The following is a 576,716-nucleotide window of genomic DNA, read 5'->3' on the forward strand; positions in this document are numbered from 1 at the left end:
GACAAGTTATGTTCACAGGAAAATAATTCCATGCTGCCTTCAGAGTAGGAGGGCAGACAAGAGCTTGACATTTACCTCTGCTGTTTGCCAACAGCCAGCTGGTCTGACAGCATATGTGGCCTTGCAGGACAACTGGCACAAGCACTGCTTTAAGCAACACATGCCATTCCTTGAAATGAGGGGGTAAAAACATATGGGGGATACTTTAAGACTTTGAGAAATATGTTGAAAATATGGAGCAGGAATCTATAGGAAGAGAGTTCTACATCAGTGTCTGTGGAACAGCTTATTGCACTTTACGCATACAAAGCTGTATACTGGGGTCCTCTTAGCATGGATTTGCTTCAATACATTGTCAATCTTAGAGTATCTCATAAGTAAATAATTTTTTTAAAAATTAATTTACGGAGTCCATGACCGAAAACATTTTTCTCTGTTTAAATTTGCAGTATAAAAAATTATGTTCCTTGTTGAAATTAGTAATATTTCTTTGGTCTGGGTGAGAGTGCTAGACCCTGTAGCATTGTAGACTAAATAATTTCATGAAAGAAGAACTAATGTCTGATGTGTTTGTTTTAGTTTCAATTATATGACTCCAATCTCAAAGTGAGATATTGGTTGGAGCACATTGTGGGTTGGCCTCTTCTCCCAGGCAACAGCAATAAGAAGAGAGGTGATGGCCTCATGATGTGCCAACGGACATTCAGATTGGATATTAAAAGAAAAATATTCTCAGGAAGAGTGATCAGGCACTGGTGTAGGCTGTCCAGTGAGGTGGCAGAGTCCCTATCTTTGGAGGTGTTCAAGAAAATAGTCGCTGTGGCACTGAGGGATGTGGTTTAGGGGGCATAACAAGGATGGGTTGATGGTTGGACTAGATGATCTTTGAGGTCTCTTCCACCCTTTATGATTCTATGACTTCTTGCTAAGCCCAGATAAGGAGCAGAGCCAACCTGTTAAGAGGCTGGGAGGAAGGTCTGGATTGGATGCTGATCTGTCTGATATCTTTTAGACCCACAGCTCTCACCTGAAGCAGTGGGCACAAAGCTGGAATTGCTGACATGACTGTTGAAACGACTGTCCTTCTTCACCTGAACATGTGCATATACATACAAAAAAATATAATTCTGGGGATTTGTGGAGCCAAGAAATTTAGATAGATGGAAAGGAGAAACCTAAATTTTAGCACTTGTTAAGAGTCTTTAGGCTTGCTAAATAAAGTGTAGAAGATGTAGGGAAGGAGAGCAGATCCCATTCCTACTGTTTGGCAAGATGAATAAAGAAATTAGAATCTATGTGTTAGCTGAATCTGTGCTCTACTGGTGGGTAGTCCACAATGGAAAGAACATATTTCTAATTTCCATTTTATTGAATCTAAGATGGTTGTAGGTTGAAATGTAAAGACACAGGAATGTTCGGAAGGTGCACAGAAGTCAACATGGGGGAGGGTTCCATTATGTCCAAAAACAGCATCTTTCACCCCACGCCGCAGTCCTGGGTAGAAGCACTCTATTACTATTGCATCACCTCAGAAGAAAGGTGTTCAATTTCACTTTAACTTATGTTTTGTTCCAGATAGCTGGCATCTTATTTTTAATTTCCTCTATCCTATCGTGAGATAATTTTCCAAGTGTACATCGTTAGGATCATTTACTTCAATGATTTGTGATTCAGTGATTAAATTGCTTCCTTTCCATCTTTACAGATGAGCCATGTTTAATGGCTGTTTTACATAATACACCCCAACCAGAACCTCTCTGAACTTTCTTGAAGGGCAGATTAGTTCTGTTCTATCACATTTACCTAAGCATCTAAGTCTCATTTTTAAGATGCCAAATGTTCTTCCAATTACTATTCTGGTCACTTTTTGAGTTTCATTATAATTTATAATGATACAGTTCTGAGAGAACCTGGAGATAAAACGGAGAGGGATTAGGCAATTTTTCAAGTGATATGTTCTGTCACCTTATGAAAAAAAAGGAAAGATTTCTGTATAAGGAAAAAAAAAATATTCAGTACATTAGAATGCATTGGAATATCTAAATGTTGGCATACTAAGAAATTGTTCTTTCAGAAATGTACTGTTTGGATACAGCATTACAGAAAACCCTAGCTGAGAGAACTGAGATGCATAATGTTGTAGCATTAAAGTGTATATCATACAATCATAGGATCATACAATCACAGAATGGCCTGGGTTGAAAAGGACCACAATGATCATCTAGTTTCAAACCTCCAGCTACGTGCAGGGTTGCTAACCAGCAGCCCAGGCTGCCCAGAGCTATAACTTAACCAGCCTTATAATTCATGTCTTTATAATGCCCTGCAAATAACAAAGGATACAACAATTAAAGTTTTTTTTTTTTTACTGATCAAATGGAGGATCTTTTGATAACAGCTCTTGCTCACATGTGCAAATCAGCATTAAGTGTTTCATTATGGTCAGACCAGATTACACTGTTCCTTTGTTCTTGCACAGTCCTGTGTCACAGGCAGCAACCTGGCAGCCTCCCCATTTCACCAGGGCCTCACTGCTGTTCTTATAATGGCAAATAGGCAATTTCACATGGAGGCAGGCTGAGGAGGCAAGATACATCATCAGCACACTTGAACTCTACCTTCAGTGTTCCAGAAGATCATAGAATCAGAGAATATTGAAAGGGATCCATAAGGGTCGTTGAGCCCAACTACAGAAAAATATTTTGTCATTATTATGTACTAGAACATATCCTGTGTCTATTGCTTCAAATTTGGGCAACTGAATATCAGAAGTGCTCAGGGAAATCTATGGGATTTAGACTCCTTGTGTTAACATGCTCAGTAGGCTTGAAATTTTTCACAGATCCATTCTGAAAAAATGCAGGCTACATAAGCCTTACCCTTTCATAAAGGGATACGTTACTTAAAGGGCACTTAAGACTCAATAAATAATGACAATTTTTATTCAGTACATAATTACAGCATATTTGTTAGTATTCTAAATGAGTAACGGTACCACACCTATATTTTTTTTAATAATGTACATCTTTTATGATTGTTTGCATGCCTTCTTTTTAAATCATTAGTATGGCTTCTAAAACATGAATACAGAGTTGAGTAAGTCACAGATTTGAAATACTCTCACAGCTTTTAAATGTAGGTGGACAAAGTATCAGTACATCAGCAGTGCACATCTTAAGCAACCTCCTGCCCTGTACTAGCAGTATACTCTCAGAAAATCAGATGCTTTATGGCAAGCTTTCTTTTTCCTTCCTTTTTTCTGTTCCTACAGTTTTGCTATTTGCTCTTATGATGAATGCATTCTGTCATTGTGCTCCCTCAAATGTGTCCGTTGCTACTGTAGCAATTACAGAAATGCGCAGTGCTTGTGTTCTTTGTACCACTACATAGATTTACACCTGTTGAGTGCTTAAATGAATTGTGTTACATGCATTTATGTGGTTTCTCCATATCTAGAACACGTATTGTGGCTCAGATTGATAACAAAAGTCTTCATTGGATGTTTGAGTTCACAGAATCAATTTCAAAGAATAATTCATTAAAGTTGGAAAAAGAAACCACTGAAGTCACCAAATCCAACCTCAACGCATTCTCACCATGCCTACTAACCATGTCCTTCCAGTGCCACATCTTCACAGTTCTTGAATATCTGCAGGGTTGGTGATTCCACTACCCTCCTGGGCAGCCTGTGCCAATGCATCTCCACTTAACAGAGAATAATTTTTTCCTAACACCCAACCTGAACTGCCCATGGCACAACATAAGGCCTGTACGTACCCATACATACGCTGTCATGTTTGAGTCAGTAAAGATAGATGCATAATAATACAGCATCTGATCCACGCTGTTTTTCTCAGCACAACACACACTGTAATAACAGACACCTAAATGCCTGTGACAACACGACATCCTTGAGCTGACTGTTCTTTATGAGAATCAGAACCCACACATTTTTTTCTTGGTGGCTTTATACACACAAGCTCTTGACCAGAAGCACTTTCACTTTTCTTTTTATTATTCAGCAGTATTTATAACATGCTAATAAGACAAAAACATTGAGGCATTAAAATAAAAGCATCAAATAAGTGTATATTGTTCTTCCTAAGTCAACTGCAAAAGAATTATTGGTGTTAGCATATGTGTGGACAGTGGAGGTAGCTAGAGTTTGAAAATTAAAAACAATCAAGAGCTGCTCTTTTAATAACAATCATTTTTCATGAAAATATTAACTGCTCATATACTGTCATATGGGGCATCCTTCTCTTTCATTTCCAACTACTGAAAATCTGAGCAAACTCCATGGTTTAGAAAGAACGAGAAGACTAACTCTACAAGCAGAATGCCTTAAATCAGCTCTCATCTGGATCCTTTTTCAGACTTATATGCTGTCTCTCCTTTCATATGCACCCTTGTCATTTTGTTCCTATATTTGGGACTTTTCCCTTTCCTTGTTCATTAGCACCTTCAAAGAAGCAATAATACACTGTCATTAATCAAATGATTTCTAATGTCTTGACACAACTCAAGAAAACCTTGCTGCCCTTGTTGTACTTGAATTGCATTTTGAGAGACTGTGCCAGAAACCAATTGCAGACACCAAATTATCTTAGGAGAAACAATCAACAGACAATACAAAAAGCAAGCAAACAAAAAAACTTTGCTTTAAAATCTAGGATCAATGTACATAGGACAGAGCTGATATCTGCATTCTGGGGCAAACCTTCAAATTTTAATTGAAGAAATATCTATAACAGTAATTTACCAACCTTATGGCCCCACACAAGTGATGCCTATCTTTCACAGCTCCTTCTCCAACATATACTTCCTATATCTTGATGTCAAAAAGCTATCCTTCTTTCTCTGCCTGTGAATGGGAAGACTCAGCTCTCAGTTTGGTAAATTCTTTTCCCCATAAAAATTCTGGGTTAACTTCACCTCGTTGTAAATGGATGCAGAAACATACATTTGTTTTACTTTTGATTTAAACTTACTCAGTTAACGCTTACAGTGGTCTACTGGAACAAATATTGAACAAGCTCCTTATGAAAGATTTCATCAATAAAATCTGTAAGATAAATCTGCTATTTTTTGGTGTATATCTCTGAGCCCATCTGTTTCTTATTTAGAAAGGTGTTGATGCAATTTCCTGCACCCATTTTACATGGTATTTCACATGGTATTGTTCTAATTGAATAAAACCCAGAACCATTAATATTTTCTGGCAATGACCTCTATCTTTGCCACTGACTTCTATTTGAGAAACCATTAAGAACGGTTTTGTTAATGTTAAATATCATTTATTTTTTAGTCACTTGTTATACAGAGCAGTAGCCAAACACAAAGCTAATACCATATGTAATACTTAAGACTCATCTGTAAGACTAAAGCTGTATTTATGTGGATTTATGATTATGATTTATGATTATGCAGATGTAAATGACTTACCTTGACATATTTATAATACAAAACAAAGATAAAATAGAAATATTTTAGGAACTGTCACAGCAACATGTTTCAATTTGCCAGAATTCCATTATGGAACTCTGCTCAATTTTTAGAAAATACTTTATAAATTTGTGGGAAGAAATTTTTAAGTGGAGTGGAATTTAGTAACCTGTCATAGTAATCTCCAAAATAGGACAGCAATAGTATTTTTTCCTCCACAACTTACTGTTGCAACTTCAACGATCGTTATAGTTTGCTAGATGTTCCTCCCATACTTAACAGTTTGATTAATTTAAAAAAAAATCATTTGTTTTCTTCTTTCTTTTAAGTGATGGTTCACTCAACTGTCATTCAAATACAAAGAATGCCTTGAAAACATAAATATTCCTGTGGTGTCATTCCCACTTGAGGTATACTTTATGCAAAGCATGCAAAGTCTTATGAAACTCTTGACCTGGTCGACCAGGAGGCACAACCATCTTGAGAAGTAACAAGATGTGTAGTTCAACTTGAATGCACATTGCATTTTTGACACTGAAATAAAGGTTTTTATGGAAAAGTAGCATGCTCATTTTACATGGGGCATTCTACACGTTTCTGCCACAATTAACAGGTCCATGTGGATATTTAGAATGTCATTTTCTGTTTGAAACTACATCCACCTACAGGCTGGAAATGAATGAGCCTGCTGCTAGATAATTACCTGTTTTCCTAAGCTTAAGTGATTTATTTGCATTGACCATGTCAAACAGACAAACAAAAAGGAATTTTTTTATATCATTCTTTAACTATCACTGAAAAGTGAGGGCACGGCAAAGGGGTGTGAGATACTTCAGGTTTATTGCTTGTGATTTACTAACCTATATTTAATCAAAAATCTGAAATGCTGTTGCTGTCGTGTTACTCTAGATGCTAATAGATTTCTCAGCCAAAGTATATGAGCTTCGTATACTTCATGTACTTCATGAAAAAAAGTCTTAACTTTTAAAAGAAATTAAATAGACTCTATAAATAAGGTTAAAAGGTACAAGAAAACTTAAGCATGTAACAGATTAGTCATAACTAATTGTAGTTCTTCTCATTGGCTTCCTCCAGCTTTTTTTGCTTGATGTTTCTCTTTTTCTTCTTACAGCTGCTGCTCCTTCTGCAAAATCAACTTTCTGTCCTTCGTAGGTTTCATCAAAGTCTGAAGAAAAGACCAGAACCGTCCATAGACTTGTTATTTGTGACAGAGACTACTAACAACCTCATCAACTTTCTTCAGGCTATGTCTCAGTTATAAGTCTCTTGTGCATTTTTGCAGGTGTAAGTGGAAAGATGTATCATCTTGGCTTCTGTCAGTAGAAAAAGAAAGAAGTTACAAACTTTACATATGTTAAGATGTGGGAGATATTTTCTGCAAACATCGCTATCTCTCCTCATGGCTTTGTGCCCACATGATAGAAAATATATTTAAGTTATAGCATTTCTTCTGAGAAAAACTATTTAGTAAGTAATATGTTGCAAGTATCTGTTCTAAACCTTAATTAAATATTGAGAATATTTAATGTATTAAAAACCAGACATCATTAAGAAAGAGAAAGGTTAATAAAAACAATTATCTTTTTCTTGTAGAACAACAGTTCTAAAACTATTTATATCTAGATTACCAAGATGCTATGAGAGATATGAATATTCCTTGTTATGTTTTCTCTACTGCAAGTCTCATAAACACACCAGGAGTTTGTATAATAAGACCTTAGTAAGAATCAAAACTTAGCCCAATACTTTTAAATGACACTGCAGAGAAAGACTATGATTCAGAAGAGGAATTCAGCAATTTTCACAAGGGTGAGCAAGTACCAGACATGCTTCCACCCCACCTTGTACATACAGAAAGCACAGCAGGATGCAATAATTGAAAGAGCAGAAGGTTGAGGACAGTCATTTGCCTGAAGTGAAGCAAGTCTGCTGGCTGTTCTTTTAAATGGAGGAATACTTTTTAAACTCCATTTGGAGCCATGGCAGCACAGAACAACTCTCCTGCTCCTCAGACTGAAAGGAAAAGATTCTTCCTGTGTGACAGTTGTTAGGATTCAGATATTAAGCTTTCTCACTAAGTTTTTCCTTGATAAAGAAAGGAATTGCAAGGACAGAGAAGTGCCAGAGGAAGTTCAACAAGTTCTGCAAAGGAACAAGACAAAAATACTGCAAGTTTTGATCTCTGCACTTTCTACTAGGTCCTCTAACACCTCCTGTTCCCTTTCTCTACACAGCCCGTCTCTTTCCTTTGCTCTCCCACACAGATAAGGCTACCTAAATGTATGCTGTGTACATGCCCTGTAGTTTGCAACACAACTGTTTACTTCCATTAAGGTTCACTAATTGAGATCTCTAACAATAAAAAAAATATATCTTGGCGCTGCACAGGATTCACAGTTGTGGATAGTTTTCCTGCTGCTTTGATGCAGTATGCAGATACAAGAAAATTGAGCTTGTTTTGCAAAGAGCTAACAACATCAGCAGCACAAGTGGTGAAGTCTTTACAAACAACAGATGGGAAACAGCTAGAAGGTGGTGGCCAACACAGAAAGCACTGGTCTCTGCATGAGAGCTGCTTGCTTGCTCAAGGTTTCAGTAAAAGTCAGGAACCTTAAGGGATGATAGAAAAAAGTATATGTGTAATTATGTATAATTAAGATAATTTAGATACTGCTTTAAATAAGCCAATCACTCAAGGAAGGTTGGGAAAGACCTGATAAGTCACATTTTCCTGGGTCCTATTTTTTTTTCCAGTTGCTACATAGTCCAGATAGGTTACATGAATCATTTTATAAAAGAGGTTTCATGGCATTTGCATTGAATATTCAAATGTTTACAACTCATTCTCTAATTAGATGCAAGGTTTCAAAACTTTTCTCTCCCCATCCCATTTTGATATATGGAAGGGCAATGTATCTATCACACATTGTCTGGTTTTGCACTTAAAGGATGAGAGAGGACCTCCACTCACACTCCTGCTCTGACAATAAGAGGTATCAAATGAAGCTCAAAACAGATTTTAAATATATTCCTGTGGTTTTGAGAAGTAACCATTTAAAGAAAAGGCTTTGTCATAGCGTGAAACGGCAGACATTAACCTGGCCTACATTATTCCCAAAGCAGCAAAGAACAGATTTATTTTTACATTTAATTTGAGCTTTTAAAGTCAACTTTCTGAAAGAAGTGAAAGTAGTTGCACCATTCTCTCCAGCATAGCAAAGAAATGCATAGACATACATACATATTTTTTTTTTTCCTCCAAAATAAACTGCATCTGCTACTTGCCTTCTAGCTACTTCAGAGGTACAATTCAGGGTAAGTCCTTGGATACTATGACTGACAGATTCTTTTGAGCCAGATAAAACAGTCAAAAGGGAAAGCAGAGGGCATGGCAGCAAGAGACTGAAGGTCAGAACTCATCTTGCAGATTACTCTTCGTACAACATCCAATTTAAATGATCTGATATGCACTGCTCAAGACAATATGTAACACACAAGTATATAGCTGCATGGAAGAAAGAAATATTTGCCACCCAGTGTTAAGCGAATGTGCCAAAAATGACATACCTAAACTAGAATACAGATATTCACAATACCTATCCAAAAAGTATCCATGTGTGTTCAGAGGTAGTGAATGACTTCAGTCATTCCCTATATATATGCACTCGGGCAGCCAAATCTAGAAGGCAATGACTTATTAATACAAATTACTGCAATATCTTTCAGAGCTGCTGATGACTTCCCTTCGTTACAGGCAGGCAACAATGTACTCTATAGAAGAAAGATATTATTCTGTCTTTAAAGATAATAGAACCTAAAAGAAGGTTAAAATATTGTAAGTTAAATTCCACCTGTAGCTTGCAAGTCTGCATGAGCTGTTGTGCATCCAGGTACATTTCACAAGAGCAAAACAGTCTGTCTATCTCTCTTGCTGATCACACTGCCCAGTATACCTCATGGTTTGATCACGATTCTATCACGATTCTTTTCTATATACAGCTCAGTGTTGGCAGGAGGAGATTCCAAGGCAGTTGCAAGTTTTTGCTAGGAGTTGGTAGCTGGCTCCCCTTGGTTAATGACAGCTACATTCATTTACAGAGCAGTACCTTATTTCAGTTTTTAGTAAACACTGGTAACAAACTCAGGTTACTTACTTTTCTTCCAGTTAGCAGTGATAAAAGATGAAAGTAATTTAAAAAAAAAAAAAAAAAAAAAAACAAAAAACAAAAAAAACAACAGTTAAAATAGTTAATAACCTAAAGGAAAGAAATGTCTAAGCAGTGGACAAAGCCCTCTTTCAGCACCACAGAAAACAAGTTTACAAAACTTCCAGATTTTTAGATTTCCTTATCGCATTCTGGCAGACATCTGCACAACATGCCTTCTGTCTTAGATAAAAATAATCTGGAGTAGGTAAGTAATCTGATTTGCTTCTTAAACTGACATACTTTAAAGAGAAATATGTACAAATCGTTGATCGAGTCCTTTGGTTTCAATTTACAGGAGATGTATTTGCAGTGCAGCTACTGGTGAAGGGAAGAGGTTCAATCATTTTTCTTAATCATGCTTATTTACTATTTGTCTTCTTTGTCTACATTCTTACATGTACGCTATAGCTCATGCTCATTTTAATCAAATGCCTCAAGACACTTTTAGCTGACATTCAATTAGTGATGACATGCAGTGTGATAAAGGAGTAGATGATGATTTCCTATATTCTATTGCTTCCCTTAACATTTACAGTAGGCACTTATTAGCGGTCTAATAGACACAGAGTACAGAAGTGAAGGCAAGAAACAGGAGGTCTGTAGGTAAATTTTTCTTACCATCACATGGCTCAATTCAATATCACGAGAAAGCACCTAGAAAATTAATCTGACCCAAACTGAAAGCCTAATGAAGACACAAACTAAATACCTAGCTTGCAGCAACAATTTATACATCATCGTACAGGGCAGGTCAGTCTAGCATGATTTGTTTATACATGCAGAATTGGTTGTGTGTCAGTCTTAAGTGATGCTGTGAGAAGGTTAATGTAATTAAAAGTATTTCTGTGTAACACCATCTTTGAGTACTTATATCTGTTAAATGACTCTATCAAGTACATAAGCTATAAAAAAGCAGATCACATTTAAAATCATATTTCAATGACTTTTTGCTAAAAAATTGTTTTTCAGGTGCAGACTCTCCCTTGGATTCTACTGTTACTTGGTAATGGGAAACAAGGCTCCAGTCCAGCTCCTTTCCCCATTTATTTGTTGGAAAAATGAATGTAGACCTTGATAAGACCTTTCTCAGAGTGGGGAGATTCTACTTGAGGGTAGACAGACACCTCTACAGAATCCCTTATAGACTGAGAAATTATTTTGGCAAAACCTCTTCAAGCCTAAAACAGACAAAAAAAAAAAAGTCTGTAAGGACTCATCCCACTTCCTTCCTTGTTGCCTGTCAGTGTATGTGGAAGATGGGAGAGCAGATGAACATCCCCAAAAAAGTGCAGGGGGTGCATGGAGCAAGGGCACATCAGCGGGATTTGCACTGCCTTGAAATGGCAAAGTTCCTCAATGACACCACTTACACTATGGGGATCCCTGACACTGGAACTTGCAGGATGCCAGGCTCAGTGATTCCAGAGCAGAATCGTACAATCATTAAGGTTGGAAAAGATCAATAATATTAAATCCAACTGTCATCCCACCTTCACCACTCCTGCTAAACCACATCCCTCAGCACCACAGCCATTGTTCTCTTGAAAACCTCCAGGGACACTGACTCTACAATCGCCCTGGACAGCCTGTTCCAATGCATTATTGCTCTTTTAGAGAAGAAATATTTCTTAATATCCAACCTGACCCTCCCCTGTTGCAACTTGAGGTGATCTTGAGGTGATCACTTCTCATCCTATAGCTGTTACCTGGGAACAGATGCTGACCCCCACCTCACTCCAACCTTCTTTCAGGGATTTGTTGAGCAACGAGGTCTCTCCTGAACCTCCCTCCTCTTCTCCACACTGAACCTTCCCATTCCCTGAGATGCTTCCTATAAGACTTGTGCTCCAAATCCTTCACAGCTCCATTGCCCAAAAAAGAAGGAAGGTACTGAAAGGTAACAAAACCACCTTAAGCTTGGGAAGCTTAGCAGTAGCACTGAAGAAGGAAAAATTTAAAACAGAAAGACAAAAAACCTGGACTTTGGTGCAAATAATTTAGGGCTGTGCGCAGCAAGAAAGCTGCAAGAGAAGCTTTTTACAGTGGAAGCTCCGGCAGTCAGTCCTAGTTGTCCAACAAGAAAGCAATTAATAGAGCAATTAATAAAGCAAAATTACTTCCCCCTGCCCTATGGAAGGCACGTGAAGCATCGCGCTGGTAAATCCACCTCACTTCGCTCCCAGCCCTCCGTTAGGTGCATCTTCCCTCACATCCCATCCCTCAGCATCCCTACAGACCTTCCCTTCACCGGATGGACGCTGCTGTCCCACGGCACTCCGAGGACGAACCACCCCCCCGAGCCCGGGCAGCCCTCACCACCCACCCGCCCACCTGCCGCCCGTACGGCCACCACCCTTCGGCACCTCCCTCTCTCCCCGCTTGGTAACGCCGTCTCCGTACTCACAGCATCTGCGCACTGCGAGGCGGTCGGCAGCCCGCCGCTACCGCCGGCCCTGCGAACCCTCGGCTCAGCCCGCCCCGACACAACGCCTCCCCTCCGCCTCGCCGCCCCCGAGCGCGGCGGTAACAGCGGCCGGATCGGCGGCGCAGGCGCGCTGCCTCCTCCCCTAGTGGCTGCTGCGGGGAGGCCGGCGGCCGCTCGCGGGTCCCCCCGAGAGCCGAGCGAGCGCGGCTCGGGCCGGCAGCGGGAGGAGAAGAAGAAGAAGGAGGAGGAGGGTTGGAGGCGGGGGCCGGGCGTTGTGTTAGGAGGGAGTCGTGCTGCACACCCAGCCCGTCAGTAACCGCCGCTGCTGGGGAGGAGGAGGAGAAGGAGGCGGCGGCGGCGGCGGCGGCGGCGGCGACGAGAGGTTCTCCCACCCCCACCCACCGAGCTGAGGTGAGGCCAGGGCAAAGCATCCTCCTTTCTTCCCCTTATCCCTTCCTCCCTTTCATCCTTCCCGACCCTGCTGGAGCTCTTTCCTTTCGTCCCTCTCTCCTCATCCTCCTTCCTCTCATCTCATCCTTCCCGGTCCTCCTTTCCTTTCTTCTCTCCTCGCCACCTTTCTCCACTCTTCCCCATCCCCCAGGCTCCTTTTCCACACGTTTCACACCCACCCCAAATCACCCATCGCTCCTTCCCTTTTCCCCTTTCTCTCTTTATTTCAAAACGCCTGTTTTTGTTTTTTTGTTTGTTTGGTTTTTTTTTTGTTTTTTGTTTTTTTTTTTTTTTTTTTTTTTGTAATTGCTTGCCCTGTGAAAGAGAAGAGGCTGAGAGAGCTGCTCACAGACAGAGATAATCCGCTGTCTTTAAAGAACGGATTTGAATTAATGGTCATTGGGTGGCGCGTGTATTGTGGGGAGAGGGGGATTTTGTTTAGGGAAGAAAGAGAGGGTCGGAGGTGCGTTGTTTTGCTTATCCATCTGTTTACCATCTATTTACGTGGCCCCGTGCGAACGCTCCTTTTGTGTTTCTCGTTATTCTCCTTTCTTCAGGCAGCACGGGAATCTCTCCATGCCTTTGCCCACCCCTCCCTGTCGCGCACTGCAGGGCCGTGGGGTGGGCAGGGGGCTGCAGCCCTCCATCCATCCGTCCTCTTTAGGCCTCTTTCAGTCCCTCTCTGCGGTGACCCGCAGCCCAGCCCCAGCTCTCCCGGCAGCTGTTAGAAGTTTGCAGAGCGTTGAACATGGTTTGGTCCGTGCGTGGAGCTGATGGAAAGCAGCGTGGAATTGGGCTGTGAAGCGGTGAAGTGTCTGGAGTGGAAGAAGTTTGGCTTTTGGGTGACGAAGGGAAGCAGTGTGTCACTGTCCTTCTGCTCCCAAACATCAGGGTGGCCAGGGAAGTAAGTTTGACATGTTTATGGCACCTGCTTCTCCCTGGAGTGATGGGGATGTGGTGCCTGAAGGCTTGGGAAGGTGCTGCTTCCTCCACTGCATGGTGTTTTGCTGCTCTGCTGTGCGATAGCCCGACCTTTAGTTATCAGTTTGTTTAGCTGTTAGCATGCTTGCAACGATTTCAGCCCTTGGAAGCTTCTATTTGTCAAGCCTGAGCCTAAAGTTATGCTTCCTATACAATGTTTCAAAGCCCGTTACTGTAACTATCTACTGTACCTCCTAGGGCAGCATGTACAATAGCAAAACTCTCTCAGCCCTAACATGTAAAATCCTGCATCTTCTGCCCTACCTAAGAAATGTTCATTATGTGAACTTGTCAAGATTGCAGCAGTGTGTTTAGGAGTCCGAGATAAGTAGCATGAATAGGAGAACTCAGATGATGCTGAGGCACATAACAGATCTGGTTGGCTTTGTGGCTATCGCAGGGCTTCTGCTTTTCCTTTTAACCTATTGTTTCTGTGATTAATATCATGTATTGTTATCGGGCTTTTGGCATTGCATTCAAACAGTTCCTTCTAGAATAGAAAAAGTACTGACCTGAAGGGTGAACTTTCACACTCAATTGTGTAAGTCATTGTTTATAGGCTGCTGCAGAAACACCCTCATCTGTGGGGAAGGTAGTTGTAATGCCATCAGTGGGTGATGCTGATGACAAAAGCCTCCATAGGAAAGCTCCAGGGTCATTGGAGACCAGCATGGAAATGCAGCCCTAATTTATGCAGATTTTTGAAAGCTCTTTTTTAATATTAATGGTGAACACGCATGGTACTGCTGACGTGCCTTTGAACAACTGAAAACCGAGAGTATTCATAGACTGAGACTTCAAAGCCAAAGGAAGCAATTAGATCTTCCACTCTGACCTCTTGACTGTTATAGTCAGTTGGATTCTATCCAGTTACTTCTGAGTGCAATAACTTGTATTTGGCTGAAGCACATTTCCCAGAAAAAAAAAAGGAATTTTGATCGGAAGACTGTAAGAGGTGGAGAATCCACTGCTTATTAAGTTATTTGGCTCCAGCTCCTAGTCACTGGTTACTGCTGTGCTTTTCTCCAGCATGCTAAAGAACTCAAAGTATTTTCTTACCGTGGAGGGAGGCATTTATCTGCTGGAACCTAGTAAATCCCTCTCTTTGCTGTTTGGAAAAAAACAAATGGTCTAAAATTACTTTAAATCGTCACTGCATGCATTTTCCTCACTACTCAATTTCTGTGGCCTTCTTTGTTTTTTTCTTCTTCTCCAAATCTGCTTTTTCAACATTTTTGTGACAGTGTGAGCTGGGTGCAGAACGCCAGTACCTCTTTGAGGAGTGTTGCATGAGTTTAAGTGTTACCTCTTTAGCATTACGCTTCTGTTGATATATCAGGTTTACATTTTAACCCCATTGGCTGCAGCACTGTATTTTAATCACACTTTCGTCGGTAATGTTTGCCCTATCAAAACCTTGGCAGGACTGTGACTTTCAAGAAGACTTCATAGTTTTGTGGACTAGAGTGTGTTTCCTGGTCGTAGCTCAGCAGCTTTATATGTGGCTTTGTTTAAGAGGTTGTTTTGTTTTGTTTTGTTTTTTTTCTAACATATATTTGAGTATATCAAACAGTCCCAACTGGTCTACCCCAGTTATGCAGCATTCTGTCAGTCTATAACTTGTGCAAACTTTGTCATGATGGGTCATATCTACTTACAATAAATCGAAAAATTGTTTCTTGATAGCGGCTCAAACTGTGTGGAATTCATAGAATCATGGAATGGCTTGGGTTGGAAGGGACCTAAAGAATCATCAAGCTCCCTCCAAGCTCCCTGCCTCAGGCTGCCAATCTCCATTTCTAACACTAGACCAGGCTGCCCAGGGCCCCATCCAACATGGCCCTGAATACTGCCAGAGCTGGAGCATCCACAGCCTCTGGGCTGTTCCAGCACCTCACCACTCTCATAGTGAAGAACTTCCACTTGAGATCCAACCTAAATCTTCCCCCCTTCAACTTAAAACCATTTCCCTTTGTCCTGCTATTATCTTCCTTTTCAAAGAGTTGACTCCCCTCCTGCTTATAGGCTCCGTTTAGGTACTGGAAGGCTGCAATTCCTCATAAATCCCAGTTATGTTGTGATGCATTCTTGAAGGCTGATTAGTTTGTCCGTGTCCCTTAACCCATTCTTAACATATTTAATTGCTGCTAGTTTGTAATCAGACCATCACAGAATACTATACCAAGTGCCATAAAAGTTTAAGTGTGCATAGTGATGCTCACTTTTTTTTTTTTTTTTTTTTTTTTTTTTTACTATTTTGCTCAAAATTTGCATCATGCTAACCTACAGCTATAAACACAATCTCGCTCGCTTGTTAGAGCATGGTTGTAATGTTAGAATTCTGGAATTTCCCTGCAATTTTCAGAATGATTAAAAATTCATGTTGGTGGAGTAGCCATCTCAGATATTTCTGTGGGACCCCTTTTTTGTGATGACCGTTTTCTGTCCTGCTGAACAAAAGGCATTGCAAAGAAAGGTTGTTTTAACATTGCTCTGTGCCACAGGCTGAAGAGGTAATTCATCATTCTCATGAGACATAAGAAAGTCATCTCATTTCTTTCCAAATGCAGAATTGCTTCCTGAATGCATCAGCCCCTTCTGCGCTATTAGTGTGATTAGATTCCCTGTTCAGTAGCACACCTTTGTGAGGATGGAGATGTCTTTTGTTCTTACAAATTCCCTCTCCCCCCTCCTGCTTTCCCCTTCTGCCAAGAAGTGTTTCCAGCTTCACCCATCAATTTTTACACAAGAAATATTTAATCTGTTCTCTTAAAACTTTTCTTCTTCTTTTGTGTGGCTTCTTATTCCTGATAGCAACATTGATTGAAATATGTTGCCAAATTACAGTGCTTATGACAATACCTTCTATGTATTACATGCTGTTTGAACATGACTGTGGGATTTTTTGTTTTCTATGTACAATGACACAAGTATACAATCCAATGTATTGTGGGGCAAAGTAGGCATTTGCTAGTTTAATACAACACGTTTCAAGGCTTAGACAAAAGAAGCTAAGCTGTTTATTTATTACCTCCTTTTTTTTTCATAGCCAGCACAAAGGATAGGGCATCGGTTTCAGATATAGCAAAATACAATGTGTATGTGGAAACGTGAGGGGGAAGTATAGAGGAATAAAGAATAACAGCATGAATCTGATAGTAACCATAGTAGCATAGTTAGGTTATAAACCTGTTATTTGGGAGTCGGGTCCATAGATATTGTCCCTCAGAGCTAATGTGAGGTAAGATACTAGAAGGGGATAAAATAAGAATAGAATTAGGAAGGATAATAAAAGTTACAAGAAGAATGTTGTATTTTGGAGGCTAAGAGCTGCTGCTTGATTAAAAGAAACTTAACACATGTTAACATAAGCTTTTTGGGGGAATTAGATAAATTATGTTTACCACTTGGCCAGCGAGGACTTTCCCAAAGCAGAGCTTCCAACACATCTGGCTTCTGTAGGAAACAGAAGTGGTCAGGACTCCCATTCCTCAGTGGGACTCCATTACTGATGGGGAGGGTCTGCCAGCTGTATCAACAACACCAAAAGCATGAGTGGGATCAAGCTGCTGCCCCATCTCACAGACCTTCAACATTGTTGGAAACTAGTTGTATTAATTCATTTTAACGTAAAAGACGAAACAGATTAAGCTGCAGTAAGAAGTGAGTTGAAGGTGCAACAGAGAACAGAAACCATGTTTGGGCATATTAGAGTAAGTGGGTAATAAGGAATTTATTCTTGTACTCCAGCATGTTATTATCTTTTAGAAATTCATAATTCCCTACATTCAGACTTAACCTGAGTGTTTCCATTTGGTCGTGACTGCTTTTGATTTCCTGGAGTTGAAAGCAACAAAGTTGGATTCCTTTTTGTGTTATTATATGGGTGTACTTTACTGATCTATATCGATTGCTGTTACCAGAAAGCTTATCCATAGAGTACTTTCTAAACACATCTCAGAGCGATAACACTGTTGTGTTGAATTGAATCAGGTTCAGCAATCCATACTTTACTTCCTGGATAAAAGTGATACATCTCAGTTTTCTGTGTATTTTGATATTTCCTCAATATCACGCCACTAAGAGTCATAGGATCACAGAATGGCCTGGGTTGAAAAGGACCTCAGAGATCATCTAATTTCAACCCCCTACTATGTGCACAGTCACCAACCAGCAGACCAGGCTGCCCAGAGCCACATCCAGCCTGGTCTTGAATGCCTCCAGGGATGGGGCATCCACAGCCTCCTTGTGCAACTTGTTCCAGTGCGTCACCACTGTAACATATCTTGTTCCAAACAGCGTTTGTATACCAGCAGACATTCATGAAAGTTTTTGCATTGTAAAATAGATTGTGTTCATACCTAAATAACACGTTTTCTGCTGTGTGAAGGAAGATTTTTGTGATCATCATTTACCAGTACAGTTGGTTGAAAGAAAGAATTCTCATGTCAGAAAACAATCATGTTTTGCAGTAACGTTTTGCTTTGGGTTGACAGGAAAATGAAGTTTAAAACTTCCAAGCAAAATAATTTTTTTTTCACCTAAACGAGGAGAAATCCTACCTTTCTTTGAATTAGTGTAACTCTACTGAATCAGCATTTTTTTTCTGGCAGCAACTGTTTTTTTTCCCTTTGGAATGTTTTTTGGCCAGCTGTATTTCTCAGTTGCATCACCCCCTGCATTAGTATTCTGGTACTGAGAACAGTAGAGAACTGTTTTCAACACTGCTGCAGAGGCTGCCCAAGTTTTCCAGCTTCTTAAATAATGAGAATTATTTGGTTAAGTGAAGCTGAATCCTGAAACACGGTAAGAGCATCTCACAGAGTTTTCATTTGAGATGTTAAAATAATAATATATATATATGTATGTGTATTCAATTACACAAAAGAATCTCTGTATTCAGTGTATTTTATGGCTATTTTTATAAATTGTCCAATCTGCTCTTATCACTGGTGTAATAATTATTACTTGCCATTTCTCTCGCCTGTGTCCTTGCCCTTTTCTTTGAAGCTCTGCATTTTAAAAACAAGTATATGTTGCATAATGCCTAAAGGAGACAAAGATATTAGAAAGTAAGACAATCTGACTGGAAGCGGAGCTTAGATCCTGTGCACACTGTTCTGAACAAAAGAAGTTGTCTGGGTCAGGCTAGGCTCCCAGTTGCCCAGGTGACTTCCGAAAATGAGACTTAAGCTTTTAAGTTACTTAAGGCTTCTTGTAAATGGATTAATCGGTTTGTCCTTTTTAACAACTAATTAACTTTTGTTTTTAATACCCTTTTATTTAATAACAAAAGCCTCTCTGCTATATTAGTGTTTAAAGAAGTATGTAAAATATTTCTGTTAAAACCTTTGTAGCTTCACAGGGGTGGCTGAGTCTCTCAGTTTGCTAAGTTTTACTTACAAGAAATTGGTCAGTGGGAAATATTTTATTCCTTATACTCTAAATGGAGAAACTGCATCCATTCTCTCCAAAGCTGATGAAACTGCTTTAATCGGTTCTTTAACTAATTAGCCTTCAAGAAGAATGCATCACAACATAACTGGGATTTATGAGGAATTGCAGCCTTCCGGTACCTAAAGGGAACCTATAAAAAGGAGGGGAATCAACTCTTTGAAAGGGTAGATAATAGCAGGACAAGGGGAAATGGTTTTAAGTTGAGGGAGGAATGATTTAGGTTGGATCTCAGGGGGAAATTCTTTACTATGAGAGTGATGAGGTGCTGGAACAGCTGCCCAGAGAGGTGGTGGAAGCCCTGTCCCTAGAGGTGTTCAAGGCCAGGTTGGATGGGGTCTTGGGCAGTCTGGTCTAGTATTAGATAAGGAAGTTGGTGGCTCCCCTGTGTGGCAGGGGGGTTAAAGATTCATGATCTTCGTCGTCCTTTCCAATCCAAGCAATTCTATGATATGATGCTATGAAAAGAAGCTCCAAAATCTCTTCCCAAGGATTTAATTTTCAGGTTAGATTATGGAATAGAAATGCTATTGTATGTGTTCTGAAATTTTAGTTGATGCTGCTTTTTCTTTCTCTTGTACGATTATTGCAATACAGCAGTAGCTGTGCTTGTTCCAAAGGAACTATGTTAACAAACGTGAATAAAATCTCTTAAAAGAGACATAAAAATTCTTTGCCATTTTAACTTGCCTTGAATAATCTGGGGGCAGGCATAGTTATGCGATAAAATTTTTTTGGTCTTGTTGAAATTTTGAGTCAATTTAAGAGTTGTTGTAGATAATAGTATTTGCATTCATGTGTTTACTTAATAAGCAGAATAGATTTGATGTTCTCTATCATTAGGTATTGCCTTCCCTAAGAGTTAATGAAATGAATGGTCTCTTTTTCTAATATAAAACAAGCTGTGATGGTGGTTAATTCTTTGATGTGAGTTCATATCTGTAGCATTATATATTTCCCAATGGATGCAGGATTGCATCTCTAGGCAAGATGGGACTAATGTATGTAGGTGACATTTGTTTATGGCCTATGTTGTGTAATAGAACATCTTTTGTTTCATCTAACAATAACAATAATGGAATCATAGTAGATATTTCCTATTGAGAGGACTAAACCTCGTGCTTGAATTCCTGCAGTTGATTTAACATATGCCACCATTTTTTATTGTTACCAAAATTTAAGAGGGGTGATTAATAAAGTTCTCTCCCCACCCCTCACTGTTTTAAAACATTGAAGTAAAAGAAATTGTCACCTATGCGTGATTTTTTTGATCAAGAAGTTATCAAAACTGTTTGAGAATGTTTATCTCATGGTTATAAAAATTGACTGTTAGACAACAAAAGATTGTTAAGACTTTCAAGGAAAAGTATAATAAAGATAACAACTGGAATTTCCAGTGAGAAATAGCAAGAGAAGGAAGGTTGTATATTTTAAGCATCTCTCTTCTGTTGGTGTACTGGTGAGATCAAATAATACATCCATCATATAGGGCCAGGATTGAACAAAGCCAAAATTGGCTTCTAACATGTGTTTAATCTTTCCTGTTTTTGAATAAGTTTACACTGTCATTCATCAGCATTAGATTTCTTGTTTGACATAACTAACAGATTTAATCTGGAAGTATGAAAACAGTTTTTCTTTTTGAAAAATACAGGAAAACCAATGAAGTTTAGTGTTACAATTAAAATCCATAGGTTCATTTAAAAAATTTTTTTTTTTATTTTTATTTTTAATGAAATTACAGAGTTGCAAAGAAACAAGTGCAATTTATTATCAGATTACTAGCTAGAAAGAAACAAATGACACTTTTCCCCATAGTTTTAGGGTCAACTTTAGAGGGATTAACGTATTTTCGTTACAACATACAAACTCTTTTCTGATTCTTATACAAATAGTCTTGAGTGCTAACTATAATCAAGTCAGGAATGCAAATAGGGAATTACAGCTGCTTAGTCTAATTTTAAACGTGTCTTTTATTTCTGTAATCTACATTTCCAGTGCTTGGATGCTATGCAGAAATACTTCTAAGAAAAATAAATGCTCAGGAAATCCTTGAATGAAGAAGGATGAGGCTGTGCAGGAGTAGAATGGGAATAAATAGATTCAAACAAATGTTCTCCAGGAGCACTTTACCCCAGAAAGAAGTGTGCAGAGCTGTCACTTGTGCTCAGGTGGGCTGCTCATGCTTACAGGGAAATTCAAGCCTATCTGAGAAAACGTTTTGGACTTTCACACTTAGTAAATATTGTTTCTGGGTCACATCTGGTATCTAGAAAGAATAGGAACATTTTCAAGGGAAAAAAAATTAAGAGGAAGAGCTATTGCTATCTTATGCTTTCATTTATTACTTCTATGACTTAGGAAGAATTCGGTGTATGATTAAGACAGACAGCGTACTGAATGCAAAGATATTTTAATCTGTTCTTGCACTCTAAAAGTTTCTAGGTACCCTTGAACAAAGTGTTTCTTTTATACTCAAATTCAAGCCCTTGCATTCAGTCCTGTGTGCTGGGAATTCTGGGCCAGTGCATGTGTAAAAACCAGGATGCTTCCTGGGTGCGAAAAGCAGTAAGGACACAAGTCCTGAGTGGGAGTGCCTTCTACATGTGCTCTGTTCACATGAAAACAGAACCAAAGTGTATATAAACACTAACATCCCCTGCCTGTTTTCCTCACCTTCTAAAATGCATCTTTACCAAGAGAGTGGTGAGGTGCTGGAATAGCTGCCCAGAGAGGTTGTGGATGCCCCATCCCTGGAGGTTTTCAAGGCCAGGTTGGATGGGGCCCTGAGCAACCTGGTCTGGTATTAAATGGAGAGGTTGGTAGCTCTGCATGTGGTGGGGGTTTGGAGATTCATGATCATTGTGTTCCCTTCCAATCCAAGCCATGCTATGATTCTATGAAACAATTTTCTACAGCTAAGAACAGTAAAATGTAAGGAGTATCTACGTTCAATATTCACCTTCATTGAGAAGCGTAAGAAATAGTATTTTTAAATTTGTTTTTATTATAATATGTAAATTTCCTTATTGTAACTAGAGAAACAATTGGCTTACTTCTCGCAAAGTCTTCCTGCAGCACCAGCTGGAGGTGTTGTATGTTCTTCAGTGATCCCAAATGTTGTGCGATAGCCTAATGGACTATGACAGAGTAAAATGGAAGAGTAAGATTGCAAACATAGCCAAAAAGTCTTCAGAATTAATGCCTTGAAGTAGTTGAGAAAGGTGAGCAATTGTGGGAGCTACGTAGACTTCTTTTTTTGCTTTTAAGTAGAAACATCACTGAGTACTCATTCTCAGTACCTTCATGTGAGCCTTAAGCTGGGTACAAGTTCTGCAAACTACAAATGTGGTGGCAGCAAAAGAAAATCATAGATGTGTGGACAGATTTAACACACAAAAACTGTTGTGGTTTGGATGCAAAAATAGCAGGCTTGCAAGCAGAATGAGGTTAGGAGCTGTAGTGGTGGCACAAATGCAGTTGCTTTTTTGAGGCTCTGCATTCCATGTTCTCCTTCCTGCTAGTTTCAGGACTGTTCTGGCTTGTCAGGTGCCAAAAATTTTCCCTTGATTTCAGATTCTGTGACTGATTGACTTCATGTTGACAAACCCTTCCTAAGTTGGTTGCATCTTAAGGGTAGAGTCAGCTTAACGTGAATTGTTTTAGAGCTTTTGTGCTCGTGAGAGTGATGCAGAGATGAACTGACAACATGAGTGCGCTCAGGTCTCCTGTTGGCTTAATGAGTTTATTTTTGTGGAGTGGTTGACAGGCAGCCAAAAGAAACAAACAAACAGAATTACATAGCCCAAGAACAGCTTCTTCACTGTTTTTTTTATTTTTATAAGAAGATCAGTTAGGAGGCAGAGGAGTCACTGTATTCAGTTCATATAAGGAGTAGCTTCTAGGGAGGGACCAAAGGCTGCACTCTGCAAAGAAAGAATCCATTGTTAGCTTGAAGACTTCTTCAGGTGTGCTTGAGTTCTGTGATCTGAACTGGGCAACGTGAACCTGGGTTTCCAAGATTTTGTGCTGTTACTTATTCAGCTCTTGACAATACTGTTTGGATTTTTCTCTTTTATTACTATTCTTCATTAAAAATGGGATGAAATTATGATTAATTAAGTGGGGAGAGAATTTTGAAATCACTCTTGATGAAACATAATTTTAATAATTTTTACCAACGTTTATTTAGGAAGGACCAGAAGCTGCTCAGATGTGAAGTTACCTCCTAGCCAGTGAAGCTAGGGTATAGGAAATACAGACAAAGCATGGCTGCCGTAGGAAAGGTGTGTTGTAGGAAGACTTTCAACAGCTTCATGTACCTAGAGCTTCTTTAAATGGGAGTATGTAAATAGAAAGGAAAAATAGATTTGAGAAGATGAACTTCTTTTATTTTTTTATTCATTTAAAAAAAAAATGCACCCATATAAAACCTTAGTCCCAAATCTGAATTATATTTCTGCAATTTGATGAAATGTGCAAAACCCAAGAAAAACTTTGTGTTGATGTAATGGACGGCTTTTTTTCAGCATTATAGGCAGCTTTCTGTGCATCTTAGCTAATGGACAGATTAAGTCTTCACCTTGCAAAAGCTGAATACCCTCAGTCCTCTAAAAGTAATGGCAGAATTAATCTTGCAAACATCTTACTCAACACTCTCAGTCCTGTCTCTACTTTTGGCCGTGAATTGTGTAAATATTTTCTAAGTTCAGTGTGGCCAAATCCAGTCCTATGTGGTATTACAGTGATATCTACGTAGTTCCAAAAGTAATGCTTCCTATTTATTTTCATGGTAACTATAATAGACAGAAAGAGTACAATAACAGTTTGATAAATTCTCATCTACAAAACACTATTTTTCAACATAATCACCACCATTATTTCTTTTGCCAGAGGTGAACAAGTAGCTGCGTGCTGTGCTCAAAAATTTACATGGAGCTCCAGAATGTGGCTTATCATAGAATCATAGAGTGGCCTGGGTTGTAAAGGACCACAATGATCATTTAGTTTCAACCCCCCTGCTATGTGCACAGTCACCAACCAGCAGACCAGGCTGCCTAGAGCCACATCCAGCCTGGCCTTGAATGCCTCCAGGGATGGGGCATCCACAGCCTCCTTGGGCAACCTGTTCCAGTGCCTCACCACCCTCTGTGTGAAAAACTTCTTCCTAATATCTAACCTAAACCTCCCCTTCTCAGTTTAAAACCATTTCCCTGTGTCCTGTCATGATCCACCCTCTTAAACAGTTGTTCCCCCTCCTGTTTATATGCTCCCTGCAAGTACTTGAAGGCCACATTAAGGTCTCCCTGGCTTGTCTTTCATGTCACTGTCGCCACTGCTGAAAAGCACCACCCACCATCTCGCTGTGCAGTCACTATTTGGTCTGTAAACATTTAGCAAGAAGTGATGAAGTTGAATGGGTGCCATTTTTTTCTGTATGGAGAAATAATACTATGAGACACCTTTGCTTCAGATGCACTTCCATGCCAGACACTATATTGTCAGACTCACCCTCTGCTGCCTTCTGTCACACAGTAACAAAATGGAATATTGGTGGGAAGGTTCAACCTCTACTGCCATACTACCAACATCCACCTCTGATATTGTAGGCCAGTATAATAAAACAGGAGGCATTATTTTCGGTGCAGCCTTTGTACATAAGTTGCTTAAAGCAACTGGAAAATTAGAAAGCTTCCCTGTATTACTTCACAAAGCTATTGTGAGCATTGTGTACCTCTTCTGTGTTCTAGCAAGTGGCTCATCTGAGGGGGCTCTTATCATTTCAATATTTGGATAAGAAAAAAGAGCACTCAGTGTTTAGTACATCAGTGCTTCTTGCATCCATTTCTCATCTGCCATGAATAGGTAGTGCATTCTTCTCATATTTTCATCTTAATGAGCTATTTTCTGTGTGTTCCTGTTTTGATCTAAAGATAGATTTTCCGATGAAGTGAGAAATCAGTTCTGTCATGTTGGGCCAGTTGAGCAGAACATTACAGATGGACTTGGTTGACTAACATGAACTTGCAGCATGCTGCTGTGGATGCCTTGCGTTGTTCTACTTGCTCTTGTTAGGTGCTGTGCAAGACCTCATCCATATCTGTCATGGATGTCTTATACAACATCTCTGAGTGAGAACTGTGGTATCAGAGCATGGAATTATTTGATAAGTTTATTAGATTTCTCTCCAATTGCTCTGATGTGAGTGGTTCCTTCCATGGAAAGAGGCAAAATTCTCGGTTAGTCATAAGGTGGCAAAGTAATAATGAAATTTGGTGAAAATAAGGGAAATTAGTGCTGTTGTCTTCAAATGCAGTTTACTGTAAGTATGCATATCTATATGCAGATTTCCTGAATGAAGAATCTAAATTTGTGGGCTGATATCTCTTTAGTGCAGCAAGCACTACTGAAAATATTCTAAGGTGAAATGCAAGCTACGCAAAAGGTGGTGGTAGTTGTCATTGTGTTGGAAAGGTTTCATTATTTGTTTCTCCAGGGATATTTTGACGTCTTAAGACCAAATACCAAATGGTTTTTAGTTTTGGATTCCAGTAAATGAATGATAAGAATTTGGCAAAGGTTTATGATGGAAATTAATAGTGTTGCAATAGTGCCACTGCCACTTTTAGTCCTGCACTCTTTAATCACCACTAAGTGTTGAAATTTGGGATGTACACCTTTTATTTCTGTTAAGGAAAGTTTGTTTGTTGTTTTTTTAACTGATGCTAAACCTTAGTCCTGATTTCATTCCAAAACTGCATGTCTACATAATTCTAAATAATTTAGTGAACAATGTGGTGGTAGTAGCAGGGGTTTTTAATGTTTAAAAACATCGGAATGTGTTTAAATTGAGTTTTGCTGAATACAATGAAAAGATGAAAAATAGACAACCTTATTGCTTATTATAATAAATTATGAATGCTTCAGGTGATTTCCAGATTTAATAGCTGCTATAGTGCTAAACAGTTCTGTTGCTGAACTATTTTATTCTAAATTATGTTCTTAAGCCTGGGGAAAAATTGGTTTTTAAGAGCTATGCTAACAAATTCTTATCATTGTATTGAAGCCTTAGTAAAGTGTGATCTATTATTCCTTACATTTTATTTCAAGACAACTGAATGTAAGGAGATGCTTTTTCTTTTCTTTTCTTTTCTTTTCTTTTCTTTTCTTTTCTTTTCTTTTCTTTTCTTTTCTTTTCTTTTCTTTTCTTTTCTTTTCTTTTCTTTTCTTTTCTTTTCTTTTCTTTTCTTTTGGCTACAGACTGGCTCAGCATTGCTCCAGTCCAGTGTTTGTTGTCATTTTTGCTATTTTTGTAACTATTTTTCATGGTGAAGGCTTGTGATTTCATTAGCAGTTATTTTAAAACCTGAAAAACCTGACAGAGCTAAATGGAAAAAGAATTCTGTTTTCCATGTAGATAAGCACGAGAGGACATGAATAAAAATCAGGTTGGCCTTTCCTCCACGCTTCACAGCTCTCCTCCACAGCTTTATGAACCATTGGGAAATGGGCCACGTTATCTTTAATTTTATAAATAATTAGCATTCTTTGTGTGGTTATTTTTGTTGAAAGTATGTTTCTAGATTAATTTGCAGATAACAAAGCCAGCTTGACGTACTGAAGCAGCGTTGCCCTCCAGCTTTGGCTGATAAGTTGTTAGGAGGTTTTTGGCATTTTTGTTGCTGTATTTGCCTATCTTTTCAGCACATTGGGAGCTTGTTCCAAGAGCCAGAACTTGTGATAACCCTTGAAACTAAAGCACACATCTTATATGTTACCTCCAGCGTTAGTACCCGTAAGTTGTTACTCCTCAGAACTCAGAGTTGTGTTCATCCTTTGAAATGAGCAACGGTGATTAAATTACATGTGCTTCCTGATCCTTTTTTTTCTGCCTGCTAAATGATGCAGTGACCTTATATTGATGCTACTGAGAACGTGCCCTTAAGTTTAAACCAGATGGGGGTTGGTGCTAAAATACCACTTGGTTTTGGGGGATTATGGCTATCACACCTGCACCGTTCCTACCTTCAGTTTGGTGCAGCAGTGCTTACTGTCCTTGTTTTCATTTCATGTGTTTTGCTTAATAGAAGGGAACAAATCCACATTGCATTTATTTTTAAGTGAAGAGAAAAAATGACTTTCTCAAGAATGATGACAATGAGCTGTTTATTACCACAAGCGGTGCATTTTATTTTCTTTCAGTTAGAAAGCAGTGATTTGTCTGAATTTTTGGAGTGGTTTTTAAGTGAATAATGATATAAGAGGCTTCTTACTCGAGGCTTCTTATAAATGCAGTTATTTATATGAGAAAAACTGCTCATGCTTGGATTATTTATGCAGGGGAAAAAAAATAACCAACCAACTGGCTCTGGATGGATACAATTTTTCTTTCCCATCTTCTCTGAACTAATTTGTTTTCTCTGTGCAGTGAGTTCTACTTTGTTGTAGATAGTTAGGAGCTCCTTATGCCATTTCCCTGGGTAAAATGATCAGATTCAGACCTTACCTTCTCTTCTTCAAGGCAAACTTTGTTCCTTGTGGCTTCAGGAGAGAACATTGTGGCCTTTCCCCTTTCATTTTTAGCAGACCAGGCTTCATTAAAAGCAGCGCTGAGATTGTTCCTGGTCTGCTGTCACTGGTATGTTCTTTCCTTCCTTTCTATGTTTTTTTTTTTTTTTTTCCCCAAAGCAATTAAGAGAGAGGTGTAAAGATGAACTGCACCTTCTTCCCCCTTTTTGGGTTGCACTTTTGATGCCAGCCCCCTCTTACGAGTTTCATTTAAGCCTGGAACCAGCATTCCGACCCTGCAGTGCATGGGGATGTGAATCCACTGCTGACCCTTCAGGTCATTTAAATCTGCAGTCCTGTGGTGGGGAATGTGTGCTAGTTGGTAAAAGGACCATCTAAACAGCCTTCTTAAAGCACTGTTAACTACTGACAGTAATCATAAAGCAAAGACACAGAGGATTTTATATCAACAAAGATTACTCCTACCTAGAGCCAAGAGTGACCTAATTTTTGTAGATACACCAGCAGGATCTGAGAGTCTGTCTGTAAACAGTTTCTTAGCAACAGCTGCCTGTCCCCTAGAAAGAATGTCACTTTTTACCCACTTTGTGAGGTTTTCTTCTATTGTCACCCGAATTTTACAGCCCTTCTGCCCCAGTCAGTGTTTTCAATTGCGGGGAGGCTGAAGCAGTTTTTTCAGCGATGATGGCTTTCCTTTTTCTGGTAGCATCCACCTACAGCACAGTGAGGTGGGGTTGATATTAAATCACTGTTTACTTTATTGCTGGCTTCACAACAGCTTTTCTGTTGCAGCCCAGTGCACTGATTTATCGTAGTGCAGTTCCATATATATTCTGAAATGATGAAGGATCTTACATTTCCACATTTCTGCTTCCACTTAAATCCAGGAGGTGACAGACCAGGAACAGTAAAGTGAAATTCCTTTTATTTATTTATTAAGGTTTCAACTTATTTTGTTACCAAAAAAAAAAAAAAAAAAAAAAGTACAAGAAGTCTCTTTCTTCATTTAGACTTGCACAGCCTCCTTCTCAAAAACTGAATTCAGAGGCAAACAAACCGGAGCCCTTTTGGATATGGTCTTTATTACCTGGAAGCCTGCAGCTCACGTGTCTGTCATTTTGAGCTTTATCTGCCTTAAGGACTGTTGGGTAATTTGCATGGAGAGGTCAAGCAGTGACACCTCCAGATAGAGCAGATCTACTATTTTCTACAGTAATACAGTGATAAATAGAGCAAGAAGGGAGAGGGGAAAAAAAGAGTAATTTCCCTGGACAATTACAAGCTCTTGTGATCAATTTAAACAGAAATGTTATTTGAAAATAGCAATCTTATTCCTTTCACCAAAGATCTGTATGGCATGAAGTACAGAAAAACAGTTTTTTTTTTCTTTTCTAATGTTTATTGAATACTGTCATATTTTAAGGCTCGTAACCTGGAGGCTGAGGCCAAGTGATTGATTCAGGTAATAAGAAGTTTGAATGATCATAAATATTAAGTCTTGCTGCTGATATACCATATCCTACTTTAGCTGAGACCCCTTTGAGATGGAGAAGTGCAGGTCCTGTAGAAGTCAGGTATTGAACTGAAGGTGTTGGAATGGGATATGGTCATAAACACATTTAATTAAGGAAGAGCAAACTGGAATCTGACTCCATTATATTCAGAGTATCTTACAAAAGAAATCTTCAAGAAAATACAGTGAAGCACACATACAGAAAATGCTTCAAGGGGTAAATATATTAATGTATGCTCCAATTTATCAGTTCTATTTCCTAACTCTGTGTGACAGCAGATCAAAAGGACACGTACACTAAGATGTAAAAAAGTCTTTCTCTGGAGGTTGTGGAAGCAGAGGTGAGTTTTCAGTTCGTTGAAGATTCACGTGAAGTTGGAGTAGCATCAGTTAGCACACGTTGGTAGGACCTATGTAGGTGTTTTGTTTCTTTTACTTATTTGTCACAGAATCGTAGAATGGCCTGGGTTGAAAAGGACCACAGTGATGATGTAGTTTCAACCCCCTGCTATATGCAGGGTCACCAACCAGCAGACCAGGCTGCCCAGAGCCACATCCAGCATGGCCTTGAATGCCTCCAGGGGTGGTGCACAGCCTCCTTGGGCAACCTGTTCCAGAGCTTCACCACCAACTGAGTGAAAAACTTCCTCCTAATATCCAACCTAAACCACTCCTGTCTCAGTATAAGACCATTCGCCCTTGTCCTATCACTATTCACTCTTGTAATCAGTCATTTACTGTTGATTTATTGTCAATTCTTTATTTCATCTGTTCCCGTGAGGGTTAAATATGACTTCAGCTTGAAAAAATGGTCTTCCTACTTTTCCTTCTCCCTTAACAGAAGGCATTTGGATGTTGGAATCAGATTTGAGGAATGTTTATGGCTGATACAGACTGAAGCCTATTGCATAATTTAAGGGAATTGTAGATTTTATTTTTGCTCCAGAAGAGGTAAATTCATATGTCTTTATGTCTGAGGGCTTTTGAACATAATATAGAAATTTCTGTTAATGTGAGAAGCTGTCTTGTTTCTTAAAACTGTTTTTATTTCCTCCTCTTTGTTTGATTTGATATTCAGAAGTTTCTGCTGCGTGCAGAAAGGCGAGGTAAAAAGTAATTGAGGTATTTTTCTGGCTTGCATTTAAGAAATAAGAATGAATAGAAGGAATTTCTCTTATGAAAGAGGTTAGATGCAACTGGGAAACACAAAAAGAAAGACAGTTTAAAATACTTCGATGCCTAAAAAGCTGACATTGAAGTACAATAAAGAAGTTGAGTAGGAAGACAGATGAAACATGAGCTTTTGAAGAACTTTCTATGAAAAGGGCAATAAAGCTAAGATTTGTTACGTTTATACTTTTTAGGAGCTGCTAGGGTGGCTCACTGTCAAATAACATAAAAATAGACTGTGATAAAAGACTGAGTACATTTTTTTTTCGTACTAGTTTCAGTATTTTCCATCACGTTTTGGCCAAAAGTAGCACATTGTTTTAAAATGTTTTATTATTATTATTATTATACGTTTTTTTGTTATTTTTTAAATGAAAGTAATCTGAATTGCTATCAGTAATTAGTTGGCATTTCCCTTCACATTTGGACCAAACTTAATCGATGCTTTCATAATAGTAGAAGTTTCTCATTACTGTTATTTCTCTGCTATTGTGTGAGGTATGGATAGACCCCAATGAAAATATACCTTTCTGACTAAATAGTCTTTTCTATCAAGAAAAGAATGTCTGTTTTTTTTTTTCCCAAGCTCCTCAAAACCAAAAAAAACCCTTCCTTTTTATAAGCAAGTTATTGTAGCTCTGTGTTTTCTGCATATATTAACCAAATGTTTGAAGACTGAAGACAACGAATATTCAGTGACTCATCTGTGTAGAATAAAACCTGATACATTTGTGAATGAAATCCAGCTTTGTAAAGCAGAGCATAGAATCGTAGAATCAGAGCATGCATTTTTTATTGTATATTTTTGCTTTTAACAGATGTACAAGTTAGGAAAGTTTTATTTAGACTTGTAAAGCACTCGCTCATATTTGTTAATCTGCTGATTTTGGGCTGAATTGGTTATTTCATAGAACTATACTATGACTACAATTATCATCCATAGTGGTTTTTAAACATTTTTAGAGGTGCTTGCATTGATAATATTGAAAGAACTTTGATTCTTAACCCTAAACATGAACACGAGAAGTCTAAAAGAGAACTGAATCCCAAACTGTTGATGAAACTCCTAGACAATTAAGTAGCTTGTCAAAGAGTTGGAACAAGTATAGGCTTTTTAGTTGAAATGTGAGCTCATCTGACAAAATGTGTGAAAAATCAATGCCTGCCTAAGTCCAAATTATGTATATGTTGATATCTTCAACTCTTTTTGACAATTTTTTCTTGTAATCACCATGCTTAATAGCAAAATGTGGTATTATTTCTGTAGCAGTGGTTGAAAGCAAAGAGGATGTGTACGGGCTGATTCTTTCCTGGTTATTCTGTCCCAGCCTGTAATAGCTTAGGTAATAGGTTTTGCGAATCTCAGGGTTGCATCTGGGTGATAACTTTTAAATGAAGACAGCTCCATTTATGTTTCATAACTTCCTTCATTAGCATTGCCTTCTTCATCTCTGAAACATTCTACTGCAACTGGCTCCCCAAATTTGACGGAAGAAGTAATTCCTTTCTAATGTTTTAAAACTGTTCACTGAAGAATTTCTGAGGTGCTTTTAAGCCTTTTGAAGCATATAATGTAGAGTGACCTCAGTTCTATTCGCCTCCATTCTTTGTCTTTAAATTTTTGATTTTGTCAGTTTCCTTTTTCATGTTGAAGACTCATACAGAAAGTATTCAGTGCTTCTCACTGAGACTTTACAAATACATCTTGTAGTTCTAGTAGACCTTTTTGCAGAAGGAAGCGCACAACATTACAGATTAGATTTGTAACAAATTCAAGCAGTGACATTCTAGTATTCAACTTCCCATTCCTTTTCCTTTCCAAATGAAGCTATGCAGAGCTGCTTTTTCAATGACTTCCAGCTGTGACTTCAGTATCAATTGCTAACTTAAATCATATTACATGTGAAACAGGTTTGCTTCTCCCAGTGTACCATATTTTGCAGTGGTACAAAATGTAATTTCATGTGGCGTCTTTGACCCCAGTCACCAAGTATAAAAATCTTCAGTTCTGCTTAGTGAGATTTATGCTGGAGTACCCTAAATATGCATTTTTTCTCTCCTGTCATTAGCAAATAGTCACTTTACTCTTCACCTCCTTTTTTCCAAGATGTGTATGAATATAGAAGTGAATGTGGATTCACAGCATGGGCTCTTGGGAAACCAGGTTCATTTTCTCATTCTTCTCTGTGAGGACTTCATGATGATTTTTCTGCAGGTGACAAATAAAGGTGAAAATTCTCCTGGTGTCCAGACAGCCTCTTAGGACTGATGAGCAGCAGAAGGGATATCAAGGTCCTCCTGCAGATAAGATTTCATGTGGAAGAAAAAGTACTAAGGGGGAAATGAATGCTGTGAAGTAGCAAACTGAATATTAGGATCTTTACAGTACTGTTGGTTGAAATGTTAATATCTCACAGGATATAAAAGTAGTTGACGAATCTTAAGTGGAAAGCAATGAAAAAGAGCCTGAACAGTACAGAGGCCAAAAAAAGTTGTGGATGCCCCATTCTTGGAGGCATTCAGGGACAGATTGGATGGGGCCATGGGCAGATGAGCTAGTGGGAGGCATCCAGCTCACAGCTGGGGGTTGGAACTGGATGGTCTTTAAGGTTCATTTCAACCTGATCCATTTTATGGTTATTGTCCCAAAATAGAAAATAATGGAACTTGAATGTTGGATTTCAAATAAGTATATTGATACCAGTATTGCACTTGAAGAATGATAGCAGTTCAGTTTATGGACTAGGGAAGTTACACAGGGAAGGTGTAGTGTTGCACTTCACCTTCAAGAAAGCTTAGAATTCAATTAGATTAGATATTTATAGACCTGGATCAGGTCCCCTCTCAGTCTTCTTTTCTCAAGGCTGAACAGACCCAGTTCACTCAGCCTTTCCTCATAGGAGAGATGCTCCAGTCCCTTCACCATCTTTGTGGCCCTCCGCTGGACTCTTTCCAAGAGTCCACAACCATAGTAGTGTTCAATTTCCAGAAGGAAATACACATGTAGGAAGACATGCTTACAAAGAAATTATAAGGAACAGTAAAAAGCTTTCTTTTTTTTTTTTCTTTTTTTCCCCCAGTTTCTGTTCTTAAGAAACTTCAAGACAGTAAGGAAAAAAAAAAATAATTTATTCATTAAAATAAACAATGAAGAGTAATCAGAATGAGGATTTAGGATAATAGAAAAAGCTGTTTTTTATAAATGTTTTTGAAAAGGTATCTTCCAAACAGTGTTGAAACATTAGATGTCCAAATTATTATAAAGGAGGCCAAAAAATAATTCTGCAAAGAAGTTCAGAGCAAGCAAACTAATCATGAATCTATTTCTAATCCTTTGGAAGCAAGAGCCATTCCATGGGACTGGCAGTTGGTGCTGGACTGAGGTGGGAAAGGGAATATTGTATTTCCTGCCAAGCGGGAAAGCTGAGGAAATTCTCTGCATTCTAACTAGGAGGAAGGAAAGGTGTCTGAGACTGAAGTGTTAATTAAAGGGGTTTTAGAAGTAATGGATACAATGAATAGAATTGGGTCACTATTATTGAGGGTTTACTTTATTATTTTAACTTTAGATCATGCTATGTTCATTTCTGTTTTTAATAATTTGTCTCACACTTGGTGTTTTCTGTGTCCCAGATGGTTGGCATAAGTGCTGTGTTTCATACAATGGTGAGAATTAATTGTTTTCATTTTAATATTTGTAATTCTTGGATCAAGATCTGGATTTTGCTAATTTTTGTCAGTGCTAATATTTTTTTTGAAAAGTTATGAATGGTGACAGTTTCACCTTCCTGAACCCATCACTCTTTCCATTCTAATCCTATATAAACACTAATTGTATTCCACTGACTGGCCTATAGTAAGTAGCTTGTTTACCTGATGACTTGAAAAGTCTATTTGCTGTTTTCAAGTTTCAAGAAAAATGAATCTGGCATTACTTAATTCTTTTTTTTTTTTTTAATTATTTAGAACGAGCATCTTTGTTATCTGCATTACCTGTAGCCTGCAAAAGGCTGGTCATTTGTTAAGTAATCTCAAGAAAATTGACAGGTGTTTTTTATGAATTTATGCAAGAAGTTACTTCTTATTTTAATGACAGTAATGAAAAATGGATTTTCTTTCTTTCTCCTCAGCTTTAGGGGATTTTCTGAGGTAGCAAAATTCTTCCTATCATAAAATCATTAAGGTTGGAAAAGACCTCTAAGATCCCCAAGTCCATTCCCAATCCAACCCCACCATAGATCATGTCCTCAAGGGCCATGTCTCCATGTCTCTATAGTTCTTGAATGTTTCTGGGGACAGTGACTCTCCATCAGTTCCCTGGGCAGCCTGTTCCAATTATCACTGTTTCTGAGAAGAAATATATTCAACCTGAACCTCTCCTGGTGCAACTTGAGGCAATGCAGAAAGATGCTCTGAACACTGAAAAAGAAACAAGTTGGTTGTGTTGCCTTCTTGATGTCACGGCAAAAAAAAAACACACAACTGTCATCACTTGGGTGGCTTGCAAACAATTTGAAATACAATACTGTAGTTATTGTATATTTTTTCTTAGTTTTGATGAGATTGAATTTACATTCTGAGAATAGCACCATAACATCAATGAAGAAATGCTTTTAATGCTTTACACTGTCCTTGTGCAGGACAGAGGGAAGCTCAAGTAACAGTCTGATTTTTTTCTTTTTTAACTGTTGAGTTTCCATTTCTTTTACAATTTTTAAAGTTTCATACCAATTTTGAAATGGCTCTTTACGAAACTTGGTGCTGTAGAATGGAAAGCAGCTCGGATTTGAGTAATTTTACTGTGTGGATATGGTGTTTCTTTTTCAGATGAATTCTTTAGGATTCTGTTAGATATCCAGCAATGTATATCTCCCACTGGAACCAGGCCGTCTATATCCATGTTTGATTATATGTCTACTGGTTCAAAAAGTAAAAATGCAGAGTGTGGTTATTCTAAGGATCAAGTCCTGGTCTTTGGATTTGTTTATGTAAGAGATGTAGAAAGATCCCATACGCAAATTCTACTTGTTTTCTGGCATATGAATTTTTCAGCATTTTCAAAAGGGTCGGCCAGTCTTTTCCTTCTATGGGACTGCGATAAAAACAAATAACTTGAGTTATTTCTGAATGTTTGTCTGATACCCTTTTGCTTTATACTTCTCAGAAATGGAGATTTACGTCTGCAAGGCTTAAGGACTGTGCTCTTACCCGTTACATAGAATGCTTTCACAAAGCAAAGGCAGTCCTACTTCTGGGTACAAATGGCTGCAATCAAGGCAGTTTCTAACTCACGATTGCAGATTTCCTTGAAGTCAGCAGGTGTTCTGAGCATCCTTTTAGAAGCTGACACATTGGAAGGAGGTGACGCACTGGAACAGGTTGCCCAAGGAGGCTGTGGATGCCCTATCCCTGGAGGCGTTCAAGGCCAGGCTGGATGTGGCTCTGGGCAGCCTGGTCTGCTGGTTGGTGACTCTGTACATAGCAGGAGGTTTGAATCTGGATGGTCATTGTGGTCCTTTTCAACCCAGCCCGTTCTATGATTCTATGTTTGATAGAGGCAATGTTTGAACTGCTTTACAAGGGTAGCAGGCAAGCCATCAGCTCATATGAAGTTGCTATACTTTTCTTGTGTTTAAAATTCATATGCTCTTGGCTTCTTAAGACTGATTTTAAGTCTCCCTCAGTGTTCATGATTCTTTCACCATCAATCAATAATAGGAAATTCTGGGTGAATTAAAATACCTCTAGTATCTGGTGTCGGTTGGCAGTTGTTAAGATAGAGTATTCCTTTAGGTCAGTCATTTTCAAAGAAGAAAACTGCTAGTTGTAAACATATGTTTAGTAAAATAATGCTGTTTGTTGTGGTTTTGCTGGTTTGCCTGAGGCTGTGAGTAAAAATCAGGATTGACTTAAACATGGCATCAGTTTCATCAGCAAACATATTAAGCTTTCATTACAGTCTTGCTGTTTTAAATGGTAATAATTTACTCATTATAAGAGTGTTATGTGGAGGGTCTATTTTGAGCCAGTCAAATCTGCATTGCAGAAAAATACCTGTTCAGGAAGGTATACAGTAAATAAAAATGGTGCTTAAAAAATCCAAACCCATCTGTTCAACTTGAAGGAAATGTCAGGTTAGAGATATGACGAAAAAAGTTGATTTATGGACAGGAACTTTTTTTAGTAATTATTTTGTCTTTAATACTATGTGCATGCTTTAAGAGGTCAACAATTGCAGGTTCAATATATAACTGTACATGCTTCTCATGACTTAAAATTCAATATCAGGTAAGTGGTATCTGTTTAATAATCTCTGAAATCTCTGAATGGATTTTATCTTTTTATTTTGTGTGGCTATTTAATTATTTCAATAGCTATTGCTGCATAAATACAGCAGTTGATCTGCAACGAGTGCCTTCTAGGCTTAACTCCTGTGTTTAAAATTATGGCTGTAGGTGTAGGGGAGGTAAGAGAATTTCCCGTTGTAGCTGCTATTACATGTTGGTAATAAAGTTTTCTATGATTTTTGAGGGGGAATGGGAGGCTGATTTTTGTATACTTTATTACCATTTATTTTGAGTCTTGGAGAAAGGTCCTGTTTTGTTTGAGCTAAGTGCTGTATAAACACTCGACAAAAATAGATTCCGTCTGCATTTCAAGTGAAGGGCAACAGCTGGATTTATACAGATGGAATGCTAACACAGAAAAAGTTAGCAGTGGTAGCAAGGTAAAGCTTGGTGACAATAACTTATCCAATCTATCCACAATTTATCTTTTCTGTCCATGGCTGCACCGTGTGTTAGGAGGAAAGTGAAAGAAAGCAATGAGGAGATGGAGTTTTGGAATAGTTTCCCTGTAGATGTTAAGAACAGCTTTATGAGAAGGTGCAAAGCTACGTGTTTAACAGTTTAGCTGCTTTATGGATATTTGTAGCTGAAATCAACTTCCTGTTGCTGAAGGTTATTTTCTGAATAGTTAGCTCCAGGGTTGACTTAAGCAGCTGCCGTTGATTTTCATTCTGCGGTGCCTCCTGAGCTGTGTTATAACTATTTGTGCACATCTGATCTGTGCTAAGTTAAGTTTCCTTTTTAAAAATGTTTATTTTAAGCCTGGATTTTGTTGTTGTTGTTGTCGTCGTTTCATTACTCACCTGAAAAAATACTTGTATGAACAGAACTCAGAGCACAGTTCAGGTATGGGAAGAAGTGATGAGGTATAAGTAGATGCTGCTGAAACCATCACTACTGCAGAGGGAAAGACTCATTAAGCCCAGTAAGTGTCTGGTAAAGTTTCAAAAAGTTTTCAAAGTGAAGTGATGTTGTGTAGAAAAGTGAATTAGTGGAAGAATTTTGAAAAAGCAGTAACTTTACCAAAAAACTAAACTATCTTTGTAATAGTTTCCTGAGAACGTATGATGCAATAAAATTGCATTTAACAGAAAGTACAGAAAGTGAGATGTGGGGTGATAATATCAAAAAGATGAGGGGAGAAAGCTGAGCTTCAGGTATATGGATGGAATCAGAATGTAGTAAGAGTATAATACTGGAAGATTTAGATATGGCTTAGACTGGACAATGTGGAAGGAAGTCCAGAAATAATGTATGTAAAATATGTAACAGACCAAGAGATATCCAAAGACCGAATAAGAATTACTGTGATTATCCAAACATAGGAAATAGAAGCCGTGTAACTCTGTTCTATACCTCACTAGGGTCTGATGACTGTCCAAAATCTGGATGTCAGGATTAAATGTAGTACAGCAGTTCTGTTGCTTACCATACAACCGTTAAACTAGTGTTTGTGTTTTTTCTTTTCTTTTGCCTTATGCTTTCACCTTTTGTAATATTGAAACAATTTTCTTGAATCAACCCAAGTTACCGAAGAACTCAGATTTTAAGGCTGACTTACATTTATTTTTGTATTTATCTTGTGATTTTTTCAGTTTTAATCACTTTACCTACTTTTTTTTTTCCCTGTAGAAAATATGAGGTGCTTGGAAAAATATTTTAATTCAAGTAAAGGATTGTCAGCCTGAAGAGGCCGATAAATTATCTTCTACATAAGAAACGATCATAGAATCATAGAATGGCCTGGGTTGAAAAGGACCACAATGATCATCCATTTTCAACCCCCTGCTATGTGCAGGGTCACCAACCAGAACAGGCTGCTCAGAGCCACATCCAGCCTGGCCTTGAATGCCTCCAGGGATGGGGCATCCACAACCTCCTTGAATAGTGGATACCAGTTTCTAAATGGATTCTCTTGAGGTTGTACATAAATTGAGTATGGCAGCCTGACATTGGCACTGGAGAAGACTTGTAATAGGTAGTAAAAGCCTTTGATTTGATCAAAGCTCATTAGTTATTATAAAAAGAAAGGTGAAGCATTCTTTTGAGTGATTATTTATACTGGTAACCGGAATGTTGCCAGTTACTCCACATGGAAACTTGCCATGAAAATATTCTTAAATGTTATGTCTGGTATAGGATATATTTCATGCAATGTGTGTCAATTATTGAATTAATGTAGAGGATGCACTGAATAAGTGAAAAATTAATTACTTGATAGCTTTGTTACCTGCAAGACTAAGCAAACTTTCTGCTTAGGTTAATGTACATCTCCAGTCCAGTCTGTATGGAGATGTACGTTATAGAAACTATTAGTTACTTTTTATACTGATGAGCTGTGGTGTATTGCTGCCTTCACAGTGTTAGTAGAAACCTGAGGAAAAGTATGAGTCATCAGATACCTAATATTTTTATCACCATCATCTTATCATCACAGAGTGACTTGAGTCAGAAGGGACCTCAGGGATCACCAAGTTCCAACCTCCCTGCTGCAGTTAGGGCCACCAACCTCCACATTTCATAGCAGCCCAGGCTGCCCAGGGTCCCGTCAATCTGGCTTTGAACACCTCCAGGGATGGACGGGGCATCCACAGCCTCTCTGGGAAGCTGTTCCAGCACCTCACCACTCTTACACAGTAAAGAACTTCCTCCTGATATCCAACCTAAATCTTTTTTCCTTCAACTTAAAACTGTTTCCCCTTGTTTTGCCATTATCTACCCTTGGAAAGTGTTGACTCCCCTACTGTTTGTAGGCTCCCTTTAGGTACTTAAGGTTCAATGAGGTCATCAAACAGCCTTCTGTTCTGTCATGTGAATACTTTAACGAACTTTGAATTTTAGATCAGCACAGAATATTATTAAGTAGAGCATATTCAACTAGTATTTGACATTAACCCCATTACATTGACAGTCTGGGATGTTCTATGTATTGTTTGTGAAATAGTTCAAATACAAATCTGAGATATTTTCAGAGACTAGAAAACCTTAAAAATAATTTTTAAAAAGCCTTTAAAATTATTTAAATTAATTGTTAGCTTAAAGAGGCCTGAGAATGCCTCTGTTGTCAAAATCTGTCTAAAAAAAAAAAAAAAAAAAAGAAAAAAGAATTTTAGACCTAACATAAATATTTCTTCTGTTGAAGAGAACTGATTTGCCTAAATGCTGGATTTCCTATCTGTGCAGTCAAATTCTTTATGTGACATGAAGTATTAAGTGCTTAAGAAATCCCAGCTGGGACCTGCAGAGGTAACGCTGGATTCAGCACAACAGGCAGGAAGAGATTTCTTGGCTCCCTGTCTGGATAATCAGATCTGCTGGTGAAGGAAAATCCAGGGCCTGTTATTAGGTACAGGAAATAATTGTATCGAGTTTATTCAAAAGTATGTTTCTTCTTTCTGGTTATAATAAATCTTTCTCAGCATTTAAGTGGTAGTGGTGCTGCTTTCGTGACTGTTGTAGCAATCTTGCTAATGATGGGAAGTTGCAGGCTTCACATTTGAAGAAACTTGTTGGAAAAACCACACTAGGCTTTCATGTATGTATTTTAAACAGCAGTTTGTGTTGTCCAGCAGGTATTCTGAGTAATATCTACCAGAGAAGTGATCTATCCAACAACCATTTGTAAGCATAAGTTCAAACTAGTAAATCCATTAGATCAGCTGTAGCTCAGTTCTATCTGCAGTGTCCTCCCATCTCTTCTTCCACCAATTCAGTTTGATTCAGACTGGGGAATGTTAAAATAAAGAATGGGAATCACTGCTGTGGGTGTTGCAGTGTTCAGTTTCACCTGCAGAGAGCTGAGTCCCCACATTTTGCTGCTGCAGTCTTTGGATTCCCTTTTTGGGATACTCAGGCTAATGTTTAGAAGAGAACCCGTTGGAGATGTATAGAAGCTTAATGAGAAGCAACTCACTGGGGACAGTTCTACTTGAGTCAGGACACCCATTCTCAAAAAAAAAGTTAAGAAAATTAAGTAGTAATATTATTTCCTCCCTAAAATATAAAAAACTTAGAAAGTGTATATCTTCCAAAACCAGCTTTTCTAAGTAATGATAATATTTTGTTCCCTTTAATCCAGTTTTCTTTCTATACTTTTGATACTTTTGACAGCTTCATTGCACATGTAATTATCAGTATTGACACAAAATGTCTTAATTTCCTCTAAGATGTTTTAACCTGTTTTTTCTGCTGACCGTTTTCCTTCTTCACATGATTTGTTCATTGAAGAAATCAGTAGTTTAATAGAATATGTATTTTGTAGATCTTTAATGATTTTCATTGAAGAGAAATTAATTAGTCATCACTCCTTTAGTTCTGATTATTTCTGTATGCAACCCAGAGTTTTGGAAATAGAAATCTTGGAATTCGTATCAGTACAGCAACTTCTCAGTGTCTGAATTTGCTGTGGAACTATTTTAAAATAGCTTAAAAAAATAATCCAGTGTCTTGGATATTATAAAATAGAAAAGAAAAAGAAAATTGTGCAAATGAATTGGTTTTTGTTGTTATGCAGGTGAGCAGTGCCAGCAGTGTTAACAACCTTTGTACAGAGTTAGACCTTTTCAGGTCAGAAAAAAAGTGGAAATAGCAGCTTTTTAAGTTATTATCCTCTGCTATGCTGTCCTCCCTAGACTTAGCAAGAAGAATTTCCGTGGCTTATGTCACTGGTAAGTGGTTGTTGCATGCTAGAGTTACATGTGGTGGGTTGAAGCCTGGCACCAACGAGAAACGTGCTCTAGAAATGCATTCTTTTTTGAAACATGTCTTTTTATGGGTTTATAACTTCTGCTTTGTTAGGAAAGTAACTTTGAAACTAGTTGTACTAAGTAGTGAGGAATAGGAAATAAGGGAGAGAATTCGGAGAATCAATTGTACTCTTAGGTTAGTTTTAAACACCAAGCTTAATGTCCTTATTCCATTAAGTGGAAGAGCTTAAATCAATTCCCATGGTCTCCCACTAGCTCAGTCTTTCTTTTGAAGGAAAGTTAAAGGTTGCATTTGCAGCACATGTGGAGCTCATTTTTAAGATCTGAGATTTACTGCAAGAGGAAGGTTCTGAGAATTTGTTCTTGAACAGAACTTATTTAGTTTTACCCCCTCAAACTCACGCTAACTAAACCTACTGGTTTGTCAAAAATCTGTCCAAAGGAAATCTTTCCCATTCTCAGCATCTCATGAAATGTGGATTTTTCTGCATCAACTTTTGGAGTTATGGAATCTGTTATTTTTGAAACCTGGATTCCTAGACCTCTTTTTACCTTCTCTGGGGCTCTTACGAATTCACTGAATTATTCTTGTTAAAACCTGTTTCCTTACTCTCTAAAGCAACAATTTAAACCAACCCAATCCACTTGAGACAAAGAGTTAATGGCATTTCAATGGCCAAATTCTCAGGTTTATAAGGATCAGAAATCAAGGGCCTGCAGTGAGGTATTTTACTTTCACCTTCCAAAATATGATAAATATAGTACCTATATAGAAGGAACTGTATATTAGAAAGATGCTTTCAACAATTTGTTGAATTTATTGCTCACTTCTGTCTTAAATATTTTTTGTAAGCAGTTCTGTTGCATTTAAGCTTATTTAAATCTCAATACCATATTTGACTTCACATAACTGCTTTAAAATTACATTTATAGTGGTGTGAAACATCTCAGTTTCTGTGAAGGTGATGGTGGAGAACAGCCTAAGCACCAGTCTGGATAGCAGAATAACATTTGGAAATAGAATAAATCATGAATACAATTCTTGTTCTTTAAAATCTCAAAGTTTCATTTAGGAGGAATATTCTTTGGTATTTAATTACTCTTACTCTCTGAAAATTGATGTAGTATCACTATTATTTAGCTATATATATTCCTATCTATACGTATTTATTTCTGTATCTATGGTAGATGAAACATTTTTACTTTACTGTGTTTAAATTAATAATACTCTTACGATTGAAGAAAAATTGTTGTCTTTGTTGTTCAAAATTTGTATTCTAATTATTAGACATTTTAAAATGGTATAGGACTGCTACAAGTGAATTTCTAAAATGTAAGTATGCTCTGCTAGCAGACACAATTTCGACTTGAAAGGAGATAATTTCTTTTCTGGTATCTTATTGCTGCTTTTTGAGTCAGTACTAACAATTAGAGTGGGAAACGATCTGTCAAGTTACATGGATCATTTTCTTGACAATACATTATTTTTTTTCCTTTAAACAACATCATCAAGTATGTGTGGCTGTTCTAATCACAAGTGCTCTTTCTAAAAGACTATTTCACTTTCTAGCAGAAGTCTCAGTTGGAAAGGCACCAAATATTCCCTGTTGTGCAGCTTCCTCAGCATCTTTCTGATTTATGTGAAAGAATTGTCGTTAAAGAAAAAATAAATTGATGTTTATTCAATTTTTTTTCTCCCCTCTCCAGTCACTTTTCTAGGAGGCAGACGATTCGTCTTGATCAGTGACCTTTAAAACTGATTGATTTACATTTAAATACAGTCTGTCACTTAAATTCCTAATAAAAATAAACAAAACAGGAATCTACCTCATATTCATATTTAAAAATTTAATTAAAATGCAGAAAATTGGCATTTAAAATGTTTTTATTTTAATAAAATGTACGTGCAGGGTATATATAGCATTCTTCTTTTCAAATCAGTATAAGAAATGTTGTCTGTAGTTAGAAATGTATTTTTGTGTGTCTTTTCTATTTTAGAAATGGTGTTATTAATTTTTTAATTGTCCAAATGGATGGAAGGAACAGAGCTTTCCTGCAATTTCAAGTACATGTTAGTTTCTGAACTTTGAATGAAAAAGGCTCCGGGGAGAACTCATTGTGGCCTTCCAGTACTTGAAGGGAGCGTATAAACAGGAGAGGGAACGGCTGTTTATGAGGGAGGTTGGTGATAGGACACGGGGAAATGGTCTTAAACTGAGACATAGGAGGTTTAGGTTGGATATTAGGAGGAGGTTTTTCACACCGAGGGTGGTGAAGCACTGGAACAGGTTGCCCAAGGAAGCTGTGGATGCCCCATCCCTGCAGGCATTCAAGGCCAGGCTGGATGTGGCTCTGGGCAGCCTGGGCTGCTGGTTGGTGACCTGCACATAGCAGGGAGTTTGAAACTAAATGATCATTGTGGTCCTTTTCAACTCAGGTCATTCTGTGATTTGGACAAACAACAGAACTTTGGTTTTGGCTAGATTGACAGCAAGGTAACAGTCTGAAGTTTCACTATAAGCCCTCTAATTAAGGCTAATGTGTATTAGTAAGATATTATCACTTTCAAAATATGTCTCAATTATTATGGTTTCTTTTTTCCCAGTTTTATGTTTCTTCTCCAGACACAGAAAAAAAACCTGCTTTTTTTTTTTTTTTTTTTTCCTGCTTCTGGAACAGAAACATAAAACCAACTGTAATGTAGACAATTTGCATAGCACTAAGTAGCCATCAGAAAATATTCTGACCTCATAACTCCTGCGAAGAATATAGAGCAGCCAGTCTACCTGTCAGGCTCTTTTGTTTGGATGCCAGCAAGTATAATGATGTTTGGCTTAAATTTAATGTTTTATTTATGGCAAAATAAAACAAAATCACAGAATCGTAGGGATTGGAAGGGACCTCCAGAGATCATCAAGTCCAACCCCCCTGCCAAAGCAGGTTCCCTACACCAGGTCGCACAAGTATGAGTCCAGGTGGGTCTTGAACATCTCCAGAGAAGGAGACTCCACAACCTCCCTGGGCAGCCTGTTCCAGTGCTCCGTCATCCTCACCATAAAGAAGTTCTTGTGCACATTTGTGTGGAACTTCCTATGCTGCAGTTTCTGGCTGTTTCCCCTTGTCCTGTCTCCACACACTGCTGAAAAGAGTCATATTAAAAATATGATTTTTAAAAGTATTCCTGAAAAAAAAAACATTAGGAAACCTAGGACAAGATTTTTTCAATAAATTATTCTTCTGTATCTACTTCTTTTTCTTCCATCTTTTCATATCACTGATCTGACAGGTTTCTTTCACTTAGCTGCTGTTGATTGAATTTTTAGAACTAATTATTCTCTTGCTTCCTCTAGGTAACTCTTAAAAAGATAGTGTAAAGTTATCTGAAAGTAAAAGAATGTACCATTGGGGGAAAAAAAGAAAAAAAGAAGTCTTTCATGCTTATTTTCATTATAACCAGATGAACTCGCAATTTTAAATTAGTTTTGCTCATTAGTTTTCATCTTTGTGAGCGAGCTAGAAGTCCATTGTATTGATCAGAAGTTCTGAATGCTATGTGATTAAAAACTGTCAGCGCACACTGATAACAACAACATCTCTGATGTGGCTTCAGTTTCAAAATACAACAGAATCTTGTTAATTTGCTCAAATGGATGAGATCTATGCTGATTTTAATAATTCATGGTATGTGATACGTGTGAAGGTCACCAAGTGACAGAGCATCTTTCTTCTTTTACTTTGGAGGCTCAATGGAATAGGGATAGCATGCTAATAAATACTTTTTTATATACTATTTTATAACAGTATTTTAGGAATATTAAGTCTTTCACTGTGGAACACTGAGAAATGTATGGGGGGGCAAACAAAGTTGCAGTGTGGAACTTCCCTATAGGAAGATATTCTTGCTGTATATGTCTGTCTTTGCATAAAAGGAGTAGAACCACAGCAGTCATATTTCAGTTGTCTTTGAGAAGTTTTTATGTATTTTTCCTTCTGTAGCTGCCCTTAGGACTATAAGCACTTCTTCCAATGCAGAATATGGAAAAAAAACCCTGTTTTCTCCCAAAATACATTGAATGTAAAATCCATGTGTCAAGAAAATGAATACATATAGTGACATTGTAGTTTGGCGTGGTAAGAGGAGAATGTGTTGTGTATCAGTGGAAAAATGTTTTTCTGCTCTTATCTGCAAATTCTGAGCCATAAGCTGCCTTCTGAGCTGGACCCAGCTGCTCACTTCCTTCTATTCCTTTTTGCTAAAGTGCTTCTCACTGAAACAATGAGATTTCAAAATCAAAGATGTAGAATCACATCTGAAAATGTATAATTCAGATAATCCTCAATGTATTTGCATGGGTTGTGAAGCAGCTGAGCCACATAAATGCCCACAGGAGGGAAAAGTATCCATTGATTAGAATCTTACTCAGAGAAACTCAGAACAGCACATTTTAAAAGCATTTTTTGGATGAGACTAAAAAAGATTTCTTTGGTTCTTCTTCCTCCTCTCCTGCCCTCCTCGATGAATTGATACCAATAAACATAAGGATTAAATACATAAATATAAAGAAAAATCAATAAACATCTGAGTTGTAGGAAAGATTTTTGCCCACATATGCATGACATTCACACTTTGCAGAAGTTTAGGAGGTGATGTAGGAAATGTCATTACTTCCTCTTTCATTGAGTAGCTTATTTACTTTTTGTTTTATTTTTAAGACCTCTCACTCTCTGGATTAGTCAACTGATCCTTTGTTTAAATATTTAAAATAAATAAGTTTTTTGGCCTTTGTCACTTCAATTGTTGATTTTTGTGAAGGCCTGAGTGTTTCTGCTGGTGATCCAACTATACCCAGTTTATGGAAGGTTTCGCTGTGAAATTATATTCCTATAACTGATGCTTTTTGAGGTTGATGTGATTTTAAGTGAACATAAGTTGTGTTTTCAATACTTATCCTTTTCACATTCTCTTTTACCTTTTGCTTTTTTTCTTTATGCCAAAGTTATTTGTAGGCACTTTATAGTGGCAGTGCTAAGTCACAGCTTGAACCAGTGATTGAGCACCTGTTGGGACGGCAGGGCCAACCCAGGGGCGCTCAGGTGCAAGCAAAGCACCTGAGTGACTGTAAGGGGTGGGGCCAGGATCCACCAGGATCCACCCCTTCCCAGACCTCATTTAACTGTTGGCAGTGGAAGCAGGGATATCTTGCTGGAGATGCCTGTGTACCTGAGGCTTTTCAAGGCTAAGTAGATTTTTTCCTTTGTTTCTGTGTCTATAGCTACCACATCTGGGCATGTCCTCACTTACTGCAACCTAAGACCTTATTACTATGCTGCCATTGCTGTGCTTTCCATTACACACTTGAGCAGGGATAATTAACAGATCAAAGTCTTTGAGCTTTATTACCTTGGGTTAAATTTGGATGTCTTGGTTCTGTTTGTTTATCTTTGAAATCAGTGGTGAAAGCAGGAGATGAACACCTTGGAGCATCTTCTTGAGTTCCCTGGTTGTAAAGCTTTCATAGTTCCTTCCCTTGATGATTTCCTTTTTTTTTTTTTTTTTTTTTTTTTTTTAAATAATGACTTCAAATAGATGCAACTTCTCAAATAAATATGTTACTTCTGTTACGCGTTTAATGCATTTCATTTTAATGATTTCCTAACAAATATCACAGCCTCTGCCTAAATGTAGTCATTTCTCTATGCTGACCTGCACTTTTTTAAAGTTAAATATGATTAAGAAAAATTTATGAAACTGTAAACAAACTTGTGTGCTTTTGATCAAACAGCTAATTGTGTCTGTGGTCATTCAGTTATCAGAACACCTCCGTTTTCGTTTTGATTAAAGATTTCACTTTCAACAGTAACTGTTTCTTCAGTCATTGCTGTCACATTAGATGCTCTATTTCTATTTCGATATGATCATTTATTAATGATGGTAGTGTAAATAAATAATGGTACTGTTCTTTAGTGTCTTGAAACCAGAAATTTCTCAAGACTGCTTGTATGAACATTGAGTCACTCAGTCACTTAATTTTTACATACTTTAGCTGTCTTCTAAAAAAATTCTCATCAGAATTTTGTATTTTTATTTTTACTTTTTCATGGAATTTAGTTGTAAAGGGAGAACTTGAGGATGCTAGTACTGCAAGGACAAACTGGAAGGGAAGTAAGCTGTGTTCTGCTGCTTGTGATGCTTTTTTAAGGACATTGGGTATGGAAGGTGTCAAAGGCAGCTTTCTCTCAGTCTGCTTCAAGTCATGTTAGCTTGAGTATGGTGATGATATCAGGCACTGACTTCTGTTTATGTCTCTAAATAAAGAGAGTGACCAACTGTCCTGTTTGAATGGCTTGCAATAGGAGAGAACTGCCAGTCTGAATCCTGGTGTGCAGTGCTTTAGTCAGGAATCAAGTCTAAAAGCCTTGAGGAAAAAGTGGGTTTCAGACAAACTTACCTTTATTCTTTCCATTCAGCTATTTAAAATGGCGTTCTGCTCAGTGTGGCTCATTGGTGGGAGGCTGTTTGAGGTTATTGCCAAGGCAATTTAAAACCTTGCCTCCCATCATGGAGTCCCTCCAAAAAGTTATCTATTGCAACAGAGAATGACTTGAGACTTAATTAATAATAGTGTTTGACAACATGCATGTTGTGTAAAACAAACGGAAAATTAGACGGCAAGTGGCAACAGCTTTCTGTTTTAGATCTCCAATACAGTTTAGCAGCTGAACGAGAATTTTTGTGTGGAGTAAAATTATTGGAATGTTTCTAAGTTGGGGAACAAAAAGGTAGAAAAGTGCAGTGTTTTGTACTTTTGTTGGATAGGTATTTTTTCCTAACAAGGGCCATCATGTTTATGTCAAGAAAGCTGATATAAATATATTTTGTAATAGAGAAGAATGCATTGAGTTATGTCTGAAGTAGATATTCTCACTTTAAAAAGCTTCTTATAAGAGTAGCATCCATTTTGTTAACTCTATCATTATAAGCCTAAAAATTCTCTGTTTTGAGACTCGGACGATGCTGTCATAGAGCAGTCAGAACCTGCACAGTGATGGTTGAGGTTCACACTTAAATAGTTCTTTATATTTAATTAGCTAAAAGAATGATTCTATAGGATGTACATCGCTAGTTACAATGGGTAGCCAGGAGAGACTTGAATGGTGATATATCAATCACAAAAAGATGTACGAAGAATAATCTACTGCAAACCTTTAAAGAAAACCCTCTTAATGAGGAAAATTTAAAAAACAAACAAAAAAGCCCAAAGCAACTTTACACGCAGCCAGGCAACGTATGGATTTCAGCTTTATAATCAGAGGATTTGCTTCTCTAATTTTTTCGTGCTGAGGAAAATCCTTGTGTAATTAAGTTTAAAAAAAATGTATGTAGTGAGATTAAAATATATATATATATTTCAAATATTAAAGCAGTTCATTGAAGATCAGCTGAAATGTCTCTACAGTAACTTCAGAATTTCAGAATCCGATTTGTGTTTTTGAAATTTAATCTCACTTTCTTGGTGGGTCATGTGAAATTCTTTTGGAAAAATTTTAATGTTTTAGTAATGTGTTAGTGTGAAATTCTTCACAGCCAATGTACCGCTTCCACTTAAACACTGATAAAGAAATCTATCCCCAGAAATAAAGACTTTGGTTCAAAGTACGTAAGTTGTTTTTGTTCTGAGTTGCTGAGCTGTATTCTTTGAAATAGTTGCTATGGAAATTCTGTTTTGTGGGTTTTTGTTGTTGTTGTTGTTATACACTCGATTATGCTTTTAAAGAACAGAAAAAAAAAGTGCTGAGAAAGTTTGAAAAATAAAAATAAACCTTTTAGTTGGGAGTGTTCAGAAATCTAGACCACATAGAATGGTCCTGTTCTCTTTTTGTGTTATGTATTCTGTTCACAAATTGACTGCCCACAATAGAATAAACAGCCATGTTAGTTTTTAGCTTTATATCTGATGTTTTTATATCTGCCTGCTCAAAGACAGGAAGAATAAAAATGCTGTTGACCCTACTCAAGAGTAGGTTTCAAGGTCCAGGTCTCCCCTCAAGCTCAGTAAATGCTTGGCTTTTAAAATGAATGGATCTAGGTCGAGTGTTCTCAGTATCGCATTATTTCTTTGTAAACAGTTCATCTGCTTTCCCTGAATTGAATCTTAAAACTTTATAAGCTTCCTAGAGTAGTTAGTAAACAAAGAACTAACACTGCATTCTAATGATGATTATTGCTCTTATCGGCTTGATGCTGTAACTAAGTAAGAATTTCTTCTTATTTACTGTGGGGTATTAAATGAGATCCATAATTCAGTTATGCTGTGTGTGTCGCATACCATTAAACTTCTATTGTAAAAGCAGGCAGATGCAAATCAAAATCTGTTGTCCTATTTCTCTGCTTAATATATCAAGAACATAACCTGAAGGTCAGCGTATACTTCAAATAAGATACAACGATAACAAAAAACTATTATCAGAAGGTAACGTATCTTCAAAACTGAACTTTTGCGAGAGGGTATTTTTAGAAATGTTTTTAGGAGAAGAAAAATTGGTACAATTCGTTTAAAAATATTCTCCAAAGGTTGTTAATAAAGGAACAAGATGTGCATGCAATATAAAGGAAATGGGGAACTTGCTTCCCAAAAGATCATGTTCAAAAGGACTAAGAAGGGAATCTCAATTCTGTATTTTCTGTGCTTTAGGTGCCACATAGTCATCATCAATCTTACAAAATAGGAACTTTAATCTTTTCTCTATTGCAGCCAATAGAGAAAATAGCTGATGGATTCAATAAAACAGGATTGGAGCCTCTATTGTAGCCTGTAAGGGGAAAAAAAATTACATCTCTAAGATTCATTTGTATCTGACACATACTTTTGAACTGCCAAATTGGCAATGAATGCTATCTTAATGTGTACAAGTCAGGATTGTAATTATACCTTAAATGTGGTGGATTGAGTGCAGCACCAGCAAGTATATTCTCAAAAAATAAACCCAAAGTTCTTTCAGTAGCGATCAAGTATAATTTGAGACCTGAGTCTTAAGTTTGTCATTAGATTCATGATGAAATTAATCTGGTTAGTCTTTGAAACTCCTATACTATGCAAGTAGTCTTTTTTTTTTTTAATTTGATTTTTTTCTAAGATATTTCATGGTTCTACTGAGGTGCTGGTAAATGGCATGACTTGAAAGCTTAATAAATTGTAGGTATTGTTTGTATTATTGTGAGTAAATTGGTCATTTATTAAAAAGACAAGTATAGTAAATGGAGTAGAATAAGAGCATCTCAGAATAAATAGAGCTTCCAAATTTCTGTTAGTTTTATACTGACTTTCCTGACTTATCAAGAAAATATTTGCCACAAAATATTTGCCACGTGATTTGATTTTTAAGTAAACAACAGTAAATATTAGAGAAGTGAAGTGATACAAAGTTCTAGATGTTAAGAAAATCAGAAATATCATTCGAGGTGGCTGTAACTCCTTTAGCTTCTAGGTGAATGCGATGCTGGTAGCTTCAAGCAAGTAGCACGTCCACTTTCTTCAAGTACGCTTCCATTTCTTCCTGAATGTCATACGTAATGTTTTCTTGTATAATACACTACAGATATACCTCGTGTTGTTCTGCTGTCATAACATTTGACAGCTCTTTCTCATACAATTATTTTTTTCAGCACTTTGAACAGGAGCAAATCCCACATTTGTTTATTGCTAGGCAAGAGAATAATGCAGATTAAGGGACATCGTGACACTATAGAAAAGACATAAGCTGAGGATGAATTTGAAACTAAATTTTGTAGCTTCTAATCCAGTTCTGTATTGCTTACACACTCTAAATATTGAGCATATACAAACATGCATATCTGTGTGCAAGAGATTGCTTTTAGAAGGCCTCCAAGGCTGGAGCACCTCTCCTATGAAGAAAGGTTGGTAGAGCTGTGGTTCTTCAGCTTGGAGAAGAAAAGAGAAACCTTATTGCAGCCTTTCTGTACTTACAGGGAGTTCATAAACATGAGGGAGACTTATTTTTAATGAGGTCCAATAGAGATAGGACAAAGGAGAATGGTTTTAATCTAAATGACGAAGTTTAGATTTGATGTTAGGAACTTTTCACTCAGGGGATGGTGAGGAACAAACACAGGCTGCCTAGAAAAGTTTTAAATGCCTCATCCCTGAAGGTGTTCAGGGCCAAGCTGGATAGTCCTGGGCAGCCTGATCTGGTGGGTGACAACCCTGCCCACGGTACTGAGTTGGAAGGTTCCTGGAAGCTTTGTTCCTGGAAGGTTCCCTCCAAACTAAGCCATTCTGTGAGAATGAGGGATGAGAATGAGAGATGCACCTGGTGGAGCACATATCAAGAATGCAGGAATTATCTGACTTCTATCTGCAGGTAGTTTGTCTTCATTGTGCCTTAGTTGCAGCCACCTTCTGTCAGTGGAGTAGGCTTCTGTTCTTGGCTGAAGAGTTTGGGCTCTGGGATTTAAGCCACAGGAAATTGTAGTTACTTTTTAGCGAGTAATCTCTGCTATTAACACAAGATACTTTGTTCATTAAAATGTCTCAGTAAACTTCATCACTACGGTCTTGTCTTTAAACAGCCAAGATCATTGGTTTAATCTGTAATGTGAATACTTCACTAGTGGCAATCCGTGGAGGGTTTATAAATAACTACTAGACAACTAGGAGGGGTATCTGGCAGTGGTATTATTGGTAAAATTCAATCTTGTGCATTAGTGTGGAGGTTCTGCAGTGAAATAAGTGTTCCTGAAAGGTCAAACAGAATGTATGCAGTCAGATCTGGCCTTGTTCCAAGATTATATAAATGAAAACATGATTTTACAAGCCCAATATTATATCTTTTCTCTTCTAGTGCAAAATAGACCTGTTAGCATACTTGCTTTAGAATTTGTAGTGGCTTGTGCAGCCTGGTGTGGAAGATGATACTTTGCTGCTCTTTGTTGCTGGATACCGGATTTTCTTCTGTGTGGTCCTTATTCGTGTGATTGCTTCTTTTGTGTTACATACTGGATGCCCTTTATAACATTTTGGCTAAGCACCTGTGCATCCGTGAGAAATACTGAATTTCTTTCCATCTGAAATCTTGCTATCTCCTTGATACCTGAGGCTTTAAATGTCTGTAGTTAACAAAAGAGACAGGTGGAGACAAAAATGGCAGAGAACGTTGGAAAAAAATTGATGCTATTTGCTTCAGTACCAGAAAAATTCAGTAATTACTCCAGGAGTTATACAGCAGAAGGTAAACCTGAAGTTGTTGCAGTAGAGTCCTATATACAAATATAGACACGTGAATATGTATGAATATATATGATAATTTTGAATATATGAATATTTCATATCCATCTATATAAAATCGTGGTTTGTTCTTATTATTATTTTATGAAGCTTAGCTCTCTTCCATCCCAGGATCTTTCATGAAAATGTCAGAAATCAGTGTGGCTTTCCATTTAGCCTTTTTGGAGTTGGTTGCATATTTTAACTGCTTTTCATTTCTCATTAGAGAATTTGAGTATATTTTACTTGCATTCTTTTTCCTTTTTTGGGCTTTTTGTTACATATAAGCTATCTGAATACCTACAAAATCAATACCCAAGGAATACAAAAGGTGGGGAACATCAAGCTATGGCACCAGCCTGAAGGCAGGTATATTTTTTCTATGCCCATTGGATTCCATCATGGCTGATGGAATCATCAGTCAATTGTAAGTGCTTTTTTAAATTTTATTTTCAGTCAAGATGAAACTATTAAGGTAATATGTCTATCTGAAATATAGCATTTTCAGTTACTCTCTGTAGATTCATGCTGTTTCATGCAGAGCTGTGACAGAACTGTAAGACAGAGCGCATTTCCAGATGATAGTCAAGAGGCAAGATGTGATCAACCAACTGACAGATAGCACTGCTCATCTTCCAGATGGGATGGGTTAATGCACTTTAGGACTGAAATGGCAGAAAATGCCGTAGGTTGGGTGAATATATTCATCAGACATGTTGATTGTAGTAGTATTAGCATATGGCATGACTGAGCACGTTGCAGCCATATGTTAATGTAACTAAACAGCATAGGGACTAGGCACAGTTCCCATTCTGCTGGACTACAATGTAGATCATGCCATAATGGTTCGATAATACTTTCTTACATTTACATAAAGGAATAAAAGTTTGTTTTTTTCCTTTATCCTTCAACCAGGTTCTTTTCAGAAATGTGATTTCTATTTTTCTGTTTTACACACTCAGGGAGGAGTAAGAAGCTAAATGATTTCAGTAGATGGTGATTTCATTTTAAACAGTAGAATTCAGTAATTTGAGTTACAGAAAGTAACCCAATACGTCTTACTTTACTTCAGTGAAATTGGAAATGCCATTCAACCTTATTTGGAAATTCAATCCAGGTCAGTCAGTTTCCAGTTTTTGTATTGCATTGAGTTGAAATAATTTTTTATGTCGAGCATCATCATCATCATGCCCTTCGATTACAGTATTTGAACTGAAGACAAATTCAAATTCTGTAGTTTTGATGACCTAGTAGGTGGTATGAACGATGACCAAATTAGATCCTAGGTTAAAATCAGGAAACCTATATTTCTTCAAATGACTGTATCATCTTCAGTGTTACAAAGCTGGGAGGAGCAGCTGACACACCAAAAGGCTGTGCTGACATTCAGCGAAACTTGGACAGTCTGAGAATTGAGCAGGAAGGAACTTGATGAGGTTCAACAAGAGCAGTTGTAGAGTCCTGCACCAGGGATAACTGCGTGCCCCTGGCTGTAGTTTGGGGGCTGACCTGCTAGAAAGGAGCTCTCTAGAGAAGGACCTGGGTGTCTTTGTGGCCAACAGGTTGGCTGAGTCAGCAGTGTGCCCTTGTGGCCAAGAAGGCCAATGGTATCCTGGAATGTATTAGAAAGAGCGTAATCCTCCTTTACTTTGCTGTGGGGTAGGCTATGACTGGAGTACCTTATCCAGTTCTGGGCTCCCAGTTCAAAAAAAGACAAGGATCTCCAAGGAAGAGTCCAATGGAGGATGACTAAGGAAAGGTTTAGAGACCTGGGACTCTTCAGTTTGGAGAAGACAAGGCTGAGAGGGGATCTCATTACTGTTTATAAATACCTAGAGTACAGGAGTTGAGTTAATGGGAGAAGACTCTTTTTGGTTACGGTAGAACATGGGGCAGTGGGTAGAAGCTGGAACTAAGAAAGTTCCATACTAATGCAAGGAAGAATTCCTTCACAGTCAGAGTGATGGAACACTTGGACAGGCTGCCTATAGAGGTTGTGGAGTCTCCTTCTCTGGAGGTGTTCAAGACTATTCAAGACCTGCCTGGTTGCCTGCCTGTGTGGCCTGCTATAAGGAGCATGCTTTAGCAGGGAGGTTGGACTTGGTGCCCTCTACAGTTCTGTGATTTTATGTCTGTCATATGTACTGTGACCTGGAGGAGGGTAGATGGACCAGGAAATATGCAAATATTGGATTTAAAGGTAATTTTTTAATGAACTGATGGTCTAACACTGCCAATAATTGGAATTTGTGTGTTACCAACCTTCATGTCTAATGGCACCTATTGGGAAATGGAAACTTATAGGCAAATGCATGGCAAACTCATAATAGGCTTGTTAGCAACCACTGTGATTCAGATTTGTTGGATTCAGACTTCTGTGTAGTTAGCTGCTACAGTGTTCTGTTGGATCAGCAGTGTGCAATGTTAAGCTGTCTGTGTACTACACAAAAGCTTCCTGTGTGACAAATCTTATTGCAGCTTGAATTGTGTGGCTTGGGAAGTCCGAATCAGTCCAATCCCTGGAAGAGATGGGGTTAGTAAAAGAGTCTGGTGCTGCCAGCTCTGCCTGGAAACCCACCAGACAGTGAGAAGCTGGGAGTAAATTGAGAGAGGCAGGTAAGACATGGAACAGTCTGAATAGCATCATTGTGTTAGAACTGAATTTACCTTTTTTTTTTTTTTTTTTTTTTTTTTTTTTTTTTTTTTTTGACTAGCAATCGTGAGGAATTTCTGATGTGAAGGGGTTTAAAATTTTAAAGCTGTTATATGCAATTTCCATGAATTTATTTATCTACTTATGGATCTGCAAATACTTCAGTAATTGGTATTTGTGGAGCTGTGTATAAATGCTTGGTAAATAAAATTAGTTCTCTTTCCTATTTTATAACTAAGGAAACAAAAATGTCAAATTGTCTTTTACAATAGAAGGTTATTTTTGCATGCATATATTTTTAACTATTATTAAAGTTTATCTGTATATTATCTTCTGTGGTAAACATGGAAATTAAGAGGAACTTGAGAAATTTATCTTTTTAATTTCCAGAAAAGCTGTACATCCATGTTCCTTAGAAAGAGAAGCTTGAGATTCTGAATTCTAAATTGAATCTATTTTTTTTTCTGTATGTGTCTGTCTTATATTTAGGAGGGCAGAGGGCAGTAAGAATACAGAATGAAGAGGAGATAATTACTAAAAGAGCAGCAGACTTTCAGTCATAGAAATGTATTCATATTATCTCACAAGAAGGCAAATTAAATATTTAGTATCTAACTGTAGACTTCCATTTGCTTTTGATTGTAATTTTAAATTGTAGCTTACAGTAACAGTATAAAATTATGTGCTGGTCCTTTGAGATGGCATGCTTTTTGAGATGCATTTGTACTTTGGCAGTTGATAAAGAATGATATGATAAGGAAAAATCTTAGCCATAGGGATCTGAGGGATCTGAAGTGATAAAGGAGACAATTTTTGTGATTCAAACAGAACAGTGTAAAAGGTTTCAGAAGCAAGGTCAACAAAGCTCATTCTAAAAGCAGCAGGTCTATATTAAGTTTATTTTAGTGGAACTGGTAGGGTTCTTGTGGGTATGGTATTTCCAGCCAGGGTAAGCTGAACTGCTTCATTCCTCTGTTACTTTCTGGGAAGATGGAATGGATTGTCTTAAGGAGCTGAGTGACTAGCACTATGGAAGATGAGTAGATAGTGTTAATGAAAGTGAGACACGTGAGTGATGATTAGGACAGTGATTGTACCAAGAACATAGGACAAATAATCATTTTTTCTCCTTAGGCATTTGTCCTACTGATGACAGGATCAAAATTAATTCAACAAAATAATCTTGCTGATTTCATGCTTTCTTGTCAGCCATGAGTAGAAAGTACTGTTTCAAAGTGAACGATGTAGCATCAAAAATTTTAATGAAAGAGATAAATTTAAATCCCCCATTCTGAAGAGAGTTGCATAGAAATTACGAAAGATAACACTGTATAAAAGCAAAGGTCAATGCTGGAGGTTTGTCCCCTTTAGGTCATCATGTTCTCTGAGGCAATGCACCTTATGTCTTGAGTAAAACTGAGGAGAAATGTTCATCCACATCATAAATTATGTCAGCCTACCCAATAAAGATGTCTGATAAGTTGAGATATTTATTGCATCGGCACTACTTGATCTTCTTGAACTTACTCTCTGAAAGAAATATTTCAGTGACAATACAAATAAAAATGTGATCTTTTTGTCTTATAACTTTTATTAATGGGGGAAAAAAAGGTTGAAATCTTAACTCGCTTTAGAATTGTATATGCATACATACTTCTTCGATAGCTCAGGCAAAAGGCTCTGACCAATAAACTTAAAAGTTAGAATACTGGAAGTTAACAAATACTATTTTAAATTTCTGCATGTAGTTCTAGATTTCAAACAGTAGGTTTGAATTGTAGGTTTCTGGGAGAAGTGTTTTGTGTAGTTTGGTAATACTCTGTGTGACATCATGGTTTGACTTGTGTATGTTTATAGATCAGATTCATTTATAGGTTCGATTAAATGTGCTCTTTGTTGTGATGAATTGATGCAAAATTTACATAGCTGAGATTTAGATTTAGTTGATAGTTTCCGTTTACTTTATATACAGAAGTCCGTTTACTTTATATACCTACATCAGAAGTTCCTGTTCACGGTGCCAGCTGCCTGGCAGTGCTCCCAAATTCATATTCGCCTCTTATGCAACAAGGAAATTAAAAACTACGGAAGGATTAATATTGCAAAATCATGATGAAATTATAGGGGTAGCTGAATAAGTGTTTCAGTGAACTGATATATATGAAGTAGGTTAAGGTCAGTAAATTTCTGGCCTTACAGCTCTTGGAAAGTTTTAATGTGACGTGCTGTCTCTCGAGATAAAATAAATAAAAAGCAGTGGATGGAATTACTTTTTTTTTTAAATAATCCTTCTGGCATTTACACTTCAGCCTTTTTGACAGCAAATTTGGAATTAGCTTGTGCAATGCATCGGTAAGTTTCTAAGAAAGAAATTGTAAGTTAACATGTAAACAATATAATTGAATGGAAGAAAGCTGATAATTTGATAGGAGTTCAAGATATCACTTCTTAGTTTTTTTTTTTTTCTCCTGAGAGGATTTTATATAGGGTTTTTCATGCTAGAAAAGTTAGAATGGTTGTAGTTTACTTATATCTCTTTTGAATATATTGTATTTTATATGTTGGGAGTTGCTGAGCATTAAATTTTAGGAAAAAATCACATGCTTTTGCAGTTAAATAAAATAAACAATGGGATCAAATTAGGAATATGAAACTTGTAGTAGTTTTGTATTTTGGAGAAAAGTAATGTCTTCTACATCAGCATTACAGTACGTTCCCCACTCATTGCGCAGGAGTTAGAGTTGATGGCCTTCAGAAGTCCCTTTGAGCTCTAAGGATTCTATTCTATGATTCTGTGTCAAAAGAAAAATAATCCTAAGAGTCATCCAGTTATGGAGTGGAGTATGTTTTGCTAAGTCTTCTGTGTTCTTTTTTTTTTCTTTTTTTGTCAAATCAAGTTATTTTGATGTATTCTAACAACGCACTTTTCTATTCATGCCACAGAAAAGTTGTCTCTAAAAAAAGGCTTTCTTAATATTATCTGGTTAAGAAGTTTGCCTGTTTAATTAAATGTTTTGAATTGCTAGTAGCAATGTTATTAAATAAAATCCAATTTCTTGACGCAGATTTGCTTTCTTTGGAACTTTCTCATTAGCTGTTTTCTTACCGGTAGTTGTACAAGATTGCTGTGGATTAAAAGCGGTATAGAGGACTTACATTCTACAAAGCAACTGTATAACTTTATGAACTACTGAAAATCCTTTAAGAGCTGAAAATAAAGAAGGGAAGAAGTGCAAAAATAAAGCAATGTGAATATTTGGTTAGATATGACATATATCTGTCAAACTAAAAGGCGCTGATAAACCAGACATGAACTAACAAGGGATTGCATATTTTGTTATTGAGATGTGGCACAGGGGAGAGAATGGCACATGCATTACCTTCAAAGAGTGCTTGTCTTTGTGACAAGACAGAGTCCTGGAATGGGAATGGGTCACGTGGGTCATGTATACCTTGTCTCTGATCTGTCTTCAGTCTCTTTTACTTTGATCCTTGTTTGAGGAGGCTCTGGATGACCTTATCCCTCTTTACTGCTACCTGAAAGGAGGTTCTGATGAGATGAGGGTCCTCCTCTTCTTCCATGTGACTAGGAATAGGACTAGAGGGAATGGTCTCAAGTTGCACCGGGGAGATTCAGGTTGGACATTTGAATCTGGAGGCATTCAAGAAATATTTAGATGTTGTACTGAGGGACTTGGCTAGTGAAAAATATTGATGATAGGTGGGCGATTGCACTGGATAATCTTGAAAGTCTTTTCCATTCTTGCTGGTTCTGTGATTCTGTGAACCTCTGTCTTGACTTCTAGTGATGCAGGATGCATTGGAAATGGTACAGACTTCTAGGAACCAAAGATGAAGCTGTCACCAGCAGTTCAACACTTGAATTACTCACTACACCTGTTTTTCTTACTACTGATTCTTCACTTCCAGGAGCATTAAATATATATGATATGAGGTTATTTTCTTCAATGCCTGTGTACTGAGCTGAACAACTCCTTGGTACGCCTCTTCCAGTAAATTATGCTACTCATGATTGAAAAGCAATATAATCCTGCCACCTCTGTGTTTACCCTGCCCATCTTCTGGACTGCTGGATTCCTGATTTGCCATGACAAGATGAAGTATTTCCCTGCTGTCGTTGCTTGGCACTGTGCATCCTGGTTATCTTATCACATGGGAAGAGGAAAAGATGTCGATTTATTTAGGGACATGGCTTATGGAACATGGAAGTGATGGATTGATCACTGGACTTGATGATCTTAATAATCTCAACTTTTATGATTCTGTAATTTCACTTCTGAGAAGATATTTCATTCTTTTATTACCTTGAGGCTTCCTTTTTCTGCCAAGAGACTGTCTTCAAGTGATCTGTGCTTCTCTTTACACCAGGGCAAGCAGTAGGCCAGGGTGTGAACAGTGATAGGCTCCATTGAAAGATGAGATGAAGTAATTGATATCCCTGAGCAAAAGTGTAGAGCAAGCACTGAGTGATGCTTTTTCAGGCTGATCTCCAGGCTTCTGGGGTTGCAGGTTAGTGGACTTCTTGTTGCTTGTGTTTTTTTTTTTTTTTTTTTTTTACCTGGTGTGTAACTTAAGGCATCTGTGGTACCTTCTGACAGAGTTCCAAAATCTTTGCTGGTAACTGAAAATGTAAGTTTATTTTAGTTCTTTGTTGCTTTTTGAGAAAGATGTGCAAAGATTGTTTCACTTTTTTTTTTTTCCCAAAATACTTAAGGTCGTATTGTTCTACTGTATTCCCCCTCAGTCTTCCTTTCTGTACCCTGAAGATTCTTAGTCCATTTAGGTGTTCCTCAAAGTCTTTGACTGTGTTTGTTACCACTGCTTATTTCTCTGTTCTGCAATACTCTTTTTAGAAAAGTAGTGACCAAATGATGGTGATGCAGATTTATAGTGGCATAATGTTATTTTGTTTGTATTTTCTTTCCCATTCAGAATAATTCCTCACTTTATTTTTGTTGTTATTCTGTGCTGTATTCTGTATTTATTTCATACAGCTATAGTTCACACACTTATTACTAATATGCAGGAATACTATGTGATCCATCATGTTTATAATGAGAAAACTGCTCTTTTTTCCTATTGTCAATCATTTTACTTTTATCTAACTTAAATTTCATCCATCTTATTCATTATCATTTTAAGAACTTCAGTGTAATTTCTGTTTTGTTGTTCATGCTTGATAGGAAGGAAGGGAAAAAAAAAAGACTAAATGATTGGATTGGGCAGGTTGGCATTTTGTACTTTTACAGTTGTACCCACTCTTGAGATAGGTTATTGTCAGTACCTTTGTTTCTCAGAATATAAAAGGACAGGGAAAAGACATAAAAGGAAAACAAACTATAAGACTCATTATCTATTGTCTGTTTGAATTACAAGGATATGGAGTTCTATGTGAGATACAAACCAAATCTGAACCTGGTGGCATTAGTAGAAATATGGAAGCATCTGAAAAGTAAGATATAGACACCCAAATTGATATGTTTTAAAGTGTTGGAAATACTTAAATACTGAAATGCTTGATTAAAGACATAATAAAAAAGCACTGCTACCCAACAAGCCTTTGAAAGTACTAGATCTGAAAGTGAGACAGAAGGAAGGACCTGCCCTGGAAGGGCACAGTGGAGAGGGAAAACGGATGTTCATACATACTTTTCTTTTTTTTGGTTCTTTTCTAACTGAATTTTCCTTATTGTAATGGCTAAACTATGTTCTAATAACATCTAGTTTTACTAATTCAGACATGTTGTGGTTTAACCTCAGCAGACAGCTCAGCATTTTGCAGCTGTTCGCACACTTTACCCAAGTGGAATAGGAGTGCAAGGTGGGAGAGAATTGAAGAGCTAAGAGTGTAAGAATGGATGGTTTGAGATAAAGATGGTTTACCAGGTAAAGCAAAAACTGCATATTGAGGGAAACCACAAAAAGGAATTAATTTGCTTCTTCCCATCAGGCACTGATGGGAAGCAGGACTGCTGAGTAATAACTAAAACATTAATGTACTATCAGGAACTGTACGCTGTTTTCATCAAAAATACAAAACATGATATCACACACATCTTCACAAATAAAGTTAACTCTACTCCAGCCACAACCACAACAAAAACCCTTGTATTTTTGGCTTTCTTAGTTGAAAGAAAAGCTGTAAGGGAGTCCACCTCAAAGTAACGATTGATGTAGAGCCTAATTACAGTGACAGTGATGGCTCTGAGAAATTCTCTCTCGATCTGTTAGCAATTGCAGATGGAGTCTAGCATTGTCACTGGTTTATTGGAACTGTCCTATGTTCAACTTGTGGTAATGTCACAGACTTCAGCAGCTAATTTAAAAAGAAATAATCTTTTTCTAAAGGTTTCCAGGACAATCACTGGAGAGGTTTTAGCCAGAGTAAATAATGTCTCTATGCATAACAAACTGAAGAAGCTGAGAAAATTGTAAATTTGGTTTGCCTCTGTTTCCTCTCCGTGTTTCATTGGTTGGGTGTAACAGAGGTTTGAGGAAAGACTTCGAGGCTTTTAAAAAAGAGCACTATCGAAGGGCTGTTCGTTCTGCAGGTGTTGCAGGTTACACTCGCTTGGACTCGGAGTTAATGCAAAGAGTATGAAGCAGCTGCACCTTAATGGAAAAAAAAAAGAAATGAGTAAGTCTTGAAATGTATGAGCAGGGTAGTCTTTGAAATAGTAGACTCTCATTGCTTGACTTCTCTCTTCATAAGATGAAGCAGAAAAAAATGTTAAGCTATGAATTCTGCACAGAAAGCAACAATTTACAGAGTGATGATAATAAATTAGATCTTGTAATGCAAGCTAGAGTGTAGGCTGTGTAGACTAGAAGCAGCCACGTGTAGTCTGCTCTCGGATATTAGAAAGCTGGAACTGCAGTGATAAGAATTACTGAAAAAAAAAATAATTGCACAGTGGAATTATGTTAAGGCAAATAGGGAATTTAAGAAGTAGGATGTAAACAGGCAGTAAGAAACAACTAACAATAATCGCAACATAGCCACAAGGGACAAGCTCACAATGTTTAGTACATGGCAGTAGAACAAGTGATAGGATGCTGTGGAAAATCTTGAGCACACAGCTGAGGATTAGCAGGCGATCACCTGTTTACTTGATATTGAGTGCAGTATACAAACCAAAAAATACTTGTCTTTAAGAATGAATATACTGTGCTCAAGGACAAGTGGTAATACTGGATGCTTTCCATCCCTCTACAGTGAATAGAAGTGATGATGACACTTAGAATCATGGAATATCCTGAATTGGAAGGGACCCATAACGATCTTCAAGTCCATCTCCTTTTCATCTTCTCATTATAGCTTATCGAGGAAGAAATTTTAAAATAGTGATGTAATTAGAAAATCGCCTACAATGCTAGTAAGTTTTTATGCTACTATTCTGTGTGTATAGTTGAAATATCAACTGTAGTCGAAATATCAACATATTGCTAAGTGTTCATTGAGGTCCTTTCCAATCTGAGTCATTTTGTGACTAGATTGTTATCTTTCCATCCTATCTTTCCTAAAGCTGGAGAACATTGCTTAAAACAAACAAACCTCAATGTATTAATTCTTCACATCAGGTCATTTTCTGTATTTTGTAGATAGCCTTACTGAAGTAGTGAGTGAATTGTACCAGTCAGTGCCTGTGGGTGTCTGGCCATACAAAGTAAGTTGCCATGGACATAAACGTCTAGATGTCAGTGGCCTGCCTGACCTGAACAGGAATACTTATAATTAGCTGGAATTCTTCAATCTATGCCTCTCTCAATGGTAAGTAGTGTGATAGATTGTACAGTGTTCACTGCTAGATTCCAGCAGTTTTGGAATTCACTTCAACAAAAAAAAAAACTTTGTTATTGCTGGAGCATGTGAATCTGCTTCTCTGTTGATTTGTTGGGTCCCATCAGGTAGCTATCAAAGTATGAATGGTTACACAGGATTTTGTGAGAGGAAGTCAAACTTCGTCCTTTGCTTTTATGGTGTTTTTTTTTCTTTTTTTTTTTCCCTCTTCCGTCTTGTGATGCATTTAAGGTGAAATAATGAGGTTCTGAAGGTGCAATGCATTCACTGAATGGAATGCTGGAAGGAAAAGATGTGATTAATGTAATTGCCTGCATAACATGCATCATATCTTTTAATGAATTAAGCCCTGTTTACAGTAATCCTTACCTTTGAGGCAGTGAAGTTCTGAATTTGAAATAAGCAGTGATAGATAATCCATTTCAAGTCCTTATAAATTGCTTCTTGTAAGTAGTTTTGCTATTTGGCATTATTTTTCAAAGCTGTTTGTTTCAGAAAATTCAAACACAGAATTAGTTTAATTTCAGCCTGATATGAGAAGTCTGTTAAAAACACTTTTTGTAAGAAAAACAAACAAACAAAAACATCCTATCTAAAGTATTTATAATTAAAAATAGATCTATGATAGCTATGGTAATTTGGTAACCCTTGTGTTAATTCTTGGTTAAGAGTATGAAGTGCATCCTCTTCTCCTTATTTGTGACTCTATTTTGTGAGTTTGATGTTGGATTGTTGGTCTTACTAAGATCATTCTGCCTTCTAAATTAAAGATAATAAAATAAAGAAAATAAATATAAAATATAAAACACAAAGTCCCAGGGTTTTATCCTACTCTTCTAGAATGTCTTCAGTGATCCACATTTTGAGGGAAAAAAATAAAAATAAAATCAAAATTAGACAAAGAATAAAACAGATTAGAGAGGCAGCAGGTGTTAGGAGTTCTGATCTCTTCATGTTAGTATTTTTTTTTTTTTTAATCTTTCAAAATTATGTATAGCTTTTAGGAGAAATAGTGACTCTTAATGTCACTAATGTTGTTTGTGCTTTTGTGGCTTTGGATATCATCTTTTAGATTAATGTAGACAATCACAACTCATATCTTCTACTTATTTCCTTTTGAATAAAGAAACTTTGGAGGAAGTTTTTCACACAGAGGATGGTGATGCACTGGAACAGGTTGCCCAAGGAGGCTGTGGATGCCCCATCCCTGGAGGCGTTCAAGGCCAGGCTGGATGTGGCTCTGGGCAGCTTGGTTTGCTGGTTGGTGACCCTACACATAGCGGGGGGTTTGAAACTTGATGGTCATTCTGGTCCTTTTCAACCCAGACCATTCTATGGTTCTGTGTCCCAAAAAGAAACAGACCTTTATTATCCTTTAATTAAATTAATTCATTAAAAAATATACTGAAATTGATGTAATTCTTACGCAGTTGCGTAGTATTTCTCGATTAAATAGTGGAAGTACAGCAAATTCTGTGAACACACATCTGAGGAAGATAAAAGCTTTTCTACATCACCGTGGCTGGTTATCTGTACAATGTAATTAAATTGAAATACCCATCAGCGTAAGAATAATGTCAAGTTCTAGTAATCTGAGACCATGCAGCATTAAACAATTCAGTTGTTAGTCTTAAAACTTCTTATTTTCACCATTATGGGGTTTTGCTTTGTTGTTTTTGGTATGAATGAAATCATGGTAAATAATAATGGAATGATACATATGGCTTCAATGAGACCTACTTTGAATGGACTTGCTAGGGAAAGAACAACTTAAAGAAGCCTAACACATTCAAAGGAAGAGGCAGATTTAACAACAAGGTTAGGTGATTTCTCTCAGAATCTTCTAGGCAGCAGAGGAACAGTTTGACAAATACACATATTCTCTTGTTGCTGGTATCTGCTTCTAAAAGCTGGTAGGAGCATTCAGAAAGGTTATTAATGGCTATAAATTCTTGCAGAGGGAAATGTCGACTGTGCTCCCACTGGGCTTTGTTTGAGAGCAAACCTGTATTAATGATTTGATTATGGAGTCGGAAAATGAAACACCTCCACCTCTCTGGTATTGGAGCTAGTAGACTTTACAAGGGTAAGGGGAGACTGATGTCATCTACTGTGTCACAGTGGAATTGAGCAAGCTTTGGGCTGGTTCTGTGTGTAGTTAGGTAACTAATAGATCCTGTTCAATGCAGGAAAACGGCTTTACTACTGGTGTGATAAAAGCAAAAAGCTTTTAAAGCTTAATTAAGGAAAAGGATGTATAGTGGTTATAATGACAACATCTATGACAACATCTATCATGACTACAACTGTAGTCAAACTAGCAGGGAAATTGTTACCTTAAAAAGATAACCAAACTAAAAAGCACACAAAAAAAAAACACCAAAACCACCAAAACCACACCCTAAAACATTGGCTATAGATAAGGAAAAACGCATAAATTATTCAGTTTGCAGGTAGCAGTGGTTGATCTTGTGGAATAGATGGTTCTCTCTCAGAGTAACGAAGACAGGGAAATACAGAGTTAATGTTAACTGCAGTTTCCAAGTTTGAGGAATTGCAGATGGGATACTGTTAGTGAAAGGATGACCCCTACATGCAGAAGTTTGCAAATTCATGGTGAAGAGCCATGTTAAAGAGTTTTTATTTTTTAAAGAACTGTTTTGATTATTGAGAGTGATTCTGTGTTCAAGGTGAGCAAATGTGCAATAGTTGAAAACAAAGATACTTATACTTGATAGCTCTATGCTGTTGTAAAATATAAACTGGTATTACCTTTGCTAGTTGTACACACTGAATAAAAATAACAAAATGGAGGTAGATTTAGTGAATAAAATTTAATTTTTTTCTCTTTTTGCAAGACTTAGGTTTAATTTAATGTATGTCTCTAGTAGGAACAGAACTCAAAAGAAATATTTTAAAAAGTTATTAGCAGAAAAATAACATCTACTTATGTAACTACAGTGAAATAATACCTTGAAGTTACTCATATACCCGTAGATATGACCAATTTACATATCTCATGTCATTTTTTGGGGGAAGTGTGATGAACTGAGAATGCATAGCACAGAACCGAGGACCTGATGTAGAATCTTTGTTTTTTTCTGATCTTGCAATGTGGCCCTGTGTGAACCAGCATCTCAGCAGCATTGATCTCAAAGGCTTTGATCACTTCTAACACACTGTGAGAAGACTTCTGTTAGGAGGCACTGAGGGCTTGTGTGAATGCAGAAGGATTTGTGGGAAACTCTTTACTTGTACAGTTGTGACTTGACAGCCTTTTGCTGGGGCTCTGACTCCCTTTTGATAGAGATTTTTTTTTACCAATTCTGTTTCACCTAACACGTTAGGAAGTTCCTCTATTACTTTAAAAGTTATGCAGTGGACAACAGCATGTTCTTGTGTGTAATATAAGAAAAAATATTCGAACATAGGGATTCATGCTTGGCTATTTAAATCAGTTTTCAAGCACTCAGAATGAATGCTACCATCTTAGAGTAAATTAATTTTCATATCAAGCAATTGTAGTCTTAATGTTTGTGAGAACAAAATGGAAGGAAATCCACCCCCCCCTTTTTTTTTTCTTCTCATTTTATTACTGGTAGCTTTCTCCAAATCATCTTTTTCTCATAGCCAGACAGCCAATAGATTCTTATTTAAGAACTGGAAATTATGTCCAGCATCCTCTAAAGTGAGGATCTTCTGTATACAGAATTCCAGCAGAGGGCTGAAGTAATGGTCCCACTGTCCACAAATTGTCCTCAGATTCTTCTTACTGTTCGCTCTACTTTCTTTCTGAAATGGGCCTGGTATGACCAGTTGCAGGTCAAAGGTTTGCTGGACCCAACAGGATACGCACCCACTGCCTCTTAGGTTGGGCTCTCACGTTAGGAATGCCTGATAGTCAACACAGAACCACAGATTGGTAAGCCTTTAAATTGGAGCTATTTTTCTAAGCCATGTATAGATGCAACATTCAAAACAATTTGAATGTTGCATGCAGCTATGCTTCGTGAAGAGTTGTGAAACGCTGTCACTTATACTTAAAGCAGAAAGAGATGTAAGTCCTGTGGGTGGATGTGGGGGGGATCTTCCTGTTACCCTGACCCTTACACTGCAGTTTACACCTTCCGTATGATTTTTTCCAGTCTCTTTAAATTCTAAGGGTAGTTTACTTTCTCAACTCAATCAGTTCCTGGTGTAGGCAGTTGTCTCCTAGAAGGAGCCACTTAACGTGCCTGAGAAATGTGAATGACTCAGGTGTTGCCTTATTATAACTTCTCTGTTTCTGTGTCAGGGGTCTCTGTGGTCACCATCTCACTTACTTTGTTACCAAGGTTATCTTCCCCTTGTCAAGGTCTTTTTCCTCCTTAATCAATGGTTTTCTGGGTTGAATTTCAGGTTTCCTTAGTGGATTGATTCCATGTATGAATTTTGTTGAGGGCAGATGGGAATCTCAACCCACTGTGGAGGTGGAGGGTGAGCAGAAGGGGAGAGGATTGTGAATCCAAAAGGAAGTTGAAAGCTTAGAAAAGCTCAAGTTAAAAATTCCGTGTAGTTGGGACTGGGGCCAAAAGGTTTATTTTGGTTTGTTTTTCCTGTCTAAGCTTTAGGAAAGAAGAGAGAAGAATCACATTTATGAAACAAAACAAGCAAGTATGTCACAAACTTGTTATCTAAACATGTAGAGACAGATACTCCTCCAAACCATCTTGATCCATTTTTTTTTTCCCTTTTTTTTTTTTTTTTTTCTCTTCCCTTTTTTTAAGCAAGGTGACAGGAACTGCCCATGTCAACTTTTATCATTTCAGCCAGCTCTGCAAGAAGCTGTATTGGCTGTCGCTGACTAATGAGATGTGGTTTTGTCTGCAGAAAGTGATGTTCTCTACTCATTTTTCCAATGTTCTTTTACTCCTCGTTGTTAATCTCTGGACTGTCACTATTTTCCCTTGATTTCCTTTCCTTGCAATTGATATGCATGCTCTATCTTTTCTATGTCTTTCTGCCTTTACTTGTATCACTTGAGGTAGAAAAAGGGGAAATGGGTTGAGAATGTCTCAACTTCTGTTCCTGTAGTACCTGAGACAGAAAATGGGCAAATGGATGGTAGAAAGTTTTGGAAGCTAGACTCCTTAAATATCAGATTTCTTGCAACAGCACTTCATCATTCAGACCAGATACCATAGTCTGTGCTGATACTGCCAATAGATGCATGATAATAGAAAAATCTCAGCTATATATACATCACCACAGTGCTGTGTCAGACAGGTTAGCTCAAAGGTGGAGATCCCCAGACTGTGCACAATGCTAGGATCTGAGCTGGTTTGTGCTCTTATGTGCTCTGTAATCACGCTTGGTAATTCAGAGCCTGTTCATGTATCACCTATGGCAAACAGTTCAACTTCATGCACACATTAAGGGATATAACCAGTCAAGTGTATAGGCTTGTAACTCTCAGTGAAGCACAAAAATGCTTCTGTGAAGTTAGACAGAAATTTTCTGTATCTGTTGCAATCCACTGTGTATCCTGCCGTAAGGAATTCCATACTCTTAGCATAAGCATCTCTCTGTTGAAAAGTTTTTGTTTTGACACAGTTCTAAACATAAGGACATCATCCAAGAAAGCACAGAATGTTTATCAGTTTTGCAGGCACCTTCAAGCAATCTGTGTCCATGCTGCCGAGGCGGATGCAATTCAGTCCTCCCCATCATCTCTGCTGTGTTCAGAGCATTTCCTTCTGCTGGTGCTGTCCCTCTTGTGGCTCTGAAGTGAAGCAGGGAGCTGAAAACTCATTTTACGTTTGTAGGGTTAGTTATATTTCAACCAGGTTATGTTCTGGTGGAGTTTATTGCACTGGTATAACAAAAATTGAAGTGCACACAAAAAGAGCTGAGCTGGCCTCTCAGCCTTGAAGATTGCATTGGTTTAAAGCATGAATGAAAGCAAGTTTGGGCTCGTAGACTTGATGTGAGGGAATGATTTGTGAAGTATACATTCTTTATAATAGTCCACATAAATCTTTTCAAGTATTAAAACTATTATAAATTTAATTTTTGGAAAAAAAGGTTAACTATTATTTTGCATTTTTGCAAATTTGTTGCAGGTTTTTTTCATCTTTATTGTAGAATCACAGAATTGTCTGAATTGGAAGGGACCTTTAAAGGTCATCTTGCCCAAATCATCTGCAGTGCACAGGGACATCTCTGGACATCTTTCTCTACTATGAAAGCCATTTTTTTGCCTTGCTGTAGTAATATTGTAAGTGCAGTGCTAACAGTCTACCTAATCTGGTTTTGCCACCAGATTAATCTTATAGATTTGCTAGGAATCCAGTAGAATTATATAAAGAAATACTAAAGTATTTCTTTAGTACAACATGAGGCATTTATCATTTCTTTCATCTCCGCAACATCAAGCATTGCAGATGTGAACTGGACTGACAACTGGAGACTTATTCTGTGCTGGTAATACTTACATTTCTAAAAAAAAAATAAATAAATAAAATTGTAGAGTTCATTTTGCTCTCAAAATATCTTAAATATGACATTCAAGTTGTGGCACAGAAATGAGATGCACTGTCACTTACAAGCAATTTTTGTCCACCTCACTGGGCATTTATGTATGTAAGTCACAAGGGAAAGGAGGCCATTGTGCAGGAAACAATATGTTATAGTATGGTGCACGAACAAGCAATTTTGCATGCAAAGTGCTGTGCTTTTGTGGAAGGTTCCAAATGGTAAAAAGAATTCTGTTTACAACATGTTGAAGGTAAGGGTGATTGTGAGGTTAGATTTTTAGAGGCTGCTATTTTAACACAGAATTCCACTGGTGTAGTTAGAATTTGGCTATAGTGCAATCCACTCCAGTGGATCAATGATTAAAATAAACAATTATTATTGGTTTTTTTTTTATCGATGATACTTTGAAGACAGACTTCCTAATGCAATTTTATTCACCTTGCTGAGCTGCATAGGGAACAGAAAATTCTGTATTGCTGCATTGAGGAAAACCTGAAAACGAGGCGGATGTACTGTAGCACGTATGCTGGGAGAGGAGTACAGTTAGACAATAACATTCCTACAATATATTATTAATATGGAGTTATTTTCTGGATTAGTACTGTCAGTCATCTATGGAAAGTCACTTTAGAATTCGGCTGTCTGAAGTGCTATTAACAGACTTTCCTTATTTAATAATGTCAAATTTTAAATTCCTGCTTACTAACCACAGCCTTCCAGTAGATAATATATACAAACAACAGTGAGTAACTTTGAATGACACTTTCTATTAAGAATGACTTCTTAACTACACAGCCATGGAAGTTTAATTCAATGGGATTTACTCCAAAGAATGATCATTTCATATTTCTGAGTTACGGAGGCTATAACTTAGATGAGAAATGTATTATAATATTTAAAAAAAAAAAAAAAAAAGGCAATAAATTGGAAACTCCAGAGAGGAGTAAAAAATAAAATAAGGTACCAAAGGAAATAGCAGGTATCATTTCAATCTAGACAGTAACAGGAAAGGTGATCTCTTTGCCTTATTCCTTTTTTTTGTCTATGATAACAGACCTTTATGTTAGTATGAAAAATGTTATGAGATGTCATTATTCTCTGATCACACAGGATGTCTTCTTTATGAGTACTGCGCAACCACGAGCCAGGTTCAAACTATGAGCAGGATGTTTTCAGTGAAGCTCTGGAAGGGAACAGTTTAGGGGATATTTGGTCAAAGCACAGAATCACAGAATGGCCAGGGTTGGAAGGGACCTCAAGGATCATGAATCTCCCACCCCCCGCCACATGTAGGGCCACCAACCTCCCTATTCAACGCTATATCAGGCTGCCCAGGGCCCCATCCAATCTGGCCTTGAACACCTCCAGGGACGGGGCATCCACAACCTCTCTGGGCAGCATGTTCCAATACCTCACTATTCTCTCAGTAAAGAATTTCCCCCTGATGTCCAGCCTAAATCTTCCCTTCCTCAACTTAAAACCATTTCCCCTCATCTGCAGTTATCTACCCTTTCAAAGAGTTGATTTCCCTCCCCTCTATAGGCTCCCTTTAGGTACTGAAGGCTGCAATGAGGTCACCCCGCAGCCTTCTTTTCTCCAGGCTGAACAAGCCCAGCTCCCTCAGCCTGTGTTCATAGGGGAGGTGCTCCAGTCCCTTGATGATCTTCATGGCCCTCCTCTGGACCAGCAGGAATAAAGCATTGTCAGCATCCTTTCTTTTCTCCAGCTGAGCAATCCTTATTGCTGTTCAATCAGTACAGGAAGGTTGTTGTAGAAATGGCAAGGAAGAATTAGTCAATATCAAGGAAATATCAACTCTTCACATACTTGCAGTTCTGCAGGTAACTTCTTTACATTCTTTTGTTATTTGAAACTTTTATTATGCCAGCAGCTGGAGAATGTTGAGGAAGAATGCACTAATTGTTTTATTTTACTTTTTTGTGTTGTTGAAGTAAATTTTGCTGCAAATGAGAAACTTTTATAAGCTCTTAATGAGGCTTTATCATGTATGTTTATCTTTTGTAGTTGAATTGCTCATCCTTTCATATTGAAATTTGAAGAAAATTTTTCTTATTTCTTAATGAAGGTTGAAACTGAGGCACTATTCTTACTGAAACAATAAGTTGTCTACTTTACATGGTGTGTTACCTCTATAATTGCCATCCGCTGAAACTCATTTCTTTTGTAGACTTTGGTCGATGTTACAGCTTTTAATTAGTTTTTGCTTTGTGAGAAGTGGATGTTTCTGTATCTGTGTTAATAGTTAATGAGAAAAGGTGTGCTTGTTAAAAAGAAACTCTATTTCACAGGTTTATAAGTATCAGAACTCATAAATTATTGACTGGAATCAGAGTCTGCCTAAGACTTATGTTGTGAATGCGGAGTCCAGCTGGAGTAGTAACCATCTTTCTAGAGAGACGTAGGTTCTGAAAGATAATTAAATATTATCTGATGTAAAAATGAGAATTGCTGTCACACTGACTGTGTTTACAGCAACTAGAAACCATCTCATACTTCACTATAATGATACATGCAGGTACTTTCAGTGCTGTGAAGCCGTATGGTTTTTTTTTTTTTTTGCACAAAAGTGGAAGCTGAATAATAGTGATTTTAGTTGATGCTAGATATTATCAGGTAATTCTGCTACTAAATATTTGTAAATGAGAGCATATTGAGGCCTGTAAAAGTGTGTGATTTGTAAATACACCAATCAGTGAGTTCTGATATACCTCTCTTTTTGTGCAAGAACTACAAAGTGGTTTGCTAGTAATACGGTGAAAATCTTTCACAGACTGTGAATTAATTTTATATAAACTTGCCAGTCTGTTGATTTTAATTGGTAGTAATTTGTCTGAAATTCTTTTCAATAAGGCAGTGAAACTTATTTTGAGAGTATTAGATGATATTGATAAGTGCAGAATGTGTTCCATATTGAAATGAACTTTGTAAAGTAGATTGCTATTGAAAGAGCAATTTCTGTACTCTTGATTGTTGTTCACTTATGTTCTTTGTTTTGTAGTAGGGTAAGTAATTTGTCAGCTGAATGTGTTTTTTCTTTTTTTTTTTTAAACAACTTCTAACATTTTGGATTTTGGGTAAAGAGGACTTGATTTGAATCTTACTTAGGCAGTGCATAAAATAATATTACTTTCCCAGTCTTACAGTCTTCTAGTTGTTTTATTATTATTATAATTATTCCTGATTATAATGAAGGAAATAATTAAACTGTAGTTAGCATTTTTTTGATCAGATTTTTCATTGTTTTTTAGTAGATAAACTAGCTAACAAGGGACGTGACTTGTCACCTCATAATTCTAATGCTTCCCATGCAGATTTCCAGTTCTGTAAGGCTGATTCACATGCATCTTGCAAGCTGATAGATGGATTTTTCAGTCTGAATTTTTAAAAATGATGATAACTGTCTTAAATTTCTTGAAAACCTGAAATGGTAAACAACTGAGGATGGTCTAGAAAATCTTTTTTTTTGTTTGTTTGTTTTTTGAATGAATACTACTGTTCTTGGTTTAAAATTGAGAAATCCTAGCTACTGCAGGGTGCTTTTGTTTGAAAGACAGAATGTATTCCTCGTGTGGTGACTTGACCTTACCTGGTGATGAGCCACAGTGCTTGGGGAGAGTGTGCCTGCTCCTATCCATGGGCCATGGTTTCTGTTAAGAGAGAGCTCCAGGGAGGGCTCTGCCCAGGCTGCAGTCCATGCAGAAAATCCCACCTGCTCTGGTGTTATCCTTCATGGACTGCTTCTGCTTTACTGTGGTCTATTGCAAAAATTCAGGGGCTTTCAGAGGAACTTCCCCTCCTTTTCTAAGTTTGGGATTCACAGATTTGTTTCTCAAACTGATTTTGCTGTGAAGTTGGTTGGAAGTAGCCTTGTTCAGCACTAGAGCCTACGGTCTCTTCTCACATACACCTTGAAGATCCCTGCTACCAAATCCATGCTTGGTAACATATCTGTCCTTAAGGGTGTAGGAGAGAAGGATTTTCTGAATTGAAATGTTTAATCACTCAGTGGATGTGGCAGTGGTGCACCTGGGAGGTTTCTGGAGTAGTGGAACAAGATAAGCAAGAAATATATGTGCATAGGAACAGCAAGTGTGCTACTCCCTAAAATTATATCAGTATTTTGACATTACACTATGAATATTCATGCATTTCATGTTGTTTTGTCTGTTCTAGGGAGTATGACTTCTGCAACATCACCTATCATTTTGAAATGGGACCCCAAAAGTTTGGAAATCAGGACTCTCACAGTAGAGAGGCTACTGGAGCCACTTGTTACCCAGGTGAGCATCTTGTATTTCTTTCGTTTCATCCACTACCATGATGCTGTACTTACTCATTATATATAATTATCTTAATAATTGTAGATAATAAATTCTTAAGTAGTTTTTTGTTTGTGATCTCTAGAGGAAAACTCTGTTTAAATGTGTTCAGAAGTTCTAGTTCTAAATAATTTATAGTGTGAAGAGATGAGTGTTAATACAACAACTGTTTAGTTATGCTTGACTTTCATCAGCTGATAAGAAATTTATGAATTGGCCAATTTAAAGCTAGGTATCTGACTGGAGCACATGCCCTTGGTTTATTGAGTTGCAGTTGTACACAAATTCACATTGAAGACAAAACCAAACAACCTAATTAAACAAACTTTTTCATTTTTTTTTCCTACGTGGACTAAAATGATATGACTTTACTTTGAGGTCCCTTCCAACCCTGTGGATCCCAGACTGGCAATCCATTCTGTGATTCTGTAACATGATGAATAATCATTAAGGCTGGAAAAGATCTCCAGGATACCTAGTCCAACCATCCACCTATCATCAATTTTGGCTGTAAACCACGTACCTCAGTGTCATATCTCTGTGGTTCTTGAACACCTCCAGGGGCAGTGACTTCATCATCTCCCTGGGCAGGTTATTTCAACACCTGGACCACTCATTTGGAAAAGTTTTTCCTAATATCCAGCCTGACCCTTTCCTGGCTTAAAATGAGGCCGTTCCCTCTCATCCTATCAAACATATTCACATACGTTACTGATATACAGTTTTTAACAAGAGATGACATTTTTTGTATTCAGAGAACATCTTTATATATCTATCAAGATATATATGCGTATCAAGATTCCTGTATTTGTACAGACATAAATATGCATGGACAGAGGCGGGGTAATGTGGACTGGAGAAATATGGCAGTAGATATCAAACTTCTGCCATCGTTAGGGCAATCTGCTGAGATTGTTGTCTAGTGCACTTATTTTTCTGTATTGCAGTTCATAATAGGTAGCAGTTCATAATAGGTAGCTGGTTATGTAACTATCCTAGTAAGATGGGTTGCCCCATTATTTGAGCACAAATCATTTTTCTTCTAATAATGATAGCTATGATGAAGAATTCCACCAATGCCATCTGTCCAACCACCTGTTACTTACAGTTTTCTCATAGACATTGTGGATCCTGGGGATTGGTCTGCTGCATAGAAATTTTAGACCTTGTTTTGAGCATGAGACTAGACTTCATGATGGCTTTGTTTTTAAAATAAAACAGCTATCAAATATAAATCCCTACTACTTTAAGACTCTAAAAATGATATCAATGTATATTCCTTAAAGATACTCGCTTTCTGAAGAAGTTAATCCTATTCTGAAAAAAATTAATCTCTCTACAAATTATTCTGGATGTGTATCTAATACTACATATAACTTTACAGACTCAAAAGGAGGAAATGAATGTATATATATATCTATCTGTTGATGAAGTGATCATTAACTTTCATTATAAACGTTTGCATTTTTGCTGTTGATATGGAGGATGAAAAAATCAAGAAGTCACTGTAACATGAACTAAAAACTAGGTTGTGAGCTGTCTGTGAGTCTGGTTTGCCTGCTGGCACGGCAAGTGAGGCTGCTGTGCCACCACAGTCTGTTGCTGAAAAAAGTAAATTACAGAAGAGAGAATGCAACAGCAAAAGCTGCACTGTAATTTTGCAGTTTATGAATTTTCTTCGGTTGTTGGGTTTAGCTAGATTTTAATTTGATAGTGTTCCTCAACAAATGTACATACAGAAATTAGCAGTTGATGATGTGGATTTGTTCAACTACGATTTCCAAGGTCCTTCCAGTTATTTTTTACTTCTATACTTTCTATTTCAGTAGTGTGTCAGTAAGGCTAGAGGAAATAATGTGCAATCTAGATGTACAAGAGTAATGTCTGCCTATTGCTTTATTCAAAGTTTCTGGATATTTCCATTCTAACTTCTTTATTTCAGTTTTCTAGATGGTTCTTTTTCATATGTTCATAGATCTTGAAGATGTGTTTTATTTCTTGTTCTAGAGAAATAACTGGTCTTACCTATTTTCCTTGTTTGAATCCATTAAAGCATATTTGACAAAAGCATGTTTTGTGAGCCATATAAACATAATCTTGAAAGCTTCAAGTGAGAAGAAATGTGGTATCTTCAGAATGTATTTATCTGTTGCATTTTTAGATTAAGTTATTCAGTTTCTCTTTGTGTTTCTCAGACAAATTGACAACCATCACAGCTTGAAAGAATTTTTTTTTTTTTTTTGTTCCTTCTTAAAACTATATAAACAGTCTGGTCAAGTAAGAATAGTATCTCGTTTATCTTTGTTTGGGCTTGAATGGCAGTCTGCTTATGCTGTGACTAGCTCCACAAGAGCTGCACAAACACACTAGGTGCAATGACTTCAGTCTCCTTAAAAAATTTGAAAGTTATGCCCAAACAGAACTTAGCTTATTTTAGCAAATAAATAAAATATTTAATCTGTTTCTTTGGAACTCATAAATGCAATGAGGGTGGATAGTGATAGACAAGGGGGAATGGTTTTAAACTGAGACAGGGGAGGTTTAGTTTAGACATTAGGAGGAAGTTCTTTACTCAGAGGGTGGTGAAGCACTGGAACAGGTTCCACAAGGAGGTTGTGGATGCCCCATCTCTGGAGGCATTCAAGGCCAGGCTGGATGTGGCTCTGGGCAGCCTGGTCTGCTGGTTGGTGACCCTGCACATAGCAGAGGGTTGAAACTTGATGATCATCGTGGTCTATTTCAACCCAGACCATTCTATGATTCTGTCATAGGGAGATTCTGTTCTATTGGTTGGCAGCCCTGCCCCCATAGCACATGTATTTGTTTTTTATTTATTTATTTATTTATTTATTTATTTATTATTTTGTTTATAGCACCATCAGGATAAATCCATGTTTCATTTTGGCATCAGACTTGAGTATTTTAGAAGAATGTTTTGGTAACAAACTCCGTATAATTTCTGAGAGTGCTTGAAAAAATGGAGACTGTGAGGCATTGGTCTGTCTTTAGGCTCCAAAAATGCTCATCAATCCTTTTTCTTCTCTTTAAGGTGTATATAGCGAAGGATTAAGGCTCTAAACTTATGTATATATAGGCCCATAAACGTATGACAGATTTGCTGATGGTGGAAGATTCAGTGAATTCTGAAATTCTTGGAAGTAATGCAGAAATATGATCTGGATTTGAGAAAGAACACGGCAGCAAGTGAGGAGAATGGTGCATTAAAACTTAAATTCTAGACAAGTCCATTAGTGTTCCGGATGAGAAAATACGGATAACCTATGAATTGATTTAGGAGAAATTATAAGAAAGGAAGGTTGTCTGAGCTGGAGGCAAAAAAAAAAAAAAGAAAATCCATTAACTGATCATGAGACCACATTAGAAATGACAGAATTACATTTATTCTAGGCAGCCCTGAACTAGCAAACTAATTAAAACTTTCTCTGGCTGTCACAAGTCTAACAGTAGTGGAACTTGCTGGAGCACCCATTTGCCCAGTCATTGTCTAACAGATGTACCCTGCCACGTCTTTTTTTTCACATCAGTGTTAGTGAGATTTATTTATTTAAAAAAAATAATTCAGAAGAATAATTAGAATTTCCATTCTCAACTTTGTTGAAGTTAATAACTGAGATGTGCTTCTGTTCTCTGGCTTTGGTTTCACAAATAGTTACAAATAGAATCATAGAATTGCTCAGGTTGGAAAAGACGTTAAAGATCATCAAGTCCAACCATACTACCCTAACTCTAACATCCCTCTGCTAAATCATGTCCTTGAGCACCACATCCAAATGGTGTTTAAACACATCCAGGAATGACGACACAACTACCTCCTTGGGGAGCCTTTTCCAGTGCTTCACAACCCTTTCTGTAAAGTGTTTCCTAATACCCAACCTAAACTTACCCTGGTGCACCTTGAGGCCATTTCCCCTCATCCTGTCACCAGTCAGAAGAGACCAACCCTGCTCTCACTGCAATCACCTTTCAGGTATTAGAAGAGAGCAATAAGGTCTCCCTGCAGCCTCCTTTTCCCCAGACTGAACAGCCCCAGTTCCTTCAGTTTCTCCTGATAGGGCTGATTTTCCAAGCCCTTCACAAGCCTTGTTGTCCTTCTTTGGACCTTCTCCATCACCTCACTGTCCTTTCTGTACTGAAGTGCCCAAAACTGAACACAGTACTTGAGGTTAGACCTCACCAATGCTGAGTACAGGGCAGGATGACTTCCCTCGTCCTGCTCACCACTCCATTCCTGGTCCAAGCCAGGATGCCATTGGCTTTCTCGGCCACCTGGGCACACTGCTGGCTCATATTCAGCTGACTGTCCATCAGAACACCAAGGTCCATTTTCATCAGGCAGCTTTCTAGCCACTCCTCCCCAAGCCTGTAGGGTTGCAACCAAAATGCTGGATCTAACACTTGGCCCTATTGAAACTCATACAATTAACCTTGGCCCATCGATCCAGTCTATCCAAGTCCCTCCGTAGGTAATTTTGTTTTCTGAGTTTATAACTGCTTATAACTTTAATTCTTTGCAATATTTTTAGTTAAAATTAAATATGCAATATATATCCTTAACGGCTAGTGCCTCTTAGTCTCAGTTTCAAGCTATTAAACAAAATGAATTACAGTTTGAGTTGTCAGACTGTGGGTGGCTTTTGTAGGAAAGAAGAAATACATTTTTGTGAAGGGCTTAAGTACATTTACCTGATATTTTATGTGTAGCTTGAAAAGATTGCTTGTGGAGATTGTCCATAGTTTTTCAAGGGTTAGTTTTTTGTATCTAGGGGTTTTGCATAATAATTAAATGCAAATAGGAATTGTTGAGTCTTCCTCGTGTAGATTTTTCATGTCTGATTACATTTTCCTTTAGTCTGACATATTTTTGGCCTTTTAGTTTCACTGTGAGGAGACAATTCCATATTTCCATTCCTGATCACTTTTTTGTGTGCGTTTTACTTATTTTTTTTTTCTGCAGAAATCTGAAGCCTGTTACAGTAACTTTGAAACAACATGTTTTAGGGCAGACAGATGTCATTGTTTTTTTTCCTTGTGCATAGTATCAATCAATACAATGAAGTAACCTACTTGAAAAATAAATGTGTCATAAGACAAAATTCCAAATAGTTTCAATTAGTGGAACTTTGTAGAAAATCATCAAAGAATTTGAGCCTAATTTAATCCCTTATGCAATCTATTTTGAAAGTGAACTGATTGCTATGAGAAACGTATTTATGTTTCTAACCCTTCAAATTATTCAGATTCTATTTGTATTTGGTGAGCCTGGTCTTCATTACATTTCAACCATGAACCTGGTGCATTAATTAATCTCCACAGGAAATATATCATCGATTGCTATCATCAAGGAGCTGCCTCTGCACACACTCTCATTCAGCACAGAATACCTGTTGGAGGCTTAGTGAATGTGTACCTGTGTTTAAAACAGGTTCCAGAAGTACATTTAGAGATGATGGAGATTGTATGGCTTAAGCACTTATTCCACTTGTGTTAGTAATTGTGCAGCATTTTTGTGCAATTTCTCTATTTGATAGCTGGATTCAGCTGAAACTATCTCCAGGACAGACTTAAAAGAAAATGGCTTATGAAGGCTTTTATTTTTTTTTATCGTTTGAGCTCAATTCAGTGACATTATAAGGTCCAATTTATTATGTTTTATTTGAACAACACTTATTTTCCAAATTGCAAAGTTATTTTCCATGAAAGCTCTATTTCTGTTGATTAACGGTGTTTTGGGGAGAGCAGGGGGTTGAGCTGTTCCAATGTGGGCTCATTATGTGATGCCCAATAGCAGCGAAGCTGCATCCTCTCAACAATTGTTTGGAATTTTTCTAACTGAAACTGAACTTCAAATCACAGTTAAAAACGATTTGTTTAGAAGTTGCAGAATTCACCTTACTTTCTCTGACATTGTTATAGTCAACATTTAAAATACCATCTGAACTAAAAGTTATTAATTAATTTCAAGGCTGCTTTTTAATCCTTTGCATTGTGCAAGAATGGTCTGCTGCTGGTCTGCGAGCAAGTCAACTTTCTTTTTCATCATCAGATTTACTGACATCTGTGCCTCCCTTTGAACCTTAGTTGGGATATTGTTTGTACTTCTCAGTGTTTTTGTGCTGACTGAAAGAGCATCTCAGTGGATTTTATCTTTTCTATTAATGTTATCCCTGACTGGAAAATGGTGAACTATTTGTAGTATGTAGCATCCTGCAAGGTCTGGACTTTGTCAGTCTGTTTGCCTTCATAGAATCAGAGAATATACCATGTTGGAAGGCATTCACGAGGACCATCAAGTCCAACTCCTGTCTCAGCACAGGACCACCCCAAAATATGTTTGAGAGCAGTGTCCCAGTGCTTCTTGAGCTCCAGAAGTTCAGGGCTGTGCCCTATGAGGAGGCTGCCATCCTCACATCTCTTACCCTCTAGACCTTTCACCATCTTTGTAGCTCTCCTTTGGTCAATCTCTAAAAGTTTTGTGATCTCTTACAATGACATTATTCACTATTAAAATATATTAATGTAGGTATCTGTTTATTTGGGCTCATGCATATGCAGAATAGCATTTTCTGTGGAAGAATGAAGGCTCAGAGGGTTCAGGGTTCAAGTCTCATCCACTGCTCCAACTTAGAGCAAGCCAACACACTGGCTACTTCAGTCACAGAAACAAGCCAATGTGGAGAGATGGTGAGAAAAAGTTGTTCGTGCTGTGTCATAGCTGGAGATGTAAGTTTTGATGGGACTACTGTAGACTTGCAGAAAATAGTGACTGAAAAAACTTATGGCTAAACAGAACTACTCTACTGCATAGCTTTGTATTTTTGCATTCTGCATTTCCTCCATTGAGAAGGGCTTTGATCTCAGTCAGCATTAGCAAATTCTTATCATTTAAGGTTACCAGGCAAGTCCAAAATGTTCTTAACTTTATTTGGTATGGCCAAAACCATTTTCATCATGGTATAACTTAAAAAAGTGATTACTACTTTCTCTCTTCAATCTGAGAGGTAGTGTTATTGATATTAATATTAATATATTAATGTGCAGTGAGTTCTGGGAAGGAATTTGCTGGGTGTCTTGGCTACTACAGTGAATATATATGTATCATCTGACTTGATGCAGTTGTGTAGGTCATGTTATGGATTTCTCTACTGTATAAGTGTAAGATGACTGCTCTTTCCTCTCCACAAAGTTGATCTCAAAGAGTAAGACCCATGTATCTTTCTGAAGTCAGATTCTTTGGGTCCAGAGTTGTGACTGTAACCAGACAACAAAAAGAAGCATGCAGAATAAATATGCATTCAATGACAAGAAGATATGCAGTATGGTTTAAAAAAAAAAAAAAAAGTGATTTGTGTAGACTGTATGCATTTTAATGCTGCTTCTAGACCTCATTGTTTAGGTAGCAGCAATACCAGTTGTAAGAAGAGCCTGAGGGTTGTGTTGAAGTTTTCCCCACCGTGACTGAATAAAGGAGCATAACAGCAATGAGGCTACTGTCTTGATTAAAAATAAAAACAACTTATATTAAAAAAGAAAACAACAACAACAACAAAAAACCACCTGAGTATTAAGCTAGAATGAAAACTAGGAAGTTTTGTCAGTATTTCTGGTTGCTGCTCTGTTGCAGCAGTGAATCAATCATAGTGGGGCAAGCAGGGGAGAGGGGGACTTGGATGAATCTTTCCCGTATGTGTGGAGTTTTCAAGAGATAAGAATTAGTGCAAACAATTGCAGAGCTAAAAGCTGGGAAGGTTGCTGAAATAACTTTCTTCTTGGTTGCTGAAACTGCAGCATGGGATATTGAAGCTAGTCTATCTTTTCTCCAGTTTCGTTTTCCTACGTCCCACTTTCTTGCAAATGTTTCATGGAATAGTTTTCAGGAAGTGACATTCCTTCCAGGGATTTCCAAACACTAAGCATGGTGTTCAGAATAATCTGAATAGTTTTTGTAAGGTATTTCCTCTGCTTGTGTCCTTGAAGACATAGAGCAAGATGCAGCTAAGTAATGTTGATCTTTTTTTTTTTTTTTTTCTGTCCTCAAAAACCCAGCTCAGCTGGTTTATAGTAATCCTGTTAGTTTACACAGGGTCATTGCTGTAGAAGATCTGAAAGGGAAAGTTCTGAAAGTTTTGAGGTAAAATTGACTTTGGTTGTGTAGTTGTAAATTCTCAGTGTTTTTGAAAAGCATAATTATATGTATTTCCAAAATAATGTGTCACTTCCAAAAGCTTTCTGTTCTAAAAATGGATAGAAATACGTTAGCAAATTAGTCTCTTTAGCTTCAACATGCTAATTAAAGCAGAAGATGCATACCGGGTGATGTTTTAAAAGGTGATCACATAATTATAACATTTTGCATTGATCAATGGGTAGGAGGCCTTGTTGTGAAACAAGCAATAGATTTATAGATTTTTCTTTTATTCTGATAAGCGAAATCTTGTTGGCATTGTAAACTTGTGCATATGGAAGTATTTTATGTTGTAGGTGGGTTATCTTGGAAGAAAAAACCACTTGCAAATTAAATGTATTAGAAATAAATATCATCAATCACACATACAATAGGAGCAGTAAAAGTAGCAAAAGGTAAAGTGATCTTTAAATGGATCCAACTGGTGGGTATTGAATAAATTGAGGGAAATGGTATTATTGTTACAACAAAGCATTAATTAGATTATTATTGGAAGGATTCCCTGTTCTCAGAAGTGATGTTGACAAATTGGATACGGATCAAGGAAGATTAGGTGAGTGATTCAAGTTTTGTCTTTTAGTGGTACTCTAATGACTTGGGATGCATTTCATTTCTATGTAGGTTTATCAATAAAGAGAAATTGTGTTAAGGCGCACTACAGATTTACAGGCTATTTCTGGTAGTGTCCAGAGAGTTGTTTTAGAACTAATTTAAAATTTCAAATATATGATTCACGCTCTGAAATGAAAATGTTCCAACATGAAAGTGATATTCAGCAAGAATTCTGGTGTACTGCTTTAGAAATCTAAGAGGCTCTGTGATCTCAAGCAGTATCAGTTCCCTATGTACACTTCTGATGAGTTCTATAGTCTTTGGAACAGATTTGGGTATCCAAGTTTGTAATCCTTTTTAGCTTCATTCTTGAAAGTAATTTTAAGAACTTCTTTACTTTCTTATTTTTCAATAACTCAGTTTGCTGGATATCATCATCAATCTGTATCAGACTACAAAATAAGCTTGATTGTTAAAAGAATATGCTAATTACAAGACTTTGCTTTGAAGTGTTAATTAACCTAATTATATGAGATCCATGTTCTGAAAAGCAGTGGTAATTTTTTCAAATTCACTTCAAAATCTAAAGACTGAGTTTACATTGAGTTAAAAGAATCCAGGGTATAGATACATTGATAAGGTATTTATTTTGTTTCCTGTATTAATTGTTTAGGAATATTGATTCTAATGGGTATACACCTTTGTACAGATCCAAATACATGTAAGTATATTTAGGTATGTTTGATTTGGGTTGTAAAATGCAATAGTATGAAGCTAACCAGAGCTGAGCCTTTGGGATATTTTGAAGAGGATATTGCTTTGCAGTTAGAGAAATTTAGATATGAATTTTGTTTTTGTTTTAATCATGTGGTCAGAATTGCACAATTGTTACTCCTGTTTGTAAACTGGTTGTAGTAGCCCTTCCTACAATTTCATAAATAGGCAGTGTTCTGTAATGTTGTGTGCCTGAGCAGCAAATGCTCATAGTTTGAGGAAGTATCTTCTCCAAGTAGTGTGCAACTATTAAAGAGTGGTTGCCCCAGCTCTCTCAGATTCTCCACACAGAACAGCTACTCCAGACTTTGATTATTTTGATGACCCTCCATTGGACTCTTTCCAATAGGTCAAGTTCTGTGTTGTACTGCGGTCCCCAAAACTGCACCCAGTATTCCAGCTGTGATCTGCAGTAAAAAGGAGTATAACATAAGATGTATGACAGTGTGCTGACCTTTCAGGTTGTGAAACTGCAAGCTAAACTAAACCTGTGTTTGTGAACATCGTATTGTTAGACAAGTGCATAGAGACAATTTTGCCACATTTAAAGGTGGCATTACACCTCCCACTATGGTACAGGCTTGTTTTTCCTCTTGTTTCAAATCTTACCTCCTTCTACAGATGGTTAAAATGTAAGTTTTTCAAAGAAGGATTTTGGAGAAATAAAACTTGCAACTGGAATTAATTTTCCTTGTTTGTTTCATATTGCTCCATAGTAATGGAAATATGTCTGCTTATGCTAATAGTAAATTCTTTTATTAGAAGGTGTTCATACAGAAGCATAATGAACCTAAGCATACTGAACAGTTACAGAATATTGAGTTGTTTCCAGGGTATACGTATTAACCTATTCAATTTTTCCCAGCAAATTGCATATATTTACATTCCACAGTTGAGAGCGATTAAGCTTTTATTACTCTCCTTGAAATATCTTAATTAAACATATATTATCTTGTAAGGTTATTCTAATAGAGGTCCAAAATAGGGGAAGCTTGCACCTCTTCATTCTTGAGTACACCTCTTCATTTTTGAAGGGAATCTTAGAATGGGTTGGATAGGAATGGACTTCAAAGATCATCTAGTTCCAACCAAGTGAACAGATTGATTATTATTTTCTTGTGCAGATAGTTTTCACTTCTCTGGAAAAGGAATTGGATTCAAAAACTTAAGGAAAATGCATGCATGAGGCACAGTGTATATTCATCTTTCTCTTTCTTCCCTGTCTTATACTGAAGTCATAGTCTTTAAATCTGCTTCCTTCATTCTACCACACAAGGTCTCTTTGAATGTTTTTGAGAACCTGCTATATTCATACTTGTATTTTTTTGAAACCAAGTGACGCTGTGCTTTCACATATATGCAGTATGATCTCATTTGCTATTGGAATGTGGTGGATTTTAAAAGTTGGTGGCAGTATTTTCATCCTTTATAAAAGGGGAAATGGACTTTATTTGAGAAGTTTCTGCCTGACATAATGGAAGTACTTTTTAGAGTAACTGAAAAAGTGCAACTTTATTCTTACTATAAGACTGGCTACTATCAGTTGGCTCATTTTTATAGTGGTCCATGCCAGGTAAAATAAGCTTTTTTTATGAGAAAATTGCATGAAGAATAAACTCCCTGTCAAAAAGACACCTGTGTTCATGACACTGAACGCAACAGGGCTTTAACTGGCTCGTTCAAGTCAATGTTATATCAATTAATTCCAACCAGGAATGAATGCACCTTATAGACATGCCAGCTCATTAGGAGCATATGTTTGATGGTACTATTTGCTGAGATCAAGAATTGAGGACTGATAAGGCAGTGTACACATTTGGACAGAACAAGAAATGCCAGGCTCTAGGCTGCATCTGGCTGTTCTTCCCAGTGTGGCAGACAGACCTGGAAAGAAAATTTTCTCTTCCCTTGCTGCTTTACCTTGGCAGGTAAAAAGTAATTGCGAACATTGTTTTCTAGATCATCTTTCATTGGTTTTTCATGGGATCATTTGACTTTCAGTCTCTTTCTCTGTTAGAGACTTTCCTGTGTTCCCTGCTTGGTTGCCTTTCTGGTTTTGTAGGGTTGTTTTTGTGTTTTTGGGTTTTTTTTTGTTTGTTTGTTTTTTGCAGTGAAGCATAGGGGGTCAAGTGTTGACCTCCCCTTCTCTGTCAAAGTAAAACCTGTACTCTATCATCATTCTTGAGCCATCGTTTTTCTGACTGTTACTTAAAATTGAAAAAGCCAGACTTGTTTTTGGTGTGCAAACCTGGGAACATAAAAGGCTTACATTCTTTTTGTTGTACTCTGTTATGCAATTATATTTTGTTATTCAAAATTATTTGGACAGAAAAATTAGTCGTACATGTTACTATTAAAGCCTGTCAACTATCATAGGAACGTACCAGTGATATGTGGTTGGTGACCCTGCCCACAGCAGAGGGAATGAAACTAGATGATCTTTGAGATCCTTTTCAACACAGACCATTGTATGATTCTATGATGTGCTGTACAAAATGAACTGATGTAACTCAAAAGTTGTTTCTTTTTCTCTCAGAGTTCATATTGTGAGTGCTTTCCTTCATTTCTGTTTTAGTTTGCTTTAAATGTTATGTGCAAAGTAGCAGGAGGTATTAAAGAAAAGGATGTAGGGCTTGTCTGTGATGCTAACAAAATGGCTGCAATTGTACTAGTCTTTGTGGTCTTTAGATTTCTTCAAGAACTATAGCACACAAACTGCAGGAAGATTGGAAATTATTACCACATGCCTCATTCTAGAGCTTTTGTGGGTGTTTAAACTTTATGAACAAAAGTTACTAAGCGCTTGGAAAACGAAGGTTGAAATTTTGAGCTAAGTGTAGACTTCACTGCATAATATTTTATACATCTTTAAAGAGAGCTTAGTACTGCATGTGCTCTTCACACTTCTCAGCCTTTTTCATTGAACTATGAATTTTCGAGAGCAAAATTGGTATAATCAAGTTGTTCAATCGTGTTCTCTGTTCAAGTGATTGGCCCTGTAGTTTTCATACTTCAAAGAATGTCCTCAATTAACCGTAGGAATGTAGCTCTTTCTGTTTTTTTTCTTTTGTTTTGTTTCTTGCATTTGCAATTGTTTAGTTTTTACAACCCAGCAACAGCCCTATGGGCTGGATGAGCTAGCTAGGATGCTAAACGTCCACAGGTCATTTATTTCACATCTCTCATGGAAATAAGATAGAATTTCTATGCTCCAGGCTTTCTGAAAGAATTGTGACAGAAACTAAGTAGAAATAAAGTTGGTGTTATTCTTCTCTATTCATCTACAATGATCACAGTCACACAGTGGTTGAGATTGGAAGGAGTTTCTAGAGATTATCAAACCTTGCCCTGACAGGAATACCCATAGCTGGTTCCCATGCCTGTGTCCGGGTGCCTTTTGGACATTCCCAGGATAAGGAAGACCCTTCAGTTCTCTGGTTCCTGTGCTGATGCTTTGGCACCTGCCCAGCACAGCAGCTCTGTGTGATGGGCATGGGGAGCTCCTGGGCTCCAGGTTCTGCCCACTGCTTGTGGGCCTGGCCCTGGGCACTGCCTAGCCGGGTCTGGCTTCCTCCCGCTGCACCCCAGTATTTCCAGGTCTTTCTGGTACATAAGGATCCAGATATTGCTAATGCTGCTTGGCATTGAAACAGGATGCATCCCACAGAGGTCTGCTGTCCACCGCCATTCCTTCAAGACTGCTGTGGAATTGTAAAGTCATAGAATCCTTAGAGTTGGAAGGGTCCTTTCAAAGGTCATCTAGTCCAACTGCCTTTCAGTGAACAGATAAGTAAAGTTGACATTGTTTCTGGTGACGTAGATATAGGCCACCACAGAGTGCAGCTGAAGAGCTGCAATTAGATCAACAGATATCACTGACAATGCATTTGCAAGCTGATAAAAGTACTATAACTAGCTAATAATTTGACACTTAGCTGTCATCGAAATGAGGCCACTATTCTTGTGAGGAATCAAAGTGCAAGTTGCTATATATGGCCGTAAGTGTGTTGGTCATAATAGTTTTTGTTTTGTATATCTAAAAATAATCGATGCAATAAGATAAAAGCTAATACTATCTTCACATGTACTCAACAATCCATTACTCCATTAATTCCTCTGTCCCTCTGCTACTTGAGATCGAGGACTTCAATGAGTGCAGCACTTTTGTTAGAAGTACTATTCTCTGGTGCTGTATCTTTTATTTCTGTACTAAAATCTTGTGTGTTATTAAGTGACCTTTTAATAGGTACATAATACAGCCACATCCAATTGTGGTTAATGAGTCATTAGCCAAAGAGGTGACTGTCACCAAGTTCCAAAGGAGAGATAGTAATATAAAGAGATGCCATTGGAACAGTCAGTGGTCATAGACATAAGTTTTGAGAATCCTGAGGAAAATGTCAGACACTTCATTTTTGAGGTAGTATTTTCTTCATAGATCTCAATTCTGAAGAAGCGTTTGGCTCACTAATTTTTTTTTTTTTTTTTTTTTTTTTTTTTTTTTAAAAAAAAGCAAACCTAAAATGATAGCAGAGAATTTCTCTGTGCTAATTTTGGAACCACTTGAAATTTCAGAGCTGCTTTGAAGGACAAAAGCTTGACCTGAAAGGATTATCTGCTAGTGCTTCTGCTGACCTAAACCTTGGGGCTTTCAGTAGATTTGATACCAGAGGTCTTAATGAAGGTATTATGAGGAAGCCAATGGATCTTTAGTTAATGTAACATAGTCCTCTCATCTTGTCCTTCTTGTTTTCCTTCCAGTCCTTTACTTTTGCCAATTGCCTGTTTCTGTCCCTAGTCACCATTCTGTGCCAAAACACCAATAAAACTTACGAATCGTACTTCAAGCAAATGTAATTAAATGCATTTGAACTTGAAAGAAAACTACTGAAAATATACAAGCTTTCATTCTTTATGGACTGGAAATTTAGTGAGGAAAAACAATTTTATGTCTTTAGAAGTGGTGATTTTAGAAGTTAAATTTTAGATTTTAGCTTCTTGCATTAATTTTATTCAGGACTGTTCTTATTTCTCTCTACTAACCATTCTGTGTACTCCTTCAAACGCATCCTTTGTCCAAAGAATTTGGCCTGTGATAATTTCTCTACTTTTTTCTACTTCCTGGTATAGAGTCCTGGGGACTCTAAGTTCTTTTAAAATCAATGCATTTACAAAATTACTGCTCATTTTAAGCCTGAATTTCTTTGTGCCTTTTTCTTTTATATCACACTCCGTGGTGTTCCTTGTTTTTTCTTTTTTTTCTTCCAGATATAAAATTTTGTCTTTTACAGTAGGATTGTCATGTTCCTGAGGACTCCCAAATAACATCTGGTTCCGAAGTTTTTCTCTTCACTCTGACAAAGCTTTTAAGTTGTTGTGCTTTTATAACGGAAAAGGTTAGTAACCAGCAAGGTTACATGTTCTGGTTCTGAAATTCTTGTTCTCAAGAAAATGCTTTTGTTTAACAGGCTATTGTGTCTGTTTTAATCAGCTGGTTATATATCGAGTTTCATAAGACTTACTGGAATCTCATTCATTCTTTGGAAAATCACAGTCATATAACAGCTTCTTCTGTAAACCTGGCAGTCTGAACTTCACATTTAATGACTTACTGTTCACCGAACTGATGGCAAATCCTTTGGAAATGGATATTTTGGATTCTCTGTATGAGTCAACTTGCAAATACCACTATGAAGAACAGCAGTGAGTCAGCCACTCTTCCAGTGTGTTTTATGACCATCAGCAGAAAGCTAAAGATTCAGTGGTTGCGTATGAAGATGATATATATTTGAATATAATATATATAAAGATCATGTTTCCCCATCACACTACCCACTGCTGTATAGAACGTTATCTTCACTAATGTCCTTGTCAACAGTTGCAGTAGTTTATATGATGTATGCTTTGAGTTACTGTGATTTCCTGTGTGAGTGTATGATACAGTGAACCCTCCATACGAGATAATACTTCTAGCAGCACAGCCTTTGAACACTCTGCAAGAAGCTTATTTAGTCAGACAATGAGTGCGTGTAATCAGCATGCAATTTCACAGAAGTCCAACAGGGAAGCTTACGTTGGGTTTCTGCATTTCCATTTATGCAGGGTGGAACTATCACAAAGATAATTGTTTCATCAAAATGTGCCGTATGTTGGGTCCATTAAAGTTCTACTTTCATCCACTGAGAGTGTGGCCCACTTGATATTCATAAATCCCTTATTAACACTTACATTTTATACTACTCATATCTCATTTTTATTTTTCATGAGATTTTTGGAGCTGCTTGTTCTTGTAAATTTATTTACTGCAGTATTAATTTAGCAACTCTTGTACATGATACAGAAGAACTTTATAAAACTATAAGAGCCTTTTTATTGAGTTTTGTTCTTGTTTGACACATTTGCTTTTTAAATAACTAAATCTGTGTATTTAATACAGTTCTGTGACTTCAGTAGACTTCTAGGTTTTAATGTTCTACATTTAATGAACATCCTATCTTGTTATAAGGTACGTCAATGAAAAAAATAACATTAGATTTTCCATGTTGATAAAGACAGTACATTTTGTTCACCGTATTAATCAATTCTGATTAATCACCTTAGCCCTGAATCTTTGTTTTATGGCAACAATTATATATTCCTCTGTTACTTTTCCTTTTAGGAGGAGATCTTTTAGTGGTTCCTTCACTTCTTCATGACCTATTCACCACTTTTCCAACCCCCCCAAAAAATATTGATCAGGTTATTTAGTTCTGGTCTTAAGTGAAATTAGAAACTATATTTTGCGTGTATGTCCCATGTTAGGAATTGCATTAAGTTGTATTCCCAGCACAATATATATTCTAAAACTGGTTCTGCTTAGGATGAGATGTGTACCGCTCACTCTTCATCAGGTATTTCTGTTTGAAAGGACCATACAAGGAAACATGAGCCAGCTTATCAATTCCCATGCACGTGATAGCAAGTCAGCCCATTTGCATGTGCAGAGGTGGGAATATGTGGTGCAAAGCAAGTGGGGGAAAATAAAGCAACCACTGGAAAGCAAGATGCTGTTAGAACAGGTCTTTATAGTCTTGCTTTACTTTCCTGAGCATGCATCCAAAACAAAGAAACAACTTGAAGACTCATCCTCTGAAGGTAGATCTTTGTATGATGATAATGCTGTGTAAAAGATATTAACATAATTTAGTTCTAGTAAAAATCAGACCTACTTTTGCCTTGCTTCCTAAATGGCTGAAAGGAAAAAAACATTCCTAGATATGACAGATGAGCAATCTCCTTCTCTCTTCAAAGGAGAAGAGAGCTAACAAAAAATACTGCATTTGGAGAGTTCTGTAGGTGTTCAAAATTTATAGAGCTGAAAGGAGATGTTGCTATCATTGTGAGGTCTTTTTTGAGGTGCTATAGTGTTGAAATGATCATATATCAATGTGCTTTAAGTAATTTTATTGTAAAATGCCATTACTGTATAGACTTTTATCAGTGTTTGCTTTTTATTCCAGAAAAATATTTATGCCTAAGTTGCTGGTTTAGGATTTGTATTGCATAAAGCAATAATGTGTTACTTATTATAGTTTGATATAAGAGATGGAAATGTGAATATTCTTTTCAACCAGAAACAGTTGCTCACTAGACTTTTAGAATAAATAGACTGTGGAGACTGTGTAAAGACATACTATTTAAAAGTAGTTACTCTGGGAGAGCATCTACTCTGTGTTTGCTTAATTTACTCACAATGCCAGCTTTTTTTTACTGCATGGGTGGGGGAAAAAAAAAAAAAAAGGGAAAAGATCCTATGAGCTTTAAAGTGGTTTCTATTTATTGTTCGCTCTGGGATTCTGCAGTAGAGAGATTGATTAGGAGAGGTGAGGCTGTGTTCAGGAAAACGTTTGAAATGACAATATAAACTAAGCCAATTGTAGACTCACAGAGTGGTTGGGTTGGAAGCAAACTTAGAGCCCATCCAATCTCAACCTCTGCCGTTGGCTGTTTGCCCGCTATCAGATCATGCTGCACAAAGACCTGTCTGATCAAAGACCTGTCTGATCTGCCTTAAGCACCTCCTGGGATGGGGTACCCACAGATCTTCCGGGCAACCAACCTCACCTTCTCATGGAACAGTCTTTCTTTTGTTCCTTTGCATTGCTTTTAGGGGTACAAGACATGGAGGTGCTTGGTGACTTTGAAAAAAGAACTGTAAATTATTGCACAAATAAAAAATTTAGAGTAATAATTGGTCTAGAAATGGTAGAACCTTTATTGATGTCCTTTTTCATAAACATGTAGTAGAATCCGTAAATCCAGAGTGCTTAACTGGAACAAGTGGGATGTTGTAAATTCATGCAAATTTATAACCACTTGAAAACAGAGGATTAGTTGTAGATTGTTTCAAGTACTCACTACATATTTCTTTGTTTGTGAGCTTGATAGGATTTCAATTCTCTACTTTTTAGTTCTGACAAGTTTGTATTGTTAGAAATATTGTGGCTAAGAAGATATCTTTCTGATTTATAACGTGGTTCCTCATAATTCTATTGCACGACTATGGGATTTACTGCAGGCAATGTGCTGGTTCATCCTTATTTGATTTATGAGAACAATTTAAACTTCTGTTAATCCTACTGTAAGTGGTTGTTTTATCTTAAATATGTTTTTAAGTGCCATACCAACTATAGGTATTTTCTTGATGTCTCCTTAGCAGGAAGTGTTGCTTTCAGTTTCCTAAGAATTTTAGTTTTATGTTCTTCAGATATCTTTGGAGTTGTTTTAAAACAAGTATGCTTTTATAAATTGCCTCACAGAATCACAGAATGGCCAGGGTTGGAACGGACGGACCTCAAGGATCCTGAATCTCCCACCCCCCTGCCACATGCAGGGCCACCAACCTCCTTCAAGTATAAGTAAAATCCAGACACCTGGAGTAAATGTGCAAGTACTTTTTTCTTGCGAAGGAACTTTATAACCAAAGGTCTTTTTTTTCTTTTTTACATATGCATTTTTATTAGAATGTAGACTCTACCTTTAAAATCCAAATTTTCTAGATATTAGGATAAAAATTAGTTTTTTGGAAGCTGCAGAAGGCAGTTGAAAAATGCTGCAGCAGTAGGGGTGTTTATTGCCATACACTGTCACTGCATGAGTAGTGTTTTACATGACTCTCACAGCCACTCTAAACCATCTTTGCATTTGAATTGAATGCAGTAATAGGTCTGGATATATTTATTACTGTTTGCTTAATGTTTTGGTGGAGCTGAATGACCCATTTGATTGGCAGTGTTTAAAAAGGTGTTCGGATGGGAGTATGTTTTTTAATGCTCTGGTAGACGAATAATTTTTTGGTCACAAAAAAAATAAGAAATCTTGTTTCTACTGATGTTTACTTCAGACTTTCCAATGTACCCTGTTACATACTGATACAGGAATTATAAGAGCTGTGATAGGGCGAATGTTCTCAAGGACAATTGCTTCAATAAGCACCTTATGCTTGTAAGGAGAAGTGAGTAAGTTGGGCTGAGTTGCAGTTTGCCAGCAATGGTCCAACAGGACATGGTTATGGGAGGTTGTAGGATTTGATGATCTTAAGAGTCCGTTCCAGCCCAAACCATTCTATTACTCTATGATGGATGACTACTATGTTTCAGACTGCCAAGCTGGAGCTGGGGCTGTGAGCTTGTTGGTAGACAAGCTGAGAATTGAAACAACCTAGGCAAGTTGCAGATGATGATCCGAAAATATAGAATGTAATTCATGAGAGGTAATTAAAAAGCTTTACACTTGGCCAGAGGTAATTAGCTGCATAAATACAGATTAGTGACCTGCCATACTTAAGGAGATGAGGAATGACAGTGGATCATAGCTAAGCACAAGCAAAGAGTGTCAAGATTAACTTAACAGGCATTCACTAAATTCAGTTATAGAACAGAACTTCAGCTTCCTGAAAAACAACCCTTTAGTGCTTCTCAGTGCTAAATAAAGTGAAGTATGATGTCCAGTTTAAGTACCACACTTGAGGGAAGACTTGAACAGCCACAGGCTGTCTAGATAAGAGCAAGAACTGTGATCAGAAGTCTAGAAAGTGGGACCTTCTGTGAAAGATAGGATAAATTGGAGCTGTTATTCTAAGGAAAGAAGACAGATGTGGGGTGTAACAGTTTTAAAATACATTAAGAAGGAATGGGACAATTTCTTCTTCATGCCTGTAGTGGATAGGATAAGAAATAATGGCCTTAAATTGCAAAGGGAGAGATTCCTGCTAGATAATAGAAAAAGCTCTTTAGTACTAAAAGTAGCAAAGCACTGAAATAGACTTCCCAAGGAAGTCATGCAACCCACCACTATTCAAAGACTTTGGAATAATTAGAAAAAGGTTCTCCTGTACCCTTGTCAGGAATAGCAGAGATAAAACTGATTCTGTTCTGTGATGAGATGGCTTGGAAACTCTTTTTGAGGACCTTCCCATGCATGTATGGCAGGATGATCTTTTTTCCTTTTTTTTTTTTTCCTGAACTACTTCTGTGTTAAGTCTTTGCATTGTTGACCATCAGTGAGTAATGTCATCTGTCACGTAAAGCACTGTTCACAGCATCTTTCATCTCTTCTGAGCAATGGCAACTTTGTGCACATCCCTCTTTTTCCCTTCACTGTGCACATCTTAATATTTCCACTACTGAAGTTTATATATCATTGAGCCATTAAAGGTAGCAAGTATCCTTAGTGCTTCTTTGTGGTCAACTTTAGTTTTGCTTAATTTCATTAACACTGTATTTTAGTTATGCATACTGTATCATTTATTTCTGTATGACTTTATTCATGTATCAAGCACAGTAATTGTTTTTTAATTCTCTGGCATCTTTCCTCTTTTGTTCTATGTATATCCTTCACTATATTTGAAGTCTGAAGGGTTACATTTAAAAATCTGTCACAGGTCAAGGGGGGAATTAAGAAAACAAATAGAGCTCTCTGATGGCCAGAAGTTGTTTCACATGTAAGAGCTTGGGTTGGGAAACTTAGCTGTTACGCTTTAATTACTTCCCTTATTTAATTATATTATTCTGAGTTTGTGAGTTGTGACTACAATCTGAGCCATTTCCTGGGGGGAAAAAAAAAAGGATTCGAATGAACTCAAGGCATAGTATTAATATATTTGTCTTACAGAAAGCAGGAAAGGTCACAATGCTGTTTTGATCTTTCTCTCACTTTAATTCTCATGACATTTTCCTTGAATATTTCCAGATTCTACTGTTCTAAGTCAATTGTAACATTTCTATTAAGTGTTGGGATTGAGATCAAGGGCTAGGTCAAGAGTAAACAGCCACAAGCTTTGTCCTATCTCAGAGACTGATAATCAGAATTAATGAGCAATCAGGTTTCTCTAAATATTGTCAGAGTCTATGGTATTTTGCCTCTCTGTGAAAATTTTCTGTTATCTCTTGGAACTGGTACTCCAATCTCTCTATTAAAGACAAACAGGGAATGTGTTTGTGTTATGTGTGCGTGTGTAAAAGTAGGTTTTCATTTCTATTATTGTAACTAAGTGCAAAGTTTCAGGTCAGCACTGAGGCATCTTTTTCTGCTAGCAACTTACTTCGCTAGTCTAGAAGAGCTCCATATTCTTTGTAAGGAAGTTCTGGCTTCCTCCCAGAGTGTGCTCAAATTTGAGGCTAATAAGCGACCTCACGCCTTGTTCAAAAGTGGGGCATTTATCAGACAGATAAATCAGCAGACTTTCTTCCTTTGGTAACAGGATTTTAAATGGGGGCTTTATCTCTGAGTGCAAGCTGTGCCCCCAAGTCATAGCAAGGTGAAGTTGTGATTCATTGCAAGCTGCTCAGGCATTAGCACCATATGCCTAATGAATAATGGCATCTATTTGGGCTTCAGCATCTTCTAGAGTCTGCTGCTGTGGATCAGAGCTCTGCTGTGCCATGTGCTGTACAAACTCAAAACACAGTGACCATTCATATTTCCAAGAGCTTTTTGCTCACTTTTGTCTTTGCTGCTTTCCTGTTTTGTTACTTCATTTTACATCTATCTTTAAAAGCTCCCTATGCTGAATTTAAGAAAGCTGTTCAGGAATGGATTGTCTGAAACAAAAGGCAAGACCGCTACAGAGGCTATGATCATGTGTGTCTGTTTTCAAATACATTGTAATGAAGGGAAATGCATCCTTCAAAGCACATCCATACTTAAATAGCAAATACTTTGTCTTCAGAAGGCTGGTAGGTGTGAAATCTTGCCCAGCACTTTTCTTGTGCCAATAAACATTAAGAAAGGAAAAAAACAAAAACAAACAAACAAACAAACAAAAAAACCTCACTAATTTTCATTTCATAACCGATTGTATTAAAGAGGTCGTAGCAATTACATACTAGCTGCTTGAATTTATATTCCAGCCAAAAATATTAAACAAATCCAGAATGGATTTCTATGGTAATTTGTTAAGGTTTTCTAACTCAATATCCTTTCTGTGAGTTCAATTTTACTTAGGAACTAAAAGTGGTTATTTAAGCCTCTTGAACACCTTGCTTCCACTTGCAGCGGCCTATGTGTTTAGATTTGGTTATTTAGATTTAGGCTTAGAAGTTGGTTGTCGGTGCCAGATACTGGAAATATGCAAATCTGAGTGCAAATTCTCTTTGTAAAAGAGAATGTGTCATTTGCAGGCATATTCTGCCTCACTTGGAGGCAAAGTTTGTTGTTTGCCACTTGTTTTCATGTTGTGTTATCCATTTCCATTGATACTTCACTTAATTTTTTCATTGATCTACTTTATAGGGTCATAGAATGGCTTAGGTTGGAAGGGTCCCCAAGGATCAAGTTCCAACTCCCCTGCCACAGGCAGGGCCACCAACATCTACATCTGGCACTTGCCCAGGTTGCCCAGGGTCCCATCCAACCTGGTTATTAAACACCTCAGTAGGATGCAGCATCCACTGCCTCTCAGGGCAGCTGTTCCAGCACCTCACCACCCTCTCTGTAAAGTACTCCCCTCCAGCATCCAATCTAAACCTTCCCTCTTTAAGCTTAAAACCATTCCCTCTTGTCCTATCACTGTCAATATTATTTAAAATATGTATATATATGAATGCACAAAACTGTGAATACCCAAACAGCCCCCCAACTTTTAGAAGAGGATAAATATACCAGTGGCTATTACAGTAGTCAAGTAGCTTCTAGCTCTTCTGACAATCTGTATTTACAGAGACAATTCATCCAATGCTGGAGAATCTCTGGATGTTAACTTTGATTGGTTTTGTTACTTTAAAAATGAAACCTTTCTTGCTGATTATTTTCTTATTAATCTGTTTCCTCATGCTTAGTATTCACAGTCATGGATGAAAATCTTGCGAATTGTTAAAAGCAACAATGAACCTTGAATATGCAGTGGAATACTGGATAGGAGAATGACACTGAGAAAATGTAAATTTTCCTAATTGTTCTTAAGTGGCACATTGATCTATTTATCTTTCTGAAAACAAATGTTTCCTGTTACCCAGCGTTTATAATCCCTTTCTTAATTTCAAGTAAATACTTCGAAGAAAGACCTTTGTTTTCTTTCGACTCCTTCTTTTTAATTTTTGATATTTTCAAGATGTTTGTCATGTTTTATAGTGTTTCTTGTTAACTCACAACCAGACGGTTTAATCAAAGCTGTCTTACTCTTTCACAAATTAATATTTTTAATAACTTTGGTTATTTCTGAGTAGTCACTCTGCTGAAGACCTGTGTGTCCATCTGCTGGGAAGAGTGCAGTGAGATTCTTTTTTTTACCTTGAAGAGGTAGAACAGCTCTCCATCATAAATCTATCTATCTATCTATCTATCTATCTATCTATCTATCTATCTATATACACTCATACAAATGTACTTATTTCTGGATGTTGTTTTCCTACTTCAGAAACAATATAACCGCCCAGCTGAAAAAAACATTCTGAAGGATATGTATCAGTTTGTACTGAAGTGTACTTCTACTTTAAAGCATGTGAATTGCAAGGAATTCCTAATTTGAGGCTTTTTAGAGAGCTGATAGTTTTATTTGATTGAAATAATTGCACTGAGCAGTTTCCTGTTCCTTGAGAATGGTGATTTGACATAAGGTAAAACTCAGGGTTTAAATGAAATGTTCTCTATATAGTCTAACCTAATTAAATCTACTCTTGCAAAGGAATATAGAGGACCAGCTCGGTATTGTGTAGAGTTGAGCAAACTTTTCAGAAGGGTACGCCAAAGTATGCATTCAGTATTTTTCCTTCCAGTTCAGATGGTTAAAAATAAAGTGTTAGGCATGTGCTTCTATGTATCATACTCCCACATCTACTTCTAAAACCTCTTTCCACCTTTCTGACAGTTTGTCAACAGAGTGAATCATGTTTGTTTGGCCTAGAATTTCTTGGAAAACCTGTTCGCATAGCAAAGGGATTTTAATAGTAGATGTTTAGAGTAAGGCATTGTACCAAATGTGTTGAATTTGAAAGGCTGATGCCAAATCTTTGATACGGTTCTCAGGAAATACCTTCTGGTTAGAGCTCCATCATGAAAATTATATGGGGAAGGGGTCTGTAGAAGTTAAAGAACTTGAGGCCAAATGTAGTAATGATTAAGTGAACTAAAAGAATAAAACCAGCTTGTAGTCAAACACTGCTTTGACTTTTAAATGTACCATTATAATTGATACATATAATCTAAATTTGTTGACTTGTACTATATGTAAGAAAATTCATTTGTTCCTCCTACTGTTTTACTTTAAATTTTAAGCTGATTGAGGAAAATTGCCTTGAAGGTATCAAAGATATACAAATGGGGTGGAAAAAATGCAAGATCATCATTTTAGATAGCTACAGACTAAGCAGAATCTAAGCTTTGAAATAATACAATTGATCTTTGCATAATAGCCCTTATTTATGCTGAGTAACATTATATGATGCTGTATATTATGCTATTCATAGTCAGACAAGACACTGAAGTGAAATATGCTTGACAAATTCACAGTAATTGGCCATAGAGAGTTTGTACTAGCTTAACAGTTTCTGAATAAAACCACTTATTTAAGTGAGTAAAGTTAGAGTGTGGATATGATCTGTTGGTACAGCTGGATCTGCAGGCACAAGTCGCAGGCCGCCCAAAACAGCCCTAATGCAGAGCACAAATCAGCTGTGCTTCTGGAAGAGGACGTTCAGCCATCAACAATGGTTCAGGCAGAAAGTCTAGTACAGATCTGGCCTCAGGTAAAGTTAAACAACAATCCAAAAGAAGTAATTTGGTTTAAACTAGGCTTTTTTTAATCTCTTTTACGCATTCTCCCAAGAACCTCTGGTGACGGCTCCCAGTCTACATCTTTTAGCAATAAAAAAAACTTATTGGTTTCACTTAAAGGCTCATAGTTCTGTTATGCTTGTGGATAATTCCTGTAAGTAAAAATTAGTTCAGTTTATGTTCTTACATATATCTTAGTGAAATTGATGGTCATATTGGTTATATTTTATTGGGATTTTATAGCATAATCGCTTTTTATTAGCTCCTTCCAGAATGTACCTTGGTAAACCTTTTTAAGGGGGTATTTTCTGTTACAGTGCACTGCTGTGTGCTTCACACAAAGATAGAAGGGCAAATAAGTTTTGGTCCTTCCCTGATAAAATTAATGTACTTATGGCTAAAATGAGCAATTATTTAGATGAAATTTGGGAGATTATTTATTTAAATGGAAATAAAATCAAATAATATGATAAAGATGAATTTATTATTTTGTTTCATTGTATCTAAGGAAATGTAGCCAACAATGTCCAACCCAAGTACAAATAAACTTAAATAAACTCATAAACAAATAATTTGTTTATTTTTACTAACTGTTGATCTTTTGTTCTACTTTTACTATAGTGCTTACACAATTATTCCCTTCGTGCATACTAATCCTAATATTTGTTATCCATTTCTTTGATGTTATACTGCAGACAGTGTTTTTTTGTAAGCTGCTATGCATTCCTTGTGGTAAATGGCTCAAATTTTCCCTATTATCCATTCAAGTGTATTTATTTGCAATTATTTGATATTTTACAGGTCAAACCTTGTTTATTTTTTTCTTTTCTTAGACAGAGGTTTATGAATTTAGACTGACTCATATACGTTGCTCTGATGTAGGAACTAACCTGCATCCTTGAAGACTATGTTGGGTTGCTTTCAATACCTCCTGCAGTATTTAGGAAGGAGTATGATTCTTTACTTGAGAAGTTACTTAGCTGTAGATGAAAGTTATGCTATGGAACAGTTATGTTCTATTCTGGAACAGTCATGTTAGACAGACTTTTTGGCATTTTGGAAAGGCTTTTCATTTCATAATTAAAGAAAACACAGTTTAGAAATGCTTGTTAGGAAGGTGACTGGAGAAAATCTACTCTTTTATTTTTAGCAGTAATATTCTACTGAGATAATTGGTGTAAAAATGTAATAATGGAATTGTACATTGTTCAGGATGACATCTTTGTTAAATAGCCTATTGTTAAAAATACAGCCTAAAGTCTACATACTTGAATATTAAATAATACATTTGTTCTTTAATAAAAAGCTTATTTTGTGTGCCTTTATAGGCTGTGCCAGAATGAGTTGAAAACTGACTTAATGTCACTTTTTGTGTTTCAGACATAACACCTTTTCTTTGGCACCTGCTGTTCTGTTCTTCCAATTGCCACTTACTGCTGGCAATATATATTTATATCTCTTCTTGTACATTTCTAAGGCTTTTATTGGCTGCCATTGCCAGTTAGGGTTATTTTTCCACAAATTTGTAGTTTTGTACTTTCTTTCTCCATATGGTTGAGTTTAAACCAAAGCCATTGTTATTGTGCTACTCTTCAGAAAGTCAGTGCCGACAGTATTAATGGTAAGAGAGAGTGGATTAGGAAGAAATATTCCACTTGTAGCAGGAGGCGCAAAGAATTCCATCTCTTTATCAGCAGGGAAAATGGAGCACAAGCCAACTGTAAGGTAGGCAGACAAATGCCTAGCACTGGGGTGATTAGCCAGGTTCAGGTACCATATGCAGCAGGATAATTAGTTGTATTACTCATGATGCTTTTGTTGAAACAAAGAAAAAAAATGTTGATTTCTACCCAACTAGATCTGTGTGTGGAATGTGTGGGACATAAGAAGCTGTTGGTTCTGTGTGGGATGATGTTATTGCTCTATGTTCTTCTGATTTAAAAAAAAAAAAATAAATAAAAATCAAGAACAGCAGAAGTGATACAGAAATGGTTTATCTTCCTAGCAAATCCTGGGAGAAAACCAAGGAGATGATGTTAGAATCACAGAATCATGGAATGGCCAGGCTTGGAAGGGACCTTAAGGATCATGAATCTCCCATCCCCTGCCACAGGCAGGGCCATCAACCTCCACGTTTAATACCAGACCAGGATGCTCAGGGCCCCATTCAATCTGGCCTTGAACACCTCCAAGGATAGGGCATCCGCAATCTCTCTGGGTAGCCTGAAAAGACTTGTTGGAAAGGACTTGCTTCTAGGTTGACTAAAACCTGATTCTGTAGATGTTCTCTTTCCATTTCTCAAATTCTATCTCTAAATAGGCAATTTGAATTAGCAGTCTGAACTGGTATAGTAGGTCTCTAAAAGATAAAATTATAAAATTAGATGTTTGTGTGCCAACACAGAACAGTACCTTTTAACACAGTGAATACAGTCTCCCAGACCATAATGGCAGCCAACAGCCCTAATGGGTGAGATTGCTGATCTGTAATAGAAGATAGGCAGATACATACACATACATATATGTATATAATATCAGACATACCTTCTACATACAGAAGTTAATTGGATGTGGTGCTCAGGGACATAATTTAGTAGAGGGCTGTTAGGATAGTATGATTACATTGCAGATGGACTTGATAATCTCTTTAAGGTCTTTTGCAACGTGAGCAATTCTGTGATTCTATGAATCTTATTTTAATTGGATGGTATTAACTGGAAAGCTCAATTTAAAAAAAAAAAAAAAAGAGAAGTAATATTTAAGCTTCCAACAAGTTCCTTTGTGTTTCTCAGACTGCTTGTTTCTAATTACACAATTACCTGCAGTTTTGTAAGACTGATTTCTTTCTTAGAATGTTATGTAAAAAGCACACAAAAGAGAAAAATCAGCTGCTTTGTCAAGAGAAGGGATCTTGACTGTAGATGAAATACAGAGTCTTTTTTAGTATGATTTGGCAATCGTGAGTACTCAAGATGTGGCTATACTAAAGTAAGTCTAGTCAAGATGGGCAGGGAGCTGGAGTGCAAAACACAAAGGCTGAGATCTGACTTCCTTCATCATGAAGGAGATTGAGAAGAACTTAATGCCCTCTACAGTTGCCTGATGAGAGATTGCAGAGAAGGTGGAACCATGAGCTTTAGTGGAGCCAAAGGCTATAATATTATAGGGAGGACATATAACAGAAAAGGAAGCAATGGGCAGAAGTTGCCAAGATATCTAACTGATGTCTGGTTGATATCCAGAAATAATTTTACGCAATGCAGGTGGTCAAACATTACAAATTTTGGGCCAAGGAGGTGGTGTAGTCTGAGTACTTGGACTCACTCTAGTCCAGGTCTGGTGCAACCTTAATGTTACATTTAAACTAGCCTTTGATGCGAAGCTGGGTGAGAGTGCTGCAAAAGTTCCTTCCAGCTGAATATGGTAATATGTATAACTTCTTGATTTCTTAATTTTACACCAGTGAAAGAAATTTTATCTGGCTGGGAAATATGCAGAATAAGGAGCCTGAAAACTTACTGAACGTTCTCTGATGGATTTTTTTGACCAAAAATTTATCTTTGCTATATATTTACAATCTCTGAAGGTGTTTTCGTTTCTATTCATTATGTAAGCTTGACTACAATTGAATGATGGAGGTGTGGCTAACAGTACTGCTGTGATTGTATTGAAGTTATTTCAGGACTGAAACAATTGGCAAGCTAAAATGGAAAGTCAGAACAGTTATTTCTCTTTGCATGGATACTTCTATTTGGAGACTGTCATCACTGGTAAATGAGTGGCTGAATGTGAAATGCACCAGCCCTGAAGAATCTTCATCAAAAATCGTATTTTGTTCAAACTCAGTAATTCAAGTCTTCCTTTCCATATGTGAGACACCCAAATCTCTGCATATAGGTGAATCAGTGGTTAAAAAATAGATGATAATGTTGTGGGAAGAAAACAAAAAGGTGTAATAGTGTAGTCTGTTCTCTTTTAGATCACTGAATCATTTTGTGAAGTTATGGTTTACTTAAGTAAAGTTGTTTTGGAAAAGAACTGAAATAACATGGTAATAACAGCTGTTTTTACCTGTCCAGACTTTACCTTAAAGAAGTTTGCACAGTCTTCTTGGAAAAATGATTTTTTTTTTTTTCATTTAAAATGCCAATTAAGAAAATTGTTTTCTTCATTTTCCTCAGTTGTTCATTATTTAAAAATGAAAACAAAAAACTTAAGGAATTTTCACTGGATGAATAAATTAATTTCATTATTCTTCATACTATTGGAAACAGAACTCCCAGAAAATAGAATCATGTCTATTTCCAGGAGATTTTGATTCTTATCATTTCTATAAGTAGAACGGAGGATTGGTTGCTTCTGTTTTCTGCTGTTCTTTCTGGGAAAGGTTTTCATTAAGGAAAGATATATTGCTTGTTACAGAGAAACTAGAGTACTAACTCACTGCATGTTTCTAAAATATTTGTCTTCCTTCACTTACATTACTTTATATTAACTGAAACTCAAACTCCTGGGAACCCATTTCTTTCTTACTTTAGTGATGCATGAGATCATTTTGAATATTGTTTAGGATTGCTCAGAAACAATATACTTAGCTTAGGAGAGGTAATCTTCAAGGTCTTATCGATAACTGTCTTTGCTATGAGGGTTGTGAGGTGCTGGAACAGGCTGCCCAGAGAGGTTGTGGATGCCCCCTCCCTGGGGGTGTTCAAGCTGAGGTTGGACGGACTGTGGGCAGCCTGGTCTAGTATTAGGTATGGAGGTTGGTGGCTTTGCCTGTGGCAGGGGGGTTGGAGATTCAAGATCCTTGAGGTCCCTTCCAACCCTTTTGGCCATTCTGTGATTCTGTAATAACTACTGCAGAGATGCTTTGGAAGTCATCTCCACGTCCAGTGTCCTTCCCCGTGCCTCCTTCTAGGAAGGCCAACTTCCTTCACCTTCCTATGATAAATAGAAAAGTAGTACTACTTGTCTTTATAGTTGCTTACTGTGTTGGTTCAGAATCCTATTAAACATTAAATCCTTTGAAATGGTGTTTTTCTAGTAATTTCCTTAGTCGTTGGAAAACCAAAAAAATTGAAACTGTTATTCGAAGTGTGATGTCCATTAAGGAAATAAACTTTTTTTTTTTTCCTCAATACAAGTGAAACCGTATTTATTAGTGAAAGCCACAGAGACTTACAAAAGTAATTGCCATCTTGTTTTTTTTCTCCTAATACTATTTTTTTTTTTTTTCCTGCTTTGCAGGAAAGTTCTTTTAAGAACTAAATCATAAATAATGGTATCTTAAAGGCACTAACAGATTTTTATAGCAAAAAGATGTGTCTAAGAAATCACAGTATCACAGCAGTTGGAAGGGACCTCTGGAGATAACTCGCCTTCCTTCTCCTGCTAATAATGCAGGCTTTCTAGAGTAGGTTACACAGGAATGTGTACAGGTGAGTTTGAATATCTCCAGAGAAGGAGACACCAGAATATCTCTGAGCAGACTGTGCCAGTGCTCTGTACCTTCAAAGTAAAAGTTTTCCCTGTGTTCATATAACTTTCCTGTTACAGTCTGGAGTGGTACAGGCTTTCCTCTAGCCCTCTGGTACCTCTCCTATTCTCCATCACCTTTCAAAGACTATGATAGAGAGTAGTTTGCCAGTCTTTTCTGCCAGCTCTCTCAGCTCCTGTGGATGCATGCCATCGAGGCCCATAGGTCTGTGTGCATTGAGTTTGCCTAGATGGTCACTGACCAGATTCTCATTGACCAAGGGGAAGTCTTCCTTTCCCCAGACTCTGTCTATTATTTCCAGGGTCTGGGTGTCTCCAGGGGCAGTCTTAGCAGTAAAGACTGAAGCAAAAAAGGTTTTCAGTAACACTGTTTTTTCAGTGTCCTCCGTTACTAGAGCACCCACATCATTCGGCAGCTGGCCCACATTTTCCCTAGTTATCCTTTTGATTTTGAAATACTCAAAGCCTCTCTTGTTGTCCTTGACTTCCCTCAGCAGATTTAATTCCAAGTGGGCCTTAGCCTTCCTTTTGTAGCATCCCTGCATGCCCTGATGTTTCTATATTCATCCCAAGTAGCCGGATGTCTTTTCCACATTCAGTTAACTTTCTTCTTCCATTTATGATTTTTTGTGAGCTCCTTGCACATCAGTGCAGGTCTCCTGCCACCTTTGCCTGATTTCTTACTCTTAGAGATGTGCCTATCTTGAACTTGGAAGAAGTGGTGCTAGAATGTCAACCAACTCTTGGGCCTCCTAGCCTTCCAGTGCCTCTAACTCATGGGATGCCTCTAAGTAGAAGTCAAAGCTGGCTCTCCTGAAGTTCAGGATAACAATTCTATTATCGCCCTGTTTCTTCCATGTGAGACCCTGAACTCCACTGTCTCATTGCTGTGCATCCAAGGCTGCCCCTAACCTTCACATTCCCAAGCAGTCCATCCTTCTTTGCAAGAACAAAGTCCAGCAACACACCTCTCCTTCTTGCTTCTCCATTACCTGTGTCAGAAAGTTATATTTCACACATACTTCAGGAACATCCTGGATCGTGTGTGCCTGGGAGTGTTTCTTTTCCAGCACACGTTCAATATTGCTAACATTAGTTTGTAAATGTGTGCTATTAAGTGGTAAGGATCGTTCATAGCACAAAAGTAAACTAAAAGCAGGGATTTCACAAGTTGCTTATTCTTCTGTTTACTGTAGTGTGGTGTGCCCTCATGTGGTTAAATGAAATACTTTCCTTCGGTGAGTCTATCATCATTTAAATGCATTCTTTATTCTGCTAAAAAACAGAGGAAAAGAGATCTATGCCTAAAGAGAGGTAGTTTGACACTATGTAGGTTTCTACATATTAAATACTTCTCTTTTTCTGTAGAAAATGATTTGGTGCTTGAAGGTGAAAAAAAAATTGCTAACATTTGGTTCTGATTCAACAACAGATGCATGCATTCGTCTGTTTTGTTTTTTGAGACTTTGATGCTCTACTACCCAGTACTTAGGATAAGGTGGTTTCATTTCTCATTGGCTAATACTGATTACTTCAAATATGGAACTTGTTTGCTGATTTTTCTCTTGCCTAATATGTAATCATAGAATCATAGAATGACTTAGGTATGAAGGGACCTTGCAGATTGTCTAGTTTCAACACCATGCCATGGGCAGAGTGATCAACCACCAGGTCATGCTGCTCAGGTTCCTGTTAACCTGGCCTTGAGCACCTCCAGGGATGAGGCATCCACAAGTTCTGTGGGCAGTCGTGTCTCAGTGCCTCATCACTCTAATTTCTTCCACATGCCCTCTCTTTTATCATAGAATGGTTTGGGTTGGAAGGGACCTTTAAGATCATGTAGTTCCAATGCTATAGGTTTTTATAGTGCTCCCTTCACCATGTTGCTCACAGCCCCATCCCGGCTGGCCTTGAATACTTCCAAGGAGGGGGGCATCCACAAACTCACTGGGCAGCCTGTTCCAGTGTCTCACCACTCTCACTGTAAAGACTTTCTTCCTGATACCTAGTCTGTATCTACTTTCTTTCAGTTGAAAACAATTTCCCTTGTCCTGTCACTACATGCCCTTATAAAAAGTGGGCCTTTAGCCTGTTTCTCAGTTCCTTTCAAGAACTAGAAGGCTGTGATGAGATTTCCCCGGAGCCTTCTCTTCTCCATGCTAAAAAAGCTCAGCTTCCTCAAGCTTTATTTGTAATAGTGGTGCTTCAGCCCTCTGATCATCTTCGTGGCACTCCATGTCTTTATTGCAGTGGCAGCTCCAGGCCTGGATCCAGTACTGTGGATGGGGCTTCACTAGGGCAGAGTAGAGAGGGACAATCTTCTCCCTATGCTGTTGGCCAACCTTCTTTTGATGTCCCCAAGGTACCGTTAGCCTTCTGGGCTGCAAGTACATGCTGCTGGCTCACACTAAGTTTTTCATGTGTCACAGCCCCCAAGTCCTTATCCAGAGGGCTACTCTCAAGTTCTTCTCCCAGTCTGTATACATATCTCGGATACTTCGCACTTGGCTTCATTGAGCCTCATTAGGTTTAAATGGGCTTACTTTTCAAGCTTGTCCCGATCTCTTTGGATGGCATCCCTGTGACAGTGCTCCTCTAAGCGAGGTAAGTAGTCTTTGCAAAACGCATGATGTTGTGGGGAGGGGATGAAGTCACAAATCATTGAGCTGGAGAGGTGATGACTGTGAGCATGTGTGACTCCAGCTATCACAGGAGTTATAGGAAAGTTTTTGATGAGGTTTTGGGGTGTGCTGCCAGGAGTACTGCTTTCTTTTTTATGGAGTGACTGCTTAAGGCAAAAAAAAGCGTCCAGAGAACAGTTGCTGAAAATTTTTTATTTCAGCTTCCTTACCTGTATGTAACAAACTTGAAATGATACAAACAGATTACTTGATGTAATGTGAAAACCCAAAAAGTACATGATATAAGCATCACTTTTTAAGTATGTCCATGTCAATCAAATACCTTGGATGGTTTATAATAAGTTAGTATGGGGCATCTGAGCAGTTTATTATAATTGAAGACTTTCTTAGGTGCTTAGCGGTTTGTGGAAATGAGTAGATGATCTAATATGTGGTTATAGCTCACATATATCAAGTAGTCTGTGAGATATGACAGATTTTAGTTAAAAATAAAATAATGGGAATCCGCATATTTCGTACTGTCTTTGGCAGTTGCATTTGACTGGGAACAAGACCTTTCTGAGAGTGATTTTTCTGTGATTAAACAAAGCACAGTGGGTTAGAAATGCAAAGAATCGTCTTAACGCTTGACTTTTGTCAATTTTGTTTGTACTGAAGTTGTTGAACGGATATTTTAGGAGGTAAATGAAGCCAATAATTTTGTTGAAGACTGTTATCTCACGTTGATAGTAACCCAGAAGTAATTACATATTACTTAATTAAGCATTTCTAGCTTGGCACAATCTAAAATTACCAAAACTTCTAGCAAGATAGGAGAAACCTCTGTGTAGGAAGAGGGTTTTTTCATCCTTAAGAAAGGTTCTACATTCATAGCAACACGTATATATATATATAGACAGTGCCCTGTAATCAGTGTCACCATCTGACCTGTTGCATTTGTGAGATGGTCGTGGTCTCAGTGAAGTTACCAGTTGACATGTCCACATCGTGGAGCAGCAGTGCTATAAATGACACAAATTGGCACTCCTCTTGTCAGATTTTCTGTAGTGGCAGGATCAGCAAACTGAATTGAACAGCAGTTTTTGTGTCTCTAGGGATTTTTTTGAGGTAACAGTCAGGGCAACTTGGTTTGGAGGTTTGTGGGAGGAAAATGAGATGTTTTTGTTGTTGCTTCTTTTTGTTAATAGAACAAGCAATGGGCAATTCCACAGAGAATTAAGAACTTTAAAATGCTTACTGAAGAACTTTGTAAGTGCCTTATACAATATTCATTCACATGAGCTAAGATATAAGTCTCTTCCACTGGTGTGAATGCTGATAAGAAGAATATAAACGAACAGTAACAGAGTTGCTATCTCTGAATTACATCCTAAAGGTACATCCTTTATACAGAATAGAAATATGCAAATTTGTCCAAGAATTTGTGTAAGGCAGTGGAAAAGTGAATCAGAGCATCTATCTGTTCTCAGGCTAGGCTGGGTGAAAATACACTGGCTTTGATCAGCATGCCGTGAGTTATCTATGTACTTGGCATCTGAAAGGTAGGTATGTCACTGGCGTTTTTTTGTAATATCCTCACTAATAATTTATACGTTATAGTCTGCTTATATATTAGTTCTTCTAAACAGCAGATGTTTGCAAATGCTGAAGGGAACTGGAAGGAGTACAAAAAGGCTGAGTTGGTGTGGAGAATTACATTGCTTGATGAAAATTCAAATATCTGTTTTTTAACAGAAGAAGAATTGTAGTTTTATGAATTAGGTAGACATCTGGTGCTAATTGTGCAGAGATAATTACAAGAGTTAATTATGGAAGTTGTTAGAAAAAAAGTTATGATTTATAGACTAAGGGCAGTGGCAAATTACTTTAATTTGATAGAGAACTTTGAAAATATTATTAAAAAAAGAAGCTATATTAAAGACTGAGTCATGTTTCAGAATGTGTCTTCAAAATTATATTGGTGTAGAAAGGAAAAAAGCAAATTTTTAAGTGACACAGGATATTAAGCATAGCTAGGGAGAAAAAAAACCTCAAGTTAGCAGCTCCTCTGTTTTGTATGTAAATGAAGAGGATGTAATTTGTTTAAAGCATTTTATACTGCATTTTGCTCAGTAATATCTCATGGTTGGAATAGGATTACCTAATGAGATACTGCTGAGAGCCATATCATAAAGCAACTTTGCAGTATGCAGGGTTTGGGATATATAAAGCCAGCAGTCCCCCATGGCTTTACTCCAATTCTGGATGGTCAACGTGAAGGTCATGAGCAGTGTTCAGATTAGTTCATTCTTTGATTTTGATCTTCCCACAGTTCTTTAGCCCGTGGCAACACTTCAGCCCATTGCGTTAGTCCCTTTCTCTCATGGAGTATTTTGGAAAGTCTTTGTTTCTTCCTCCTGTCAAAGAAAACAAATTTTGATTAAACAAACCAAAAAGACCCAAAACCCAACATGCCAAGACAATTTTGAAAATTAAATTATTGCTTTTCCAGACAGTAGTGATTTTTCTCCAGGATGAAACCAACTTCTTTCAGAAAAAGGAGGATTTTTAAAAGCAGTGCTCAGGGGGGATGCTGATGCCACTAATACTGCCAGCGAAATAATAAGGCTGCCTTCCACTTGAGTGCATCTTAGTTCCAGTAGCAAAAGTGTCCCTATGCTAAAATGTCAGGGCTTTATTTTTTCAGGTCATTGGGTATTTCCAGAAACTTGATGATATATGAGTATATGAGAAGAGAGGAATATCTTGTAGCTGTCCATATTCAATGAAATGCCTCTGGGAAGAGCAAGTAATGTTTACTGAAAACAGGAGGGGCAGTGGCGAATAGCAGGATTTCTTACAGACCATTAGAAGTCTTACAGAGAGACCCTGATGTTAATTGCACCTGTTGCAACCAAACCATTTATGTGAATTGTTTTAGAATAATTCAGCTGGAAGGGAACCTGGAAGAGCATCTAATCCGAATGACTGTCCTGAATCGTTTGCATAATGTACATTTGCATAGCCATCTTACATTTGCCTTCTTTATAAAAAACAAGCAAACATAAATGTTGTCCACTCTCTGGAAAACCCCACTCTATCTGATGGGTGTATTCAATATTTAAAATTCAATGCTTAAAAATAATAAGGTTGTGGCAAGAAGGTGGGTGATCAGTGACAATCCAGGATGGCTAGTAGCACACTGAAAAAGTGCAGGTCAATATTTTCCCCAAAAGGGTCAATATATGCATATTGTGGAACATAGTTACAGAAAATTTTAGTGAATTTTTTAGTGAAAATATTAGTGCTTTGAGTGAGGCATTGGCACAGGTTGCTTAGAGAGGTGGTGGATGCTCCATCACTGAAGACATTCAAGGTCAGGCTGGATAGGCTGTGAGCACTTGATGGAGCTGCAGGTGTCCCTGTTTATTGCAGGGGAGTTGGACAGGATAACCCTTAAGGGTCAGCTCCGACTTAAAAGATGTTATGATTCTATGATTGTGTGAAAATTTTGATTAACTAATCCAGTTCAATCCGATACTAGAGAAAGGTGTTGCAACTCTTCAGCTTTCTGGCCCTTTCATTTCAGAAATCTGTAGGGAAGACAGTTTAACTCGCACAGTCAGGAATGTTTTTCCTTGAGGTGGAGCTGCTGATTGGGGATTAATGTGATGAGTACATGATCTGGTTCCATCCCCTTTCACTGCTGATGTCCCTGCCCACAGGTGACCTCAGCAGTAGGGAAATCCATGTTAATACAATTTTCTTCTTTTATCAAAGACATCCTCACCTTTCTTTTGTGTTGCTGGAACTGTATAAGGAAGACTTAATTGAGGATGGGACTGAACTATTAATTAGTAAAGTTCTGTTTTTCCAGCAGAGATCTATGCTACTGTGTGAAACTTCTTCAATAAAATAAGAACGAGGTTCCCTAGTGTGATCACAAAGCCAGGTTCATTATAGGATTTCCAAATGAGCTTATGGGAATTATCAAATGATATATTGAATAATTGTACTGAATTTTTGTGAGATCTGTATTAATTACTGAAAGAAACTGAAGTCAACATTCTTTCTTTTGTACCAGTAAGGGTAGGATAAGTTATTTAAAGTAAACCAGTTAGCTTTAAAGCCTTGCCAAGGGAACTGAACTATGGACTTTTTTTTATTCCTTTTTTTTTTTTTTTTTCCATGAATGCATTTAACATGAACACAGTTAAAATCTTCTGGAAGATGCTTCTGAAAAAAAAAAAAAATAAATCAGTGTTAATGGGATAAAAAGGTTGTTTCTTTTATTTTCCTTTTTATTCTAAACATATGATAAAGGCTGATATGTGGCTTTGTTAGAAGAGGAAAGGAAATGATTTTCTTTTTACTGATACAAGTCTTCCCCCCCCCCAGTATTTCTGAATTTTCTGAATGGTACTTCTAATTTGAGCAGGAGCTACTTTCTTAGCTTTTCAAACTGGTAATTCCAATTAAGTAGCTAAAAGATATCCCAGTTTGGTGAAACAGCAATATTTTTGTGAGTGGTTATGTAAAGGCTGAACCATAGAATATCCCGAGTCTGAAGGGATCCATAAGGATCATCAAGTGCGGCTCCTGGCTCCAAACATGGATGTCCATCACGGTATGATTGAGAGCATTGTCCAAACACTTCTTGAACTCTGGCAAGCTTGGTGCTATGACCACTTCCCCGGGGAACCTACTCCAGTGGCCCCTCACCCTGTCAGCGAAGAACCACTTCCTGATATCCAACCTGACTTCCCCTGATGCAGCTTTATGCTATTCCTTCATGTTCTATTGCTGGTCACCAGAGAGGGTGATGGTCCTGCCTCATTTGGAACTAAGGGAGCCCCAGCACTGTGGTCTCCTGACATCAGGGAGGGTCCAGGATTTTTCTTGCCATTGTTTTTCTTTTTTCTTTTTTTTTTTTTTTGTTAGGCCATTTAATGAAAAGTTATATTTTTGGGGAACTTGAATAATTTATTTTTCCTTATCAGGGAATCCATTCCTAATATGTATTAAAAAATCAAATAAAAATAAATACAGAGGAGCATGAGGCATACTGATGATAACATTCTTTATGTAGCAGTCCCATAAGTTCGTGGCAATTCTCTCTGAGTTGATGCACAAAGAAGATGACCTTCACTGAATGAGGTTCTCAGTTTTTTATTCATAGCAATAGTAGTTACAGTAGAGAGTTCTGGCTCATGACACAAGACTAGGAAATTTCATCGTGTCCTTTGGAAAGTATTTACATTTTGGAAATAATGTATATGCTCTGTGTCTGCTGTTAATATTTTCTTTACGTGTCCCTTCTGTACTCTGAGACTTTCTTATACGCTCAGAAATTGTTCTGGGAATAAGGTTTATGGCAGATGGAGATTTTAGATGTTTTGCTCTGCTCAGAACTTCTCATCTACTTCTAATATGCCCATTACTTTTTGAAACTGTACGTTAGGAGTAGTCCACCGTGTTGTGGGCATCACTGTTTGTATTTCTCTGCTTGCTGCAATTGTTACATTCTGAATGTGGACTTTTTTTTTCAAAGACGCATATTTGCATCTATAGATCATTATTTGTGGTAGAGATTTCAATTCATGCTTTCATTAAAAAAAGCTGAAAGATGCATATGTTAAAGCAAATCAGGCCATAATGCACATTTTCTTTTTTCTTTCTTTAAGGAAACCAGCCCCTCGTGCTTTCTTTTAGTGCAGTAAATGAGTTTGTCTCCAAAATGAACTATTGTCTTGATCAAATTAGTTTGGGACCCTCATTCAGCAGTGTAATTAGTTTTTTCTATTAAGGTCATTTAAGTGGATGTGATATTGAATAATTTCCCAAGCAAATTGGAACATCTGGAATTGAGAAGTGAAATTAAACTGGAGAAGGGAGACTTGATGACCAAGTTGCAGAACGGAGTGACTGTGCTAGGACTGAAATTAATGCATTCTCTCTCCTCATACACAAATGGCGTTAGAGCATACAAAGTCAAGATTTTCCATTCTGTAGATTATAGTGCTTTGCAAATACATTCTTAGCCATTTTAAAAAGTGGATTTTTACAGTTCTTGTCCTGCATTTAGCTGTTTGAAATTGTGTCTTGTGGCACGATAAAGTTTGTGTGAGTTAAATCAGGGTATTTATTTTTCTAAGTACTTTTCTGTCTAATTTATTTGAAGTTGCTTGGAGAGAGTTGTGCTTTGAGGGCTATATGTAAAATGCCTTGTTACTTCTACTGAGAACTTTGTTTTACTGCTAAATACAACATATAGAAACATTTTATAAAGAGTACATACATACGTAAAAATGCGTATTTTATATATACTGTCAAACTGTTTTTGATATTATGATGGTAAAAATTTCTTTTTAGGATTTATTTCACTTAATTTAGCAATCATAACTATTTGCTCGTTCTCAGTCTGGTTTTCTATGTTTCCTTCCTACTCGAGTGGTATGTATTTCTCAGAAAAAAATTGATGTTATTCTATGGTAGGTATGGTCCTTGTTCTTATAGTGCACTGCAGCAGTTCAGTAATTCTAGTTGATTTTACAATACATGTGTATCTCTTTTGTGGGTAAAGTTAGGTGGAAAGAATCTCATTTTATAGTTGAGTTATTCATGGAAAGATCAGACTTGCAGATGGCACAATCCTATAACATTTATTATGGTTATTTTTAATGGAAAGTTGTATTTTTAAGTAGCAAAAGAGACATGCAACTCGACTGCTCCTTCTGTATTCAGGGGACTTCCGCATTTCATCTAGCTACAACTTATTTGTTTTAGTGCTATTTGAAGCTTTTTTTTTTTTCCTCCCCTTTTAATTGTTGACCTTTGTATGTATCTAAGAGAGAGAGACCTATAATGTAGTCTGATTTGACTTCATTTATGACTTTATTGATCAGCATTTTCTTTATTTCAGATCTTTTCTTTATTGTCTGAACTGCTCTGGCAGTCTACCTCTAATTGGTTCAAGAAGTTAAAATAATTAAGATCAAGTTCGAGCATTATTTTCTTCCTCTTCAGGTCTCCGATGAGAAGTTCAGTAGATACATAATCAATTTCATTGCCTGTTGCATCTGAAAGGTTTTCTTAGTCATCTGCATGATGTACTGGAGAAATCCATTCACAGTGGAATAAACCAAAGGATAGCAGAGATTTAACTTGCTGTGGCCAGGAAGTTTTTCCTTGTACGTGTGTGTTTATGGTGCTTTCATGCTCTGGCAACCTTTTCTGTTCCTTTTTTTTTTTTTTTTTTTTACTTCTTCAGATGCCCTGTATTCAGACTAATTGAAAAAAAACCTAATAGAGAGACTGTGATAAAAGTCTCTTTGGTCACAACTGTACCACATTGTAAATGTCATGCTTCTCATAATAGGAAAGGGAAGGGATGGCAGCAAGTTTTTATACTGCTTTCAGGATCTTTTTTTTTTTTTTTTCATATTTTCTGATATTTTCTGTCTATTGCAAAGATTTTCTGATTTTCTGACAGTACATTTTTTGGGTTAGCATATAGGTAAGGCACTTATGTAGACTGCGTTGGTTTTCATCCAGGCAAAGGTGAAATGGATCACAGAACATCATGGATCCATTGGTGCCTTTCCATCCATTTAACACCAAATGATATCTGGGGCAGTATTTGGGTCCTGTTATCCAACTCTAAGGATTCTATGATTCTATCACTGGAGTGATGTCAGATTTTTTGGTCCATTGAAAAGCTATAACATATTATGAAGAACTTATTATGAAGCTATGTGATTCATTGCATTATTAAGTTGTGTGTTTCAGGTTTCTAGTCTGTTCCTGCACAGTTGAACAAGGAATTCTTTTAGGAAACTTTAGGAGAAATTATGAAAGCAGTGTGCATTTCTTTTTAAATATTATAAGTATGATCATTCTACTATTCACTGTTGTTTACATTTGTTTCTTGTAAACATATTGAAGCAACATTGCACTGAATAGTTAATGTCTGGAGAACAGCTACAGTGCTTTTGTCACTGCTCGAATATAAGCAGTGACACTTATATCTAGAAGCAATTTCTTTTTGAGCAGTTACTGACCTTTGTTACATTTTCATCTTATGGCTTTGTCATTTTTTTAAATGAAGACCAGTGACAAAAATTATTTCTCTAGTTCACTGACTGTTCATTTGCTTGGACCAGAATAAATTAAGCTAAAAGTAAAAACTTTTTTTGGGGGGGGCATGTGCTGCCATCCTTCAGATGATACAAAACTTTAAATTGTATTTATTCAGTACACATGACCATTACATCACCTTACCACTAGAGAAAGTGGAAACAACGAATTAGACAACAATGTATGTTGCTGTTAGAACTGAAGAATTGATGAAACTTACAGAAACTTTTTATTTTTTTCCTTTCCCAAAGGTAACGACGCTTGTTAACACAAGCAACAAGGGACCATCTGGAAAAAAGAAAGGGCGCTCCAAGAAGGCCCATGTGTTGGCTGCCTCTGTAGAGCAGGCTACTCAAAACTTTTTAGAAAAAGGAGATCAAATTGCTAAAGAGAGCCAGGATCTGAAGGAGGAACTGGTTGCTGCTGTAGAGGATGTACGCAAGCAAGGTGTGTGGAACAAACTAATTAATTGTTTAACTGCTATGGTTGAATCTTTTCAAAACAAATGTATCTCTGATAATGTTTGAAAACTACTATGTCTTCAACTATACTGTATTTATAACAGAATATACAGATATTAAAATAACCGTACCTTCATTACTGGCCATGGTGTAAAAAATGTATTTAAGTGAAATATGTATTGAGTTTCCTTTTAGCTGTCCTATCATCTAGATTTAGTATTATGGTCCATACAACTTCGAAAAATCTAACAGTTTTTCTAACAACCAAGTATAGCAAACAAGAATTTTGTATTTTCAAGAATACACTTGAGATTTATATAAATATTATCATATTCTGAAAATACACAAATATAAAATATTATTTTTTTTGTCTTGATATTGGTGATAATAAGATAAATATTAACATTACTTTTCAATCTGCATAAATAAAACTGCAAGTTCCAAGATACGCACCTTTACAGAAAAAGTTTTGTTGGGCATCAGTCAGTCGTGAGATATCATGAAGTAATGCCTCCTTTTTATTCTGTTGGCCCATGATGTCAGGGGAGGATGTTGGTAGTATGGCAGTAGAGATTGAATCGTCCCACCAATATTCTGTTACGTTTTGTTGCTGTGTGACAGATGGCAGCAGAAGGGCTCTCTGACAGACTGGTGCCTGACATGGAAATGAATAAGAAACAAAGGTGTGTAATGACTCTCTCTGTGCAGAAAATATTGAAGTTCAGTCACTGGCATTCATTGATGCTTCCTGAACATTTAAGGAGACCAAACAGTGGATGTGAGCACAATGTGAGACAATAGGAGATATTACTTTCAGAGTGACCCTCATAACACTTTCTTTCCTGTCAGAACTAACCAGTTTTAGGAGATTTAATTTTGAAATTTAGTTTGAGTTTATAAGAAAACTGTTTTTCATGCAAGGCGTTGAAATTTCAGAACTACCGTATTCATGGTGCATTGGTTTTCATCTGATAATTTTCCTTCAAATGGTAAAACCATATGTCAGATGCTTTCAGACTTAAATGTGCAGAGAGGAAAAATATGTTTTCAATCTATGCCCGTAGGAAAAATATTCCATTTTTGATATTGATTATAATTATCTTTATTACCATAGAATTAAATACTTCTCAGTATTTTCCATTTTAAATCCTAAAATCTAAAAATAACATCTGCCAGTATCATAATTCTTAGGTTTTAGAAAAAGACTGGCAGATTTCCAGCTGAGATTTCAAAGAGTCTAAAGGACTTTGGTATAAAGTGCTCACTGATGTTTAGTGAGGCCCCCAGTACTTGTTATTTTTTATTTATTTTTTTCAATACTTAAAAACTGAACTCCGGTGATCATATGAATGGACAGGGTTAAATCTTGTATATGAAAACCTTGATCTGAGTTTATCTGAGTCTATAAATATCTAAGTTGTGGGGGGCAGAATGGCGAGGCCAGACTGTTTTCAGTGGTGAGTGGAGACAGGACAAGGGGAAACAGCCGGAAACTGCAGCATAGGAAGTTCTGCACAAATGTGCGCAAGAACTTCTTTACAGTGAGGTGACGGAGCACTGGAACAGGCTGCCCAGGGAGGTGGTGGAGTCTCCTTCTCTGGAGATGTTCAAGACCTGCCTGGATGCCTACCTGTGCGACCTGCTGTAGGGAACCTGCTTTGGCAGGGAGTTGGACTCGATGATCTCTGGAGGTCCCTTCCAACCTCTACAATTCTGTGATTCTGTGATTATTCCAATCTTTTCTATCCTGAGGCTTCTTGTTTCTATCCTCTATATCTTTTTTGTTTGTTTGTTTTCACTGTTTTCCTGTTTCTGCATGCAGTTGTTTGGTTTTTTTTTACTATTCAATTGCCAATGCATCATAATAAGTGCAGTATTTGCTGTGTTCTCTTAATGTACTGCATTATGTCGGTGTTCTCCATTTGCTTATTCTTTCTGTTTTCTTGTAGAATTTTGATGCCAAGGCTTGGTTGTGCTGATCTGCAGTTTCCTTTTTCAGTATCTTTCAGTTTCCTGTTGCTGACTTTTTTTTACTGTGTGCTATGCTATAGTCTAAAAGAGAATTTTCAGTTTTCCATCTGAATTTGTAGCTGTCTCCCTTTGGGGTTGTGATGCTGACTCAATTTTGCTCCTCTCTCAAGGAGTCTTACGCTGTCTTAGAATCATTAACCTATTCTGTTGCACGCTTTCTGATCCAGGCTTATACACCACGTTCATTAGCAGTGTCTGAGCTCCTTATGCATCTTTCTTTGTCACTAGAGCTTTATAATAGTTGAGTGATTTTATTGATTGATTGATTGCATATTTGTGCTTTGTAAAACTACAGACATATAAAATGAGTGCTATGGAGAATTTTGGTTTTCTTCTTGAATTCCTGACTCTATAATTCATAACAAGACAAACATTATATTCATTTTTACTCGTTTTTAAGATGCAGAGAGAGAGAGGAATAGAGAATGTAAATAACACTGGGCAGAATGATACAGACATCTTTTATCAACATTTCAGTCTAGAAAAATGTATGTCAGAAAAATAGAACAGTTTTTTTGGACATATAAAACCTGAGTCTATAATGAAGAGAATAGGAGACACCAAGCACTATTGCTGGCACACAGGAACTGCATAAACTAGAACAGCTTTGATGCAGCGTGGAATGACATATTTAGCTCAGTGACATAAAGAGATGGATTAATAAACTAGTGTTGATTTTTCTGGCAAAATTCAGCTTGGATAATTACACCATCAACCTATGAATGTCTCCAGCAGCGACAGTTGGCTCTGGGGTTCCTCATTTCCCATCTTATATTGCTTTATACTCACATGGTACTATATACAATTGAAATTATCCTGGGCTGAATTGCTTTCCATTGATAGGTGTGAAAGAAACACATTTAAATAATAATTTGCAAATGTTTTGGAGGGAACAGGATGGAAAAGAATGTATATGTTCAAGATTCTTGGAATTTTAGAGAATAAGTTATATTGGGATAGTTGTACAAAATTCTGATGATCAACAATTTTGGTTTACAAGACTGAATTGTGTAAAAGCAAGAAGGATTTTAAATGTCTATATATCTTTTAATTTTACATGATTTTATCAAAAAGTAAATATTTTATGTGCAGAACTCCCAATTGTGTATGTATGCTTATCCCACAATAGTTCTGTAATACATTCAGTTTGGTTTCACAGTCTTTAAAGGCCAAAACAGTGAAAACGGGTGTTAGTTCAGAACCGTGTGAGTGAAATCATCCACCACTGGATAATTTGCTGCTTGAATATTCATTCACATGTGAGGGCTGTGAAAAAGATGAGACTCAGGAAAGGCTGATGTTTGATTGTTTGTGTTGTCATTTTTAGAGGTGAGGGAAATCAGACGGTTGTCTGCTTATTGAAGTTTTAGGAGTGAGATTTTTATGTATTTTTATGCTTGTAATAACATTAGATCCTGAAACTACAAAGTTGAGAAGTAGAGAGGATCAAAGAACAACTCACAACAATAAGAAATACAGTCTGGGGAGCATGTTTCTATAGCATAGGTGTCTAAATGCAGTTGCTCCTTTCTTATTTTATAATTATAATTGATCCTTTATTGATCATTAGAGGAAAAGGATGTTCCTTGTGGAAGAGACATTCAGGTTGTATTTTGCATGAGGGTCTACCAGAAGCTGCTGGTTCATTGGCCTTACATCTACTAAATATCTTGAGAAGCAATCAAGGTTGCCAAGGGAAATAAGGAAATAGATTATATTTGGGGAATTTGCTGCTGTGTTTATTCATATCTTAAGAGGCCTAGTGTACGTTCCCTAGCATCAAACAGAATCTTCTAAAATTTTTATATTGATGTTCATGTCAATTTTCCAATTCCATGAAGGCTAGTCAGGTCTTTAGTTTATCCCTCAGGGTTGACAGACTGAGAAGTAGCTGAGAGGTGCAGACAAAGAGGGATTTGAAATGCTGATATGTTCTCACATTCAAAACAATTTACATTTGAATTGAAATTTAATTAATGCCTTATTGTACTTAAGTGTATCAGTGATGTTTCAAATGAACTATTAATCAGACTTATTAATTGGAAAAGTTCTTTCTAAAGTTCGCACTTGTGAAATAATTGTATTAGATTGTCACAGATCTGTGGCTAAATGGCTCCAAGTTCGGTGCTCTCAGTATTTTACAGTCCCTTAGGAAAAAAGTAGTTGGATTAATTAAAATTATAAATTTCAATGGTCTGTGAAGTGAATGAAATGATAGTGGTGTTGGATGTAAATGTGAATATTGAATCGAAAGTATATACTAGCTTTAATAATATCCATTGTACTGTAAGTTACATATTCATCTTCTATCACTGATTCCAAATGTCAAATGTAAAGTGAATCAAATTTTAGTCAGCTAGATTGCTTGTATAATCAGTTCCAGAGAGATGCAGCTCGAGTCGCAGAAATTTAATGGGAAATGATCAAGCTAGATCATACATGGCCTTTCCTGGCATTGAAATATATTAACATACTGAAGAATGATCATTCCTCCTGAGAAAGGGAACAAAATCCCAACTGCAAATGAAATGGGAAGTAAGTTTAGAAGACACAGTAGTAAAGATTTATAAAAAAGGGTTTAAGGATGTTGCAATGCAGATTTAACAGTTGTTCATGTAAAGCTTTGGGAATTCTGATTAGCATTTTAAATGCATATTTATTTTTAGTAAGTACACAGGATACTTCAGTATGAAAATGCTTTACAACTGGCTTCCAAATGCTAACAAATGATTATACAACATCTAAGTAGAGATTACCACTGTAAAATCTACGTAACTGAAATGAATACATTAAAGTACAATGAACAAAACATTATACTTTAAGATAGGAAATAAATAATCATATATGATTTATCTGGCAGAAGGAATACAGACAGTGAGAACAAATCCACTGAAGAATGCATTTAGATCATTATTCCTGAGAATACAGGGATGGTCACCAACCTATTTGGTGAATTTCTAGATGAGTATAATGATAATAAAACTGGGGACCTTTGCATCCTGAAGGGTTAATTTGTTTGTTTTAATAACTTGACCTCATCCATGAAGGAAGGGCGAAAAAAGCCTGCTTACATTATTTAAACATATCCTATTAGCAGTTATGGTTTGTTCAAATCTCTCGAGTTATCATCTAATATAATCAGTATTCTATAAGGAATCTGCAAATCAGTTTGGGTCTACATACTGTTATACTTTAGAATACCTTTGTAGCAGTACAAGGACAGTGCTCTGAATAGGTCATAAATCAGTTGTCACATCTTTTTAATCTTGGACATGTAAAAGAAAAGACTAAATGTAAAGGAGATGGATTATTCAGACCGTAAATTCTTAATGCCTTTCATTTGAGAACTGTTCAAGAATGGTACTTGCAATCAAGTTGTCATGGATTCCTTAATTGTTTCCAGGTGTTTGGTGTGTTATCATCGTGCCTCACTGGTCATAGAAGCTCAGTAGATTGTTGCTTTGTGCCCACCATATAAATTTCTTAATAAAAGCCTTTGGAAAAATAGCATTTCCTTGATATATATCCATTATGAGATTTAGTCCATTTCTTTCTTACCAAATAAATGCTTATGTTTAAATCTACTTACAATTCCAAAATTTCCAGTACCCAAAATAGCTTTCTTGCATACTTCTACCAAAAAAAAAAAAAAAAAAAAAAGTGAGTGAGAGTTATCACGTCTGCCATCCTCTTTGCTCTTTTTCCTGTATATTATCTCAAGCGTAAACTGCACTGGACTAAGATGTGGGTCTGATATATTTATAAAGATATATACATGCATCTGTGTGTGTGTATGTCTGTCAAAGAACAATATGGAATACTGGCACATTTCTGTTGCTTATTAGCAGCTTTCCTGGCTACTGGTGTAATGAAAATATTGTCAGTAAAATAGAGGAAGCCTAACAGTTTCTAAATATATGTGAGTGCATATGTATGTGTACACATATGAAGATTTGGTGTCATCTGTTTTTCTCCTTATGATTTTCACTCTCATTTATGTAGTATTCACTTAACGCTGTTCTGTTGTCTGAAGCCTTAATCTTAAAAGTTGAGAAGCAGAAACTTCAATAGGATTCAGTATGAGGCACGCAGTGGATTGACCTTTCCTCTTGCACTGTTGACATTTAGACTGTGGAGTGGATGAGCCAGTGTGTGCTGTATCAAAATTCTGGTAAACTTCCCAATCATCCCATGATATCTTTTTTTTTTTCAGACATTAAAGCTTGTGTTACTTGAATTACCCTACACAGATTGCTGTGTGACCTGTATGTGTGTGTGATTCTGGATAGATAATGTAAAGGCATCTTTATCTGCTCCTGTATGAGTTAAATGTAATATCCCAAATCAAATGACATCTTATTTTGAAAAACTAAGGAAACTTTTCCTTTTTTTTCCCTTTCTTTCCCCTCCTTTTTTTTTTCATGGTTCCCCCCCCCCTTTTTTTTTTTTCCTGAAAAAAAGACTGAAATTTAAGACTTAATTTCTAACTGCTGTTGTTTAATTGGGAGAAAATGACTTAGTGTTACATGTGAGGATGGATAGAGTAAGTTCCCCAGTTAAATCCCATCAGAATAACCTAAGTGGCTTGACAGTGATCTTATGAGGTAGTAATTGGTAGGTTTGAATCTTTTGAATGAAGCTGATGAGATCTCAACACCTACATAATAACTTTTTCATTAAACTATAATAGTAACTTTAAAAACAAATCCAATCATTGTTCAAATACTGGATTTCAGTATTTCTGTTTCGTTTTATCTTTACTTATTTGTCTTTGCTTGTTTGTCTAATTATTTATTAATGATGAACAGTTCTTCTGTGTAGAGGTCCTTCCTCTACTGAGTGCTCTACGTTTTACAACTCACTTTCTAATTTTACGAATACTCCTCGTTTAAGAAATGTAAATTAAACATACAATTTGTTCATAAAACTCAGTGCCAAAGAATACAGTATATGAATATTAGTGAGAAATTTAATGTGCTTACAAAAAAAATCTATGCAAATCTTTCCAGGGTACCAGGTGAAACATTTTTAGTAGCTGAGAATGAGGAGATATCTCCTAAAAAATTGCAGTTCTTATCATATATATCCCAGAAACAGCAATTTCATAGGTCTGATTAAATTATTACAGAAATGGATAGTATGTGCAAGAAGAGGAGACTGAAATATCACCGCTGATCAATCAGGGCTCATTACAAAAATGCATGAGGCAAAAAAAGACAATAGGAAGCACAGTGGAAGAGGAAAACTATTTAAATAGAGCGACTAATGAGGCATAAGAAGAAATGGGTATAAATTAGCTATAAACTCAGTAAGTATGGAATTAAGGAGGCTCTAATGAAAAAAAGAAAAGCCTACAAATAACTGTCAGATGCTAGAATTCATTTAGAATGAACTTCCTACTTCCAGTAGGATTAATTGGGGTTAAATGTCTGGGCTGTTTCAAAGACAGAAGCTTGATAAGTTTGTGAGTATAGTTATTATCATATTAAGGTTATTATTAATTATATTATGACATGACTGTCTGCAGTAGCAAGGAAACAGACCTGGTGACTCAAGATGTCTGTGTTTCTTGTGCTGACCTAATTTTCATTGAAAGTAATTTAGTACTGACTACAGAACAACTTGAAATGAATTTGGAAAGAAATGGATAACTGAAAGGAGGGTTGGCTTTTTCAGATAAGAAGAATTCTTTAATACGTAATTTTCTTAGATGTAACTTCAACATAACCTTTGGCCTAGGAGAGGTCTAGTACCACTATTGTACAAGGACAAGAACATGTTAATAGATAGACAGCCACCTCTCTCCAGTAACATGCATCACATGGTGCTGATGTAGTTGCCAAGCCACTCTTCATCGAATTTGAAAAGTCATGGCTGTCAGTTGACTGGAAACCCATGATGACTGCAAAAACATCACTGACTTTTTTAAGAAGAATAGAAAGAAAGACTGGGATCTACAGGTGAGCCTCAGCTCTGTGCCTGGAACAGCTCTTTCTGGAAGATATGTCAAGGTACATGCAAGTCAAAGAAGTGATCTTGAGATAGCCAGCACAACTTCACTATGGTCCAACATGATATTGTTATCTTTAATTTGGAAAGAAGTGGCTTTGATATTGGGTTGATAAGGATAAGGTGGTATGAGCCAGTGCACGCTTACAGCCCTGAAAGCCAACCAGCAATATAGGGGTGGCCAGCAGAGTCCTGCTCTGTTCAGTCCTGGGTATCTATCTGGAGTACTGCATCCAGACCTTGGGGCTCCAGCACAAGAAACATGTGGAGCTGATGGAATGGGTCCAGAGAAAGCTCTTGAAGATGTTGGCTGGACTGGAGCACCTCGCCTATGAAGAAACGCTGAGGGAGCTGGACTTGTTTAACTTGGAGAAGGCTTCTTGCAGACCTGATTGTGGCCTTCCAGTGCGTTAAGGAAGCTTATAAATAAGAGAAAGACTGACTTTTTACATGGTCCAATAGTGATAGGTAGTTTTTTGAACTACAAGAGAAGGGATTTAGATTTGACATAAGGAAGAAATTCTTCCTCCACCTTTATTTAAAGAGTGGTGAGACACTGGAGCTTGTTGCTCAGAGAAGCTGTGGATGCCCCATCTCTGGAGCTGTTCATGGTCAGATTGGATTGAAGCCCTGGGCAGCCTGGTCTAGTGGGAGGTGTCCCTGCCCATGGCATGGAAAGTTAAAATGGATGGAATTTGAAGTTTGTTCCAACCCTAGCAATTCTATGATTCTGTGGTTATTAGACTGTGAAATGCTGGTTCTTTGTAAGATTGGAAAAAAAAAACAAACAAAAAAAACCAAACAAGACAACTATGAAGTTTTGTATTTTTTTCTTAGTTATATATTAAGTACTTTCTGCTTAATTACATGTAAGGAGATTCTCTTCACTTAACTGTATGTTTCAAATGTTAAAGATCTAATCCTAACCTATAAGCTGTTGTTTTGACTCTCCACGTATTCTCCCTCTATCCACTAGTGTTCATTCAAATATGTTTTCTAGCTAAATCTCCTGGGATAAGAAGGTAATTTTCCTGCTTGCTTTCTGGTTCCACTGGCTTTTTAGCAAATATTATTAACTTCTTTATAGTTCAATGGTAATATCCATCTGAAGCTACGAAATGAAAATTTGGCACAGATCCAGAAAGTCTTTTTTAAAGCAAAAATTTAATTTAAACAATTCTTAGGCATCTGCTTCTAAATTCCAAAGCTTCCTGGATGTACTTAAAAACAAATACACTTTTATATACAAAAGGTTTGTTACTGGATGCCTATAATCACTTCCATCTTGATCAGAAACCAATTTAGAGCTTTAATAGGAGAAAGCCTTGGTGGGATTTTCATATTGTTGCACATACCCCCTTGGTTTCAGCCAGCTAGATATGCTCCAAGAGCTATATCTCTACTTAAAGCTGTGATAGTTTCCTTTAATAAATGACGAGGGAAGTTGATGCCTTCTGAGCTGTTAAAGATTGAGTGTATCCAGTTGTCCACATTCTGACCCAAAGGTTAGGATATTCAAATGTTAGAATGTTGGCCACATCTTAAACTCTCAGTAATTCTGTGGTCGCTCTCACTTTCTGTGGGGTATTTTGAGTCACTGACTTAAAAAGATTACCAAATTTTAATTCCAGGTTCTTACTATGCTCTGAGCCGAATTATGTTGATAAATTTTCCAGTGACTGATCAGTTTAAAATGCACTGCAGAAAAATGCTTGTGACCTCAGAATTCCTCGCTAGTTGAGTTTTGTCATATGGACAACATGCATGGGGACTTAGGTGCAGCAGGCTATGGTGACCCTGCAGAAACCTTCATTTTTTCCTTTAGAGCCCAGCTAACAACAACTTGGATATTTCAGTGCCGAGCAATATAACATTTAAGCATGTAAGATATTGCTTTATTGTCTCCTTATCTGGCAGTAATTATTTGTTCCTTGCCTTTTAAGAAACATTGTACATGAATTACAATAAGAACATGTAGTCCTAAAGATAATAAAATAATGAAGAGAGTTCTGAAGGGAATAATTCACTGGGGCTGTCTCAAGTCTCTCCTGCACTATTTGCATTGTCTTTTAGGAAGTTATGCTGTCTGAGGATTTTGAATGTTGTAATCATCTTAAAGGCAATGTAACAAAGCTTTGATTTCACATTAGAAATACTTTGTGTTTCTACACTGGAGAGAAGGAGGAATTTTTCCAACATAATGACAAAGTTTGTGTTAATATAAAAGCTCAATCTAAATTGTTTTTTCTCCTTTACCTTATTTCCGTATGAAATTAGACTTATATAGCTATTGATCTATAGTTAGTTGTTGTTAAAAGTATTGTTAATTATTGTGGTCTAGTAGAAAAAAAGAATAAAAGGAAAATCAGCAACTGGAAAAAGAAGAAAACAAAAAACAGACTCGTGTTTAAACTAAGAGCAAGGCAGGTGCAATCTATCATTGCCTTTGCCCCTTGCTTCCTCTTACTTTTAACAAGTTGACACAGCAGCAAAATTAGAAAAGAATCAAGTTGGTCTGCAGTTAACAGCAAGGCAGCCCTATGCTAGTTTTGATCTTGAACCATCATCATGGTCAGTCTAAATTAATTAGAGCTGGCATTAGCAGGGCTCATCAGCTGGTCCATAACACTGCAGATACAGCTAAATTGCTTTTAGTTGCAGAGATAGCTTCTTGGATTTTAGTTTTGAGGTTTCTGTACTAATGTGGCACCAGGGAGCATGGTCTAGTGAAAATGGTGCTGAAAGGCTGATGGTTGGTCTAGGTGATCTTAGTGGTCTTTCCCAACTGTACTGATTCTGTGATTCTATACTTGGTTATTTTCCATAACCTTTTGAAGTCTATGAAAATAAACAAGTGTTTTTCTCATAGATTGGATTGACAGTAGCATCTCCAAATTTCTACATTAAATGCATATCTTTTTTCTCCCATTTCATAAGACAGTTTATATATTTACAGTTTGTTATTTTTTAGCTGACACTGTTAATAAGTAAGTTGTTGTAATCACTCATTCCTTACAAGGATGAACATGACAATGTTTTTTCACGTGTTGCCTAGAATAACACTTTATAAGTTCAGAACAATTTTTAAGAGTGCAGTCTGCTTACTTAAGAACATTCCAATCACCTTTTTGAATCAGTGGATTTTTCTTGGGGCCTCCGCACTCACACTGGCATTTATATTCTAGTGAATTCATCCTTGATCACATCGCAATTAGGAATATATTCTGTATTTCTGCATGTTCTGCATTTTTCTGCTGCTTCTCTGGTTGTTAGAAAAAAGAAATACCTCCTATAGTAGAGATCTCTTCACTGTCATCTGTGTGTCATACGTGCCATCAATTACCTCTGCTTTATTGTATGAGTCTTGGACTTTCAGAGCTGTATTGTCTATTTTTCATTCACATTCTAAAAATATTTATTTTGTATATCAAGGTTTACCTGATCGCTGTGTGATGTTAACCACATTTCTATGTAATTTAACATAGTATTTCCCTTTCAGTTGAGCTTCATGTTATGTGTTTGCTTGATGGATTAGCAAAACTTTGAAAGACAGTTATGATTTTTAAAAATATTTTACATTCAATTGTATTTCTTTCTGTAAGTAAGGGAAGAACATGTTCCAAATTTTGTTTAAATGCCTTTGCCACTTGTCAATCTTCATGCCCTGGGCTGGTTGCTCCCCACCAGCTCAGGCTACCCACTGTGGCCTTGAGCATCTCCACAGATGGGGCACCCACAGCTTCACAGGGCAGCCTGTGCCAGTGCTTCAGCACCCTCTGAGTAAAGAATTTCTTCATAACATCTAACCTAAATCTCCCTTTTACTCTAAAGCCATGGCAGCCATAGTTACTATGTTTCTTTGAGTGGAAAAGAATCTTCAATGAGAACAATGGAACTTACTGAAAAAAATGCAGGTGTTTTTTTATCTGAGCATGAAGGCAAAGAGTAGGGAGCAGGTGTGAAAGCAGATGCATCTGGAAGAAGGAACTGTAGAGAGATGCAATAGGAGCAGTACTGTTGGGTTATTCTGTCCTATCTTCCCTGCTAATAGAAATGACTTCTGTGTCCATGTAACACAGTGCTGTCTATCTGGTGCTGTACTCTTGCGCTCAGCTGTCTGTTCTGGTATGTTGCTTGCCTTCTTAATTGGTACAGATAACTGCTTTGGAAGAACAGCACTTGGAGAATAAAGAAAAATGGCTGCACAGATTCAAACTTTATTTCCCCTAAGCAGTTCAGCTTTGAGTAACAAAACCTGTTTTCATAAGAACACTTTTTTTAAATGAATGGTTAATACTTTCTGAAAAAAAAAATTGTAAAGCTTTAATGACCATTTCTTTCCTACTTTAGGAGAAACAATGAGAATTGCCTCTTCAGAATTTGCAGACGACCCGTGCTCCTCAGTGAAGCGGGGCACCATGGTGCGGGCTGCTCGTGCCTTGCTTTCTGCTGTTACCCGCTTGCTCATCCTGGCTGACATGGCGGACGTCATGAGGCTTCTGTCGCATCTGAAAATTGTATGTATTTTTAAAGGTTCTGTATTATTTTAGCTTTTTTACTTATACAGAAGTTGGGACAAATCATAGAATCATAGAATTGCTCAGGTTGGGAAAGACCTTAGAGATCATCGAATCCAACCATAACCTAACCAAACTACCCTAACTCTAACAACTCTGCAGAATCACGTCTCTGAGCACCACATCTAAATGTTTTTTAAACACATCCAGGGATGGTGACTCAACCACCTCCCTCTGCAGCCTATTCCAGTGCTTAACAACCCTTTCTGTAAAGAAGTCTTTCCTGATATCCAACCCAAACTTTACCTGGTGCAGCTTGAGGCCATTTTCCTTCATCCTGTCACCAGTGAGAAGAAACCAACTCTGCTTTTCCTACGATCACCTTTCAGGTCTTCCCTCAGCCTCCTCCAAGAATAAGTGCTCACGCTTCGTACTCAACTGCTGCTTGCTTTTCCTTCAAGTGCTACCGAGGGTTGGGATCAAGCAAATTTTTACACTGTTCTCATCCGTTTCCTTATTATGAAGTAATTAATTTTTGGAAACTTAAGGCAGCACACTGAACAGACGCATCTATTTAACTGACCTTTCATCTCATTCAGATCATTTTCTGATTCAGTGCTTGTGAAGTGTTGCTATCTTGTGGCAGAGCTTAGGTACTGCAGTTGTTCTTGATATCTGCAGAAATTCTGGAGGTATCAGGAGTTTGGTGCTTTTATTTACTGTCAGAAAATAGTATAAGTGTCTTATCAGTCATCATAGAGGAAAGACAGTATAAAGAGGAATAATAGATTACCAGCTAGCTTGATATAAATTTGTACTTACACTTGGCTGTTATTGTTCATATTTTTATGCAGTCACATTAAAGTTTTGTAACTGCAATGGATTTTCTTTGTAATGTTTTTAGATGAATTTACTTTGTCTTTTTAACAGTGTGATTGTACAAAAAGATTTGTTCTCAGAAAAGTGAGAACCTTTCAGCTGGAAAATTGGGCAGATAGACTAAACAGATAGAAAACAGTTTTATAATAGAAAAAAAAGCATCATTTTCTTCTAGTGTGCTCTGCTTTAGTAATAGAATGCTGTAATAGAATGCTTTAGTAATAGAATAGCTGCAGTATGTAATTTTCAGTGTAAACATCTCTCTTGTGAACATGTTTTAATTTTTCCCTGCTATAAAACTCCATGCAATTGTAATTCAAATAACCCTTTGCTAGTGAGGCTAACAATATTATGAACAAAAGCTTTCTATAAATGCTGTGATTAAACTTCTGATCCAAGCTCTTTCGTAGGTGGTGAGAAACACTTTCCTTACATCAGAGTTTTCCTCCTCTTGTTACAACATTGTGTTGTATTACTTAGAAAAAAATATATTCCAATACTCTTTTATAAGCGGGTGTATTTACTAACACAGTTTGCTCCCTAGATTTGCAAGGGCATTTGTGGTACTGTGGTTTGTAATCAGTACGTTTGTCTGATGTCACTGTGAATAACCCAGCCTTCTGTTTCAATGAGCCCAGACTTCTGTGGTTCTTTGTAGCTAAATTCAATTTCAGGACCTTAAATGCCTTTTTTTTTTTTTTTTTTTTCTTCAGATTCAAAAGAGTAACCTATTTTTGAGGACTAACTGTGAAAAATAGTTTTATCATTTTATAATGCGATTGTTTAAGACAAATAAATAAATTATTAGGGGAAAAAAAAAGTTTATATGAAAAAAAAAATCCGTTGACTCAGTAGTAGCATTCAAAGAGTGGTAGAAGTTAACCATAAAATCATCAAACTAAAACCATGCAGCATATCGGAGGCTAATTTATACTGTAAGGATCCTGAACTGTACTGTAATCAGTTTTCATTGAAAGCATGTCAAAGGAGTTGTGCTACAGACTTGAGATAGTACATTTTAATTAATGTTTCAGAGCAAATATATGCAGTTGTCATCTGGAAGGATATTCAGTCGTTTCTTTCAGATTATATTTTGCTCTATTAGAATTAATAACAGTGACTACTACAGTGAAATTCGTGAAAGACTTGAAGTATTTGGTAATACAGTATGGATGGTAGACATCTAGCATTATCAGTATTGTAATAAATTACCTGCTACTTAATCAAAGGAGCACATCTTTGCAGTCAAGCGTGGTTGTGTTTTGTTGAGCAGAGAAGTTACTCAGAAGTGAATTTGTTTCAAATTCCTCTAGTAATCAGTTGACTCATTTTGAAACATAATGGGTTGTACATTTAGGAGGAAGTTTTTCACACAGAGGGTGCTGATGCACTGCTTCAGATTGCCCAAGGAGGCCCTGGATGCCCCATCCCTGGTGGCATTCAAGGCCAGACTGGATGTGGTTCTGGGCGGCCTGGTCTGCTGGTTGGTGACCCTGCACACAGCAGGATGTTGGAACTGGATGATAATTCTGGTTCTTTTCAACCCAGGCCATTCTATGATTCTGTGATTGTGCAGTGATAATACACCATAGAGTATGATCAACGTTGTTCAAAATCTGATTGTCAGAATGGAATCTATTATGAATATTCCAGAAAATTTGTTTAATAGGGGACTGTCAGGGCTTACTGAAATGGTTGTTGTGCCCATGGTTGTCATTACAAATGTGTTTTGGAACAAATGGGTTTTAGAATGAAGAATGAATAGAACATGTTCACTTTTCAATTTTTTTCATCGGAATTGCGTTTTTTTTGTCTCATGAGGCAGCAAAATAACACTTCTGAATTCCTATTTCATCTCAGAAGAAGTTATTTTGCAGTGTAGAGGGGGACCTCCCTGTCACCTGTTGGCCACTCCTCTTCTGATGGAGCCCAGGATACCATTTGCTTTCTGAGCTGCAAGAGCACACTGCTGGCTCATGTTAAGCTTTTCATCCATCAAGACCCTCAGGTCCTTCTCTGCAGGGCCGCTCTCAAGGACCGCTCCTTCCTGTCTGTATGCTTGCTTGGGATTCCTCTGACCCAAATGCAAAACCTTGCACTTTGCCATGTTGAACCTCATTAGGTTCACCTGGGCCCACTTTTCAAGCCTGTTGATGAATGGATATGCAATGGACGGCATACTTACAGGTGTTGTACAGCTGGATTAAACTCCTAACATTGCTGATCTATTATGTTCTAGGTAGAGGAAGCACTTGAAGCAGTGAAAAATGCAACGAATGAACAAGATTTAGCAAATCGCTTTAAAGAATTTGGAAAAGAGATGGTGAAACTGAATTATGTAGCTGCGCGACGACAGCAGGTGAGTACATTCCAAAGCAGTGGTTGAGAAATTTAGGCCTGACTCTAAAGATCTTGTTTCATGCTCAAGATGCTTTTAAAACATACAGTAAGTAATTGTTGTGTCATGGCACATCATTGAATCATACGGATTTTTCTGATTGTGATGAAATTTTTCAAAATGTAATTATTTAAAGAACATTATTCAAGTGAATTCAATGAACAGTGAAGTAAAGGTGAAAAGGCAAGCTGTTTGGGGGGGTTGGAATGGTTTTCAAATGGTGATGTTCCCAATCAATTGCTTTGAAGGCACTTCAACAGCTGAAAAGCATGAGGTCTTTGGAAGTGTGGTCTAGTTCAGATTCAAGAATGGGTGTCTAATTTGTGTATAAAACGAACATTGTTAGTTTTCAGATACTTAATAAGGCAAGTACCCAATTCTTTTTGTGTTTATTACTTAAGCAGACGGAAAAAAAAGAATAAAAAGTCATGACAGCATTTGTTCAGCACCCACAGCTACTTAACTTTGCATTGAACAGAACTTTCTCCTGAATGCTGTTCTTCTGAAGAGTCCAGATATTTTGTCATTCTGGAGTTGTGTAGGGTTTGTTCAACACAAAGTTATGTTTGAATATTGATAATCATTCGGGGATGTCTTTGTATTGCAGATTGCAGAGCACACTCAGTTTGGAAAGCTGGCTTTATACATTCATCCTTCTATTTACTTTTGCATTGCAGTGGTACTGATTTATTTTCGTATCACTTGTACATTTCTAACAAATCAGAAATGCAAGGCTAGTATCACATAAACAATGTGATTTTGTGCATTCAGACACTTCTCTTCAGAGATGTGGTGAAAATTATGTGGAAAAGTTAAAAACATTAACGGTAAAGCTAACGAAGCTATACGTCTTTTATGTTCTTCTTGGAGATATGAAAAGATAAAAGCAAATCTTAGCGTAAACCTTTTAAGATTTCCGTCTTAAAGCTCATTTATGTAGTACCAGCAAGCTGTTCCGTGTAATTGTGGAATATCTTGACAGGATTGGAAGTACTTCTTAGGTGTTCATTTGTTTTCCTTTAATCTCTTCTTTTGTAGCTGGCAAAACTTTTAGGAACTTAATTCTCTCTGAGAACTGTATCAGTGAATCCTATGGTTGAAATTCATCAAGTGCTAAAACCTTTAAGCCCAGAATGCATGGATTCTTTTTCGGTTTTTGCATTTGATTTGTGCGTGAGCACAAGTAAACTATTCAGCTTCCCAAACTTCATTGTTCATAGTTTTAAAACAGAATAGTGCTTCCTCACTGCTTATGAGCATTGCTGGGAGTACTTTACCTGATGTTTTAAGAGCTTTCATAAATAAGTTGATATTATATATACATGAATATATTAGTTGATAAACAAATATAATACTGCACCATCTTATTCTGGTAAGGCATTGCAGAACATCTGTTGTATGTTGTCAGAGGAAACAAAAGGAAGAATAAGTCACTAAGGTAAAATGTAAAGTATACGAGAAATAGAGCAAAATGTAGAGAAAGCAAAATGTGTATTATATTTAAAGGAAAACTCTGGGGAAAATATCTACAAGCATGGCAGTCATAGCCATGAAAAGAAAATATATTTGTGGACTTCACATCAAGGGGGGAAAAAAAAAAAAGAAAGTATTTTTGTAAGGAATCCAAGTAATGAAATATTGAGAATTCTTACGAAGCCACAAAATACATGTTTTGTAAATTCAGTACCCCTAATAAAACTGTAACTATGCACATAAAAAGATTTTGTGAGAATTATAGTCAATTTCGTCATTAATGACATCTCTGCAAAACCATTGGACAGTGACAATTTAGATCATACTTTCTAACACTAAAGCTTTCATTTACAACTAAATAATTGTGTGTTTTTCTACAGGAGCTGAAAGATCCTCACTGCAGGGATGAAATGGCTGCAGCTCGAGGTGCTCTGAAGAAGAATGCCACAATGCTGTATACTGCATCCCAAGCATTTCTTCGTCACCCTGATGTTGCAGCCACTAGGGCCAACAGAGACTATGTCTTCAAACAAGTTCAAGAGGCAATTGCTGGTATCTCCAACGCTGCTCAGGCCACCTCACCCACTGATGAAAACAAGGGGCATACTGGCATAGGAGAGCTTGCTGCTGCACTAAATGAATTTGATGTGAGTATCAGAAGTCTGTGGAAAATGTTTCACCATGGAATCTACAGTGCTTTTAACTAAGTGCATTTTAGATAGGACTCACATTTTTCTTTTCATTCAGGTCCACTTTCTTAGAATGCAGAGGCAAAGTGCAGATGTTGATCTGTGTTATTTGTAACAAGGAATAGTTATCTGCTGTTAATGGACTGAATTATAAGGTGTTTGTTCTATTATGCTGCAACTGTGCAAGAGGGAAAGAACTTCTCTGCCCTAGCATCCTTTAAAAATCCAGCTACATAAATAGCACAAAGTGTGATTAATCTGACAGTTTATTTCTGTGATGTTTGTCATGTGTTTTGTTGAATGGTGAAATCAGATTTATCTGTCATGTCAGGAAGGAAGATAATACAGGAAAATAAAGATGATGGTGGAGCTGAGCATCCTGGAAACATTAACAAAGTGTATTGAATCATGGATTATGTTCATCAAATAAGGCACAGATGAACAGATAACAGATGAAGCTAGTCCCATTAATTGCAGACAAGGTGCTGCACCAGAAACAGCTAGTTTTGCTTAAGTAACTTTCTGAACACTTATCTTTTTACATGTTAATTTCACTACTAATCTTATTTGTAACCATTTTTCTCCTCTTCATTCTTGAGAGTTTTTTAGAAAGGAGAAAAAGCTTTAATTCAAGACAATATATGAAAATTCTGGTGTTAGATAAATTAATTTTGACATTAATGAAGATCTAACCAAAGTTATTATTAGGAAATGGTACTTTTTTCTTAGACTAATTTGTGAAGTTGCAGTGCACCTTTTGAGGAGCTACTCAGTCCTGCTGTATTTATGGCTGGAAGTGGAGGCATTTGTACTAGTGGTTCCTGTCCTAAGATTGGGCTCCTCTTATGAATCTGCAGCTTACTATCATTGGGTTTACATTGGAAATGATAATAGAAAGAGTAAATGTAACTGAAGGGATTTGAGTGGCTCAGTGACTGAGTAGGATATGGTAATAATAATAATAATAATAAAAAAGGCAGAGAATGAATGCAGAAATGATAGCAAAAGGGAAATGGAGACAAATCTGGGAATATGTCAACTCAAAATGTGTGTGGCATAGGGAAAGCCAGTGGGCTGGTAGCTGACTAGCAGAAGGGTTTGTGCCATTGGTAACATGTTTTCTTCCTCTTGTGGTGCCTCACGCTGCCAACAAGAAGCTGTGCTCTGATCAAATTTCTTCCTTCTTGGGTCAAAGCAGTTGCGAGTGTAAGGAATGAAAAGGAGTAGCAGAAGGTGAAACACTGCTAAAACCATTCAGAGCTGCTGTGGGACCCAGAGATAAATTTCATTGTACTGATAGGTAAAAAGAAAAATACTACTGCCCTCATTGACAGTACTGATATTGTTTTAGTATCTGTATTTCTAATTATGTAGTTTGTCCTGTGAAATTATTGTGGGTCAAGATTTAAAGAATTCTGCCTGGTTTGCAAGGCCTTCTCAGCTTACAGATCCCTTACTGGTAAGGTCCTGGGAATAATAACCCTGTTTATCTGATTGTACTCTGGCTTTTGTGTGTGACTTTGCTGTTATGGACAGTAGAGGTTTCACAAACAGTCACAGAAAACACGTGACTCTTAGCAGATCTAAACTGATGATGCTACTGCTCTCTGGAAAAGGCTGTTGTGCTTAGTGAAAGTAATTTTAGTGATTCATTGGGCTGTGGAGACGATGCGAGGCATCTGATGTTGAACCCTGCCTTTTTTGGACCACATTTGTTCATCAATTTTCTTCTCAGGTAAAGTCTTTCCTGGTTTACATCATGTGGCAGCATCGTAAATGTGCATGGGAAATATGTAGTCATAGGATCATGTTCTGTCCACAGATGCATGTGGAGAAACAGATTTTTTTCATCCTTTTTTTCCAGCTTTAGGAAATGAAAAAATTCTTATCAGTGAGGATGCAAAGATTGAAATGATTGCTTTATCTACTTTCTAACTATATTACTTATTTCTCTTCAGTGATCAGCTGTTGACTGAGATTTATTTGGACATAGTGTTGTAACGGAGTCAGTGTTCCCTAAACTTCAGGGAAAGACCAAAGTTGTAGCTCCAGTCGTGGGATGATTCCACATTTATCCTTATACTGTATGAGTAGGAAAGCAAGCAAAATTACCAGGTTCATACAGCTATGTCTTGAGTGCAGATATGGCAGCAACACAAAAACCGCATGAGAAAGGAGGGTTTATTTGTTGCAGTGAGAGAGATTTCACAGTGTGTTTGTACTACAGTGGCCATTTGGTTTTGTTATGAAGTGCATACTAAACTTGGTATTGTACGGTAAGTTAATTCTGCTTATTAAAAATATTTACATATTTTTCCATAGCATTTACCAGTTCTCAGACTTGAGTATTTCTGATTTCGGAGTCAGCACTCTGTGGCTTAACACTTAAATGACTGCAATGTCATTAGTCTTAATATTTTCTCTATTAAAATATAATCACATGTAATATAAATCATTACCCAACCTATTTTAATCACTTCAGCTAGTATGTTTATAGGTGTCATTGTCATACTCTGTAGAGGCACCGTGACTTGTGGTATAAAATCACCTGTGAGCTATTAGGAGTTAAATCTTTGGAAAGAATTATCACTTGTTGCTTCTCAGAGATTATTTATGTAGAAATGAAGAGAGTTTATGAGTCTGTCCAGTCTCTGCATTTGCTGCATTCATTTACTGCTTGAAATAGATAAAACTTACAAAAATATGTTTAATTATCCTTATTCATGCTTTTCATTTTCGGATCATTTAACTCTGGATATTTCTTGATTTAATAGTGAAGGATTTTATTATTAAAGTTTGTTATACATTTTACAGTTATTAAATATTTCTGGGTTCTTACTGCAACAACTAAGGGAGCTCCTTTGGTTCCTCTAGAGAAAATTATCCCAATTTCTGCAAGGTACGTAGAGGAGTTTGCTGTGAATTCTGAACATACAACATTTACACTGAGCACATGGCAGTTTCTCTCTAATACAGTTTTTTAGGTCTCAGCCTTTCTCATTGTCAAAGGACTGCTGCTGTCACTTGTTGTCAATGGTGGGCTGAAATGGTATTTGTTGGGTATAGGGCACGTTCAACTAGTCAGATAGTGTTTACAGTCACAGTATGGACCAGGGCTGGGATTTCTTAGTTTCTGGAAATGTAGGGTATCCTAACAACACTTTGAAAGTTAAACCACTTCTGAAATTCAGATTGTAGCATTTCAAATATGTCACCCTAAAATGTTTAATGTTCAAATACCTTTGAATGTTTTGAATCATAGAATCATAAGACCATTAAGGTTGGAAAAGACCTCTAAGGTCATCCAGTCCAACTGTCCATCTACCTCCCATATTGCCTGCTAAACCATATCCCTAAGTATTACATCTACTCTTTCCTTAAAAACCTCCACTTACCTGGGCAGCCTGTTCTAATGCCTGACCACTCTTTCTGAGAGTTTATTCTTAATATCCAACCTGAACTTCCCCTGGTGCAACTTGAGGCCATTCCTTCTCATGCTATCGCTGTTACCTGAGAGAAGAGGCCAAACCCCACCTTGCTTGCAACCTCCTTTTAGGTATTTGTAGAGGGCAACAAGACCTCCCCTGAGCCTCCTCCAGACTGAACAGTCTCAATTCCCCCAGTGGCTCCTCATAAGGCTTGTGTTTCTCACAGCTTCGTTGTCCTTCTCTGGACACACTCCAGGGCCTTGATGTCCTTCTTGTAGTGAGGGGCCCCAAACTGAACACAGTACATGAAGTGCAGCCTTACCATAGCCACACACACAGGGATGATCACCTCCCCGGTATGGATGACTGCACTATTTCTGATGCAAGCCAAGTTACCATTGGCCTTCTTGGCTAACTGGAACCCCTACCTCTCAATCCTGTCCAGGTCCTTATGGAAAGCATCCCTTCCCTCTAGTGTGTCAACTGTACCACTCAGTTTGGTGTCATCTCCAAACTTACTGAGGGGGCACTTGATCCCACTGTCCATACCATTAAATCCATGGATTTAACTCCATTCACCCAGCCATCCAGTCAGTTTTTGCCCCAGAAAAGAGTGTACCTGTCCAAGGCACAGGCTACCGGATTCTCAAGGAGAATACTGTGGGAGGCAGCACCAAAGGCTTTGCTGATGTCTAAGTAGACTACAACAGCAACCTTTCCCACATCCAGCAGGCGGGTTACTCAATCATAGGAGATGAGGTTGATCTAGCAGGAGCTGCCTTTCATGAACCCATGCTGGCCTGATCAGGGGATCAGGTTATCCTGCACTTGCCATGTGATTGCCCTTGAGTATTGCACAACCTTGCTTGGCACCGAGATCAGGCTGATGCGCCTGTACATCCTTGGATCTTCCTTATGACTCTTCTTATAGATTAGTGTCATATTAACAAGTCTCAAGTCATCTGGGACCCCTCCAGTTGACCAGAATTGCTTATGGATGTTGGAAAGCAGCTTGGCTCCCTCAGCACCCTCAGGTCGATCCCATCTGGCCCCATTGACCTTTGACAGTCAAGGCTGAGTAGTGGGTCTCTTTAACTGTTTCCACCTGAATCATGGGGGATTTATTCTGCTCCCCATCATGGACTTCCAGGTCCCTGAGGATAACTGTTCTGACTATGAAAGACAGATGCAAAGAAGGCATTGGGAACCTCAGCCTCTTCCTTATCCTCAGTGTCATCTCAGTTCCCTGCCACATCCAGTAAAGGACAAAGGTTCTTCTTCGCCTTCCTCTTACTTTTAATATATTTGTAAAAACATTATTTGCTGTTCTTTACCACAGCAGCCAGATTGAGGTCATGATGGGTTTTTGCCTTTTTAGTTCTCTCCCTGCATGTGTTAGCAAATTCCTTGTACTCTCCCTGAGTTGCCTCGCCCTTCTTCCACAGAAGGTAAACTCTCTTTTTCTCCTGGAGTCTCAGCAAAAGTTCTCTGTTCAGCCACACTAGCCTTCTTCCCCATCAGGTTGTCTTATGGTACACAAGAACACCCTGCTCCTGCACCTCTATATCATCTTCTTGAGGAGTCCTCAGCCTTCCTGGACCCCTTTACCATTTGGAACTCACTCCCAAGGGAAGTGCATTTACTTTTTGATGTGAGAAATTAATAATTTTTGTGCAGTTATATCAGCAAATATAAAGATGCTTACTGTGAATGCATCATAGATCCTTAAAAATTAACAATTAGATGGTTGGTCTTGGATTTTCTGTGATAAATTGAGTAAATGATTAAATAAGTAATGCTTCTGATTAAAGTTAAAAAAGAGTTTATTGGAAAAAGGAGCAAAAATACTTTTTTCCATTGATGCTAAAAGCAAGTATCTCTCATTTTCTATATTGCTCAGTGAAGAAAATGTCATAACTGATGAGACTGCTCAGCTGACTTTCTCTTTGAGCTCTATGTCTAAATAAGGAAGTTCTGTGTCTATAGATGGAATTAAATGAAATTGTATTTGTTAAAATATATAGAGTGCTTGATTTTAATAGATGTGAATGCAAACAGATAAACAGTGACTTATTGTTTCTCTGTGCATGCATTCATTTGTTATTAAATTTGCTTAGTAGGAACATTCATCCATGTTACATCTGGCCTTAATGTGCCTGTGTGTCACCCCTGGTCTATCTGGTTTCAAAATTGCATTGAGTTTTGACTAAATACAGTAATAATTTCTTTTATAATGGAATTGATCTGCTACAGATGAGAAAGAAGTGATCAGCGTTTAGGAGTGTGGTTTAGTGGATATGGTGGTGATGGGACAGTGGTTCAACTAATGATCTTACTGGCCTTTTCTAAACTTTATGATTCTATGAAAATTATTTTTGTTTTTCCTACTTGAGGTGAATCTATATTTAAGTTACTGAAAACATATTATGTTTCATTGGAAGGAACAGAACTTCCCACTTTTCTAACATAATTCGGTTATTTCAGCCAACAGCTTTGCAGCTGCCCTCCCTTCCTTCCCCAAATAAATCTCCCTTCCTTCACCATCATTAGCCTCTTGCTCTAAATTTCCTGTTCATGGCCTTCAAGAACTTCAGGAGTGTGCTGCACATCATTTGATACTTTAGGAAAGAGGGAAAATGCAGTGGATTCAAGTTATTCCCTCTTTCTGCAATTAACTTCTGAATTTTGTTTACCTTCTGCAAAAGCCTTTGCCTTTCTGTTGAGGTAAGAGTTGTATAAGAGGGGAAAGTGCTGTAATTCAGAATTTTCCATATGGCAGCAAGAAATAAATTCTTTAACTCATTTATTTATTTATTTATTTATTTTCCTACTTACAATCTTAGTAGCCAGCACTGTACATATTTTGGCTAATGTTTTGTCTGTGTTTGTGTATAAATGGGAAAGTATTATTGTGGAAACATCAGCTCCATAGCATCAGTGACAGCAGTGGAAGTGATGAGATCTTGGTATCGAATACGTAGCAGAAACATAGCAGGACCTCTTGTAAAGGGAAACACCGTTCCCTACTGGCAGCTGGAGTGATGTACGTTCATTTCTCTCGGCACTACAAATGCTGCTGGTGAGTTCTGGATGAATATTTTCTGTTTAAGAGCACCACCTAGTGGGTTTATTGGTTTTTTTTTTTTCCCCTGAAATGCTGAATCTCCATTCTTTTGTATAGTAAATTAACCTTGCAGAAAAATTTAGCGATGCAAAATGCTGTTTGCAAGCTTAACCATATCTTGCTGTCACTTCTTTTGATCATGTTTTCCTTTCAGATGCATTTAAGCTATAATAGGACAATGACCAGTTTATTTGCAGAGGAGATTTTGTAGTGAACTCTTATCCAAACAAATTTGTTAGAGACAGTGGAAACACAGATGAAACACACATTAAAAATTGAATCAACATAAATATATTTATATCTCTAAGCATTACATAGATTTTCTCCAGGAAAATAATTTCTTCATTGTGGGTAATGGAATTTGGTTAATAATAGTTATGAATATCTGAATAGTTATATCCAAAATATATTAAATATTTTTCCATATTTAGTGAAATTATCCAATTAAATTACAGTTGGCACTATTTTGCATGTGCTGATTTAGCACTTGTGAGATGCTTATGTAACTCACATATGAACTTCACCAATATCTCATGGAAGTAATATCTCCTTAATTATTCATGTAATTTGTTTAAGGAAGATATTATCACAAATTTAACAGTGTAACTGAGAGATTTAAATACTATTAAATCACTCTTAGGGTAGTTACGTTTTCATAAAGAATGAAAGCTTTCCGATTATAGACATTTTCATACTAATAACTACTATATGCCATTTGTGTCTTGCTCTGACCTGAATAATCCATCATGAACTCTGGTGGTAGGTAGAGGTGAGGTTTTGGAATGTGAAGAGTGAATTCTGGAGAGCTGTTGCACTCTTGGTACTGGGTTTTCCAAACCTCTGCTATGTGGTATCTCTGTGAAATACAACGTAGTGTCAGCCACAAACATTTGATTTGTCTCTAAAGAAAAGTTAAATAGCCATGTTAGCAGCTTAGGTGCACATAGATGTACATACATTAAACAATCTGTGAGCAGGTTTCTTTCCATTGTTGTGCAGGCAGCTCTCCAAAGCAGCACTTAATCAATATTAGCTCCCATGTTACTTTACAAAAGTTGGTTCCTCAGTATATTATATGCTCTTTTTTTACACAAAGACTTCTTTTTTGTTACTGTTGTTGGGTTTTTGTGTGTGTGACATTGTTCATTTATGATATTTATCAATTTGATGCTTTAAAGGCATTTGTCACTGGGAATATAGTTCCTTGTTGTGGTATGTTATTGACTTTGCAGTCGCATTAGCCTTAAAAATGGTATTTTCCTTGTGCTAAATCACTGAGATGCACATTATGAAATGATCTCTGCCCTGAAGGCTTTACATTCTAAATAGAGGAACTAACAAAGTGTAAAAAGAGAAATAGAGGAAAGAAGTAATTGTTTGTCCTGTCATGCAGCAGATTAATACAAGAGTCACTAAAGGGACCTCAGAGCCTTAACTCCTGATTAAGAATCTCTTCTACTGTGCTTTGCTATTCATCACGGTGTTTAATGTATCAGTTCTGTTTAGTGGGATTAGATATGCATATGTGCATAACTGTATAATGAAGATTTTACTGAAAGATAGTTCTGTCTAGGTTATTTCCTTCATCTGCAGAGATTCTGATGGGCATGTATTCAAGGAACGTTTAGATTTTGTGTTATGGGACATGCTCTAGTGAGAACTGTTGGTGATAGGTGGAAGGTTGGACTGGATGATCTTGTAGGACTTCTCCAATCTCGGTGATTCTATGGTTCTATGATTGTATGGCAGTATATAATGGCTATTACTGTTTACCATTTTCATGCAACTACTTTAGGACTACAGGGAATGGCCTCAAGTGGCACCAGGGGAGATTCAGGTTGGATGTTAGGAAATAGTAAAATGCGGGAATTTCAAGGAGATCATGAATTCCTCCTTCTTCACTCTGTAAGGTTATTGACTGGGGAATTCTCAAACAGCCATTTGTGTGAAGGTGAGAATCTGCTCTTCAGTTCTCATACAGTCATCTGTATAAACAAGAAAACAGTATGGACCTGTTTCATTTGTTCTTCCCAAGAATGCTATCTGAGACCTTTTCCTGCCTGAATATACATTGTAGATTATAGCTGAGCTATTATGTTTAAGATTTAGCTTGTTGCTGTCTCTGAGGCGGTAAAGTAGAAGTGGTTTCACTATTTCAATTTAGAACTTGAAGAAGATAATGCTTTCCATGTGTTTATTTTTTTCTTTTTTTTCAAGCTTGCTAAAACGCTGAGCAGTATCAGAGGTTATGACTCTGTACATTGACTTAGGATCTATTTGGATCTATTTTATTTTGGCTGTTTTTCAGCTTCTGCAGATCTGGACTTTTTTTTTTTTTTCCTAACTAAATCTTAAAAATTATTTTTATGTATAAAAATTAAATGATGCTGTGGTTCTGTGTAACTGCTGAAATTTTAAGCCTACTTGTGTAAACCAACAGGTAAGGAAATTTGTCATGAACGAGACAGCAATACCTTAAGTAAGTAACTTTTTGCAAGAGCAGATTAAAAGCATTAATTTGGAAAATGCAGACTATTATAAACTGGCAGTAGTTCTTATGGGATTCCAGAATTGCTTTAAAAGATTAAATTCATCTGAACATTTTGTTTTTGTTTTTATTAAACCTTATTTATTTTATGTTGTTGAAAAATATATTCCAATTGAGATTGCTGTGGTGAAGTTTGAATGATTGTATGCTCTCTGATCGCAACACCTACGTAAATGCATTGTGTTGTTTTAACCCAGCAGGCAGTTCAGATTCACACAGCTGCTTGATTACTGTTCCCTAGTGAGATTGCAAAAAGAACTGGAAAGGTAAAAGCCTGAGAACTTGTGGGTGGAGATAAAGCAAAAGCTGTGTACACAGGAAGGAAGGCAAAACTAGAACAGTTGTTTAACCACTTCCAGGCAAGTTACATGTACTTCCTGGCACCATTACATGTGATGGTTACTTGGAAAGAAAAGTACTGTAAGCCCAAACGTCCACTTCTCCTCCTCCTTTCCTCCCAGACTGTATAAGTGAGCATGACATCATATGATTGGGAATCCTAGACTATCAGTTGCATCCTCATTAATCATTACCCCTCTTTCCACCCTAAGATATGTACACAAAGATCAATCGTATAAACTTACCACAAAACATTTGCTGGGTTCCTTTAGTCCATGACTTGGCTCACTTCTGTTATGGTGGTAGCTCAGGACAGGAGAGATAATGCATTGCTTACAGGTATAGGGCACCAAAGCCAAGTCAGGTTGCTGCTGCACTTGCATTGCTTCTTGTGAGGCTCATCCTCTGTGGGTTTGAGTGGTTGCTGCTATAGGACTTCCTATAACACATAACTAAAATCATGGGTTAAAATTTAAAGGTATATCCATTACAGTTTCTGCCCTTGGTCTCTTTGGAGCAGGCCATAGTATGTAGTTACTTTCAATATTGTTTGCTCAAATGTGGATAATTATCTCAGATTTTGGATTTCAGAAGTTTATTAATGTTTATGAGAGATTATTCCTCTTTGAGCAAGAAAGAAATGGCATGTTCTACTCATTAGTAAGGAGGCATCTATTTTCTGAAAGCTTTTGTTCTTTACGAATACATTGCAGCTATTCGTTTATGACTTCTAAAAAATTGGGGATATACTTACCTACAGTATCTAAAGAAGGTATTCCAAGTTTAGCACACTTTAAGTCTGTAATTATGTTGAAATTAATTTTCTGGGAATTTGTTTCAGCAAATAAAGCCAAAATAATGTACTTTATAGCTCACTGCGAAGATACAGATGACACCAGTCAGTCTGCAGTCACAAAGAGCCTTGAAACACTTAATTATAAAACCTGGATTATAGTGTCAGTCATTGATTTATGATTTTAATATTAGCTAATTGATTAAAACATATTAAATGTTCCAATTCATTTACATTCATCATTCATTGACTGGCTTTCAATAAGTGATGGAAACTTGAGACTTGTCCTTTACAGGTTTTTAAAGGAATTTATCTTACCTGTGCTTCTTATAATTGACACAAATTGCTAAGATAGGTCAGTCGATGCAGTTTCATTCTTGTTATTACAGAAACATGAATTTATATAGCTCCTTTCTGAAAGTCCCAATGCTATGAACGTAAGTACTGCAGCGAGCTCTAAGTATTAACATTTGATTGAAAAGCACTGCTGTATAAATATGCGTAGGCCCAGCTATTAGAGAAGTCATTTCTAATTTAGATGCTTGTAAAACTGCTTTGCTTGCAGCAATGAAACATAGACCCTAGAAGATGCGTGCAAGACATTATTTCACATTCTGGTTAATGTTGCATTCATTTCTGTGAAGTCAGCAGTTCCTGGAGCTTGAACAATAAGATATATGCTTAGAATTCTTCTGTATCTTGGTAATGAATGAATATTAATACATTTCATGACATCCTTACACTTGTTGCTATTTAACTGCCTTGCATTTAGTTAGGTTGTAAATATTGCAGGGCTTGATCCTTTTTTTTCCTGTGCAGTAGTGAGAGTAATTCTTTAATATTTTTTACTTTTTGGATTTTTTAATTTTTTCATGTGTGTATGTGTGTGCAGAGGAATTAATTGGAAGTTTCACTGATGTCAATTAGATGCCATACCCCATGTGTAACAGAATCAGAATTTAACCTAGAATAACTTCGTTTGAGCATCTGCTCTTCATAATAATCTGATACAGTTTTCAGTGTTAAAAGAGAATGTTTATCATATATCATGCTCCTAAATCCTGATTGACATTTTAATATAATTTATTTTTTTCAAATTAACTGTATCATCTTGCTATATATTGCTATAACATAGTAACATTTTAGCAGTATAAATCTAGTAAGAGAAAAAATCCAACTTTCTTTTCAGTCATAAAAAGCTTGCACTTCTAAAATGATGATTGAATATTTGCATCTTTCAAATGAATTTTCTGACTAAGAAAAAAAATTGTGATGGTTGAGAGGAAAAAAAATACTTGTGAAATTATGGTACATCAAGATTATATGTGTATATATATATATATATATATATATGTAAAGTGTATATTTGTGAGAGATGCACAATCATTGCATACATAACCCAGTAGGTTGTGTTGTATTGATTTTTTTATTTTTTTATTTTTATTATTTTTTTATTTTTTTACTTTATGCTTCCCAAACTGGTATTTGAACCAGTTGTTCTGTTTGTAACAGTAATGTTTATATATGCTAAAAAATATGCTGTGAATTATTTTCATGAATACAATGAGATTTCTTAGCTGCTGGGCATTTCTTTAGTATTTATTTCTTAGGAAATTTATTTCTTTGGTAGATAATTTATCCATAGGGAAGATTAGAAACTCTTTGAAACTGCTGAAATAAGAAACGTTAAAAGTAGTAATAATCAAGGTATAGAATTATAGAATCATAGAATGGCTTGGAAGAGAATTTAAAGCCCATCTATCTCCACCCCCTTGCTGTGGGCTGGTTGCCACCCATCAAGTCAGTTTGCCCAGGACCCCATCCAGTCTGGTCCTGAATGCTCCCAGGGCTGGGGCACTCACAACTCTCTGGGCAGCCTGTTTGTTCTGGTGCCTCACCAGCCTGCGAGTAAAGTATTTCCTCCTAACATATAATGTAAATCTCCACTCCTTTAGTCTAATACTATTGTGTTATCCCTGTCAGACCATGTAAAAAGTCAGTCTCCTTCCTGTGTAGAAGTTCCCTTTAAGAACTGGAAGGCTTCAGTGAGGTCCCCACTGGAACCTTCTCTTCTCCAATCTGAACAAGGCCGACTTCCTCAATGTGTTGCAGAGGTTCTCCAGTCTTCTGATAATCTTTGTGACCCATTCCAACAGATCCACATCTTTCATGGTGCTCCGTTTTTCCCGCTCATCTTCTCGTTACCATTTTCCTTTTCAGAACAAAATCATCTTAGACCCCATGACGTTCAGCGAGGCCCGCTTCAGGCCATCACTGGAGGAGAGGCTGGAGAGCATCATCAGCGGGGCGGCGCTGATGGCAGACTCCTCGTGCACGAGGGATGACCGCCGGGAGCGCATCGTAGCCGAATGCAACGCCGTGCGGCAGGCGCTGCAGGACCTGCTCAGCGAGTACATGAACAATGTAAGTGATGCATGCTTAGCACTGGTTTCTTTTCCGCTAAATTATTCAACTTTTCTCTAGCAAAAGGCTCTAACTGTTTAAAAAAACCAAACAATTATGCTTCTTCGTATGAGCGGTTTGAATCATTTCATTTTTAAATATCTTGCAAGATTTTGGCAGAGCTTTGGTGCAATTAGAAGTTCACAGTGTCTTTTGGTCTGTGAAGGAACTCCTTGCTCCCCATAGCAGTAGCATTGAAGTTCCTTCTTGTACACTAAACAGCCATCAAATAATCACACTGGGACAAAATACTTTTTAAATGGAACCTAGTGGCAAGAAGTGTCAATAGATGATGGCCTGAGAACAGTTTTCACTAGTGAAAATGAATACAGTTCATTATCAAAATGATATTCTCTGTGCAGTAATGGTCGTGGTGTATGTTTGTTAAGATGATACCTGTAGATGCTCATGTGAGATAATGTGTCAGCTGTGTGGGTTAATCCACTGAAGGTCTTTGCTTTCTGTTGGAGCTATTAAATATTCTGTATCTGTGGAAGCAGTGAGTAATATTAATCAGCATTGCTGTTCCCACAACAAGATGCCTGCCATGCCCTAAGTACAGCTGTTTGTGGAGGGACTCAAGAGCTGTTGACAACGTGGTAGTTGCAGTGCGCAGCCTTTGTTGTACCTAACTTATCCCAGAAAATTACTCCTGAGTCTTGTGGATGATGTGTGAATTCCTAAGCCGTATAAAAAAAACTTAAAAATGCCAACTTACTGTTGGGAGAACTATAAAGAAATGCTTTTTTCCCTTTAAAAGAACATGATAGTCACCATTTGAAGCTAACAGTCCTTGTGGCTATCATCACCTTTCTTTGACCTTCTGGGCACTGGAATGTAATACCAATGCAAACTTGTAAATCCTCTTTACAAAGAGAATTATCTTAAATATGATACGATTATGATCTTAAATATCTGCAAACAGATATGTAAACAAACATTCTCAGAATGACAATCCTACTTTATGCTTGTCCGTCGTCTCTACCAGGCTATGACTGCAATTTTTTCATCTGTTTTTCTGGAATCGTATCATTACTAAGACTGTCCAAGGATGAGCTGTTAACATAGTCGTGTACATTGTTACACAGCTATATGGTATGCTGATAAATACCAAAATTGAGTTATTTTGAGGTACAGATAGAAACGATGTTGGCATTTTAAGGTATTCATTCCAAATAGTCACTGTAAGAAGTAACTTAATGCTGGTGGAGAATTTGAAATAATATATTTTCTTCTGTTATTGTTAACTTGAGTGATGGTTGGAAAGTTCTTGTAATGTGATAGAAAGCAAAGTCTAAGCTCTTGCATTCTTGGTTAGTCATTATGAAGAGGCTTTGATGGAAGGAAATGTTCTGGATTGCTTGCTACGAAATCTTGCTATGTAGAATTATTAGTTAGGTGTCATTGTTATAGGTCTTTCAAAAAGAGATCTGATGGATTGTCATTTGTCATTGCGGTGTATCTTTTTAAGGGCACAGGTTTTTGGAAGTAAAATGCACTTTGCCTTCTGACCAGAAACACTCTTTATTTTATTTCTGACCCCGTCTGCAGAGAACGGAAAGTTTTAAGTGACTGTAAGCATTTATGAACACATTGAAGATGGCTCACAGCCTCCTAGTTGTTGCTTAAACACATAATGGTGTTAATATCTGTTACCATGGTATCTTCAATTTTTCTTCCTTTTTTTTCTTAATTTTAGCTATACCACACCATTTCTATAATTATGACTTTTCATGTTGTGTATGGGAATATAATTGACTTAAGCTCCTTTTTGTAGTGATTGAATGCACATTGTAATGATTAAATATATAATTGATTTCCTAAAAAGTGAAGTACTTCTAACTTAAACGTGCCCGTGAGAGCAGAATTTAAGAATGATATTGTACTAAACACTGCCTAAGCTGTTCATAGTGGATACAAGAGGTGAGATTCAGTTTACATCTGAAGACACTGAAATCTGTTTTAACATGTAGATACGTATAGCTAGCTGAGGATCTCAGTTCATCTAAAGTAAATGCTTAGTGACATTTTAAATTACTGGTTCGGGTAATTTCAGATCATTTGAACTGAGGCTCTTGGCCTCAGTGTGCCAATAGGAAGCTTTTGAATCTACTGTAGGTCTTGTGTTGTATCTGCCAGCCCCACATCCATGTGCTGTAGGAACAGCAAATGGCTTGGCTTCTACCTTAATCAAATCAATTGAGCCTGAGGTGTTTAAGCTTCTTTTATAACTGATGGATATCAGGTGAATCCTGTTAAGGCCTTTCATAAGCTGAGTTTTATAATCTGATGTATTATAAGCTGAATAACTCTATCTGAAGATCTCAGAATATATGAACTAATGAGAATGGAGGATTTTATTTGCAAAGTTTTTTAAAAGCTTGGCTAAGTTTCAAAAGGGTGAAACTGAATCATGAACACTAAGCTGCCTAACATGATGAAGTTGTGAGTCTGTACCTCTGAGATGATTTGGTGAAGATGGACGTATTTGACTTCTGCCTGCAGAGGCTTAAACCACTGAAATCCTTCTATCATTTCAAATCACATAAAATATTTTTTGTCCTTTTTTCACTTCTTTTGATAACACCTGGAAAATGATGGCTCAATTTGGTGGATGATTGTTGATCTTATCTACATACTTCTCTGATACTTCTCTGATACAGAAAGCATAGAACAAATTGAATATTCAGTGGTCCTAGTGTACAGTTTCAGACAATGCAATTGCTGGATACTTGCAATGTCATTTAGAGTGAATGCAAGGTCAGTTGTTCCCCAGCATAAAACTTTTTCTTTCTTGTTATCTACTTGTATGATTGGGAATCACAGGGGACTTCAAACTGCTTAGTAGCCAAGTAGATTCTGTAATCCTTTTTTCAGTGTTAAACATTGACACTGCATAGAACTGTGAAAATTTGTTGTAGTTTGCATTCTATCTTACATTAAATTTCAGTACATACAAAAGTAAAATATAGTGGAAAAGAAACACTCAGAATGGAATTGTCACTCTTGAAGTTACACTGATTTATTTATTTTTATTTTTTGCTGTTGTATCTGTGGATGGTATTCAAGACACAAAGAGGAAACTGGGAGGGTTACAGGCAGTTGTATGAAACAGACGGTTGGCTGTGTGATGATACAAGCTGCTTGTGCTTTCTGTCTAAATGCTAAAGGCAATGCAAGGAGAAAAAAAGGTTTTTTTCCAGATTTTGCTCCAAGATAAGGAAATAGCATCAGGCTGAACAATGTAAGAACTTCTGCTTTTTATGTAGCATAGGTTGCGTTAGAAAACTTCCTCCACCTGCAGAACACCCACTGTGCCCACCTCTTTCTTAGAAAGCTGCCTGTGGAGAGGCATGAATCTTATCTTCTGTGCTCCTGCAGGGCTTTTAAAGTACATTGGTTGTATCTCCTGATATTCCCTGCACCTGTAGTCTGTTTTCATCGCTAGCTGCTTTAGCAGCTTTTGGCAGATCAATATACTCTGCTGCAATGCAAAGGAAGATTTAACACACACACAATGCTGTTGTTTCCCCTGTTTGTTTTTCCAGTGTTTATGGATCCATCACAGGATGCCGTGTAGATTATAATGTTCCGAAGGTTAGTTTTATGTCAGGGAGAAATCTCTCTGTGTTACCCAAAGTTTACCAAATAAGTTAAAACTGTTGTGCAGTTCAGAAAACTGGATAAATAGATACCATAAGTCATCATATGGTTTGGTGAGCGAGATGCAAGATTGGTTAAACTAAATTTCCAGATATGTGGCCTAGGGATATGAGTGTAAAAAAATGCAAAGGCCACTTTCAGAATGTTGGCATCCAAATCTAAAAAAAAACAAAACAAAAGTTCAGTTAGAGAGAACAGGGCAGATTTCAACTTTGAAAAGAAAAATGGTGCTAGTTTAGTAAATGTCCTTTTTTATGTCATAAAAAATCATCATCATAGAATCATAGGATGGTCTGGGTTGAAAAGGACCACAATGATCATCTAGTTTCAACCCCCTGCTATGTGCAGGGTCGCCAACCACCAGACCAGCCTGGCTTTGAATGCCTCCAGGGATGGGGCATCCACAGCCTCCTTGGGCAACCTGTTCCAGTGCTTCACCACCCTCTGTGTGGAAAACTTCCTCCTAATATCTAACCTGAAACCTCCCCTGCCTCAGTTCTTTTAAAACCATTCCCCCTTGCCCTATCACTATCAACCCTCGTAAACAGCCGTTCCCCCTCCTGTTCATAAACTCCCTTTGAGTATTGGAAGGCCTCAGTGAGATCTCCCTGGAGCCTTCTCTTCTTCAAAATAAAGAAGCTCAGTTCCCTGAAGAGAACTGTCACAACGGTAGAGGACTGTGACAAGACATGGTTGGAGAGGTGTGTTCTGATTCTTTGTTCCATCTTCTCAGATAAATATTGATTTGTTCTATGTCCTACATATTGAATGAGATTTTTTTTTTCAAGATGTCTTCAACTCAGATGTTTCAGACCCAATTCAGAGGTTATTTAAGTAGTGTTATTGTTGTAGGAGGTTTTTGAATTATTGTTGCTACAGATTTTTTTTCCTGGTATCTTTATGAGTTCTAAGCATTAATCATGTATTTGTATAACTAGAGTCTCACTGTATTTAAGAACTAAGAAAGAACTTCTATGGAGATGACATATATACTGTTTCATTATTGATTATATATCTTGTAGCAGATATCTGGTAATACATGCTTTCCATTTTTCTTATCAGTAGCTCTGTCAAAATGTTCTTCCAGAATGATCTCTCTTATTTCCATGCTGAACTCAACTTTAAAATCTTTTATTTCTGAGAAGCGGAGGGAAGAAACATCTCAGTTGATTAGATTATATGGAATATCTTATCTCTTAGAAAAATGGAAGTATTTTTCCTCAAAATCTTAGATAGATGTAACATATGCAATCATTTGTTTAAAAATAATAATAAACCTTTATTGGCTCCTGTTCTGCAGAGAATGAAATATAGTTCAGCAGAAGCTGTTAATACAACTGTTTCCCAGTTGTTTAAATGAAGGCATTGTTTAGTGGATGGCTAGCTCTGATCGTGGCCAATTTTCCTGCTATTTTGCTCTTGTGGGTCCTTTATGACTTGTGTTGCAGGCTGGTAGGAAACAGCAGTCCTAGGTACTTTTTAGCTCCAGCTCTTAAGCTTAGATTCGTGGGTTAGCAGTGTATTGCCAAATTCATGTAAACCAGCTCCGGGCACTCTTTCTTGCAAACACGAGAGTGCTGCTTGTTGATATCTGGTTAGGATGAGAAAAGAAGAAAATGATATATTTAGAAAAATATGCTTTAAAAAGATGTTCTGACATCCTTGGTTTCAGTGCCAAATAAAGACAGCTTGTGAATTTTGGGTTGCTGTGGAGTATCACAGACAAATTTGGAAAGTGGTTGACAAGTGAGTAAGCCACGACTGTTAAAGATCTCTGTAACCAATTGAGTTCTGGCTTGGAAGGAGTACAAGTGCACATTTGAAAAGATATTTCCCATCCAGTTCAAATACCTACTTATCTGCTCTAGCCTTTGGACTTGTTAACTTTCATTCCCACCCAGTGCTTCTGCTTTCAGCTACTGCTACCATTTCAGAAGAGCTTGGGTTTCAATTTATTATAATTGTGTTTCAGGACAGAGAATGCACAGTATTGTTTGTTGACTTTTTTGACTACTCTTTGGATTGAACACATCTTTCCGGATTCCTTGTATTACTGTTATATAATATATATAGGTGTGAGTTTCAGAGTTCTACAGGCTAGGCTTGTTTTTGTTGCTATTTTACTGATATTACCATAGGAATAATGTTGCCTAGTGTTTGCTCTTTTTAATCTTGTTCTCTAAAGCTGCTACCTATTGCTGACTGCTGTTCACTGCAACTGAGGTGCTACAGGCAATAATTCCTGTTTCTATAGAAAAGAAAATGTCATATCTTGAAGATGCAAAACATAAGAAAACAGGGAGGGAAAATACAAGTCTCCAGGCAGTTTTTCTCCACAAATATATCAGTAGAAGGTTTTAACTTCTCAAAGTAAAACTGTAATGCTGCACTACATGAAAATGAAATGTCCTTAAAAGACAACTAAAGTTACTGTGCTTGATTGGAGAATGAAAAAAACTGATAGCAAAGGGAAATCTATAAACTCTCAAGATACTGTCAGCTCCTGTGTTTAACAGCTCCATTTGAATTCATATTTAAAAGAGAAAGGCAGTAATTCTTGAATAACCTTGCATAAGGTTAGCCTGGGTGACAGTGAGAGATAAATTACTGTTATGAAATAGGATGATGTCTGTAGCTATCCTGGGATGGAGGCTGGGCTGAGTGACAGGCGACCGAACGCTGAGTCACCAGGACTGACTGATGTGACCATGACCACTTTGGCTGGACAAGATTCTTGTTGGTACTGTGGTTGAACAGTGAGCTTTTTGAAGCATTTCTAGAGAAGAACAGCTTGTCTGAAATTGTCCATATTGTATTTCAAGCTGGAGATAAGCTCATTTACTACCCACTTTACACATTGGGATGTTATACAAGCAGTTTTGTCTTCCCTAACTTGAAATAAACAACTGGAAACACGGTAGTTATGACTGGAGGAGAAGAATATGTTCCCAATTTGCAAATAGTTTATGATGTGCCACAGTGTTTCTTCTCAAGTACTTTAGGCTTTACGTTTATGCATCTCTCCTGAGTGCCTCAACTTCTCCTGACTGTACGTAAATCACTAAGTATGCCACCTACATTATAACTCCAAAAGGATTCAGCCACATTTCAAGGAACCTTTTGAGTCTTATTTTTTGATCATCGGGGCCTCATAGGAGATGCCTAGTTTCTGTATGATATGTTTACAGAAATGCTGCACTGCTTACAATTATACAAGTGAGGTTTTTTTTTTTCCCCACTTTTTGTCTTATTTGCTCATTTCTGCATTTTCTCAGTTTGCAAGTCCATGTTTACATTTATTTTTGCAGGAAATTCAGTTAACAACATTGTTTTTTATCAAAGACAAATAGAAAAGCCCTCAGCAAAGCAAGTCTTGATGCCTTGGGAATGCCTTGGCAAACATGCAAAAAAATTTGCCTTGACCTCTCTTGACCTTTCTTTAGTCATAGAATAACACAGCCCTGTGACATTTCATCTGAGTTATGACTTGTGGGGCTTTCTGAACTGCACTACTGATGGCTTTGGCTTGGTGGTGTCCATTGGAGAGCCTTCTCTAGGTACCTACTGTATGCTGTATTTGTAAAGCTGGACCATGATGTGCCATTGAGAAAGCTTTGTATCTCCTGATAACGTGTAAACAAATAGAGATTTTTGGAATCTGAGGCTGAATTGCAGTATTAGGTTGAATGATGTTTCTGACAAGGTATTTCCCTCCGAATTAGCATGGGAGTTTCCTAGATTGCTTAGTGAATTCAACTGAATGCCTGTATGTGAGGACTTATTTTTTCGTTTTCCTTTATCTCTATGTACAATTAATGATGTAGTTGACATGAAGGGTCGGAAAAAATATGGTCTGAATGATGTTATGTTACAATCCTTCTGTGAATTCTCTTCCTTAATATGTCTTCATTGCCATTCCATTATTAACTAAATGCATTTTTAAGAGTCCTTTTGATACCAGACAGATTCATTACTGGAAATCATGCAATTATATTTCAGTAACTGAGAAGTACTGAGTATACTAAGAGTGCCTGCTTCTTTTAAATTCAGTATGTTCAGACCAAAGGAGTATTGAAAGAAAAAAAAAAAAAAAAGCATTAATTTTCCTTCTACTGAATGTTGTATTTTAACTCATTTTATCTTGTATTAATTAGTTTTGATCTTTCTAAAATGTGTTCTTACAGAAGTAATGACTTCTGCATCACTGCTTTTAATATGCTGGAAAGCACAGCAATAATGTTTGTAAGGTTAAGGCTATCTGAAAATAATATTGTTAAAGCTATTTTTTTTTTCACCTGTAGGAAAGACTGAATATGTGGTGTGATTCATAACTTTAATAATTTTTCTTCATACCAGAGTTAGCATTTATGGGTCATTATTTTGTTATTTTTCCTAGTCTGCAAGTCAAGAGAAGTGAGAAAGATTTCTCACACATTTTATACTATATTTGCAGAATTATGATTATCTCCATGTGCATCTGCCTTTTTTGTATGCATTTCAGTTTCAATGCTTGTACAGTATGTCCAGATAACATATTGTTATGCAATGTAGGCTTTTGAATGCAAGGTAAAACATTCAGAGTGCCTTTAAGAATCACTGAACAGCCAGGGTTGGAAGGGACCTCAAGGATCATGAATCTCCAACCTCTCTGCCACATGCAGGGCCACCAAACTCCCCATTTAATACTAGACCAGGCTGCCCAGTTTTTTAGTGTTACTGGGAATGCATCAAAATAAGCATGAACCGAATAACATTAGTAAGCATCAGAAATCTGTATCCTGAAGGCTCCGTAACATCTTCTGTTCACTTAATGATTTTTTTAATATGCGCAGTATATGCACATTCTTTCCACTGAGGAAAATCTGAAGGTATCAATGGAAACTCAAACAATATATTAACTATACACATTTGTGTCTTTGAGATATTATTATTCTGCAGGTGAGCAGAGGAGAGTGTAACCATAAAGAGACAGTGGGACTTCATGAGAGTATGAGTGCATACCATCAATGTGTTCTTTGTCAGGGCATTTGTGTCCCAGTTTAGAAAATGGGTTTGTATCACTTCTTTTGAGCATTGCCAAAATGTGCCATAGCAATGCATGAAGTCAGGTTTGAGCAGTTTGGTAGACTTGCTTCCTTCTCATTAAGAGCCTGCAGAAGGCACGTGGAGCTGAGGGAAGGACAGAGGATGTGAAGAGAAATTGATGCGGTTGAGTACCATAAAAAAAACATCAAGAATCCACTTTCCCTCAAACAGGCAGAGAACGCAAATCTATGTATGAATGTTATTATGGTGCTTACACTTCCAATTAGCAATCCAAACTACAAAATCAGGGAGTTACAGTACTTTCCACTAAGCTCTGCTTTGCATATACTGTGTTGGTTTGAGTTATTCATGTTTTTACCTACACAAAGAATGATTTTAACTTAGAAGATTTCTTATTAGAGAAATGACATCTGAAGTCGTGGTAATAGATGTCCAGAAGAGGGCACACTTGCATACCAGAAATGTTTTCTACCTAACTGGAGATCTGCATTCTGATGTGGTATAGCTGCAATCAATGAAAATGTAATAAAATATAAAATGAAGAGGTTAGTAGTTACGGGATTTTTAGAAGAAAATAGATTCAAAATTTTATTTGAGAAAATATATATATTTAAATCCAGTTAATATTAAGTGTGTTAATTATCAAATACAAATTGAATGTTAAGTTCTACTTGCATTTCTTTTAAATGCCTTGATAATTTTATATTTCACTAACAGATTTGGCAAGCAAGGGATAAGAGCTTCCTCTGCCCTTCTGAAATTATTTCAGATTTATGATGCAAGACTCAAGAACACAGGCAACTTAGTAAAGATTAATTTACAAATTGCCTTCTACAACAGACATAAGATAAAATACAAAGAGATATATCCAAGTTTGTTGGGCTTTGACATTTGACCTGGAGAATTATCTTATGGTTTCATAAATACAGTAGACAGATTGTGTCTGCTGACCCAGTAACTCATCACTTTTTCAGAATTATGTATTAGACAGACTCTGGGAGGATGTGTGGTTTATTTTTGTGTCTTTACTTGAGGAATGAAAGGCATGAAAGGCAACTATACTGTAAGCAGCTCCCTGAAACAGTGAAATAAGAGGAAACTGTTGTTTCATTTCATTAAGGGCTGAGCTGGAGGAATAATTTCTTTCCATATTTGGATTTTTGTTTTGTAATTTTACATATTGATTCAGTTTTCATAATATTTGATAACATTTGGAGAATTTTTCAGAGCCTTTCCTTTTAGCAAAGATTAAAACTATGTCAAAATGTTGTAGCATGTATTTGACTTCAACAGAATGGAATGAAATGTTTTGTGAAATCTATTTCTCTATAATAAAGCTTTAAGCTTACATGCTTTATAAAGTAAGGTATGATTAAGCTTAGGGTAACGTATTGACTCTGTATTTTCACAATACATATGTTATGTAGGTTGTTTATATGTTTGTCAATTAATTAACTGATGCCCTGACTAATTCTTTCATTTGCTTGTCAGTTATTAAAAAAAAAAACATAAAAAATGGAGAAACTCAGTTGGACGCATTACAGCATGTGACAACGTTGGAAATTGTTTCGTGCATTTGGTCAGGTTTTGAGTTAAGCACACAAGTTATAATTTCTTTTTGTTCAAAGGAAATTCTTCCTATTTATGGCTAGGATTAACTCATATATTTCATAGCATCACAGACTTTTTGCATTGTGGTGAAATATTTCAGTTTGAAGTCAGAGATCCCCAAGAGGCAATTCTGGAGCTTCAAGTGGACAGTGACTGAGTTTTTTCTGATAGCATCTAAAATACCTGGGGGCACGATGTGTAGTAATGTAGTTACTATAAGGCTGTCAAATTCATTGCCAAATCGTATTTGAATCCTGGGATCAGATAAATGAGATTTTAATTAGGTTTTAAGGGTAAGCTGAATAAGTAGATAAGGTAGAATTAACCAGAGACATATTAATTTAATGAAATCTTTGGTTCTCTTAAGCTGTTGTATTAAACACCATTCAGTCTCAGCTGAAAAGAGACATTGTATTGGGTTAGAAAGAGTTTGACAGTGATAGGTAAGACAAATGATGGTATCAGATGTAATCACTTAAACACACAGTAACATAACTGCATTATCTGGAACACAGGGAAGCCATGAAACTGGTTGGCATTCCATTAGCTGTATTTTATCATAGACAAAAGAAGCAATTAAACAGAACCCCTATTTAATGGTTTCCAACCTGGTTGGACCATTCACCCAAGGGATTTATGAGGCTATTGAATTGTGTTATTTGTTTTTTATATGGAGCATCAGAAGTTGCTGTGATGTGAAGCTGTTGTAACCATTTCTTGTAAATTCCTTTTCTTTCTGAACTATCTTAATGATTTTTTTTTTCCGAACATCAATTAGTTTTATGAATTGCTAGACATATAGGAGGAGAAGAAAAAGAGAAAAATTGAAAAAAAAGAGTGGGAGAGGAATTTTTTGCTATTTGAGTCAATCATGAAAGCATTGGCTCATCACAAAATTATGTCTTACCATTCTGAATGGGTAGGTGAGCACAAACCCTTATGCATGCCTTTTGGTGCCTGCATGTATGATGAGGCAAATTCCACAAGTGTCAGCAAAGAGTTATTTGTCATTATGTGAATGCATAAAAGATTCTATCAGGGATCTAAAATGTAAGAATTGTAAGATGTAGATATCTGCATGAAAGGCAGTAAAGCAGATTCTAATGGTTTAAAATGTGATTGTATATTTGTTGGGTTTGGGTCTCAGGTTTTATGGGTGCTGGTTCATCTCGTGTTCTGCATGGATAGCCAGCAGACTATGAATCCAAAGGTTCAGCTTCAAGCATTTTGTCAGTGTGAATTTAAATTAAAAGTTATGAAATCAAATGTTTAAAAAAACAAAGCATTAAGTAGTTAATGTTTTGCAATTCCACATCGGGTTTAACTGATGAAATACATTTTGAAACAGAAATACGCAGACAGTTCATTTCTTTATTTATTTTTCCCAGAATCTAACGAGAAACTGTTTACAAATCTGCCTTAGGTGAAAAACCTTTTATTTCTCTCTTGAAGCATTTTTTTTCTTCTTTCAATGTAAATAATAATAATTTTAAAAAATGAATAAATAAATAAAAGATACGCTTGATTGCAAGTGTGCAGGACTAAGCTTGCAAAGTACGTCTATATCCAACCATTTGTATGTACCAAACAATAAAGCTTGAAGGCTCATTAGCCTGGAATGACCCAACTGTGTTTTATGCATAGGGGTCATTTCTTTACTAATGAGCCTCTAAGCCAGATGGCTAACCCCACAGTAGTCTAACTGCATTAGTGTGATTTAGATTTTTAGGCAAATTGCTTTTTTTTTTTTTTTTTGTAATTAACAAACTGGAGCTGGTGGCAGTGCTGATAGACAGCTTTTTATAGAACTGTGTCAAACAAAGTATTTTGCCTTAGAAGATAAATGGCTAATGTGGCTCTTCTTTGTATTAATTTCTAATACAGTTGCTCATTTCGAGTGATCATAGTTTGTTAGATGCTATCCCCGCGTTCTGAACAGAAAGTTAGTTTGGTTGTTTTTCATCTCTACTGGATTTTTTTTCAGTAGCCAATTAATCAAATCCATCCTTATTGCCTCATATCTGGGTACAAAAGAGAACGTGAAAGAAGAATGATCTGCACAAGTGAAAGGAAAAGAATACTGTTTGCTTTTTAATATCTGTTACCTTCTAGAATTCCTCATCCAGAATTTTTAATTGTTTTTATGAATTTAAGATGTCTCAGGTGATTGGGATGACAAATTACTGCTCGTTTGGGCCTGGGTTTGTATTTCTGGAGAAACCTTTTCCAGTCATGAGGAACCTGGGCATTTTGGATTCCCTCTGATGAGCTGAAAGAATTTGACACCTTCAAAATATGCTAAGTTTTACGTTGATCATTTTCGAGGGATGCTTTTCACTCACCATTGTCTAAAGTGTCCTCAGGACAGATTTGGAAATAAGACAAAATTTTACATAGAGAACAGGCCTTAAGTCAGGATGGAAGGGCAGTTTACAAAAGACAAAGTCAGAAAGAGTGTTCTGGAGATGGCTTTGAAAGAGTGTTTCAAACACTGCATGAATGAGCATCCGTGTCCTTTTGGCAATCCCATATTTGAAAGAAATTTTGATACAGTAGGTTGTTCGTGTCTGATATAGTAACTTCAGATGATGATTTACACATATCTTATGGGCTTTTGTTGCAGTGATGTTAAATAATTCTATATAGGTTCTCAGCACTGAAAATTGCTCTTATCTTGAAAGGAGGTGGCTACATTTGAAGGAAAGAACATAAAATGGGTCAGATTTATGTGGCCCGGTATCTCTTCTCTGATAATGGTCACAGGGGGTGACTAAAGAAGAGTATAAGAACCTGACAAACATTGTGATTGTGATTCTTTGCAAAATTTATTCTCTCTGCCTCGAGCAATTTATGGTCCAGGGAGTTCCTACACAAAAGGTGATCTTTTTTTGTTGAAAAAATGAATAATTTAGGATCCTTTCTTAAACAGTCTGTAGAGCATTAAGGATTTTAGAGATGTACACAACTCTCTAGAGTAGCTATTTAGCATCTTTTTCTTTTTCTTTTTTATTCCTTTTTCCCCCTTCAGCTTTATGAGTTGTATAGTCCAGGACAGATCAGAAAGGAGAGAAATGCAACAGCTATAACTCTTTGGTAGTTTTCTTTGTAGGTATTTTAAAACTTTATTGAATCAGTTCTTTAAGGAAACCATCAATTTTTCTTGCATTTTTTTTTTATTTGATTTTTTTTTTTTAAAATTACATTTGGAATACTGAAACAAAACTGAAGACACAGTGTCATGTCCTTTAAATGTATCAAGTTCAATACATGGAGATTTGCTTGCCTAATAGACATGTGCTTTTGTTTTCCAACCATACCTGCCTCTCACCAGCTGCAATAACTTCCAAAGCAACATGGAGATATCCATGATGGGAAATCTCCCTAAAATTATCTGTAAAGATATAGAGAAGATGGACTGGCACCCTCTGGAAGAAGGAATAAGCCACACTTCCTAAGTAAGCCATGTTTATAAAGTCCTGGTGGTAGGTGCCGTGTCTTCAGGTGCTTTTCATTGCATATTGGCATCGTGTAATCAAAATGGAGAGATGGCAATGCACTTTTCTTTGCCAGAAAATACTGCAAAATGTTTAGAAAAGCTTTGATTCAGTAAAACAGTTTTCCTATAAGCAGTCAAAGTCAGAATAAGGGCCTAAACTACATGAGATAACTTTCTCCTGAAAGGAAGAAGAAAAGCGATGTCAAAACATTAGAAAAGTAAATGAATTTAGATGTGAAAGTGCAAGAAAATCTTAATGCTTTTTTGATTTGCCAGTGCTTATAAATCTGTATTCAAGAACTTGGAAACAGATATTTTTTTCTGAAGGAGATACTAATCAAGGTGGAAAAGAGCAGGTGATTTTCTGTTTTATTCTGACTTGTGCTCATATTTCTTTGACTACACATTTCCTGATATATTAGGATGTTCATATGCATGTGTATTTCACATTTTTAACTCGTCTCTCTTTACCCAAAGCCAAATGAACTCGCACTGAGTGTTCAGTGTTAGGTAAAAGCTGTTTTCAAATCTGTCGTTACTTTTAAGGCTTTTTTCTTTCAAGATTGAACTTCTACTTGCTAATTAAGAATGTGAAGTTGGTGTCTGAGTCATACCTTAATTTGTATTATGGGAAATGTAAGTAGTATTTTTTCTCTTTGCTTTGTGTTGCCAAACTAACAGAATGACAATAATGTAACTCTTTTTTTTTTTTTTTTTTTTTAAATCAAACCATATAATTAAATGACTATGAAAACTAAAGAGTATTTCACATTTACTGAAGAGTGGTTACACTTTTACTGCCCTGTAAGCAAAATTGTAATAACAAAATGATAGAGCATCATATACTGTGTACATTTTTATTTGTTAATAACAAATTTAAAATGATAAATACATTTCCTTCCGTAAAGTCTCCTGAGAATCCAGTAGCACTGTAAATGTTATCTGCAGTTCTTTACAATTATAGTTTAAATAGACCAAGTCTAAAAGGAGTCTGCCTATTTGATTTTCAAATTTGCATCACTTAAAATCCAATCAGACCAACTGTTCAGATTTTTATTAGGTATGGAATACACGAATGGGTTCATGGCCACGCTATGTATAGCAAACACATACCTTGTGTTACAGCATGGCTTATCTAACTTGGTTACTTAGCATGTGATTCGACCTTCATCTCACAGAGACTGCTTGCTGACTCCTTGAATTGTTACTATATTAAACTCTTCGATTTTCAGTAACCAGTGTTTTATAGGCCAGCAGATTGCATTTGGTTTTGTGAATTTGCTGTAACATATTGAGTTTAACGGATTTATGCAGGAAAGTAAAAAATAATACAGCAGGCACTCAGAATTTTAGAACATGAGGGCATTAGGCTTGCAGGTGTCTGATATGGACACTGGCATTGAATATTTTGGTATGAAAGGTAATCTGGTTTTGACAGAACGTTTAGCCATTGCATTCAGGTGCATTGCATTTGGGTGGTAATCTGCATGGTTTTATCTACAGGAGACCATAGTGACCATGTGATGTACAACATTATATTCTCACTGTTTCTAAAGACAGAGGATTTGTCCAGAGCATGCTAAAATAGATTTTAAAGGCCTGAAGGAATAGAGTCTGTATAATCATTTCTTCGTGTAGCATCCTTTGTTACTTTTAATCATAAGGTAGAAGGGGGAATGTTTATTTGATGTTTTGATTATAATTGTTCATTGCAAGGTGGGTCTAAGAAAACAAGAAAAAAACAAAGCCATTGGAAAAAAAAGAAAAGAAGTTCATCTCCTTTCTTACCTATTGTGTAAAAGCATGAGCTCTGCCTTTGCCATCCAAATACATAATAATGCTCTCCAAACTTTATGCTGTGGAAACATCTTTAAAATATAATAGACAAACTTAGTTTTTTGTTTTTGTTTTTGTTTTTCCTGAAAATCCTGGATATTTATTGCCTTGTTAGAACAGTTTGAATATTTGAGGAGCTAAGGAACAAAGCAGATCTACCATGGTAACTTTTTCAGTGCTTTTGAGGGACTAGCTGCAGTGTTTGATCTTTGCATCCTTTGCAAGCCATGAATCTCTCCCTGGTTGTCCTAAGTGATCCATAGAAGAGCTGAGTTAATCTACATTTTCAGCATGGGAATCTTCTTGAGGGAGGTGTTAAGGTTTTATTTCAGATGGAGCCTTTTGTGGGCTGGATCATCTTCAAGACGATTGAAGCGCTGGTTGAATCCCCGACTGTGATTATTGAATCCAAATAAGAATCTGATGAAAGAAAGGGGAGAGAGTTTTCAGTAATGCCTAGTATAGAGTTTAAATAGTCTTACAGTTTTCTGCTTTTTTGTTTCCAAAAGGCAATAGCTATCAGATTTTCTGAAAGAACTGAATACCAGATAGCACCAAATGTAGAGAATTTCTGTTGAACAGTTGAAGCGTTCAGTATCATAGGAAACTAGAAATTATAGGATGTGAGGGAAAGAAATCTTAATATAGCTACTAACCACTATTTTTATAAAATGCACCATAAGTATTATGAGTGCCAAGAATATCCTAACCATCATATTGATTTTATAATGTTTTTCCTGACTCTGGTATTGCAATGCAGTGACATTTCATTACAGTCAATGGAACTATAATAACTGAAGTGCAACACCAGCTGAGGGAAATAAAATTAAATCTATCTTCAGTAATAAAAAAGTGACATCCACCAAGAATAGAATACAGGCCAGTTCTGTAGTTTTAAAATGTTAAATTACAACCAGCTATAAATAAAAAGTAGCTAACAATCAGATAATATCATTTCGCCTAGATTTCTTCAGAAAGTTCCTAAAGCAAATGCTTATGCATGTACATGGATATTCACCTTCTTTAACAGAAAGCCACACAATTGTGACATATGCATTTTGCAAAAGATATTTCATGAGGTTTCTTAAATATCTTCCCATTCCTGGTGACAGATAAATTAAAAATAAGCCTGTTTGAGGGATTGAAAAATATAAATCTAGCCCTGCTTTGATACTATTAGATTTGCATACAGAATTTTCAAGAGAATGGACTGCTATGCATTTGTGTATCATTAAGCATCACTGGATTGGAAATTCATCATGCTTCAGTGAATGAGTACTAATACATTTGATTAAAGGAACTAATCAAACTTAAAACTAAAAATAACCTGAACTAAAAATAAGTAAAAATAACTAAAAATATAACCTAAAAATATATATGCAGCAAATTTCTATTTGCTGCAGTAGAGTTGAAATGAACCTGCACAAATATCGTGATACTAAAAGCTTTCATCAACAGATGTATGTTTTTTCTTGTTCTTCTTCTTCTTCTTTTTTTTTTTCTTTTTTTCCCCTTTTTGGTTTATTTTATTTTATTTTTTATTTTTTTTCTCAAAGAAAATAAAGTTCCTGTCTTTGCTTTGACCCCTCATCTGACTTCTTCGTGTGTAGTGACTGTGCTTGACTAGCAGCTTCTATATTGGTTTTTGTTTTTTAACATGGTCTGCTAGTAATAGGAAAGAGGGGAGTGGTTTAAAAGAGGGAAGATTTAGATTAGTGTATTTTAGAGGAAAATTCTTTACTCAAAGTGTGGTGAGGCACTGACGAAGGCTGCCAGATCAGGTGGGTGGCAACCCACCCTATTGGCAGGGGATTAGAACTAGGTGATCTTTATGATCCCCTCCAACTTAAGCCACTCTAATAACAGGTAAAATAAATTAATTATTGGATTTTGGGCGTAAAGATCCTCACTTGAGAAAACAAAGTTGCTTTCATTGATTTGCTGGATGGTAGAGGTTTTGGCAAATATATTTCATGCACTTCATCTGATTCATAGCAATCTGCTGAGGGTTGCTATAATTACATTTTGTGAATTCAAAGAAAGAGGAAACTTGCATCCTACATAGGTTTGTCATGGCCTAAAATGATAAGATGGTCCATGTTCTCAGCATTGTGTGATGTATTATTCCAAAAGAAATTATTCTGTGTGCATATTTTGCTATATATAGAGCACAGTGTCTAAAAAGCATAATGCGTAACAGTGTATTTCAGTTAATTTAGCTAGTTTAGGGAAAACAACATGCAGTTTGTCTTCTATCTTCATTCAGTTCTCTCTAGCAGAAGGAGGTCCTAAACTCAGAGTTCCTTAACTGACCTTTTGAAAGAGTTATTAAGAATTCAGAACAGTTCTTACCATTTTCATCTTGATCTTGATGTCTGTATTACTCTTAGTAGAGTCATTTTCGTTTCTCTGGCTCCTTTCAAAATTTCCTGACATTTAACTGACAAGATCTACCTGGAACATAATGCGTGAAGACCCCAACTGAAAGGGAGCAGAAAGAGCCTGACACTGGGATATGAAATGCAGCCTTCTCCTGTCACTTTGATATTAAAGCACGCCTGGCACCTGCAGCCCTACTTCTCTGATGTGAATGGTAAAAAATGTAGTTGAGATAAGTTATAAACTCATCTGATTTCTTCTTTACAAAGGTTTTCATTATTATTTTCTTCATATCTGGAATTCTATATTTTTGAGGGGCCTGCAAATATATTCAATTTTCTTTCATATTCCAGAAAAGATACTTCTTCCTATCCTGATATATTTAATTGATTAAACAGGTAAGCGGCAGAAGCTGGCCATGGATGTTGGGAAGACCCAGTTTCTTTCTGTTCTTTTTGAAATGTAAAAACATTTTCATTGAATTCTTATAAAATGCTATTCTGTGGAGAGACAGTATATTTGGGAAAAGAAAAATTCCTATTTATTGTCATTATTATTATATCAGGGTGGTTAAGGGACGAATGTGAATTTAACAGTCACTCAACACTGCATGTTTTGTAGAAGGTGCTTTTGTACCTAGCAGTAGTATTTTGGACTTAAGTAATGAGGGAAAGCAGGACAGTCATGATGGAAGTCTACATTGATGGGGAGGGTTGGTCTTCCAGTTGTTGGTTTCCTTACTGAATCATTTGCTAGCATCTGTAATTTCTTGTAGGGAAACCATAGGAAAAATGGCAAACTTGTCTTTGTATCTGTCTCCCTAAGAAGAGTGAGAGGATTTTCCATTAAAAACACTATCAGCTTTTGGAACAAGTTGCCCAGAAGTCTTCAACTATGCAGCTTTTCAAGACTATGGTAGATAAAGTCTTGAGCAACCTACTCTGATCTCATAGCTGACACTGCTTGGTGCAGGAGATTGGACTAGGGGAACTCTGAAGTCTCTTCCAGCCTGTATGATTTTATGGTTGAAGAAAGTTTGTACACAGCGACAGGCCATTTGACGTTCAGAATTCTTGCTTATTTGCAGCTGACAACAAGCTATTTCTGGCATTTTGCAGTATGTGCTGGAACTGGTATTCTTGTCAGCTTAAAAAGCAGCACAGAAATAGAATATTAATTATTAATGGATACTGATTTCTTGTAGAAGGGATAGCACCCAGGTACACTTAACTCCAATCTGACTCTCCATATGCTTCTGCCAATTTTTAAGCTAAAAGCAGGTGTTGGTTGCTTTCATCACACTTGCTCCTGTCTTGCTAATTAATATAAATAAAAATAATCACAGTGTCTTGGTGGTTTTTTTTTTTCTTTTACTCAAATTAAGAAAAATTAAAAGGGCCTTACTACAAAATATACTCAACTTTGTGAGGTAAATTCTGTACAGAAGTCATGGGCTTTGTTCTTTGTGCAAGTCCTGTATTCTACAAGAAAAGATTATTTGAGCATAAAGTTAACAAACAGACCAACAACAACACATACCCACAAATACCCACATTCATTTGCTTTTCTAATTCATTTAGAAAAAGAAAGAACACAAGTTATAGAAGTACTTAATAGTTGACTAATGAAAAAAAAAAAAAAAAGGTTTATTAGATTAGAGGTTGAAGGTGGAAGGGTCTTCTTTTAACTGAGAGGCATTTGTTCTGTCATTGCTTTTCAGTATAATTTTGCTTCTGCACGTTATGACAAAAAGTAGTATTTGTAAATTGTACCCAGTTATGCTTTCAAGCATTCTCCATGTCCATTTGGAATTATTTTTAAAATATACTTTAAGTTTTCTTTTCTTAGCCAGTATGTTTGAAAAACTGCCCCCACTTTTCCCCCAAATATGATTGCAATTTGCTAATAAATTAACTAAATATAGAGCTTAAGGACATGTTTGTATTCCATTCCTTGTAAAAATTCAGCAAAACAGCACTTGCCAGATAAGTTCTTCGCTACTTATCATTTCCAATAGAAAGAATGATTTATGAGTACTCTAGGGAAAATGACTTTCTGCAAACCTCATCTTTCATAAAGCAAAAGAAGACTAATGAGGGCCATCTTTGTTTTAGAAAATAAATCAGGTTTCCTTGCAAATGCATCAGATTTCCTAATGCATCTGTATTTGTACAGCAAATCTGTTGAAACACTGATTTGCATTAGATTGTGCTAGATCATGCTGATTTATAAGAAAAAGAGCTCACCTTTGAAGTAAGTTTCTTTTTGTAGTTTTCCACTACAGTTCTTTGAATTCTGTGACAGTACTATGTGTTCAGTTAACCTAATTAAAGTGCATTGATTCTCACTTAACCCTTGTTCAAACTATGGAAGTAAAACTGCTTTCCATGGGAAACAGGCTTTTAAAATGTGTTTTATGAGAATGTAGAATATTCTTTTCTGATGAATGAGCTTTGATGTAAGCCTTCAAAAGATGAACAAACGACAACTTTATCACTGTATGACATCATGCAAACAGAAACAAAAGAAGGGAATATTCTTATCCTAATTCATCTAAATGACATATGTACTTGGACAAAAAAATTTTGGTTTTGAGTTTCTGGACAAATTACGTTACTGTGGCTTCTCTGTGGAGTTCAAATTGATGAATCTGTGTGCTGATTCCACAACAATCTTTCATTAAATTAGTGTTAGTAAAATCTGAGCGATAATCCACAGTAAATAGCTTTCTTAACCACAATTACACTTTAATTGCTTCGTGAAAAATAAGCCTTAAAAGAATTTTTAGATATTTGAGGCATCAAAGAGTCAGAAATTTCTTATTCTGTTTCCACAAATTTTGTTTTCAGGCCCAACATTTTTTGATGATATAACTGATGATTATCAATGCCACTCTTCGCTACTCAAACATGATCAGGAAAGGGAAGTTTCATGTAGTTATATCCTTCACTCGAGAAAGGTTTGAATCTGACTTTTTGGGGGGGTTTGAAAGTGCTTTCCAACTTTGTACTGAAGATGAGAACAAGTAGTAGAAAAGCTGCATGTGCATTTGAGGCAGCACCTCAAAATTGTTTAATTTTAAAGGCTCAGAGAAGCAAGTTTACTATCAGAGCTCAGGTTCTGGAAGAATCTGTATTGCATACTCAGAGAAGGAAGAGAGATCAGAACTTCACTGTTTGCTGGTGGTTTTCCATTTGTGGAAAAACCCCCACAATCGTATGGATCTCGATACGCTTGCAATGCTTTTCACTCCAAAAAATAATTGCTATGAAATCATGTGAGGTGAGCACTTTGGGTGAGTGTTTAAGGAGTGATAGTTGTGTTACTCAGCGAATAAATTGAAATATTGGAAATACAGAGGAATTGCTTCTTTGTTCTCTGCCTTCACCAAGGTGAAGGTAAGTGACATTCAACAATATGTGACTGATCTTTTGCTCAGAGCCTTTATATTGTACATGCTTGGAAAAATCTGCCTGTCCATTATAAATGTGGTGGGTCATTAAGATTCTGTGCATTTTTAATAAGCCACTAACTCATTTCTTCTTGTTTTACTGATTTCTAAATACATATACATACATCTAATGTATCTTATATAAATAAATCAAATATAATACAATTTATAATTTTAACAATTATAGATGAGTGCAGAGATTAAAATAAATACAAGCATTGAAGAATTTTCCTTCAGGGCTCCAGCATGGAATTGTAATCAACCTCAAAGAGATCTGTTCTCAGAAATGAGATCACCTTGGCAACAAAATCTTCTTTTGTCTGAAAGGAGCTAATCAGTGATTTGGCAGAGGAAAAGAATGAGATAAAGGATCTCTGAGCAATTTCTTCTCTTTTTGGTCCTCTTCTGCTGTACAAGATGGTGGTAAGGGGTTTGTATCAGCAGTTGGGTGAGGATCCTGCCCTTCCTCAGTGCGTACAGACTCTCAGAACACCAAAGGGAATTAGCAAAGCCCTAAGAGAGAGAGAAAATATTCAGCTTTTTCTACTGAACAGTGTCAGCGTGGGTTTTATTCAGTGAATGAATATGATGATGCATTATGAATGATAGAAGATCTTTCTGCATGTTCCTATCATTTGCTTGTTTGGTCTTGTACTAGAGGGTTAGGTATAATGTCAGGAGGAGGCTGTTTTTGGCAGGATGCTAGGAATTGAATGGGTACTGGTGCTGGGTATGTGAGGACGGGTGAGTCAGGCCCAGTTCCTGTGGTTAGGTAGCTGTGCCATCAGCTTGCAGTATGGAGGAGTACGTACTACCTCAGTATTCACAGAATCACACAGAATCACAGAATTGTAGGGGTTGGAAGGGACCTCCAGAGATCATCGAGTCCAACCCCCCTGCCAAAGCAGGTTCCCCACAGCAGGTCGCACAGGTAGGCATCCAGGCAGGTCTTGAACATCTCCAGAGAAGGAGACTCCACCACCTCCCTGGGCAGCCTGTTCCAGTGCTCCGTCACCTCACTGTAAAGAAGTTCTTGCGCACATTTGTGCGGAACTTCCTATGCTGCAGTTTCCGGCTGTTTCCCCTTGTCCTGTCTCCACACACCACTGAAAAAAATTCACAAATCTTAACTTCACTGCCAGAAACCTGCTTTTTTTTTTTTTTTTTTTTTTTTTTTTTTTATAAAAGTTTGAAGCATTTTGATTGCTTCCTCTAATAGTAATGTACCTTTTCAACTTGACTCCTATAATGCAAATCCCAAATCATTTACAGGCATTCTAGCGTTCATGCAAGAGATGAAAATGTAATTGAATCTTCTGCCAGCTCAGATGGACAAGGGTACTTACAATGTTTGCTTTATTGGTTTACTTTTGCTTTTTGCTAGCATTGCTTTCAAGTTTCTCTCTTAATCACTTTCTTGACATTGTCGTTGCCTTTTTCATTTTCTTACTGTGCTGTGTTTGTCTGTTTGGGAGAGACAGGAGCAGGCAGGATTTGAAATTTTAACAAAACAGGAGGTGTCTTTTTGTAGCATATTTGGGTAAAGAATAATCATATGAATTATACTAGGTATAATGCTAGACGATCTATTGGCCTCCTTTTCTCTGCTTTCTATTGATCCATGGGGCAAAACTGTGTGAATTTACTTGTCTGTATATTTACCTACTTCCTCACCCCAAAAATAATTTCTGGTATTGACAATAACACTTAAATTTACAATGAAATCTGTGACACCATGATAGAAACCCAGTTGCACAATTCTGTCTGTTCAATCACTCTCTTGTACCATAAAGAAAAAAAATCAGATGTAAAGCAAACAAGTCAGAAGTAATTTCTTTTGCATCTCACATGTAGAATTCTTCACCTTTAAATGTTTTAAAGGGATTTCAGTGATTTCAAAGTGGGATTATTTAAATCCCTGGAAGATAGAACATTTGGTGTTGTCTAATCCTGATGGTCCTCTATAATCACCTTAAGAGTTTATAGTCTACAAAGTGCATGAAGACAAACTAATGAGGAATTTTAACATTTCCTGGATAGGCCTTGCATTTCTTGCACTTCTTTATGCGGTTGCTATCAGCTGAATTTCATGAGCACCGTAAGTCACTTCCAGAATCAGTGCATTCTTACCAATATTGTTTGAAATTTATGTTGGGTGTACATCTATTAAGTCACATTTCGATAAAGATAATTAGAATGGCTGCATCTTTTTTTTTTTTTTTTTTTTTTTTTCTTCTGTATATCTAGCAGAACTTTAAAGGATTGACCACAACTATAGGGACGTTTCTTGCATAAGTCTGGTGCTGAAGAAGAGCACTGGTAGCTTCTTCTACCGTAGAAATATATTGATCTTGAATTAAGATTTTGGTTATGTATCTCTCAAAAATGCTTTGTGTATTTCTGCAAGTTCTTTAGAATTACTGAAATCATTAAGAAAAAGCCTTTGGAGTTCACTGGCACTGATTCCAACCATGGAAAAGGCAGACACGTAATATAATCTGGGTACTGATATATACTGATATGGATTTCCTACACCTAGCTATAGATAAAAGGGATAGATAATCAAACGTTGGCATGTTCTTGCAGAAATCAAATGAAGTAAAATCCCTATTTCTTTTCTTTTTCTTTCCTTTTCTTTTGCTTGTCGCTCTTACCAGCAGCAGTTATTGGAAAATAAAGCTAACAGTGTAGATTGAGAGTGCAACTGCAAACATGACGTCAGGGTGTAATTCATCACCTATTTGTCTCCTTATTGGCATTTTCTCAGTGGCATAATCTTCTGCTTTCAAAACATTGTATATATATTTTTCTAAGCTATCTTCTGAACTTCTTAGATTCATTGTATTAGGTTTAAATCATTACCAGAATCCGTAGATGATGGGCCATGTTTAGGAAACAAGGAAAGTATTCTTACAGAAATTTTTGTTATTTAATAGTCACAAAATGATGGTTTTTGCATTCTCCTTTATATAGAATTTGCAGGGGGAGCACAATGTAATAAATATTATAGAAGCAAGCAAACACAGAAGCAGAGAGAAATATACAGAGCACATGGTGTGGTATTTTAATTTCATTGTATTTATTTTAATAGAAGGCTGATAGTACACATAAATTGTTTGCATTCAGTGGCAATTTCTGCTGAATCCTTTAAATCAATAAACATCTTCGTCATAGCTTTAAGTGCTGATATTCTGACAGGCAGAGAGCATTGTTCTTAAGGTACACACATGTTAATTGTTCAACAGTTAACAAATAACAAAGCCCAACATGTCTGGTAAACCACTGCTTAAGCACTTAGCAGAAGAGTTGTAATTAGAAGAGTTGGGGGAGGGGGAGAGGGAAGGGGAGGGCAGGGAAGAAAAAGAAAAGAGGAAGATTGCAGCAGTTGAAAAGGAAAGGAAATCTGAAGCATTTTGGAACATGAAGGAAAGCCTAAAACTCTTACTTGTGCATTCAGTAAAACATTTCAGTACTTATATCAGTAACAGGAGTAGACAACAACAACATTGTTAATCAAAGGAATTTGTGGCATCATTTAATATCTTTAATTATGAATACTGTATTCCATATCTTTTAAATAGAAGGTTGCACAGAATAGCTCCTTGTTCTATCTTAACTTTCAGAAAGAGAAGTTGTTCTTCTAAAATCCTGTGGAGAGACTGATCTGGAAGCCAAGCTTGCAAATCCCTAAAATGAGAAATAAGGGAAGGAAAAGGAAATAAAAACATAAGAGAGGAATGCTACCCCCAGGTGCCCTAAGTAGAGAGCAAGGGCAGGAATTTAAGCATATCTCTAGGATATCATAGAATTGTAAAATCACCAAGGTTGGAAAAGATCTCCTAGATCATCCAGTCCAACAATCTACCTACCGCCAATATTTCCCATTTCTGAGTACAACATCTAAACTGCTCATGAACACCTCAAGCCCCTCCCTGGGCAGTCCATTTCAGCACCTGACCACTCTTTCAGAGAAGAAATTTTCCTAATATCCAACCTGATCCTCCCCTGGTGCAGCTTGAAATCATTCCCTCTCATTCTATCACTAGTTACGCAGGAGAAGAGGCCAACCCCCACCTCACCATAGTATGTTCTGTCACAGGAGAGAGCTTTTCTTTCTGTGGAAGTTTGGTCAAATTTTCAAATGCTTTGGGTTTGTCTTTATAAAAGATGCTACCCTGCCCGATTTACTATTTTGTTTGGAGTATTCAGTAAAGTCAGCTCAAATGGCCCAAATATTCTTTTATCATTTTCTCATATATCACTTCCTGCCTTATTCTAAATGAATAACTAATTCAGAAATAAGTCATGGGATAACTGCAGTCACTGACTGCAGCACTGTGTCTTTCAGCTGACTGATGTCCCTTATTCCTATCTATGTTATATTTCACTGTGATATAAAGTCCTGGGACTACACTATATATAAGCCCTTCTGTTGTAACGGCCTTGACATGACAAATTGGAAACCTTGTGTAGATTTCAACAGCCACGCAGGTTGTTAGAGTTATTTGTGAAGGTAAATCAAAACTGCTATTATCTATCTAAAGTTTGTTCCAAAGGGTGCAGTTATAACTTTCTATGGAAATTTATGGGTGAGCATCCTTAGACATGCAAGTCTTCTTTTTCTACTATTCCTTTCAACTGGTATGTTTTTGTATATTTTGATATAATCTTGGGATATTCATTTTGGGAAATGCTGCACTTAATGGCCTTGACATTGCAAATATATTGAAAAGATATTCACTTATGTGTGTTTGAAAGGTAATATACTGTGGTTTTTGTTTTTTTTCCCCATTTTATTGTAGTTTTTTTTTTTTTTTTTAATTTTCCTTCTCCTGCACTGTACATGCTCTGGCTTTTCTAAAATAGTTTTACTGGCTATAGAAAAGTAGATTAACCTGTCTAAAAAAAATTAAAATTGAGAGTTAAATCCCCAACACTGAGCATTAGGACTACATTTTTTTGTTACTTAAGTTCTCACTTTTAACAAGAAGTCATGCTGTTGTCTCCTTAAATTAATTCACAAGTCTGAAGCCTGAACCTAACTTCTGAGGTGTCTTTTCTTCAACTATAGTCATTAAACCTGTATAGGGGCCACTAATTACTGTTATCAAAATGATTTTTGGAGAAGGATGATTTTATAAGTCAAAATATGAATAAATAGACTTTTATCTCTGGTGACTTCCAGTATTCTATTGTGTTTTGTTCTTTTTTTTTAAATGGATTTTTTAGTGGCTAATGCAAAGTTGAGCACTTAAAACTTGAAAAGAAATTGAACGCTGTTTTCCATTAGGCTAATATAAGAATCTGCTTTCTCTTACATAAGAAGTAGTTTATTCATGCAAAAAAACAATTAATACAGCATCTGATTCGTGTGTCTCCTTTTGTTTGTAAGATGAGACGGATTGATGATGAAATTAGTAAAATTTCCACTGTCAGATTTCCATTACAACTACCCTAGGAATTCTGAAGTTTTAATCAGTATTTGTGCTGTAGTTTCTTTTTGGTGTCACAAGAGATCTACATAAATAATTATGAAGAGGATGTTTTATTGTCATGTTAAGTGTAGACTAATGTGTTTCATGAGAATACATAAATCTTTGTTGGAGGAGGAAAATGGAAACCTTCCTTTTATTTTCTAAAGACATTAGGCACGTTGAACCAGCATCACTGGTTCAGACTGGTTAGACACACCTAAGTATAGTGAATGTTGTAAGCACCTAAATTATTGTGATAATTAAGGTGATTGACAAAAGGCAGTAATAAACACTATTCAGGATCTCTTCAAGTCAATATTAAACTTTTATGGCACTAAGTGAAAGGGGTTTGGCCTTTTGTAGTGGATTTATTTGTAAGAACACCCAGCAATTTCATCATGGTGCAGTGGATGCTGTGTAGCAGCTGTGCATGCAGTGAATGTGAATTAATGTGAATTTTTACTAGTAATTAAACTAAGTGGTGTTTTGATCTTTGTTGGTGCCTCTTTGATATCTGTTACTGTAGGTGAATGCTTTATGTTGACGTTGTTGTCTTGTTTCTTTTGGACTACAAGGAGTTAGAATTACATCTTTATGGCAGTGACTGTAGGACATGCACAAGTTTGCTTCTGCATGTCAATCTAAAATTTCAATGATTTTTAACAGTTTCTTCAGAATATTAAGCAGCTTGCTTTCACGTAGTAAAACAAAATCTTGAAGGTGAAAAGGAAAAGAAGCCGATCTCTTATTAAAAACTAAAAATTAAAACAAAAATAAGGAAATTATTTAAACTGCTTTGTTTAAATTTTTAAATTTTTTAAATTTTTAAATTTAAATTTTAAATTTTTAAATTTTTTAAATTTTTTCATTAAATATGAACTACTCTGTTACACTCTGCAAATGTTTTTTTGCAAGACTGCAATAACAGATCAAATTGCTCAATATAGTACTCCTTAAAGGATTTTTTTTAGAGCTTTATCTTACATAATTTGTCAGTTGAAAATAGAAGGTATAGGATTAATGTATGTTTCTCCTAATCTATTAGATCCTCTTTAGAATCTAATAGTTATGTGAAAACCAAGTTATGGATTCTGGCTCACAAAAATTACTTGAAGGATCTGCCAAAGGTGATGTTGAAAGACATTTCTCAGTTACCATCTGATAGTTAGACTTGTTTAATTAGAGCTAAACATATCTTAAATGCTTTACTGTACCCTTTTTGTAATAATCAGTATTTTTTTTTTTTAGCTTTGAAAGATAAATATGTTAGGAACCTTCTTAAGAAATGGTGCTGCCCAAACAAAGTAACATACAGCTTCTAAGACGAATCCTGTATCCATGGTAATCAGAGGGATGTTGGCCTATGAGATTATGGAAGGAATATTCATTAAATGAAAGGAAAAGAAACAAAATGTTTGCCAGAATGTATACTGGCATCTTCCAAAACTACAATATAAACCTTAAAAAAAAAAAAAAAAAAAAAAAAATCCACAAAATTGAAGGCTTATCCATACTGTAATACTTATCCATACTGTAATACGTGGAGATGAAGGAAGTACTGCCAACATTTACACAATAGGTTTGAAAGGATATTTGAAGTGTGTGTAGAAGTAGATAAAATTTGTAGGTGGTCCAAAATATTTGTGAACCACTGAATTACAGATTTAAAATTTTATTCCTGATTCACTAATTGGAATGTAATTTTATTTACTGTTCTGTTAATCCATTCCAATCATATTAAATCATTTTGTACTATGAGGCATATTTAACAAGATATTAACACATCTAAAGGATTAAAGAGGCAACAGTTAGATCCTGGCTCTTGTGTATTATTGAAGGAATTGCTTCTGTAAGGTGGCCAGTGTCTGTAGTGTTTAAGAGTTAACTAATGTCTCCAGTTAACAATAAATTCTTTATTAAATACAATTATGCTTATAGTGGCAAAAAGAGCTCTTACCGTTCTTTTGTCTGATTACATCACCTGCTACATTAAGTTCATTAGAAATATTAAACAGTGAATAATGACCAAGGGAGCTGAATCATTTTTAATGAACGATGAATGTTACCGAGACTATTTGTTGAGTAAAGAGGAGTGATTTTTTTTGAATAATGTTTTTTTCTTTTCTTGTTTGCTGCTAAAATATATGCTTTCCTGGCAGTTTGGTTTTTATTTTATTTATTTATTTTGTGTGTGTGTGTGTGTGTGTGTGTGTTTGATTTTTTGTTAAATTAATTTATTAAAAACTTTAGGATAAAAAAAAAAAATTCATGACCAGGGTTTAAAATCATCTAGTAATTTATTTTAGTTGCCTTCAAAATCTTGAAAACACAAGTATAAATGCCTGTGTGATCATTTCTATGACTGCTTGTAAACTTTTTTACTTCGACCTACTCTGAATTAATGATCTTTAGGAATTTCTTAGAGACTACCAGATTATGCAAGAAGGACAGAAGGATTTAAATAAGAAAGATCCTCTATTCTCATGAAGAAACCTTCATCCTGGATGTTAGCTATTTATGCCAAGGCCTTTTCAGAAAATTCAGTGCTAGTGGTTTCTTATAGGGAGGATATCTGTCTTAGAATCACAGAATGCCCTGAGTTGAAAAGGACCACAATGATCATTTAGTTTCAATCCCCCTGCTATGTGCAGGGTCACCAACCAGCAGACCTGGCTGCCCAGAGCCACATCCAGCCTGGCCTTGGATGCCTCCAGGGATGGGGCATCCACAGCCTCCTTGGGCAGCCTGTTCCAGTGCATCACTGCCCTCTGAGTGAAAAACTTCCACCTAATATCTCACCTAAACCTCCCCTATCTCAGTTTAAAAGCATTGCTGAAAGTTTAAAAGCATGCAGAAAGAGCTCTTACTGTTCAATCCACTATCGTGAATGCCCCATAGACCTCAGTAGTGCTCTATTAACAGCATATCACCCAAAGGCAAGAAATGTCTGCTACAACTTGTTTCATAACTTATTTTTCATCAGTTTTAAACTGTATTATCATTGGTATTTTGAGTTCTCAATTTTTTGGGTATCTCCAAGATCTCCCCCAGTTTATCCTCCTAAATAAATTGTTGTATGATCCACTGCCTTTTATATACAAATCATGTTATTGCTTTATGAAGCCAGATAAACACTGACAAGTTAGATGTATGCTTCTTTTTTCTTTTGTAGTTTTCCTGTTCTACTTGACTCTCAGTCTTACATAGAGTTGTTCAGTCTTGCCTTTTTATTTCATCATCATTTCAGCACCCTACTTTTGCAATCATTTTCTTGTGTATTGACAGTAATTTCAGTTGAGATTGAGAATCTCTTTCCTTAGGCAAAATCAGGTAAGAAATAGGAGCATGCTAAGTAGAAGGAATAAATCATGTTTGCAGAATCTACTGCTGGTTCAGAGACTGTGAAAAATTTGACATTTGCTATTACTGAGCTTTGACATTTACTATTACTGAAACAGATTTTTAACAGCATCATTTAATATTGTTTTATAAAGTAGTTTCTCTGTTGTTTCTTGGTAAAACAGCTGTACTGTATCTGAAGGAGAGGGATTGCTTTTTAAAAAAAACTTAAAAGCAAAACCAACAATTCATTAGATAGTTTCTAAAACTGTTTCTCTTGCCCTGTGTGTTGTTATTGTCTCTAACTAGAATTTTACCCAATGACAAAAAAAAATCAGGTTCTCCTTTAATAAAACTTCTGAATAGTATCAGTAATTACCTACAGGCTTCTGTAAGCAAATTTAAGGAACCCTATGTCTCTCACAGGGAAAATTCTCAAGACAAGTAATCAGGATTTTGCTTCATATATATTCATATGTCAAATATTGCTACTTATAATTGAAAAACAGTGTCATTATAATTCTGTATAAAATTACATGATGTGAACACTGAAGCATTAAGTTAATCTTTTAGCTGAATTGGTGAATAATCTTAATAGCTGTTTCTTTAATTGTTTATATTTTTCAGCCCTGACACAAGAAAATGCTGTTAAAACTCTAGTCCTGTTAAAATCATTTCAATAGAATAAATTATTATTCCTTAAACATACAGTTTAAGGCTCTTCTAGTTATAGAATTGCCACATTGATTTCATGTTTAAGATTTTGTTGTGCACAATGTTCATATTACTTGATAACAGAATACTTAATCTTTCCTATGGTAGTTCTACTCAGAAATTTCTCCCCAGCATTAATATACTAATTTCCAGCCAAGCTCATATGAAGAATTTTAAGTCCCAGTAGACAGAAAGTAATTGAGAAAATTTAGCTTCCATTTATGCACTTCATTGAAGAGAAGCTTACCCTTTAACAAGTTCATGTTATTTCAGTGTTTTAATATTTATGTATATCTTGTGCATCTCAAGACTGGGAAATTATAGAAGATACATTTGCACATGTAAGAAAAAAGACACTGAGTGACTTGTTTGTCACTTATATTTTCATTTGAAATATAAAGGCAAAACAGATGAGTGTAGGTGCTGTTTCTCAAGCTAGTTAAGATGAGAAATGGTTAAACTCACCATTTAAATTCAAGATGGAAATGAATAATATGAAAAAGATTTTGAGATCTTTCTTGTGGTCCAATTTTGCCCCATTAGAAACAGTTTTGTTTATTTAAGACATTGCAGTTGTACCTGGTTTTAAAATCAGAACACCTCCAAACAGATATATAATATTGATTTGTGTAGTCAGATAATTCAATGTGTGCAGTATGGTTGACACACCAGAGGGATGAAATGCAATACAGAGGGACCCAAGCTCACAGGCTTGAGCACTGGGCCCAGGTGAACTTCATAAGGTTCAACAAATCCAAGTGCAAGGTCAAGACAACCCCCATTACTAACACAAGCTGGGGCAAGAAAGGATTGAGCACAGCCCTGCTAAAAAAGACTTGAAAAAGAGGAGAGCCACAAAAATGGTCTAAAGGATGGAACACCTCTTCTGCAAGGACAGGCTGAGTGAGCTGGGACTGTATAGCCTAGAGAAAAGAAGGCTGTGAGATGACCTGATAGCAGCCATTCAGTATTTAAAGGGGAGCTACAGGAAAGAAAGATACAAACTCATTAGCAGGGTCTGTTGTGATAGAACAAGGGGAAATGTTTTCAAGTTCAAGAGGGGAGATTCAGGTTAGATAAAAGGTAAAGGTATTGTACAGTGAGGGTGATGAAGCACTAGAACAGGTTGCCTGGAGAAGTGGTGGATACCCCATCCCTGGAGACTTTCTAGTTAAGGCTGGATCAAGCCCTGGGCAACCTGGTCTAGCTGTGCATCATCATGCATGTCCCTGCTCATTGCATGGGAGTTGGACTAGATGACCTTTAAAGGTCCCTTCCAACTCTAAGGGTTCTGTGAGTCTATGAACTATGTTCATGTGTAGAACATTTTTACTGTTCTGGGTTCAAACTACCACAAGTTTTCATTTGATCACATGATACAAATATATTTAGTGATCAAGTGTTTTTTCTTGTTTAAAATAAGAGAAGTTTTTAAAAAAATGAAATTAGCAATTAAACAAATGTGTTCATTTAAAACAAATCAAAGGCAAAATAAAACGGGAGAACAGCCTTTTATTTGGGATTGGCTTGTAGTTACAGACTTCTTTGTCTCATCTTTTTGGCTGTCAATTGTCTGTCCCCTTGAAAGTTGCAATGCCAGAGCTATTAAAGGCAAATAAATCAAATGCCTGTCAGACTGAGCTGGTTCTCTTTCTCTAATCTCAGTGCAAGATTTCACCTCATCAGAGTTCGAAGTAGGTCATTAAATGGAATTCAGCAGTAAAGGAAGCTTCTCTCAAATGACTGTATATGTTTTCTGTATATGCTCAGTGATATACCCATATACCCATATCCCGTGGGTGTGTAAGGGAGAATGAATCAGAATATTCAGTGGTTCCTGTTTATTTATTCATTTATTTTTACTTCCATTTTAATATAATTATTTCCTAAGAATGAAATATAAAAATCGTACTTCATTCCTTTAGTATTTTGAATGAAAAAAAAAGAGTAAAGTCTAGAGACATTTAATTCTCTCAGGCCTTTAATAATTAACTTTCATTTCTGATATACATTCAATTTTTCAAAGATTCAGGCTAGCTAACTATAAAATCTAGTATTTTCTTCATTATTCTGATTCTTTGCTTTTTCTAATTCTTCTATTTCAATTTACAACTTAATTATGAATAAAAGGATCTTACTTTAATTACCTTCCACTGTAGCTTTGAGAATAAGCAAGCAGTAATCACAGCCATTGCACCAAATGCTGCAACTTTAAATTTCTGACCCTAGCAGACAGAGCATCTTAATATAGTTGAATAGTTCTAATTATTGCTTTCTGTGAGTGCTGCATTTTGAACTTTGTGCCCTGGACCATCTTGTTCACAGCTAAGAAATAACAACTGCCTTCATCAAAATGCGATGAATTCTCTGACATTTTGAAATAACTGCTAGATCCAGCTGAGGCATAGAAAATAATTGCCATTCAAATATATTGTTGTTTGTGATTTCCTTCTTGCTTCACTGAAGTTCCTGAACAGTAAGTTGGAACAAACATTTGGAAAGACATCAATTCTGTTTTGTTAGGTCCTTCACAAATTTAAGACCTCAACACCTCATTGAAATTTTCCTCGCCTTGATCCTGATGGGGAAGTTATCTTAAAAAAGAATTGCAGTCCTCTTTGTAAGAGAAAGGTCAATTTTCTATATGTACCAGACAGTATATGTAGGTTTAGATTAGACAATAGGAAGAAGTTCTTTGCTATGAAGGTCCTGGCACAGGCTGCTCAGAGAGCTGTGGGTGTTCCCTCTCTGGAGGTTCTTGAGGCCAGGCTGGGTGAGGCTTTGGACAATCTAGTCTGATAAATAGTGTTCCTGCCTATGACGGGTTGGAACTAGATGTTCTTTAAGGTCTCTTCCATCCCAAATCCTTCTGTGATTTTGTTTGATTTAAACCTGGGGGAGAGAAAATGCAGACAGTGTAAGTTTTCATCACATGAAAGACTGTACAGGTACTGGCTCCAAAATGGAGATAGAACATAATGCTGTCCTAGCAGTCTGTGAGAAGGTGTTTGCTAGAGAGAGAAAGGATGTAGGAAGAACTTCAGGAAACTGTGAATTTTATGAAGTTACGCTTTTCCAGCTTCAGCACAACAGGATTTGCTATGGTTGTGTGTGTGGGAAGTGAGATCTGTAGAGGATCTAAATGTCCAGAAACTTCAATGATCAAATGATTTATGTTGAAGGTGAAAAAGGAATGATTTGAGCAGTTGATTTGTCATTGAAACTTTGTTTTAGGATCATGTTATTAGATAAAATAACGTAGAGATTTCCGTAGAAGAGAGTTGGGAATATTTTTTAAGGAATATCAAGTAATCATCTGGATTGTCCGTGCTTTCTTGAAGTCCTCCAGTACATTTGGGCCATTTCTGGCTGGATTTGTTGGTGTGTTAAAAAAAAACTGTAGGAGTTGTGAATTTAAACTCATAGGGGAAAAAAGCAAACATCTTAAATTCACTGCTTTAAAAGTGATTATTTTAATTTCCACTTGACTCTGTCAAGTTTCAAGATACACTTACATGGATGTTTTACTCTTTGTGTTCATGGAAGTACTCTAATGGAATATCAAAAGGTGATACAAGCAACATAGGAATATTAATTGAAGGACTTCTTTTATATTCCAAAATATGGTCTTTCCATTTCTATTTTCTAACATTATTTCCATATTTTTGCATTTTATCTGTTTGATTTTAAGGAGAATTAGCAAGCAGATCTATATTTAAGATTTTATAGTTTCTGCATATTTTTGTAAGGCTTAAATATAATGTTCTGCTAAATACTAAGAGGAAAAGGCCAACTGAAATTACTAATTTCCAGCCACTTTTTTGTTTTAGAATGTCAGGATTATTTTTGCCTGTAATAATCTTCAGCACTTTGCTTTGCTACTGTTGGAACATGTTTGACTACCACTTGTTAAATAAGCCTGTGTTGCTTGAAAGTGGAAGAAGAACATTTCAAAAGTGAATCAGAGTATATTTATTTTAAATAGGCAAATTAAGCTGTCACAAATACCATTATGAATATTTTTTAATAGACAACCTTCACATGGTTCTCTAATTTAGTGATTTAAACCTTTCATTCTGTAGTTTTCCTTTCTAATTTCATTCTGCAATGATCAGGGCTTTTCTCAGTGTTGGTTTTCCTAGCTTACTTTGCATTTAGTTCATTTTTATATATTCATAGATCTTTTTTTTTCCCCACCTCAATTAAATGAAAGAATATGAGAGCATACAGTTCAAGACAAAGCATTTAGAGAAGTTCCAATATTGAACACATTTCTATTACAACAGATTATTTCCCTGCTTGAAAAACTCTGTGGGAAGTCATTCTGATTCTTTTAATACTCCAAGAAAGTAATGGATCAAAGGATTATCTTCCACTTCCAGAGAGTTTCCTTCTACCAACTTTTCTGAGTTAAAATAATCCAACATAGTTATCTTCACCATTGGACACATCCATCCCCATTGTCATTATCAAGATGGCATTGTAAGATACAAGGTAGAAACTGTATCAGACAAAGCTGTTTATTACTTCACTGCTGGCTTCCCTGGAGATTGCTTTACTGTTCAATTAATAGACATTTGATCTTCAATCACTCCTAGGTGTTTAGGTCTTTTCTCATAGGAGTGTGGGTTTATTTGGCCTCCATTTTAGTGGAAAAATGAAGCTAGCAGCCATAACATGCTGCTGGAGTCTATATTTCAAGCCCTCGAAGATATGTGGGCTATTTATCTAGTTTGAAACCAGTGCAATGAGGTGTTGTGTTGTCATGTGAGCAATAGATTCCATTGTGCTCTAAAGTAATGCTTTAAAATTAATGTTTATATTGAGCGTAGAAATGATGAACTTGCATAAAGAAAAGCATGAAAGCCAAGGGAACAGAGAGAAATGGATGGGGAAGAACACTGAGTAAATAGAATTATGGGTGGAAGGATTTGAGATTGTTCTGTCTCAAACTTACTTACATAGGAATCATCAGATCTGTTGGTACAAGGCCTACATGCCTTATTGTCTGGAAAAGGCAAACTGGTCATTACAGACCGTCTCTGCATGTGAGAACATTGATATAATATTCACATTAGTATTTTCCTTCTGTCCATTCTGACTGTTTATGATCAGCTGATCTGTGTTACATCAGATCAAAATGGTAGTTAGAGGTCTAGTCAGAATAGTGATCTGGATAAGCCAACACCTAAGCCTTAATAGCTGGGGTAATTAGTTTTAAGGAAGATTCTGATTTAGATTACAACAGTGGAAGAGTAGCAAAGAAAGCAATCAAAAGCCAGTGGACAGTTAAGGAATTCATCTTGCAAATAAGGGAAGAGATCTGGAGAAAGGACTGTCAACTGCCTGAGCAGAGTGATGTACAAATCAATACATAAACAGGCAGTGGATCTGCATAATGCATGCTCTTGGGTGCAGAAAGGAGATTCTGGAACTAAGTTGAATTATGCTTAGATAAGTTAAATTAAACAACATGTCTACACTTCAGAAAGAAAGCAAGATTCATCTTCTGAAATTGTTTGTTTGCCCTGCAATTGAGTTCTGCTTTATTTTTGGAAAGAACATCTTCTAAAAAAAAACAGGATATAGGAATTTATAGGAATTTTATTCTGTCAAAGGCTTCCTGAAGAAAAGGTTTTACAGGTATAAGTCCAAACAGGTGAATGTAATTTGTAACGAAAGATTTCCAAGTAAGAGTGATGGGTGTGAACCCATCTACAGAAAACTCACATCAGGAGGAGAGAATACCTGAAAGAGGTTTCAAAATTAAGCTTCTTCTGTAAATGGCAATAACCTTTGCAAACACTCAATGTGTAGAAAGCAAAGAGAAACACAGCTGTATTTTCGGATGGATAATGATTAAGAAAAATATAAGTTGTCATATGATATTCTGAAATATAATTTAGTATATACTTATATTTTTCTGCTATAAAAGTACTTATTGTCACTTAACTGAGTGTTTATTAAAGGAAAATAATGAAATCAATCACTGAAAAACATTGTAGATTGCTCACATTACAGGAACATTAAAGTAATTGTTATACATGCAATGAGAAGCCAGTATGGTTCCTTTTCTGGAGACAAATCAAATATTTTATTTACTTAACTTTTAATCTTCTTGGCACAGACATTCCAGGTTATTTGTTCAAAAGGAATCTTCTTGTAAATAGATTAATTGTGTAAGCAAATTAAAATGTGGGATAGGAATGAGTCACTAGTAATGTTCCCTTTTCTAACATGTATTGATTTATTATAATGGATTTGTTTAAACAAGTCATCAGAAATTTTCTTGGAAAATGTGGTTTTTTTCTGCACTTACATGGTGAAATAAACTCCCCAAGGACCAAAGTATGGTTTAGGGATTACTCAGTGTTCTCCATTTCATCTAAAGACTCATATTGCGTTTAAAGGCCCCCTCCCTTGAAACATTGCCCCCCTTCCTGTAAGCATTCAAGGGCAGGTTGGATGGGGCTGTGAGTGACCTGGTCTAGAGGGAGGTGTCCCTGCCTTATAGCAGGGGAACTAGATGATCTTAAAAGTCCCTTCCAACCCAAACCATTCTATGTTTCTGTGCATTCAAGAATAATGTTAATTTTGTGGGAATCTTGAAAACTTCAAGACAAAAGCACTACTGGTAATATAGTTTACATAGGCAGAAGAAATAGTGTTTCACATTTATTAGTAGAAGCAGGAGATAATCTGCTAGGAGAGTGGTGAGGTGCTGGAACAGCTGTCCAGAGTGGTTGTGGATTCCCCACCCTGGAAGTTGTTCAAAGCCAGGTTGGATGGAGCCTGTACAGCCTGGTCTAGTATTAAATGTGGAGGTTGGTAGGCCTGCATATGGCCTATCAGGGATTCATGATCCCTGACGTCTCTTCCAACCCAAGCCATTCTGTGCGATTCTGTGATTAAAGTAGCTCTTTTAAGACAGAGAAGGAAAAGTAGCTCCATTAATGTTTCAGCCTTTCAGTTTAGAGCATATTATACATAGGTGGGAAGCAATCAATTTTCCCTATAATTTCAAATCCGTTTTACTTTCATGAAGGTGCAATATGTTCTGTTTTTTTCAATAATCATGTGATTAAAATGAGTATAAATGTACATATTTTTTTCCTTTTACAATTTAACCATATGAAAGGGAAACATTTCAGTTAAATAAAGAAAGTGGAATTTTCAAGGTTCAAAGCTTTGGATATTTGGCTATTTGGTACCTGATCTTATAAGAATGTGAAAGAAAGTTGAATTAGCTATTTTTAACTAAAATTAAGTAGGGCACAGTTGTGTTTTGGGGCAATTTGGATATTCTTGTCCATTATAACTAGATGTTGGGTTTTATTTAACGATTAAGTAACTTCTTATGAATTCTCCAAACAATTTGGAAAATCTAATTGCCAAGCTGAAAAGTGAAATAAAACCCTGAAACAAAACCTTGCCACCATATCATATGCAATGTTTTTACCTATATATAATTTTGTTTCTCATTAAAAACAAACAAAAAACAAAGAAAACAATATAAGTAAACCTTTTACCTACCTTGGCACATAGTTTGGATGTTCCTAAACTCACATTTTCATAGGCAATATATTGACTGAATTGGACAGGCTGTGGGGCAGGAGAGAAGGAAAGTTCAAATTTGTTGACATTCCACAGTTCCAAGTAGGGAAGTGTGATAATTTGAATTCACAATTGGTATGTTCTTAAATTACACTGGCACACACATCTGAATGTACATTTTTTTAAGTTAGGCTGAAGATACATAGTGCATCTTGCTTAATATAAGAGATGGGAATGTAGGCTGTTGATCCATGAGTGCTTCAGGTGAAGGTTTTTGTAAAATAGAATGAATTTGTTCTAGTTATATTTGGAATTATTTCGATCTTCAATAGTCTTGGTTGTCTTTATATGCTATGTGCCAGGTTCTCAAGCTGTGGCAATTACAACCTGGTTGCAGAGCTCCTTTTCAAAGTAATGAGCTGTTAAAGGAGAATCCTGTGCTTTGAGAAAGCTTAAAGAAAATGCAGATATTGGATAGGTTCTCCCAAGTGGAATTCTTGATTGTTTATTTCAGATTCTACACTCCACTTATTTGTAACTCTAGGTCTTCCACTTATCTTAAGGCTTCAGTGGCAAAAATGTAGAATGCCCCTTGCAAGTTACTATAAAGTTATCACCCTGTATAAAATATGATTTAAGATGTAGCAGTTAAGTAGTTTATCATTCAGTCTCCACTGGATTCCACTGCCTTACTTGCTCTCCCTCTTTTAATACGATGTGTTTACAACAGTTATTCTCAATTTAAATGTTTATGAAGTTGAACTTCACAAATAGCTGTTAGCAATTAAATCTATGTTATTGCATAATGAGGTATTGTCCTGACTTTTACATCATTCTCTGAGGGATTTGTGTTTTATTTTTCCTTTTAAGATTTTATGTAAAAGAGGAATAAATGCACAGAGGATATTTAATCTTTTCCGTTGCTGTCATTGCCATGGAAACATTAGAAGTAAAAGGAACTGTAGGAAGAAGATGAAAAGGTAGAAACAAAGAAGCAGAAGTAAAGAAAAAGGAAGGCATGCAGCAGGCAATAAGTTTTAAGACACTCAGGATTTGGCTACTGTTCTGATTCAGAAATTCTGTCCTATTTGGAAAAACATTCCCTTTTAGACCTGAAGTATGGGTCAGTTTGATCAATGCATTTAAAAATAAGAATCATTTCTCCATTCAGTTGAAATACTGAAAATAAATCCACCAAAACAACCCTTTGGTTCATGTCTTTTCTGATGTTTTCATGGCTTTATGATTCTGATAATGGTCGAGATTTACAGCTGAGATGCATTATGCTAGGATGAATACTTCTGTTTGCTCCTATATCTTTTTTGCATGTCTTGGACCATTGCCCAAAATTTTTGGAAAAAAAAAAAATGTTCCTGACAAGGTGTAGAGATATTGTTGAAGTCTGGATTCCTAAACGTGTTCTTGTCTGGAGCATTTATCATTATTCTTTTCTTAGATGCGTGAACCTAATCCAATTTTATCTTGATGCACTAACTATAAATATCACAATTTCCCTCGTAACCAGCCGCTCCCTCTTCTTTTTCTCCATCCAGCAACCACTAATGCAGGAGTTCTGTTTTACATTTATATGTTCACTCAGTGAAGGTTCCAGTAGGTGGCAGCCCTGTAGCATTGTTTGTAGATTTTGTAAGATTAATAAAATTTAACTGTGCCTTGCAAATAGCTTCTTCTTGCAACACTCATGTATTTCTTAAGTTCTCAGTCCTTTTGTACCTAACATGTACCACTTCAAGAAAATAATGTCTCAAAATCTCCATTTTATATATATATTTTTGCTATAATGCCACCTGTTACTATATTCTGTAGCAAAATATATGTTAGGTCGTCTTTTTTGTGCCTGGCCTCTGCTTTTCAATATCTTACTGTGGTTTAACTCTTAAACCCATGCAGCAGTTACAGTCCATTATGCTTATGAAGCCAGCTCGTGTACAAAGACCCATTTGCTGATTTATTTTGAACTAGCAGATGCTAGGTGACTCGCTGACACCATTTTGCTTTTGGGAATTGATGTTTTTGCTACATAGTCCAGTTCCATGTGGGAGTGGAGGAGGCTGCTGGGAAAAGTTAAGCTGGCATATGCATCTCTGTATCCCTCTGTTCTGAAATAGGATCAGGAACTCCTCAAAGTCACTTTTTTTTTTTTTTCTTTCTTTCTTTCTATTAGGTAAACCTTCATTTTATCAATTTTCAGGACGTTCTTGGATTTTATAAGCACAGAACAGGACATGAGAATGGGTTAATTTACCTGATCAAAGAAGAAATAATGAGTTTAACTGCTAATTTTTAAACCTACATTCTTAAGGGCTTTAAACCAAGAATTGCTTGGTCTCTGAAACATAATTTTAGTTTTCTACATGTAGATCCCACAAAACTCATTTAAGCTTTGTGTTGACAACCTGCTTCTTCAAGAGAGGAAGGATACAAGGGAGAAAAGCACTGCTTTCTGCATAAAGCACTTGTATGAATGTCATGAAGCTGTTATTTTCTGGACCCACTCATACATATGTTATTGTTGCAGCCCTTTAAATAGTGTTGACGTTGCTAAGCAATATTCAAATCATTTACAGATTTTTTGAAAGCAGTGAATACCTGTTAATGGTTCTTTTGGCTATACTAGTTGATTTACTACTGAACTACATTTGTACCCTTTCCTCCCTTTTTCTCTTTTTTGGTAATTGGTTGGTTGGTTATTTTTGTTTTTTTTTTTTTGTTTGTTTTTTGTTTTGTTTTGTTTTTTACTCCAGAAAGTCAGCTTTTGGAAGTACGAAACCTGTAAGAATGGTAACAAGTAGGTTAGAGGAGAGGGCTTGTGGGATACATTGGGGAGGAAGGTACACAAACAGGAATCCTCTACTCATTAATGAATGTTCCATTCCACTCTTCTCCTTCAATTACAGAAATTTAGGAAGTAAAGAATTGCTAGACAGTGTGTTGTTGCCTGGCAGCCTTCTGAAATCATGCAATGCAACATGAGGCTGCCTGACCTAAATCAAATATATATATTGCCCCTTTCTGCTTCCTGTTAATTCTTGAACGTGCTGCTGGGATACTGCCTGGTGAAATCATTAAATGCGAAGGAACTCTTATAGATATCAGTATATATTTAGAAGTGATGCAATTTATATTTTAGTTAAGCTATTATATTTTTGCATTCTTACTTGGAAGTGATAAAAGATATTCTCAAAATAATAGCTACACTGCAGTTTGTAATGGTAGTGTAGGATGCTACTAATTATGAATAAAATAGGTAATCTGTGGATATTTTAGCTGTCTGAAGCATAGGTTATTACATCACACTGGAAATAAGATGGGTGTTAGTACTTCTCCTTTTACTTCAAAGACACTGTAGATGTTTTTTTTCCTATAAGTGGTTTAAATTTCTGCAGTTAATCATCCTCATTAAATCTTTAGTATCAAACTCATGTTAATAGAAGAACTGAAAATCATAGTTTGAAAAGCTGCGTGTCAAACTCCCGCATCTCCATGCAGCTTTTTAAAGCAAGATCTGAAAAGACATCTTGGTTGGTTTGCATGGGTTCCTCTTCATTGACTGTTTCGACTAAGGAGGGAAAACTCGGACTGAGTTTTAAATATGTAGAACAACCTTATTAACTTACTGAACCTCTGTCTTTTTTTCCCTTCTGATTGAATCTTGAAGAAATCATTTACAAGAGAACTGACAGATTTAAAATCTGGCATTTTGCGTGTGTGTTTTAAAAGGTCTACACTGGGTCACCATTGCAGGTAATAATGATGACAGCAGAGTTTATTACAGGGAAAGAAGGTAACAACACAGTTCAGAGCTCTGTTATGGTAGGTGCCATACATACTAATAGGCACAGTGCTTTTAGGAGGTGATTAATGAGTTTTCTGAGACAGTCTGCAAATATTAGAGCTCTTTAATATATCAAATAGCAAGCTAATGAACGTTGGGGAAAAGAGCTTATGAGGAAAATATTTGAAAATCTGAAAAATATGCTAAATAGACATCTTCTCAACTGAAATATATTTGAGATGTTCCTTGTTGTCACTTTCTCCTGGGGAAAAAAAAAAAAAAAAAAAAATGAATAGAGAAATAATATATCAGTTGATAAGCTATTATGTACTTCGTGAATTCTCAGATATCATCTGACTTCTTCTGTTCTTCTGTTTTGTAGTTGAAGCTGCTTAAGATCACTGATCTGAATGGTGCTCATTTCTTCCACTCCTGATGTCTGGTTCACTCTCTCAGGTCAATTTTTCATATGGGTTGGAAAGCTGCACCTTGCTCACAGGACCTTGTAGTTGCAAGGTTTTAAGTTATATGATCCTTTTTTAATCTGAATTTCTACTTTCAGTTTTCTCATGGTATTTATGGAAAGCTCTGATACTTCTGTTTGTAACTTTGCAGAGTACGTGGCCAGATAAGCTGTTGTAAGCTTTTCATTAAACACATTTCAAAAGACAAGATTTTGAGATCCAGATTGTCATCTGGGAATTAAATATTGCTAAATGCAAAATACAGAAATACCAAATATCTGAATTGAACTACCTGACCTTTTGGGATAATATGACTAAGCTGATGATAATCCTGCCTTGAGGTTTTTTGTTTAAACACACATTCTCTCATGAGCACTTGGCTTTATAAAATTACTTTATATTTCTTTATCATTTCTGTTATTTTCTAACAAGCACAAGTCAGAAAATATCTTCAGCAGTGGTGGTAGCAAATGGTTTCCAGTGTCCACATTGTAAGTAATAGGCAGAGTATGCTTCAGATGACATTGGCAAAACCCACAAATTGTAAATATCAGCAGGGTTTGATCTTACTAACCAGCCCACTGTAGCGCTCCCTTTCTTTCTTCCTTCAAAAAACTTGCAATTAGGCTTGATTTTCACTGGAGGAGCTTCAACTTCTTTAACAAACCAAAAAAAGACACAGCCAAAAAAAAAGAAAAAGCCCACAAATGTCATGAATCTAATTTCCCACTGAGAAAACTTGTTCTGTACATGGAAGAGATACTTCATGTTTTGTGTACTTTAAGACTTCAGGGATGTATTGAAGTCATGTCACAAATCAAGGCCATCATAGCAAAACACTGCTCTCTTTGTAATAAGGTACCTACTGTCAAACAAAATAAATTCTTATTCATAACAGTTTGGCTATACTACAAAAATAAATGATGCTTCTACAACCAATGATTAGTAACTCTCAGATTCAGGATTTGTCCCAGTCTGCTTAAATTCAGATCTCTTGACCTATCCTTTATCAAGCTCCAACTTCAGAGCTCTTCTTTGTTCATAAGTGAATCTGTGTCAGTGACTGTTAGTATCATCAGTGAATCCCATTCCTGTCTTTGAAGTACTAAAATTACTCTACACTATGTACTTGGAGTAGATTGCTGGTATCATCCCTTTAGGATCATTGCAGTGCTTATGTCACCTACACTTTTTGAGTTGTTCTGCCATACACTATTTCTAAGTCTACTATTTCACACTAGCTTAGGTGTGAAATGACATGTGATTAGGCTTTTCCTTATATAGCCTTGCAATGGTGCCAAAGTCTTGAATCCTTACACTATTTTGGGAGAAAAAGAGAAGGATGTTCTCTTTGTCCACAGAATTCATATCTGTTTGAGTCAAGCAAAAACATATTGCAGTGCTTGTAACTATCAGTGACAAAGGAACTTTCTGTTTTCTATCTGCATCATGGATTCTAATGAGCCATATAAGACTGCACATTTGTTACTAACTCTGAGGTGATTGATCATTTTCATCATGTGTGGATAATTATTTCCCAAAATAGAATTCCTAATATCATGAAAATGCTCACAGCCCACTCAAACTGATTCACTCGTGTAACTATGGCAGCTTCTTATTATATTGCACTGGAAAGGATGGTCTGATTAGTAAGAAATTATGATTTATTTAAATAATCAAACTCAATGTACTTAACAAGGAAACTTATCCCTCTCTTGGGAGATCTGACTGTGAATTATCTTCTCAATTGCATAGCCACATTAGGGTGTTGTTTTTTTTTTCTTTATTTCTTTTGTTGTCAACACTAGCATGTAGAAGTTCGTGAACAGCTATTTCTACTCTGATAAAATCAATGAATAATTTTGGTTAGAAGGAGCCACTGGAAGTTTTCTGTTTGAAATGTAATCAAAGCAAAGCTAACTTCAGTGTTACATCTCAGATCCTTGTTCTGTCAAACAGAATATTGCCAAGGTTGGAGATTCCAGTGTTTTTGGGAGTTATAAGTATCATAGGATTTCCATCACTTTATTTGATCTGAGTTGACAGGGGAGCTTAACTACTAGAAAAGGCCCAGCTCTGTGTTTGCTTCATAGTTTTTGGCACAATCCTTTCCAGGGATTTTTTTCACCCTCTGTATAAAAGGCATAGATTTGCAATGGCTTCTACACTGTTGGCTTTATAAATTTATCTTCAAGTCCCAAGTAGTAATTTCCCATAATTAGCATTTTGTTTCTTTTCATTAAAGGGGCCAAAAGGAAAGCTGGAGAAGGGCTCTTTGTCAGGGAGTATAGTCATGGGACAAGGGATAATGGTTTTAAAGTACAACGGAGTAGATTTAGGTGAGACATTACAAAGAGACTGTTCATGATGAGGGTAGTGAGGTCCTGGCTACCCCAAGATTCTGTAGTTGCTCCGTCACTGAAGGTGTTCAAGGCCAGGTTGGGTCTTTGGGCAATCTGATCTGATGAGAATTGTCCCTGTCAGTGACTGCAGTTGGAACTGGATGGACTTTAAGGTCCCTGGCAACCCAAACCATTCTAGGATGGTTCAAAATGTAATTTTGGTGCACTGAATAGAAGTTAGCAGTAGTGGAGAGAAGCCTTATGAGGTTGAACGAGGACAAGAGTCCTATAGCTGGAAAGAAATAACCCCGTGTATCAGTACAGGTTAGTACAGGTTGACCTGCTGGAGAGGAGCTGTGCTGAGAAGTACGTAGATGTCCTGGTGGCCACCAGGTTGACCATGAGCCAGCAGTATGCTCGTGTGGCCTTGAAGTCCAATGGTACTCTGGAGTGCATTGTAAAGACTGTGGGAACAAGTTGTTTGCGGTGATCTTCATCCCCTACTTAGTCCTGGTGAGAACAGTGTGTCCAGTTCCTGGTTTCTTAGTTTAAGACAGGGCACTGAGTGGGTAGTTGAAAGGTCAAAACAGAGCTTGACTGGTGATGAGGGTGGAGTTTGAAAGGACGGAGAGTGGCAGGGGGGTGCTGCTTCCCTAAAGTGTCTGTACACTAATGCGTGCAGTATGGGAAGTAAACAGGAAGAGTCGGAGATCTGCGTGCAGTCTCACGGCTACGATCTCATTGCGATCACGGAGACGTGGTGGGACAGCTCGCATGACTGGAATGTTGTCATGGAGGGCTCTGTGTTTTTTAGCAAAGATCAGGTGGTAGAGTTGTTCTTTATGTGAGAAAGCAGCTAGAATGTATTGAACTCCACCTGGGGGAGAGTGTAGCAGTGGAGAGCTTGTGGGTGAGAATCAAGGGGCTGGCTGGTATGGCTGATACTGTTGTGGGTGTGTTCTACAGGCCCCCTGATCAGGAGGAGGAGGTTGATGAAGCCTTCCATAAACAACTGGAAATAGGGACACGATCCCAGGCACTGGTGCTTATGGGGGACTTCAGTTATCCAGATATTTGCTGGATAAGCAACATGGCCAGGCATGCGTGGTCCAGACAGTTTCTGCAATGTGTTGAAGACAACTTTCTGATGCATATGGTGGAGGAACTGATGAGGGGAGGGGTACTGCTGGACCTTATTCTCACTAATAAGGAAGGGCTTGTCAAAGAAGTAAAGGTCGGGGGCAGCTTGGGTTGTAGTGACCATGAGATGGTGGAGTTCAAGATCTTGAGTGGAAGAAGCAAAGCAAAAAGTAGGATTGCTACCCTGGATTTTAGGAAGGCCAACTTTGATCTCTTCTGGGACCTACTTGGAGCTATCCTGTGGGCTAGGGTGTTAGAAGGTAAGGGGGCCTGTGAGAGCTGGTGGGCATTTAAACAGCTCATCTTCCAAGCTTAGGGTCAGTGCATCCCTGTGAGCAAGAAATCAGGAAAGGGTGGCAGGAGACCTGTGTGGATGAGCAAGGAGCTCGTGCACAAACTCAAAGGAAAGAAGAAGGCCCATGAAATGTGGAAAAAGGGTCTGACCACTTGGGAAGAATATAGAAATGTCAGGGCCTGTAAGGATGTGACAAAGAAGGCTAAAGGCTGCCTGGAATTGAATCTGGCAAAGGTGAAAAAGGGTAATAAAAAAGGCTTTTTAAAGTATATTAACAATAAAAGGAAGATTAGGGAGAATGTGGCTCCTCTATTAAGTGAGGGGGGTATTCTGGTAGTGGGGGAGGCTGAGAAACTGAATGCCTTCTTTGCTTCTGTCTTCAGTGAATAAGCTCTCCCTCAGGAATCCCAGACCCTGGAGGTTAGTGAGAGGGTCTGGGGAATGAAAGACTTCCCTTTAGTCAGGGAAAAGGTGGTCTTAGAGTGCCTAGGCAACACCAATGTTCATAAATCCATGGGACCCGATAGGATGCATCCATGGGTGCTGAGGGAGCTGGCAGAGGTGATTGCTGAACCGCTCTCTGTCATCTTTGAGAGGTCTTGGAGAATGAGGGAAGTGCCTGAAGACTGGAGGATAGCCAATGTCACTCCGGTCTTCAAAAAGAGCAAGATGGAAGATCCAGGTAATTACAGATCAGTCAGCCTTACCTCTGTCCTTGGAAAGGTGATGGAACAGCTTGTGCTGGATGTCATCTCCAGACAACTGGAAGAAAAGGAGATTATCAGGAGTAGTCAGAGCTTCTATGATGTTGTCTCTGGCTGGGTGGATGAGGGGAGAGCAGTGGATGTAGTCTACCTTGATTTCAGTAAGGCATTTGATACTGTCTCCTACGACATACTTATAACAAAGCTGAAGTGTGGAATAGATGAGTGGACAGTGAGGTGGGTTGAGAAGTGGCTGACTGGCAGAGCACAGAGGGTCGTTGTTGGTCGTTCAGAGTCCAGTTGGAGACCTATAACCAGTGGTGTTCCTCAGGAGTCGGTGCTGGGTCCGGTCTTGTTCAACATCTTCATCGATGATGTTGATGAGGGGATAGTGGCCATCCTCAGCAAGTTTGCTGATGGTACAAAGTTGGCAGGATAGGCTGACACGCCTGAAGGCTGTGCTGCCATTCAGCGAGACCTGGACAGGCTGGAGAGCTGGGCAGAAAAAAACCGGATGAGGTTTAACAAAAGCAAGTGTAGAGTCTTGCATGTGGGGAGGAATAATTGCATGCATGAGTACAGGTTGGGGGATGAGCTGCTGGAGGGGAGCTCTGTGGAGAGGGACCTGGGTGTCCTGGCGGACGACAGGTCGGTCATGAGCCAGCAGTGTGCCCTTGTGGCCAAAAAAGCCAATGGCATTCTGGGGTGCATTAAAAAGAGCGTGGCCAGCAGGTCAAGGGAGGTGATCCTCCCCCTCTACTCTGCCCTGGTAAGACCTCATCTGGAGTACTGCGTCCAGTTCTGGGCTCCCCAGTACAAAAAAGACAGGGATCTCTTGAAAAGAGTCCAGCAGAGGGCCACAAAGATGGTGAAGGGCCTGCAGCATCTGTCCTATGAGGAAAGGCTGAGTGAACTGGGTCTGTTCAGCCTTGAGAGAAGAAGACTGAGAGGGGACCTGATCCAGGTCTATAAATGGTTAAGGTGTGGGGGGCAGAGTGGTGAAGCTAGACTCTTTTCAGCAGTGTGTGGAGACAGGACAAGGGAAAACAGCCAGAAACTGCAGCATAGGAAGTTCCGCACAAATGTGCACAAGAACATTGACTTGTGCGACCTGGTGTAAGGAACCTGCTTTGGTAGGGGAGTTGGAGTTAGTGATCTCTGGAGTTCCCTTCCAACCCTTTCAATTCTGTGATTCTGTGATTCTAGGGAGAAACCAGCAGAAGGTCACAAAGATGGTTAGGGCCTGGAGCATCCCCTTCATGAGGGAAAGCTGAGAGCCCTGTAGCTGTTCAGTCTGGAGAAGACTGAGGGGGACCTTATCAATGCTTATCAATATCTTAAAGGTAGGTGTCAAGTGGATGGGACCAGGGTCTTTTTCAGTGATGCCCTGCAACACAACAAGTGACAACTGGCACAAACTGAAACGTGGAAGTTCCATATGAACATGAGGGAAAACATCTTTATTTTGAGGGTTACAGAGCACTGGAACAGGCTGCCCAGAGAGACTGTGGAGTCTCCTCTAGAGATATACTACATCTGTCTGAATGCTTTCCGTGTAACCTTCTCTAAGGGCTTACTAGAGGCATTGGTCTAGATTATCTTCAGAGGTCCCTTCCAACCCCTACAATTCTTTGATTCTCTGATTCTGTGAATAGTAAACTGATAATACATTTGATTGACCTAATTAAAGGCATCTGATTACATCAGCTTGGAACATTTTCTATAACATGATTAAAATCACACTGGAACACATTCAGCAGTTTTACACTTCAATAATACACAATATGGAATGAAAGCCTGGCAACAGTTTGATGAATTCAATGTTGCATGCAGGAATACAGAGTAAGCAGAATTACAGGGTTTCAGATGTAGTGGACAAGTAATGTGTTTCAACAAATTTTCTTTTGTCTTTGCTTAGTCTTCAAAATGAAGCTTTAAATTCAACAAGAGCGACATGTAATTCTTTCGGGGTTGTTTCAATAGTTCTGCTTGAAAATGTTCAATAATTAGGATGCATGCTATTTTATTTATTATTGACTTAGCATTTTGTGTGAAGTACTTGGGCTTTTTCCTTTGCTATCTTTGCTTCCTGCTACTTTTCCTTCCCCTCTTCTTTTCTTTCCCCTCTTTCAAATCTTAAATACTTCATCTAATCAACTGAGACTATTTTTTGCCCCCCCATATATTTTACTTCTCCTCAGTATAGAAAAGATTCATAGTGATATCACTAAAAGTAAATTCTTTAAAAGTACCTTCCTTCTTAAATGTCTGACAGGGACTTTCCTCTCCTTAGTCAATTTTATTCCTTTCCTTCTCTTGGTACTATTAGATTGTTTTCCTTCCTGATTTCTGAGTTCTTCAAAATCTAGAGAAAAATTCAGTGTAGGAGGAAAACAAACACTGGAATGAACCTTAAAGGCAACCAAAAATTGGGAGACCATGAAGCAGGTATTGGGGGAGAGAAGAAAAAGAGTTAAAGTTGTCGACAAGCAAACAGTGAAATGGTGTAGAATTTCCATAATGGAATAAATAAATAAATAAATCATATTTTCCTGAACTATTGCCTCATTTGTTTGCCTTAATTTCCAAATATTGTAAAATTTGTGGAGTAAAAGATGTAATTTGTTGGTAATAAGCAGCATGGAATTATTTCAGAACAAAAAGTAATAAAATACTGTGTCCTATAACTGAGTATAACAGTATATAATTTAGCATGATGTGGTAATGGTAATATAAATCTGTTGCTTGCTCTTTTGAATTTACATCAACTAATAATTTTTGTCCATAGACTTAGCGTCAGCTTCTGTTTTTATCTTTGCTAGCATAAATCAGCTTCAACTTCACTGGAATTGTAAGGTCTCAAAATGCTATATTGCCAATCTCAAGATTTGCTTTAAAATTACTCATAAGATAATATCAAAATCAAAATATTTCATTGTTTCTTTGAAGCAACAAATTCACAGCACCAAGTAAGTGATAGAGCAGACTTCCTTTTGCAACAACTTCATCCTATCAAAGTGATTGCAAAATAAATTTCATGTTACTCTATGATAAACAAAATCATGGAATTCTTATGGAAGCTGTATTAATTAAGGCACATGCAAGAGGGGAAGATGATCTGAGACAGTCAGGATGGCTTCACTAATGACACATCGTTCCTGACCAACCTCATGACATTCTGCGCTGGAGTGATAGCATCAGCGAATAAAGGAAGAACAACTGATGTAATATACCTCATCTTCTTCAAGTCCTTTGACATGGTCCCACACCACATTCTTATCTCTACTTTGGAAATAGGTGGATTTGAAGGGTGGACTATTCAGTGGGTGAAGAACTGGTTGGATGATCCTTGCCAAACAGTTGGTTTCGATGGTTCCATGTTGGCGTGGAGACCCAGTGATGAGTGTTGTTCCCCGGTGGCTGGTCTTGGGGCCAGTATTCTTCAGCATCTCAGCTTGAGGCCATTTCTTTCTCTTCTATCACTTTGTGCTTGAGGGAAGAGAATGGTGCTACAACCTCCTTTGTAGAGAGTGATGGACTCTCAAAGGAAAACAAACAAAAACTAACATAGCTGAAGGGGGGGGAAGTTAGAAAGAAATGAAGTTTTGGAAGAAAAAAATAAAAATAAAATAAAAAAAAAAGACTAGAATATAGCTGCCATAGTGGCTCTGACCAGATGTTCTTTCACTTGATGTCCTGTTGCTGATACTTCTAGTAGGTGTTTAAGAGTGCAGGTGGCAAGGAAAGCATGAGGTGAGCTTTTCATGGCTAAGCTTCCACTCAGCTGTGATTTAGAAACTTCCTGAGCTCAAATTAGCCTCTGAATCACCATTTTAATAGCCATCAATGGACCTATAATCCACTCATTTTTCTAAAGACTTATTGTACCCACTCATACACGTGAGCTTCCCTGCAACACTTTCTGAAATTAATTAGATATTATATGAAATAGTAATTATTGTTGTTCATTTGAAATGTCCTACCTTATTATTCTGTTTTAGATCTCCTAATTTATTGATTAATGGCCAAGTTAGAAAATAATGATCTTTCCCTTTCTGTTATGTAGTCTTAATGACTGTTTTCTTCACAGAATATCTGACTGCTCCATGTATTAGCTCTCAAGAGATGTTAAGCCCTGAAATGTGTGTATTACTTTGTCATTTTGTTCTTAAAGAAACAATACTCTGTGATTAGCTCTTTAAATCCTTTTTTCATAAAATGCTTACAAACTTGGTCGTCTTTTTGAAATTATGTAATTTAAAAACGTGAGGGCATTGCTCATGTTCAGTTGAATAATACATTCAAAAGGAAGTTGTTGTGGTAAGTCATGCAGTACAACTTATTAACCTTAGGTGGACAGTTAGAAAATTGCTTTACATCTGTATTGAATTGCAAAGACTGAGGTCAAATCTTGATCTGTATAGGATTGGCTTTAATCCAAGAGGTCCAGTAACGTTTTCTTGGAATTGGCAGTGCTGTTAGTGGTACTGTCCTGGAATGGTGAATATCTAGAGAGGGTATCTTCATTGGTATTCATGGTGGCTACCAGCAGCAGTGAAAATACAAGATGGCAAGTTTGTGCTGATGCAATGCAATTTATTATCTTTGAGTGACCTTTGGCTCACAGTTTGCTACAGCTGAATAATATTGACAAATTAGGTTGGATCAATTTAATTTGTTTTTAATACAATTTGCTAATTACTCTTGAAATGAGATTTTCAGGAGGTTTCATTTTGATGTTGGAAAAGGATGTTGGGGAAGGAATTCAAAACTTGCAGCAATAAGCACAATGCCTTAATTTTAGGCTATTTCTGTAAAACATTACTGCCATTTTAACAACAAACAAGGGATCAAAATAAGAAGTGGATGCTTGGAAAAAATGAGAGTAATGAAGTTACAGCGAGCTGTTTAATGGGATGTGATGATGGGGAAAATAAGTTTGCAGATTTGACATGCATTCTCTCCATTTTGCCTAGATTCATTTGCAGTGCTAGGCACATTTCTTAGATTTTTTTCAATTCGTGTGTACTTTTTTAGAGGAAAAAAAATTAATGCAAGCCATCGTATGTTAATTTGTAATGTATTAAGATAATTTCCTTTTGCTAGCATTATAAAAATAATTATGGTAATGTAAAATGAGTTGCTGGTCTTCCCAAATTAATTAAAGAATAATGATATTAATCACAAGAAGAAGAGAGCCTAACAGAATATTAATAAAGAAGAGCGAAATGGGATTATTTGGAATATATCACTTTTTTCCTTCTTCTGTTAAATATGTATGTATTTCACATGAGGATGGATTTTCATAGGGCAGTATGTAGAAGCTAAGTACGTGAGATGAGGAGCTAAAATCTCCCTTTGAATAACTATGCTGTAGAGCTTTGAGTTGCATGCATCAAAAATATACAGTGTTAGAGAAGAGAATTCATAGGTGACAAACATTTATTAGTATGCACATGCATGTTGCTTTCAAAATGCAGTAAAAATGTAGACTATACTATAAGTTTAACTCCAAGAGAGGAAGATTCTGATGGACAGATTCGTTCTGCTGGAGGTATTCCATGTGAAAGATGTTTTTGTGAGCGTGCTCTATGAATTGGAATAATCAAGAACTGAAGAGAGAGATGTCCCTGAATTCAATCAGCCCCTAATCTGCATGTGATAGGAATCTGTTTTAAGTAGGTTTTGGACTGTTTGTCATATGTTGTTACAGGTGGTTTAAATTGGGTAAGGAGGTGTCGGTTCTTGGAATGCCTTCTTTTTGTGCCCTAGGGAATATTCAGGTTTTTTATTCTTAGAATAAAGTAACTTGATGGAAAAGTACATGGTAATTTAATAATTCTGGAGTAGATTTTATTTCAGATAATCATACAGGCTAATTAGATCACTGAATTTCACAAAAACATTTTATAGATAAGGTCCTGGACAACAGGGAATTGCAGAAATGAGCAAATCTTCTCTTGTTAAACGTTGTCAAAGTATGAAATGTCATATCATACGGTATATTCAGACAGACACAGGTACAATAAAAAAAAAAATCATTTTGCCATTAAATAGAATGGCAGCAGATGAAGGAAGCTAGGTGAGAAGTTTGACTTTCAGAATATAATCCACATTTTCTCATAAATGAGGTAAGCCCAGAAAAAAAAGCTATCATGGACTGTTTGTTCTGGAAGAGGATCTGTGTAGAACAGCCAGCATCGTAGGCTTTTCCTTAAACTGTTCTTTTAAATCATTGTAATATGCTCCTGGTACAATATATTGACAGGCTGACAGCCACCCGCAGTGCAATATGGAAGCTTTGAGAATGACCCAATGCTGTTTGTCCTTTGATAAGGCTGCACTTTGGAAAAAAAAAAAAAATAATGCTGTTTTAGACAAACAATTCTGCATTTTTATTTTAACGGAAATCACACAAATCCTTGTACTTGATTTCAAATCTTAATTACTTACATTGTTTTGGCTTTAGATGGTTTATCAGCTTGTGTGATGAGATGTTCGGTAGCTGAAGACATATTTAATGCCTAATTCTGACATTCTCAGTTAATTATCTGCATTAAAATGAACTTTTGAAGCTTTGAGAAGGAAGTTTGACCCAAGTGATGTGAGGTGACAGAGGAAACAAAAAAAGCGAATGCTTTTTTTATGGGGATTTTCTCATTGTTCACAAAGTTCAGCATCTTGTTCAGGTTTTTACATTAAATGGTGGTTTCCCGAATGTATTGCAGGCTTTTACGTGCCTTTTAACAAGTATACTTTTCTGTATTGTAAGGCAGCCTCAGAAATTAAACTGAATACTTTCTAAACTGTCGAAGGAAGTCAGGGCTCTGGAAATGTCATTGTCAGTACAACTGGGCTGGTTTGTCTCTTGCCTGAGGTTATTTTTGGAGAATTCCCAAGGTGGTTTGAATTTGCCAAGAATAAACTTCTTTTACCCTAGACACCTGAATTCTCTGTTCCCATTCATGTTCCACAAAGGTTCCTTTGTCATTCTCCAGTGAGACTTGTTCCAGCTTTGTATTCCACCTCTGAATTCCTCCTTGTGGGCATGTCTTGCAGTCAGGTGTGTAGGAACAATGGAGGAAATCTCAGAATGCACTATTAGTATCAGTGTACACATAGCTGGATGCCATTGTGTCTAGGGCTCTCAAAAGCAGCAGAAATACTGCCAAAACAAGATACGTTTTGCATCTAAACTGCAGAATCTGAGAAAATGTTATAGTGATGTTCATACAGTTTTTTGTATTACTCATAAAGATGAGCGTTAAGTAAACTAATTATTTTTAATCATAGATTTTTAATATCTGACTTGCTAGAAGTAAATAATCCTACGTACATCTAGATATTAGAGATTAGCTAATAGATCAGTTAGGGATTGAAAGCGAGGGCTTTGTGCACGAAAATCATTGACAACAGAAAAGCAGAAGTTGTTCCTTGTGATTTTTTATTTTTTTTTCTTCCCTGTAGAGCCATTTGTCAGTAATGGTTGCAAATTTGTTCTGAAAAACCGTGAATATTCTAGAACCTGAGCAGGAGCAGTGTGTATGCTGTCTGGGGCTCTGTGCATCGCAGAACAGCCGGTTACACCAACACTGTGGTTTGTGCTTTGATGTAATTCATTTCCTTCCTTCTCTGCTTCTGTACTACAAACAGCCCATCTGTTAAAGTGAGTACATCGTAGACAGCATTTTGGTGTGTGAAGTATTTTTGATGTTTTCTGTAGAAATATGAAGACCTCATAAATCTGCAGTGTACTGATTCCCTACAGTTGAAGGGTGTTGATTTTTTTTCCTGTGTGTGGAAGTTGAAAACATATAGATCAATATAAATAATGATAAAGAGAAAGAATGATAAAGAGAATTTACTTATTTTTGATTTTCCCCTTTTGGAAAAATACTGCGAAACTCATGACAGAATGTGCCAGAAACAATCTCCTATTGCCAGGTGATTTTCATCTTTTCCAGTTTTATTTCTTTTCCATGAAGATGACAAAGAAATTGGATTTTTCTTGCTGGCTGTGTCTCCTTTTATGGTCTGTATGTCCAATATTTTTATTACAGAATTACAATGAGATACAATGAGGGAATGAAAAGATTGCATAAATGGTGATATACTTTGCACAATTATACTATCAAATTGAATCATAATAATTTAAACTTTTGTAGTATGAGTGAATAGTATCTATGACTGATTTTATTTTTTTATAATTTCAACAGAAGATTGCTGATTTATACCCAAAATTTATGTTGAATTCTTGCTATAAAGTAAGAATCTTTAGTATGATTAACAACTGGCAAAGTATACAGGATATTTAATGGATATGCAGTGCTGAATGAGTGATGGCTTTTGCCTGGACTGGCCAATTTGGTGTAGGGTAGTTGTATATTAGATAGGTTTCATGGGGAGTTTTAGTTCTTCAGGTTTCCATGAGTGCAACTTCCACATAAACACTGGTGGAGGTTTTGTACATTTGTAGATTTGAACCTGCATTCCTACTTAGTGCTAATATTATTTCTTCAATACTATTGAAATAAGGTAAGGGTTTTCTTTTCAAATCATAGTGCAAAGGTCAATTATAGACATTTCTGGTTCTGCAGATTTCTCACTGGTGTCTTTGTTTTCCATCAAAAACACAGAATATACTTCAAATGAACAATTCATTATAGGCACTTCAATATGATTATGTTGCAAATTATAAATTAGCTGCAACTTGAGTAGTTTATCTCCTTTATTTATTTGTTTTATCCAGAAATGTAATGGAATGTCTAATAGTAAGTCAATCTTATCTATACAGTGAGGGTGGTGAGGCACTGGAAGAGGCTGTCTAAAGATATGGTGGATGCCCCATCCCTGGAGACATTCTAGTTGAGGCTGGATCAGGCTCTGGACATCCTGATTTAGCTGTGCATGTCCTTGTTCATTGCAGGGAAGTTGGATTAGATGGCTTTTAAAGGTCCCTTCCAAATCTAAGCATTCTGTGATTCTACAGCTATTTGCTTAGATAAAACTTTAATAATGTAATTCTGAAGTTTTCATTATTATCAGATAACAACTATATTCTTTTTGTGTTTTTTTTTTCTTTTTGTTTTTGTTGACTTCTACAAATAACTTCCACATCAGAGAACCTTTTTAAATTCTGATTATTTCACATAGCTATCATATATTTTTCATAGTTATTCCCCTCTTAATTGTATTTTTCTGCCATACAGAATATTTTGAAGTTCTTTGGTACTGTATGTTGTAAAGATAATTGTTAAATTTATAGCATTAACATTTCATTATGTCCAGTATTCTTATCGCTGTCTTCCTTCAACACTTTTTTTTTTTTTTTTTTTTTTTTTTTTTAGTTGTTCTTTCCATCTTTACTCTTATCATTCCAGTGATTGTTAGAACATCACGGTTATAAATTAAGCAAGATTGTAAAATACCTGCAGGGGTTACTAAAAGATAACATGTCTCTTAAAACATCTATTATATTCTTTAATTGCCAAATAGCTTTTGGATTACGATGCTTGGAAAGCACAAGAAAACACAGAGTGAAAATCTGATTTTCTTTTTTGAATTTAATCAGAGGAGCTCTGTGCTGACCATCAGTGGGTTTCCTTGGTCTCCTAGAGAGCTGTGCTGACTGTGAGCTTGCCAAGTCTTTGTATGAAGGTCAGAGTACTGAATTTAGTGTGGCACTAAAAATCACACCTCTCTGTTATATTTTTTGGATGTTTTTGTTCTTAATGTGAATAGAATACTTTGAATTTTCAACCCTTATAATATATTGAGCTCTTATTAGACAGTTGTACATTTTGTTATCTTGTAGAGAACTTAAACTGTTGGAATATCAGTCTGCACAATAGCCTAAATATATATATATATGTATTTGCTTGAAATGTAAAAATAAATCCCTCTTCAATAAGGATTTAAATGTTGAACTATTCATATTTTTAGTGACAATGATGCATGTATTTGGAAAATCACCCTACCTGTTGAAACCCTTCTTGCATTGTTTATTGACACCCAACAGAATCTACATCAATTTCCTGCTGTCCCCTTCCTGTCTGTCACTGGAATTGCCTTAGGATTCTTGTAGTTCATTGTTTCTGTGCTTATACTGCTGAAAAACAAAAAGAAAGAAAAAAGAGTTTATGCATTTTCAGCAAGGCACATAATTACAGCACTGTGTGCACTTTATCATAAGCTAACATATATATTTTTAAATTTAAGTTACAAATTTGCTGAATCTTAGGTAGAAAAACTCCAATAAGATCAAGAGAATACATTTAGAGAGATTTTAAGAAAGAATATCTAGGTAAAACTATAAATTTTCTACATTATTTTCACTTAAAACTGCCTGTGATTTAGCAGTTTACCTTTGCTAAGGGGTATTTATAACAGATACATTTGAGAAATGGGCTTGGATGTAAAATGTAATGGAGATGTAGGTAACTAAAAAATAAATAGAATAATTCAGGGACCCAGATAATGTAGCATTTTTGTATGAAAATTGCTACATTAAAACACAGAACACGGAAGTAATAAAAGCAGTATATTAATATTTTAAAACTTACTGGATTCAGAGACTTAAAAATTAGAATCTTATTAAAATCATATTCCTAATTATATGACCCACAACCAACAGACTTCAAATTACTTTTTATTTAGCAATTTGTTTTTGGCATTTGCAGCAGATGCTTCCTGCTACATTTTATTGTTTCAGTTAGTAAAAGTTGGGGAATAAGTGTATCAGTTTGTAGCATCTCTTAAACTGCTGGCCTTTAAGCACTGATTTCAGGGAATTCAGATTGCTGAAAAATTGAAAAATCCTTTTTTTCTCTCTTTTGGAAAGCTTTCATTCTTATATTATGCTGTAAGATACGTGGAATTAATATAAGCCTTAAGATTATAAAAATACAGGTTTGTTGGTTTTTTTTTTTCTTTCAATTTACACGCTTTTATTCTTCTCATCATTGACATCTAATTCTAAAAATAGCTTACATATATTCAAAATGCATGCTTGCACAGCATGCATGTAGCATGTTAACTGACATACTAAGATGTTGTTTGTTTGTTTTCCACAGTAAAATGTAGTGTTGGTGGGGTTTTTTGTTTGTTTGTTTCTTTGCTTGCTTGTTTGTTTCTGTGATTAAGAGTGTTTGAAAATGACCTTAGGAATATGCATAACACAGGCAAAATTTCTTACAAAAGCTAACAAAAATATTAGGTCATTCCGTTCTGATTCCTGTGCAACTGAAAATGTGTATGGAAGGACCTTCAGTAAATTATTTTCATACTCTGTCAAAGGAGACATTGTGTATATGATTTGTTTTGGAAATTGCCTATGACTGTTGTCCAGCTCCAATGATAGGGAGTCTTTCAATTTACTTAGAAATTATCCAGAAGTTAATTTAAGTAAAGGAATTTCTTGATTAGGAAACTCTTTGTGGTACATCAGTATCCTGTGAAAACCAGGTGAAGAGCTTACGTCATGTCCTAGAGCTCTGGGTGTTCCAATGTAGGCTGAACATATCTGTAGGGTTAGAGCAGGTTCAGTGGAGACCAGACGGATGCTCAGAAGGCATCTAACAAACTTACTGTGACCAGGGAAGCTGAGTAAAGATTGTGAGACTTTCTGAAGAAAATCCCTTGCAAAACTAGTGGTGAAAACTCATGAGCCAGTGCTAGAAGTTAATGAATGTCAGCAAGTGTGTGTGGTACAAATGATGTCTAATAGCACTTTATGACGTTTTTTTCTGTAGATGTAGACAAATATAATGATTTTTTGTTTGTTTTCTCCCATCTCTTGTGACAGTACCAAAGATCTTGGGTACTTGCAAGACAGAAATAGATGCCTGGGAATAGGTTTATGTAATGTGCTTCTTTTATGATAGTTCTGGGAAGCATGGTTAGGAAAGCCATGTAAATTTATAAATATCAATCTTACAAAATGAAAAATGTTCACTTTGATAGGGTTGTGTTTCACTCACTTTCACTGCTGATCTGAAGTTTTAGGTAGAAGATAAAAAAAGATTTATTTTTTTTTCCTCTCTAATCACTGTTTCTGACAAACTCAGAACTGATGGAATATGCCACTAAAAGAAAGAGAAGGAAAAAGAAACAGAACCTCTTCTTTGTGCTATTAAGGATTTTTTTTGGTTGGGTGACATTTTGGGGATAGGCTGTAATTATTTATTGAATATTCTGCTTTTGAGCTGAAGGAAAAGATGTTCTCATATTTCCTCTCTTTCTGCATATGTCAAGGATAACATTCTGTACCTTTTCTTTTGTGCCCATGCTACAACTATTTATTTGTATTCCTGTTAAGGTCCTGTATCTACATAAACAGCTTTTTGTAATACTGTCTATTATGAAACTAAGGCAGTTTTGCTAATTGTTATTTATTACCTCTGTCTTTCTATGTCTACTAGACTTTGTTTGTTACTTTTGGCTGTGGAGTATCTCTGCAATGAGATAAAGATGAATAAATGTTAGCTAGTTAACCTTCTTAACCCTTCACCCAAATGCAATCACGTACCTGTACTTTAAATTTGAAAATGCTACAATATGTGTAATATATTATTTGTCTGAATTTCATGAACTTCTACTGTAAGATAATTTTATCATGTATTGTTCTTTAAGAAAGAATAGAAGATGTCTATTTTCTCCTTCCATTTATTAGTTCTGTTTGAGACAGTAAGGCTTTTCTAGTGTAATGCATATTCCTGCCATATTGTATTGGTCTATACATAATGGGAAAAGAGAGAAAACAGTACTAAGAGGGAAGTGCATAAAAACATCTTTCTCTTCACTTAAGGCTTTCTCCAGAACCAGTTAAAATCCGGGTAAATCCCTGAAGTACAAGATGCATGTTTAAAAATAGGAAAGATGATTGGAAATGAGTGAAATGAGCAAAACTTGAAACTACGTTTGCATTCTTTCATCAAACTGATACAATTTCAAGTTGCCTTTGTCCTCAGCTAGCTGGATCTTAGAGGGCTTAGATGATCTTAGAGCTCTTCTCCATCCTTTATGATTTTATGAACTGAAGCAGATAACGTTCAAATCAATCCTATGACTGGGGCGGAGGCTTCTGATGCTCTGCCCTGCTTAAATCACAGAACCACATTTTCCTTCCAAGCAAATATCAGTTCCATACTACAGTAATTCCTTTCAGCACTCGTTTTTCATTATAAGGACTGGTATCATTGAGCTAAGTGCTTGAATACCGTACGTACAAGTTAGCAAAGACATGTGAAGGAAAGAGTTTAAGTTTCTTTACCAGAAGAATACACCAGAATACTTCTTACACCATAATATCCACAATTTACAACTCCACTTTTGTTCACCTTTTGTTCCTTTCTATTTTTTTTCTTCTTCTTGGAAGCATAATTTTTAAGTTTTATGATAAGATTTTGTAGACTACACTGCACTCATGCTTCTGTGGAAACTCTTACACTAGCAGCAGTATGAGGTTATGGAAACATGTCTGAAAAAACAGCTGAACTATTGCTACATTTTCTTACAATGTTTAATGGGTTGGGTTTTTTTGCTCCTATTTTGCCCTTGAGCTGGGTGGTAACAGTGGAATGGTAGAAATACATAATTTAATCTAAAAAAGCATTCTAGGTTGAAAGTAACTTCAAAGCTATCATTAAACATACTTACAATAATTAGTTTTAAAGCATTCTAATTCCTAGCAGTGTTTGAAGAATTCAGCATCTAATGAAGTAAAATAAATTACACACCACTTTGTTCATTGAATAACCAATTTTCTTCCCCTAACCACCGTTTATCAACAGAGCCTTTCACTGGGAAATGTCTCAGCTCTCCTTTAAAAATACTCAGACCCAAGCATGCTCCTCATTTCCTCTCCCTTCCACACACAAAGAGCTTGATTATAACACCTTTGTTGAATTATGATTTAGAAAAAAATAATAGTTCACTTTCGAGTAGCGTTGAATCAAGAGAATGGAAATGCTCAGTGCAATCTCTGTACTGCTTTACTTAGAAGAGCTTGTATTACTGTTGGTGAATGAGGAAATATTACATTTCCAAAAGTCTATGTTGTGATGGACTTAAATAATAATAATAAATTCAGGAAGTCCACATACTATGTAATTTGAGCTATATTTTCTTCTGGAGGAAACTTTTGAAACTGTATTTATTAAAACAGATTCATGCCCAGTTATTAGGTTAATGATTTGTAATAGTGAAGGAAAAAAAAGCAAAACAACACAGCTATACTTCTATACACAGAATTAGTCCCACTGACATTAATATCATGTGGTTTTCCTGTCAGCAACAAGTTTTAGGAGAGAAATGAATTGAAACTGATAAATTTCCATGTGAGATTGACTGCAACGGGAAATGGGACTAGTTAGTAATTGTGGACATTCTTATTTCTAATGCTGAGCAGATATGTTTACTTCAAATTACTTATGAACTATAAATGAATTGCAGTATAAGTGATGAGGCAGCTTAATTATCACTTTGGAAACACAGCGGGAGATGAAATCGGGCTCTTCATAGACGTGGGGCAATCCAGTATTTGTGAAATCCCTGGTACTTTTGGGGCACCAAAAAGCACCACCAGGAGCAGGAAAAAAAATAGTAGCAATATTTGTTGAAGAATAATTTCCCTCCTTTTCTTGAAGGGAAAATCACAGCTCACTTTTTTTTTTCTTCTCCCGTTTGACTTCCATTTCTTACTGTGCAAATTGGACCACACATTTATTCTTTTATTCATTTACTCATTAAATTTTTAAATTATTATTTGTACACATGTCTTTAGACAGACCCAGTATGTAATGTGATTTAAATTTCTATTTTGTGTACTATCTGTGCACGTATTTATGAGCAACAATGTCTCAACCATTCCTAGGCCTATTAATCTGCATCACAAAAGTGAAAAGGATTGTGGTGTAAGGGAGATATAGTTTGAATGTTTATTGTATCAAGCAGTTTGCTGAGATTCTATAGTAATGTTCAACATTACAAAATAGCAGGAGGTTAATTTAATTGTAATTCTGAGATGTAATATGACTTGTTCATTGACAACTTCTCAAAAAGTTTCCTCATTATTTTTCTGTTTATTGTGCCAAAGCAACTTAAAGCCATAGGTTTGTCTGTCATATATTAGTTTCTTTTCTGACCTAATATTTCATTTAGGTAATGCAATGAATAAGTGAATAAATGTATGTATGTATATAAACTCTAGATACAAATATCTTGCTAATCACGTTTTTACTACAGCAGTAAAGGTAAATAAAGGTAGCAAAAAATGACTGTGGCCCAAGCTAATGATTCTTTGGAGATTAAAAATTGAATGTACTTCTGTGTCCATATTCTCATAGTGCCATCCTATACAGATTATTGACAGTGGATTATTCTTTGTGGACTACTGATTGAAGAAATCTCACTGATAAGATGCATTGTTTATCCATTCTTCACAGAAGAAAAGAAGAAGCCACGTTGGAGCTATGCTTTCTTATGAAATTGTAATGGGTGGTGGTAGCAGACATAGCTGTTGATTTGCTACTGTTATTATAATGCTTCTTGGACACTTAATGTAGACAAAAAGTACTCTGTAAAAGTTTTTCTTATTCAACTTCAGAAGCTTTGGTTTCTCTTCATTACTATGCAGAAATTTTAGGACTATACTTGGTTATTCTGTGACTATATTGAACAGGTTTTAGTGTTGTTTTCATTTTGGACTTCATGTATTGAGAATACATTCTGTGCTGCTTTTCTGAATTTCCAGACCTAAATATATATGTTTCAGCTTTTGCTCATGGAAGCTGCTGCCTCTGTATTCCCAGCTTGGAAAGAAGCCTCCGGGACTACACCCTTGCATTTGCCTTTTATTTTTTGGGGGGCTATCATTTAATATGCTGAACAAATGGCATAACTTCTTTGGAAAACATTTTCTAATAAAATTCCTGCAACAAAATTTCCCAGGCAACAGGAGGTGCCTGGGAAAAAGATATATTAATAGAAGAAGTACGGAGTGACGGTTCCCTCAATGTTTTCCCAGCCTGTGCTAAATCACAGCTTGTAAAGTAAGAAGAGACTGAAAATGAAAAATGCATTTGTTGAAAAGTTGGTGGACAAGTTTTATTTCCAATAGTTCCTTCTGCAGATTTCATAAATATGTATCTCATATACATCGTTCTAAAGTGTTGTAGTTAAGTGGTTACTCTTTTTCTTGATTTTTTTTTTTTTTTAACTTGAATCAGGATGCATAAAAGACTGTTTTCATTACTTTATGTCTAAGGTACTTCCATACAAGTGTTTTTCAAAATGGATGCATATATTCATGCTGACTTAACATGTTATTTGAGAAGGTTCAGATTTATTGTTCATGAAATTTAAAGTTTACTGTTATCTTAGCCTTTCCTACAGCAGAATATATGCCATTATTGGAAGGTATAGGTCATAAAAATGCAGAACTATGCAATGAATTTTTTTTTTTTTTTTTGCATATCTTTTCTCCTATTGGTTGCTTTAACATATGCAAATGTCTACTATCTTCAAGAGTAGTTTAATTTATCAATCAGCATCGCAAAAAAAAAGCTATAAACTTAAAAAGTTAAAAGAAAGGGGAAAAAAAAAATCTGCTATATTTCTTTACATAAAGAGATGGGTTTTCCAGGTAGTACATGAGTATGTGAAATTTGGGGCTTTTATCTCTACTGTTTCCTTCTTTTCCTCCAGTATATCTTTCTGATACTTTTTTTTTTTTTTTTTTCAAACATGATGGTGTTTGCTGCCATATATGAGTTATGCAGCATTGACAAAAGATTGAGAAAACTGTGGGCAGCTCTGCAGCAGCCTATTTAACCTGAACCTTTCTGGCCATCAGAGAGAACTTGATCACATACATTTCACACCCAACCGATCCATTAACTCAGTTGAATTCTTCTGTATTTTTGTCTGTTCCTTCAGATTCACTTTTAAGCTCTAACTGTTTGCGATTGATGATGGCCCTTTATTTGAGGTGGCTCTCATGTACCTGGGGAAAGTTATGTTTTTCAAAAACTTAGGCTTGGTTGTGCAGCCAAATCCATATGAAAATACCAACCATAGGGATCCTGGGAAGATCTGATCTGGTGCTGTTTACAAACAGTGTCCAAAAGCTAATGATTCAATGAATGATAACTAGCTTTGTGTTCAGTGTTCTATTCATGCAGTTGCCTTTCTTGTATGGTAAATAAAGACTGTCCTTGACTCCTGCAGTATTGTTGTAACAGAACATAAAAGAACAGAAAAAGACTAGCATCAGCTAGATGAATGGGGTTAGTTTTCATAAGATTTTTTTTCTTTTTTTTCTTTTAATTTCAGTAATGAGTATTTCTTGTCTGTCTGCTGTTGGATTTTGAAGAAAGGAAATCATCTTTTGCAATTCACAGATTAAAATCTAATAACACTGCTTTTTTCCAAGGCAAATTTATGAAAATTAATAGCCTGTGAAGGTTACAGGCCTTCTTGTTACTGAAAACAAGAAGATAGTTAACTTGTGTTCCTGAGTTTGTATCATAGATCACAGAAATGTACATAAAATTACTTTTAGGGGTCATCTTATCCTAGAACAAATGAAGTAATGCATATGTATGGACATGAAAATTACATTCTATGGTGTATGATCATATAGTATCACTAAGCTGACTGTCTTGCGTATATGATATCTTTGCCCTTCGGTCATTGTTCAGTTTAACCTTTGGTGTTTGTATAATCACCAGGACTCAAGGTACTTTCAAGTAAAGCAGGATCTAGTGATAACAGCTTTGTCTGTATCTGGAATATCATGTTATGGCTCCATTAACTCCTTGAACAAGTAAGGGGAAAGATGTGGGAAATCTGAAAAAAAAAACAATGGGCCATAAATGATAGAAGGACATTAATAATTAAATGCATTACAAGTAAAAAACAAAAACAAAAACAAAAAAAACAGTGCAGCAATTCTTAATGGTATTTTCCATGGACCGTATAAGTAAATGAATTTCAAGTTCAACCATTTATGCTAAACAAGGTTAAAATGGCTAAAAGACTGACTGTATTTTAATGTGCTATAAAAGAATTAAAAGCCTCCAGCAGTCCATAAAATATCATCCTTCATTTCTGAATGCAATGCACATTGTCAGAGAAAGATTTGGTCAATCACAGAGCACTAACTAACTCTGTAGGGCTGCTGTAATTGCTAATGTAATTGTAAAATGGAAGTTTACCCAGTATTAATTCCACTTTTCCCTATTCTTTTAGTTAGAAATACAGTTTGTCCTTCTTTTAAAGAGATACTGTATTTTATACTATTATGTTTACTTCATTTATTTAATATACAGCTAAATTATATTATTACTAGTGACAGTAATGTGACATCCAGTATTTGGCTTATTGAAAGTGAAATGCTACTTTTGTTTATTTTACTTATCTAAACGTTGATAAATAATTGACAATATAATGCATTTTCTGTTCTATGTTTTGTTCTAGGGTTGCATTCTGTTAATCCCTCAGGCTTGAGTTTGAGGTGGTCCTATGTGGAGCTGAGGGTTGAACTTGGTGATCCTTGTGGGTCCCTTCCAGTTCAGGATACTGTGTGATTCATTGAAATGTGCACTGGTCTGGTATTTGTGGAAGTCTAGAAAGGACAAAACGTATTGTGATAGCAAAAAGAACATATTGGGTATCAGGTTGGATATCAGGAACAAATTTCTTCTCAGAAAAAATGGTATTGCACTGGCATAAGCTGCCCAGAGTGGTGATGGAGTCACCATCCCTGGTGGTATTCAAGAACCGTGGCGATGTGGCACTGAGGGACGTGGTCAGTGAGCATGGTGGGATGGGTTGGGGTTGGACTTGGGGATCTTATAGGTCTTTTCCAACCTCAGTGATTCTGTGATAAAGCTGGAGCTCCCTTTTCTCCTGCAGCCCCTCTTTTTCCTCTTTTCTTTTATGCAGTATACTGTGCTTGCTTTCTAGAATGAGGAAGGCTTTTCAGTTCCAGTTCTTTCCAATTGTCTGTCTACATTATATAATCAGAAGCTGTCATACTAGACAAGCAGAAAACCAAGGATTTGACTTGTAAGTTTGTTAGGTGCAACAGCAAGTGGGGAGGAGGCATTCTGAAAAAGTGAGAAAAGTTGCTTTTGTATTCTGTTGCAGTTTTCTTTTTTGTAAGTGTGTGTGGTTTTGTGTGGTGTTCTCTTTTTTTTTCCTCACCGTGTGGCTGCTTGGCATCTCATTCTAAGCAACAGCAGAAGCACTGCAGCTGTCAGGCTGAGGAGGCAGCTATGGCATTGATATTCTTGCTTTCATGTTTCAGCAGTTATCTTTACAACTCTAAATGACAGAACCTCTTTTTAATTCATTTAAAATAAAAGCTACACTTCTGTAGACATTGATGGGAATCATGTGGGAAGTATTCTTACTTTCTATGAAGATACTGCTTTGTTAAGCTGAGGATAAGAAATGCATGAGATACTTTGAAGCAGAAAAAAAAAAAGGTTTATTTTCTTATTTTCTTAACAAATGTGATTTGGTAAACATACGGTCAGTTTTGCAGTTGCAGGTCCTATGCTCTTGATATAGCAAATAAAATCAGATATGCTAAAGAGGAAAATGTCATAATTGGGTGTTAGAACCTGTGGATCATCAAGCAGAGTGTACAGCCCATGCATTTTCCTAAATTGTGATAAGAGTTGGAACTGTGCCTTAAAAACAATTGAAAAAAAGTAAGAAGCAATGCTTGCTATACCAAAAACAGCACGGCAAGGTTAAGAACTTTGCCAAGTGATACTAAATGGAGGATTAATGGCCATAAGGACTTCTTAAACGTAAGAAAAACAAAAAAAAAGATAAAGACAGACTATTGTAAATAAATAGAAGGGCTTTGTGAAAGCAGTTACCCATTTATTAGTCAAGTACAAAAGTAATGAATGAAATAAACGTTTATTACATGCAAAATATATGCTTTTATTTATTGAGAATGAAATGTGGTAGAATAAATTACAAATAAATGGAAGCTAAAACAGATTTTTCCATAATGGGAAAATAAAGTTACAGTTCAGCTCATCCTCCAAAAGACAAGAGCAGAAGGAGAGTGGGAACAGAAGAACATGATTAATCTTTAACAGTAAACTTTTTTCCTGTCACTCTGAATGTCTTGAATCAAAGGCAACCATGCGTCAGATGTTGAGTTTGAACAAAATAAATTATAAAAATGCCTGATTTGATGAAGTCTAAAAAACTGTTGATTGCTGGTATCTGATTGTACAGAAAGACTCCCTTCACCTGTCTGACACTGAAGGACTAAAAAAACCTCACCTGTTTATCTATGCTAACTTAATAATGTATAATATATTTGTTTAGTCTTAACAGGGAAAGTGAGGGTATATTTCAGATATTTTGCTACCTGTCTTTAGAAGTAGAATGAATTCCATGGACTAGTTTGCATCATTTTTATCACTGTCTTTAGGGCTTTTGTGGGAGCAAGCTTAGAGAAGCCGTGCTTTTTAGTTCCTGTCTGAAAGCTGTAACATCAGTTGATAGTCACCTTTTAGCACAGGCAAAATTATTATTGCCATTGGCTAGTGAAGAACAGCAAAGAGTCACTACAGAGATGTGTCATAAAAGTACCAAGTCTTCAGTTCTCTATGTCAGTGATTTGGGAATTGATCAGCTTCATGTATGAATGTCATTGTGTCTTCTTGGCCTACGCCACACGGGTACATTTTGCACTCTTCCTTTCTTAACAAAAAAATTAAAAGAAAAGTCAGCAAGGCATGAACCCATGCTGGTATATCTGAACTCTGGTCACCAGAAGGACTGGGTGCCTTGGAGTCATCCAGTCTTCATTGCAAAGGCTCAAGCCCTTCCTCCCATCTGGCAGTGTTATCAGGTCAAATGCCAGGTAATACCCACACAACCAGGCAAACAAGCCAGGAGAATAAAGACATACTCTGACCAGAAGGGAATCAGAGTGTTTCAATGTCAACAGGAGGTGAGGATCTCTGAGGCAGAAAAATGCATTTCTAAAACCTGAGGATTTTAGCTGCTGTGTTTAGCTGTTTTCCTGTGATCCAGGAAAAAATGTGAAGAAAAAAGAACAACAGTGCCCACCAACAAAACCCTGCTGAGTCTGTGTAGAAAAGATGATACATAATTATATGTGGGAATTGAAAGAAACTGAACCTCGTACCGCATGTACAGAGCTGAAGACCTTTTCAGGTGCAAGAGTAAATTAATCCCAGCCTCTTCTCCCATACTCTTTTGTTCTTTCTGCATTACTGGGCACTTCAGACTGTCAGTGCTGAAAGCTATGTCAACCCAATAAAATATTTTGTGTATTTACTTTGTGTGCTTCAACACCAGCACAAAAGTACACTGCCTATTTCTTTTCTCTAAATTCATGGAGATATCGTTAGAATTACAGTTCTGACTGAGAGGTTAGCTGAATGCTGTGGGAGACAATTTATCTTCTTGCTGAAGATGCCAGAAATTCATTCTGTAAGGAGACAATGTGCCACAGCACCTGCTCTTTGTTGTCTGCCTGTGGTCTTCTGGAGAGAATGAAGTCACAATAAATCTTCTCACTTGCTTTATGTCGTGAAAGAAAAACTTAATATCATGGGTATCTCATGAAGTCAAAACCAAGTTTCATGTGGCACAGTAAAAGGGCTTGTCTGTTTGTACCGCTTAAATTGCTTTTGTGGGAGTTTTGTTGTTACCTTAATTGCTTGTACACAGGAAAATTTGCTTAATGAGTAACTGGCAGAGACTTGCCCTTTGGTTTTGATGTAGCCTGAATCATATGCCACAATACAAACCTCAACTAATACATTCTCCTCGTGTTTTCTGCATTCTGAATTATTTATTCACTATGTCCTCTTAGCAGCAGAGAGGTAGGTATCTATTCTAATGACACTTTTATAGGAGGTAACTGCTTTATCACTAAACAACAGCAGTGATGGGGAGCAGGGTCAAAAATACTATTATGAAATAATAGGGCATAGATAATTAATAAAATCTGAATTTTAAACTGTTACATGAATAAAAGTCATCACGACTCTTAAATGCCAGATAAATTTCTCCTTTTGACCTACGTCTTTTGAAGTAATAGAATTTGAATTCACCAGCCATGTGACTACTTGCAAATCCCACTGTGCCTGGCTCTGTGCAGTAGTATGTTGATGTGGGTATTTGCTTGTGGGGCTCAGGCTGGGATTTTAAAGTCAGCTCCTATTGCTTTGATACAATGATACATCCATTGACAAAGAGCTGTTGGAGAGGGTCCAGAGGAGAGCACAAAGATGGTCAGAGGGCTGGAGCACCTCCCCTGTGAAGACAGGCTGAGGGAGTTGGGCTTGTACAGCCTGGAGAGGAGAAGGCTGTGGGGTGACCTCATTGCAGCTTTCCAGTACCTAAAGGGAGCCTACAAACAGGAGGGAAATCAACTCTGTGTAAGGGTTGATAACAGCAGGACAAGGAGAAATGGTTTTAAGTTGAGAGAGGGAAGATTGAGGTTGGATGTCAGGGGGAGATTCTTTACCGAGAGAGTAGTGAGGTGCTGCAACAGCTGCCCAGAGAGGCTGTGGATGCCCCGTCCATCCCTGGCGGTGTTCAAAGCCAGATTGGATGGGGCCCTGGGCAGCCTGGTCTAGTATTAAATGCGGAGGTTGGTGGCCCTACCTGTGTCAGGGGGTTGGAGATTCATGATCCCTGAGGTCCCTTCCAACCCTGGCCATTCTGTGATTCAGAGCCCTGGATTTCACATACTGGGAATGGGTGTGTTACAACTCACTATGTGCTGTAGTGTTTTTTTGAAGGTATTTATTTTCAGCTCTCTCCAGAACAATCAGCTAGGTTTCCATTTCTGTCATGGCTCTGATAAAGTTGTCTGATCCTAGTTTCCTATTTGTGAAAACATACAATGGTGTCTTGTTTATTAATTGGAGGTTTCTTTATTTTTGTGTGAGATAACGTCAGCCCCTGCTGCTTTCTCCACAATGGAAATATTTCCAATTCCCTTCAAAATTGTACGAATGATTCATATGCGGTGATATAGTTATGGTTGACTGGAGAAACTTAAAATCTTTTTGAGAGATGAGGAGAAATGAGGCATTTTCTCCATCATCAGTTAAAGAAAAGCCATTAATGTCAAAATCTGAAACTGTAGTATTAGTGTGGTGTCTGCGGTGAGTTGGCTGCAGCTTCAGCACTTGGGAAGCTGCCATTGGGAAACAGAAATGATGTTCCACACTCTCAGTTGTACTTCATTCAGACTTTTAGTAGAAAGGGATGTGGATGCTGTGCTGCTTTCCTTCTGCTGGTGCCCTCTGAATTGGGATTTTTTTTTTTTAGCCAGGCCTCTCCTAGATTATAGTTTTTGTTGTTATCTTAATTGGATGAGGCTTACTGAGTCTGCTTGTGGAAGGATAGAGCTGGCTGTAATGTTTCTACTCTTTAGCATAGAGCAGTGCATGGGAAAAACATGTTTGTTAAGGTGAGAAGTAGAAGTCAAAATTATAATGCTCTCCCTTCCAAAAAGAATTTGGTATGTATATGCACACATGAAAAGGGATATGTAAAGTGTAGGGAAAAACAGGGTGAAAATTTTCTATTTTATGCTTTGGCACTTCATTAAATATCTATACTTAGCATACTTATTCTGGTAACTCTATATGTCTCTAGAAATTAATCGGTGAATGAGGCTTTTAGTCTGCCTTTTAACTAGAGTTTGAGGGGAGACTGAGAAAATAAAAACAACACAAGAAACTCACACCCCAATATCTTCCAAGTTATTTGGAAATAAAAGAAGACAAGAACTATCACGGCAAGCTCTATACTTCATATGCATATTTCCTTTCTTTTCATAAGCAAGATAATTTTACTATTCTCTTTATTGTCTCCACCTTTTTTCCCACCTACAAGACAAAACAACAACAACAAAAAAACACTAAAAACTTTGTTTTGTCAATTTGTTTTTCTTTTTCCATCTGTTTTCAGAATCTGTCAGCCAGCTTCTTTACACCTCCAGGTATATTTATTTCATGTTCCTTCAGCACCTTTGATCTTTTATAAAGCAAGGTGGTCATTAGTGATAATTGGAGAATGAACATAGCTGTGTAATGGAAATGAGATGCTATCTGTTGTTGCAGTCAAGTGCTCTAGGGAAACCGAGGCAAAGTTTTCATGTGGATTTATTCCAATAATACATAACACAGGAATTTGGATACAGCTCCACAATGTTATTGGATGCTCATGGAGGTAGAAGTAGATAAGAATTAGATGTACTGAAATTGCTTGTCAGATCTGGTCTCTTGTTCAGGACACTGGGCTATTGCTAAAAGACATGAAAACTAATTGACATCAATATAATTTTATTTACTGTTCTTGCTTGCAATTGTGATTTAATCTCATGCTTCTGGAGTCAGCATTCTCATTGTCGCATTGTGTGTGTTTGTGTCTGTTTCTTGTCTTTCAGATTGGAAGCAATTTAGGATAAAACTATGTTCCTACCCTTTTCAACACGTGTATTTAACATATGAACTTACTGGCAGGCAACTCTGTATTTTTTCTTTTTGGAGATAGCAGTTGTCCACCCTAGCTTTTAGTGTTCTGTTTCCTATTCCTGATATTTTTACTGCTAGATAGGTACTGCTAGCCTTCAGGACACAAGTGTAACCATGCATTGTGACACCAAAGTAGGCATGAATTGGAGAGATCCTTGTGCCCCATTTGCAGTCAGTAGGAGCAAGAGCTGGAAGGTGATCAGCACACTGCAGGAAGCGGTGTCAAATTGTTATCAGCATCTTGCACCATGGAGCAGCAGAGCAGGCAGTCCACAGCTAAAGCAAACCAGGAGTTAAAGAAGGAAATGCTGTTAGAAGCTGAATTTTCACACAAGGAGTGTCAAAGGTCTAGATGAAAGGAAGGTTTGGTTTGAAAACCTGCAAGCCTTTGAATATTCCTTCTGTACTGTATTTGTCTACTTTATTTCTGCCTACAAACAAAAATACATCTTATGGGGTCTTTTGTTTCGGAAACTCAAAGTTCTCATTTCTAGCATTAATTCTTCTGCAGGAGACTCTTAAGTCCTGTGAGTCACCATGCTTTTGTTCTTGTTCTAAGAATCATTGCACAACTTAAAAACATTTTATTTGTTCCCTGTAGTATAGTTATTTTCTCCCTCTCGTATTTCTTTCTTATTCTCTCCATGTTCCTGATAAACTCTGCATAAGAGGTTTGGCCCCACCATCCACACAGCACAGGGACTACCTGCTGGGTGAAAGGGGATTGCTACAGAAAGTGAGAAAAGAAAGAGGACAGTGGATAAATAAAAACAGTGTAACTGCTAGAATTAAAAAAAGTAATGTGAAAAAAAAGGGAGCTGAGGATAGAGATTAAATGAGGATAGGTGAGAAGAATGGCATGCACATTGTTTGTAAATCTTAAGCTCTGATAGACTTTATTTGAAGTCTGAAGGAAATCAATACAGAGAGTTTGCTTAGAACTAAGCTTATTAGTAAGCAGAGAAGAAAGATTCTGTGAAGAAAGGTCTTGTTAAGTATTGCTTTTCCACAGTAAGAAAGCATAAAGCCATGAAAAATATATGAGAAGGCTAAGTGTAATACAGTGTCCACAAGGTACCATAAGTCTGCATTAAGAACTGCACAAACAGAAAAGAACCTCAAAAAATTGTACATCAGGTAGCATGAAACATTTCTACTTGCTTTCTAAAATAAACATATATTTTTTTTTAAATGTATTTGGGAAGTATGCATACAGCAGAAATTTGGAGCCTGTATTATTTTTTGTGCAAGTTTAGTGGACATCACTAAGATATGAGATATCTTGTAACTATCAGGTCACCATACATTAACTGTGTAATTTAGGTTGCCCTATTTTTGTCTGTGTCTTATGACTGCTTTAGCTAATATATTGTTGCATATCACATCAAGTTAAAGGTGATTTTACCCTTTGCTATTGCAACAGGTAAGGATTTATGAACAATTTGAATTCATCTTTCAAAATTTAGGCTGCCTTCATTACTTCTAAGTAGTAGTAAATGTGGCATAGTCTTTGTATAATATTGTCTTAATGAAAAAAGACACTGTCACTGCTACACTAGTAAAATTTTCTAAAATTTTAATTAATTCCCATTGTTCTTCATGGAAAAGATAAATGAAATTTCTAGTGAAAGACAAATGTAGATTTACAGATTATAAATCAAGGGGAGATAGTTTTGATTATCTGTTTTGACCTCTGCATAACACAGAGCAACAAATTTCCCTCAATTAAATCCCTTTCAAAGCAGACAAGATCTGCCAGAAATAAATCCTTCCTTTCTTTTATATTAGTCCATTATGCAGAATCTAGCATAACCGTTAGGAAACTTCTCTAATAGTAAATTATTTTCATTTTCTCAGATGGTAGATTTGCCATTTAGTAATTGTTAATTCTCATATTTTTTCCCGCCATTTTGCACACATTAAGCTATTTCTTTGAGGGCCAGAAATGCAGCTGGATTCTAGGCAGCAGTTGACTGCAGTGATTTTGGAGACCTTCTATGGCCTCTGTAGATCAGGACAGAAACTGGAGGACTTCAAGGCACTCCTTTTTTTGTTTATCTCACAGGTTTTAGAGCTGAGAAAGCAGAAAATTCAAGAGATGTTTAGAAAATGATGATGTCCTTTAACCTTTGGTTACTTCTGAAGTGGACGAGTTCTAGCTGATCTTTGAAGGTCTCTTCCAACTGAACTATTCTGTTCCGTTTTCTTCCATTCCATTCCATCCTTCATGTCTTGATATTTTCTTTTTATTTGTTGTTTTTAGGAATGGGAAAATGTGTTGTCTGCTGAAGGGTTCAAAGCATTTTGAATGCTTTGGAATAATAAACCAGTGCTCAGTCAACTTTCATTTTCGTTCCTTCAGCTACATTGGAGGCTGATTCCAAACTCATTATCTGATCACAGAATCACAGAATCACAGAATTGTAGGGGTTGGAAGGGACCTTCAGAGATCATCGAGTCCAAACCCCCTGCCAAAGCAGGTTCCCTACAGTAGGTCGCACAGGTAGGCATCCAGGCAGGTCTTGAACATCTCCAGAGAAGGAGACTCCACCACCTCCCTGGGCAGCCTGTTCCAGTGCTCCATCACCCTCACTGTAAAGATGTATTAGACAAGTTTACCCTGTATTTGCACTTTGACGAAGTCATTCTGTTTCCCTGTGCTGCTGATAGAGGCTATTCCTCAGTTTCTGGTGTTTGCATCTCAGGGCTTTTCTGAGTGCACTTGCAGCAGAGCTCTAAGTCAGAAGAGGAGAGTTATTGGCAGTAAGAGAGCAATGGTGTGATCATGGAATGCCTACTGCTTTGGCAACAGAAAAGAACAAGATTAGTTATCCTAAATGGAAAAAATGCTTTCTGATATACCTGCTTAGTGTAGAAACTCATGTTTCTGTCACTTTTTTGTAATGATTCATACAGGCTGCAATTTTGTGTCATATCACATTGGGTCTGTGTGCAAGAATATTGGAAACAGACCAAAGAGTCACTGATCAGAAAGGGATGGGAATCCACACACACAGAGAGACACACACACACGCAGAAAATAACATTAAAGTAAATTAAATTATTATTATTATTTTTTTTTTTTTAAGGAAGGACCAGAGTAGGTTTGTGTAGGTTTTTGTTTTGGGAATATTGTAGCAGAGCCCAGTCCAATTGCAATTTTAAGATAACATAGGAGATTTCTGAAAAACTGACAAGGTTTTTATGTCCTCTGAAGAGTATAATTGGTGCACAGAGCTGGACAAGAACTGAGGCAAGAGATCAGTTCTGAGGGGCTGCATAGGAATCTCTTACATTGTCTTTCTTGAAGTGGAAGCTGACAGTCTTGACCTTTTTAAAGAGCGTCAGCAGAACTTGATTGTCCACTGAGGTTTGCCTCTCTTTGTTTCATGTTTTGTTCATTCTTAAAAATGCATTCTGGATACTGATTTATGGAACAAACAAAGTATGAAAAACATTAGTATTCCTTAGTTCAAAAATAAGGGGTTTCAAGTCTAAGAAGACAACTGTCTGGTTGGCTTTCAAGGTATTGAGCAGTATGCAGAGGGACATTTGCATGTTCAGTGGCAGCTACTACTGGAAGGAGCAGATAGGGCTCACTTAATTTGTAGGGTTTTATAAGGGGAAATCACAGGAAATCACAGATGTTGTGATTATAGAGTAAGAAATGTGATTTGGGCTCAGTTGGTCATTGCTACTACTAATGGATATAACAGTACGTGTATATGGCATATTTTCATCAGGAATATAGGAACTGCTACATTGGATTAGTCTAATGGTATTTCAGTTCTTCTGGATTCTTGAAACTTGCATTACCTGTAGTTTTAAACATTGAAAAACACTACTATTTTTCTCCTTTTTTTTTTTCTTTTTTTTTTTTTTTTCTACTGTGTAGTAGTTATAAATGGCCTGTGAAAATGATGGTCACTTGAGAGTATTGTTTCATTACTTATTAGTTTGTGATCTGAAATTACAAGTCATTTGCTAAAATATCATTTCTTATTACCAAGTTGTTGTATAGTTGAAGTTTAAAAATAATCAGATGATACTTTGATGTCTGTGTGTGCTCCTGTCTAAATTGGCCAGAGAGATACAAGAAACTGTAATTTCTCTAATGTATTTGTCAATCTGCAAAGACATTTCAATTAATTAAATGAAGTAGGGCCTGATGATTTTTGTAGGTCCCTTTCAACTTGACTGTTCCATTCTGTTTAGACCTGTGGCTTTATAAAGATGGTGCTCCCATGTGTCACAGAGATACACATAAATGGAGTAAATGTTGCTGAAAGTCATCTGAAAACAAAACCATAAAATGAAGAACATGAGAACTTCAGAAAGATGTAGGATTGATTTAGGCAGGAGAGATTCCTAAGTATTACTGTTGGTAATCCAATTGTAGAAGTCATTTTCAGCTGGAAAAGGCCGTATTAAAAAGCAAACAGAGAAAAAATTGTTTTATTCCTGTGCATAAAATCTTCAAGCTTATCATCATTTGCTTGGGAATCAGGGACTTTGACTTGTGTTTTCACCATCATTTAAAGATTCCTTTACTCTGATAGGATACTTAATCTCACTCTGCCTTTTTCCCAATAGTAAAACTGAAATAATAAACCTTACCTGTATAATCATAGGTTCTGTTAGGCTTAATTAATTTGTAAGGAATGATAATATGCCCATATGAAAATTGGTGTGTGACACGTAGTGTGTGTATATAACTACACTGAAGACACACCACATGGACTTCTCAAAAGAGCACTACTACTAGCCAAGCAGTCAGAAGGAAATACGAGTTCTGCATATGGCTACTGCCTTGCGACTACTCATTATGGTAAATATGTAATTATACTATGATATGCTGTTATCCTAGCAGATATCCTGTCTCATTCATTTCACACTGTTCTGCAAACATCCACCTCTTTTACCCTGTGTATTTGCTTCTGTTGTACTGCTTAGTTTTACTGTTTAGATGTGTTTCTTTCTCCTTTCTGATCTAATTTCTAGGTCCCTTCCCTTTCTCCATCATCCTAACGTCCTTGCAAAGTTCCTCAGGAAGTATTTTTCTTGACATCTCTCAAGAACAGTTCCTGGAATTCATTAGACAAGTGCTCTAGTAAAAACGGTGGTACTCTCATCCTACTTGCAGTTACGTTTCATGAACCATTTCTAGCTTGACTTGCAGAAATCTTGGACTGCAGGTGGCAGAAAGCTTTGGTCAGATTAGATGAGTTGGTACACTACAGCTTCGTGTACCTTAAATTCAATATTATCATGTTCCACTGACTCTGGAAGAGAACATGAACTGATCAATTGTGTGTAGCTCTTCAAAGAATAAGAATCCCATTTTGATCCAAAAAATATTAAATTTTGGATCTGCAGACCAGTAATATTTGCAGACCATCTTTTAACATCAACATTTAATGTTCCTGGGAATTATTCTTTTATACTCAAGAAATTGATGAGTGAGGCAGCTGTTTCCTAAAATGAAGGATAAGGAAATTCATTGGAGAATCACTGTAGCCAGTAGCAAGGAACTGGAGGACATATTGTTGTGGACCTTGTGTTGCACTTCACCCAGCTAAGCGTGTTCACTGGCTGCTTTGAAATATTCTTTCTGAAGGCTAATTTTATTGTAAAGAACATTTGCTACTGAGGAGAGCAAATACAGCCGATCCATTATCGACTGAAGCTAGCTAAAATGTATGCATTTGTACTGTTTAGATATGCAGCACTGTGTCATTGCAGCAGTGCTACCTTATGGTGTTCAGATGTTTGAATTCATTGAGGTTCGTTGAATAAAGCCTGTTTTAGTCAGCTGGGAGAAAGTGTTATGAAATTAGTGGAAGAGTCATCATTAAAACCCATTATTCACGTATTTCAATAGAAGATAACTATGCTTATTGCTTTCTGGAAAATTGAGGTGTTTTTTTTTTTTTTTCTGAGGCAGAAATTACAACTTTATTTTCTCTCTTTCTTAAAACTATTCATTATTTTGAAAGCAACAAGGAAAATACCGTAGCATGAAATTGGTACTTCCCGTAGAATCAAACTTATCTGGGAGCCATGATTTTTATAAAGGAAGAGAAATATTGTATTGAATTGAAAATACTGTTAGTTTTACAATCTAGCAGTGCTCAATCTGTTCAGTTAAGAGAATGCAGTCAGATTCAGTTACAGTGGTTCTGTGCTGGTAATCTAAATTTGTTGGCTTCCTGCTTTGTAGTAGCACAAATTACTTTCTGCACTCTTCATTTAAGTTACACGTGTTAATAATGTGTAACACGTGTAATACATGTTAAGTTACATGTGATAATAACAGCAACTTCAACAACAAAAAACAACATAAACCATACTGATTTGATGAAAACCAACACAAAACCATACTGATTTGGTAACCTTATGTTTCTCTTTCTTAAATTGCCACGTACAAAAGTAGCACTGTCATGTAGATCACCCTAGCCCAGAGCACAAGGAATGGACTGCATCCTTCAGGCTTTAATTCTAGTATGAAAAAAGACTACAAGATCTGCTTCATAGAAAAATAATGATAAACAACAGAGTAGACAGCATTTATTAACCTAGCAGATGTGTCAGATCATTGTTTGGTTTGAAGTCAGACATAATCATGACTTCAAAAGCATTGTAGGAATGAATATTGCTGAAATAACTTGCTGTGAACTTTTCAACATTAATGAAAGCTGTAGAAGCATTTTTGAATGATGTGAAAAGTGAATTATACAGCACCTACTGTCTTAAGTGTAAAGACTTCTTTAACTGCATTGCGTATTTCTCTGTGCAAATAGCTCTAAGGCTAGGAAATAAGGCTAGCCTTATTTCAAATAATTGCTAAAAAAAGTCTAACATTCCAAAACTGTAATGACTGTTTTAAAACTGACCTTTAAATGATATTTCTACATAGTTTATACCCAGATTGTTTGCAAACAATCAAACTTCTATTTCAAATTCTGTGTCTGTTACAAAGAGAAAGCAGGCACTGTGCTAATATGGAGATAAACAGACACTACAATTTTGTTATGAAAATGTAAAATACATGAAAACTTGTAACATCTGTATGCTAATGATCTATGAGTAATTTAGAAGTATAGTTCTCCCAGGTACTGAATAATTGCAAAGTAATATTAATGCATTTCTCTGACTCAGCTGAGTATCTCTCTCTGTAATGCTGTGAAGTAATTGTAGGTGTTTGGGATGTTGTTTGACTGATGGGAGAAATTTGTCAGAACCACTGAGCTGCAGGCTTATCTGCTGTGAGCTCCACCAGGGACTGTGTCTAATATTGAATGCGCAGATGGTGAGGATTAGGTGTGAAAGAATGTAAAAACAAAGTGCAGCTGGGGACAGTGAAGATCATTATCAATCTATTGAACATTTTTAACTGCTAGGTGACAGCTTTGTAAAATATACAGCAAAAAAAAAAAAAAAAAGGCATTTCATTTATTCAGTGCATGTATTATTAAAAATAAATAAATAATAAAATACCTTTCTTAAAAAGCAAACAGATATCTGATGAGAATCCAAAGCATCATAATGCCTGAATGTATTTGTTAAACCAATTGGATGTACCATGTAACTGCTTCTTGATTTTTTCCAGATACTGGTGCTTGAATACACATCTTAAAGGCTCAGTGGGAAAGACTATACTGCAACATCCTACCAAACTTAATTTCCTCCTACTCCACCACCAAGCTTAGAATGAAGAGTGGGAATAAAATAAGTCAGAACATCAGAAGAGTTAATTATGAAAAAGAAAAGGAAATAGTATCGCTTTTTTGCTGTAGACTTATGAAAGATTAAATATTAATAACTCCATTTGGATGGAAATTTGAAGGACAGGAAGGTGGTGCAACTTGTACAGCATCATTCTAAGGCAAATAGCAGGGCTGTGTACAGGGTCCCTGCACCTAGAGTTGCACTTCTGCAGACTTTGCACAGGGTAATCTGGTGTAAACAATTACCCGTGACAGTGATGTACCTGAACAGGTCACTGAAAATACTAAGATGAGGCTGGACAGAGCTCTGAGCACCCTGATCATATCCCTGTACTCTTTAATGTCCTTGTACACTGTAGGGGCAATGGACCAGATGATCTTTGAAGATCCCTTCCAACTCTAACAATTCTATGATTCTATAATTCAGTGCTAACCGCCTTGGTAAAGAAAGAAGGCAAAGAAGGTGGATGGAGAGGAGGAAAGAAAACAAGGTTGGTACACAGGGAAGGGAGTCACATGGAAGAAGAGACAAGGTGGTGCACATTTTTTTTTCTTACATGGCTTTTCTCCTGTGAAAGGATTTTATATTGCTATAAATCTTTGGGTTTTATGGGGTCTCATATTTTCAGCATTTCACTGGCACTGCCTAATAATGAAGAGCCCCTTCTGGTCACTAAGAGAAAGATCATGGAAACAAATACATATTAAAAAAAAAATAAAAAAAAAAAAAAGAAGAGAGAGAAGATGTCAAGTCTTACGTTAAATCATGTCCATGGAGCAAAACAGGGAAGTCCTGCTACATTAAAATGTGTTTTATTTAACTCTTTAAATGTGTTCTTAAGGGAGCAGAAGGCTAGTATTTGGAGATTAAAAACCTCTTGGTACCTAAAAAGGTCAATTAAAAGAAAATATTTAGTTTTGTTTTCTTTTAAAACTCATTTTATCATGATATTTACTCCCTGTAGTATCTGGCAGCTCTCTCGTGGTAAAAATCTCTTCATCTTTTCCTTAATACCTGAATCTCTTAATGAATAGTAATGAAGAATATGCTTCTCATGAGGGTGTCAGCACCAAAACCCAAGCACACAGTGGAGGAGAAGTGGAGGTGGTCTCTAGCAACATGAATATTCTGCCCTCTTTTCTTTGAGAAAGTACTTTTTTAAGAGACCACTCCTACAGCCACATTAACAAGCACATATAGTCATACTTGGGGTAGCAAAATTGTCATTGATGTCATCTACAGTTTTGGATAGAAGAATGGAAGAGAAAGACTTCGCTATAATGTTCATCAGGGTGTGTCTTTACAATCTGGGTGAGATACATCCCTGAGATGATTGTCATGATTCTCATTCTATTTTCGCCCTCTAAAAAAAGGAGAATATAATTAATTTTAGGGAGGTAAATACTTTTGTTATGTATCTTAGAGATGCTATAGAGAGCCAAATGTGGTACCTGGAAAGTTTAGATTTCTTCCTAGAGAGTTAGCTCTGATGTAAACAGTCATTAAGATAAAGGTGTAAGGCTGGCTAGAACCATGTAATAATTGCTTCTTGTTGGGGGACTAAAAGCTTTCTTTTCACCAAAGGCTTTTTCAATTTTTATTTTTTAATAGTGAAACACTAATTTAGAATATCTTAGCTCTCTAAAAAGTCAAGCAGAGGAGACTCAAAAATGAACAGACTTGGAAATGTGTCTTCCTGTTTGCTGGATCCTTCCCCTGGCCCAGATTTCCTGTTCAGAAGCTAATAGGGATTTTTTGTTGTTCTTGTTGAATAAATCCAATACAGCTTTTTATGTATTCCTTGGAAAGGTATGTCAAAAAGGTATATTTTAGAAATGTCAGTGATGTTTCTTTCATTAGTACACAGGCAGTTCAAATCAACACAGTTATTAGTGAACTTGCTTATTTAGAAGCTTGTATTATCTCTTTAAAGGAAAAGATAAAATTTTGACAAAACAAAAAAAATCTTCCTCCTTATTACCTTGAGATGGTAAAGAGGTGAAAATCAGAGGTGCTTGCCACTTTATTAAAGAATGAAAAAAAAGAAAAAAACTTCTTAACTCTTTTGGATGCAAATACTTTGTCCTTGGCTAATTAGACCTCTCTTTTTAAGCAATGTATTGGAAGCTGAAGATGCCAGATTGACAGTCCTGCTAAACAACAATCACAAAATCACAGAATCACAGAATGGAAGGGATCTCAATGATCATGAATCTCCAACCCCCCTGACACAGGCAGGGCCACCAACCTCCCCATTTCATACTAGACCAGGCTGCCCAGGGCCCCATCCAACCTGGCCTTGAACACCTCCAGGGATGGACGGGGCATCCACAGCCTCTCTGGGCAGCTGTTCTATCAACAGTCTTGATTCATGGATGGACACAGTAGATGTAATGAATTGTGATGCTAATTTTATTACTTTCAGCTTGAAAGTTTTTCAGGGCAAACTATTTAAGCACAAAAGAGTTTTCAGAGAGTGTTGATGCTATGAAATTTTTATTCCTTCCTCCTTTAGCTTGAAATGGCAAGTTAAAAATTGGATCCCTGACTACCTTCCCTTTGTAGATGTGACTCTACTGAGACTTCATACTGTGATTCTCATACATTATCTAAAGGCATTTATTATTCTGCCTTCTCCAGTTTTATGTATTTTTATGTATAACTATTGACTTTAATGGAGCTGTTCCCAGTCTTCCCTAAATATCTAGTATTTATTTTATTTTTTGCTTTTGCTTAGGTGATATTAGGAATTGAGAATAAAACCACCAGTTTGTCCTTTGGAAATATCCACTTTTATTACTATTTATTAGGAGCACCATGGAAACTGAAATGAAGACCGACGTAAGAAGAAAAATTGTAATTTTTCTTTTTCAAATATATTTTTTGAAAAATTATAATTGTATTAATGCATAGAATATAGGCATTTAGGGAGTGATGCTTCTCACCCTGGGTATCAGTTCGATTTTTTATAGATATATATGGAAATTGATTCAATTGTATTCCTTTCAGTATGTTAAGTATATACAGTCAAGGTTAAAACTGTTTTTCTTTTGATAACTCTATGCTAAATTATAAAATTCATGTTTCTTCTTCTCTAACTTGGGAAAGAAAACCAATAGAGAAAGACAAAAGCAGATGAAGTAAAACCTTTTCCATGTCTTTCATTTTTGAAGGAGAATGGTTTTATCTATGTAAATCCCACATTTGAAGACATAAAACCTCATACTGTGCACTGAAAATAACCGGGAAATGTCTGAATCATTTGTTACAGATAGGCCCTGCACATCCTTTGTATCAAGGATATAAATAAGCAGTTTATGTTTTGTAAGCTGATCTCTATTCTAAACCATGAGGATGCATTGAAAAACTTTGAAGTCTCAGATCCCATTATTGTTGAGGTCAACGGAGAAGTACCAGAAATGAACTTGTTGGCAGCATAACAGCATGGTATCATTCAGACGTGTCCCAGCTGCTATTTTAATTGAATGAGAACTTTAATGAGCAAAGTGAGGTTAATGTACAGTCCCAGCTTTCCAGCAGATTAGATTGACAGTGTTTCATTTTACTGTCAGAGTTATCAAAATCTGTTTTTTTTTTCCCCGTGATATTCCCTTATTATAAGTATTGCTGTAGTAGGGGAATGCAATTGATATGCAGTTAAATTGTTCCTGACAGAGAGATTTTAAAAGCTTTTAGAGGGGATGTAAAGGAAGAAATTCTGTCTTCACAGAGTCTGCTTAGACTATCTATCCACATTAAGTGTCTAACAGTTACACTGAACAGAAATGACATCTTACAGAAGACTAAGTGCTGCTTAACTTTTTAATGTCATTCTTGGGAGATCTGAAGTTGAATGTGTTTTTTTTGCCTCTTCTTCTTCCTAGCTTCTATATTGCTCCATCCTAGCATTTTATGAAAAATAAAACAGTACTTCTGCTCTCAGTAGCGGACTTTCTATTCTTTCTATTGCACCGTGGAGATAGCAGTTTATGTCTTGGCATATGGAATGAAAGCCCCATACTGTTAAACAATTGATACTTCCCTATATATTGATCTGAGACAAAAGGAATACAAGCTGAAAATAAAGTTCCTGCATTTCTTGTAACCAAACATCCACTGTTGCAGACAGACCTTTTAATCTTACTTGTGATTCTATGAAAGTTCTCAATATATTTAAGACTTATGTTTTTCTCTGTTCTTCCTGAAGGGCTCTTTCAGAACCTCAATCTTGTTATTTTCAGAAACCTTGTAGTTTTCAGTTTGTATTTGGTTCCAGCCCATTCACAGCCCATTCATTTTCTACCAACTCTATCTTTTATTCTTAGTAAATCTTACTCTGGACAGTTGCTTTTCATGGTATCTTTCAACAGAACAGTCTCCCAGCAGCCTTCCTTTTGGTGGAACTATATAATTCCAGCTTTGTTACCCTTTATCATCCTAGCACATCCTCCTAACACCTTTCTCTAATGATTTAAATTCCTCTTTCTTGAGCGTAAATGACTGAAGTACACAGAGTTCCAGATGAAAACTTGCCATTACCTTACACAATATAATCAATACTTCCTATCTGTGCTCACCTGACACTCATAATATTGCATTTGCCTTTTTACAGATCCTATATATTAATGCATTAGATTATATTTACTTAGAATAATAGGTCTTTCATTACTATATACACCTGGGAATTCTATAGCCAAAAAGAAATTAGTATCAATAGTCTATAGTGTAAGAAGTTGAGCTTTGTACTTTCAGCTTCTAACCCATTCCTAATATTTAAGTCATTATTCCTTACAGTTATCCATTTCTTCAAGTGTGGTATTTTCATCCAATTGCATGTTAAAGATTCATTCCAATTTTCTTGCTTAATCAAATTTCATGACCGCCAGCATGAATATCAAAGGCTACTATCGGCTTTGTCTTATCTACATTAAAAAATAATAATTCTCCATAGTTATTTAGTTAACTGGCAATTATGAATACTTTAGGTCATATATTATCCGGATCAACCATCTTTTTATCAAAGTAGTCAAAGCAGCAGCATTGATCAGAAGACAGAATATACTTTGTATGACCATCCCATGCTAGTAACATTTGGCTAAGAATTCACTTTTCTCATAGGCTGATTTTTATATTTCTCCCTTGCCTAAGCTTTGCCATTTCCTCCCCAGTGGCCATCTTTGGCTTAACCCTACCATTAATGTTTTGTCCTCATTTTTGCCTTTTTCTTGACCCTGTCACCTTTAGATAAGCAAGGTGAAGACCTTCTCATTCATAGCTCCAGTGGCACAGAACTACACTCTGAATGCAATACACATTTCCACCCTGGAATTTGACCTGTCAGGATACAAACACGTGGGATGAGCACGAGGAGGCACTGTTCTCTGACAGCCAGCCCTGCCTTAAGTAGAAGATGGGGCTAGAAATTTCCTGAGGACTCTTGCAACCTCAGTGTTTTGATGATCTGTGTCCTGATTATTTCGTAGAATCCAAATTTATTTTTCTTCTTTTGCAAAGTGTTCTAATTCAAAACTATTTTACGTTGTATTTATACCTGGACTCAGGTTATTTGAACATGTGGATAACTTTCTGAACACTTTACTGAAGTAACCCCAAAATGGAACATTTCTTAAAGTGTTTCTTCGTGTTTAATTCTACTTACAAAGGCTTCATCTAAATTGACATTTCTGCTTCTCATTTACGCTTACAAGAAGTACAGAAAAGGTCTATGATCACTTAATGTGCAGAAGATATTACAGCTAAGAATAGTCCAAGGAAGTTTTACTTTGGAGAAAGATTTATTTGAAGGAAAAAGTACTTAGCTATTCACACGAGCTAGGTCATATACATATAAAAGTTATTTTCAACATTTTATCAAATTCAAGGTTAAAATCTCATTCAACTCTTTTTATTAAAGGTAATATTTATAGTATTGGTTACACTGGGTTGTACTGCTCGAGACATTTTAATATTAACAATGTAAATGGTACAACAGTGGTACCTCTGAGAAATATGTAATATATATATGTGCTGCTAATGCTATTCTTATTACCATTATCTACTTTATCTCATTTCCATTAAAATGATGGATATTAAGCAATATGAAATAGAAATAGCCATTTTCTCTATTTTCTGCTTTGCTAGCTGGAAGTACATAAGTGATGAAAACTCTTATTTCAGAAAGCATATTTTATATTCCAAAACTGGACTGTAATAAGTGAAAAGCAAAAAGAACACTAACAATGAATTAGATCATTAGTGTAGAGGCGTTTATGAGATGTACTAAGGATATTCAGTAACTTTCTTGAGGAACATGGTAATTCGTGTGGCCAAGGATAGTTTAAATGCTTTTTACATTTAAATTAAATGTAGTCATATAATGAATATATAAGAAAACATGGTTTAAGTGACCTAGAAATGAAAGGTAATTGGCTTTTGTATATCTTAAAAATTTAAATGAACTAGTTTAAGGCTTATTTCAGTTTCAGATTTGCCTTTTCATCTTCTTTTTAAAGCAGTCTACAGTTGTTTACAGGACACCTGAGGAAGTCACCCTATTCCTTCTTCTCTTTTAGTGGCAGGATAAAATAGAGTTCATCTCTAATAAATGTTCTTTTGGCCCATTTAAGTTCTCTAGATCCCAGCATTACTCATGCTGTAGTTGACTAAAGTGGAACAATCCATCTTTTCTTTTTCCCTTTTAGAATAAATAAAGAATCTTCTCTCCTACACCACGTTCCCTGCGCCTCTTCAAGGTGTTTGCAGTTTCCACTTGTACATTCGCAAACAAGATTGCAGTTATCTCAAAGCACAGTGCCCTAATTGGACTCGGTGCTTTATCTGAGGATCTGTTCCCCAGCCAGAGTCACCTTTCCTTTGTCTTTCTGTTTAACTCTTTTCCTGACTCTTCGAACACTGAAAAATATTCTAGTCAACTTCTCCAGTTGTGTAAGTGGCAGATATTTCCCTACAGTACAGCCTTCAAGCATGTTATGGTCAGGTGAACAGATGCGGGATTCCCTTTAAAGCAAAGAAACAGTTGTTATTTTAAAATTCATAACTGCTTGTTTGCAATAGCCACTAAAAAAGAATGTAGCACTGAAGACTTCCAAGAAAAAGAATGAATATGAGCTATTAGTATGCAAAGCTGGAACTCAATACAGTAAAAAGAATTTATGGGCTTATGATTACATTCAATACAGTTAATTGACTCACACTTCTTTATTACTTACAAACTGTGAATAAAATTTGAGAAAGGCACACAAACGCACCCTTTTTTTTAAATAATCAGTAACTTTGTTTTGTATAGCAGTTAAATCCTAAAATAAACAGACTTAGGAAATAAGAAATATATGTCTGGTGCCTCAGCTTTCTCTTACTATCACAGACAAGAGCAAAAATTTTGGCTAGTTGAGAGCTCCAAAACAACCCTATATATTTTATGAAGAAAATACGCAATTCTTTTTTCATTTTCTGTTTACCTACAAATTTCTTAACACCTTTTTTCTTTGAGTGAATGCCACTGAAATCACTTGCTTTTGATGTTTATTTGTTGGCAGATAATGCTAAAGACAGAGGCGTTACAGCTCAGGATACCTAAAATTGCTTAATACAAAGCCTTAGGAAATAGATAATTGAAAATTGTAGTTGTCTTCACATATCCTTCATTTTCAAAACATTATTATGTTAATCCTTAACCAGAGTTTGAAATCTACTCTACCAGGTTGTTTGCTTGTTGTAAAGACTGAATATTTAAAAACTTTGTGTTGCTCTCTTTCCTGACTTCTGGAGATGAAATGGTACAAATATAATCCGATATAATTCAGCCCTGAGCACTGCAGCCACTTTTCTACTTAAATTCTGAGAGCTGCCAAACAAACGAAGAGAAAAACTTTTTCATATCATATCATTTTGAATACCTTGACAAAATACTGGAAAGTAACAAAAAATGTTAATTATCTATCAATCTCTGAATCTCCTTGCGAAGTGTTTTAACTCTCCTTAGCAAGAGTTTGCTCGGTTAAAATTTTGTCAAAATCTGTATGAACTCTGGTAGTGCTGGTGAATGTCAACAATCTGAAAGCTGCTCCGGGATCATCAGTGACACAGGACACTTATTTCTTAATCCTATTGTATTGCAGTCCTGTCACTTCCCAAGCTTTGGTAAGACCTACATGGACTAATGCACCAAAGGCTTAACTGAGGAGATGCGAATACAGAACAATTCACATGGATGATTTTCCCTTGACTTCTTTATCTTCCTTGTTCCCATTCTGCTCTTCTCCTAGCAACTATTTCAAACTATGATCCTGTGCATTATTTGCTTTATGCTTCTTGAAATCTGCATTTTTTTGTTCTGTTTTGTTTTTTAAATATCCTAACTTCACATTGGTCAGATGTGAAGAATTTCCTTACATTGCGTGGTAACAAAGTCTAGGTCAAAACTGGGGAGACTTTGGTTCTTAGGAAATTCATTCTGCATCTCCTTGATCAGTAAAGAAGGCAATTGTGAGAAAGATGTAAAATCCCATGAAAGGCTTTATGTGACACTTTTCTAAGCAGCTCTATAGACTTTTGGCCAAGTCATGCTTCAGTGTTCCTACAGTGTGGTCACTGCTACACGTGTACTTCTAAAGCTAGAATGTCATTTTATGAGACGAGAGTCCTTTGCCTATTAAGTGCTTCTCCACAGGAGCTTATAAGGGTTGTTAGGAGTTCTTAAACATTTCTGCAACACAGTTTCCAGGAGGGCAGACTCGGGTTTCCAAATTTATCTGCTTCCCATTTCTCATGCTGAACTGTCCTCCTCTTCTAGCTAGACTGTCTGCTGGGAAAGAAAAAGCAATGCCAGCCTTGCATTATAGTTTTCGGACTATAAAACTCTTTTACCTGTCTGTTGTCCATTTTGCTTAACTGCTTCAGTCCAGTGGGGCTTGAGGCAAACAAGGATGGGACAGTGTGTGGTCCAAAGTCCCGCATTTGCTGTGTTGTTTTAAGTGCCCTCTACAGTCTTGTCAACATCAGCTGGCAGCATTTGTGAGACTTTCGGTCAAGGCCTCCTTAGGGTTGCAGCAGAGTGCCAGGGCAGGGCAATGTCCTTGCTCCAGCTCTATGCAGGGGTAGGAAATATTTGTGCTCAGCAGTTACTCTCACTGTATACGTGCTGAACCAGAAAGCGTTGCAGTTTCTAAAAGGACTGGCATTGAGCTCCAGTATATGCACTCAGACAGGAAGCTCATTTTCTTTTATTTAAATTGGTCATACAGGATTTTAGCAGAGAGGGTGAAATACTTCCTTGCGCTGAGACACAACTTCCATTCTCTGCAGCTAGGGCAGTACTTGAAAATCCTGTTCTGGGATTAAAGTGATGTGTGAGCAAATGTGAATGTTACTGTAGTGCTAATTCCAAATGATGCTGGAAAGGCCGATGGCATCACCTTTGAGATTCCTTTTGTGCCTCTTTGTAAATTTTTGGGGTAAAGAGCTCTTTTATTTCCTTGTTCCTATGTTTCCTCTATGCAAATATTCAAAATGTGTTTTCTGAACATGAACTAGAAGATGCTCAAATCCAAATCACTTTGATCACCAAAAGGGGGAAAGTTAGAAATGCAAAGAATTCAAATGCAAAGAAAATATATTCAAATGCAAAGAAATAAATTCAAATGCAAGGAAAAAGAAGTTTCTAGTGATTGAGTTAAAAATCCACTTGTGTGTGAAAATCTGTTCCTTGGGGAACACTTTCCTGCAATTTCAGGTGGCCCTTGGTTCACTTATTATGATATGAAAAGCAGTGAGAAGATTAACAGCTCTGCAAACTAATTGTGAAAGTATGTACAGAATCCTACTTGTAGTTGTATGTCTCCAGTTTTCTACATCAATATACTACAGGTAATTTAGAGAAGAATAGAAAATAAAATAACAAAAATGCATGGATGGATGAAAGGATGGAAAGCATGCCATGCTTACAGGTAAGTATTAAAAGTTAGGATGGGTAGAATTAAAGGACTTTAGTTTTAAACATATCTGCAGGATACAAATACAGACACAGTAGTGGGCTTTCTCTTGCAGTCACTGTTGCGTTTCACAGTTGGAGAGGCAGAGAACTCTGGCCTTGTGTAGAGACTTCAGGATTTTTCTGTCATAAGTGACACTTCAGTTGTTCCATTCAAAGATACTGACCCCTACTTATAAGCAAGAACTGAACAAAAGTCTGCACTGAAAAAAATCTACTTTCATATATTTGCAGATGAGTTACACAATTCTTAGGATTGCCTTGTGCGTTTAAACTTCTATACACTCTTTTTTTCTCTATTTTTTTTTCTATACTGAGAAAAAAAAAATCAATCTAGAGTTAATTAGTTTTGTTTGGATTTTCAAAGCAACAGCTAGACAGCAGTAATGAATTTAATTAGCAGTAGTGAAGTTTCACCTGTCAGTGCATCCCACTGTCTGAAAACTAGGAGCTTGGAGACTCGTAGTCTTTCAGACTAGGAAACTGTCATGATGATAGTAAATGGACCACTAGTTCTATAATGTATAAGAAAAAAGAAAAGGGAGGGAGGGGGGACATTAAAGAATTATTCTGATGGTACTTTGTGTGGTGTGTGGGAGTTTTTGAGACTGACATGCTTTTGTCTGCTTTGTCTGGTAGTGATTTGCAAAACTTGCTCCAGATTCAGCTACCTGCAGAGCAGTCTGACAGCTGTGATGAGCAGCGAGCTCTTACGGCTCTGTAAAAGCTTCTTCCAGTCAGCTCATCCACTGGTCATGGAACAGAGAGGAGTATTTAACCAAGTAAAGGAATTCTGCTCAAAATGCTGAATAAATGCTGTGGATTCATTTATTTTGATCAGCTGACTATGCAGCTTTGTAATGGCTGGGGAAAGGAATAGGTTGAATCACTGAATTAGAATAGATTGGTTGGAAAGAAACCACAAAAATCATCAAGTCCAACTGCCTCACCACTTCCAGGCTAGCCAAAAATCGAAACACGTTATTGAGGATGTTATCCAAATGCGTCTTGAACACTGACAGGCTTGTGGCATCAGCCACCACTCTAGGAATCCTGTTCTAGTGTTTGATCTCACTCTTGGCACAGAAATGTTTCCCAGTGCTTAACCTGACCCTCTCCTGGTATAGCTCTGTGCCATTTCCCTTCTGCCATCGGTTCTCAGGAAGGAGCACGGCTCTGCTTCCCCTCCTCAGGGAGCTGCAGGGAACAGTAAGATCTCTTCTTGTCCTCCTCTAGATTGGACAGCCCCACTGCCCTCTACCCCTCCTCACAGGACATGCCCTCCAGCTCTTTTACCAGTTTTGGTCCCCACTGGATTCACTGAAGCATCTTATTGTAATTTTTATAGGATATCTTGGAAAGGAAAGGGATGGGCTGAAAAGGGAATCTTTAAAAATAACCAGAACCCCCTAAAATGTAGAAAAGTGAATTATTTTTCTTTCAGTGTTTTTGAGGCACTGTTAGGTATGTAAGTGAACTTAAGTTCACTTAAGAAAGGTGTTAACTGAACCTCTTCTCTGTTCCCAGTGGTTCATCCTGAAGTCTTTCAAGTATGTTGAGATCCAGTTTACTACACAAGGATGCATTTAAAGAATAGTGATAAATAATGGCCAAAAACATATAGAGAAAACGAAGATGTAACCCTGAAATCTGCTGCCAATATAGTTCAGATGTAGGAGATTGTCATTTTAATTTTCCTTTTGAGTACAGTATGAGTTTATGAATAGGAGGAAGGGAAGACTACTTGGCCTCATTATTGGTAAAAGAATGTATTTCCTGGATTTCAGAAAGTGCTTGGTTATCACTTAGTGTTTTCTATCCCATCTGTATTAGTTATAAAGTCTGCATCAATGGAACATAAGTCTCACTGAGAGTGGGAGAGGAGGAAGTGATCCAGGGAGAGCAAATTTGCCAACCTGCTGAAAGACATTGCTTCATCAGCCACGGTAGTCGGTGCAAAGTTAGAAAAACAAGAGAGTGCCTCTGAGTTTCATACCTGGTTGTGCAGAGCATTTACTAAAAGGCTCTAGGGTATTGGGACATAATTTGAAATGAAAAACAAAATCTGACATTTAAGGAAAAGAAAACTATGATATACTTAATAGAAATGATTGGAATTGCAATCTCTCTGAGACATGTTAATTAAAATAACACAACAAATGGCGCCTCAGTGCAGAGTTTGATATGCACCGTGACTTTAAGTTGTTTTTAATAAACATAGTAGACAGTAATATCAATTTAGGAAAAAAAGATAAGCAAGAATAAAATTCAAATTTAAATGCAAAGGTTAGACTAGAACAGATGACTCATGCTTTATCTATTTGAAGTAATTATACAGTGAGGGCTCAGAACACTGGCTTTGGAAAGAGCAAATCACCATAGTGAGATTTATCTTCTAGCTAATTTTATGGGTAATACAAAACTTTCTAAAAATGACTGTTTGAAGGATGGGTAGGAAAGGTCATTGCTTCTTCCATTCCCTCTTTTTTCTTTTGAAGGACTTTCCAATCAGTCATGTTTACAAAATCTTTCTTTTTTTTCCCCCCTGAAATGTCCTATCGAGGTTGTTGATTGCTTTTTCTTTGCATCTCTGAATTTCTCAAATTACATTCATGTCTTCGTATATGATCTGCTAGAAATCGTTGCCAATGCATTTGTAGTGTAAGAATCTGCAGGCATGGTGATAAACACATTCTCCAAAGAGATTTGCTAGATTATTGTTCTTTTTATTGTGCCTTGACTCACCTGTGAGCATCCTGAATGCAGGGAGTGGTGGCTGTGTTTTCAGAAATGTTTGATCATTAAACAGAACAAAGACATTTTAGTTACAAGGATTATACAGATCTTGATTGAAGTATTTTTAAAGTCTGATGCCAATAGATGTCAACCTGCAGTGCGTTAGGAAAGTCAAATCAGTGGGAGGCTATGAGGTGGTTTGCAGATGGCTGGAGTGCTGCACTGAAGCATTAGAAAAGATTATTTGTAGTGTTTATTTTCCCTTCAATTTCTTATTGTAATTGAATTGCAGTTTTTTGGTTCCCTCAAAATCAAGGCTAAAAAAAAAATTACTCAGTATTCTGTCTGTATTGATGAAAACTTAATTATTAAATACCATAATTAATTGCTTTGCAATTAAAATTCTTACTTCTCTGGAAAAAAAAAACAAAAAAAAAAAAAAAAAAACAAAAAAAACAAAAAAAAAACCACTTTGTAGTCCTAGATAAGTTTTCATCATTGCAGGGAAACTTCAGAAGTGTATCTGGGTATAATTGCCCTTCCTTGTTGTTTCTTTCCTCTTTTTTATTCTTTCAAAATGGAATAGAACGAACAGAGGGAGTCAGTGGTGAGAATACAGGCTAAATTTTGATCCCTCTGCTTTCTTTCTTAACTATAGGATCGTTCTGAACACATAATCCCTATTCATGCTCATTAATTAGCATTAATTCAACAGCCATTCATCTGCAACCTATTTGCTATATGCTATATGCCATTTCTGGCTTCTGGCTTCTCTCTTCAGGCGTCCCTCTCCTGTAGATACCCACTACCTCCATATTCGTCTTTCTGTAGAGCGTGCCAGGACAGATTGGTTACTGATACTCCTTATAGAAGAGGATAGTGGTTGGGAGGTAGCAATGTGTCCTGCAGAATTTGGTTTTTTTTGGTGAGTGCAGAGATCCATCAGTCTGGCAAGAACACAACCAAACATAATACCTTATGTTGTACTTACCGGTTTGGAAATGATTGATTCCTTTGAACAGCATTAAGCATTAATTTAGTGTTCTCCATCTTAAGATTCCTAGGAAACATTTGTCAGTCTTTTCATCCGCTAACTGGATTGTTTCCTCCCTCTAGCCAGTCATGAAACTGTGTCAGTTTTCTTTGTAAATTACCTTTCCTGTTAAATTTTCAGTTCACTCTTCTGTTTTTTAGGAAGATTAACAGAACTGACTTTTCTCAGTGGTATGCTGTGAACTGCAGTACGTATCGTTCGTTCATAAACAGTTTCCATTTTCATTTTACCTGAGAGTCCATTTAACATGCTGCAGTAGAAATACATGGGCAGTCTCTCTCTTTGTGAATGCTGACAATCCATCTTCTATTCGGTCTGCAACAAGTGGAGTAAAGCACCAGAAAACACAGTATGTGGGCTAGGGGAGTTTTGGAATGCTGTATTCACAGGATATATCTGTGGGCACTGATATGTCTAAGAAATCAATTGATTTCTTCACCGTTTTGTGATATAAATTTCAGCTGTTCCTATTACTTCTGTACTTTTTGACATTGCGGGAGGAATGGTGGGAGCCATTTTGAAACATTTCTCTGCTATTTCAATTTTCATAATTCGTGCCGATAATTGATTTTATGACTTTGTGTATATATACAGAATAAATAAATCATCTCATGGTTGGAAAAGACCTTCAGGATCATCAACGAACCGTAAGCCTGCCTTACTGAGTTCCAGCACTATATTATGTTCCTTAGTGCCACATGTTCCTTAGTGCCATATCCACATGACCCTTAATACCTCCAGAGATGGAGACTCAACGATTTTCCAGGGCAGCCTGGTCCAACCCTTGACCACCCTCTCTGTCAATAAATTCCTCCTGATATCCCATCTAAACCTCCACTGGTGCAAATTATTTCTTTGGTTTGTTTGTTTTTTCATCAGAACCGCTGTCCATATGACTTGTAATTATGCAAACGAGCTCTTACGAAAGGGCTGCTCCTTCAGATGAAGGAGCAGCAGTTTTCCACCTCAAGCAAAGTGTGCCAGATTTTGCACTGGCTCAGGTATTGTTGTGCTGTGCTTTTATTCAATGCAGATATACAGCAGGTAATATTTTACAGTTACGTTGATCTGCTGTTAACCAGTGAAGAAGGGCAGAGCTATCTTTCAGATAGTTTGGCTAGTACCTTAGGCAATGTCTTTCTTGTCAAGATGGTGGAGAAAAGCAAGAAAAAAAGTCTCCTGTGACTCTGAGTCTAGTGTGATCAGCAGAAAAGTACTGGACAGAGGTATCTCTTGATTTATTGTATACCAGATAATAAACCATGCAGTGAGAGAAAGGCTGGAAGAAGTCCTTCGGATAGCACAATTTATTCCAAGAGTGAGGAAGCATAAGATAAACCTTCTTCCCTCTTACAGTCAAAATGCTGCTGTCTAGCATATCTTGTTCTAAGAAAAAAATTAGATGTATTTTTTCAAGAGCTTCTGCATGTAACATAAGCTTTCAGTGCTTGAAGATAAAAATTATAGAGATGCTGAGGTTCTGGTTTAACTTTATGACTTTGAATAGAGGAATTACAGTAATAAACACATTTATTAAAGTTGAATAACTTCTGTTTTTTAAACAAATAGGTCAAAACAGAAGCAGGACTTTTACTTTCTTCTGCACAATAGAATTTTGTCAGCTAATCTGGTAAAAAAAATAAACCCAAGGAAATAGATAATTTTACAATGCCCAAAGAAAAATAGCCTACAGACAGCAAATATTTTCAAGACTACAGAGTGAAATGATGCTGGAATCCCAAAGCAATTAAATGCTTATAATTACATGAAGGTGGTTTTGTAATATATGGAAACAAAAACAGTAACAAACAGACAAATCCCTTTTAGATCTAAGGGAAAAAAGAAATACATGGAAAAGGAACAAACAAATTGTCCAGCTCTGTAGTGGTTAACAGCATGTTTAACCATGATAGCTATGTACATTTTGAATTCCTACATATTCCTAGAACAAATATAAACATCTATAGACATTTTAGATCTTCTTTTTCACCTTCTATGTGACTTTGTCCAAGGAGTTTCAGTGTGAGTGTTCAGAAAATAACATTTTTAATTGATACGAGTTCTCATGTTCAGTCTTGTTCTCTCTGAAGACTAACTAATGTAATTTTAGATGGACTTGTGACAGATGGGCTCTAACACCGATCTGTTTTGTGGAAGTTTTGGTAATTGTTATGACATCACAAAGCCTGAAATTTTGGTGAAAGGATAATTTTGGAGAAAAAAAAATGCTTTGGATGCATAAACTATCACCTGTAATATGTGGTCAGTAGTGTTTTGAGAGATCTGACAGCAAAGTGAAAACTTGGGGAAGATACACTTTATAAATACACTCCACCAAACATGAACATTTTATGAACAGCAGGAAGGCAATTCTAAAATGTATCCTTCGGCCAGTGTGGTTTTGGGTTCCTGTTTTTAACAAGACATCAGAGAAGTATCCAGTTTCACAGCACTTCTGCAAATGAATTTGGACTTGATGTGTTGAGTAGATAGCCCTCTTCCTTTCCTGTGCTTTAAAGATCATTTTGAAAAGTTTAGAAAGCTATTTCCTGATAGATGGAATGCCCTTTTGCATTACTTTTTCAAGAGAATCCACCAATCTTATTTGAATCCTGAATGGTTTTATTATGCTAAATGTTTCTCTTGTGAAAGTTTGATTGTTATTTTTGGATATTTTTGGAAAGTATCTCTCCTTATGAGATCTCTCCTTGTTTTTAATCCATCACTTCTGGTATTGAAATCAACTAAAATGAACCTGGCAGATACAATGTATATACATTCCCTTAGAGCAAGGTCTTAAAACAAGGCAGTGTGTGTAGATGAACCTATTAATTATATGAAATATGTATCACATTTTGGAATTGAACAATTTCTTCATGTTTGTGGAAGGACAATTTTTAAGGATATCCCTTATGTGGTGTATTAGTGCTGTTCAGCAAAAGGTAAGCAAATTTAGCAATGTCTATGCTCTGTTGTGTCCCTAGTTGAGGACAATCATTTTTCTTGTAGATACAACAGAGAAAAAATGTGAAAATGGGTTTGTATCAATATACACAAATGTCAGCTATGTTGGCCAAAGCTTGAATGCTCTTTGCAGAATTTCTAGCAGTGTAATATTTGGCAGAGGGACAGAATGAGCAGCTGCAGAACATCTTAAATTGCTACAGCTGTTTGCTTCGACGCAGCTGAGCCAGATTTTCAGTCAATTCCCCATTAACTTAAACTGTAACAAGATAAATGGAAATAAAGCAAGGTCGTGTTCAACTAAATCAAACTGTGGGCAGTTAAATTGAAGCAGTGTTCTCACGTAGATAAATCCTATTGCGTGTTAGAAAGAATTTAAAATAGAACTAACTGCAGGAGGACCTCATTTAAAAGTCTACATTAAGAAAAACGAGAGAAATAATCTTGAATGGGAATTTCTTATGCTGAAAAAATGGAAGAGTATGGTTTAGAAAACAGCTTCAATATCATTTATACAGCTACTGAGAAAAACTGGATAATGAGTATCTTCTCTGCTCTCAGTCACCTGTGCCTAAGCTACTAACAGAAGGTAAGTGTGTGATGGGCAGATAGAGTAAGCTATTGTCTTCAGGTATGGCTGGTATGAAAAACAGCTGCATGCTGAAGAGAGGTGCAAAAACAACAATCTTTTTGGGAGATCTTGATGTTTCTTTTTGATTGTTTTATTTACAATCTCTGGGTTAAGTTCCTTTTAGTTTTTCTTCTCAGATCTGTGAAGTGGATATTCTTTGCCATGTAAGGCATACTTACATGGCAAGTCACAAGATTGCATTAGGTGGTTCTCAGACCATGGGAAGCTGTTGGAAGTCTCTTTGATACTAAGAATGGCAGTGTTCAATTCTCTTCTCTAGTTAACAGTTTTCTTCCAACCATATTCTTTAATTGTTTTCAGATTTAAAATACTTTTGTCTGTAAGATAGGCATTGCTTTATTAATGCCTAATATTCTTCATGTTTTTCTCCAGATATTTCCTTGTCTTCCTAAATCTGCGTTTCTCTTTCAAAGAAGACAAAAGAATAGACAAACATATAGATACATTGAATGTCTGTTGAGCATAGATATTCATGTTATCTTCTGTGGTTGTTTTCCTCCCTGTAGTTTCAAGCTAGGTAACAAAAAGTTGTCTTTTCCAGTGTAGCAAGTTCCAGGCTTGCTGATCTCTCTGCAGCCTGCATGGCTGAGAAATCAATGCTGTTTTCTGTATCATTGTTTCCTAGCGTGAGTTTCCAGTAGAGCAATGGCTTCTTGGCTAGCAGCAATGGGGCAAAAGTTACTTGCAGGCTTTACAAAGGAAACATAACTGAGTTCCAGAGCTAATAACTAGTCATAAATTTTAGGCTGTATAATTCTCAGAAAAGAATAAGTTTATTTATGTAAATTTAATTAGGTAAACTTTATGTTTATGGCTTTAAGCTATTTATTTTGATTCAATTTCAATTCTATTTGAAAATTGCAATTGAAACCTTGCTGGATGCTGGGGAACTGTGAATAGTTTGAGATGTTTCAGTTGGTTAACATGGGCTGATTTACACATGATTTTATTTTCTTTTGGCCTAGATGTTATTATGGTATAGGATCATTGCTTGCACCTATCAAGAATCCATTCCCTAGTCACTATTTGCCATTATTAGATGAGGCTTACTGGGAAGTTATATGCATTATTAATTGTAAAGTGTAATGTGTGCATTAAGGATCATAATCAGATGATTGAAATGAACTTAAGGAGATTATTTGGTGGGCTAAATGTACAGTATTAATCACAGAATCATAGAACAGCCTGAGTTGGAAAGAACCACAATGGTCATCTAGTTTTGACCCCCTTGCTGGTCACCAACCACCAGATCAGGCTGCCCAGAGCAACATCCAGCCTGGCTTTTAATGCCTATTAAGTAAACTGTTGTTCCTGTATTGCACCAACACAGACCTCCAGACCTCTTTAGAAGCATCTTGTGTATTTATAATATCTTGGATAAGAGAAGATTTGTCTCATGGAGTAAGAATAGTTTAAAATTAAAGTGATTGTGTTTTTGTTTTTTGTTTTTGTGGCTTTTTTGTTTTCTGGTTTTTTTTGTTTTTTTCTTCTTGACTCAGTACAAATATCTCATTGACTTTTGAGGCAGTTAATCCAACCTTCAGGTAACTTACTATTAAAATTTCCAAACCATCTCTGCTGCCGTGAATGAGGTCAGTTTTTGACCCCTTTTGAATCAAGGGAAGATCAGCCCAAGGGAGAAGAGAAACTAATTAAAATGAAGTCTCCAGGCCTGATCATCTTTCTGTGGAAGGCAGCTGCAGAATTTGAAAAATGACTTTCTGCTGTCCAGCCAAATTCTGGCTATTTGCTTGGCTGGGTGATAAAATCATCCATGACTTTAAGCAGTGTAGAAGGCTGCAAATCTTTTGTGATGGAGAAAAACTAGAAGCAATAGGTAGATATGACAATTCCTACAATGGAATCTCACAAATCCTCTGTTATAACTATGTAAAGGAATTAAGAAAATGTAGACTGCAAGGAGTCATTGAAATATCTAAGACAGGTTTATGTTAAAAATGTGATTAAAAGTATTTTAATAAGCTTAACATTTTCATTTCTAAAATATTTTAATTTGTGTTGATACATTGCCTTTTATGTGTTTAGGTCTTTGGGCAGTATATTAGGAATGCAAAAGTGGAAATTATAGTAGTATTGAAACATATGGAGATAATTGACTGAAGACAGATAATGTGGAGTGTCTGGTAATTAAAATATGTTAATAAAACTATAAAAGTGCAAGGTTCTGATTCGTAAATAGCACTGGCTGGATTTGCTCACCCTGTGATTAAGTTTATTTTGATGTTTAAACTAAGTGGCAGATAATAATTGCCAGGGCAAGCAATGTCAAAACCTTTACCATAAAGTAGAGTTGTGCAAATAACTGATAATTACGTTAGTCAACATGATTCAGCTGTAGGGAACTGCTGTGTTTTCTTTTGAGAACTGTCCTTATTTAAATATTTTGGTGCAAGATAGCTACATCCACTTTTTCCTTTTCAAGTGACTGTCCAGTCTCTCTCATTTTGTGTCATCATCACCATCGGCAGAAAGGCATCCAAGTGTTTATAAATTCATTCTGTTTGGGTAATACTGCCATTAGTGCCAGCAGCAGTTATGTCTACCTACATATTAAGTGCAGACAGGCTAAGGAGAAGCCCTAATGTGTGTCAGCATTGCATCTGTTTAAGCAAAGTACCAGAACTGGGGCCTGGGCAGGATCAGCAGGAGAGTAACCAGACGATAAAGGAATATGCTTACTGCACTGTACTCAGCACTTACTAGTTCACAAATGATTTAATGCTAAAATATTGTGTATGCATACAATGATATTGCATGCCACTGCATTACACAGGCATAAAATGATACCTGTGGTGTTGGTATATGACATCTAATGCCTCTAGTGTGTGACTTCATCCTTTAGCTCTCTTCAGTGTGTGTGCCCTTATGATATATAGATTGCCAGTGTGTAGATTCACTCAATGAAAGACTGAGTCCTGAAGCTCTGAGATGTGGTTATAACAGCCAAGCCAGAAAGAGTGAATAACCACAAGAAGCAGAACAGTGCTTGCAGAGCTTTTCTGGCTGCTTTGCGAAGACAGCCAGCATAGGGAAACAGAGATCAGGTTCATCACAGAATCTTTGTAGTGCAGGCTCTGGTTATAAACTCCGTCAGTGATTACTTAATGCTCATCAGAAGTGCAATCTTGGGGAACAGTGAGATGGATGAGGAGCGGATGAGAACCTTTGTGCATTGTTTGCTGAGCCCTGGGATGCTTATCCCTTGAGTTGCCACCTCCATGGTGACTGCATCAACAACTTGCCTGTACCTCAGTGAAAGCTTCAGTAGGCTCATGGAATCAAAGAATGGCCAGGGTTGGAAGGGACCTCAAGGATCATGAAGCTCCAACCCCCCTGTCACATGCAGGGCCACCAACCTTCACATCTAATAGTAGACCACGCTGCCCAGGGCCCCATCCAACCTGGCCTTGAACACCTCCAGGGACGGACGGGGCATCCACAGCCTCTCTGGGCAGCTGTTCCAGCACCTCACTGCTCTATGTGTAAAGAACTTCCCCCTGACATCCAACCTCAATCTTCCCTCCCTCAACTTAAAATCATTTCCCCTCATCCTGATGTTATCTACCCTTTCACGGAGTTGATTCCCCTCCTGTTTGGAGGCTCCCTTTAGGTACTGCAATGAGGTCACCCCGCAGCCTTCTTTTTTTCCAGACTGAACAAAACAAAGCATTTGGCTTTTTTCAGACCCAAATACCTTCTATTTAACCATTTTAATTATAAATAATCAGTATTGTTTTCTTTACCCTTTTAGCAGGATTCACGCCTTTGGGTGTATGATAGGTGGTGAGATCAGAATATAAATTTTGAATTAATTTTAAATCTTTTTTTTTTTTTTTTTTTAATATAGAGATGTCTATAGCAGTTTAAAACAATTTTGTGAAGAAAACAGTGTAAACTATTGCTGCAGAACAAATACTGTCTGTAGCTGGATTAGCAATATTAGAAAGTTATTTTGAGTTGCTGGACTGTACATGGGGATATATCAGTTTTTCAGGGAGATCTGAGCAAGGAAAATTCAGCTTATTTGTAGGTGAATTGGAAAGTATTATTTCTTTATAAAGGAGTTTATGTGTTTATATTTGCAGGTAGATCAAGCAGATCAAGACCATGAATCATAATCTCTCTTGTTTTTATACTTCTCCAATTAAAAATTACATCAATAAAATCCAACTCCCCAGACTTTCATATTAATTAATTTGAAAAATCAAGAAAGTTCATAGCTTATAACCAAAAGGTTTGAGATAATGCCTCAAATCTTGACTTTCTATGTGGTTAGTGTTCTCAGCTAACTGCATCTGTGTAGAACTTAGGCACTTAGAGATGATCTAGTGAATGGAGTGAAACACAGAGGGGGGGAAAGAAATCATAGACTATTTAAGGTACCTAGTTGCAATGGGATGAATTATCCCTTAGAACTGTCAAGTATAATAATCTTTCCTTCTTTCTTTTTCTAAAATAATATCACTTTGCATAATGTTTGATTTTTTTATTTTTTTTTTTTGAAACTCTCTCTATACCTGAGTGCTGAAATAAAAAAAAAAAAAAAAGTCAAAGAAAGTTATGGATGAGGATAATTACATTCATCACAAATAAAGAATTTAATATTACTTATCTGCCTTTATGCCTATTATCTAGAGATGTCAAAATACATGCCAAAGGATAAGAACTATTGCTAGTGAATTTTGAAGATAGGGAAGCTAAGTACTGTCTGTGACTTTACTCAAAGTCACAGAAGACAACAGTAATATCCCAAGTCATTTTACCATGTCTAATTTTCCTGTCGATTGGAACTTGATGTTTCCAGGAAGATTTCAACCCAGACTGGATTTCTATTTCTACTCATAACTCGTGGTTGAACCATATAAAATCCATGTGTATAAAATCCATACCCCTATTGAAATAAATAAACCAAATAAGCAGTAAACTCTAAATTGTCATCTCAGTTACAGGGTACACAGGGTAACATTCAAAGTGTCACTTCTCTGAATTACTGAATTACTTTCTTGCTTTTTCTTGTGAAAGAAAAAGAAACAAAACAAACAAACAAAACAAACAAACAAACAAACTCCTAGCCTCTTCTACTCCTGCCAAGAAAGCTAGATATATTGCTGATCCTACGAGAAAGGTTTATTCATATTTTAAGTAGGTTAAATTGATAAATAACTAAGGGTTCTTTGTGTAATGTCTGTACATTCCTTATTCTTTTTATGTTTTCTTTAAGTAAATACCCCTTGGGTGTGATTTTTTTTTTTTTCTTATCAACTCCTGCCCTTTCTTCTGCTACATTGCAACTGAAAAGAAGAAAACTGCATTAAGCAGAACTTCCTTAAAAATAACTTACAAAGGCATTTTGATATTAAAATGAGAAGATACAGAGGGCAAATTTATAGTCATCCTATTGGCTAGGATTTGTTGTGATCCTCGTAGCATTTTCATATTTTGATGCTTATTGCAGAAATTATCCTCCCTTCCTCATTTTACATCTTTTGACCTTTTTTTTTTTTTCCTGTTTATTTCCAAAATTTTCCAAGTTTACAAGTTTAATGCTTCAGAATAAATATGCTGCAGAATCTTTATTTTGATTACTAAAAACTCTTTCTTAACCACTTTTACAAAACTTAGCATCCTGTTTTGACATCATGCTGTATATGTATCACCTAAACAAACTTTGCTATGAAATTATAGCGTTCTTTCTCTATGGAAAAGTTACTACACTTTCCCAGTCACAATGGTAATCCAGAACTTTTTTAATTGTTATAGGCTATGCTACATCTGTGGAACTCAAATATTTGGTAGTTTTAAAAGATCAGTAGCTACAGTTTGGGGGAGTGTTGTAAGTTCATCAGTTATTAGCAAAGATAACAGATTTTACAGGTCAAATGTACTCAGGTTGGATTTCACAGTTTACCTATCTTAGTTACAGTGAAAGCAGGATCAGAGGTGCATCTGAAAAGCATCACCTGAAACAGCTGTGACTTTGTTTTCCACTTCAGAGGAAGCTACAGTGTGGGCAGGCAATCTGAGAATCTGCAGCCTAGATTGAGATGATTGAGGGATTGTGTGGAAAGGTTTCCATAGACTGCTGACTCTGTGCTAAAAACTAAGATCCTGTAATAATACTTCAATTAAAAATATATTTTCATTTTCTTAGAGTCTCTTTTTTTATAATCACAACAAATAAGCAGTTAAAAATAGAGTTAAGTTTTGGAAGATGAGTAGATTTTTATTCACAGATGTATCTATATGTGTTGTGTGCATGTGAGGAAATAGTTTATATATATATAAGCATAAATATATGTACATAAAAACCCAATAGGAAAACAAAGTGGTTGGCAGTGGAGCTGAGTATTTGCTGCTTAGAGTATGTTTCAGCATTATCAGGAAGCAATGAAAATATTGCATCTGTTGTCTGTGAAAAATGCCAGAAAGTATTTGATTTATTATGTAGAAGGAAGAAAGTGAAAAGAGATATGGTGCTGAAAAATTGTACACAGTAGGAGAAAGAATTGACTGAAGAATAACTTGTAAACTTTTACACTTGCTGTATAAAAATGCCCTCCACTGATCTGGATTTCAAGTTTGTTAATCATCCATCTTTCTTTCCTTTGTGCTTCATGGAAATAGACTGTTAGCTTTTTGGTGGGCTCTGTTACATTTTTCTTCTTTTCCCAACAGAAAAGATGAAATTGTCAAGCTGGTATAGTTTGCTTCTAGAATAAGCCAGTGTAAGATTGTAATACTCCATTTTCACTTTTAACGCTATTTTTGACATGATGTCTTTGCATTAGACCTGTAATATCTGTCTGTTCTATGTTTTGGGTGAGTTTAGTACTTAAATGGAAGCTATCCATTCTCTTTTCCCTTTTATGGTGGCTTTAATTACATTTAAATTTCAATTCTTGCCAACTACCTGCTTACACTTAAAGAATTTTTATTAAATACAATAAATTTTTAAAAACCACCACCAACAACACACCACACTTTGGTTTTCAGTAATCACATAGTTCTGTTTTTCTGATTCCAAACCAGTGTCATACTTTTAATGTGATTATGTTGAACAAGAAACAAAATTCAGTTGTTATAAAATACAAACTGAATGACCTCAGAAGGTTAAGTTGTTTTCTCTTCTACCCTGACAAAGTTTAGAAAGAAAGAACTGGTTGTGCAAAATAGACATGATGCAGCTGAAGAAAAAAAATGAGTAAAAAATAGTAAAAAGAAATTTGACATGAATTCTGAATACTAAGGGTGAGTTTTGGCTCTCGGTTATATGTCAGTGTTAGCCAAAGCATAACATGTCCTACTATTAAACTTAAATATTCATGCCTTTCATCATAACCACTGATCAGTGGCTCATGTTGTGAGTGAAGTCTGTGTTAGATAATGAACAAGTGTTCTTAGTTCAAAGCAGAAATAGATTGCACAGTGGCAAAACAAAAAGATGAGGAAGCTTTCGGTGTGCAGCCTTTTCTTAGTACCCAGACTGGGGTTGCTGGCAACTGCTTTGAAAATAACTTACTTTTGATACTGGTGCATGATCTGAAGAATGTTGACTTCTAGATCTGTCTCCCCTTTGATTCATGGTGTAGCTGAACCCGCTGAAAAGAGGATAGCTTCAATTGATTGGAAATTGCCCAATATAGCCTTTTCGGTGGGCAATACTGCGATCTAAATTCTCACTTTGAGGTAAATTCTGGTGGCAGAATCATCTTTTCAAGCTCCCAAATCACTTTTTCTCATCTTTCTCATGCTGCAGGTATTCCAGATATCTCTGGGAGACTGAAAATGCTTGGTAATACTGTGGTTGCTTGAGTTTTCCACAAAACTGTGACCTTGCTGTTTGAAGAGAAACTTGATTCTGTTTTATTTTAAATATCGTTCTCTGCATATCCAGATCCTGTTTTTGTTGCTGTTGTTTTGTTTTTAAGTGAGAATTCCATTTTCCTTGCAACTTCCAGAGCATCACTTTATTAGATTGATGAAGTGCTGCTCCATCCTATTGGAAATCTAGGTCTGTTTCCCATTCATGGCAGCTTTGGGTTTTGGCACTCATTACCAAACTCATTATGATACATACTCATTAATGCTCATTAATGATTTGATAATCATTAACTATTTTGAAAAAGAAAGCCCACTCAAATCAGGTTAGTAGAAGACAATGGACCTTATGATTTCTTTGTATGCAAGGTGGGCATAAACTTCCCTTTTACAGAGGGTTATGGTCACAGAAGAAAGCATGGTTTTAGTATATGTCATATATGTGCTACTCCATGGGAGATCTATGAGTAATTTTGGAGCTATTTCTCAGTATAGTTAGAAGCATGCTAGTAAAGCTGTTTCTGACAAACTTATAGTCACAGTAAAGAGTGCAAATAACGCTTTTGTGAAACTTATGATTTGGCCAAGTGCCATCAGGCTTAGCTTAAGTTCGTCAACTTGATAGCTGCTACCTCTTGGATAAAACTCAAAGTACCAGTGTAAATTATATAAGCATATTAGGGTTATTAAGGAAAAACCTGGGGAAATAAATAGCACAGAAATTGTTCAATTATATTAATAAAGGTATTGATATGACTTCTTTGCATCTGCTGACAATTCTTAAGAGGCTTTGGGAAAGAAGTTAGTCAAACTGGGGTTGAAATATTAAAGTTTGAGGACAGATTCCAAAAAAAGAAAAGCATAGGATTTGAATAAATTTGGGTTGTGCCAGCATATAGAAATGGAAGCTAGAAGGAGGGGAGTAAAGAGGGGGGGGGGGGGGGGGGGGGGGGGGTGAAGGGACTCAGATAAGCTACTGTAGCTCAGAACTAAGTGAGTATTATGTTTTTAGAAATTACTTGGAGATTTCTGTATTTTATTTCCATTTTCTGCCACCTTCATAAAACTTATTTCATTTAACTTTCTCTTTCTCTTTTGTTATTGTCTTCCTCTCCTTTCCCCCTTTTTTGTGTCTTTCCCTCTCTCTTCTCTTCTTAGGTTTAAAACAGCAACAGAAGAACACATCCATGTGCCTCCTAAGATGTGCTTTTTCTTGAAATGAGTTGTGTGCATCCTTTTCCAAAGCATAGAAAGCATTTTCACTGTTTTTGTTTGCTTACTTTTAGTTATTGCCAGTCTTTAAAAATAGTAACAAATTCAAAAAGTGCAACAGTATTCAAAAATGTGGAAGTATTGATTGATATGAATATTAGGCAGACATGCAGATAGAGAAAAGTAATTTTTCAAATTAGAATGTGGTGAATATAGGGATTCTCAGTGAAAATACCCGAAGTATTTTGGAGGCCCATTATAGTAGACTTACTAAAGAAACTTTAGTACTATGTACTATAGGAAGAATTCTACTCTGAAGAACACAAATTCTAACTAGGTAATGCATAATGAGTATTTTATCAGTCTAACTCTAAATTTAATGAGTTATGCTACAGGAAGGAAGACTTCCTGCTATGTCCCAGGAAATAATTTCTTATTCTAACTGCTGGGACTACTTCTATAATAACAGTCAACTTGAGCAGCACCATCTTTGTCTGAGAAATCTAACGGCATGTCCCAAGTCATGCAAGACATGCATTTTTAAGACCACAATTTTTCTTGTTTTCTAGCACTTGCAATGCTTCATGACTAATGCTTGCCAACTTTCACTGACATCAAGTTGATTTTATGTCATTTGATATCAGTACCCTTAATAACTTTGTCTCAGTGAGCTGTGTGTTTGTGCTAAGTTTTTAGCCTGCTAGTAGCATGAAGAGAAGCAGGCCAACTACAGTCTTGTGACATCACCTCTGTTTGCTGCAAGACCCTTGATTGCTCTTGAAGGGTTTCTGTGTAAGTACTGAGCACTGCTAGGCTATCCACGCATGCACTGATACCCACTGATACCTTTGTTGTTTGAAATAGCTGAAGAGGGCATGATGGTGAATACATACCATTCTATACACACAGGCATTTAAATAATGTGGAGGTGCTGTTCTCTGTTGAATAGGAAAGTAGGGATGAAGAGGCATCTAAGGAGCTTGTATTTATCACTGCTACAATTGAAGTAAGCAAAGAGCTGAGCTCTAAAGCAATTTGGAAAGTCACACGAAGGTCTGAAATTGTCTTGAAAGAGTATTTTCAACTATGTTAAAAGGCTGTGAGTCCTACTTTTTTCTTTAATTTTTAAATATCTATTTTTTAAAATCTCCTTACCAAGAAGATTGGGGCTCTCTCTTTCTCCATAAATATATTTTGATTAAGGAAATCCTACTAACTTTGTAAATATATATAGATAGATAGTACATCTGTTAGAACAGTGGTTGTTCCGGTAAGTCTCACAAATAGTGGTGAATTTGCTTATAATAATAAAGTTGTTTTAGTCTCTGTGCAAGACAGGAGAGTCTAACAGAGGGGGAATTGAGAGATATTCTCAAGACATAGACAGAGTTGGTAGATGTGGTAGAAAAACATTTAATTATGGTGGGACATGCTGACTCAGGGCAATTCCAGAGGCAGATGAGCTTGTGAAGCCACAAAAGGAGAGTGCAAAATAAAATATAGAAGGAAAGACTGTTATATAAGCCCAAATTTAAGAAATTGGGGGGGGGGGGGGGGGGGGGGAAGGAGACAGGAGATTGAGCTTGAAGAGGGAAAAACAATAAAAATAAAAATTCCAGAGTAGTATTAGAAAATTGTTGTGTAAGGGGGAAGGTAAAGCTCTCTGCCTTCTACAGCCCCAAGAAAGTATGTGTTTTTACAGATACTGTGTAGGCTGTGTGCGCTGGGGGCTTTTTCCTCCAGCAAAAAAAGAAGAAAAAAAGAATTTTCAATGCTCCTTCTTTGAGTTTGCCTTTACTGTTTGGGGAGTATCACTTAATTTTTAGGATTAGTTTGTGTGTCATATAATAAGTATCTGAGGAGATATTGCAATAGTCCAAGAGCAGATGAAGTCCTGTCTTCTCTCGAGTCTAATCTACCTCTTCTTCACTTAAAAAAAATAGATAAATAAATAAAACCGCAGTGAAATTTTTATTTCCATAGCTCTTTTTTTATGTTATGATTACATAATAGTAGATGACATTCCATGACTAATGACCAACACAGAAGATCAGAAGATCCTCTTGAAAGATTCATCTAAATTTCATACTGCAAATCCTTCTAAAAGATGTTGGGTGTTTTGGTTTGGTTTTCTTTCTTTTTTTTTTTTGTTTAGTTTTGTTTTGTTTTCTGTACCATGAGAACATCAGTTAGCTGTTAGGACTTTCTTAAGCCAGTAGCACCCTTTTTTTTTTTTTCCTTATAAAATTTACTTTTAAAAGTACTTGAAATACTTTTTAATAAATATCAATATCAGACATCAAGTTAAAGCTTGGAAATGCCATCTTTGGTACTTGAGTTGATGATCAGTTTCATCAGAAATGTCAGCTGCCTCTATTACAGAAAACATCAGAGACATATCAGAACAATTTCATGAGGTTAAGGCACTCATGAAACTAACACCTTGGCGATTCTTCCTTAGTCATGCTGCACAGTCTTAGGAAAATCAGAGTGTAGTTCATCTCCAAACTCTAACCATCCAAAGTGTAAGGATCAAATGTAGTCTCATTCAGGATTCCCCTACCTTCAGCAGAATTATTTCCAGAGGAGATTTTGTCCCATTCAATCTTGTTTGGCCGGTATCCTCTAAAAAAACCCTTCACCCCTCCTGTGTTTGCAGGCAGCCAAGGTCAGGGTGAATGTGTATAATTTACATGAGTTGGAATGGATGAAATTAATGCAGTTCTTAATCTGTCTGTAGTCTATTCATCACATGTAAATTAAGGATATTAATGGTTCATTTTCAGCTATTTCTTGTAGAAAAAATAATTTGATATGACAGGGAACTGATTTTGTTGGAATATTACAAGTGCATAGCACTAAAGGTGAAATAAAGAAGAGGAGCAGTATAGGTGATCAGTATAACAGAAATCTAATAGTTACATGTAACTGTATTTTGCATTTCCGTCGGAAATCACGGTGACGTAAAGTACTCAATATAGTCTCCATCACTTCCTAAAACAAAGTTTTAATAGTCTAGTTTTTCTATTGGAACCTATTTCCTTGCAAGAAAAATGAAAGATTTTCAATTTCTTGTTTTAAATCTCCTCCCCCAGCCTTCTGCTTGTTAGTCTTCCTTCTAGAGATTCCCATCTGCCTCATGTGTTAACAGTGGACTTTCTGGCGCAGAAGAATTTGAAAGAATCTATGTTTTGAATTAAGTTATTTATTTTGACAGTAAATTCCTATTAGTTAGGTGAATCATATCCTTTATTCACCATAGAGTGAATCTTTACAAACAGTCACGAAAGGATTACTCTAAATGGAAGCAGATTTCTGTATACATAATGCTCTACTATTTTTTTTATTTTTAAAGAGGGGAGTGGAAAAGAATAGGCTACAGAAATAGAATGAATTCTGAAAGAATGTGAATGCATGTAAGTTTCTGGTATTTAATTCCATAGTTGCCATGATGATGAATCTATTTTGTACATTTACACAGATATCTTTAGTCTTGTGTAGGTTCTAAACAAGGTAACTCATATCTATACGGATTCTTTTCAAAGAGTTACAACTGTAACTGTAAACAAACCAATAGAACAAGTTTAATGCAGTCTTTATAAAAGGTGGGGAATGTACAGAAATATGAAGTCACCAGTATTAATAATTATATTATGCTCAGTAAAATACATCCAGCATAATACTTATGCTGAATTAAGAGTTTGTATTTACTTAGAACATGCCATTGGATATCACACAAGTAGGTGAATTAAAGAATAATATTTGTGCTATATAAATACATGTTTGGCAGGAAAAAAAAAAAGTCAAGAGGACAAAGAGCATTTTTAACTGGATATTATTCTCTTAAAATATGAGTTTTACTTGCCTTTAACCAAATGCAATTGCATTTACTCAAAGGAAAGAGTTTTGTTTTTTTTTTTAAAGAAAGTATACCTAAACTATAAATAGAGGGGTCATTTAGGACAGAACCTGGATCTATTTGGCATTGACAATTTTATTATTACTCTTAAGTTCTGTTGTTATGTTTTTGGTTTTCTTGTGACTGAGGAAAAGTTAACTTTGGTGCTTGAGTACAAGTTGGTTTTGTTTTTACTAACTCCAAATACTTTTACTATACAAAGAGAAAAAACTGAACTTTTTTTCTTGCTACAGTCTTTGAGTCATCAGTCTTGAGAAACTTTATCAAAACAAAATGAGGTTTCCATTTGCTTTTTCTAATTTCTGAGAGAGTATGTAGTTCAGAATCGGTGTGAATACCTGAAAAGGTATGGCACATTCAAGATCAGCAACACAGATAGATAAAACAGTAAGGCATTCTGAGCTAGAAAGAAAAAAATGTTTTATTTAATGTAATTCAGATGACGAACCAAGTCTGTTTTCTTACATCTGCTCAACATCAACGTATCTTACAAACAAGTTTTTTGAATTTCCAAGGCATGTAGTGTGAGAGCTGCAATTCATGATAGCTTGTGTTTCGTCCTTGACCTTTACATTTCAGCACTTCCACAGTGTGCTGGATTCTGTTGTTAAATGTCAGCCTGGAGTTTTGAAGGCACGGAAGATGATCAGTTAGAAAAAGAATTGCCTTTCAAATGAAGATCAATACAAAATCCGCATATTGTGGCAAACAGAGCTACACGCATAAGCATTCAGGTGCAGAAAAACAGGGAAGTATTTTTAATTCTGACAGCACTAACAATGGCAGAGGGAAGGAGGGCACCTCTGCTGTGCCTGAGTCGTCTGAACTGCATCCCATCCTGGTGGCAAGGTAGCTCATGAATAGGCAGACATTCATCAGAATTCCAGTAGTTTCTAGCTGTAAAAACAGGAAAGTATTATTGGGATGTGATGATATGAGGTTGAGGGAGTTGGGTTTGTTTAGCTTGGAGATTAGAAGGCTCTGGGAGGCCTCACTGTGGCTTTCCAATACTTGAAGGGATTTTAAAAGCAGGGGGGACTGACTCATTACATGATCTGATAGGGATAGGACAAAGGGGAATGGTTTTAAACTGAAAGATGGGAAATTTAGGATAGAAGTTGGGCAGAAATTTGTTACTCAGGGAGAGGTGAGGCCCTTGCACTGCTCCCCAGGGAAGTGCGAGTGTCTCATCCCTGGAGGTGCTCACGGCTGGGTTGCATGGGGCCCTGGGCAGCCTGAGCTGCTGGGTGGCAGCCAGCTTAAAGCTGGTTTGGAGCTATAGATGATCCTCAAGGTCCCTTCTAATCTAACCCATTCCATAGATCTATGATCTTGTGAGAATTTTATGCATTTACACAGGTGAAGTTTGCATATCAAGGCTTAGTAGATCCTCAACTCCAAATTCTGGTGTTCCAGAGAGCTGTAGCCAGCTGTCCTTTGCAGAAACAGTAGGAATCATCTCTTTCACTTTTCACTGTGTGAAAGCCTATATCTGAACTAACTGTGATGTTCCAGTGGTTGATGAGATAAACAAATAATTATTTAGTTAGTGATTCAGCTTCAAGCATGTACTTGAATATGAGTTCATAGTGTCCTCAGAGTGCTCTGTCCCTGTTGACTGCATAGGGACTTTAGAAATCTATCAGACTAAATGAATATGTTGGAAGTATCTCTCTATGCATAGATTAAAATGCTGTTTTGGTTTTAGTACTAATTTCCACATTCCCACGTGGTTTTGTTTTATTCCAGAACTTCTAGTATATTGGTCTTCAAGCTGATGTTTCATGTGAGTCAGATGATTGTGCTAACAGACATATAATTCAGGTGTGAATTTATTTATGAGGAAAAGAGTTTGCACCAGCCCTTGAAGTTTATAATATACCATTTGTGCTCCAGGTCATCCTGTATACAAGAGTCTTTGCAGTTGAAAAATCTCATTTTACATTCCAAGAGAGCTAGGTGCAGCTCTGATCCAATTTACACTGGAAAGGAAGGTGTTTGAAAACTTTGGATTGCAGAAAATATCCTCTGGCTACTGGGAATTAATAAGTAATAATAATTTTTAGTAGATAATAGTAAATAATATTTCTTTAAAGCAATGAGAATATGGGAAATTTGGAAGAGAGCCTTAAGAAAGCTCAAGTTATCTTCTACAATGATGCTGAATCTCTAATCCAGTTAAAACTGGTTAAAATCTTCATCCAAAATGTGAAAAGTTTTTTAAATTCTTAATCTACTTAATTTACTAATTTCATGACTTCCATATGTTAACAAAAAAAAAAAAGGTGTTTTCAGTGGAATCTCATATTCTGGGGACAGAAGTATATGCGAATAAACTGAAGGCATAATTTGTGTTCATATATCTTCTAAATTAGCTTGTCTATGTATCATTTAATAAATTTTAAAAGATGGCATATTAGCTACTTTTTAAAATTGAAAAACTAAGTAATGCTTTAAAACCATTTTCACAAAGCTTTTCAGTGTTTGCAGGAAAATTATATCCAGGGTAGACTGTGTTTCACAAGCATGTGAAATTTCATCTGCTTTAACTGATCTTCATCTGTTCTTTGAAATTTCAGGTTGGAAATGTGCAAACAAAAAGATACAATTAGAAGTCAGTATGAAAGACAGGAAAAAGTTAAGACTATTTAAGAAATTACTCAATTTATCTACCCTGACCTGCAAAGAACTGCTTGTTATAAAATACAGCAATAGAACAAAACATATGCAGGCACTTTTAATTATCTTTAAAACCGAGAGAAATAAAGGTTTATTTTAGATGGATGTCTGGTATTATTATATATATATTTTTTTAAGCACTTCAGAGAATTGCATCTGTGATGAGATAAATGCAGTTGCAAATTTAAATTAAGATTATCTTTAGGCTAGTAATCTCATTTACTGTTCAGCAATTTTAATTCAAGTCAAGACGGTGCAATTAGTGTCATCATCCTGCTGATATTCCTCTTTGCTTTGTGGCTGTATTTACTGTTGTTACGACAAGACAGCTCATATGAAGTATAAGTCAAGATAATTAATTATTAAAGGAAAAAAGTCAGCAAGTGCTGCTGCTGCTGCAGTGTGACGAGCTGGGCTTGTGTTAGTACTGAAAAGAATGTCTCATTAAAACACATGGCAAACTTTGTAATTTTCCTTTTTGGCATGGAGATAAATTTATTTCAAATGGCATTCTGAAATCTGTTTTTTTTTTTCCTTTGTTTTACTGTTCTCTTAATTGTCTTCTTAAAATTATATTTGTTTTGAATACTTACGTTACAGGAATTAAGAAATGTAAAAAATATTTTCCACACGAAGAAGGGATTTTGCTGTCACCTGTCTAGGCTGTGTTTAAGATGGTATTTTTCTTGAGCTGCATTTTGCTGCAGGTTGCATGGATATAAAAAAAAAAAAAAAAAAAAAAAGTCATCCATTTCAAGTATACAAGTTTTCAAGGAGTTCTGAACATACTTTGTGTTCCCAACTAGCATATGTTTGAATGCTTTTTATTAATATTGTCTTTTATTTTTATTTCCTACATTTGCGTTAGAAGGTCCAGGAGGAAAACAGGGTTCCAAGGATTGGTTCTTCATGACTGCAACATTAAATCCATTTCTGAATTTTGAACCCTGATGGCACCATTTTTGGTTTTTCATAAGGGTTATTTGTATGAGATAGTCCCTATGTGATCTGGCAAGATATGATGCTTCAGTGACAATGCATTCCTGAAGCCCTACTAATAATGATTCCTTTGCAAAGAACAGTTAAGTTGCTGAAAGGAGTTCTATGACTAATTTTTACTGAGAATGCTTCCCTGAATCTGTTGCTGTTATATTCAATAATTTCACTACAATAAAGGTGAGACTTCAAATCAGTACATAATCTGCAATCAGATGGAGTGCAAGCAATGAGGAAGTTGTTTTTGTTTTTTGTTTCCTTTTACAAGGAAAAGGGAACATAAAGGCGTGAATCAAAATACAGGAAGAGTACATTAAACAAAACTAGGAGACATTAAGTTATATTTGAGTGTAATAGTCAGTGCACAGTTTAGTGTTGTAAGCGTATGTGTTGCTTAAAAAGACAAGTACAGAAGAGCATGCCTGTATATATTGTTGTGTTTAGACAATCTGAACTGTGCCAAGAGTATGTTGTGCAAGAAGCTTTTTTACTTTATTACTGCTCAGCAAGGTCTTTAATATATGCTTACCTTTAAACTTATGAGTAACGGGATGGATTTGAGTGGTCTCTTCATGCCTACCTTTCTGCTACAAACTACCTTACTCTTTCTGGAAACTAAAACATATGGTGCTATTAAGACCTTGAAGTGTACTTAGAACCCAAGTGATTGTGTGTAATGCACACACTGTATATGCTTCTCTTCTCGCTTCTCTCTATGCATTTTATGTATGTTTCTGAACTAACGAAAAGATTATAGAAGGACTTTTCCCTTACGTAGATTGTCCTCTATATTTGTGAATCAACCCTGCATAAAATGACTTTTATGCTGGCTAATAAATGTACTTTTGAAGATCAGTTTATTTTATGCTTTGCGTTTTTTTCTTTTTTGGAATATGCACTTCTGGGTTTAATGGAAACCATTTGGCAAGGGAAAGGGGGAATTGTAAAGAAAATGCCTTGGAGCATGGAGAATGCTACTATAGCAGAGTTGCTAGGAATTCCTTTCTTGGTGAAGTGTTGAGTGAGTTTTGTACTATTCTTATGTTCATTCATTGGATTCACAAATCTGATCATTCCTGTCCTGCAGTAGCAAGTAAGAATGTTGACAAGTGGCAGTATTAAACAGATTGAGAGAAGTTCAAGGATAACTGAGTTCTTAATTGCTTAACTAGGAAAATTATGAGAAAAAAATTAAACCTAGACACCTGTTGGTTGTTGTTATTGCAATATAATTCATTGGTTTATTGCATATTACCCTGGCTGTAAATCAAGCCACATTAATTTTGGATATGTTCTTTGCTTAACTGATTTAAGCAATAATGCTTTGATGATCAACTTAGAGTTTCTTAAGACTGATTCAAAGTGTGCCCAACGTGTTTAGATCAGCAGAAGTCACCCAGGAAAACAAATCCCAAACAAATTGAGGAATTAATTTAGGAATCTCTACGTATCATAAACAGTTCATCAGATAAAAGCAGCAATTGCCAGAGCCATGCAGAGGAATGAGCAGAATTGAGTTAAACTAGTCCTGCAAAATTGAGTGAAGCAGAGGGAAAACCTACTTCTGATCTTAAAAGTTCATTCTTTCAGTATTATTTCAGTATTTAACAACTTTTTATAAAAACTTCAGAGACATGAGAAAAGACAAAAATGAATTAATGAAAAGCTCAGTCATTAGTGTAGCGTCAAGAAACCATGATTTGATTTTTCCATAAGGGAATCTAAATTGCACAATCTCAGTTGACTTTAATGGGATTTAGACTGAGCCCAATATTACTAGCTCAATTTTTGAGGTGAGCATCAGCATCACTGGACTGAAACAACTTCATTCCCAAGTGGCAAATTAATGACCTAAGTTGCATTTAAAAGACTTTGGTCATCTTGGCTAAATTAACTAGAACTTAGGTTTTCTGTGCTTAGATTAATCTAGGAAAAAAGAGAAGTTCTATGTGTAGTACATTTACTGAATTTGTCTTGTAAAGGTGTGTTCCTCATCTTTGGGCTCTGGCAAATAGCAAGAGTTGAGTTTTCAGCTTTTTTTATAAGGGGTAGAACAAGTAGGAAGACTCTTTTCTACGCTACCGAATATGTTTTTAAAAGTATAGTATCTTTGGATACGCAGTCACCCTCCTAAGTGATTATACTGAAAATAAGAGAGGAATTCATGGATTCTCTCTGAAGAAAGGTTGGTAATGTTTAGGTTCATGTACACACGTGGAAGCCTGCAGTTAGATTCACAGTGCAACAAGTGCACAAACCTCAATCTCAAATGAGATTGCAGACTATGAACAGCTTAGAATTCATATTCATCAAATGAGGTTGTACGTTATTCTTTCACTTCAGTGTACATGTTTTTCGCAAACATGGTCAGAATGAAGAGCATTCAATAGATAGAACATATTTAGTTTATGCTATCCACACAATGAAGTTCATACAAATCATGTGACTTGTGTTTGTTGTTGTTGTTTTTCCTTTTAGCAGGCTGAATTAAGCACAAATCAATACTAAGTGATCACTTTGCAGCATTTTCATAATTCAGAAACACGATGCTTAGGCGTCATACTGTATAGTGCACAGATGCTTAGTTCATAGTGTAACAGTTGAGTTCAATTCATAGCACAGTTAGAAGTACCTTCCATTGTGTTTTCCTGTGTTTGTTTTGTGTGAGGGTGGCTCGTGGCAGGTAGGATGAATTGTGTGGCCAACCCATTTCACTCCCTTAGTAGTAGATATCTGTTTTTTGTGCATTCTTTTATGGGAACATCCACCATGTATTGGTGTGATTTCTCCTGGCTCACACTTTATCTCTTACAGGGAAGTCTTACTGATTTGGCTGATAATTTTGCTACATCTCTTGTCAGCATTTTGTGTCTGAATGAAATGCCATTCTAGGTTATTCACTCAATTTTCCTACAAAATCAAGATTTTTCTCTTACTGTCATGTTTTAAATTCTGATAATAAAATGTCTTCTGCCTCTCGCCTTCTGAGAATCTTCCACCTCCAAACATACTTAACTTGGCAGAGCTTGGAAAGTTCTGGCTTGCTTCTTGAATGGGTTTCAAGCAGTATTCTCCTTATAGTAATAACCATAACTGCTGTTAAAGAACTGATTATCTACAGAGCATTCTTAAATGTATGAGAGGCAATATGCTCATTGAAGCCCAAAACCAAAGTCTTTTAAAATGGTCTTTATATGAAGTTTATCTGTGATAATGGTGATAATGGTTCCTGTGCTCTGATTGCATATGGTGTTGTGATTTTTTTATTTGTGAATTATGCTATTTAGTTGTATAAAATGTACCCAGAATATTTTTTTTTTTTTTTTTTTTTTTTTTTTTAAGGAAGATTAGAAGCAGTAGAATTCTATTTCTGGCTCGGATATGCAAGATGTATTAATGTAGCTGTACCAAGTAGTTGTAGCTACTGTGTACGTGTTAATACGGGTAGATAAATGTCATCTGCTGTGGAAGTTTGCTTAAATATTCTCCATTATGGTGTAAAACTGACTTCAATAGGGTGTTTAATCAGCCTGACTTACTGGCTCCTGGTCTTTGCTTCCCTGCAATTTATGCCCACTTGATTCTGATCTATGCTTTTTACAGTAAAGCTTTGTTTATTGATACTTCTGTGTTGTTACATCATTCAGAAAAGTCAGTGTGCCAAATATTGATGATATTGGATATAGAAAGAGCCTGGTTTTTCAAGTGATCTTCCTTTAAACCACTGTAGCTCTTACTAATTATTTACAATGTGATAATATCTGAATAAATTTATTTGTGTAAATTCATCAGTTTAGCAGTTACCCCTCTTTTCTGCCTGCAAGTAAGTCAATAAATGAAGCAATCGTTAATGGAATTACTTGATAACTTATACTTACATGAAATTTATTCCCATTTTAAAACACCTTCCTTGCTTATAATTCTGTTGCTAGGTTAAGCACCCCTGTACTTTTATGCCTGCCACCTAGGGAATAATTAAAGCATTGTGCTAAGCTCAACAACAGAAAAAATGAATGGGTTTGGCATCTTAGGCAGGCATGCTTGTCTAAAAAACTACATCAGCCTCTATGTGGGTGGAGGAGCAGTAGCACTGCTTTTAAGATTGCTTCCAGCATTCACATTGACACAGCTGGGGACAAATGACAGCCTTCCAACAAGTTTTAAACTCGCCATAAACTCGCTCTGTTTAAGAAGTTGCAGTATGGATTATTTCATGATTTTATTTTACATTTTGCGTTAGGTAGAATCAAGTTCTTTTTCTGCCAGATTTGGGAGATTTGTCAGTTTGCATTGCAACTTGAGAAGTGGATATAGCTGTGCCACTGGAACAATGTGCACCATGTCTAAGAGATGCTGTAAGCCTGAGCTGCTCCACAAAACTTAAAGCAAAATTCTTGGCATTTTTAATAATGACCACTACTTCTTCCATTAACATTTCTGGAAGTTTGTTTATGATGTGATAAAGCACTTAAAATTTATCTAAAGCTTATAGACGAGCTTTATGTGCATGATAAAGTGCCTTGTTAGATCTGGGCTAACCAGAATCTGATTGTTTCTGCTTTCTGTGGTGATTTCCAGCATTTCTTCTTTGTGGTGTGCCTTGTTTTCTGTGAATTATAATAGCAGAACAAATCAAAACCTGCAGTAAATACTGATATCAGTGACATTAGATCAGTGCAGGGCATTAATATTCATTGCAAAAAACCCAACCAATTTTGGAAGATAAATTATTGATGGAAGAAGAGGCATTTCAGAGGATATTATTGAAACACAATAAATTAAAATATGGTACGGTATTGGCAATAAAGTATGTTCCCCTTTATTTAATTTGTTCAGTGGTATAATCAGTAATTTTTACACATTTGGTATATAATAGCCTTGATCAAATTAAGAGAGAGAAAACAAACCAGTGGCAAGGTAGATTCAGAAGTTCAAATCCTTTCTTACAAATCCTCTTGCACTGAAATACTTCTAATTCTGTAGTTTTAATTCTGGTATTAAACATGGCAGAATGTGGCATGCTTCCATGGTTCAAGCTGTGAGTTGTTCTCACCTACAGGGGTTGCTATAACCCACCACATCTGTCCATAGGTCTTGGATTTTGCTGTGTTCACCAGCAAAGATACAGCAGAATAAACTTAATAGTAACTGTAGGGGGAATTAGTAAACTGAGAATAAGCTAAAAAAATTTTCATTATATGTCTGTAGGGGAGAAAAGAGAAGGGTGGGTTGAGGAAAGGCCTATGCTTTGGAGGTACTTCAAGTTACTGTCTGCAGGCCCCCAGCATTTCTTCTGTGAGCACATATTCTACAAAGAATCCATCGCCAAAGGGACTCCTTGGGTTATTGCAGTTTTTGGTGTATTTTATTCTGGAAAGAGGGAGCATTCTGTCTAGAAGACAGGGAAATGAAGCGAATCTCATTTAGAAAAGCTGTGCTGGTGCCTAATTTCTGTATTGTTAAAGTACAAAATTAAATTCTTGGTAGCTGTGCAGTTTTATATAATTACCACCATTTTTCAACTGAGCAAAGGGGGAAAAAAAGTGCTATTTACATTAAGGGCTATGGCATGGCAGTGCAGGAGTATCTGGCCAATGTTCAGATGCTCTAGAAGTGCAAATATTAATGAGTTTGTACTCTCTTGCCCTTAATCTTTTATTCCTGCCATATTTCATCTCTCAGACAACATCTCACTCTGAAATTCACCATGTCCTGCATTGTTTCTCAAACAAGCCACTGCATTCCAATCCAGTACTTACATCCAGTGTCCTGTAAGAAAATAAATGATATTCAGGTTCAATGCTTGTGATCCTAGCTGGCCTACCACTTGTGAGAGAATGAGATTTTGCTATCATTTCTGCTCTGAAAAAAATTTCCTTGTATTCTATCATAATGCTTCTGTAAATGTATCAAATATGATTAACTTCCTCGCTGGTTTTCCCTTGCCATACTTTATATGTGTACAATATAAAATCAGTAATTATCCCATGGAATATGCTTCATTTAGGACTCATGTTTTAGTCTGCCAGGGGTTTGTGTTTGTAAATAAAGGTTTTCACCTGCATTTATCAAAAGCTTTTTCTTACCTGTGGTGCTGAACTTCCTCAAAGAACTTCAGTACCATTGATTGGAATCTCCCCACCTAGTCTGATTTAAGCAATGGCATATGAAAAAAACTGAAAAGAAAAAAGCATGTGTTTCCATGTATATTTTGTTGGGAAGCTGAGAGCTCCACTGATTCACCACAAGAAATAAGCACATTTGCGAATTAAATCAAACAAGAATAAGTAACACTATGAAGGTTTGTAAATGTTTAGAACTTCAGAAAGGGGGTATGGGAGTTAAATAAGAGGAGGAAAAGAGATGAAATTGTTACTTAACTACCAGTTTTGGAAGGGAAATATGTTTAGGGAGTGCGTTTTGTCTTGATTGAAATGAAAAGGAGACAACATTATGAGAAGACTTTTACACCTACTGAGATTTTTATGTTGTTGTACACAGGAATAAAGGAGCAGAAATGATGCCCTGCATGCATGAAGCACATCCATCTCAAAATTTCCTTGGATATAGTAGTGTAAGCTATTATTTCACCTTTAACATTTAAGATCTTTATTTTAGTTGGAATCCGTTGCAGTGCTGGTATAAAAAGTCATTATAATACAAACCTTGGGCTTAATCCAGGTGTGATGATGGCAGTAGGAGTTTTTGGATGAGACTCGTAATCTTTCTCCCAGCAATTATTTATTCAGGAAAACAAAAAACCCCAACATTTTTAACAGAAAAGTCTAACCTGTCTACAGGCTTGTCGCATTCTTAAATTTTTTTTTAAGCATTTCTAAGAAGAGATACTGTTGTACAGAAATCATTGGCTCTCTGTACTATTTTTTTTAAAGCTGACAGAAAAGAAATCATTTTCTATTATATCCATTTTTAGACATTTGAATAAATTGCCTGATTGTTAAAGATACTAAGCATTCATACTTCAGAAGAGCATTTTGTGTTAGTAAATGACACAGGATGTTTTTCCCCCCAAGTGGAGCACCGAAAAGAAAAAGAAATGTTCTGAAAAATCAGTAAGCGTAACCTCTTCTGCCTGGAAACAACTTATACCTGTTTTTCTCCTTTATATCCTCCTTTTTTTTTGGCTTCCAATTTAAGTCAATTTTTGATAACAGGTTTTTGCCTGAGGGTTGGTTTTTTTTTTTTTTTTTTGGTTTTTGATCTTTTTCTGGGTAAATGCAATGGCTTCACTTCCCCAGGGATAGCAAAGGTTGTAGGAGAACTGAGCTTCAGAAAGTAGCCAATGTGCTGGTGGTTCTCAAAGCATGACTTCACAGAATCACAGAATCACCCAGGTTGGAAGGGACCTCAAGGATCATGTAGTTCCAACCCCCCTGCCTAGCAGGGCCACCAAACATACACAAGTTCAAGCAAACTTCAAGCAAACTAGGCAGAAAGAGCCATATAAACTAATATGGGTTCTTTGAGTTAAGGGTCATGAGACAGGAGCATGCAGACTCATGGTTTTCTTGAGATGGATGGGCTTCATCAGGCTGGGAGAGCTGGCTGAGAAGACATGTTTTGAATGACATGGAGTTTGAGGATATTATGGACTGGTGGATTTTTAGTGCAGAGCGATCTGAGATGTTGGGATATGGATGGGGGCTAGAAGTAAGGGATTTAGGAGTGGGAGCAGTTGAGTCGTTTGGATAAGGTTAAGATTGCAGTTCTGTCTGTAGTGGTAGAGGTAAAGGATCTACTGTGGCAAAAACCCTTTTCTGAGAATAGGTGTTTACAGATGCCTGAAAAACATAGCAGGACAAGTGCTAAGTGATCCTTATCTTCTGGACAAGAGAAATTTTTTTAGATGTAAGTTGCATCTGGGATATCTTGCATAATAATTTTTGAAGTTGTTTTACTGCCTTTCCAGTTCTTATATATATTGCTCCAAGATATAAATGACAAATGTTTGTGTGTGAGAAAGTATTTATTTTCTCTTGTCTAATCATTCAGTGCAGTTGTCCCCAGGACTTTGTATAATGAGAAGAGTAATTAATTACCCTCTATTCACCTTCTCAATGAAATTCATAAATGCATAGATCATCCAATGTTTTTTCTCCAATGAGCTCATTTTGAATGGAAAAAAATACATATGTCTATTAGTTATTTCTGTTAAATCTTACAGCACTGCAGGCACAGTAGCCCACATCTTTATAGATTCATGGTGAAACTATCTTATTCCGTAGCCCTTTCAGAATAGTTCTGCCAGTGTATGATCATCCAATATTATTGTGACTTCATTTCTAGAGAACAACCCAAATAATTTTTTTTTTTTGCTCAGTGAATTTTTGTGTATTGTAAATACACTGTTGAGGTGCTGTAAGCACTTTAATGCTGAATTTGATTTGATTTTTCATTTCTCAGCTCCTTGCATCTGTTCACATTGCCATTAGTTTTCATCATGCTGAGTATTTTGATACCATTACCAGATTTTGCTACCTTACCCAGTCCTAGATGAATTATGGACATACAGATGAGCCAAGATCTACAACATATACCAGTGGGATTCTTATAATTTCCTGTCATTAGGTAAATTGATAATCTTTGATCTTTTAACAGCAGGAAAATCTAGAAGAGAATTTTTCCTTATACTCAGTGCTTCCTTGTCGAGCTCTTGTTGTCAATCACAAAGTCACTGTGATGTGATGATATTGTTCAAGTGCCTTAATTATACCTTGCTCATTTACATTTGCCTGGTGCTGTATTTATACACAACCACTGTGGTTTAAAATCTCTAACTTTATGCACCAGATATGGAGAGGAACAGACTGAAAAGCATAATTCATATAGTCAAGTAACAATTCTGTGATAGCAAGTGAAAAAGAAACAGGGCCTAAATCCAAATAAACCTGAAGACTATGATAAAGAAGTACTTATTTACTTATTTTACTAGCAGTGTATATTATAAGAATGACTTCTTATTTTCAGAGCACTTTTCACTTGAAAAGCAAAGCTTTTGATGCATCTAAGATTTGAAATGTGTTTATATTACATTCATCTCATAATCCAAGTCTTTAGTGGTTGTTAAGACTTCACACCTCTTCATTCTCTGGTTTCAGCATTTCTCTGACTCTTTTTGCCTACCTATAAGTTACTCAACTCACATAGACACAAATTACAGATCAGATGCTCCTACTGGCATGAAATTCTTCTGTTTCAGAAGGTTAAAACCAGCAGATTTGGAGTCAGCAAGTTGGGGTTTTTTTACTTGTTGTTTTTCATCTTTGTGACAACAAATAAAAAGGAATTTTGGGGTTGAGTTGCCTGGTTTAGTGTTGCCTCATTCAATGAAATCCAGACAGTTAAAGGAAGCCAAGGCATTAGTGATGGTTGTAAGCTGCCATGTTCTCTTCTTGCTATCAGATTTAAATTAATTGTAAGGTGGGGTTTTTTTTGTTTTGTTTTGTTTTTTTTGAGGAGTTTTCTGATCGCTGAGGAAACTGTTAACAGACTGTCTAGTTCAATTTTAAGTTTAAAACATCTACTGAGAGTACAAGTGGTTTTTATAATAATGTCTTAGTAGTCTTTAGGTATTTGAATTAAAGTATTGAAAATGGAAATAAAATGAATAACTCTTTAGAGAAAGTTATATCTATGAGATCTGGTTTCTCCTATCCATAGAACCTCTCTACCCTTCACAGCTATCCTAAATAGTCATTTCTGTTGTTGTTTATAATTTTATTTCTTTTATGTCTATTAATAAAAATTTCAGTGTTTTAATAAAGTACATTGCTATCTTCTCTCAATAGAGAACTTTTTTTTTAAAGAAGTAGTCTATGTTAGTATCCTACCTGAGGAAAATAATCATGTTTAAACATATGTCATGAAGATACAAAAATATTAAGGGTTTATGGTTAATTTTTAAAGAAAAATCTGTTCTCTAGTTCTACCTTGATATACCTGTCTTACCAGCAAATTCCAGTCCTTTCTACTCCTATATCTCTTTCCTTAACTTAAGGAAAGTGCACTTTCCGTAAGTGCAAGCATCTCGCAAATCCCAGCAAAAGCATTCAAACTGAATGGGATGAAACATTAGAAACTTGTCAGAAAATCTTTATTTAAAAAGGATGCAAGTCTGAGGTCATTCAATTTCCCCCCGATGGAGTTATTGTGTTTATTAAAGCTCTTGTTTGCATTATTTGCAGACAAAAAAGTAAGAAAAAGAAAACAACAATATCCCATGCAGATAAAATATATTGATTTCTCAATGAATAGAAGAATTTATATCATCTGTCTTTTAAGACAGTATTAATATTTATTAGGTTAAAAAAAAAAAGGCATTTTTAAAGATGTCAGCAAGTATGGGTCAGCTTAGGATAAGTTTTCCTGATGCAATGTACAGGACCATGTTCTCAGCTTTATGTACCTGATAAATGTTGTTCAGCTTTTGTCAATGTCATTGGAGCCATTAGCAGATCGCTTCAAAAAGTTCAGTCATTTAAAAATGAACTGAGCTGTTCTTTATGGACGTCCATTATTAAAAAGAAATATAACAGAGTTGTCATGAATGACTTTCATCTAACATCAGTTCCCCATCCATGTAACTGCCTTTGAGGGAGCTTTTCCTAATCTATAACCATTATAGATTTTTAAAGTCAAAAGAGCCATTTTGATTATGTGTAATCTGACCTTTGGCATAACATGTGACATAAAATTGCACCTGAATTAGGCTTTATGATTAAACCACCACTTTTTGAAAGGTGATAAATAATGTCAACAACTTAAGTTCATCTTTCTAAAAAAAGACAGTCATATGTTTTCAGCTTTCTTAAGTAAATAGGGGCAGAGAAATAAAAAAGCACTTTTCAAGCCCATGGATTTCAGTTACTTAAAACATAGTAAATTGGGTTGCCAGCTGAGGGTCTTGTTGATATCCAGTGCCTTTGCTCTTGTTTAGGTTAGCCTTGCAATTTAGATAGTTGAAATTAGTTGATGTTAACTTTTCCCATGTAGCTCTGATCTTAGATTTCACTAAGTGTTGACCAATTTTCTCTTGGATTTATTGCTCTTATTTAAGAGTTTATTTGTATGCTGAATTTGTTTAGCTGCAGCGTCTAAGTAATGAATGTGGTAAATGGATGTCTCTTACACATCACAATCCATAAGAATCTTTCCCTCCTGTATACAGTGGTAAAACTGAAGGTGAAAGTAGACCAGAAAACAAACAAATTATTTGCATTTAATTTGAAGTTTGCAGGACCAGCGTTAGAGGCAAGTCAATCCACATGCAAGTTTCTGCTTTTGTGTCAATTCATCACGATAAATATTTAAAATATCCCATCTGAAGATTGTAGAATGTCTCAGAAAAAGGAACTGATTTCAGTTCTACTTGTAGCTATTCAGTGGGTACATCTTTTGGTTTGTATGTGGATGTATGAACTCTATTAATGTTAACCTTCCTTCTTCCAGAGATCATTAACATAGTCTCTTTAAGACAAAATTGAGAGAAAAAAAAAAAAAAAAAAGCATTGCAAGATTATTAGTCTCTCTCTTGGATGTACATTTGGCTCAGAATAGGTATTTTTAATATCATGTTGCATTGATGTTGAGGAGCAGGACTGAAATTTTTGTTAGAAAGCACTCCGTAACTGCAGTATCCTATGCAAGAGACATGCTGAAAATGGAGAGTAGCTATTATAGCTTGGGATGTTGCATATTATGCCTCTCATCCTGATCAGTGGAAAGAATGCACACCATCAGGACTGCTCTTTTCATATATTCTTGTAGCTCTCTCTGATGAGGGATAATGGATCCATAGAAGATGCCTATTAGGAAAACAAAGAGTAAACAGTATGAACCTGATACTCTTGAGATCTTCCCAATTTCTAGTCTTTCTGTAGAGAAAACACATGAGCTAGATGACCCCCTGTATTCTGAATATAGAAGCTGGTTGCTGAAGAGAGCCAGCTGGCCTGGTGACATGGTTCCCCATCGATTCCTGGGATGTTTGCTGAGCAGTGCAGTGGGAAGAAAGTCAACAAGACCAGACAGAGTGGAAATATTGATAAATAGGATTGCACTATGTCAATGATTCATCAAATGATCACTGAAATGAAGAAACAGGAGAAACAGACAAAAAAAACACCCTTAGCAAGGACAACCTGACCGTGTATTTTTTGGAGGACTACTAAAATAGAGCCCTGGATGAAAAGACGTTTAGCAGTAATGTGGCTTGTTTCTTTCACTGATTGTATCATGTGTTTTTACTTATTAACTAGGAGTGAAATTTTGCTATTAACTGAGTGTTTGCTATCGACAGTGACTGTAAGAGTTCTGGGCAGAGGACAGACTAAACCCTGGATTGCTTTTATTATTTGCATCATTTGTAGTCAAGAGGAAGCTTTATTTTTGCAAATGGTGTAAAAAATGATGTTTCTGCTCTTTTTAAAATTAGACTCATTAGCAAGATAGTCAGGAAGTAGGCTCTGATGCAGTCCTGAAAGGTGTTAGAGTGCAAGTTCCATCACCTACAGAATGAGAATTACTGAATTGCTGTCAAGCTATGATACGTTTCCAAGAAAGAGTTCCATAAGCTGTCTGATTAACAGGTTTCAACCCTTGAAAGTCCAACAAAATTGTTACATGGTATAATTTAATCAGGTACTTGAATACATTGTGGGATTTTCTAACTATTGTTTTGTTCCCTATTGTAAATGCTTAAGCTAGTAATGAAAATCTAGGCCAAAATGTTTGGGGAGCGGCTCTGGAACTGAAATTATGCAGTCTGAAGAAGAGAAGGCTCAAGGGAGACTTTATGGCTCTGTACAATGGCCTGAAATGGGGTTGTAGTGAGGAGGGGATTGGCATTTTGAACCAGGTAACAACAATAGAAAAGAGGTAATGGCTTTAAGCTTGCCTCATTAACAGGCCTAACCTTATTATTGGATATTCAGGCAATATGACTTGTTAAATACTTGGTCACAGATAGTGATGGAGCTCTCAAGGGACTGCACCACTTTTTCTTTTTGCCAATGCCCTCAGTGTAGACCATCAGTTTGCACAAGTGCTGTGTTTTGCAGTCCAGGTGTCTCACTGAGAAAGGGAAAGGAAGAAAGTATTTTGTGAAGGTAGAAAGGGAACATGATATCTTCAGTTGTTCAGTGCTCTGTGAAGTTGTTTAATGTAACAGTGGTTTAATGCTGCTTTATGTGTTTTTGGACCTGCCTACAGGTCATTTTTTAGTTGAAGTTTCAAAGCATTCACATAATACGTGCTTTCTGGCAGCAGTTATATTGAAAATAATTCATTTAATTCAGGGAACATAAATGAGCCTGTGGAATTACATGGAAAGGATGCTGCTGCTCCCTGGCAGACAGACCATAGAGGATAATGCAGGAGAAGGGAAATCACAATAGAAACTTTTTTATTGGTTTGTTTGATATGTGTGTATACTCAAAACCCAGTCTTGACTACTTTGTATCTCCTAATGAAGAATTATATTTAATCAACGTAGAAATCTGAGAGGTCACACATAAGATTTTGGTTCTCTAGGAGACATTAGTCCTTTTTGTACTGAAGAAGAAAGTACTCCTAATGAAGCCAATTAAGGGATGTGAAGGGCTTATTCCACTCTTTATGGTCTGATAGGTCAGTTAAAATGAGACAACAGAACATGCAGCACAGACAGAGCAATTTGAGCTATTTGTGGGAAGATGAATGTCTGTGGCTTAACTAGCAGAAGGAAGAATGAGCTCGCACAGCCCACCCAATTACAGTCTTTCTCTTGCAAGAAAGTGAAATCATTTGGAAACTTTGCAAATGTTGTCACTTGTTTATTTACCGAGATAAAACAGTCTTTATTGTGTGAGCAAGAGCTTGGTGGTCTGTGATCTCATTTTGTAACTTGTAACCTTTATGGACCTTATCTGCCACTATCTAATCTAGCTCTAATGGCAAAAGTGAAGCCCCATAAGTAGTGACTGCTTGAACTATGAGATGGCTGGAGCTGGCAGGGTTTGAGGAGGATAGTTACAGTGCTGACAGAGCGTCTGTTCAGCACAAGACAGACATTTTGCAATTTTAGCTGTGCAATTGAATATGGAAAGTGTTAATGAGTAATCAGAAACTCAATTAGATTCTCACTGTAATTACATACCTGTGCCTTAACCTTGTAAAGAGACACATTCTTAATTACAAAAACAACCATAATTTCTTTGCTTCTTGTTGTTAGTCTGTTGATCTAGCTGTCTGCTCAACTCTCACTGTTACCAATGAAGGATTTGGGTTTGAAGAGGAAGGAGGCATAAATAATTCTTACAGCTTGATAATTACATTGGTGGGAAGCATACAGTGTGTCTGGAAATCCAACCACAAGCACATCTTCACCATGCAAGGTTAATGTCTCACACTGATACAAGATATTCTATTCTTGTTATTCCAATCTGTGTTGCTTGTTAAAATATCATATGACCTGTTTGATACTTTGTGAAAACATTTCTTCATTAAAACCATTGTTCAAATTGCACTTTCTTTTCCATTTTACAAACAATCCATAGTGCTTTGTGCTAGGTGTGTATAAAATATACTGAGACAAGCAACTTGTTCCAAAAATGCATGGTCTCCTTTTTAGATACAGCATGAGTCCCCTGTGTACTTGTGGGGCAAGGCTACCAGCATAATCAATCTTTCCTTATGCTTTCATCTGGGAGCATTAGATTTATCTCATACTTTGAATTTCACCAGCTTGCTTGAATTGGTCACAGCCTCTCGTGTGCTCTCACAACCTCTTTTGAGACCTGCTGTGGTCTTCACACCTCAAACTTCCAACTGTCTCCCAAAGTCAGGGGAAAGCTCTGTACTTCATGGTTTAGCATGGGAGGCAGCAAGATATTTAGTCTGTAGTTTTGGTTAACACTGATAGCATGCTGATTGAGTGAGGAAAAGGGGAATGGTAGCAGACCAGCTGTTATTTAGGATGCAGGTTCTCTATCCTGAGGGGTTTGAGCGGGGCTACTTTGGAAAACAAAATGTGGCTTTTTGGAATGACATAGCTAGTCCTACCAAAATCAAAGGAAACTGCTGTTTTGTTCAATGTTAAGTGCTTTCAACAGTCCAATTGCTGCATCTTTTGCAAAGCATTGCGTGTATGGAAATAATACAAGTGACTATACATGGGAGGTGAGGGGAAGAGCTTTCAATAGTACTGGGAATTTAAGCTGATTCAGGTACTTAAAAATCTATGGGCTATATAAAGCTTTTCACTAAGGGACTATTGAGAGAAACCATTTGAAAACTCATTTGCGAGTTTAGCATATGAAACTTGGAGTTCAAATATATGGTGTGACACTGTTATTTGTTCAATATGCCAATATTTTATGGGTATTTTTTATACAGAGACTGAAATGTAGAAAATTGGTGCTGTGTGAAGGCGAAGAGAAACTGTAGAAATAGAGATACAATGGAAGCCTATTTATGCAGTGTCCCAGGCAGCACCGTCTATGCTGACAGTAAAGGAAACGTTCTCTATTGAACTAAACATTGTCTGTTTACAAAAATAATAATAATAAATCTATAAAGCAACAGCTTTTTTTCTTTTTTTCTTTTCTTTTTTTTTTTTCCCTTTTTTTGATACTTTTCCAAATATGACTCCTTAAAGTCACCTTGAAGTAGAAAACTTTGGGGAAAAAAAAACGGCACAGAAGTATGGCTGGAGATTGCATGACAGCAGCAAACCATTCTGATCCAAGAGCATGACAGCAGTTGTGCTTGCATACCAGTAGTAGAGAGCAGGGTTCTGCCTTGTCCTGCCTGCATTGGTGTTACCCGCTGGGAACCATATGCCTTGAGACCCCTCTTGGCTTACTCTTATTTATTCTTCTTTATGTTCATATTTACTGATGCTCAAATTTCAACCTGAGGATTTTTTTGCCCATCATTTAATCCTACAATGTGTGCCAAGTGTTGAGTCAGTGTGTAAGTTAACTGTGAAACAGATATATTGACTTAAATGTCCTACAAATTCAGTGTCCAGTCTGCAGCATGAACCATGAGGAACAGAACAAACTTTTAGCAAAGAAATTAACTGTGAATTTCTACTATTCTGAATCCACATTTCAAAATCTGTAGCTTGTAGGTCTAATATTAGACCTGCATAATAATACATACTAATATTTCAGTGCAGTATTATTAGCATACTATAACATAAATTATGGTATGGTATGACATATAGAAGTATAAGTAAATACATTAAAAATCTGTTAGTCATGCTGTCTTTACAGTATGAAAATGTATTAGAGCTCATACTTCAGTTCCTAACAAATAATGCAATGAAAATGAATGGAAATTGTTCTTGACTAGGACCATCTGGTTCCTTATCACAGATAAATGATTGCTACATAACAGTATATTGTTTCATTGAAGTAGAAAATACATGAAATGTTTTGAGATGGTAAAATGTTTGAACATAATAAACGAGCCAAAAGTAAAATTAAATCTGCAGTATGCATTTATTTTCATGGCTTATGTCAACAATGTGTATCAGAAATTAATGTTCAGCTCAATTTTCTTTAGGAAACTGTGATGTTGTGTTTTTTTTTTGTTGTTTCTTTGTTTACCTCTTCCAATAGGAATCATGTTCTATAGCTTTAATAAACTGAGAAACATCCCCCTTAAAAACAATTGACCAGTTACTACTCCCAACTGAGGAGTGACTTCAAAAACACTAGCTTTTTAAGGATTATTAGTCTTTTCTAAATTAAACTAAATTAATTGATTATCAGGACAAGTGTATCTACTTATTCTTGAGCCAGAATTGCATTATAGCTCAAATCAGTCTTTGCTGCTCCTTGGTGCTTCTCTTAGAGGTAGTGGCTGCTCATATAATATGGTGCTCTTCTGATTTGATGTGCTCATGTAAGCATAGCAGTTTCCTCAGGGCTCCATTCCTTGCATAGGCAGTCCTGTGCTTCTGAGCACTTTGACAGCAATTTGCTTTCAGTACTTATGTGTGGGGTTTAGAGATCTCGAACAGGATTGATATTTCTATCACGTTGCTGTATCAGTGCCTTCCACAGCAGTAATGATATCTGTCATTACTGGCTGATACATGAACCCCCATTGTACACCTGAAAAGCGGCTTTAACTTGCCGTTGCTTTCAAATCTCACCTGAACAGCTTATTTGCTTTTATAATGACAAAGTTAGAATTGTTGCACGTTATAAACATTGTCTTAAAGTACATTTAGAAAGTCAGAATGCTAGAAGTAAATGCTTCAGTGTTTCTGGCCTGCTGTTGTTTTTTGCAGTTGCTTGCTCCAGCTACTTATGCAATGAATATCAGCCTCTCAGCAACACCATTTTGATGATGCTGTCAGTACGTGCAGAAATACATATTACTTAGTAAGCCCTCAGCACTACCTCGGGGGTAGAATTATTATAAAACGACAATTTCTGTCTCTCAGAAATGGTGCATTTGTCTAGAAATAGCACCTCAGGCATAAGGAATGTCGCAGAATAAGACATGGAACAGGTTTTGTTTTCCTCTGGAGTCAGTTTGGATGTGGAGACAGAAATATGTTTTGTTGGACTGTTTTTTTGTTTTTTGTTTTTTGTTTTCTTTCCTGAGAACGCTGACAGCTTTCCACGCTTTGAGGAAAGTAAATTTTCTTATGAAATTAGCTTAATTAAGAGTAGCAACAGTGGTTATAATAACATACATGCACAATCATGAAATTGTAGACTCATAGAATAGCTTGAGATGGAAGGGACCCCAAGGATCATCAAGTTCCAACCCCCTGCCACAGGCAGGGCACCAACCTCCAGCATAAGCAATGTACAGAATGGAAATTTATAGAGATCTTCTGGGAACTTCAGACAAAAAATCACTAATATGTAGAAATATTAACACGAGACGCTGTAGGTGACCATGCTCATCATCTCTCTGGAAATGTAGTGGTAGGTGACACCTAGTGGCCTTCAGCATTCACTACAGCAGTGTGCCACAAAACTTTTCAGTAGCGCAGTTCAGTTGAAAGGGGAAAAAACCAATATTCCTGGAGCTGTTGAAAGTGATTGTTTATTTGTCTTCTTAAAGACGTGAAAATTTTGCGTCATACAAGAGTTCTTTTCTTTCTTCTATTCAAAATGATCATCTTGAGGGATTGTGGAAAGAGGGAGAGCTTTTCTACGGGTGCTTCTTTATTACTTCTTGAGGATGCAGGATGTAGAATTATAAATACACCATTTGGGGCTATTTCTAATGCTAAACAAATCAGGTTTATTTTTCAGTGAAAATTCTTGTACCAAGCTATGTTAATGAAAAAAAAAAAAAAAAATAGCAAAGCAATGTTTTCTGACAAGGAACAAAGTATTTCTTGCAGTTGGCTGTTAGCATGGTCTTTCTCAAGGTAGTGTCATCGCTGAAAATGATACAAAATTAATTATATTAAGCTTCATCTTACGAACAAGTCAGTTGTTCTTCTGTGAGTCTCACATTTATTGGGAAGCTGAGGCTTGTCTTTACTGATGCTTTCAAATGCCAGGAAAGAAAAATATGAAAGTTGCCTTCCTTCTTTTTTGTGGTTAGACAAAGGTTAAGGAAACTCATATCTTACAGTCAAGTTTTGTTTCCTAATAAAAGTGCGTTTTAGTTCTTAGCTTTATTGAAGAAAATGAAAATAATAAAATTCTACAAGTGCCATTTGCAGCCTCAGATGCTTACCAGAATGCTTGTGCTTGGCCAACAGCTTAGTGGATACATAATGGTTTGTGTTTATCAGATGACTTGTGTTCATGTTGGAAGTTATGGTTTTTAGGGCTGTTGTTCCACTTTTTTATTTATTTTAAATCTAACTCAGACTACTTTTATAAATTTCCCTGTGGGTCACATTGAAGAATTTATCAAAAACTCTTTGGAGTCTGATCTTAAAGTAAGCAAGTGTTGTTCCAGTAAGTTTTGTGTTGATTTAGTGATAAATCTGCTTCTTACCAAGGTAGACATGAAAGCACAGTCATATCAGTGAGTTATAACATACACAAGGATGTTTGTGGGGATGCTGGAGCAGGAGGGTTTGTCCTAGTGAGAGGCAGCTGAGGTACTGCTGTGCCTTTTAGACCTTTTCTACCTCTGGAGAAACATCATTTAATAACCCATTTCCCCTGAAAGTACTGGTGGTTGATGTTCCTCTATGGCAGATGTGCTCAATTGGCCAGAATCCATTTTAATCTCTCGTTTACTGGTTCTGATAATGAAGTCTTGACCTCTGAGCAGATGGGGATTGCAATGCAGTTCTGCTTACTACTAGCGGAATCTATGGGCCAATTTGTGCCTGAGAGTGTGACTTTTACATGCAGTGGAGTGGCAGACTGGATTTGGTGCTGTAGGATGCTGAAGCTGGAATTACTCTCGGACTTATATTTATATACATCACAGCAAGATGATGTCTGGACTAATCTTTGCTTTGGTCTTACCATGTATCCTTCTAGCTACTACATTCAGTCCATTCATGATCTTCCAAAAATGCTTAAACCTGTTTAGATCAGTTAGCAAACTCAAGAAGGCAGTCCAAGTTTGCCATGCTTAAGTTTATGTAACTGCTGTAGGAGTTCTGCAGCTTCAGTAGAATGAGTTCTAACAAATGCATTATTTGGATTGCTATGCAAATGGTAAATGTGGAAGGTAGTGTTGTTTGCACACCTGTGCAAACAACAAAAAAGTTCAAAAACCTCAAGTTTTTTGATAGGATTATTTAAATGCTTCTCTGAAAATAAGTAATTCTGATGCAGTATGCAGGAGAGAATTTGATATTGGCATTGATTTGCATTTATTAAATTGTGCTAAATTTACTCTAAAAGAACTTGTGTTATCTTAAGCAAAATGCAAACCAGACATTGTTACATATCTGAGAGTAAACTCCACTGAACATACAGACAGGCTGTGTCCCAGAGCAACTTCAGTTATGCTATCTCTTGTGCCATATGTGATAGCCATCCCTAGGAGCTAGTGCTGATGTGCTGGTACACCACAGAACTGGGTTGGTACTCATCTCAGAGACGCAACCACATCACAGATACAGTTTGTTCAGTCTCCAAGTCAACAGAGTGGCTGGTGTGAGTGCAGAGCAGATGGGCTGCTTTGGGATTATAATAGTACCCTTGGACGTTTGTGGAGGCTGATTATTTTACATTTGGTGGCACAGAAGTATTATGGCACAAAAGCATTCAAGAAGAGCACCAAGGGGATGGAAGGTTCAGAACACCAATTTCTGCTCCAAATGGCCTTAAGATAGCATCTACTTTCCCCCATAAGAAAAGTCCAATGTAAATTAAAAGCTTGGACCTTTTTGACAAGTACCCTACATGTAACACAAGTAATACCAAACATATGTAGAATGGTTTGCGTTAAAAGGGACCTTAAAGACCATTCAGTTCCTCCCTCTCTGCCATGATTGTCCAAAGCCTGGCTTTGAGCACCTCCAAGAATGGAGTTTCATAAATTCTCTGGGCTGCCTATTCAATGCCTCACCACCATTATAAAAAAATATATTCCAATGTCTGATAAAAAATGATAGCACTTTCGAATTCTTACTGTTGCACAGTTTCTGGAACTTATCTCTCCTGAAAAAGAGGTACCAGTGGAAATTATTTTTGTTATGATGTGGCTGACCTGGTCATTGCCCCGTACTTAAAGCAGTCACATATACTGCAGTGGTATACAGATGTCTTCATTTCTGTGCCATTTTGTATTTGAGTGATTGTTTGTCTGTGTGCCGTATGGAGAGGAACAAGTTTGGTGTTGGATAGCAGGTGCAGAAAGTGGCCTCCAGTCTAAAATCATGAGGCTGCGGTCAATCTTCACAAGCCTTCCTAGATTCAACACGCAGTCTTCATTTTCTGCGTGAGGTTTTTATGTGTTCTTAGTGTCACATTACCATGCATGAGACACTGCAAACCCATGAGGTTACCTCACCAGCCCTAAGACTTAAGCATCTTAAATTCTGAACTCTCCATACGCTGACTCAGCTGTCGTTGCCACGAGTAAATCTGAGCCTAATGTTGAGGTTGCTGATTATTTAGTGTGGGCTAAGGGCAGACTTTCCCTGAGTCAGCGTTTCAGGGCTCAGTGCATAGTGGATGTATATAAAAGCAGTAGGTGGAAATGTGAATTCTGCTGGTCCACCAGGCTCAAAAAGCCTCAATATTAAAAGAATAACTAGAGAAAATGTTTCTTCCGCTTGTGCTGGCTGTGATGCCTGGAGTGAAAATAAATTAAAGACTTTGTTACAATGTGAAAGACTTTCAAAAATTAATCTTACAGCAGCCCGCATAGCACTGAGGGCTTAAATGCTTTATTGACCAAATTGGTGTTCAGTCAGTTGCAAAAGCCGGGAAGGACTTGCATCAATTTATCTTTCCCATGTAATATCCTCTCAGTCATAAATCTCTAGGCTGGGCTGGTTCTTTGAGCAGAAAGATTAGGCTGATGATCTGTGTTTATTTTTGTTTGATGCAAGGGAGATGAAAAACAGTTTGGGATGTTCTGTGAAACCATCAGTGGTCAGAAGTACAATCTTTGTTTTGTTATCCAGGTAATAAGTACAATTTTGTCGTGCGCTGTATATTTTCCAAAATAAACTACGGAGTTCAGAGTTAAAATTTAGCCACGTAAGAAGCTGCAATCTGTGGACCACAATGACCATTGTTTTCCACTTTGATCCAGGATGCTGGAGCATTCACTGCTGAAATCCCAGTAGATGGAGCAGGGATGCAGCAGTGCTGTCTTGATTGGGCCATAGGGCAAAAGCACATGATTAGTTGTCAGGGGAGGAAAAGGGGAGAGAGGAGAAAGTGAAGTATATATAGAAGCAAAGAAGCTTGAAAAATATTTATTTTATAGGAGGTTAGCCAGCTAGGAGATGTATAATAGTACTGCAGAAAACCAGTATGAAAACAGATGTTGGAATTTAGTTTAAAGCCCGAAGTATGTTTAATTTTTTTGTTAGCCTTTATTTATTTCTGTTCTACTGTATCACAGAATCGTAGGGGTTGGAATGCAGTCTTATTGTAAAGACCGAAACAAAGAAGGCTCTCAATAACTCTATCTTCTCAGTGTCCTCCATTGCCAGGACACTCACTTCATTCGGCAGCTGGCCTACATTTCCCTAGTCATCCTTTTGCTATTGAATCATAGAATGGCTTGGGTTGGAAGGAACCCCAAGGATCATGAAGTTCCAACTTCCCTGCAACAGGCAGGGCCACCAGCTTCCAGACGTACTCAAAGAAGCTTTTCTTTTTGTCTGTCTCCTCCCTCAGCAAATTTAATTTCAAGTGAGTCTTAGACTTCCTTGTGGCATCCCTGCATGCCCTGACAATGTTTCTATAGCACTCTCACGTGGCCAGACCCCGCCCCCCCTTTCCACGCTTTTGCATAAATTTCCTCTGTTTTCATCATAATTGGTAATAAAAATGAGGCTTTTCTTTATTAAAAAATACATTTCTGTCTTGAGATTCTTACTTAAAGCTGAAGTATTCTCAGTAATTCATTTAAGTCAGAAATATACTGCAATCACAATCATCCTCATTTAATTTCAGTAGAGATAATTTCACTTTGACTACTCCAGAAATACTTAAATTACCTTATGAGGATAAACTTTACTTTTATTGCTCTTTTCTATTGTTTTGTTGTGTTTTTAATTTATTTTCTTGATTACGAAAGATAAACTAAGCTGTTTGGTGGTGATAGTTCCACTGCTGTTGTCATATAATCTTATAAAATAATATTGCCTCACTCCTTACTTGTAAATGAACCCTAATTATAAAATAGTTAAATAGCGAAAGTAGTAAACTCCATTTCAGAGCTTTTCTTCTTGATCATTTTGGAATATTAAGAAAGTGCCCCCCCAAATGTATCTGCACACTACTGCATTATCTATATGAAAATGAAGTGGGATAAATCAGCAGGACGTTGTAACTGATTTTAAATAAGAAAGATATACATTTAACGTACAAATTATGAAATGTATCTTCCTCCAGCAATAAAATTATTACTCTTACAGTAAGAAATACTTCAATTACCATAAAAATCAGTGAGACTTTTTTCAGACGTAGGTAGGGTTTGGTGGTATTGCATGGTTCTGATCTAATTTCCTTTAGAGCATCACAGATGACACTGATTTCAGGAGTGCTCTGTGTGACTGATTTTTGCCACTGCAGATACACATGTTAATAAAAAAGCAGCTGGTAATCCACTGTGGTTTACATACAAATTTTGTTTAGAGTTCCTCACTACTCCTTTTCTGATAACAGGTTAATTTTGTCTCTCCTTTGTTGCTGATTTTCACCCTCACACTGTGAGAAGCTGCCCTCTCTTTGCACTTCACAGTGAAATCATTTAAATTAAATTTGAATCTAAAAACTAAAAATAAAAATCAGTTAATGAAGATAGCCAAATTAAAAATAAAAAATAAGAACCCTTCCCAAAATTAGGGAGATTTTCTTACCAAGTGTTCTGAAGCTAAACATATTTGTGAATCTCAGCTCCCCAGTGTGCCCTGTCTGAGCTTTTTACATCTCTTAAATTATGCATGTATAGCAGTCTATCTTAAAACTGGAGAAACGATCAGATGTAGGAAATAAAAGTTTGGAGGAGGCAAAGGAAAAGTCACTCTGATAAGTTTTGAGATGGTGACCTTCTGTTGTAGCATCTCTGTTAGAGCACTCTTACAAAGCACTGGCACAGAGGCTCCTAGATGGCAGTCGGTGGGGTGAACCCCAGAACAAGGCAGGAAGGGTGCTCTATGAGCAAAGCCCATCAGCTTTACTGCCAGGAGTCACTGGGCATGAAAATTCTGAATGTATGGAGGCAACAAAAACGACAAGTTCAGAATTATGGATTTTCTACCTCATTTTTGAGGGGAATGGAGTAGGATGAGTAATAAGGAATTACGTGTGTTTTCAAGATGCTCACCCTCAGTGGGATAGAATGATTGCTCATAAGGATCTCTAAGTGTTCTCTTGTATGGAATAAAGAAGCAGAACAATAGACACTGCACTGTTAGAACTGTGGTGTCTGGGAACAGCCTTGGAAAATGTTAATGAATCTCTAATTAGAAGCAGGACTTTAATGATATGTGAATCATATGCTGAGAGAAGCAGATCTGAGCAAATGAAATGCCTCCAAATATGAAGGACTGGGATCTATACATGGAACTTGAGTGCAGGATGACTTCATCTCGACATCTACAATGCAACAAAAGTAGTAAGTTGGGGAAAAAAGGAAAAACAACCCAGTGGTGAAACTTTGTTATGAAAGCAAGTAAGTAATGAAAATAGAAAGCAAAATCAGGTGCCACTGTGTGTGCTTCAGAGAGAACCCAGCGCAGAGATAGACTGGACAACTCAGTCTTCTGCTTCCCATTTACTTGTTCCCAGAAGCATAATGAGACAGAGAATAAGTAGGTTGGAAAGGGTCTCTGAAGGTCTTTGGTCTAATCCTTTGTCATCTTGGGTTAGAGTGCTCAGGGTCTTATCTGGGCAAGTTTTGAATGCCCTTGGGGATGGAATTCAAGAGAGAAAGAATAATACCAGAATTACAAAAATATAGAAAATATAAGTTATAAAAAGGAAACAGAACCAGTTAAGAGACAACGAGGTTGTGCTGGCAGCCTAATGCAGCAAAGGAAACAAGAAACTGAGATGAAACAAGATGCCATCAAAAAGTCACACACGCTGTGAAAAACAGCAGCTGAGACTGTGATGAGACAGAAACCACATGCAACAACTGGACACCAAGGGTTCCAGAGCAGATGAACCAAAATACAGGAGAAACATACAGAAGTGTGGTACAATGGTAGTAATGGAGGGAGTGATGTTAGATTCATGTATGGAAGAGCTTGGTGCAAGTAGTTCAAATAAAGCTGGGTAGAAGCAATAGGAAGACCAGCTAGGTGGAGAAAAATCATCAAAGTGAAGTCAAGTCCCTTCCAACCATGAAAAAATAAACTAGAATTAATTCTTATTTGAGAACCGCTTGAGTGCATTTGAAAACCAATGAATTAAAGTGTGATGGCAGTCAGTAACATATCTTTGTGCTGATAACACCGTAACCTTGCAGGTGAGGAAACGCTTGCATGGAAGGAATATTAACAGTACAAATGGATTACATCAGGTGCAGCAACATACCAAGGGCTACGGGGAATGAACATGAATTTCAAGATATGGAGAACAGATAAGAAAAGTCACTGGGATGTGTATATAATTGGAATTTAGCTGTAGATGCAGCATTTCATAGTGCACTATATATTCTCAGCATTTACGCCAGTGTTGATGTTGACAGTCTAGTTGTAGAAGCACAAAATTACCCAGCACAAGGTGTTCAATGAATGAACGAACAATAACTCAATTTAGAGTAAAACAGGAGAAGCAAAATTTCCAGTTTATTACTATAAAATGTAAATCTTGTGTCTGTCGAGCAATGCTCACATTTGATGTCTGTGAAATGGCAGAACCGACTGTGGCATATTGAAGCAACCTGGAGTTCATAGCCAGCATTTTCAGTTGGAACAGATGTTTTCAGCACCTTTCTTCTGATTTGATTTTTAATTTTTTGAGTTTCCATTTTCAGACAGCTTTAGTCATTTGGTACTATCGAGGTGCTCTGCATTTCCAGAAATCACAGACAGCCTGCCTTAAACTTTACAATCAAGCATTTGAACCATTTTGGTATTCATATATTCCTTTTGGCCTATGTGAGCTCAGGAAAGGCTCAGAGAAGGCAGCAGTGGGATGTGGCATTTCTCCTTGTCATTTTGCTCCTCTAGGGTTTTACCTTAAGGAGAGCTATGTCAGTGCGAGCAGTCTCACTAAATCCTACAATTTAGATACATGACAATTCAAGCACACTCCAGCTCCTGTGAAACTGCATGAGAAGCAAATGAGAAACAAGATGGATTGCTATTACTACTGTATACCCAATCTATTTCTATCCGATATACAAATGGATATATTACACGCTGTTCTTTTTTTTCTTTTTTTTTTTTGTATTTTTTTTCTTTTATTTATTTTAATAGACCTACAGCAAATGGAAAATTAAAATGTGAACAAAAGATTTTCTCCACCACTGATGTCTGAAAAAATATTTTATTTCTTAACTTCCCGGTGTGAATTCATTATTAGAGATCATTTGTGTTTTGAAAACTGTCATGCTTGATATAGAGAATAGCTTTTGCTACCTCTTTCCTTTAACTTGATGTGAGTGTTGAGTAGAAAATAGCTGACGTAAAGTTTTGATGTTATCAGCATCATTTAATTTCTTGCACTTAATTTACCTAATTAATATTTCTACTGCATTTTGATACTATTGCATATAGAAAAAACATAGTGGTAGAGTCATCCAGTTCAAGTTAAGCATCCCTGTATGTCCCAGAGATTCAACACGCTCTCTTTTTAGTGTTAAACTGGATTAAATAGTTAAATTTTCTGGCTATTCTAGTACCTCTCCAGCTGGCAAGGTGTAGGATAATTTATGACTCAGAGTTTTCCAGTTTTTAAGAGCACATTTCTACAGTCTGACCAAATGATATGCTAGAAAGAAAAATGGTGTGTTGACCAGAGGACCGGTATTTGATTTCAAGCCTTGATGCACCAATACTTCAGTAGGAAATGATCTTGATAGGATGACATTTTGCAATTTATCCTCAGAGAGCATGAAGATTGTAAATTACCATACGTGATGTTTACCATTGTTTCCTACCAATAAGCATTGGGAATGAAGCACATTTATGATATTTTATTGATTGATTTACTGAAGGTAAATTTTTTCTGCAATTGCATTGCAGATATTAATGAATGCTTTTAAAGATTACTGGCATAATATATATAATACTTATAAGCATGCTACACGATCATCCAAATCTTGAGAGTTCCAAAAATCATGGATGTCAAATTCTTCTGCATTTCCTGTAAATGTTTTCAGTAAGTATGTATTTCATAAAATTAACAGTGCTGGATATCAGCAGTATATAATTTCACTTGAACTTCTGTTAAGTGGTTAAGAACTGAAGGTCATTTGTTTGGAAATTTCTTTTTTCTTTAATTTTCACCATGATCTTTGTAGTTTATGACCTGAATGTCATGGCTTTTTAACAGTGATAAAAAATTATGTAATTTAAAACCAAGTATGCCTTTTTTCACTGAGTTCCCAATTGTTGGGAAGCTTATAGTAGGAAGTTCATTTTAACCCTTAAAACTGACTTTATTTGAAGAGGTGAGACCGGTTTCTTGGATTAGTAATCTCTAATTTATAAATACACCATTCCCTCTAAATAACTAAAAGAAAATCACATTCACTTTCTTTCCCTAATCATTATTAAAAAGACTATCAGAATATCAGGTTGGGTATTAGGAAAAATTTCTTCTCAGAAAGTGTGGCGATGCAGCACAGGCTGCCCACAGAGTGGTGGCGTCACTGTCCCTGGAGGTATTCATAAAGTTTGGAGAAGTGGCACTGAGGGACATGTTAGTGGGCATGGTGGGGATGTGTTTGGGGTTGGGCTTGGTGATCTTAGAGATCTTTTATGAGGTCCTTAATGATTCTGTGATTCTGCTACAATTTTGTTCTTAGGATTCTGAATGGAAGAGGTTTAGAGCACAACCTAAACCTTCGCATTCTTGCAGAGAATTTTACTATTGAATTTTACAGTTGTCTATTTAACTCATTTCTTAATTCAATTACATTCTTTTCAAATGGATCGGTGCTAATTCATTTCCTTCCAGAAATACATAAATGATATATTTTATTTGTTAATAAAACAAAATCACTAGAAAGAGTGTTTGAGATGAAGTTGTGCTTACAGTGACCTATAGGCAGGGTCCTGATGTGCCATGAAGCATTTAACAACTCTAGGTAAGTTGGGTGGGGAAAAAAAGGCCTCGCTTCCAAACAAAGTACTCCCACTAGTATTTAGAGTGGTTAGCTTTCTTGGTTTTTCTTTATTTCTTTTTCACACTTTTGAAGCATCTTCTGGGAAATATTTATGTGGAATTATGGGGTGAGAAAAGATCCACTGAAGAGTGAGAATGGTAGTGAGAATGGAAAAGAAAACATGAGTGTGGGTGAAGTGTGGATGAGAATAAGTAACTGTACATCTGGTTCAGCAACACTCAATCTTTATCAGCCCAATTAGTGATCATCTCTGTGGCATGCACTAGTAAACCACAAGGTGTGTAGCTGCTAGACCATATGCTTTATATTGAATTTTCTCTTCTGCTAATTGTTTATTGTGCTGTTTAACCTAAACATGGCTACTAGTATCTCTGTTTTATTAGGGCTTTGTTAAACTCTTTGGAACACCTTCGATTATGGGCAAAGAACTTCTCTCTGCAGTCTTCAATGTATTTCTTAGATTTCTGTAATTCCTTTAAAGAATGACATTGGTATCACTGACATATCAGGATGGACATCCTTCTTAGCAGCCTTCAAAATCAGTTTCCAGGTTAAATTTCCCTTAAGTAACTTTTTATTCATACAGAGGATATGTATTTCTCTGAGGATTTCATCCACATCTGGTTATCACTGTTATGCTTAAAATCAGACATTTGCTCATCCTAAATCAATTATTTCTAGTAGGTGTAAAACTGAAATCCCTTTGGTATCTGGCACCAGAGTTAAATGGAAAAGAGATGTGTGGGTTGGAGGAATGTTAAGAGCATTTTGAAAGAGTTCAGTTCAATTCTGGTTTGGTTATACATCTCAGTTCAGTTACTACTGTCGGTTACCACCTGAGAAACTCTTGGTTTTAAACTAAAAGAAAGGAAATTTAGGTAAGATGCCAGGAGGAAATTTGTCACTCATAGTACATGAGGCTTTGGCACTGCCAGTCAAAGGGCTGTGACTGCCCCATCCCTGGAGGTGCTCAAAGCCAGGTTGGATGGGGCCTGGGGCAGCCTGATTTGATGGGGAGCAACCAGCCCACAGGAAGGAGGTTGGGACTGGATGGTCTTCGAGGTCCCTTCCAACCTAATTCTAACCTCATTCTATGATCCTGAAAGTTTTTTTTTTTCCTTGTTTATACTGTTACAAATGTCTAGACTGTGAAGTGCGTACGGCTATGAAGAAAACACTCAGCAAATAGTAGAAAGTTGCAAGTACAGGAAACCCTTATTTTCCTCAGTTTGCTTTTCCCAGAATATGCTTCCGCTGTGATCTTCTCCCTCTTTCCCAGAAGCTTAGATTCAGCTTTAAAGAAAGCATAGGAGCTGAAAAGCCGTTACTGTGGGTAATTTACTGTCCCAACATCTTAGCCTTGAGAACTTTCAGCATTGACAGTCTGAAGAGTTTACTGAAAGTATCCAAGAATTTGCTGCGTGATTAGTCTAGTAATTAAGAATAGCAGATATCTGGACTTACATTAATATGAATGAAGTGTGTTTTTCTAAGAATGGATATGATCTTTTTTCATCAAATCGTAATTGAATACATTGCACTGTGGTATGCCTCTCATTTGCATGTCACCTTTGTTATTCTGCCTACATGCATATGCGTGCATGTTTAGTCTAAAAACCAGAGAAATTGCAGGAAACTGAGGTTAAAAAGCCTGATTTTAGGTCATGAAGGTTTCTTGTGTAAAAATATATTTTGAAACACAGACCCACACTGCTCTTTTCATACAGAATAACTGTAGGATGTAGGAAACCCTGGCTTTGCTGTGGAAGCACTGATACATGAGTTTGAACCTGGCAATTGAAATAATTGCACGGCTGTAAGAGTGTGGAATTAGTGTTTCCCATTGCAACTTCTGGTATGTGTACGCAATTAAAGATTCAGTGGTTTACAAACAGGAACTATTTGTTCTGCCCTCTGTCTGAATGATTTTATGCCTGTCATCCTCCTTCCAGAGACTCTCAGGCGAGTGAAGAAAATTCATGAGAAAAATATCAAATACTGGTGAATCAGGATTCTCTAATTAACAAAATAGAATAATCCCAGTCATTAACTCTGTGGCTACCTACTGTCTTATTTTTCTGTTTTCAAATCTTTTGCAGAGACAAAGAATTTCCTTTTTCTCTTATGAAAGAATGTAGCTTCTTGTAAGTTAACATTAAAAAAAAATACACAGGTGGAGAAGCTATTAAGTTCTTTGATTTATGTGGGAGTTCTTGGCATTGTTGTTTATGTATCTTTTTTGAGGGAGATGAGTATGGAAAAAGTATGCATCCGTAGACCAATTTGTCTTCCTGGAAGAGCTCCATTGTCACCTGCTAGCTCAGGAGACAGTATCATGGATGGATCTAGAAAAAGTAAATAATGGTGATGATGAGTAAGCATAGTGATGGTTTTATGCTATAAATATCTTGCCCATTTTAATGAGTGAATTCAACTCACTCATTTATCTGAATTTTGGATGGTTATTCCCTTTGTGTGGCTTCTGATTTCTAACTCTGAAATTGGCTTATGGAAGCTTTGAATCCAAGGAATATATTTCACAAGACTGTAAAAAAAAAAAAGGTTGCAAAGGAGCCATCTCTTTTTCCTCATGTTCACAATTTCAATTGATCTTCAAAGGACATTATATTCCAACAACTTTTTCAGCATATCTTCTGCTAGTTCTCACATCCAGGCTGATTTCAGCTGTAAATCATGAGCTGCCTTATGCTTATTTTCTGCTTTTGTTTTTATTTTGTTTTGTTTTTAGTTTTCATTTTGAGATTGGAACTGTTTGTAACATAAAAAGTAAATAATTTCTTGACAAAAGCAATATGAGAAGTGTGAAAGCTTGTAGGAAATACGAGCACAGTGAAATGGGACTGCAGCAGATACAGTTCTGCAGTCTGAAGCATAGCATTTCATGTTAAGCATACAATTCTACAGTATTGGTGAGCACATAATATTATGTCCCTTTCAGACATTATCTACCAGTTTACAGCAATTCTTTCCTAAGTAGACCAAGTTATAACTCTAAAACGATATATTCAAACCACTTAATCAAGGATATTTATATATTTTTTAATCTGTTATGTCCACTATTAACAGCAATATTTATGTATTTGTGGGAATTCTTTCCTTGACAGTTCCTTGTCTCGTGGCATGAAAGACGGGTAGAATTGCCATGTTTTTGAATGATTTGGATGTCTTCAAAATTCAAGGCTGATCAGACCTCAACTTATGTATCTGTAAATTGGACGTTCATTGGTTGATGATATTTCTGATTAGTGCTGTCTCTTTCTATACTATAATTGGCCAAAATTGTCTGGATGGATTTCCAGAGAAGGACCAGTAAAATTCTGTGGAATTCCTTTTGCACTGATTTTTGTGTAAGAGTTTTGAAGACAAAATCTACAGGTACAGAAAACTTCAGGCTTTTGATTATCAACACTAACATTTTGATCTTGAAGTGACCCTCAGAACTGAAAACAAATTTATCTTTGCAAAATGTGAAAAGATAAATGTAAGGCTGCTGAAAGGCAATGGTAATAAGTGTCATTATGTAGAAATCCCGCTTACAGCCAAACAGAAGATCTAAGCAGAAGAGTTAACTGAACACTACTGTAGAATAATGCTTTATGTCTCCTGTATTTTGTTGGATTTAAATAGATTTTATCACTGTTTCCAAAAATACGAAAAGAAAAGGAAAAAGTGGAGTATGTGACTAACTAGCATTAGACTTCTGTATGAAAATCAGCAAAATCTGGCTCTGGTAAGCCATTTAGAAACCTAGGTATTCCTCCTTCTCCTACTGATCAGTTTTTCATTATTCCAACAGAATAGCCATCTCTTTTCTCTTTTTATTCAAAATTATCCACAGGAGAATTCATAGGACTCATAGGACAAAGTACTTTTGAACACCCTCTTAGAAATTTTGGTTTACTAGTTGAAGACCAAGAGCTACAGGTATGAAGTGCTGTTAAAAATTGATCTATAGTCTTTGCAGTAAGAAAATGTTACTTAAATAAAACTCCCAACCAACAACCTGATCCAGCTATAAGGGATTGTAAAGCAACGTGGCATGACTGTTTAATCTGAGTAGTGATCAGTATTTTTGCTATGCTGTCTCCATTTGAATGAAAAATCAGATGCAATACAGGTTCTGCTATAGTGGATGCAGGGATGCTTGTTATAGTTTTGTTATGTAAGGTTGAAGCGCAAAATGGAAGATAAAATAGCGTTCATAAAACAAAACTGAATTGTTAGTCTGCATAGAGTAAGTACTTATCAAGCTACTGCAAAAAGTTGACAATGGCTATGATTTTTCTCTGAAATTGTGGTGTTTTGGCTGAGATTAGATTATCCTTGCAGTGACATGAGATCATGGGTCATCAGCTCTATCGCTAGCAAAATCATTAAGAAAATGTTTTCTTGCCAAGATGAGAAAAATCCTGGTTGACTGCCTATACATCTCTTCTCTGCACCACTTTTATTTGGGCATCTTTTACTGTGCGCTGAGTGAGTCTACAAGCATTATACATACCATGTAAGAGCACAGAGTAAATATTTATCATCTACAATACGCAGCAGATTTTTAAGCTAAATGCTTCTCAGCTAAGCATTAATACTGTTGTTATCCAGTGCTAGGTGTGGAATGGTTCTCCTTCATTGCTCCTTGGAACAAGTCTCCAATTCTTTTGTTTTGGTTTGGTTTTTGTTGCTGAGTTGGTTGGTTGGTTTTGTTTGTTTGTTTTGTTTTGCTTGTCTTAGGATTTTAGCCAGCTTCTCATAGCAGTGTTTTTTTCTGAATTTTAAGCTGTATCTTTGAGTCCAAGAGAGCAGATGTTGGATAAAAGGATTCGTCTTGAAGAGGTGACTGGGAGGTGAGCAGGTATGGAAGTTGAATAGCAGGACTGATGGTGATTTCAGTGGGGGAAAGAGTGGCTGTGGGCTCAAGAGAAGCTGAAATGGAAGCTGCAGTATTACTGTAATGGAAATTAACAGAGCTCTTTAGAAGTTAATGAAATTCAGCAGCTCACATTAAGCATGAATTTCACCCTCTAGATCTGATCTGTGTATCCCTTGTTGACACCAGCATACCTCTCTAGACTCAGTAGTGTTAATCTTACCTGGGGCTTGTAAGGACTTTACTGCTTAATTTAAAAGGAAGTATTTCTTAAGGACATTAATTCAGCTTCTACCTCTGGGAAGTCACTCTCCTCATTATAATAACTACTTAAAATTGTCAGATTTTAAAACTGGCAACTTTTTGTAAATACAGCACATACTCATCTGTTCTGTGCAGAAATAACAATGTCAGTGGATCAGGGAGATGGGAAATTGGATAATTTTTGTCTCTTTAGTATTTTTAAACTGCTGGTTCATCCTCTGCAGCTGCCTTGCATTTTATAGGTGCACTAAATTTGATGACCGTGAAGGGTTGTTAAACAATATACTGTGATAAAAATAGTTCCCTGTGCTGACATTATGTGTTTTTTTCTAAACTAGCTCCATAAATTACATCAACATAAGCTATTTGCACTTTTTTATTTTATTCCAGAATTTCAGACAGGTAAATTAAATTGTCTCTGTAGGGCTGAGAATAAAAAGGAGCACATACAAATGATGGACTTGAACCCCCAGTAGTTATTCATTTAAAATATCCTTGTTCCTGCAAGTACTGCTATTTAAGGACAGTGGACTTTTCCATGATTCTGTTAATGGATAGCGTACTTGAGACAGTGTTACATGATATTCTTGTTACCAGGTTTTTGTAGAGCTTGCCACCTGAATATAATTACTTAATTCTTGTATGTATTTCAGATTAAATGAGGTAATATGATGTTAGACGTGTGAATTGAAAGCATTAAGTGGATTATATTTCTGAAGAGATTTCATATACTGGCAGGGTTATAGAAGTTTGCTCACATCATACATAGCATAAAATCAGACTGATATTAAAATGAGACTTTAAATAGTATCATTTAAATAAGAGATAAGCGTTGAGTTACTTTGATCTAATGGGTCAAAGTGCTGAATGATAGTTGGTACTGTGGGAGATGTTGACAATTTCAACAGAAGAAAAATAAAGGAGAAAAGGTATTCTCCTGACTCAAGAAAGGATTACAATAGAGAAAACAGTATTTAAAGGATGAGCAATGGAGGGAAACTGACAGTAAGCTATATCGTAACAGAAGAGGTCGTTTGAAGAAACAACAGCTTGATGATACAGCTAATCCAAAAATCAGGATGACACTTTTACTTGCTGTTGTTTCTCAATTTCATGCCAGGACATGTACTATCTACTCAATAAATGCATCATAATTACATGTCTACGTGCTGTCTTCCAACTCTTATCCATTCTATTGAAGATATAAGGTAAAAAAAAAAAAAAATGCATATGTTGAGGAGATAATGAAAGGACAGACAAGAACTGGATGATGAATATCTGTTTGAGTATTTTGAGAGGTTAAAGTCTGGGATTTTGAAGCATAGATAAAGAAGATCAGACATTCAGTAAAATTCCATGACCTAAAATGTAAGATTTAAAAAATTCCAGCTTGAAATTAAGCATATGGTACACAATTCCTCTTTCCATTTTTGTTCGGTTTAACTACTGAAATTCCATTGGTAGGGCCATTCTCTTTATATCTTATGGACATGAGCACTGACCATCCACCTCTTTCAAGAGTGCATGCAGATCAATTAAACATTCTGATTTAACATTTTTTACTTCAGTTGCTATTCAATATCTTACTTTTTACAGTATGTGAAATATTTCATTAGCAGCTGACAATTTGTAAATATGGAAGATAGATACTTATAGAACGCCTCTGGATTGATGTGATAATCTACTAGATGAATTACTGCCCATTTTATTACACATATGCTCAATAGTGATGTGCTGGCTAATGATCCAATCATTCATTTGCTTTAGCAAAAATCTTTTTACTTAAATGTAAGAGGAATAAATTATTAGATTCCACCTGGGGGCCTGGGGGGGGTTGGAAAGATTATAAAAAAAAAAAAAAAAAAAAAAAAAGGTACTGCATACCGTGAAAAGGTTTTAGATTCACACGTATTCTTCCCACCTGTTGAGATTTACCAGGTCCTAACAACCAGTCATAATGAAGTTGTTCATGGTAATAAATTCTGGAGCAAGAAAAAGGAGAAACGGGAAAGACATTTGTGATATTTGTACTCTTATCCTCTGTACTCCTACCCTCGGTGCTCTGTTAGTTTTACTTTCTGAATATCTCCTAATATTTCAGTGGTTGAGGTAACACATCCAGTCAAAATATGTTTAATTTCAAAAGCTCATTTTGGATTTACACAATTTGATAGTGTTTATTGAGATATATTTGTTCTGAGAGGAAAAATTTATCCTCAGCTTGTATAAATAACATGGGAATGGGTAAAATGTTGACAAGATAAGCTCATAAATCAATCATCATAAGTAAATCAATGAAGAGAACTCTATCACCAGCTCAGTTGAATTACAGGTTGAAAACAGTAGTTTCACAGTTGACAAAAGAAAAAATTCTTATGTCAGTTTTCCACTTCTATGGCCTGGCTTGTTCAGTTTTGTTGTTTGTTGTTACATATATCCTGTTTTCTCAAGATGTACATATAAAATCATTTGGCAATACACTGCAGTGATTTTAAAAATAAATATACTCCATTTTCACAATTTTGTTTTCTTGTTCCTGTAATAGCATACATTTAGGATTTATCCACCTGAGCAGGAATTAAAGAAGATCTAATTCTAAATTTAAAGAAAATTTGAAGAAAATTTGAATCTTCTGTATTTTTCAGGAGCCCTTGAAAAGCTCCCATAAACTGCACCATCATGTAATTTCATTATGTTATTGAAGGAAATCTCAGCTCCTTCAGCCACTCCTCATAAGGCCTGCGTTCCAGATCTTATGAGGAGCGGCTGAAGAAGCTGGAATTGTTCAGTCTGTAGAAGAAGAAGAGGAAGCTCGGGGGAGACCTTATTGCTCTCTGTAACTATATGTTCTTTACAGAGAGAGTGGTGAGCTGCTGGAACAGGCTGCTCAGAGAGGTTGTGGATGCCCCATCCCTGGAGGTGTTCAGGTGTTCAGATTGGATGGGGGGCCCTGGGCAGCCTGGTCTAGTATTAAATGGGGAGTTTGGTGGCCCACCTCTGGAAGGGGGGTTGGAGATTCATGATCCTTGAGGTCCCTTCCAACCCTGGCCATTCTGTGATTCTGTGATACCTGAAGGGAGATTGTAGTGAGCTGGGGGTTGGCCTCTTCTTTTGTGTGACTAGTGATAGGACTAAAGGGAATGGTTTCAAGCTGCACCAGGGAAGATTCAGGTTGGACATTAGGAAATACTACTTCTCTGAAAGAGTGGTCAGGCATTGGCTGGGCTGCCCAGGGAGGTGGTGGAGTCACTGACCCTGGAGGTGTTCAAGGAACGTTTGGACGTTGTGTTGAGGGACATGGTTTAGTGAGTACTATTGATGTTAGGTGGATGGTTGGACTGGATGACCTTGTAGGTCTTTTCCAACCTTGGTGATTCTGTGAAAGGGAAATTAGGCCACATGTATTTGTCAAGGGGTTCTTTACTGTGCCTTGGTTTCCTAGCCTTTCCTGCTGCAATGAGGAAGGTAGTGTCTAATTTTCATATAAGCCCTTTTTGCAGCTGCACCTTTCAAAACAAAGGAGAAGAAACAAGGCTTACAGAAAAGGGGGAAAAAAAAAAAAAAAGAGGTCAGAAATTTAGGTAAGTGCAGCAGTATCAATCCCTCTCCTCTGCCGTTTGCTATGTAATAATGGGGAACATGCTTGATCACCATACATTTGGTGATCTCTGATGCTTTTTAAGGCTCAGTAATCCTCAATGCTAACATCCTGTCATGAAGAATTAGTTAAAAAATTGAATCTAGAGCAACCAAGGGGGATGTGATATGTATGTAGGTGTTGAAAAGCATGGATATGAAAAAAAAAGGAGATAAATTGTTGAGGTTGATTATGTAACTGTTAGTTCCAGTGATGAGAAATTAGATGAATCAAAGAAAGGTTAGAGCTGAAGATCAGCAACGTCTTGATTCAGAAGGTCAAGAAACATACAGATCTAGGACTCTGTGAAAGCAAAGGATATAATTACCTTGACCAGCTTAGTTATAGCTGAACATAATTTCCTGGTAATGGAATTAATAAACCTTACGCCGAAATCAATAGAAACATATTGTTACCTTCTCTGGGAGTTGTGTAAGGGCTAGATGACTTTGCAGATATCTTCTGGTTCGTTTTTTATGCATCTGTGAAAATTAACTCCCTCACAGAATGACATCTCTTGCTAAGTTAGTCTTTGACAAGACTTCTCTGCATTTCTGTTTATGTAAAACTTGTAACTGGAGCGAACTCTGAGATTCGGAGGGAAATAGTCCTTCAGTTGTCATAGGGTCAGGTAAGAATGGACAAACTGACTTGCCTCCAAAGGTCTTGTCTAGATGTATTCCATTTGACTTTATCATTGTATCAACACATTAATGACATCTGTAGAGGTATGCTTCTTCCAGACTCCTTTCTTTCTTTCAAAGTTAAAAACATAGGTAATTTGTCTGTCTTACTGAATTAGAGAAACAGCATTTCAGAAATTTAAGACAATCTTGCCATTGTAGATTAGATATTTATTACAGTCTACATACGTCTTCTTTCTTCCCCAAAAGCAATCAAACAAAAAGACAAAAACACTCCAGAGGAATGAGATTCATTTCCAGACGTTGCTGTTGCATCATCACTTTCCTTGAAAGGCAATGTATCTTTGTCTGATCCTTCAGACATAAAAATGAAAACTGTCCTAAAGAAAAAGTCAGGATCCTTTTCTGGAGGGTTAAATATATCATTTGTCACCAATGTCTTGTTAGTTTGGCTGCTGACATGTCAAAAAGAAAAATGTTCTCGTTTATAAAGATCCCAGCAACATACTTGTTTTTAGCAGCTGGATTATTATCTGACTGAATGGCGTATCTGTGATACTGGCCACATTTTGCCCAATAATCACTGTTAAGCTTTCTCTAAGATTCAGTATTAGAATAGGCAGAACCAAAGGCAGAACAGTGCTATCAACTAAATAAAACTAGAGGTAATGAAGGAATTAAAACAAAGTGTAGTCTCTGTATTTTTATGCAGACTCTATTTTCGGTGTGGTGGGCAGACCCACAGTTTCACTGGTAAAATTTATTTTAAGAACTCCAAAGAATTCTGATAATAATAATTTGTAAAAACAGTACAAGTCATTCAAGAGGCAGATCAAGTTTAGCCTGGCTAATAGGAAACAGCATAGCTAGAACAGAAATATTGATCAACAAGGATATATATACCTTATTAAAATTCTCTTTGTGCATATGCTTTTATATATACATATATATGCGTGTGTACACACCTACATATGTACACACACACACATATATTTATAGGAGGATCATACTTACCATGTTTGTGCTAAATCAAATATTGACGTATCAAGGCCAAGCTGTGATAATTCAGCTGATGATTGCATTGAAACTAAGAGATGAACTGCTGCTGTTTTGGAGTGTCTATGTGAAACAGAAGCATGGTTTATAGAAATTACTCATGTGATCACCCAAATAAATTGATTGAATTCAATCTCTTGGCAGCCCTTGCTCTAAACCCTGAAAATGAGGTAGTTAAAAAATAATGTTCATAAAAAATATATTTAATCCTGTATATACTGAATAAAATTACTAAAGTGTAGTAATCAGCATTTGTATGTGCTCCCATATAGTAATCATTTTTAAGAGTAACTGCAATTGAAAAACTCAAGAATTCTCAGGCTGTTGTTACTCATACATGCATGTACAAAAATGAATATCCAGTATATATACGTATATATATGTGCATATATATGCATGTATGTGTATTTGTAAGTACTCTCATTTGTATGTCTGTAGATTAATTCTCTGGTTTCATTTACATAATAGAAAACTTCCAGTCTTCACAGGTATGTCTTACATCAGTTTTGGTTCTATGAGAGATTTCATTAGGTCCAGATACTGTGCTAAAAAATAATAATAATAATAATAAAAATAATAATAATTTTAAAAAACCTTTAAAAATTATTTATCAAATGATATTTAAAACCCAGAAAGTCACTCTAATAAATGTCCTAAAAACTGGTATTGCTGCTATAATTAGAAAGTTAATATTTTTGGAAGTCCTTCAAATATAATGTATACACTGAGTAACAGGGAGCCTTGGGGATGCAAAACATATGCAGAAAATGCATGCAGCAGGTTATAAAGGGAGAAGAGGAAGAGTTAGAGAAAAATGAAGAAAACAAAACAACAAGGTTGTTGATAGATATGAGGAATTAATCTTAAAATGAGGTCTGCTGTAGAGGAAGATAGCGAGGGATCCTTTCATGAGGGCTCATGTAAAGATGGTTTTGCTAGTTGGGAAGAGGAGACGTTAAAGATAAGTGAGAGCTGAGCAAAACGTGGGTGCCAGGTGTTAAAATAAAAGATAGGGGGAAAAGGTTTTCAGTCTAGGGAAATGTGGTGAAATGAATGTAGTTTAAATGCTGTAAAAAAAAAAAAAAAAAAAAAAAAAAAAAAAAAGGAAGAGTTCTTTCTTACAAACTTCGTGTGAGATTAAAGTGCAGAAGAATGGTGAGGAGACCAAAGTCCTTAGTGTTTGAAACTTTGAGGAAAAGGTTATTTAAAACAAACAAGCAAACAAACAAACAAAAATAAATAAATAACGAAGGAGAGAGAGAGAGAGAGAGAGAGAAACAAAGAGAATTAGTGACAAAACCAGAAAGATACCTTTGTGAGTATTTATCTTTGAGGCTGATCTTAGGCTTCTAATATGTGACGTCTTTCCATTTGTTGCAGTGGGCTTTGAATCATAGAATCACAGAGTGGTTTGGGTTGTAAGGGACCTGTAAGATCATTTAGTTCCCATTCCCTATATAGGCAGGGACGCCTCTCTCTAGACCAGGTTGCTCACAGCCCCATCCAGGCTGGCCTTGAGTGCTTCGAGGGACAGGGCATCCACAACCTCACTGGGCAGCCTGTTCCAGTGTCTCACAACCCTCATATTAAATAATTTCTTCCTAGTCTAAATATATCCTCTTCCTGTTTAAAGCCACTTCCCCTCATCCTGTCGCTACCTGCCCTTATAAAAAGGTTCTCCCCAGCTTTCCTGCAGGCCCCCTATCATGAAATGAAAACAACTGAGCCATCTCTTCCTCAGAGTATTCAAATTCTTGTAAAATGCATTGCTGCTAGTCTGTGTTCTAATTTGTTTAATTAAAATGGACATACAACAATGATTGGTGCTTCATATTTGGGGTATAATTTAACCCCATGTTCTACACAGTACAGAATTACATGATTTTGCTTGACATATTCTGAAGACAGTTTTGACTTTACGTAATAATTAATATAGGTTATTTCAGCTCTGTAATGTTTATCAAATGTCAGTGTACTTGGGTCCCATCCAGATACAGCTACACCAGATACAGATACAGATACACCAGATACTCTGGTGCTGTCAGCAGAGCTGCCATTCTTTAGAAGAGATGAAAATTAAACTCATCTTCAAGTAGCAAAAAAATAAAAAAATAATAAAATAATAATAATAAAAAATTTCAATGTAGCTTTAAAACTGATGTTGTTTAGTGCTGTCTTATCCAATATATCTTCATTTTGATGACTAAATTATTTTCTGAAACTAAATTGTCTTAAATTAATTTTAGAAAGTGCTTTCCAATGCATTATACTTCCAGAATGTACGAGTGGAAGAATCTATCAATTTATATTGCCTGACTAACATATTCCTGGTCACTCTGAAGTATATCTCCAGTGAAAAGTATTTAAGTGTCTTGCTGAAATAGGCAGATAAATTAACAACTCTACTTGTGCAAATGTATTTATGTGTGACCAATCTATGCAAATGAGTTGCTTCATTAAAAGAAAAGTGGTTTCTTAAAAGAAGGGAGTTTGATGCATATAAAGCATTGAGAGAATTGAACTTGATGAATGCAACTGAGTTATTAATGAAACAGAACACAGAATATGATGAGAAATTCTTTTTTAATATTTATAAACATATGTATGCACTGTTACAATATTTATACACAAGAAAACAATATTCTAAATACATTTCTTGATCTACTTATCAACTCTTAGGCTTGCATGACAAAATACGCATCATTAGAGATTCTGTAGAAATAATACATAGGTGAGTTGTTGTGCATAATAACATGTTCACAGGTCAGCTGTGTATAACAGAATGCATTACCTACCTGCAATTGTAAGACCTCTGCTAAAGTACTGTGTCAATGTGGGCTACTGACTGCAAGAAAGATGAAGATGGATTGAAGAAAGAGGTAAAAATAAGGACAAAAACCTGGAATAAAGTGTGACTGATGAGAGAAGATTGAGTGAACTAGTTTTATTTAGTCTGGGAAAGTGAGAATTGCTACTGTTTTTCCTCTATGAACTATGGAAGAGGCTGCTGCAAACCATAATGGAATAAGCAGATTTTAGTTTCCTTGTGGAGAGGAAAAATAGTTCTGGAATAACATTGTAGCAGAAAAGTTCCAGATTGGAATTAAATAATTAGCAGCAGGGAGTTCAACACTGAAGGTGCTGAAAAGTCCTTATCAGCATAGGCTTTTGATAATACATTGGGCAAACATAGTGAATGATACAAATGATTTTGCCTTGTTGTAGGAGAATGTGCTGAATAGCTTTTTCAGTTGCTCTCAGTCATTTTCTTCTATCATTTTAGAGGCTAAATAATAAGTTATTAAACTGGGAGTATAATAATGTATTAGAAAGCAAAAATGTAAAGACACTGTGTCCAGCCCTGAGATCCCCAGTGCAAGAAGGATGCAGAGATGCTGGAATGGGTCCAGAGGAAGGCTACAAGGATGATCAAAGGGCTAGAAAACCTCTCATATGAAGAAAGACTGAAAGGGCTGGGTTTGTTCAGCTTGGAGAAAAGAAGACTCTGGGGAGATTTCATTGCAGCCTTCCAGTGCTTGAAGGGAATTTACTAGTGGATGGGTAAAGTAACTTTTTGTGTGGTCTGATAGCAACAGGACAAAGGGGAATGGCTTTAAAGTTAAAGACTGAAGACAGACATTAGGAGGATATTATGTACTTGGAGAGCAGTGAGACCCTGGCACAGGCTGCTCAGAGAGGCTGTGGATGCCTCATCCATGGAGGTGCTCAAGGCCAGGTTAGATGGGGCCCTGGCAGCCTGAGCTGGTGGGTGGCAGCCAGCCCACTGCAGAGGTTGGAACTGGGTGGGCTTTGCGATCCCTTCCAACCCAAGCCATTCCATGATTCTATGATCTTCAAATTAAACTATACCTTATCCCATTTGAGGAACCCATCTGAAAGTGTTAAATGATTAGTTCTGTTCTGAATACAAAAAATCTAAGTTAATGATACCCGCACTTTCTCCCGACAATCTTTCTTTTTTGAACTATGAGAAGAACAAAAAGTCTTGAAATGACAAGTAAATGAAAAATGCAGAGATCAAACACATCCAATTTATAAACCAGTGGGTGAACAAAATTAAGCTAGTGTCTTCCTTGTTCCTATGTTAGACTTGCTCTAACTTTCAACATCACTTAGTAATGGTCTGCCAGTGCTGTCAGTAATTTGGGAATTTGGCATGGAACAGGTGTTTATACTATTCAAAGTGTATGGATTTCCGTGTTCCAGCTTTAAGGTTGTTCCCTGCATATTGCTTTAATCCAATGTAATGATTTCATTAAATGTCAGTATGTGTGCTGACAAAAACTTATGAATGTGCAAGCATGCATGGATATATTCCATTGCTCTCTATATGTCATTAGTTATTTATGCATTTAAAAAGTTTAAGTAAGTTGATGAGATGACAGTAAGTAAAAAAGATGTTAGTTTCACAACATAAAATACAAAATGTGCTTGTTATTCCTAAAAAGCAGTATAATGTGGACAGTTACTTGGAAGAGTTCTGATACAGTTCAGTTGCAATAATGGATTAAAATGCAAAAAAATTTGGCGCAAATAAAAAGTATTTCAACTTCTGTGTCAAATTGGATTTACAGTTAGAAAATGCTTTCTAATACATAAACCAAATGTCTCTTGCTGCAAATTGAGTTGATCACTTTTTGCCTTACCTTTTGTAGACACAGAGAATGCTTGAACAGTTTCCATTTCCATTTGAAAACTACATGTTTCTTGCAAAGCTACTTTTGTTTCTGATCCTGTGATTATCACCTGATGCAATTCTACTGGCTGTTTAGATGGGCTGAAATTGTATTGTACTTGAAAAAGAATTCAATGAAGTTTAGTTCAGGCATATGGCAATGGCAGTACCTTATTACAAGGAAGTCTTTTATCTTTTCTAACTTTAAGCAAATCCGTACTTTCAGAAGACATTGCTTACTTCATGAAGAAATTACTCTGAAGTAGGGTATGAATTTAGAATGGAACAACTTCTGAGCCCTGATGTGGAAACTTGTATTACAGTCAGCCAGAGGTAAAGACCTCGCTGGAGGTGATTTCAGTAATTTGAGTGAAATTTGCTGCTGAAATTATGGCTGCTTCTGGGAGTTCAAAGTCATTTTCAGCAAGCTTCTGCCCTATCTGATAGGATGTATGCATGCTTCCATGGCTTAGAAATACGAGTTCATGCATTTTCTAGGTGTGTGTGAGGATGTAGCTTGTCTGTAACCCTGGTCCTACAAACCCAAGATTTGCTGGATCTCTTGGATACATTTATCCTCCTTTACCATTCTGGAGCAGCCTCACTTTAACAGTGTTTTAAAAATCTGAAACCAACCAACTGAATACAGAAATTGGAAGAAAATTCCAGCATTAAAAAAAAAAACAAAAACGGTCTGTAGCATCACTAGGGAAGTGAAAATTTCTTGATTAACTTGACTACCTTTGATCAGAGAATCAAATCTTTTTGCTACTACAAGTAAACCAGCAAAATTTGGGTTGTTTTTTTTATTCTTCTTCATTGATGGCTCTGATACACTATAAAATCTATTTCTGCTACAATCAAACTCCAACCTTCCATAGATTTGCAGAAGAATAGTATAATCCTCTGTCTTTATTAGCTATCAGCCACTTTCTAACATGGGTGGCCACTGAAAGCAAAACTGGACAACAAAAAAGGTTATTTAGGAGCCCTGTATTAGGTTATGTTTGCCTTGCATTTTACAAGTGCACCTGTGCTGAGGGTGCACTCGATCCCACTGTCGATGTTGCTGATAAAAATGTTAAAGAGCAGCAGTCCCAGTACTGATGCATGAGGGACACCACTTATCACCCATCTCCATCTGGGCGTAGACCCTTTGTTGAACACTCATTGTGTACAGTCTTGCAACCAGTTCCTCATCCACTGAACAGTCCATTCATCAAATCCACATCTTTCCAATTTGGAGAGAAGGATGTTAAAGGGACTGTGTCAAAGACCTTACTGGCATTCAGATAGATGATACCAGTGACTCTTTCTTTGTCCACCGATGCAGTTATGCCATCATAGAAGGCCACTGTGTTGGTCATGCAGGACTTGTCCTTGGTGAAGCCATGCTAGTTTTATCATCTCCTTGTAAGGTTATGTTTTCTTTGTATTACTGGTATACTTTTCAGTTTTTTAAAAATCAAACTTGGATTGATACCTTGGTTGAGGTACCAATTTCTCAGGAAAGGTATAGAAATAACCAGTTTGCTACAAAAACCTAAACAAAACAGGAGAAATTCTAAGTGAGTTCCTTCTGTGCATAATTCACTTTACTTCCTGCAAGGGTCCAGCAGTGAGGAGTTTAATCAACACATCTACATATATTATGTTTTCGAAGGTTAATGGCATAGCATAACTAGGTCAACTTCCATTTTCTGTGAAAATACAGCAATTGATCCATGCTTGGAGAGGAAGAAGTCATACCAAAAAATATGCTAGAAAATCACATTTGATCTAGCAGTGACAGAATCAGTCCAGCAATATAATCTACCAGACAGAATAAGTCCAGCAATATAATCATGCAAGCTCTAAATATCTGTGCTAAGTTCAAGTGTAAACAGTTTGCTTTATTAACCACCAATACTGTATTTTTAAAACTTGTGTCTAAAACTTGGTTCTTTGCCTGTGGATACTCCCACTTCTAGGCAAAGGAAAAGAGTCAAGGCTATGTATTTTGACGTAGGTTTGTGAGAAATGCTAGATGTGTTCCTGATTTTGTCATGTCAACTGTCATTTTGCCCAAAGAATTATTGAGGACATCAGGCAGATTCAGATTGCAAAATACTGAAGTATTAACACCATTATCATACCAGGTATGATATCATATAATAAGGGATAAGGTAAGGTTATTCGATATTTAAGATAACTAAGGAAAATACATTTTAATTCCAAAGACAACATAGCTTTTTTATATTCATTTGTTTGCTCATATGTATTTAAGTGTTTTCAGAAAAAGGCACTGAGCTTGTGCATAAACCTGCATAAACATAGCATCTTCCATTTACCGTTACCTGGCTTCTTGATTCATTTAGTCTTGTAATGATTTGAGCTTAGAAATCCAATGACATTTTCACTAACCATCTCAAATGATCTGAAATTTTTGTGTCAATTTCTTTGTCTGTTTTATTGTCAGCTTTTTTAGAAGCTTTCCAATGGTCTTTCTGGCTTCTGCTGGGCTGCTTATATGAGGATTCCTAAGTCTGTCTAGAGATGTCAGACTTGACCAAGATATATTTTCTTGTCCCAGTTTCCTAGGAGATATTGTTTAATTGTTAGCCATGTTATTATATCTACAAGAACACAACTATCTGTAGTTGTTTCATACAGGAGTTCAATATTTTAGGTTTTGTAATATGTGGTTTCCTTAATTTTGTGGGTTTTGTTGACATATCACTTCACACTTAACTAAAAATAATAAACTACTTAGATCATGCATATCAATAACAAAGTCTGTTAGAATTGAGAGATTGCTTGCTTAATACCAACAAGTACTTTGGAGAGCATCAAATCCCCTGACAGATGAGTGTTGCCACAAGGATTTATTTTGTACAGCCTTTAACTAAAATAACTTCAGTTGCATTTTCCTATTTAAGAGTACTGAAGTAGAAGGCTATAGCAAAATGATTTATAGATAGAAATTGCATTCCACTGCTTACCTATTTCTGTAAATGATATCACAGATGCAGTTTGTACTTGATCTTGAGCACAACAATGTTGATATTTGTATATTCATCAGTTTTAACTAGAAAGTCATCTTCCTTTCTTCCTCCTCAAAATGTTCAGAAGTTTTAGAACACATGATAGTGTTAATTTTCTTTTTCTCATCATCAGATACACAGAAATATGTTTCTATTCTATATTTGGAGCATTTTCATTGTTCATTATGACAGCTACTCTGAAAGTAATGCCTTCATTTATTATGTTGGCCCATGGCGTCAGAGGTGGATGTTGGCAATATGGCAGTGACAGTTGAACCTTCCTATCAATATTCTCTTACGTTTTGTTGCCATGTGACTGATGGCAGCAGAGGTGTTGTCTTACAAAATGACATCTGACACGGAAGTGCCTATGAAGTAAAAGTGTGTCATTGAATTCCTCCATAGAGTATCTGCTGTCGTTTCCATGGAAATAAACAGGGGATGACCTACGTAGAAGCAATCTATGTGAAATCATCTAAATTTTTAAATGGTGAGGGAAACAAAGCAAAGTTTTCCTATGCCATGTTTTGACCATTTAGTTACCATCCTACAACAGTGGAATTAGAAAAAATACTGAGTCCTGTCCTGCATTTGCAAATTGAACCTTAACTCACTTTTAGTTTTAGAGATAGTATACAACCAAATCTCTTCTCTGACCATTTTGTTTACAAAAAACACAAAATCATCATGGTTGGAAAAGACCTCCTAAATCAACCAGTCCAACTGTCCATCTATCACCAATCATACCACCCATCACTTATTGTATTGTACTGAAGGAATGCTAACAGTCATATTTTGACCATTCACTGTAGAACAGATGTTTACAGTGAGTGTCACAGCACTCTGGTGTGATTTTTTCTGTGAGTGAAATGAAGAACTAGGAAATGAAGTTATTTAGGCAAGATCATGTAGCTCCAGTCCAGGACAAGAAAATCATTAGGCAACTTGTAAAGCTGAACATGTACTTTAGCATAATCTATGCAAGTTTTCAGTTCTGTGCTATAGATAGATGGTTGTATGTTGCTTAAAATAATTGACTTGGTTACTCCAGATAATATGTTTCTTATAAAGACTGGGGCAAAGGAAGGAGTTAGTGTGGGAGTGCTATTTCCTAATAGGAGGCTTAAAACCTGCATTATTTTGCAGCGTAATCTTAGCTGGTGTCACTGACAAAAGAGCACTTTCCTAAACACTTTCCTCCCTTTTGCTTCAATTCTCTTTTTGCTGTCTCAGTTATTCCTCTGTTGGCTCCCTCAGTTGTTCATGATTGAAGTTACAAGGAGACCAACAGACCAGTGCAAAACCGATGGTTCATATGTTTGGTGTCACAGCTATTTAGATACTTGAAATATCTTGCAATTATCTGACCTTATTGGGATCTGCTATTGTGGTCTGCTAGCCAAAACAAGGACTTTACTATAAATAAATAAATAAGTAAATTACTGGTTGTTACTATTTGCATGGTAATTGCTTTGCAGCGCTTATTAAATCAGTGTTTCTGGCACAGCTTTGTGATAGGAGAAATAAGGTTATTAATATAGTATGACAAAAAGCTTCTCTCATTTTCTGCATTTGTTGTTGTTGTTCTTTTTTAATTAATTGCTATTTTCTCGTGGCAGAAGGGGAAATGGATTTATTGTTATTCTCAGCTTCAAGAGATTTTGTTGAGGGTCATTGCATGGCTGGAAAATCAGTGATGTTTGGAGATGTTTAGGGAAATACTTAACGGGAGGAGATCAGCTCCACTGTAGACTACTTGTGCCTTTTAGTTTCAAGCATGAAAACGACTGATAACTTGTCACATTCGTCAATCTGAAATGCGTCCTCAGCACAGTTAATCTTATAAGCTGGAAGCCCAATGCTTTGAGACTATGCTGGATTTATTGTTGCTGTATTCATTACTAGTTGACACAATCATGCATGCTCTAGGTCTGGTCACAACTACTGGTTGATTTTAGTGAGTTTTTGGTGAGATTTGGGATTTGGAAAAACAGTCTTACAGGAACAATTTTAAATGTTCCTGTTTTAGGCATTTCTAAGAGACTTGCCACAAAACCTCTATTGTCTGTACTGCATCTTTTCATACCAATATTTTTAGTTAGCCTTGATTTCAAGATATTGCTGTAAAGACACCATCATATGTTTCAATTTCTCTTAAGTGTTCCAAGGACCCAATGCAATTTGTAATTACGGTTTAATTAATTATTAGGCATATGTAACTGTCAATCATTAATTTAGATACTTCTGTCTCACAATATTTGGAATGGAGCTTGGTTTATGAAGAGTGAAAAAAAATGCACCATTCCATCTGTTAGCCAAAGCCACCTGGCACAAAGTCAGTTTGGGCATCATTATGTAGTTGGCAAGAGTTTCAAAAAATGTGATTTCTACAGTTTTAATCCCAATTGATGCTTTACTTTGTAGTGATGGACCCGTTCTTTTTCACACAGCTCTAAGTAAAAAAATCTTGTATTCACCTTGAAAAAGAAATGCCTAGCATCAACAAATACAGGAATCAAGAGACAGGCATGAAATAATCCTAAATACACAGTCAAATGAGTGGAACTGAAACTGGTCTGTTGTTATAGGCAGTTGAAAACAGTCACGTAGGAGTTGTATCATTGTCCTTTTAATCTCTGTAGGAAGAGACTTGCGACAGTTTTGGGAATTATTCTTTTTCTTGATGATAGTGTGAAAATTTTTTTCCAGAATTCTGGGTTTTACAAGATTGCTACATCTGCAGATCTATTTTCTTCCTCTTTTGGCAGTGAAATTTCTTCCTTAATCGTCTGGAAATAGAATACAGTCATAAAATACTTAACAAATTACTTTAGAAATATAAAGGAACTTTCTCCCTTTAACTCATCAAGGGGAAAGGCAGACTAACACACAGTTAGCTCTAGTTTAGATAAAACCTTTGAAGTAGGATAAAAAAAAAAAAAAAAAAAAAAAGAGCATTTAAAAATAATAGGAATTTTTTTCCCAGTGTTTATTGCTGATAGGAAACAGTTCTCTAAGTAGAGTCGAACGTCTTGCAGAGTTCGCAAGGAAAACATGCATACCTTATGTATTTTAAAGCTGCAGCTGAGGCAAAGCTGATTGAATGATGTAAACAGAATGATGTTTGTTAGGCACATTGAAGCAGGTAGTTCTCAGAAAACTTGCTCCTTTTTTTTGTTTTGTTTTTTTTTTTTACTAAAATAAGTGAGAATATCAAACAGAATTGTAGTTCTACTGTTCAGAACATGTGGCCTGCCTGAAGATTGTGCTGTCATTCTGTGTGTAACAGACAGACAAAGGTAAAAGTTTGTAACTGAAATTATCAAGAGATGACCTTGTCACAGAGGAGTTTGTTTACAAATGCCTGCTCAGAATAGCTTACTTTGTTCAGGATTGTTTCCCTGTGGCAAAACATTCCTATGCTACATTTCAGCACCTGGGGAGAGCATCCTTCGTTTGAATTCTTAAAGTGATTCAGTTATCGTTCCATTTAATTAAATGGCTTTTAATATTTAATTTTCATGAAGGGAAAAATGATCTGCCATTGCAATTATGATTGATTTTATTTTATTTTATTGCGGCAGACACTGGGAGAGAGCCTTTGAGATAAGTTTAGTAATAAAAACGCTTCTGGTAGTTTGTAAAATGTGTTATCTGTAATGCAAAAAGAATTGCTCATGTTATTAATTAAAAACCTATGAGTTAGTCTGGAACGTGGCATTTAATTTACTCCGGTAATGTCATTCAAAGTAAATCACAGCATACATCAGGATGTCATTCTGAAGGACCCCTATTTCTTAAATCTGTAGGAACGTATGGCTCATTAGCTAAAGGTCAAGGATTGCCTTTTGTCTGTTGTGACAAGAAATCTGGGAAAATTTGTTTATGAATAGGCGTATTATTATAGTAAATAATAGGTAAAAAGTACCCACCTAATATGATGTGCTCAACCAACTGCTCCAAGCCATTCACTTGCGATTAATTATTACTCACTTTCTGTAACATGCCTCTCTGTAAGTGTTGGTGGAAAAGTAGATGTCCTTGGTGGGTCAGTGTGGATGCATTCTTCCCACATTTGGCAGATTGTCTTTAGATTTCTCTGTGTGCTTTTACTCCCACCCTATGCCCATCGTAGTGGTATTCAACTGCATTTTGTCTATTTTTTACTGTCTGCAAAATTCCTTATATTCTTAACCTTGAAACTGTCTTGACAGTGAATATTAAAATACAACTTGTGTCAGAAGTTGCATCACTAAAGGATACACCATCATATTTGCTCTGACTGTGGATAGTAATGAATTCATTTTATGCTGGAAGAGCAAATTGCTCACTTTACTATGTACAGATCATTTGAATAATCTGTTTTCTATATATTTTTAATTAGGTAAAATTATTAAGACACATTGGAAATGGTTTTTTTGTTTTTTTGTTTTTTAATTTAAAATGTGAGAAGTCAAACTGTGCCTTGTTTATTGTGTCATTCCTTAGTTTCAGTTGAACAAATTAGTAACAACATATTCAAATTAACATGAAAATGCCAGCTGTGAGCTCCATCTAAACTAGAATTTGGTCTTCACCAAAAGCCACTGTAAGATACAGAAAGGCACAGCCTACAATGGTTAATTGGTAATTTCAGAACAACTCATAAAAAAGCAGTGCAATAACATACAGTGTTAATTTATTTATTCAATTATTTACAAGTGTGATTGGTCTGTTGTGAGCTTTAATCAGAAACATGTTCTTGGGTAATTTCTTCACAAATCATTTGTAGAAAGGGTTACTTAATTTGTCTGTCTGTCCCATATACTAATTAATATATATTGGGAAGAAAAACAACAACAACAACAACAAACACTCCTAAGGATGATGTTTGAAGCAGAGGTTGAAAAACTTAAGTGGTAGAAAGATTTTACAAGAGAAAAACATAATCCCATGGTATTTCTTGCCTTTCCAATGAACCACAACCTTTATATAGAGATTATTAGCTTGAGGACATAGCAGGTTCCCTGAGAATGCAACCAAATAGTGTTCATTTCTGCTCCAAGCACCAGATTTCTACTGTCTTATTTTTTGTGAAAGAGAGGAAATTAAAAAAGAAACACAAGTAGTCCCAATGAGCAGTTTGGCATTATCTCTTCAAGAATCAGAGCACAGCTCCTTTTCATTCCTCAGCAGCCCCTCTTTGTTCATCCAGCTTAGCATCTCCTTTGGTCCACCGAAGTGCTTGGGTAGGACTGCTAAAAGATGGAGACAAAACATGGCCTGTTACACTGTGTTATGCAGAGAAATGGGTAAAAATATCTCTTTTTAAATAATGATTTTAAATAATGTCCTATAGAAGATAGAGGAAGTGCTATCAGAGCAAGGACAACCTGCGTGTATTGCAAACATGGAGTTGGGTGAGTCTCCTCCAGCCTCAACTTCTCCACATGCATATGGCCATGGCTGGGAACTAAAAAAGGCCATGTCCACCCCACAGTGTGTCTCATCCTAGCCACTGTTCCTAAACGAGCACCTTTTTTAATCCAAAAGATTTTAAAGGTAGATGGACTCAATTAATTCCCTGTTCCCAATTCTATACAGCTGTTCCTTTTTTAATGCCTATTTTTTTATAGGTGTCTTGTACAAGACACCTATATTTTTATTTATGAATATTTCTGTTGCTAAAGTGTACACAGGCCCTTATCACACTCCATATCCTTCTCTTGGACGTTAGAGCATATCACAAAATCTTACTTCTGCTGTAAACTAGCTTTGGCTCTGACTAATGACAAGCAACAAGGAAAGAATACAGCAGGCAGTTTAATGAGGAGTAGCACAATAACAGTAATATAATTTGAAGTTACATAACGTTGTGAGTGGAAAAAGAGCAGGTATGTGTTTGCTTTAAAATCAGTTACCAGTGTATTGCCTTTTCTGCAGTAACCCTGTGTGGACTGGCCACTAGAGGGGGAATGGATACACGTTTTGCTGTTGTGCTTTAGCCGAATGCCCAGGTTCTTTGCACATCTCCTTTTACAAAAACTTTCCCAAATCTTTCTTCCCTTTACTTGTCAGCAGCTTATCTTTGTCACCCACTTATAGCCTTTCATAGCTTATGCTTAACAGAGCTAGGGACGATTTTCTAACAGAAGGCAGAGTAATATCAATCTATTTAATTTCTGAAGTGCTGTTCATTTATGCATACATCTCAGATATTATTTAACCTTTCTTTTTTTCTCCTTTTTTTTTTAATCTCCATACACTGAGCAGAGATTTTCAATGTAATATCCAGAATAATAGTTGTTTAATTATTGCATATAACTTACATTTTCAAGGCATGCATGAACAGTTTTCCTTCTATTGCGTCTTTTGCTTTGTATTTGACAATTGAGAATTTCATCCATCAAATCTTATGCAATCTTCAGGTTTTGGAAGTCCGTCTGCACATCTTCCTGATTTTCATTACTTTTTGCAGCATAAGTAATCTGTCATTTGAAAAGCATTGTCAAATATTTCCTGATTGTTGCCAGGATGATTCAGCAGCCCTGGCTTTGGGAGCATGCTGCACTCCCTGTTTTGCTGTATTGAGTAAAAAGTCACTGTAGCTTTGGGTGCCTAGGTATTTTTCTATGATTGTGGATCTTGTCTTGCTTACTGGAGCCTAAATATCTTTCAGATGAGCTTGTTAAAAAGATCTTTGGACATCCAGATAGAAAATGTTCTGCTTTTATGTCACTTAAAGCAGTTCAAAGTTAAGGAATGCAAGAAATAATGGACAATAAAGAAGCTTGCCCTTACTCCACAAAAGCCCAGTCAATTTATCCCTTTTGTATGATATTACAGACCTTAACAGATCTTTAAACTAATGTAAAAGCTACTGCTTAAGATTTATCAGTCCATTAGGATAATCTCTATTCAGGTTCAAGATAGGATAAGTATTTGGTGCAACAGCTACACTTACTAGAAATCTGCATATTTAGCAGCTCCTCCACTTTATTTTTGCACTTTCTTTTTTGTTGTTTTGTTTTTTGTTGTTGTTGTTTTTAATCTTGGTAAATAACATTTTGTCCTAATGATTTGCCAATTTAAACGCACTAGTTTGTTTCTTTAAAAGCTGTAAGTTTTATTTCCCATTTACTAACATTTCACTTACTTGAAAACAATAGGTTTGACATAGATTTTAGTGTTTGTTTCAAGTTTGATTTTCCAGAACTTATTTATCAGATTCTCATTAAGAGTTGTCATTAACAGCCATAACTTGACTCCTTTGCTAATGAAAAATGACAGATTGGGGCTAGGTTGTGCTTCATAACAGGAAAACATATCTAGAGAAAAAAAACAGGGAACTTTTCATCTCCCTTTTTTATGAAAGACATGAAATGTGACTTCAAAAAACAACTTAGGGGGACATTTTTGGGAAGTTTTTTTTTCTGCTATGTAGAATAACTGTGTAATCCCCAACAGTTGCTGGAATCAGGGAAATATATGCATAAAACCAATAGAATAGAATTATAGTAAATATAATAAAAATAGAACCTGCACATGCTGCCCATCAAAGAAGTACAACTATTGATTTGGCATATTTATACATGAAGCAAAAATCAAAGGTCCAGTTTTGTGCATAGCCTTAGAATCATAGAATGGCTTAGATTTAAAGGGATCTTAAAGCCCATGCAGCCCCAATCTTTTCCATGAGCTGGTTGCCACCCACCAGATCAGGCTGCCCAGGGTCCCCTACAATCTGGCCTTGGGCAACTCCAAGCATGGGACATCCACAGCTTCTTCTTCAAGACATGTTTGGATATTGTACTAAGGGACATTGTTTAGTAGGGAAATATTAGTAGTAGGTGGACAGTTGGTCTGAATGATGTTGGAGGTATTTTCCAACATTGGTTATTCTGTGACTTTCTAGCAGCCTGTGCCTTTATTTTGCAAACTTTCTAAGGGTACACTTGATCCCACTGTCATTGATAATCCTATGTCATTGATAAAGATAACAGATAACAAATAGTTAGATTTTTAAAAATATACCCACCGAAAAACCACCACCACCACTAAAGCACAAAAACACAACAGTAGGGAAATAAGCTCAGGACCTGGTTTAATTGGACTTCATGGATTGCTGTTTGTTTGTTCTCAGTATGTCATTTAATATTGCCACAGGTATTTGCTATCCCTTGACGAGTGTTTCCTATGTTGGTTATAACCTCGTTCTCTTCCTGATTCACCTACTGTGGGCACCTGTCCCCTTTTCTTTTAGTACAGTTTTCTTATGTCTTGTGTAATTCACCTTTTTGCAGCTGATGCTCAGTGCCCTTCACTTTCCGCAGCCCTAAGCCTCACCATATGCAGTGTCTTTTGTCTCTATCATTTCTTTATGGTTAGGACCATAGGACTCAATCACTTTATTAGTTTACAGCAATTAGATGTTAAATTCATCACAAGCAGTTGTTTGGGGAATTCATCTGACAGCAGCAATGGGTGTGAAGATGAAGGGAGTTGCATATGCAGGCAGAGAAATACTGAATGTCCAACATGGAGTGACATTTACATGAAACAAAGGTAAACATTAGACGTGTGGTTGCCTCTTTAGTATGAAGATTGCAAACTTTCAAGCAGCAGCCACAAATTTCTGTTAGCTGTCGGAAAATTGCTTTGGGAAATAATCTGGATTGGAGAATCAGTTCTTTGTCAACATGAATTTTAGGATGGAGCAAAGTTTGAAAAAAGGGGCAAAAACCCCCAAGGTTGTTTATCTCATTATTATGAACTTTTTTTATTATTATTTATTTATTTATTTATTTATTTATTTATTTATTTATTAGTATTTACCACCAGACCTCTTGGCAAGCCAAATTGTCAGCAGAGACATTGGGTTAGAGGCAGGTTTGGGTTTACTCCCAGGAGCATGATTTGCTCTCAGCTTGCAAACAGGTTTGATTGCAGATGCGTTTCACAAGGCTGGCAGCTGATAAAGGAATCCGAATCTCTGGAATTCTGCAGCTGTGGGCTGTTCTTGCAGTTTAGTTTGGGATTTTCAGGGCGTCCCTCCCACCAACTTTTGATTCACTCTGCCTGTGAAATTCTGGGAATGGAAAATGGGAGAATGGTTAAGCTGGGATAAAAAAAATTAGAGGGAATTAATATATTGTAAAGTATATTCAGCAATCTGTTTTTGTGCTGCGTCCCTCAGCTATTAGGATGCTTGCTCATACCTCTTTGTAACCACTAGGGTACAGAGGTGTGCTGCTTTACTGAGATTTATTACATATAAGCTGCATCACCTTCATTGGATAAGCCCTTTTAATCAGTTTGATATGTCCATGCATTTATTTTTTTTTTTTTAAATCTCAGATTTTACTGAAAATACAATTTTAAGTCCTCTCTCTGGCGCCGTGCTCTGGTTTGCAATTAGGACAGGAATGCGTCTGAAAAAAAAAGGCCAGAACAAATTTTGCAGGGGATGAGCTTAGTTTCCAAGCATGCCAATCAGATAAATCTGCTGTGCTCAAAATGGTAATTCTGTGATGAAGTCGATTTTTATACTCACCTATTACCTTTGAAATCTCGGGTGTAGGCATTGTTAGCTCAGTCACGGCACGGGATCGGTCGGGTTCCCATAGCACCCATGCTGAAGGACATCTCTGGCTGTAGTTACTGCGTGAGGATGTGAAGAACACGAGAGCAGCAAAATGGTTTAAAATAAGAAGTGCCTTAGCAGCATATTATGTGCTGTTTGCCAAGCACAGGCACACACGATGCTGTTCTTTAGCCACCGCAGCCTGCTACATTTGCCTCTCTCACCCAACTGTCACACCAGCAAGGGTGAGTTGGAGCAGTAATTGGCTTAAAGGCTGAATAATTGCTTCTGAATGCCAACAAGTGACGTTATCTTTATAACAAAAACAATTGCCATGTTCTCACGGAAGTACAGATTTCATTGCAAATGGGTTTGCTTTAAAGCAGCCACACTGCAATAAAATTACAGTGCTCTGCAGCATTCAGCTTGGCTCTTCACAGCCACCCACCCGATTACAGGCTCTGTCATGCCAGCAGAAGATTGTTGCTTGGTTTCTGTAATATTTTTATAGCCCTGCTTCCCTCTAGATAACTTTAGAGGTGGATTGCGCTCACTCCTTTCCTTTCATCAGATTTCTCTGCTGTAAAAAAGAAGTAAACTGGTGGATGGAAAGTCTTTTACGTGGCTCTAAATATGCTTTTCAGTTGGCTTTCTTTTATGTAGATTCTAATAGCGTAATAGGCTCTGGTTTATGTCAGTAATTCTGTAAAAAGGTTAATCTCTAAATCACCAATGTTTCCTAAATTCCTAATCAACTTCATGTTTGGAAAGAAACCCATATAAATGCTCAATTTGTTAATGTTAGAATGGGTCGAGGAAGTCAAGAAAAAGTATAACCTCCGTGCGTGAAGATAAATTGGAACCAGCAAAAATACCTCAGATATATTTTGTCTTAATAGCCATGAATACAGAAGCTGAATATGAGGGAGAACGAGCATGGATGCATTTCAGCAGCAGAATCTGCTGAAGCTCACCATCCCCTTCTCTGTAAATGAATGTTTCTTAAAGGATGGAAAAAAAAGAGATAAGTTGGTTATAAAAGCCTTATTTTCTAGAAGTTGCATGTGAGCTGTGCTGAGGGTAGATGGGAAGACCAACCAGCAAAAGTAGTGGAATAGGCAGCGGAAAAGTGAACAAACATAGAATCATAGTATCATTAAGGTTGGAAAAGACCTCTAAGATCAAGTCCAACCATCAACCCATCCTCACTGTGCCCACTAATCCATGTCAAAACGTGTATTTTTGAGAAGACAGAAAGAGAGAGAGGGGCTGGGTGTCTTCTTCAAACCACTGCTGTTTGCCCTTGCCATGTGGGAGGTGAAGGCACTGAGAAATCACATTTACCTGGTGTGTGTGGCAGTCCCCTCGCCTTCTCACCAGGTTTCATCTTCCCTTTCATCTGCGCCCTTGCCCCTTCCTTTTCTCTTTCTTGTTCAATGGAGCTGTTTGCTGTGGTGCCTTCCTCTCCAGGAGCTGTTTCATCCCTGCTTGCAGAGATTTTAAAACTGCTTTCTTCACCCACATTCGGTCTCAGTTTTCATCTGTGCTGGTCCTTTAGATTTACCATCTTTCAAACGAAAAGGCAGACGAAGCCAAACCACAGCTTCATTTCCTTTTCAGTTCTCCAGTCCTTTGCCTCATTTTTTGTCACCTCATCATTTCTTTTATTATTATTATTATCGTAGCACTACTAATAAGCTTCCTTATTAATACTTATTTGCCATTCTGAATACCCCTGGAGAAGCTGGAGGGAAGGGATATTCAGAGCATCCTTTCGCTATTAATGCAGAGCCAGACATGTTCAAGAAACAAATTTAGTCCATTTCAAAAGCAAATGAGGGGCTTTTTACTGGAGCCAAAGAAAACAACCAACTAGGTGCACTTCAAGTACCTCTCAACACCTTTGCCATAGAATCACGGAGCATGTACTACAGAATACAAAATATCCTTAGGTATCAGTAATGATTTTTGCACCCATGTGCAAGGCAGTTAATACCCAAGCATGGAGCTGCATTTTCACTAGCCCCCTGCAGTACTCAGACAGCATGGTAAAGGAGGGAATTTGCAGCTTTAACACAGAATTTCTTTGTATTTTTATATATTCAGGCCAGAAGCAGAATGTGATACATTAGCATTGATTCTGTGGTTTCATATCACTTTTTTTTTTTTCTTTAGTACAGAACAAAAGGAAAAAAGACAGAAAAGAAAATAAACTATCCCTTATATACATTCATAGCATACACAGCAACAGTTCCTTCATCACTGGCTGCACTGTGAGTGTGTATTGATGTTAGCAGCAAGAGATTGCATATTAGAGATCTGTAACACTGATAGTGTTAACCATCCTCAAAAATGATGGCTCTTTCTCATGCCTTTCACCATCTTGTATGTTAAGAACACTAAAAAAAAAAAAAAAAAAAGTTAATTACCTAATTATAAAAGGCAGATTAGTCATGTTAAGTGGAACATTCAAAGGGGACCATTTAAAATATTTTATTTCCTTTGATATTTCCCAATAATCTGAACAAGAAACTGTCACAGCTAACACCAAAAGTACTTACTTTTTTTTTTTTTTTCCCTTTCTTCTTCCTATTTTTTTTTTTTTTGGAGCCATAGAGTGAGCCATAGTAAGGGGATCAAGAGAGAGGAAATGACATATGTCTGGACAGCTGGTAAACATGAAATCTGAAAGGAATAGTGAGGGGAAAATGTATTCCTGTAGTTGCCATAAATACATTACAAATAGAAGACTTCTCATATATACCAATGCAAGCAGCCAGTTGCAGGATGAATAAATGGGTTTGTAAGAGCTGAATTGAAATGAAATCCTTGCATCCTTTATATTATCCATGTTTTTATCACATCAACTTTTAGAATAAATTTGGACAGGCAACGGAGCACCTCTGTGCCATGGAACAGGTGGCAGTCTTCTTTGCACCAGTAGATGAGTATCCAGATATCTGGAGATCATCAGGAAGCTGTCTCTAGAAGACATTACCGTTATAAAAGATTTTTGCAATCTTCATGATTGTGAAACAGCTCATTTTTGACAGTTTAATAAAGTGCTATCCTCTCCATGGAGGGTTCATCCATCATCCTGCTGGAGTGGCAAACCATTGGTGGTCATTACCTCCCTCCAGGAGAAATGGCAACAGGCAATACTGAAATTTCCCTCACTTCTGGAATCAAGCCCCTTGAAAGCCAAATGTTCTGTTCAATTTACTCAAGCTGTCACTCGAGCATGAAGCACGGGGTGAATAAATTGCAAAGGTGGAATTGCTCACATCTTGCAAACTTTGCTTGAGGTTGCTAACACCAATAAACAACAGGAATCATTCCAGGGGAGAGTGCTTAAAATACAACTCACAGCTATGCTGAAAAATACATAGAAATACAAGCACAGGATAATTGTTTGTCAGTATCAGATTTGCATCAGATTTACAGGGTCAAAAGCATTACAGCACTAATACATTTCCTTTGAGTAACAGGGGGTCACTATGTAAAGAAAGATTTTGTTTGTTGTTTTTTCCTTTTCTTTTTTTAACCATATGTAGACAATATGTTCCAATGTCTTGGTTGGATTTGGAAGCTTTCTGGCATTTAGCTGTAATCAGTCCTTCTGATTGCAGTGCTGGATGTTGATTTGAGGAATGTATAACGTAGTCCAAAGTTAACCTTAGATCTGAGTTGATTTCGGAGAGGGATTTAAAGGGGAAAATACACATTTCTGGTCTCAGTCAGCATGGCATGAAATAATTTCTCCTGTTACCTACAGTACCTTTGCTCTTAAGTTCCTCTATTGAGAGTTCCTATATTGAGAATTTGGGAATGGATAAGGCCCCTGTGTGTTTGAAGCAAAGAAACAGAAATGCACAGTTGTTTAAGCGGATAAAGGGCCAGTTTGACAGCTGGTTTCAAACCTGGGGGTAATTTTTCAGTGGCTTTGATTTAAAAGGTCTATTTTTATTAAAATTCCCCTGATGAATCCTCTCCCAATGCATATTCTCATTGACCCCATTGATAACATTAGTCATTTTAAATACTTTTTTTTTTTTTTTTACTAGAAGACTATCTCATATTTAATATTAAACAGAGTGATGTATATACGAAGTAGAGGAAGGTGTAAGTTTTGACCCTTAAAAGTAGTGTCAGTTAGGAAAAATATAAAGCTCACTCTTTATGGTTAAAATTAGCAGCTAAAAAGCTGCTATGCAGTAAAAAATTACACAAGCTGTGCCTAATCTCTTCTTTATAAGACTGCTGTATCCTTCTAAGAGTAGATAGCACTTGGATGCTACTAAAAAAAGAGAAAAAAAAATGAAAAAACTCCTCTATGTTCCATTAAAATTTCTGTTAGATTTCTGGAGTTTTCCTCTCTTGCATCTTAGGGATAGGGAAATATGTACAAAGCATAAAAAAATGTTTCCTGGTTCTCTATCTGCAGCATTTTATTAGCATGTTATGCTATATGGAGAGAAATTCAAGATGCTCTGCCTGGTGTTATAAAACTGCCTCACCTTCATTAGTATGAGGGGAGTTGTTTGAAAGATCAAGCAGTAGGTTGTTCATGTAACTAGAATGAAAAATCCAAAATGCAAGGAAAGGAAGCCTTTATTTAAGGGCAATCAGAATAAAGCAGCGGTGTGATTCTACATTATCAATTCACTGTTCATACCCATAAATCCCATGGATCAGTCATTGGTAGGGAGGGTTCCTATGATTTCAGCCTCTGTGTGGGTTTCAGGCTGTTCTGTTGGTGAGGGCAGTGATGGGCACAAGGCGAGCTTTGCTAGCATATGCCAGAGAACCCAGAAGTATGCTTGGATAGTTCTGTCCCACTCAGAGCCCCAAACACACACAGGTTGCACTAGTGAGCACTAAACTGCTCCTGCTCGCCTCTCAGTGTGGTTCTACAGTGCATAAAGCAAAGGTTTCTTTGCTCTGGTCATAACTCAGAGCAAGCATAGAAGTGGGAAATGCTAGCAAAAGCCCTTACACTTAGGGTTTTCTCATACTTTTGTTTCAAAAAAGACGATGACTAGCACTTTTTCAGCAGCATTTCACTTGTTCATTTCTTTACAAGACTTTGCAATATGACCTGATTTTTAGAAAAATTACTTTTAGGGGTTACGATGCAGTTTTTATGGCTCTTACAGCAACGTACAGGTGAACTGTGCTTGAAAGCCCCTTTGACACCCAGTCCTGGGGCATGGGCAGAACTTCAGCCTCTCTGGAGTGCACTGGCTGCACTAACATCCAGTTACAGGTAGCGCAGGAACACAAATAGAATTCTGGTGTCATGCTTCATATCACCAGTAAAATGATGGAAGTGAAGGTGCACTAATTACAACAGGAAGCCATTGGGTTAATTTTTATCAGCCTATTTTACGTGGCTTCTTTGCTCCCAGGCTTTTGGTTCAACACTCACAATGAAGAGAAAAAAAGGTTAAACTGTTGCATTTTGTATACAGGGAACAATTCAGGTAATATACACCAGTCTGTAAAAACTGTAAATGCTATTTTTTTTTATTTTAAACATTTTCCTTAGTTTACAAAAGATCAATAATCAGTACCTTTTTTACACTCTCAGTTTCCTGAATATTGACAGATCTTCAAAGGGAGTATTAGCATAGGAAATCTTAAGATTGGCTGTCCTGAAGATTTTAAGACATGATAAAGCTAAAATATCAAGTTCTGCCGGCAGCTCCTCCTGTGATTTCAGCAGAGGAGTGCCCGCGAAATCCTCAGCAAAGCCCCACAAACCCCCCACTCTGCTCCCTGTCTGCGCGCTGCTATTTGGTTGCACACTGTGTAAATCCCCAAGGCAAATCACACCTCGCACTCCCTCGCTGGCTGCTGGTGACAGGAGCAAGATCCGTACTCATTAATGATCACCAGGGCTCCCTCGATGTGGTTGGGTTTGTAATCAACATAATACTCCTGGGCTGACATGGCAGCCATTTGATGCATGGTCTGTTTCTGCTTCTGCTTCCTGCGCTGTGTTACAAAGCACTGTCTTAGCTGCCTTATGCTGGCTGGAAAGCATTTCCAAGAGACGTACAACACTAAAACCACGATGAGGAAGCTAAAAATCAGTGCCATGGTCCCCGTCACCACCTTGTGAATCTGCACGGCGTTTTCCGCGCCTTCGCCGGGCAGTGTCACGGTGATGGCGTACGTCGTCGGCTCCTCGTCAGCCTCTGGCACGTAGGCCGTGGCGGCCGCCGAGCCGTAGCCAAACATTTGGTCGCTGTTGTTGGTCACAGGGGACAGGGTGTTGACACTGGTGGGGTCGACTGTGTCCTCGCACAGGTGGAAAGCATAGACTGCATCCAAAACGTCCTCGCCCTGCGCGTACTCGGGTGTAGCACAGAGCAGGTTGCTGTCGTAGCGGCCCTTGAAGTTGCTCAGCCATGAGGCCAGGGCACAGACGTTGCGGCCGCAGTCCCAGGTGTTGGCAGACAGGCTGATGCTCGTGAGAGACTTCCAGGAGTCCAGGATGCGCGAGTCGATGTAGGTCAGCCGGTTGGAGTCCAGCTGCAGGGACTTGAGGTGAGGCACGCTTTCGAAGACATGAGGTTCGATGTATTCGATTTCGTTGCCAGAGAGATCCAGTTTTTCCAGTTGCCATATCCAGTCCAAAGTGTTGACGACGATGGTGACTTTATTCCGTCGCAAGCAGAGTGAGTGCAGGGAGATGAGCCTGGGGAAGTGGGCTAAATTCACCTTCACCAAGTCATTGTGCTCGAGGTGCAGCTCGGTGAGCTTAAACAAGCCCGCAAAAGAGTTTCGAGCCAGGCTCTTTAACTGATTGTATCCTATGTCTAGAAACTTCAGGCTGCGACAGTCCTGAAAAATTCTCACCGGCACAAACTTGATGGCGTTTGACCGCATGTGCAAAGTCGTGAGTTTTCTCAGCCCGTGAAATAGGTCGGGCTCCAGCGACTGCAGGTTGTTGTACGATAAATCCACACTGCGCAAGTTTGGCATGGGTCGGAACGTGTTGTTGGGCAGTTGGGTGATTTTGTTGGAACTCAGGGTGAGCTCCTTAACTCGCCGCAATTTTTGAAAGGCATTCCCCTCCACTGAGCAAATGTGATTGTGATCCAGATAGAGCCACGTGAGCTGCATTAACCCTGTGAACTGTCCGTCATGCAGCTCTGAAAGGCTGTTGTACCGCAGAGACAAGCCCATCATGCCCGACAGGTTGCGAGGCATCTCTGTGAGATTCAGTGATTCACAGTACAAAAGCCTGCCCTCACACCGACATAGCTGTGGACACCCACTATTCACGGCTGGAAGCATTTTAGAAAAGATACCCAGCGTACACAATATCAACCCCGGGGGCTTCCTCAGCAGCCAGTTTAAACAGAGACCGATAAGAAGGAAATCCATTAGCAAGAATATTTCCAAATATGCTCGAGAATGTCCATTGAATCTTTTCAAATTCTACATCATATTTTATTTAAGAGGAAAAATAGCAACAAGAAAGAAAATAAACAACAACAACAACAACAAAAAATGCCCAGACCAAAGCAAAACAGCAAACGGAACAAACACAGCCAAATATTTCACTTTACAGCATGCAGGAGCTGCGCAGCATTAAAGTTCACAGACATTCAAAGGTAAAATGATAGTGATTTTGTTCATGTTAAAGGCTGCAGCAAAGAAAAAAAAAATCTTTCTTCATGAAAGAATTTAATTAAAAAGTGTCTTACCCACCCTTTTCCAGAGAGTGACAACCTCCATTCAGTTGCTTCCTTTGTGTTTGGACTAATTATATGCAGAGCTAAAAAAGACCCCTCTGTGCTACAAATTCGGTCCCTTTCAGAGCTGTGCAAGGCTGGCAAGCTCACAATGTCTCACTTCGCTTCTGCTCAAAGAGCTCAAGGCTTGTCCAGCTAGCTTTTAGCTGACTCCTAGGACCTGCAAGTTTCAGAACTATGTGCATGAGCTTGATCTTCTCCTTCTCCCTCTGTCCTTTTCTCTGCAGTTAACACTGTGGCGTGAAAAAAACTCCAAACTCTTTACTAACGACTCCACAGGATTTGGCAATCTGTTTAATGTCCATCATTTGCAACGACCATTGACCGGCACAACCTTTACTCCATAGAGAGATTACCATGCATTCACTGACCGGCTAAGGGTAGCTTTATTTCCCATTCTTTGTTCGCTTTGCTTGTTAGGTGATGCTTAGAGCAGAGAGACAGCAAGAATCCTTTCCCTTCAGCCGAGCAGTATGTTGGTAGAGCATGCAGAGGCACCTAGTGTTCACTGAGTGTCGTAAGCTGCTCATGATTGTACGCCTGCACTGTGCATCTCAGACATGGGCAGATGGAAAAGGGGTGGGCATAAAACCAAACGCTGGAGTGAACCGGGAAAGTAATATATGCTCTTTGATGAAATGGAAAATACTTTAAGCCTATCTCTCCATTTCTCAAACACGCACGCACACACAGCCGCACAAATCATCAACAGCGAGGCAGTGCTAAGTAGGAAGCTTGAGAATTAGGATTCTTTATTATTATTATTTGCTTTTGTTTAAAATCTGAATGTATAAGCCATTAGCTGGGGACAGGGAGATACTTGATTTCTTGGTTTTGGAAGGAATATGTAAAGCAGTGTCACCGGATTGCTTTTTCTCTGTAAATCTGAGGATATTTGCTTTTCGGAGACTTTGGGGTTGAAGGGAGGGGGTGGGGGGGGTTGGGAGGGTGGATTGTGTTTTTATTCTGACATTGTCTAAATAGAGGATGATTTGAAATTCTGTGCATTCTTTCTCATAGAAATGCAGCCAGAGCTCTGCAAATAGGAACGTCTGCTTTCCTATAAGCTTTAATTACATTTGGTCTTTTTCCATCCTGCATATTCTCTGTGTGTTCAGCACATGCCTTTCCTAAAGGCTTGGTTTTTTTTTTTTTTTTTTTTTTTTTCTGCAGTGTATGCTATGGCACACAAAACTATCTATTATTCTTGCAGCATAAAGAATACCGTGCGTTCGGAATCAGATCAGCATATAGGTTACTCTGACCATGTCAGCAGCATGCAAAGAAGGGGGAGAAAACCCAATCACTTCCTAAGTTCTGCAGATTGTGCTGCTTTTTGTTCCGTGCACCAAAATAATTTTTGCCTGGTAATTTGCAGCCCTCATTATCAATGGGAAATGCGTCGGCAATGAGCACTACTCCAATTTTTACCGACTGAAAAACGTACAATACTTACTTCTGTCAGGAAAACGCTGGCCATCTTCTTTTCCTGTTATGAAATAGAATCTAAAGGCTGTGTGTTGATGAATGCGATCAGAGCTGACAGCTCACGATCCTGCATGAATCCTCTGTGAAGAAGTTTCGCTCGGAAATACAAGTAATGCAGAAGACAGTGCCGATTTTCTCCTGAAGTCAAGATTGGTTGCAAAGTACTGGAGACAGGGCAAAAGTGTTACATTTCCTTTCTTTTTCATAGCCATGTTAATATTTAAGTCTTCTTTTTTTGAAGTATCTGTTGCAGAGGTATGGAATGCTGGAGCTTTGCATGTGTGTGAGCGTGGCTGGCTGCTGTCTGTGTGTGTGTTGGTATAGATCAAGGAATGCAGTAATTTGATGCAGTAGAAGTTGTTTTACAGAAGTCTTGGTAAACTTAGTCTCTCGTTCATAAAAAATCACTGAAAGAGATTCGTTACAAATGTATTTGCTCAAACCACTCTTAAATAAATGACAAATGTTAACCAGTCAGTCTGCAGTCTCAGATCCCTGGAATCGATGCACTTTAATGCTCCCAATCTGGTTTATTCATTCACATCCTTCTGCTTTTCACATTTCAGGGGTCTCAAAGAAAAATGTGATGCTTTAATATTGTATGAACCTCTTGTATGTTGTAGTAGGGCAAGAGAGCCAAATGTGTTCTCCCTCTCCCAAGATCGTGCTGTCTTGTTCAAAGCAGGCTGTTTATGCAAGTGTCCACTGGTTTGCAGTACACCTTAATTCTGTTTCTCACACAGAAGCAGGAGGGAAAGCAATGACAGAACGGGAAGAAAGAACATAGAAGCAGGAGAAGTGATTAAAAACACCTCTGTGCAAGAATAATGCATTCTAGCTTACATTTCCAAATATTTTGATGCAAATAGTAAGAGAAAAAAGAAAAGACTTTTTTTTGAGTTTATAAATACCAAACAAAGGTTCACAGCATAGAGGTTGTATCCCTTAAAAACTGCAACCCTATAAGTCTTGTTGAGGTGGATCTTACTTCCCTCTCCCATTTAACTGTTTGGGCATAGAACTCTCAAACTAGCCCTAAAAATTTCCATTCTGTATTCAAGGAAAGCTGACATTTTCTGCAAACCAGATGACGATAATGATCTCTTAGTTACCATCTAAATACTACGTATAAAATGAAGCATTTCACTCTAAGAGATGAAACTCCATGATACATCACTGTGAAGAGCTGAATTCTTTTTTCTGTGATGGTTCTTGCAATCACCTGGGATACATTTTGTGTCCTAACCAATCTGCCTATCGCCATGCTGGCATATAATCTATTATCATTTGGTTACCAGTGGTAGAAATTAGAACAGACAGTAGAAAACCTATCTAGAATTAGCTGGAAGGCTGACAACTAGAATTAGGAACCCAGAATTAATGGCCCTAAGCAGAACCTCACAGCTCTGTCAGAGCTATATTGCATGAAAGACTTTGCTGTTATTTGTCCAAAAATGTGTCTGTAGAAAACAATCCAGATAGTTTTTGAACTAGAGACCTCAGCGTATGTTGGGAGCTGTGATGCTGAGGCAGAGTGATGACCAAGTGCATTGGCATGGGAATCTGAACAGACAAACATGGGTGAATGTTCAGCTTAGCCCTGAAATACCTTTGTAAATTTGGTTTTCTTATATATTTTTTAAACATTTTGAAATGTACTTCTTCTTGTTATGGAACTGGGAATCCATTTTGAACTTGATTGTAGCACAAAGGGCTTAATTTCCACTGTTTGAGCTGTTATCACAGCCAAACTGTCAAGTTTACACATTTTCTGAAGTTTCAAAGCCTCTGGCAAATCTCTATAAATTAGTGGATTTAAATTAACTTTATTAAATGTGCTATTATAAACCAATCTTAAGAAGCACAAACTAAGTTTCTAAGTACTTAAGAGAGATTGATTAAATCAATGTAAAGTAGGTTACAAAAGAGCAACTCGAGTTAAAGTTTTAGAAATTTTTACTGGGAAGCCATTTATTGGAGTCATCCCAAGTTTAAGAGGGCTGGAACAGGGTGAGTAAAATCAGAATATTGACCCTAATGTCTAATTATATATGTTCGCATTGTAGTGTATTAACCACCACTGCCACCCATAAATCGTCTTCTTTATTGTACATGTGTAGTAATGAGTATTCCTCTTCCTTCTGGTATTTTCTGAGTGGTTTCTATCAGTATAATAAAAAGTGGAGCTTTTAGCAGTGATTTTAATTTCCTTTCATGAATGGACAGACTCAAAGCTTGATCTTACAAAGTAGTCTTTAATTTTCAGGTGCACTGAACCATAGTATTTCATATAAAGGAAACATTTAAAAACAGAAAAGAGAAGGAAGAGATGTGACTCCAAGTAAAGAAAATTAAAGCTGTTCTTTCTCTTATGTTCATATCCTGGCCATCCCTGGCATTTGGTCAGCTCTCCCTTCTATGTAGAATTGTTTCAGGTAATAAGAAGTCCATCACCTATATAACTTGTCTTTTTTAGGAATTGTAAATTGACAAATTCTTGACCAAAATAGTCTCAGACACGATACCAAAGAAAGAGTCATAACTGCCATTCATTTATTGCAGTGCAGAGCAGACACGTTGGATTTGATACCACATTTAAACAGTAGATATTCTTATGCAAATCATCTTGTTGTTTTTGACAATGCAATAAACACTTTTTATCTCTCAGTACAGCACTCTGTTATCATCATCAGCCATATTCAATAGCAGATATTCATGTATAGCTTTATAAAGTCACTCATGGAAGAGACCTATCTGTAGAATTGCCAATGAAGTGCAGAAATGCCCATTCTCAGGAAAATACATGAGTGGTAAGATGAAGAGCCTCTCTCACCTTTTCATTATTTGTAGAATACTTGAGTAAGCCATAGATTTACAGATTCTCTTAGGTATCAGTGAAAATTGCCTATGAATTTCTGAATGTGATGTCAAAGCATTGGGCAGTGTTATTGGTTGTGAATGTCTAGGTATAATGGAAAAAATGAGTTGTCACCAAACCAAAAAAAAAGTACTACCCTTTTTCATTAGTCATCATATTCTTGAAGATCATTTTAGCATCCTCATCAAGCAAAGATTTGTGCTACAGTCAGGTTACCACCTAGTTGAAACTCATTTCACATGTGAAGTGAATTATTTTACCTTTGTTTTCAATTAACTCTTGCTAATTCATACTTCCAAAAATGTTCTGGGAAGTTTAGGAGGAAGAGTTTGTAGAGAACAATGATTAGCATTTCTGATGGTTTTAGTTAGTCATAGTTAATTGGAAATCAGTTAGTTCCACCATGAGAAACGTTAAGCTAGACACCCCAGAAAGGTTTGTTTCAGGAGCTTCCCAGGCATTTCTGGATGTGCCAGTGAATGAAATGCAATTGATTTCCAGTTAGCTTAAGGACAAAGAAGTTCACAGCTTATCCATACACATGAATGTATCTGCTTTGTCCTCTTCCACTTAGTTCATCTGTAAGGTTTTTTGTTTGTTTGTTTGTTTGTTTTTAATAAGCTATGATGCTAGCTGCTTTCATATTTGTTTTTCAAGACTGATTTTCGCTGAAATAATTCTATTTTCTTACTTGGATGTAGCTAACCCAAGATGACTGTGGAAACCACCTTGTTTTGGTTGGTTATTTTATCGTTAGATTCAGCCACCCTGTGAGAGGTTGAATAATGTTTCAGCTGTGAAAACACACAAAGTGGCAGAATAGCAGAGTTGTGTAGGAGTATGAAAAATGTCCAGAGTAGCCAAGTTAGTTATGGCTTGAAATCATCTTGTGCCCATGAGTTAGATTGATGCTACATTCTGCTCCCCTGGAATGACTTGTGTCACTCAGGAAAATGACAAGTCTGAGTTGGGAACAGAGATACAGCCATATCAACAAGCCTGAAGTCATATGTATTACATGGAGATTGCATCCTGATGCAAAACAGGTCACCATTTTTATCGAGGACATACCCTTGGTGGCAGTAAACACTTTTCAAACTTTTAAGATGCCGGAAATAGAATCAAGAGGAATTTCTGAAATGAATTATTAAAAGTTAGGATGAACAAGTTAAAAGCTGTTCCTGGCAATCTCCTGGAAAGTCTTTTTACAAATGAGTGAACTGCTCTTGGAAAATTTTCCCAGAGCAGAAAATCTGTTCTTTTCAGTAGTAGACAAATTTTTGTTCCTCATCCATTTCTTTTGCTTCTTTCCAAATGTATTTTAATGTACAATCATAAAAATAAGTAATCTTATGCTGGCCTCTTTAGGTACCTTACTACAACAAATGTAGATTGGTGCTGAAGCTACTGTTAAAATAGTATCTAGGAATCAAATAAAGACTTTTAGAATCATAGAATCCTATCACAGAATCATAGAATGGCTTGAGTTGGAAGGGACCTCAATGATCACCTAGTTCTAATACCACACCCCCAAGGCAGTTTTCTTCCATCACAGAGGGTATCATTCTAAGAGACTCCAGAGGAGTCATTGTGAGGAAACTGGGAAACTGTACTTTTGGATCCTGCTGCATGGAAGTTCTTAGGTCTGACTCTTGAAGTTCGTTAAGACCAGAACAATATGAGCTAAATATAGAATCATAGAAATGTTGGAATCACAGATTCACTGGGCAGCCCATTCCAGTGCCTGACCACTCTTTCAGAAAAGTAGTATTTCCTAAAATCCAGCCTGAATCTCCCTTGGCACAGCTTGAAACCATTCCCTCTAGTCCTATCACTAGATACACGAGGATTATAGCAGAGTGCCTATAGCAAGCAGGCAGTCGGCTCCTTGGCAGACTGTATTATTATCAGTTAGTCTCAATGTGCTTGTTGGTATATCTTGGCAGCAAAAGAAGGCAGTATTTTTATGTTTCCCTCCTTCTGCTCTGATGAGAACCATAATCTGAAGGGAAAACTCAGGCTAAAGCATGTTGAAATTGCAGTTGGTTTTGTATTACATTTTATTGGGATATTGGAGGGAATCTCAATCATTACACAGAATTCGCAAAGCATTGAACAGGTTGAAAATTCACATTTCACATAGAAGTCATTGTAATTTTTGCAAACTTAAACAAGACGGTTGGTTGACTACCTGAAATATTTATTGCTTAATTACGTATTATTTGCAACTGATGTAATGTCTAAGAGTAATAATCATGGGTCATGAGTCTCAGAAGGACATATTTAAAGACCTAACAAAAAATGTCACGCCTTCTTAAAATAGAGGATAACCTGACCTGTTTTATAAACAACTTAAACATAATGAGGCAATACCAAGCATATTCGTAAGATGGAGGTGTGAAATGTGTGGCGTATATGTAATCTTACACACCTAGCTTTGCTCAACAGCTAATTCAATCCGTTGAGAACCAGTGGCTGGCTTTTAATGGAGCCTTCCTGCCTCTGGTTCAGTTTCATTTCAGTGTGTCTGTCTGTCTATCTTAAGACTGATTACAGTGTAATCAGAGCCTTGTGCTGATCCTTTACTCTCACTAAATGTATAGAAAGATACACTTAACTTAATGAGCACACCTAAAGATCCTGAATTTATCTGAAAAGCTATAAAAGGAGTATGTAAACCATATAAGGAACAGATATACAATAATAAAGATGTACATTACCTACACTTTACGTATGTTTTTAGAGTTGAAATGGTGGATTTCTTGTACTGCTGTTATATTAATTCTTCAATATTCATGTTACATGAAGAACTTATTGTTCCTTAATACTCAATGTATGTTTTAAACAAGTGAAAAAACACAATCAGCTCAAAAAGACAGGAAATGATCAGCCTGTTTTTCAAGATATAGGATATTTTTCTGTGCTTTTTCTGAGACCATTTTTAAAGAACACTTGGCTTACTTCTGCTCTTTTTTTTGTAGTGCAAATTAATTATAATTTGACAAGAGAGTGTTTGATTTTTTCTTCAGATTTGGTGTAGTGCCAAGCTTTATTAGTTAGAGCTTCTAAATCAAAATCAAAGGTCAGTATCTGTGAAATGCCTGTGGCTCAAGATATGTTGTAGATCTTTCCCTATTATTTAGAGATTTTTGTTTTTCAAAAGGTGTTTAATTGGATGCTGCATGTTGCACACGTCTGTGGAAGAGTAACTGTCTCTCATGATTATATCAGTAATATGGCAAAGAGCAATCCTAAAGATGTGACAAATAAATGATGTGATATCCTTGAGTTAGGTTCTTCTTCAGCATAGTCTATAAATGCAGGCTGAGGGTTCACTTCCCAAAGCGTGTTGTACCCAGTGAATCCCTTTCTCCAACCATGTAGGTTTTTTGTCCCAGTATTGTCCTTCATCCACCTGGAACATATTCTGTCATCATCGCACATGCTGCTCGAGTGGGGCCATTTAGGGAAAGAGCAAGTAGAGGACTGTAAGTGGTTAAGGGAGCTGTGGTAGTGTTCAGAATATGTTAGAATTCAGTTGCTGAGCAGTAAGAGGCACTTGAAGGTAGGGAGCTTTCAAAAAAATACCATCCTGAAAGCTATACTATGTGTCCTGATCCTCACTCTGCTACTTCTATTTGCATTGCATTTTTTTTTCTTATTCTATGACCTTACTCTTCCTACATCTAATGTGTTGTTTTTTCTGTTTCCAACTCTCGATCTCAAATGTTTGTCTCTTCCTGTATAACACCTAGCATAGCAGGAGTCTGTTTTTGCTATGTGCTAATGAATGTGACAATAATCAACACAGCATGGTTGTTCAAGGCAATAATAGCTAGATAAGAGCAAGTGAATTACAGTTGTACCAGAGAAGCAGCCTGTAAAACTGAGGTTTGGTCATGTCTTTCTTCAGCCTGTTTTGTTAGCTGAGCTTGGACCACACACTGACATGAGGTCAGCAGAATCCCCTTCAAGCTGTTTTCTTGGCCATGAGGACCATGAAGGCAGTGAGCTTCAGAAGTCTTTGATGATGGAATGGGATAAAGCTTCTGTAAGGCCAGAGGCAGCAGATGAGATTGGGTGGTATTTACTTCTTTACCTTCTGTCCAATTATATAGTATTGATAGCAGCTACAAAAGCAGTTATCACTCCATCACATTTAATGAAACACATACAGACAAAAACAAGCAAACAAAAAAACACAAATAAAACAGCACCACGCCTTTGATGGATGCTTCTTTTCCATGGTCCTCAGTCTGGTGGATCATGGATCCTGCTGGATGTTTCTGCAGCATCAGAAAGTAATGCTGACCTTGGGAAACTTCCCTGAAGCACATTCAGCTGAGTCTTTTGAGATATGTTCTTTGACTTTCTGGATTTTCTGGCACCGTTGTGTCCATTAAATACTGATTAGATTTCAGAAATCCAAGAGACCAAATAATGCTATCATCTGTTCCCTACTTATCTTAATAATATTGCCAGTAATATTCTAATATATCAATTCCAGGATATTCTAGAGCTAACCTGATGCATAAAATATATGGACAGGATGCTTTTTTGTTTCAGAGGCAGAACAGAACCAGCTTATGGATTGGATTTTGCTATATTGCCTAGAGACGATGATAAAAAGTGAATTAGCTGCTTTCAAGGACTGTTAGAAAAATACATCAGTTTTCATAATGTTTGATGAATTGCTTACAGTACTTGTTTTACTTAAAGCTGCAATTAAAGATTGCCCTCTAGTCAAAAGAAAAATGTGATAAAAATGTGACTTGAAACTGGGCAGAAAATTTTCTGAAGCCCTTTGGGATTAATTCCAGTAATTATTCAATCTGACGTTTTCGAGAGAAATAACCCTTTATGTATGAACTCCATTAATCATAATAACATAGTTCACATGTCAGAGACTTCTGTCCTGTCACTTTGTATAAAATGTTTAATGAGAGACTAATAAACATCTTCACTATAGTTGAGAAAATACAGAACTGCTTTTAAAACACCCCAGTGCATGTGAATTGGTGTTACGTAGGTTTTGGTCTTGTGAGGTGGAACACGTTGTGCTTGTGTCTACAAAAGTGCTGAATTTCCAGACTGTTATTGTCATTGACATCATGTCTCCTGCTAATTTTGTGCAATTTCATTCATAACACTTCAAGGACTTGTTTGCTTTCTTGTCTTCTCTGACCTGTTACAGAGACATCTATTTTGTCTACCTGTCCTGCTGTAAACATTTGTTTTATGAATTTCCGTATATAAATAACAGGGGTATTTTTTTTACATGAGTTATATGTAGAAAACTACTTTACATCATCTACAAGCAGAAGAGTAAAAACTATTTTTCTTGCATGTGAACTTACTGCATATTATTGCAACTGCACAGTGAATATTGAGTATCTGTCTCTGATGATAAGCAACTCTAAGAAGATTGGCGTTATGTCTGTCATTGTTTCATCAACTGAGGATATTCTGTGATATTTTCTTGTATAAAGAAGTGGTGATTTCAAATTGTGGCTCTGATTAGATACTCTTATTTGAAGAATTTACCATTCTCTGTGTTTCACATTCTAACATTGTTTTGTGCTTTTGAAGCTGGAAAGTGGAATTATCTGTGCTCTGATGAGAAGCGATAAGTATAATCTTTTGCTGAACGTGGATAAAAGACTTAGGCAAATGAGATTGTTTCAGCACTGCTTCCTCATGCATCTCCTGACTTGTTCAGCAGCTAAAACTGGAGAATAATTCTTTGTCTTTGGAGGTCTCCTTTATTATTTTTTATTTAGGAGCATTACACAATATATCTAAACTATTACATTGACTAATGCCTTCAGTGCCGAATTTTTACATGTCAGTTGTCATTCTTTGCACACTCCAGTAGATGGCAACTCCAGTCTTCTTGACATTTAATCTCCATTCAAACTAGAAATATTCTCTGTGCCCCCCCTGCCACTGCATCTCATCTATATAAACGGCCAAGAGTTTCAATTTTACTTTTATTGAAATCACTGCGCAGCATCTGAACTCAAATAGTACCAAAAAGGAAAAAAAAAGAAAAAAAAAAAAAAAAAATAGCGGGGTGGGGGTGGAAAGAGGCCCATAAGCACCATTCTCCTGGATCATAAAGCACACACTGATTCCTCCATAACTTTTAAAAATATTTTAGGAGTTTTCATAAAAAGGCTGAGTACCTATTCTATTTTTACTTCTCATGTGAAACAAATGGCAGAAAATACAACATGCTAGCTTGGAGTTTGATGACTTGACTAAACCAGACAGCCCACCCCACCCCAGTCTTCCTGTCAAAGTATTTACTTTCCCTATACACACTAAATACTAGAGTAAACTTTTTAAAAGCTTAAATGATATTTGTTTATGAAGGCAGTGATGATGAGGACTGTCTTGGAGCAGGACCATGGGTTTACAGTTGGAGATGAGGATTTTCTCATTTTCCCCTTTGTGCTTCAGTTCTGTCCCATCAATTTTATTATTAAAACATCCGCAGAGAGGAGGCTGTTTCTCCATTTTCCTCTGCTGACTTTCACAACATACTTGAGTGTAGAATTTGAAGCTGTAAAACAAAGCATCTCTCTGTGAGTGAATGCCAGACATCAACAGGCACAAAAGGTTGTGATTGCTCTGCCTGGGATAGAGACTAATGATCATAACAGTCACACAAAGGATCTTTTCTCTAACATTCTGTATGAAAACCATAGTTTAATTTTCTAATCACTTTCACTGTCTACCAAGGTTTTATTTTGCAGTTGATGGTTAAAAAGGGGCAGAGGGAGGAACGGTTAATAATATTTTAATTATTGTTTTAATGAAATGCAGGTCTAACTTAAAAAGAATGCATGCTGCATTGCAGTGCTGTTGTTGCTGTTGCTTTTGTTTACTTACTTCTTCCATAAAGCATTTCCAGTAATCGTGTAAGAAACTTTCCAAATACCACAGTTTGTAGCATCAGTGATGCTATTTGGTATTAGCTCTTATGATCAGAAACAGATAGAAACTTATTGCTTAAAATGAACTGCAAAAAGTTCCAAGGCATAGAAGTGTTTAAGACCAGATTTAGGTGTTCACACTTTTATTGGTTTAGTAAAATCCTCAGTTTTCAACCCAGACTTTATTACTCTGTGGACATTTTTACTTCACAGAAACAGTATTAAAATAAATTATGCTCATATAAGACAAGCAGAATATTGGTCCATTTAAGCCTGACTGATTTTTATGTAACAAATTAGCCAGCAAGGTAATTAAATCTCTTTTGGATGTCTGTTTCATCTCTGGAAAGAATCCCAAGAACCTTAGAAAACTGGCTTTTGGGTTATATACAGGTCCTGGGTCTATTGCAGCTAAGTGGCTTGTTTCTCATTATCGCATTTAGTGCTACAGAAACTACTCCACCAGAGTCTTTATTAAAACTTGCTTAAGGCTAGCATTTTCCCTTGGGTCAATAATGACTTTAGAGGAATGGATGTAGAAGCTGGATTTGTTCTAGCTATTGGAATGAATTATGTCTCATCGGGGCCCCCAGGCTAGTATTTCAAATTTGCCACCAGGCATTTCATCAAAAATTCCATTCCAGTATTGCAGAGACCTTGTGCACCTCTTAGTAAAAGCAGAGCATGCAGCTGAAGATCTTCCCCCTGCTCAAACTATTCGACAGCACATTTTCCCCCATTGACCTGCACATATCAGTGAAGGATCCAGTTTAGAAATGTTAGGGAGATTGTTGCCCATGATTTCTGATTAAAGGAGAGAGCGAAACGGAGGAGCAGGATCCAGTTAACTTGCTGGTGCAGTACTCCTACAGCTAATAGCCATTTAAATCCAGCAGCTCATTCTGGTGGTATGAGCATAGTATTTATGAGAGGGGTACCATACACATCTCCCTGCTGCACCACACAGTTTTCCCACTGCAAGCCCTTGGTCAGAAGTAATCCAGTCAAAGTCTGTGTCCATATTCTACTCATATGATCAAGTACTGCTTCAAGTATGCAGCTTCCTCATGAAGTAAAATCAGCTATATTTTTTCTCTGGTTTGGAAAATCTGCTCATACTAACGGGAAGATAAAATATGAATGTAGATAAAGCTTTGGATTTATGATCCCCAAACAAATTGCTAGGTTTCCCATTACAGGCTTGTTCTAAAAAAAAAATACGATTGCATGAAATTTACAAAACGAAGTCGTATATGGGCATTTGTTCTCTTTCGATGTGTTTACAGACAGAAGTATCTGTTGAAGTGCAGTGGTGTTTGATATTAAAAAGATAGATAATGGATAAGAGGCAAACAGGTGTTTGGCTTTTCCTTCTGCTTGTCAAGGACAAAGACTTTCAGCACGTTACTTGGATGGCTCACAAGCACATTCACATTCACATCTTATTTTTTCTTGCTGACTGGATTTTCCCTAAGTGTTCTGTTCAGACATTTCAAATGCAACATTACCAGGGAGCTGCCATTGAAATCTGAATCAAATGGTGAATGTTACGACAGATATTGCATTTCAAGTGCCACAACTGTAGCTATATATTAAATATAAATAATTATTTTCATATATACAGTGAAATTTTCCCTATAACCATTTTCATGGTTTATTTCTAATGTATCAGTTGCAGGAAGTGTAGAATATTCTTCTCCCTTTGCTCTCTGGCGTACACCGCACTTCTTATTTTTCATCCTAGAGCAGGTTTCCCAGATGTTTAACTACAGAACATAGATTAGATTCTAGCAACTACAGGAGGCAGCAAAATTATATTTGCCTTCTTGCCTTGTGTTTATTTAATCTGTATTAGAATTCTAGAGAATAGCACTTTAAAATCATGGCAAGGCCAACTGAGTATGGTTTGGCTATAGGTAAGCTTTTCTTCATGGTTTGTAAGGATGAAAAGTTATTTTACCTAGAAGAAACAATCATCATCATATGAAATTTGTAATCCAGTCAGCTCCATCAAAATATAGACTGTGTAGATACAGTAATAATAATCCATTTCTCTTAAGTGGTATTAAGTGGCTCCCTAGAATTTTCTATCAGATTTTTGGTCAAGATGATAGAATACACATAAAAGACTTCAAATTTTCTATGATTTTTTTCCCATTTCATTTCTGTTTTAAACTCTAGTAGTCTAATACAGTAGTGAAGCTTATTTTAGATGCCCAATTTTGTCATTCTTTTGACATCTTTTAAATTGTATGTTTCATTTTGTTTCTAAAAAGTCATAATTTCCTGATGCTGCTTTAGAATATAGAGAATAACCAGGAATTAAAGTCATTTTTTTTTTGTTCTTCCAAAGATCCTCAGGAGCTGAAATGGATGCTCACTCCAATCATGGGATTTAGATTTCTCAAGAACTTTTGGAGGTTTGAGTCTCAGTCCATGACTATTTTGGAGCCTCATCATAAAAAATATTTTTCTAGGAGGCTCCCGCCTAACCCAGTCTTCTTAAAGAATACAAAAACATATTTATAACCTAAGTTGAAAGAAAACTCCATGCTTTCTTTCATGCGAAGCTTTCAATTGGTCATTCCTGGAAAAGTCATTGCAAAATAAACCTTCTTAGTTCATAGAAGTACAATGGATTTTAGAATTTGTGCAGTCTACCTTTCTGCCCTAAAGCAGATCAGTTTTGTTGTTCCTGACACATCAACTTCTCCTGAATTGAAGATTTCTCAAGGAAATCTATTCTAACATTTTGTTTCTCAAATTCTGAAAGTTTAATGAACACAGCATGTCCAGGCTTATGGTTTTAAGTTTGGTTTTAAGTTTGAAGTGATTTTAAGTGGAGGAAGGGAAGATTTAGGTTGGATATCAGGGGAAGTTCGCTTCTATGAGAGTGGTGAGATGTTGGAACAGGCGCCCAGAGAGTTTGTGGATGCTCCGTCCCTGGAGGTGATCAAGGCCAGGATGGGCAGCCTGGTCTAGTATTAAATGTGAAGGTTGGTGACCCTGCCTGTGGCAGGGAGGGTTGGAGCTTGGTGATCCTTGAGATCCCTTCCAACCCCAGCCATTCTGTGATTCTATGATTCTGGGATTCTAAGCTTATGCTATTGATGGATTTTTATTTTTTGCTTGTTTTTTTTTCTTTTTTGTCATTACAATTGTTTGATTGTTTTTTTTGTTTTCTGTAGATTATTTATTGACTGATTGACTGATTACATTAATACCTGCCTTTGATCTTTCTTGCATCCATTCTAAATAACGCCTATTTTATTGATACAAAATGCCAAAAAGACTGCAGTATTCAAACTAAGACCTTGCTCATTCTGAACGGAGTGTCTCCCTGGCTGCAGTTAGGTTTCTACATCTGAAGACAGTGCTTGCCTTTTTCGCAGCTGGGTGACACTGATGATTCATGTTCAGTCCATGATTCACAAAAGCCCCTGGAACTCTTTCTTTTTGCAGATTTTCTGCATAGCTGCTACTCATTCTGTTTTATAGCTGGTTATTCCTGACTGACTGAACATCTTGCACATGACCCTGTTGGATAGCATCTTGCTTTTTTTTTTTTCCTTTTGAGGACATAAGTGCAATTTGTCAGGATCATGTTGAATTTTTATTCTGCCCTCCAGAGTACTTTCAGTGCTTCTCAGCTTGGTGTCACCTCCAAATTTAATAATTGTAGTCCATGTTCTATCACCTCGGTCATTAATGACAATATGAAACATTGATGGACCCAGAAAAGACCTTTCTGTGTCATTTCTAAGTGCGTCAAAGAATTGCTTTTAGGTAGCAAGCTCATCATGTGGCATGGATAATTACATTAGTGAAACTGTATAACAGAAGGAAGTATCCACATTTAACAGTGACAGAAGGAGAAAAACTTACCTACACCAAAATTTCCTTTTTTCTCTCAGATTTTGCATGCTCAGAAGGACACCAGGGTAGAAATAGACTTTGTAATTTAAATGACAAAAACCCTCAAGAATTTACACTAACAGGGGTTTTCCTCCTGTTTTGAGATAGCTCTGTTTCCAGGGATACTTACTCAAATACAGTTCTAATATTTGCCATTTGTGTTGTGTAACAGCCTTCCCCATGGAGCTCAATGATGCCAAGTAGTCACTTAAATGCACAAATTACTTTGTGCTGAATTATGTATTTTTGTAATTTTCATTTTAGTAACATTCTAAAAAGTATGTTTTACATTCTACTATGGAAATAGACACTTATCCTCATTTATAGCTGTAAATACTCCATAAGAAGACTTACTATATTCATATATCAGGTCTCTATCGGCTTGACATAACATTTGAATTTGTAATTACCTGTACTGCATGTAAAAAATCATGTAGCTGGACAGCTATTTCTCTGAGGAATCTCAGAAGCATTAATTATTTCAGTGAAGTCCTGAATATGATGTATCCATTAAACTGGATCCTTTTTTGCCTTTCTGAAACTGTTACACCACATTGTACCAGTTGTTCAGTGACCACACCAGTTATTCTGTGCAGAATTAATTTGACTAGGACACCTTTATGGCTTTGGTTTTCTTTGTTGAAGGGAAGCAAAGTTATTTATTCAATATTATTTCCCCAGCAGTATACAAAGAGTGCTGGTTTGGTTTGTTGGGATGGTTATTTACAAGCCCAGGCTTGCACAATAAATGGCAAACTAATACAATTTTTGTTCTCTTAACAGTATTTCCATGGAACTTTAGCTCATGTGGAATAATGTATCATATTATTACTTTCAATTTATTTGACACCTATCCAATATGCCAGGCACTTCTTTTTAAAGTACTAAGCTTACGTACAATGATATTTCTGAAATTCCACTATTTTTTTCTTTATGCTACTTATCTTCAGTACATCTATGTGAAATATTCCTGCATGTAAACAGATAGAGGAAGTATAAAGAGATTAATCTGACAAACACCACTGCTTATGTAGAGAACAGGGGCTTCAGATATCAGGAGATAGAAGCCCAACCATGCAACCCTTTTTTTCCTGCAGCTTGTTGGAAAAAACACATCATTCTCAGCTCGTCCCCACATAGTGATTTTGTTTTTGTGCCTAGAAGACTGTAATACCTTAAGGAGACTCTTAAGTGAAGCAGCTTGCCCACACCTGGCTTTCTGTTCTGTACTTTAGTTGTTGCTATTGTTTGTGTTTTCATTTTTTTCTTTCTTCAGATCAGGTTTTGTTTCACTGTAAGCTGAATCCTGGAAGAAGTTTTTTGTCACCCATGTTTCTCCTCCTATCCCAACATGTAGAATCCCTTCAACTCCCCTACCAGATCAGTTCCACTGGCTTCCAGCCATCAGCTTTCACTACAAGGTCTGGCAAGGGCTGGCAGCAGGTGGACTCAGAAATATTCTGCTCCATCCTTTCAAATCAGAGGCTTAAAATCTCCAGAGAAGTATTCTGCTGAATCATGCTTAGCTTCTAAATGCTCTGTATAAAGTAAAATGACCCCCAGTGCTGTCTCAATTCCCATCTCTCTTATTAAATGCATAAGGGACTTGTTTGTTTGTTTTTTTTTCCTGTGTGGTAAAACGGTCTGCTCTATTACTAGTTATGATTTTCATCTCATTTAATCTTGTTGCTCCTCATTCCTGTAGAATACAAGCCAATCCTACTGCTTCCCTTTTGGGGACTGCAGTAGGAGATGGCCACATCTACTGAAGCAGTGTTTTTTCTATGCTCCGGCATAGGTTTCTGTGCAGAAACTTGTGGGAGCTCTCAATAGCCATCCCATTGCCTTTGGGGTCTTCATATCCATTGAATCAGATACTGCAGACCATGTGCGTTCTGTATCATGTGTCTTGCTCGACTACCCTAGGAAAGGGAAGTGCGGGCCATACAGACCATTCCTGCATGTGGTTGAATATTTTCAGATGTGTCATGTCTTCCTGTATCCACAATTGAAGTGAATTTGGGTATTTACTGCCGTGACTTACAGATGAAGGAGAAATTCTCAGCACCATCTTCAGTTTCTTTGGATATATTTCTGCCACAAGCATGGGGAAAGCTTTTCTGAGAACAGTTTTGCCCCCATAGCTTCTAAAATACCGCCTATCCCCTTTAGACGAATGTATATTTTGAGCATGAACTTTCACCTTATGTGTTAAATGCTTTTCAGTGCTCTCTCCAAGCTCCCTTTCACGTCTTATATTTTTGCTCTTAAAACAAGCAACAACAGAGATGTTCCTCTTCCTCCCTGGCCAAAATGAAATTTCAGAGCTGGAACTTGAAAAAACACCTGTAAATTAGGAATTTTAAGGCAGCCACTACTAACAATTCTTGCAGCCCTTCCACCTCTCCTGCAAATCTCAGACATTTGTGTGTCCAGAATAAACCTGAACTGGTCAAAGCTCTTCGACTGTTTGTGAGAAACCGAATTAGTGCATGGTTTATGCATTGAGAGTGAAAAATTACAGTTGGCTGTGAAAGGCAGAAAAGTAGGGACTGACAATTTGCGAGGTCAAGATCGTGAGTAATGAGAAAAAGAGAGAAAATAGAGGCAGAATTGACTCAGACGGATTTAGAACAGAAATATATTGATATGGAAAAACACAATGTTAGACAAAGGAAAGAAAAACCATAAGTTTACAAGTAATGATATTATGATAAAGTTGCAGGAACTTGATGGGACTGGGAGACAAGTTTACTTTTGGAGATAAAGGTTGTATGAATACACATCTAGAGGTCTAGTGTTTGTAAGCCTACAGGAAGAGATGCAGCAAATATGCCTGGTGAGCAAATTGTTCAGTACTTCAAAATCTGCTGAATTCAATATATAAAAATCCAAAGACCATATGTACTGCATTTATTCACAACAGATAGGAATGTAGCATATGGGTGATGTAGTTTGACTTGCTTAGCACATATAGAAAATAAAGTAACCCTAATTTGCTGCCACCTTGCAATGATGTCTAATAATTTTGGAATAGCTGAGAATGTAATTACGTGAACGTGAATCATAGAATCATAGAATGGCCTGGGTTAAAAAGGACCACAATGATCATCTAGTTTCAACCTGCTGTGGGCAGGGTCGCCAACCAGCAGACCAGAGCCACATCCAGCCTGGCCTTGAATGCCTCCAGGGATGGGGCATCCACAGCCTCCTTGGGCAGCCTGTTTCAGTGAAAATCTGTGAACACTAGCTTTTGAGTTAAAAAAAAAAAAAGGGGGGGGGGGTGGGGGGTGGAGGAGGAGGAAGGGAAGGCGAGGGGAAGAGAGTAATAGTGAGGAAGTCAAATAATGGAAATTTGAACTGGAATTCAAATTAAAACCTTGCTTCTATTTGCTAATGTGGCAGTGTTTAATGTGGTTTTGATCAGTGCAATGTGCTGTCCTTATATCGACATAGAAATGAAATTTGTTCACTGAGCAGTCTCTATCAGGCTGCTGTGGGTGGGAGGGGATGTCCCTTCGTAACAAGTGCTTGATTTAATTGGGACAGATGAGTTAAATGTGGGTCCGTGACAAAGCTGAGCTGAATGCCCACATCTGCTCCTAGTGGAAAGGACTCAAAGAGTTGATGCAGGGCTTTCTCTGTGAGGACCCCTGTACCTAGCAGAAAGGCATGCAAGCAGAAGAGATCAAATATTGCCCCAAAGAAATTGCTCTAAATAGTGTAATCTATAGGGAGAATGAGGCAGATACAGATTTATTTTTTTCTTATCCCTCCAGAAATTTACCCTACATTTCTGCTTTGAACAGATATCTCTTGAAACAGTGTGTGGGAAATTTCCAGGAAAGTCCATACGTTTGGATTTTATTATCTTTCTCAAGGATGAGAACCATTCCAGAGATGACTGGTGATATTATTTTGTGTGTTTTGCAACATTTTGTGTGTCATTATTTTTTATTAAATGTTAATAGCACTCACATTAATGATCTGAATCTTGGGGGAAAAAAAAAAAATATATATATATATATATATATTATATTATATATATATATATATATTATATTATATATTATATATATATATATTATATTATATACAATATATATATATATATATTGTATATATACATAGGATTTCAGTTTATAAAATAATGTTTTCCTAAGCTTGTAAAATTATTTTTTGTATTGTTCTCAGATTTAAGTGATCTTCATATTTATCTGTGAAGGTAATCATAACAGTCATTGAATAACATTGAAGCCTGCCATTCAAAATAAGTCTTTGTCTTTACTCTGTATGACAGTAGAGACTGAAAAATAAATGGTCAACTAGTCCAAAAACTCAGGGCACCACTAAAGAACTGAAAACAGCAAGGTAGAGGATAGGTTTTAACTGAGGTATTTTGAGGGACTGCATTTCTAATATAGTGCCTCAAGAACTCAGAGCTCCTCAGGTATTTATTGCAATTCCACAAATTGTTCCATGGGTGAAAGAGAATGAGCAAGCAGGTGTAAGAAAGCATCCTGAACCATGATAGCATCTCAGACTGAAGCAGCACAAACACTTTTACATTTGTGTGAAAATAGATAAAATACTTAAGCACCTAGATGTAATGTTCCACATAATATTGAGTGTGCAGAAGACAGGGCCCAGCTTGTTTAGTTCATATATAGAAAGAAGGAAATGAGCTCATCAAAAGGACCATGAGGATAATTTTGATTCTGTTGTGAGGAAAATTACTCATAGCTGTATCTGCATGGTCAATTTGAGACTATATTTATGGAAAGAAAAGCAAACAATAAACATAATGCTCCTAACACGAGCAAATTTGATCATAGTATTAATGTGGGCAAGGAAAAACAGAAAGGCTGTAAGAATCTAGGGTCTGGGGAGAAGAATGACAAAAGCATCAAGCTGTTGTGACTGTAACTAGCCTGTATAAGATTATTGTTATTAAAAATCTGACTTTAGTATGTCCTTTCCACTCATCATAAGGCACTATTTAGTGAAACTCTGGGCTCTTTGGGATGGACACTACCTGGCTACTGTTCAAGCCAAGGAGACTGACCCTGATGGAGGGGATTGAGTTTTATTCTGGAGGTCTGTGTGCTTATACATATGGATAAGCATTTGCATATGTTTGTGTAACAGAAAATAAATGTTACATAGCATGTGCAGGCTTCAGCAAAGTGATTTAGAGGGAGTAGGTGGTTACTGCCCTACAACACAGAAGAGGTTTGATGATATGAGAGAGTAGGAGGTTAATTAAGATTGCAATTTTTTTTGTTTTGTTTTGTAGCTGCTGTTGCTAACTCTTCTGTTTCTGTATCACCAAGTTTTCTCTGAGTTCTGATGTATTTGTTTCCTGCAAAAAATGGTCTGAGTTTTGTTTTAATAAATGAAACTTCTAGCCGATGGGCATACATAGAAATATTTGAAATGCAGTTCCATAAAGCCAACAGACATATAAGCAGAACACAAAACAACAATATTAGCTTTTAAAAAGCTTGTGCAATTTAAGGAGCATTCCTTTGCTTTTATATTCTGCATGACTTTAAATTCTTGAGACTTCCATTATAATGTTTAGGGATTTTACCTCTATCATGTTCAGTACAGTATGCTAATGCTGTCTGCAGGGAATATAAATATGGGAGTCATTCCACAAGGTTGCTTGGAAAAGAAATTTAAAATGATATATTAAAGATTGAAAGTTGCAGCAAATTTCCTGCTGAATTTATATGATGTATTCTAGCAGTCAGCAGGAGAGTTTGTAGCCCTTCCCTTGGCTTGCTAATTCAACACAGGTCCAACAACTGCATCAAATGGTGAACGTTTAATAGATACGCTTTTACAGCTGTAGAGCATTTAAGATGGCAAACTCTTTAAAGCATCCTTTAGCTGTGAGATTGCTGTCTGATGCTATAGTAATTGACATTTAAAAATACTTGGGTAGACGAATGTTTAGGCTATAGGCTGTTTAAAATAAATATTTGCAGATCATATTTACAAAACAGACTCTTTCACCCTCTGTTTATGAAGCAGTAAACAGATCTGTTCACTTTCAGTGCATTCTTTAACAAAAATTATTGTATCTAAATTCTGATGTTGCAGTTCTCGATTAGATGCAATGCATTATTTCCAAAAGTAATAATTTTTACAGTGCATATCCACACAAGAAGTCACAAAGTAACTCTTCTTTTGATTTCCAGTATAGGTGGACTTGGGCCTCTTGTTTTGTGGTGGGAGGTTATCTGGTCCCAAATTCTCTTAGCAGGTTTCTGAATTACCCAGGTGGTCCTACCACTGCTGTTCCCCTTTTCCAAGCAGAGCACAACTGGACTCTCACAGCTACTACACAAATACACCATAGAGCATGTGGAAAAGCATAGAAGAAACTTGAAACATTTTCAGAATTTTAAATCTAGACTAGTGGATTAATTTTTGATCTCATTATACAGCGAGCAGAAATGTATTGAAAATATTGAATAAAAAATGCACACTAAAATCCCAACAAACTTTGAAATTACTAAAATACTCACTAAAAAAAAAAAGAAAAAAAAAAAAAAGAAAAACCTCTGTATTTCTGCATTTGTTTTATTGTGTCGTCATGGCCATAAAACCCATGTAGTATAGAGCAGCACAAATGACAGTTGGAATATTTGTGTTATTTCTAGTGATGCTGGTTTTATTTTTATTTAATTTATATGTTAACTAATATCTGTGCTATATGAGATAGCTTGTAGTCTCCTTTATTGGCTGCTGAAGTGCCTTTCTACTGACCATTCTAAACGTACTGACAGACACCGAGATTAGCAGTGACCATGGTTTCTAGAGCAAGAAACTGAAAATTAGTCTACATTCACGACTATGTTATACAATAGACTGATATAAATCTAATTGGATTATTGAGGTTTATTTCCTAAGGAAACAATCATGGTCATACTTTATGTGCTAGATTCAAGGTTTGCAGAAGTGACCCATTTTAGTAACACATTTCTTGTAAGAAAAAGATATCAGAAGTGATAGCAAAACTAGTTAACTCAGTAGAACTTATAAGTCGGTTTAAGTCACAAGCTGTTAGGATCCCAAACGAAAATCTTTTGTGATATTCTGTATTCAGAAGAAAATATTTTTCCACACCATATTTCACTGTGCTGCAGAATTTCTCTCCATAAAACAGAGTTTTTACTTTGTCATGAATTTATTTCATTAAACTTTTGCATATTTTCCTGATCTTTTCAGCACTACTACAGCTCTGCCCTCTTCCCATCAGTCCTGAGAAATTTCTTTCTATCCTAAAGTGCAAACAAGTGCCTGAAGGTGCTCATTGGGCATCTCCAAGACACTCTGCATTGCTTTGTAAGCCTCACATTCCTGCCATCTTAAACAATATCATTTTGCTTAGAGAAACTTTCTAATATTTCAGAAGTTGTTCTTCCCTGCCGTACTCACAATCTTGAAGTCTGTATAAATTGTGGGTTTGGTTTATAGGAAACTAATGTATCAAAATAGTGAGTTTTTAGACTACGATATTTATTTCTATGTTAATTTTGCAAACAACATATTTTAGCTATATAAGCAGCTGAGCAACAAATGAGACTCATTTACATTAGGAAAATTATCATGAAAAAATTAGGATTTGATCACATGATTGAGGGTTATACAATAACATGTGGATAAATAAGGGGAAATACTAGCTGTGCAGACAGCTGTAATATTAATATTTTATTTTCTAGTGTGTGCTTCAGCACTTTCAACAATCTGTTAGCATACAAATAGAGGAGACAGAAAAATAAGATGCTTAAAATAATTCCTAATACTGGTCATTGCCCTTCTTAGCTCTGAAAATATTAACCATATCAGTCAAAAAATCATCGTGTTTTTTTTTTATTATTATTATTATTTTGGTTGTATGAAGGTAAAATATAGTAGAATGCTAAAAGCACTACAAATGCACACAACGGCATAAATATATGCTATTCAGCTTTCTTATTTTCTTGATACAATTTGAAGTTGTTTGGTATAATGGAAATAGCCCTCTGAGTCAACATGTCGTTCTTCTGCATGTTGTTACAATTTGTTTCTTATATGAAAAAGTTGGCTTTTGGAGAGCAGAATGATATTAGATGTAGAAAATTTTACTAGGAGAGACTGTCATAGTAAGCTTATCTGATTTTCATCAGGCAAAGTGAATGCTGGCATAGACAGCCATTCTCCAAGCCTCATTTCTTTTAAAGAAAATAAATAAAAGCACTGTATCTCAATATTTCTACACTTCAGCTAAATTAGTTGATAGATGGACATTCTGATGTTGATTTAGGAAGTTATCTACAAAACGAAGTTTCATTCTCGAGGATGCAATTACCTGTTTTTATGTTCATAAAATTATGCCTGTGAGATTTAAAAATAATATATATATTTTTTTAAGAAGCCAAAAGAGAAGCCCATGAAATATTAATTTGGAAAAGACAGTTCCTTTTCTTTGTTTGTTTTTTGCACACACATGATGCCAGTAAAGCAGGTTCATCAAAAATGTTTATAAAGATATCACATGATTGTGATGGACTTGAGTTGTCCACTACCCATCTTGTTCATGCTGATCAGGGCTATAACTGCAAGTTATAGTTTTGCTACTTTATGGGGAAGTTTCTAAAATCACTTGGCATTGGCTATTGTTTAACTCGAAATACAGATTAACCTCACCTTAAAATACCTTGGTTGGGAGTATGGTAGCATCGATGTCCTGTGTTGAAATTATTGTGTTGGATTCACTCTCCTGTAGCATCTCCTGATCCTAGAGAACAAGCTATTAATATACAGATATTTCAGCAGAGAAGAGCTCACATTATATATATAGAGGCTTGTTCTGCATCATTACAAAGTGCTTTGCAACACTGACTTGTTAAGCACATTCCTGAAGCCAACCCTAGTCAACCCATCAGTGCTATGTGAAATACTTCTGAAGGTGAAGCCTCAAAATTTGTTGCAGGACTGAGGCAAAAATGAGTTTACACTCTGTAGGTACATTTTTGCTCTTTCTCATGAGCAGCTCACTAAATGGCTGTGTGTATTCAGGAGTCATGCCCTCACAAAGTACTATTCTAAAATCCATAGGATATTTAATGTAAGATATCCAAAATTACAATAATTATAAATTATAAATTTATATCATAAAATATAAATATTATAAATATCTTATAAAATATTATAAATAACCATTTCTGATCATTTGGAATGAATATCTTCTTCACCTGAACAAAATAAAACAAAAGCCTCAGACCTGGAGGCATTCAAGGCCAGGCTGGATGTGACACTGGGCAGCCTGGTCTGGTGGTTGGCAACCCTGCACACTGCAGAGGGGTTGAAACCAGACGATCATTGTGGTCCTTTTCAACCCAGGCCATTCCATGATTATACGTTGTAGAAAGAAAGAATCAATGACGAATACTTACTGCAATTTGTGCTTGTCAGCTGTTAAACCCTGACCAGTGCCCTCTTAATCATTACCTCTTGGTTTTTATCTGGGACTGAATTTCACTTCTATGATGTACAGATATTGTAATGTAAATGTAGTTATTTCCCTAAATGCAGTATTTTAGCCACCTCGTATGCAGAATTCATTGCAACCAACCTATGTCACTTTTTGTCTCAGATAAAGTGTTTTTGATTCCTTTGTGGTTGTCTTCTTTCTACTCCTCAATATCTGCATCTTTCATAACAGTTGCCCAAGAAAAACAACCATCCAAGAGAAAAAAAAATTCTTCTTGTTAAAATAGCATCTTAGTATTAATTAGTTGCAAGAATCCCCTCTGTTCTCTTAAAATCCTCATAAGGATATTTTCCTAACCCATGCTGTGATTGTAACTTTTCTATTTAAATGACCTCCATTTTCCTCTTGCTTTCAAAGTTGGGGAGTGCGTGTTTGCAAAGCATACTTACAGATTTTTCTTAACTATGCATTCCATAACATTCCCAAAACTGTTCGTCTCCAAGATAATGTCTCCAGTCTCAATCCATACCTTACACTAGGAGCATGAACCAAACATATTTAGAATACACTGGGCATCTCCTGAGATTTCACGAAACTCCTTAAGTTTGTTCCAGAACCACTAGTCCACATAAAAGACCATCAGAAAAATCACGTTTTCTTTCCAGTGCTTCCTCCTTGCTCCCTTTTATACTAGAGAGGTAGTATGCATTATGGTGCTACTTTAAGATGAGAAACTTCCTACCTATTTCACTCTTTAGAAATAATTACTTATCACAGCGCAGCCCATTTATTCACAGTAACTTTCTTCTCTGTAATTTACTTAGTAGGTTTGAAGTGATAAACATCATGGTGTGTGTAAAGCCACAGAGCTTCTCCTGCCAGGCTTTGGTTTATTTTCTAAAATTTCTGCAGACATTTGATCACAGTGGAATTGACTCACTCTTAACACTAGCTGCCATACTAAAGAAAATTTCACTAAAATAATGCCTATTAGAAGCAGAGCTAGACTGGGAAACTGAAGTAAAGGCTGGATTCAGTTGCTTTCTTGTTGGTGTACATCATCAGCTTTTGTAACATACAGAATTACTGTAATAGTTGTTTTATTGAAGCTGTAGATTTTAAAGGAAATGTTTATTAGATTCTAACGCTGTCACTAATATCAAGGAAATTATAAGGTATTGCACAGAACAGTAGGGAAATAAATAGGGAGTGTGGAATTCTTTTTTATATTACTACTGAAATTTCTATTTAAGTCACTTCAAAACCAAATTATTATTTCATTACTATTTTACATCCTTGATATCTATCTATATATATACACTTATATACATTAAAGAAAGGTTTCATTTTAAACATCACAATTATGTTACTTGGGATATAAAGAGGAAAACCAGGTATAGAGATCAGTTGTCACTTCCATTACTTGCAATTAGTTCCTAAATGTGTATGCCATTAGAAGGTATTCTAAACAGCTGTGGATAACATTCTGAGCTACCACATATGCAAGTCTTGGTGCAAGTCATGCTGTGTCCCCCAGTACAAAATTTCCTGCAATGAATTAACTCCAGTTTGGTAGCTCACCTCAAAAGAAATTAATGGTAATTGGTTGTGAAGGCACGTGCAAGATAATTTAAGATTTTAAATTCCGTAGACCTTCAACTCTTTTGATAACATAAAATTGTTAAGGTTGGAAAATGCCTCTAAGATCACCCAGTCCATCACATCTGTCTCACTGGATGAATTTTCAAAGCGATATAAATATTATAGCAGGGTATAAATAACTTTGGGGCTGATAAACTAAATCCAAGCATGTTTTAATGTGCTTTGGACAGCTACACTCCCATTGGCACCTTTGAAGGCTCATTCAGTTTCATTTATGAACATCAGAACAGAGAAGATGCCAGCTAGCATCTATTTCAAAGTTATTTCAGGTCTTGCATTAGAACCACAGGTTTCAGTCTGCTCTGATTTCATTTAACATTCTTTAAAATTTTTTACACTTCATTTCCTACAAGAAGTCTTGGTGGCAGCCTACCAAAAGAACTATCTTACTTTTAACCCCTTTTGTGATAGTTCGGGTATTTCAGCTGTTCCAGAAAATTGAGATGTTTCAAGTAATTTTTAAAAATAAGATTAACATTCTCTTTTTTTTTTTTTTTTTTTTTTTTTTTTTCCCCAACTATTTTCAGAGGACTGCCAGAAAATAAATTGTACAGCAGTTTTGAATGCAGCATACTCCTCTAATTTCCTCCATTTCCATTAGCAGTGAGATAGGCTGCAGTGTCACTTAGCTTAACAGCTTCGATGTCATCATTATTAACATCACAAGAACGAACCTATCACATTGCACATTCACACAAGTAACTCTTTTGGAGGCATTTGTGTGGCTGAGCTGAGCCAGTCATTCAATTACCCTATAGACCAGGTAGGGATGATCAAATTAATTACTGTCTCAAAGAAGATGAAGGGCCAAATGCAACAAAATGCCTCAGTATCTATGAACTGGGAATTACAACATAAACATTTAAGGTGTTTTTTAATGCAGGGCTACCAGGACATACATTATACATTGCTATTGTTGAAAAAAAGAAAATTCATGTCAAACCAAGAGATTAAATGTGCTGAGTAGAATCCAAGACCCCAGCTTTCTGAAACTTAAAAAGGGAGCTGGAAGGAGGAGGCCTTTTCTAATGCAGGGCTCGTGCTCACCCTTTATGCTGTAGATATTTATATATAGTTATTGTTTTGAAAAGATTATGTAAGATTCCTTTGTATCTAAAGCACAATGTCATTATTCTTCCTCTTGTATTTTATTTAATAACTGAGTTATCACCTGAGAAATGAGAGGCCTGATTTCCTGTTTTGGAGATTCACAAATTCTATTTCTTTTACACTGAATGCACATTTTGGCCTGAGCTGTGGTGCTTCTTGGGGTGAAAGTGTCAGAGGGACCACAGGACCATAGCAGCATATTCTACCTGGGGACTTAAGGCAAGGCATCAGGGGCAGGTTTGTCTGCCTTTTCATATCCATAGCCTTGCATCTCTGCCTTCAAGGGGAGGAGTTCCTTCCCTCCTTTGTTCCCGTTTCATCCATGTAATCCACCATCTATTTGAAGATTCTATAAATGCAGCTTACATTCAAGGAAATTTGGAGTAGCTAGGATTAGTGAATGTTTCAATCACAGAACCACAGAATAGCCTGGGTTGCAAAGGACCTCAAAGATCATCTAGTTTCAGCCCTCCTACCATGCCAACCACTAGAGCAGGCTGCCCAGAGCCACATCCAGATTCAATCTTTGGGAATAATATTAAAACTCATTATGAGTTGAGAGGAGAGATTTTATAAATGCACCAGTTATCCCTTCAGGAAAGGACTTTACATTTCTGCATTTAGTGTTATTTTGTTTGTTTTTTTTTCCCTAAGAACAGAACAAGTGCTGAAAAAAATCTGAAATCAAAAAGGAGAAATAAGGACTCTAATCACTTCGTAGATTCAAAGCATTATCTTATGCCTAATTAGTTTGTAATAGCATTTACAAAGGTGTTGTTTGGTGTGTTTTTCTGTAAAAAACAGTTTGATAAAAACTGTTGATGAAAATGTCACAGATTTGTTTTCAACAGACTTTTGCTTCAGATATCCCACATGAACATTCTGTTATTTTGTGCAGGCTTTTACACTAATGCTCTGTAATTGTGTTTCACTTCCTCTGATTAAACTGACACATAATTTGAATGGATATCACTTAGCACATTGATCTGAGGATGTGACAGGAATAGGCTCAGCTTTGCCTCGTAAAAATAGAAAGAGTTGGTCCATTGAGCTTGCCTTCTTTTGAATATCTCTGTTTGGAGTTTAAACAGATCCAAATTGTTTATTTCTGTGTTACTTTGTTGTGGTTTTGATTTGTTTGCTTGTTTGTTTTATTTTAACACTAGTGTCCCATGTTATGGTGTTCTGCATCTCGTGGTTATGGTGTTGTTTTTTTGTGGACACAAAGGATCCAGTACTCAAGTTGACCAATTAATTACCGTAGCCAGATCTAAGTTCTTTCCTTTCCCTTGCTTTTCCTGGGAAATATCCACTATTTGAAAACAGAAGGTAAATTTATAACATATGTGCGATTAAATCTCAAGCACATCACTTGCTTGCAGGTGAGGTTTTTGCTGGAGGTGAAAGAATGTGCTGTCAGACACTCAATCACTGTCCTGAGAAAGCCTGACATGTGCATTAACCTGGTATCATATAGACTGCACAGTACTGCCAAGTAGGGTGTCAGATCTGGAAAGCATTAGTGGCTACAGGGGATGCATGAAACTTCAGCCCAAATCATTTCAAATATTGTTTTGATGGAGACTTTAATTGAAACCATTCAGAACAGATTGGCAGATAAATGGGGAAAAAAGAAAAGGTCTGGAGGGAACTCACAATAAGGGCAGAGAAAGTAACAGTAAGCTTGAAAAAGCATTTAATTCTCTAAGTACAAATATTTAGTTTCTTCTCACATAGCATTGGCTTCTAGTTGCATACATTGCTGAACACACTTTTGATAGGATATAAACAAGACCTTGTTTTCTCATGGATCATCCAAGCAGTGTAAGCATGACACAATTAAAAAGAAAGAAATGCAGATGCAACACCCAATACACCTCTTATAAGAAAATCCTTTAGATAGTGACAGAGGCAACCAACTTGTTTAAATCCTATTTTTCAGTGATATTTGAAATTCAAATAATTGTAAGTAAAGTTAAGCTAGTTCTGTGCCTCTTAAAGAAACACCAGATTTGAGGGCTTTGAACTCTGAGGCTCTGTAATACCCAGTTCTATGCCATTAATAAAAATTCTGATGTAAATAGAAAGGTGTAGTTGGAACTTCAGTATGTTCATGAAAAAAAAAAAAGGCAACATTTTTGAATGCCTCTAAATATTGTGAACTCTGAGGTCCTTCCAATAGTCACATCATTTCTCAGAGGTGTCTAAAATGTGTCTGCACTGAAAAAAAAAATGCATTAAAATGTACACTGCAAAGCCATGGTCCAATATTGTCTTGAATGAAATCCTTTCCTCAAACAGAGTAAGAAAAAAGAAAGTCTGTTTGCAGCCTTTTCTCAGAGCTTGTAGTAAAGTTGACATTTTGACATTTAATTTGGATAGCTCTTCACTATGGACCTCTATATCTGAAGGGAAGGACAAAACTTATGCTACCTCCTTTTCTTCCAGTTACTTTAGGTGATAAGAAACCACCCAGAAGTGAATTAAAAACAGATGGTAATTTACAGCTGGAAAGCAGTTGATGGTTAAATGGGGAAATTGACGGACCCTTTGCAAGTGGATGTCTGCAAAGAAATTAGAACAGTTCAAAATTCTCATGTAAACTGTTTTGACCTTCTAAATGGAAGCATCTGCAAGGTTTCATTTAATTGATGAGTGAGGAGATTCTCAGCTCATTTAAATTAGTGTGATATCATTGGAACTGATGGTTTTATAATAGTTTATACCAACTACATTTCTGCTCTCTCCTACTTTTTAGTATGAATTTAACTGTAATAGCATAAATTTGCGTAAAGAATGCAATTTATTCTATGACAAACCTGATGTTTTCCTTTTCAGATTCTCTGATGCTCAAAGAATCCATTCCTTTGCAAAGGAAAAGACGTTATTTAACTAAAAGAAATATACTGTGAATCAATTTGTTACAAAGTCACTCCCCTTCAAACAAGAATGAGAGGATAGCATGCTAAGACTTGTACCAGTTGCATTTGCAGTGATATAGATAATATTCTGCATGTTTTGGAGAGATTGCTTCAGGATGTATCAAAAAGGCTATCTCAGTTTATCAATCTTGGCTCCTCCAATATCATTCCTTTGGTTTCATTACCCATTGCCTTTTCTACAATTTTGATACCGTATGATGCTGTAAAATTTGATTTTGGATCGAATCAGCCTGTCTTCACAGGGGAGATGCTCCAGTCCTCTGATCATCTTCGTGGCCCTCCTCTGGATCCCCTCCAACAGCTCCCTGTCTTTTTTGTACTGGGGGCTCCCCACTTCAACTCAGTATTCCAGATGGGGTCTCAAAAGAGCAGAGTAGAGGAGGACAACCACCTCCCTGTCCCTGCTTGCCACCCCTCTTCTAATGGAATCCGTTTGTCTCCCGAGCTGCAAGAGTACACTGCTGACTCATGTTAAGTTTTTCATCTATCAAGACCCCCAGGTCCTTCTCCACAGGGCTGCTCTCAAGGACTGCTCCTTCCAGTCTGTATGGATGCCAGGGATTCCTCCAGCCCAAATGCAAAACTCTGCACTTTTTATTCCTTGTCTGATCCAGTTCTAATCCTAACAGGTCTTTCAAATCAAATTGCTGTCATTTATAACATTTCTGAAAATCCTTGACCATAAAACAAGAAATAGTTGCAGTAGTGAATTGTGCAAAATGAACAAATCAATACCCACAAAACAACTAAATTAAAATATTCCACGTAAGTTCTTCATCTAGTGAGAGCATAAAAAAAAGAGCAAACCACATGCCTAGTATTAAACACACTGCTGAGTTCACCAGCTCAGCCTTGAGGTATTTGGATATTGTGATGATGAGGACTGCATGAAAATATAGATAAAATAGAAAGAGACACTCTTCTTCATCCCTGTACATATTCAATTGGGGTTATTTATTTATTTTTAACTGTGTGCAGATCTAGATGAAGCTTGTTTGGATCCAGGTGAATGCCAGCGTTTGTTCACCTGAGGTGTTCGGCTCAAGTTCTGTTGCATTTATTTACTATCTGGGGTTGCAGGGAAGTGGCTTACTCAGTTTTCTGCATAGTTATGATCCTTTATGCTGTGTTGGAACCTATTACACTCACTGTGATCTGGTCAGAATTTCACAAAGTAATTAAAAACTGCTGGAAGCAATTGTTTCATTTAGGGAAAACTTTTTGTCCATAACTTACATTTAAGAGCAGGTTAATGAATGATATTGTAGAACTGGGTAGTACTGTGGAAGTGCCCTGAAGAAAGACTGTAATTCAGTGTTTTATTGCAAAGTGGCAAGATAATATACATAGTGGGATCTGTTTGTCTTATCCTTTCTCTGTGGAATCCAAACCTTGCTCCTTTGCAACTGCTATTGCATAAACAGTAGTCAAAATACCTGAGCAGAGGAAGAATTTCTAAACAATGTTTTCTCCCATTTATGCAAAATTATTTTCCCTCCACACCTCCCCCACAAGAAAAAAAGGGAATTATTAAGAACAAAAGGAAACACATAACATTTCATTCTATGTCGGGTGATCCTCTAGGAAAAAATGAATATGGAAAATGGGTAATTGCAGAACCTCCCATCTAGTTACTTAGAATAAGTACTAAAAAGAAAAAAATATAATTGATGGATATAAAGACTGGATAAAATAATTGAGCTGTGTTAAATAGCTCAAATTAAACAGTGATTCACATTCACACCAGGTTCCTAAGAGCTTTTCTCACCGTACCAATTTGAAAAAAAATGTATGTATATGTATGTATTCTAAGATGTCTTGTTCAGTTCATCCATAGAGGGACCACACAATTTCCTAAAATATGTCATCCTGACCCAAATCCCTAGCTAATAGCAAAGGTTTTCAACTTTCAGTGAAATTTAACCTCTACTCACCTCTGCTGGGATATATGGCTTAGCCTTTTCCTGACCTGAAATTAGTCTTCTTAACCTGACAGAAAGAGACTGTGTTGGTGTTCTTAAACCTAGCTTTCTGCTTAAAAGCACCAAGGCAGCTTATGTCTGTTGTTCAAAGTGTTTTTCTCCTTCCTGGTAAGCGTTTCTTCATCACCTTTAAAAGGACTACTGAACATGAGCATAGTTTTTAAAGAGTGATGTTGTTCAACATTTAAAATAAAATATTAGGACAGATATATTTTTGAGCAGCAGTTTACACCTTAATAAAACATTGTGATATTGAAGTTTTGAATAAACTGTAAAAAATTGAACCATTTACCAAGGGGATGATGAAAATATAAGAGTATATCAAGGTTTGGTAGCTCTTGGATCAATAGATAATCTTTCCACCTGTCTCCTAGAGGCTAAATTACTCAATAAATGGCAATAAGGGTGTCTTGGACATGGACCATATAATATGCTAGGAGACTGAGGTAGCCCAGGCATTGGGCTTATATATAAAGCAGCAAAAAAGACAAGGGAATGTGTGAAAACAATCATCCCATAACATCTGACATCATTTAAGGTTTTTATTATTATTATTATTTGTGATAAATTCAAAGACTGACCTTCTAAATTATGCATTTTAAAGGAACAGAGCAAGTATTTCTCTAACATCTCTCATTTGGTAGTTATGCACGTAGCTTTTTATTTGTTATATTATGCTGTAGGCCTGCAATTGCTATGTTTTTGTCTATTTCTTGGCAATTATTTCCTGTCTTTAGCAGGTTACAATTGTCAGACATGTTCATCTGTGTTGATTGTAAAATAAATTAATAATGTACTCCTAATAATGGATTTCCATTTCACATGACTGTGCACATGATGACAGAATTTTTTTAGTAAAAGCATATAAAAGCATATCCATTAGCTCCCTTTATAAAAAGAATGGTAGCAGCTATCATATCTGTTTCATATGCTGAAATGTCACATTTGTGATTTTCTTGGTTTTATTTGGAATTGTTCAAAGGTGAAAACACAGTTCCAGTCTGAATCATTCTCTTCCAGAGCTGACTGTGTCTCATGGAAACTGCTTTGTCTCTAGACTGTCTCTGGTTGGCAGTGGTGGTGACAGTAGGCAGTTACCACAAGGAAATGATAGTAACTAGATTTCTTCGGGTACTCAGTAACTGTAGATTAGTTATATTGAAAAGCTGTTCAGCTTCTCAGAGCGGGTTTAAAAGTACTTGAAAAATGTATTTGGGGGTTGCTTCTTATATTGGCTGATCTGGAAACTTGGGGAGAGCTGCAATGTGCAATCCACTTGTGGTTGGCACAGCCCATAGTTGAGAACCCATGGAAACTACCATAAATAGAGGTAATTGTGTTCAAAGGAACTCTGAATGCCAATTTTTTGACATTCCAAAGTTTCTATGCATTTCTGCTTATTCTACTTTTAACTCAATTCAGGAGCAAATTTTACATCCCTTGTATCCCATTTCCAAAGTATCTTTCTTCCCTGTGCAGGAAAAGATTAACACAGAAATGCTGTCAGTCTCAATAATAAGCTTTATGGTTTATCAGAAACACAGGAAACTGATAAATTCCTTTATATCCCTGCTAGGAGTGGAGACCAAAAATTTATCAGCGAGCAACTTTAATATAACAGTATTTAACAACTTAAATAAATAAACTTTAATAAACTTATATTTTCAGTGCAGAGCAGATGGTGTTTGACAGACCTGCCTGAAGCTATGTAACATCACATGCCATGCTATTTATTTTACAATAATGTGATTTACTAAACAAAATTATCTTCCTTTGAAATTGTACAGTGAAGAAGGGCTTTTCTATCCAGATTTAAAGGCAGAAGCCATTTCACACATAAAAGGTGAAGAACACTTAAAATTCCTGGATAGTGAGAAACTTCAAGACATGAAAATTGTCTCTAGGATTTCATCTGCACTCCTATGTGTTGATAAAGTATTGCCATAGAGAGAGCTCAGTCAGGTCTCCGTCCACATGGTTTGATTGCTTGTTCTCCAGCACAAATCAGTTTATGACATTTAGCATCTCAGATAACATGTAGAGCATGATTAGACCACTGCACAAAGGACTTTTTCTGTAAGCAGTATAGGTGAGACTTTTTGCTGTTTTGAGAGAAGAGGTTGGCCATATGGACACTACTAGTTTGTGTTGTGTGGCCTAAGGGTCACAGAAGGGCTCCCAGTTGTCTTGGGTATCTCCATAGGATGTATCTTAAGAGCCACTCTTTATATAATTTAAAAATAGACTAAAAAGGTACAACAAAAAATTGAAAAGAGGTTTAAGAGAAGCACTAGATTTAGGCTACCATGGATCTATCCTCACAGAATAGTCATTCGTCTAAAGAGCAATGTCAAATATTCAAGTTAGGAGCATAAATCAAACTTCTCATAGAATTACAGATTCAAATAGGTTGGAAAAGGGCAGTAAGTTCATCAAGTCCAACAATCAACTCATCCCTACCATGCCCACTGACCATGTGCCTTAGTGCCACATCTCCATGGTTCTGGAACACCTCCACGGATGGTGACACCAACACTTAACTTGGAAGCCTGTGCCAATGCCATTTAAGTCAATCTGAGAATTTCTACTTTCCTCCAATGATCATTTAGGGAATGTCAGGAGCTCTTGCTCCTAAGCTGTGCACTTTATCAGGTGCCTGATTTATTTAGTGTTTCTGTATTCTCTCACTGACTACTTTGGAGGAAGTCCTGGGTTAGTATTTTGGACACTGTTATGGCCCCTTATAATAGTGCCAAGGGTTACGTGCTTGATTTCACATCAGTGGTGAATGCACAGCAGATCTGCCCTGCACAAAATCACTGCTAACTAGTTCTCTTGGTTGAGAGCACTAAAATGCCATCTCAATGTAGGCTTCAGTGTCACGATGTTTTCTAATTGTTCACATTGTGTTAATATTCACTGCAGTTTGCACCAAATAAGGAGAAACAAGAGAAGAATTTAAATGATATAACAGAAATTTAATTATTTGACTGGAAAAAATAATGCATCCCAAAATGCTAATGTCACCAAGGATACTTGAGGCAGCTAGCACACAGCACAAAGCTGGAGTAATCGAAAATCTTCTGGGAATCTTTGTAGTCTAATAGACCAGGAACCTGGCTGAGACCAGCTCATCTGGCAGACCCATTTCAGAGAAGCTAGCAGGGGTTGAATACCTGTTGTCTGAAAATAAAAGCATGAGCCATAATGGCTATGGCTAAAGAACCATGGTTCTTTAGCTGGGGACCAGCAAAACTCAACCGAAGAATGAATGTGAGATGAACAAGATGAAACTGACTGTAGTTATAGAGGTGCCTCCTTTTGTAAAACACCAAATTTTCTGATTTGTATGGTTAAGTCTGGAATTTTGTAATGGAATCCATCTGTAATGTATTCTTTTTAGAAACATAAGAGATAAACTTACATTTTGTATTAAATTATTATGGCAGTTGATGTCATTATGTTTTAATTTCTAAATAAAGAAAATAGGTTTTACAGATTTCTAAATGATCATTAAAGACATTGTCGTGATATCATAATTAGAATGACAGATAATAATGGAAAGCAGGCATTCCCTCTGCTTAAAGCAGAAGAATGGATTGGATTGCCAATGTGGCCATGTAGGGCTGATAACACAACACTGGACATGCAAGAGATCATTATTAAAAGGGTATATTTAATACTCATCCCACCCCAAAAGTGAGTTCTCAACAGGTTCTGGAGACACATTCTATTAGGCTCAGTGGGAAATAGAAAACTACTCTTAACTATATGCAAGGAACAATTCTAAATAGGAGCATTTGAAAACAGTATTGAGAATAAAAGAGTTCTGCTAGAAAGAAAGGAAGATCGTTTTGGTTCTTGATGAAGAACTATCAAGCAGAGTTCAACATGATGCAGGATGTGACAAATCTTGAGAGAAGCAGTGTTCTCTTAAGAGAAAGGTAATACAGTTGACAAAGTCACTTAATGCTCTCTGTGCCATGGAACCTAGAAGAATATGTATCTTTCAGTGTATTGTAGCCACAGAAAGCTATCCTTCCTTCTTCCCCTCCCCCCCTTCATCTTTCTTTGTAAGGATCTTTGCTTTGAGACTTCCTGCAGGAAAATGTTTTAAGTGGAAGTTTTCTTTCAATTGCACCTAATGTCTGCCAATATGATTCCTGTTACAATCATAAGGACCGTTTTCCTTCTGTCCTCAAGCTGTGTTTCTGCTTATTATCATGTTTAACATTCCCAGTGCCTAGCAGGATAGAGATTAGAAGCTCTTAACGTTTGCTTTATAGTGAAAGGTCTTGCAGATATTTGGAGCATGGGCTATAATATATGCACATAATTTATTGTTGGAAAAGTTCTAAACCCTCCAGTGAGTCACCTTAATCTTTCTTCTTTTTTCATTTTAGGTTTGTTTTAAAATAATCTGCTGTGCCCCACACACATAAACACGTTTAAAACATTGTGTTGAAAATAACGCCTTAATTGGAAGCTAACAAAAAAGAAATGTTGTTTTGTTTTTGTTTTTGTTTAAATTAGCTTTAACTATATCAATTAAAAGTATGTAAATTGTGAAGTGTTATTCTTTAATTCCAATATTTGATTTTTAACAGACTGGAAGGAAAGAGAAGGGGGACCCACTCAACATTGCTATTGACAAGATGACCAAGAAAACGCGAGACCTTCGAAGACAGGTAATCTGTGCTTTTATACTACTTCTTGATTTTCCTAGAAATTAAATGCTTTTTTGTTTTTGACATATGTAAAAGCGTAAGGAATTTGTGGCTTTACCTAAATATGCCACTACTTTGCAGCTGACACTAAAAAGAAATACGGGTGTTAACTAAAAAAGGAATACTGGAACACATTCCAAATGTAACACCTAATGGTCTTCATATGTGGGATCAAGGAAGATTGGCCAAACCTTCACTGCCTTCATAGCATTCTCAGTCCTAAAAACACTTCCAGATGTGCTTAGTAGTATTTATATGAATACTCTCAATGAAATATCAATCAGCAGAATACAAAAATGTTCATAAGAATTTCAGTGAGAACTTTTAAGTTACTACATGCCATGAAGACCCTACAGATAGGCAGAAGGCTGTTAAATAATTGTAAAACCTAGTTTGAACACATTACTTTTAGCTCTGTGACTGGTAATAAGACTGAAAGATTTATTAAAAAAAAAAAACAAAAAAACCCAAAAAACTTGAGATGGAATAGAATAGAAGGGAGATTGGAAAGCAGAAGAGAGAGAATCCTAAGAGTTTCTCTGTACATTTTTAAAGTTAATTTTGGGGAACGGACTTTTTACTGGTTTGGTTTTTTTTTTCACTTTTGAGATGAAAGAGTTCTGTACTTTCTGTTAAAAAATATCACTACCTGACCAGTCAAATCTTGTTCCTAAGGAAATGATCTAAAATCTACAAATCAGCAAGATCAAGGAAGGACTTAAAAGTACCTCCAGTTACCTATTTGCAACTAGTTTCAGAAAGAGGGACTTTAAAAACAGTACCCTGCTCTTTTCATTTTGTCCTGAATTTTCAGCAAATGTGTTTGAGGGTAATATTCTCAGAGCTTATTCTCTAAATAATAAAAATTTTGCAATGGACTTACAGACAACGTTAATCATCAATTCTGCATAAAGCCTAGCATCACATCTGTTGCTCAGCTAATGAGAGAAGAAAGATCTCCACTGTTCTGACCTCCAAATTTGTGTGATCCTAGGTTTTGCAGTGGAGTTGTACCATGTGTTGCCTCCCACCTCTGTTCTTATTGCTTGAAGGAAGTAGCAGACTAACACGAGTTACTGTTCTGTACGAGGATCTCAGCAGTTGTCTGAATTACTCATCTCTAATGCCAATTTTACTCTGAAACGTGATAAAAAAATGGCACCTTTCTCAATAAACTCTCTGTTTCTCACGTATATTCTACTCCATGGGTGTTAAATTCAATCACAAAAATGTTGAAACTCTGTATGTGGGTAAAGTGAAGCATGTACATAAATAGATTCCTGCATAGAAATGAAGCATTTAGTATAGTTTTCTATATTTATGACTGTTAATCACATAGGTATAATGTTTATTAAATTGTGGCAGTCTCTAGTAAACTAATAAAGATTGGATCCTAACTGTGCTATGAAGATATAGGAAGATAGAGTCTTTGCTTTCACAGCAGTGTGTATTTGGTCTATGAATTGGTCTGCTTTATAATCATGTTGTGCTTTGTCCTATGCATAATCAGTTGTATAGGAAACATGTGCACATCTACCCAGGTCTGCCTAGACATCCCCAGCTAAATTTTCCAAGACAAGGACTACTTTTAATAGGTGGGGAGAAGGGATTAAAGGTGTAGAAGAAATGAACCAAGGCTGAGATTGCACAATTACACTCTTTCAGTCCTCCAATTTTGGGCTTACTTGTAGTAGAGACTACCAACTTTGAATACCATAATGCCTTTCATTTTCAATTAATGCATTTTGAAGCAGCCTTGTTGATCAGATTTATGAAGCTTAATGATACATAGAACAGGACAATCTACAAAATGTGGGGTTTTTTTTAGTGAAGAAAGTATATATATTTCACTTGGTAGTCAGGTGCCCTTGTGAGTTAGTCTTCAGCAGCCAACCATCTAAGACTGATTTTTCTTTCTCTCCCCAGGTTACTTAGCTCTTTATCTCCAATATCTTTTATTTATATTTTTTTAATAATTATCATACAGCGGTGTGAAATGATGGTAGCTGGGACACACAGTGTTAAAATCCAATCTCACAATTTACAGGCACATCAGTACTTCCCATTCTGATGGAATTACGTCTTTTATCTTATCATTTAAACACTTCTGGGCATTGGAAAAGTATTGAGGAGAATCTAATTATATAACTCAATATAAACTGCAAGTAAGATTATTAACATTGGTTGGACTGAATAAGTTCTTGGAAGAAGACAGGTCTCACCAGCCCATAGCCTACTGCTGCCATTGCCTAGTTCATTTTGAACAGTTTGGAGAAATCACAGAGTTCTGTGTCTGATAAATAAGTTGTGCCAGTTGGCAGGATTTGGGGGTCTTTTTTTCTGGTACACAAGTCTGTAGTGAAAAACAAACCAACCAACAAACCAAACAAAAAAGCAAAACCTTAAAGCTGAACAAAAACATCCTTCACTGTGTGGAACAGCAAGCTACACTGAGAATAGCAGCAGGGTGCTTGTTGATGCCAGTTTTTATGTGTGTTTGTATTTTTCCTTAGGGAAAAAATGATACTAATCCTATACTAATATTAATGCTAACACCTTAAATACTACATCTAATCATAAAGCAGCACGCACACACTGTTTTTCCAGCACTGCAACTCTGTGGTGACATTGACACCACAGGGATAAGCAGGGATAAGCAGGAAGGACACCCCAAAGAATTTGGCTAAGGCACAAATTGGATGTATAGTGAGGCCTACCACGGTCCATAGATCATCTGGAGATGTGTGAGCAAGGCGCCAGCTGCTCTGCTGTCACCACCACTGGTGTCCCACCTGTCAGCGCCGCTGCCTCCCACCCTTCTGCTCTCATTCCTTTTCTGTATGTACTGTTCCAGCTCATCACCTGAGCTTGTTCAGTCTGTGTTAGCCAGTCGGTTTCCCCACAAGGTACAATAACCAAAACCATTAGTTTTCTCTTAAAAAGCAGATATTGGTACTGCCATTAATTTTAACAGTACAGCCTGTCTGCAGTAGATTGAAATAAAATAATAATTCTTTTTTGTCCATTCAAGCCAGACTAATACTTTATATGCATCCAAGTGGAAGGCATCACAGAGAAAAGAGAGATTTTTTTTTACCAACTGTTCTCAGCTGAACTGGAAATGTAGCTCTCATATAGCCATTAAGGACAATGCATCCACCTCCTGTGGACTCAGTTGTGTATTATTACTAAAGTTACTTGGGAACACTTGATTAAATAAATAATCAGCAGAAAATTTTCTCTTTCTTTAAAATGGAAGAGCGTGATAAAATCGTGTTTGTTTATCCAGAAATATAGTTTTGAAGATAATAAAAAGTCCAACTATTGAAGAGTCATATTTATGTTTTTAACATCTTCAATTTTTCATTCTGAAAGTGAGTATATCTTTTACCATAGCTTTTCATTTCAAATATAAGCATATACATATAAATTGAACATAATTGAAAATTGAAAATTAAAATTGAAAGTAGTGCTTCAGAATGTTCAAGGATGATTTCAGTTGCTTTAAGGTATTTTGATCATTTAGCATTTTGAAATCTCCAGGTTTCATTCCAAACTGGAACAAAGGAAAATTTAAATAGTAGTAAAATAGGATTTCTGGTTCCTGTTGCAGTTTTAGGCAACATAATTTTATAATAAAATATTTGAATAAGAACATTAAAGTGTAAAGTTTAGAAATGAAAACATTACCAGCTGCATTTTGATGAATACATTTGATACTTTGAGTGCTTATACTGATGTCCTTTGCTTTTGTTTTAATGAAGTGGATATCTGAGAGAAGTCAGTGCCACTGTTTGATACCCAACTCTACATGTGCAATATAAAAAAAAATTTTTTTAAATCAACCATCTATTACAACCTCCTAGTATCTGCATGGTGATTTTGTATGTGGAAAGCTATCATTGTTTCTAGACTTGAAATACCTATGTTTGCTTTTATGGTTATATGAATTCTTAAAGCGGACAGGTCTCACCAGTACATAGTTCAATGTTGCCATTCTTCACACCACTCCAAAGCAAAACATTCTAATCCAGCATTTATTTTTAGCAAAAATTTCTTTTCTCAGATTGTCTTTTTCAGACAGCATCCTCTGAGATATACATATTGTGCAGACAGAGGACTAAAAAATTGACAACAATCAAATTAACGAAGACTTCTGCTTTCTGTAGAATTGTATCGTCTGTGTTCATCTTCCATTCTGCATGGTGGTTGACCAGCTGGTATCTACACTGATCAGCCAGCTACTGACTTCCCATTACAAATTTCCCTCCACAGAACTCAAATCTGGGTCACCTTTCTCCTACTAACAATTTTTTTTTTTATCAAATAATTGCTCAACATCCTCAAGACTTTTCTAGTATGCTGACATTAGTTTGAAATTGCACAACAGATTGAAATGCATTAGAAAAAAAATAGAATTTTGAGCCTCATTTCCTCAGAAAATCAGTCTAAAACTGATAGCACCTTTGTCAAGTCTACGGTCTTTTTTCGGTTACCATCTGCAACAGCACTCCAAATATTCAAAGGTAGATGTTATTTTAAGGCTACAGTTCTAGTCATACTTGCATTGTGTAACTCCAATTATGTTATTAGCTCCTCCATATGATTTCTGCAGAGACAAATAGCTTGTGATTTTTCAAGAATGAATTTCATGTATGGCTTTAGTTTTTCATTTAGAAGTTGATTGGGTAATCTCAGCTACTTTGTAAGCTCCAAGCTAAAAGATTTATGAAATGGTTCAGATGAGTTGTTTTCCTCTTACTCACAAATATTAATGGAGGTTTGGATATTGACTGTTTATTCCCAGTGTCTGCTTTTTTCTGATGGCCATTACTAGCATGCTGCTTGCTGCACAGCTACATACTTTTGGCTATCTGCGATTGAGTTTAGTCATTTAAACATCAACTAGTATTAGTAATTGACTGCATTTGGTGTCCATTTTGCAGCCACACAGCCAGGCTTGTTCTGTCACAGATCTTGTAGAAGCCTAAATTCTGAAAAAATCCAGGTCACGTTTGCCCTTTGCATCCCTCTAATCAATTCATTAAGTGTCATGTAGTTTAGGCATCCCTTTACATGACCATTATGTATTATTGATTGCTCATTTACATTATCTTTGCCTTTGACTATGCTCTGAAGTATAACTTTGTGAGATATTTGGTGGTGGACTACAACACAATTTTCATTAGTTATCAGCCATAATCTCCAGCATACTTTAATTTAATTGCACAGCTACAATTATTATACTCGTTAACTCTTAGTCCTTGACAATACTGCTACATTAGTCTACAGGTTACACCTTTGAAAAAGATAGGTAGATGAGGAAAATATCTCATGTAATTTATCCATGCAAATTCAGTAACAGATCTTGAAAAGAGCTTTGTCATCATACTCAGTTCTTTCCTACTTTTTAGGTCTCTGAAAGTACTCACATTTCTGTGTACTTTCTTTAATATGGGCACAATAATTTGAATTAGATAACAGGCTTCATAATGTTCTTAGCACTATTTGTTGTATCTTTATTTCCTAGCTCTTGAGAGGCAGTCTAATCTCCCTTTGCTCTTTATGTCGGTCATTTCCACTTAGATTAAGTTGTATCACTACTGTTTATGAAAGCTATTTGTGGTTAAAAAAAAAAAAAGTTTAGCACTTTGGAACGTGCCAAGAATTGACGTAGACTCTGTAGAGACTCTCAGAATAATATGAGTATTAGTTAGTGCAATTAGACTAAAGGGACACCTAAAAATGAAAAACTGTTTTCTCTTGGAACAGATTTCTTCACATCTAACCCATACAATGCAAATTATGTTATGAATAAACATTTATATAACACTTTCAGTATGTGAACTTAAATCTCTGTTTTCAAGTGCATGCATAGCTTGCTTCTTTACGGGATATAAAAGCTTTGAGGAAAACACAGAACCTCCCACCAAAAGTGGAAATTGTATCATCACTGTTTTACAGGCAAGCTACTGCCTTATAATGAATTATCAAGTGTTATAGGGAGGACCAGCTCACCTAGAAATGAAACCTCACTGTCCTGAATCACGACTTACTGATTTAAACTGTTTCTCCTCTTCCCCTTCTGAAATGCTCAGATAAAAGTTAGGCAACAGTTACTGTTAAGTTTTCAGTAGAACAATACGAAACACAGAAAAGTAACGTTGCTTCTGAAGATAAGGCTAGTTACAGAATCACAGAATCACCCGGGTTGGAAGGGACCTCAAGGATCATGTAGTTCCAACCCCCGTGCCTAGCAGGGCCACCAAACATGCACATTTAGATCAGGTTGCCCAGGACCCCGTCCAACCTGGCCTTGAACACGTCCAAGGACGGGGCATCCACAACCTCCCTGGGCAGCCCGTTCCAGGGCCTAACTACTCTCCTTGTGAAGAACTTCCCCCTAACATCCAACCTAAATCTTTCCTCCTTCAACTTGGATCCATAATTGGATCCATAATCCATAGTTCAATTTAGTTATTCCATATTGTACCAGATTTAAGGGTGTATAACATCCACATGTGAAGATAAAGCCCTGTGCAAGCGTAAACAGTTAGAATCATACAAAGATCATTGTGTTCTAACCTCTCTGCCACAGACACCATTGTGACCCACTAAGTCAGGCAATGGACCGGCCTTCCCAGGGCCCCATCCAGCCTGGCCTTGAACACCTCCTGGAGAAGGAGGGGGGGGAAGAAAAAAAACAAACAAACAAACTAGGAGCTTCAGAAGAACACAATGAAGTTTATTATATTTATTAGCCAAGCAATTTATCTCAGATTTTTTAAGAAATTGAGCAACTCACCCTAATAAATAAAACTCATAATGGGGAAGAGAAAAAATAGCCAGCCAACCAAAAATCCCACCTGTGAATTCACACCAGCTGATGTCAGTTATGGAAGATGGGTGATAATATAAGCAAGGTGGCATTTCCAAATCTCCTATACAATGGGAGATTTCACCTTCAGAGAGTAGTTGGTTGGAAGTGGTTTGTTTTGGAAAAGGTGAATTATCTTTGTATGTTTATAGGGAATTATGAGGAAACTGTCTACTAGTTCATTTACCACAAAGAAAGAAACCTGAAGGTGGGTTGTATAAGTAGTTCTTTTACTTTCTTACTGTAAAGCTAGTCAACACTACATTAATAGGATTGTGTCAAGGTAGCTTAGAGGATCAACTTCTTGTTCTTACTATCCTAAAAGTAGGCTTTGATGTGTTCTTTATTGTAGACAAGTAGGCATTGTCTGAAGTTATAAATTGTAGGGGTGGTTCTATTAATTCATTACCTGTGTAATTTAAGGGGAGTTAGAAACAGAGAGAGGGTTGTGGTCCTCACATAGTTTATGTGACACAGTGAGATTTTGTTAATAGAGACAGGTGCAATACATAATGCAAGTGTTTAACAGCAACAGAAAATCCAAGAGAGTTTTAATTTCAAATTTAATATTGTATGAACGCTTACTGAAGATTTATTTTGTGAAGACAAAGTTGAGGCAAGGTTATACTTAACCAGACAATACACAGGAGCCTTGCAAGTTTGTGCTGTATTACCAAAGATGAGATAGGAGTTGTTCCCAAGGGAGTGTGTGATGTGATGATATTGCCTCATTCTGTCACATGAGAACACTCCTTGATGAAATGTTGGCTCCTCTTTTTTAAAAGTGATCCCAACATGTCAATCTGAATGCCTTTGAACCTAAGGCCACCTGCAGCATCAAGCCTTTGCTCATTAGAAATGTATCTCCTAGGTTATGTTTTCACCTGTAGTGACTTTAGCACTCTTGATTATGGAGATCTGGAAGCTGTCTTTCTGAAAGCCCACTATCAAATCCTAAATCAGATTTATTCCTGTGCCGAAGCTATGTTCAATTTTTTAATTCATTTGTGTTGTTGCACTGTGCTGTGCATATGTCAGTACTTTCTTTACTGGGTTTCCCTTTCAGCTTGTGCTAGGGTATTAGACAGGAATCTTGTGTAATGCTCTGTTGTAAGGAAGAGATGATAACGCTCTATTTGATAAAGCCCTCTGTTCTTTCAGCTTGCCCTGAATTTATAACCAATCTTCAAAGCAATATAAGTTAATCAAATACTCTGAATGTCACTAGTTTGGACTAAGAAAACTGTAAGCCCCCTAGCATGCTATTCAGCAGTGCATCTAAATTTTCTCTGCTCCTGGTTGATAAACTTGCTTTTCTACTTACTTTAAGAAAGGAGATTTAGAAAAAGTTCTAGGAAAAAGAAATCTAAAAAATAAACTAGAGGTGATGAACCATCACTTAGTCTTGATTTTTACTTTAATTTGTTTGAATGTATGCCTTTTTGTTTATCTCAAAGCATATTTCATCCCAATGTTTATCATATTGACATTGAGGCTTTTATGGTGCTCTGAAGTGCTTCAGAGGAAATGGGGAGTTTTAATACTGCTGATTTACTCTTTCAGGTCTGTAGTAATTTCCTTACTGCCTAATTGTAGGTCTCAGTTTAATTTACTCTATACATAATGTTTACTGATGCACATATGGTGCCATATTTCAGGAAATTATACCTATATCAGGTAGTTTTGTGCAAATCTACAGTGTGCAATATTTCCATCAAGTGAAGAAAACTCTCACCTGCAATGTAATATATGTGATGGATTATTTTAGTTTGGCAAAATCCAAATATTGTAGTACCTATGGCTGTTCTTGCTTTTTGAATTAGGATCTAGTTTATTTTTAATCCAACTGAATGATGTTGCAAGTTTCAGAATGTTGGCTTTCAAAGTGGCTGATGAAGAATTATGAGCACTAATTCATTGACAAATATATTCTAAATTACTGTGCATAGTTTGTCAACTATTGCTCTAATAGTGAATCTTCCTAAAATCTCCTGTACTTCATCTCTCTATTCTTTCTATTCACTATGGGAACTTTGTAATCACTGCTTGCTTTTGTTTCAAATATATCATCTAATTAAAATGAGTTTTAAAAACAATATAAATGAGAGAGGAGAATTTAATCGGATATGTCTAATAATGTTCCCATCAAAACAAACGAAGAACAAAACAATACTGTCCTACTGATGATGATTTATATGAAGTTTAGACTGCTTTGTAGTACCAGCCAAGAGAATGGCCTGTAGTTGCATTAGCTTATGAAACTTGTAGAAGCTGGAGTTCATAAAGAGCTTCGAATTTTGATGTTCATTGTCAATAATGTAGTAACAGGAGGAAGAGAGCAATATAAATTGAAGAAAAACATAGTCCCTTCCCAAAGATGTTAACTCTCTCCCTCTAATGGATTTATGGGCAATGGCAATGAGTATGTAGAATCTAATTTCCAAATGGGATTTCAACATTGCAGTTGTCTCTTAATTGCCATTAATTTTGTTCATTTCTTAAGTAGTTTGTCTTTTGTGTTGCTTGCTAATATACAGCAAGTTTTGTTTTCAGTTTCTGCTCTACAGAAATTATGACAAGGGCATTATAAAACAAACAAAGATTGTAATCCCACTGCTGTAAGCTCTTTTTGTAAAGACGTGGATGGTAATTCATGGTATCAAATGTCTCTCATCATTGTCCATAGGATAATATGAATTTGTGACTCTTGGGAAGGATGATTTTTTTTTTTTTTCATTTTTTCAGAACACAATCAATTTTTAGTTTCTGCCATTGTTTGTAATTCCATTGGATTGGTCTACCACAGGCAGCTGTCATAAGCTTTTGCTGTGGCTAAATCTATAGATCTTAGAGATGCTTAGTATGGCAGCTTGGTTAGATGGGAATGCAAGTGTTACAAATATAATGCTTGCTCCGTTAGCCCTTTTAAGCCTTGTAGATGAGACTGCTCTTGAGTGAAGTCACAATGTATGCTTGTTGTAGTAAGCATTAACTTCATGAAGAATTTTCATAGTCAAGGTAATTAAAATTTGTGACCATGTATCTGTTTAATCCCCCCTGGGCTATTTTGATTTCACTGGTACTGTTGTGTCCTTAGTTTCTGCCTGTATTTCTTTTTTGGTTTTTTTTTTTTTTTTTTTTATGGTACCCTCTGTACTACCTCCTAGTATGTTAATGGCTTGTCTCATTCCTTATTTTTATAAGTTGTAAATATTTGATACTACGTGAACCCTCCAGTCAGCATAAGGATTTTATTGTTTTATCCAGACATGAAACAAGACATAACTCTCATAATGCTCACAAAATGGGTGAGGAGGGAAAAGCATCCCTCATTCTTAGAACCTTTGTACTTTTGTATTACTATTCTAATGCTGTTAGCAAGTACAAGGTACATTCTTGTCCAGAAATCATTATTTCTTAACAGATATCACAATTTTTAAGCCACTAAAATTGATAAGTTTTTGAAGAGTTCTATAGCATATGCATGTACAATGAATAAAGCAAAAAAACAATGTGGATGAACTATTTAAGTACTTTAAGGTATAGCCAGTACTATGGTTCTGGCTATGTAATAGAATTCTATGTAGTTCTATGTAAAACTATGTAATGTAATATGTAATTCTCAATATTGAGAATTCCTTTGTAATGGTCAGTGACTATGAAGAAATTCCTTTTTTTTTTTTTTTTTTTTTTTGTCTTGGTCCCTTTCAAATTTCTGGTCAAAGCTAATTAATGCAAGTTGCTTTCCATCAGTAAATTAATCCCCAGTCTTCACATGACTGAAAAAGACTCTTTTGAAAGAGAAAATGGAAAAATACATAAAGTAGTAGAATCAGTCTTTGCACTTCAGGATTTTTTTTCTCCTAAACTCAAATTTTAAAACTTTTATGTATTATATTCCAGAAATCTGTAACTTAGATGTTTTTGTGAGATGCATGCTTTGAATGTTAATCCTTTTGCTGTTTAGTCTATGAAGATAGATTTAACAGGATGAATATCCACTACCCTCCAGGTTGCTGTTCTTTGCTTTGTGTCTTCATGGCTTGTATGTAGAATTGACTGAGATTTTATAGCAACAGCAAACTTTGCTGAAGACTGTCATCTCTTTTGTAACCTCCCTTTAGATACTGAAAGGCCACTCTTGGTTCTCTCCAGAGCCTTCTCTTCCTCAGGTGAAAAGCTCCAGCTCACTCAGCCTGTCGTTGCAGGAGAGGTATTCAATCCCTTGGATCATTTTTCTGGCCCTTCACTAGTTCTCCAATAGGCCCACATCTGTCCTATACTGAGGATTTCACATCTGGATGCAGTACTCCAGGTTAGGTCTCACCAGTGTGTAGCAGAGGAGAAAGATCACATCCCTCACCCAGCTGGTTATGCCTCTTTTGATGCAGCCCAGGATATGGTTGCCTTTCTGGGCTGTGAGGGCTGGTTCATGTCCAGCTGTCATCCACCATTATTCCCAAGTCCTTTTTGGCAGGGCTGAGTTTTATCCTCCAGCTTGTATTGATAGTGGAGATTGCCGCAACCCAGGTGCAAAATCTTTGACATGGATTTATTGAGCCTCATGCGATTCTCCTGGACCACAGTTTGAGCCTGTCTACGTCTCCCTGGATTGGCACCCCATTCCTCAGGCATGTTGAGTGTGCCACACAGCTTAATGTTGTCCACAAACTTGCTGAGAGTGTGCTCAAGCCTACTGTCAATGTCATTGATGAAGATATTTAAAAGCACTGGTCTCATTACTGACCAATCTCCATCCAGACACTGAGCCATTGGCCACAATGCTGGGTATGGTCTTGCAATTGGTTCCTTGTCTGTTGAACTGAATTCTGCCTGTCCAACCCATGTATTTCTGATCTGGGGAGAAGAATATTGTGAGGGGACTGGATTGAAGACATTCCAGGCTGCAGTGGCAAATTAGGTGCACTTTGATTAACTTGCGGATCAATTTATACTGCTAGTCTTTATAAAGTTAAAGAATATGTTAGAGTCATTACTCTCCTGTTATGATGTTCCCTTTCCATGTCAGATTAGACATTTAATTCTCTACCAGACTGTAAGTAATACTGAGATATTTTGGTTCTAAAATTGTTATGTAGCCATGGAAAACATTTCAGTGGGCAGGTTAACCTCTTTGAGCTCAATTATAGCTGTGAGCTGACGATGATAAAACAGCCCTAAATAGTGCTTAGAACAGTAGAACACGATGCTATCAAAAACAGCAACTGACTGTGCACTGTAAACTAAATTGACTGAACTGGAAAGACGTAAAAGCTATCTTCACTATTCATACTTTAAAAAGTATTTGCAGGTCTTGATGCTTCCCTTTTTATGTTTTTATGCTCATATAGCCCATTTATTATTCTTTTAACTGTATATTAATTAAGTTTTCAAGACAAAATGAATTAAGTAGACCTTTAAGTCTTTCCTCCAACAACTGGAGTTTAATGTAGTAGAAACTGTCTTCATTTTGAAGCCACCTCTAACTTAATAAATTCAGTTATAGAGAATAAAAGTTAATCATTGCCATATGAGTAATACTATGTGTCACAATATTTACATCAGAATATGGGGGAAAAACTAGGAATAGCGAAGACATTGTTTAATTTACCAGTGTACATGAGATCTCATGCTGTTTTTAGAGTAAAACTTGACCTTTTTCACTGCATGTTTTATGACCGTTTTAAATTCAGGTCACAGAATTTTCTCATTCCCTTCTGAGCTGATGTCAGTTGTATGAAACCATAAAATTTCTCAATGCATAAGCCATCACTTTAGCTGGACGTGGTTGCAGTGTACTGAGGAACATATAAGATTAGTTTTCAAGTAGTTATTTACCTTGATGAATTACCTTAATTGAATCAAATAGACTGGTAATGCTGAGCTAATACTTTTAAATGTCTTGTCTTGTGCTATTAATATTACCTTGTCATGTATCCATTTGAGCAATTGGATGAATGTCTTGTGTTCATACTCCTGTCACATCTAATAAATGATTTTGTCAAGTCATTCTTTATAGCCTGTAGTGATGGATAGCAAAATTTGTGTTCTCCTGTGTATATAAAAACCATTAAATATACCTTCTAACTTTGATGTGAGGGTGTCCTTAAACTCAGAATATAATTTCTTTAGAAGATGGTTGTGCCTGTTTACGAGAGAGGTTAGGAATGTGCTATTGACTTCTATAAATAACAGGGAAGAATTCAGGAATTTTTTAAACTACTCAAAATATCTGCAGAAAGCCACATAGATTTACCATAGGATATCCATTTCATTCATTAATTTTGATTCAAATATTATGTTGCTGCATATTTGCAGTGGAAAGCCCCAAATTGTTGCTTATCTGATGCTCTTATTGTGTCTTATTGTCTTCTAACATGTGATTTTAATCCTGATGAAAAGAAGATGTGTGAATACACATGTAAATATCTTGAGACTTTTTGTAGGGTTCCATGAGGTGCGTTCTTATAATTATAGAACCAAAGAATTATTTGAGTTGGAAGGATCTTTAAAGACCATCTAGTCCAACTCTTCCACAATGAGCAGGGACATCTACAGTTGCATAAGGGTGCTCAGAGCCATGTCCTCCTGATCTTGCATGTCTCCAATGATGAGGCATCTATTGCATCTCTGGGCAATCTCTTCCAGTGCTTCACCATCCTGAAGTGAAGAAACAACTTCCTTATATGCAATCTAAATCTCTTACAGCCCCCCTTTGTGTACCATTCTCCCCATTCTTCCCCCTTTCCCCATCAGGTCTTCTTTTCAGAGCTTTCTCTTCCTCAGGCTAAACAGCTCCAGCTCTCTTAGCCTGTCCTCACAGGGGAGTTGTTCCATCCTTTGGAGCATTTTTGTGGCTCTCCTTTAGATGCACTCTAACAGGTCCGTATCTCTCCTTTACCGAGGACTCCATATTTGGATTCAGTACTCCAGGTGAGATCTCACTAGCATGGAACAAAGGGGCAGGATCATCTTCCTTGCCTTGCTGGTCATGCATCTTTTGATGTAGCCCAGGGTACGGCTGTCTTACTGATCTGTAAGTGCACACTTCTGGCTCTTCTGGTATAGCTTCCAATCTACCAGTACCCCCAAAATCTTTTTTGGTAGGGCTGTGTTCCACCCTTACATCTCCCAGGTCATACTGATAGCAGGGGTTGCCACAATCCAGGTGTGACACCGTGAACTTGGCTTTGTTGAACCTCATGAGGTTCTCCTGGGCCTACTTCTGGAGCCTGTCTAGGTCTCCCTCGACAACATCTTGTTCCTAAGACATGTCAACCACATACAAACTTCCTGCAGGTGCACCTGATCCTGTTGTTGATGCCACTGAATGATCAGATCTATAATAGCATATTAATCTTAAATTTAAAAAAAAGAATTGCTCGTTATTCTTAAGCTTCTGAAATATCGTTCCCTAAGGAATAAACAGAAAAAAAGTGTTCATTTAAGATTTAAGGTAATTTTTCAGACAGTGAACCGAACAGTGTGTTTTATTGAGTCTTCTATTGAACTAGAGCTAAGAGTTTTCCTGAAGGGATTTTCCCTGGAAATTAAATGGAGACCACTTGGGATTTTTTTTTTTAAACATTGTGTTTCTTTGGAAATACTACAGTCTGTCTTATTTCAACATGCTGGACTTCAGAATTCTAACTAAATGTCTAAAAGTGAGGCATGTAGTTTAGGTGCAGGTTTTCTCAGTGTGTGTTGGAAGATGGACATCTGCAGTGGGCAATTAAGTAAACTTGAGATTTACCCTTTCTGGCAATATCTCTTCATATACATTGGCTATAGATGAAGTTCTTGTAGAGAAGATGGAGGGGAGGGAAAGAGAACAGGTGATGACAATGTCATAGGTAGTGGCCACCCACAGTCCTAGCCTTTGGTAAGCCTCTCATATGAATTTTTCCTTTTCATTCTTTTTTCCCTCCTTCTTCATGTATATTGCTGTCTCAGCCATTCTGAGTGACTTAAATCATTTTGTAGGTGGAAAAATATTTTCCAGGTGTAATCTGGGATGAATTAACTTTTTGTGGGAATTAAGGATTGGTGTTCTTAATGCACCAACTTCTTTAACAGTAATTTATGTAAAAAGAACCACATGAAAGTACATGTATTTTAAGAAGTTGCTTTGCTGCTTGTTTTTAGTGTACCACTATGGGATTGAACAGAAATATTCCAGGTTAGATTTTTCTTTATTGAAATAGAGCTGTCGTGTTCTGCTGTCACACTCTGTATCTCAAATAATGTATTTATTATGCCTAATAATATAGCAGTTTCCTATATGATGTGGTGTTTAGGTGATACCTGGTCTAGAGAGAGCTTTCTAGTCTAGACTGTAAAATAGAAAAATTTACCTTGCTTGAACATTCATCTAACTGAATGATTGAAGATTTGTGGCTAACCAGAGCTTCAGAGCAAATGGCTCCCCAGCTTGTTATCACTGAATTCATGTTGTTAGTTTTCTTTTTCACTCTTAACAACACAGTAGCAAGAGTAAAATATGCTAAAAAAATGTTTCTGATCCATACTCCTATAGAGTAATTAAATTTCCAGATAGAATTAAGATTTCATCTTTCTTTCTGTCTTTCAAATTTTAGCGAAGTTTAACATGAATCAGTAGTTATTAGCAGAGTAGAGAAGTCATCAGTGACACAATTCTTAGAATATTGTCTCAAACAATGTTTATGAAATAACAGGTTTATTCTGTGAAAACTTGTATGGAGTTTTTTTCTTTGGAATAAATTGTAGCATGTTTGTTAATCTTGCCTAGAAAGTCCTTAGGTTTTCTCTTTATACCTACTGGAGGTATTTGGAAGAGTATGAAGCACAAGGCGCGTGCTAAAAGATATGCTCAAAATAATATTCAGTGCAGGAATTAGAGGAGATTTAGATACATTCAGACTAATATTTTAATGGTTATTTGAAGTTAAGCTTCTTAATCCATATTTGGCTTTAAAGTGAGCTGAACTTTTTTTTATAAATAATGTGCAGCTTTCAATTCTCATCAATTTTCAGTGTATTATGTGAGAAATCATCATTATCCCAGACAGCGCCACTCAGTCCACTGGGGTTAGAGGCATGAGTCAGCATGAATCTCAGGCCTTTAGCAGTTGAATGTCTGTATTCTTGCTGCAAATGTATAGCTTGGAGGAAGGAAGGAAAAAGTCTAAACTCCTGTACGATGCTGTGAGATGTTACGCGTCATCGCTTGAATATAATCGCCAATGAACGCAGTGGGACTGTATACTGATAATTCTCCTTTTATTTACTGCTCTGTTTTTTTTTTTCCATTGCAGCTCCGGAAGGCAGTAATGGATCATATATCAGATTCGTTCCTGGAGACCAATGTGCCATTGCTGGTTCTCATCGAGGCGGCCAAAAGCGGTAATGAGAAAGAAGTGAAGGAGTATGCGCAGGTCTTCCGTGAGCATGCCAACAAGCTCGTTGAGGTAAGCAATCTCATTGATGCCACTAGGCTTCCACATTGTTCCTCTAACAGAAGCAAGGGTAGCAGTCCATCAGCTGAAGTCCAGAGGAAGCAGTTATGTCGTGCAGGCTTCAGGAGTTTGGGACAACTTTGTGATGGCACAGTAAATATCTTGCTAGATGGCTGAGAAAAGTACATGCTATAATTTAGTAGCTTGTTAGAGCAATTCAGCATACTTGAAATATGTCTCTGGTATTTTGTCAAAAGTTGAGAGCGATGAGAAGTAAATTTCAGTTTAGCTTTACTGATAGTACATAAAGTTTCCATTTCAAAGTACAAAGCCAAGCAAGTGCTTCAGAGTATCTGCTACTGACCAGTACTGCTTTCAGATAGCAAGCGCTAGTTGTACCAAGGAAAAACAGGAGGACAAATAGAGAAGGTATAATCTAATGTCATGTTTATTTTTGAAAGGTATATATTCCATATATGTACTTAGTATTATGTGTTTCTGAAGAGACATATGAAGTCACAAGCAATAAATTCAAGGCTTCATGGGTGATACTGAAATAGCTCAGTTCTCCCACAGGGAGAATAAAACATCATGATTGAAGGCTGGATGCTCACTGAATAGACTTCTAAGAAAATGGCAATGTTTGTTGCCATTTGCCCTTTGAGAGTGTAAGAACTGTGGAAAATGCTTGTATTTTTTGAAGACAAATGCAGTTCAATGATTTGTTTGGTGTTATGTGGCATTATGAACTTCCCTGTATTAGCATAATTTTGAAGAATATGTAGTAGCTTAATAATATCCTTTCCTTCTAGCTATACTATGTGTTCTTAAGCAGGGAGGAAAGAAAATGTTGTTAGGGAGCTACTAACTTGACAAGTATTGAGCTATACTTCTGAAAGACTTTGATTCTTACAATGAACTCTGTCCTAAATCTCTAGCAGCCCAACTTTTGAGAGGACTACAGGTTTCTTTGTTGCTCTCAACTGAAGTAGAAAGTTCTTCTGACAAACGTGTGGGATCTTTTTGGTGGCAATAAGATGCTAGTCTGGAGCATACCCTTTGTGAGTCTGAAGACCATGGAGCATGCCGCCAGTCTTGGCTGGGCTGTCCTAAAATGCTGCTCTACCATACCATCTATATTTGGCACCTTCTAACTTCTATCTGTTCAGGCTGATGAAAGATGGATTGCATGGGCAATATTTTCCTAGTGATAATGCTGTTAAGCAGCTATGAAACAGTGAGTCACCTCCACTAGTGCACTTTTTTTATGACTGCAGCATTCAGACTCTTGTTCATCACTGGTGAAAATGCACAGCTAATGGTGGTTGTTATTTTGAAGAGTGTTTTGCAACTGAGAAGTTGTTCCATCAAATACTGTTATTAATGAACTCTTATTCTGCTTAGTAGAACTTTCTAGGTTTCACTCTGGCTTGCTGGACTGTTTTTTGTTATAACTTTACCCATTAAATTACTAAATTCAGTTAGTTTTTTCTGGGAGATGAAATTCAACAGCAGTAGACAACAGAGTTATGAAAGCAAGCTGTTTGCTTGCTTTCAAGAGGAGATGTTTGACTTCTAACTAATAACTGTGAATTCATATTATAGGACCTTACAGCTGAAGCAGTGAGTCAAATCAGGCTTTCCATCTTCACAAGAAGGATAGGGGGGAAAAAAACACAACACTAGAGCTCTACTAATTATTTAAGTGTTATTATGTATTTTTATGCAAGGTCTGCCAGGACTTCACTGGTTAGTGAGGAGTTAAAGTCAGTTGCATTATTCTTCCTTGAAGTTTACTTCCAACAATTCTAATACTGTAAAAAGGAATTCTTATTCTTGGAATATTTCAGCACCAAGTTTGAAACTGCAAAAAACAATACTTTGAAAGTAAGTTGTCCTACCAATTTTGTACAAATTGTTCTTTATGAAGCTCTTTATGGAGCCTACACGTATCTATCAGTTTCATCTCATATAAGCTTAAAGATTTCCAGGGTTGTCCAAAACAATGCAAGTTATATGCCAAGAACACTTGCTAGTGGAAGAGCTGTGTTAGGCAATGGTTTATGGTGATTAAAGTTTGATATAGTGCAAGCAAATCAATAGCATCACAAGGTTGGATAATAGCTTGTAGCTGGTGAAACCTAACGACAGCATTTCTGTTCCTGTTTGGTTTATAGTGCCTTTGCCTGTTTGGCTCACAGGAATCTTTATTAACTTCCTCTTGCTCATGCAGCTGTCATTTTGAAAAGGATACTGGAATGACTTCAGGGAGTTGAGGGTTTTTTGGTATGTGTTTTTTTTTTTTTTTTTTTTTTTTTTTAATCACTGTTCTAGTTTGTTTTGTTTTTCTTTTAAAATGTCAAGAAGAACAAAAGGTAGTGTTTGAACTCTTTCATAACGTACAATGCAGGCTACCCTTCATTTTTCAAGAAGTGTATTTGTCGTTCCCAAGTTCAGGCTGGTCATATGTTTTCACATCATAAATATGGTAACAGGCTTGCACACTCAAGACACGAGGGAAGAATAACTGCTGGCATGGGCAGCATAGAAAATGAGCATTTGGACCTGCTCAGAGACTTCTACTTACTTACTTGATTTAGGAAGGAGAGGAGGCATGGGTGGAAAGTGTAAAATGAAATTTTACTATGGTGTTCAACCCTGTATTTAGTCTTCATTTACACCAGTAGTAACATCTAATATCTAACCCAATAGTTTGCTTTTTTTTTTCCCCCCTCTGGAAACACCTTTCAGAATGGTACTCAGGGCATTTAATCCACAAGGGTTTATTTGGGGCAGTGTTCAGATTCTGGACTTGCAGTTGAAGTTATTATTTGGTGCGAATCTACAGTACATGTAATATCAATGCAAGGCTGAGAGTTTGTGGTGTGGCATAATATCATCTTTTCAGAAGCTACTAGTGATCTTCATAAGGAGCCCACAGCATTTACGATACCTCGTTTTGTGTTCATGAACAGAATTGGAATTTAGGGCAGACACAAACCTAAGGCAACAAGCCTAAGAAGAAAAAAATTGACTCATTATTTCTGAAACTTTAGTTCAAGGAACAAAGAGTGTTCCTACATGAGAGATTTCATAAATACTATCTCTACTTGAAGTTTTCTGTTCTTTTTATTTAAGTGCACATCACAGCATTATCAGAGTATACAGCTAGCTGTTTGCTTCTGGTAATGAATAAAAGTGTCAATATTCTTTCAGAGTTTCAGAGTATCCAACTTCCATCATGAAAAATGAATACCTCTCTGGATTTGCTCTTAGAAACTGATGAGGTTTTATCCTGTTATTGTACTTGACATTAATTTAGCTAGGTAAATAACATTTAGAAGATGACAAACCTTGGTTCTAATCAAGGAATATAAAGAAGGTCATAGATCAGATTAATTCAAGCCCTTCAAGTTGAGAAATTTGCTTTTGAAGCTGTGGGCTGCTTCTGTAACCTCATGTTTCATATGCTTATTTTAGTTTGAATTTCCATCTCAGGCCTTTCTTCCCCCCATGGGCAACAGATGTTCTTAATTCCTAGTAAGCATCATGAGTGTATTGAAGATTATTAAAAGCACTAGTCCAATTGTCTGAACTGAGCATATGAAAGGCTTGAACTTCTTTACAGTTATTTCTTTTGGATGCCTGCTGCAGGTAGTTCATCTCTTCACCTTGGATGAGTGTACATATTTAAGACAAAACGAACCAGAAGCCTTTCGAGACGAAAATTCCTGCTGTGCTGCTACTAAACTCTTAAATAAAAACAAGAAAGTTTAAAAAAAAAAAAAAAAAAGCCAGAACCTCTTTATTTTTAACTTGTTAGCCACTATATAAACTACATTTGTAGTGCGCTGGGATTTGTACCAATTTCGTCTTCTAGTTTTTTAGATCAACACATCAGAAGTCATCTTACAAAAAAATGATGCATGGAAATAATTGCTCTTCCAAGGCTCTTGTGCACCTGTCCCTGAAGAAGACAGGGTTTTAAAGGAGTTAATCAATGTCTAAACTTTCACGATTGCTTTCATGCAAAAGTCCTTTCTACCTTTGGGCAGTATGGATCTGGCTCTGGAGCTTGCGAAGTCCTCCATAGGAAGAAGTATTTACAGAATCCTGCGGTGATCTTCAGGCTGCACTATTAACACGAACATGGGTGCAAGTTAATTTGGGAATGGAGCAATTGTCTACAGCAAATGATGAAGACAGTCCCTCAGCACCTGCCCTCATAAATTTTCTGATAAAATCCAGGCTGGCTAAAAGAGGAGTAACTTTACTGGAGGGGTGCTTCATCAACATAGTTAGGTTTGTAAAATTTTCTAATAAACAAACAAGTAGGCTACAAACTGTGATACTGATTGTGTTATCTCAATCATTTTCTACTAATTTTTCCATTTCCTTTATTTTTAAATTGCTGAACTTCTTTATTTCATAGCATAGCACTTTGAATATATTAATATATCCAAGGGTAACTTTTTTTGTTCACGGTTCTTTCTGTGATATACAAAATAAGCATATGCTACATAACGTAAGCAGCCTGTGAGCAATGGTGGTTGTTGTTGTTGTTCTTTTCCTCTTTTCTAACTCTCGAAAGAGTAGAAGATAAAACAAAAGAAAAGAAGTGGTAGATTTGGCATCTTCATTTCAAATAGGACACATCTCTGCCTTTGGGACTGTAGATATAAAGCCACTAGGTCCCTATTTGTTACTGAATGACTGAACACTTTCATTATGTTTTCACTTATTGGAAATATGCACTTTTATGGGGAACTTTCTATAAATTAAAATGTACTTTGGCCACTTTGCTTTTCTCTGCAATTCTTTAATATTGCTTTCGTTTGCTTACTCTTAAGAGAGTTCATTTCACAGAAAATGTTTTTTTCTTGCTGAGAAATTTATTCCAAGTAATTTCCCGGTATTTTCCACTTATCTGCCAAAAGTGTCTATTTAACCACATATCTATACATTTTATAAAAAGTTTGTCTATAAACTGCATTTACATATTGTGTCTGTAAAAGAGATAAAGTCCAATTACTCCCTTTTTAATTACAGTGTAATATTTTAAATATTTTCCAGGGAATAACACCTGCTTGGGTAGAGGTTTACTTTCCAAGTCCGATCTTGCTACTCTGCTGTGTGGTTGCTGTGGCACAGTATCATCCCAAGATAAAATCCTTTTAAGTTTTAATACCTGTTTATGTCTATCTTGCACGCTCCAATCAAATAGCAGTTTATGTGATTTAAAATTAGATAATAACACAAATAGGACCTCTTGGTATCTTTTTAATTAATTGATCCCATGTATTATGGGATTAATGACAGCTCCTAACCAGTTGTTTGAAATGTATGACCTTAGTACATTCACAGTGTCTAGAGTGGGAGTCATCCTCTGAATCTTCCATAGAAAGAACTGCTTTGAAGTGATGTGGTATATAATGCTATTAGTGAAAGGGGTCCTTTAGAGCCTAAACTTTGAATTTAAAACAATTGCAGTAGGCGTGTTGTTGGTTTGGTTTTTTTTATTTCCATTAGGGAAGTGAAGCAATTAGGGAGAAGCTCCTTAATTACTCCCTCATCACTAAGAGAAATAAAACTAGTTACCAGAGTCACTGCTTTCAGATGGTTAGCATGAGTCCTTGGTATCTTTATCATGATGTGGTGTTAAATTATTAACTGTATGGCTGCTCAGCCCATGCTGTTTAGCAACAAGAAATCAGCACTGTGCAGGTATGTGGTGTACCTACCTTCAATTTGTTTTATGTTTTGTTTTGGGTTTTATTTTTTGATATATCTTTCCACTGGGCAGAAAATATGAAAGCCTCCTCACTTAGCAGCTGAGATTTATTACTAGCATTCGTGACTGAACAACCCATTAGTTTTCTGACAACATACAAAAAGTTCTCTTAACACAGAAAATAGGCTGTGATTGGAAGTGGGAAGTTCAGCAAGTGGCAATAATCTTAGAGAGGTTGGTAACAGAAGGTGCTATCTGCCTGTCCTTCTAATGGTTAGGAACATCACTTGCCTTCTATTTATTCTTGTTGCAGCTGGGTATTGCTTGTGACACTAGATTTTCTCTGTCATTGACCATTGTTTCCAGCTGGAAGAAGGATGTATTAGAGCAAGTAGAGCGGTTTCTAAGAAGTATGTATCTTTCAACAAATATTAAGATATACCTAGCAGAAGGGCAGCTAATTTCTTATCTGACTTCCGTTGACTCTCTCATCTTTTTACTCACTTCCAATGTACTAAGGGCACCAGATATGTTCTCAAGAGGAATCTGGAAGAAGATTGATAGTCAGGCCTCTCCCCCTACTGTAGGCCACCTGCATCTCTGCTGTCATATGTTATTCCTCTGCTAGCTAAGAAGAATAACAACTATAAAATCAGCACTGCATAGAGCAAGTTGTTTTTTTGTTCTTATGATGTTTTTTTTTTTTTTTTTTTTCAGTGCAAAACATCTTTGCCCTGATTGTTTAAAGATACTGTCTTTTCTTACTGCATTGACTTCAAGATTTGTGTTATTTACTGTTGAGAATGACTTCCATTTATTTTGTGCAATTGCTCCCAATGTGTTGGGAGTACTGCATCCAGGCCTGGGTCCCCCAGCCCAGGAGTTGTAGAATCATAGAATTGCTCAGGCTGGAAAAGATGTTAAAGATCACCACAATCTACCCATACTACCCTAACCCTGAGCACCACATCCAAATGTTTGGTTTTTTTTTGTTTTGTTTTGTTTTTTTTTTTTTAACGCATTCAGGGCTGGTGGCTCAACCATCTCTAGTGCTTAATAACCCTTTTTGTAAAGAAGTTTTTCCTGATGTCTAACCTAAACTTCCCCTGGTGCAATTTAAGGCCTTTTTTCCTTGTCCTGGCACTAGTGAGAAGAAACCAACTCTGCTTCTTTCAGATACTGGAATGCAGCAGTAAGTTCTACACCCAGTCTCCTTTTTCCCCATGCTAAGCAGACCCAGTTCCTTCAGTCTCTTCTCATAGGACATACCCTCCAAGCCCTTCACAAACCTTCTTGCCCTTCTTTGCCCTTCTTTGGACTAGTTCCAGCACCTCCATGTCCCTTCTGTACTCAGGTGCCCCAAACTGAACACAGTACTTAAGTTGAGGCCTCACAAATGCTGAGTACAGGGGCAGGATTACTTCCCTAGTCCTGCTCAAAGGAAGGATGTGGAGCTCTTGGAGTGGGTCCAGAGGAGGGCCACAAAGATGATCAGAGGGCTGGAGCACCTCTCCTATGAGGAAAGGCAGAGGGAACTGGGCTTGTTTAGCTTTGAGAGGAGATGACTCTGGGGAGGCCTCATTGTGGCCTTCCATACTTGGAGTATATAAGCAGGAAGGGAAATGGCTGCTTATGAGGATGGGTAGTGATAGGACAAGGGGAAATGGTTTTAAACTGAGATGGGGAGGTTTAGGTTGGATATCAGGAAGAAGTTTTTCACTTCAGAGGGTGGTGACGCATGGAACAGGTTGCCCAAGGAGGTTGTGGATGCCCCATCCCTGGAGGCATTCAAGGCCAGGCTGGATGTGGCTCTGGGCAGCCTGGGCTGCTGGTTGGTGACCCTGCTCATGGCAGGGGGTTTGAAACTTGATCTTTGAGGTCCTTTTCAACCTAGGCCATTCTATGATTCTGTGACATCTAATTTGGACACCTTCCCCATTTCCAGTCTCTGATTGTGGAGGTGCAGAGGTTAAGATTTTAAGGCAGGGGAAATGAGGTACGCGACATGTTATTTATTCAGAGGTGATATTTTCTAGACAGCTCCACCCAGCCATGCTCATTCTTTATTCATAGACTCACATTTGATTTTTGAAAATTGTATTAATTATCTCTGTATTGGTAAGCCTTAACCATAACTACTACTTTTCCTAGTGCTTCTTTAAAAAAATAGTATTTTTACTCCTATATTTTCTCAGTTCTGTTTGGATTAATTTTTGTTGCTCTGGATATTTTAGAATTACGTCGGTGAATTATTTAGCATTTATTTAGCATCTTTCTCTTGTTATGATGTATTAACATGGCTATATTTTAACCAGTGGATGATATGAACTATGCTCTCAGTTTTCACTGTAATGCAGGAGAGTTTAACCATAGCATCATAGAGTCATTTGAGTTGGAAGGGACCTTTAAAGGCCATCTGTTTCAATTCTCCTGCAGTAAACAGGGACACCTACAGCTTCATCACATGCCGAGAGCCCCATCCAGCCTGACTTCGAATGTCTCCAGAGATGGGGAATCCAGCATATTGCTGGGCAAAAAAATGAAGAACATCTCTCTTAGACCATGTAACTTAGGATAGAAATAAGAGTATTAGTGAGAGGCAAAGAGAAGGTTTAAATACAGGTTTAAATATGTTCATATTCCAAACTCATGACAGAATAGAAAGTATGCTAAGAGTTTACATTATTGTAGCAAAAGAGAGTAGATCTCCTGAGCTTTTTTCAGCTTGTTGGACTGAAACAGAGGGTTTAGCACTTCTTAGGAAGTGAGAAATTTCAGTGCAAGCAAAGTGCTTCTGAGGAGACTGAAAAGAGCATTTGCAAGAAAATGAGTTATAAATAAAGGGCATTTTGTAATGCTCAAAAATCATAGGAGATCACAGGGAAAAGCCATGTCAAAGGCCTGAAGAGAAAACGACCTGATTAATGATGAGGCTTCTAGCTGAAACAGAAAAAGAAATTGTAATAAAAAAAAATACATATCTCATGACTTCTAACAAAAGCTGTAGCAGCTTTGATTTATAAACAAATCAAAATACAATCTCGCAATATGAGTCAAAATTTCAGATGTGGACCCTTAAGTAGTATGCTTGTTATTCTAGATCAAAATATGTAAATGTGAAAACATTATCTCCAAACCTCAATGTCATATGTTCACTGGACATTGTACAGGGCTGTCTGTGTTGCGTGAGTTCATGCAATGTGTGGGTCACAGTGTAACCTATCCTGCTATGTCCCTGTATTCTGTTATCTAGGTTCTAACAAGCACGGAGATAATGGTACTGTATGCATCCGTGCCAGTACTGTATCCATTTAGTTGATATTGCACAAGTGTCAAAATATTTCACATTGCCAAAATGTGAGTGACTCATTGGAATCCTTAATATGAGAAGGAGGATACGTAGGGAAGCTTGCAATAAGCGATATTTGAGTGCTCACAGTAGCACCAGATCAATTTACCTAGACTTCATTAATACCTTGTTGTATAAATATTTAGGAAGACTAAACTATGAATTAAATCTCCTTTATGCCAAGTTTTTATTGGAAACTTTTCACTGATGCTTGGAATAACTGATTAAAAGTACAGTAACATCACAGTGAATTTCCCTTAGTAGTAAATTTTATTACCCCACCTGTAATTTAAATATTGATATTTCATAATTTTTAGCACTTCTATTTTTTTCCACATTTCATCTGTGCGACTAAAAATGCTTGTTATAGTAATTCCGTTCTTCATGTAGATACTTACCTATACATCCATCCAACAACTTCCCAAACTTTCTGACTTTTTCTCACCGTTTAGTAGATGGAAGTAATACTTGTAAGCGTGTGTTTTTTTTGTCTTTAGTTGAAAAGGTCATGTCACGTCAATGCTTTTGTGTCTTTTTCTGGGATTTTCTGTTGTTTTGAGTGAGGAAATGCAGGTTTTGCCATTCTGGATAAGTTCAATAACTGTTGTTACTGTGTTTTCCCACATATAATCTAAGTCTTCAATGCCCTGTGCTACTTTTAAAATATGTTTCTGTGAAAATAGATTTTCAGGCAACCGGCAGAGATAGATGAACCATGCTTTTGTTTCCCTGAGGATAGTTGTTGTTTGGACAACTGCACGTCTTTTGCTGGAAGTTCTTTTCTATAGAAGCATATGAGGAAAATGTTAAATCAGTGTTGCTTGCAATACTGGTCCTGAAACTCAAATATATATGGGACTAGATGTTTTTTAAGAGTTTAGTTGTTATTATTACTACTACTTGTTGACAATTCATGTATTATAAATATGAAAATCCAACATTGCAGATAGATATGAATCTAGTAAACTATTGTTCATTATCTTTCTAGATATAAACTTGAGCTTAATGAGAATATATAGAAGTGCAAATACGTCATGAGGTAAATACTACACTCATTCAGAAAACAGGTATGATGAGTATGATTGTAATCCGAATAATAAGGCTCCTCAGTGTTTGAAATGCTTTTTACAAGTTGATTTGAAGATAGATTTCTAAACAAACCAACAAAAAATTACACCTTTTCTGCTAGAATAACAGTGTAACAAAAGTGTGTGTGGCGATTCAGTAGAAAATTTTTTTAGGTCCCTTCCAATACAAGCCATTCTATGATAGTAAGAAGGATTGACTTCATGGCATAGCATGAAAAATGTTTGGTCTTGATGCTCTGAACTTCAAAATAAAGCAACATCTAAAAGTGTTAAGTGGATTTTCTTCAAAGCTCTAGAAAGTTTTTCCTTTGGCCCTAGAGAAAGCATAAGGAATGTCAGCTTGAAGACAAGGTCTTGAGAAAACTTGTAAGTAGCTGAGAAAAGGAGTTTAGAGTGGAAGTGTCATCTCCACAGTAAGTTTATTGTCACGGTAGACAAGTTATAAAACACCAGGTAAAAATGTATTCAGTCGATACTGAAGTGGTTTCAAGACTTCAAAAGTTCAAGAGAAGAGTTTCTGCAAGTCTTAATCTCCTTACAATACCTTATGGTTGAAGGCACATGATAGAGAAGAGAGCTAAAGTCAAGATTTATGCTTCTTGTAGTCAAAAGATTTGTAGGACAAAGGCCCTGCTTCTAAAATGTGAGTGATTTAAGAGTAGTGATGTCACCTGAATATCTTTGCTATTGTAGCTAGGTGAGAAAGTCAAGTCACTGCTTTATAACAGAACCTTTTGTCAAAGGCAAATAGTTGACTTGGTATTCTTTGCATAACATTGAAACTGTTACTGTCTCTTCAAAGCCTGTAATTCTGCAGTTGTACCCTTTGAAGTATCAATTAAATGCCTTGGTTGTTTTTTTTTTTTCCTCTTGTAGTCAAAATAAGAAAAGTACAATTCTTACCCATCGACATGCAGAATGTATAGCAGATCAACTGTTACCATTCTGAGAAAAAACATGTACCATTTAAAGGGATTTGCAAATTTTACCATGCTCAAGGAAGCATTTAAGAGCCACTATAAAATCCTAATAAGATCCGAAACTAGCATTTGTTATGCTCTAGAAAAGTCTTTCGAATATGTTTTTGTTGAAGAAAAAAAGAAAATGTCAGAAGAAAGGTGATGGTACTCAGCACCATACATTAAGAAGAGAATAAGGCAATGAACATATGGAAGTTTTTGGACAGATGTGGGGATAATGCAAAAGAAGCAATGGCTATATTTCATTTGATGTGCAGTATAACTTTCTTGATAGGATAATTATTCCTATGGGAATGCTAGCGTAACTGACTAGTGTTAATAAAAAAAGAAAAGATCTGAGGCTTTGTGTTATCCTTGTCAGATAGTATCAAAGGACATCCCTTTTACAAAAGAATGTTTGGTAATTTTGTTAGCTTGTGTTATAAAAACTGAAGTGCATACCTGTAATGTTGGCACTAGCTGCTACTGACTGCCATACCTACAAAAGTCAACATCTAGTCTTACACAGACTGTGGGGTTGGAGGAGCAAAACACTTCCCATTTTAAGAGAGGAGTAAGTTTGGGACTGCCTCATGAGACTGAATGTGCACAAATCTATGGGGCCAAAAGACATGCATCCCCAAGTCTTGAAGGAACTGGTTGATGTAGTTGTCAAGGCATTCTCCATCATATCTGAAAGGTCATGGCTGTCAAGTGACATCTGTGGTGAGTTAAGAAAGGGAAATATCACTCCCAGTTTTAAGAAAGAGAGAAAGGAATTCTTGTGGAAGACATGTTAAGGCACATCCAAGGAGGTGATATGTGAGTCAGCATGGCTTTTCCAAGAGCAGATTGTGCCTCACCAATCTATTGGCCTTCTGTGATGAAGTGGGATGGAAAGGCAACTGATACTGCCTTTCTGGACTTGTGCAAGGCTTTTGATATGGTCCCACATCACAGCCTTATCTCTAAATTGGGGAATTAAGGATTTGAAGGACAGACTATTTGGTGGATAAAGAATTGATAGAATCGTCACAGCCAGAGGATTGTGGTCAGCAGACTTTTTACACAGTCTCCTATAGATAGGATGGGAACTAATTGCTCTATTATCTTGTTATACACTGTAAGTCAAACACTATAGGAAGCTTTAATATTTCACTTAATCTGTCTAAGTAAGGAAAATCAAAGGGTGATCAAATTCCACGTCAGGATTCATATCTCTATCATAAAATCATAGAATGTCATATATTTCAGTTTTACTATAATCCTTCTTTACTTCATTGAATAATAAGTCTAAATAGCATGGACAGATCACTGACAACCTTATACAAAAGGTTCTACATAAACATAAAATAAACATAAAATAAATAAACTATAAACATAAAATATTAATCATACTAATTTGAGACAAGTCATTTTTAAAACCTTTAATATATAAAAGCACTACAGACATAAATCGTTCATTTCATTTGATTATTTTCAGTCAGTCTTTTTATTTACTGCTTGTTCATCCAGTCTTTCAAATGTACTGTAATATTCTAGAACTCATTTTCACCCCAAGTAAGAATCTTTTATTTTTTTCTCTTCTCCATCCGTTTTTGATTAGAGAGCAAGTTCAGAGTCACACCATATATTTTCTTTTGTGAAAGTCCCTGATACCAGCTTTTCCATCTGAAAAGATGTGCAGAGAATGAGATGGCAAAAAGCCAGAAAACAGCAGGAGCTCTGGAGTGCAATGTGCAAGTACACTTTTACATTAGTTTTTCTGCAGAACCTCTGTTCTGTCTCACCTGTGTCATGGCCAATGATCATCTTTTACTTTATACTTATTGTTCATTCTTATTTTTAATAAAACTCATCAATTTCTGTTGAGAAAAAATTAATCACTCCATCTGCAAATAACTAAATTAAAAAATGAAATAGGTGTCAGCTAAATATATTCAATTTTGGTGGCAGTTATTAGAATGATCCATAATTTTCTTTCATTAGTGTCAGAAGACAAAAATGTTTCCAATATTACTGTTAACATCCCATTCTTTGCTTTTACCTGCCACTTCAGGAATACATATTGTCTTCTAAAGAAGTATTGTTTCCCACACCTTCAAACTTTTCTTCTTTTCGTTTTATGATAATATTTAATATTCCAAAAAAATGTTTGGCATTTTGAAAGCCAAAAGGAAGCATATAAAAGCAGATGTTCAGTATAAGATGAGAAGACTTTCTTCATCTTCACAGGAGCTTCCATCAAGCAGGTTTCAATCCATGGCTTCCACCTTGACTGAACTCAGTGGAAATACAGCAGCTCAGGTTACATAAGGATTTGGGTTATACTTCCTGCCTCAAACATCTTTGACTTGTACATGTATCAAAAATCTTCCTTCTAGAAATTTTGAGGTTTTTTGTTGAACTCACTGGGAAAACTTTTGAAACTTTATCATTATATTTACTTTGCAGTTAATATCCTATAAAGCAAAGTGATCTGCCCATTGACCTGTGGCAAATTTAGAAAAAGTGTAATCATCGTGATTCCTTTCAGCAGTTCATCATTGAGGCTTTCACTCTCCTTGTTCTAGTTTCTAGGTTTAAACCATACCATCTCTTGGATTTTGGTTGAGTTGTTATTTACATATCACTTAAAATAGTAAACTAGATAGAAGTAGGCAAGAATCTTCAAGTGTATAGAAGCCATTAAAAGCAGCCTACACTTTGCTATATATAAACCGGTAAAAGTAAATATAGTAAATTTCCAGGATTAGTTTTGAATAGCTACAAACTTAATGTTAAACAATATGAGACTCATTGTCCCTGACTTTGGCCTTAGACTTGTCAGTTATCCTTTTAGATGGCTACTGTCTGTGCCCTCTTTATCTCTTACTGACAAAACAAGGATGACTTTGCAATCCCAAGTTAGGGGCTTTTAGCTAAAATAGCTAAAATAGGTGCCATGCATTCCTGCTGAAGAGACCTTACTCATGCAACTCTATGGAGAGCCTAACCTGCTAAGTGGCAATAATGCCCTTTTAACAGCTGATGCTGAGTTACGTACACTGGTCTTAAACCTGTAATTACTAATGTCTGAAGTAAAAGTTTTCTCCTGTAGAGATTGTTTTTGTTTTTCTAATTTTGTATTCAATTTCTTACAGTGAGGGCATTATGTTCTTGTAATTACCTTCTTATGAAAACCCAGAATGCTTCATTTACATCAGATTCTTTCCTTGCTTTGACACCTTGCTTTAATAATATAAAGTCTCTTTGAAAATGAGAAAATCAGACTCATGTCCATAAATATCGACATTTCCCACCTCATACAGGCTGGATATATGTTTCTCTAGTGTTTTCCCTTGAGCTGCAGAAAAAAAATAATCTGTTGCCGTTGTCTGTGGTCAGTTGAATTTCAGCCTCTTTGACTGAGGTCTGACATTATTTTAGTCCACAGTGTCTGGTCAAAGATGTTCCTGTTTTCATCTTATTTGCAATGGAAACTATCTTGGCGTGTGATTTTAACACGACAGATGGGACACAGATCAACTTGGCTGACCTCTACTTTAAGCATTTAAATTAAATAGCTAAAATGATTATATTACCATAAGATAAACTTCCAGGAACTTCTTACTCTGTAGAACAAGCTGAATAGTTAACAAATGCCAATCGCAACCCTGTAATTGCAGTAGATGAAGAGTTCAGTTTTCACAGCAGTTTTGTGAAAATGAAAGAAACTTCCAGTGAGTTTAATGAGAACCATAGGGATAAAATACTTAGAAAACTTACTTCTCTCACTAAGAAAACCAAAATAATACTGGTGGTAACAGGCTCCATTAAATAGGAAATAAAAGAAGAGCATCTGAAACTCTGCTTTCATCCTAATAAGAAACTTTATTACTAAGTTAATATATATATATATAAATATATATATAATATAAATAATCACCTACAAGAAGACCTTTTGATTAAATTCAGCTTTGTATTTGTACCTCATTATGCAATTTTGTCATACTTATGTGATAATTATCATTATTATTTCTTCATTTTGATATCTGCTTAAAAGAGCCTTTCATTGTGTTAGAAGACATTTAGGGTAAAATTTTCTTCTTAAGTTCCTTGTGTAGAATATAACTTTGCGTATGGATCCAGGATGAATTCTGCAGTTAAGAAGAAAGCAGAATATCTTAGTACTTTTCATAAAGGTGCAGGAGGCTTGCTGTAAAAGAAAGGAGCAATGCGGGAAAAAGGCCTCTATAGATGTAATTGAGAATCATGCAAATATATTCAGTGTTATGGACATGCAAGAAACATTGTCAAGAACAGCAGTTAGCCAAATCTAATTACTCAAATATTCTGTAAAGTGACTTCTCATTTCAAGTTGGTTTCTAATCTGCAAATTCCAGAGAATTTCAAACTCTCTTTTGGAAAGAGATTCATGCTTCCCAGTACCTATTTTGAAGTCACTGCCAGGATTTAACTGGCATAATGATCATAAATCTCATAAATCTTCTAAATTTCATTTTGAAATTACATGTATACAATTAAATGCATTCCAGAATGTTAAGAACCTCCCTTGTAGTCATCTCAGATATATTTGTAACACATTACCGTAGCTTTCTCTGATGTCCTATTTCCCCATCCTGCCTAGAAACTCTATATTTAGTGCAGTTCTCAGTGCTCTCTTTGAGCATACTGTAAGTGAAGTTTTGCAAGTATTTTTTCTAACAATACAATTTATTTTCTTAAATTATCACTACTGACTTCTCTTCAACCTTTTCAATATCAGCTTCGATCTCTTGGATGCTTTATCTCTGATCTGTTCTCTTTGGACTTTAAAATTGATTATGCAAGTATGATGCTTATTACAGATGATCATCTGTGTATGTAAGCTGTCAGAACCACTATAATTCCTTATGACATAAGGCGATGTAATTTCTATTTCTGCTTAATCTTTTCTTTACTTTCTTTGTCTGATGAACATTGAGGTAATATATGATCCTTCCACAGATACTCTAAGGGCTAACCCAAGTCTTTTTTTCCTGATAAATGTATCTAAATTTCTAAATAAAAGAGGATCAGAAAACAAATGTAAGAACTGGTATTATTTAGTGGCTTTCTCTCAATTAATAATATTGACATATAATTTTTTTTTTCTTAAGAAAACCTTCTAGAAGGAACCATTTGCATTTCTTGTTACACGAGGTACTTGCCTTTTATGACAGGAAAGAATTGTAGGGAACATATATAGACCTAAAGTGACAGGGAGACAATGTTTAGTCATCTGTAGAAATCTGCTCAGTGCCTGGAGACTCTAGTGAGGGTATCCTTCTTTAAAATAAAGGCTTCTTCCTAGAATATTACTTGTTGATGTCTGGACAGACAGAATGATGATGATATGGGAAGCAACAAGTGAAAATTAATTTGGGCTTCTTTTTTCTTTTTAACTTCCTTTTTTGGATATGCAGTTTCAACTACTTTACAATGTACTGAGGTGTATTTTGTTGGGTCAATACCCTGAAGTATCTCAGGAACACATAAAATGTCTGTGAAGCTCAAATTCTCAGGTAACTGATGGTAATTGTTTGATAAATGCACTAACATCAGTATGTGACTGTGTAAGGCTGAAAAATGGCAGGATGGTGCAGGAAAATGTGAGTTGTGTGAAAAATCAGTAGAAATTTTCAATGACAGTGCCTCTGAAATCAGATGTAGGATGGCTCCTTAAACTGTGTTGGAGGCATCAGCTGCTAATATAATCCCAAAGAGAATAGCCCTGACAGTAAGTAGTGGGTAAGGCTTGTAGGTGGCAGATAAATGTGGCCAGTTTGTTGCATAGTAACATGCAAAGCCATTCTTTTGAAATGAATCTTGTGCTGATTATGGTCTTCCAAACAGATTGGATATTGGATATTAAATCCAGAAGTGCATTTCTGTGTTACTGCAGGTTTGAATTATTCTAGAAAAGCCTAGAACTGGACAGAAGCTCCAGAAATTTCTCATGAGTGCTTTCCCAGTAAGAAATGCTATTTTAGGTCAACATAAACTGTTTGTGAATGTTTACTGAATTTGGCTAATAGAAAAGTTCTAGAAATTAATAGCAAAGGTTGGGAGGTTGCAGTGCTTGACTTTAAAATTGCAGAGAGGGTCGAATATATCGAAGAGGATATAAAATGTATTCAGTGTCAACCTGAGGCAATTTTTTTGTGATGACTTTTCATTGCAGACAATAAATAGAAAAAATGTATTATTTAAACAGCCCTATTTTTGGCATGCATTTTATATACAGATAGTCTGTTTAGCACAGTTTTAAATTTTTATTTTCTTATTATGAAGGAGTTTTCCTGAAACTGTCATATGTTTATAGTAGAGCTCTACTCTCACCTCTGTATATAGTCTTCTTTATAATAGTCTTGACGAAATATATGAGGATAAAATTAATGCATTAATAATATGTTAAAGCATGTAGGAATTCTTGCGTATTTGAGAAGCTTGATCATGTTTCCTGCAGTAGTGCGTAATATCAAACATGATGCCACTACTATTATTGAACTATTTTACTCAATATCACTCATTTGGTTCAGTTACTATACTCTTCATGTCGTTCCTTAAGCTAAAATAACAAAGTGCTGGCTTTTTTGTGAACCACCTATATATTCATTATAACAGCCACCATTCTTGTTTGCTGAGATAAATAAGTGTTTGCTGTGATTGTGGTGATAAGCGTTAGTTATTAACGAAAGTAAAACTTTTCTTCACAATATTTAATGTTTATTTTAGAGGAGAAAAAACAACCCTATAACAAGATCATATAATCTTGGTTATTTCCTGTTCAAAAATCTTGATTTTTTGTTTTATTTTAAGGTGATTTAGAGCCACAGTTGGCCAGAAGCAAAGAAGCCATTAAAAGGAAACATTTCTATCTCATTTCCTATGATTGTCTTTTTGCTTCTGAGTCAATACATTGGATGAGATACTAGTTCTATAACTTGAGTTAAAAGAAAATACATCTTACTCTTCAAAAAACATACTGAATAAAGGGATTGTTTTACCTTGAAATGTGAGCTAATCTTATAATAAACAGAAAAAATATATGTTAATGTTTCTAAACTGAATGTCTATTTAATGTGGGTTCATTCACTCTAGACATAAGATATATGTAATTATTGTCTTTATTTCAACTCACTTTCTAACTCTGGAGAAATACACTAGTAAACAAGCACTGATATTTTTCCCATTTTAAGTGTAAACAAACGGGTAGAATTGATTTTTCCAGAACTGGAATCTTCTTCTGATGTTTAACTGCTTCATTCTGCATCTGACAAAAGGATGACTTTTTATTTGAAACTCTATTTGAAAGAGGTTCTGAATTACATGTAATTGACTACATTTGGCTTCAGATTGAAAACTTACTTTTGACTACATATAGTGCATAGCTGGGAAGGTGACAAGTGTAAGTGTTTTGTAGCCAGTTGGTTTGAGTGTTGTCTATAGTAGTTAAAGGTGTGGGCTTGAGCACCTTGAGGCAAAGAATGGAAATAGCCCTCAATGTCTAACAGAGTTGTTGTGTCTTCTTCCCGATGTATTTTAAAGTCAAGAAGACTCTACTAGTGTTGGAGAAACAGAATGAAAATGGGAGAGGTCATAACATTTGCAGGAGGTGACAGAAGTTTTTGCCTTTGTTCAGTGTTTGTCTGTGTTATGAAAGCAGAACCTGCCTGACATTTTTTAAAGTTGTTTTAGTACCAATTTGTCTGATCTTGAAGCTGGTTTTCATTGCTATAATGCTGCATGAAAACCCAAAGTATTGAGTTTTCAATGATAGCAATGATGGCCTACCTGAAATCTGACAACTTAAGACAGATTTTCTAGATTTTGTGAAAAAAATGAATAAGGCTAGGTAAAAATAAATACCTTTTTTTGGTGCGCAAGCATTACATCAGCTACGTTTTCAAATTTGAACTTGAGCTCTTTCTGCTCCTCCCATCAGAACTCAGTCACCATGACATGTTGAACTCATTTGGGAAAAATAGTTACAGAAAAAAAAAAAAAAAAAAAAAAAAAAAAAAAAGGATAATTATTTTCTCTGGTTAATTTTGTACTTTATTTTATCATAGACAAAAGATAAAATTTCTTTAAAGCAGAGTTAAGGCATCACTGATAAGTTAAAATTTTCTCCAAATACATACTAGTTAATTATACATTATCTACCTTTTACAGTGGACTTAAGGTTTTAGCTTATTAAAGAAGAGAATTTGTTGCTTGATAGCAGCAGCTGTGCTATAAATGAATGTTAAGGAAGATGATTATCTTAGTTAATTTGAAAGTAGTTTGTGTGCCAGCAATCCAACAAAGAAAACTTCAGTCCTGCAAATTGTTTACAATTTTGATATAATAATTATTATTTGGATTTGGTATAAATTCTTCTTTTAATTGACTTATCCATTACATAAAGTGTAAAATCCCTTCCCAATTAAAGTGGAAAAATTAAAGAATTTGTGTAGCTGTTCGATAAATAAAGAGCTTAAATTTCAGTTTGAACAAGTAAACTATAGGCAGCTTGTAAAAGACTTTCTCTCAGTCATCTTCTTGAAGCTTGTGACTTCAGTATCCATTCTGTCCACATCCAAGTTTAGGCAACTTTTTGGGAACCTGCAATCTGAGTTACTCTTTTCTGGGAAGTATATTCATCACTCTGTATAAGCTAGCTAGATTGGTTTAGAGAGTAGTCATCTTTTCCTTTCTTTACTTTGTTACCAATGTGGAAGGAATATGCTGCTGGCTGGCTGACCTGGACTTTCAAGGAACCATAAGGACATTGAGAAGTAAGGAGCAGAAAACTATGAGTAATGATTGTCAATTTTAATCATTATATGGCCACTTTCTGCATACTGAGGTGAATATGTAGAGATCTGGAAAATAATATAGTGCAAACTTGCACTGGCATGCTCGGGTATCTTTTCTTAATTCTAGTTTGAATTGTGTTTCTTAGGAGGAAAAAAAAAAAAACATCGCTTGAAGCAGGCTTCAATTGTGTTGCATAAATCCAGAGTAATAACATGAATTCAGTCCAGTATGTCTAATTTTACCAGCATAGAAGAATGCAGTATCTGTCCTACTATATATTTAGGATTTTTTTCTAAAGATCTATTCTTAGCTGGAATGTTAGTTTGAATGTCAGTGTCAAATGTCAGCAGGGGTGTTAAATGTTAGTTTGTTGTTTGCATCTTTGTTCCTTTAGCCTGTGTAGATTAAACTAGCATTCCTAAGCTTGTTGACACAGTGTAGGTTGTTTTCCCTCCCATAAATCATGTGAATTCAAGTAGAACATTAAGACTTTCGACTTGACTGTGTTTTCTTTTAAGCCGTTCTCTCAAAATGAGATCAGGTTATTCGAAGTTTATCACTTCTGTGCTCCCTTCTGAAATTGGGTGCTTTCCTAAACTGGGAATGGAGCAACATAAAAATAACTTGTTCTTCTATTCTATTCTTATCTTCTATTCCAAAAATGATTAAAGCTGATCTGAAGTACACCAGTATTTTCTCAACACAATTTCTTCTCAAATATTCTCAATTAATGTTCTTTTACCATCATTTATATATTTTTTTTTTTTTTTTGCTTCTAAGAAAAAACAATTTAGGAATTTTGACAAATAATTTGATAAACATTTCCTTTTTTTTTTTTTTTTTTTTTTTCCCCTAATCAAAAAATCCCTAAATGGTTGTGTAAGAGTATTGGTTTGTCTGTGTGCATATTTGTAGGATGCTATATTATCACATTTTAATCAAACAGGTAAATAAGTATTGCAGCAACAAACTTGTAACCTAATTTCAATGGCACTCTGTGTCGCTACACTACACAATTATCTGTGATTTTACAGTGTTTTGTGGTGTTTCTGAAGATTACAACATAAAATTAGTATAACAGGTAGCAAGCAAGAGCTTGCAGACTGTTGACTGTCATTCAAACAGAGTAGTTTCTCCAACTGGAACAGCCTAAGGTAGGTTATGTTTCCATTGACTCATAAATGAAATTGGTTTCCCTGTGTTTATGTAAATAAACACTTCACCATGCATTATGCTCAGACTTCTGAGCTCATTTCTCCTATCACTCGCACTGATGTATATCAGGATTAATTCTATTGAAGGTGATGATGAAGTTGTCCTAAATACATGAGAAAAATTGATGGTTTGGTAGTGTCAATTTCATAGCAAGCTGTAATTTTTGAAGAAAGAATAAAATTAGTAGCAAAAACTTCTAGCAATGTGAATCCAAGTTGCAGTATGTTGTATTGCCATTTGGGAATTGCTGTCTTTGGGACAAAACTCTGTTGCATGTTTGGTTCTGAGACACACTGTCAGAGCACTTATGCCGGTCCTTCCCCTGTCCTTTTCACTGGCAGTAAGCTGTCATCATGGAAGTTGCCAAGGGGTTTAGAGAGCTAAAAAATATTGCAATGGAAAAAAATAGCAAGGATTTTAAAAATGAAATGTTTTTAAAAAGCGTTGGTTCTCTGACAGTGAAAAGAAATATATGCATATAATAGCTGGAACAAAATATTCACTGGCTCTTTGGTTTCTTGTTATTCTGGCTTCATTCTGATGCCAGTTTCTTCTGTTTAATATCAATTTATAAAACTGTGTTACATGTTCACTGACCCCTGATAACTAAACAAATCCCAGTGTGCAGCTAGATGAATAAATTCAGTTTTAATATATGCTGATGATGGTTCAGTGAATGTATAATAAATTAACCATTAAAAAAGCAGGTTAGAAGAAAAAGCAATAGGAAAAATCCAGGTTTGTGATACAGCATTCATTTCTAGTGGTAGTATACTATAGATATATTTGTATACAGACTACAACATATTCTTCAGTCAGTCAGTACTGCGGTGGACTTTTTTTTCTTTCCCCAAGGAAAGAAATGCTTTCATAATTAATTGCCATGATTAGAAAATCCTATTTTGTTTATTTCTTTCTATACTAGATTGGTTGTAAGATTCATTTCTACTTTGGTTTATCAAAGAGTGCGTTCCATGAGTCAAAGCTGGTGCAAATTGCTAAGGTTTTGCAGAAGAAGAAACGAAGATGCAGTATGTCATCTGAGGATCTTCAGCTTTGTCTCGCTGGGCTAATTCTTAATCAATTAAGAGTTTTGGCTGTTTAGGTTTAGCGTTGGTCAGTTTTGTATTTCTACTTTAGAATTGTCATTGACTGAAATGTCGAAGGTGATCTACATTTCTTTACTCTGCAAGTACTTAAATGTTTTTTAGAGAAACATTTGAACCTCCTCTGCCTCCTTCTTACACATGCAATTTAAAGATTATATATATATATAAATTCCTGGCATTTTATTCAGTTCATTTCTGTTAACATTTCTCATTGTTAGAACAAGGATTGGCTTTCAGATACATAGAATTGTTGAGCTTACAGTGTTAAATTTTAAATAATACAAGTAGTGCTCAAAAATAACATCAGATTTGCATTACTTGGGGTGTCTAAGATATTACAAACATCTGAGTAGAGACAGCAATAGCAATGCATTAAGCAGATCAGAGAAACCAGTGTGTCACCTCTTCTGAAGATAACTCACCAGAAAAATAAAAATCCTTCAAAGATATATTTTAACATTTTTCCTTTGGTCTTCCACGCTTGTGAAGGTAGTGTAGGAACCTAGGTAATATGTGGAAATTTAATTTACAAGATGAAAATGCTTAGGTTCAAACACTGATCCATTGTAATGTTGTTTCAAGTGAAGAAAAGTACATGCAGAATAAAAATTTTGAAGGAACATCAAAATTTCTTTTAGATACAAATGTATTTTACACTGACATATGAAATTTCCCAATACATCACACTTCAAGGGCTTTTGTTTGTATTTTTTCAAGTACTGAATTTTTGTGAAATTATGATCATATAAAAGTTGTTTAATGGATGAGAATAGCCTTACTACTGTGCAGTAGGTGAGTATTGTTCTTTTCACTCAAAATCTGATAGCTGAGATACAGATTTTAGTGAGCAAAATTCACTAAAAGATCCATGTCATTTTTCTTGATGCTGTTGCTGAATCTTAACATCACAAAAGTGAGTAGGCCCTAGTTCTGGTTAGTGCTTGCTCATTGCAGTTGGTCTGGTACATCTGACCTCACAAGATGCTGTTGCAAGTTTTCCCCACTTGCAGGTTTCACGTAGAGCAGTAGAAATTCATACAGCTATCATCTATGTGAGATTCGTGAGACTGGGTTTAGCAAACATCTGTCACATGGATTTCTAAGACCTTATCCTGTCTTCAGATGGGCATCATCTGTCTACTTTCGGTTCTAATTTCCCCAACTTCTAGTATTGTTATATTGTTATGCAGTAGAAAAGATGCTCCAGATGAAACTAATCTAACTTCACCAGAATATTTCCAAAATTAAAAGAAGCCTGATTTGCTTATCTTAATGAAGGATATAGGGATATCTTATCCTCTTATGCTCCACAGACAAGCAGTCCATGGGTTAAAGAAAAATATCTGGATGTGATCATTGCTTCTTAAAACAGCATGTGATGGACCTGACCAGAGACTTAATAATGATCTATTTTATTGGATATGTGCTTATATTTCCTATATTTTTGGTTTTTTTTTTTCTTTCCTTCCTGAGAATATATGAGGAAACATTTCATTTAGCGATGGATCTTGGAAAGCTGAATGATGACCTCTTATTTGACAAAGGATACCTTTCTGATCAACATAGGGGAGAAATAGACCCTTCTAGTCCCATAATTCACTCATTCGCCTGTGGTTGATTTTAAAGGTGATTTAGTGAAAAGGTCATGTAGAAGCCAGAAACCAAAGCACTAAAGGAACTCCTTGGCCTCACCTAGTATTTCACATATCCAGAATGGTATCAAAGGTGTTGTTTTCAACACGCCACTATAAAGGTTCCTATAAAAAGCATGATAAAACATCCTGTTACTACAAACCTGCCTTCTCATAACCACCACATAACCCCACAGAAACAGTAAGTGTAATGTTTCCTACTTGTGTTTTTTCAGATGTACAGTTCTTGTAGTTTGTAGGAAGAAATATTTTTTATTAGACAAGCAGCTCTGTGAACACCAGATGTTATGAATATTGGTTACTTAGAGATTTGTATTTCTGGCCAAATGTCAGATCCAGCTGAAGGTTTTTCCACAGAATTTATGAAGCCTCTCACCTATTCAGATTCCTCAGTGTGGGGTAGTAGGTGTACTCATTCCTCAGTGACACATTAAGGGGCTAATAAGGCGTGTCCTTAAAACAATGACCTATTTTCCTTTATTATTTAGGAATATTATTACCACTGAGGTCTTCATCTGCAAATTTACATTAATTAATGAAAAGCTTTAAAAAAAAAATTATTCAGGTGGACTGATGGAGTGACTCTGCAGTTCTGTCATGGACTCATTGGCCTTTTGAACTAGCAGTTCATAAAGGAGCCCAAGACATTATTCATATTCTTATTAAGTCTAATAGCAGAGAGAATGGACTTATTATACTGGTCTCTGAATATCAAGATGACAGTAAATTGCAGCACAGTGAATTGAAGATCTGTGTGCAGTCCTGTCTAGAATTTTGATGTCAGTTTTGATTTCTTGGATAGATGGTTGTTCCCATTGAATGTTTAATGCTAAAAGTTGCACAAAGAGCTCTAGATATCAAAACTCATTATTAAAAACTATTTGCTTGTGAGCTGCATTGGTATGACAAGTGCCTCTTTTTTGGATAAATCAAAGGAAAAGCCTGAAAAAACCTAAAACAGCACTTTTAAAAACGTGGGAAGTAATCTTGGTTTTGTTAAATGGTTTTGAGTATTTATGAGCTAATGATGATCCTCTGTAAAGGTAATCAGCTTTGATGCATAGAACTGCAAATGTGCGAGAACAGGGATATAATGTAAGACTGAGTCAGAAATATGGTTTCTGTAACAATTTTTAATCACATAAGCGTTATGGTTGAGCTTACAACTAAGACAAGTATTTCCATGTTTATATCAGTACCAAAGCACAAATAAAATTATAGGGAAAAAAAGGCGGTTTTAAATTAAGGGAAAATATAATTTGAATTCCAGCACATGGAACAATGAATATTACTTCTTTTCCTTTTTCTTTTTAACAATATAGAACTGGTGAAATGCCTCTAATTTCTGCATACTATTTTTCCGTGAAATGATCTGGATTTCTTAATACCACATGCTTGTATTTTAAAAATCGTGTTCATAAATACGACTTTTTCAAGAAAGAAGAAGCTGTGCTTGCAGGAAAATGGGCAACTCAGGAGATGAGTAAAGTAAATGATGTTTTGATCAAACATGATCTCTCTCCGTGCCAGGTCATATTGGTAGGATAAATAGATGAGGCATCTAATACTGACACTTAGTCAACGCATTCTTGCTTTGGGCAGATGATTACATCATGCACTAATGTTGAACTATTTCTAAATGATTGTGAAAGTCTTTTATAGAATCATTGCACAAAAATTACAGGCAAAATATTTTCTGAATGTGGCTTATAAAGTTACTTATAAAGTCTTGAATATATTATTCTAAACAAAAATATCTTTGTTCACCCCTATGAAGGCAATCATAATCTTTCACAAGCTTTTTTTTGTGAGCATGGAACTAATCAGTTGTGATCTCTTGAAAAAAATTTGCATTTTACATCCTCTCTAGCGTGATAATCTCAGATTTCTTTCACTCTAGCAACCTTTCTTCTCATGCAGTACCACCAGCTTTTCTCCAGTCCTTGTGATTGTTACAGTTGCTGTTGTTGTATGGTTATACATATATAATTTGAAGATGTCTCTACCAGTGCTATCCATCACAAGCAGCTGTAATAGATTGTTACACAATTCTTTCTAAATATGCTCAACTTGAGATCTAAAGTTGGTTCTATCTTGCTCAAGAATTGCATTTATTTAGGGTTCAGTAACTGTAATTTGTGATTATCCCCCAAGGTCTCTGACAACACACTGTGTTAATATCTTCAAAGCTTCTGTTTCTATCTTTGTCTTTTTTTATGTTCTTACTACAATCCCTTTTTTTTTTTTTTTTTTTTTTCTCCAACAACATTCAAAATATAGCTCCCTGATAATGTAGCTGATGTTTAATTATCATAGCCTAGTCAGGCATGCATCCCTGTTCCAGGGTCACTGAATAGTTTGCCAAACTAGTGGACTGTTATTAGAAAGATGGATTACTGTGGTAACTACATGGTATTAATATTTATTAATTATAGCAGTGCCAGTGGTATGTTGTCAAAACAGCTTTATGGGATCAACTCATACACACTGCAGTCTTTTAAATCTTGTTTCCGTAGGACACCGATTGCTCCCTTGTCCCTTGGGTATTTCAGTGTACACTGTTCATAATTCATTATGTGTTTTAATAACAGTGGCCTTCCTAACAACTGGACAGAAAAGATTTATATAAAAAAGCTGAATTTCTACCTTTTTTTTGTTGGAATGCAAACCAAGATGCTCTTTTCACATTTTTGCTTGCTCTGGGGGAATAAAAGATACTGTTGATTAAGGTTTTTTGTTGTTCGGCATTACAGAAATGTTGCTGTCATTTTTTTCTGTTCCTCTGTATTCCTTGTTTATTGTTTGTTTGTTTGTTTGTTTGTTTTTAGTATGAATAGCAAAATGTGGAAGAATAGTTCTAAAAAAGCCTTTACCTACTGTCAAATTAAACAGAAAAGTAACCTGATCATACTAACTACAGTAAAGGAATATCAAGGTGGGTTATTGTCTCTGACCTCTTCGCAAGGAATTCTTGTCACAGGTTTTACCTTCACTTTCTGTGATAGGAAGAAAACACCCGTACCATTGCAATATAAAATGCATTTATACCTCTAACTCAGAAAATCAGTAAAACACGCTAATTCTACCTATCCTACCAAAACTCAGCAGCTGTGTTAGCTGTGTGGTTTAGAGCAGGATATCTGCTACATGGCTGCCTGAATAGATAGACCATAGAGAAGAAATTACTAACAGCTCCAACAGCTTTCCTGTAGGAGAATGACTGCTTTTTGTCAGTGCAGTGCTTTGTTTCTCAAGTAGACCAGTTAAAGGTATAATATGGTTTTAGCAGTATTTTTTTTTTTTAGGCTAACTCCTGCTCTTAGTTCCTCATGCATTGCCACAGTTGTTTGCTGGTTATAATTTTGTCAAGAGATGCACAGAGACAGTGTAAGAATATGGAAAAAGAATTCAGAAATGGCTCCAGTCTAAGGAGTAAATCTTTGAAAGGACATATCCACATCCATCACCTGAAGCCGAGAACCCACTGCATTTCCTACCCTTGAGGCAGGGAGCCCAGGAGATAAGTCCTTTTCCTCTATCTCCATCTTTTACCAAGCCAGCCACGGTGTAGGTGTGTAGGTTTCCCATTGCAACTGACAATTAATTGTATTCCATCTGGATGACTTGGAAGCACTCTTAAGTACAAGAAAGAGGATCATGTGTATTTCCTAAGGAAGTTTGCCCCCAGAACAAGAAGCATTTCTATTGATTTCAACTCAGGGCAATAACATCTCCAGCCACTTTTCTAAATTCCTCAAATTTTGGTTTATTTTAAAAGATAGTTGGACACAGAACCCATACCAGATGTGCGTTCTAATTGTGGGAATGTATCTTCATGTATGGTAAGTGGGAAAGCTACGAAGCTGTTCACTCCATCTACGGATGGGACTTGATAGTTCTGGCAGTGCTCCAATATAAGTACCCAGCAGCATTGATTAAATAAATCAGTGATTCCAGAATCCTTTTTTTTTCCATTTCAAATCAGAAAATTGCTCAGAAACAATCACCTGTATTTTCTATAACCAGTTTGCTTTCCCCTGTTTTCCATGGAGAAGTTTGAGCTTGCCCTGCTGAGAAATAGCTGTTGTCTGGAATATCAGTCTGAAACTACGCGTATACATTAGTGTCACCAACACATCTAGTGATTACCCCTCTTGTTTTAAGAGGCCTTTGAACCAATCAGAAGTGTTTATCACAGTTGGAGCTCATCAGTGCTATGTAGAAACTTAATCCGTTCTAGGAAGAAACAGTTGTATGCTCAAATTCCATGTTAGAAGAGAAAAAAATAGAAAGGTCATCATGTCTGAAATCATTATTCTTGTGTTAAGATAGTCAGACATAATACAATATCCATTTCATGTATTTCATGTATTTACTGTCAGCTCTGTAATTGAACATTAACTTTATTATTTTTAACTATGAAAACAGTGAAGTAGAATAATTTTTTCAAAGTGCTTCATTTTTTCTCACCTCCATTCTGTCCTGTAGACAGTAATCATGGTGTGTACCAGAACTGACTTGGAAAATGGAAGCGAAACAAGTCACTTTAATAGTATGTTACAGAAATTATCTGAAACTGGGATTTTTGCATTTTAAATTGACCTTCCAGATGGCTTAGGCATCTAATGCTCTTACATTTCTTTAAAAAGTCTTTGTCCAAGACACAATGAATTTCTTGAAGTCAGAGGTAATCTGGACTTTACCAAAAGCCTCTTAAGGCTCTTTCCATTAAATCTGATGTAGAAGTCACATGAGAATTTGTACATGTGGTAAAGCCTCATTGCTCTAATTTATATGAATGAATATACTATTGACTTTTTGAGAAGTGAAAGGAGTTTTTTGTGGGTTCAGTGTAGGTAATATGCAATAAAATATTCAACTGTTGTGCTGAAAATTACCTGTAGTTTTCCAACGTCCTTCTGCTAGCAACCTGCTTAGATATGAACAGACCACTGTAAATGTACGAGCAGTTTATATATGTTGAGGGTTTGATGTTAAAAAAAAAAATAACAGAGCACATATCAAACTCAGATCATTTGTAATTTACAAAAGAAATTCCATTTTTTTCTGCTGTTCATTCAGTTAGATTTCTAATACCTGTGAATTAATATTGTAAAAATGCATCTCTTATGTAAGTATGACTGTGTGGCTGAGATTCCCAAGTGAAATAGGTCCTGAGTAAGGTACCACTATACAGAATTTTTGATGCAGTACAAGTTGGCAGTGAAGTCCATGAAGAGAAAGAAACTGCACTCTGTGACATTGTGGCTTTTGGCACATCTTTTTGTATGTACGAAAGCATCCTGTCTAGTGATGAACAGGGTTTTGCTCATAATATAATGCTTGAGTGACTACAGTCAGGATAGTTTGAAGGTCTTGGATAACTCAGCTCTAAATTCTTCTTTAGAAAATCTGAATTGTGGCTCCAAAAATATCACTCAATATTGCTGGCTGTTTCCAGCAATACCACCAACATTAATACATGTCAAAATTTTGAAAGATTCAAAGATTAAAACAGTATCTGTGTTAACTACTACACGGATGGAGAGATAATTAAAACTAATAAAGATGCTGTTGTTCAGGAAATCACCTCTTCTCAGCTGAAACCTGGTAGCTCATTATTTACTTAACTTTAGTCCACTGTGAATGAAAGAGTTTTACTTAACTCAAGCTCAGTAAGTCAGAAAATTTCAGTTTCTCAAATGTGTGGATTAGGCACATAAGTTTGCTTGTGTCTTGAACCTTATATAAATTATTCTATTTTAAGGAAATATAGATTGACTTTTTCTATTTTCTAATATGTCCACCATTTATTTACAATAATTTGAATAGGAAAGGCATGCATTATGAAAGTTACACTTGTATGATACATTTCTAAAGAATGTAAAAAATTAAGACATAGACTGTAATCTTTGCCTTAGATGGTTAATTGGTTAAGGAAGCTGGAATAGAGCTTTTATCCTGTTCTTTCTAAACAACCCATGGTGTAAAAAAAAAAAATAATAATAATAATTAAAAGCTCATCTATATATATTATCTGCAATAAGAATCTTTTAACTTATGATTGAAGGACATTATAAATTGATAGTTATAATACTTAATTACCTATAACAATACAACAAGCTAAGTCAAAAGTTGAAATAGAGTAGTGTAAAAACACAACTAAAGATAGCTATACCAAATTCTCATCAGTGTAAAAATAGCATGAGTTGGCATAAAATTTCCTCGATTACTTTAATAATGTAGAGTGCAATGCTATAGCAAAAGTTTTCTTGACTTGTAGTGCACGTGGCAAATCCAGCTGAAGTGCATTAATCCAAATTCTGATGGAATACATGAGGCTGTGAGAAGTAGCAGTCTACACTGCTACTTTGTGCTGCCTGTCTTCACTGGTTATTACCCATACCAGCTATAGAAAAAGTAGTGTAGGCATTGTCTACCTATGTGGTAGTTAAACTTCCAGTTGCCATGTATCTCTGCTATTTTAATAAATCCAGTCCTTGATGTATGCTTTCAACCACTGTAGTAAAAATTCACATTAGAAACCTTTTCCATCACACCTGTATCTGCACTTAATGCAGGGGTTGCCTGAGGCTGAAATACAATCAAGTCCATGCAAATAATTTTTACTGGGACTGGTTCTGCATATGTTTTGAATAATTTAAACATGATTAAAGATACCTAGCAAAATGCAGTGTTGCATCCTGGGCTATCAATACTAGTGACAGGGAAATAAATAGGAAGGAGCTGGTGTGCACTTTTCCACCTCCCCAGTTCTAGGATTGGTTCGGTGGCTTTGTCGATTTCAGAAAAATACAACATCACTGGAGCTGCAGGGCTTATTTTCTTGTTCATTACTTTTCAGTGCTCTTGAAGGAAAGGTTTAAGGTGTTTAGTAATTGTTTTGATGGTGTAAAAGTAGCTTAGCAGACCTGAAATTTGGGACAGTAGTGTTTTTCCACACAGCAGGCTCGCTGTTATTAAGTTCCCCCACACATTTAGAGGATGATTCATGGTTCATCAATGCTGGTGTTTAAAATGTGTTCATTCATAGATGTGCTTTTCAGACAGTTCACATCTGGTTACAAAGTTAAGTTTTCTTTAGGCAATCAATGAATTCCAGGAACATAGTAAACAGTACTGAATACATAAACAAATAACATTACCTGGTTACTTCCACAGCCTCTCATAAATTCTTTTCTTCAGTGATTCAGTAGCAACAGAGTACTTGAAGCATAAAGATAAAGGCTGTCAAATCAAAGTTTTGGCACATCAGCAGCTGTGATAATATACACCCTTTTTACTTTCCTTTCCAAGCTATCCACTCTGTTCAATGTTAGATCTTTGGAGTGGAATATTACATGAATTCCCAACCATGAAATGTTTGAATTCTTCACAGTACATGCTATATTTAATATGTACATGCAAAACTGCTGGTCAAACTCAGGGAAAAGGAAAAAGTAGAGGTAGAGGTGGCTTGAGAAGAATCCAGGGATGCAGTCTGGTCACGCATGGGTGGGATCAGGAAATCCAAGGCAGAGATGAAACTAAACATGGCTAAGGATGTAAAAAACAGAAAGAGATTGTATAGATACATGGGTTAGAAAAAGGCAAAGGATAGTGTACCTCCTCTGATGAGAAGGGAGAATCATAGAATCATAGAATGGCCTGTGTTGAAAAGGACCATAATGATTATCTAGTTTCAACTCCCTTGCTGTGTGCATGGTCTAGCACCTGATGTCAGCTAAACAGGGTAGAATTGAGTCTAAACTTCTTTTTGGTTTGTTTGGTGCTTTTTTTTTTTTTTTGTTTGTTTGTTTCATGTTTTTTTTTAATATAAGCAGGAAAAATATTGGATTTGTTAAATTTATAGTAGGAGTAGTATATAGTGGTATATAGTAGGAGACTGCTCCCTTTGGAGCAGTCTGAAAATTAGTGAGCACATCCCCTCTCTCTGGGCAGGATGATGATGATGGCCCAGGATCCAGTAGGGCTGCTCAGCACCACCACTGCTGTGTGTGTTCTCAAATGGTGGGTTGGAGGACCTGCTCTTGTGGCTCCGGTGAAGGACATGCCTGTATCAATGGGTGGAGAGATACCAGAGGGCTCCAAGGCTGGGAATATGAGGAAGGTAAAGTCATATATGTTGAATTACCTCATGGACTCTATGGATTCAGCATAGACCTTATCTTGCCAGGAATATTAACTGATGCTGTCATGCTTATGTACTTGATAATAAAGGCAATCACAATAATTAAATAGCATGGTATAATGCTATATATAATAATAATATAAATAATTAAATAGCATGGTATTTTGTGATTGACTGCACCTAAGATTTGTATGGCTTCACAGATCTATATTTTAATAATACCACTGAAATGTAAGTTTTAGAAAGCAGTGTCTATTTCACACTGTTTCAAAAATAAGTTTTGAGTGTATTCATAGTACTTCTCATTTGTAGTGCTAAATTCAATTTTATCCAGGTTGCATCTACCTTTGTAGAATTTCCTTATCTCTTTGCTTATTTGCTTTAATCAGATCTTCCCATGGTTCAGGCCAGCATACTCCCAGCTGAATTACAAAAGTAATATTGCTTTCTGACTGATGATGATATGGGGCTATACTTAAAAAAGACTTAAAATATGCCACAAAAACTATTTAGATTGGGATTATACATGATACATATCAATGTATATTTCTTTAAGTAGATAACTAATGCTCTTTTGATGCATATTTAAGGTGCCTTGGATTATATTTGTACTACTACTGTATTGGGAGCAAGACCCTAAACACTCCTCAGAACTCTAAATTATTTTATATAAAGGAAAAAAAAGGTTTTCCCTAATTACCTCTGTATCCTTTCCTGGAAAAGCAGAACACTTTACAATAGCTAAATACTTTCTCATTAGATCCTGCTGTAAGAATAATTAACAGAGACAGGGAAGAAATAAGCTTTGCTTCCGCAGACTTTGTTCTGCAAAGTCCTTCTCCAAGAGAACTCGAAAGATCTGCTTAATCACTTGATTGCCATTTCATGACACCCAGTCTCTTTTAGTCTCATATCTCGCTGCTGTCTGATAAGTAAGATGTACAGTGCATCTAGAGCCTTAGGACAGATTTTCATCATGATAATCACAAAATGAAAGGGCAATCTCAAAAGCACTTATTTTAAATACAGGAAGCTGGCTTTTGTTGAACCTAATACCATTTTGTGGCTTTTAAGGTCTGTAATTTCTGCTCATGTTACTGCATTCTAACTATTATTCTGCTTGGCTTTTGTTTCTCATGAAGATTAAAGTGATCTGTTTGATGTGAGCAAAGAAGGGAGTGTAGAGAAAGGGTAAATTAATTGGAAGTTGTCAGCTTCAGAGAACATTTTTGACATGAGCACTATAAGGCGGTTAACAAACAGACTAACTCATTTGTCTCATCATGAAATGAAAATAAAAATCACAACATTATGATAAAATCTTGACTAGGAAGTGCCTGTAAGACTTTGAAGCCTTAGGTTCTTTTCCTCCCTCGGCTTTGGCACTGTGATATATGCAAACCACGTTCTACATAACTGTGAAGTGAAATAGGTTCTACGAAGAACAGATGGACCAGGGCTAATGTTGCAGTGTGCATTGGAGACGAGAATAGATTAATACCACAAGGGGAAGCTGGAGGAAAATTGGAAAGATGGGGGTATTTGAACTAATTCATGAATCATTTCCAACTGATAGTTATGCCTTCAGGCACAGTGAATAATATCAAGGAAGCATATTTAAAATTTTATAAGTTTATCTTAATGCGGATTAGAATTAAGAGCCATACTTTCAGATGATTAAAAGAAAAATCATGTATTCCCCTGCCCAGAATATACCTTTGTGATTTAAATATTGCTGATGAGCACAATTATGTGCCTTGTGGCATGAATTGCTCTTTTGAAAACACATGGTAGCTTCATGGACTTGGCACACAGCTTTTGAGGATGGATTTATTTATTTTTTTTTACACAAAGCACTGTAGGAGTCACAAGAACATGTTCTACAGCTTGTATCCAAACCACAGTTATGCAGATCTGTGCTGCTTGGTGGCATGTGCTGATTTCTAGATCTCATTTGTGATTAACCTGAGAATTCAGGTAATTTTGATGTGCTTAGGATTATCAGGATCTGAAATAATTAAGGTACTCAAAAAAATATGGATTTTCTGAGTATCAGTGTCAAAATTTTGTTTATGGGTGGCAAAGCATATCATGTTTTAGGATTCTTCGTCTTTACAAAACTCAGTAGTATATGGATGAACCTGTAAAGAAAAGCAAGTACACAGATAATTGTTTGGATACTTTACATTCTCCATTTGACATCTTGGGAGATTATTCTCAGTCTATACAGGAGAGTGCAAAATGACAGCAAGGTAAGACTTTGGGAAATACCTAACAAAAAAAATGGCTAGTTCAGTTTGTGTTTTGTTTTTAGTTAGGAAATAATCTACATAAGTTCATCTTCATCAGCAAAGAAGATCCTGGATCATGCCCCTTTTCCCCTTTTGTTTGATTCTTTCATTCTAGGCAAGGCTCAATAGGAGAAAAAGGCATCAGTTACTTGCCTAAAATTCGATTCTGCTGATTTCTTTATAGGTTGCAAATCTGGCCTGTTCTATCTCAAATAATGAAGAAGGTGTGAAACTAGTGCGTATGGCAGCAACACAGATTGATAGTCTGTGCCCACAGGTAAGCATTATTTGTGCTGGAAAGTAACTGAGAACTCTTTCAGCATTAGAGAGCATCTGACAGGACAGACACTGGTTGAAGATTTTAGCCTTGCCTTTGTCATTAAACTGTCTTCTGTATCTGTTGCATAAAATAAAAATACATTCATATCTTGGGTATTGAATGGGGTGTAATGCTTTATTTTTAATAGTCTTTGTTCATTAGATTGTGAAAATTGTTGCCACTCCTTGTAAAACTGATTTTGAATAACAGGTAATAAATGCTGCGCTGACGTTGGCTGCCAGACCTCAGAGCAAAGTAGCACAGGACAACATGGATGTCTTTAAGGATCAGTGGGAGAAACAAGTGCGAGTTCTCACTGAAGCAGTTGATGACATCACTTCAGTGGATGATTTCCTCTCTGTTTCAGGTACTGGGATTACTAAATCAAAGCAATGGGCCACAGCTGAAAAAAGCTATAATTATTAAAGCATCTTTCTTACTGGAAATCTTCTGTTCGCAGTGGGAGCATCCAAGCCATGCCAATTAATCCCTGGTAACAGTGGTTGTTCTTTTGTCTTCCAGAAAATAGCATCCTATATGTGCTTCTATTTCTAAAGAGAAATTTTGTTTTACTCAGGCATATACGGTGTATGAGTTGCATTTTAGATACACTGTTAGGACATGACCAGTATGTGCATTTCCAGAGAGATGGAATGTGCATCTGGGTCTCATTTATTGGTGTAACAATGCATCCAAACAGGAAGAATTAAATAGCAGTAGAAATAGCTTTTTTTTTTTTTTTCCACCTCTAAACTCTCTAGAAAGGACTATAATACAAAGCAAAACCTTACGTAGAAAAGAAACTGACAAGGGAGGAACACTGAGTCATTGTCTTTTCTCCATTCTCCTTGAATAATGATGCAACTTGTAGCAATTTTGTTATGATAGTCATATGCAATTTAAACTAAAATTATATAGTATATATGCAATATATATTATAATTGCCTGAATTATGATTAATAATGATTATTGGTGCAGAAAAATCATTTTTCTATTACAGTTAGAGGTGAATTTAGTTTTTGTGAATAAGAGTGAACAGGCTGCCAAGGCTAGCTTGCAGAAAGCTAACCTCACAGAATAGCCAAGCTTCAGAAGATAGCTTAGCCTTGGTTTTCTTTTCTTCTATATCCTTTCCTTGACATTTCTTGGTAAAAGTTAACTATCTTTAGACCTTTATTTTATTTTTCACTTTTTTCACTTTGCTTTTCAAATTTTTTTTTTGTGTGGTATCCCGCTATAATCAGTAACAAGGAAGTGGTTTGGTGAACTGCAAGCATAATTACACTATTCAGCACCACTGCTAGAGTGTTTACTGTAAGCCATTAAAAAAAAAACAAAAAACAACAATTCTCAGAATACCAGGGTACTTCAGAATTGTGGGGGTTTATCTGAGAATGCAAACACTTTTCAGCAGAAATAGTTCTGCAGGGAGAGGGTAGAACATGATGTCAAGTTCAGACCCAGCCCACAAGCTGAATGTTGGGAAATATGCTCTAAATGGACATTTTGTTATTTGTTTAGGGACAGTTGCTCATTCCAAACACTTGTATCCATAAAATCAGAGGTTATTTAATCAGATGACATTTTTCTTTTTTCTCAAATCACATTTTATCATAACATAATATTGAGAAGCTTTGATGTGGAATAATTGGCTTTATTTCCAAACTTCTCAAGGCAACTGAAAAGTTAGTATAAGTATTGTTTTCAGATTTCTTTCTAATACTGCTCAAAGACATATCCATCATATAAAAATAAGTAAACATCTAATGCATCCAGAAAGCCTGTCACTACTAGCTCTGAGCTTGGGAGCCTCGGATTACACAGAGCAGCTTTCTTTTCAGCTGTTAAACCAGTGAAGCATCAAAAATGGTCTGGTGTCTGATTAAACGTATCTCATAAAATGACACTTCCTCCTCTTCATATTGAGTGCCACAACTGATGGCATGTTTTATTAATACAGTGCCTACAAAGGAAGGCACATCCTAATTTTAATCAGTTACTTTGTATTCCAACCAGAGTACCTGCTGCTGCTCAGGAAGGACTTCTTGTGGAGTAAAATTTGACCATGGCAGAGTAAAGAAAACGGTTTGGAGGAAATAGTGAGGAAATATTTTAGCAAGGCAGTGTTTTTAAAATACGGACAGAGAGTTTTGACTTTCAAATGGCTCTGAGAGACAGCATAGCAACCTTACAGTTTTCATTCTGCATTTAAAATTCAGCATCATGTAAACCATTTCATGAACTCTCCACTTGTCCAACATTGGGTTTCTAACAGTGTCACTCCATTTTTGTGGCAAAGGAGAATTAACAAAAAGCTGTCGATGAACTGATTGACTTAGTTTTACTTATTTTGTACAGTTGTGTTTTTTTTTTAGCTTACTTGTGGCTGTGACAGAGAAGTAAATTGCTGTTTAGAGTTGATGAATTTCTCAGAGCAAGTTAGCTCAAATAAGAAATTCCATAATGATTTTATTATTGAAATGATTTTTATCTGTACTGGCTGGAGGAAAATGATGTCCAAGCTAGTCAAAGTCTGCTTTATCCTTTCACATTATCTGTATGAGAGGGTACTACATAAACTATGATGCTGCAACATATGAGAGTGAATGGCTCAATTCTGTGCCAAGAAAAATTAATGGAACTCCCGGGATTTCCATAAGCCCACTTGATATTCCGTCATCTGAGCAGACTCACTGTAGTTGACTGTTACTTCAGAATATGCTGTCATATATGATTATACTGTGTGTCATGAAATATTCACATCTTAATACTTTGTGCAGATGGAATGGATGAAGCAAGGGAGATGAACCGCTCATGCACAGACTCCCTGCTATTAGCAAAGACCATTTGCTGTTATCTTTTCAAAATGGTTCATTTTCTTTTCTAACTTACTTAGGCACAAATGAAATATACATATTAAACGTTTATAGAAATGGGTAAATTAATCTTCAGGAAATTGCCCAACTGTTTATTAGAGTATCTGCATAATATCTGTCCATGTTCTTTTTTGCAATGAATTTTATTACGTTATTCTTATCATAGAACTTAATGTGATACTTAAAATTAGTGTAGAACCATGACACACTGTTTTTCAAACAACTGCAGATTTGCACTCTCAGCATAGGTGAGAAAACTACATTTTAAAGATAAAGATTGCATAAGATAAATAACAATTTTTAATGTATTTATGTTTCTCTTTTACCAAAATCAGTAAGCTTTGCTATGATGGAGAGTAAAATGAAATGAGCCTTATATCTGTGCATTTCTCCCCACTTTCCAGAAAACCATATTCTGGAAGATGTGAATAAATGTGTGATTGCACTCCAGGAGGGAGATGTTGATACCCTGGATAGAACTGCTGGGGCCATCCGAGGCCGTGCAGCCAGAGTCATTCACATCATCAATGCAGAGATGGAAAACTATGAAACTGGAGTTTATACTGAGAAGGTACTGGAAGCAACCAAACTGCTTTCTGAAACAGGTAAGCTTGTGTGAAATATCGCTCAATATTAACTCATTTAAAATCTCCAGTTAGTTTTACCAAGTCTACAACTTAGACGGGAATCAGTGAATGAAAACAAAATCTAAGCAGTCAAATTAATGACAGTATATGCTTTTTGTTTTTCTACTCAGTGCTACTGCAAAAGTCACATTGACGAGAGCTGTGTAAGAGAAGATATTCAGTGATCCATCAAAGATTGTATACTTCATCAGAGTTGCAGTGTATTTGAATAAATAGCACATGGTTTGTTTTCCAAGATCTCAAGCTGTTGGTTATGTATTTTGTGTCCCTATCAAATGGTAGTGAGGCACTGGAACAGGTAGCCCAGTGATGTGGTTGATACCCCATCCCTGGAGACTTCGAAGGTGAGGCTGGATCAGGCCCTGGGCAATCTAATCTAGCTGTGCTGTCCCTGTTCATTGGAGGGGAGTTGGACTAGATGGCCCTCAGAGGTCCCTTCCAACTCTAAGGATGCTAAAATCATTACAGACATTATTCTGTGGTCTGTGCAGGTGAACATTGGTGACTTAAGTGATTCTAATCAAAACAAATTTTCATTGAAGCTTCATTCGAGCAACTGAAAGTTATATTATCTGAAAAAAAGTATGTATTATCTGAGAGACTGTGAAGTATGCTAGATTGAATGGAAAGGAAAAAAAAATGTGGATTGTTTTTAACTTGGTTTTGCCTTCGCTGACAAAGAGCATGATTCATCTGACTAACTGCATGCAACTACACTTTAGGCTCTTTTTTACTCAGTATTACCTGTTGCTGTATGTACACATGAATTGTTCAGTCTGGGCAGTAGTATCAAACACTCTCAAAGATCTGCATTTCATCAGATGCATCATACTTTAAATTGCATTTAGTTTACAGAGTAGATCTCCACTCATGGTACAAACAACCAGGTATTATGTAGATGCACACAAGGGTAGATATTTGAAAATCATAGAGTCACAGAATAGCTTGGGTTAGAAGGGACTTTAAAGCCCATCCAGTTCCAGTCCCACTGCTGTGGGATGGTTTCCCCCTACAAGCTCAGGCTGCCCAGGGCTTCATCCAACTCAGCCTTGAACACCCCAGGAATGGAGAATCCACAGCTCTCTGGGCAGCAGCGCAGGGCATCACCGCCCTCTGAGTGAAAAATTTCTTCTTAACATCTAATAATAATAAATAAACAAACAAATAAGATAATAAGCTAGATCTTTTCAGATTTAATGAGATAATGTTTATCTTCTAATGTTATATAAAAATTTTACTACTGATTTTTCAAAGGAGTACCTGTCAATTATAAAGCACAATTAAATAAACAAGTAATGGGCACAGTGAATGCTTACGTTCTTTACTTAATGTACGTTTTGATATAATCTGATTTATAACTAAGTGCTATAGGCCCTGGACTAAGTGCTTCTTGACAACATCAATTTATTAATGCTGGACTCAGTGCTTAAAACTGATCCCCTGTTCCTCAAAGTCAAACGTAATTACTTATTTTGTACTAAGTAAAATTTAAAAAAACTTATGAGTAATAAACTAGGAAGAGAGAAAAGCCACATTACACTACACACTGCAACACAATTTCTTGTCTATGGCTTTTTAAGCCACTTACAAAGTGGTTGGATATTATTTCTCGATGGCTGATGATTAACAACACAGTAAGCATTATTGGCTCATTTTGTAACCCTAGAGTAAAATATTGGTATTTAGATGACACTGCTCCATTCTGTGCCCTGCTAATTTATGCTGTGTCCTCTACCCTAGAACTGGTCTCTATCTACATATGTATCTGTATAGCTATGCATATAGATATGGATCTATCTATGAATGTGTTCTTCTATGTTCCTTATAGTCTTCAGCTTGAGATCTAGTACAGAATAAATCAATGATGAGTCATTTAGTCAGGCTCCGCCCACATACAGATATCAAAATCTGTGAGCAACATAACTCTAACCATCTCATCTTTTTCGTTTTTGTTTATCTTTATTTTTACTTGAACTTTTGTTTCTAAATGAAATACTTTTGAAAGCTGGAGAAAATTTAGTTGAATTACAATAGGAGGGAAATAAGCAGAGCACACTTCTTTTATAACTATTATTTACCTTTAACTGTCAGCTCAGAAAAGGAAATCTTCTCTTAACATGTAAGCCTCCTTCTCTCAGGATTTCATGGGGTTCTGTGAGTATGGGATTTGATCAGAAATATAGACACAATATTTTGGAAAGAGAAACACTAATGCACGTGCTAACGTATACTGGAGGAAGAAAGTTAATCTTTGCTGTAAGTGATATTGATAGTTTTCGAGAAAATGCAATCATGCAAGCCTTACTTTAATAACTTTTCACCTTAAAGTTTTATTTGTTTGTTGTTTTAATTTACAGCCTAAATCTCCTTTTAAATGTATGGTTATTTCTTTCTACTGTTTCTGTGCTTTCTCAGTTGTGCTTGACTAACCCACTGACTTAACAGCCAAGCACTTGTTTGAGGCTAGATTATTGTCTTAGAGTGGTATTACATCAGGATGTATTGGCTAATGTCTCTTTTTAATTGGGTACTTTTATTTTCCTTTAAAAACAAACTAAAAGCTTGACTCTCATTTGCTGAGATTCTTATAAATCTAAGATGAAAACTATAAAACCACTGAATCTATGGGTCTTACTCAGAACAAAGACAAAACACAGATTTCAGTGGATGTTAAGTGTGCGCTGGAGTACACTAAAGCTTCAGGGCTTAATTTTCATTTGTGTCCTTGTTTTTTCGGGACAGTTGAGAAAATAATGTATTCCTACATCTTTAACTTGGTTTCCTACAGAAAAAGGGCCAGTGGCTTCCTTGTCAGGCCATGGCTGGGGATCAGGATTAGGAGCAGTGGACAGAACCAGGGCCAAAAACAGCCCAGAGATTGGCAGACAGGGATTTCTGTAGGGTCCTGTTGAATTTCTCCTTGTTGTTTACCACTGGCATTTACTTAGCATTTTTAGAGAAAAAAAAAAATGCAATTTAAAAAGTCAGAAATATACATAATATATAATTCCGCTATATATGGTAAAAGGAAGAAAAAAGAGGAGGAGGGGAAAAAAGAGAGAGGAGAAGGAGGTGAGAAACAAGGAAAAGGACAAAATGCAGGGCAAGGGAATAAGAGAAGGCAGAATGCAATTTCTGTATGAATCTTGAGAACTTTCATTATGCTGAGCACCTCAGAAACCTGCTGAAAAGGGCCCATTGCCTCTAATAAGGATTCAGATCAGAAACTGGAGTTTCAGCTTTTAGCATGTTTTAGAAATACCCTAATAACCCGATAACTGGTTTGCTTTTGTTTTGTTTTGTTTTTCCTGTTAGCTTTTCTTTTTAAGTATGTCTCTCTCTCTGACTTCTATTTTGACTCAAATTCTATATTTTGTCATTATTTGAATGGACTAAGGTTCAAAATGAGCACTCCTGGCAATTCAGCAAAAAGACTGGGAGTTTTATCAGTGACAGTAAGACAACCTTTGAAGATATTTATCACTAGGCAAAAGCAGCTAAATGATGTTATCAAAGCTAATAGTAAAATGTTGTAGAGATGGATTTTTTAACAATGATATGAAATGAAAAAAATGCAGAAGCAAGAAGATAAATTTAAGCATATCAGTAATCAAAAAGGCATACTGACTCTGAGAGAGAGCAAAAAATTCTAAAATGGAAACTATTTTAAAAATGAATGATGTTAAATTCATGTTTTATGTGAGCTCCAGGTGGTTATAGTTCAACTTATGGATACTGTCATCCTCACAATGAGACCCTATATCCAAGGACGTTTATGAAATTATGGCTTTTATTCTGCAAAGCATTGCCACACTTTAGAGTTTTGCTAAACTGAAGTGCAGAGATGAAGGTATCACCAACAAAAAGCTTTTAATACATTATTTAGGAAAAAAAATCACTTTATACCAAAGAGCCAGTGAAGATTCAAAATTACATTCATATTTCAAGGAAATGCTTGGTTTGATTCAAAGAATTTTTAGCTAGAATACAATGAGAAAATATGCAAAATATATTATAAAGTAATTATGTGAGACATGTAAGAGATGATTAGATCACAGCAGTGTCTAACACACTCAATACTGTTTCTTTTTCTGTCCATTTTCACAGCTTTAAAGTGGAATATATACTGAAGGAGAATATAATGTAATTGATTCAGATTTTTCAAAGTTTGTTTTTTTTAAAAAAAAATCCTTCACACATAGGTGATTGGAAAATGAGAAAACATAGAGTGAATTTTAAAGTCTTTGATGGATTAAGAAAGAGAAGAAAAGTATAAATGATCATTTCTCAGCATGTTAAAAAAAAAAAAAAAAAAAAAGCATCCTGTATTACTTCAGGGGCAGTGCTGTGGTTGATACTGTATGACATATTAATCAGCTGGTGAACAGAAAGAAGCAAAATTTGCCAAAAGAAAAACACTAGATTGATGCATGAGAGTACAGGAGTTTCATTATCAGAAAGATGACAATAAAAGATAATTTTATTTAATTTTTCAAGGTAAAAGGAACATTTATCTAAACTGAGGACATTATATTCACTGACAGAAAGGCTCTGAGTTAATTCATCCTCTCAGAAAAAGAGATGTGTCAGCAATATGAACAGTGGGGCACACATACTCTTTACATGCACAACATACCTCAAATTAGTGCATAAGACTAATGTCTAATGGGGAAATGGTTTCAAGCCTAAAGAGCGTGGATTTAGGTTGAATATAAGGAAAAAGTCTTACAGTGAGGATGATGAGGCACTGGCACAGGTTGCCCAATGCTGTTGTGGATTCCTTGTCCCTGGAGACTTACAGGGTGAGGCTGGATCAGGCTCTGGACAACCTGATCTAGTTGTGAATGTCTGCATTTATTGCAGGGGAGTTGGACTAGATGACCTTTAAAGACCCCTTATGTGATTCCATGTCCAGCAAATATAGGTGGAGAAATGCATTGAAGGTTGACTGGCTTCAACAGAATGTTTTGTGAATATGAATGTGATTTGTACATTAATTTAAAATAAAATTTAAAATAAAATCACTGGTATCCCTTTCATCCTCTTGCCTACACACATCTACATGCAGGTATACACAAACTTATAGCTAATGCCACAAATGGCAATTCGCTCTGATTTGTGCTGTATGATCCATTTTGCATCCAACAACCCACAACTACTTTCTGGATTTAAATTTTTGAAGAGCTAAAACCAGCTTTTATTTGGAGTATTAACCTGAAGGTAGTTCTGTTTAGTAGTAATAAAAGTTGGGGGCTATACACTGCATGTGGTTTTTATTTGCATAAGTAGGCAGGAGAATGAGTGAGACATCTGAAATTGATGAGACACGTATGTCCCTACAGCCTTCTTTTACAATCCTTGTTTGCATGCTTTTTGAAGTACCCTTTCATTACATGATTGCCTATGTTTGCCACAAGGCACTTTCCTCTAATAATGTTTACCTTAGTTTTCCCCTGACATTTCCTGTTAATGACAATTCAATCAGGTTAAAATTTGAAGGGCTTTTTCTTTTACATGTGTCCATATATCACAGTACTTGGTAGCATAACCACATCATAGAATTATAGAATCATAAAATTGCTCAGGTTGGAGAAGACCTTCAAGATCATCAAATCCGCTGCATGCAAATATTCCATGTTTCTACAGAGGCTGCATTTCTCTCCTATGCTGGAGTAGGTATATATTCATTAACCATTTCAACAAGGAAAAGGTGAGTCAATGAATAACAAGAAGAAAAAAGATGGTCTTGTGCTTGGGCCAGCTGAGTACTAGTAACACTTCATCATTTTCTCTGCAATAGCACTAAAAATACCATATTGCCAGTTTTTCTTCACTTTTACTTTTGTTCTTTCCTGAAACACAGAATTTAATATCCTGAACTAATGAGCATTTACATTTGTATTGCTGAGTATTTAGCTACAACAGACATCAGTGACCACATCTCTGAGCACAGAACAGCAAACTTTGAAAAGCCAACTCAGTGACATAAAACATAAACATAATTATATGCTAGCACTTCTTCATATGTGACAACCAAAACAATATTAATATATATGTGTCCACATGTCTCTGCTCAATATGCAACAAGCAACAAAATATTTATATCAAATCTGCTCTTCTCGACAGTTAGTCTAATGCTGTCATATGTGGTAAATTGCTTTAATAGACAGGTATAAAGCTTTTTCACTTTAATTAGCAATATGATAATCAAGATTCAAATGTTGAGAATTACACTATAATCTAGGGCTACAATTTAGTGAACCACTTATGGAGTATTTAGAATTTTCTAGTAAATATTTACAGTTCTTATCGTACCCGATTTTACCAAACTCTTGAGACTAAATCAGGTGACATGTATATTTCCTACTTCACCCTCCAAATCCAATTGAGATACTGTGCCATCTTGGACAGGATATGTCAAGTAAATATGAGAACTATTTTTAAAAGACCTGTTTAAAATCCTTAAATATCCTGGGAGAGGGTGTTCCTTCTTCAGATAAATAAGATGCCATTAAATCCATTTGGAAATCCATTTTAGGAGTAAAAAAAATGAACAACAAAACAACAACAAAAAAAGAAACCTGAAAGAAGTTTCATCCGGAAGTCCGAATTTGTTAAGTTATATTTCCTTTAATAAAACCTATTAAATCTGAATAATGACTTGTTTCTGTAACAGAGCACCGTTTTTTTTTTGAGGAGTGGGTCATTCATGGAATTTTTTTGTTATCTTAACCTCCTCTGGTAGCTTTTAATTTACCGTTGTGCCAGTCATCCTTGATGGTTCTACCAATTTATGTGATGTAACTGTGATCTTTAGTAGAAGCATAGATTATGTGTGTGGGATTATCAGGGACCCTCCAGCTTCCAACAGTGTGGTGGTCAAAATCTTTAGTATGGCATGTGCTTTCTGATTAATTTTAACCAAATCTCTTTGTCCAACTTTTTACAGTCACTTGCAGACTATTTTGACTTGTGCTTGGCACACAAACAAATAAATGAATGCAGCTCTATCAAGAGCTTGCCAGGGTGCAAAGCAGACTACTGACAAAGCCAGTATGTCTGAGAACAATAGTTTCTCAGGAGCTCAAGTATCTAGTTCGTCTGAGAACAGTTTAGCTTCAGAGAACAACTTCTGGTCTTAAGGTGATTGATTCCCTTAGATTTAAAACCCTGAATATAAAAAATTGAGTATTTCTCAACCTGTCTCTTTAAACTGAAACCTCCAAGAGGTAGCTATAATGATGCTGTTAAAATAAAATTATATATACATATGTGTCTAGTCCTCTGGATAGAAAAATTGCTTGAAAACTGAGGCCATTTTTTTTTTTCCTAAAGTATGATTTATCTTTGAATTTCAAATTCATAGCCAAAGTCTCTTTACATGGTAAATAAATTGTCATCTGTAATTGAAGAGCTTCAACTCCTGATACAGGTTTGTTATCTTTGTCTGAGTTCTTCTCAGCTTAAGAATATCCCTTTTTGTACAATATATGACAGATAAGAAAAACAGGAGTTTTTGTGGGTACAATTGAATTGGATATTTACCATACGTCACTGTCATGGAGCTCCTCAAGTGTGTCCCAATAACCTTAACAGCTCTCAACTCAATTTTCAAAAACTTTACTGTGTTAAAGGGTAACTTAGAAAAACCTTTAGGAAATAGCATCTAATTAGTTTAAGATGTTTTTTCATGCTTATCTAATCAAAACTAAGCACTGATGTAAAAATACAGTTGGTAAGCAAGTAAACAATTCATAATGTAGTTTATTTCTATTTTTAAAAACAGATAATTTTCATATGTAATAATGTAAATTATGGACTAATTTGTGGCCACATAGGCAAGGTTAAAATTGTTGAAGCTTTCACATGCAATGGATGTGGGTTACTCTGTCAAAAACCTTACCAAAGTCAAACTACAGTTAGCAGAACAGGTTGCCCAGTGAGATTATGAATGCCCCTTCCTGGAAGTATTCAAGTTCAGGCTGGATGAGGCTTTGAGCAACTTCGTGTAGTGGAAGGTTTCCCTGTAACAGCCTGTTGGAACTAGATGATATTAAGGGTCCCTTCCTACCCAAACCATTCTGTGATTCTATGGCAGTGTTTCTCTCTCTCTCCATTATTTAGCTACTCTGAGAAGGAAAATGTTGAAATGTTTTGATACACCCAATTCATGACAAATCTTTCGCCTGTCCAACACCTGCTCATTATTTATAAAATAATTAAGCATTATTGCTTTACGTTATGTTTCACTTCTGTCTCGGTACTGAAAATAGATTGAATGTTCTATAGCTCTTCTCTTTTACCTTTCTAATAATAGATGCCTACTTTTTTCTCTAAAATCTCTAAATCTAAACATTAACTGTTATTGCTTTTTAACTTCTTAAGTACTGTAGATTAAATTCTGTATATTTGAAGATATATTTGATAGATATATTTATGTATGTTTATATAGATAAACTGTCCCTTCCTAATTCAGGTCTGCTGCATTTACTATTAACTGTGTTAAATACCTGATCAGATTTGCTGTTTAGGAAATTCTTGACAGAAATTTAGGAATCCTAAATATTAGGATCCTTTGCCTCCTTTTCTACTGCCATTTTTGCATTTCTAACTTTGCTTGTTTTATCCCATTGACCCTAAATATTTTTATTTTGATTCTTAGTTAACTTGTTTTCATTATATTTTTAAGGATTGTTTTTTTTGTTTGTTTGTTTTTTTTTTGTTTTTTTTTTTTTAGGTTAGAATTCATTATGCAATTACATTAGTCTCCCAATATCCTTTCAAGTGTTCCATTAATTAAAGATAATTTGGTATATGTATTTACTTCCATCACTCTTCAACTCCTACTTAAAATGTTTCCCCTTTGCTTAGCAGTGTTTTATTAATGTTTACTTTTTTGAAGTCTATTGTCAATATCACTTTTTCCTGTTTGCCCCAATACATTCCAAGCACTTTTGCGCTTACTGAACATTATCTGCATGAAAAATTCAATTCAGTTCTTTCATCTTCGTGCATGAACAAACATATATAAAGTCAGCATAAGCAAGATTTAAATAGATTAATCCCTTTAAAGTTTTCTCTTTTAAGAAAAAGCATTCAGTGAGTATTACTGAAATGCTAGAAACTGAAAACAACAGTGAGTGCTTCCAGTTGCTCTTCAAAATGTAAACTAGTCTTGCGTCATGTTTTTTGTGTTGTTTTTTTTTTTTTAATTATTTTTGCTTTAAAACAGATGTTAAGTGAGAGGCATTAAATATACTGTTTTCAGTATGAGTAAGAAGAAATTTAAGGGCATTTATTTAAGAAGAAAATGGGGTTTTCTGCCACAATGAAAATTTACTTCCTAGAAGAAATGATGACTTTTGTTATTACAGTTACTTCAAGGAAAGCTGTTGAAGTATTTACGTAAACAAATAATTGCTTTAGGATATGTTTCATAAAGCCCATGCTACATTTGATAATACCATTACCTTATAGCTATGACTACTTTTTCTAATATATACAAGATGATAATAAAGAATGTCTTTTTATATGCCTTCACAGAGGCCGCTTGCTAACTCTTGCATTCCAAAGGTGTTTTGTCCCTTTTACTATTCAATATGAGCCAGACTAGAGTTACCCAATCTAAATTAGTAGGTGGAATAGCTATATTTTCCTTTGATCATTTGATATAGATATTGTACTATGTTCATTCCAAGTTTAAAGGTTTTAAAAGAATTTTCCTGATAGATCACATAATGAGCTATTGATGTCATATAAAACTTAGTAAAGAATCAATTAAAAGGAAATTTTTGTATTCTTTATTATTCAGTTGGTGGCAAGACTATGAGGATGGCTGTTTTGTCTGTAGTAGAAAATGTGCCAGAGCTCTGTACAAAAAGCATGCATGTAAAACTGCCCTGTGAGCCTTCCTAGGTCTTGAAGTCGTGACAACAACATGTACCATGCCTACTGAAAAGTGTTTATGCCCAAGGGCAGGGAGAGAATGTTCACAGAAGGAGGTGTCTAATCTTGTTGCCTTTCATTTTCTTTAATCTAGTTATGCCACGTTTTGCTGAACAAGTTGAGGTTGCCATTGAAGCGCTGAGTGCGAATGTACCACAGCCATTTGAAGAGAACGAGTTCATAGATGCCTCCCGCTTGGTTTATGATGGAGTTCGTGACATCAGGAAAGCTGTTCTGATGATAAGGGTATGTAAGGCACCTGGGAAATAAAAGTTGGGACTTGAAGAAAAGTGCCACACACTGGATAAGAGGAATAGAAAAGCTACTTGGACTCAGCCTTGTTTTATAATTTGCCAGAAAAGCTTGACACTGAAACAATCATAAAATAAAAATCTGTGCAGAAAAAAAAAAGTATTCTTAAGAAAAGACGTCAGGGGATGAGCAAGAAAATATTATTTAACATTTTAGAGATTATTTGATCACAACTGCCCATAGATGGAAGCTCAGTATTAACTAGATCCACTTCCATAGCAGTAGCAATATATTACTAAGATTTTCAAACTTTGTGTAGAATGTTTTTTTAATGTATGTGTGCTGCCTAGGATATGAGGTAAGTCTGGTTAAAATCTAAATGAATAAATAAATTATCTTGCAGCTCCAGTGAATCTTTGCAGGGATGGTTTTGAATGTTTACTGAGCTGAAGAATGTGTCATTTCGTTGTTGACTAACCAGTTGATTCAATTTGCTCAGGCATATTTATTTATTTATTTATTTATTTATTTATTTATTTTTACATATCGAACTAGTTGTGAGTATATCTGTATCTTACTTTTCAATCTAATCCAAAGGCAAATATTTAAAAATAAAAGATTGTTTTGGACATCCCAATTTAAATTTTTGTATGAAAAACAATTTACCTGCCCTGCTGAAGGCCACATACAAATGAACTGATAGTGAAGATCTCAAAGAAAACTGTCTCTTGAGAAGCAAGAGTGGTAAAGGAACAACTCGCTCATCTGAGTAAACATAAAACATACACTTTTGCATGTGAATCTACTATAGCACTGACTAAAGCCTTCAGGCAGTTGGAGCACTCCGAAATTGCTTCGTTTTAGTCATTATACATGTCACAGTACATTACATTAACATCTACACAGAAAGCTTTTGACAGTCTTGATTTACTAACTGCAAAATATAAATCATGTTCCTGTACCCTGTGCAACCCTTGGGTAGCCTAAATTAAAGGCATTGTTGGATCAAACACATCCTTTTTGGAGATGTGCTACATTGGAATATTTGCAAGACTTCTGGTCTGGAATGGAAGAAGACCTGTTTTTCCTTTGACCATACAGTTTCTTAGTCTGTAGCAAATGTTTCCAAACATTTTTTTTGGACAAGAGAACCTCAGGGAAGGCTCAGGTTGGACGTTAAGAAAAGGTTCTTCTCCAGAGGGTGGCTGAGCCCTAGAACAGTCTCCGCCGGGCAATGGTCAAGGCCACAAGCTGCCAGAGTTTAAGAAGAGTCTAGATAGTGCTCCCAGGCATATGGTCTGATTTCTGGGTGGTCTTGTGTGGAACAAAGAGTAGGACTCAGTGATCCTTAAGGGTCTCTTCCTATTTGGGATGTCCTATGATTCTAGAAGCCACTTCTAAGCACATTTCAGTCTTCAACAGTCAGACGTTTAAACTGCTTCATAAGATGCAATCATGGCATGGATACTTCTACAGATGTATTTTCTTCTGTCCCCTACGCAGAGTTTTGGCTCCCAGGACCCACTTGCACATCTATCTCACAGAGGTTGCTATGAGACCTTCTATCTGGAATTAGATTTTTGGCTTAGCAAAAAGCACCATTTTAAGTTCACTTATTTCAGTGCCATTTTGCTGTTATGTTAATCATTAGCTTGCAAAGCTGATCAGCATGCAGGCTTCACAGTCTCCTTAGAAACATCCCAGGTTACTTTTGCAATTGTATCACTACCACTTTTCACTCTGTATGTGATACGAGCTAATGAATTCTGCTTACTCAGATTAGGAAGATGTATTTTTGCATTCAAACAATTAACTTATTTATGGAGCTAAATGTAGTGCTCCTTACCCAGGCAGAGAACTAAGGCAAATAAATGGTCTCATTATCCTTGTGAATTAACTGGGAAAATTCACATCTATAAATTTACATAAACCAGAGTTTGCTGACTCAGAACCTTATTTTCTGTAAAACACAATTTAGTTTAAGTTTGAGATACTTTCTGGTATTCCATCCGGACATCTCATGTTGAAATAGAAAATGCAATTAAGGGGTAGACATTATGTTATAAAAAACAAAGTAGAGAATATTTTTATCTAATAATTTCTTAATTCCTGCACACTCAGGCTGCACAACTTCTTGTAGAATTATATATATATATATATATAAATCTTGCAAACTTTTTACAGCATCTGCCTCAAACAATTATTCTCAGGCAGTAATTGTTTGAGTATGCTATGGAAGATTAAAATTTGTCAGAGATGATTCTCTCATTCCATTGAGGAAATAAAGCCACATTTTAAATTATTTTTTGTTGGTATTATTTTAGAAATCTGAAGGAAAGAGGGAAACATATCTTCTCTTTTTCCTTGGAAAGGGTAGAATTTAATGTCTGTTTGGAGGAGGAAGGAGGCTCATTTTGCATTGGGGGCTGTTGTTATAATCTGTACAGAAGAATAGATCTCTTTCACAACTGAAGAAGTAGTATAAACAAATTTAGGAGTATAATTATAGAATATAAAAATAAGAAAATAATAGCTTTGTTCCATCATCTTTTGAAATTACAGCACAGGCAACAAATTACACTTTTTTTTTCGTAAATACTTGTGAAATTCTCTCAGTTGTTAGATGGAAACCTGCTCTATAGCTAGGAACAATTAAACAGCATCTTTCCACATTCTTTTGCATCTATGAGACCACTCTTCACACATGGCCTTTACTACTGGCAGCCTCCCTAATAGCAAGGCTTTTTTTATTTTTTTTTTTTAAATCAAGAGTGCCCTTCTGCATCCAAACTCCAGTTTTTACCACTTGCTGTACTTTGGTCCACATTATGAAGCAGTTTTGGAGGACATCAACTTGAATGTACTTGGTAACTGGGAAGATGTACACATTAAGTGCACTCCTGACAGTGTGGGAATTTCATTCCATGGGAGCAGACCACACCTAGCCTGAATAAAAATGAGATGAGATCTGTGTGAGTGTGGGGTCTTGAATAGTTTGGAAGTATGAATCCTCTTCTACTTGCTAATAGGGGCTTAGCCTTGATAAACTATCGGATAAGCACTGGGGTGAAATCCAAGATCCTGCTACATCCCCTACCCTCTGGAAAACTAGACTTAGTGCAGAACCACATCAGCTTTTAAAACAGTCTGTCTCCAAAGGGCACTACAGCAGGCTCTGTTGTCTGTATTGAGGGCCTTTTGCTTTTCAAGTGTGTGTGCAGTTAGTTTTTACTTTAATCATTAAACAGCTGAAGACATACTGCGAGAGAGGTTCTTTGTCTTTGCCACTCAGATGGTGCTTGAAGCACCTGAGTCACTGTGGCTGCAGCTGCCTTTGTACAACAACAACAAAAAAAAATTGCCAAAAGTAGCACGGAGTGAAATATAAAAGCATATTATAGTCTTTTTTTCTCCTTAGCTTTTAGAAGTAGAGAGTATTTTAGTGGTAGAACATAGGGAAATATTTTCATTTCTACTCATTACAAGGTTAACTTGACTTGATGTTTACAGTGCTGAATTTCTTACAATTGCATCTTACAGTTTTTAAGCACACAGCATAGTGAGTCTCTTTATCTTCATTAAGTATTTTTGAATTGGTGAAATATTAAACGAATAGCTTTTATAATTCTATATATTGACATCACTTTACATCTAATTCATGCATAAATGGGTTGATGGTTGAATAGGTGATCTTGGTCTTTTCCAGTGTTTATGATTCTATGATAAATCACATACTCATACTGGCATTACAAAATCAATGACTTTTTAAAATCTTTTGTTTTGAAAATGGCTCTGGCTCCTTCTTACACAGCTGGTTGTAAGAGTTTTGTTTAGAAACTGTCCCTTATTTCAAATCCACGTTTCCTTAGTTTTTATGGCCGTAGATTCAGATTTCTGCAGGAACAAATCAGTCCTTCTGTCATCCAACTCAGATAAATTAAGTAACAGACTGTTGTCTTGGCAACTGGGTTTTAAATACCATGGTCTTGTTAGTTGTGCACAAAAATTGGATTTCTTCTAATAAGTTTGGAAGACTCAGCTAAGGAATAAAAATGCCTTCAGTAAAGATACTTTCCTATATATATTTTTTTTTTTTACTTTTTTCTTTTTTTCCTTTGTCTCTGAGCAAATCAGAGAGATTTAAATTGAGGCTGCATCTCCAAGACATCAGATATAGCAAAGCAGCAGCACAACAGTGAAAAACATACCATGTGTTTGAAATGGCAGCCCACAGTTAGCAATTCACTGCTATTCTTCATCCTAATGAAAAGCGTAGCTGTTTTTGCAAGAAAATGAGGGTGTTGAATTCTCCACACTTGAAAACCTTAAGAAAGTGAATCTGAAAGTTAGTACTGGATTAGATCTCACTTGCAGATAGGGAAAATACTGGAATTTCTTGAATTGATAGTATGTTACATTACCTTGTCCGTTATCTTGTCCTTTTGTTTGGCACTGCTTTTCTCTAAGTTACAGACCAATACTGATTAAGTTTCCATTTTTTAAAGACCACAGATATTAAGATTGTGAAGGTTATGCAGTAAGTGACAGCAATGCGTTTTTATCTGAATGTTTCTTTAAGGATAAATTACCTGAACACAGAAGTTTGAGAATGTTTTCTCTCTTTAATAAGAGTCCTCCTGTGCTTAGTGTGCTTACACTGTTGGGATGTAATATTTGAATATTCCACCTGGCTGTTCTCTCCAGGTTAAACTATCATAGCCCTTACACAGCCCTGCAACTCAGACTACAAAAAGCTGGGAAGGGGCTTCTTGTTATCTTTTATAGTCTTATGTATATAAAAGTGTGCAGACAAAAAAAAAAAAAAAAAAAGTGTACCTGAGGAAGGGTGCTGGTTTTACAATGACAGTGTAACTGACTGGCTGATTGGACTTGGAAGATGGGAAAGAGTCAGCTGATTTGCAATGAAGGGTCTGAAACATTCCACCCAGTTACTGCTACAGGCTAGTGGTGGGCCCTATAACTGGAAATATTCTGTCTTGCTTTGGGAGATATGTGCTGTTTGTTAGTAGCTGATTTGCTTAGGACAGATTTTAAAGTCACATCCTGCCCTCAGGTCATTTAGCGGAGAGAAGATGTTAAGTGATTAAAGATGCTTGGACAAAAAGATCATTGGCATTACAACAATGGTTGCAATCGTTCCTTTCTTTGTTATGCCAGAGGAGGAAAGACATTTATTTTCTAACCTAGATTTCATCTTCTCTCCAACTTGCTAGGCATGTTATTTGGGCATGTGTCTCTTCAGAGATGCTGCCAGTGTTTCATTACCACTCTGTCATACTTGGTTATTTCTTCCTCAAGTGTTCAGCAACAAAATATGTGTCTAATTCATTTCAGCCATATGAAGATGGCTGTGTTTTTTCTTCTTGTCATGTGCACTTTACCATGTAGTTAGCAAAGCTGCTGATTTTTCTGTTACAGTGATGTGCACTTCATGTTGGAAACCAGGCTGTAATATAAATATCGACAAAAGACTTCTCTACATTACGTTAGAGGGTTTGGAACAGTTCCTGGTGACTGCTAATCTTCAAGATTAATCTTCAAGAGCTGTAATGACAATTGGCAATGATTAGCACCTCTGCTAGGAAACTTGACAGTGCCTCCAAGCAGGAAATTACAGCGTGACTGACTTCTTCGGTGTTGATTGGTCCTCTAGGTTAACACTAAAGCATGTGGGTAGCCAGTAGGGTGAGGATCTCTCTGTAATTATTATGATCTCCTTTTTCTTTTACTACATCTATCGTACCAACCAAAGTTACTTGTGGACAGACTGCTTTTATTAGACACTGTTCAAATGACAAAAGCAATATAATCTTCCATTCTGAGGCCTATATTTGTTCTTACACCATCCATATAGAATATAATACTAAACACTGGTTTAAAGCAGGCTGTTTCTTTCTTTCTCTCTGCATGCATACATATTTGGAAGATTACAGCAGTTGCAGTATCCATTTATAAATGAAATAAGATTATTTTGAAATACTGCATTCCAGTTGTTAATGTTTCCATAAGATGTTTGGTCGTGGAACTACATTTGTTACGTTAACAGAATTAAGAAAAGTTGCAGCAAGGTAATGATAAATGCCATCTGTAAAGGAAACTCAAGTTGAAACAACTTAATTTTTAAGACAATTCAATTTCAGTTCTTGACTGAGAGGGCACACAATTTAAAACAAAAGGGAAACTGTTTTTTGGGCAGGTAATCAATGAAATAAGAGCTTGCTGTACACAGGATTTGTATCCTTTATAAGATTGTCATCTCTCCTCTTGCTTTCTTTCCCTGTCTCATTCTCTAGACCCCTGAAGAGCTGGAGGATGATTCAGACTTTGAGCAGGAAGATTATGACGTTCGCAGCCGAACAAGCGTTCAGACTGAAGATGACCAGCTTATTGCTGGCCAGAGTGCAAGGGTGAGTGTAAACCCCATGTATGCTAAGTGTTGGTGTAGCTGCAAATGAAAAACTATGCCTCAGAAGGCAAATGCAGTGATTTCAGGTCTTCAGAGTCATGTAAGACACAATAGCAGTAATCTAACCCTGGTACAGTGTTTATGTCCTACCTATCTCAAAAGCACTGAGTTTATTGAATGATCCTGTGTTGCGTTGTATGAGCTGTTTGCTCTGGAAGGCCTTACAGGTTTAGAATGTACTGTAATTATGGGAGTATTCAGCAAATTAAAATAAATAAATAAGTGTTGTCAAGGCACCAAATGCTATATCCAGAGAAATCTTACATTAGTCATGTTTCCCAGTGTGTGAACTTGTCAAGTAGAGCTGAGCAGTCCCTGTAATTTAATTGTAATTGAAGACACTTGTTACTGAGTCAATGTAATTTTACCAAGGTAGTTATATCATGATGAACTAGACTCATTGTGATTTGTGACCTTAGCTTGTACGTGGGGATTGCAAATTAAGCTGATGAGTGCTTCAGGGGTCACAGGTGCTGGAAAAGTGGAATTTGTTGACACACAGGATTACATAACCTTCTGATGCATGTTTAGTTTACACTAACCAGACTGGTCAGCTCAAATTAAAAACAATAATAACAGAATATAATTTGGGGGACAAACAGCATGACAAAGAAAGAGAGTCAAAAAAATAACAGAAGAAAAATAGTAATAACACCAGAATTTTCTAGCAGAGAACCACCAGGGAACTGAGAGATGCTTGAATTATTTCCATGGCTGTTTTACATGCCTACATGTTTATTCACATGGTAGAACTTGCTGAAGTGAAATAATGGATGAGACAAGAAGCATCTCCACACACATACACAAGCACTATAGCAAAAGCTAGTAGGAAGGAAATTGACTTCTTACTATTAATTCTGGAAGAGGATTTACAAGGCTGAGAACTTTGAAGGCTAATAGGCAATGCTAGTGTGAAAAATTTCAAAGGACATTAACTGAGTGGTTATCAGCTGTTGTATAAAGAACAACAGCATGCTAGGGCTTGAAGCATACATTTTAGACACTGAAAAGGTAATGTCAGCCTAAATTAGGTTTACTTACAGGTATGGGAAGAATGCAAGACAGATGGAATGAAATGTGCAGAAGTCTTATCTTTGATTCATCTCCATGAATATTGAATGCAGATGTTAAAGGGAAGGGAAGGGAAAGAGCAAGGCAAGGCAAGGCAGAAGCCATAGCAGATATCAGAAAAGCTGTTTCTTTGTCATTACATCCCAAGAACAAAAATGTAGTTTCTCCTGTTGGGCCTCCTGGATATGATATAATGACTAGTAGCCTCATCACCTAGAGGAAGATGTGATTTGGATTGTAGATCCCATGCCCGCCGGTTTGGTGACGCTGTGGATGTGGGTGAATATCTTTGAGGAGTTATTATATGTTAGAAAGCATAACATATTGTTTGAAATATTTAAATGATTATTAAAGTAAGTCTCAAATACAAAAGTACTGAAATGTAATACTAGAATTTCATGGTTTGGTTGTGTGTGTTTTTGGTTTTTGGTTGTTTACATGTAGGATTAGGAATCACATAATCCTTTTTTGGTCTGAAAACCAAGTACAGATTGCAATAATAGTTTTGCTAAGAATCTAGTTCACCTAGAGACTTAGGAGTCTTAAATTGTATTACTTTCATTGCGGTTATTATCACTGCTGCACTTCAAACCTTCTGCTTTGATCAGCTGCATGCTGTATAAACATAATATACTATAAAGACAGTCCCATTACTGAATAACTTATAATGCAGTATATCACAGGATGCAACAAACGAATGAAAACACAAAATGAAAGCATACTGTGCAGAAGGCACACAGTCCACAGTCTTGAGTGACTCACTGAAGTGAGTCTGCAAAGTATGGTGGTAACTTATTTGAAGCCTTTCCTTAGAAAAGCTAGATTTTTAGTTGTGGACTGTAATGGATGTAATATGCTTAGTCTGTAAAGCTATTAGCATTACAGTAGAAATGCTTATGTCGTTATTCAGTAGCCACAAAACTTTAAGATCTGCAGTTGCTACAGCATATAGCTTCTTTAAAAGTGTATTAACTGTATACCACTTTAAAGGCTGTACAAATGAAGTTGCCCACAGAGAAGACACACGTGCATGACATACCAGCTCTCCAAATTCTGATTCTCCTAATCACATTCTCTTCATTTCAGTTAATGTATCAGTTTTAGTGTATGTGCTTCTTATGTATTCTTATATATTTATTAGCTTGACTTGCAATGCATTTTTCTGTGAAAAGACTAATATGGTAACATTTACAGCTGCTGAGTTACATTGATAAGGCCTAATTAAACATCGTGTGTTGAATTTTAATTTGATTAACTTGCAAATTTATCATTTTTTGATCTACTGTTTATAACCTTTCTTAATTTCAGTTTTGGAAAAGGTCAATTATTAATTTTTAAAAGCCAAGAGCATTTTAAGAATACGTAGAGATAGACTTCAGCTGATTGAAAGTGACATAAACAAGAAAAAATGTTACAACACTTAAATATATGTCACACCCCATTAAATACATAATATGGTCTTAAGAACCCTAAAGCCAAATGGTAGCTCAACTTGGAAATCATTACTGGAAGTGTCCATTTGATCTTCAAAAATAGTTAGTATAATTTTGTAGGCTTTTCTTTTCTTTTTAAGGAGGTGGGGGAATTTTCTGCTTTGTTGATAATGTCGAAGCAAATTAGTATCAACTTGTGCAATAGTTTTTTGCATATCTTTCATGATACAATTAGATTACTAAAAGTTATTGAAAGTACATTCATTACAGCTCACTTCAAATGTATTATCTTGCGTGTCATAGCTTATTTAAGCAGAAAACCTCTGTACTTCTGACAGAGAACAAGACTAAGGGAGATGCTAGTGATTCAGTCTATCTTTTTCCATAGATTTTGTTCATTTTCAAAAGGTTAAAGATAATTTCTGTTAAATCTTAATCTTCTTGTATGTGATAGTGAATAACCTGCATATCACATCTTTTTAAAAATGTTAAAAAAAAAAAAAAAAAAGTAAAAGAAAACTTGTAGACATTCTACATACTTTCTTTCTGTCCATCCTAACAGAAGTCAAATGCTTAAGGGATTTTATTTGGTGTCTTCCACTGCCATAAAAAGAAACTAGAATGCAATTTGAATCAATGTATATATTTCTCACATCCTTTTTTCATGTCCAGTTTCTCCCATATTTTTTCTTCAGGCTATCATGGCTCAGCTCCCCCAGGAGGAAAAGGCTAAGATTGCTGAGCAGGTAGAGATATTTCACCAAGAAAAGAGCAAATTGGATGCAGAAGTGGCCAAGTGGGATGACAGTGGTAATGACATCATTGTGTTGGCAAAGCAGATGTGCATGATTATGATGGAAATGACAGACTTCACTAGGTAAGAACAAAATGGTCTCTGCTGAGGATTTCTTCAGACATCTTTCCTTTTTGTTGCACTTCATAGCCTACTGATGTGATGTGCTGTTTTGAGGGATACACAGCTTGATATAACACACTATGTCCTTAAAGAGATGGTGGTTTTCTGTGCATGGCTGCTCTAGATATTTCACCATATTTGATAAGATGTGAAGTTTTTGTATTGTTTGCGAATCAGTTTTATTTGCAGATCATCTTGAACATCAGCAGTAAAGACAGTCTGCAACCCTATTACACTCAAGTGACATTTTGCTTAGTACCAATGTAAAAGCATGTGCCTGTATGAACTTTTAACATTTCAACATGATTTGTGTTAATCAAAAATAACAGCAAAACTCTTTGTATCGTTTTGAAGACTGAACCTCTTTCAAAAAAAAAGATTGTCTCTTTCAAAAGACAATTTAGATATGAAACCTTCTTGATCTTATACTTCATTGGAGTCTGTCACTAATGATTTTAATTTTTTTGCTTTCATTTCATTTTTTCTATTGATGTCTTCTTCCTTTCTAATTGCAAATCATCAAAAGATCATTCACTAATGATATCAGATAAACATAATTATTTTGTTTAAATGTGGTTATATTGTTAATGACACCAGGGAGAACTTTTTATAAGATTCTTTGAATTACAGATTACCATATTAAGTTACAGCTATTTCAATGTTTACTCTTAATGGGAGTCCAAGAGTATAAATGATATTTATCAAAATATGATTAGATAAAACTAGGCAAAAATCCTTCTGTTTTTTTGAGGATTGAAGTAAAAGATCTATTTATTCAATCTACTGAGATGCTCAAATAGATTTCTCTATCCAGCCTTGTGTCTGAAGCATTCAGCCTATTTCATGGGAAACAGTGTCTGCATTGATAATACAATGTTTGCACATACCTTACATACATATATATGTTAATTAATTTGCATGGATGGATAATTGGTATAGCAATTAGCAAACATTTTTATGCATTTTAAATATGTATATAGAAAGTTTATCTACATTTTAATAGATGACTCCTGTATTTCTTTCTGAACAGTCATTCTCTCAGCTTGCTCAATGTTCTCTCAGCTTGTGCTTTCACAACTATTCTTTTGGCAGCAGACTCACAACTCCTGTATACAAATGACAATGCAGAGCCTCCCATGAAGGGTGATATGTCTGAGAAGTCTTAGTTACCTTTGCATTATTCTTCTCTTTGGCTCTCTGTTCATTCTCTTCAAAAAACAAAGTGAAAAACTGCCCAAGCAGTGTGATCATTTCACATAATGAAGAAATAGCATTCTAAAGCAACATCCCAGAATATGAATGCTTTTTGCAACCTCCTGGACAATGTTTGATACATTAAGCATCAAACTGAAAGTTTTGAATTGCATTTTCTACCATCAAAAGAACAGGACTAATATGAGAGAAAAACTACTGTCACATTTGAAGTAAATTAAAAAAAATAATATCAAATGCGTCCCTATTTGCATCAGGTATCACATCACATATTTTGATTGGCTGTAACCACTGCAGTGTTAAAACAGTAAAAAATTTCAAGTGTGTGGAAATTGAGATGGTCAGATCTGCTGAGGGAATGAATGTGAAAGCATATGAGGTCACTATGAAGGAGTTCTGCTCCAGTTTAAGTTCAACAGAATGGGGATACTTGAAGATCATAATTTTCCATCTGTCTTGTCTGAAGCTGCATTTCTCCACATATGATCAAAAATAAATAAATAAACGAGGAAAATCAGTTTGCTTCTAGTGGAGGCATTATTGGGAACAGTAGCAAATGTTATTATAAACAGGATAAAAGTTTTGGGTCTGAAACAAACTCAGAAAAGTCTGCAATGGTTTTTTTTTCCTATACAATTCATAACTATAGTGATTAAAATCAGACGTTTGTGTACTATCTTAAAAGTATAGGATCAGTCTTAAAGCAAATTATGCATGTCTTAAATGTAACAGAATTATACTTTGAGAATCTTTGTTTTATGATATATCTAAAAGAAAAGCCTTCTAAAACATGGCAGCCTTGCTCTAGAATTGATAGGCTTAACATTAACGGTTGGCATGGGAATGGCATAGTTTTTAATAGCTGTGTACTGCAGAAAGAACATTGGTTTAATAAGCACTTAAAAATGCATATACTATTAAGTGTAGCTTGTGCTTAAGGCACCATCAAACTAAATTGCTAGAGAAGCATTTCATAAGAGAGAGGAAATATAGCAGACCACATTTTAATCAATCTCCACTATACAAAGCAATTAAAGGGAGAATTTGTAATAAATTAAGAAGTCATCCCTGTTACTGTTTTAAAATCAAGCACTAAACAAGGTCATTAAAACTGTTTCCTTTCATAATTTATCTATATTGTTCATCATTTCTTTGTATTTCACAGAGGTAAAGGACCACTGAAGAATACATCTGATGTCATTAATGCAGCCAAGAAGATTGCAGAGGCAGGATCAAGGATGGACAAATTAGCACGGGCAGTAGCTGATCAGGTAATAGCAAAAATGATCAGAGATACAACACAATAACACAGTTTCTATCAATGAGTCACATTGTACAGTTGTGCAGAAAAAAGAAAAATCTTCTGTAGCAATCAACATACAGTTGCTTTTTTTTTCTTGTTTAGCGGTTGTTTTTTTTTTTGGGGGGGGGGGGGGGGGAGGGGAGGTTGTTTTGTTTTGTTTTTCTGCGATATAGGAAAGTAATAAATGAATTTTGAAACCTCAGAAACTCCTCAGGTATTCCATAGCCTCATATTCCAGACTGGGAAACTCTATTATGATTAGATTAATATGTTTGCTGATATGAAAGCAATTGGATGCTCTGTGACCCTTGATGAACGTGTATAACTCCTTATATTCTTTCAGCTGCCTCTTGCAGCAGTTTCCCTTGACATTGCATGTCTTCTCCTTTGCATTGCGGTATTGTGCTCTGCACCTTACAGCCTCCTCCTCTAGGTTGTAAAATCTGTCTCCACAGTCCCATTATTAACTTCATTTCACAACTCTAAAGATGAACTTCAGCTCTTTTCCTTCAGACTGGATTATATATTCATCTGAAGAGCAAGAGAAAACATCAAATAAGAAGACAAGAGCCAGATTTCAAATCTAAGTTCTTGGTTCAAGACACCTTATTTTAGATTTATGATTATTTTTTTTTCCCTCACAAATGATTATCTTTCTCCCAACAATCCCCCAAGATACCCTGTAGGAAACATGAGAGGACGTGCAGGAATTAATAAATAAAAAGGTGTGATTTTTTTTTTTAAACTTTAATTTGCTCAATTCATTCTTATTTCCTTGGTCTTTTTGTCGTTTGTCATTTTTGTCATTTTTGTCATTTTTGTCATTTTTGTCATTTTGTGTATTCACCTAATGCTAGTTTAAATGTCCAGTTAGCTGGCATACATTGAGCAAACAAGCCTTTGGCAACCAAATCATGAATTGGAAGGGACTTTAAAGATCATTTTTTTCCAAATCCCCTGCAGTGGTCAGGGGTGCCCCCAACCAGATCAGGCTGCCCATCCAGCCTTGCCTTGAACGCCTCCAGAGATAGGGCATCCACAGCTTCTCTGGACAACCTGTCTCAGTGCCTTACCATGCTCCGAGTACCTCTTGATATCAAATTTAAGTCTCTTATCTTCCTTTCTCCAAGCTGTACAAATTCAGCTTCCTCATCCTGTCTTCAGAGGTTAGGTTCTCCAGCCTTCTGACCATCTTTCTAACCCAGTGTGCATCTAGTGGGCGAGAGCAAAGAATATCAATAACAATATCAGTGATTATATTGTTTTAAAAATTCATGTGAAAACCTTAAGTATAATTTAATCACAATGGTAATTATAGTGGATGCCTCACTTCAGATATTTATTGTAGAAATTCTTCTGTAAGTATTTCTTATGCAGATTTTGAAATTGAATCTTCTGTCATTGTTGGTGAAATGTTTTATAATTCTTTCTTTGAAGAGTTTTTCCATTACATAATTTATTGGCTTTTTTTTTTTTTTTTTATTTTCCCCATGGTTTCTTTCTTTTCACTGCTACCAGGATAAACTTAGCTGGTAGTGAGAACTACAACTTCCTTGTCTTTAGTCTTTCTCTTCAAAATAAATATTTCTTTTTCTATCTTCACGGAGGCATGTAATAGCATGCAATACTTACTACTCATGGAATATCATCCAAAGTGGCAAGAAACCCAAATCTGCCTATTATCTTATAACCTCTGAAAGTTTGGTTTTGAGGTTTTCTTTATTGTCAACAACCATTTTTCCTGCACTAAACCCATTCCTATCCTTCATATGCAGCAACTATTCATTTTAGTGTAACAGTGAGAAATCCATCTGTTAGCTGATGAAATCTCTAACCTACATTCTCTGAAGAGATGGAATATTATCAAGGAATGTAATGTAAAAAATAAAAATAAAAAAAATAATGCTACTCCTGGAGTGCATTGTCCTGAGTTACATTTTCAGTTTCAGGAGATTGGAATGTGCATACTTAAATAATAAGCAGGGAAATCATTGTGAGAATGAAATGTTTGTTTTCATGTTCACACTTTAATGATGTTTTACATAACTTACATAACTTCAAAGACATTCGTGATCTAAACTTTTTTGTGGATAGTTGCACTTCTAATTACTGTTCCAGTGAGAGAGGTTTTACTTTTTTTGTTGTTGTTGTTCCAAAGTCCTTGTATTTAAAGCCTGATCAGCTCTCTAGAGGTATTGCTTTTTCAAATTCATTTCTTTCAGTTCATGGATTTCAGGAGTAGGGTAAATATTTCTGTATTAAATTGTCACCAGTAGGGAGAAGAGTTCTCTTAGGAATTCATGCCTGAAAGATGTGGCAACTGCATGAGAAAGAGGCATTATAGCTTTGTCGTAAATACAGAACAGATTTAACTGAACAGCACAACGAACCTCCAGCTTTGTTTACTGTTAGTTTCAAAGGGAGAGGAAAAAGTAAGTGACTGCTTTCAGGGCTATAGGTGACAGTACATACATCTATTTCACCACGAATTCATTCCCTACTGGCTGCTGAGGACAGAACAGTTATCTCTAGTCATATCCTGTGATGATATTGACCCATATGCGCTTAATTCTATAAATTTTTGTGAATATTTCACCATAACAATGGGGGAAAAAGAAAAAAAAAAAAAAGGAATATAAACATTTTAGGATGTTTATATGAAAAAATGCATTTAGAAATCTTTGATCCCTAAGCAGTACATTCAGAGGTCCTTGTCAGTGTAACATTTTTGGGTAACCACAATGAGTATTTGTTGGAGACATGCTGGAAACAAAGGACAATTTTAGCTCTCTGTCATCAGAGTGAATTACTAAGGTCTGTTCTCTTGAGGCAATACTAAGAATATGAATTGCTAGAGAATTATTTATGATGGTCTTGTTATTGTGGGAGATTATGCAGTTTCTGTTAAGAGTCCCAAAGATTGTAAACAAATTATATTTGGACCTTTTCTAGTTATATTTGTAAGGAAACTTTCACTAAGTCAAATTAGATTTGACCTAATGTAATTTGTATTAACACATAATTGACACGATGTTTAAAATGGTACGGGACTGTAGATAGCCTTCTCTTGAGTATAAAAAGCTATCCCAAAGACATGCAGAGGGATGAACTTGTGTCATTGTATTCTTAAGAAGGGCTGCAAGACAGATGGCATCTTCTGAGACACTAATATCTCACATTTTAGTAAGTTATTTCCTTCTGGCACAGACTAAGGTATTTAGACTTTAACAGTAATTTTGCCAAGTCTGTCAATACCCAAGCCAGGCAACCTCACCTCTTAAGTCCTTAATGTGTCAGAAAGGCTTCCATAAAATCTGATGCAGAGCTGAGTGCCCTGAAAGTCTGCATAAATGCCAGGGAATCTGGCAAGACAGTCAGGAATGGATGTCATCAGTTGGAAGTAGTCCCTTTGGCGTCTTAACCTGGACACCTATCAGGCACCCTGATACTTGGAGTTTCCTATGAAACTTTGGCTACTCAACAGATTCCTCCATTCTGTATATCCCAACTTGACATCCCAGAGAGACCTCCTTCAAAACATGACAATTTTGTTACTTCCATTGTGTTTCATTAGTATCTGACTGAGATGTTCTTTTCCTTTTGCAAAAAAATTTACAGCGCATCTTCAAGTTACTACTGATAAGCTTTGACTTACATATAGTGTACGGTTTAGTTTTCATGTTTCAGCAAGTATTTCAAGGAATGACAAAGTGAAATGGAGCCACATAATGGTCATATATGTTGCCAATCTCTCCTGTGATTGCCTCTCCATTACAACCATGTGAATTCAGCTACATCTCATCAACCCTTTATTTCATCTGCAGTGCCCTGACTCAGCCTGCAAACAGGATCTGCTAGCCTATCTACAGCGCATTGCCCTCTACTGCCACCAGCTCAACATCTGCAGCAAAGTGAAGGCAGAAGTTCAGAACTTGGGAGGAGAACTTATTGTATCAGGGGTAAGCTGGTATTTGTATTTAGTCATTTATGTTTCTCACTGCAGTGCTTAAAAAAGGAGCTTCTTTTTTTATGACAGTAATGTATAGCACACAAAAAAAGTGATTCATAAGTAATCTTTTCAAAAATTTTATCACCATTATTCCAGACCTTACAATAATTTGAGTAGAGCAATTTCATTTTTCCAATTACCCTTTGTTTATAGTAACCTTGTAAAATCTTCAATCTTCCTAAAGAAAAGTAATTCCATAGCTTAGAAAGTAATTGCCAAGCAGTGAATATTATAATTATTTGGAGCTTTTGTATATTTGCTCATTATAAATCTTCTTTCTTTTGTTAGTACTGGTAATTTCCTTCTTCTCTGCAGAAGCCAGCTCTGTATGAACTGCATATTGTTAAGATGGTCATGACTAATGGGATTTCATTCACTCAGGTTCCAATGCACACTAGGTTCAGCAAAAGCTCTTGGAAGGCCAGCAAAATATTTCAATTTTTGATGCCCGTGCTGTTTTTAAATACATTGCCTAGCCTGATGATTATATACTAATTATCATTCGGTTATTTCGGTTATTTTTAACAAACACCACAAACATTTTATTCACAAGCCTTTTTTTTAGAAATAAAGACAGGAGTGTACAGCAGAGCTCAATGTAATCAATGACTTTTCTGCATTTTTTTCTTCTCCTAATGCTGAATGTGTACCTCTGGGAGATTACTAGAGCCAAGTAGTAGCAATTGTTGCTCTTCATAATTTCCGTTTTTGTTTTTCATTCTTTTAACTGATAAACCTAGTATTAGCCTCAAGAAGCCTTTGTAACTCATCTAACTCAAATACAGACCATGTGTATGTTAACAGGTAATACATTTGACTCTACTGAGTGTGGATTTAAATCCTGACACACTCAAAATAAGATTGTTTTCAGATGCTGTTTTGAAAAAGCACCCTCTCATTGTTTAAGCCCAATCAAGTACGAAGATTGTTAGGACAACTTGTGCCCTACGTTTCATCCATAAGATTCCCCAGTGAAATCACTGGCCTTCCTCAAACATATCAAAAGTCAGAACAAACATTCTCAATTACATAACTATTTGATTTATTGCAAAGCACTGGAGAAGGTCTTAAACATTTGTTAAGATTTCTTGGATCGACCATTCTGAAAGCCTAAAAGGAGCTGCTTCAGTGTTCCTGTATCTGTCCTGCAGTTGGTCTTCACTTCTTGACGTACGTACATATCTAATTGTAATACCTTGATCTTCCCACAGCAATGGAAAATCCTCTTTCATTTTGCTAGTATTAATGGAGTGATCTGTCCTTACATCGCTGACAGCTGTGTTACATAGTAAATGCTTTTATCTTTTCTTACCTACTGCCATCTGGGTCCAGCTTTTCATACCCATTGAATTTTCATATTCATCTATATATAACAGTTACCCAAATCAGTGCTTCTACCAGCTTGGCTTTCGTGGTGTGTGTGTTTCTTTTTCGAGTCTCTTTATTCAGTGTATGTGGATGCTGAAAAAGCCATCGTGATTCTCTAGCATCTATTTGTTATTGGAACATCACCATCCGTTGTGAAATTTAAGTGGCCGAACTGCTTGACTTCATCATTTACAGTCTGGCATTGTTAGCATCTGCTGCTTACCAGGCTTCATCACCATTGTTTTTCTGTTTGGTTGGGTTTTTATACTCAGTAGTAGACAAAGGCAAAACCAGATTCAACCACAAATTATTTGGGTCTATTACAGAGACTCAGTAATACAGACATGTAGAAAAGTTTAAGCTTGCCCAGCTTCTTCTCCTGCTGCTCTAAACAGGAGTGGATGTAGAAAGTTGATGCTGTACATCCCTTTTAGAGTTGTCTTGTTACCTACTGTAACACAGTCAGTACACTGCTTCTCTGAGTGTTTTCAAGCTGTTTATCTTCAAGCTGCTGGGTACTGTATGCTTCTTTGCTATCCAGATAGCTGGTATCCAAGTGCACATCTACATCTGCTTGTCTACTTGCCGCTTCTGCTTTCATCTTCTTCATTTTCTCTTGGATAGCCAATTACAAATAAACAGTATTTTATTTGCATTAAAATGAAATACCATTATTTGGCGACTTGCATACAGTACAGTGCTGGAAGTACAATAGAAATCCAGAATTCAAACTTCTTAAGCTATGACCATTGGAGTTTATGTGAATGTATTATATTTAATTGTTTTGATATAATTATCATAGATGATTATTCAAATATTATAATTAACTACTGTGTTTACAAAGAATGACAGTAAAATTCAGATTGATTCAGAAGATCAGAATAATTATGAGTAGTATAATCTTTGCTTGAATTTTTGCACTATTAAGCATATTAATATATATAAATGAAAATAACATGTTCATATGCATGAATAAGTCTATGTATGGGCATATTTATGTAAAAAGGAAAGAGACATAAAACCAATTAAAGCTAAACAACAGATGAGAACCACTTCACAGCTACTACAGGTCTAATCCGTTAGGGAGAACGTGTTGCAACAAATTCAAAAATACCATGCATAATGGTATACAATGTGATAGATATCTTTAGATGAAACTTCTATTTATTTATTTTTTTTCACACGAGTCAGTAGTTCCGTATGGTTTATCTCTGAAAATAAACATACAGCTGATCCTCTTTGCTTTTTCCTCTGTAGATTGATTTGAGACTAGCATAGCATATGAAGGGGCTCTTTCTGGCATCATTGACTTTGCTGCAAATAGAAAAACTGATCAAAAAGTAAGCAAATGTCAAACTCCTGAAGTGGAAATTACTTCAGTAAAGAACCCAGTGTTGCTTTTTCCTTTTCTGTCTCCCATTCCTTTTCCCCTAGCTCTTTCTTTCCTTTAATCTTTCCCTTCAAATTCTTTGCATGCACATAGTGAACTTATTTTCCCCAGATAACTTAGATCTGGCAATTGAGAGTTAGCATAAATCAGCTTAACCTCATTAATATCGATAGAGGAAGGGCAATTTATACTATCTGCTAGCTTAACCTCATTAATGTCAATGGAGGAAGACCAATTTATACTATCTGTTGATTTGGCCCTCTGTGTTGAGTGTTGAAAAATAAAATACTAAATAAGGAAAAACTATGCGATGTCTTTCTTCAGTGAGGAACCTTGTAAACTGGAAGAGGACGATAGGGAAGAAAGTACAGAAAATAGAGAGGAGGGAATTAGATGAAATAAAGAGTAATTAGATGAAATAAAGAGTAATAAATATCCTAAAGAATCAAAAGACTTTTAAAAAATCTGTTTAAATGTATCTTTGTTTATTGTAAATATCTCTGACCTTGGTCAATAAACAGATACATGTTTCTGTAATTTTAACTTTGAATATTCAATTTCTAATTCTCTTCTAACACTAAACAACCACAGTTATTATAAGCATAGAAGAAAAGTACATCAAGGTCATTTTTTCTGTCTTTTACCTTTGTTTATTTAATGCAATGTGCATTTGCTTTATAATCAGTTTCACCATTGTTGTAAAATGAATTCTCTGAGGTTTTGAGCATATGCTGCTCTCAATGAAGTAAATATTATTTACATATATTTAGCTTATGCTAATAGGTACATTTTTGTAGAAATTACTCTTGTTGAATAGAGTTGGTTTGAACTACTATGTTTGCATGTGGATGAAGATTTTGACTTATTCTAATTCCAGAGCTGCTTTGTTTTTTAGTATTCCTGTCTGACACGTGTAAGCTAGACTGTTACAGTAAAACAGATCAATATGTTTATTTCTTACCCCAGAATAAATATCCTCCTATGTCTTCACTGCTGCTCTGGAGCTGATTGCCTCATTTACTTACTATATGTTTAAGTTACGAGCCTCGATTTTTTTTAAGTTACGAGCTTGGATTTTTTATCTCTTGTTTATGTTAGCAGCTTTGCTATGGTGTTTCCTAAAGGACTATGTTGAAGAGTATCTAAAAGATGCAACTAAGGAATGCCTTTATTTTCTCTTTTTTTCAGTTTTGTTTTAGAACTCTACAGACATAATCAGCTATGTTATGAGAAAATGTATCCAAAGAGTCCTAAAATTCTAAGCCAGATAAAAATGCAGTGTCATACAGAGTAACAGCCACGTACCTTTGAACACAGTCCAAAAATACTGAATCAATAGCCACAGTGCAATTTAAACTTATATTTTAGCTGGGTCCAATTTCCAATTATTTTCAAGAGCCTATTAATCTTAGCATAATAGGCTTAGCTGTGATGATAAAAGAAGGAATCTTATAAGATTTTGAAGATACAAAGCAATTCAGTTAAGGTTATCTGGGAGTTCTGACTTAGTGAACTAAGTGAGGACTTTGGGAGAATAAGAAAGGTGAAAAGGCTGGAGCCACTCATTACCTTTGTCTGAGGTGGCACAAGTTGGAGTTTGAGGGTGTGACAGTACAAAAATCCCATAACACCTGATCTAGGATGTTGGACCCATGAGAATATGAACAGATGAGAAATTTCAAAATAATTGTCCCTATGTTTTCTCTTGATTGGTGATGGAAATAGGTAGTTCTCATCAACAAATGAGCGAGACTTGCTATTTATCACAGAATAACTGTGTGCTTCCAGCAGTTACATCATATAAGCTAGCAAATAGCTTGTCCATCAGTTCTGTCTATGGTTGCTATATCTGGAAACACAAAGTATCTTAAATGACATCTTTTTCTTTCAATTTAAGTCTGAATTTGTCTCAACTACCCTGCACTGTAAAAACAGGTTGATGTGCAAATGGGCAGTGAGCTATCAAATAGCTCCTTACAAGCCCTGTAGACCCATAGAAAAGTGAGGTAACTTGACTTCATCTGCTATTAAAAGCGAGTAAGCTCATCTCTTATAGAATTTGGAGTAAGAGTCTATAGATATGTATTTACTTAAGCCACTGATGTAGTATTTCATTTCTGTGCCCAGTAAGCTGTTCTGTTATTCTTTTATTGTTATTTTTACTTTGTCTTCGCTTGCAAGTAGACAATCATAGAGAATCTTGGCATTTAAAGTTTGTAAGAGTGTATATATATATATATATATATATATATATATATATAAAGTTGGAGACTGGTAGTCATTTTATTCTTCCTGAATCAGGTAAGAGTTTGGCTTTCCTGTAAAAGAAAGTTTGCTGAGGACAGAGTTGCAAATTGACAAAAGTGTCAGGTTCCTTTTCTTTGAGCTTCTCAGAAGCAGAAAATAGTCACTCTGGTTATTTAGCTAGCAACAAAATAGGTTTTACTGTTGAGTTGTAGCAGAAGAAAGAGACATGAGGTAAAATCACAGAAACTGACAAAACTTGGCTTTTAGATGTTTCAGGGCTGGGCTGCTTGCCCTGACAGGCTCTCAATATTTTCATTAGAAAACATCTGAGATAAGGCATGCTGTTTTTCCAAAAAATGTATTTTGAAAAGCAATACGTATATTATCAACATTTTAAACTACACTTTTCCTAGCTGTTCTTAAAGATTAATAGATGTCAGTAATAGAAGTTCTATGTTTTATCTGTTAGTGATTAAATTTACTTGAAGCTGAGGGTTAAGAGCAGGTACTCTTGAATAATTGCTGACAGTGAGTGCTCAGAGTCACACACAACAGAGAGAAGATGTAGTCCTGTTTAAACTCACATCGCTGTACAACTGGGGTTTGGGTGATAGCAATAGATGACGGATAGATACACCTCACTTGGTAAAGGAAAGTGAGAGAGGAACTCAATAGATAATTATTAAATTGTTTAAGAATATTATTTCATTTTATGTTGTGTTGGTTTGTTGTTTGTTTGTTTGTTTTTTCTTTTTTTTATGTTAGGCTTTTTCTTCCTTTCTTTTTTCCCTTTTCTCCTTTCTTTCTGTCTTCCTTTTTTTTTTCTTTTTTTTTTTTTGCTAGTTTTTTTCACTTTTAACCATTCTTTCATCCACAAGAAGTAGGAATAGCACAAAAATGAGTTAACAAATATGAATAGTATTATTTACCTGCAGCAGTAGTTTTCTATTAACTGCCAAAACTGATTAATTTTATTCTCAGTATTTTGCTTGGAGCTTATTTTACATGGAACATAAGAAACTTCATGTGTGTATACACACAGTCACATAAATGTGCACTCGTGGGATGAAAACAAACTTATATGGGATTAAACCAAGAGGAAATGATTTGTTCAGGAGGGATTGGTGGAAAGGAGTTCTGTTTTCAGACCTGGAATGGAAACAATGGGTAAAGGAAATGACTTCAGAGAGAATAAGGAAATAAGCCCAGGAACCATGAAATAGGTGATACAAAAAGATTGAAGCAACAAAAAGACAAATAAAAAGAAACACAGGAATATGAAATCAAGGAATTTCAGTGGTGGGTAAGGACTGATGTAAATTCAGGAAAATGGACTTTCTGGACTCTGTAGTAATCTCCACTCTCCTATTACTCCAAGTAGAACATGCAGGGAGAGAAAAAGCATTTGTTTGTAATCTTATAAGTTACCACTGTGAAAGGATAGCTTCCAGAACAGAAAGGCTGAGGATAGGGAAAATGGGGCATGAGGGATAGAATGTGAAAATGGGGGAAATGAGGGATCTTGATTTACATTGTGTGTTAGTCTGTAGCTCATGTTATCTTCTGTGAAAGAAATGAAAGAGAAAAATACAGGGAGACATTTCAGCTGTACTTTTTGGGATAAATACGTATAAGTAACCTCTGCACATGTGTTTGAATTTTTGCAGATTCACTGATATATGAGAAGGTGAAATAAAACTGTATTAAGTGTACCCTGTTTCAAAATGTATTGTTGTATGAAGCACATTACAGGCTTTAATTATCCTTTATTTGAGACAAATTCTTTGGAGCTCTACTACTTGTGACTAATACTGGAGTCTCCAACTCGTGCTGTCTAAGGCTGTGTCCCCCAGTGCACTGTCCAAGAAAGGTACTATTGCTGATGTGGTAACATAAAAAATTTATCATCTCCACACTGAGTCAAGTTACTACTCTTAAAGGACAAAGGCATCACTGTGTTATGCTGATTAATCAAAATGAGTGCTGTTAAAATTCCTCATGGTCATATACTAGTTATATATGATGTATTTTATAGATACACTATTTTAAGGCTTTCTAATAGTTCAAACAGTGAAGATTTCTTAATTATCCTCTGCAGCTCAAAGATGAAGAGAATAAAAAAAGATATAAATAATTTATATAGTTGCTTTAAAAATCCAGCTGACAATACCTCTTCCAAATATATAACAATAACAAGGATTACCTTTTGATTCTCAGTAAAGACTGCACAGACCACAAACCCAGGGAGTTTGTTTAAATGCTATCTTTGGAGGTTTCCAAGCCTCAGGCAGACTCCACAGCAGCTGAGCAGATCTAATGTTGGCAATCAATTAATTTCAAATGGGAAGTTGTGCAAGAGATCTCCAGAGGTCTCCCTTAAGTGAAATTTGAGTGGTGCTGTGATTCAGCTAAGTGAAAGATCCCACAGGATCTTACTTAAATCTTTGAGTTCACATGGTTTCACCTTGATAATTGTTGGTGGATTGTGGAGATGTAGAAACCCTGAGCTTTGGGCATCTAGAGAATCATAGATAAGCTCCACATGCAAAGTGGCACAGAAGACTTTGGAAAAACTATTTTTCTTTTTTTCTTAGTAGTATTATTGCTGTTTCCTCAAAGCATCTGAGTAACGTTCGCTTGTGGTGGGCAGAGTGTATGCAGAGGAAAAGTATAATGTAAGGAAAAGTAGATGAATGAAGCTTAAGACATCTATGTAAAAATGAATCATTTATTGAAATTCCACATTAGACGAGTTTTTTTGCAGATAAATTATTTCTAATATCATAATATTAAACCACTTAATTCCATGAGAGCAAAGCAAGGTATTGAAATTAAATAGACTTGAAAAACATATTATCATAGAAAGGGATTTTAGATCTGAACCTCAACATATAATTCATTACATACTACATTTATTTTTAAAGTAGTAGCCACTCAGAAATCCGAAGCCTATCTGCTATTGTAGCATCTGTGGTTTCAGTCCTGCTAGTTTCCCTATTCTATGTCACATTAAATGATTGAAGTATAAAGTGAGAATATGAAGAAGCTATCTTTCTGATATACAAATTGCACCAGCCCTTCAGTAATTAGCAAAGCCTAGAAACCACTCTTACATTCCATGGACTATGCCTGTAAAAACTGATATAAGGGAAGATTTCTGTGCTATTTCATATCCACTTATTTTCCCATCTTCATTCTTTTAAAGGAGATGGCATGAGATCAAGTTTCACTATTTTGTATTAAATAAGTATGCCTTTCCCCCATGGCATTCTCAGTTGGCCTTCTTAGTGCATAGCACAGTTGTGTATCCTTAAATAAAAATCACATTTGTTTCTCCAATGTGGGAATATGGAGAATTGTTCATATATGATGGCTTTAATACACAATAGGACAATTTGAACGGTTTCTTATACAGAAGAACATCTTTTAAATCTCACAATTATTTCACTTCCTCATTTTGATAGTGGTGAGACAATCTCATTTCCAAAGTACAATCTGATGATGCATTTGAAGATAATGAAAGAGTAACTTCAGTTCAAACTCATACATTTCTTTCACTTTAATTATAATTCTTGACAGCCTGAGTTGCAGATAAGTAACGCACACATCGAAAGATTCTCAGACAAAAATACCCCTAAGGGAAAAAAAAACACAGGTTACCCCAGGCTTAGAAAAATTAGTTTAAAATACTATATAAACAAGCTTACATACGTTTCAAACCCATTGGTTTTGTATTTTGGTTGCCATCCTTTTTATAAATATATATAAATACATATATATTTTTAAATAAAAATTATGTAAAAAAAAAAAAAGAGGTTTTATTACTTATATACGTTAATTATATTAGATATTTCTTTTGAGGCCTAAGACAATTCCTCTTCGCTCACTGCAGCCCAGCCATACCAGAAAGTTGGACACCCATGGAAAGGAATTAATAAAATACACAATATAAACATATTTTCATTCAATGCATTTCTAGGAAAGGATCAAGCCAAACTAGGAATGTTAACTATTGCCTTGTTTCTTTACTTCTGAAGTGCTTCTTCCATGATGTGAACATATTGTTATTATTATTATTGCTATTATTGTTATTATTTGTTAAACTCAAAGAACAAAATGAAAAAATTATCTGTTCTCACATCACATCTTTAATCTTATGAAGCAGATAAGCAGCTTCATCAATAAATAAAATCGGTTTTGTTTTATACGATGTATTTAAGATGTTGGTATGAAGTCAAAGTGAAAAATCAACCATTATCAGGAAAGTCAGTCCTAACTTCTTATGGTTAGATATTCTCAAGTTATTTTTCTCATTCTGACTTCTTTGTCAAAATAGTGTATAAACTATGCTGCTAGATAACTAAATGCATCATCAGAAAATGAAGCAAAGTATACAAGTAGCTTGTCCAAAATGTCATCAAAGACCGATTAGAATTCTATAGAGTTAAAATAGTAATTTCTAATCCAAAATTATACAGAAATATTTTCATAATTTCTCATACTTGCACTCTCGGTGTCAAAAAATTAGAAAAGTTAAACATCTACTTGAAGGTCCCTGTTCAAAAAAAACTGTTCAAAGCCAGGCTGGATAGGGTCCTGGGCAGCCTGGTCAAGTATTAAATGTGGAGGTTGGTGGCCTTGCCTGTGGCCTTGGGGTCCCTGCCACCCCCTTGCTGTCCCTTTCAATCCAGGCCTTTCTATGATTCTATGACTGGAGTCAGATGTCATGTTAGATTAGATTGGATTTAAGGAAGATTTTTTTTTACAGTAAGGGTGGTGAGGCACTGACACAGGTTGCCCAGGGAGATGGTGGATGCCTCATCCCTGGAGACACCCGAGAGTGGGCTTAATGGGACTCTGAGCAGGCTGATGAATCGCAAGTATTTCTGTTCATTGCAGGGGAGTTAGACTAGATGACCTGTCCCTTCCTTCCAATTCAAAAGATTCTAGGATTCTACATAACGTGTTTTGTTATTCTTTGACTGTGGTGGTTACTGAGCAAAAAAGATTTTGCAATCTATCCATCAAGTTGATCTGCTCCAACAACAAGACATCTTTGGGTCTGGTGTGTGTCTCTGTTAGGTTCTCAATCTTTTATGGTGTGTGTCAGGTTGGTATTTTGAAATGCTCTTTTCAAGTTGTTTCGATTTCTCAAGATACATCCATTTTTACCTTCTGTAGGTATACCAATAAAACATAGAAAGTTTCAATACAGTGGGTACTCCTCCCTGTCTTTAATTACCTTACTGTTTTCAAATTTCATAGATGGTACCTTAATAGTTTCTGCTTATTCCTAACGATCTGTTCATCTTCTTGAGCAAGAAAGAAAAAATATTTTGGTGATTTTTCCAACAGATCTTTTATGTCAGAATTAATATGGAACCATTTTTTCCCTGTTTGCTAGTGCCTGGTTGCAAGTTATCAAACCAATCACCTTGTGTGAGTTTACATAGCTTTCTTATGCAGCTGAGCTTCACTTAAGAAAGATTTTAAAGTCTTCATTTGCTCTCTCTTTGCTCTTACACGTAGTCATTTAATTAATCTTAGTGGTATTCCTTTGAACACTTGGAAGATTTCCCTCATTTTATGTACATTTTAAAAATATTTTCATTTAAGTATATCAATACTCTGCTTTTGTTCACTGTATAGGCAAGTTATCTATTCTAATGTCTGCTCACAAGTCAGTCTTTTTTCCTCTTTAATTATCATCTTGTCAACTATAGATATCATACTAAACAAATCAAAACAAGGTTTCAGATTGGAGCAGTGCTAGGCCAAAATACCATCTGGGTATGATCTGCTACCTAATCTATCAAACTGTTTATACCACATTATCGTGATCAAATTGACCACATTTCTTGTTTTATTCCTCGAGAATATCCTTGGCCAACCTCAGTTTCCCAGAAGCTAATTGTGCTACATTCATATGTTTCTATTCCAATTTAAAATACATATATATTTCTTTTTAGGAGCTCTTAGAACTGCTGCTATAAATGTAATTTTTAAAAATATAGTCTCTGAACATCCTTCTTTTAATCAGAATTACCACACTTGATTAGAGGCTTCTGAAGGTCCGCTGGTCACAAGAGTTCCAAATTTATTCCTACTTTATTTGGCAAAAACAACTGTGGTGCAATGATCAGGTCATAGGATACCTAACTTGTGAATCAACATGGCGTATTTTACCATAAAAGCCTTTAGAAGTTCAAAATTTCTTTTCTTTTTCGTGGACTAATAGAATTACATACTAGAAATTGGAAATCAGGCCCTATAGTGAAAAGCCTTTTGACAATAGGTCATAAAAGGATGTGTTTTTCATCTCCCCTATCTTCATATATGCAAATGGCTTGAAATTAAGATTATGTAACAAGAAATTGGTTAGACATATGTTTAACTCAATTCTGAACTGAAATTCACAGCACTATCATCACTTTGCATTAATCAGCTGCAGCCTAGCTTTGCATTGTGTTCCTGAGGTTATATATCATCTCTAACAATCACAATAAATCTTCATTTAGTTGGCTGGACTAGCTAATGTGTTGAGTTTTAAAATCCACTGCTTTAAACTAGCAGCTGTAGGTACTACAGGTCTAGGCTGTGATAAAAGCTTTAAAGATAGAGAAGAAAAGTACCTGACCTCTGTTGTTGGGTGAAGTGACCAGTATGAGACAGTAGTCAGGCACTTGGGTTTTTTTTAGCAGAAAAATAGGGAAAAACAGAGAGCACAGAAACAGAGCAAAGTGTACACATTAATCATGACTAAGACTAAGACGATAATCATGATTAGGTTACAGTTTACATGATCCTTGTAACAACAAAATACCTAGGGGAAAATGTCAGTGTTAACTGTGGGCTTTTAATACACATTCTTAAGATAGATTTAAAAAGCATTCATTTTTTCATCTTCCAATAAGCAGGTTCTTATGCTAGTACTCTTTACTGATACTGAATAGTCACCCATACACAGAGCAGGTTTATTTAATGGAGTTATTTTAATAGTATATACTACTTTTTTTCTTCCATTTCAGTACACAGCTGGGTTATATACAAGCAATTATGTTTACTCTCAAACTTGCTTTTCTAGAATTTGAATGATAAAAATTCCACTTGCAATAAATTAGAATGAATATATCCCCTTTTAAGCCCTTCAGTTTTAGTTCTGAGGTTGTTGTTTGAAAAAATGTAATGGTTTCATTGTCCAAAAATGTTCAGTCTTTAAAAGCATCACCTGCTTGCAATTTTGTTGATTTTCTGGAACTTAAAGTGTGCTCTGTAAATAAATATATGCCCAGACTTTTTATACTTCCCTCACTTGTTCTCTCAGCACAGTTTGTCCATTCTTAATTTCAGTGTGAGAAAATAATTCTTCGCCATCTTCCTTTAAATACTGCTGAAGGTAGCATCCCCTCTGGCTGACTCTGTTCAATGATGATTCCAGAGAGCTGCACTGTTGAAGTCTATTGATCAAATTAAGCAGTGGTGGACATGAGCGTAATTGCAGTTGGTGTCACTACCTCAGTGTTCCTGTTTTGCCATGCTTTTCCAAACCATTCCTAAAATAACGTGATAAAGAAGGTCAATAAAAATCATGCCCAATCTGATGTTATTCAGCCTTTAATGGGGATAGAACTTTCTATCCTTTCTGATTTTTATCCAAAGGTGACAAAATGTTTCTTCTTTCCCAATCAGCAATCCCACTTGGGATTGTATGCCTAACCTGTGCTATGGGAGCAAGTGAGAGGAACCACCAGACAGCGGGGTTACTCAGCGTGGAAGAGTCCCTGTTTCCTTGACCAAGCATAGCTCCTTCAGCACACGTTTTCCTCTCTCCTCACCTCTACGCTACGGCGCAGTATTTCTCTTGCTCTCTCTCTCACTCTCTCTTTTCTGTATCTCTCGGAAATCAGACTGGAGTTCAGAGCACTTTCACTACCTTTTATGAGGTAGAGTGCGATGGCATAGATGGGAGTAGGGCTAGTCAACTTTCTACCCACCCACCTACCTGTGCTGAGGGAGCTACGCTTGAGGCCGGAAGCGGTGACTCCTCAACGGTGAGTAACCTCCTCTCTCATCTCTGTCTTTAACTCTCTCTATAGGACTGCGGGTGGAGGGAAAAGAAAATGTGTTCTAGTGTTTTTGTTTTTCCCCAATTGTTTTTTATCTTTTTATTAGCCACTGGGACACAGAATGAACTGCATGCATTGTTTTAGTCACCAGTGAAAAATCATTTCCTGCCCATTCTGAATTCCTAATGTCATGTATAAAACAAGGATGATGTTTGTTTGCAGAGGTGATCAATTTACAGGTGGTTAATCCTTCTGACTTATTTATTTTACATTGTAAAAAGGTATTCTCTTATCACCTTAAACTCAGTTGCAAATTTTCCATTAATTTAATTGCAGTAGTGTTGAGCAATCACTTTGTGATTAAAGATAGATGGTGGTGTTTATATGTTTATCATCACTTACTATGGATAATGATAATTTCTACAGGACAGGATTTTTATTTTCCGTATTTTCTATTACTGATTTTAATCCAGAATATTTATGAAGCTATCTATTGACAATAGATAAATTACAAGGCCAATTACAAGACCAATCACAAGAGCTGTCTTATAGATAAAATTCGTAAGTAAACTGCAAGCAGAAAATCAAACCCAGGAGATCAGTTCTTAATGTTTGAAATTATAAGTCCAAGCTTTTGATTTTTTCATGTGATGTGAACTTGAGATTGATAGGGTTGTTGCTCTCTGGATTTCTTGGTGTTTTTCTTGTGTCACTGCCTATACATTACTATTTTTATTTTAAAGTCTTGTCTTTTTACCTGTTTTTCTTTGCCCCAAGTATTACTGTTTCACTGTTTTAATATCCCTCAGCATTTTAAAAAAGACGTGATGGACTATGAAGATCTTCCTTTCTTGTTCTGCCTCTTGGGTATCTACTCAAGCTGTCAAGATGTCAGACCGCTCATACTAAAGGGCAGAAGAAGAGTTGTATGAAGATTTTGGCCCCTGGGGATACACAAATCTTACTGTTAATGTTCATTTAATGCTCTTTATCAGCTCCGTGTGGGGCCATGTCATATCACAGTGAAAGGCACTAAAAGGCAGTAATGCATAGTCTATAAATCAGAGAGTGCAATCACAGCCTTTTGCAGCAGAGGTGGTCTTTAGTCTGATTGATGAAATACTTCTATTTTCAGGTGACTAGGTGACTTTGAGGAATTGGGAATAGGATGCAGAGCCTTCCATCTTCTGGTCACTGACATACATTGGGAATTGTTCACTAGTGATGGATAGGTATTCACTCTGATGACTCACTGATGCTTTTTGCATGAATGCGCAGGAGATCCTAGTGAAATTCTAGAAGGGTGAATATCTTGTTAAGCAAGCTGCCGGAATTTCACTAATAACTGTTTCTGCTAGAGAGGAAAAATAAGAGCCACCAATAAATAATTAGCTCTTCTAGCTTTGAATAACATTTGCAAAGAGTTTTATTATTACTGCTTATTCCTTTTAGTAAAAGCAATGAAGTCTCTAAATCTTCCTATGCAAAGCCAAAATCATGTCTAGAAAATTTAGCTTCCCTGGCAAACTTTGATCTTTTGAGTAGAAAAGAAAAAGCAGGTTAGTCAATTTGTAATGTTTCATTGGGAAATCTTTGTAGGAATTTCAACTGTTAAAAGAGGGTTTGAGGTTTGCACTACTGAGAGGCAAATGCTTTGAGGGAAAATTTAATCAATATCCAAAGCACGTCTTCTGCTGATGAGTTTACAAAATTGGTTTTTTTCTTCATATAATTATTCTTGTTTAATGTAGGAGACTTTGAGTTTTGCGCAGAATTGGCAAAGCATGAAGACTAACTGAACAGTGCCCCTAATCTCACTGCAATTATATGAAAGCATATTGGTAGCATAGAGAAATTCTTTTTAAAAGTGGTATAAGGATTGGGAATGGGAGATCAGAATTGGTATCATTCAGTAATTAAGGTGAATTAGAGATACTGTGGGGGATATTATGAAACAGAGATGTCAGTGGATTACTTTAAATCCAAAGAAAATTGTTCTCGGCATTTGTCTTGTAAGATGAGAAAATCAGAAGTTGGCATATTTATCTATAAAGGGGTGTTTGCATAGGCAGTGATATGCAAAATACCGTAAACTATTTTGATAATTAATCTGGAATCTTCCTATACCAAATCTAATACTAAATTTTAGTCATGCAACCCCAGGCTGTGGATTTGCCTGAGTAACCTCACTAGGAGAATAAATAGCTTAATTTTACATTTATTGTGCTAATTGTCCTCTGAAATTATTTGTTTTAAGTATAAAAATTAAAACATCTAAAGTGCATAGCTTCTTGTATTTTACAACATTGGCTTAAATGTATATTCTGACACTTACAATGTTTCTTTTAGTCTTATATTATTTACATATACATAAATTAAAATGAATTATAATAAGACAGTTTTCAGATAATTTTGCTTATTGAAAACTTTTGAAAGCAAATATCTGAGCAACTTATTTCAATATATGCCATTCTAAATTTGTTAAATCTTATACGTTCTGAAAACCTCAATATACTTCACATTATTTGCTTATAAAGCATTCTTTAAAATTGTGTTGGTTTAGATTGCCATCCACAAGCTGTGTTAGTGACTCCAAACCAAACCAGAAATTAGGAAATTTATACCTATGTATTAAGCAGGTCAGCATTGAAATTACAGCCTTGTTTCTCAGTCATACTGGTAGAGATGTGAATAATACTTTAACAACGTAGATCATATATGGGGATCAAACATTTTCTCAGTATGATTAAGATGGTTAATTATAATTCCCAAATTTTCTGTATTTTCCAGGCTGATTTCTCTCACAAGCTGAATTAAACCTTTGTGGGTTGGTTCTTACCTTCTTCTTTTTCTGTATAAGAAATGAGGGAGAGCTGTGAAATGCACCATCTGTTTGCAAACGGTGTCAGCTGGCATATAGATGCTCATCACCCTGCCCTCTCTTATTTCACTTTTAGGCAGGTGTAATACCATTGACTCAACAGGAATTTTGATTTAATCTTGTTTAAGCAAAAGAGGTGAAGATGATAGTGCACAAGCATTGTAGGGGACTCTTTGTGTCGATTTCAATTGCAGTGACCTTAGCATGTCTGAATTGTCAACAAAGCATTTGAACCGAGTATACAGATTCAGAAGAGAGCAGAGCTACCCTAACTCCTCAGACATTTATTCCTGGGACAGTTCAAACTCAATGTCATTAAACATGATTCTATTTGATCAAAATCCTTTGAATTTTTATCCATCCCATCTGAGCATATACAACCAAGCACACTAATGTACCCTTGATCTGTACAATCATGATGAGTTTCAAACACCATATGCTTCTCCAAGACTCGGGACATTTTCAAGATGAGGAGAAAGAGATCACTGTAAACAAGCACATTTTGCAAATGATAAAGTGGGAAAGAGATCTTACAGTAACAAACAGAGCGCTACTCAAGTTAAAAAAAAAAAAAAGTAAAAACTTAAGAATGGGTTAATAGTGTGAGGAAAATTGAGTATTTTATTATTCAGAAACATTTTACCTGAATTATGAAGAGTTTCTGACTATTATGTCCATTGTTAAGTGGAGAGAGATTAATCTATCCAAGTGTAAACATCTGTGTCTGAGTTGCTTGCTCCAGACTTCCTTTACCATTGATGGAGAACAATAGGCTTTTCTAATCAGATTAGTAACAAGGTGTAGGCAGATGAACAGAACCATGCAGAGAAATGTAGAGTCGGGATTTACTGTTGGGGTCTTTGAGGAGTGTGTATTCATAGGTAACTGATGTCAGCTTTTTATGAACATAGCTGTGGCAGAAAGGAAGCTACCTATTTTTTGCTGGATAGACTTATTTAAACTGTTTTGTGAGAATATTTACATAAATAAAATAGCTTCTGAGGAAGGTTCCAAGCTCATTAGTTTCTTAGGCTGCAGCATTATCGTTTCCAACATTTGACAATTTTGGGGATGAAAAGGAAAATAATCTCAAAGATATTAAGGAAAATAATCTCAAAACTGTTCATTATGTTTAAATTCTTGAACACTTGAGTCAGAATTCAAACACAGTTTTTCAGAAATGCTGAGCACCCAGGCGTGGGTTCACTATATTGTCTTTAGGATTCTAGTGCAATGTAATATGTTTAGGTATAATCAAAGAGGAGAGGTACTTACACAAAATGAGCTCATTAAAGATCTCAGGTATTCCCTGGCTTTTGGTCTTCTCCACCAAGTACAGATGGAAACTGAAATGCTTTGGTCCAACACATGAAGCTACATAGGATGAGCACAGGATAAGAATTCATTTATAGAAATAGACCTTGCATAGGTCTCTAAACACATTGTCTGAACTTTTTATAAGCTGACCTACTTTTCATGCCTACATTATTAGAAAAAATGATTATTTGTAGACATCTGAAAAACTGCTACTGAGTATTCTAATGCCATGAACAGTTCTTGGATCCTGATAAATATTAAAAGATTCAGTCACAGTTTTTGATATCAAGTAAGTACAGACAACTAATGAATGATAACTGTTTGGAGTATGGATCACTGAGGTTATAACTACTTCTGAATTGCTGTTCAAGCAAAATGCTGTATAAAACACTGACTCTCAAAAGAAAACATAGGCAAAGTAAATTAGAATTTCCTAAGATAACATGAATGTTTCAAGAAGAAATTGGTATTGTACTTGGTACAATAATTGGTAGAAATTGGTAGTTGTACTACAAACAACTTGAATGGCCTATTAAACGTACGTCAATAACTAATGATATTTTTTTCCTCATTTTTACAGTTAATCATTTTTTTTTTCCTTTGGATAAAAGACATCTTATAGCAGTGAAACTGATCATCATCATCTAGACTACTTTTGTATATATGTTTACATGAATACAGAGAAGACAATGGCAAGCTATTGTTGTCTAACACAGTACTGTAAGAGAAAGGTACAGAAGAGCCAGACTTCTGATGGGTGCATGGGTGACAGGACAAGAGGCAATGGAAATAAGTTTGAATGTGGGAGATTCCAGTTAGATGTAGTGAAAAAACATTTTACCATGAGGATAGTCAAATTCAAGCCAGGGGGAGGGGTGGTTGGTCTAGATTGGCTGAAGATTGTCTGTGTTTGGAGATACTAAAATGTCCAGAACAACATAATTAAATATTCATCGTGTCTAAAGGATTGTTAATCACAGTCAAAAACGAAAATGAACAGGTAGGAAAATGGGAGCATAATTTCATTTTTCTGTGTACCCACATATCCCTTTTTATCCCCACTGCAACCACTTTGTTTTCCAAATAATGACTTTTTGCTTGTTAGAGAAATTCAAATGGACTCACAATAGCTGAGCATCTAGGAAAATCCTGATGCATAGTCTCAAGCCACTGATGGAAATACAGCTTCAGGCATTGCGTAGTAATGCTGAAAAATAGCAGATGTCTCCCAACATAGGGATGAGTGCATCTGAATAGTGAATAGGCAATTCTTGCATTGGCTGTCAGTAATAATATCATGTTTATGCATGCAAAATGCTACAGAAGCATAAGACACAAGTATTATGAATATAACCTTTTTAAATATATATGTTTATCTTAAATATATAGTGCTATTTTTACTATTAGGCACAGTTGGGAGGAAAATCTTATTTTGCATAAGAGGTTAACCTGGGAAAATATTACTTCTGACTCACCCTCCCAATTCATAATTGCTTAATGTAAACTTTTTTGCAATAGAGGGAGTTAATTGATTTTTAGTTTGTAGTAACAAACATGCTTCAAAAAGGAGAAGCAGGGAATGCATCCAGAATTCAGGAGTCGGATAACTTTAATGGCTTGACAATGCATAAATTATCCACTAATGGCTTACAAATCAAGTTCTAGCCAAGAATATTCAAAGAGTCCCACGTTCTTTTCCAATATAGAATCATGGATCTAAATAAGAGAATACTGTAAAAATCACCAAGTACAACCATCATCCTGACCTACTGAGTCCCACGACTAAATCATGTCCCTCAGTGCCACATCCACACATCTTAAATATCTCAAGGGATGGGGAGCCCTAGGCAGCCCGTTCCAACACTTAATCACCCTCTTCTTGAAGAAAGTCTTCCTAATGTCCAAGATGAACTTCCTCTCATGCAACATATTAAATAGAAGTTGCTCTTTGCAATTTATACCAATTAAACAGACTAAACTTTATTCATCAATACTTATGAATACTATTTTTTGCACTCATATGTTTCAAGGTCAGTGTGGGCCATTGTTATCATTAAGCTGCCTAAGTGACAGATGGGCTCCCTGAAATCATGTAATTTAAAAATCTCCAAAAGTTATGATAAACTTAAGTAGACATATTAAGCAAAAACTTCCAATATTGATTTCACAATTTCTACAGATAGAATCATTATCCTTCATGATTTTGTGGTTAATTAGTATCACTACTAAATTTTTTCAGCTAATTAATATCTAAAATTGCATGCTTTACCATCCAGCCATTAGGTTCTGTTATGTCTTTGTCTAATCTGAAGGGAGCATATAAACAGGAGGGGGAATGGCTGTTTACAAGGGTGGATGATGACATGACAAGGGGAAATGGTTTTAAACTAAGACAGGGGAGGTTAATGTTGGATATTAGGAGGAAGTTTTTCACCCAGAGGGTGGTGAAGCACTGGAACAGGTTGCCCAAGGAGGCTGTGGATGCCCCATCCCTGGAGGCATTCAAAGCCAGGCTGGATGTGGCTCTGGGCAGCCTGGTCTGCTGGTTGGTGACCCTGCACATAGCAGGAGGTTGGAACTGGATGAGCATTGTGGTCCTTTTCAACCCAGGCCATTCTATGATTCCATGATATGATATGAATCTGTTAAACCTGAAATATTGTCACTTATTTGTTACCATCTACTTGCTGACTTGTATCAATTCATTTTCAGTCATTTTCTTATTAGTGGAATGTTCTCTCCAGTTCCTCAGTGTTCTTGCATTGAGGTATTCAGCATTTGGGGACATGTGATGATCATTGAATATGATCATTGAATATGATTATTTAATCTATTTCATCAGTTTCCTTCTTTTTATTTAATCAAGGTTCATATTAATCCTTTTCCACAGCATTGCTTGGAAAGGGCTATTTACCTAAGTATCTATAGTGATTGATGAGATGTTGGTTTGCTTCCGTCTAGAAAAGTGTTTCTTATCCTATAAGTAGGTATTACATATTAGAAAATCAGCCAATCTGAGAACTACATTTCTGGTTTTTACCAGCTTATCAGATAATTGTCCTCTTTATGACTAATCACATTTCCAGCTGTTAACTATAAGTCCTATCAAATGACTTTTTTTTTCCAGGATGTTTTTTTTCAGCTTTTTTTTTTTTTTTTCCCCCAGAAATAATGTAAAGCTGAAAACTGGTTTCTCCAAGAGCCCACTGAAAAGTCGTAGTGTAACGATGACATCACTGCCTATACATACTTCTGAAAATTTAGTTATTAGAGAATTTAAGAATCATTCTCTGTGTAATTTTGAATCAACTGTGTTTTTAATCAAACTGTCATGTTGTACCAATTGTTCTCTATTCAAAGGGCTACAGTTATACCAACAGCATTTTTTCAAGCAAACCTAAGTTTAATCACGTCAAAATATGATGTAGGTTACTTTGAAAATATTTTTATGGACAAAACCATTTGGTTATAGTTAATTGCTTTTCACTCCCCCTTTATTTATAGAATCATAGAATCACCAAGGTTGCAAAAGACCTCTAAGATCATCCAGTCCAACCATCCACCTATCACTGAATGTGTTGTAGAATTTGCATTATTTTATATGAGAATGCTCTCAGCTGAGCTGGCCTATAATTTCAGAGGTCATTTTGTTTCCCCAGATGAAATATTTCCAGACCAAAAACTATGTACAATTCTTTTCCTGCTTCCTAAAGTTCATAAAAACTACCAATAATGATCGATAACATTCTTCAATTAGCTCACTTAAAACTTTCTTACTACTATACTACTTTCTTACTCTCTGGAAGTCTCTTTTCTCTTGTTTTTTGCAGTATGTTTTCAATTCTAAATGTGAGGATAAATTTTCTCCTTCTTTTTTTTTTTTTTTTTTTTCCTAAGTGGGTTTGTAAGCAGATCTAACACTATCACTTTGTGATGCCAGTAGAGAACTAGCTTTCATTATATTCATCCCTAACCATTGCTAGGTGGTGAAGTTTGCCTTTTGTACCGTGCAGCTTATGCACAGCTTAAACTGATGTAACACAGCAGTGTATTAAGATCTGAATGTTAATTGGAGTGATGATGTTCATTCAGTTAAATTCTTCTTTACTGAGCCAGAATACAAACATGGAGCTGGAGGCAATACAAAAATCACTAGAAGTGCTTAGGCAGCTAAACTGAATATGTGGGATGGTTACCAGAAAATTCTGGAGATCAGTCATATCAGAATACACTTCTGGGATTTTTATGTCTCTTTTCTGTTTCCAAAACTTGAAAGCAATGCAATACAAATAAACATTAAGGACAAGGTATAAGTACCTGTGTGTTAAAATTAGATTAATATTGGTGAAAATAGGGTGTTCTTATGTGTTATAACAGAAGATTGGAACTAAAGGTAATTAAAACAGCATAAGAATATGTAAAAGACATCATTACAGTCCTCAACTGATCTTGCAGAATTACATATGCTCCTGCACAACCTTACAAATAAGCTCCATAAAATTATTAATGTGCTTAAAGATGTAGATTGCAATCTGTGTATGGATTTCAGCATCTTATTTATGTGCTTCCTCATTTCAGCTTGCTTTTTTCCATCGTTCTGTTCCTTAGCATATGCTAAGGAACATTTAAAACAGCTACCAGAACTTTTTTTTCCACAAAGAAATCATGGAAAATGTAAGACTATTAGAAATCTTCAACAAATGGAATTAATGGGAATGTACGTTATATACTTGATCCAGTCAGTTTACCCACACTGATTACAAAGTAAATACTACTTGGTGGCATCACTTTACATCCAGAATCAATTCACTGGTGTTTCAAAAAGAATCATTTAATAGTGAATAATGTTTAACTGTAGATCTCAGCAGTAAATTAGAATATCCTAATTTAATAGAGTATGATCTGTTATTTGGCAACAAACATAGATTGCCTTATAAATCATGCAATAGTGTGGTTATAGAATAACACTATACTGAATTGTATTTAATTACTGCCTATTGAACAGTCATGTTTCTGCCATATAATATAATTTTCCATCTTTTAACTTAGTTTCTTTTACTAACAGAAAATGCAAATTAGTTCTGAAGAAAAATACTTACTGTGGACAGGTAATTAACTATGTATTTCAGGAAATGGCACCAACTACGTGACAATCATCAAAATGCTTTTCTGTTTTGCACTTCTCTGTATACAACTGTTTATGTATTTAATGAATTATACTGAATATAGGCCACAGCTGAGGAATTCAAAATAATAGGTAAGTTCTATAGGTGAATGTGCTTTCTGGTGCAGGCTTCTTATAATGTCTATTCTTATTTCACATCAGTCAGCGATACTTTTCAGAAAGAGGGTTCTCCTGCATTTATATTCTGAACTCTCTTCTTCTGTTAATGATCCAGTTTGTTTGAGATGAATTACATTGGTGTTTTTTTGATTGCCTTATGAGTATATGTCCCAATTACCTTGTTTTAAATTCATGTTAAGTAATTGTATGGTCCCAAAAGATAGAGTGGGAAAAGTTTGGAGGGAGGACAGGCTTTTCATTCCAGTTAAAAACACCTAAGAACTTTTTGTGAGGTGGAATTAAAGAGCTAGAATAGCACAGGATCCTTAACAGTTGCTAAATACTAGGAGAAACTTATAAAACATTAAGCCAACTTCCATGACAGAAATGAAAAGCTTCATCACAAAAAGTAAATACCAATTTTTTTGCATTTTGAGGCAGAGATAATTGAACATCCTAAATAGACTTGTTTGCTGTGCTGCTTAAGTCCGTATATTTTAGCACCTAATGATTTAAGGATGCCTAGCTGGATTTGGCAAGCACCTAGTTTGTATTTTGGAACACTGAGATACTGCTTTGGAAGCCCCACTTTCCGCTTTAATTCTTTTGAAATATTTGGCCAGGGACAGGTACTTGATCTCAGTATATGGAAGTTTTTGATTCGAAAGTCCCAATGGTTTGAAGTTTAACAACTTCCTGAGGCCTCCTACATCCAGAGTATCCATACACGTGAGGCAGATTTGAGCATAAGAGGAACATGGAGGTATATGTACAAAGTTAGTTTGCTTATCACAAAGTACTACTACTTGTGAACATGAGTGGTAAATATTACAGTTATGAAACCAAAAAATATGTGGTTAAATGTTTCAAATTTTTAATTCTTTAGGAGTTTTTGCATCTTTTTTTCTCTTTTCACTTGGGATTCTCGAACAAGCTCAGCACTGGCCTCACGTTGCTCCTATAGATATCACTGTGGATGTTATCCTGAGATTCATAGGAATAATTAGGGAAAAAAAAAATCACTTGGGAAAATATCTGCTGACCTATTTTTTTGTTTCTGACAAAAATAAAATTGTAAATTTGTAAAGGCTTAAGTGTGAAGTTTTGTTTTTTGGTTGTTTTTTGTTTTTGTTTTGAGAGAGAGGGAGGAAAAAAAGGGAACTGAATCTTGACCCATATAAAAAGAATCGGGAAAATCAGCCAGCACAAGGTTTCCCTCTGAATTACTAAAAACGTTCATGTGAAGTACCACAGTCTTCCCCTAATATGGTGCGTATTGCTTCTGGTGCTTGTTACTGCAAGCCTGTTTATTAATCCTCAAAGGACTCATTATATCTTTAGTGGGATCTCAGAGCATCTAGACTTTAACAAAGGAGTGATCCTGCGATCCAGACACAGAGTAACCCTGCTGTATTTCATTTTGTTTTCTCTTCATAGCTGGACAGTGCCACTTCACTCATCCAGGCAGCTAAAAATCTGATGAACGCTGTGGTCCTTACAGTGAAGGCGTCATATGTAGCTTCTACTAAGTATCAGAAGGTCTATGGTACAGCTGCAGTGAACTCCCCAGTTGTATCTTGGAAGATGAAGGCACCTGAGAAGAAACCTCTAGTAAAGAGAGAAAAACCAGAAGAATATCAGACAAGAGTGAGAAGAGGGTCTCAGAAGAAACATATTTCCCCTGTACAGGCCTTAAGTGAATTTAAAGCTATGGATTCATTCTAAAGCACTAAGCTTTACCAGCAGGGTTTTATATTCTTTTTGTATGCATACCTGCCGACTTGTATGTGTCTGGCTTGGGGTGGGGGGGAAATAGTGTCAATTTGCATGCAACCTGAGGCTCTATTGAAGTAACTACTTTCTGCAATGCCAAAATTTAAGGGCATTCTCTTCCAATGTTCAGTGGACTTGGTCCAAGCTTACTTTTTACACTAAACTATTGCATTATTAAATTGGCCAAAGAATTTGCTTCACAGAAGTATTTGCTTGAGTTAAATAACAAATTCAAGATTGAACCCAGAAATTTTTATGCATGCAAGAAACATTAGGTTGGCAGGTATATTAAATGAAAAAAGAAAAAAAAAAAAAAAAAAGGAATTGTAATGGTAGACCATAAAGCTTGTATTGCTTCTGTTCCAGTGCAAAAATGTACTAGCCAATATGCTTAAATGTGTGGCCCAATAATTAAATGATATAACTTTTAAGTCATTTTCATTATAGTATGTGAATTTTTAAAACAGATACAAACAAATTCATCTTAAAATTGCTTCTTTTAAACAATATTTTGTTCTTTATATTCAGTAGTGTTATGATTGCTCACGTTTCAATTTTTCCCATTAATATGAACAGAGGTTTACTTTTGCCAATTGAATTCCTTATGGTGGAGTATGAAGCACAATATGGTGATTGACATTGCCTTTTATATTATGATTATTATGATGATTATTATTATTATTATATTAGTAATAGAAGACCTGATGGTGGAATGTTTAGAGACACGGAAATTGACAATGTGAGAATTTAGAGGCAAATATGTAGGTGTAGCTTGGATTACAGGTATCTGACATACCATTGTAACCACTAACTCAATAAACTCATTTAACCTTGGAATCCTCAATTTGTATGGCTTGTCTATTTTAATGCAAAGATGCACAGATGCCTTCTGCAACACAGTTGAGGTTGGCCAATTAATTTTGCCTTGTGTTTCCTTTTATTTTTCATGAAGAAAAAGCAACATTACACTTTTTTTTTTTTCTATTACCAAATATGAGCAATGGGTCAAAACCATAGTTTAAATCTTCAACAAAAACTCTTATGTCAAGTGGGTGATGAAATTTTGTTTGATTGCATCACTTCAAAAACACCATGAAGATGGTTCAATTTAATAACTCAGTAAGCTTGACATCTCAGAACCTTGGAAATCATCATTATTCCACACTGTGTAGATCTGTATAAAGGCTACTACAAAATGAAATGCAACATATGCTTTTACTCTCTTTTTGTTGGCTCTACAGATTGCATTATATATATATATATAAAATCATAATTATATTATAATTATAGTATATAATTATAATATTATATTAATATATAATTATAATATTATTAATTTATATGTATATATTAAAAGAACCTTCATGACACCATAAGGGATTTGAAAAGGTGTAAGAAAATGGGATATACCATAAGTGACTATGTATCCCTTGAAGTGCTTTTGAGATAGTGTTTACATGCTTTCGTCACATATATTCATCATTCCTCAGAACAGAATGTACAGAATTTTATTCTCCAATACAGTCTGTATAAAGAAATATATTCTCAGATGCTTCCTAGTTAAATTATGATTTTTCCTTTTTTCAGTTGTTCTGTAAAATAAAAAGGCTCCCCAGTAAAAACCAAAGGCTGTACATATGATTAAAATACAGTCAAAGACATGGGTAAGTCCTTAAAGAGCTTTCCCCATGGTGCACTGTGGTCTCACATGGATTGGAGGAACTTGTGATATCAATAAATTACCTAAAAATAATTGGAATACTAACACAGGAAATTACAGAGACAAAAGATGGATCTTAAATTTATAGAAAAAAAAAAAAAACAGTCAAACAAAAATGTCACAGTCAAGGATGGCACAATTGGCCACAATGACAAACTCATTGCCAGTCACTCAGGCAGAATATTGGATGTGTCTGCAAAATGCTAAGGAAAATTAGGTTTTGTGAAGGTAAAATCCATAATGATTCTGGGCAACTTAGTTCACTTGAATTAAAGCCCTACTTTAAGACGAATTATTTGTCTTTGGATGGGGCTCATCTCTTCTCAAAATGTCACTGTGGTAACATGTTAGCATTTACCATTGAGAAATGAAGAGTGATGCACGTGAAAACATAATTAAATAGATAAAGCACCCAGAACATATCAGTTCAGTGGTTGACTCAGTAAAGTCAATGGAATGGAAAGATCCATAAAGAAACAGAAAGAAGACATTACTAGTTGATACTACACGCAAGATATGCACCTATATATACTTCAAGCAGTTTTTATCTGTTCATCTCAAAGAAGTGTTATAACATGGAAACATACATGAAAACATGAATACCTGGAATTAGTTTAATGTAAGGAGAGACTGAGTAAAGTAAAAATCTCTGGTTACTTCGGGGCAGTAAATAGGCTAAAAGATGAATAAATAAATTACAAGAATTAGTGATGACAAAATGAATTATCAAACAGCAAGTAATTAATTCATTCAGTAAGTAAATTTAGAGTTCATTGTTACAATGACACACTTGTCACAATGATAACAACTCCATTCACTGCACTAACTAGGAGTTCATCCTATGGTTTCCACCTTGAATTCTTGCATGTCTTCAATATCGCACAGAATTACAGAATGGCCAGGGTTGGAAGGGACATCACGGATCATGAACCTCCAACCTCCCCTGCCACATGCAGGGCCACCAACCTCCGTGTTTAATACCAGACCAGGCTGCCCAGGGCCCCATCCAACCTGGCCTTGAACACCTCCAGGGACGGGGCATCCACAGCCTCTCTGGGCAGCTGTTCCAGCACCTCACCACTCTCATAGAAAAGAATTTCCCCCTGACATCCAACTTAAATCTTCCCTCCCTCAACTTAAAACCATTTCCTGGTGTCCTGCTGTTATCTACCCTTTCACAGAGTTGATTCCCTTCCTGTTTGTAGTCACCCTTTAGGTACTGAAAGGCTGCAATGAGGTCACCCCGCAGCCTTCTTTTCTCCAGGCTGAACAAGCCCAGCTCCCTCAGCCTGTCTTCGTAATATCTTTGACATGAAACATAGGAGTAAACTAATGGATGAAGATTTTGGAAATGTCCAGTACAGTCAGTCCTCCACTAGCATAAGGGAACCTGTATCACTAGAATGGTGATGTAATGGTGAACTGTAATGAAAAACTGTGCTGGACCTTGGATCAGGAAGCGTGTTTCATTTGACAGTCGCCTTGGTTCACAGACTAAATGTAAACAATCCATACATATTCTTGAACACATAGAATCTTTAAAATGTTACCTTCTGACTGTATCTCTAGTGCAAGAGAAGCAGTTCTATTCCTGTCTCTAGCAAGTACAATTGTAATTTTTGTAAACACCTACTTCAGTTGTTTTTAAATATTTACTTCTAACAGATACATGTACACAGAATGACTGGTTTGAAGATCAATGTGGATGTCAGCCTGGAATCCCTAAACTAGAGGCAGTTTTCATCCTAGCACAGTCTTCCACGTCACTTTCATATTATTCAAATGCCAGTAATTTCTCTATGAAAAACAACCCAAATTACAAGTGACTTACATGTTTATCCAAGGAATGGCTGTATCTATTGGTATGAAGCCATGAGATGTCTAGAGACAGGAGTTTGGCCCTAACCCTACTTCCCACCCAAGCAAGACATGGAAGAAGGTCTAGTAAAATATTTCATTTTTATAAATTAATTCTTCAGGAGGAACAGCAGCCAATTTCTGAATTAAGACGTCAGAATACAGAAAGCCTGAAAACTTTTACTTAACTTTCAGAATAATTTTCCTAGGATTACTTTTCCTCGTTGGTTTATTTATTGAATTAAGAATTTGAAAGTGAGAAGAAGAGTTAAAACAGCTAAGTATATAATTTACATCAAGGAGCTACTGAACAAAGCATGGTAATACAAAGGAGTGGAAGTTTTGGATGAGGCAAAGAAATGAAACCTGAGCCTAGTAAAATAAGTCAGTACATTACTCATATATAGCATTTCTTATCCTTAATCCCCAGTGATCTTTAAATTTATACATGAACTTATGTGCTTGGCTGCATATAAATGGCAGTATTCATACACTTAAAGTTGAACAAATGCTTTGATAATAAGGAAGAAGAGGATAAAGCTCAGTGCAGGTTCACCATCATCGCATATTTTCTTCCTACTCTGTGTAGAAGAATGTGAAATGCCAATCGATGTTTCAGTTCTTTTGCATTTTAAAAACAGGTGGACCAAAGAGTGGAAACACAGTGCTGGAAATAAAACCACACAGGCAAAATACTAGTTAGCTGTTTTTATATCTATCACACTATTTTACATCTCCACGTGAAAGCTGACCAAAACAAGTTTCCTTCCTCTCTATAAAATTTGCATTTAATAAATAAGATGTATATTTATAGGCTCAAAATGAGTCTGCATATAAAATTTTATATTTGAATGAGATTGTCGAGGAAAAAAAACAGAAGTGCACTGCTGACTTTTTTTCAAACCAATCATCCAATCTAAAACAATTATTATAACTGAAATAAGGCAATGTAATGTAGCTCATTTCACTCTATTTTAATTATGCCTTCAAACAATCTTTGTTGTTCAAGTACGTTTGCAAGGCAGAGAAAGAAAATATATATAGGAAAAAGGCAGGAGGTTGGAAGAGAGAAAGGGAAGATTTTTGTTAGATCTTCATCAATAGTTTGTCCAGAAAAGGAGTCATAGCTGAAACTGTGTCAAAGGAAGGATAGAGTTAAATATGTCATCTTATAATGGAAGAAGTTAACTTCAGGTGAACCTACTGACCTTGATGCTAATTTACAACTACAGAGATCATAATAGTTTCAAGGATTTTTCTGTTTTCTCACTGAATGACCACGTGCATCCTCAGGCAAGAGTTCACACATTTCTCCTGTTTTCAATATTTTTCTCTTCATGGCTCAGTTAACACCAAATTACAGAAAACTTGACAGCTTGATAAAAGCTGTGGGAGGTAGGAATTTTGTATTTTCCTCCTCTAGTTAGAGTTTTAAAGTAATAAATATTTAATTACTTGAGAAATAGTTCTTCCTTTTGTTAATGTCTGGTGGAGTGTCATGGGTGAATAGCTACTATTAATATAGGGATACCAGCTTCTCTGGGTAAAATTTCAAAGGTCTGGTGGTGGTTGGTAATTCCTGCGTAATAATAGAGAACAAGCAGAATGTGAAATTTTTATACCTACCTGCTTTGTCCCTTACTAATTAAATACAAGGAAGAAAGAAAAATAAAGCAGTGTTTCCAAAGCCTCCTATAATATTCTGAGTTAACTAGTTTGCTAGAAGGATGTATTTGATCCAGGTTTGTTTGTTTGTTTGTTTGTTTGTTTGTTTCTGAAAATGTAGAAATTATTAAAGAATTATTCTTTGGCCTGCATTTCCAGCAGGTTGTATTAAGTTGTCTTAATGGTTCCATCTCCCCACTGAACCATAAATCTGGATTCTAAAAGGAATATAATTTCAAAAAAGAAAAGAAAAAAAAGAACCTTTTTAATTTGTCTTAAGCTATTTGATGATTTTTCATTAATTATGTGTATGTATTTGTGTATACTTTGTGTGAGTGCATGTATACACGTGGGAGCATTCAGGACACAAGTATATTTAGGTGGCCAAAATTCTAGCAGGTAGCAAACTACTCCCCAAAAAGCAGTTTGCTTTTATTTAGCTGGAATATCTTTAAGGTTCACAAGACCTTCTGTATGAGCTGTACTGACTTTGTAAGATCTCTGAAGACCTTGATGACCATATGTATGGATTTGTTTCAAACGCCTCCTTTTTATTTCCATGGAAACTAAAATAAATGCAAAGAACACAATAACACTGTTTGATAGAGCAAATTCTCAGATGCAAAGCACTGTTTTTCAACATAGTCATTACCATTAGCTAGGCATTTTCAACAGTGATGAGCAGGAGCCTGCATGTCACACTCACAAACATCTGCACCAGCGGAGGTGACTCACACAGCCACTGTCACCACTTCTGAAATGCACCATCCACCACTTCACTGTGCTCACATCCACTATTTGGTCTCCATAAACATTCAGTAAATATTAATGAATGTCAGTGGGTACCATTTTTTTTCTGCATGGAGGAATACAATTCCACACCTTTGCTCTATATGCACTTCACTGTCATTTTGTCAGATTGCCTCTTTGCTGCCACCTATAACACAGCAACAGAATGTAATGGAATGTTTGTGAGAAGGTTCAGTCTCTACTGCCATACCACCAACATCCACCTCTCATTTTGTGTGCCCACAAAACAGTCTAGGAGCCATTACTTTTGGAGCAGCTCATGTAGAATCAAAGAATAGCTCAAGGTTGAATGTGACCTTGAAAGATTATCAGGTTCAACCTTTTGTGACAGAAAGGATGAGATCATCTAGAACCCTATTCACTCACACCTTGTGTTCACATATATACATATATACACTTATATATTTGGCTACATGGAAACCAAGCCTGGTTCAGCTAAAACACAGGCTCACAGGCTCTTCATTCTCATTAGCCTGCCTTCAGTGGTACTGCCCAACATTAGTCAGTATTACACAACCTGGTGTCAGGAACCCTCAGGTGGTAACACAGACCCTGCTAGCTGCCATATACAATTTTTATTATCAATTAGATCCTGGTCTACAACTATTATTAGAGACATATCTGTGGAGTAAATTAAGGTCACTAGACTCTGTTATAGAGTTATATGAAAGCCTATGGGTTCTTTTTTTCATTTATCCCTCAAGACAGAGTTTTAAATCTGCAGTATGAACAGCTAACAGGTTGGAGAAGCTCAGAGGTATTTCAGAAAGCCATTTATTTACTCACCCTGGGAAGAAAAGCTCCACCCATTTTCCCAAGTGCCATTATCTAAACTGATTTTCACCCTCTCATGTGTATGTGGGTAGTTTATAGTCTCTTTTCCCTTTACTGACAGTGGTATCAAGAAATCACAGTACCTGGATCTCAGACACTGTGGGAAATCTCTTTCACTGGAAGCAGTTTAAACTGCAGATTTATGTTAGTTAGGCTTGGTGGAAACATTTTCTGCATGAGATCATGGAGTGTGCTCCATGTGTCTTATATATTAGCTATATTACATGTTGGATATTGGTCACCACTCCACTGGAAAAAAAATCAGCTTTTCCCAATGTGTACATTCAGATGCTTCTGCTGTTCCCAGAAATACTCCTTATTTTTCATTTGGATACAGCACTGACTTGTTAAACGATTAAGTGAAAGCACAACAACTTACATCCCAGCACCTGTTTTAAAGTATCTATGGGAGTGGGGAAAGGAGCAGTATAACCTCACAACTCATAGGCATTTTCTCAACCATCAAAAATTGTATTAGGTAACTTAGCTAGTTGTCTCTCCTCTTTCTTTCTTTATAGTTTTCTTCCCAGGTTTGACTGATCCTCATTACCTGCTCTTTCTCTTTTATAGGTACTACCTGGTTTTAGTTGGAAAGCTTTTATTTCAGCATGAAGAAACTGTAGTATGTTATGGATGGCACAGCTTACCTGAATGATTGAAACAATGGAAAGTCTCATCACAGGGGTGGGCTTCTGTAAATGTTTTACCTGTTAACGCTTTAGGGTTGGTATTTGAGACTTCAGCAATCAAAGCAAGTAGCTCTCTAACTTCATTACTTTTAAAAACGTCACAAGTTCTGTATTCCATTGCTGAAGGACAGTGGTTGTGTAAAAGGAATGATATTTTGTACCTTAATAGCTTTCAAATGAGTAACTTTGGGAAGAGGAGAAGAAAAAAAACACTGAGCTCCAGCAGCATTGAAAGTATACTCTGCCATGAAAACTGAACAACCAAGTCCTGTACACTGAGCCTTGTTTTGGCAAAGCCACAGTCTACATTAGGCTGCAATAAAAGCACTTTATTCGTGGTCCCATACTATAGTATTGTGCATCACCAGTCACAAGGAGTTCTAAATTCTTTCCTTCAGCTACAGAAAGATAAAGCAGAAAGCTGCTTCCAGACTCAAATACAGCTGCAAAAGACAGACGTTTCAGAAAATACTGTTCTGGTTTTAACAAAGATGCAAAGAAATCACTCCCTCCAATTTTTTAATCCCCTTTTCAAATACTTTTCAGATGTTAAAAGAAAGAAAAAAGTTCTTAAGGCAGTTCCAAAGCCTGTTAATTTATGCTGTTCTTACTAACAAAAACATCTGACTGAGAAAACCGTTTGTTAATTGACCTTATGATTGACTTGTAGAGAACCATGTGTTGGGCATTAGAAGTTATCTCACTATAATGCCCTCCTCATCATGGCTTGCTGCTTTAGTTAGCTCGTTAGGAAATGAAGGCATCAATTAAGCTTGCAAAGAGGAAGTTGATGTGGAAAGATCTTGAAGTGTTTTGTATGCTGTAGAGGGTAAGTAGCTCTTTTCTTTGTTTTATTTTGTGTAAGTGATGTATTTATTTAGAAGCTGCAACTATCACTAGTTTTAATTGTTTCCCCTGAGGCTTCTGTGATAAAAACCTGTTTCTTCTAATGAGAGGTCACTCTTATCTGAGACTATGATGTAAAGGTATCCTTAATGGTAAGGGAGATTTTAACATGAAATACTTCTTTATGTAGGTTTCTTTAGTCCAAGTGTGATAGTAACAGTGTCAAAGGCTCGTGGTCAGGTTGCCTTTTGTGCTATTACTCATGATAGGTAACCTGTATTCGCAATGTTTCTTTAGTAAGCACTGAGCTCATCTGCATGAACTAATTCAAAAATAGCTTTCATTAATTATTGATGAACTATTTTAGATAGCATAGAAGTTCTCTTTTTCCTTCCAGGATTGGTGTTTCTTATCCAGGCACTGTTTTCTATGTTGTTAATTCAATCATGTAGAGTACCTTGCTGTTTAATTTATTGCTTTCAGATTCTTCCCAAAATCTGTGGGATTTCAGGTTTGCACTCAAGCTACTGAAAGATCTGTTCTTGTTAAAATAAATATTTTATTACTGGTGACTTGATGGTTCTGAGACTCTTTGGCATTATGCCTCAAGTACTGAGTGGTGAGGTATTGCAGCAGACTACCCAAGGAGGTGGTTGAGTCCCTGGAGGTGTTCAAGAAACGTGTAGATGTGGCACTGAGGGCTGTGGTCTAGCAGCATGGGTTGGTAGTTGGACTTGATGATCTTAGCAGTCTCTTACAATGTTATTGATTTGATGATTCTACTGTTAATTTCACTTTCCTCCCCAGTGTTCAAGAAGAGTTATCATTACTTAAGTTGCCTTAATTGTGTAGTATTTTATGTTACCTCCCCGTTTGTGCATCAGAATGCCTTTTTAGGAGTTGATGAAGCAGGCGTATTGCTGCCAAACACCTCTGTCCTTCTGCAAGAGAGAGACTGGACTAAGTGCCTCTATAGAATAGAGATTTAAATGACAAAGGAAATTCCGATGGACCTTTGTCTCCTGCTATTTAGATGACTTTATTGTCTGTGTGTTTTTCCCAGACAGTGTCTATCATGTGCCATAGGGCATGACTTGGAGATGCAGACTGATCACGTCAAAGTTGTGTGTGAAACCATAAGCAGCATAGCTGCATCGTAGCTGTCCTCTGTTCAAGTAGAATCCTGATGTGAAAAAGCTCAGATCATTCAGGTTTTGATGCAAAAATGCTGTATCTTTTTCACTGTAGTAGTCTTTACAAAAGAAATCAAAATAACTGTAAAACATGTTCTACCTGCACAGGTGTCCTCCTTTGAGCTCCCCATTCACTTCTCCTCTTTTTTTTTAAAAAAAAAAAAAAAAAAAAATTTATTTTTATTTTATTTTGGTCCCATTCTGAATTGGTGATTTCCCTTTTCTCCAGGAGGACCTGCTGCTCTCTATCACTTCTCTCACCATCTCTCTGGTTAGAGCTGCTTTGAGATTCTTTTGCCTTATCTGCTTGTTACATGGTGAAGAATGTCTGTTGTCTGAGATGTCTGAATGACAATTGTCCAAAGCAGGATTATCCCAGGCTGTTTATCAGAAGAAAAGTGTTCCTCATGAATTATGCTCTTTGTGCTGACTACAGTGATAGGAGGGACAATAGCTTTCCTGGTATTACCTTGTTAAAACACACTCTTAGCAGTGAACCTTGACATGAGTCTAAGTCACCTCTTTCAGTTTGCTGCTCAGTACCTGAGAGCATCTCTGTTGGGATTCCTCAGGAAAACATCTAAAGGGCTCCTAACTGCATGGTCAGGGGAGAACTTCTTGTGGCAGTTCTACATGCTTTTGGAACACCCTTTGTTTCCCAGCTACTACAAACTTGAAAGTGGACTATGTTTTTTCTCTTTCGTTACATTTTTTGTTGTCTCCTTCCCCAAGGCAGACCTGGAAAATAATAGTGGTGGGGAAACAAAACCAGACCACCCCTAAAAGGTATGATGACTATTTAGATGTGATCAGATAAACTTCAGTATCTAAACAGAGGAGACTTGGGTTGCTTTTTGTGGTCAAGGTAGTGTTGAAGCTATCCTTTCTGGGTGGTCATTGAATTCCAAACAAAGCCATGACTCCAGTGGTAGGGTTGGCAAAGGAAATCCCAGGAGCAGCCTGTGTACAATAGCATGAATTCTAGTGAAGATCTGTTTAACCCATTTGCTTTGTTTTACTTCTCACTTCTGTCTGCTTGTCTCATGATTCCGTGTGCTCTTACTGTACGTTTGCATGAGGCTCAAGCTCTCTTCCTGAGGTAGCTTTAGAAATGAGTTTACTTTTGACAAAAGACACACTTCAAAAGTAATGCATATGAATAGCAAGGTAAAATAATAACAAAATGAATAGGAACTTCAGAAATATGCTGTGTAAAATCTACTCCCAATTAATTCTACATAAAAATCCATATATTGGCAGATTGGCTGCCAGTAAAGAATGGTTAATGCTAAAGCAATGAGTCATATCACCACTGCTGTACCTCCTTATGAAGAATTTTAACAGGAAATCATATTAATCTTATTTAAAACTGTCACAAATATCCTTTATTCTAATTATATTTGCCTGTGTTTTTGTTAAGAAATCATGTATAATTTAATAATATAAAGTGGATTCTTATTATGTGCAGTAGCATTAGTGATTTTTTTTCCTCATTTATGCAAATAAAGCAGAAGAAAATTCAGAGTATGCTCCCTTGCTTGTTAGTATTTTGTCATGGTAACCCTTTAGTTTTATGTTAACTGAGTTTATAATATGCTCATGCTGAATAAAGAGCTGGTTCTTATAAGTGTCTTTGCTCTACCAGTTGTTGTTTCACTCAGACTTATTTTTTTTTGCTAGCAAGCATATCTTTTTGAAGAGCATTTACTGTTTTTAAGGTGGGAAAAAAAAAAAGTTACTTTCACTATTTTAATCAGTGTCAGCTCACTACCTTTAAATCTTGTGTTAGTTTTAGCTCATCTTGTGGAAAGCAGCTTGAGAAGTGATTTAGTTCTGCTGTGAAGCCCCTCTCCTTTACCAGTACACCAGGCTGATTATTGATACTTGACTAATGCAGGCTCAGACCCAGATTTGTCTATACAGATTTGTACACTGTGTACAGTTTTGAAATATGTGCACTGTACAAATATGTGAGACTGGCTCAGTGCAAGCTGGAATGTGATCCTAAATATTTTTAGATAGTTTTGGCTTTGCTAGAAGGGAAGGCTATCTGAATCAGGGAGTTCAGATGACCTAAAATCATTAAGCGACTGAAATTTTCTGGTGAACTTCTAAGAAGTCAAGTCTTAAAAACCTTACTACCAGTGTATGCATTCGTGTTATTGTGGGAGTATTCAAGATTGTCTTGAAACATAGTGATGTGGACATGAGTATGTAAAAAATGACAAAAATGTCAAGTATGGGAAATCTAAATATTGGTAAGAAAATCAAGTTTGGAAAAAATAGGGCTTTGGTTTTATAACATTTCAGAGTGAAGTAAAGAGTATCTTGCTGTCTCTTATGACTCCAGGTCAGTCAGAGAACTCTTCTGATGCTCTATGCAAGAAACAGCATTGTCAGTTCTCTAACAAGCTGGGGAGAGTCTAGGAGTTACTGGTGATAAGTGGATGGTTGGACTGGATGGTCTTAGAGGTCTTTTAAAACCTTGATGGTTCTATTTATTTTTCTGGAGGAGAACAAGAAATAGGGTATTAATCAAATGATATGTCCTATGTCCTTCCATAGAAAGGAAGTGTGGTTTAGCATTTTAAGAGTGATAAAAATTTTAGTTTATCAAGTGCATCCAAAGCTTGGAAGTCTTCTGTACACCATAGCTACCTAGAAGGAGAAGCAATGCAACAACTGACAGGAAAGCTATTTTGATGTTGCATCCTTAAGTAAAATCCTCCTTTTCTCCTGTCAATTCTATATTAAAAAAACAAAACAAAACAAAAAAAAAACACCTAGGACTTGACTTTAACTGCATCCTTTCCAAGCAGATCAAGCTAGGGAACTGCCAGTATTTGTACAGAGAGGAAAAAAAAAGTAGCCTTATATTAACTTATAAGTATTTTTTTCTGGACATTTAGTTGGGAGAAAATTATAGCTGATAATTATTTCTTTTCCCAAAATACCAAATGTATTTCAATACTGAGTAGGAAAAATCTGTACTGAAGAAAGCTTACAATTCACTGATTTTCTCTGTGTTCAAATTTTAATTTGGATACACCTTTCAATGGAAAAAGAAGCTTTTTCTGTTGAAGAAAAATTTAAGGCTGTTTCCAACTTGTTTTGTTTTGAAGTGGATCAGAGGCTTTCCCATAGAGTGGTGCTAGATGTGCTTTAAGCCAGAATATTCGCACTGATATCAGAAATGAATTTCTTCAAGCTGTTGTAATGAGCCACTGACCATTGTGTCTCTTCAAGATATAGATGGAGGACTGGAATATTTCATTGGTGTCATTAACTGAAATGGCTTCTAGGGGAGTTTTGCATGGCATAGCTCAGCTTTCTGAGAGAGATATGCAGTGACTTTGAGGAAACAAAAATGATTAACAGAGAAAGAAAACTATTTTCAGTGCAGCTCGTACACTGAGCACAACCTCGCAGAGACAATTCTTCACTTAAGTTTGCATTTCAGTACAGATGTAGTGTATAGCCTAGCTAGTTTTCAACTTATTAAATATTCTATCTTTGAGTTGGGTATTATTCTGGTTTGTTTAAACCAAATGGTGCGTATTCCTATGGGAAAGTTGCCTTGTAGAATCTCAGGTATTCAAAACTGACACCATAAACTTTCCTAATCAATGAAATATGTAATTATATGAAAAAAGGTATCAAAATAATTTGAATTTTTTTTTTTTTTCAGAAGAAAACGTGAGTTGTTTCCCTCCATTAGGCCTTTATTTGTCATATCCTGGATCAGCCACTATTTTCCTTGGAACCACTGTCAGGCTGATGTGCCTGCAATTACTTTGTTTATCTAAAACACCAACACAGTCTGTGTTTGAAGAATGTGGATGCAGGGCATACAGAATTATTTTTAGTCCAAGACTGGAAATTGTGAACAGTAATCAGAGCTAATGTGGTTATATTAATCTTGCAGTCAAAGATGAGGCTGCAAGGTACAGCTGAGCTCCAGTTCATTATATCCTAACATCTAATTACAAAACTAATAGGAAGAGTTAGAGGCCCCTGTGCTACTAGAAAACCTTGAGGTAGTTGCCAAAGATTGGTGACATCAGGATTGTAGGCTACTTGGGCTGTAGTGACCATGCAATGGTAGAGTTCACAATCCTGAGGGATATTAGACAGGCAAGGAGTAAAATTACTTAATTTTAGGAAAGCCAGCTTCCAGCTCTTCAGGGAGTTACAACAAAACCACCTGGGAATCTGGCTTCAAGATAAGGCAGCATAGCAGAGAAGGCAGATCTTTAAGGAAGATTTCTTTAGGACTCAAAGACTCTCCATCCTCAGATGCAGCAGGTTAGAAAAGGAAGGCAGGAGACTGATACGATTGAACTGGGACCTGCTGGTCAATCTGGAGAGCAAGAAGAAAATGCACATGCAGTAAAAACAGGGACAACTTCCATGGGAGGAAATATTGTTCAAAGAATGTAAATTAGACAATAGAAGAAAGGCAAAGTTTGTCAGATAAGCAGTATTTCTTAAGGAAGTAGAGGATGATTAGCCATTATCAAGGTACAAACATCACTAATATTACAAAACTATGTACTTCTAGTTAGTTTGTCTTCTTCCTGTTAGACTGTGTGCTTTACTTCCCAAATTCTCTTCCCTGATGGGTCTACACTATGACCCAGTCTTCAATTACATAAGTACAGACAACTTTTTTGCATAAGAGCCTCTTTTATTCCTTCTTGTGTATGATGGGCTTCTGGGGATACATCCTGTCTGTGTAGGAGAGGAGTATACAGTCTCTGACAGACTTCACCCTCACTTTCTTTTGGGAACGGTGGTGAAAAAGTATTGCGAAAAGAAGAGAGTCTCATAGTTAGGTAACTACATGCTGCTCCAAGGAGTTATTTATATTCCAGCCCTTGCCTTTCACTTGTGTGATATCCAGGAAGTCACTTCCATCCAGACTTTGCAAATAGTTATTAATTGTCCCTCTTCTTCTAGTCTCTCACATCAAGACTATGGATGATGACTGGCTGCAGCCTGACCTTGTGAAGTTGCACCCTAGTTGCTGTGTACTGTCCTTGCAAAAATGTGATGTATAGGGATAAGTGCCCTGAAAGAAGCTATGTTCCAAGGGTTTCAGGCTGGATGTTCCCATTTAGTGTGTACAGTTGATCTTAATCTTTGTGTGTCTGCACCTTGTTGATAGAATGGAGATGTTACTCTCAGAATAGGCTAACTCATTAATATTTATGAAGTACTTGGTTTCTACACTGATGAACACACCAGAAGATTCAGGAAGAAATGAAGAATTATGTTTCTGACAGTAGAGTTGGCTAGAGCAGAGTAAATAAAGGAAGGACCAATAAACTAAATGAGAGTATTAACTGGTTTCTGATTGAGTGTTGTCCTTCCTGTTCACTGAAAGAGCTGCAGAACAAAAGCAATCAACTTTCTACCTGTCATTTGTAATCAGATTTATACAAAACTGGGTGTTTTCTGGTAAGAATCTTTAACCTGAAAGTTTTATTTTGTTTGTTGCCGTGTGCGTGTGGGGGGAGGGGTGGAAATTATTGGAAAAGACAACATAGAAAAGTATATTTTCTCCATATTAAAATCACTAGGAAATATTCAAAATTGGTGCCTTTAACAAAGCATTTCACTCACAAAAATAAGTTTAAAATTCTGACATGTTCTAATTCCAAGTCTGTCTGTATCTTACTTTGTGTACTTCTATGAATTATTCTCAAAGCAGGACATCAGTGCAGATACATGACTTAGGTATTAGAGAGAATGTGAAAAGCTGACTTCTTGACTTTCTGCACCTAGGAAATAAACGGTTCTTTGTCATGTTATGATGTGTCAAGTGGCAAGATTCAGTCAGTTAGTAACCTAGACATAGGATTTACCTGTTTGGTCAGTGGTAACATGAAAGCTAGAAGTAGCGGAATTACAAGAACTTACACTGGGGCATGTTAGGAAAGACAGTTTATATTCCTGACATTTCACATATTCATTGTTCTTGTGAAAGTAATCCTGCAGCCACACTTGTAAATTCTTTCAGCAGAGTCATTTGAGATCTGTACTGATGGAGGTTTGGAGAAAGCAGCAAAGAGAATAAAGAACAAATAAGAGAACTGATTCTCTTATAATATTCTCAGCAGTGGAGATCTCATTTATAAAAATAAAAAATGGTGGTGGGGAGAAAAAGAACAGAAAAATGATGAAGAGAAAAAAGTGCAACTGCTGTTCCTGTTTTACATGCAGAAAATTGAGGTCAGCTATATTATAGGCTGTGAAAGTGTGGTATTGTAAAACATCACTTCCGCAGTACTTTATATTGTGCAGGCAGAATAAATAAATGTTTGCTGCTATATTAAATACCCAAAGAACTGTTATAATATGCAGCAGATCAGACATTCTCCTTGTGATAGATAAATCCTCCTTCAGTTATCATTCTGCAGAAAAAGAAAACTGAATAGCAGTTATATCTAATAGAGCAGTTTGAAGCTGTTCTATTGAATGTTTTTTGAAGTTGGTTGCCAGCAATCTAACAAAGCCTAATAGACTTTTTAAAGTAAGAGTTTAAATTTTTCTTCTGCTTCCAAAAGAAAATTTGCATATGGGAAAAGTCACATTTAAACTTGTTAATGTGGAAAAGATTCTCTTTTTTTTTTTTTTTTTAATCTTGGATATTGACAAAAATGTTTGCTCTATCAACATCTAGATCAGATATAATTTTCCTATCGACTATACAGAGGATCATATGCAAGAGTAATCTTGTTTAGATAGACTCTCAGACTGAATGAACAACTTGTATACTCCAAAGTGCTGATGGGACATCCAGCCAACTTTACCTTGAGAAAGACGAGGCATTATTTGAAGAGGTGAAAATATGAGCAAAGGTGGAAGAATCCACTCACCAGTAGAGAAACCCATGAAATCATGAAATGTGATGACTAGTTGATAAAACTACTCTAAAATTAGCGTCTGCTGAATGATTTAATAAAATCAGTGTGTCATGGAAAAATAATATAATTACAGTCTTATGTTACACTCAGATAAGACACACTATGTCTTATGTATCAGACATAGCATACTATCTGAAGAAGTATAATTTAGCATTCCCCTTCCTTGGAACTGCTTGTTCTTGCTCAAGATGGTCTCTTTCCATCCTATTCCCCCATCTGCTCCACCCCCACTTCCTATTCTATCTGCTTGTATGCTTTTTATTATTATTACAGGTCTTCATTTCAATGAAGTCAATGGGTCTAAAGCTGTTGAAGGTCTCAGCAATTTAAAAAGAGATTCCAACTCCCATTAGCTTCAATTTGCTGGTTTTAACTTAATCTGTCAGATTATTTAGGTTCTGGCATTACTGTTTACCAGTAGGGATGCTCTTTAGGTTACAGTTGAGTGTTGGCAGAGGAATCCCTTCTCAGTAGTGCTGCTCTAAGTTTCCCGTGTGTGGTGATCACAGGTGTATAATATTACAGAATCACAGAATGGCCAGGGTTGGAAAGGACCTCAAGGATCATGAATCTCCAACCCCTCTGCCACATGCATTGCCATCAACCTCCACATTCAATACTAGACCAAACTATTCTGAAACTCTGAATGAGAATGGCTGGGAGATAGCAGTATTCTCAGGTTATAGCTATCCCAATGCAGATTCATTTCTGATATATATTTTACTATTGTTTAACTATTACAAAGATCTGAGCATGTTTGATACAACTTGAAAGAGAACTTATGAAGACTTCACTAAGGTTTCAGCCCACTGGGTTAAAAGAGCTCTCAGTAATGTGCCCCTTAACACAAGTAGTTATAAATACTCTGACTCCCCTTATCCTCTGATAATTTTCCAGTTCTTCTGCACCTTAAGACTCCTGGCTTTACCTCTGCATTCTGCAGGTCATCTGACTAAAAAAAAAAAAAAAAAACTGCCTGAAGAGATTTAATTTCAAGGAATGGTGCTTACAAAGATGTGTAAATCACCTAAGATAGAATGAAAAATTGGTAATAGCTTTGCAGGCTTAAAAATCAAATGGATCTTGGAGATGAGATTTTGATAGAATAATTTGATGCATTTAGATACTTTTAAATGTTTTCAAATTTTTTTTTGTAATGGCGACTGACAGTTTGTCGTCATATAAAAAATAAATCTCCTTTTTTCACAGCCTCAACGGTCTGTTACTATTATCTCTGACTTGAAAATACCTCTCCCAGACCACTTAGCCTCTTTAACTGTCAGTAACTGACCAATTTCCAGCTATTATAGGGAAGAATACCTTTTGCTGTGCATGGATACAGCATGTAGTAAAGCAGAGAGAAGCTTAAACATGCTTGTTTTTATTTTATTGGCCTTTCTGCTGTGTGTAAGATTACTGTCATATAAAATGAGTTAACCATAGTCTTTAGTTGGGAAAGTGCTAAAACAGTGACTGAAAAAGACTGGCTCTTTAATAATTGCAGACAATTAAAAATAAGATAGTAGGGATCTTGTTTACCTAAGAAATAGGTCACTAGAGAAAAGACAATAAGAAGAAAAAAATTAATGACTGCAACGTAAGTGGAAAAGTAAAAATCACAGAGGACTAGATTTTCAGACCTCCTCTGACAACATCATTTTCTATGATGGTGTCATAACTGTTCATGTGATTTTGTGTGACAACTAAATTCCAGTTATATGGAAACAAATGTTATGAACTGCTATTGTAGCTTTAAGTTTCCATTAAATGATTGCTCTGAATTCTGCAATTTGTAGCTCATGCTTTTGAATGAAGAACAGGCTGCTTTTGTTTCCTGGTCACTTTCTACTCAATCACAAACACTACAGCGCTCAGTAGCAAAGAAACAGGATTCAGCCTGGAGGAAATTAAATTGTTTTGCTTCGCTTTTGATTTGTGACACAAAACACAGAAAATATGAATTGTTGAAGAATATCATAGACGAGAGCCACAGAATATTGGAAGGGGCCCACAAAGATCATTGACTCCAACTCCTGGCTCTGCACAGTACCACTCAAAATTCAAACCCTATGGCTGAGAATGATGTTTAAATGCTCCCTGAACTCCAGTGGCTCAGGGCCATGCTCACTGCTCTGGGCAGCCTGTTCCATGCCCTTCACCTTCTGGTGCAGAACCTTGTCCTAACTCCCATCTGCCTCTCTTCTGACAGAGCTCCATGCTTTTCCTTAAGCCCTGTTCCTGTCACCAGAGGGAAGAAATCAGTACTTATTCCCAAAAATAAATTCTGATATTCTGGATATCATATAATTCAGATTTGTCTGACTTGTGTTTAACAGTAAGTCTTCATGATCCTAGAGGAAGTCTAAGTGATCAGAAAGGATTAGAAGCACAGGATTTAACTGACTAAAATTGTATTGTATGATTTTCATTCAGGGTAAGATTTTTCTAAACACAGATATACACCTCTATGGTGCAGCTATTCAATTTATTCCAGCTAGTCACTAAAGATCCCTTTAAAAGAAAACAAACAAGAAACTGTAAGGCTTTGTTAGTTGCATTTTGAAGTAGACATAAATATCTTTAAAGGTTTTATGTCTGACCAAATATGAATTTTTCTTCTTTAATTAAAAAGAGGATTTGAGATGACCTGATCAGGTGTTGAAGTATGATGAGTTAAGAAATATTAATCCCAACCTATCTGCTCTAGAATACATAGCATTAGGGGATGTATAGGCAGTTGGGAGACTCATACTATTTTGTTAATAAAAAATGAAGAGAAAATAAGCATGTCTCACCTTAAATAAAAACTAGAAAAATTCCAAAAATTGCTTTATTGTGATTCTTCCTGACTGTCAGGGTTGCTTTGAGATGGAAATAAGCTTTGTATCAACTTCTCAACTGACAGATAAATTAAACATGTTGACGGCATAGATTGGTACAGCATGTGCCAATTTTGTGTGAAGAATCCAGTCTTTTTGAGTTTTCCTACATCTCAAGATTAACAGTACTGCAATATTATTTTAAGGAAATCTGGCACTTCCTAATGAGAAATTTTATAAATTAAAAAGATTTCTGACAGCTTTAAAGAGCTGATTGATCATTGGGAACAAGGTATTATTCCTCATGTGTTCCTGTTTCTTACAGGACAAGTATGTCTCAGCCTGCAGTCTTGAGTTGATATAGCTTTATTTCTCTGAGTTAGACCTTCCTCATTGTTAAAGAATAATAGATACAGATTTCATTTTATATATAGGAAATATATTTTAAAAAGTTATTCTTCTGTCCATCCCGTTACTCAACTGTGTAAGAAGAGTCAATTGAAAGACATAATAGTCAGGTAGATGAGCATATAACTTGTTGGGCCTGAAAAGATGTAAGCAGTCACTAACTGAAAAAGTAATGTAATGAAAGTGTGCTTCCCCATAAAGCCATTCCTTACTCAGAAATACAAGGCTTGATTGATTTATGCCATCTGAATTCAGCAGTGTCTTGTCTTCTGTGATTATTTCTAACATGAATTCAGATATCTTTACATATCATCTGCATATATATGTCTTCCAGAGGTCACAGAATTTTTTTCAGTATTTCCTGTTTCCAAATAGTACTATCAAGATACCTGAAAATAATATACACTTTGTTTTACGCATATTTGGGGGATAATCTCTGCCTGGGAAAGCCTTTTTTAAAAACAAAACAAAAAAACTTCAAAAAAATATTAAGAATAGAATAGACTCATCAGATCCACCTCCTTGGAATATAGTAGAGGTTGAAGATTTCCCATGAACTATAGAGATGTGTGGAGAATCTTGGTAAGACTTTTCTAAACTGGGTAAAATTAAATGTATGTCCAAGTTTTTGAGCTTCATTTGTACTAGATTTAGTCATAAAAATGGGGTATGTTGATATGCTGCTTACCTTTAATCTCATTTGAAGAATTCTGAAGAGTCATTTTTATTTATCTTTCTCCAGAATTCACTTTAAAAAATATAAAAATAAAAAAAAAAATTCACAACATTGTTGAGACTACTGGAAGGGCAAGTCTCTGAGGTAACTTAATCCTCAGTGTCTTTTTCAGATCATATATTATCAGAGCATCTATCATGTCAGTTTTCTAGAATGTGTACTAAATCTTTTTTTAACTCATTGTACATAAGAGGAGAAAAGCAAACAAGCCAAAACATAACCTTGAACGATCTATCTCCATATATCAGAAAACAAATGAATACAACTACTTTCTGCACAAAACTAGTGTAAGAGCTAGAATCATATTGTATTTGCCATTTAACTTGATTCATTTATTTCCTAATTTGCTTTCTCTCCTCCCTGCTCCTCTCCTTTCCAAGACTTCTATCTATGCAAAGCAAGGTTTTATCAGTACCAGTGATCTCACAGTCTCTAGAAGTCTGTTACACAACTGCATATGGTTAATAATGAAGATGGCATAAACTGAGTATGGCTGGAAAAACTTAGAAGAGTTGGGATGCATTATTAGATCTGATGTATAATTGTGAGAAATGTTTTTATCTCTCTGTTAGACTTACTATGCCTTTATGGAAAGCTGTCTGAATAGTAACAGTCTCCACAATCTGTGCAGTACCTGTTATCACTGCTTCTCTGGTCTTGATTGACGACTCTAGATTTGACTACAGCATAATGAATAACATAAGAAAATGGAACAAGAGCAGAAACTGATTTTACAATGTCCAAAATATTTCAGAATAAAAGAAGAAACAACAACAACAACAACAAAAAAAAAAATGCAGTGCAAATGCTTCTTGGAAGGGAAATGTAATAATCTTGTTTAATCCTGAGTCATTGTTGCGATCAATTCAATTTTGTAGGTAGGCTCCCATGACACATCTATTCCAGAGTTTAACAAGAGTCGGAGCTGAAATGTCAACAACTCCAACAGGAGACCAAATTTTCTCTTATGATGAAAATCTATGCATGGAGAGGCTTCAGATCTGCATGATCTGTGTGAAATTGAAATTACTCAAAATGATTTTGATGAGTGACTGTCTTCACAGACGAACTGTTTTATGTTAATGCAAGAAAGGATACAGTGGTAGGAGAGCAAATGAAAACTCTGAAGGAGGAAAAAATGGAAGAGGTTTTATTTTATTTTATTTTATTTTTTTGAGTAAGCACTGTAAATATGTGATGGAATAATATTAATAAAAAAAAAAAAGAAATAGAACTAAAAAGGTGATCAGAGTTGGACCGATGTAAGATTTGTTATTTATACAACAAAAGAAGAAATGAAATACAGCGGAACATAATGGTCAACAGTATTTCAGTAGCTGAAATATGCATGTGTCAGCTGTACTTCTCATGTTGAATTAAAGGAGAGTTATACTGAAATAAAAGGGATCTCATGTGATTTCTGTAACTTGTAATCAAGTTTTGCCTTTAGCAGAAATTAGACCTTTTAATCTTAAGGTGGCAGTCATACTGACAAAAGAACGAACCCATGTACATTAGCCAATTTGATCATTTCCTTACTAACTTGTGTCACTAGGAGCTCTGATTGAAATTGGGCCATCCTAAATTCAAGAGCTGGTGCTGTTCAAGGTGACATATAGTCCTACTTTCCTTTTGCTGCAAATAATACTTATTACTCTGTAATTAACCCTTCAATCTCTTCCACAAGTAATCTCACTTCTCGTTATGGTTCTTAACATAGAACAAGGTATTTGACACATAAGGAAACTGATCTCAGTCTCTGAAAGTAGGGTATGCTGGGTAGCTTTTTAGTATCTGACCTGAGCTTCCCCAGGACTGAAGCATTTTGGTTTTCAGAGCTATTGTTTATCAGTGTATAAGAAGACTGCATTGTCCATATTCTTTGTATTGTAAGGTCACAGCATATTGAAAACATGAAATAAATCTTCTGGTGTTTTTCATTTTCATCTTGCTTAGATGACCTAATATATATTCGTTCTCTAAGACAGAACTGCCTGCTGAGTTGTGAAAAATACCTTTAAATACTGCTGATCAAACTCCTGGGGCAGCTAATGAAAGTAATCTTAGCCATTACTAAGAGTCAATGCCCAGTTTTGCTGCCTACCATGGAGAAATGTGTCCAAACTGTGAACTTAAAAGACTTGCTTCTTGCCCTAGAGGATAGGAAAGTATGCCAATGCTCTGCTTGGCATGGCTTAGTTCCACTTACATGCTCACTCAGTCTGGATCAGCTTCACTAGCTGTTGTACTGAGAGGATGGAATCAATACTTGGTGGTTTTTCTTTTATAGAATATTTTTGTTGCCCAATCTCTGTAAAAGCTAGCATCTGGCTACTGCAGATGACTGACATAGATAAAAGCAGTACAAGGCTACATAATATCCTTTATTTCCTGTGTGTAGGTGACTCAGAAAAAGCCTGCCCTTGTTTTTGTGGGACAGTCAAAATTTATTTATTTTACAGAAATATGTGTGTGTGCAATAGTGGATGACCAGGACAACTAGGAAAGAAAAAATGTACTTCTGCTTGCAGGAAAATCTTTAAGTCTGATTCTTAGGGTCATAGGTCTTGATTAATTTGTTTAAAAACTGCTTATTCTTCAACATTGCTTGCATTTAATCTAACGTATTGTACAGTTGTGAAGGAATAATGTTTTTTTTTTTTCTACTTTAAAAATAATTAGATTTTTATTTTTGCTTTGGTCCGGGAAGCATGACTATTTATGTCATAGGCTTTATGCCTTGCTTGCTATTGCCAAGTTAGAATCAGACTGAATGGTGGTTATGTCTGTGGATAATGTTGAGACAGTTAAAGCATGCAGTGATATTATTTATTGTACCATTTTCTTTTTGCACTAGCAAAGGATCTGAACTCTTAGCATTTTTGAGTGCCAAATATAAAGAACTAGAAAGATGACCAAGCGAGGTGTCCATGTTAGTCAGGTACTTCAGTAGTATTCCTTGGATCAAGTCATGCAGCTAGATGCAGACACTTCTGAAAAATCTCTTTAAGTATGTTTGCTTCTTATTGCCTTTAAAAAATCTGGTAAAAGCTCACAACAGTCACCTTCAGGCATTACAAATGTAAGGAAGTAAAGAATTAATGGGCTTTTAAGAAACTGGCACTATGGAACAAGTATTAACTGATGGAGAGCTCCATGAAGTGTACTACAGTAGGCTCAATTTTCAGGTGTCTTCTCCAGCATGCACAGCTCTTTTCCAGCTTCAAGGCACCATGATTTCTCTTTGCTTTGTATTTTTATGACATTTGTTAGTGTAATAAATGCCATAATAGGCGGATACTATTATTTTCCAATAAGGCATAGTAGGGAAAATACATCTGTTCTAAATTTCTCTTTAAGTGTCAGGTTGTCGACAGAGTAGATCTGGGATATTAAAGGAACTTAGAAAAGAGGAAACCAAAGGAATAGATATCACTTGAAAAATGCTGAGTACGAGTATTCTTCCATGTCCCGTTAATAATCTATAGCTGAATAATCAAGTTTTGACTTTTTCTCTCATTTGATTTTTTTCTAGAAAAAAACAGTAGCCATCTGACCTTCCTAAAATATGTTGTGTAAACCGGGGAAAATCTGAGTGAGTAAATCTGTCCTTAAATGTTGCCTCTGAATTGAGATTTGTTCAATGTGGAGAAACTTCCAGGAGTGCATTATCTTCAGGATAGCACCCATAAATACTGGTAGAATTTAGAAGAAGGATGAATGGCACATACTAAATGAATGTGCTTAATGAATCCCTGGTTTCTACTTAGTAGTCTCTATAGTGGTAATGGAATCAAGAAGTTATTGAAATAAATTACTGAATCAGTACACACTGAGTCACTGGCTGGATTTTTTTACCCAGAGTAAATCTAATCACCCTTCTGTCTGCTGCAAAGATCGCAGCACTTGAAAAAAAAATAGTCATATTATGCTTTTCTTTCCCTCAGATGTACTTATAGGGCCACCTAGCCAAACTTGTGAATGGCTGAGTCAGTCCAGGATTCTTTGGCTGTATGTACCTCATCATTTTCTGTTGGGCTATTAGTTTCATCAGAAGACAATCCTGTTGCTAAAAGCACAATCCAAACCTCTTTGAAAGAACTGGAAAAGCTGCCATAGGTTTCAGATCAGACCCCCTAATGCAAGCTGGATGCAAGAAAAGCTGCTAAATTCAGCTGATATTCTTTTCATCCAGATAAAAGATAAGCTCTTACTCAAGCTGTGAACTCCCACGGAGAGAAAAATGAATAGAAGAGTTGTTCAAACACAACAGGCTTGATTGTGCCTGACCCTGTGTGGGTGCTAGGGAAATGGGAGCCAAGTGCAAATAAGCTTACCCAGCTCCCTCCTGAGAGTCCACCCCAGGCAAGACACAGTTCTGCTTCCCAAGCACAGGGAGCCTGGGGTCTAGTACAGAAACTGATGCCTGGAGCGGGGAGGAAGAAAGAGATGTCAGGATTCTGAGCCATTTACCCCCCATTAGCTCACCGTGAATCCTTTGAAGCAGGGCAGCTGCTGTCATGCACAGGATCAGACACTGGCATCAATAAATCTAATAAATCTGTTCTCACGGGCATATGTTTGGAATTTCACATAAAGTAATCTGCTTAACTTTTCTTTCTGTGCTCCCAGAAATCCTTGTTGGGATTGTTTGCATTGTAACTGTGCTTTCTGCACATGGTTAGCATGGTTCAGACCAAGCAGTTAAGTACACAGTAGAAAAAATATTTAGCTGCTACATGTTCTGTTGTTTTTCTCCAGTAATAAGCCCTTGCAGCCCAGAAACCAACCATATCCTGGGCTGCATTATTCACACCGTGTCTCATGCAAGACGTGGGACCATTACAGCTGTTCAGAAAGGACCTAGGGAACCTTTCTGCAGCTTTCTGTTGCTGCATTTCTCTACTGTTGTATGGAGAGAAGCTGCAGATGTTTTATTGATCCAACAGATCAACTTAATGCTGTCAAATTTGGAACTGTAATTGCAGCAAGAGAAGAGTCAGTATCACTATTGTTAATGTTATTGGGTAATCGGTGCCAAAGAGAAGACTCAGTGAACCTTGTCGAGAATGTCAGCACAAACTAAAGTGAAGTGTTCAGAGTCAGTGATGGTTCATGGGCTCTCTAGCAAATATAGTTGGTGGATTTTTTTTTTTTTTTTCTGTCAATTTGCAGTACGTTTTTTTTAATCTTTATAATTAACAGCAAAAGTTTGACAATTCTGCCTGCTACAGAAAGAAAATTTTCCTTTGTCACTGAGAGGTAGATGTCAGTGGGCCATTTCTTTCTGAGCTGGCATGGTTCCACTGACCAACATTTTTCTGGTGAATTTAGTATCTGTGTTGACTGGTTTACCCATTCAATGATAGAGCAGGTAAGTACTGCAAACAGAATGGCAGTAAAATCTCTCCTGTGTGCTTCAGGATTGATCTGGAAGGACTACGATGAAAAGGCTGTTGGCTGTTGCTTCATTTTCCATTTTAATTCCTTTGTTCTGCTGAGTGTACCACTCAGTACCATCTGAATATGCAACTGAAGCCTGGAGCTGTGCAAAAAAAACAACCAAACAAACAAAAAGTTTCAGTTGGATTTCAGCTGGCCCCAGACAAAGTCTACTTGGATGTCACCTTTTTGAAATCATTTTATGCTGTGTGCATATAGTGAAAAGGAATATTGTTTCAACATGTAACATTGAATATAACAAAAAATATTGTCTCCTTCCTGAAATGTACTTTTTTTTTTTTTTCCTTTTAAGTAAGCAATAGGTAAGCATATGAGAAATGTGTTTTCCAACCCTAAGAGTTGAGAAAAACCAGCATGTTTTGGATGCCAATGCCACTGGACTTAAAGCTTATTTATGCAAAATCATTGAAAATCACTGGAAAAAATTCACTGAGCTTGAAAGAATTGACACCCATATTGTGATAAGTAGGCAAACATTGTTATAGATTGACCACCCCCTTCTCTGCCTAATATTCCATGTTATTAAATAGTTGCCACTGCTATCAGATTCCAAATGGGCACTGACATGGTAATGCAGGAATGGTGGTATGAAGCTTTTATTAACCCCCGTCTCATCTTTCAACCTCTTTTTCTCTGTCCTTTTGCATTCCTTTTTCCATGATGGCAGAGCTTAGTAAGCAATGTTAGTCATTTGCCCTTGGTGCAAATACAAGGAAGAAATCTCGGCTCTGTTTAAACACCCTACAAAATTCCTTCTGACTTCAGTATGGCCAGATTTTAACTCTAATTTTGGATCTTTATTCAACTAGCAGACTCGGTGACATTTTGCTGCGTCACTAAACTCATGCAAGAAGAAGTTACTTTTGCCAAAGTGAAGAACATGAGGCTGTTACACACAGTTAAGCTTTAAGGGTTATGCCAGAAGAATTTCTTGAATCTTTTTAAATCCAGCTGAAGGTGGCATCAAATTTATCTTCATAAGTCTTATGCAGGAGGGTGAGACTGACATATCAAATCTGTCTCTGAACCAAGTCTCTATTTAGTAACCTATACTTGGACTATCTATAAGAGGTGTTTTCTCTATGTATCTATATATATTTCTTCCTTGAAGTTTGTGGGGGTTTTGTGATTTATTTCACCACGTATAGATGCATTATGTATCACAGGTTATTCAATATATTTTTCAGTGTACATATTTCATTTCCAAGGCTAAAATTCATGTCTACAGACAAAGATTAGGTGTTTTAAAACAAAGTATAGCCTGTTCAGGGGTCACATCTTGACTAATTTAGGCTATAATTCTATAATTTAATAACAGGAAGATAAGATGTGCTTGCTGTTACTAGTTTTCTGTTCCTCCAGATACATATGCTCATAAAGATGATTCATTTTAATTCCCCTTTTAAAATACTCTTTCAGAACAAATTTTAGTTTCATTGATTGTGTGCTCTATGTCAAGTATTTTTACAAAAACAGCAAAATAATTTTGTATTAATTGCTTTTCATTATTTTCTCTCATAACACTAGATTTTCAAGTACTTACACTATTTGTGGAATCTTTAGGAAATATACTTTTACACATGCTTATCTCTCAATATGCAATCGCTATGCTCACAGTAAATTTGCTTTTTCTGTGTGGGAATGGCATCTCGTTCAAGGAATATTTAGATGTACTAAGGGGACATGGTTTAGTGTGGAAATATTGGTGGTAGTGTGGTAATATTGGTAGTGGATGATCTTGGAGGTCTTTTCCAACCTGGGTGTCTGTATGATTCTGAAATAAAGCCCGTTAGCTAAAACCTTTGAAGAGGAGCACAGTCTATTGGATATTTCTTATGCTTGTTGGTCTCTCACACCTTCCTTCCGTCTTTCATGATCACAAGACAAGCTTACCCTATTCACTCCTTAAGTGATGTAGGAACATTGCAGGAAAACTCTCTACCTGAGGTCAATTTGGGTGTCTTTATTTGCAACATTTTCATTCATAATTGGTAGCTGCGGTTTTGAGATCTCACATTTCACTTCTTCTCTGCACAAAGGTATCTTTTAATGTCAGCTAAGTGTTCCTATAATAGGAAATTTCCAATTCTAATTAAATTAATATGATCATTTATCTCACTGTAACTCAGTTAGGTAAACTATAATCTCTTTTTGTGTGATTTGTAAGCTTTGGTTTTGTTCAGCTACTAAGCGATTCTGGCTGAGGTTGTGAAAATGCCAATGCTGTTTTTGACTCATTTGTAGTGAATTGTTTTAGAGTATTGGAAGTGACAATATATTACGCAAAAAATGTATTGGTGAGGTCTCTGAGACTACCTTGTTTCCTCATTACTGCAATTTTTATACTTCCCCCATCTGACAATGTCAAATGGCTTCCCAGACTGGTCTCTCATCTTGGAGGAGCAGATTTTACCTGGTTACACCTCCAGACCTTTGAGCTTCTAATGCCTCATCTCAGATAGAAATCTATTTCCATATCCTAACCTATTACAGAGTTTCTGGTGTATGTTATACTTCTTTGCCCAAGAAATTAACATTTGTCACATTCACTCAGTGGTTTGTAGTAGACATTTTCATAAAGTTTACACTTGGGGTTGTTTTGCTGGATTTGACTTATCAATACCTGATGCAGACGTCTAAATAAATAAAACATAGCCTGGTACTACTTAATATCATTTCATACAATTGGTGAAAACTAATTTGATGATTCTGTACAGGGAGTTCTTATTTCCCCAAGGAGCCAGTAGATGACATCTACCTAATTTGCCAGTTAAGATTCGTACATGTAGCTTATATGAGAAAATTGATTGGAACTCATTTGACTACTGAACAAGATTCGCATCAGTAAATATAGTGACTGCATTAGTATTAGCTCAACTTCTGAACCACAAAATACGTTTCTTCTCATTTTATTTGTAGAAGAATGGCACAACTATTTTGTGAATAAACTTAATCTATTCATAATTACATCCTGTTATAACAATTAAAATCACACCTGCCAATTTACATTATTTGAATAGAATAACAATTTTTTAGCTTAATATTTAACTACATTTATTTCTCTTTTAACCTTCACACACCAAGACCATGTTAAGATCATCTGTTGGCTGCATGCTTCTGTTTGGTCTTCCTCTGGTTTAGCCCACAGGGCCACAATGTGGATACTTTCAAAAATTCAAAGCTTCGATTCAAAAATCCTATTATTTGGGTTGCTTATGGTGGAAGAGAACTTTGTTTAAGGATTCCTCCCTGGAGAATTTACTTCTTCAGCATCATATGTTTGCTGGTGTCTGGTAGACAGTGCAAAATATTATACAGTATGCAGTCATTTTATGCATGGCAACAAGGAAAGCTCCTTAGGAAATATGGAGGATTTATATATATTCTCTAATCCCTATCTTTATTCACTATTTAAAACTCTTAACTCTACAGATTTAAATATTTACTTTCTGTTTTAGAATGCTCTTTGATCCACTTAGGAATTTGGATACTTAACTGCTGTATTGGTCCTACATCAGTAGCAAGTGAGGTCTGAGGAATATTTGCCCAGCTGCAGACCTAAGGAAATATCCTTTCCCTAGTGTTTCTAGATGGAAGGAGGATGGTTGTTCTCCACTTTTCAGCATAAAAATAGGGAAAAACGTAGAGATTACACACATTCATCTGGTCTTCAGTTTTGGCTATTTTCTTCCTTTATCCCATGAGCCTTCTTGTTTTCTGCCAAACCTTTGAGCTGATATTTCACCTGTGTGCAAAAAAGGAGCAGGCTCTCTGCCAGGCCAAGTCCATCACAAAGCTTTTTAAATATATCACATAAGTGCTGGTAAGTATGATGTTTTCTTCTACCATCACTTTTCACATCAGCAACAGATCAAGAGGATTGCCTCAAACTTTCTAGTTTCAGCTTGTACATTTATTCAAGAGATTGCCTTGCCAAAAATAATGTAGTGGATAAAATAACATTATACTAAGATTTGTTTGGAAATGTTAATATTTGAGTATAGATGAAGTAATTTAAGGTGCGTGCATGAAGTCAGCAAGAGATCAAGTAATCTGAATGGTCCCCTTTTTGCTTTAGACATAGCTCTGGGCACTGCACAAAGCATCAAATGAGAGTTGTCTTTCATGATTTGTAACACAGCTGTGCACACACTTTGTGTAAGAAAAGAATATCACTTTGAAAGGGATGAATGCCTGCTATCTGGTGAAAGATATATACTGAATTATTAAAAGAAAAACCAACAGACCTACCTTGAGAAAGTGCTGCTTTCTGCATCACTAATCTCAATGCCTGTCTAGGTGCAATCCACAGTAATCAAAAAGCTGCAGGGTACGTTAGGATTCCTTAGAGATCCTTTTTACATTCTCATATATTATATTTCTGGACATACATTTGCACAATTAAGTATCTTAGAAAAACATGTTAGAAAAGAAAGAAAATATATTATTGCCCTTATTTTTACCTAATGAAACTGCAGAAGAAAACATAACAGCTAAGGCATTAAGTATTCTTACATTTTCTTTACACCTGCTCATACACTTTACAGAAGATTGAAATTTAGAAGGCAAAGTACCCAAACATCTGTAGTACATCAAAAAGAGCACCCAGCAGTACTGCATAATCAATTAGTACTTCTAAAACATGTTTATTGTCTAGCAATTTGTATTTGAAGCGCAGTCTTGTGGTTTGAACAATACTATCGTTAATTTTTGACCTTACTGCAGGTTTCAAATATGACAATAGGTTTTTTCATAGTTATAACTTCAGAGCAGTGTAATCACATTCTCTTGATTCACTGTATCATTATATATAATATATAATATCATTGTATTTAACTAGTTCATCAGTGTATGCTCAGTTTCCAAGTAATTTAAATCATCTTCTCCTTTCAGAGAAGTCTCAAGCCTGCAAAGCCTCAGGAATTTGCAGTACTTCTACGTATTTCTGTGGCATTCCAAAAAAGCAAACAGGGTTAGTCTGGATTTATCCAGGCTTTAACTTTCCACAGCAAAAGAAACAATATTTTATGAGATTATGGATAGTCCAAAAAATGGAAATAATATAGGATCTCACTCTGCAAATTTACTGTTGCCATAGATTCCATGTTTAATTTCTTTTCAAGATCCAACAAGCCTGAAGGCTTTTCTTCTAGGGCTTGTTTCCAATTAGTCTTTTAATGGCCTGTCAATTTTTCTAATTTTGCCACACGTGTAACTGATATAAAAAATGTAGCATGCAGTGCTGAATTTTATGTAAATGTAAAGACCCTGACTAAACTAGCACTGAAGAGTTAGCACCAAAATAAACACAATGGGGAGAGGATATGGGACCTAGCAGAGAAAGCATGGATGCAAGGATGAGCAGAGAAAATAGTAGAGGGCGTATCAAAGCTCTTGCTATGATGAATAATAAAGGCATAAGGTGCAGCAGTGATATTTATTCAAGGGATATTCCTTGAAAAAGGAAACTGCAGAGTGAGCACGATTCCATAAGGAATATAAGAAAGACAGGCATGGATTGGCCTTGATGTCAATGGACTGTGAGGCAGTAGAGTAGACAGTCAGTGTGGAAGACAGAAAATTCAGTTAAAACTGTAGGTAGAATGCTGTATAGGAATAAAGTATTAGGTTGCTTTGATCTACTTTCATTCTGATTTTCCTACCAGGTGCAAGATCTCCTCTTCATGTTTTTGTTGTCTGGTGACAATACAGAGAGAAAAGATGCTTTAGATGTTCTGCCATCAATAATGCATATTTTCCACACAGTTTGAGATAGAAAAACCCAGAAACTGATTTTACACTATATTTCTCTCTTCCCACTGCAACAATATTCATTTTATTTGGTCCTGCTTCTTAGAGTCTCATCAGCATTTAATTCGTCTGCTGGCATTATCACTCAAAACTGTGAGCTTTTCATCAGCACTTTGGGAAAACATTGATGATCTCATCAGCTTTGAATTCTGTTTCTGCTTTGGTTGCTGAATGCTACCAGGTTGTTTGCATAGATATTGCCTGCCTGACCTAGTGGCATGCTTTATGTGAGGTATTAAAGATGATAAAATTGTTCTTCATATCTCACTGTGATTGGAGGGATTGGAAGAGTAATATTGAATGAAGTGTTGTGGCTTTTCCTGTAATGTTTTTTTTATTATTATTTTAATTTGTTTTGAAGTAATTTGAAGTAACAAGGCACAACTTGGGTCTTGAGATTATGGAGAAATAGAAAGCTGATATATTCCTACCTGTGTTAGGGAAATTCCACAGTGGAAAGTCTCAGTCAAGTGCTGAGGTATCATGTGAGAGATGGTGATGTTTCCTTCAGCTCATTCAGAAGAAATTAGAAATGTTAAGACTAAACTTGCTGTAAAATCAGTTGATTTTGAGAAAGCTGAGTAAGGTGCTTATGGAGTTGATACATGACAGAGAGCATGTGGCAGGGAGTAGGTTTTCCACTGTGAACGTGTGGTAACCTGTCTCTGCATCACATTGGTGCATTGAATAGCTCCCAGGAAGTTGTTGGAAAAATCTGGAAGGTCAAGTAGAAAACAGAACAGGAAAACTAACGAACAAACAAAAAACTCCTGTGTGCTGGAAGTCGAAGTTCAATCTGGAATCAGCATAAATATGGAAATAAATATTTTGGAAAAGACATTCTGTGTTTGCAGTGTTTGCAGAAGCTTCTAGGAGCATGATCATTTGTTGTTGCTGTTGCAATAAATAATGAAATTGGGAGTTTGCGATAGCTATCCCTTGCTGTTTTGGGGGATTTCTTCAATGATTTCAACTTAGCAGGCTGATTTGATGAAGTAGTTTGCTGTTTGCGAAATGACTGGGATTCAGCTACCTGCAAAGCTTTTTCTAGATAGAAAAAGTCACTACAGCAGTGAATTTTGCTTTACGGGGCAGCTGGGTTTGTCATTCAAACCCTAGCCTAAAAGCCTGGCTCTGAAAGTAGTCTTCCACAGCCCCTGAAGGTCTTAGTGTAATCCTGGAAGTTTTTATTTCATCTGCAAGGCAAGCAATGTCAAGCAAGGCAAAGTTCCTCAGCCACTAAAATTCCACATAGAGAATCAAGCTTTAAGACGAAGCTCCTACTCGAACTCTTTAGCCTCAAAGCTCAGCTGGTACAAGATCTCATCCTAATTTGGAGTAGTTGTAAAATAACTGAAGAGCAGATTGCTATGATGTTGTAGTAGCTAACTGCCTGCGAGTGAAACTTCTGACTGTACTAAACCCTGATTTATAGACATCTACTTCATAGGTTTTTTTACTCCTCTTTATAAAACTCCTATGCGTTTTTGGCCTTTCTTCTTCATGGCGACTGAGTGTACATCCTCCAATTCTAATGTGAGAGATTGCTGTGACAGGTTGAAATCCTGGTGCTAGTATAGCTGGCAACTAATTGCTATGTTTCTTCACTTGGGAATCAAAAATCTGTACAATAGAGGGAAGTAAAGAAACTTTTTTTTTTAAATATTATTTTGCTGTAGGATTTATGATTTTAGCACTGGGTTTCTATGCTGCAGGTTTAATGAGGAATTTACTTCAATATACAAAGAAGGAAAAAATTGGCTTAGTGATGTGAAGAGTGCACCACAAAACACTCTTCAAATTTGATAAGTGCATTGTTTATACTCACTAAATAAAGAAGGTATTTAGAAAAAGTGGTATTGAAATGGCTTGATTTTTTTCTGAGTATTCTTGTTGTAAGGCTGTGTTTTAAGTTGTTTATAACTCTACAAGATTTTCTTTGTGTACGATCTCAATAAGATCATTCTTGGTGACAGCTCTGTGTTGATTTTTGGGGGGTGGGATTTTTATTTTTATTTTTTCCTACAGTGAATAGAAAATGTGGGCATGCAGATTTAAAGCAGAAAGAAAACTATCTTTTGAAAAGCACCTTAATGGGTATACAGCCTAATGTGTAGCATCAGTAAACTAGGAAGAGCATCTTGGGAATAAGGCAGCTGGTAAGAAAAATAAAATATCTGCAGTTTATTAGGTTTAGGATTGGGGACTGACTGTCTCAACTAAAAATGGATATCTGCAGAATGGTTAAAGTGAAAGCAAGAGTTGACTTGAGAAAGGGAAGATAATCAGTCAAGTAAGATAAATGAAAATGAAATGGGAAAAAAGGAAATGAGTGGTCTTGTTGCTGAACAAGATGTTAAGAAATATGATAGATCAATACCAGTATTCAAGAAGGGGGAGAATGTAGAAGAAAAACTCAGAGGGAATAAAACTATCTGCATCCAGGGGTGTGATGCATCTTGGGCTTGGTTTCAGGCCTTATGTGGGAAAAGAGTTCTATTTTCAGCAAATATCTGAGAAATGCAGTGCTTCCTGTTCTGCTCTTCTATTGATTCCTATTAAGGATGATTACCCACTAGAGTTATCAGTAACTTTGTTAATTTACTTAAGAGAGAACCGTGTGATTGAAATGAGTCACCAGGCCCACTCATGAACCATGTGGTTGTCTGTATATTTTCTTATACTGGAATTGGATTCATTTTCTATTTACAGTAAGATAGTCCGAAAACAAAACAAAGCACCTATTATCTTGCAAATGTTATTTATTATTCTAAAATACATACATTGTGTCTTTATTCAAGAACTAAAATTTGACAAACTGTAAAAAAAGGGTTCCCTCTGTAACTTTTAGTTTCTGTACATGTATAAACATCATAGTTAGAAGTGACTATAAGATATAGTTTCATTCTCTTTGCACCTTCTAGGGGTTATTATTTTGTTCACTGACTGCACGGAAAAATCTTAACTAGGATATATAAAATTAACTCAAATCTGTTCCTGGGCAGATTTAAAAACTGAAAAATTGAGCTTGTAATAGATTTTCATTGTTTTTTTTTTGTTTGGTTGGTTTTTTTTTTGTTTTTTTTTTTTTTGTTTTTTTTTTTTTTGTTTTTTTGTTTTTTTTTTTTAAATAGTTCAAGTATTCCTTGCAAATAGATAGTCCCCAAGAAAATCTTCGGGATTGCTCATGTAACATTAGGATAGGTTACAAGCTTCTGCCACCTCTGTGAGTGGTGTTTCAATTGTAAGGCTGTCAGTTCTTTGGTACTCAAGGAAAAACTCCATATCTCATCTGCAGAAACACTGAGCTAAAGATTGTCAGGGAGATCCAAAAAGACTCCCAGAGTTGCAGGAGTTGGAAGTGACCTCAAGAGATCATTGAGTCTAATCCCCTGCTAAAGCAGTACCCTACAATAGGTCACACAGGTAGACATCCAGGTGGGCCTTGAATATCTCCATAGAAGGAGACTCCACAATCTCTTTGGACAACCTGTTCCAGTGCTCCATCACCCTTACCTGAAACAAGAGCAGTCCTAATCATTCTCTACCTCAATTTTCTTCTAGCAAAATATGGGCAGTGCTGTTAAAAAACTTAGTTAATGTTTATGGAGTATTTGGTTACTATAGTAATGGGTATCACTGAACCATTGAGGAGAAAACTGAACACTATGCATTCTCTGCAACAATAACAAAAAGCAGAATTAGCATGAGCTCATGTAGCTAGAAAATATAGCACACATTGGAGTATATTGACTGACTTCTGTAATTTTGATTCTATAAGCTTACTAACATTTTGGTCTAATTTCTGAGGTTTTGGATTATAAATATTACAATGACATGGACATCTAATCCTGGCTGTAAAATATTTTGATTATTACATTGATACTTAAGTAGCTTATATTAAGGCTTTGTGAGATTTGTTACAATGTTTATGCATAAATAGCAGACACTGATACACTGCTTTCCCTGACATCCTATTTGTTATGGAAGTAGCATAAGTACTGGTCAAGTGAATCAATAGGTACTGAGTGTATTAGCTCTTGTATGAAGAATATGAATCCAGTAACCATTCAAGCCATATTATCTCTGATTTCAGTCCCTTTGACTCATTTTCATTCTGTTTGGCTATATTTTCCTGTGACAGCAGATGAACTTTGTTCTGATTGTGTGGTGGGGAAGTGTTTAAGTCCAAAAAAATACACTTTATCCTACTTTTCTTCAGTTTTGATAGCTTCCTTTCAGTCTGTGAAAAAAATATTTATCTGCTATTTTAGCCATGTTATGTGAATGAATGCAAGGAAACTAATAAGACTTCCTGATCCTTCTTATTGTTAAAATGACGACATTAAAAATCATCTTTCTTGCATCTGACACTTTTGCCCATGGCTCTTGCTTGCTGCTTCTACTGGATCCAGAACTTGTTGATCTGGATTTTTACATCCTCGCCTCCACTATATCCCTTTAGGAAATAATGATCCAATTTCTATTTTCCAATCCTAAACTGAATTTTTAATAAGATATAATGATTTCCTACTCCCAAGGAAATGTATTGTCTGTTTTATCTTGCATTAGACGCTTAGAGGGTTTAGTAGGCCATATTTTTACACTGGCTTTAACATTTTCAAGCATGATGAAAAAGTTAAAACAAATAGGATGATATCCAGAAACACTTTTAGGCATATGTCTTCCAATTTACTACCTTTTCAGAAGCTTTTGCAGGAATAGTTTGGTGGATTAGGAATGTGGGACAGGAAAAAGGAAGATATATATTTTTAATATATTTTTTTGCAGCTTATAGGAACTGAGTGGCAAAGTAACAATCACAGGTATAGAGGGAATGACAGTTTAATGTGTAGGTGACATATTTGATTCCTGTGTGAGAATTTCAATTTTTTTATATGCCAAGGGTGCCATCACAGAATCACAGATCACAGAATCACAGAATCACCCGGGTTGGAAGGGACCTCAAGGATCATGTAGTTCCAACCCCCCTGCCTAGCAGGGCCACCAAACATACACATTCAGATCAGGTTGCCCAGGACCCCATCCAACTTGGCCTTGAACACGTCCAAGGACGGGGCATCCACAACCTCCTTGGGCAGCCCGTTCCAGGGCCTAACCACTCTCCTTGTAAAGAAAGGAGACATCCCAAGGTGCCATCAGATTGCACCTGATCTCTGTCATTACATCAAGGCAAGGTACAGGTCTCTATTAAGAGGCTACATTTTCTTACCTTCTGACTAGCAGTGTAATGGTAACAAACAGTGCAGGCGGATGGTTACTTAACAGGAATTTCAAATTAAGCAGAAAATTGGGGGGTCTAGGTTAATTTACAGTCTTTTTCTGGGCATTGATGCAGTCAAAATGAGAGTTGAAGAATCTCAAGGTCACATTTTCTTCATGCAACTTTAAGTTCTTTAATAACCAGAATAGTAACTCTCTGTGATATTCTAAAAACTCTGTCTTTAGCTTCTGCTCAGCAGTCATCCATCTGGGACACTCACAGCCCACATCACCACAATATCTGAATGCCTCTCATCTTTAATGAGTGAATTCCTGAGAGACAGAAAAATGCTATTATTGCTCTTGTAGAAATACAAAACTGAGGCAAAAAAAGAGAGATAAGGGCTTAAACAAAGTCACAGAACAAGCGTATGGAGGAATAGAGAACTTAACCTGTTTTCTGTGTTGTGACATGTTGCCCTGACCATCTTTCACATATCCTAAACAAGCATGCAACCTCTACTACAGAAAATGTCAGCAGTGCTTCTCAATATTATCTATTCTTCATGAATATTTTAGGATTTACTTGTTTTCGCTGCTATTAAAGCAAACTCAAAAATCTTATATATTCCTTTACAGACTTTTGATTATTATTTTATGTGTGTGTATTACTTCAGAGCTGCTTACAAATTAACTTTCACTGATAGAGTTTAGCAGTTCACCATTTTCAAAACAGACAAAATCTTGATAATGTATACAGTCAAAACTTTTAAATGTTAATTTGATACTCTTTGTTGAGACTGCATTCATCCAGAGCAGTAAGTAACATTAGAGGGCTGGAGTTCCTCTCCTGTGAGGAAAGGTTGGGGGAACTGGGATTGTTTAGCTTGGAAAAGAGAAACCTCCAGGGAGACCTCATTGTGGCCTTCCAATACTTGAAGGGAACATATGAACAGGAGGGGGAACAGCTGTTTAAGAGGGTAGATAGTGACAGGAAAAGGGGGAATGGTTTTAAACTGAGATGGAGGAGATTTAGGTTAGATATTAGGAGGAAGTTTTTCACACAGAGAATGGTGACACTGGAACAGGTTGCCCAAGGAGGCTGTGGATGCCCCATCCCTGGAAGCATTCATGGCTAGGCTGGATGTGGCTCTGGGCAGCCTGGTCTGCTGGTTGGTGACCCTGCACATAGCAGGGAGTTGAAACAAGATGATCCCTGTGGTCTTTTTCAGCCCAGGCTATTCTCTAATTTTTCATAATATTGCACTCATTAAGTGACTTTAACATGTTTTACTTTATTCTTATTTCCTCTTTATCTGCTCTTTATTATATCCTGTCATTTGGACACATACATAAATTACTGTCAACTTATTAGAGTGTTAGCACTCTACTAGACAGTAAGTTAATGGTATTTGTGGTAAAAGACTTTAAATTCAGTTCTTCATGTGATCTGAAGTTTGTACAGACTTACTACAAGTCTTGTTTTATAAGACAGGCTTATCACGCTACAGAAAGGTCATACTGTCCATGGTGATGCTATCTTGATAATGATTATCAGTTAATTTGAAGATAAATTTAGAGGAATTTTTTGTATGTTTGCTTTGTTTGTTTGTTTTAAAGCTATGTTAGGCAATAGCTAATTAAAACTTGGATTTTCATTAGATTAATTTTTTGCTCTGGGTGGCTCAATTCAGTTTTTCTGATTAACTCGTTCAGGTGTTTTAGAATGAACTGGTATATGTGAGAGGATGTAATTTTTAGAAATTAAAGACTCAGTTTTCTTAATTACAGCTTTTGTAACTGATGTTCCTAATTAGGAATCTCCTTTATTTTTGACACTGATTGGGAATTCTCATACAATAGTTCTCCATTCCTAAGAAAGCCCTCTGGAACAAGCATGTCAATAGGGTAATTCATGTCAACTCATTTTTTTCTCCTCTTCTCTCTGTTCTGAATCTTAGGTCACTGAATTATTTACATGAGGCTATATGTTACCTTAAATGGAAAGTGCTCAGGCTAAATAGCTTTATATTCTAATCCTTACTCAGAAAGCATTCCTATTCTGGAAAATACTTGAGGCTGGCTAGTTTCAGTGAGACTAGCACCAGATAAAAAGCAAACAAATAATGTGCCTTATTGAGTCAGGACCATTATCATTTTCCACTAATGCAATTGCATTGAGTTAAACTGATTTCTTACAATTGGAGGGAGAGGAAAATCAGTTGAGGTCCCACAGTACTCTCCACAGCAGGTAAATTAAGGGGGAATATGAGTAGTGATACAAAATACCCAGACACCATTAAGCACTTTGAGGTTATAGTCTAAAAATGGAACTTCCCATAGGGGACTGATGTGCATACTTTATGAAATTAAATCTGGTGAAGGAATTAATGTATGTTAGCAAACAGAAGCTTTTGTTATTTGTGCTAAGCTCACATCTGGATGTGACCATGCTGGGAAAGATTGAGCCAGTTTGTATCATTTGTTAGTTGTTTATTCAAGATGATTTATAAAAATAGACCTAAAAGCTTAAGGAGTTGTTAAAAAAAAAAAAAAAAAATTAGTAAACATGATCTTTTGTTTTGTGGGGAAGATGCTAAAACATTGAGATATTTCTGTCATTTGTTGGTAGGAAAAAGGCTGTAAAAGGAGTCCTAGAAGGCAAGAAAGTAACCATGGAGCAGGAGTTTGCCATCATATAGAAAGGATAGGTGGAAGAACTAAGGAGGATTTCTAAAATAAACTAACACTGTTAAAAAAAAAAAAAAAATTGGAAATTGCTGAACTTTTAGGCAAAGTTAGAACCAGCATATGTTGGTAGCTTGAAGATAATAAGGCAACAAGAACATAAAGAAAATTCACTAGTGGCAATGTGCTTCTCTCAATATATTTAAATAAATAAATATAAAAAGACAAAGCTCACCTTCGATTTAACTGATTCTTCTGAAGAAAAGGTGTTTTCAGGAATAGGAATGGCTACAGCTCAATAATTTCTTCAGTCTTTAATGTCATTAGTTACCCAAATCATCCTTCAAGTGATTGCTTTTCACTTTCTTTTCCTTAACTAGACTAGACTTTCAAGCAATTGGAGTTGTTGTTCTGTCCTGGAGTTGTTGAAAATGTAGCTAAATTTGTTTGAAGCTAAAGAAAAGAGTGTAATGTGAAGAGGCCCTGAGATCTCAAGCTGCCATTCGTCATGTCACAGCAATTCAAAAATGGGGTAAGTCATGACACACTGGTCATGATATAAATTATTCTAAAAGAACTTGAAAAAAATATCTTCTTACCCTGTGATGCAGCATAAAAAAAAAAAAAAAAAAAAAAAAAAAGGTGGGGGAGGAAAAAGATCTAAGTGCTTCTCAAATGTTCTAAAATTGTTTTGTTCTTGCCTTGCTGTATGTTTTCAGCCCTTCTAAATTTGATATTTTTCAATTGCATTAACAAGCAGGTTTTGCTTTGTTTTCTTTTCTTTCTCCCTTCTTCCTTTGATATCAAGGGAAAAGTGGGAGAAAACCACATCAATTATAAAAATGTTTTCTTACCATCCTCTCTTTCTGAAATATGGAAATTTTCTGAGCTCTTTAAGTAACTAAAAGCAAAACAAAGAAGAAAAAGCTATGAAAGTATCATCACATTCTTTCCTACCTACTGAAAAGACTGATTTTCACAATGAGGTTTCATTAGCATTTGAAAATCTTGAGTAGTTCTAAGGCTTTGGCTAATCTAGGTTATTAGAGTATTATGTTAGAGACTACTGATAACATTTCTCTTCAGTGTAGCTGCCACCTTCTGTCAGGTCACATGGCATGGATGCTGGTATATCGACTATAAACATAAAGTACTAGAAAAAACTTTCTTTTTTATAAATTCTGGTAGAAAGCAAAAAATGCAAAAAATATGGATCTGTCTTTGCATGTTCATACCAGGATCGTAACATTCTTTTTTCCTTTTTCTGATCAACAGCTCTTCACAAATGATCACTTAGAAAAATATATGTATGTTACTCCCAGAGGGGAGAGATTATAATCATCATTTGTAGCACTGAAGGAGACCTGTTGTAAACTTCACTGTGAAAACCCAAAGCAAAAACAGGTTCCCTTTGCTGAGCTTGAGTATAGCACGATATCAAAGAAAATCTGTGTTACCAAATAACACCAGCATTGTTTCCCAGGGGTCAGTGCTGGGTCTGGTCCTGTTCAACATCTTCATCTGTGGCCTGGATGAAGGGATACAGTCATCCTCAGCAAGTTTGCTAGTGATATAAAGCTGAGAGGAGTGGCAGACACATTGAAAGGCTATGCTGCCATTCAATGAGACCTGGACAGACTGAAGAGTTAGACAGGGAAGAACCGGATCAGGCTTAACAAGAACAAGTGTGAAGTCTTGCACCTGGGGAGGAATAACTGCATGTGTTAGTACAGCTTAGGGGATGACCTACTGGAGAGGAGCCTTGCAGAGCATGAGCTGCCTGCTGTACATGGGGTGGAGCTTGATGATCCTTGAGGTTTCTTCCAATCCAAGCCATCCTATGATTCTGTAATTCTACCTGGGAGTCCTGGTGGGCAACAGTTTGGCCATGAAGCATGCCCTTGTGGCCAAGCAGGCCAATGGCATCCTGGGGTGCATTAGAAAGAGCGTGGCCAGCAGTGAGGTGATCCTCCCTCTTTACTTTGCCCTGGTGAGGACACATTTAGAATACAGTGTCCGGTTTTGGGCTCTCTAATTCCAAAAGGGCAGGGATCTCCTAGAAGGAGTCCAGTGGACGGCCACAGAGATGATGAAGGGCCTGAAGCTTCTCCCATATGAGGAAAGACTGAGTAACCTGGGTCTGTTCAGCCTGTAGAGGAGAAGACTGAGAAGGAATATGATAAATATTAATAAATATCTAAAGGAAGGTGGGATGCAAATGGATGAGGCCAGGCTCTTCTCGGTCATGCTTAGCAATAGGACTAGGAGCAATGGCCTAAAACCTGAACATGGGAATTTCTATACTAATATGTGAAAGAACTTCTTTACAGTAAGAGTGATGGAGCACTGGAACAGCTTGCCCAGAGAGGTTGTGGAGTCTCATATGGAGATATTCAAAATCTGTTTGGAGGCCTACCTGTGTGACTCATTGTACAGTACCTGCTTTAGCAAGGGAGTTGGACTCAGTGATCTCTTGAGGTCCCTTTCAACCCCTCCAATTCTGTGATCCTGTGAAATGTTCAAATCTCACTAATTTTGAATGAGAAGATGGTAGCTTCGAGGTGGTTTCTGACAATCCATTTCATTTATGTTTTCCTTATGTCCTTCTTCAAGAAACATTTTTTGTGGATTTGTTCTCTGGAGTCTGATCCTTTGTACTGACTTTGTTACAGTGGCTACAAAGTGTCACACTGAAGGTAGTATTGATGGGAATATAATAAGCTTTTTAAAAGAACTGTCAGGGGCGTTAGAGGGGGAGAGCCTTGAGACAAATGAGATAAGGACAAAAAGTCACTGGAGAGACTTCATAAGAAAGAAAAAGGAATCCCAAAGTGTTGTAGATAGATTTTCTTTACTATGGAAATGGAGATAAGTAAGTTAAGGATGAGTGAGGAGGTTTGCCTTTTGAGAGAGACAAATGTAAACAAATCAAGCAGTAACTGATAGGATGAGATAGGGAGTGAAGTTACCCACAATACAGGAACCTCACAGGAAGCTCTTCTGATGCAGCTGTAGCTTAGTCCACTGTGAAATACATACCGTCATCTCTGATTAAGAACTTCTGGATTCAAGCTGTAAAATGCTTAATTGGAATGATGATTTAATGATCATTGCTATCAGGAAAAGCTCATTTTGTGCACTTCCATGTAGGGCAGAAATTGGTTATCTTGCCAGTGCACAGCCACTGGAGAACATCTGACTTGGTATTGCTGAGGATCTGACATTTTTTGGTACTTTCATTTTTGTTGTCTCTTTTATGAATCTATTACCCCATGGAGAGGAGGCAGAAGAGATTGTACAAAATTGCTGGAAGTTTGGAAAGTTATTTAGGTTGTAACACCAAGTGTGATATATTGCTCATAACTGCAGTATGTAACACCCACCTGGTAGCCAGGAGAAAATAGCTACTCAAGCAATCATCATAGGCAGAGCTGTAAAGGGTTTATTCAGTCCCTTAATAAAAGGAAGGGGGAAGAGAAGTCAACTTTGTGGGTGTTATGCTGAGAAAGGTATATGCAAGGGAAGAAGAAGAGAGGTAGGTTATGTTATTCAACTGCAAAATCAAAGATATAGGCAATTAAAGTTTAATAGTTCTGTTGTTTTTTGAACTGCTTGTTGAAAAAATACTCCATGTTTGTAGTTAAACTGTGAAACTCACTCCTATAATTAAGACGATAGATGAAAGGTTGGATCTCTCAGTTTCCAGAAGTTGCTTAGAGCTCTACTGCCAGAAATAAAAACCTGTGCAGCAAGTGGAAGGCCTAATTGCAGAGAAGTTTGAGTTCTTCTTTCCCTTAGGTGTCCTTGCATATGTTCAAGTTATTTCTGCTCACTTACTGACTATGTATGTTCCTCTGTGGTTGACTCTCTGTAAAGGTGTTTCTGTATGCAGGGAATATATATAACATCATTCTGATCAGTGCAAAATGTCAGAATGGAAAGCTATGACTTGAAGCAGGAGATATGATTTTTGAAGTGATGGTTATTAAAGATTTTTATCTCAGTGCTGTTCAGTTTGATTGCCCACTCTGACGTTGCCATAAGCCCTTTACTTCCCTGTAATTAGTGTCTGAGGTGCTCCTCTGACAACTGTTCATCCAGTATTGGTGGAAAATGTGCAGCTTAGATGTCTTCTATCAAAGTAACTTTTTATAAAGTCTTAAAGGTGTTGCTCCTATCTAGGCACCACTTATGCCATATGTTTTTAATGTACCCCAATTTTAGCCATAAAATCCAATGGGGGATGAGTAGCTGGTATCTTAATTTGAATTTTCTGTGGTAAAATTCCCCCAGAGTGAAATCAAAGGAGGCTTCCCAGTGACCAGAGACTACATAAGAAAAGTGCAGGTTTGAATTTGTATCAAGATTTGTGTAAGATCTGGAGAGGGGAGTTGGTGGGGTGGGTGAGGAAGACACACCATCGATATATCACTGTACTGCTCGTGATAGAGCTTCATTTCAAAGGCTATAAGGAAAGCAATATATCACGAGCTGACTTTTGAATTTTTGGTGTGTCTCTTGTGTTATATTGCCTGACCCGCAAAGCTGCTGATGTATGCTCTCCTGTGATGCTGTTTTCTTCCCCAGTTGACCTGCTTCCCACAGGCAGTTTAAAAGTTGAGGAGTAGTTCACATTTAATCAGGGTTTGAAATTCAAGCATAGAGAGATTTAGAAGCCTGAGTTAACAATACTATGGTTTATTTCTATTAAGCTTTTGTCTAAAGGTTGTTTGTGTAACAACATAGGTGGCAAATAGAAATGTCATATAAACCTGATTCAAACAAAATTACATTTCAGTCACAATAATAGTTCTACAGGTTACAGTTTACAATTCAACAAGTGATGCCCAATCTAAATATAACAACAAATAAAATTATTATTCTCTGATTTAAAAAAAAAACAAAACAAAAACTTATGGATCTCTATCTAAACATATAATCTTCTAGGAGGCATTTAAATAAAAAGAAACTATCATTGCAGAGAATCTAAAAGAGAACATCTTATATATAAAAAAGAAAATTATATATATATATATATATATCTATTTAGTTATTATTGTGGGGGGACTGAGGGGAAAGAAACCTACATGAAGAAATTGGGAGTTTCAGTAACAGTAAGATTAAAGAAGCTACAAATATCAGCACTGCAAAATCCATCAAGAAAGAGGAGTGTTATTCTCTTAAATCTTTTCCCTATACTTGTCACTAGCGGCAGGACCTGGAAAACTGAGGAATATGTCTTTGTATAGCAGCTGTTGGAGTTTTTGCTATTACTAGATTAAGAAAATGAGGGATAGACAGGTCCTGTATCTTATACATCTTGTATGACCTGGTCATATATGTTTGATCTCTATGGGTCTTGGAGACACAGCAGATCTTGCAGAGGGCAATTCACTTTCTTTTAGGTGGCTTTCTGAAGGCATTGACTACAACTTAGCTTTTTATGAATCTTACTTTAAATGATGCTTTCAAGGGCGTGTGAAAACCTATGGCTATCTTGCGAATGGAATGCAAATCTTCCTTATGTAACTTGGGAAAACATCATTTTTTATAATGGTGCCATAGATATCAGAAAATGGTAACACCAACTTCTGAAAATCATCGAGAGCTTCAATGGAAATGAGGAAAAGAGATGCAAAGCTTGTGAATGCCTGTGCAGTTTACAGAGACTCAAAATGCTGGTAGCTGAGTACAGGGACAGAAACTATGACAACATGGTGAATAAATTTTCAGAAATTGGAAAAATAAAAGCAATTTTATTCACGTAAAGAATGCTATCTCTACATTAAATGCATGTATTTAATCGGATTTATTTTTATTCCATTGACCAAAACAAAATCTATTATTTGTTTCCTTTAGGTCCATTCTATCTTTAAAAATGAAGTTAAAATAAAAGACAGTTTTCACTATTCTGTAATCCTGGGTAGACCTATTCCTTAGGACTTAAAACGCCACAAGAACCAAACTAAACAGCTCAGGATCAGTAGCTGTTTCCTGACGTAGTCATCTCTTCTCATGAAACCATTGCTCTTTATTGTAATTAATCAAAGCTTTCAAAAGTATAGATAATTAAGAGCAACACAGTCATAATAGAAGAACTGCAGACTGTCTGTGCTACACCTAAATAAGGCAAGCAGTTTGTGCAGTCATTTCCTTAGCGCACCAGAAATCATCTGACCGTTTGTTTCTTCACCTTGTCTCCAAATGTTGTTGTGTTCCCACTAGACATTGTTTCTCTGTGTTTAGTGTTTAGAGAGAAAATGAAATACTGAAGTGTTGAATTGCTAGGGGAAATGACCTTGGTGGAAAGATGAAACCTGAAAACGAACCACCTTGTCACTTGTGAGTGTAAAGAACAAAACCTGCTATTTGTGAGGCTCTCAGGATAAGAAGTGCTTCAGTGGGAACAGCTTTAGCAGGCTATAGTGATCCTTGAGAAGCGAGGAAAAGTCACTGTGCTGTTCAGGTGGCTTGTTTTTCTGTGATGCATTCTGCTCAGCAGTCTATTTTACATTAATAAATTTAATGCAAGTGAACTTTTGTCTTGAAGTGTTCTTCAAAGCAGGTGATGGGTTAAATCTGTCAGAGGATCAGTAATATATACCTGACAGACATCATCCACCTGAAACTGTGGGTAATGTGCCACTAACCAATCAACAGATCTCCTATTGCAGAATTTGGGGACTGGAGTGAGGAAAAATCAGATTAGATGGAAGCTAGTAATTAAACTTCATTGAATTTGGAAGGAAATACTATTTTAACATATATGTTTCAAGATGTTTCAATTTCAGCCTTTGATGGTATTTTTGTAATTGTTCTAACTTTCTTTGAGCTCTATCTATGATGGCTGTCGCCTTCTATAAATATTGGGACCCAGTTGGTTCTGCTCTGTTGTAGCACAGCATCTATGCATCTGCAGACAACCTCTGTGTTTGAAGGATGATCCAAAATTGTTAGTCACAGGTAGATGTCATAGGATTCCCATTATGATACCTAGCAGCCAGATTAGGTGAGTGCTACTGGAACATGCTGGAGGATGTTCTCTGATTGACATCACAGAGAGTTTTCCATAACAGGTGGCTCTGGTCAAAACTGGTGTTAGGTGGATTTGATTCAAGCCAGGGAAGTGACGCTGGACTGGACATTATTTTATCCCTTTCTGAAACCCTATTATTTTCAATATGTCTTTTAAAGCTGAGCTCTCATAGCAAAGCTAAGCAAAAGAGATCATTCCAAACAGTTCTGAAGTTGAAATGGATTTGGAATCACTTTAAATCAGATCTGTATCTCATCTGTACTGGAGTTAATGCAATAATCTTCCCTTAAGACCTTCATAAAATGTGTTTTTTTTCTATTTCTGGCTGCTGATTTTGATGTTTTCAGCTTGCATAGCTGCACATACAGGAAAGCTGTTCAGTTATATCTTATTTTTATGTTTCTCTATCTTACCAATGTACTCATGCACATAGATGGAAAATAAAAAATCTGAAATATAATGTTATATTCTATGCAATAATGTGATCACAGAGACAGGTTTTCAAATAACAGTACTGGACTATATTTTTAATGTCTTTGGCATTTATTTCCATTATGCTGTATGGTGCAAGTCTGATAAAACTTCATTGGACCTACTGAGGCTTTAAGATACTGTGAAATATTCACCTCACTCTGAAATCCAAATGAATCTCACAACTCGCATGTGTGCTATATATTGGCAATAATAATTAGCAGTAAATATTAATGTGGATGTGGAAGTGTCTGAAATCATTAGTTACAGCATCAGACAAGACTTTATGCTGTTTAAATTGCCTGAACATGACAATTTTCAGCTGTATATACAGAATTTACAGCAGAGAGATGAGTCTCGGTGTGGATAAGAGCTGTAGGGTTGTTGTTGTTGGGTTTTTTTTTTTTTTTTTGGTAAGTGAAGATAAATTGCTACTGTTTATGTACCAGTCTTAAAATAAATCTCTTAAGGAATGTGAAAACAGGAATAGGATACATTAAATCATACTGTAGTTCAAAATTTAATTACTGAATGTTGGAATAACTGTGTTGGTTTTTTTTCTAAACAAAATACAGTCATTATGTAAGTCATTATTTAAGTCTCCACTTAAAATTAACTGGTTTGGATTCTGAATTTGTTGCATGGGAGTTACTGACTGATGGCTGGAGAATGTAGGACCAGTTATACAATTATTTTCCCAAACATTACTCCCTCTTCCCCCCTTCCCTAAGCCCCGTAAAGCAACCCATGACAGCCTCCATATGTATGTTTTCTGACCTGAAATATATTGAGCAAAGTTGCTGCTTTTTTGCAGATTAAAGTAAAAATATCTTAGGTTCTATGGAAAGTAAATAATTAGTGAATATGGGAGCAACAATGCAATATTATAAAATCTGTTTCTTGCACACCATTAACAATGCCATTTTGTATACAGCTATGAATCCCACTTTATCAGTACAAAGAGGCTGTTCTTGTACCACGGCAGTTATTGGGGGAAAAAAAAATAAAAATCAAAACCAGTTAAATTAAAAATGAAAGCAAAAAACAGACCAGTTCTTTTATTTATTAGCAGAAGTTCATTAGGTACTGTTCACATTGTTCTTTGTTTTCTCTGCCTTTCCAGACTATCAGCAGCAACACTCAAATTTTTGAAAGAGAATATACACAAATGATTAATACTAATACTGTGCATACTCTTCCTGCAACCAAACTACAGATAATTCCTACTTTCTACCCACAGATACTAAAATGCTTTCACTGTGTCTGAGGTAGGTGTAATGGAAGCTGAAGGATTTGCAAACAGCAGTGTGTGAGATGATGAGACTGTATCAACCGCTATTGGTGATTTTCTGCTCTTTCTGTGTGGTCAGAGATGCTGATTTGTCATGGTGGATATCAACACTCTCAGCTGCAGAGCTAAAAAGTGAAAACTCTATGGACAGTTTACTGACAAAGCAGCTGTTCTATGATTGTAGAATCTGCCTTAACTTCACTCATCTAGTTGTGGTATAGTATAGACAAATATAGTACAGACAAATATAGTATAGACAAAAGTTGTGCAACCTTATTTGACTTCTAGAACAGACTGAATTAGCAGGAATAGAGGAGAATTCAGTTTGCCTAAATTTAGCTACATATATAACCAGAAAAGAAGTGGAAAAAGTGTTATGCTGTGGGAAAAAAATTATAATAAGTGCATGAAAGTAGGCACAGTCCTTTTGATATACACTCTGGGCGGAGCATCTACCCAGCATCAACCACTCCCCGACAACACAACTTTCCCACTCCTCAGAACTTTTTCTTGTATTTAGACTACATAATTATTATTATTATTTTTTTAAACTTTGGTAGAAGAAATGTTTACAAGTCATTCTCAGAAATTCTAAAAGTCAAAAGCATACCTTTGGCAGTGTGGTGCAGAGTTTACTGATTAAAAACACATTCCCCTGACTCACTTAGAGCAGTGTGAAAACTGCTTTAAAACTTTCCTGGTTGGTTGATGTGCAATCTGTAGTATATCATTCAGTTCTTTTTTGGAATTGTTTTTCACTCTTGTTTCTTTAAGCTAGCACTGGACATAATATACCAAAATAGATGAATACTGTGTCCCTGTGGTAATTTGAATATGACCAGGTTCATTACTGTATCTTGAAGTGAGAAAGAGAAAAGAAAGAGTCCTCTGTGTAGCCTTAAGGAAGTAAGGAACTTGGTTAGGAGCATGCTAGGACTTGTGGCTTTTACCAAACTGAATCGTCAGGATGGAGCAAGTGGAGACTATATGGTGCATTCCCTTATCTTGATGTAACAGGAGTGCAACGTTAACAAATTTCCTTGTTGTGGACTTTGTCTTGTATTTGGCTGCTTAGTTTTCGCTGTACAGCCTACTCACTTAGGACACAAGGACATTTTGCTTTAGGCCTAAATTTGATGTTTTGTGTCTGTTCAGGTCTTTAGCATCTTTCAAAGATCATCTAGATTCTTCAGAATCACTTGAGTACTACATTCCTTGAGTTCCAAGAGTCATGGTTTACAGGAAATCAATCCAGGCACAAACTGAGACCTTGGCATGTTTAAGGAAGATACCTGAACAGAGATCTTTCTAAACTTTCTATAACAGAAGTGTTGCTTCTGTGCTGTCTGCCAGGTGCCAGAGGTCTCTGTGTGTTTTCTCAATGGCAAATACTTACCTTCAAAGACATTATGGGAACCAATACAACAAACATCTATTCTTGCATTCCCACCAGGGATTTCAAGGTCTGAATGGCCATTTCTGGATGATAACATCATGGCTCCAGAAATGGTCTCTATAATTCATGGTTCAGTGTCTTACAAGCATCTAGAAATGCTACATTACCTTTTTTGTGCTTATTTTTTTTAATTTAATTATTATTTAATAATTTTTCGCAGATCACTGGAGAAGTTTTACATAGCTTTTTGATGATATGATATCAATCAGAGATTGATACAAAGATAAGATGTGAAAGGTTTTGTTCTTTCAGTATAATTGTTGGTGTATCAGCTCATGTGATAATCGCCATGCCTTTGTGCAAAGTGATCTTGTGCAAAGAATTAAATAAAGTTAAAACTTTAGCTTTTACTGGCAGAAAGAAGTTGAGTCCTGGAATTTTAAATTGTAAGTGGTATAGTTTTAAATGTTATTGAATGCATCAGCTGCCACTAATGTCATATGTTGTATCTTGAAAATAGTTCTACATCATATTTTCTGTCTCTGAGAAAATGAATGCGGAAATCAAAATTCCTCTTGGAATTATTTGGATATTTAAAAAAGAAACCTGAAAAGTTTTGGTTTGTTTGTCTTCTCTACAGTGACAGGAGACTTAGAGCATTTTAAGACCATTTTAATCTGTTGAAACAGCAAAGAAACAAGACTCTTATTTTTCTGTCAGTCTCTGAGACTACAGTCTTTTCTCTCTGTAACATAGCTTATGGCTTTCACTCAGATGGTCATATTATTTTTATTTTTTCCCTTCCCTTTTTTCTTGCTCCAAAGCACAAATTGTTTCCTGCAGAAATTCCTACAGAATTTTTCTCCCTTAATGATATGGAGTAAGATAACTACTTATAGTGCTGACAGAGGTAAGACTACCAGAATAAGTAATACTTCAGAAACAGAATGATATACTGCTGCTGGGAGTAAACTCAACAAAGTTTCATATCCCAAAGCAGTAGTTAGTCTATCAGCACTTCTGTCATTATCTCTTAGGCCACAAATCTGAGTTTCAAGGTCAGCTGTAACTATCTTGAAAGTATGTAGGCCTAAGAAAAGTCCAGTGAATTAGAAATAAAAAATCCAGAGGCAGAGGTTGCTAACATGAATTCACTCTGGTGCTTCCATTTGACTGAGTGCAACAGGGTAAATAATAATAATTAAAAAAAAAGCCTTTGCAGATAAATATGTGTGGAGTGATAAAGATAACGTTTTGTGGAAACACCAGGTATTTTAACTGACCAAAGTTATGAAGTCAGAAATTTTTATGCTAAGGTTTATGTAATTACTGGTGTAAATAAGCATTCTATGTTTACACTGTTAGTAGCATTCTAAATTACTCTTAATGGGTTTTAATGTGAGTCTTTAAACTGTTTTTAAGTGTTTCAGCATCTCTTTAGGAAAAAAGAAGTCAAAAGATTAAAAAAAAAAAAAAAAAAGATGTAAATCTTGACCACTATCCTATAAAGAATACTTTTTTTTTTCTGTTTTCATATGATTAAATTAGTCTAATTTTGTTACTAAAAAAAGGAGTGTTCTATAGTGTTCACTTTTAGTCCATTAATAATGTTTTTCATGGAATGCCGTGAGATATTGAATATCCTGATGCTTAGTGGAAGATTCTCCCTCCACTCTTCACCTTCAGATTTTGGCATTGGCCATATTACAGGCATAAGAATATGTTTCCAAAAAAGTGGAAGGATAATAATACAGCAGAGATTAACATAAATCAAGAAGTTAAGACAGAGCTCGTATGTCTTATTAGGAGAGAAAACAAAACTCATTGCATTACAATTGAGGATTGCAAAATATCTGCTTTGGAGATAAATATCTGCTTTGGAGATTTAAAATGAGTCATAAACAGAAAAGTAAGCATGAATCCAAGGACGAACTTCAGGGACATGTCCTGTTGTGTTGCTATTAAATGCTTTGATTAGGATCCAGATGATGGCATAGAAATTTTAATTTTTGTATTTCTGGATGCACCAAACTGGAGAAACTGCAAGCACATGGGAAGACAGGATAAGAATCCAGAATGATCTTGATAAATTGAAGATATGGTGTGAAAAACTGAGCTCAGATTCATCAGGGATAAGTTCAAAATTCTATACTTACACAGAAATAATCAATTGCAATGTGGATCAAGTGAAGAGTCATAAAAAGTCATAAAGAATCTGGAAATGTTGCCCTTGAGGTAAAACAGAAGAACTTGGGTTGCTACTTGAGAAAAAAGGAGAGACACGGCATACAAGAGAATTGCTGTTACAAATAGGACAAGAAAAAAGGGCATGAAGAAGGAAATGTTTAAACTCCTCCGGCAAAGAACCAAGTTAGACACTGAAAGTAACAAGTCAGGAAATAACTGTTTATTGCCTGAGCTCATGATATATCCAACTTTTAAGAAGTGATTACAGAATTATGCTGTATGATACAAATAAGTGTAGACATAGGAATACCACTGGCAAATATAAGGTAACGGTTAGTTTGTTGGCCAAATATTCTTTGAGGGCTTGCTCTTGGACAATCTTTCAAAGTCAAGACATTGACTCTATGGTATACACCTGTCTGAAACCAACTTCCCACTGATACCAAATCGTAAGATTTTTAGGGAAGCAGAACCCTCTTTCTCTGAAATCTATTACCATGAAGTTGAAAAAGAAGTATTTTTGTCCTGCACGTGAGACTAGGAACTGTAAAGCTGTTGTAGGTGTAATCTGTTCTTTCCTATTGTCTGTTTGAAAGCAGAAATACTTATATGCATCAATGACTTTGAAATCAAGGCATGCATATTCACAGTAAGCATTTGCCTTCATCTTAACCGTTTGAGTAGCTTCTTACATTAACATTCTGTAGCTGCCTCATAGCCTAATATTGATATCTGAATTTAAGACTGAATGTGCATCTTACTTCAAAAAATTGCTTGTCACTCACGTGTTGAAATCTGAATTTATGTTGCTAATTACAGTCAGCAATTTCTTTTCTCTAGCCCTATGCCCACTGGACTACAACCACTTACATGCATTCTCAGAAACCACTTTCTATAATAGACCAAGAGAACTCCAGAATAATATCGTCTCTGTTAACATAAAAAGTATTTTCCTCTTTAAAGGAGAAGTAGTTTTAGCACTTTCTCATCTTTGTATTTGTTCATGCTCCCTAGAGCCTGGTTTTAGAAGAAACAGAAGGATGTTGGATGGATGCCTTCCGTCTCATGACCTGAAATTGGCTTTAAACAGCCATTTAGGATAAATTCTTGCTTATCCTTATGAAACTTTAAAGACTGCACTTGATTATGTGGTTGTGTAACTTCTTAGACTAATCATCTATATAATGGATTATCCCTTTCAAGTGCAGGCCTTTGAACATACTGTCATGGGCAGCAGTCTTGATACTGTGTTCTCTTAAAGATATTCTGTCAGGTATCATATAATTATGATGAAAACACCATGTTACCTTTTAAATTATACAAATTATGCTCCTGTCCATGGGATGCTTCTAGGGGAGTTTTAAACGGATCTGTCATTATTTATATGATGAGGGATGTTTCTGGATACTTTTTTTTTGGTGGAAACTGAAGAAGAATTAAGGACAAAGAAAAATTTGACTTATTTTTAAATCCCCATTAATTTTTATTTTTTTTTAAATTGTAGAGAAAATGGGGAAGGATATCTGGAAGATTCATTGGTTGAATGATCTCAGATTAATTTGGGATTTCATATACTGGGCACTGTCTTAAATATCACTACAGTGTCACTCTGCATAACAGCAGGTATTGTTTTGCTCTCCTGTTTTTAAAGCTGCATTTAACAATGTGGAAGAGCCACATATTGCATCTCCAAACAGACTGTTACATTTAGGCTTTACATGAAGTGAGAGAACCTTGATCCCAAGTTGAGCTCTCCTTTTTTTGATAAGTTTTGAATGACTGAAGCACTGCCTGTGAAAGGCGTGGGTTTGCTGTTGGCTGCAGGGATGATGGTTTGATCTATCAGTTCTCTGACAGTCCTTGGAAGCAGTAGAGTGATCCTAGAACTGTTAGTAGAGATGGACATCACTTAATGCAGTTTGCAAAATCCAGTGTTTTCTTTGTGTGCCTAAAGATCAGAGATGAGAAAAGCAGTTATTTTAATTTTCTTTCCTTGTAACTCCAAGTAGTGCATTGCGATAGCAGCTGACATATGGAAAGCTGGAATAAAAATGCATTGAAATGTAAGTCATGTTTGTCAAAAATAGAAACCATGTCATGATCTGACAATAACCAAAATAGTTTGCATGGCCCCTTAACTGTGTTATTTATTTTGATCCAACTACAATAGAAAGCACTCATGCATTCTGCCTGGCACGTCAGTTATTTGAAATCACAAACTCTGAATCAATGCCTTCAGCTCCTTCTTTCTGCTGAACAGCACCACAATCAAATACTACCACCTGCAGACCTTGGTTTGAATCTCTGCCCATCTTCCTATGAAAGTCAATGAACAACAACATACAAAATGAAGAAAGAAGCTGTTCTATGCAATTGTGAATTTAATTTGTGCATGTGTAGTCCACTTTTAGCTGACATCTTTTTATAGTCATGTACTGTGATCATAAAGATAGATTTTGGTGAGGTCTCTGCAGATCTGCAGTTTGATCTACTGCTCAAGAGAGCACACATCAACTCACATTCAACTACCCTATCACAGTGCCCAAGTTCTTCAGAACTCCCAGGCTAGCCAGCACCCAGTCTGTGGTGTTTATTTTGTCCAAAGCTCACATCATCTGTCCTTCTGCAAGTATTCAGGTATTTCTTGATGCTGTTAACATGCCATTTAGCTAACCATGCTTTTCCTTGTCTGTTTCAACCCAGAACTTGATGGGAACTTGTGGTTGCTCCATCCCTGAAGGTGATCAGGGCCAGGTTGCATAGGTTCCTGAGCAACCTGACCTGGTGCCTGATTTAGCAGTTGCAACCCACACCACAGCAGGGAGTTGAAACTGGATAATCTTTGAGGTCTCTTCATACCCAAGCCATTCTTTGATTCTGTGACTCTGTGAGAGCTGTTACAACTACTTGTAGCATGAAATGAAACTTCCCCCCAGCTTCTAAACATCACATCAGTACCAGACTGATAATGAAAGCCATGTCAAAGGAAAGATAGCATCTAAATGTTTTCCACAGATAACTACATGATTGAAAAACTGTCAGAGGTGATGCCCATGGAAATAATTAAAAGAACATCTCTAAAGGAAAGCAAACTACCTTGGAATGGAAGCTGTACACAAAGTCATTAGGTTGCTGTAAGGCGGATTGTGATTCTCTCTGCTCCAGATTCAAGGATCTGAGCATCTGAACTACAACAGAAGCTGCATTCACTGCAGAGAGAAGGAAACGTATTTAAAAAAAAAAAAAAGAAAAAAAAAAAAAAGAAAGAAAAAGAAAGAAAGAAAGAAAATGTGTTTAACATGAGATATGTATTTGGAATGAATTTCTCTGTGAAGCTGGGAAATAAATGGCTTAGCCTGATAGCTCCTCCCAAAGGGACTATGGCTCAGAGTAGTATTGTATTTGTCTTCATCTTCACAGTGAAGCAATCCTGGAAGCAGATAAAGTATTCTGAGTGAATGCAAAGAAAGATATAAGTTTGCCAGTGAACATTAGCATTCATTCAAAGCCAGAGAGCTGTTTCAAGAGGTGTTCTTTGCTTTATTTTGTTAAACTTCAGTCTGACTGTAGGTTGAGCTCAACTGCATTTTAAAAGCTATGACAGCATAAAACCAATAATCTTATTGCCTCCCTGAAGTCAGCTTACTTTGATAAAATGCAAGGGTTGGAGCCAGGCCTTGGTGTTGTTCTGTGAAGTATGTAGATGCAGTTTAGTGCTCAGCCTTCCTCTACTATTACCAGACTCAATAAAACTAGCAAAAGGGAAGGAAAAACAAAACAAAACAACTTTCCATTTGCTTTGTGAATGTATGTGGTTTCAGAGGCAAAAACACACAGTGCTCATGATGGTACATTTTGATTTCTGTAAGAAAACATTGCCCTTTTGCACTGATCAAACAGTAGAAACAAAGCACAGATTTTATTTTTAGATACAAAGCAAGTGCCTCACAGAGAACTCATTTAATGAGTTTCTATTATATCCTGCAACAAGGGCAAAATCTCAGGTGCAGGACTGTAAATAAAGAGCTCTCCCAGCTGAGGAAATTATACTGTCACTGCAGTCTTCATGTAGGTTAATTCCTTGACCGAAATCACTGAGGTGTCCTTGCAAGTGGCATATCCACAGGCTTTCAAAGGCTGCTTAAGTGTCGAGAGCTGCAGGTAACTCTCTTCTCATTTTCCAGTGCACCAAAGCAGGTTTTCTAACTGCAAGACTTAACACATAAGTTACAGCCACATGGTGGATAGAACCTGGACACTAACACAGCAGCGAGCTCCCTGTGAAGCAAATTCAGCACATGATTTAGGAATCAGGACTCTACAGAGGTTATTTCCAACATTTGTAATGAGCTATTGTTTTTCATACCTCATGGCAGCATATCCTTCCCACTGAAGTTAGCTTTGGAGGCTGCAAGTGTTAGCAGGAAAATTGAATCTAGTGAGTAGCTATTGCTATAGTTCTCTTGACAAGCTCTATGGCTCTCTGGAAGTCATGGAATCATAAAGGTTGGAAAAGACCTTTACGATCATTTAGCCCAACCATCGACATATCACGAATGTTGCCCGCTAATCCATGTCCATAATCACTACATCTACCCTTTCTGTAATCACCTCCAGGGATGGTGACTCCACCACTTCCTTGGGCAAGCTGTTCCAATGCCTGACCATTCTTTCTGACAAGAAATTCTTCTTAATGTGGATAAGTCTGTGTTAGATACAGAAGAGTTATTGAATGAGATTCAGGCTATTATGTATTTCTGTCGGATGATTGTGAAATCTAAGAAATACAAATAGTACCTGGTTATTTGAAGGCACAAAGTAAGGAACATACTTCTGAAAGAAACAGAAGGTCAGAAAGTACTTACTTAAATCTGATGCTTTGTATTTGCAAAACCGTGGATAATACAGAACTAATTTCTTTGGAAAGTGAGGTAAGCATCAAGGAAAAAAGAGCAACTTAGAAGTAAAAAGCAAGTTTGGAAACAAAGAAGTATGAAGGTTTTTTGCCTTTATATACATATATATAAAACATATATATATGTTAAGTATATATATATACTTAACATTGTAGAAAACTACAGATACAATATACAAATTCTTTCTGATTAAAAGCTGACTCTTTGTAGGGCTAACATGCTGCCTGCAGAGTTACCCACAGAAAATTAACTTTGTTCTCCTGCACCTGCACTGCAGTGGAAACTTAACTTGCATTTCATTGTGAGCCTTGGTTATAGGATGCATAGTACTTACATATAGGATATGAAGTACCTTTTTTTTTTTTTTTTTTTTTTTTTTTGTAATGAAATAAGGATAAACTTCACTTGCAGCAGGGAGCAGAAGTCTATATATGCACCTTGTGTAATCTCATCTATTTGAGTAAACCTTAAATTCCATAAGTATAATAACAAGAAAATAAAGATTGCCTGTTTCTAGTTGTTTGATTCCATGATCAATATCATCTCTGATATAATATTCAGCAGTACAATGTTACTCCAGAACAGATAGCTATTTTCTTGTTCTTTTTTTTTTTTAATGTGATTAAGAGTCATGTCAGAGAAGACATATTTCTTAGATTGTTTATGTTATTTTCATCTATGGATAGAAATCATGACCAATTACATGCTCCAGTATTAGGCAGCTTAAATGGAATCTTCGATTTCAGCACTGGCTAGAATTCAGTTCTTGCAGTGCATACTTATTATATGGGATGTTCTGGAATATCCACTGTTGTAAGGATTGGACATTTGGAGTGGCACATTCTCTAGATTTAGAATCGCAGAATGGTTTGGATTGGAAGGGACTTTGAATTCCATCCAGTTCCAACTCGTTTTTGATGCAGGTCCCCATCAAATCTGTCCTTGAACACCTCCAGGAACGGGACATCCACAGCTCCTCTGGGCAGCCTGTTCCAATGCCTCACCATTCTCTTAGAGAAAGTTTCTGCACTAGCTTCTAGTCTAAATCATCTCCCTTCTTTTAGTTTAAAACTGTTTCCCCTTGTCACATACCCTGACAAAATTCTTTCTCCAATTTTCCTATAAGCTTCCTTTAAACAGTGGAGTGCTGTTACAGGATCTTCTCTAGGTTAAATAACATCATCTCTAAGCTTGTCATAATTGGAGATGTGCTCAAGCACTCTGATAATCTTTATGACCCTCCTTTAGACCCTCTACAACAGCTCCACGTCTTTCTTGTGCTGGGAGGTGAACACCGTGCTCCAGGTGCAGTTGATGTCTGTTTTGATCATCCCTGTCTGAAATACTTCAAAGTCCAGCGCCCTTCTCTTTACACAGCTTTTAAGGAAGGTCTCTGTTATAAAAAATAAGGTTAGTAATTGTATGAGAAGTTTATTATTCAAAACTTACAGATTATTGGTAGCAGAATACCAATACATGGTAGCATATATTAACTGCTGCCTAGGGGGTCTATGGAAATTCTTGGAGAGTCCTCTGATGTTGAGAAACTTGTCAAGTCTAGCAGAGCTGAATGGGATGAGAGAGTTGGGAGAACAGAATGTGCAAGGGGAATTGTAACAGCCTTCCACTGCCTATAGTAAGATATTGGGAAGACAGAAGCAGACTCTTCTGAAGGTTGCATGATGAAAAGTCATGATGCAAAGGCTACAAGATTCAGTGATGTTTCCATTGATTAAATTTGATATTTTCAATATATTTGATATTTTTCCTTTGTAGCAGTGTTCATTTTTCCTCTATAGCAGTGTTTACACACAGAGGCAGAGGTGGCTGTAAAGTGGTGGTTTCCAGTATCCAGTATTTTTCCAGTATTTCCTAAGGAATTTGATTGATCTTCGAGGTTGCTCAAAGTATGTAGAAGTGGAGATCCCATGTGAACAAAACTGTTGCCCAGTTCTTTGATTCTAATTGAGCATAATCACTCCTGGGGAAAAGGAGACCCCCTCTGAAATAAATAATAGAACTGAAGAAGAAGCAGTTATTACAATGCTTTTTAATTATGAGGATGAGCTCAAAGGGCTTATGTCAGCTCAGTTCAGAGAAGTTATACATGATATAGTACAAAGTCAAGAAAACAAAAGTTGCAGAGATCTATAAATACTTCAGAGATCTGAAGAGGCTGTCCAAAGTATATATATCATCTGTTAATAAACCAAGCATTTCTAATTAGTGTAAGTGACCGAAAACTCAAACCAAAGAGCACAAATTAGAGAGAGCATAGCTTAATTTAATGACTCTAGAAGTTATTACCTGCCTACATGAAGTCTGACATAAGGCAAGTATTGACTGAATTACGTGGATTGGATGAGAATTCTGGTCGTTTTGTGCCAAGTGGAGGCATAGAAAGGGGGTAGGGTGTGGAAGAGAGGGAAAGCTTTGGCTTGTGATGGAGAAGCTCATTTACCCCAGATCTGAAATCCATATGCTTGTTAACTAGGAACTGGCTACATCCCAACATGAAAAATGAAGTTTACATTGTGTGTGTGAACCAGCAATTTGCATTGATTTGCACATGATTTGTGCCTAATTTGCTAATCGTTAAACTCTATGTGATATGTAAATAGGTAGAAAGTTAAAAGTGAGGTTTTAAATTCATTCACTTTGACAATTTAATCTTGTTGGCAGGAGCTGCCTTCTCTCACAGAATCTGACTGCAATGAAGTTTACCCTATGCGAAAAGCTTGCAAAGAGATCTTTCACTCATTCTGTTTTCTTCCATTGCAAGTGTCCAGAGGTTGATTTAGCTTGTTTAGCAGAGACAAGTTGTTCAAAGTGTTTGGGATACCTGGATTATTCCACAACCATTTATATGCCTTGTGGTCCATCTACAGGTCAGACTGACCAGTACAGCTAATTATCACTTTCAGATAACTGAAATATAGATGGGCTGCACAGCAGCGAATGTAGAAGTGGCAGAAATGAAAATAGCTGACTGTAAGAAACTGAAAAGACTGGATTTAATGTGAGCAAGATAATACCCAAAATGTGCAAGCAGATAACGTAATATTTCAGAAAAATATGTTATTTTTAAATGAGTTTAAAATGGAGAAAGATCATCAGTGTAATGCAAGATGTAAAACAAAACCCAGATAAGGTATAGGAAAATCTTCCTCTTTTTACATGAAGGATATCAATTGAAGACAGCTCTTCTGTTGTTCAGTGTGGGAATGCTAAAGACTGAGCCCCTAGACATTTTAGAAACATCAAAGTTCATTGGTGACGTATGAGCAGATACTGAACAGATTGCAATGCAAGAGAAACATCTATTCCATATTGATTATAGTCATATTTTACAGGGGCTTGTACTGAATATGTAGCACATACATGTCTTCAGACTAAAAAAGATTAACTTTACTCTTTTTATCTATAGCCATCTGTAGGTTTTCAGGTTTTTCTCTGAAATGCTGATTCAGAGAAGGGTGTAGAAAGTACACGGCACCTCATTTATCATTGTCATACTTCCAGTAACATATATGCTACCATGGACAGTAGATTATTTGTTAAGATAGCACCCAATAGAAAAGGTTTTGGCTCATCTTTTATTGTCTTCTACTTTAAATCTCAAAAATATGGACCCAATGAAATCAAATCATATAGGAATAAGTATGAATGGCTAATCAGACTCTCTTCACCATTACAAAATTTGGCATGCTCCCATCCATACAAGCCAGACATTTTCTCTTAGCTGTAAATACTGCAGTAAACATCTTCCAAGAGGTTGCAATCACAATGAGCAATGGTGCTGGTTTCTTTCAATGTCTTTAAAAATCAGACTGAATTATGCATGCACCCATAACATTCTCAAGTGCACTAATTTAAGCCAAAAGGAAATACTTCTTAGTTAGGTGTAGATTTTTTTCTGTAGGGAAACAGGTATATTATTGCCATGTATACATATTAACTTCACCACATAAATTTCATATCTTTAGTTGAGGTCTAAAAGGTAATTCAAAATTGTTATAGCCTTTCTGTGCAAATTAGAGAATCTACTTTGCATAGAAAAATTATGCTTCTAACTCCGTTTGAAATCAAAGAAGCCAAGAGTATTCTTTAAAAAATCCTTTCTCAGTGACAATTTTGGTAAATGTAGTCAGCATAGTTTCTCTTATGTAGTGCAGAAGTAGTCACTGAAAAACATGATTTTGTAAATTCATCAGCATAGAGGGGAAGGGATTACTGATTCATATTGGATTTGGTCATATCTTTACTTTCCTCTGTTCAATGTACCTCTTTCAGTACACTCAAGTAATCACCTTTATTTTCATAATGGAATAAGGAAATATACAGATCAGTTTTCATAACAGAAATCTTTACAAAGCTATACTTTCTCTTCCTGATGTGCTTTGCTTATATATATATATATATATATATATATATGGCCTCATTACTTTCAGTAAGAATAGTTATTTTAGTTACTTTTGACTACTGTTACCAATCACGTGTAGATTGAAGTATATTTTCTTTTTATTTTTCTCCCCAACACTGCAGAAAGATTTTTATTTGACTACCACTCCTAAGGGAGACTTTCCTCACATGGATATGATCATCACAAATGTGATTATAGAGTGATTACTGCCAGTCTGGGCAAGATCCAAAAATGAAAAAAAATGAAGCAAGAAAAAGCAAACAAACAAACAAGCAAAAAACAATAACAACAACAACAAAAACAGTTACCTGTGAAACTGCCAATGATTAATATCATTTTTCCTATCTATAATAACAAATTTTCAATTTATCTTCACAATTCACCGGTTACCCAGAAATACCACAATGTCAAGTGTAGTAGAAAGGTAAAGAAACTTGAATGAAGAATGCTGCCTCAGCCAAATATGAAGTGAATTAGACCTTAATTTACATCTATATACTCTAGTGTTATTTCAAGTGTTTTTCAAATCTGCATATTGGACATCCTGTAGTAAGTATTTCTGAGGTCATTTGAAATGCAGACTCAGTAGTTTCTGTTTGTATAGGAACAGAATGGGCTTTTCAGTGCTATGCTTGCACATTAAAAAACAACTGGTTGTGATTTCTACAAAGCCAAGGGGAAAACAATTACCTACTTGTATATATACTGGTGCTGTGTGACATAAAGAACTTCTAAGCAAGAGAAAAAGAATATATCATGCTGAGTCGTTCTCATTTGTCTCCAGGGTAGGGGATTTGACAGTTGATTCAAAGGAGGGTGAAAAGCAAACAAACAAATAAAAAACACCTTTTCAACATCAAATTTCAGATACAAGTACAGGAGTTTTGTTCAACAAAATGAAACGTACAAAATTTATCCTTATGCCAAACTCTACAGCCAACAAGAGTTTTTCAATTGTTTTCAAGGGAGTCAGGAACGCATCTTACATTAATCTGTTTATAAATGGTATTGCAACCATGAACATGAAGTTGAGATGTGAAAAACTGAGGTTTAGAAGTGGACTCTGGAGCTAATTAACATCAGACAACAGATCACATACCAATGACTTTAGTCCTCTACCAGTAAAGTCAAGGCAAGCATTTGTTTTATATGGATACAATGCCAGATCTGGATCCTGCTGGCAATCCCTTATGAATGTCTTAGGTTGAAAGGCACCTTGAAATTCATCCAGTCTCAGCCCTTCTGCTATGGGCTGGTTACCTTCCACGAAATTAGGCTGCACAGGGCCCCCATCAAACCTGGCCTTGAGCACCTCCAGGGATGGTGCATCTTAACCTTCTCTGGGTAGGAGTGTCAGTGTGTCACCATCCTCCCAATGAAAAATGTCCTCCTAGCATCTAATCTAAATCTCTCCTCTTTTAAATTAAAGCCATTCCCCCTTGTCCTATCACTATCAGGTTTGGTAAAAGGTCGGTCTTTCTCCTGCTTGTAAGTTCCTGTATTAGAAGACTGCAAAGAGTTCTCCACAAACATTCTCTTCTCCAAGCTGAACAAAATCAGAGCCTGCAACCTTTCTTCAGCCCTTTGATTGTCTTTGTGGCCCTTCTCTGGATCTGCTCTAACAGCTCCACATCCTTCCTGTGCTGGGGGCCCCATGCCTGAACACAGTGCTCTAAATGGAGCTTCATGAGGGCAAAGCAGAGTAAGACAATCACTTCCCTCATCCTGCTGACCACCCTTCTTTTGATGCAGTCCAGAAGAGTGTTGGCCTTCCAGGCTGCAAGAGCACACTGTGCAAAAAATATGTCCTATTTCTGTCCTTATACTGCACTGCCTTGTGCCTTGTAGCCATTAAATGCCAAACTATTTAATTGATTTACAATCATTCTGATAGTCTTACAATGCAACTGCTGACCTTGATAAGGGAAGGCTTTTGCTTTTTCCTCTTTTTTTTTTTTTTTTTTTCTGTTCTCAGCGTAGCAATTAATACATACTTAATAGAATCCAAAATTAGTTACTCCTGAAAGTAATTACATGCTAATTATGCAATTATTTTATTATATAGGCAACTAAAAAATTGAAGTACTTCAATTATTGTTTTTTGTGAAAAATCAAGTGAACTACTACTTGACTTAAATATTCATTTATGAAATAATTTGTCACTTGACATTTTAAGTCTTCAGGTATTTTTACAGAATTGTTACTGTGTACCTAACAAAACTCCTTTTTGTTATCTGAGACTGTTTTGCAGTGTTGGAAAATTGACATGATTTTATTATATGTATTTGTTTGAAATTGTGACTCAGTTCTTTTAGCTGAGTTTGAAATAACTCTTTTTAAAATTTAAATGAGGAACTTGAGTTGGGGATGGGACCAGATTTATTTATTGTGTAAGCGAGGCTGGTCAGATAAAAATCTACATACAGTTGTTGTTTTATTTATTCTTTATATAGTTTCAAATCTACTGACCATTGCTGCTACATCTGTCAGAAGTGACTTCATCTCCATGTAAACATAATCGTTCTGGTTTGTGAAAGTATAGTGTGTACCCAAACTACTGCTTCCAATCAAAGAGAAACTATCTAAGGTCTGTTCTGTTTGGCCAGCCAGTGTGTCAATCAGTACACACTTCGTGCTTTCTGATTGGCATGTAGATAGACTGAAACCAGTTACAGAGTGAGCAACTCCCTGAGGAACAGACTGGATCCATGGCAAGGTAGATGAAGCATTGCAATAGCTTGCTTGAGCTAAGTATTGCAATGGGGAAAGGGTTACAGGATGAGATGATAAGGGAGAGCAGTAGGAGATAGGACACAAATCCACAGGAAGGCAGGCTGCCTTGGTTCGGATGCTCATGAGTTATTATAATTCTTCTCTAAAAGATGTCTCTGCAGTGCTTTATCTCCATAACAATATTGTTCAAGACAGTATCTGCTGTGCTCAGAGGGAAACTCTCATTTGCGTACAGGAAACAAATAGCGTCAATCAAATAACACTTATGACTCTTTCTGTATAATACTACAATAATATGGTTCTGATTTACGATTACTCTGACTACAATGGTAATTAGGAGCTCAAATGAATTTGAAGCCTTATTATTGTAAACAATATAAGAAGACATTCATAGTAGATTTACAAAATAATATTATGCAGTTTGATAGCTGGGAGTCTAAGATGGAGAGGGGTGTGTAATAAACCTGAGATTAAATGTTTACTGACTCTAGCACTTACTAGGTCTTGGTTGATACTAACTGAACTTCTATCAGTATCAAAAATTGAGCGATATTAAGGAGCTCAAATTTACTAAAAAAGATTTTGGCAAAACCACTTGTAGTTCCTGGACAGAGAACAGGACTGATGCTCCAGTCCTGAATAGCCAAGAATGGTGGCTGTTGACAATGAAAGGCTGAGTATGTCCTTCTTGAGGAAAAGAAGACTGAGAGGGGGGGATCTAATAAATGTTTATAAATATCTTAAGAGAGGTGGGAGGCAAATGGATGAGCCCAGGCTCTTCTTGGTGGTGTGTAGCTAAAGGGCAAGGAGCAATGAGCTAAAACTTAGGAAGTTCTGTACTAACATGTGGAAGAACTTCTTTATGGTACAGGTGATAGAGCACTGGAACAGGTTGCCCAGAGAGGTTGTGAAGTCTTCTTCTGTGGAGATATTCAAGACCCATATGGATGGCTACCTGTGTGACTTGTAGTATGATACTGCTTTGGCAAAGCGTCTGGCTCAATGATCTTGAAGTCCCTTCCAACCCAAGAGTTTAACCATCCACTTGGGGCCCAGCTAATCACAGGCTATTGTTTCCTCTGACTGTGGCCATAATGGTCTTTTTTCAGATATTTTTGCATGGAAAAGATTATGCCAATTTTATAGTTAAGTATATTCCTAGGAACAAAAGGGAGGTTTTCCAGGAGTCCCTGATTCCATCCAATAGCAATGTCTTAACTGTGGTCCCTGAGGATTTATTTTCTATAACCCAGCAATACATCTTGCTATTTCCTGAAATGGAGGGTGGGGGGTGGGGGAGCAGGTTGGGGGTCTCATCTGAGCTTTGTGTAGAAAGAAATAATCTACAAGCATTGGATTTTTATCAGCTACTACATAAGGAATTATAACACAGAGAGTTTGATGATACTGCTAAATACAGAAATATTCTCTGCCACCCATCTTTTCCTTTGGTGCTTTCTGTAATCAGCTTCCTTATTCTGTTTTACCCCACTAGCTCACACTGCTGTGATTGACTGGCAGATAGAGACCACAGTGTTTCCAATTTACATTTGCAATCAATAGAGCACTTAGATTTACAACGACATTATTAACATACATTTAATAAACAACAAAGTGAACTTTCAGCTGACATTTATGACTGTGTACCAAAGCAGAAACACTTAAAATGTGCTTACGCAGAACTCTTCATGCATACAACTGCCTCACATACCTCTACTTACCATTTCATTCTCAGATGCCACTTAGAGAGCTCCTGCTGAAAAGATACAAAATATTTTGCCTTCTACCATCAGCAAATATATATACACTATTTTTATTGAGAGCTAGGTAACAAAGAAATGAGGAGTTCCAATAGGCACAGACATCAGGCTGTGACACAGTTACCTTATTTTACATTGTTTGATAGCTTTATGTTTATTTTGTTCTAAGACATGTTTGCTTTACAAAATCACAGCACAATACTGAGCACGATGTCACATCACTGGGTTACATACAAGGAATTTATTCTTCATTTGTTAAGCCATAGTGATGAGTTGAACTCTCCTCTTCACTCTGTTAAGAACTGAAGGACAAGCTTTTATGCAAATCTAAGTGAAGACACTGTCATTTTCTAGAATTCCTTTGCATGCATCACCCTGTCTGGAGATGAATCAGGTGACAGTACATCTGATCTTGAAATTAGATGGAGAAAATGGAAGGAGACAAGTGGAGAGCTGTCAGTACAAAGGACTAATTTCCCCTAATGTTCAGAGTGGGTATTTTACTGCTTTGAGCTTTAATAAGCTGTCTTGAAGCCAAGCCCATAGCTAGGCCAAGTCTATGAAGTCACAAATGTAGGCTAAAGGCTGTGTTTGATGGATGGAGTTGAAGAACAGTGAATGGATGAGAGTGAGACTCAAAATACATGCAGAAGATGTTCCAGAAATCTGCAGTGAATGTATAGCTTTACTCTAACATGGATGGAAACTGAAGAACAAAAGTAAATCCAACAAGCAAAATATCAAAGGATGAATGTCTCCTTTCCTAGAGTGAAGTAACTGGGAGAAACAATGGACTGGAAAGTCAGCACAGAGTTCATAGAAGTACAGCAGTGAATTGCATAGTAACTATTGTTACTTTCATAGCTTCACACATTTCTTACATAAAGTCTTATGTCAGTGATACTCTGCCACTACGCAGAATTAATCACTATACTGTTTGGGCTAGAAAGACAGTAAAAATATTGTTTAAGCAGCTGAAAGCTAAGGGGATTTATAGCAGTTGAACTGATACTAAGGTGTTTTTTTTGTTAGTTGTGTTTGTTTGTTTTGTTTTTTTTTTATGGGAACACTGTTAATAAAAGACGAAAACTTGGAGTTTTTAACAACAGCATCTCAAAAATTGCTTACTTACTGGCTTTTGTTAAAATATGACCAAAAAAAATCCAACTAAAGTGTTAATATCACTTTCATATTTATTTATTTATTTATTTATTTATTTATTTCTATATTTTTAAAGTTCATGATTTACTTGTGATTCATAGGACTCAGTCATTAATATTGGAAGCGATGATTGATGGAAACCTTTAAACTCACTGGGCAACACACCCCAGTGTTCAATTACCTTCATATTAAAAAGATCTTTTTTTTCTAACATCTAAGTGGAATCTCATGTGTTTCAAATAGTACCCACTGTCTCTTCTCCATTCACTGATGATTGAGAAATATGTGGCTCTCTTCACTTCATTATTCCCATAAAATGATTACATGTATTGATAAGTTTCCTCTAACCATTCTCCAGGTGGCAAAACTGCAACTCTGTCTCTCCTTGTATGATAGATGCACTAATTCCAGAGTCATCTTTGTGATCCTTTGTTGAACTCATTCCTGTATGTTCATGGGTCTCATCAGTGCTGAGTAAAGGGAAACAATCATATATCTGATCACTGGTTCCTCCTACCTTTGCTTCCTTCAGGGAAGACAACTTCATTTGTCTCTTACTTCAATTCTCTCTTACTTCAGGATTTGGAGTTTTTCTTCTTCTTTTGAAAGCTGAAGGTCTGGTGGCTGCCTGGTCTGGTGGTTGGTGACTGTGCACATAGCAGGGGGGTTGAAACTAGGTGATCACTGTGGTCCTTTTCAACCCAGGCCATTTTATGATTCTATGATTCTATGAAAAAAAAATAGTACGTATATAATTGGCAGCGGAAGGAAGAACATAGGATTCCCCATAGTATAAAAAAATGGAGTAAATACAGTGACCTAAATTCTGTGCAGAACTTGCTATAACCTCACCTTTGCTGAATGTTTATTGAGTTTCCAAGCTACAAGTCACCTTTTCTTTCAAGAAAAAAAGAAATGATTTATTTCCAGGGAGAGAAAAAAATGTCGTATTCAAGAATGTGAGGGAAAAGAAACTCTGTTATTTCTATAAAAATAGATATACTCCCTATGATTAACTGATCTTTGAACCTTGCTGTTTCTTTTTTTATTTTTTAACCCATTCTATTTCCAAATTTAAATATGGGCTTATTTAAAATTTATTGAAATATGAGGGCTTATTTTTCCAGTGAACAGGAAGAGTAAACAGGGTCTGGTCCTTAGAAACTGCTCTCTCCAAAGAGATAAAATGGCCTCATGCTTTCATGATGAATTGTAATCCTTAAGGTATACACATCTGTTCTGTTGAGTGACTTCTGATTTCTTTAGTTTGGTCTCTTAATCTGTTTGTTTTTTTTTTTAACTGAATATTGATTTCATTTCACTGCTTTACTTGGAAGTACTGTACCAAAGATTATCTTTCAACAGTCTCCAAGCATGGGAAGCTTAGTAGAAGTCCCTCATCTTATTAGAGGTTTATATTCTTAGAGCAGCTTTTCTTTTTCTCCTAATATGTAGGCTAGTGCTATGGACAGTTGTACAAATACTTTCTTAACTCTTTAGATACCTGTTGGCAATGACAGTTAAACCCTGATTATAACTTCTTTATCTTCACATTTTGCTTCATGTTTTTTATTCAAGATTTCATTAAGATGATTTTTATTGGGATAGTTTTGGAGAAGATTTTAATGCACTCTTATTTGAAATCCACTGGGATTTTTTTTTTTTCCAGAATAAAATGAGAGCAATGGACAGTGAAAAATTAATTAGGTGGATTCAGTTAAGTAATCAGGCAGACTGATGAGTAATTAAACAACAAGTGTCTAAGAAAGTTTTTTAATTATAACAAGGTATTTCTTTAATCTTAGGTAAATGAAATTAATTTTATTTCATGTCATATTTCTCTCATATTTTAGATTTGTGTTAGAGTGACTCTGTGATGACAAGTCCTAGACTGGGACTCTACTCAATATCTCTAATCAATTGAAGAGAAATAAGAATTTGAAGTAGCTTTGAGGAAAAAAGTCCACTCGCTGGAGAATGAAGGTGTTCGGTGTGGGTTTTGCTGCCTAAATCTAATTGTGATATTCAAAACTTGTAACTAATTTGCCAGGTTATGTCTACATGGCAGAGTGCAGTACTACTGAGATATCTGAGCTATCTGTGAATGAATTAATGCCAGGACTAGATGAAATATATGTGCCGTTCAGCACTTTTCTTTGTCTACTGTAGAGTAGACTTGAATAATTTTCATCAGTCTACACAGCTTTGCATTGTGCCATGTCCATAGGTGCCTAGCACTGTTTTTATGTATGCCCACTGCTAATCTTTCTTTGTATGGCACGTGATCTTAATGCTTTAGCATCTGTGAGTCTGCTTTAGGGTCTGACATTGCCCCTCTGAGCAGGAGGGAACTGGAATTGACACTCTTCTAGGAATGTTTTCACTGTGTTTATAGAAAAGGTTGTCACTGGGTTTCCTGTACCACAATTTGATGCAAAGATACTTCTCTCTGGATCTCAAGTGATTTTGACAATTCTGTATTTTGGCCGTGCAAGCTGGGATTTGTGAGCTGCAACCTTTTCATTGCTGAACTGTCAAGATTGAAGGAAATGGGACAGCTGAAGGAACATCATTGTGAGTCAGAATTTCTGAGAACATTGCCCAGATTGTAGGTTTCTATGTCTACCACATGGGCATCTGAATCACAGAGACAGACAAGATTAGACATATTAATTGTCATATCTGGCTCTCTGCTCAACCTGGAAGCTAATAAAAATGCTGTAGAGAAGTAATTTATAATTAGAAGACAGTGGGAGTGTGATAACACATCCTCACTATTATTACTCTGAGTAAGTAGTCTGCGTTTGTGGATGTGCATGCAGCCTTTAAGTTACCCTTATTTCCACTTAGAAAATTTTGTTAGAGCAGATTTGAGGATTTCCATCCTTGCTGGAAGTATTTGGAAGTCTGCACAGAGGAAGTGTTGCAGCAACCAGACTGGGGTGAATTGAGAAACTCCAGTAGATTTCTATGTCAGGATGAATGAGTCCAGTAAGGAAGAGAAAAGAAGCTGTGCACACATGAAGAAAGATGGACGTAAATGCTAAACAAATTTTCTGCACTTCTGCTGCATATGATGTCTTTGGCAAGAATTTCTTTTCTAGAAATCCTAGGAGTTTTGTGCAAAAAGAAAAACATGTCACGTGCTTCTGATGCCTGTGCTGAAAGACCTTACAAGATGCCAAATTAAGAGTAAATGTAGTCAGTTTGGCCTATAAGCTGCTTCTTGTGCCAGAGACTGAACTCTGGTAATAATTGCAACTGCACAGTGCCAAGTCTGTATGACAGTGCAACTGCCTTCAAAACCTTTTGGAATAGTTTATTAAGAAGCAAAAATACAAATTTATTGGGAATGAAAGAAATACACTTAACGTCCTTGAAAATTCAGTTGCTAAAAATTAATAAATATTAAAAAAAAAAATAGAACACCTAAAGTTTGATTCAGAATTCATACAGAATCCTGAATTGATCTGATAAAAGAAATAACAGTTATTCTTCCTTCTCACAGACCTCCTCCTCTATAGAATGAATGCAAATAATGAACAGGAAAATCGTCTTCTCTAATTTGAACTTGATAAAGCCTTGACAGATCCATCTGTTTCATTCTTTGTGGGAGATAATACATGCTAGTAATTCTGACTTCATTTATCATTAAAAAACAAGTGATCTGAGCTCTTCATCATATAATACAATACAATATTGTCCTTCCTGCCCTTTTTACTGTTTCTGTCTTTTTAGAGTTATACTATTTGTTTACTTGTTTGTACTTGTACATTCTCAATATAAACTTCAAATGCTTTTAAACTGTCGCTTTTAGTGTGGCTGTCTCTATTAAAGCCAAACATCACCAGGTTGAAATGTATCTACTATATGAATTGGGATTCTGTATGATTACACAAATTCTCATTTGAAAAGGAATAATTCTAGTTTTAATGTTTCATATTTATTAGTACCACAGGCAAAAATTAATGGCTGTATTGTCAACCAGGATATGCATCAGGAAGTAATCCTTCCCAGCATTAGATAAATATTTATTACTTTAGATTAAAATATTTTTTTAAGATCTTTTATAATTATTTCTCAAGTCAGGACTTTTCTGAATCTTTGCTCTTTGGGTAAAATAGTTGGATTTGTTCTCTGGTTAAGTGATTTTGAGCTTTGTTTTTTTCTTTTTCACCAGCTTTCTGACTGGAAATGGATATTACAGTAAGGAACTGAAGCAAATTGTTTCTTTTAGCCCAGTCCCTAAGTTTATTGCACTAGAAAAGAAAAAATAAATACAGGCTTAACATACAAGAGAACGTGCTTGCACATTTCATGGCTTATGTTCTCCATGCAGATAACAGCATTTGTGTTTTATCTGTTTGCAGTTTGCAAGCAGTATTAACAGTTCATTATCTTTATTACTTCAGCTTCTTCTTTACAGGCCCTTGACAGCTGCCATTTTGCCCCTTCTATTTACTTGAAAGGCTCCTGGAAGATATTCTTCCTAGCTCAATGCTCTGATCATATCATCCATTTTTCCCAGACGTCAATGACTTTTACAAAGCTAATACATATATATAGACTAATAATAATAGTCTAACTCAGTTTCTTATTTCTCCTGTTTTAGTTCTTACACACTGACAGTTTGCAAATAGAAATCCAAATGAGCAGAGGAAATGTACTCTGAACTGTTCGCTCAGCTCTAAATCATCTCCAGGTTAATCCATGTACATTGGATTCATGTTCATACCAGTTCATTTTTCATCAGCTAACTCTTATTTAGTGAATATAATATCCTAAAAGTTCATTTGTTAAGAGAAGTTCAGATATTTTATGTTCTTGATTATGTTCCATATTCTCTGTCTTTTGGATTGCTCATAAATCTAGGTGGGTTGGTTGTCAATGTTTCACTTCCAGTATTTCCTGTAGCTTTTGTGGGATAAAACTGGATAGTTCATCACATTTCCAATCCAGCTGAATGTAACATCTCTCACAAAACATAACTGTTTGCTGTCCTCAGCTAAATATCTAAACTATTTACTAATTAAAATGATGTCAACATTGTGTTTGAGAAAATCTAAAATACACATAACAGATAAATTACATCCATGTGAGAGTAACAGGAGGAAATATTCTCAGTACCTGAGTACAAACCTTCATCCTGCAACAGCTGTCCATTGTGCATAAAGCGTACTGAGTCAATCTGGCTTTCACACCCAACAAATAGCCCAAACAAATTATTTGAATTCTTCTCAAATAATTTTTCTTTTATTAGTAATGACGTTGCACCGTCACTTTGAAGAGTTCACACTGCAGTCTAATACATGTTTGCTATTCAGACCAGACTGAATTTTCAAGCCTTATTGTTGTTATTTACTATTCTATTTTTTTTAAAGTGGTTTGTTTCCTTCCCCCTTGGTTGCCTTAAAATTTAAAATTACTTTTTTTTCTTGGTGCTTAGTTTTCAAATACAGAGTGATAGTTATCTCCCCTAGCCCTCGTTCAGCCATGCTGTACTTAATTAGTTCTTTTAATCTTTGCTAATAATACTTGTCTTGAGTAAAAGCTAGTAGGGCATTTATTGTAAAGTGCACTTGTATTTTAAGTCATCAGAGCTATGTCCTAGAAAAGCCCAAGTCAGAGTAGCCTTACTGTTCTCCTTGCCAATTTTCAAATGGGCAGGAGTTCCTTCAAGTAATAGAAGATTATAATTTAAGCTGGAATCACTATTTTCCTTCAGTTTAGATGTCTTCCCTGCTTTGTTCCATATCTGGATAGAGACTATAAGCAAAGGCTCTGAATATCAGTAAGGTGCTCAGTCACCTTTGTTTTTCAGAGAAATTGATGTATGTGAGCAGATTTTGTGTCATATTATGACACGAAGAACATTAAATTATTTTTAAACATGAATTTTCTTCTAAATCTCATAATACATGCAAATATTGCTTAGTTCTTGTTTTGTTTGAGATCAAAATATAAGCAACCTCAGTGACTCAGTGTAAGACCACTAAAGAAAAACAGTATGACAAGAGGCAATAGGCTTGTACAGCTTGTATTCCTGAAGGATCCATTTTTCCTTATAACTGAGATTTTGTTCTAGCAGATAGCCTCTCAGTGGTGCACACACCTTAAAGACAAAAGGGATTGCGATATGGTGGATCTTCTACCTCCCCTGCAAGTACTTTTAAAAGCAAAGAGATTCAATTGTGCCTTAACAATACCTCTGATCTACCTTTCACATCTATTGGCAAAGCTGCTCAGTGACACTGAGGGGAACTTCCAGTTATACTATATGTTAATTTTTCCAGATTCTATTTCCAGTGTTCCTCACTATGTTTTCTTCAGTTTTTTTTTATGTTTATCTGTTTGTCCTTTCTTTGTTATAGGCACCCCACATATGAATAACCTGTCCTCTTCTTTGCATTAATAAAAGCTTTTACAGAACCTGCGTCATTTTCGTTTCCTTCTTTAATTCTTTGCCTTTATTTCGGTTTCTTTCTCAAAATTCAACAGTGGAATTGAAGTTGCTGTTCAAGTCTTGCAAAAAAAAAAAAAAAAAAAAAAAAAGAAGCAAAAAACATTTCAGTTCTACTAATGCTCTCTCTGCTGAACCTCCTTGAATTTCATTAATCTTTTTGTCACAGTCCTGTGTGGAGTATTGTATTGTAGAGCACACATTGAGATGATTATTACTTGTGATAACCTTTAATTTCTATGCTGATTCACTGTTTTCTGAGCCAATGTTTTCATGCTTTCAAGAATTAACTGAATATTTGATTTCTGAGTGCCTTATTTTGCATCATCTTGTACTAATACTCATTTTGTTGAATTGTGAGTGACTAATCAAGTTATATTCCTTGTTACCTCTTTTCTTATAAATCTGAATTTCAGTTGAAGCTCCATCAGCAGAGATTTTTCTAACATTTACATTTCACTTAGAAAATACTGCAAGCAGTGCAAGAGCAGATAATGGGAAAAACACTCTTCAAACTGTTCTCAATCACTGGAACCTCAGCAACACTCCCATAGTGATGTAAATGCTAACTAATTTTAAATAGGTTAAAATCTTTTAAACTAGGTGTCTCCTGGTTGGAAGAAATCTGTGTTGACATACCTATCTCTGTTAATAGAATTGCAATTGTGTCAAAAACCAGCAGTCCTAGCAGTTGTTTGACATGTTCTGCTACTTTCCAGATACAGTAGTGGCTTTCATTGACTTCCTCTTGCCTTTCATTCTGACAGTATGCAATGAACTGTTTCTCAGCCCAGCCACACTAAAAACTGGCTTCTGTTTCTGTGTGTGAAAACAATATAAAGGAAAATGGTATTGAAGAGCTACTAAGATCTGTTTGCTAAAAAGATTTTTAAGGTGATTTCTTCCTTCAGCATCATTAATTCATGTTTTACTTTGTTACTGTGTTCTAGTATTTAAATATAAAACTTGTGTGTTGGATTCCTTGAACTTGTTTGCCCTCAGGCAGCTACCTGGTCTGTGTGTTTTTTCCAGCCTGCTGCCAAGTGGAATATAAGACTGTAAAGTCTCTGTGCAAAGTTTGCCTTGTTCATTATTCATTATTCTTGCCACAGCTGACAGTGACAAATGTCATTACTTTAATGACCATCGTTATCCATTGTCATAATTGCAGGAGATCATTTAATGAAGCTGTATATAATGTTGCTTAATATGTCAGATTAAGAAAAGATGTCATGAATGGGTACACAACATCACCCAGATTCATTTTGCAGATGAATCAATAAATTAAACAATGCTTCCTTATTAGTATGACAACATGGTCTTGCAAAAGATTCACAAGGGCAATGAAAAAGGGGACCAGATGGTATTTTTCTCTTATTCCCTCCCCATTCAGTGATGACGTGGGAAGCTGGATTCCTCTGCCATTTTCTGGGGCTTAACCAAGAATATTTTTTGATTGCCATAATTATGTCTAGCTTCTGTATGGCTGCACCTCTTTGAATACTCCATTCAGCATCAAGTAGCTGCAGCTTAATATTGCTATCACTAAGAAATGTCTCCTTTATCTAAGTGAAAAGCATCTGCATCGCTCCAACAGATGGCCATGAGCTCTGTACCATGGATTACTGTGGGTGGTCTGGCATATGTTACAGAGGGCTGAAGCAATCTCACTACCACATTTTTGCAGTAGCCATGCTGTATGAGATGCCAATGTTCTGTAATAGGAATGGCAGCAGTTTTGTACAACCAGGGAAAGCTATTGAGCCACGGTGTCAGTTCCCTCCACTTCAGCCAGTGGATCCACTGCTGAGAAAGCTATTCCATCTTTGCTGGGTATATGTATCTTTTAAGAAGGATCAGCATGAGTGATGCTCAGTTACCTGCTATGAAGTGAATGTTGCAAAGCAAATCTGACAGGTTGGAATGTGGACACTGAGTGGAACAAGCTTCTGACAGCTTCTTTGGCTCTGAGTGACTTTAAAACAACACAGTATTTGCGGTTACATCTGACGCTCTGAAGATTTTTATATGGGTCAGAAACTTATGTTCATATCCTATTGAACGACATGTGCTTCTCTCTAATGCAGTCGTCTCTTCAGAAATCTGTGTGCATAGAGGTATTTTATTATGTAGTGGAAGTTCATCTGTATTTTGTGTAGTTATAAGCTAACAGAGAAGTGAAACAGCAACATGATATGTATTTATACTGCTAACTAGTCCATTAAATCTACATGTCTCTGATATGAAGTAATGAGAAAGCAGATGCCAGCAAATACAGGGTTAATTGCTTCATTTCCTAGTGGTAGAACAGTAGTCATAATTTTGTAGTATGCCCATAAGCAATTTAACAAATTAGTAGGAATTCCTTTCACGTTCAACTAGTGATATTTAGTCCATTAACTCTGCTGCATTTTACAGTCCTGTGAGGATATCTCCTTATGTAAAAATGTTTGATTTGGCACAACAGATAAATTTTTACTTACTGCTGTGGTGGCTTTGGCAAATAGGTACTATCCATATGCATAGGAAACTCTTACTGCTGTGAATCGATTACATAAAATCTCTGCCTTTTTCTGTAGGACAATAATTTGCGTGGGTTCTAATGATCTAGCCAGTATTTGAGATTCTGTAGTCTGTCTATGCTGACACAGCAAAGAATATGTGCTGATGGATGGAGTCTGGATTTTGGTTTGATAGTAATATCGGGAAGAACAGAGCATATGGTAAGTGGGCACAGAGGAAGAGAGAATTTTATAGAAAAGAAACAGGGGAAAGAGCAGAAAGAAATCAAGAGGGAAGAAATGAAAAAGGTCCATGAAGGCTGGGTCAACAAGTGAGGAAAATATCTGGCAGGTATGTGGGAAGGAGGCTTAGTCACAGATGGTTGTGGCTTTGGAGCAAACTAAGAAGCTTTAGAGTCACTTCTGTGGTCTACACTTTGAGTGATTAAAGGCAAGTCACACTCCTTTCTTGAAGGGCTTGAGGTTCAGCCAGAAATGAATATATGATATTCAGATATCATTCTCATAGACTGAGAGACAGCAGAAGAATGGATGGCAGGGAGCAATTAGGAATGTGTTATATTCCACTGTATACTTGTTGGAGGAATCCCAATCTCAAAACTAAAATAATGATTACAACAACAGTATTGTATGCAATGCGGTACAAATGTGCTTATGTTTACAACTTGGAAGTGTTCTGTCTAAATAACATCAAGTTACTGACAATGACATTTTGTGAATCCAATGAAATCAGGCTACCAGCTAGGTGGCTACCTTGTAATTACATTTCCTGATAGAAGAAAGTATACCTGCAGCTCTACAGTTCTGATTTAAGACTGAGGCTTAGTTCTGACAGGGAGAAGTACATCAGAGTCTGGAGTACTCAAGATCATGCCCTTCAGGACTCCTTTTCCCTTTCTCCCTCCTCCTTTCCTTTTTTTATTTCCCTAAGACACAAAGTCTATAAAAAATTTTACGCGTTAGTTAGCCCCACTGATTGGGATTGATAAACTGTAAAGAGCTACATGGTCCTCAAGGTATTTATTTATTTATTATTTGGCCTTAATAATAGGAACAGCTATTTGAGAATACTTTCACCCTCAAGGACAGAATACATAATTGTACTCATGAGATACATCCATCACAGTAGAGAACGAATTCCCTCGTAAGCAATACATGTGAGACTTAGGGAAAAAAAAAATACTAAAAAAATACTAAAAAAAAAATACTAAAAAAAAAATTAAAAAATAAAAATAAAAAAAAAAAGGCCATTCTGCCCTCCCCTCAGGACTTTTAGAGATCTATGTTCTCTATAACTTAACTATAACAGAAAGCTGCATAATGGGTAAGCTGTGTCCAGCCATTTTATACATCTCATTGATTCCTGGCCCATGTTAAAGTATGATATAGTATTTGTATTTCTGGCAGTGAATAAGAAGGTATGAATCTCATTTGGGGAAAAAAAAGAAGAAGAAGAAGAAGGAAAAAATGAATAAGAAACAAAAGCAACACCCCCAAAATATTTACTTCTCAAGATACCTCAAGATTTCATTTTCACTTTCTCTTTTCTAAAACTCAAAGAGCAGACATATAATTTATTTAGCCTTAGCTTTAGTTTTGTTTATGCATTTCTGATATCACAAGAAAGCCATAAAGCACAAGATCAGTCCTATTTAAAGAAGAATTCCACTGATACTGTCCATAATTCTTCCTCAGTGGGTTTCAGTTCTCAGTGCCTCACAGTTAATGCAAGGTTTTCACTTAAATTTTGCAGCATTATGCTGAGACAGTACAAACTAACTTCTTTCAAATCAGTGGAGATATTGAGAATTACCTCACTTTAATTCCATTTCAGTAAACTTAATCATTTCATTTACTCGTTTTGTTCTAGAGATTCTTTGATATTAAAGAAAATACCATCCCATGACACCGAACATTAAGTCAACCTTTGCTGTAAAGTGAGAGTTAAAATCAATTGGATTTACAAGTGCAGATCAGCAGCAAATCTGGGCCGTTAAGTGGTTGAGTAATTGTTTTTCAGTAAGAATCTCACGGTTACCTGAATATAATTTCACAGTATACTCTAATTATTTCTATGAACGTACAAGGACTTCTCTGAAAATAATGCCTCCTATTTTATTATTTTGGCCCACAAAATCAGAGGCTATCAGATATTAGTAGTATGACTGTAGAGGTAGAACCTTTTAACCAGTATTAAGGTTATTCTATTACATTCTGTTGCCCTGTGACAGAAGGGGCAGCTTGACAGAATGGTGTCTGACATGGAAGTGTGCATGAAGCAAAGGTGTGTCACTGAATTCCTCCATGCAGAAAAAACGGCACCCACTGACATTCATCAACACTTGCTGAACCTTGGTAGAGACCAAGCAGTGGATATGAACACAGTGAAGCCGTGGGTTGTGCATTTCAACAGTGACATGAAATAGAAGCCATGTTCTGAATGGCCAGATAGTTTTTTACTAGCATGGCATGCAGGCTCTTGTTCATTACTGGTGAAAATGCATAGTTAATGGTAGTGAATATGTAGAAAATTAGTGTTTTGGAGCTGAGAATTTGCTCCATCAAATACTGTTATTGTATCCTTTGTATCCTCTGAAGTTTCCATGGAAATAAATAGGAGTCACTATTTTAAGAGCTATTACATATACTGAAAAATGCTAAGATAGATGACATTTGTTAGGATGGGAAATGCAGCTACCTAGTTCAGAGAACTACATCACTAAATTGATTGTTTAGAATAGAGAAAGGCACAACAACACCGTTACCACCATCAGCTACGCATTTTCACTGGCAACAAAGAAGAGTCTGCATGCCACGCTTGTAAAAATCTACAATTCGGAACATGACTTGTCTTTCATGTCATTGTCGCTACTGTTGAAGAAAGAAAATCAATTAATGCAAAACCTTTATTTTTTTATTTTTGTCATTTCATAGGCAACAAAAACATGTTTCCTCAGAACTTTCAGGGTGTCTGTGAGCAGTTGGTGTTATACGCAACTTAAGGCATTTTATTCAGAACTGACGGGAAGGTGTTGCATATGTGAATTTCTTTTCCTTGCTCTATTGCTGAATTGGCTTTTAATTTTAGTGTACCGCTGTTTAAAGTGGCAACTCATGATAATTTACTTCTCAGGTGCACTGTAAGATTTTCTAAATATCTCTAAGAGTTTTGAGATTCTTGGATGAAGTGTGTGATATAGTGAAAATAAACAAAATTTATGGGGTTCTTTGGTGGGTTTTTTTTTGTTTTTTTTTTTATTCTATTTTTTATTATTATCTTTTTTTCTTTTTTTTTTAAATTAAACTATTGCTTATCTGGTATTATTGCTGATCTGTGCTGTTGAATCCACAGACACTCTGTTCTTATCTTTCCAAGACAATGAAGACCAGGTATAAGAATAATATTTTTATATTTTGTGCAGATTTCCTCAACAGCTAAGGAAAAGGGTGAACAATAAGAGCAGGCGGGATCAAAGTGAAAATACTTTTATCTCCTATGAATGACTCTGGACTAGAGGAATATTTCAACCAGCAGGTTTTGTAAGTTGGATGTTCTATGTATTGAAGTAGTGCAGAATTTAGATGTGTGTCATCATAGTATACACAGTGCCTCTGTGGGAAACAGAAAAAAATGGAAATTTACTTGCTTGCTGTGTAAGGAAAAAGAATATCTACACCATAGGCCATAGCACAAGTTGTAAATTGCATTTCCTTGTTTCTACTCTCATCTCCATAATTTCAAACAAGATGCTTAGGAGCCACTTGATGCCAGCACACTTGTGCCTAGAGTGAGGTAGGACACAGGAAAGTGGGCTCCCTTGTTTGTACTCACTACACAGACACTATTTTTACCATTGTCTAATCTGAGTAGGCTTGGAAATGGACTTCATAATTTATTCATTCATTTACTTGTGCATTTAGACGTCTAAGCATTAAGTTAATAGAATCACAGAATCACAGAATCACAGACTATCCTGATTTGGGAGAGACCCATAAGGAACATTGAATCCAATACATGGCTTCACAGGCCCACTTGAAAATAAGACCATCTTCCCAAACAAAGCCTTTCATGAGGAATCAGTGGTCTTCTGGACATCAGACTTCTGATTCAAGAAAGAAAAATTCTCCATGTCTTTCCTGGTTCCATCATTACAGATGTAGGAAAGAGTTAATTAATTAACACAGATTATAGGAACAAATTCTCCACTAAACAGTAATATTTCTTTTAGTTCTAAGGTATGTTCCAAATATGATAGGTACATCTGCTCATGCTACAGTTCACAGCACTGATTTTTAATGGAGGAGGGCTCAGATTCATTGTCTCAATTTGTCTATTTAGGTACTTTCAGTTTGTGAGTCTCAAGAAGCTTCCTGGAAATGTACTGCTGATGTTTGTATTTGATAGAGCTCCCTGCAAATGTGTGGATGCTGCTATGAAGATTTTGTCTGTTTTTTTTTCTTCTTCTTTTTTTTTTTTTTTTTCCACCTGTTTGAATAATTTACCTCGATGCCAACTTGGTCAGATAATTTATCTTGAACTCCAGATAAATTTATTCTTGAGTGCTGAGTGTGATCTTTGAACACTCTGAATGAGAGACCTGAGAAATACAGCTAGATTGCATCTGTCACTAAAAATGAAATTGTGAATAAGAGATTGCTCTTACCACTAAAAAGCAAGATACATGTCCAGTGATTTTTATGTTTGAAGACTGACAGTGAACTGATAATTAGAAAGCTGATTTTCTCTCAAAGGAGACACTTTATAATGACATTTATAACCTGACATTCTCTTTCTGAGAGTTCTGAATTTCAAGAGTGATAAGCTGCATGAGATGAAATATATTTTGGACGGTACAAGCTTCATTATGATCCTAGTTCTATAAAATACTCCTCAGTTTCCTTCCACACAGTTATTTAGTTCTTTCTAAGAGAATAGAACAGTTAAAAAAAAAAAATTAAGTTGATGATACTGAGGACAATTCAATTCTGTGTAGTGTGAAATGTCTTCAAATTTGTCTCAACACTGAATCAAAATATTAAGATTAAAGAAAATGATGTATTACTGTATATTACTGAGGGTCTGGTGATTGCATTCCTTCAATGACTAGTAATAAATCCAGTTTTATCTATGGCTTTACCGGTAATGTAAACTGATACTTTTAAGTTTTGTGGTATCTGTACATGATATAAGAATTGGCTTGGAGATCTCCTGAAAAAGAAGTTGTTCAAAACCTTGAAGAGTTATATAAAAAATAGCATAATTAGTTCTGTAAGACATAACACAAATGAATGTGCATGATACTGGAGGGGTCTTAGACTGAAACACCTTAATATCCTGCAGCTCAAAAGCAGAAGCTGGACATGCCACAGAAAAGTCACAATATAGCTCTTGAATTGGTGGATAAATGTAGCAGAAGTGCTAATTCATGGCCGGAACCAGTGATTGAGCACCTGGTGGGAAGGCAGGATCCACCCAGGGGAGTTCAGGTGCAAGCAATGCATCTCAGTGATTGGAAGGGATGGAGCCAGCCTCCATCCCTTCCCAAAACTCACTTCAGGATTGGCAGTGGAGGAAAAAGTATCTTATTTGAAATCTCTGCATACCTGAGACCTTCTGGTGGTAAGCAGTTTATTTTTCTATTTCTCTGTTCGCAGCTGTTGTGTTTGAGCAACTCCTCACATGCTGCAGCCTATGACCTTGCTGCTCCGCTGTTGTTGCTGTGTTTTCCATTGTGTTACAGACAAAAAAAATAGGCTCATTACATTATGCGTTCATTTGAATCAAGAACAAGTGGCTTTCTTAGAAGAAAATCTATAATTCAGTTGTAGTTTATTGAGGTTGGTGTTGAAAAAGATTGTATTCTAGACCATATACTACCCATATTTGTGGTGGTTGTTGACTATCTAAGGGAAAGCCCTCCATAAGGATGATCAAAAGGTTATCTTGTGAGTTCATAAAATATCAATTAATTTTTAGTAGGTTTATATTAGCATACATTTTTCAATGGTTGTACAAATATTTGTCACTCTTCAAGATTTAGATAACTGTCTTTCTTGGTTAGGAAGTTTCCCTAAATTTAAATTCTTTTTGGTGCATTCTGCTAATGAACCAACTTCAGATGTGAGTTGCAATACTTAAAAACAACTCATCTGTTGCAGTTTGGTGATGGTGATTCATTGTAGGTGGATAATTTTGACCCTTACGATTCTACATGTGCATAGGATTCTGTTATTTTACAGAAATTTACTAAGGATCTGCAGTACAGTAGTGCTCTGTACTGTATTCAGAGGGACTCCGATTTTGCAGGAATTAAAGCATGTTTTAGAACTCTGCTTTCCTTCTAGATTTGTGGGAGGATTGAGGAAAATGCCAGAAACAGTCCTTTCTTCATACAAAACCACACTTTACTGATTCTGTAGACCAAACCTCTTGTATCTGTTTCTTATGACATTTTACTTCACTCGTGGTCTGGAATTTTGATAAAACACTGGTTTTCTTCTTGTTCTTGTTATAAAAGTCATTTAAGATCTCAAGGTTTTGAACTGCTAAGGTGATAAATCGAACTACATGAGAGACTAATGATTGATCTTTTTAACTGCATTTTGTGATTTCTGTGTGTTTATACAGCTTGTTCACACTGGTGGGTTTGAAAATAAACTGTCAGGAGTTCCATGTCCTGACACATTTTGCCATTCCAGTTCTCTGATAATTACCAAATCAACATCTTGTTCATAGAGGTTTATGACATTCTGTGGAAGTCTGAACCTGAAGGAGGTACTAGCAGGTACAATGTTACTGTTCTGCTACATGCCAGCAATGACTCACATAAGGTCTAGTTACACTTAATGCTCAAAGTTTGAAGGAAATGGATGTCTATAGGTCATGGACACTGACAGATATTTGAGCAAACAAACAAAGAAACTTGAAGGTTATTTTTTTCCTGTATTTAGAGGTTCAAAAATACCACTGCATGTATGATGATAAGCTGAGAAAACTGTTGGTCAGCCATGGTAAAATCCTATCTTTTTTTATTCCCTCCAGATTTTTGTAGTTTTAATGCTTTCTTCGCTAAAACATACTTTAGAAACTTATATGTCTTTATATTGAACTGAGAAAAATATAGAATACTTTATCTTGCATATGAAGGAGGTCAGGACTGATTTCACATGGAACTTTGTTCCAGTTGCATGTACCAGATGTAGAAAGTGAATTTTAGAAAAGCAAGGTTCACTGGCAACTTTCAGTTTGATGGATTATATCCAAATCTGAAACAGAAGTTCCTTGTAACAGACATGAGAAATAATGCTGCCTAAAAAGACTTGAGTAGTTTCAAAAGGGAAAATAAGGACACTATGGTCCATATGTTATATCATATAGCCTATACTACAAAGTAGAAAAAGAAATTGATAAGATAATGTCTACTGCTCATGATGTTTTCAAATACAATTTCTCTAGACACTTTTAACTGTGAAGTGGCAGGGAAATAGTTCTTTTTCTACCATGTCATTTGTAAATCACAACTTAGCCATTTCTGGAAGGGGTTAAACTTCAAGATTTCCAACTATTCTTCACATGCTCATCAAAAGGATGGATCAGAAGGTGGGGGCTGGCCGGACCAGTGTCCTTCCCACTGTAGATGAAAATAGGTTTGCAACCACCTGAGGAGCCTGAATATCCACGTGTCTGTGCGTCCCAGAGTCCCAAGGGAATTGACTGATGTAGTCACCAAGTTACTCTCCATGATATTTGAGAAGTCATGGCAGTCATGTGAAGTCTCTGGTGAACAGAAAAAAGGCAGTATAGCAATAAGTGTTTAAGGAAGTAATCAATAAATTAGCTATTATAAAATCAAGGCAACATTCACCAGTAATCCAAAGGTATTATTGCTAACAGATAGTGTTAAGCTATGAACATTGCTAAATTCAAAAGATTCAGAAAAAGAGAGGCTACAGCTGTTCTATGAAATCAGTGTAATTAAATAATAAATAAATAAAATATTTGAGTATTTAACTTAGCAGATAATAGTTACAGGATGTACTATCATTCGATATAAATTTGTCCACATGAAGAGCAGAGTTCTGAAAGTCAAGTGCACTTCAGTCTTAAATAAATAAATGTGTGTTTAACAGCTTTATACGTTAACAAATAGCACAATTAGTCATTAAAAAAAACTCTATCATTTATCACTTTTGAACAGAAAATTAATGGCTTTCTAAAAGACATTCTACGTCAAGTGCAAATTTTGTGCTTTGTTGTAGCAGTAGCTTGGAGAAATTTTCCAGTAAAATATTCAAAACATTGAGTTAATGAAGAGGCTAAATTGTGATAATTTGAAGAGGAAGAAACAGTTTTTTTCATTATCAGATAGTTAGATGATTCCTTCTGTCAGGACCAATATATGACAGACATAAGCAGAGATATAGTATTTTGCAGACTAGATAAGAATTGATTCTTGCGGAGATGTACACTTTCCTTGCTTTTCTGAGAATGAAGCTTTTTGATTATTCGTGTAAAGAGAATGTCTGCCTTCTACAAATAATTTGATTTTCCTTGGAAAAGTAATCTAAGTGATAGTATACCCATTTGGTATTTCAGCTTAAAATTGAGGACCAATGGTAAGCAATTTCTTATCCACCTATTGGTCCTGGAATTGAAGGTATAGTTTGTAGTTATGCATATTTGTGACTTTGAGATAATTTTGTGTTAAAAGCAATAAAGGAAAAGATACTCTATAGCACTTTATTTTTTGTATATGCATAAACACATTGATTATCAATTGGCAATTATATTTTTGCTAATTTACTCTTTTAACTTATTCTTTCCCATAGTTATTTTGTACTTAGTTTTTTTTTTTAAGACTGGCACTGCGTTTACGTGTATTAGAATATTATTCTTACCACTGTATTCTGTACTTTAGGAAAGCATGCAAGGAGGAAAGAACTGGATAATCAAAATTCATTATTCATTTTGTTGTAGATCCCATGTAGAATAAATTATATATAGTGAAGCCTCATACTTAATAGATAAATAAAATGGGAATTAACGAGTATGAAGTGCCACTTTGAAGGAAAAAAATAGAATAGTTGGAAAAATAACTGTACATTATTGTAATCCATAAGGGTAGGGGAGAGGGGAAGGAGAGGAAGTCTATCAACACCCTTTTCTTACAGGAGACTTATAAGAAAGAAAGCTATCTATTGATGTTGGGGCAGATAGAATTTGCTTTCCCTGTTGTAATTTTTAAATGCCATATGCACATATAAATACTATATACTTAATTTTCTTCCTCCTAATGTTCCTTTAGTCATAAGTTCTAAGCCACCACCAGTTCTGGCTGTTTGAAATTGGAATTGAAATCTTTGAAACCATTCCGTTCATCTGTTACACTTCACCCTAGATGCTGTTAAGCTCTAGTTTTCAACATTATTTTCCCAAGCATATGGAGTTGTTGTTCTTGGCATGACCAGTGTCTCAAATCCCTCGTATCATATACACTATTTTCCATTTTGTGTATTAAAGGGAAACGTTGAGTTAATGACATGAATTTCTTTTCAATACTGGCAGTAGAGAATATAACCGTTTTTTCCTTTTTCTCTTTTTTTTTTTGTAAAACCTGCAGTTGATACTGTCTTTCTTATCAGTGTTTGTTTTTGTTAAGTCTCTCACTGAACAGGATATATCTAAACTTTATCAGGAGCTACAAATTAGATGTTCATTCATGTGACCACAGGTTGGTCGAGTCTGTGGTTGACAGAGGAAATGCACATTCATCACCTAACAATGATAGCTTCTGTTTCTCTGAAGCCAAATCTATAGATTAAGTTTCTCTTCCACAGGGATGAATATCTGAAACTCACACAGGCAATTACTTTAACAGCAGCATGAAGAGAAAACCTGCTGTTCACTCAGACTTGACTCTGTGAGGTGGAATAACCTCAACAGAGAGGAAGATCCTCCATCTCCTGAACAGGCTGCTCACCAAGCTTCTATTTAAAATATTTACCTCCCCTCTTGTCCCCTCCTCCTCATTTTATTTCATGTATTTTTTTACTTTTCAATTTTTATATTTTGTTTTATTAAAAACAAAACAAACAATTCTGTTGCTATGGTATTGAAAGATCACCTTTACCTTTACTAAAAGACTTGGTTGATAATCAGTTATTTAAAAAAAAAATAAATTCTTTTTTGAAGGCTTTGGTTCTGGAGAGGATATAAATTTAGAAGGCACCTGATATCCAGTAGAGGACCTCAAGTATCACAGTCATAGAACTAGCAAGCCGGTAGCTAAACAGAGAAGCTTACAACATGATAACGTGTGCTCTGTATTCAGTCAGACTGGTTACAGAGTATGTACAGAGTACAGCTTTTTGGAAACTGTAGAAAATGAAAAACAAATCAAGAAATAGAAGCAGCTGATAGGGCAGTCAAAGACAAATGAAAAAAGTTGATACAGGTGAAGTTGAAAGTGTCTCTGTTCCAACAAAGAAATCTGTCCCACAGACACAAGTAGGAGTATATTACAAATTGATAATTAGAGAGGAAAAAGAAGAAGGAAGGAAGAGAATATAGATTCTGATCTAATAACATCAAGAAATAACACAAGTGCCCACAGTCTCCTAGGGTGATGCCTGACTCTTCAAGTGTCTCTCAGTTATAGTTCTGCTAATTTGTAGTGGTTGCTAAATAAATGTGTTGTATCCTGTAGTCTTTGATAATGAAATAGAGGTGACATGCCACATTACCCTGTTTGTGCTGTAGATTCTCACAGTAAACTGGAGCAAGTATCTGACATTGAGAATACCTTGTTTGCTTTTCTTTATGCACTGCTTGGTGAATATATTTAAAGTGTTCTATCAATTGGCAGGCTAAATATATTCCTCACATGGGTAAAGGAGATGAATTCCCTTAAAATTAGGTGTTTTAATATGTACGGTGATACATATATCTTTGTCTGCAATTGAGATACACCAAGACAAAAAACATCCAGCATTGTATATTAATTTTGGGGTCATTTTGGGTGTTCCCTGAAGTTGTTTTAGCAGAATTTGATTGCCAGTAGCATAGGCTTAATTGTAGAAGTTATGCATGTGGAAGTGTTGTTGGGTCATGGAACACAATTGTTCCCACTGGTCTCTCCTCACTTAAAATAAAATGGTCTCAATCTGAAAGTATGCCTTCTTGATCTTCATATAGTCTCAAGGGGGTCTAGTAGCTGGACTAAGTAGAAATTCATCCTGATGGTAATGTAGTGATCAAGACACTCTGAAATGGTTGCATATTTACTCATTTCTCTAAAGCTTTCTCTGTGTACTTTATAACCAGAGTAAATGTGCTGGTGATTGAAATCTGGAAGTCTGTTATTGGAAATTATTTTTGCAAATTGTACTTATCTAATGGCAATAACCCATTTTAACATCTGCTGTTACCTTGCTAACCGTATGGATTTAGCCATTACTACGAACTTAATAAGCCTGGTGCCTTCATCAGCTGCTTTCCAAATCATTGTATCCTAGGAAGAGAATCAAAGCTGTGGTGTGTCATAATGCATTTAGAAAAATGATAAATGCAAACACATTGAAATATACATAAAGGAAAGGAAAAAAATGCCTCCTGGGTTGGAAACTTACTAAATTGTGGGGGAAAAAAAAAATTAAAAATCAAATGAAGAATTACAGAGTCTATGATATATCTCCATAAAAACAGATGGACTAGATGATGGTTATAAAATACCTTCAGAAATGGGCTAGATTCATCAATACACTCCAGCTGTTTTACTATAATGGTAAAAAGCAGCAGTAACAGTTAAATTGTGTTTATGGCAGTTTTGCACTGTTTGACTGACTCAAAGCATCTGAAGCAGAATAATCTTCCTAATAGTTTGTGTCCTTGCAAATAATAGCTTGTTTCTTGCATTGTATTGTCCATCATAAAAGTTGCAGAGCTTTGCTCTTTCATAAATTATGCCCAATGCCAGTGAACAAAGGGAAGCGAATCTCCCTTATTTCTTATTTTGCACTGCAACAAGTTGCCCAAGGAGGATGTGGATGCCCTATCCCTGGATGCTTTCAAGGCCAGGCTGGATGTGCAGTCAACACTGCCTGTGGCGGGGGGTTGAAACTAGATTATCTATAATGCTATTTTCAACCCAGGCCATTAGAATCATAGAATTGCTCAGATCATTCTATGATTTCTTAGGCTAATAGTTGCAGCCCTTATATAAACTGAGAGCCAGATGTTTTTATTGGCTGCTGGACTTCAAGATTACATGAAGATCAGTCTTAGTAGAAACAAGCAAAACTATATTACATCAAGACTAAAGGAGATCTGACATTTTGTTGTAAGAATCTTTGATTTTTTTTTTTCCTTTTGTATTTAAATGTTGTCTTGATAGTGTGATGTTTGTTACTTTTTTTTTAGCTCAAAACCATCTTTCCTTTATTTATTTTTTTTTTTCAGTTCAGCTATGCTTCATTACTCATTTTTTAAGTCCTATATTAGTAATAAGCACAGTTAATTTCATCCAGTGACTTTATCACATCCTCCATGGAGAATTAGCCCTTGGTTTTAAGTTTGCTTCTCTTGCTGCAGGCTTCAATATAGCTATTACCAAACTACATAAATACAGCTGACGTCCTTTATTATAAAGCCATCATGTGCTTGTGTCCTAGCTTGCAGCACTCAGCATGGACTCTTTTGGGGCCTGCAAACTACCGGATGAACAAAGACTCCTCCCAGTGATTACATAACAACCATTTGCAATGCTTTTGAGGAATTTCATCTGCAACACCTGTGACAAACAAGTCACGTATGGTGTAGAATTCACACATAAACGTTTTGTCATCCTTTGCATGTCTGTCTTGTGTTAACTTGTAACTTTAGCTTTCAAATCTTCAAGCTGTAGCTGCTTAGCGCACGGTCTTTTTAGCAGGGCTTTTACAGCAGAGAATCTGATCTCTTTTCTAAAAACTTTGATTGTATCTTATATCTGAACAATATTGTCTTTGCACTTCTCAGCTCACTGCAGCCGTTATTATATCCTGCAGTCACAGAGAGATGTTTTGGAGGCTTTTTCAAGAATGAAGGAACACTGTTGTCTGAACTTTGAGTGGTTCGGTTACTGCTTTCATTACCAGTCCTGGTGGTATGGAAGAAAGTAATCAAAGGAATGCAAAGTCCAAAGGGAAGTAGTGGTTTGCTCCAACTGACTGACTTTGTTCAGTGTTTTTGGTCTGAGCTAACTTGGATAGGTATCTTCTGAACTATACTAGGAGAAAAGTCTATGACAGGCGTGACCATGGGAGGTTAGATATTAGGAAAAATTTCCTCTCAAAAATACTGCCCAGGAAGGTTCTGGAATCATTGTCCCTGGAGGTGTGAAAAGTGTAGATATGGCACTGTTACATGCGTTAGTGGGCATAGTGGGGATAGACTCATGGTTGAACCAGATGACATTAGTGGTCTATTATGAGCTTAATGATTCTGTGCTTCTATGTTTGAGATATGTATTAATCTGGGCAGAACAAATGGGTTTCGTTACAGGAATTCCTGGAAAGCACCAGATAGAAGATAGTATGTTGCTGTTTTATAATTCTTATGCAATATAGTAAGTTCACAACTGCAAGCATGAAATATGTACTGTAGCATATTATACAAGCTCTTATAGGAGTCAAATGTGGCTGTGACTACAAATACAGGGTGAAATTTGTAAGTGTTTAATAGTGTTCACAAATCTGTCTATGGTAGCAATTTATGAAAAGAATGGTATTGTCCTCTTGAAGCATGCAGCTAATATGACTTTTCATGAAATTGAAATTCAGAAAAAAAACATTTGCTCTTTATTTATGAATATGGATTTGAATTCCTTTGAGTAAGTAATTAACAAACACTTTCTAGATTACTGAATTTATACTTTTGACAGTTAATATTTAAAATATCAGTGTCCTTTGAGAAAAAAGTTATGTGTTGTAACTGTCTGAGATTTAGGACATTAAACGGGAAAGTTGAATGTTCTAGGAAACAGGTACAATGCAAAGCTCTCTGTACAATTTGTTAAACTCCAATGAACCTCAATTCATTCTTGCTGGCTTTTAAGTTGAAATAGGCAAATGAATGTGAAATCACCTGAAATTAAAGCCTTTCTGAATATCCCTTTTCAACACTGTAATTTTTGGAGGTCACAGGCTCTAGTGAAGGAAATTGAATTCTATAAATCGTTATAAAAGAAAGAAAGGAATTTTAATGAAACTGTACTTCTAACAAGTGGTGATTGCTATCAGATCACAGTTGGTTTTACAAATCAGTCCTTAGAGACATCAGGGAAGTAAAACTGACAAAGAAAGGCACAATCGCCTTGATAGAGTGATAGATTTAATTTAATTAAGAATGGACATTTTCATCTTAGCCATGCAAATTAGTTTTGAGTTGCGAAGAGCCATGATGAGATATGATACTTTACATAGCTGAGTAACTGAAGGCTGACCCACAGCTCTGTGCCTTGTACAAAAAGGGTTTTGGTGCTGACCTTTATTTTGTGAAAGAAGTTCCAGGAAATTGAAGCTTTGAAAACATGCAAAAAGTATTTCCTTGCTCCTTCAGATTGTTTTGTGAGGGTTGATTTTTAACACTGCTCACATAGCTGCCTGTTCTTCAGTGCGTGGATGGAGATCTATTCCTCCCTTCCCCTTTCCTTTTGCTAGATGTATAACGTTATCATGTTTTGCAGAAATGCCTGTGAGATTATACAAGTTGCTTACTTCCTCCTCTCTTTTGTCCCTGGCATTAATGAATTAAGGAATATCCATGTCCATGAATTTCAAGCCTGTAGACCCATGAACCTGATAACCTGACTATCCTCAAGGTTTTATGCTGTAGTATCACCTCAGGCGTTGATTGAATGTCTTTGTTTCATGTTATATCTTTGTGTGATTCCTGAGTACTAACATATGTCTGGGAAAGGAATAATTAATGAACTCTATGTGAATCGTTATTGCAGGTTTTCCCAGCTGATATAAGATATATTGTGATCCTTTGTCACAGATCGTGAATAGACTAGAATTTTGATACATCTTCATGTATGTTTAATTCAGAGTGACAGGTGGCTATTGTGAAGAGAACAATGCATTACTTTTCTGAACACCTCTTCATCTAGGTAATAGTACTTAAGTTAGAAATATAAATACTTTAATTCCTGATATAGATTGTTCATTGTCTGAAACCATTGACTTTTGAAGAGAAGCTCAAATCAAATTGGAAGGTAGAATGCCTGTTAGCTCAATACTAATAGCATGAAGTGGTTATTGTAACAATTGGCAGTGGTGTCAATAAATATATATGAGAAAGCAAACTGTGCTTTGACACTTCTAAACAGTATTTCTGTGATTTAGGGAACAAAATATTTTGCTCTGTAGTTACCAAATATTTTTAGTAGTTTTGGTGATTGGAATATACAAGTTTGGATTTTGGGTCTTGGGCCACATTATGGGGAGCAAATAAAAGAACTATTGAGTTAAAAGGCAGAACAAATGCCATGGAAGAGCTTTTGACTAGATCATCAATAGGCATCTAATTACTTTAATGTGGTGAGAATTGGAGTACTAGAGACAAACATTTGCTTTTTTTACCTACTTACAGAATTTTTTTTGCCTGGTAAGAGTGGAAAAAAAAAAAAGGAGCAATATTAAATAGAATTCTACCACAATTAATATTACAGAGAAAGAAAGACAAGATGGATTAATATACTTTTCAGGTATGTCAGAAATGCATTTTACAGAAGCTTCTAATTCATCAGATGATAAATTTATAATTTACAGACAGAATCATATATATCCCCTCTTCTTGACTTTCCAAGATTAAGATTACAAATATTATGGCTTTTTGGTGCAATTATACCATCAATGAAGACCATAACTAAGAAGATGAGTAAATTTTTTACTGATGGTTTAATTTAATGAATGGGCAAATGTATTCACACTGTTGAATGTGGTCCCAGATATTTAATGGATTTTTTCAAATAATCTGGTACCTTCTGAAAATGATGTAAATTCTTAAATCTCAAAGCCAATGCAAGAAAAAGTTTATTTCATCCACTTCATCTACATAATAGATGCATATTTAAAAGAGGGGAATAAATGAGCATAAAAATAAGCACACTGAGATATCAGTTACTGACTTTGGATACCTTGTGTTCCAGTCAAAAATAAAACTAACTGCAAGGGAAAATTTTATTGACTTTTACATGTTAAAAACTTTGAGAGCTAACATATGAAGAACCTTGCTACAATGCTGCTTTTCACAAGGACATGGTAGGTACTGCCTCTCAGTACATTTTTGCATTAAACTCCAATTCAGAACCAGTGTAGGTGGCCTCTTCCCTAGCTAAACATCCTGGACAAAATTCGTCTGACAATGTTTCTGATAAAAAGCAAATTTTTCAAAAATCTGTTTCACCCCATTCAATGTGATGCAAATGATAAGATAAATAGAACTCTGTTACTATTTAATGCTTCTGCTGAAAATCCCCTCCTTTGTATGTAAACTTAATTATCAGTATTTTGTCTATACCTCTTGTAATTTCATGATGAGAATGGCTGTGTGCATGCACATTTTACATACATACAGCTAGTTATCCACCATGCTTATATAGCTGGACAGCTAGACTAGCAGACAGAACATATTGCCATCGCTTTCTGAAACTTTTCTCTTATGATTTTAATGTAACTCTTGGCTGGTCTGTTCTGTTTGCTCATGCCATGCTTCATCCTCTAAAGTGGGAACTGTATAACTTGCACTTCTTTACTCTTTTTACATCTTGCCTATTTGAAATGTGATGCGTTATTTACAACGCTTGTTGTGGTGGAGCTCCAGTCTCACTTGCTATTACAGCAAGATAAATGACAAATATTGTTTATTTGACAGTGTAAATATGATATAAAACAATGAATTAGGTATGCTTTCAAACCACTGCATTGTAGTTATGACTATTCTCTCACCTTTGTTTCCACTTCCAAATGCATAAGAAGGTTTACCTATGGAACCGGCGGGATGAATAATTCACATGAATAATACTGAGAATGGACTAATAGATAGAGCTTCAAATTAGGAATAGCACTAAGCATATTAAATTCTTTCTCCCATAAGAGCACATTAATAAAGAGTCAATTATTAACTCTATTTGATTTATTCCAGCATTTTGAAATGAATTAGAGGTCAATGTATTTAAGAATGTTTTTTTTAATTATTATTTCAAGTGGAAATTAGGTTCTCAGAGGGTAGGTAGATTATAATAGATCCCAGCTCCTGGGCCAGTGCAGTCATATATCTGTAGGATTTATTATAATATGTACATTCAGAGAATAAGAATTACATGTAATTTCACCCTTTTAATTAATGAGATTATGTATGGTTCAGTAAGTATTTTCAGTGTGATTTGATGATGAATTCTTACTGGGAAATCCGGTCCTTAGTTTGATCAGTATGGCTTCTTAATTTATGATCAATTTTTTTTTTTCCATTCTAATTTGCAGTCATATTCAGTTAAAAATATGCAAATTTATCACCAGGTTCACCCACATTGTATCATTTATGAGAATATTAAGCTTTGCAGGTCCAGTGAAAGCTCACTGAGCAGTTAAATGAAGAGTTTGCAAAATCTGAGTTTTAATAAAAGTTAAGGAGCTGAATGAAAAGACATAAAAGAGAGAAGGATGAGAGACCTGGTAAAACAGGAGCTCAGAATGTAAGTAATCCTGATGTACACCATCATTAAAGAGTCTGATTTCATCGAGGTGCTATAAAGAAGAAAGATAATTTGATTTATTAACTGATTTCCTATTTATTTCAGAACTGAACTGCTTATTGAAATGTTTGGAGGTAGATTGGTCTTTCTTAAGTTAAGCAAGCACAAACCAATAGAGTTGCAGGGTTTATTTTAGTCATTGTCAGAAAATTATGACTGTTGTAGGCACAAGAAGAAATCAGATTGTTTCTCTGTCTTATTTGGGCATCAAGTGAGAAAAATGCAAGAGCGGAGAAAAATTAGGGTTTTCACGTCTGTAAGTTGGGAAGAAATGTAATTTTTCCTTTCAACATGACTGAAGTGCGTATTGTTCTTATTGATGTTGAAAATGCACAAAGAGCTGATCTCTAACATAGGTGCAAATTATTTTCTGAGAATGCCTCTCTGAGTGCAAGTAGTAAATCTTATCCTTTTTATTTTGAGAAACAATGGACTTGTAAAAGATTTCTGGGTTCCTATTTAGGCAGCTTATTGGAGCAGAGATACACAGACAAGTTAAAAGCTTTTGATATTTATATTTAGTTACAGTGAGAGGATTTTTTCTGACAATATTTCCAGATCGAAGTACTCTATCAAAAATGTACTCTGCATATTCTTGCCCAGGCATGTAGATTTTCACTATGAAAGCAAGAAGTAGATATGCTTTCCCTTTAATTTTTGTTCTAATGCTAACTTGCTCAGTGACTAAAAATCTTAGTGTTCCAAGGAACTGTATTAGAAGTTTTCAAGACTTTATACCTAATGATGGCTCTCAGCGTATGAAAGAGAAGCAGATTTTCCTTTGCATTTTTCTGTCTATAATTGAGACAAAAATTATATTAAATGAGATCTTCATTCAGAATTTCAGGTTATACATTTGCAATTTAAGTTTAGCAAAACTAGACTTTAGACTTTAACTCTTTATTAAGAGTTTATATAATTATATACTTTAAATTTAGACTAACTCTAAATTTAACTGTGATTAAACTTTAAATTTCATGTAACAGAACTACATGAAATTTAGGAATCTCGAGTCCACCTTCCTTGTGAGATTAAACTGTAAAGATCCTACACCTACTTGAGTTAATGTACTTTTCTGTGGCAATAATTCACTGCACAAAAACAAAGGAATGTGTTGACACTGACAAAATAGTTAGATTTATTATGTTGTTAGAGCTGTGCTAAAAGTGCAGTGCTTGATCTCATTTAGTGCTGTCTAGCATCAACTTCAGAGGAGAAAAAAATCTTAAATTGTAGCAGGTAAGGACTTCTGGATAAAAATAGTATCCTGTAAGAATACAAAACAGCTATTCAAGTTTTATAATGTGTTGCAAAGGGAAATTTCATTGTGTAAGTAGGATCTAAAAAAGGGTGATATTGGTTGACAGTGTTGCAAATAATTTAGATAATTATTTATTGCTGGAGAAGCTCATGTCAAGATTGTTGATGAATTAAGTGGTTTCTTGTGTTGTTAGCAGCTTATGTCACAGAGTTTTCATCGCAAGTGCTGGTATGATGGTGGTGTCCTTATTATCAATACTTATTATTTATTGAGTCTGTCAGTGCAAATGGTGCATAACAAGTATAAGTCAAGGCAAATTTTTCCTGGTAAACCTTGGATGAACTCATTAGGCAATCACAACCTGTGTAAGAAACTGGGAAGAAAAAAAAGGAGAAAAACAAAATGGAAGAAGATTGAGGAGGCAAAGTCTGTTCATTCAGATTTCAACTATCGTGTATGTGGATAGGTGAAGAAATAAGACCTGCGTTTGAATTGGGACTGAAGTTGCAGGTAATAGATCATAGAATCATAGAATGGCCTAGTTTGAGAAGGATCATAATGATGATCTAGTTTCAATCCTCCTGTGATGTGCAAGATTGCCAACCGCTATCACAAATGAGGAGAGATGAAGAAACAAAGAAGAGAAATCAGGGAAGTCATGCTTCTTCACTGTGTTCTGAATTGACTGATGTGTTCCAACATGATTTCCTTGTTATTTACAAATAAAATGAAGAATTGCTTCAATTTATAGGAATGGTCTGATAGAAGAAAGAGATATAGCCATAATTCATCTGACTATTGGTGGTGATATAGCTTTTACTGCATTGTTTTCTAGAGATAATGTTAGGAGTGAATTCTTGGACTTCATCTGCTTAGAGTATTTGAGTAATCATTGGAGACTATCAGAATCCATAAAGACCTAGTATCCCCTATATAATTTTGAATTGATTTGTATGCAGAAATTATTCTTGAAAAAGTAAATGAAATGAAATATTCTGAAACAATTTTGGAATGATGGTGACTTTGTGAAATAGACTTAGTGGAAATAAAATAAAAAGGAGTTTCTGAATTTGCATGACCATGTGGTGTATATACCAAATACTATAGCTTATTTCAGTATTTGATATCCTATGTATAGCAGTAAGAAGACTATCAGAACCACTGTAAAGATGTATTTTTATTCACTACTTTGGGGGGGTGGGGGGGAGGGGAGAAGGTGCGACTGAGAATAGTATTACTTCTAAATGCTTACTGATCTGAAGAATTAGAGAATTAGATTGTGCTTCCTCCATAGAACAAAGTAGATGCTGCCAGAATTCACAGTGTTTAAGAAAAAGCAGTGGTGTGGGGGTTTTTTATTTTTTTTAAAGGAAGGACCATCCACAGCATATTTGAGGGTGACTTTTCAAAAGGCCCCAGGGAAGCCAGCAACGGATTTTAAATAATTCACATGGCAAAATGCATCCAGAGAGCTTAAAGTCAATAAAGCCTCTAGCTCTTTATAGTACTTTTTGGCTGAAGTCTCAGTATATTAATTCAAAGCCCTCAGAGGCAGGGGCTCCATATTCTCAAGCTGCTTGGGTGCAAATATGAGATACCATGTGGGACTTAGCCCCAAGAGGGAGGGCACAATAAGCCCACAGTCAGAAAGCTTAAATAAGAAGTGGAATTGGTTTCTTTAGCATAAATAACGCTTTTTCTATCCAGTATTTCATGAGTCCACATTTCTGTTGTGAGTAACTTTGAGTAGAAAAAGTGTGATGGAGTAGAAGTCCACGTGGGTTGGAAGATAAATTTAGGTCTGTAATGGGGGACAGTTTGAATTATATGCCTGTTGTATCAGTTGTTCAATACATATATATATATATATATTTTTTTTTAGCTGCTAAAAATGCATAAGTTTCAAAATGTTTTCCTATGGATGTTACAGGTTTTTAAAAGAAAAAAAAATCTACTTAAAGCAAAATGCTTTAAGTAGAGCTCATGACTCTCTTTCTGCATACTATACTCAAAGGAAATGAATTCCAGTGCTGATCACATACTTGTTTTATATAAAATAACATAGCCCTTCAGGAGATGTGAAAAAATGCACAAGTCAGATTTGTTAGTCACTGAAAAAAATTAATTTGGAGATAAAATTAATATTCGTTTTTGTTCATTTGAGCATGTTTTCTTTCAAATTCAGTAAGAAAAATGCAACATTCTCACTTATTTGGAAGATAATCAGGTTCTAGATCTTATGATTATCCTTATCTTTAAAATCTGGATAAATTGGAAGCAGTGGATCTTTGAATAATGCTACAAGGATTTTATGTTACCTCTGTTGGTGGCAGTGCTTTGGTTCCCACCGAATTTTAGGAGGAAAAAGGAAACTAAGATTGCAAGAAGAGTTTAGGTGGGAAAATATGCGATTGCAATATGCTGATTCAAACTCAAGAAACTTGTCATTGCAGAAAGTGACCCAGATAATCTTTCAGGTAACTGCTACCCACCATGCTCTTCATAATCACTTCCATTTATTTTTCCCTTTCAATAACAGGAGAATGTCATATGCTTTCTATGTGGTTTTGCTGTCCTGGTGTCTGCTATGCTGATGACACATTCATGCTGATAGGGAAGGGGAGATAAAGTCTGAGAATGAGTTATGTAATTTCTTTTAATTTTCTCTTGAGCAGTGTTGGGAGGTTGTTAGAAGCAAAAGAATTATGAATACCAGAAGCCTCACACTGTTGTTCTTTATCTGTTCTTAAACTTCAAGGCCGGGCTGAACGTGGCTCTGGGCAGCCTGGTCTGGTGGTTGGTTACCCTGCACATAGCAGGGGGTTCAAACTAGATGATCATTGTGGTCCTTTTCAACCCAGGCCATTCTGTGATTCGGTGTAAATGTAATATATTGGTGGATCAGATCCTCCATTCAGATGACAACAAAGGGTATGAAAGCTGAAAAGTAACACCTTCAGAAGTTTTCAGTGGAACCAAAAGACTGTTGTTTGTTGCATTTGGAAAGCTATGTCTGTCCATTCACCCACTTACCCATTCATTCAGACCTCCTGGTGTCAGCAGATGCTGAAGTGAGTCACATCCGTTTCCAGCTCTAAAGATATAGTTATGTTAATGAAATAATTCAGGAAGGTCTTCAATGGTTGAGGCAGACAAAACAGCTTACCTCAAACAATAACGAAGTGCAGATTTTACTAACAGCATTTCTGTAACTTGCAACTGTGATAAAGGAAAGAATGCTAAGAGGAGCAGACAAGGCTCGAGTGTAAAGCTGGGAGGATATTAAATCAGTTTGTTCCCTTTGGGGAATGAAGGCAAAGAACCTGGCTTAGAGATCAGCAAGACTGTAGAAGTGGTAGAGGCTGAGTTTGGCTCCATCTGTGTTGAACTCGGTGACATAGCACCTGGCACTTGCCTCAGTCTGTAAAGCTTGAATGTTCTGACTAGAAAGCTTAAAGATAATATCCAGACTATCCATGAATTTCCCAGAAAACCTTCTGTCTTGGAGTATAGGGAGGAAAGGAATTACATGATACCAAAATGAAGTTTTCTTAATGACACAAGACTGATAGTTTTGACTGAATAATATTGGATAAGTATAGAACAAGTAGTTTTCAAGATGTGATGGCTTTCATCTATATCTTTTCATAGTCCAGAGAGCTTTAAACAAGAAAGAGAGGGTTAAAAATGAACCTATGAACTCGGGCATGAAATCTGAGCTAGAAATCCTTTACCCTTAACATACTCAAACCTCAACTTGCCTGTTGAAAACAATATGTATGAGCTGTTTCCTACATTTTACTGAGGAAGACGGGATGTTCTGAAGAATTGGAATAAAAATGGAATTCCTGGAGTCAATATTAGATGTCTATAATCAAAGACTGCTGAGAATTACAGTACTTTAAATATAAATTGTTACATATAGTGAAAATATATGAAGTTATATATAATGAAATTTCTGATCGGGAATTTGTCAGATCTAATGTAACTGAAGAATGACCTATACTGCATCAAAACCTCTTCATTCTCAAAAATGCTAGAAATAAGCAGAGTCCTGTGTTGTAATAAGGCATAGATTTGATAGTCTTGACAAAAAGTTAAGCACTTTTTTTTTTTTTTTTTTTAATAAATAAAAGGCAACTCTACCACTGGTCAGTGATTATGGTTAGGTCAGTTGTGTTTTATTCAAGTAATTTATGGCCAACAAGTGGGAATGTGGCAAACAAAACCAAAGGAATAGGTGAACAAAAACAAGTGCTATGAATCAGGACATCTTAAGAACATACTTGCCTTTCCCCAAGTCTGGTGATAATAAGAAAGAGTGGACTAATTGTGTTTGTTAGAAGGGAAAGGCAGCAGCTTATGTCAAATATAAGTGATCTGCAAATGATGATGGGAAGCACAGAGAGAGGCTGTTGTTCTCTGCTTGGAAAAGGGTAGAGTTGACAGTAATGACAAGGGCATATACCGATACTACCCTAAATAGCAGGATTGAGCAACCTGTTCCAGAAAGCATATTTAATGACTCAGCCAATACTTAAAACAAAAGTTGTGCACTGAATCTCTACCTTTTCTCAGTACTGAAAAGTTTTCAAAAAGAATGTTATTTCAAAATGAGTCCAACCATATGTCCCCTGCCATTCTGTTCTGTTTTCCTCTGCAGTATTATATTATTTGTAAAAGAGGGGAGGGTAAGACTGGCTCGCAAATATTTTATTGCTGAAGCTGAGCCACTCTGAATTACCTTCCTGTGCTATTCTTTATGCAAAATGGGGCTAATGGAGAAACAGCAATTTGGCTGCCTGCTATAACAGCCTATATGATACATGTTGAAATAATGACTAGTCAAATTGCATGAATTGTGCTTTTCTTTTTACAGACAGGTGACTGCATTATTCCAAAAATAACAGCCTACATACTAATTTGAATGAATGAGAATAAAAAAAAAGAAGAAGAAAGAAAGAAAAGGAAGGCTTATGAAAGGTCATGAAAGGAGAAATAATTCTAACTGTCAGAAAAATCAAAGAGGAGATACCAACCATAGATAAATCCTGGGCAGGTGTAGGAGATTTTGGCTGGCATGTGAATATGACTCATATCTACTGACTAATGGAAATGGTATTTATACTCCTTCATTCTCTTCAGGTGTTCTGGTAGACTTATTCCAATTATTCTACCATTATAATAAATTTGGTGGAATCCTATTGTGTTCCATCTTTTTTGCTGAGAGATGTAGAATGGAATAGATATTGCTGACTGTTGAGCTACCAACTGCATCTCTATTATCATTACAAATGTTTTTATTCTCTCTTCCTATACCTTTCTATTAAGACTGACACCTTCAAAAGAATGTGACAGGTATTCAGCTTGCAAAACTGTGGGAGTGAAATGAGATCATTTATGCTTTTAAATATTTGTCTTTTTAGGGTATCTAAATGGGCATCCCACTGGGAATGTTATTAATAAGATTTCCTGAAAAGCCTAGTACCTCCAAAGGTGTTTTATAGCTATAATCTGCCAGCACTATTTTTAATTGCTTCTAGTGTAAGATCTGTTAGATCCTTTTACACTCATGTTCGCCCGGTGAAACCACATAAAACCCACAGATATGGCTTTTCTTCAACCTATGCATATGCACCTAATAAAGCTGTGTGGTTTTCTCTCATGCAGGAGCACATTTGAATTGCCTTTATTGATTATGAGTGCTCCAAATTTAAACACGGGTAACTAATTCTCATTCAACTATTACCAGAATAATATGCTCCAGATTCTTGTCTCATTTAAAATTTTCTGCTTTCCTGGTGGATTTCAGTAATGGTGATTTGCCTTGCAGAGAAGCTAAGAGGTATCAATACTAAAGCAGAACCAATACAAACCTCTGGAGCTTTGGTTTCAGATTAGCATCAGGCACTGGTGCTGTCAGGTCTGTGAACACAAAAGCTACAACACACTAGAAAATATTAAGAAAGCATATTTTTAGCATTTGTTGATGTCTATGAATGAAATTGTAGAGTGGGAAGCTTCAATACTGTGTACAATTTCATGAGATTTTTCCAAAATCTTGAGCTTAATTCAGTGTGTAACTCATTTCTTTGACAGCACAATTCTACAGAAAATAATGGGATTGCAAGAAGAGCTGGAGGTACAGAGCAATCGCTTCTATCTTCTTCCTGTCTTTCAAAATGAGTGTCGACTTGTGGCAAATGTCTTGTCTACTCAATGCCCAAATGCTAAACAAGGGTACTGACTTATCTGTTCCCAACTATCTCCTTTTTCAAGCACTCAGAGTAGCCCTAATTAGCCTGGCTATATAAAGACAACAGTTTCAAGTGGTGCACGGTTATAGCTCAATTTATTCCCTATACAAAGATCTCCTCCTTCTCTTCTTTGTAGTGAATGCATGTGCATCTGCATGCAGTTTTTCTTCCAGATAATTGTTCTAGTGGTAGAAGTGTTAGTTTGATAATTACCACAGTTTTTCTACTCCCTAGTGTACGTAGCTCTGTTTGGACTGCCCAAGCATGGCAGTGTGGGTGAATGCCTGTGTATATGTCCAAAGGATTGTTTAGTGCTTTTTTTTCTTTTTAGGACTCAACGTTTTTTTATTTAGGGAGATCCTGTTGGTTCAGTTTTTTATTTAGCTTCTTGCCAGAGGCAGCTTAGGGCTGGAAAACATTTCTGAATGCTTGCCCTGAGAATCCTATTTTCAATAGCCATGGGTAACTGTGAAAACTGAACATGCTGAAGAAATGCGTCTTCCTCCCCACTCTTCATTTAGTAAAGAGAGCCTAGTTTCATTTATTCATCAGAAAATAAGGTGTTGTATGTGTCTGAGCCAGCTACAGAGCTGATGGGTGTGGTAGGCTGAGATGCAGAGATGATCTTTGAGCCCTGAAGTTAGCCACAGATGCAGCTTGGGAACAGGAGATGAATCCAGATATGGACTCCTCAGTATAGGGGAGGCATGGACCTGTTGGAGAGCATCCAGAGAAAGGCCACAAAAATGATAAGAGGGATTAAACACTCCCCTACAAGAGCAGAGAGAACAGCTGAGGGAGCTGGGGCTGTTCAGCCTGGAGAAGAGAAGGCTCCAGGGATACCTGGTAGTGGCCTTTTAGTATTTATAGGGAAGGTATAAGGGAGAAGGGGACAAACTCTTTAGCAGGGTCTGTTGTGATAGGGCAAGAGGAAATGGTTTCAAACTAAGAGGGGTAATTTAGTTTGGGTATAAGGAAGAAGTTTTTTTCAATAGAAGTGTTGAGGCACTGGTACAGGTTGCCCATAGATGTGTTGGACTCCCTTCCAGCAGACATTCAAGGCCAGACTGGTCAGAGCTCTCAGCATCTGATCAAGCTGTGGGTGTTCTTTTTTAGTTTAGAGGACTTGTACTAGATGATCTTTAAAAGTCACTTCTAACTCAAACAATTCTATGATTCTACGAAGAGCAAGATGCATTAGAGCAAACCAATAGTGTAGAAGATGCATAAAGATAGAACAGAGAACTTTAAGAGCAAGAATGTTTTCCTATACCTTAGCCTCCTTCTAGAGGTACTTTCTCTTTCCTCTGATGATAAAGGCTCCAGGTTAGACAGCTGAGTTGTTAGTTCATATAGCTGACCACGGCTTCTCTTTTGACTTGTCTTTTTAGTTGAAAGCAAGATGCAGAACTCACTCCTAAGCTCTCCATTGTACTCCACATTGCTAAGCAGTAGAGAGTGCAAAACTTCTTTCCACGAAAGCAGGAAAATTAAGGTAGTACAGCACCAGTGCAGCAGTCCTGGTCAGCTGTGAGCTGACCCAGACTGTAGCTTAAGTCCATACTGAATCATGGAATAATAAAATTTCAAAAGCATGAAGATTGGAAAAGGCTTCTAAGATCAACTGGTCCAAACATTAACCCTATACCAGCACAACCACTAAACTACATGGATGCCCAAAAGCCAGAATATCTTCTGAGGATTGGTATCCTTTGGGGATACTCAGAGTTGGCAGTCATGTAGCTAGTTATCAAAGTAGTGAGTCATGTACCGTACCAGATGAGACACTATTGTAAGGACTTTAATTTGTAAGATTACTTTGATAGAGGTTTGGTAGTCATTATTTGGTATTCTGCAGTCCTTTCATTACTAACATGTTTAATACTCCTGCGTATGTATTTAAGTGTCAGATGTAATATTCCTTCATCTTTTCCTCCTACTTTGTAGTTTTATTGACCAAACTCAACATTTTGGTTTAAACCTTATTTATTTTACTCATTTTCTTACTACAAATAAAGCAATTTAGAACATTTTTTTAATATTATCATTCAGTGTATGCAAGCTGCTGTACTAATTCCAGCTTCTGGCAACATTCTGCATTTATAGAGGCCTTTTCTTCACCTATCTAACACTGCAGTTTAATTAGTTTCCAGCTCACTGCGCATCTCTGCCTCCCATGCACGCATACAGGCTCCAACACATGCACAACACTTCCCTTCCTGCTCAGGATGCAGCCTGTACACAAGAAATCAAAACCAGCAACAAGGCTGAGCCTGTTGGAACCAGTGGGTGCAGGACTGATGGATATATTGATTTTTCTAAAACTTCTAGGGAAATAGCAACAAACATTTTATCATCGACTGTACTACGTGCTCTTCTTAAGACACTTCTGAATGCTGTAGCCAAGATACTCTCTTTGCTCAGCATGGTGCTGTATGCTGTGCTTTCATTATTAAAATTCAGTATCTTACCCGGAGTCTGAAGTATAATGCCTACTTCTGCTGGAAATACAATGCAAAGGTAGTTAAAATGTATTTTTTCAGCATTCTTACTTCAAATGAATTGCTATATTACATTATTTAATTTATAGTCTTTATTGTAGCTAACCTCAGAATTTATGTGACATACATTCTATTCTCCAGTTTATTATTAAAAAACAAAAGCCTATGTCTTCAAAGTTACAGTGCTTTAACTCCACTGAGAATTAACAGGACTAAATGGGCTTTAAGGTACGGGATTAAACAATATGTTGAAGGTCAAAATTGTAGCCTTCAGCTATAAACTATAGCTAACGAGTCCCATTCTGAATGTTGTCTTGTTAGTGTTTTAAGGCTGCATTTCTATGGAACTGATAATTTCTGAAAAGTTATACATTAAAGCTATTTATAGCATTACAATGCTAAATTTGGGTCCCCACAAACATCAGTGAAACTACTGTTGAAATGCTTTTAATGTTAGAAGTAAGGGATCATGGGAATCAACGCTATGGGAAGAGTGCTCTGTTCATTTGCAGTACTATCATTTTTGCCTACATCCCTGGAGTGGCTGCCTCTCATTTTTCTTCTATGTGGAATTGCTTATGGAGTACACACAGCTTGGCATTTCCTCTTCTTGTTGCTCATTTTATCTTATATTTATTTATCCTGTGGTTCTAACTGTGACTAATTCCATAGTGAGAATTCTGTATTATTCTGCAGGCCCTGGGTGCTAGTCTATCATACCTTCAGACGTGCAGTGCCATGGCTGAGATTCACAGGCTGCTATGCAGCCCTTCTTTGAGCATTCCAGATGCTACAGGTGTCCCCTTCCACTTGAGCTCAGTCCTTTGTTTGAAGGCTGTGATTTTTTATTTTTTTTTTTTTTCTTCTCCATTATTCTGTTCTATCACATACGGAGCATTTTGGTTCTGTTCAGCATTATTCTTTTATTATGCTGGCTTCCAGACTGGCTTTCATTTAGTGGATGTGTGAGTATATTTTATCATCTTGGGAGTTATGCTAGTCATAGCTTTGCTGGCACAACGTCTCCCAGCCTAGATAGCTTGATGGCTGGGGTTGGTGTAGGGAGCAAAGCAGTTCTTCTCTAGAATGAGTATGAGCCGAGTACCTCTGTTCTCTTAGAAAAAGTACAACCCACATCTTTTATAAATCAACAGTGAAAACCTCAGTATTGTTCAAATGTCAGGGCTGAAAATCTTTGTCAATACCCTTCCTTGTCTGTTTGGTGCGGTTTTGATTCCTTTTCCTGCTCTACCTCAAAATAGGCTGAAGCTGCTTGTATCAGGTGCTTCTCCTTATATGCTGACAAAATATCCAACTTGCTTTATTTGTTTTATTTTCTGCAGATGTAACCCTGGTTGTTAGTTGGCAGATGAACTAGATTGATCAGATGCTGCAGGACTGAGAGGCTTTTTCTTCTTATCCATGTGTGTAATTTCTCTTGCTGCTTTCAATTTTGGCTTCGTAAATATATAGCCACAATCTCGAACTTTCTCTGTTATTGGGATGGGTGGGTCTGCATTCATAACTGTTTTTAATGAGGTATTTGAATCAAGCATGGATGATCTGAAATCAGTAGCAAGAAGATTGGGTACTGGCCTATATCTGCAATAAATACATGCAAAGGCAGAAACAAAGGAAAAGGAATCAAGTTTTCTTGTCCATGTTTAATCTTCTTCCTGCTGGAGGATATTAACTAGGTGGTCCAATACATATTGACAAATGAATCAGCTTTTCCCTCTAATGAGCATTTTGGGGCACCTTGTAGGGGGAAGAAAGGTGGAAGCTGATAACTCAAGTTTGGAGACTTTAACCTTCCAGTTTTGTGTTGCTCAGTCATTAAGGGAGGGTCACAAAATGGCTGATTTAGAAACAAGATTGTCAAAGATGTGTGGGCTAAAGGAGAACAGTTGTTTCTGCCAAGTATTTGGTCAGGAAACAGTAACAATTAGAAACGAATGCTTTACTTTTACATTTATTACTTTCCAAAATTGTTATGAAAAGGCTGCAATAATTTTATAAATCAATCCATTAAAAGTAATGGGGCATAATACTTATTACCTAAATAATGAATGTTAGTATCAGAGAGTCCATTCTTATTGCTTTTACGTGTTGAACTCCACATCCTCACTCAGCAAGTATAGACTGGAAGTGAAATCCTCTGCCAGGTGATGCATATGTATTTTCTCTGAGAGGGACTGCATTAGCCTTGATTTATTTGAATGAATACAGGGAACAAGAGAGCTGAGAACAAACTTTCTTAATTTTTTTTTTTTTTTTTTTTTTTTTTTTTTTTTTGTAGCAAATATAGTTACACAACAAAGCTTGTCACAGAGAGTAGTTGCCTTTATTTATGGCAAAGTGAAAACAAGAGAACTTTCATGATGGATTTTCTTGAAGGTCAAGGTGTCTGTATGTAAATACAGAGAAACAGGAAGAGGAGAGATTGCCAAGGTGTTATGTTAGGGCTCAAGGGCACCCAAATCCTTCCTCTATGCTTTGGGCTAGGGGTGCTCCTGCTTTCCCTTTGGCTCATTGAGTTCTTTGTCTGTAAAGCTGGGAAGTAAGGATACTGCTGTATCACTGGCATGTGAGATTTGTAATTCTTTGAGACCTATTCTGAGATTTCAGATACTGGTATGGAAAAAGGGGCACCTAATTGGATTGTTCTGCAGAGTTGTTATATTTTGAGTGTAAGTTTTCCTCTGTTGGTGCACGTTTCCATTCCACTTAAATGTTTTCAGAACAATAATGCTAGGAAGTCAATAGTGGTTGATGCAACTTGTGATGCAAGTTTTCTGAGTATTCTTTATTTTTATATAAGGAGTATTTCCACTTTCAAAAGTGCTATTAAACAGGTGTCTAGACTTCTACCAAGTGATAGTCAAGAGACAGGTTTTCATAACTGTGGGATTATGATGTCTTATGGGCCAAGTAAAGTCTGCAAGAATTGCAGATGGCTCATAATCTCCTTTAGGATAATGGTATGATATGCCTTATATATTGAGGAGGTATAATTTCATAAAAAGACACATCAGATTGCTAAGTGAATGTTGTAGTTGTACATAGGTATTGGTCCTCATGTAAAGAACTAAGAGACTTTGTTTGTTTTTTTTTTTGTTTGAGCAGATTGTTTAGTAATCTTTAAAAAACCTATTTTCTCTTCACTTCTTTCTCAACCAGAACTCACTAATGAGCTGCAAGCATCAATTTCATTGATGTGTGATTAGGAGTTAATATGAAATATACGGTTTGAGTGTAGAAAAAGAGATTTGCTTATTGTCCAAGTGGAGGAGAGCTGGTAATATTTCTCAATGATGTACTTGAGTGCAATAGCTAGCACCTATATTTCTGAAGGGCTATTATCATTTCCAAGGCAGTAAGTGCAGTCAATACCTTGAAGATGGAGTACTGAAGCTGCCTCCTAAATAAATTAAGTATCAATAATGTTTGGTGGGAGGAAGGAGGTCTTCAATCTAAATGGAGTTCCAGGAAGATTTAGGAAAAGGATTGAACAGAAGAACTGATGCAGTTTACCTGAAGAAGCCTCCTTCCTGATAGAGCAACCCGAGCACAGAATGGGCAAGACAACAATTCAGTGCCCGTGAGAGGAAGGCAAACATAAAGAGTATGTCAGGTCACCACAAGGAAGTAAAGAGAGAGACTCAGAATTTGACCCTTGTATTTAGATGAAGTTTTCTTGGTTGTCCTGGTCTCCTCCTGCCCCTTCCATACCATATCTACTTCGTAACCCTTTGTTTCTGTGATATTGATTTGATCCTGGAAGTAAATGTTAATTGCCTTCACCAAAAATGGCTTCAGATGTATTGTTTAAAAGGAGATGTTCATGATCAGAAAAGGAAAGAAACTGCCCTCTCACAAAAGGACACTGGCCCTTCTCTGTTACCTGGTGTTCAAAAACCTAACGCATGCCAGCTACAAAGAGACCATTAGTGTCAGAGTTGGAGGTGTCCATGTCTTCCTGTGACCACAGTTATTAAAAAAACCCACAACATTCTTTCTTGCTTTGGCAATGCAATAGTGGTTATAGTTTGTAACATTACATGGAAAAACTGAGAAGGTGTGTATGTATGTATGTATATGCTCCCACCTTTCTACAGAATGAAATGAAAGGCCTTGAAATGAAAGGCGCTTTTTTCACCTTCCTTGTGAGTAGGGATATTGCTGAGGTGAATGTAAACCCAGCAGGGAGAAAGAAGTCACTAGAGCAAACCCTTCATGTTTTGCTGCCTATACTCTAAATTGTGAATACTGAGATCTCCCTGCTGTTCCATGGATTGGACTGACCAAAATCCTCAAATAAATACCGTGTAATTTAAAATTTTGGAATGCATTTTACCAGGAGTTGAACTGAACTTATACATGTTCTAATGAATTGGGATCATGCATTCATATTTCCTTGAATTTGATGTTTTAAATTGAGTTTATTAAAATGAAGATCAAAGACTGTAATTTTTGTACTTGGATTAAAAACCACTTTCCTTGCAAGGTTTCTGTAAAATCATTTAATCTTTACCTATTTTAATGTGTCTAAACCGGAAAAAAAAAAAAGCAGTATTTTGATCTTTTAGGCATTTTTTTTCTGACCCCCCCCTTCCCCTCCCCCCCACAAATATTTGGAAACAGTTTTGTTCATAACCAACATGATTTAAAATATTACTGGCTACCAATGGGAACTGTGCTGTGAAGAGATTTTAAGTTTATTTAGTTGGTAAACCAATATTAAAAAAAAAAATTAAATATTAATATATTTAATTAAAGACAAATTTTTATAGATCGTTTTAAAAACTTTTTTTTTTATTTTAACCAAAAAAATAGTAATTTGTAATCAGGCAAAATATGAGACAAACATGCAAAGAGAGGAATGTTTGTTTAGTATTCAGAATTAAACTTTTGAGAGTTGACAGAAGTTGATTTACTAAAACACCTCATCAGTAACTCTGATTTCAACTAGTTCAAACTTGTATTTTCTCAGGGAAAACATGTACAGAAAATTATATCTAACTTTATCAGATATTGCTCTCAATTTTTAATCTCAACCTTTGATTAGTCTAAAGAGCAGATTAGACATCCAATGTAAAACAGATTTTGTTATAAAGAAAGCACCAGAATCCAAACTTTTAAACTATCCAAAATCCAAACTATTATTCTGTAGCATGTACTCAACCTGAAAATACGTTGTCTGTGCTCATGTAAATAACCTGGTGGTGTACAGATATTGTAGACTGATATTTGTTCCTAAGATTTTTTTCATCTGTTTGTGGAAGAATACGTCACAAAGATGCATTCCAATCCATATTATAATGACAAGTCATAAACTCTCTTGTTTTCTCACTACTTGCAATGTTATTTCTTTCTATACATTTGAGTTTAGGATTCTCCTGAAATGACTACTTCCTAGTGTGGGGTAGGACAGACAATTGCCCTAACTATTTGAAATGTGAATTAGGAAACATTATCTTGTGAATCTTCTAAGTTACATGAAAAATGGTAGGAGTAAAAATTGATTAATTTTGAATTTATGTCAGATACAATAAAGCTTCTAATGACACATCTCTGTTTACCTTCAGAAGTGCCCTATGAGAAGTAAGGTGAACTAAGAGTAATCACTTCATTAAAATCAAGCCATTGTAATGATTGTAATTCAATGTACCTTTGAAATCAAAGGTAGTTAATAAAAAAAATTACTTCAAATAAAAGGTAGGTCATTGCTAATGGGTCATTTTTCAAGTGTGAATGGTAGTAAAAAATGTTTTCGTTTCTGTGTTCGTAAGAAAAGAGGCAGGGATATGTATTGAATGTAATGTTTGGGAAGTAGGGAGGGAAAATACTTAAGATTTTTTTGTTAGATATTGACCAATAAAAGTGAATTTCTTTCTAATTCTCAAAAAGATCCTGCTTCTGTTTCAGAGATATTACATTAAAAAGAAAAAAAAAAAAAAAAAAAAAAAAGAGATATTGCTAAATCCCAATCTAATATTCACCTCAAGTTGAATCCTAATGCCAGATCCTGCCTATCACGGATCTGGTGGAAATAATAATTCATGACAGATAGAATTTATTTCTAATAGTTCTAGCATATAGAGATCAATTGTACATGGGATTCTTCTAACATCACTGTGAGGGTTTGGTTTTTTGTTTGTTTTTTTTTTTTTTTTTTTTTTCATTCTTTCCAATTAACAATGGGAAATGATTTCTCCTGATGTAAAAAACCTGTCCAGTTTGCTTTAATGATTAGTTGAGACTATCTATAGTCTGCATTCTAACCAAAACCAGAATTAAAATTTCATTGTAAATCTCAGTGATAATCCTCGCTGTGTCATTACTCTCATTTGCTTGACTAAGGAATAGTTCCATGAGAAATCTCAGTTGCCTTGAATAAAGATGTGTAGTTTCAGGTTTACTGTTGTTAAACTGATGCTGAGATGATATTGATTTCCTTCACAAATCTACTTCTGTTTGCAACTAATAAGAGCTCTGCTTAGTTGGTTTATTTCTTACATCCCTGTTCAGTTGATCATCTTCTACCAATGAAGTGGCGTAAATACATTATACAACTAGTATTTTGAACCCTATGGTGTTAATTTGAGATAGTCTATTTCAGTTTACAAACTCTCATATTGTGGTGCTGCTGAGCTTATTTAACTTAATGAAATGGGAGTTTAAATCTCCGTACTTGTAAAACTTCTGTGGTAATATTAGCTTTGTTAATGCAGTGCATTGCAGTCTTCAAATATTAACACGATATTGAAAAAAATCCAAGTCATGCTTCTGTCCCACTCAACAATTTACAAAACAAGCTGGTTTGATTGCACTTTGACAAAACACATTTCTTTCAGTGTAATCATTAGCATGGAAAAGCAGGAACAGCACTATTGGAATCCAGAAACAATTAATTATTTTATATTATATTGCTTCCTGTGTTCAAGTACTTGCAGAATTTTAAGAAATCAGTTCTTTCTTTCTCTTTAATTATTAAGTGACTTTTTTTTTTTTATTCCAAGTAGAGCTATTAGGTTTATACACTTTTTCTTTTCCTGTTAAGTTGATAAACAGCATTTCT

At 36.4% G+C, this 576,716-nt stretch overlaps 2 protein-coding genes and 2 long non-coding RNA genes across 9 annotated transcripts; 1 reads left to right on the forward strand and 3 right to left on the reverse strand.

Annotated features, from left to right (window-relative positions):
• Positions 1 to 4,616: 4,616 nt before the first annotated feature.
• On the reverse strand, positions 4,617 to 12,184 carry LOC128080374 (uncharacterized). Its single transcript, XR_008206631.1, has 2 exons — positions 12,079 to 12,184; positions 4,617 to 8,971 (listed from the first exon to the last, which is right to left on the reverse strand). It is a non-coding gene; the product is annotated as an uncharacterized LOC128080374 (long non-coding RNA).
• A 191-nt stretch (positions 12,185 to 12,375) lies between these two features.
• CTNNA2 (catenin alpha 2) lies at positions 12,376 to 466,094 on the forward strand. Of its 6 annotated transcripts, XM_052682457.1 has the most exons (19): positions 12,376 to 12,510; positions 73,717 to 73,823; positions 115,145 to 115,340; positions 127,745 to 127,911; positions 131,030 to 131,149; positions 133,042 to 133,308; positions 145,803 to 146,006; positions 360,173 to 360,253; positions 376,466 to 376,618; positions 411,163 to 411,255; positions 411,508 to 411,664; positions 414,578 to 414,778; positions 424,860 to 425,011; positions 431,332 to 431,445; positions 434,704 to 434,885; positions 437,302 to 437,407; positions 441,264 to 441,398; positions 454,361 to 454,504; positions 465,439 to 466,094. In XM_052682457.1, exons 2-19 carry the CDS (start codon positions 73,722 to 73,724, stop codon positions 465,724 to 465,726), a joined length of 2,862 nt encoding a protein of 953 aa, XP_052538417.1. In that variant the 5' UTR covers positions 12,376 to 12,510; positions 73,717 to 73,721; the 3' UTR covers positions 465,727 to 466,094. The 6 variants fall into 6 exon arrangements, with proteins under 6 accessions (XP_052538417.1, XP_052538410.1, XP_052538411.1 ...); XM_052682450.1 differs by lacking the exon at positions 454,361 to 454,504 and having other exon boundaries at positions 12,379 to 12,510; XM_052682451.1 differs by lacking the exons at positions 12,376 to 12,510; positions 454,361 to 454,504 and adding an exon at positions 29,959 to 29,977.
• LOC128080375 (uncharacterized) lies at positions 309,900 to 317,569 on the reverse strand. Its single transcript, XR_008206632.1, has 3 exons — positions 315,368 to 317,569; positions 314,658 to 314,902; positions 309,900 to 311,072 (listed from the first exon to the last, which is right to left on the reverse strand). It is a non-coding gene; the product is annotated as an uncharacterized LOC128080375 (long non-coding RNA).
• On the reverse strand, positions 319,431 to 324,072 carry LRRTM1 (leucine rich repeat transmembrane neuronal 1). The gene has a single exon (XM_052682470.1). It carries the CDS (start codon positions 322,790 to 322,792, stop codon positions 321,227 to 321,229), a length of 1,566 nt encoding a protein of 521 aa, XP_052538430.1. The 5' UTR covers positions 322,793 to 324,072; the 3' UTR covers positions 319,431 to 321,226.
• Positions 466,095 to 576,716: the final 110,622 nt, after the last annotated feature.

The sequence above is a fragment of the Tympanuchus pallidicinctus genome, unplaced genomic scaffold (assembly GCF_026119805.1).
Source record: "Tympanuchus pallidicinctus isolate F22 unplaced genomic scaffold, pur_lepc_1.0 scaffold2, whole genome shotgun sequence".
In the NCBI taxonomy this organism is placed as follows: Eukaryota; Metazoa; Chordata; class Aves; order Galliformes; family Phasianidae; genus Tympanuchus; species Tympanuchus pallidicinctus.

Excerpts from the sequence above, each read along its gene's own strand:
- CTNNA2 (XM_052682457.1), top strand. The coding sequence starts at position 73,722 with ATGACTTCTGCAACATCACCTATCATTTTGAAATGGGACCCCAAAAGT. Across the intron at positions 411,665-414,577 it reads TGATTTCCTCTCTGTTTCAG|AAAACCATATTCTGGAAGAT; the intron begins GTACTGGGATTA and ends CCCACTTTCCAG. Across the intron at positions 437,408-441,263 it reads CACGGGCAGTAGCTGATCAG|TGCCCTGACTCAGCCTGCAA; the intron begins GTAATAGCAAAA and ends TTTCATCTGCAG.
- LRRTM1 (XM_052682470.1), bottom strand. The coding sequence starts at position 322,792 with ATGGATTTCCTTCTTATCGGTCTCTGTTTAAACTGGCTGCTGAGGAAG.